At 37.8% G+C, this 488,737-nt stretch overlaps 14 protein-coding genes and 3 long non-coding RNA genes across 42 annotated transcripts; 9 read left to right on the forward strand and 8 right to left on the reverse strand.

Moving 5' to 3' along the window:
* Positions 1-9,042: 9,042 nt before the first annotated feature.
* Positions 9,043-13,912, reverse strand: LOC117162661 (glutamyl aminopeptidase). The gene is given in 15 exon segments (XM_076621149.1): positions 9,043-10,108; positions 10,110-10,331; positions 10,573-10,705; positions 10,839-11,005; positions 11,109-11,201; positions 11,336-11,541; positions 11,626-11,753; positions 11,845-11,930; positions 11,996-12,294; positions 12,369-12,506; positions 12,735-12,835; positions 12,912-12,994; positions 13,455-13,550; positions 13,680-13,759; positions 13,862-13,912. Coding segments are annotated over 15 exon segments (2,031 nt in total). The 3' UTR covers positions 9,043-9,960.
* Positions 13,913-14,968: 1,056 nt separating this feature from the next.
* On the forward strand, positions 14,969-17,675 carry LOC143303064 (uncharacterized). Its single transcript, XR_013059059.1, has 2 exons — positions 14,969-15,411; positions 15,484-17,675. It is a non-coding gene; the product is annotated as an uncharacterized LOC143303064 (long non-coding RNA).
* On the reverse strand, positions 16,582-43,382 carry LOC117162775 (acyl-CoA Delta-9 desaturase). Of its 4 annotated transcripts, none has more exons than XM_033344722.2 (7): positions 43,258-43,382; positions 24,246-24,511; positions 22,321-22,451; positions 21,675-21,880; positions 20,817-20,999; positions 20,151-20,387; positions 16,582-19,805 (listed from the first exon to the last, which is right to left on the reverse strand). In XM_033344722.2, exons 2-7 carry the CDS (start codon positions 24,499-24,501, stop codon positions 19,685-19,687), a joined length of 1,134 nt encoding a protein of 377 aa, XP_033200613.1. In that variant the 5' UTR covers positions 24,502-24,511; positions 43,258-43,382; the 3' UTR covers positions 16,582-19,684. The 4 variants fall into 4 exon arrangements, with proteins under 4 accessions (XP_033200613.1, XP_033200612.1, XP_033200611.1 ...); XM_033344721.2 differs by lacking the exon at positions 43,258-43,382 and adding an exon at positions 42,778-42,796; XM_033344720.2 differs by lacking the exon at positions 43,258-43,382 and adding an exon at positions 34,423-34,583.
* Positions 43,383-48,122: 4,740 nt separating this feature from the next.
* Positions 48,123-63,736, forward strand: LOC117162776 (acyl-CoA Delta-9 desaturase). 8 transcript variants are annotated; one of them, XM_033344727.2, is made up of 7 exons: positions 48,123-48,988; positions 49,115-49,336; positions 57,006-57,415; positions 60,279-60,409; positions 60,682-60,887; positions 60,979-61,164; positions 61,695-63,736. In XM_033344727.2, the coding sequence occupies exons 3-7, from the start codon at positions 57,148-57,150 to the stop codon at positions 62,008-62,010; spliced, it is 1,107 nt and encodes a 368-aa protein (XP_033200618.1). In that variant the 5' UTR covers positions 48,123-48,988; positions 49,115-49,336; positions 57,006-57,147; the 3' UTR covers positions 62,011-63,736. The 8 variants fall into 8 exon arrangements, with proteins under 8 accessions (XP_033200618.1, XP_076477028.1, XP_033200617.1 ...); XM_076620913.1 differs by having other exon boundaries at positions 49,115-49,171; XM_033344726.2 differs by lacking the exon at positions 49,115-49,336.
* A 651-nt stretch (positions 63,737-64,387) lies between these two features.
* LOC117162777 (acyl-CoA Delta-9 desaturase) lies at positions 64,388-67,318 on the forward strand. Of its 2 annotated transcripts, XM_076620916.1 has the most exons (7): positions 64,509-64,526; positions 64,597-64,795; positions 64,879-65,021; positions 65,253-65,383; positions 65,494-65,699; positions 66,027-66,209; positions 66,732-67,318. In XM_076620916.1, exons 3-7 carry the CDS (start codon positions 64,883-64,885, stop codon positions 67,039-67,041), a joined length of 969 nt encoding a protein of 322 aa, XP_076477031.1. In that variant the 5' UTR covers positions 64,509-64,526; positions 64,597-64,795; positions 64,879-64,882; the 3' UTR covers positions 67,042-67,318. The 2 variants fall into 2 exon arrangements, with proteins under 2 accessions (XP_033200621.2, XP_076477031.1); XM_033344730.2 differs by lacking the exon at positions 64,597-64,795 and having other exon boundaries at positions 64,388-64,526.
* A 3,250-nt stretch (positions 67,319-70,568) lies between these two features.
* Positions 70,569-91,457, reverse strand: LOC117162778 (acyl-CoA Delta-9 desaturase). 3 transcript variants are annotated; one of them, XM_033344732.2, is made up of 6 exons: positions 91,212-91,457; positions 73,419-73,642; positions 72,415-72,545; positions 71,773-71,978; positions 71,291-71,476; positions 70,569-71,116 (listed from the first exon to the last, which is right to left on the reverse strand). In XM_033344732.2, the coding sequence occupies exons 2-6, from the start codon at positions 73,627-73,629 to the stop codon at positions 70,795-70,797; spliced, it is 1,056 nt and encodes a 351-aa protein (XP_033200623.1). In that variant the 5' UTR covers positions 73,630-73,642; positions 91,212-91,457; the 3' UTR covers positions 70,569-70,794. The 3 variants fall into 3 exon arrangements, with proteins under 3 accessions (XP_033200623.1, XP_076477033.1, XP_033200622.1); XM_076620918.1 differs by lacking the exon at positions 91,212-91,457 and adding an exon at positions 75,562-75,834; XM_033344731.2 differs by lacking the exon at positions 91,212-91,457 and adding an exon at positions 75,203-75,225.
* Positions 91,458-96,703: 5,246 nt separating this feature from the next.
* Positions 96,704-109,024, forward strand: LOC117162721 (uncharacterized). Its single transcript, XM_033344631.2, has 9 exons — positions 96,704-97,157; positions 97,458-97,642; positions 99,023-99,207; positions 100,842-101,231; positions 104,876-105,043; positions 106,091-106,317; positions 106,910-107,112; positions 107,193-107,458; positions 107,910-109,024. Exons 1-9 carry the CDS (start codon positions 97,007-97,009, stop codon positions 108,556-108,558), a joined length of 2,424 nt encoding a protein of 807 aa, XP_033200522.2. The 5' UTR covers positions 96,704-97,006; the 3' UTR covers positions 108,559-109,024.
* Positions 109,025-109,344: 320 nt separating this feature from the next.
* On the reverse strand, positions 109,345-111,517 carry LOC117162723 (uncharacterized). The gene is made up of 5 exons (XM_033344633.2): positions 111,131-111,517; positions 110,053-110,159; positions 109,766-109,864; positions 109,565-109,681; positions 109,345-109,485 (listed from the first exon to the last, which is right to left on the reverse strand). The coding sequence occupies exons 1-5, from the start codon at positions 111,416-111,418 to the stop codon at positions 109,356-109,358; spliced, it is 741 nt and encodes a 246-aa protein (XP_033200524.1). The 5' UTR covers positions 111,419-111,517; the 3' UTR covers positions 109,345-109,355.
* Positions 111,518-111,667: 150 nt separating this feature from the next.
* On the forward strand, positions 111,668-119,717 carry LOC117162722 (translation machinery-associated protein 16 homolog). 2 transcript variants are annotated; one of them, XR_013058991.1, is made up of 7 exons: positions 111,668-111,783; positions 111,864-111,955; positions 112,073-112,213; positions 112,302-112,450; positions 116,027-116,159; positions 117,671-117,701; positions 119,589-119,717. XR_013058991.1 is itself a non-coding variant. In XM_033344632.2 (5 exons), the coding sequence occupies exons 1-5, from the start codon at positions 111,781-111,783 to the stop codon at positions 112,753-112,755; spliced, it is 624 nt and encodes a 207-aa protein (XP_033200523.2). In that variant the 5' UTR covers positions 111,668-111,780; the 3' UTR covers positions 112,756-112,769. The 2 variants fall into 2 exon arrangements, 1 of the variants encoding a protein (XP_033200523.2); XM_033344632.2 differs by lacking the exons at positions 116,027-116,159; positions 117,671-117,701; positions 119,589-119,717 and adding an exon at positions 112,517-112,769.
* Positions 119,718-123,576: 3,859 nt separating this feature from the next.
* Positions 123,577-215,632, forward strand: LOC117162662 (uncharacterized). The gene is made up of 23 exons (XM_076621138.1): positions 123,577-124,178; positions 185,913-185,966; positions 187,906-195,167; positions 195,989-198,620; positions 199,706-199,980; positions 200,614-200,961; positions 201,433-201,753; positions 202,134-202,481; positions 202,630-202,936; positions 203,345-203,985; positions 204,309-204,686; positions 204,834-205,670; positions 205,982-207,967; positions 208,219-208,505; positions 208,871-209,417; positions 209,933-210,217; positions 210,342-210,582; positions 210,769-211,112; positions 211,201-211,492; positions 211,860-212,174; positions 212,616-212,893; positions 213,442-213,840; positions 214,217-215,632. The coding sequence occupies exons 1-23, from the start codon at positions 124,085-124,087 to the stop codon at positions 214,250-214,252; spliced, it is 18,507 nt and encodes a 6,168-aa protein (XP_076477253.1). The 5' UTR covers positions 123,577-124,084; the 3' UTR covers positions 214,253-215,632.
* Positions 215,633-240,391: 24,759 nt separating this feature from the next.
* ci (transcriptional activator cubitus interruptus) lies at positions 240,392-386,225 on the forward strand. 2 transcript variants are annotated; one of them, XM_033344478.2, is made up of 12 exons: positions 240,392-241,728; positions 362,062-362,330; positions 363,233-363,322; positions 368,282-368,479; positions 376,341-376,609; positions 380,317-380,571; positions 380,890-381,054; positions 381,137-381,301; positions 381,553-381,975; positions 382,201-382,737; positions 382,837-383,094; positions 383,323-386,225. In XM_033344478.2, the coding sequence occupies exons 1-12, from the start codon at positions 241,472-241,474 to the stop codon at positions 384,787-384,789; spliced, it is 4,353 nt and encodes a 1,450-aa protein (XP_033200369.1). In that variant the 5' UTR covers positions 240,392-241,471; the 3' UTR covers positions 384,790-386,225. The 2 variants fall into 2 exon arrangements, with proteins under 2 accessions (XP_033200369.1, XP_076476567.1); XM_076620452.1 differs by lacking the exon at positions 240,392-241,728 and adding an exon at positions 308,962-309,039.
* Positions 343,190-345,141, reverse strand: LOC117162658 (uncharacterized). 2 transcript variants are annotated; one of them, XR_004465290.2, is made up of 3 exons: positions 344,600-345,141; positions 343,729-344,002; positions 343,190-343,597 (listed from the first exon to the last, which is right to left on the reverse strand). It is a non-coding gene; the product is annotated as an uncharacterized LOC117162658 (long non-coding RNA). The 2 variants fall into 2 exon arrangements; XR_013059032.1 differs by having other exon boundaries at positions 344,409-345,141.
* Positions 386,226-386,349: 124 nt separating the features above from the next.
* On the reverse strand, positions 386,350-400,751 carry LOC117162655 (uncharacterized). 4 transcript variants are annotated; one of them, XM_033344476.2, is made up of 16 exons: positions 399,480-399,682; positions 397,405-397,682; positions 397,177-397,278; positions 393,972-394,817; positions 393,365-393,758; positions 392,512-392,864; positions 391,228-391,659; positions 390,649-390,822; positions 390,352-390,558; positions 389,754-390,005; positions 389,384-389,670; positions 389,022-389,124; positions 388,686-388,874; positions 388,274-388,598; positions 387,555-388,078; positions 386,350-386,972 (listed from the first exon to the last, which is right to left on the reverse strand). In XM_033344476.2, exons 2-16 carry the CDS (start codon positions 397,582-397,584, stop codon positions 386,877-386,879), a joined length of 4,464 nt encoding a protein of 1,487 aa, XP_033200367.2. In that variant the 5' UTR covers positions 397,585-397,682; positions 399,480-399,682; the 3' UTR covers positions 386,350-386,876. The 4 variants fall into 4 exon arrangements, with proteins under 4 accessions (XP_033200367.2, XP_033200366.2, XP_033200365.2 ...); XM_033344475.2 differs by lacking the exon at positions 399,480-399,682 and adding an exon at positions 400,627-400,751 and having other exon boundaries at positions 387,555-388,598; XM_033344474.2 differs by having other exon boundaries at positions 387,555-388,598; positions 399,480-399,700.
* Positions 400,752-401,913: 1,162 nt separating this feature from the next.
* On the reverse strand, positions 401,914-405,303 carry LOC117162663 (uncharacterized). The gene is made up of 8 exons (XM_033344486.2): positions 405,181-405,303; positions 404,264-404,395; positions 403,968-404,174; positions 403,302-403,517; positions 402,802-402,975; positions 402,489-402,688; positions 402,163-402,428; positions 401,914-402,077 (listed from the first exon to the last, which is right to left on the reverse strand). The coding sequence occupies exons 1-8, from the start codon at positions 405,301-405,303 to the stop codon at positions 401,914-401,916; spliced, it is 1,482 nt and encodes a 493-aa protein (XP_033200377.2).
* A 1,715-nt stretch (positions 405,304-407,018) lies between these two features.
* On the forward strand, positions 407,019-476,914 carry Gdap2 (ganglioside induced differentiation associated protein 2). Of its 2 annotated transcripts, none has more exons than XM_033344556.2 (12): positions 407,019-407,291; positions 445,424-445,612; positions 445,685-445,827; positions 445,899-446,031; positions 446,138-446,247; positions 446,314-446,553; positions 446,627-446,795; positions 458,777-458,930; positions 470,141-470,280; positions 471,030-471,084; positions 471,709-471,852; positions 472,309-476,914. In XM_033344556.2, the coding sequence occupies exons 2-12, from the start codon at positions 445,428-445,430 to the stop codon at positions 472,369-472,371; spliced, it is 1,536 nt and encodes a 511-aa protein (XP_033200447.1). In that variant the 5' UTR covers positions 407,019-407,291; positions 445,424-445,427; the 3' UTR covers positions 472,372-476,914. The 2 variants fall into 2 exon arrangements, with proteins under 2 accessions (XP_033200447.1, XP_033200448.1); XM_033344557.2 differs by lacking the exon at positions 407,019-407,291 and adding an exon at positions 445,235-445,363.
* Positions 476,915-477,043: 129 nt separating this feature from the next.
* Positions 477,044-477,531, reverse strand: LOC117162709 (uncharacterized). Its single transcript, XR_004465295.2, has 2 exons — positions 477,396-477,531; positions 477,044-477,173 (listed from the first exon to the last, which is right to left on the reverse strand). It is a non-coding gene; the product is annotated as an uncharacterized LOC117162709 (long non-coding RNA).
* Positions 477,060-487,320, forward strand: LOC117162703 (diacylglycerol O-acyltransferase 2-like). Of its 6 annotated transcripts, none has more exons than XM_076620454.1 (6): positions 477,060-477,192; positions 483,090-483,381; positions 483,981-484,255; positions 484,648-484,834; positions 485,491-485,690; positions 485,856-487,320. In XM_076620454.1, the coding sequence occupies exons 2-6, from the start codon at positions 483,155-483,157 to the stop codon at positions 486,011-486,013; spliced, it is 1,047 nt and encodes a 348-aa protein (XP_076476569.1). In that variant the 5' UTR covers positions 477,060-477,192; positions 483,090-483,154; the 3' UTR covers positions 486,014-487,320. The 6 variants fall into 6 exon arrangements, with proteins under 6 accessions (XP_076476569.1, XP_076476570.1, XP_076476568.1 ...); XM_076620455.1 differs by having other exon boundaries at positions 477,094-477,192; positions 483,093-483,381; XM_076620453.1 differs by lacking the exon at positions 477,060-477,192 and adding an exon at positions 477,710-477,848 and having other exon boundaries at positions 483,093-483,381.
* The last annotated feature ends 1,417 nt before the right edge of the window (positions 487,321-488,737 follow it).

Consider the following 488,737-nt stretch of genomic DNA (forward strand, 5'->3'; position numbering starts at 1 on the left):
ATTTGCGTTAACCATTTTTTCGAGATTTTTCACGAAGCCACACTACGTTTTTTGGTATCTTCTATAACGGACAAATACGACAAAGCGAAAGTCGACTTTTAAAAGGTAAATCGAAAACACCAATGTAGCTCCTTTGTTGCCTCTCTTAGAAAATATAGATTGGAATAGTCGTGTAAAATGTGTATAATACGATGCCTTTTGTACACGTGGGTCGTTCAAAAAGATGATATGCTGAAAATGCTAAACTTTGATGTCGATGTCTCGAACGATATTTCATTCTATGAAACTCGCATACTACGGACGTTAAAACTTGAAGCGAAAGGAAGCTATAGAATACGGAATACATGAATTATTATTTGCACATGCAAATCGAACGTTAATGTTCTATGGGCCAATGTACAGTGTCAGAGTAAGAACGTCACCTGTTTTGGCCATAACAGAGATTTCTGCTATCTCTCGTTAAACGCGATTCGTTATAAATTCCTGAATACAAATTCCAGTTTTATCAGATACTTGGCGACACCTGCTAGGGAATATGACAAAATGAAACCACCTCGTTTGGTGCATCGATACCGATACGCGTACAAAACATACGACCTTGCGCCAAACTCGAAACGACTCGTGTGGATGCTGTTCTCTGATTAGTTCAACGCAGTACGAGGAACGTTGAAAATTATACAAATTTTTCATACAAAATATTATTCGCAGGTAATCGTAGATCACTTAAAAATCATCTGACGAACTTTCAGATTTTATTTCACCAAATCCATGTTTCAGATGAATTATGGAAGATCGTGAAACGAGAGTTTGAAACAGCTTTGCTCTATACTTAATATGCATAGCATAAATCACGACTACACGCGTCGCTGACCAGAACAGAGAGTAAAAATGGCGTGGAAACGAGAACGAATTTTAATTAACCGGTCACAACATAGCTTTCGGCGAAAACCAATTAACGGCGAACTGTATTTACGCCGTCAGCCAGAACAAACCATATGTTCCGATCACAAATCGTTGAATAATTAATTACGCGTGGAAAATATTGTGTTTCAATGAAAGTTGCGCCGAATATCGGATCGTTCTACTGAATGTTTAATAATCAGGGACTTTCAGTACGTGGGACGAGGCTGCTAATTGTTTTGTATCGTCTCGACAAATAGTAGCCTGTTCGATTGCATGATCCGGATAATATCGATGAATTTCCAACGATTCTATTCGCGTTTTGACGAGTGTTTGTTTAGTTCTCTTCTGCTTCGTATCGTTTATACAGGGTGGTTGGTAACTGGTGGTACAAGCGGAAAGGGGGTGATTCTAGGCGAAAAAAGAAGTCGAAAATATAGAATACAAATTTTTCGTTTGAGGCTTTGTTTTCGAGAAAATCGACTTTGAATTTTCGCTCGGTACGCGTGCACTTTAACACGTCTCGTTAGAACGGATTTCACTGTAGATCGTTGTCTGGATGGAAAAATTAAAAAAAAAATTTGTGTTCTATATTTTCGACTTCTTTTTTCGCGTAGAATCATCCCCTTTCTGCTTGTACCACCAGTTACCAACCACCCTCTATAATAATATCAAGATCTCCGATTCATTTCTTTTCTCTTTCCTTTTAGCGAATTACGAGCTTATTATTTTGTACCGCTTTTACATACATCGCTTTGATTATTATTTCCGACTTTTATTTTTGACTTTCATCAGACAGAAGTGTCGCTTTGAATCAACAGAATAAGTAAAAATGTCTTTTCCTTATTACTAATTAAGCTTTTTCTCTGTGCTCATAATTGGCGATAATTGAGCTTCAATATACTGCAGCTCCTTGCATAGCTGTTGTTGCTTGCTTGTTTGTTTGTTTGTTTGTTTCTATTGGAAACTAAGTTCTATTTTGCTTTGATCAATTCATGGAGAACATGTGCTATTGTGGTTTACTGATCTAGTTCTGTTGTTTGTGCAAACAGGTTTCTAGAAGATGTTTATCGTCATTTAAGAGGATTTTAAGCACTTGTGTTGCTTGCTGCGACTTCTTTCTTTCTTTTTCTTTTTTTCTTTTGATGCCTTTTCGGAGATGGAGGAATCAACGCGCGTTGATGGTTTTAAACGATAAGATATTACAATATGTAGATATGGGATTTATGGTGCTGAAAGCAGAATGGCGAAAGGTTCTATAGCTTCGTAGTGCCATTTAAATCGAATTTCTTAGGAGGTAGCAGTTATATTTCAATGTTAACGTAAATAATCGGGTAATTAATTATTCGTAGGAATAAATTTGAAATATTATTCGCGCGAAAGTTACTGAACTTATACCAAGTTATACAATTACTGTATAAAGCCTAAATATTTCTACCAAACAGAATTACAGGAATTACAAATAAAGCGGAATTTTCGCGAGCGAATCTTTGCTTGGTAGAAAAAAGCTTTCGTAAAATTACTTTCGATTTCGATCACAGAAAAATACCTTTAGCTTGGCAAATCTGGACAGATGTTTCTGCCGTTTTTCGTCCACGCGACGATAATTTACACGTCAATAGACGGTTGTTGCCGTAACAACAGGCGAACGTTCGAAAGGAGCTGCATTCTGATTTTAGACGCGGGCAGCTTGCCAATAATTATAATGCATCGAGCTTTTCAATCGGGCGGAAGCCCGCGGAACCGGTTGCGTCTCGCGATGGATAAATCTGTTCGTGATCGCCAGAAGCGCAATCAAACGTTCTTGGTATCACGCGCAATTAACACGAAATGTTTTAATTCGACTGAAATTTGTCGCTAGTTCGCCTTGAAAACGGTAGATTTACATATTCCGCGACGATTAACTGTGCAAAATTATTCGCACGGTGGGACATTTCTTCGCGACGCGATCATATCGTATTGTAAAAAGATAAATTTTTTGGAAAGAATTTTGTCGATGAAGATAATGCGAATAACACGATGGTCGGATGATCTGTCAGGAATTTTTGAATTTCAAGATTACTTGTATTTTAGAGTAATTCTCCTAAGTGATAAAATAAAAATATTGGAATACATAGAATAAATCTTGTAAGAGAAATTCAAAATATTTTTAACGAAATAGAAACTTTGCGAGTCAGTAAAAATTTCCAGGGAATGATTTATCAGGCAGAAATAAAAATGACGAAGCGTCAGAAACCACGGAGCGTATAACGAAGCAACAAGGAGTTGATAATTCGTTTTGAAATTTGAAAACAATTGCTTGTTTCCTATTCTGCTCGATAAAATTCTCCACGCGTGTGCTAAGGGGACGAGCCCCGATTGTTCCCACGAAACGATCTGTTATTAAATTACACGCGACGTAGTGGCAAAGGACAATGTATGAAATCAGAGAATCGAAATGCAGAATAACGTGATTCTCTCTCTCCCTTTCTTCCTTGCACTTTCCAATAAAACATTCAACGGAGCTTGAAATGCTCGAAAAGGAAAAAAAGTAAGAAGAAACATAAAAAAATACATTCGGCAAAACACGGAATGAATCAGAACTGTCGAGGAACGGTTAAAAAATTCCGATGCTAAGAAATAGGAAACTAGGGAAAGAGGAATGGATTCGTGAATTCTTTCGAAGAAAGTTGTTCATCTCAATTTTTTATTTATATTCGCTGTTTAAACTTAGTTTCGATGAAATGATCGAAGATAAGTGGAACTATATCTGAAGATAAGTAGTATGATTTCGTCGTATAACACCGTGTCAGGCTATCTCTTAACTATGATTCATTTATTACGAGCGAAAAATTATCGTTATTTCTTCGACGCCAGTTTTATTTTTCCAAACCGGACAAATTGAACGAAGATAAAAATTAATTCAAAACGTGTAACATAGCATTAGCAGGTAGAAATACGAAGAATAAGTATATGTTTCGGTGATTTGTCAAGACTGTGCTGTCTTCAATGATTTCTGACCAATTAATCTGTCACTATCTTTCGTACAGGACTTCAAGCAACAAAATTCTTTCGAAGATATCGAATACTTTCGATATTGAAATGATTATAATAATCTGAAATTTTATAGTTGCTGCAATAAAATAAATACATTAATTATCGTTGACCTTTTAAGAAGCTTAATTAAGAAATTAGAATAACGCAGGGGAATGCTAATATTACCGCGTAATTTCAGTATTACATGATAAATCTGAAATTTATTGGATGTTATTTTTTCAAAAGTCAATTTATAGTAAAATTGTGACTTTGATGCAACATCTTCTTACCAGCTTATACTTTCGTCTTACGTTCACGTTCAACCTATTTTTGTATTATGTTTTATGAATGATTAAGCTCGGTTTACCAGAAAACGAAGTATTGTGCGACAAAATTTTATTACTGATTTTATATTTATTCTTTTCACGTGAAATTAATTCTATCACGGATACTGGGATATTCCGAATGTGTTTTTTAGTGACGATCCCTCGAAGAAATCCTTCAATTCGAATCAAAAAGTTTGATAACCATAAGGGAAAAGCTGAAAAGCTTTTGCCATTTTATATCGGTTTCTTCGATCTTTTCGATTCGTAATGTTCTGGGTGGCGGAAAATCTCAGTGACAAGAAGAAGGTAGAAGAAACCCGATTGTGCGTGTAAATAGCTTGCGATTGAACTTTAAAAAGGTCGCCACGCGACGTGAAGAAAAGGTGAAAGTTACATGATGGAGATTCCGATTTTTCAAACTTCCGCTCAGCTTCCAAATGGAGCGGAAACAATTTCCAATCGGGTGAGTTCCATGCAAATTTCGAAATTCGTCGGAGGCGTTAATACGAGAGTTAGAAAGGAGAATTTTGACAAGAATGACTTTATATTTTGAAGCACGATCGAAAATTCGAGGGCTGAATGGAATTTTTAAAATGACGGCAATTGTTGGGAGCAATTTTTGGCCTATCGTGATCGAAGATTTGAATTTTTATGGATTTTTATTTTGGATTTGGATTTTTATTTTTATTTTATACAGAGATCATCATGCGGAAATTAAAAATTTGCATTTTGAATTCCAAAGAATTCCAGAGTTAAATTTTCCATAATTAATTGTAGATATAATACTTATCCAAAAGCTGTTAAATATAGGAATGAAATAGGAAATCAAAGAAGTAACGAGACAATTTTAAACGATAATAATAATATGCATATTAAATATAAATTTTAAGCGTAATCAAATTTAGTGGATTGTAAAATATTTATAGAATCTATGGAAAATTCACTATAGAGATATACTGAAAGAGTGTTACTATACGTAAAGGAAAAGTCGATAATGCTTGATCGTTCGGTAATAATCATTTACTCACATTTCGAAGAATAGGTTTTGTGTATTATACAAACACAGGTTGAAAAATTAAAAGCTCAAGAACGCCCAGCGCGTGTCGATAGAATACGAATGTACATAATCTTATCTATCGATAAGATCTGATAAACGAACAGAATTTCCATGCGAAGCTTCATGTGCGCTTTACTTGTCTCTCGAAGTGAAAAAAATCCACAAGAGAAATTCACGGCCACTTCGATACAAGGTAAAAAGAAGCGATAATCATTTGTGAAACATCTTTTCCACAGAAACTTCGTTAATTTTGTTCATCGAGTTTGATAACAGGGATATTTCGATAAATAGAAACTTCTGGAACTTATTCGATCGTTGTTGATAAATTAATTTTTCGAAGCCAGTCATATATCAAATTCACATATCCATAATACATTCTTGTATACATCAAATATTCCTGTATATATTCAAATAAAACCTGTATATATATGTCGGAGATGAAAGAACACCGGAGCCTTTGGAATTTTGGATAATCCCGCAACATTGTAACCTAGAGTCTACTATAGCTGTAATTGAACAATTGTAGTTATTCAACCCGATTGTAATTGTTCGAGAGTCGTGATAATGAGCTTGGGCTCGAGGCGACAGTCAGTCGCCGAACGTAGCCGCGGTCACGGGATGAACGTTTTGCCTAACAAGGTATGGAGTAATTCTATAGCTCTCCTTAAAAGAAATATTCGGGGCGACACGAGACAATAAACATTCCAACGGTTTCTGTCCCGTGGCTCGCCACGTGCAGACCCTATTCTTCGAGTAAGATGATTGCCAGATGTCGATGCGTCTCCGCAGGACATGTTCGGCTAGCCCGAGAGCCCGTTATAAATCTTAAGGTTTAGTTAACTAAAGTCCTTCAAACAGACAAACAGTCTTTGTCCCAACTACGGGACGATAGGGGAGACATATTTTTCAACGAGCGGCGTCTCCCACTAGCAACTTTCCCTCGAGGGCGGCTAGCATCTTTTTCTAACCACCGATATGGAGATTGACCAATTAGCAGCAACGTCAATTTCCCCTACTTTCTGAACGAAGGCTTTTCTCGACGAATCCGATGATCTCGTGTCCTTAGACACACCCCAATATAGTTTTCCTCTGTGGCATCATCGGGACGGGAAAGTCATTCTCGCTCGCGATCTCATCGATGAAAGGAGTAACCCTTTACGACCAGTGAATATTACGCGTCCGACTTAGATTTTGTGAGCACGTTCATCTATCATCCCGTCGACCGCGGATTCGTTGTTGAACCTAGGATCATTGTCATTAGTTTCTCGAGTACCTAACTACCACGGTTACTTGTCCGGTTCTATAATAATCGTATTTGCACTAGTCAATGTCTTCTCTATTGCATAACGACAACGTGTAACCCAAACGAAGATTCGTTTCACGCCCCTAACCCTAATTCTAATGTAAACCCGACATATATATTTTTTTAAAAAGCAATAAATAAATTTCTCGAATTCGATCGCTTATAAAGTTTGACCAAATGGAAAATACTACAACATCACTGACGAAAGACTACGATATTCTACAGAAGGCGATCAATCGATTATTTTTTTTTTTTATGTTTATTAAAATTTACAATCAATTCTCGCGTTGAGAATTTTCAGTAATTTTTCTGGCGTGGCGCAGTAACGTGGCTAATTATTTATAATAAGTTAATACTTATTGTAGATAAGTATAATTAATCGATTATTTGAAAGCGCTTGTTCATAAAAACATCACTTGGGAAGGCTAAGAACGATCGAAAATAATAATTAAAGACTGTTTTTCGAATCGAATAACGAGCGTCGACATTTCTCTAACATACATCCTAGATAAAAAAAAGTACGAAGAGGATAACGCAGGCTGAAGATAAGTGATAGGTAGGAAATGGTGTATAGTGATGCCACTGTTGCGAATACACTTTCACCGGACAGGAAATCGAAATACTGCCGTGTCACGCTTCCGCTGAATACCTATGATAATACAGGATAGAGGACAACAGATGAAAAAATTAGCTAGATTACGTGGAAACCGGACAAAATAGCCTATAAATTATTTTCTGATAAGGGAGCACCGCTTTCAGAGGGATGAGGATGTTACTATTATGCTTCTTTCCTAAAAAGGTAGAAATAATCTTGAACGATCATCTTTTTCTTTTTGATACCTAATGATTAAAATTTGGTAAATACACACAAAAACCTTCAGATCAAATTGAATATATCGAATATTCGATATATTTTTTTGGGTTTCTTTTTAGATAATTGAAAGATCGTTTAACAAAATTTATTACTCGATGTTACTTAGTCGTACTTAGTTCGTTGATCGATAGATATTGAAAAAAAAAAAGAAAACTATTCAAATTACACTACACCATCAGCATTTGGTTTCTTAAATCCACTGCAATGCAAGAAAATATCGGTTAGTTTCTTAGTCATTTTCTTTCTATATAATTACTAATGTTGGGAAATTGTTCATCGAAATTTATTGTTCGATGATTGGTTTGTTAAATTCACCGATTAAAAGACGTTGATGAAACGATGTTCAAGTAGATTCGTTGTCTCAGTTCTTGCTTTTTTAAATTTGACGCAATACAGGAAAAATGATATGCAAATTTGTTGCTTGTTTGACGAACGAAAATAATCGTGTGATCGAGTATGCGCAGCGTTATCAACGCCAAATCTTCCTCGATATTCGTGAACCAACCTTTGATAGTTGATTACGTAATGGATTATCATCGATCTCATTCGGATAACTAGATCTTGGATCGCGCGGCACAGCTACGAATTTTACCTGTTTCGTCTCACGAACATGTTTGAAGAAAACGAAAATATTTGTACCATACGGACAACTATATCAATGCAAACACTTATTAATTTCTAGACAATCTTTCCGCACTGTACAAATGTATGATTAAAATTCAGTGATGTTTATAGATTTATATGTTGGTTAAGATGTTCGTATCACCAATTTCTTAAAAAATACTCACAAATGAATGTTCTTCGACGGATTAGTAGTAACAGAATTTACTGTAAAAGAATTGTAATAGTATTCTCTACTATCAGAATTATTTTGATAAGAAAATTGCAAAGTTATTTTAATATTAAATTAAAATCCGATAATATCTAAAATTGTGAAAGTTTTGCGGTTTGTTAATTTACTGAAACATAAATTTAATTGTACGAGCAAGTGTTTACACGGTTTATTTTTTCGAAAAAAGATCTGTAAGTTTACTCTCATAATTGAGCTTCGATATTTGCGGAGACTTAATTTCGACCTCCATTTGTGCAATGAATCAATTTGTGCAGCTCGTTTTGTCAATGACGGATCAATTGACAGATTATGAGACCCCTGGGTTGTGCGGGAAATCGATGATAGCGGAAGAACAAATAGATAGTTGTGTACAATAACGATTGTAAGCATTTGAGAAATTCAAAGAGGTTTGAATTATGATCAATTTTCGTGGTATAATTGCTCCACCAAATTCTAATGATTGGTCAAATTACAATTGTGAAATTTTTCTGCGATTTACTATGCGACTTGTTGCCATTTATTTGAAGTTCTTCTTCAATTTTGTAAAAATATTCTACGAAAGTAGAACTTCGATTAAAAATTGCGTTCGAGCGTTATATGAAATAGAGTTTAGAGTTATAGATAAAATAGAAATATTGTTAATTAGTTTTGTATCTTTTCCATCTAGATATATGTATTTCTATATCTTCCAGGCGACGACAGAAAGATTTGAATAAGAAATATAAAAAGATATAATGAAATAAAAAATCATTGACAATATAATTTCTCGCTAATACAGTTATTCGTCTACAATATAATACAATAGAATTTTCAATTCTAGTAGAAACTTCCGCAGCTCGACAAAGCTAACATCTCATTCTATGCAGTGACTTTAATAGTTGCCCTTTTCAGTGTGGACTACTCTAAACTGACGATATTGACGGATATAGAACACGATTATATGTCAAGCCATTAACCGTGGAAAACAGGCGAAGGTAAAACACGTTCTATAAAGTCACGAAGACACGGAAACGCGACGGACAGGATGAATTAAAGTTCCGCATGTCTTTGTTGACAACGTTGATCATGATCGTTCAATAGAAGTGAATCCAATTGTACGATCCGGGAGGGAAGAACAATTATAATGGCTCGATTTATCCTGTTGATTACCCTTTGATCCGTGGAACAAAACATAGCATCGATTTCATTCGTCGAAACGACGAGCAACTTCGTTTGCTTCAGGATGTTTTCTTTATCAAAGAAACGACACGGATTGCTTACAATAAGTATAAATATTGTTGTATTATAATATACATGTAAAAGTATTTCTCCGATGTTCTTTTTTTCTTGAAACAATTATCTTCTAATGAAATTCTTGCACTTATTTCTCTTTCTTACACAATACTAACTCAACTAAACTAACTAAAAATAAATTTTCATATTGCAAGAAATTACACAACATATTTCTCCTTCTCTTTATTCTTTCTTAAATTAAATTAACAAAATAAAAACAGAAAACAAACGTAGATCTTATTCTTCTTCTCACTTTCATAACAGTACCTTCTTGCATGTAAAACTTCTTCTTTCCTTTGCAAATTCTGTCGATTAAGACAGAATTTTACATGCTTTTGATATGATTTGCCATAATAACAAGTGTCTTTATATCGACCTTCTTCACTTTTCTACTCTGTATCGAAGTAACCATGTTCCCAGCTTCATACGCGATCTGGCTCGCCATTTTATGTTATTGGATACTGTCTCTAATGCTTTGGCGCGATGCATGGCGCCAGCGCCAACATCGGGATACTTGGCGAAGAAGCATTTCGTCTAAACTTGTCTGTGTGGCGAACGTCTTCGTGATTGATGGGATCAACGAAGTGAGATGCCAGTCGTTCAGGGTATATCTGTCCACTAGGAACTCCCAATTGGAGCGCACCCATTCCCAGACTAATGGTGTTCCTACGGGATTTTCCGACATGGCGATTAAACAACCGAGGAAGTCTTGGACGGCGACGTATTTCTCGTCTGTGGCCGTTACAATGAATCTGCGAAGAAAATATAAAAAAAGATACAATGTAAAAGCCTATTACACTTCTATAAATTTATTCTCTTAGAGTACCGTAATTTGAAATTTATTTCCATATATCTTTGTAGTTTATTTAAATTTATTTTTTTATATTTCTTTAATTTCCAATTTTCGAATAAAAATAAAACATGTCGTGTGAAATTTGTAAAGGAATATTTTCATATCTTTAAAGCTATTTTTAAAAGAAGCAAGCGAGTTACTGTTAAAAAATCGAAGTGTCCTTGATCGCGGTGAGCATACGCATCAACATCAGTTTCTCTATCCTATTGTTCTCAGCTTTATATATTTTGAATATACTTTCCCATGCTGATATATCGCCAATGAAATGCATTCCTAGAAGAGTACAATATATGGTTAGTAAATTCAGTGTAAATATTACGTAAATGTAAAATTTCAATATCAATTGAATCTTTCTTGTGAAACGCAAATGTTGAATATTAAAATATAAACTAGTTAAGATGTTTACCATAATAACTGAAAAGATCACGGATATAAGGGTTTGCTGGAACGTGTTCTATTCGATCTTCATCATACGCAGGAAAGAAATATTTTATGAATATTCGTTTGACTGCGAGACTACAATCTTTGTGTTCCACAGCGAGGGCGAATTCCAAGATTGTCTTTTGAAGTCTTCTACGTGAACCAGAGTAAAATTCGAAAAAATGTGAAAATAATGATAAAAATAAAAATTAAAAAATAACGACTATTTGTTTCGGGACAAAGAATTTTTACCTACATATCTGTATAATCTTTGTTTTTAGCGTCTGTTACTTCCTTCAATCCCCATCCTATTTCATGGTATATGCCGTCTACCAAGTCTCCCGCATATCTCTACAAAACAATTTAGCGAAATGATAAAATCACTTCGTTTCACAATTCTAAGAAACAACGCGGCCTGGTTGGGCCTAGATAAAATCGTAAATACTTGAAAAAATGTAGAAATAAAATTAATTGTTCTTTTACCTTGAATGCCTTCGGGAAAACGCCCCCTCCCTCAAGAGAGAAAAGATGTACATTAACTTTGAGGAAGCCACACACCATGGAATAGGGTGTCTTTCTCGTTTCAGGTACTTCATCATATTCATAACCAGACCATAATCGAGTTGCCCAGCATAGGCTAAACTGAACACGTCTTCCAGAAGATGCGATCTATCAAGCGCCGACAATGTCTAAGAATACGATAAGAATTTAGTTAATTGATTATTTAATTAATTATAAAGAAATGAATGACGAGAACATATTACATGTTTTACCTCATGTTGGCATCGAAGAATATTGTAAAGGGGATTCCACTCATTTTGTTCATAGTTAACACGATAATATCCAACTTCATGTGCGTTGAACTTAATCCAGTCAACTGGGTCGTCCAATTCAATCACCACTGCAAAATTCATATAATTAGATGATACTTACATTGTTGAAAAATGCTACATGAAATTTCCAAATTGTGCTAGGTGTAAAATAATATTTACGATCTTTGGCATCTTTATCGAACCACACAAGAATAGGTGTGGATATCTTGTTGGTGATGTAAGTAATAGGAATAGTCCATTTGTACCTTAAACAAAGATAATCTTCCTTTATTTTTTTTTAAATGTGTTCTGACTGAATTTATTATATTACCCGTATTCGGATTCCGATGGATCAAAGTCAGCATTCGGATCGATCAAGAATCGTTTCTGCGTCAATATATATTTATTACCAGATTTCTTCACGTTCACCACTGGGAATCCTTTCTGTCTGGTCCACGTATCTGTTATAGCTGTCACGTTCAAGTTATCCAGAGAGCATTCTTGTAATATTTTGGAGAGGTAAGCGGCTTCCGAGTTTTGGTACGTAAGTTTCTTTAGATCTAAGTAATTTTCCTTTTCAAAAATTGTTGGTTTTATGGAATTCTCCATCATTCTAATTATCGAGGACATCTTGAAAATAAAGGAACGATATACATGTGAAACGTGGAGTATAAAAATCTAATATTTTTCTACGATAAAGTTACCTTTTTGTAAGATATTTCATCGAATATTGCAGTTACTTCGTCGGTATTGTTAACGGTTTGAACGATAGGGTGTGAGCTCAGTTCCGCGTCTTGCATTGCAAGAGCAGAATGCATTTGTTCGAGTAAGAACAGATCTGTCTGTAAATAAATTTATTCGATAATATTGTATTGATTGTAATGAAGTATTGATTCAATCGATATTCTATTAATATGTCGGTTCTTTTCAAGTAAAATAATTCCTTCTAAGTACATCTTTTAATTAAGAAGCAGAAATAACTTTGTAATGAAATTATCAATAAAAATAGTTAATTAACTAGATAATCTAAGAAAAAGTGTATCGAAATAGTTATAAAGTTAATAACTAACGACTTGCCAGCCAGGAAGAATTGCATCTTCTGTAACCTTATGCTTCAGAGAATAAGCAAAACCTTTGCTTAGCCATAACTCATCCCACCAGGACATAGTAACTGAATTAATAAGAGCGTTTTAATCCTTTTGAAAATAAATTTTTTTCTTATAAATGCAATAACTAACTGTATTTACCTAAATTTCCATACCACATGTGTGGAGGTTTATGACTGATTGTGGAATCATCTTTCATCTGTGTATTTAACCAATCCCCAAAATATCTAGAAAATTAAATTAAAACTCTAAATTTTAAAAATATTCAGCCAGTCGATCTCTGATTATTTTTAATGCGAAACATTTAATGTAAAATGTGAAATGTGTAAAAAAAAAGATAACGAAGAAATTGATATTCAGTTTCAAATTTTTCTTTCGACTATTTTGAATTATTTGAATTTTCGAAACTTTCTTTGCTCTAAAATCTAAAGAAAAAGAAAACGTCCGTTATGAAATTTGGACTATCTTGAAATCACTTTATTTCTCATTGATGATATCCCTGACACTTACCTAACTTTTGCATAGGATAATCAATGCGAAACAAATTAATATTGTACTTCATGGTTCTCGTGGCTGCACCAAAAGCAACTTTGGTCTTATTTCATTTAGCATACGTTGTGTATACGTTAATCGGGAATTAGCGATCATTCAGGCCCTTTACCTTTTTTGTGAAGAATACGAACTTATCGATTAAGAGGCAGATTAAGTAGATCGGATATCGGTACGTCTTGTTCAAAAGTCATCGATGTCATTTCTTGCGAATGGGGATACATTCGAATGCTAAAAAGTATAATAAATAATTAATATTTAGAATAAATATTTTGAATTATTTGTAACATAACAATGAAAATTATGCTGAAATAAGGTTATGCAATTCATTGATGATCAGGATCAATGTTGTTGGTGTACCATGTACGAGGAATCTGTTGTTGTTGGTAGCGGTTGTGGATGCGTACGTGATACTTCCCCGAAAATAAACTACATGTAGTCTACTGATTTAGTAATAACCAACAAAAGGGAAGAAAACTCATACGGGAGTAAATTCGTTGTTATTATAGTATAAGAAGAATTTTCATTGCTGAAAACGGTACAGTACAGTTTTCAGCGCCCCCAGAACTACATCTTGACACCTTTGTCGCCATTCGAGCGCATGCGTGGCCGAGGAGTGGATCTGAATAAATTTTTATTTCACCTGGAACATCACGTGTTCGTTGCAATTTCTCTTCTTGTAACATAGCAAGAAAGAATCGTGAAACAATTTTCTACGTATCAACTGATCATTGAAATTGCATTTTTCAGAGATGAATTGAAGAAATAAGTTTAGGCGGGAGATTTGAAATAAAATTCCAGATCGAGAAAATATGTGGTAGAAAAGAACGTTCTTGGTAGATTTCCAATAGTTAATATATTCTTATGAAACAGTCATTTATGTAAATTTAGATATCAACGTTGTTCACTATTTTTTATCGATAGTTTGAACCTGTGAGAAAAGTTATTTTTTATTATTTATTAAGAGTAAAACCACATTTTTGGAGTAGTTTTGTGAAACCAGATTCAGGACAAATACATTGTCGTTTACTTCATTAATAATTTATAAAAATCCAGTTCTGATATGTGACATTTAGTTCAATAGAAAGAATACATTGCAAACAGGTTCGTTTAATCATTTATCTATTCAACTTTAATTTCTTCGTTTCATTTAAATATGTAATTTTAATAAATTTAATTCAAATCAATCTCAGAATGTATTCCTCCATTTTTCACAAATAATTAACACTTTCCCTAAATTCCGAATCCGTTAAGTACTAACGTTTATTACATTATTATGACACGAGCGACAACGACCGGAACAAATATTCAAATAGATACGGAACGAACGTGAATGACCAGTAGATGCAGCGAAGCTGGGAAACTCGACCAGACTGGAATGAAATGAAATGAACGCACGGTTCCATATCTGTACAACACTGAAACGAGTAAACTGACAACACTGAATGAGTTCATAACAGTTATTGAATTAGTTTTCTCTGTCTGTGAAATTGAATAATGATCAATCAAAGCCGGTTAGGTTAAACGAACCGCAATAAATATTTGGTAATGAAAATTTTCCTCGAACCATCGATAACGATCGTCGAGATTAAACATTTCATTGACCATCAAGTAATTATTCTATCATTCTACTATTAAAAAGCAATCCAATTACCTTTGATTTCCGGCGAACGCTTTCTCTACGACTTTTGATGTGACTCTAAACGAAACTCGAAATTTTCATCAGTTTCACGTTCTTCTTAATTTGGGCTCCAAACGTGACTAGATCTCGCTCTTAATTAAAATCAACGCTGCTACCCGATTGAATTACGCATTACATTAGGTGAAGCAGCGACCTTGACCGCGTTATCGAAATTGTTCGCAGCTACTTGTCTTTCGCGGTGCAGTTGATCCTTGAACAAATTCAACAATAAACGTATTAGCAAATGTAATAAATTGGACAGAAGCATTTGAAAAGTTTCGTAATAGAGAAGTTTCTGCTGGAAATTGGAAAGATTTCGAATCGTGCGTTTTTCTTTGGTTTCCTTCTTTGGTTGCTGACATTCTATCGAATTAGTCGAACGTGGAATCTGTGAAGGAATGTAAACACAGAGTAAGTAGAGTAAAACGACACACGAAAGTATTTAGAAATTTATAAGCAAGCTTTCATGAATGATATTTGTAGAAAAAACATTTTGAAATTTTATAACGAGATACGACACGCTACAATACCAATACTAGTTGAGTGGGAATAAGTGAAACGAATATTAAGACGACGTGTTTCTAACACCGCTTCACGGACTAATTACCTTGTCTTCAGTCGCAGTTTCTCACTGTTCATCGAAGTAGGACAAAGGAATTCGTCAAGTGCAAATTCGGCACGCGTAAATTTCATGATGATCATCTTCAAGACAAATGCTATGACAAAACGTGTTTGCAAACTGGGAACACTGAGTACACGAGGAAAAAGTTTGCATAAGAAATCCGTGGAGCAAATAAACTAAGCATTGCGATAGTATTAGACCATCCCATGTGTATTTAAGCATGTGAAGAGGTTTCTGTGTAAACTAAATTCGAAACAATGTAATTCGTTACGGTAAGAGGTTTATGGAAAAAGAGTAAAAAACAGCACGTAAATTAACGTATGTTAGATCGATAGGTAGAAAAACGAGGACTTTCGTAATTCGGTATCCGATATTACACGTTGCACAGTGACAAAGAACACGCGTATTTCTACGGATAACAATAATTTATTTATAAATACACTGAAAATTGTCAATATTGTCCACAGTAAAGCTTACATACGCAACGGAAACAGTACTGTTTCCTTTTCGCTCGTAATTAACCTCGTGTTTATATCCCCTACATTCTATTCATATTTTTTAACATATCTTTTTTTTCGAGTTTCTTTTTTTCTTTTGCGTTGCTTCCATTAATATAGACTTTACGAGTCGGACAATGTTCGCCGCTCCGCGCCTTGGACCCGTAAGTATTCTTCTGTGAGATCTTCCAGTTCTTTTTCTTTAGTTAACTTGCAGCGTTTCCTTCCTTCTGACTATCTCTTGAAAACTGTCTGTCAAATGAATTATATGTAATTTAAGTACTACGATATCTGCTCTTTTCTCTACTCTAATCGCGACACATTTTTCTGTATATTATTATAAAGAAATTATTTAGAGTCTTATATGTTCATTCTGTTTTACTAAAAATATTATTGGCGAAAAAATGTCTAACCTAAACCTCTATGTACTACAATATACTAGGTATTAAAGAGAGAAACGAATACGATGCTTATTTTTTTTTTAATAATATTTAAATAATCGAGCATAAATAACACTCTGTATAACATAGCTATATATAAATATGTTTTATATGTTAAAAATAATTATCAATTTATTCACGTACACTGTCTTTGTCAGGACTTCGTAATATTTGCGAACTACGGCCAACCTATTTCCTTCTTTACGCGAATAAATATATACACCATTGTTTTTAGTCTTTTCACGCCTCTTTTGTCAGAAGGACGTTTACGAACGTCCAGGAACGCTTACGAAACTCACGATTAGATAATAAACGCGTTAGAGATGCCGACACTATTTCTGTGATTACTAGATAGATAAAGTCCTGTTGTCGTAGAAATCCATATTTACAAACAAACGCAATAAATTAAAAGAAGCTCAAAATCGTAATCGAGACAGGATTTGGAAGAAACAATTTACAGCCGCACCTGCTCGTCCCTTTCCCATATTTCTTTTATCACTATCAAACTGAACGGTATAAATTATATAACCAGCAACGGATTTTCGTATTCTCGACAATAAATATATAACAGGCGTTGAACAGAGAAGAAACCCACGACCGCGTTCGTTCTCCTTCGATTCAACTATCGAAGTTTTAGAATCGTATTTTGCGAAATCGAATCGACCATCTGAAACAAGCGCAAGGAGATCTAATCCTGATACGGTCCTGATTTCACGAATTTTTATGGCCCAATCTCACTTTCGTTCGAATAAAGGGATCTTTTCTTAAATTTTACTACGAGATGATCATTCGTATCGAAAACGATTCTTTCGCATTTTTCTTCCAGCTTAAAACATATTTTAACTATAGGAAAACACGATTGATAACAAGGTTGGCAAAAGAAATCGAAGAATTTAGAAACGCCTAGCAATCACGCAGAATGTATCCGTATCGTTGTATACAGGCCGATCTTCGAGTAACCTCGTGAATCAAATTTCAAAAATTCTTATTACTAAATTGCGAATTTAATTACATTTTATACTATCGATTTTACGTTTAACTACTGTTCAATTTTCTAAATAAAAAGGGTATCTGCATTTCCATCAAATAAAGCTTGGTTATATAAAAAAAAAAAAATCATGACGGATTAAGATTCTCTCAAAGAATCTCTGAAATCTTCGACTTCCTTTTCAGGCCACTCTACAAATAATTTTTAACAAATTATTCGCGCGTAATATATTTTTTAACAAATTCTACGGGATGGATTCGCGCGACAGGACAGTCTCTGACAAGACAGGATTCTTAAGACAAGTGGTCGATATTGGATTATCGCACTTGATCGCTGTCATCCGTCTGTCATTGAGGAACGATTGTCGAACTGTATGACACGTATTCGTGAATCGAACCGTTTCCACGACCGTCGATCGCCTCACGATCGAATTGTACATTTAATTGACGCTATGTCCTATGATGAAGTGATCGCGAGCAACTCGGGCCCGAATTCTTCAAGAAACATTTGACGGAAGACCAACGAACGAACATCGAGCCCGAGTCCTTCCATCCTGTCTACGATCGATCGTTCTCGTCGAATCGTCGCTCACGATGCCCGGGATCCTGCGATTATTACTCCCTTTCGCGTAATCTTCAAAATTCAAGGCATTACATTAATAGTATACAGTAAAATACTTGACGAGATTGGAAATTTCGAATGGAAGAATATTCCTGGTTGCTGAATTTCATAAATCGTCGATATCGTATAATATGTGCCAGGTGTGCGTAGATTGTGCGTGATTCTATTTTTGAAAATATTAGTGGAAGTGATCCTTATAGAATAATTAATCTTTCGTGTATTCGTAAGTTTGTATTTTTACAAAAAAGTATAGCTGGTCCTTTAGAAAATATCGTAGCTAAAAATGCTCGTATACAAGTGGACCCTATATACTGTATTTCCAAGTTTAGATATGTAAGCCTATTATAGTTTCTGTGATAAATATTCAACAAAATAAGTGTAGTAACATTTGATAGTTTCGTCTCGATTCGATAATAATCAGTGTATCAAAATTGAATCGATCGAGCAGCATTGCATGAAATTTTTACCGATCAACCGCGTTTCCCTATTACACGTATCGTTTACGCTATTCGTGGCAGGAAAGACTATGTATCGTTTGCAATAGTAACAATTTACAAGCGTAAAATTCGGAGAGGCGACTAAGAGTAACTGTCGTCTGTCTTCGACCGTTTCATTCTACTTGTTTGCGTTGACGGAACGAGAGAGGAAGTCTTACGTGATCCCAGGCGATTAACCATCGTCAAGATTCGATCTCCAACGCGTAAAGTGTCTTTTCCGTCTGTGGGTCCAAGAACTAGTCGATCAATCGATATACAGTTTACTTGGTTACTTTGGTTACGATAAATCTATGCGGCTTGAAAAACACCACGATCCACCGTGTTGTATAACAAACATTGTATAACATAGAATCGATGTGATCAACCGATCAATTGTTCAACTACCATACGCCCGATTCTCCGGATCGAAGTATCTAAGGAACGCTCGAAAGTACGAAAAATAAAAGGCTCGCGACGCTTCGGACTATCGCGACACAAAGGCCACGAATGTAGTCCGATTCCGTTGACTAACTAACAGTTGACTGCTGTCAAGAGATTCGTAAAATTTATTTTTTTATCCTTTTTCGTTTTCATTCCTTTCGTCTGTCTTTTTATTTGTATCATTTAAACAGCGGATTTTTATGCAAATTTATATCTTTTTATAAATAGATTTAAATAGAGATAGAACCGCAATACAGAATTGTTCTACCTGTTAGAATCAAGTTTTATATAAATGCATAAAAATCTACAGTTTAATTCCTTTCTTGTTAATTTATTTTTTTTCCTAATATGTTTCGCGCTAGCTAATTATGACGGAAATTATATTGCCGTGCGTCGTCTGTGTCGAATTGTTTGTTTGCCTACGTTTCAGTTTGCTGGATTTCTGGAGCTTATTTTAAATGAAACAATTTCGATTAAGCAGCCGATCTCTTCACAGAGGAACGATAACCATAGACCACTGATAACATATAACGAATATTAATTGACGTAGTGAACGGTTGATCGCGTGTTGATTAGCGATATCTAGCACAAATGATCATTTAGTTGCTCTTATTAATGATTTCGACCTCCTGGATTTCCTCCGGCTTCATATCCGCGTCACCCCAGCCCCATTTCATGTCCACATGCATATGATGATGAGAGTCGTCGTGTTCATTGTACCTGAAAATTGAAATTTCCGATTTCAAAATCCTATCAATATTATCTTTCAAACAGTAAGAAGCGAAACCTTGAATCGTGATATTTTTGGAGTATCAAAAATTACTATGCAAAAATGGGCGAGTTGTTTCCAATTTTTTGATTTTAAACTTTTTCGAAGTTCGCTCCTTTTTCTCCAAGATCAAAAGATCTTGGAGATTCTTGATCTTCTTGATCTATATTTGCCTCGATTTAATGAAAAATATTTAAAAATATAGAAAATTTGGAGAATTGTGATTGGAAAAATCGAAATTTTGCAGTTCGACGAGATTCTCTGTTTTAAGATATTAATAACGGTAATTTCGGTACTTAGTTCCATCGCCAGTTCTGATCGCTCGTCTTTTAATCGCCTCCACGGGGACAGTTTTCATGTCATACGCCAAACCCAACCGAGCACAGAAATCGATAAATGCGGTAGTGATGTTGACCTTATAGTCGCCGAGTTCGGCGGCTTTATAGTCCCACGGGAACACATGGTGGTAATTGTGCCACCCCTCACCGAATGCCACTATGGCTACGCTTTTATTTTCGGTCGGACCAATATTCCTGAAATTTATAAAGTAATGCTTTGAACAATTTATAAATCGTATTTCCTGTAATAACCCTGGAAATTTATACAACCCCGTTTAATTCGATTTAGAATTTCATAGAATCATATCTATTGCCTATAATGATTTTGAAAAGTTTTCAATGCAACGTTACAAAATTGTATAAACTGTGATAATTGTAATAAAATAATTAGAAATCAATTTAATGTACAACTGCAAATTTACAATATAATTTAATATACTTTAATTTAATATAATTAATATTTATATATATATATATAAATTAATATATTTATAATATAATTTAATATCAGTAAATCAAGTCCTTCTGATTTTTAATTTAATTAAGTATTATAATACAATTACTATTGATCGTTACCCAAAAAGATAAAAAATTGTTAGAAATACAAGTAAATTAATCGCTTACTTGTCATAAGGTTTAGCGCCCCAGATATGAGCCGCAGAGTTCACCAGCCATGTTCCGTTCAAGCTCAGTGTGTATCTAGTTAGAGTGCTGTACCAGGAATTAAATAACGTCTCTTTCCAGAGATAACAGGGCACCCACACGGGAAGCACGAAGCATAATGTTGGCACCAGTAAAAGATACAGCCTGTAAAACGTCAAAGAAAAAGGTTCAAGGCACATCCCGTGTCGTAAACAGTTTTCGTTTGTGTTTTTGACACGCATCAAGAGCTACTTTCATTAGAAACCAGTTGGCTTGTTACGCGATACTTAACACCACTAGGAGCAAGTCCTCCATTACGATTACTTTACAGATTTAACAAATATTTTCTACAATTTAATGGAATTTATTTTTATCCTCATAAAATCATCGCGATGAGTAATAGAATCCTGATTTTAAAGATCACTAAAAGTAAAAAAGTTTAACTTAGTTTTATTTCTTTGTGTGCTAGCAAATATTTCTCAAACACTAAATATGAAAATGTTTTAGTAAAGAAAATCAGCAAATAAACGACTCAAATTTTAACGTGTGCTTTTTTTCTTTTTTACTTTCTTTGAGTGGACACTGCACTTACCATTTTTAGTAACAACCATTCTAAATAAAAATTAGCTTTCCTTGTCGAGAATATTCCAGAAAATATAATTTTTCAAGGCTCAACCTCCCATTTTTAGTAACAACCATTCTAAATGAAAATTAGCTTTCCTTGTCGAGAATATTCCAGAAAATATAATTTTTCAAGGCTCAACTTTAAGATCTCTTTTCACTCCTTGCTGGATGATTGTTATTAGAAATGAAAAATTATAATTCGTAGTCATTCTTCACCTTCTTTGCCAAACGACGATGGGGTCGTTTTCGAGATCGCTCATGTCAACTGTGGCACCTTTCTTCAACACATCCGGGTGCTTTCGAACTAGAAGCCAGCCTACGTGCGAGAAGAAGAATCCTCGTTTTGCGTTATGCGGATCTGCGTTGGTGTCCGTGAATTTGTGATGAACTCTGTGATCTCTCACCCATTCGTAAATGTGATTCTACGAAGCAATGTTGAAGTTTTCAAACGTTCTGATTTCTAGTAATATTGTTGAGGGAATTATTGGAACATGTTGTAATGAAAACGCGATGTAAAATTATTCTCAGAGATACAAGAAGCCTGGTCATGATCTCGATACACAAAAGATATTTCGAATCTTAGAATTATTTTTCTACGAACGATATGACAGGATTTACGAAACATCAACCATCAAGGATGAAAAGAAATATAGAATCAATTCGTATACGAACGTGGTAATTAGAATGCGAATTTTTATGTAAATCCATGTTTTATGAACAGTATTAAAGAAGTAAATAATTTAAATATGAAGATTTTTTTCATTCTCTAAATATCATAACGATGCCTCGTACATTTTAAGTACTTACGTTTTAATTTTTTAATTTCTCATAAAGGAGAGAAAGCAGGGAAATAAAAACTCACTTGGAAGGCAATTGTCTGCAGGATCATCAATAGGAAACGCATGGGCCACTTCGCTTTGTACGTTCTGTGGGCCCAAAGTCTATGGGCACCAGCTGTGACACCCATCCCTCCAAGTGCTATCAGGCTCAAAACTGAAAGTATTACAGTTCATTTATTTCATTTTATTCCCCTACATTACATCTATATTATATTATATTTCATTAGAATTCAACTATGCATATTACTTTATATCATATATATTTTTGTATATTTTACATTGTTTAAACTTGACCTATTTTCGTCCCCATTATACTATATTTTGTTTCTCTATTTCGTTCTACTGCTTGAATTATACTTGATTACCTTCATTCTACTCTACTTTCTTTCTTATTAACCTTCGTTTTATGTTACATCATGATATCAACATTTCCTACCTTATTGTGTTTCATCTTGCTGTCCTCTACTTAACCTTATTAATGGGTATTTTATTTCATTCTACTCAACTTTATTTTTCCTCTATTTTACCTTATTATACTCTGTTGTTTATTGTCCTATTCGTTTAAATTATTCCACAGTAACTTACTCTATCTTGTTCCACTTAATTCTACTATAATCTATATACACCATCTGTCTGATTCTACTCTAACTCATTCTACTCTAACATAATATATCCTATTTACATTATTTGATTAGTCTATTTATGTGATTCTTTTCCTGTTTATTTCTGTTCTAGCCTCTTCTCCTTTAATTACACTTTGTTTCTCGTTAACATGTTGTATTTGATTTCACGAAAATCTTATTGTACTTGACTCTGCTCTATCCTATCCTACTTTAACTTTTGTCGTGTTCTACCTTCCCCTGTTCTACTTACTTTCGCTACGCTTTACTCTATTTACGCCAGTACATCTCATTTCATTCCGCTACTGTTCTGTCCCATTCTACATTAATTTCCCTCTACTTTCTTCCCCTTCTACTCTATGTAGAGACAAAATCTCTAACACGAAATTTCATTCAATTCAAATACATACAACTAAATACGAAAAATCATTTCCTAAGCTGCAAATAATTTTCAATCCGAAAATCACGCCAGACTAGATCAAATATTTTCTCATATCCAATACCCATCAAAATATTGATTGTATATTACTTTATTGCAATTTAAAAATCCCTGAACTTATAAAAAAGCTTAATAATAATACCAATAATAATAACAATTGTATAGACACGTGATTCCTTCGTTCACAATGAACTTCGTTCACAATAAAACAATCAGAACAGAATAGTTTAAAATGCAACCAGATGTACAGGACTCTAACGCAGTTCACGATCACGCTTTCATCCCATCGATTTCTACCAACAAGAAAGTGAAATGTTGCTGTCGAAGATCTTCATTGTAATAGGATCTTCTGTAAAATGTTGCGTAGCATTTACGTCTTTGGCGTTGGCGACTTAGACTTAGATAGCTTTTTCAAAGTTGCAACCACGGGTATTCGAGGTCATGCGTTCTTAAGATTTCTATCTTCAAAGTTTCTATATTCGACCCAGTTATGCGCGGCTGTTATTAATAACTGTAATCGCATCGTATAAACATGATAGCGGAGAGAAGAAGAAGAATATCGTCTAGTCAGGCAAGATGATCATTTTTGTAACCGATCGAATACGAAGCACGTGATGCGCAATACCAATTTCAGGATAGCGAAAGAATGACGTTTCTCGTGTTTCTTCTGTGTATTTGAGTTGAAATTGAAATTCTAGTTGTAAGAATTCCAGTCATTAACTTTCGATCTTTTTCTTTCTTTTCTTTTCCATTCGCCCAACGATTAACAATATCACCTATAAATAGATTGTATTTAAAAAAAAAAAAGTTAAATTTAGAAAGAGTCATCTTTTCTTCTCAATTTTCTTCCTAAACTACATGCACGTTTCATCGAACAATTTATACTTACGCCATATAGTCGTCTGGTATTTTGCTGAAGTAAAGGCAAGGTATAATCCATAGATAGCTCCAATGTGAAGATAGGTGAATGCAATCACGTTTCTCCAAACGATTTTCCATTCATAGCTCGACTCGGTATTCGATGACTTTTCGACCAGCAATTCCTGATTGTTCGTCTTCTCTGTCGTCGATTTCTCTTGATGAATATTTTGCTGAGATGCCTCCAAATACAACGTGGCCGATGTACCAAACAAGTTTGGTGCCATCTTGAACAATCTGAAACAGATATCGGTTTCTGTAACGTCTCGCGTATCATCGATAACATATACAGGTTCGTTCAAAACAAAAGAAATCTTTCATCGACGAACGATCAGAGTGTCCTGTATTACTGTATATATTTTACGTTATTATTTTACGATCTAGAAAACCCTTCGTAACAGCTAAATAATATTTTTATAGCTTCGGAAGACTGGAAATTCAGTTCGAGAATTTTCTTGAACTACGTTCAATCAAGATGTCTATTAAACCAAAAACCTCGCCGGTATACTGTAAACAACGGAAAGCAATTCAGAAATTCGATATTCTCCAGGATTCTGGTTAATGAAAATGTTCCAACGTTTCAATACTAAATACTCCAAATCTTCCAACTATCCAAATACATTCAAAGTTTTCTACAGCCTACTTTTTAGATTCGATATATTAATATTAATATACTAATATTTAGATTCGATAATATAATAATATTGTGTAATACTTTCCAGTTTTATTAAATCAATTTTTTAAACAAATATCTAAACGTGAACATCATTGATCATAGTAAGTGAGCGAATCCGGAGTTTCGAAAGACTGAAAATACTCTGCTAAATCGCTCTAATGACCAATAATTATAAGTACGATCGACTACTTATAAGGAAAAATAAGATGTTCTAACAGGTGGACTAGGTAGGTTTTACACGAGTCACTTAAGGCGATTTAACGAGAGGATGGTTTTCTTGGTTCAATTATCGATCAGGTATCGATCAAGGGCGAATCGTTTGGAAACGCGTGGTCTTTACTGGTTGCGACAAAACGTCTTCAGAATCGAGACCCAGTGACCTAGTAATAAACACTTTCAAAAAACGCAAAACCGCGAAGCGAGTCTCGTTCCACTTGCGACGCGTTTTTAGACGCGTGAAAGTTCGCACTTTATTGTGACTGCCAGATTAATTTCTAACGTGTGTCCAAAATTGTACTTTAGGTACATTCCACGTTTTTTTCAGTGTCTCTCGAACGATATACATGACCTTTTATTTTCGCTTCTTTCTTTTATCTGGAAGGAAAAAGAGGAGTAGTTTGTTCTTGAAATTGAACTTTCAGAATATTTTCAATTTTAGATGGCGCAATTTGAAGCATTTCGTCTTTTTTTTGGTTTAATTTTCAGTTGACATTAGATTATCCGATTAAAAGTGTTAACTTTCGGAAATATTTTCTCGAACTACAATTTTCTGGTTGACACGGGTGGATTATATTGTTGAAAACGTTATTGCACATCATTGAAATGAGATTAAACGATCTACCACTGGACTAGATCTTCGATCATTTGTAATTGGTCGATTATACATCTGAAAACTGAGACAAGTTTACCAGTCGCTCAATTTAGTAGCAGATCTCTCCTCGAATCGCGTTATTACATCTTCAATTAAGCAGTATCAAGTAGAAATAAGAATAAAATTCAAAAAAGATTTAAGTATTCGAATGAAATTTTTTTCTCATGAACTCTCGCCTCATCTTCTTACATTCTTCTTCCTTACATGGAATTCGATTCATAGAAAAATATCAAACAGGGAAGGTTTATCGATCATTATCATATGTCAAGTGTGAAGAAAATTTCCATTCAAGTTCCGTCGCTTCCGTGTAAAATATAAAATATACAAACGCATAAATTTTCGGGACTGTTATTCTTATACTGTAGATATTTGCGCATTCATAAAAGTTTGACGTATGCAAAAATGTTTAGAATACGTAAAGTACGTGAGAATATATGAAATATTCAAGTAAAGTGAGATACTATTCATAATAGTTTCTAGTCGTTATACGCCACAGAATATTTAAAACTTTAATCAGACTTTCCAATCATTCGTTTATAATATTTCAACATGCAAATCCTTCGCACCAGAAAAGACATAGGCTTAACAATCGCTCGTACGAAGACCTGAAAAACTGGGCAAGAAACGACTTACTAACTGATTCTAACAAAACAAGGGGGGGGGGGAAGAAAAAAAAGAAAGAACCAAAAAAGAAGTAGAAACTGAAAAAATCAATCTAAACGTATCGCTAATCTTTCATCGGATTTCCTTAACTATCCACCAATTACGTGAAAGTTAAAGACGTTGTTCAGGGTTTGGACCGTGTGTAACGAATGGTCGTCCTAGTAAAAGTGCTCGACGATAGAATTCGAAATGAACGGTACATGCTGCGTATCCGGAAGGGAGTATTCGCAGAGAAAGGGGCCGAGTGACGAGCAAAGATCAAGATTCGTAGAACGCAGGAGAGGGAAAAAGCAGGAAGAAAAGAAATGGAGTCTCGAGCTGAGAACAGGTTCTGCATAAAGGAGGTCAATGGCGCGTTTGAAGTCATTATCGATCCCCAGAAAGTATTCTACCCTGTCTCCTGTGTTTCACGCGACCTCGCCGACGCGAGGAAATCATTGTTTCGTTAGTGTGTTCGACGTATTATCGATGATAATGGGATAATAATTAGAATAACAACGGGGATGACAATTTGTCGCAAGAAAGCAAGCTTTCTTTCAAGGAACGCTAATGAGCGATATTGAAATCGCTGTTGATCACGTGCCAGTTGTGACTCGTTGCCTTTTTCAGATCCATCTTTGACATTGGTACGCGCGGTGCCGTTTGAAAAGGAGATGAATGGCGATTTCGAAATCGCCTGGTTAGCTCTCCGAGGGCTATTAATACGTTTGGAGAGATTACCGGAAACAGGAACGTCGCGAAGGCGAGCAGGTCGATGTTTGGAAAGAAAAGAAGATATTGGGCACGTGTCAATATCTTCTTGCCTGTTTCTGAGAATCAGTGCAAAGAAAATAATTTCAAAATATCTGTAATTTTGGGAAAATATGCTGCAATTGTTATTCACATTCCTGACTTCTTACTTCCATCCTATGCTAAACGTTAGAAATTCTCTTATTTGTCGGAACAAAAATACGTTAAATATACATTTGGAATCAAAAGGTGGATCAGTAGGAAAAACATAGCAAGTGTCCGATAAAAGATATATCGATAAATATTAACATCGTTGATTAATGTCGACGTATCGCGAATGATGTATTTTCGATTTGAGAATCATTTGGAAATTTGATAAATGCGATGTTGCTATCATAACTTTCAATGTGAAATCATATGCACATACAAGGATCAATCTCGAGCGAGTACAGTTTAATGGAAATATATTCAGGTCAACGGTTGAACGAAACCTGCTTGTAATCGTCGAAGAACCGATTGAGAAACCTGGGTCAATGCGCTCCGGTATCCTTCGATCCCATAAACTTCCGTTTCGACTAACTTTGATTTTATAAATTATCGATTCCCTTTTGTACCTTTTTAATTTCTTCGTATATTTATATATGTACACATACGTGCAAACAGATATAACAAATAGAACCATGCGACTTAAATTTCCAATTGAATTCAAAGTCCTATTAAATCTATTAGATCTGATTCATACTATGTTACTTACACGTCCAAGTGTCTGCACTTCCTCTTAAATTTATTTATGAATGTAATCATTGAAAATCCTGACTGTAGAGAATTCGAATTTTATTCGACGTATTGTCAAAGTGCGTTACGAATAACTCTCGCGATATAAATGTGGACTCGTGGCTTTAAGTTTCGAGATATTTGAATCGACCTTGAACAAATCGGCAGATCGATATCAAATGCTAGAATGCGAATTCCTCTAAAAAAAGAAAAAGAAATCACAGACTTCAGCGTATTTTCAAACCGAAAGCATTGTACGACTGCCCGATGTTGAAAGGTGAAACGACGAAGAAAAACTACGAAGTCGACGATAAACGTTTGATTCGCTATCATCTAGATCTAGATTCTAGCTCATTGTCGCCAAGAAATGAGAATCGAGATGGAAAGAAAATTCCACTTGCAATTTTCATTTCGGTATTCCTACACAAATTTGTAATATTGATTTTAAATCAGAATGAATTTGTTGGTATTATGAGTATTCCAGGAGAAATGTATCTGCATCGATTGCTATAATAACGTTAGAAAACAAATAACGTTGAATGTATGAATAATCTTTAAGTAATCAGCTCGTTTCTCATCTTACCAAGTATCGAAATAAAAGAAAAATGGTATTATCGTATCGTTGGTGTTTCACACTTTTTATCTTTTCTAATATATTACAGTTTAGCAATAATTATAGTAAAACAAATCAATAGTGATAGTATACGTAATTAGTAACTAGTTCTACGTAATATTATAGTATTACAATTTATACTTTAACCGCAGAACGCACTAATAAGTTTCGAAAGAAAACTCTTGGAACGATGCACTACACTGTACGCTACATAGAAATTGGCACCTCGTGGACGCTAGATCGAGCTCGGTAAACTCGTAAAATCTACGATACTTTCTTTAAAAAAATAAAGCCTCTCGTCGTTAGAATCTCGACCATTCAATTTGACCATAACCAATCACGCGCACAACATCACCATCGTTCATTCTCGCCTCCTTTCTCCACGTAAAAAGACATTCTTCGACACTTTCGAATATTGTCTGGGATTCCAAACTTGGACAACTTTGAAAACTTGCACAAGTTTGAGATGCTGGAAAATTTTGCAAGCTTTCGATATTCCAAAACTTTGTGGAATCCAAAGGCACGAATTCACTCGGAAACATCGTCGACAAAAGTTCGCGAATTTTTCGAACCGATTTCTATGAAAAGCAAAATGAAAAGATAGTGTAATCGGGGAATGAGCTCGTGGCCAAAGCTTTCACCAACGAGGTCGTAGACAATACAAACCGCGAAACGAGCGAGTATCTTCTCATTGCTCCACCGAATTCTCCTTTGTACTGTCTCGCAGTCATCCTGTCGCAATCGTCAGATGTTTAAATTACGTCAGATGGGAGGCGTAATTACGGCAATCCACGATGGTGCACCGAAGGAATCTGCAGGCGACCAAGTATTTGTTTCTGATTGGCGACAGACGATCTCGAAACGGAACAGAGACGGATAAGTTTCGAAAAGGATAAGAATGGAATAACTTTTTATAGAATGCTACAGAAACGTGGAGATGCTGAAAGTATTCGTTACGCGCGATTGTCTAGCAATAATTAACGCAACTTACCGTGAAAATAATAGATTTGATTTGTAAGCAGATTATCATGCGAAATGAACAAAAATAGCTTGAAATGGAAAAAAATTGTTGAAGAGTGATAGGGTCATTCTTCTAAATGATAACGAAGAGTATTCTATTGGATCTCCTTTTGGTAAAAGTAGTCGAATAATAATAGAAATTAAATTCCTAAAATGCATCATTTTTTCACTTGGCAGTATATCTCATATATCTATATATATCTGACATTTATTGTATTGTACATTCGATATTGTGTATTCGTACTACTTGCAATGTTATATTTGAAAATATGAAGCCCGTAACTTTCACGGGTTTGTGACGTTAAGAGTGACCACGCGCTGCCGACAATTCGCAAGAGACACGCGACACTTTTGTCGTTGTCGTTCGCATCAATCAAAAGTTCAGTTTCATCTTCTGCTAATAACGTTATACAGGGTGGTTGGTAACTGGTGGTACAAACGGAAAGGGGGTGATTCTACGCGAAAAAAGAAGTCGAAAATATAGAATAAAAATTTTTTTTAATTTTTCGCACGCGTACCGAGCGAAAATTCAAAGTCGATTTTCTCCAAAACAAAGCCTCAAACGAAAAATTTTTATTCCATATTTTCGATTTCTTTTTTCGCGTAGAATCACCCCCTTTCCGTTTGTACCACTAGTTACCAACCACTCTGTATAAAAATAACAGTTTCGTCGTTAATACTCGTATGGCCTAAAAAAATCAATTCTAGCATTAAACGACCAATTTTTCAACGTACCAAACAATTAATATATCACCAATCTTTTTGATAGAATATCATATTTCATCGCTGTTTTGCATTGAATCAAAGTGGAAAATATTAATTAATTAAATCGAGTTTTTCCTTTTAAATAACCATACAATACTTGCCCATAATATATTCCCATATTTACCTCAAAATCCATTATGGACTTGCACATTTTCTAATAATTATTCATAGCATCGTATTTCATTTGAATATATTTAATATATTTGCACACAATGTTGCACGGCTCTACGAATGTTATTGTTGTTAAAAATATTATACGGTTATCATTGAAATAATATAATTTATTTTTCATGAGTCGCTTATGAACATTTGCACGTTCTTTATACACCTAAGTTTTGTCCGCCAACTACTCATCTGCTATCGATATTTTGATCTTCGTTAGAATCTCATCAACCAACATTCCATATACTTGAACTAGTTTATTTTACTTAATTATTAATTATTATATTTAATTATTATATTTGTAAAGTTTATATCTGACATCGTTGTCTAAATTTGTTTCTAACTATTTTTCAAAAGGTCAAATAACAAACGTGTTTTATATAAAATTCCGTATGTGGTTCACAAACATCAAATCACAAATAAATCATGATTTTCAATATCTTCCTAAAGAAATATCAAAATGATCTTGCTGAAAGAAGAATATAAATTAATTTGTTAAAAATGTGATCCACGCTAATAATAAAACATAAAAAACGATTGAGCATCAGGCGTCCAGAGGTAAAATAGTGAAACGACGAGAAAGACAAACATGGAAATAGATGAAATGGTTACGTTCGGAGTTTTGATATTGATCAATTTGATTGGACAAACAACACCGAGGATATGAAACGAAAGTTGTTCGAATTAAAAACAGCGGATAAGGAAAATCGTGATACGATTCTGCGCGGCGAAGACTCGATATCAAAATTGCAAATGACCTCGCTTCTGTGTTGCGGATCTTCAACGACGATTCGATTCCAGTCTAGTAAGCAGACACTGAGAAAAGTATGCCGTAGTTATATATGCCCCGAAACGAAACGGATTCGTTCAGAAATCTGCAGGGAAAAGTCTCGATATTTTGAGTCTAAGAAGAGAAAAAAATAAGGAAGAATGTCTTTCTTCGAATTTAAATCAATTTCTTTGAAAATAGATGTCGAAGATATTACAATTAAAATTAATAAATTTTGCAGTAACATAGCGGAAAAAACGAATAGACGAAGTACCTAAGATTTGGATATAACTATAACAAAATAATATAGATATATTTTTTAATGTTAATTTCGTTCTAGTGTCAATTCGATTAATAAATAATTTTATCACGTGATAATAACGTGATAGTAACGTAATGATACGCATAACGCACAACAAATTTTGTTTACTGCTAAGAAGATGTTATAAAGATATCGTAGCATTGAAAACGAGTTTAGAACAAAATATTAATATGGATTTCATTTAGAAGAAAAGAAGTACAGTGACCAGAATCATATAATACACGTTTATAGAAACCTCAACCTGAATGAGAATGTGTTATGATTTGAATGGATGAGTTTTGAATTTTTACATTCGAGTATGCTTCTCTATACGATTCCATTCTCAAAAATCTTTTCAATTAATATGTATTAACAAACAAATCAAAATTCGAATAAATAAAACTGCAAAACGACATAATGCCATATTTTCGCTTCTCCTATGAAATTCCAATACGCGTTAATTACATAGACGCCAATTACAAAAACATAAATTCACTTCTCTAATATTATAAAACTTTGTCTGTTATAGTTCTGAAAATATTATTATACCAATACCTTTCTTACGAACCCTTCGAATATCATGTCACAAGCTATACAGACGCTAACTACGTTGTACATCGAATAAATTACGAAGCCAATGAAATCGAATTGAATTACGCTAAACGAAATTAACTAAGAAACATTCAATTTTCCAATTTCGAAGAAAATTCTCCTACAATGCAGATTCCTCTATCGCGGTTTTACTCGGTTTTTTCTAGATTCTGGATTTTCATATTTCTAGATTCATGTCACTAAACTCTACCGCTAGATCAGTGTGTAATCATTTCAAATGCAAACAGATGTGGACGGATAAGTGTAAAGAACTGTAAGACAAATCCATCCCTAGGGATTTAATTATTTACTGTCAATAAACCTCTCCTTAACATTTTTCTCTGTGGTGAGTCCTTTCTTGAAACGTTTCTGATGTTCCGATTTTCCCCTAGAAAGTTATACAATGATAAAGTGTCAGGAAGCTGTGTTACAGAGACCCGTTTTCCCAGTTTCTTATCAATTCCGACTGATGGACGTTGGCGAAACTCATCGAGACGATGACTGAACTGAACGTCCTGACACGTATGACAATACGAACGAACATTTCAAGAATATTTCTTCTGCGTTCACGTGCTCTATCTATTTGCATGCGTGTTAAAAACGTTGTCATAAAATCATTTAATCAAATGCACGTGACTCTTCCGACGAAACAAACAATATTCTTTCGTTTGATGTTATGTTGTTTCGTTTATGAATTTTAAAATTGATTATATTTGAAAATGTATGATTCAGCTGAGAAAATCGATGTAAATCGATTTCGAGAGAATCGTGGTTTCCTTCCAATAGGATAAATCCCGAACGTACATGTTACACAAATAAAGGAAATTTCGGGGAATTGAAAACGAGGATTTCATCTTTTGAATCTCACAATTCCTTATAAATAATTCATGTTATGGATTACTATTACGGTCCTGGAACTTGTAAATTTTTAGAACGGCACATGTTCTCGAGTTGAAAAAGAAAAAAAAAAGGAATCGAAAATCTTAAAGTTCATCGAACACTTAACATAGAGTTACGTACAACGAGGATATGCGAAATTTGAGAAATTTCAAAATGAATTTACTTTGATAGGAAAAGCGTATTTACTCTCAGTAATTAAAAATAGCCTGTTTTTTTTTTAGTAGAAATAGATTTTGCTTCCTAAAGTTAACTGCGATTGTTCGTTCTTCCTACCTTCCTTTTCCCATCGAGAAACGAGCACGTTAGAAGCCTGATTCGATGAAATTCGAAACCTGCTGGTTCGTGAAAATATAAACCGATCGCGAGGAAATACGAACTTTGTCGTTGTTGCAACTTTTATTAAAAAGACATCTTTGAACATTTATAAAAAAGGCATCTTTGATATTACGTGGCACGAAGATCAAGTTGTTTTTACACTTTGATAAATTTGCCGCCTCGGTTGAACGACAGCTTCGAAATAAAACGAATTTTATATTCGAATCAGTCGATTGTTATTTATATCACTTATATTTTATATTTATTTTTATTTATGTAAAGCGCAATTTTTATTCCACATAATCCTTGTATCTTAAAAAATTCATTTTTTCACGTTCACTCGAATAAAATTTGTGTCGTGCAATCGTCACTGTATAAGAATTTTACTCGAAATTCCATACTTCAATTCTGCATCGACATGCGAATTAGCAAGCTACGCTTGTTACACAGCAGATTCATAAAAATCGCGCAATTCTATCGTTAAATCATCTAACTTAAAATCACTGTTTCGTATCATCCGAATCTAAACCACAATAATACTCGACCCTCGTTTATAAAAGTTTCCGTTCTGTTCCTATCCTTTGGTAACCCAAAATTTAAAAACCCTATCATCGCAGTTCGTCAAAATTCTCCATTCTCGCCCTTCGATACCGTCAAACGTTTCTTCACACGAAACCCAAGCAGGCTGTATCGAATTCTTCGTGCACGAGGTAAGCTCGAAGGAGAAAGCTCGAAATTTGAGTAAAAATAAAAATACAAATCTATGCTCCTGTTTATCCAAACAGTCGATAAATTTGCCAACCAACCTGTTCAACTCTCTTTCCCACCAACGAATCAAACTTAGAACGTAAGTTAAAATAAAAATTTGCCGAAAAAGTTGACACCATTGAAATGCCAACTAAAAATCCTATATATATCCAGAATTCCGATATATATCGAACAATTTGCTAAACGTTGCTCGAACGAAATTCAAAGTCTCGAAGGATAACAACGACTTACTGTTGTCGCTCGTCGCTAGTTCCCCCGAATGATAGAATCCCTTTGGACACGATGTTGCTCTAAGGACCTGTTCCGAAGTAGTCACCTAGGCTGCTGATGATCCGACCTGATGGCGAGTTCACTACGAAATACGGAGATGCAAGAGCGTATGTCCCACTTATCAACTCCGCGACGACCCATAAAACCACGTCGACGAAATCCCCCACACGATCGGTATGTCGGTGCGATCTGGACATGGGAAAGAATGTTCCGATAGGAAACGGTGCCGTTTAATGAAGTATTAGTCGGTGTAGTGAAGTAGCGAAATATAGGAAATGATTTGAATGGTACGCGCAGACTCTTTGTTGCGAGAGATATCGATGGTCTTCAAAGTTGGAAAGAGATTCGACGAACGGCACTCGATGTACATCGAACTGTACTGTTTCGACAAGTGTAGAGCCAATGAAGCGATTCGCTTGGACTTGCAGTCTGCGAGTGAAGAAGAAAAATATTTTGGACTTATTATTATTATTTTTTTTTATTTATTTATTTAAGAATTTTTAGAATAGGTCCGATTTTATTTTGGTATTTTGTAGTTTAAAGGTAGTTTGTAATTTGGTATTTTGTAGTTTAGTAGTGCAGTGTAGTTTAAAAAGAAAGTTTCGAATAACTTCGACTACAGTGTTCGTTTCTGCGGTAGGTTCCAGTTGAATCGTGAATTACGTCGGATAATTCGTACTTCAGTTCCAGCGTAGTTTAGAAGATACTCTTTTTAGATAAACTGGAATTCCTTTTTCGGCTGAATTTGGATTACGATAAACGTAATTGGAAATCGTTCTTTGGCATAGCTTACGTGAAATCTCCATAAGAGATTCGAGAATAGTTTGAATCAAGTTTCATGTTACGTTGGAAGAACAGATTGTATTAAGGTAGCCTTTTTCGGTGGCTATTTCTAATTTCCTATTTTCGAAACGGCCGATTTGAACGTTGTTCTTGCCGTTGGATTGCGATTCTAAGTGCGTTATAAATATCTTCAAATTGTTTGAAAAATTCAATAAAATGTAGGTTGGACAGAAATCATTGGAAATCCTACAGTGTTTACTGGAGAGTTGGTCTCGCGCAAAACGACATATTTATAGCTTCATTTCGCTTTCATCTGCTCATCGACGTGGAAAATGTCAAAGAAGAAAGAACCGAATAAAAGGATGTAAAATCGGCATTTCTATCGTTTCGTTTGAACGTCGCTGTCTTTCAGTTTAAACGGTCAAACGCGAAATAGCAGACGAAAGAGGCTTAAAGGGACATTGAGTAATATTCGTCCGGTGTCGTGAACCGAATAAAGGAAATCCTCGGCTGACGTTCAAGGCGAAGCGTTCATACAAAAAAAAAATTTCGTCTCGTTACCGTGACAATTTGCATGTCTATTCGAGACACGTATGAGATGAATGTAACACTGTTCGACGGTATTAAATCAATTTGACCACGATAAATAAAGGGACCGTTCAAAGAGCTTTGACACTGTCGGCCGAGGTTTAAAATTAACACTTAAATTAGCTCCTTAAGGAAGACCAAGCATTATTTAGACGAGTATTTGAAAAATAAAGAAAAGATGTTTTCCACAAAACGAAAAATTTCCTTCCTTGTTCCGTGGCTACTAATAGTATTACTCCATGTAGAGAATCTAATGAAAACACGGTGAATATAATATATGATTTATGTTCTGCGGAAAGCCGCTCGACTGATTTAAAGATCAATTAACTTCCAATTAATCATTCGAACGATATCGTATAATACATATATTAGCATCGATTATTTTTTAGTCCGTATATTGTAAATATTGAAATAATAATAATATATATGTCATAGTATAATATAATTTTTATTGGAAATAAAAAAATTATATTCTATACGTTATGACGTATACGTTCTAAGGCATCGTATTAATTCATATTCATGTACCACAGAGAGGGAGGACTATGAAAGATAAATTTGAAAGAAATAACAAACATGTATGTACGCGTGTATTTATCTTGAGTTGACGAAAATTGATGGAATCTAGTTTCTGAGTGGGCCATACAGTACATAAAAATTATGCTAAATTATCCATTCCAAGTAAAGGAGTAAAAAATTCGAATCATTTGATTTACTGTTGCCACCTAACTGTAAATTCATAGAAACCCAGAAAAAAGCTTAGGTTATAAATGCATCTTTGTAATATAAGAACGGGAACGTAGTTCAATTCTCTGACATAAGTGCAGTAAGTGCACGAAGCTCGAGCAAACGTGTAATCAGTACGTCGTAAGTTTCTTAGCGACCTGTCCCACTGATTTTCGTTCGTTTCCTTGTTTTTTTTTTTCTCTCGTGTCCCAATTCCCTCTGTTCTTAGAAATTTAGAAGATGTAAATATCTACAGGCAAAACATGCTTGCCACGACGAAAGAAAGGAAGTATCGAGGACGAGAAGGAGACCGAAGAATATCGTGAATTATTTTTAGGTGGAATGTAAATCATGATCTACGTGTCAAAAATTAATGCACACTGTTATTTCTACTTGCTATCAGCAAAGTATGTTACAATATGCAAATAGCATACGAAAGTAATACAAATGTCAAATAAACAATTATATAGGAAATCGCTGATTTTTAAATAATAGTGTATTAAAATGATAATCTTTTCCGCGTGAATAGTTTCATATTTTTATTACAACAAGTAATAGGCTGTTTTTTCAAAGCCATTTAATTTTCTGCTTCATTAGCATTTCCTCCAATGTTAAAAAGTCGCTATTCTTATGCAATCTTCATTGTATACCAAATAGCTTGTTCTTCGTGTATTAGATTTAATAAAATCGAAAATATTTGTTTAACGCGCAAATACTTTAACACTTCGTTCAGAGGGAATTGAAAATTAAACTGATTGAAGTAGAATTAAACTTAGAATCTGGCAAATTCTGGAAGAAACGCACGTAATATTTTCTATTTCGCCGGTTTACTAAAAAAAACTGGCAGCGAATGACAGTGAGTGATAATGCGAAAGAAAAGATCAATTTTCCAGCAAATTAGTATTCAAATCATCGTCGAGATAATAGTCTGTAGATTTGAAATGTGCCTAGTAAAATATTGCTTTTCCTCAAATAGAAACGTCAATGTACCTCGAAGATCATTTTTGCAACAAACGACGTTTCTACATTCAATAACACAAAAAAGTAAACATTTTTATTCGACTCTCTTAAAATAAGTTGGATGATTCATTTATTTAGTAAATTTCAGAATCGAGCTTCAGCGCCTCGTGAATTACTTTCAGGACAGACGAAATTCGCAAAATCCAATTATTCCAGAAAGTAGAATATCCGACTCAATTTTCTCAAAAGGAGTTCGGATTGCTCGATCATTTGAAGGAGATTGTTTCGTAAATCAATGTCAAAATATTCCACTGGTGAAATTGCCATAGTAAACAGAATTAACATAGTAACACAGGTGCAAATGTGCATAATGTGCAATTGACACAATTGTCGTTATTGTCGATAGATATGAATATTTCTATATCCATCGTTGACACATGATCGATCGATTACGTAAAGCTGATATTCAATGATCATTGTTAAACGTTTCTCACATGCATTTGTTTCTTAATTACGATTATTGACTAAGTTTTGTGACATTTTCTAAGAATTTTCGCATCATACGAAAATATTCACTTACGAAATGTAAAATTCAAGTAGAAAAGTGAACTTGCGAAAGTATGACTAAACGTTTCAAGACTAAATTATTCGAGCCGTTGTAAAACTGCATGATTTATCTCCGATTATTTAACAAATTGATAAGAACAAAGAGAAATAGCATTATAAACTCTGAATATATTTCGACCGTAAATCAGTTTCGTTTAAGAAGAAGTCACAGTTCGTCTTCGTCGATACGAAGGCTGATGTATCGATTAACATTCTTCACTCTTATTCTTCTTCTTATTCTGAATATAATAAAGTTTAATCGATATTAATTAACATTTAAAAATGCAAATAGACAAATCGAGGATAAGAGTAAACACCAGTATGGATAGGAGATAAAATAAAAAATAAAATCATTGCAAGAAATAATCCAAAGTTCGCTATGCATGTCTCAACGGTTCCATCGCATTGATCGGGTAAACAGATATTTGTTTATTAACGTTGTTAAATATTATTCCATGAGAATGCAATCAAAATTGTCTTTCAACTGATTATTAATGGATAAAATAAAGTACAATAAATAAAGCATATAGTAATAATAAAAGGAAAGATAATAGCTCGGTCTCAACTAGCAAAACGCGTGAACATTAAAACAACAAATGGGACATAAGCGAAAAAGAGAAAGAGTACAGTTACAGAACGAATCGAAAGAGTCATTAAATCAAAATAAAGAAGGACGCTGACCGTACAGCCGCATTTCAAAATGGCATCAAGTCATTACCATCGAATATTTCTGATTTCTTCACGGTCGTTCTGCTCAACGGAAACAAATTGTTATCGATCTCATTGAAACTATTGGCGCGCGTTCCAAATAATGAAACACTATGAAAAGTTCGCCTGCAAACATTTGTCGGGCATAAACTTCCATTGCAATGGCTAACATTGAGTCATCGATCAGTCAATAGCGCGGTTTCCGGTTAAAATATCGCTCTGTGAAATGGTTGAGTATAGCTCATTCTTCGTTACTACATTTATGCAATTTCATTCTTGAATTATTAAAGAAAGAAACAGCTAGCTACCTTACGAATAAAGATATCTCTCTGAACGCCGGTAATTTGTAATTTATATAATTACTTAATTACTTTTCGTAATATCATTTATAAAATATAATACTTGCAAAATTGGATTTATCAAAATTCTTCCAATGGCAAACTGTTAGTCGCAGATCGAAAACTATCTCGAATAATAATCGTGTTGTTTCGCACGTATCGGCTCTTATCGATTTCGAGGTAACAGTCAATTTACATGATAGTTATCAATATCAGGCTCGAAAGAAAAATATTGATCCGTAAACGTACATACCCAAAAGATACACAAGTGAATTAGTTTAAGAGACAATATTAGGAACCAGAACAAGAGATGACTTCATCCTCGCACTTGATTTTTCGCCAACGAAAAGACAAATGTAAATCTCTGGCTGGAAATAGGAGGAAACTATTTGCAAACGTTTCTTGATAATAGTTCCAAAATTATAAGTATATAAAATAAAATAATTATCAGAATTATAAATACATAAATATAATTTTGGATTTGCTAATAGAATAATTATCAGGATTATAAATATATAAATGTAATTTTCGAATTACTGATAGAATAATTATTAGAATTATCATCCATATATGTACAACAAACTATCAATGTATCTTATCGTTAGTATTTTATCTTTCGTTCGTCTCTAATTAAAGTCAAATAATTATCATTATTTTCCTACAAACGCGACTTCTCGTCAACAAGTGATTATAAACGGGAATGAAGAGAATGTGATTTCGAGTCGAGAGGAAAAAATGTATCCTTGACCTAACATTAAAATGGCCTAGATACGCGAATGACAGAATATTCGGAAGCCAATGTATCAGAATCTAAATCTCGTTCGAATTTACACGAAAAATACATTAGAAATATTATTAAATATTAGGATATTAATCATACGAATTGTTATCGATAGATTAGAGATACGAATTTATATTTTTATGCCAGTTAATTGGAACTAAAAGCTGACAGTGTCTTCGATTGCAAGTATTACGAAGTACTCAGAGATACTATAATCACGAAGAGATACTAACGTACAGCTACATCTGACAATGAGAAACAGATGGCGAATAAGTGCGGCCACAAATTGCATAGAAATATCGATCTCTCTAAATACCTAACTTGGGATGAAAACTATCGGTCCGGTATACGTATAATATTCGAAACCAAACGCAATTAATAATACAAGTTAAAAGAACTATGAATAATCGATATGAGAAATCCGACTGTCGCCATAAATTCCGGATAATCCTAACTCTAATAATTATTTTTCCACAAATAAATCACGTTTAAAGGAGTAAATGCGATTAATTTTATTAATTAAATCACATTCGGTACCAAACCTAACTACTGTCCCAAGTTCCGAACAATGCTATCATCGATAATCATTATCACAAAGTTGTGTTAGTGTTGCAAGATTAAATTACTCTGCGAACCAAGACAAATTAACATCGCGTTGATCAAGATTAGAAGTCACTTAGCTTGTAGCACACGATTTCGCGTATCGCACTGTAAATCAACTTGACCTACAGCCAGAAAACGAGTTTCAGCAGTTCTTTTAATATCATCCGCGTCCATATCGAAACGCAACAAGTACCAAGAGGCTGGCGAACAAATTACAAGCATCGAGAACCACAACGAAACGTCCTCAACGGCTGCTCCAATTATCTTAGCAACGAAAAAAGAAAGATTAGTAATGAAACTTTCTCTGGCGATCGAATCTGATCGAACCTGTTCAATGATCCGGTGTAGTTCGTCGTCGACGAAGAAGCAGAACACAGAAAGGATGTCTGTGAGGATGTCTGTAGAAGAGCATGAAAAAGGGAACACGATGTTCAGAGATGAAGTTCCGTTTCGAACGAAACCAGCTGGACTTTCGAGTTGCCCTCGGGCAATTCATACGTGTTAAACGGTACTCAGCTCTCGTACACATCTGCTATTACGCGAGAGAAGGACACACGGCTGGTTTAGGTTGAAAATAAAATTGAGCGAGTCTCGTATAATGCTTTAGAAAGTGTACAGTTCCAGCAGACGCGATTCGCGTGTCAGAGATTCTGCTCCATTGACACATGACTGAGAACTTCGTGCCTCCGGTAAGCAGCTTTTTGCTGACAAAATGTCGTTGTAGCTAATCCAAGCTCTGCATTCGTTGTTTCGTTGTTTCGTTAAAAAGTTCGGAAAATATTTCTTCTTAGCGGTGAATAACGACAGTCTGACGCATGATTTGCGGATAGAAGAATTTTCCACGTTTGTGGTTTTGTCAATATCAGGCATGGTATTCAGTGCTTTTAATAATAATATTCTTGCTAGCAAAGATCACCGAAGCACAGGTTTTGTCTTTCAAGCTAAAGGCGGTAAATAATGGAAACAAGCAAATTTCTAAGATTGGAAGCAAGATGATATATTTTATGTTCGTGTTAAGTTTACGTGCAGCTATTAAAATGACGAAACCGATCAAAGTTTCTGCGAACTTCTTCGATTTAGCGTTTAGTTTCTATGATATTGTATTATTTCGCGATATACGCATTTAGCAATTTACTTTCGTAGAATGCGGGATTACAGGCTTTAGCTCGACCAATTAACAATTAATTACTTTAATTGTGACGAACGGTATGGCGGTATGGTTATTCGATTTACGGTTCTATAAGCGTTCCACGAGATGAATATGCATGGATATATTGTGTCGTGAGTGAACGTTTGGAAAGAATAAAACGTATGGGAACGTAGATCGATAAGCATAATTACAAGTTGAGATAAATATAAGTAAATTGGAAATTATAAATGTACGAATATCGTTACTATCTGCAGCTGTCTATAAGCGAATTCCTACATAAAAGTTGGCAAAAATATACAGTAAAATAACTAGTAGCTGGAAATAAAAATTTCAGAAGTTTGAAACATCGTATGGGCAAAATCGTGTCTCTGCCCGGTAATTAGTAATTAAGTCCACGTACACATGCATGGGACGTGAAACCAGATAAAAGCAAAATTTTCAAACTTTCTTTATAAGAAAGCAGACGAACATTGAAGCATCTTTATGTGGCAATAGCTTTCCCTCGTTTAAATAACTTTTCCTCGAAATAATAATAATATTGAACGTTACAATAGACGCAGCACCATCGGAGCATTGTGTGATTTCATTTCTTGGCTTATAACATTCGGTCACACTAGTGAATTATAAATTTAACGAAGATGATATAAAAGATTTTATAATTATAATAATATAATCGTAAACTGTAACGTAATATATATTATATATTATACTGTTGACTATTAAGTGAAAAATATTACAATGTATTATCGTGCAAAAATGTTGTACTGTACAAATATTAACAGTATATTATAAGTATATTATACGTTAAGTTATACGTCTGCGTAATTCCGATACAATATTATCAGTATTTGTATAGTGACAAATTTCAATATTTTACATCCCTCAAGATGTTACAGCAATCAACTGCTGGAAATGTGGAATAAGGCTAGGTGTTCAATTCTACTAATTCGACGAGATGAGATATTATATGAAAAACAAATTGAAATTAAAATAGAAGTTGCTCTTCATGAATACGTGCATTATTTTTCAGCGACTAAAGACACACTGTTAAAGATACTCATAAATAATGTTACCTGTCTCGCCTAGGAAATGAAAAAGATATTCCGCGATTCTTGAACAATGTGCTTCGAATAAAAATTGAACTCTTTAATTAACAAACTTCCCACATGAACTTTCACGAGACATTAACTTCAGTGCAACGCGAATAACGATGAAAATTATCCGAGTTAAATATCACGACCGATATTTAACAACTTACACAACACAAATTTCACCACCCGGTAGCTTGTTAATCCTTGAAATCGCGTGTACAATTCACTTCGGTACTATATCCTATTTATTTCTATGAATGTCTCCCATCATCGATCAAAACGAACCCAATATTATCCACTTAAAATTCAAACAGCAAACAGTCACGTCAATTATCACCTCGATACGATTTATCATAACCTAGCAACAACATTATCTATGAGCAATCCTTAACGTGCAATTATATACACTTCCTAATTCCAGAGTAAGTAAATCACCGATATTTGATCAGATAGAAAAACCACCTTCATGGATCACCCGGTGAAAAAATCAGTCAATAACTTCGAATCAGTATGGAAAACGAGCCTAACAACGCTGTGATAACTGGGGTTGCGACCATCGAACCACCCCCCCAGCTCGACTGCGGTTTTCTATCTCCCGATCCGCTCCTTTCTCTCCCTCTATCGTGTCGAAACCGTGTTGTCCGCGTGGGGGTAGCTACCCCTCGGTACATGCGCGTCACTGCCGTAAAAAAAGGTAAAGAATCGTAGTCTACGAGAAATATTTAATGGATTCGAAAAGCCCAGCGTATCCGGACCTCAGGAGCGCACGATTCAGCACAGCGCCACCGACGTCAATGACGGAGGCGTTGGGAACTATTTATTCGTTCGACTGCATCGATAACATTCACGGAGGGTAACGAAATTGATTTTCTTTGGGAGATTTGAAATGTTGTTGGAAGATTTTTTGAAAATTTGAAATTGTTGCTAGTTTAATATGGCGTTTAAAGTTTAAAATATAAAACGCAAATTAGTACATATTATGTGTTTGTAAAATATGTATCCTCCATACACACTGTTATATCTCGTTATTAATTATAATTTAATATCTAGTTTGTTAAAGGGAATAGGGTACAGTCTGCAGAAAATTGTTAGGGACAGATAACCGCGTTATATTTGACTCTCAGATAGCTTCATTAATTATGTCTACAAAGACGGAGAATATTATAAGTTATGACAATAAATCGTTAAAACAAAAATTCGTTAAGAAATTCATTAAAAATAAAATGGTTTTTACACGAGGGTACAGATGTCGTTCAAATATCTTTCAATAAAAATACGAATGTGGTAGAATTCGTGGCAATTATAATAATTATTATAGTTTGTATATTTTTTGCCAAGTAATTATTCGTTTAAACCTTCGCGGTATTAATCGTCGACTTATCACTGTGATAACATGTATCACATGATACAATGATTACCACAAGAATAATCGTGCATGATAGTTAAAAATTGAAGCGACCAGCGAGCATCGATATACATATACGGAAACTCTGATTTGTATAAAATTAAAATTCTAATAGTTTCTACCAAAGGAAAAAGCAATTTACATATCATTTCAATACGTAACAATTTATAGGTTTCTCATAATTTCTTATTAACCTTTGGTTCTCGTTATCTGTCGTAATTTCTTCTGATAAATATTCACTCTGTTGCGCTTAACGTTCGTACATTTAACGCTGCTTCGTCTAACACTGTCTGAGGCTTGCGGAAAAGTGCCGATATCAGAAGATAAAGAATTGCAAACTTTTGCCAGCATTGCGATTGGCTTCGTCAGGGTGTCGCACTGATACTGCTGTGATTCTGGAAAAACACTCTTTTAAGTAGGTCGTTCCGGAACGGTAATCAGGATGACGACGATTTCCGATTGGAACCTCTGAGCCGGTGATTAAGATGACGTGCATTTCCGGATTCGCTGATCAGTTAACGGAATTTTTAATTTGTCAGCTGATCGCTTAAAAAATAAAAATTGCCCCGTAATTAGTTGCTATTCTGCTATTGCTGTCGTATACACAGTCGTATGCTTCGGTCTCATGTAATTTTCGCGTTCTGTGACCAATGTACTCGCATTCCTCCAGTTTCACGAATATAGAACTTCCCACGTGTGCAGGATATTTTACAGAGACCTGGTGTCTCTAGTTATTGGAGTAGGCTCTTCAGCCCGAGCAGCTGATTATTCGTGATATCTTAATATGTATAAGGAAAACTGTTTTCATATCGTACTTGTGGGAGATTCTTTCGATGAGATCTGTCGCATCCTCGACAGAACAGTGTGGGAAGAAAACAGCGAGACAGGAAGGTTGAATAGCGTTTGAGTTGTCTTGCGAACTTGTATTCTCGGGAGATTTCTCTCCGATAAGTCTATCGATAATACGGTTGATTCCGTTAAGGTCGAAGTCATTTTCGATTAAATTTGTCTTGGGTCTTAATGTGAAGCAGATACTGCAGTTTATATGCAATTCTAACCGTGGAGGTTCATGGTGAAAACAGAGATAACAAAACGTCTATTATCTCATGAACGATTGTATCTCAGAGAATGCGATACGAAGTTGAACGAGGTGACCAGATCTGTCCTTTATCTGATCGATGATGAAAAGTTTCTCTCTTGCTATGGTCACATTTACATTCGAATTTCGAAATTCAGTTATTTTAGTTTATGTATCTTTACACATTTATGGACGTAATTAAGGAAATGAAACCTAGGTGAAGATTTCATGAATTCAATCGATATTATCGTAGTAAATTTTCGAGAATTTTTTATACCAATTCGTCCACGAATAAATTTTTTACGATTTTGTAATTTCTTAAGACTATGATTAAACGGTTGTAAAATAGAATGATATTGTACATTTAAAATAGGATGGTAATACATAACGATAAAACGACTATTGACATTTGTACTCTAGACGAAAACAATAAACAATCTTCTCATTCAATATTATATCCGTGATTCATTTTGTTGTGGGATTATTCGTACTTAATATCTTGATAACTCGTTACTTGATAAGAAATCAAAGAATCAGTTCCTTTAGTGGTTCTGTAATAATTTTACGTTACGATCGCACGCAACGTAACAATGATAACAGCCTTCGCCGTCTCTTTCTGTTAAATAACTATAATAACTTAATTCCGGATGTTTATGCATACATAGCGAACTGAATTACGCTAAAACGTACAAAATAGACATAATACTTAAAGATACGCAAAGTAGAGTAGCGGTCATAACATTTGAAGAATAAAACCAATTTCTAGTTACGTGTCATTTCTTTACTTACGTTCATTAAAATATGAAATTGCATAAACCGCAAAACATAAATTCTCGATGAGATTAACTGTCTAAAAATTATAATTTGCTTTCAACGCATTATATTTAGATTCTTGAAGCTGAGACAGATTCGAATCGAGATCGATACCGATCACGAACTAGCTACCTGTTATTAGAAACTTTAATCTCTTAATTATTTGACACGGCAGAAAAATGATGTATTCCCATTATCATCAGATGTTTTAAATCAATATTTAACGATATTCCGAGTAATCAGATTCAAGATATTATTAACGAAGATAATGAATTCGTCGAAATAATCTTTCAAATAAATAAAATAAAAATGAAATTGACAGGTTTGCTCAATGTTCTCAAAATTGTATAATATCGATGATCAGGCATAGGATTATTAACGAAGATACGAATTTGGAATAAGTTTCGAAATGTCTAGTAATAATAACGAAGAGTAAGATTGATATAAGATATTCAAAACATTTTTACGTTTGTTTGAACGCGTCCTTTGAATTCAAACTAGTATAATAGGCTTGCAAGGTTGATTCTTGTGTAACTGCTGCTACAGACTGACGTATAATCTTAAAAAATAAACATCTGACATCACGGAATTAAAAACGCTATTTTATACACGAATCAGACTTATACATCAGTTTCTGTGTAAACAAAGATTTTGTGCAAACAAGATATTTAAAAGTGATAAGAATCAAGTTATATTATTACAGTGATATAGAAATAAATATTTTGCAATATCTTTCTAATAAAATACAACGATATCTTTCTAATAAATCTTCCGCGAATAATAATAAAGATAAACGCTTGGTTTTTTTCGTTCTTGCACTAACAAAGAGGATGTTCACACGAAATGCATGAACAATTATGAAATCGACGTTACTTTTTGCTGCCTCGTTATATTGATAATCGTTGATGTTTTTCAACGCCGCTAGAATTTCGCATAACGCGTAGCGTGTGTGTCATCTATTCGAGTAACATATTCTTAGTGTATTTATAATAGTCAATTATCAAAGAACATACTGAGAAACGTTACTAGTCGCGTAGCATTGTAGCAAATTGTAGCATTTTACACGTCTCTATCTCTGATTATCTTTAAATTTTATCACATCACTGATCTCCAGATCTTCCTGAGATTTTTCGTTTTATGATGGCTCAGAGTATGATGAATTATATTGTTCAATGGAAAAGAAATTACCCGAGAACTTTGCTGCCAGAAGTACCACTAGTTGGTGATTTGAATTCGCAAAGAAATAAATAGAATTTTGTAAATTAAAATTAATTGGAACTTTCTGAAAGTTCCTTAATTTTAGGATCAGAACATACGATTAGTATTTCATTTTTCAGAAACGGTTAACGTCGATGAAATTGATCAATTCGTCTGCAGTATAAAATATTCTCTCGAGTCGCCGACCGATCGCATCACGCAAATTTTCACGCGAATGCAAAGGATTAATTTGCATCCTGTATTTAAGTTACGTTTTCGGACATATTGTGCAAATTCGTGGCAGAATCATACCTTCTCTCCCTACACAATATCGTGTGAAATTCAACGAAGAATTACGACGACCAGCGACCATTTCGTCGAGGAAAGAGATTTCAATTTCACCGAAGGACCCTACGTTACGTTGACCATGTTATATAAAAATAAAAACACATATGGAAACTCTTCATCGTGAAGCTCTATAATTATTTCTAAAGAGGTATTGCGTACATCTCTTACATCTGCCATCATCCGCGAAGGATTCAAGGAAATTTTTTATAAAATGACATTAGTACATTGAAAAATATACAGAATTTTCTATTCACAAAACCAGCATATGTATATTATACAAGAATTTAAATATCAATTTTCACTTATTCATTGAATTCTGAGACGTATTTATAAAGTTTTTACTAAAAGTCTTTCGCGTGATGCGTACCCATTTATAAAAACATAGCTAATTATTATTTATTAGCAAATAACGTATTGTGTAACACAAGGAACCAGATCTAACCAAAGATTGCCATGCTTCGTGCCGATCCGTGTCTAGTCGGCGTGTTTCGTGGCGGCGTGAGTACACGCGCACGGAACGAGCGAGTTTGTTACTCGAGGCGCGCGAGTTTGCCATCAGGACAGTGTTTATTCCACGCGGATCGCGGAACGAAGCATGGAACCGGCTAGAAATAACACGGAGGGACAGGTGTCACACTGTAATCCATTTCTACCACATATCTAAATACTTTCATCCAATCGACATCCGAAATTCTTCGAAAAAGTTCTCCTTATTTCGAAGAATCTTCGTCGCTATCAGATATCGCTGCAACTGATACGATGTCGCGATCGTAAGACCACAATTTCCAGAATTTCCAGTTGCGAGTTATCATGATCCAATTGATTGAGTTGAAAGAGCCGCGAAACACCTGAAGAGAACACCTGTGTTAAATTCTACGTATCCGTCGTGATAGTAGCCGCGTCATTGCAGGTGTTTCAATTCGGTTCTAATCAGATGCTTAGAGAAATCTGCTTTCCGAAAGTTTCTCGGAGTTTTCAAGGTGAAAAAGTACAAAATCGTATCGAAGAAGCGGATATTATGAATCATAAGCGATCAGATAATCTTATTAAATGGTGATTTAATGTGAACTGATAAATGCTATGAAATGCTTCTCTGGCGCGAAGCTCCTCCGAATTTCGAAATAACACGTGTTTAATGGAGATTTGGGAAAACCATGTTTAAGAGTCAAGCATGTTATAGTGAGTGATAGATCGGATAATCATTGAAATAGTGATACAACACGATATGATAAATATGACGATGAATCGTTTGATCTGAGAATCAATTAAATAACGAAGCCTGATACGGATATATAATGCGAATTTTGATGGATTTTGCATGTGGGTATTCGACAGAGAATTATATTGGAAAGGTAAGTGTACTGTAAAAGATGATCGATTGGATAATCATCATACCGGTGATAAAATACATATACCTGATAGCTGTCAACGATATGCACGTGTTAATTTATGACTGTTCGATCACTTTCAATAAACAGGATCGAATATTAGAGGAAAAAATGATTCATAAAGTGGTGTCGTCATACAAGTGAAAGGTAAACAGGTGCAACTCATAACCACTATGATAAGTTTCTACCTTTTTCTTCGTTAAATTGATAACGAATAAAGAAAGCGTATAGAAACATAGACGAGACAACGAACCAATATCTCTTATCGACTTCTACGTACTTCTTGAATATCTAGTTCTACCGTCAATTTACGTAAGTACGTGTACACACACGTCAGTTTAATTGATCCACGCCTTGTCTTGACAATTTGTAAGAGTCAAAGCGGAATCTTTTTCTTATCTGGCTTGAGTGACCTCGAAAGTTGTTGACAAGGATTGGCCTCTTCAGACTGGTTCAGTCACGGCAAGTAGTTCAAGTATATTTAAGTACACAGCAAATAAAGCTAAATTTACACTGTATCATTGCGGATGATCACTATGAACGATTCATAAAAAAACATCGTTTTCATTCTCGTCTCATCCGCAATGATCCTTCAAAACTAGCAATGTAAATTCAGCTTTACTTGCTACTTGGCTAAACTACTAACCGTGTTCCAATCAGCCTGCAATGTAGGATGCCCTAACTGCGTCCGACGCAATCTTATCGTAGAGGAGAATTAAAGACGATCAATATTATTGTCGATATTTATGGTTCTCAACATTATCCTACGTAAGAGTCTTTCTAGACCATCGATATATACATCTATTAATATATTGACGATACAATGTCGAAAACCTTAAATATTTTGGTAATAATATTAATCTAAACGCCCCTTTAGATCCTAATTACACGAACGATATCGCAACGCCCGTCTGCGCCAGTCGAATGACAATACCTCCGCGAGGTACGTATTCGATGCACGCTAATATGATAGACGACTATGCCGATACCATGGACAGCGATGTTTCTATTTTTCGAGTATATTTTTAGATCGACGTCTGGTTAGATTTGGCTTGAAGAGATACGTGAAAATATCGACGTGATCCGCTGGATCATCATCAGCTGCATAGTACGTGCACCTGTACCACGTATATATAATATGCTTGTACTCATACGTGGTTCATGTTAGATTCAGCCTTGGAGCGCGATGATGAGAATAATTATTTATAGGCGCTGGCTCCGTATGCGTTGTGGAATTCTTATTTAATCAAATAATTTTTTAGCTACGTACACTTCGCGGGAAATTGGTGTAATATGTTACTGTGCTATATAATACTACGTAGACGTCTGTTTAGAAGCATCGTGTGTTTCGTTTCATTTGATCAGCATTAGAACTACCAACGTTTAGTGTATTTTAAATAAACATGAACAAATATATAGAATATATCTTTTTATCTTAATAAAAATCAATAACAATTTTGCCAAAATTGCCAGTATCTATATATAGTAGATACTTTCATGGTTTCGATAATTGTAAGTTTCAAAGTTTCAAAATGTAACAAATTTTTCATATAACGATTACGTACATATGACAGAAAATTTTTAACAATTTTAAAGTGGAATATTCGTCTCGTGCTAATCTACCTTAATGGAAAATACGAGTTCTATGAACGGAAATAAATTTATTACAACTTCAATGATTTAAGATAATCAAGGTTAGAAGTTATGTGCTCCTTTAAGTCAGGCATTCCAATGGAAATTGCCATAAACAGGAAACATAAATCGGTAGTGATTGATGGTTAAACCGTTCCTCGATTATGAATGAAATTCTAGGATAATCGAGGTACGATTTCATAGTAACATAGAACACGTATTTCGATCGAGAATTACGCGATACTTATATTTAGTTCTAGTGACTAGTTTGATAAACATTCAATGGATCGCAATTACGAGATTTTTTATTGTAAATTTTATCTTATCCTATTTGAAGATTCGCAGAAACAGTATGCTCCTTTGGCTGAACTGAATTTGCTCACGTTCGATCACACGATTGAAAAATATTTTATTAAAGTACAAAGCTACCATTTTTTTCAATTATGTAATCGTAAATGCTAACGTACACGCAAGAAGCGAGACCGAAGGCAAAAAGACCAGCTCGCCATTCGTTTACAAAACGTTACATAGGAATTCAGATCGATGATTGGTTTTATGTGGTCGCGTCTTAAATACAGCGCGTGTATCCATCTTACGCTTGTATGTTCAAATGATTCATCACTATATCAGATAGCCTTAAGAGACTCGTAACAAGTCTTTATAGATACAAAGAGTATACGTTATTATTCGTAAGTGGCGTAATATCGGGCGCGAACACCTATTCATTTTCGATTACGAGACCTGCGACTAGTTAAAGATCACTGCAAACTTTGACCTCAATCGTTTTCTGTTTTTTCTGTGATAGAACGTAAATTTAAAAACAACGAAGATCAATGAAAAATAAAAAGTATTCAATGAAACTATTAAAGTTTACGAGCGATATTATTTCGATTGTCATCGGTTGATCGTTTCACATCAACTTCAATAGAGAATCACGACCTACCAAAGGCAAGAACGATTCGGCCGTGAACTATGAATTCTCAACAATAAATTCCGATTAAAGATTATATCGTCGTAAATGGAAGGCGAGCCACGACACAGAAATTGTGTCCCACATTTGTAAAAACACATAGTTATTAGTCTCGTGCGTCACTAATCGATCTTGATGTATTCATTCACGTACTGCCTTGTATAAACGTATCGTCGATAATCTATTTCGCTTCTTTATGCTTCTTATTTGTCCTTAAATGTCGTTTAAAATAGGCTTGTAAGCGGATAATGCGTTTGTAATATCGATAGCTGATCGATTGTTTTTCGATTCGTTACGATAAAAGGTAGAAGAATTGCAAAATGAAATTTTTTACATCGTTGCAAATTTATGAATCACAGACTGTTCTTTCTCATATACACGAGAGTATTTACTACTAACAACCATAAAACTATGTCCAGTATCGAAAATATGGAAAATTATTCGACAGAATATTAGAAATTAGAAGTTATTAGGCATTTCATGAGTGACAAGCGTTGCAAGTAAAATAACAAAAATTGTAAGGAAGATATCTACCACTTATTATGTGTAAGTTGTTGATTCCTTAATATCAGTGATATTAGTTGATAAATTATTGCGCAACAAGACTCTGAAAATAATCTTTTTGCAGTTTCGTGATGTCAAGTGCTTCACGCCTTTTTACGAGTTTCTAAATCGTCTCCTCTGAACGGTGTCTTTTTCCATTAAGACGTCCTCCCTCATTAAGACCCTCCCGCGACGACGAACAAGGAAAATCGTTCCTGTCGTCCGTATTCCGGTTGTTTCTCGATTAAATACGATCGCTATCGTGTTTATCCATCTACATCGATTGCAACATTTGCCTTAGATTCTTCTTTTTCCCCATTCGTTACATGCTGTGACTCTCTACATTAGCTAATTACCAACATTTGCCGTGTTGCGTTTTAATTAATCATCATTTAACAAAGGACGTGGCTATATCGAATGTTTAATAGAAGAAAAATAATGGACGGAGCTCCAACCGTGTACTCGACGTAATTATTCTTAATCAAGTTTCTTATTACGCGCACGATCGTTTTACGATGATTAAATTCAATTTTAGATTGTATTAGATCTTACTGGATATTTACTCGTGTCTCTTTGAGAGCTGATAAGTCCAAAATAAATCTAAAAAAAGAAATTAATCACGAAGTCAGGATGAAACGTTTGCAGAGAAGATTGACACTATGGTGAAAATCCTAAAACGCAATTGATATGTAAAACGTGTATATATTTGAACAGGAAATTAATGCACAGTTCTTTATGAAATGTTCTCGGAGTGCAAAATTTCGATGCTAGTTCTTGGAAAAAATAGCATTTGCACGTTAATAGTATATTATAGCTTGCTTGATAAATGTAAAAAGAAACGTTTATTACAAATTGATATAACATTGGCCGGAAATAACTCGGCGCTGAGTGTACACGTTAATTTCGAATATATTTTTTAACTAACTGAATGAGACAAATTTGTCGATAGAAAACTGAGATTCAATATTTCAATTCTATTACATGGTTCGATCAAATTCAACATCAAATTCTATAAGAAACACTAGATAAAGTTCGTCGCTTTGGCATGTTTATCACTCCGACAGACTTGGCTACAGTTAGAAGTCTGTACTTTTTTACGAGATCAACGTGCAAGACTTTATGAATTTTCTAAATACCACCATTTATCATCCATGATTCCTCAATACCATTATTATAACTATTTGCATCGTACCTGTGAAGAACGTCGACGTCGACGTATAAAATTTTCCAAGTCACGCGGTATAAACAGTCTATTACCGAAGCAAATTTCCGTCGTAACTTTCGCCCCAACTTTGTAAACCTCTGCCTGGTGTCTTTGAAGTAAACGATGCAGAGCTGTGTCAATCTTTGTTCGAAAATAGTTCCTGGAAGTATTCTGTTCTAAATAATTCATTCGTACGATTTTGTATAATTCATTGCATGAAATTCATATTGAGGCTTCTATAAGTTAAAGATAAATTTTACATGTCGCTCTTAATACTCTGAATGCCTGTTACACATTTCTCTGAATATCTTCGTTGAAATCGATATAATAATACGGATAATATTTAGATCGTTAAATACTACCATTGTATCATCACGTCACGTAAGAAAATATTTCTCAGAATCGACGACTGTATTTGTCCTAGTATTTATGCTCTTTTTATGCTTCTTTCAACATCTCACAGGTATACAATGCTATGTACAAAAAGGCGTAGAGCAATGGGCAGAGGGTGGCGAAAGGGTTTGCACCATCTACCAGTCGACGGGAGCTCTTGCATTTTGCAACAGGGTCGATCCTTTCCGAAACGGCAAACGTACCGTATCGATTTGCAGTCGGACATTAACCGAGCGTATTAGCGAAGCAAGTTTTGCATTTCCTATGTGCAAAAGCTCCAAGGAGTATCTTCTTCGTGATGGAAATGTGGCCAAACGTTTTTGGCCGAAGTCTGACACAGTAGTTTTACACTTATTTACGAGTCGTCTACATATAGGCGGCACGTATTGTCCAATCAAGGGGTCGTTAACGAGATTCGTAAATACCGTTTCGATTCGTAACGTAATTTTCCGTGAACATCTGATCGAGTTCCGAGAACGAACTGGACGCGCTGATTGAAAAATAACGAAGCATATACAAGGGGCTATAACTCATTTCGTAAGGACCGTGATAAAAATAACTATTTACCAGATTATATAACTATCTTGTATTAGGAGAGTGGAAAAGTCGAAAATTGTGAAAAAGAAAGTGTATTCATATTGTTGAACGTTATGCGAATAATATCCATGATCCACATAATCGAAAACCGAACAGAGAATAATATCTTCCCTGAATATCAATTCTGCTTTAGAAAATTTGACTATCTTCTTAATTAAAATATTCCTAATTAATTATTCCAACGGAATGCTTTCTCTTCGTTTTACCGTGCATCTTTTTCTAACGCATCAACATAAAAACGAGCAACATCACCTATGGCAAAGGAATATTACCTCCACCCCCTAGTGTTGAAGATACGTGGCGCCAGTCGTATCGTTCCTGTATCCGTTTCCTTTATTGAGTGTTCATCAACGTTCGTAACTACGTCAACTTTTACGTGAATCACGATACGTTTAAGTAAGAACACGAATATGAAATCCGTACACTCGGAAAGACTGGCGCCAGATACATTACCCTCCGCTATTTTTCGTCGTTCTAATAGCATTCCTTCTTTTCGTCCTTTTAATATTCTTCGTGGTACACAATATAAAAAAAAAGTTGAAGCAAAACTAGACCATTTGGTGAAAAATGTATGTTTTAGGCACGAACCAATCGTCTCCGAAATGACTTTGAGTTTTCAGTTTATTGGTATAATACAACACGGTGGAGAATTTTGGGATTTGTAGAAGAAACGATTACGCACGTATTAAGAAGAAAAATTATTTGCAACAATAGCAACAAAATTTCTATAGTCAAGACTTAAATATTTAGAAATGAAACAAATTAAATATTTTTCATAACTTTTCCTTTACGATATTTAATCGTTATTTGACGATTCGAACAAGAAGCATTTTATTTAATTTTATTTAAATTGATTTTCGGCATTATTATTTATGATTCTAAGTTATTTCCAGTTCGATGTGTCATTGTAGAATATTTCGTTTGCTCGTCCTTCATTTTCAACACTAATGTGTGACCCGATTATCCATCTATATTTTAGGGAGAATATTACCAATAACCTATCATAACATAGGGCAATTCTTCGAACCAGGTGTAGATATCATCGAAAGCATAAATTGCGATAAACGTACACCACTTAAAACATTGTCAGTATATACATAACATGTAACAGTGTTTCTATTGCGACAATTATTATCTATTAAAACGACAAATGACGATCTAATTCGAAGCAGGAACTTATTTGAAGATTCATCTTCTTGAATATCTAGAAACTTTAGTAATTTTACACATTGCAATAGAAAAGCTCAGTGTTGTAATTTTCCAACTTTACTTTTTTGTTCTTTTTCAATGTAATTTCTTGTTTCACAAAATACCTGCAGATCGTCGGACACGTAATTAAACTAAAAGAATACTCACGAAATACAAGGATACAATCACGTGCGATGGTAATGAGTATCTGAAAATAAATTATTTTATCAACGCATGTAGTGATACCACACATGGCAATATCTACGATCGATAGAGTTTATCGTTCAGCATTCAGTCGGGCTGTATCACTCAGTCTTTCTCAACCATTGGTTGCGTATAGTGATATCCTTCAGTGATTGAACGATTCATAGGTATTCACTTATTGTAGAACCGACCTACACAGATCGCATAGCCGGAAGAAACATTGTACGTTGTTTCATGTGTAACATTGTTTCTACAATTTATTAGATAAAAAAAGGGAAAAAATTTATTATCGATAAAATATCGCGGTTGTTTAACACGTTTCCTAAATAATACATAACTTATGGTAAAGGAAGTAACACAAATTGCGGAATTTTATTCAAAGACACGTGATTATAATTCGAATTAAGTTCCCAAAAGGAAAGTCTATCATTGGAAAATACACCTGTTTGGTTTAATAAACTTCCCAATAATCTAATACTGAACTGATATACAGGATGGTTGGTAGCTGGTGGTACAAGCGAAAAGGGGCTGATTCTACGCGAAAAAAGAAGTCGAAAATATAGAATAAACATTTTTCGTTTGTGGCTTTGTTTTCGAGAAAATCGACTTTGAATTTTCGCTCGGCACGCGTGCACTTTATCGCGTCCCGTTATAACGGATCTCACTGTAGATCGTTGTCTCAATTGACGTTATTTTAAAAATTTTTTAAATTTTTAAATTTTTAAATTTTTAAATTTTTAAATTTTTAAATTTTTAAATTTTTAAATTTTTAAATTTTTAAATTTTTAAATTTTTAAATTTTTAAATTTTTAAATTTTTAAATTTTTAAATTTTTAAATTTTTAAATTTTTATTCTATATTTTCCACTTCTTTTTTCGCGTAGTATCACCCCCTTTCTGCTAGTACCACCAGTTACCAACCACCCTGTATAATATATAAAAAGACGGAATGTAAATTATGAAATTTTCTTAAAAGACGTATGAAGTATATTTCAAAATCGAATTAAACTTCCAGAATGATGGTTGAAAGCCGAAGGAAGCCGATCGTTCATGACAGCTATCAATAACTTTTCAGTGTAACGCGACATTAATTCTTAACGAATGACTAAGCCAAATGAAACATCACGAGAGAATTGCTCTTCTTGAAGGACATATACTTTACATTCAAATTATATTTCCATTAAGCTTCGATTACATAAGAGCTATAGGATAAAGAGTTGAAAATAATCGTTTCACCTATTGTTGTTACAGGAAATATTTTTCGTCCACCCAACTGATATCACCACCTTCGAGAGAAGCTACGATGCAAGAAATAAATTTGAATCACATCTGAATATATTCCTCCTCCATTGAATTAGAATTTTCTGACGAATTCGTGAAAAGTGAAATAAAAATGTCTCCGAGCAAGGATCGAGTTCCAGCCACCGCGTGCGAAGTGTCGCAGTTGAAAGATGAATATAAGGAAAACGATTCGAAGAATCGTAAATTGGCTGAAACAGACGACTATTTGGCGGTTGACGAAACTTATCGTAGCAGTAAAGTGGAATATGTTCCTCGTATCACGTGGCCGGATTTCATCGCGTTAGTTTTCGTTCACGTAGGCTGCATTTACGGATTGTACCTTATCTTCACCGAAGCCAAGCTTCTTACCACGTTATGGGGTAAGTGTAATCGAAACTATGTTTGTTCGTGGTTATTATTATCGATGAGGGAATATTCCGTATCTTTCACACTGTCGTATTCAAAGATATACCGTGTGCGTACAATTACTCACGAACATCTTCGTTTACCATATGAGAAAATTCATTGCTGTTCAAATGACATGCTAGAAAATTTGACTGCCAAGTTATTGCACTCTGTATTAATTAATACGACTAAGAACCGTTATATCACTGCTTTAAAAAAAAATTAACGATGTATACATGTGGTCATTGTACGACGTTCTAATGTGCTTCGTTTAGATGAAATTGATTTTCGATGAAACCTTTTATAGAATGTACGAGGACTTTTGTGAGTGACTGCATATTGTATACGATCGATGACGCAGTGTATGAATCCAGGAAAGAAATTGATTTTTTTATAACCTAGAAAGCTGCTGGAAGGATAATACCCATTTTTCGTCAATCAAGGGTAAAAAATATATCCTTGAGCGTGAAATTGCTAGATCGCAGGACAGATTGTATAATAGCAAAAAATAAGTATATCGTATAAAGAATAGATAATAGAGATAAGTATATAGCGGAAAATACAAATTAAGTTTAATCGAACTGAAATTCAAATGCAAAAAGAGCGAGTAATCCACAATGTTAGAATCGTTTCACAATACTCTGCATTGAAGATGTATATCGTATCAGCACGGTAGATTGTATGACATAACAGAAGATTAAATTAAAGAATAAAACGTTAGTAGCGATATAATCACACCTACTCTTCTCAATACTTCAATATTACTTTTTCATGACTCTCATTCAAGATAGAAGACCATATTTCTTCAGATATTCAGATAATTCGTTTATCAAGTCGATAAAACATTGAAATTTTAATGTCAGTCTGATTCATCGGTTATTATTTATTATTATTCAGCGTTCTCAGTGATTAATATACATATGCATACGTATTGTGCTTATAGGTCAGAATCTGAAATCAATATTGTACTGTGCTATCATATGTTACGTATCATACTGAAAAATAGTTAACTGGGCTGCGAAAATTCTACGAAGTACTCAACAATCAGATTAAGCATCGATCGCTGAGGTTCACGGAAGGGGATATGTAAATATATATTGTTGGTCATCGATGATTCTAATTCCGTTTCTACAATATTCTTGTCAAAGTTGTATCAACGATTAATATAAAATCGAAAAATAAAAAATCGAAGGAATAAAAGGGGAAAATTCGACGTATAAGAAAAACTTCGATAAAACTGCTATTTAAAGAACTCTTCTCCAGTGACCTTGACCATCACATACGTTATCAGGATTACACTCTTGAGTAAGGGCGACAAAGATTAAACTGACCCAAATCTAATAGGAATCGAAACAAAACGATAAATGTGAGAACAATTGTATACAACACGTATGCACCACGTGCTGACTCCTTAAATGTGCACCTAGTGTCAAAAACGTACGTTCTACTTATAAAAGTTATTTTGTTAATAACTTTTTAAGTCGAAGTTAAGATCGATGGGTCTTCTAAACGACGGTTTTGTAAAAATTTCTCCGATATCTTGCTTCTAAATAATATCCTGGTTCTTTACTCACGCTTATAAATTCTACTAACATTTTAACGTACTTTCATTGCGATTAGGAACGATAGAAAGCGACATGTAATTCATTAGATGAAACTTTTGTGTCTCGATCATTACATAATGCATTTCAGAAACGAGAGCCACGACGGAAGTGCGTTGCGTGCTGACTTCGGAACGGTTCTGCTGCAAAAATTCGAACCGACGACAGAAATAAACCGAGGCCATTTTCTGATTATTATTAATCTATGACACTGTTCTTGGCCTCGCAAATTACGTCGACTTCGTCATCGATGCTCGACAAGCCGAACTAATTCTCGACCATAACGCGAATAACTCTAACGTACAGCGCAAAATACGATAAAATAAAGTGTTTATAGAAATTTTTGTTGAAATCCACCACGCAATCTTTAAATAATTATTTTCATTAAGAAACAGAAATTTATAAAATTTTCGTTTCGAGAAATAGAAATTAAAAAATTCCTCCGTCCATTTAAACTGTTATATCATTACAACGCTAGGATCTTGGATGTAGAGCGTAATATTTAAAAATGTGGAAAACCCGAAGAAAAAAGCACGAATGAGAGTACAGAAGCAAATCGTTCTCGAGTTTAATCACCTTCTAATATTAGAATCGGAACATTCCTCTTGATTTTGGTTAACCGCGCGTGTGGAACGCACAAATCCTCGAATATTTGGTGATGATTCACGCGATGATCAAAACAGGCAGGAAGATGAATGAAAGCGAGAATATGAACGAACTGGAAACAATCCGATTGCGTGGAGTTAGAAATACGCAAATTTAATCCGTTTCTCATGCTTCCGAAACATTATGTAAGGCTGTTGTAACGAACAACTGTTGATCATCGTGGAATATTTTCTCGAATTTGCAAAGTACATCGTAAATAAGTTTGATAGATCGAATGATCTATATGAACGAGAATTAGTCGACATTAAATTAAATTTTAGAATTTTTCTTAGAATTGGAGAGGATAAAGGAGATTGAGAAAACTAAAGGTGTAATTAATGGTATCAAATTTGATAATCGGTACGATAATACAAATTTCAAACATCGAGGACAGAGATAAATTTTTGTTTTATCATTCGGAGGATTAAATTAAATATATCGCATAATATAAATATGTCTGTACTGTGAATACATTGTATGTGATCAAGTTCAGATTATAAATATGTCTGATGCGAGAGTAGAACTAGAAATACACTTGTTACGTTGGACTCAAAAGCCAGAGCTATGAATATTATGATGCGTTTTGTTGCAGCGTTCGTGGTTATATACACTTCCGGATTCGGTATAACCGCGGGGGCGCACAGGTTGTGGTCCCACAGGGCGTATAAAGCGAAATGGCCTCTTCGATTCTTACTAATATTACTATTCACCATAACTGGACAAGTTCGTAATTTTCTCTTCATTCCAATTTTTATGAATTTTTATAAAATTATCTTCTGATAATTAACTGGTTCTTTAGAAACGAATTTTCAATAAGCAATCACTGAAAGATTAATTTTCTGCGACCAAAATATCTAAGAAATTAATTTCCGGTGGCTAAATTATTCTAACAAATTTCTAAAAAAAATTCGAACGTCGCAATATAATTATTCCTTTTTAATTTCCCTAAATGTTCAACAATTTCTCAACGATTTACAAACACTTTTCATCTACAGAAACACGTATACGCGTGGGCGTTGGACCACAGGGTACATCATAAGTACAGCGAAACCGATGCGGATCCCCACAACGCGAAAAGGGGTTTCTTCTTCGCCCACGTGGGCTGGCTTTTTACAACACCTCATCCTGATGTTGTGGCAAAAAGAAAAGCAGTGGACATGAGCGACTTGGAAGCTGATCCACTTGTCATGTGGCAAAAAAGGTAAATATTGTTCGAGAATTTATGATTCTGAATTCTAAGAATTAATTCCAATAATTTGATAAGTTTCGTTGAGTGATATATTCGTTTACAGATACTACATACCTCTGTTTGCCCTTCTAACCATTGGGTTTCCGGTCGGCGTGCCTTGCTACTTCTGGTCAGAATCTGTCTGGACATCTTTCTGGGTGAACTTCAACTTTCGTTTCTGCGTTACGCTCAACATAGCCTTCTTCGTGAATAGCGTGGCTCACATGTGGGGCCAGCGACCTTACGATAAGTAAGCAATCAATTTTCAATAAATTCCAGATCACAAATATCGAAATTACGACGTTTCGAGTTACTCGAACACGACACCACGCGCTTGCACGTGTGAAATTTCAGTTCTCCATTCATTTTAATCAGCGAGATAAATCTCTGATTAGAATCCATTTGTTTAAGCGTTCATCGGAATAGAAATTTGTACGAAGATCCAAGCTTCTCCATTATCGTAAAATCAATACTTTGCACAAAATTACCTCCATCGAAGAAACTTTCTCCCACGAGATCACAAAAATTCTCCGTACGTTTCAGAGGGGATTTATTAATTTAATTCTGCGTCATTGTTTTAAGTCTGAAAGTAGCATTATATATTCGTATGATTTTTAGTTTCCGAACTAAGTACCCACCCTTTTGCGATCAGATTTCTCGTTTGGTGAAACTTACATTCTATGTGTATTCTCCTTCGTCATAGAATACTTCAAATGATATTACTTCTACCGATAGAACTTTCTTCTTCGTGATCAAATAAAAATTTTGCAAATTTTTCAGATACATCTCTCCAGTGGAGAACGTGGTGGTTTCGATCGCGGCCCTAGGCGAAGGTTGGCACAACTTTCATCACGTATTTCCGTGGGATTACAAGACTGGAGAACTTGGAAACTACACGTTCAACTTGACCACGGGCTTCATCGACGCTTTTGCACACATCGGTTGGGCTTACAATCGCAAATACGTGTCACCAGCGATGGTTCGACGCAGAGCGATCAGATCTGGCGATGGCAGTCATGTTTGGGGCTACGGTGATGCCGACATTCCAATTGAGGATCTCCAGGAATTAAAACAGATGGACAGGAAGAAAGAGTGACAATGTATTTGCAGTGATTACACGTCGACGTTATGTTCCTTCTATTTCCGCGAGTGTTGTGATCAATTGAACGTACAGGAGTGTGTGACACGAATTATGAATCACCATGTTGTTATTTTTTCTTGTGTCGTTCGGTGAATTTTATATGTTATTGTTTTATATGTATATATATATATACATACATATATATGTGTATGTGTATGTGTATGTTATTGTTGTAAGTATTATATGTATCGAGCAGAAGCTGCTTCAGTGTGACGAAATCGATAAATGTATCAAGCGTATCAATGTATCAATGTTTCTACGGTGGTGATAGCCACTCTATGCCATTAGACGAACAATAATATTGTCGATATTTCAAGGTTCTTAACGAAAATGTGGTTTGTCAATAAATATTGACACTATATATTGATCCTTTTAGTTGAGAACCTTGAAGTATAATGTATATGGAAAGTCTGTAAAACCCCTTTAGATCTTCATACTCGATCATCTATCGCTCTAACCGTCTTCCAACGGTTCCTGCTTTGTTTCTACGATTCTTGATCGCGCATTACTCTTACGATATAGACGAATTTGTGTCTCCTTTTAATTTATTCTTTCCCAGTGACACGAGAAATTCGAAAATATCGGTATTTTTAAATATTTCTAACCAAATTAATAATTTCGATATTGAATAATACATTTCCAACTATATTCAAATACAATTAAGCGAAAAAAAGAAAACTGAGAAAATTTTCGTCATTGGGCTTGGGATTTTAAAAATCCTCTCGCATTGAACGTATTAAGAAACTTGCAAGATGTCAGGTGAATTTCGTCTCTTATGATAGTTTCTATTTGGATGTATAATCTTCACGAGACTGTTGATAGAAGAATTCACTATGTGTTCTTTGGAATAATTTGCAACTTTTCGTACTTGAAAAATTTGTAAGTCGGTCTCATAAGTTAATGAACCTATCGTTAATCGATTTTGAGTCGATTAAGACAAGCTGTCTTTCTGAGCATAATGTACAAAATAGTTTCTATTTTTAAATAAGAAATAAAATATATGTACGATGTGAATGAATGCACTTGGACTTCTTTACAGAACGTATATTTAATTTTGTTTATATTGCGATGCTTGTTACCAGAGTTCCAGTTACTATAATTAAAATAATCTAGAGATTAGTTAGAGCAAGTTTTAATACCTAAGCTTTCAACAACTATTTGTAAAAAAATTCTAACGAATCTAGGAAATAAATCTAGAAAATAAATATAGAAAATTGTAAAACACAGCTGTGCGACATTAAAAATAATTAGAAAAAAAATGCTAAATGACAGCAGCATGGGAATTTAAAAAAGAAATGTCCGCATATAATTGTAAACGGAACAATTACATGTATCTTTTTAATTATTGTATTAAAGAATCGATTGTGTGAAATTGAACAAAGGCCATATGCACATGAGGTATAAATATTCAATTTCTTTTTATTACCTTGAGAATTATTTTCTGTTCGTTTTTACATACTCTAAAGAATCCATGAATCGCGCAACAGGTCAGGATACGAATGCCCCACGATATTATGAGATTGAAATGTATTCCATGTTAATTTGAATGTAACAAAAATCTGTACTGTGTAAAATCTAACTAAACTACTGTTAGAATCGTATCAAGAGAAAAAAAGTAATGAAAATGGCAAAAATTATTATCGACCTGTAAGTAAAGGAATAAAATATTCATACCTATAAACGATTTTTACTGATTATAAATCGATAAGTTATGAAACTCTCTTCCTCGTTATATATTTCTTGCTAAATTTTCATTTTAATTTCGATCTGATTAATATTTTTCCCATGCGCTTATTTCTTTGATTACAAAGAAAATTTAAATAATTTATGATGCTTCGTGTATTATTTAGAAATTTTTCAAGAATTGTTCAAAAGTTACCCTTGCAGTTGTATTCTAAATTAATATTGATATTTTCACACGTTCTTAGATATTTCGATAAAGATATTTCGAATAATTAATGTAATCTGGTGATTCAGTTTATAAACAACACAGCGCAATAAGTGGCAGTAACGAAATTACGTGTTCTCAGATTTGCACATATCTTAAAAATTGTTTAATCTTCTAATTGAAAAGTTTCTTGATACAAAAACTTTGGACAACGCAATGCAGCCCTTTTAATTTCTATTTTCCTGTTTTTGAAATTACCGATTTGTCGTCTATTCGTTACGATGTTTCCCAATAATTCCATCTAATGGCAAAAATCTCAAAGGCAGTTTCAACTGTAACTAATGCTAAACATCGTATCAAGGGGGCGATGGTTATCGGCAATCGTGATCGAGTTGGAAACGATTCTTTAAACTCATTTTCAAATTAAAGAACGCTAAAACAAAGGAAATGACGAAGTGAAATCTTAGTCATTAATGAGATTCAAACAGAAGCCAAAAGGTCGGTCGACAAGGCTTATGGTTCGCATTCGTTTAAGTAGTTCTTTTCCGACTATTCAGAAGCGTGTCTCGTGCTACAGAAAAAGGTAAATTTCGATCCACAACTGCCTGAACACGTGAACTCACTTTTCAAATTGTATTGCCTCTCGTTTCCAGTGTGTTGTTCGATTTCGTGGCATTCTTAGCTAAGAGAATATATAAAGAGAATATCAATTTTTAAGCTGTAAACGTTCTTCGAAATCTTTTATGGATTCCTTCATGGAGACTTCAATTTGGTGTTGCTAAAATGTATTTTTCGTCTTTTCCTTTTCAACTTTATGTGACTTTTATCGAACTTTATTTTTTAATGATCTAAGTTAGTATCCTGAATAGATGAAAATGTGTGCCGATTGTGTTTCGTCGAGCGACATGCGTAATCTTCAATTTGTTTAAAAACAGCGCGATGTTGGACGAGAAACAACCAGCAAGGAAACAAGAAATGAAATGGGCGGCTATTTTATGGTACATTTATATACACGTCCTCGGAGTATACGCTATCTGGTTTTTGTTCACTTCCGCTAAATGGATGACTGTGATTTTTAGTAAGAAAACACCCACTTTATTATTCTTTTGTTTCACACGACGAATTTTGTAACTTGTGGTACATTTATCGCTTCAATCGTTCCGTGCCCCTCCACTAAGATATAGTCTTTTCAAGAGTTTCATTTATTATTCGTTCTAGGAACTGACATATTGCTTTATTCTTTCATTCTATTAAAACAATAATCAAATTCTAGCCTATACCTTTTGTGATCAGTCAATAAATTTTCCAGCGTTGTTTATAACGACCCTTGGTTGCCTTGGAGTGACAGCAGGTGCCCATAGACTATGGGCTCACGGTACGTACGAAGCCACGGGATCTCTTAGGCTTCTCCTCATGTTGTTTCACACCCTAGCAGGAGTGGTAGGTACCTGAAATTTCTGCTTAAGGGAAGAACCGGTTAATAAGTTAATTGTTATTCTTACAGCTTACCTGTCATGTTCTTATCCTAGTAAATTATATTTTGTTTACAGGGTTCGATACACGACTGGGTATTGTATCACAGGCTTCATCACAAGTATTATGGGACAGATAAAGACCCTTACAATCATAAGAAAGGATTTTTCTATAGTCACTATGTAGGTAATATATTGTCACCGAGTATGGACCTTGAAGAGATCAAACGTGAGATCGATATGCGTGATATCGAGCAAGATGGCTATGTTTGGTTTCAAAAGAAGTAAGATCTTCTTAACGAACGCTAAAACCGTCTAATTTCCTTACATTTCTTATTATTCTATCAAAAATTATTTTTGACTCGTTGCTTCCACTTGTTTAAATTTCATTTCTAATAACCTGCATTGCTCTTTCTACTCTTTCCAAACAAGAGACTCTCGTTCTTTGACAATATAACACTCGCCTAATAATTTCTGGCACTGACTCTTCTTCGCACAATTCCATTTCTTCGAACATAGATATTTTCTTTCGTTCAAGCGTTCAATATTTAACTTCTTGCCTAATTTTTCACGCATCTTCGTAACGCAATTTCTCTTCTTTATATTTACAGATTCTACTGGCCATTATTCATAATATTCGGACTAATATTGCCATTGAACGCGCCGCTGGAATACTGGGACGAATCGATGACTGAGACCATACTGATCACGGGAGTGCTGCGATTCGCCATTACGGTGAACGTATCTTGGCTGGTGAACAGCGCGCGCTTGATCTGGAGTATGGAAACGCAAAAGTTAATGCAAATTTCAGATACCTTTAGCATATTGTACAAACTGTTCTTTAAAATGCCTGGTAGCCACGGCACTGTCAGGATAGACAACGATGGAATCACCGTTCAATAAAATGTTAAATTCGTTGAAAATATAAGAAGCTTGATGAAACTAATACAAACGATCCTCTGATTAATCATTTCGCTGTAGTTGTTCGACGAGATTAACAAATTCCTTGAATTCGTAAAATACAACGTAATTTAATTAGAAAATTATTTCCTTTAGTTGTCAATATCGCTTCATATCCATCTTCGTTATTCGATAAAACATTGTTCATTAGTTAACGAGAAAGAAATTCTCTGCTTAATATTGAAGCAACGCGAAAGAATCACGAAATTTCATACAAAGAAATTTTTATAGGAGAAATTGGAAATTAGAGAAAAGATTTTACATCGATATCGCAACAAAAAATTAAAGAAATCTTTGTATCGAAAATTTTTGCATGATCAAGTACCGAATCCAAAGCAAACTACTCACGGTTCCAGATTGCCACAAGACAACATCAGTGTATTCTTCCTAACGAAGTCATTTTGGCCGATGTATCACTACATGGTACCATGGGACTGGAAGTGCGGTGAATTCGGCAGCTACGCGGACGGTTGCGCCACGTTTTTCATCAAAATATGGCACGAGCTCGGTTATGTTACTTTGTTACAAACAACTGATTCCGAGGATGTTAGAGAAATGCTTCACGAAGTGAGCAAGAAGAAAATGACGCTTGTGGAGGGCCTTGGAAGGCTGAAAGAAAAATCTATGTACAACGCAAAAAAACTGAAGCTGATGGTTAAGAACTGAGCTGAAATTAAAAGTGTACCGATTTGTCGCAGCTTAAAACGATAGATTTCATTGTTCTTTTATCGTCGCTTTTATCGTCTTCCTTTACCAACGTTATTTGATATGATTCTGAGCATCGACAAATCGTACAAGTTATTACTCACTGACGAATATAAACCTTTGTTATATTTTGATAATATATTAATTTTATAATAACAATGATATAATTTATGATGACAAAACCACACAAAAAAGAAAAGGTCATTAAACATCTATGATTAAAATTTCATGCAACTACCTTTAGTTTATTAATCATTTTGTGTAGAGAATAATATATTAGTTAATTAGAGCATTTCGTCTCAATTGAAAATTGCGAAACTGTCAATTGCTCTAGGTTGATCGGTATTAGAAGAATAATAAGGCAATGAAATATAGTGGAACAGATATCACCGTGTGAAACAAGCTTAAATTACTAAATCGCGATTCCATCAAATTATAGTTTAAACGAAATTACAATTAAATTCACACAACAAATTTAATTTTGAATTCAATAAAAACAAAACAAAAAAAAGAAAAACAAAACAAAAAGTACAGTAAGAAAGAGAATTAAGGAAAAAATGTGAAAGTATGTCCGCTCTAAATGAATCGTTCAGTAAATGCCCGGTTACGTTACTACTCATGCAACGAGAAAGAAATTAATCAGACGAAAGAAACGATTACCCTGAATGCTCTTATATAATTATCGGCATGCTACGAAATGGAATAAAATCAATCATTTCGTCCTGATCTGGTAACAAAACAACATATATATTTGTCTCTTAAAATCTGGTAACACATCACACTTTTATTTAAAGTTAAGATTAAATCTTAGAACTAATCTCCGATAGTTCCTTGCACAGTAAACGTCTGCGAACGGACATATTTGTACGTCTGCGAAAAGATCTTAGTATACTTGTATGCGAGTTATTTCTTTATACATATGGAAAAAAACACATAGAAAAAACGAGGGCGATCTCGTGAAAAATACCGTCATATATACTTTCTTCAAAATTTCGCACAACGTTAGCGAAATTTGCCCCCCTCGTCTTTTTTCACACTAATTGCTAATCTCTATGTAATCTTTGATATCAATCTTCTGTGTACACCGTCGTACCGCCATCGTAACGCGAATTCATACAATTATCACACTTCTTATACTCACAAGTGAACACCTGAAAAGCCAGTAGGGTGAAGGAAAATAAGTAGATGCTATATATGGAAACGAAGAATCGGTCAGAAACATGTAATCATAGCGACAACCAATTTTCAGAAAAACATATATGACGGATACGGCGAATGTTCTCTAAAAGTGTACAGATCGGTGAGAAACATGTTGAGCATCCTTTTTTTTTTTTTTTAACAAATCAACGAAGAGAAAGGATTTTGTTTCTTGTAGTGGTACTTCGAAATTAATGTTCTAAGACACTTTTAGCAAAGAGAGATTCACCATATGTTTGAACGTAGAAAGAATTTTGCTGCCTACTGTTCCTTTTTTTAATGAAGTTCTGAAGATAACGAAGGAGACCCTTGCCTGAGAATTTGTTTAGCTAATTTTTCAATTCTTTACACGGGGAAGGATATTTTCTCAAGGATGGAATGTCTCTTAGAAAAACAAATATTAAATATATCAACAAATTTCACAAGCGCCCGCACGATAACAAAAAATATTCGAAATAAGAGGTTCAAGTAGAAAACTGACAGTCGTTTACATTTACATTAAGCGTACAATGTTTTTTTCACTTTCTTTACAATCTTTCTTGCAATCGACTATGTCGACTATGCAAATAATTTTACAAATATACACATGCAAATCGTTGCAGAGCACGGCGTGCTTTTCTTAAAGGTACCAGAGGTCTTCGTATTGATCGACATCATCTAGTTTTTCTTCTTCTTTTTTACAATCACGCTTTCTAATGTGTTTTTTCAAATAGTGTCGTCGAGTACAAATATTATTGTGTTTTTTACGCGCTCACTTCTTATTAGGAAGAGAGAACAAATTAGGAAGATATCATATTCTGTTTCTTCTATCTTTCTTAGCCTTTAACCCGAGAAAGCGTGACGCTTCTTCTATTTTTTAAACATCTTTAATTGAAGAAATGTATTGTACTATCTTCTGCAATTCTACATATCACAAATTATAATGTCAATTTCCAAAAACGAAAAGAACATTGCTTCCTACCATACGCATAGAAAAATATTTAGGATCATATCAGTAATAATCGATGAAGATAATTAATGTTGTATTCAGTAATAAAAAAAGTAAATATAAAAGAAGAAAAAAGAAAATAATCGAAGAAAGATCAACTAAAGCTATATTTTTTTTACATTCTTCTTCTAGTTTCCGCTTTCTAAGGTTAAATTCGACCCAATAACGAGCCGAAAGAGAGGAAAAGTATATTAAACGCAGTATATTAAATTCCAGTGTTCCCATAATTGACTCAAACATCACTACTAAATAATTTAAGTTGTATTGTAATTAAATTTCCAAATAAAAATAAAGAGAAAGAGAGGAAAGAGAAAGTAGAAACGAAAGAATTTTTATTACAAAAATAGCATGCTATTATATAAGTAGGATGAGAGCAAGCATCTTGAAAGGATTAAGGAACGATCATAAAAGGGAAAACGGAAATGTGTAAGGCGAAAAACAATAGTGAAACCGTACGAATCAGAGTTACGAAAAATTTTCAATTTTTGAAAGAACGAATGATCTATAGCATTAAAACGGCTAAAGAGGCATATTATCATAAAGCATAAAATCCTCGACGAGTTTCTCTCGATTCACTTGGTTCTTTATGAGAATACGTTTAACGCGTCCTAATTATGTGGTCGCTATAATAATTCGCGTTAACATAACATTTTTTTCTCATTAAACATGCTAAAAACATTCATATTTATCTCCTTTTATCCTTCGCAGCTCTGATATCGACTATTAATATGAAATAAATAAAAGACAAAGACAGCAAAGAAGCCTCCTAAGAATAGAATCCACACTGCCATCGGATAGAGAGCTCAAGAACAGAAATTTAATTCAGTATCCATAAATCCTATGGAACAGTTTCTCCAGCTATTACAAGCATCAATGTTCTTCGAAGTTTGGTGTATATATATATATAGTTATATATATATAGTTATATATATATATTATATATATATATAGTTTTAAACTATCGTCGCCTGCGAGTCTATCGTTACGATCTAGGACGTCGTTAAAGTGTCTAACCGAAGTATCGATTTTCACCCATAATCACTGAGGACACTTAGAGTTCACGTAACCATAATATCGGCCGCGATCAGTAATCCGCAAGACAGCCTACGCCGTCAATCAAGATATAAATATTTTTTATTTTGTAGAAATTGATATTCAAAGTACGTTAACTATTATTTTAAGATTACATTACAATAACATAAGACTAATAAAATAGAATAAAGATCTTTGTTCGATAGTAACGCGTACTTTTGTACACTTGGGGCGAATATCAATCTTGGCGGAAACACGCAACGAAACAATATACAATATTTTATCCTTTATTGTAAACCAATATCGGAAAAATTGGATATAACTGATGCTAATATAACCGGATAACTAAGAATATTAAGAGCTATCCCAAAATATTTCAATTGATTACCGGATAACTTATATACCACCCCTTCCGTAAAGAACTGTACAAAGAAGTAGGCTGTCGTTTACTATTTTCTATTGAGAAAACGATCAGCCTAGCACAATATTTGTGTCCGTTAATGATCTTTCTTCAGATTCACCACCATTGTCACATCTCTATCTTGTTGCGTCTGATCTTTGTCACCCCAACCCCACACGTTATGGCTTCCGTCGCCGGTTCTCTCTACTCGTTTCCGCACCAGATCTTGAGGTACTATCTTCATATCGTACGCGAGGCCAAGTTTTGAGCAGGCGTCAATGAATAACGTTGTTACATTAACTTTGTAATTGCCCAACTCTGCCGTTTTGTAGTCCCATGGAAATACGTGATGATAGTTGTGCCAACCCTCACCTAACGCTGTTATGGCTACCATTTTATTTTCCACGGGGTTGATATACCTAAAAAATATCATTTAATTCCTCTTCCATTACATTTTTTTTAATACAGCTTATTAGAAAATTAGAGATTTTCGTCGATGGTTTTTTTTAACGCGAAATATACGACAAGTTCTGTTTCTTTCGAAACCGACTAACTCGATAAATAGAACCAAAACTATGACAAATAATACTAACTTGTCATATGGTTTGTTTCCAAACATATGGGCCGCAGAGTTGACCAACCAAGTCATATTCAGCGTATAGACGTAGCGCAAAACAGTAGGGACGAAGTAACCGTTTCCCCAAGTCTCGTTCCAGCAGTAGACAGGAATTATAGTCGGTACAATAAAACACAGTAGAGGCATCAGAATCACGTAATATCTGTAGACACATTGTACAACGCATTAGAAACCTTATCTTCCTTTATTTGTTTATTTTTATTTATATTTATTCCGTATATAAAATATATTTTAATAAAATTATCTAAAAAAAGAACTCAAGATCGCTTCATTCTAGTTAAAAATATTGTAACACTACAATCTTCTGCCATAGTGATCAACTTTCCTGAATGTTTCGAATCGATTCTTAAAAATCTTCTAATTTAATACTGAACATAGAAAGAAGATCAAATTTTCCATTTCAGTGGATCGCAAGGGGAATCGATAAAGGGCACTCACTTTTTCTGGAAACTCAGTATAGGATTGTTCTTCAGATCACTGAGATCAATTCCTTTGCCTTTCGCGCGGATGTCCGGATGTTTCCTACACAGCAACCAACCAACATGCGCGAAGAAGAATCCCCTCTTTGCGTTATGAGGGTCTGCGTTCGTCTCGCTGTATTTATGGTGAAGTCTGTGATCTCTGGCCCAATCGATTGCCGCATCCTATCGAGGATAAACGTATTAGAAAAAAAAAGAATAACTTAAAAACAAAAATCTATTTACTCTGAACCATTTCTAGTTGCACCAAGAGTCGGGCATTAGGGGAAGTATCGCTACTTGATCTTTGATACATTAAAGAATTAAAGATCTCGTTTACGTTTGATTTCAATTTAGAGAAATCGAATACTCTAAGAACCTGTACTTCTAGTAGAACTTTTCGAACAATCCAATAATTCAAATATCTTTTTATCTCTCAATGTTGTCATATCTACTTCCAGAGATTCCATAATTTCATCCACTGGATACAATACAGTTCGTATTAAAATGATTTAAAAGCCGTCTGGACAATAATTTGTTTTCTCTTTTCTTTCCCAGTCTTATCATGTAGCGAGGTCATCATACGGTTCATCGTTCAGTAATTACTCGATCGATTGCTTACTTGGAAGGCTATTGTGTTGGCAATCATCAGGAACAACTGCAAGGGCCATTTCGCTTTGTAAGATCTGTGTGCCCATAATCTGTGAGCGCCAGCTGTAATTCCCAAAGCACTGTATACATGCAAGATGATCGCTGCAAAACAAAAACGAACGTTAAGGATACTGATCTTGATCGTATCGATACATAGGAATCATTGAATCTTATGAAAGAATGTACTAGAATTGACCGTTTATAAACTGGGTTATGTAAGTTTCATTAAGTACGACAAAAATTTTTATCAACATGTTTACTACGTTGTATTTACGATTGTTCAATAATTAAAACTTTTTCAAAGCGAAGAAAAAATCTTGTTAAAGAAAATCAAGGATAAAAGAGAATGAAGTAAAAAATTAATTGTTATTTTACAATCTATTGATAATTACGTTTATAATATCAACTCTATCACGATAATAATAATTATTATCAGAGTGAACAACAATCCAGAGAGAATTTTTCTAGAACAAACAAGGAAATCTGAGTACGCCAACATGTCAACATGTGTGTGCAATGTAACGTCTCATTAACGCATATTATTACTTCCCACCTTCCTCTTTCGAATAATTAATTAACGCTGACTAACTTATTCGTACAAGCTTTGGTTTCGTTGGCATACAACCCATCGAACGTACGATTTCTGAACTCAAATTTGGTACGATGCCATTTTACGAGGTCATTTTATCGCATAGACAATATAACTGGGTCTAGACAATTCCACAGAAGTTGTCACGAATTTACAGGTAATTAAGAGAATTCTTTTTCAAAATATAGTTAAAAATAGTTGAGTTTAATAGAATGTTTCCGTAATGGTACAATAAGATGAAAGAGGGTGAAGAGATAAGCTGAACGGATCGGTTGTTGACTTATAACAGGTCAATCCGACAGTTACAAGATACAATTCTGGTTACAAGATATTATAAATATTAGTATTAGGTAATGGACAAAAAATATTTTCACACTTTCACTCACTGAATAATAGTGTCGCCCATTTTGCCGATGTAAGAGCGAGGTACAGTCCATAGACGGCGCTTATATGAAGATACGTGAAAATAATCACATTCCTCCAAACGATCTGTCTCTTGTATTTCGTTTTAGGCGCGTCGACCACCCTTGAGCTCTCCTCCAGAGTTTCACCCTCAAAGAGTACACCTGTCGGGCTACTCGTTATATTCGGCGCCATTCCTCCTTTCTTCCTAAAAAGGGAAAACAGTGTATTAGAATTACCGAAACGAAACAATTCGTACAAAGCTACAAGAAATTCACATGGATATTAATAAAGAGTGCAAATTTATCTACATAATTTAATATTTCAACTTCGTAATAGTATTACGTTATAATGAATGCATAAATACTAATCAAATCCTGTTATGTTTTTATACATTTTAATTCGGCGCAATCGAAAGAATTGACGTCAACGTAGGTATACACAAATATGTGACGCATGATATATGTATATGAGAAATGAATCATTGGAATTGGAATGAAAAAAGTGCAACATTAAGTATACATTTCTTGCGCAGAATGGAATTATTATTTACACGGGATTATTTACAATGGAGATTCTTTCCCTTTTGCAGCTTAATAATGCGACATAAAAAACACTGTTTGGAAAAACTTCCCTGACACATATTCAAATTCAACTACGTATGTATAAGCTATTACATAATATGTATAATGTTCTATTGCGATATTGTGCATATCATTGTATTTCATTCTAATTATGAGACAGTGAATAAAATATAAAAAGAATTGGTTGGTGAACATTGAACGTTAAAATGTTGAAACATCTTAAAAGATATGAATAACGCATGTTAAATTCTAAGGAAGGTTCAACTATAATGATTTTCTGTTTCCTTTTCTGCTATCTTACAACGATATATGTGTATCAATGTTACTCTCGGTTAATCAGAATTACCAAAAACTGAAAAATTCCGATACGATAGCGTGGAATATATATGGAAAGTTCACCAATAGTAATTAATGATGCGCGATAATAAAATGGTACTTTATTGAGAAACTCGAACATTAATCAGTTATTAATTCATCGGCACAGTTCTTTGAACGTGTTGGTAAAGCTGATGATCATCGTGCAAGCATTACACAACAGGGCAATCTTCGAATCAATTTATTAACATATGTGACCCCTTAGGTATTTCTTCGATATAAGGGTATCAATTAAATTACTCTGTAAATCTTTTTATTCCAGTAATTGAAACGATGATATAATGAAAAATTTTTATTCAACGATATTTATATCTTTTCGTAAAACAGAAAATTGTTCCATAAAACGATTATGAATCGAACTTTTTTCTAATAAACTGTCATACATTAACTTCAACTGTATTCAACTGAACATTAAAATATTTCATTCTTTATTCAAAATGGCAATTGAATGTTGTAATAGAAAGGTCACACTTCTACTTTTTTCGATAAACTAATATACATTTATTAAGAAGTCATAATACGAAATGACATGAAATACAACAAACTCATTACAATATGGTCGCTCAATTAACGACAAAATGACACGAACGAAAGAAATATCAAATAATAACTCTCCAGTCAGCTGAAAAATAAAATAACTAACTAAGAAATTTACTAGAATTCTTATCCTTGGAAACACAAAAGTGTGCCGCAGGAAACGCAGAGAACGTCGAAGAAAACACAAGAGAGCAAAGAATAAGAGAACCGAAGGAAAAAAAATTCTAACACTCACCAAACCTCCTTTCTCCGTAATAACAAAAAAACCATACCTGTTCATCGGTTCACAGATGTGTCGCCTAAGTACATTCTAGATCCTCATACATGGAATCTTGTGCAAACGTTGCGAAATATTTCCCGACATGAAACCGAACAACCATCCCTTCGTCCCGTCAAAACAGGACATCCCGACGAAATCGATAACACCAGCAGTGAAAACAGCTTCCCCGACCAACCTTACAAATTCAATCCATCACCTGCGACTCTATTCGTCCATGAATCAACGATTTAATCCTACGATTAACTAATTCTTTTACCATTTCCTTTTGCTAATAACGTCTCGCATTCAAAATTCAAACGAAAGCGTCCACCGTTAATATTTTACAGTTCGAAAATTCACTCTGTCTTTTACCTAGATATGTTTAATGAACCTTAGATCGTATTTAAATCGTCCTCAAGAATCGCCACTTTCACTGTTATCACGGGTTTATCACAGTCGTCGACCCGTAACGTCTATACATATATTCAGGGACAACAGCTGCCAGACGCCCGTTTGGCAACACCTGTAACCTCCACTACGGGTCCAGCGACAGCAAAGGGGTGGAAGAGGTGGTGGCAGTAGACCGAGTCAATGGAAAATATGCTACTGGGGTAGAAAAGGAGAATGAAATATTTCGTCGATGCCCGAGCGTGGTCGTCTATCGACTGAAGGCTAGATCGCGAGACGCGCGCCCTCCTTGGCACGCAGGCTCGTCCGTACTGCGTACCGACGCGACACCACCGAAATATGTATATCTTCCTCGCGACGGAGTTTCGTTGGTCGAAATTCTTTCCTAGGATCCGTTGATCCTTATCAAAGACCATAAAATCGACTAGAACGTACGTTGTCCAGAACCTTGACACAAGTTCAGTTGAACAAGTTGGGGTAGGAACGAAGGTTTCAGGGAGTTGAGAAAAAAAGTTCGGAGAGAGAAAGACAGAGAATGGAGGTTATGAAGGTACGAGAGAGTAAAAGTGTTGCTATAGAAGACAGAAAATGTTGAATGATAACGTTATGGGAGGGAGTATAAAGGAGAGCGAGTGTAAGGATAGGGTTAGCATCGGCAATGAAATGGCGGAGATGTGGCTGCAGGGTTTTTTAGAAAGTAAAGGAGTCTGTTTGCTTTGAAAAGAAATTGCTGAATAGGAGGCAGAAATATAGCGGAGAATGGGGTGCCATGAAATGGGGTTGAAAATGATAGAGATTACGCAATGAAATGTCGTTTCGTATCTTATGTATAGGAAAAGTCGAATCGCTAGGACGGAGAGCGAAGGACAATTCACTAGAGATTTTATAGCTGCAAACGCAAAATTTTGGGTATAAAATATAGTGAGATATGCTAGAACGGAAGATAAAGAATAGATGAATATTACAATTTTTATCAACAAAATCAAGATTTCAACATAATTACAGTTTTTTCCGGTTTTTTATAATTTTTATTAAGAGACGTTTGTTCATAATTTAACATGTTTAGTACATGAAAGTGAAATTAACTTCGTATTACTGTTATACTACGTGTACTGATAATTCCTAAATACGCATACATATACAATTGCTAAACGTCAAATGTATGATCCATACGAAACGAAGAATCTCCATATTCAGTAATCAAATTTCTTTATTCAATTTGATTCGCAGGTCACATCCGTAAGTCATAGGCAATTGTCAATCATTTACGTTACATTAACCAATTATCAATTATACATATTCTGTTCGTTATATTGGCTGAAATTAAAGGGTCGGAAAATGGCTGATTTGTCACTGTTAATAATCCCGTACATTCATCACAATGAATTTTTGAATGACCTCGTGTAAAATTACACAGTGGAAAATAAAAATATGTGTAAAATTGCAATTCACCCTTTCCGCAGATAAAAAATATCGCAACAATTTATATATTACGCAATGTGTGATATATAACTAGCGACGGAATCATAACATCATTATTTATATAAATTTATTTATAATGCACAATTTATGGAAGTATATTCCTCACAAGAAAAAGATTGATACATTCAGAATATAATGTTTTGTCCAAGCCATAAAAAACAGTATCATATCCATGTAACATAATTTACGTCTTACGATATTGTTTCTCTGATAATTACATAATTAACTGTTAACGTGTTTGCATTTATAGCGACAGCGTTATAACACAAATTATTTATCTATGTTCGTCAACAATTTGTTAATAAGGAATGATATATATGCCACAAATTAAAGGAATCATCAGTCGAAAGGCAATTAAATTGAAAATTGAATTCTTTGACTTCTTTAGAATCTAGCACTCTTCTCAGATAACGTACAATTTGCTATGGGCGCTATAACTACAATATTTTAGTTATTGTATCTTTTCACTTCTTGTTTAACTTTTTACTATATACAATCTACTATATAACAATTTACCATATAAAATAAATTAACTTTTTATTTCATTATTTATAAGCATTATTTTATTTAGAATAATAAAGTGACCGGAAGGAGGACAACGATACCGATCGATATTAGACTATTCGTGCGTTAATTCGATAGTGATCAAGGGTCATAGAGATTTTCTAATGGTATGAAGATAAGGAGAGATTACGTACCAAACAAACGTATCGCGTGATTACATAAAGCTAATAGCATTTACGTAATTCGTCTAATAAAATACTTTTCTATGCTTACATGCAACACACTTTGTCTATATCGAAATATACATAGTCATAGTTCTAAAATTTCAATCGATCACTTCGTCGAATGGATATAATTTATTCTCGACTTATTTACAAGTAGATACCGACTACTATATAAGACCTTGATGAAATAACCGAATGATGTTATATGATGATATGATAATTAAATGGACAACCAATTTAACGGTCAAAGAAGTTCGTACACAGGTGAATATACGAATTATGTAGAATTGAATAGAAACGTGAACGAATACATTTTTAGACTATTTATGAATGCACGAACACGCGCGGCTAAATATTTACAAATTCATATTCTATTCTAACCCACGTTTGATCAATACCATTTATCACAACAGTATTACATATTTATAATTTTTCAATATTTTATCACATATATCTTTCAGACATTATCATTCTAGTATCAGTGAAACAAATGATAGATACAACAACGTTATTGACTTTTTATCAATTTTCCATTGTACGTGATCGGTCAATGTTGATTCTTTATCTTTTATATTTATAGTGTCTATCCTCGACCTAGCAAGAAAAGGTTCTCGTGTGTAACTCTAATTATTCGATTAGCCACTGGTACCTGCTGCTCGAAAAGTTAAAGCTAATAATATCCAGCTTCATGAATTGATATTGGTTATAAATGAATAAAAGAAAAACGGAATAAGAATAAATGGAGATATGACAAGAATTCAATATACATGGTGGTTGGTAACTGGGGGTGCAAACGGAAAGGGGGTGATTCTACGCGAAAAAAGAAGTCGAAAATATAGAATAAAAATTTTTCGTTTGAGGCTTTGTTTTCGAGAAAATCGACTTTGAATTTTCGCTCGGTACGCCTGTGGTACGTTATAACGGATCTCACTGCAGATCGTTGTCTCGATGGAAAAATTAAAAAAAAAAGGAAAAAAATTAAAAAAAGAATTTTTGTCCTATATTTTCGACTTCTTTTTTCGCCCCACCAACCACCAACCACCAACCACCAACCACCCTGTATAATGCTATATATGAAAACATGTAAAAAATTAATAAAATGTATATTTACAACCATCTAAGTTTCGTTATATATTACTAAAGAAAATATTCGATACTAGGAGCAACCTACACACATGTAATGTACATACCTGTAAGTATATTATAACATCGCATAGATGATTGTAATTGAAGTGACATGTTAAACATACACAGACATGGTTTTATCTCGATAAAAATTAACATTAATTACCTTTTACAATGACAACAATAGTCTACGTGTATCGTAAAAATAACAAATCTGTCAAATATTCCACCAACTGGTTATTTTGGACAGTTCTCATATTAAAGATAATTTATAAATGGTAAATATATGAAAAAGGATATTGTCTTGAAAATAGGATTTGAATTTGCAATAGACTGCATACCAGTACGGCTGGCATCGTACAGATCACGCCACTGTCATTTCAGTCACAATCACAGTTTCACGTTAGAAAATAAAATTTTAATATTAACTCTTTCGTAACGTATAAAACTCTACGATATTTATGCATAAAGGTTGCATTAAATACCACCAATTACGTAACGTAGTTATTTATATACTAATATTTATCTCTTCACAAAATATTGTGTATCCAGAAATACGAAAGAAGGCTTTACTAAAATAAGATAGTTATTTTTTATATCACCTATCGTAAATCTTTCGTTATTTTATGACACTTATAACTGAGAGTCTTGAAAGTTTAGAAATCTTATGAATTATTGATTAATATCATTAATTTCAATTCGTTAGACTCTACGCTTGATTCATTCATGACCTATGTATTGTTATCATTTCAAACGTTACTATTGTGCAAAAACTCATTAAAAAGATTAAGATGTGTAAGAGCTGTGACCGCACTCCTTGTAACAGTATACACTGTCACATTTAATTAGCAAAAATACGAATTATAGAAATATTTGAATCAAACCACAAGCACGTGAACTGGTAATCTAATCTAAAGTGATTCTGAATATGTCTTAACACTAAGTGTGCAAAGTTAAAGCCTAGATATATTATGGAGTTATCGATGACTTTTGTGCCTTAGATTTGTTGCAAAATCTGACGCAAAACTGCTCCCTATTAATATTCGATGTCTGACAATGATAAAACTTCAGATAATATTTACTTGTATTAAATATAAATGATAAAAAGCTAGAATTAACTTCGTCTGATTTGAAGTTACAAATAAAAACCAGGAAAGGAAAAAACGGATTTACATGTAATTGTATTTCAATTATAAACTACGTAAATGCGCCAGCAATATTAGAAAAACATTTGTAGATATGTGTATATGCATAGTTCTTTTTGTTACAATTTTCTGTTGTCATTGAAAACATTATTACATTAGCTATTGCTACAAATGCAGTAGTACGATGTTAATCCTAAGAAAAATTGAATGAAATATAAATCGAGTCTATAGAAAGGATTAAATACCCTACATTTCATAATAACGTTTAATAGATACATAGTATAAAAAATACGCATTATACACACATAAGTGTTATGTTTCGTTCAATCATCCATGATATTTGTACCTGTTCTAGGAAACGAATTTCTGAATGAACGAATAACAATCGTAAATCGTTCGAATTGCAACGAGCAATAAGGATCATGAAAGGAGGTAAAAAAGGAATTAATGTTTACCAAGATTTTCTGAATTGCGCGGGAAATTCAAGTAGCATCAGCAGAGTATAAAGTAGTGTAGGCAGGGTAAACGCCAACAAGTGCAGAACCGCTTCGATAATAGTGAGTTTCTGCTTGATAGAGGGACACCTAAAATCAGACACGTTGCGACGCCCCTCGAACTACGGCTCAGCTGAGATGGTCTGAGCCAATCACGCTGCGCATTGCTGCTCTCGCCACTTCAAACCAGCGAATGGTGTTCGTTGAAATACGTGCGGCTGGTCGCGCACCACACTAGAATAGTATCGACGTGTTCCTGCACCGTATACTAGAATACATATACCTCGTGGAACTCGCAATCCGCAACGGCCACGTGTCTGTGTGGTTGGCAGAATACGTGTGAGGTGAGCGCCATACGCTTTGAGAACGGGGAAACGTGAATTTACCGGGCCGAACAATCGAGAAAAATGAATCGAGAGCCGGAGAAGGGAGAACAAACTGATTCTCCGTTCGTACCGAGTCGAATTATATCGGAAGACTGATTTTCGAACGGTGAATGCAAACGTAACACGCTCTGAATCGTACGGAAGACACGTTCAATCGATGAACCTACATAGAGCAACCTTGAACATGAAAATAAGAAGATTTAGGTTCAGACGAAGGATCTCTAGTATTTCGGGTATACACGAAAGAGTTCTAAGAAAATTATGGCTAAAAGAGTGGGAGATTGGAATAAATCAATTTCGTTACCGCATAAGATGATATAAATACACGCCGCACGTATAGTCGACAGAAACTGTAAGATGTTAAATCTTAGTAGAGTTATTTCGCAAATGGATGTTAATTCAAAAAATTGTTTTCTTTATATAATGAACCAGTTTTATCTACTAACACTTTAAAACCATGAATGATATGAAAATAAAATTCACGATGTTCATAAAAGATATCAGAGATATTAATCTCCAGAAAGATTAAAAAAAAATTAATGAAAAAGAATTATGATGTGGATTTAGTATTCGTATTCGACAATATTTCTCTAAGTGGAAGTAATTTAATCTACGATACCAGCGTGTGGCACTTGACAATTATATATATTACGTTTTGCGTTTGGGTTGGCAGGTGTAGAAATCGTTAACACGTAACCGTAGTTTTATTCGAGGTTCCCACAGATATTTGAGTTGATGCCTTTGACTCGGAGAATGATTTTGCTTCGACTATTGCTTTTTAGTTTATATATGAACAGGATAAAATATATTATTTGTTTCTTTATCTTTCTTTATACTTCCATTACCAAATATTACTTATATTTCTATAATTCTACATTACAAAAATAAAAAAGTCTGAAACTTTATGAAACATTACTTTGTAGACATATTTCTCTCAAACCTGTGCTTTTTTCACGAATATGTATTTCAATAGCAACAATTGGGAAACTTCGTTTATACGAAATATTTAAATAATCGATAAATAAATTTCTTTCGTATCGCGTGCAATTTGTCATAACAACTAGCGCAATTATAAAACGTAATTGGTGACGTTGATACAATTGTCGTAACTTCATATACAGTACAGGTTTCGTTATGTTCCTTAATTCACACTCTGGCGAAGATTCAACTCAATGATATCTGTATGAGGTCTTATAGCCGCGCTTATAAAGAATGTTGTGCCAATAGCGTGTGTTCTGTTATTCACTTATTGACTTAATACGTTCATTGGTGATTGAGTTTTCCCAGATCAATTTTATCCTACTGTATTTTCACTTCCATTATCAGACATATATTTTTTGAAAACAAAAATTAATGAAAGAGGATTTCAATATAAAATTTTTATAATACATACAAATGGATATAACAAAACCTATATCTATATCTATATATACACATCTTTGGTTTGATAGAAAAGTGACATAAATAAGAAAAATAAATTATTCTGCAAATCAATTCAAAATAAAAAAATTGAAATAAAAAATAATTAATTATTCGATTATTTACCGATATAATTTAGTTAACTTTAAAGTTTTAAGTCTTTAATAAAATATTATCCATGCATATAACTCACTATTAAGAAAAGAGCTACAGAATTAAAATAATTTTTGAACCTATGATATTTTTTAAATAATATAATTTCATTACATAAAATAATAAATTTTTGATTCTCGAAATTGTTCCTCTTGCAGCAAACTGACGATATACAGCAGGTGGTTTTGACCCGCTTTCACGTCGCTTCATCCGATGTCCGAGACTTAAAAGCAATAGCTAGCATTGTGTCTGCATATTTGCACTGGTATGCAATTTGCGCGGGCATAAGAATCAATGTATTTTACTTTTTGGATTTGCTTCAGATCTAACAAAAACACATATGGCAGAACTTCGTTACATCAGAAAGTGCTACTTTAGTGCAACTTGAAAAATAATCGATAATTAACTTGATTTAAACAATTTACGACAATCTGATTGCTCTTAACGAGATCGTCGAATAACGCAATTTTCTATAATTAAAAAATTGAGTCGATTTAGAGAAAAGGCAGATGCGAAATAAGTAAGGAGGAAACTTTCAGAAATGTTGAAATACGCATGACACGTAAGATTTACGCAGGTATATGGGTTACACTATACGACATAGAGGCATGCATAAAGATTAAAAAAACGTGGAAAACGTAACTATAAAATGCAAATAAAAGGAAAATCCTCAAGCGTGGTTAAGCACATTTATGAAATTTTTACACGATCTCTCTTTCTAATTAATTTCAAATGCTAATCAAACTATTATTATTACTATTACTATCACAACTATTATACATAATATTTAGATTAGAGTTATAACTATACATATATTAGCAAAACTTTTAATATTTCTACTTAAATTAAACTGTAGTCATTTATACATACATTACATATTTCACATTAGGAAGTATACGAAAAATATAGGAGTTCATCTTAAACTAAATTAGCCTATGCATACTTGATATTTTAAACGTTCGACAAATATGTATATTTACATGTCGCTTCAAATATTGAACGGATCTTATTGTATTAATAACTAAAATGACAAACTCTTACCGAATTCCTACGAATTAACAATATTGGTATTTGCACAATTACACATCAAGTAGGTATTCATATATTCACTATGTTTACTTGTTCGTGTATTTCATATTTTAAACTGTACCATAGTCTTTATCCAAATTCGTAAGATGTACGATTATTGTTAGAGTCACATATTTATATCGTTGATACAAAATAAATACACGTACCAAAACATTCTATCAATTTATTCTTTCCGCGTTTTTGAGAGCTTCGTTACACCGCGAGAAGCTTGTAAAAATGTTAACTCTTCTATATATATCGATTTTGTATCCTTTTGACAAAGAAATTCGCATATTCTAACGTTTTAAGTTCAAGAATTTAAAAAAGAAGAAAAATTCTCCTTTACAAAAATTTGTCTATACCCCACCAAAAAATAAACCGTTTAGTCGCTTTATTACGCGTCCAACATTGAGCGTATCGCAAATTTTTTTAGGAACATGACTGTTCATTTCATGTAAACTAACTTTCTGTATCATCGAACATTGATGACTGTCATAGCGGTCGACATGTTTGACCTTTGCGATGCATAATTAATTTCTCTAATCGCTCTTGAAAATCTTCAATTTCAAACGAAAATGTTATGTTAATAGATAACGCACGTAACATCAGTAGTCCTATAGAGAAGGGGAATGAATTTTAACGATACGTAAATTACATTGGAATTACAAGGGAAGAAGTGTGTAGCTAAACTAAACTCTGAACTTGGAGCTAAAGTCGTATGTCGAAAGGCAAAGGTTAATCTGGAGATACAAATGATTCGCATAAATCAGAAAATGGAAAAATTAAAGCAATGAAACTTCAATTAACGCTCAAAATATATATATGTACATGTACTAAATAAGTTTATCCCTCCATGTCCAGTAACAATGAACGTGCATGCGCGAACGTTGAACAAATGCACAACGGAGTACACACTATATGGTGTAATAAATGTGTAGGCAACGAACGTCACACACGAATGACGAGAAGCACGAGATGCTGCGTGCGAGAGAATCACGAGGCTTCGTTCGCTTCCTCGTCCGCGTATTACGTGACTCACTTGTTGACTAGACATTAATTTGAAAAGTGAAAAGTGTTATTACGTGGTCGATCTAATTACGCGTTCTTTAAAGAAAAATATTTTAACAGAAACGTTATATCAAATCTATTAGATAGTTCAACTATGCGTATAAATACTGCCCGCTTAAGTGACCCCGAGTTTTGATTAACGACGTCCCCACTACTTTTTAGAACTGCACGTTCCAAGCAAACTTGGAACTGTATAAGTACGTTGATGATGCAACCTTACAATTAAATTGTTGAGATGCGTACCATCGAAACAATACCAAAAGCAGCGATCAATGTTAATTGCGCGGTAATTAATTTCTAATTCTTAAACATTGTCGACTCTCTGAATATGGATTCCATAGGGCAGAACGTAAAGCTCGATGTTATGAAGGTAGGACGTTGTTATGTCTCATTCACGATCACGTATTCGCAGTAGAGTGAGCCAAAGTAAGATAACACCGGGGATTGTAAGCGAATAATGCTGTACACATAGCATGTAGTACATGCGTACGCATATAGCATATCGTACAAATCTCGTATTCAGACATAAAGTAATTAACTAAGATTTATTATAACTTTATGTAAAATATCGGATGTTTATAATTACAGTGGTACTCCATTTACATGAACGATATTGTAGATTTTAATTCACTATATTTTAGCTGATTTCATATTATCTAAATTATTGCCGAGAGTCAATCCTCTTATATGAGCGTCTAACATTGAAATGTAAACAGTAGGAACACGTGTTACGTGAAATACTCTCATGATTTACAATTAATACAATTTTGATTACAACATTGTTATGTATTTAAGAGCAAATGTTCGGTGGAATTCTCTTATACGAAGGCGAATTCCTATTAACAGAACGAAAAATCACAGATGGTAGGGAGAAATAGGTGGCACTCGTATCATATCAACGGCTTGGTTATATGAATCAACTTGTCCCCCGGCAAGTTCAAGTTTATATATCGTTATATGATTGACGCATAGTAGATCACGATTTAAATTACATACATGGCAAAAATAAATACTCATCGTTCCTGATATTTGAAGATTTTATGTATGTACAGATTCTCGTTTCGAACAATTTGCAGTTTCATCGAGAAATTGCAGAGAGTCCATTTAGAAAATGTTCGAAGTCCATTACGTCGATGTTCAAAGTTCTTCCTTCACAGAATTTCAGAGTTAAAGTCCACGTATGAGATTGTCAATCGTCATCGGTTGAAGCAAGGAAAGGCGCAAATGCAATAACACCGGTGATGATCTCACGTACTTAAGATCAAATTGTCTTATGTGGAATAGCTGCAAAATTTCACGCGTAATTTGCGCACTATATTTAAATTGTGCCTTAATGCGATGTAATAATGCGAATAACACGATGCAAACTATTATCATTTACAGGGTTATGAATATTGAGTCAATGAGTGTATGAAGCAAACATACATCCTTTATTATTCGCTACATCATTGCGATTTTGTCATTGAACTTCCGAGATCAAACCGAGGGCATAGTTGATTGAATCAACTTGAAATACGTTCGAGAGGAGTTTAAAGAGGCAGTCAAGTGAATAGAAGTTGTTCGAGCATTATGAGGTATTGTAGACTCGTACTTTCAACTGATTTCAGTTTCTTTGTGTCGTATAATGAGCCGTAATGGAAGAAAATACCGAGCTGTGATACTTCCGATGTAAAATAACAAGAGAAAGGTGTTGCGAGACGTGAGAATTCGCGCGAATACGTTTACCGAGCAAAGTATACGACGCACAATTATCGAATCTTCAAAAATTCGGCAACTTGGAAATTTAGGAATTTGATAATTTTGTAATTTTGAGATAATCTCTGTGAGATATGAATTTCTGACAATTTGAATTGCATTATTGGGACAAACAACTACATCCACGTAGTAATGGATCATTAAAAATAATTAGTCTAATAGGTGTTTAAAAACGACAGCTTCCAGTATTCCTATTATTTACTTCGACTTTATAAATAATTGAATAGCCTCAAGAAGCATAAAAAAAGACCTCCGCATGATATATAGCTGCATGCCATTTTATATATTTGTGTAATACTGTATCATGTATATGGTCAGTAAATTCAGCGTGCAGCTTTAACATTAGTCCATTGAAACAAGATAATGACAAATAAATGTCATAGGGTGCCGCTTTTTTATAGCAATGTTAAATAAAACGTAATGGGCAATTAACGTTCAAGGTTGGGGCACTCGCTCACATACATATTTGCATATTATCGCAACTATATTCAGGAAGTAATCGTTTACAATTTAGAACGACACACTTCTGATAACGTATAACCACGGTCTCATAATCTTTCCTGCGTACATCCGATAAAATCCAGCATAACAGTGGTATTGAAACCACGTAATACTAATATCGATCGTAATGACTATGATAAAAATGTTACAGATGTTCACGAAAATTACATGGAGAAAGTTGCCTAACTAAATACATTAATCGTAGGTGACATTGCACGAAATTCTAATTCGGAATTTCTATATTTTATGGAAATGCGTGTATTAAATTCTTAGGAAAAAGATTATCCCGTTTTTTCATATAATCTGAGAATCTGTAGGAATATTGTTTTAGTACATGTGTTGTAGATGTATTGTAGGTGCGAGTTGTACACGTTTTAACCGTACCGCGTGTAAATATATTTCTGTTTATCTTTGCGAAATATGCTGATAGCTGATGATGATAATTCTTTATTTGATGTATGCATGCATGATGGTACTACCTCACCATATTATAATTCAAAAATTAATTTTCTTTATTTGCGAAGTTACATAATGTACTGCTATACTATGGAAAAATTATTCTTCATTTTTATTTCTTCTTTTCCCGAACAATTGTCGCTATTTGAAGAATTCGTAAAATACTTAGGATAATATGGAGTAATTTGCAGATTTTATAGTAAGTAAATTGAGATTATTTTAAACTTAAAAGAGGGCTCAAAATGAACACGACTGAATGAATTATTGCGGTCGTTGAAGTTTACAAAGATATGTATATAGCCTTAACTAATTAACACCTATATATCGCAGAACACCTGAAAACTGAAACATTCTAGTTATAGAAATTCGAAGATAATAATTAAAATATTATTATCTAATATTATTTACATGTGTTTTATAATATGTATTATATATTATTATTAATTTTACACTTTTAGTCCAATACGGTGTGCAGATTTGTCAATACAGTACTAATTAAGAAATCTAAATAGAAGTTTTTGATACAATATTTAACAACATAAATGATGTATGTACTTTGAAATAATGCGTCAAATAATGCTAATATTTGTTATGTAACTAACCGAGGAAATAAACAACAATTATGAAATAGTGTGAGAATTTCAAACATGAAAATCTATTATTGATATAAGCTTTCTCGATTTTTGCACGATAGGACATGTAAAATAACTGACGCACAAAAATATTTTCTATCGTCGGAAGTGCAATATATAGGAGCTGGATCGAACCGCTGCTACTAATCGACTTTAATCGAATCGACGTTTCCGGTGGCCGATTACATCCTCGTATCTGATCAAGAATGAAATTGTAAACGACGCGCCGCGAATGTATCATTGGTCTTAAAAATTGCAACTACTTTCAACTAGATTATAAATTTAGCTTTCACTCTCAGAAAATGAGAAACTGTTGCACGCAGAAAAACAGGTTCAAAGCCGTGAGATAACTTGTAATAAAAATACCCGAGTTAAATTTTTCACGAGTAAATTTACCGAGAGCATAAAGTAATATTTGTTTCAGCCTCTTAAGATCCATCTTTGAATTTCATTAAATTGAAACGTTTTTTCTAAAAAAAAAAAAAAAAAAAAAAATAGGTTCTTATGTAATTTTGTAAGTATTAGTGTAATAAAGTTATGAAATAAAAAAGAGAGTGTTTTATTTCGTTAAAATTGAACGAATTTTTGAGAGATTAGATTATAATATGAATATTGTTGTACGCATCTCTCAACTTTCCTGAACTTGTAGGCCTAGTAACGGTATGCGTTGAGAGAAATACTTGGCTGCCCGAAGCAGAAGCGGAATAAACACATTAGATGTACTTATATCAACGGTCAACCTTTGCCAACAACAAGCGAATCTAAGAAATGTTTCCAAACAGCTCAACAGGTTTGACACCGCTGAGACGCTGGCCTGACAATTGGCACGTACTGTATTCTTCAACCTCGTTAAAGAATTGCTAATTCGTACTTCGAATTCAATGACCTTGAACATGTTTCGAATAAATCATAAGCCATTGGCATATCTCATACAAATAGAGCATGTTAAAATGATAAAAAAATATGTGTAGAATTATGGATATTGTGAGATCGATGAGAAAACCTTGGCATTGAGTGGTGAAATTATGGCGTGAATGTAGATATATTACATTAAATTTCGTCTACTATCTCATAATTCCTATACTGACTTAAAATATTTGAATTAATATTATATACGTTATTCTACCGAGATATACAATGAAGCTGAAATTTTTAAGAAATTACTATCACTATTACTAAGAGATTACTATCATTATTACTAAGAAATTACTATCACTATTTTCACAATATCTTACACTATCTTGCAACCACTATCTATACTATCTAAGCACTGTAAAAAGTGCATTATCTTCCCTTCGAAAATTTCCGACAAATCGATATTGCGAACGTAAAATAAAAGATCAAATATTATACCACGCTCAGAATTAAAAGTACTAGTTTATTTTGAATCGCTTAGGTTATGCGAAATCTCCGCGATCGCGAGAAATACAGATAAGAATAGATAAATATTTAGGTTTCAAATAGTAAGCAATGCCACAAAAAGACAGTAACAAAAAAAGGAAGAAGAAAGGCACGTAGCCAGGTTTACATCTAAATAAAAACATAAAATAGAACAAGGAAAGCGTAACTATTTTTACTACTTGTCGCGCGGTATCGTAAATTTTGTTATCGCTTCATAACTCTCAGGCGAACGTTCGTGCGACCGTAGTAGCCCGTTCCTAAAGTTACTAGGATCACATATATGTGCATATATTGCAACATACTAGAAACGTATACGAATTAGAAATTCAAGAAATGTCGCCTCATGTGCGTGTTCTCATACCGTATCGAAGGAAGGAAAAGTTAAAAATTTGTATTTTTGTCTGCGAAGTCTAAAACAGACTTATATTACTTACGGCAATATCAAGCGATAAAACATCTGGTAATTTCAATACTAAAGTCAACGTAACATTATAATATTTGACTCGTTATATATAAAAGAGAAATTACTTAAAAGATGTTTATAGTCGCAAAAGTATCAACAGAGGATAATATATATAATATAGAGAGGATAATATAGTTTACAACTAATTATACGAAAGATCTTATCACTCGCATGTACTCAAACAAAGTACTTAACGCTAGAAACAACGCGTGTGATTTATTTAGACGCCATAACGATTAAAGACTGCGACAAACGTGATATTGAGACTTTATATTGTAGACAAGATACACAGAAACGTAATTAAAGCTGTCGTATCTAACACGCGTCAATGAAATTTACCTTGGATGGATGACCTTACGTTACCTGCGGTCGTTTATTTTTTCAAGTTATATTATTTAAAAAAACACGTGATTTACTTGTCTCATCCGAATCAAGTAATCGCGAGTTTTCTTTTTCAATTTCGATTCGAACTTTCATGGGGGAAAAAAATTGAATGTTTGTCACTCAATGTTCGTCAATCTTTTAATGTTAAATTAAGGTTTTTTTATTGCTATTGCCATGGTACGATTCACACGAAAGGAGAAATTTCCTTATTATACGCCGTATACATGTATATACGTGAAATAGGCAATACGCAAATCTGGTATTATTGAGCCAGCAAAATTAAAATTAACGGTATATTATTTAACGCTATCCTAGTTCGTCCGTTAACACTAGAAATATCAGAATTGAAATGACTTATTTGTAATTTTGAACTTGAAACAAAATTTTCTTGGTTTACAATGGGGCATTTTTAAAACTGTGAATGATGTTTTGATGATTTTATACATACAAATACAAATTTTATATTTATATACACATGTATATATATCTATATACGTTTCTTCTATCTTGATTTATTTGCTAGAAATATCGTACTGTAGTCATAAATAGTTTTAAAATCGAATTTTGGATCAGCGAAACATATACAGTCGCACTATAACGCTATTACATCATCTAGAACACTGATAAATTCTCAAACGTACGAAAGATCTGATCACGCGATGATGTGATGACCGGCCGTCTGCCGAATTGAGAAACACAAACGGAATTATCCCAGTCTTTTATCAATTCGCAAACGAAGAACGTTGAATAAGAAATGACCGTGAAAGAAGGAGATTGTCCTATAAACTTGGTTTTACTATCTTCTCTCCCTCTTTTTTTTCTCTCGTCTTACAGAAAGATCGAAATTTTTAATTTTACTAAATGGAATAATTCGAAGATTCTTAACGACGAATATATACGATCGCGTGTAAGGGACAAACAATGGAAAAAGATAGAACAGTAAAGCAAACATACCTGTTAGCTCTATTACTACCCTTGTTGAATTATTCGCCGGTTAACCTTTCTCGTTCAATCAACTTGATGAATGTTGTCGCCTTACGTCGTCGATGTGACACGATTTTATAAATTAATTACTGCTACACAAAGCTCTTTCTCTTCTAATCGTTCAAATTGACTCTTTGAGATGCACTATTATCGCTCGCGAATGGATTCCCAGTCTCGAAATTGAACGATCTGACAGCAAAGCAAGACTGAAACGCCGGCAACACGAGGCAAGAGCTAAATAGCCGACAAACACAAGCACAAGCGCGCTCAACGTTAGACGAAAGAACTAGTGGCGCCTCCCCGCGTTTATCCTGTGATCTTACCGGCAAATGCGTAAGTATGCGTGATTCTATATATATATATTCTATATATATATATATATTCTATATATATATATATTATATATATATATATATTCTATATATATATATATATATATATGTACCTATATCAAAGAAAATACAAATGTACATAATTCTTTACGCAGTATTCAATATATGTACATATCCTTCTGTGTTAATGAAAATAAAACATATTTTTGTACGAACCTTTTTTGTCTTTTGGTTTCGGTTAAATTATGAGATTTAAAGGCTTTGTCCAAAACGTTCCATTTCTTTCTTTAGATTCTTTTATAGATTTTTTTATAGATACGCTGATGATCCTGAACACGTAAATAAAGAAAATTAAAATATACATAAGTCCTTTGTATTGTCTAGAAAAGATATCTTCTTATTTTGTACCATTGCTACTATTTCTCATTTAAAAATTTGGGAACAGATAAATGGAATAATATGTTAAATACATTTCGATAACATTAAGTACTCAATTATAGTAACCTTCTAGCTATTTTATTTCCTATATAATCTCCTTTATTAATTATATTGTAAGAAGTTAGAGTATAAAAATATTTCTTTAACACTATTATTAAGGTCATGTTACTCGCTGTAATAGTAAGCTTACTTAATAGCGATTATCATTGGCATTATGTAGTGGTAATTTATTTACGTTTTTAATATTAATCATCTTCGATATAGCTTTAATATTCATAATATTGATTTAAATATTTCGGTCTCTATTAGTTAGCACTCTGAATACTTACTCGTAAAAAGATGAATCTAGTATTTACAAACATTTGCATTAATTCATTTGTAAAGAATCGTTACCTTCAGTCGGTTAACTTGCCCTTTTTATGACGTATAACAGAATATATACTTATGAATTAACCGAATATGTTTTGTTTACCTGTAAATAAATATCTTGCGCATATTCTTCAAAAATACAAAATTATCGACAGTTTTTAAGAAATATACTTAATAATATGTAATAGTTTCAATTGTTTTATAATGATTCAGAATGAATTTAGGATGTAACTAAATGCAATTAGATTATAAATACACATATATATGTTCTTCCCTTATACAAACTATGAATAATTGCGATTGCATATGAACAGAGAAAAATATCTTAAAACATGTGACATTTATAATATTTTTATAAATTCATATGCTTATGCTTAAATCGGGAAATAAAATCACAGTAAACAGTTGCTTCTTACTTAATTTTTCTTAGATTTACATAGTGAATCTAATTTGAAATTCAAAGTTCAATGCATGATCACGCGAATCACATAACATTTCACGAAGCGGAGCCATAAATTCTTATTCAGATATCTTCGTGGAATTGTGCATGTCTTTAACGTAACACGAATGGAAATATGTTGAATCATTTTAAGCAAGTGATTGTAATAAGTTTTGTCACGTGTCGTCTTTTATGTCGAACTTGAATCATCGAAGGGTTGAATAGCTGGGACGGGGAAATATAGGAAGGGCTATTTGGAATAGTTTAGAAAAATTACATAATAACGATGGTGAATTTTATGTAATAGTATAATATGTTTGTACAACAACGAAAAAATAAATCTATCATTTTTGTAATTATTAAAAGCATGTAGATAAAGACGTATAGGTTTTGCAGTAATACTAAAAACATAGTCAATAACAAAATTAATAATAATTACATATTGACTCATTTCACCGCGGAATGAAATAAAAATTTTTTGTTGAAATAAAAACAGAATTTATAGTACAGCTATATATCTCATCTTTAATTCTAATCTTGTATACTATATGTAGTATCGGGGAGAAGGGCCTAAGAAACGTCGAGCCAACTATAATGTCGCGAGAGCCGAGGCGCTGTCTACTCCATCAATGCGTTATCGGGTCCTTCAAATAAATAGCTTTGCCGAAAAGGCCTACGTGATTCTGGCTACGAGCGTCCGCGGAACACGTGTGCGGTGGGCCTAGCAAAAGACAAAAGAATGCTACAACGGCCAGAGAGTCAGTTGAGAAGCAGAGTGTGAGTTGAGCGGACACAGAGTGTGAATCGACGTGCGACGATATTATAATCGGTCCTCTTGTTGTTGAATATCACTTATTAAAATACATTAAACTTTGAGCCTACCATCATTACTTGTCCTTACTCTAAGAATCCATCAGTTACTACATATATTTAGTTTCAGATATAGATATTTCAATTCGAATTAGTATTTTTTGTCATGTCCGTATTTCCCTGAAAAATGAAGCCTTACACGAAAGAATTTTATTGTACATTTTTCGCGTATTTTTTACATATTTCCATACGTAGAATAAACCTCCTTTCAATTGTCAACTTTTGCCTAGTCAGTAACTAAATAAATCACATATATCGAAAGAATTTCCAAAGTCAATTCTCTCGAGAATTAAGCTGCGAGCAACAAATTTTATTTTATATCTTTTCATTTTTTCGTGAGGAATCGTCTCATGCTTGCTTGTACATGTTATTGGGCCGCACTCTGTATCGCAATCTGTACAGTACAGTAGCAATGTGTAAGTGGTAGGAGATGTGTTGGAAAGACTTAATGGAATAAATATTATTAATGGAATTTGTCTTATTAATTATAAAGAGTTACAATGAAAGCAATATCTTGTTAGAGGGAAGTGTTTCTCATTTTTATTCAATTCATATTTAACCTTTAGTTGTTGACAATGTATCATTTGTTTATTATAATTACGATTTCCTTTTGTGTGTACAAGTTATTATGTTTACAATGCCATAGAAGCTTCAAATGTACAAAATTAAAAAATTTGCACATCATCAAACGGATATGATTTCATATCCATATATTTAAATCATATTCTTTACAAAAATGTAAAGAGGGAATCTTTAATTTTGAAAATAATTTCACGACATTAATGTAAAACACACTGCAACATAATATATTCGATTAATTTTTATGATTAACCTTTTAGTTAAAATATACAGGGTGGTTGGTAACTGGTGATTCTACGCGAACAAAGAAGTCGAAAATATAGAATCAAAATTTTTCGTTTGAGACTTTGTTTTCGAGAAAATCGACTTTGAATACCGGCTCGGTAGAACTCACTGTAGATCGTTGTCTGGATGGAAAAATTAAAAAAAAAAAAAAGAAAAAAATTAAGAAAAGGAATTTTTATTCTGTATTTTCGACTTCCTTTTTCGCGTAGAATCACCCCCTTTCCGCTTGTACCACCAGTTACCACCCTCTATATGAAGACTGAATGTTACTTATGAAATTTTTTCATAAAAGATTTTTATTCTTGTTTCATCAACAATTATAGTGCGTCACCTGGACGGTTGGTTCAGTAAATTTGCAATTCACGTAATCGTTATTGAAAACAATTTCGCATCACATTAAAGACGCATAAGTAATAAGATAGAGGAAATGCGAATTACCCTAATCGTAAAGCGTGATATATGCCTAACAGCTTCTAGTTTGAATAAATACGAGCATTATAAAAACGACCAATCATTAGCAATCTAGAATGAAGAGAAGTTAATTAAACGATAGAAAGTGAATATACTTGGAAAGATTTATAATATAAATTGTTGTCTCGTCAAATCGCAAACTGAAGCTAAAGTTTTCTGAAGATAAGGAAAATCATTCAGACTGATTATGAAATTGTGTAATATAATTTCATTGGAGATAATTACTACATATGTATGTCAACACGATGAAAAAGAAAGTGAAGTCTTAATATAAAAATTTGCTTCGCCCTTTAAATATAATAACAAATACTTTATTTTCAATATTTTTCTACATTTCCCCTTAAAGGTATAAATATCTGCGATTTAATAACTACGTTTAATAGAATATCGATCGTAGGAATATTATGAACTAGGAAAGTTTAGGAAAGTTTTTTAAAATTTCGCAAATGAACTTTCAATCTTTCTTATTGATGCAGTTCACGAACAAGCTTTATAAATAAACGTTTATGGGACGCACCGATTCTTTTCATCGGTCGAATCGATAGCATCAATTCTATCGATTTGCTGTCGTCGTGGGGTAAATACTATTATCGACGCATCATTGTCTTCGTTCACGGGTTTTCAGTACAAACGTCAATAATACACCTGCCGCGCTGATTTTTTCAAACACGGTAACCCGATTCCTTTATTACCATCTTCTTCCTCAGGAAATCATTTTGTAATCTTTATAAACAGCCACACATACTTTCGTTTTCAACAAACTTTGTTTAGAATCCGTCAAATTTAATCAGAAAACCTAACACAAACCTTATCGAATTGAACTTATATAACTCGACGAGATGGATAAAAATAATATTTTAACAGACTGTTTCCTTTTTAAAACAATACAAGGGAAAAAACGAAGATCTTTTCACAGCTCAAGGAAAATTCGATCCTGATACGGTTGAAGACGATTACAGAGGTGAAAATCGGAATGGAAGCCATTTACAACTTTATATTCGATGTGACTCTTAGAGAAAAGTGCATGGTTCGTTAAATTATGGGAAATTCTTACTTCAAACGTAGTGTCTCGTATTCAAAAGTGACTGTCTGAAGGTATCTTTTCCTCGAGCAAACTTCAAAATTGTCTGGAATTCTTTAAAATTCGTGTTATATCGAAGAAAGTGGAGCGTTACGTTTCCAACATAATTTTCACTTCGATTGTAATCTTCGACCGTCTTTCGTTTCCCCGGGGGGCGATGTCTAACAACGATACGGGACACCATCCATTTAATTAATACGCTCGAAATGATGTAAAAAACAGAACGTTTTCTCGATCTCTATATGGAAGGTAATTTTTACCGCATGCGTTGAAGGTAAGGACGAGAGGACTGCGTTGAGATGATTCTCAGTCTACATTCGATCGCTGTCTGGGGCGTTTCGTGTTTCGTACAGGTATCGATGGACTTAATGCAAGTAGCCGCTTTTTTATCTTACGTAACATCTTTCTAGAGCAAATTAATGCATCGAATGAAGTGAATAAACGAATGAAAATACTATTAGGATAGAAATTTATTTATCTATGATAATTCGAAGTCTCGTTTGACGTGTAAAAGTGTTACTTGCTGACGTTCGATTGCAACGACCGAGGTCGTTTCTAGTGATTTTAACTCTCCTGAAAGGTACCTTATGTGAAATGTTTTAAAGATTTTTCTATCAAACGAGTATACATCCCTAATAAAAAGATTCGTCCGTTAAATTGAATTTTCTTATTAGACGAATAGTTGTAATTACGTATCTCCATATTTCAAGAGGGAAATGTTGTTGGATTATTTCCACGAGTTTCTTCAGTAGATTAATCAACGTCAATGGAAACAGCACCGTCGATTCTTATAATTATTCACAATTAAAGAGTCTCGTACGAGATCCATAGCTCGATAGAAATAAAGAAGATTCTTCAAAACTTATCCATAGTTCCATTTCCCTTCGAAATTTATACAATAATGAAAGTAGAACTTTTCCTGGCGGCGACATTTTACATGGTCACGAGCACTTGCATCTTACCCTCGCCGTTGATATTGCAATTGATCTTGGAATTTGCTAAATGGAAAGATTGGGACCAAGTAGTACTATTCCAGGATTTAACTTCTTTTGGTGAGTACGATCAAATCTTTGTGTACTTTTCTCCGGCCTCAAATAAAAAGACACTTATCGTATGTTTCTCTCGCAATGTATTACTTAGATTAATTAGATCTTACAGATCTGTATTAGTCACGTATAGCGACTCTTCTCGTTTCCAAATGTTTTCAAGAATTTATAACATAACGTTCCTGACGATTAAACGGAGGTCGCAACAGCACGACCTTCGTAATATTGTTCAATTTCCCTATTTCCTCGCTTCGACGTAGTATTTCCTACTTTACGCGTTTTCTTTTCATTTTCCTTTTATTTTAGATTGCGTCTTTACTTACACAAGACCTTTGATCGCGTGTCTCTCCGACGAGGGAATCGCCGTGTCGATTCAATCGGCTGCCAACCCGAACATACCTGACGTCCTTGTGATCCAGAAGCATCGAATCGGATCGATCGTTCTACTGGATGGGCTTAATCTCACTTCCCCTGATAATATTCTTCATGTGGTGAGGAGAGGCTACGTCGTAACACGTTATATGAAATTTACTTTTTAACACATTCGCTACGGCACGTCACGTACTTTAAGAGCCAGCTTCATATTCCTGTGAAGGAAACTGTCTTTGAAGTTTCGTCAAGAAAAATAGATAAACTCTCATTTGCCTTTATCGGAGATGCCTCTGTACAGTATCTACACAGTGACAGACTTTTTGTTTGCAAGGGAGTTTATTGAGTCCAGAAAATACAGATTTTACGTACATTATTCGCAATAAACATGAATTTTTGTAATGGTATATTAGGCAAAGTACGACGTAGCCATGCTGTGTTATGTGTCGGCGCTTTACATTTTTTGTTGTATGATGCAGTTTTTGGGTTTAAGTCTCTGGGGAGCGGAGCTTTTTTTATGTATTTTTTTTTTTTATTTTTTTCTGTCCTGAAAAACTTGGTCGCAAAACAGGACGCTTCGGTCACACAGTGACAGACTGCATAGACTCGTACGATGATGTTGGAACACGTTTCTTTTCTTAAGTAACTTTTTAACTATTCAACATTCACCGAAATGCGATTAGTTCTCTGCTATAGCAGCGCATTTTTATTGCTAGAAATGTTTCGTATATCGAAAGGAGCACGTTTCACCGATTTCAATGATCTTCGAATAGGTCGTCAGGGTCAGAATTTCGATAAATTTCGTTTATGCATGTAATGGGCGCTCGACATCAGTTTCCGAGATATTCATGAAAATATTCTGCACGCATACGGTAATAAAGTGTTTAAACGACAAGAAATATTTATAGCAAAGACATAATACTTAATCTATTCTGCGGACGAATAGTGAATAATTCATTGTAGTGGTCCATACGGCTATAAACAATCAATTAGTTAAATAGATAAAGAAATGTATTTAGCTATTGGATAATTAAAAATTTATGAGCTGCACACAAGAAGCATTTGATAGGAAGGAAGACATATCAATAGCTTAGTAATATCTACTTGTCTTCGACTTTATTCATTCGTTTATTCGATACCACGATCTTTCCCTATTACTCACTCGACATACTACATGTTAGTTAATTAATCTACATATCTGACGCATAATACATCGGTTATGTTATGGTTTCTTGAATAACTAATTACCGTTTCGTGTAAAATTATCCTGTATCTTTCACAATAATTGCTACATTTATTATCAGACAAGAGATATGGTATCGCATGGCAATATCATTTGCAATTAGCTGCAGTTGGAGTAAAGTCACATGATAAAGTATAAAAAATATCATTGGTTTAATTTCGTAATTATTATTGCTCCAAGTTGTTGTTTCTCTCTCATAAGTCGCTCGTCTTGCTTCAAGCTCGGTAATTAACTATCCTTAATGAAAATTTCATTGCAGGCGTCGCAGAAATTTCAGTTTAATTATTACGTGTCTTGGCTGATGATAACCATGAGAAACACGGATGCGACGATCGATACCGTACTTCGACACTTGAATATCGGTATCGATAGTGACGTGATCGTTGCAACACCTTCGTCAACGTACGAAGTGATTCAGAAAATGTCTCGAACGTACTGGAACAGGTAGATTATATTCGTCGAACAATGCATCTAGCATGTTCATTGATTATCGATCGTCTGAATAAGGAACGTGGTAAATGTCACGTTCATGTCACGTTCTCATGGTTCCGAGATAATTTAAACGACGGAGAAAAAAATTCGGAAAAAAGTGGAGCAGACTTGTTAAGATAAATCTAAAAATATGAATAATCGAAAACAGCTAGTCCACCGTATAGATTATACCTATACATCGTTAAGTATTGAAAGATTTTCGAACATTGTGACGCTCTTATCGAGAATTTAACGCTCGAAACGAATCATTTAAGATTTATTGTGTCGTTTATGCAAAACTCAAAGTTCGCTGGTAAATTTCTCTTTATCGCTATCCTTAGCCTTGGATGGAATTCGAGAGAACACAAATGCGAAGATTATCGTGGATTGTTAAATTATGGTTACGCTAAATCGACGTGCGTTACGAAAAGTATTACGTCTTACTTGCCATACGAAGAGTAACGTAAGTCAATCTATCACGAGAAGAAACGCCGTTCAATGTTCCTGCCGATAATAAACACGTTTCGAGCATATGACGATAACAAACATGATTCGCGTTTCATCACGAGTAGTAGTTTGTCTCAAACGCTTCAGCGGAAAGTAACACATTTCATTTATTTCGTGAACAGTAGGATATTGCATTGTAGTTTCCAAACAACTCACGTTCATCTTCTGTGGCTACCAGTTGTCTTCATTATCGTTTATTACTGGTTTATTCAGTTTTGAAAATTTCGATGATCCCACGTATACTCGTATTAAACTACATTGTGAGAAGAAATTAAAATACACGGCAAAGTGGATGCGATACTAAAATTGAATTATCGTCTAATAAATTACTGATACACGTCTGATAAATTATCATAATTCAATTACCTAAAAGAAGATTTGTTGGCGATGGTGTCTAAATGGAAGATATATTCAACTTCATAATGATATTGTTAATTGAATAAATTAATTTATACCAATTTATGCTTTTTTACTCATGATGCACTTGTATCATTAGGCACATTTATTTGTATGATAAAATATATATAATATAAAAAATAAAGAAGCCTTTATACTTTCGTTTTTGCAGTAGAATCCTAGATAATCCATGTTTTTCGCGATTAAAGGCAAACCGTGCTATTTTTCGCAGAAAAGTTTCGAAATATGCTATATTTTATTGCAAGAAAGCATAACCGGAAAGTGCTACCGGAGCGCTAGTCCTCGCAAGATAGACGAAAGTACTATTTTTCGTAACGCACGTGGTAATTATGGTGTGACCCCTGATATTTCGCGAATATACCATAAATATGGACTTGTTACAATGCACATATCAACTCTCTTCATTCAGTTTTAATTCTAAACTGTCACATCATGCTTATCAAAATTTTAAAGTCCACGTTCATAATTCTATTTAATTTAAAACCTAATTTCTCCATTTTCAATGGTAATTTTATCGTTACCATTTATCAACGTAATGAATAATTAATTACCATCGAGAACGAGGATACAAACTTTTAGAATTCAAGTTGTATTCGTTTTCGTTGCTCGTCATTCATTCATATATAATTACAATTAACCGATCTTTGCTATTATCTTCTCCATGTTTCTATCGTGTCTTTTAGAACGTGCGTATCTCTGCAACACTACGGGACAAGCTTCAAGTTCGGGGAGCCACCGGTCAAACGGTTCGACGAGAACGCGTCCCTTAATTTAAATTACGCGGTACTCGAGAATAAAACAGTGCTCTACCACTTCGTCCACGTATATAAAATCCGATATTCGGACAATACCAGTCTAGTGACAAATTTCCTTGGATCTTGGTATTTGGACTCGTGGTCATTGAATAATCCAATTAGCGTGAAATTGAGAAACGAGTTCAAAGGGCAACCGATCATCTTTGGCGTTCTCAATGGAACCATTGATGGGCAAATGGATGTAAACGAGGAGGAGACGAACGACATCGCACCTTTTCTCGATTTCGCCAAATTCGTTGCTAGCAGCGTGAACGCCAGGTATTAGAATAAGATAATATATGAGTTGACGAAACGGTTCGCAATGGCTACAAGTATGCAAATTTTCTTTGGGTCGTTGAATTTGTATATGAATTGTAGGCGAGGGATAAGTTACAGAGTGGCAATGGATCTGATAAAGAACAATATTTGGGAATCCAATGGAAGATATGTATTCGTGGTTATACAATAGATAAATTTTGAATGTCAAGGGGATAGTTTAGAGTACTGTGGAAGCTATAGATTATGGATTTCCATTAAATATATGTACAGACTTTTTTGATAAAATTGATATTGACTTTTCTCGAGATAAAAATACTGTTATATTTGCCTAATTGTTTTTACCGTAATTAATCGGTCGAATTAATTGATCGAATATGATCATTTATATACAATATAATGTATTTAGGTGTATATAAAATTTGTTAGTATTAATCATGCAACATAGTACCGTACTTCAAATGTGGTAACGTACGATAGTTTAAAAGAGGTGGGAATCATTAAATCATAGAACTCAATTGATATCGATAAAATGACTTTTCGTTTAATTTGCGCAGTTTTGTGCGTTAACAGTGAATTATTTATGAGCCAGATAAATCGTTAATATTTTCCTCTGATGTATATTAAGTCGTATCTTGAATGACTAATTTTCTAAGTGAATCATGCACTTTGTTACTTTTGTATTTACTTACGTACTTCGCATTTCCTCTTTAATAGAGCTTTTCCTTTTGAATCTGTCTTACATATATTATATTATATTACAGTTTTATTTATATTTTTATATAATTGTAATTGAATTCTAATTTCTGCATTCGCATAAATCAACCTCTGGATCGATGTTAACTAAATATTTCTCCGTAATTAAACTTAATAATTTAGTAACTTAATATTTTTCCGTAATTAAACCTAACGAATAACATTCTTCGAATAGATCATGACTTTATCGAAATCTACTAATAGATTCATTGACCGCGGCACAAGGTCTTTTAAAATTTCTAACTGCGTGCTAAATAGTATCGTCCATAAATCTAACAAATTATGCCATTTTATGTATATATGTATATATCAAATATCTATCGGTTACATCATAACATGATACACTATACATCATAACACATGATACATTATAATATCAATTGAAAAGACAAATGCGAGTTAAACGTTCATAAATTTTCTCTGAAAATGATAATTAATTATGATTTAAATAATAAGTAATTTACCGGATTATTGAAATCATTTTTTACACACTTGGATCCGCAGAAATACATCAATACGTAAAGTGTAAAGACGTCTGCATTGAAAATAGTCATACGATGACGACGATAAAGTCGTATGTTACAGTGTACAAAATCCAACGTCCAGTTTCTCAACGTTCGTGTAACCGTTATCACGATATGACAGATGAAAATGGCAATGAAGTTTTGATATTGTTATTTTGTTAACGAGCATGCATGATTTCAGCCCTTTTTATTCCGTCCTGCTCTGGTTATCGATTTTCCCACTGATCATATGAAAATTATTATTCCGTTGTAATTTCGAATTTCTCGTTCATTTTTTTTTTTTTTTTTTTTTTTTTGGCAAATCTCGGTGTTCATATAAATTAATATAACGCTTTTTTAATATTGGTTTCTGCGAACATTTCCGATATTTCAACTTAGCGGAGTTTTGCGGTTTCTTTCTTTGCGAGATCAGCCACATTTCGAGTTAAGTGATTCATAATTTTAAAGCAGAGGTCTATAGCTTTTTATGTCTCTCCGAAAACAGCATGGTTTATATTTGACGAAAATAGTGACACGCGTCTTGATCGATCGTTTTTTGCTGTAATTTTCTATTTCAAGTTTTAGACAATTTTTAATTATTTTTAACGATCCATCAGTTATTCTCGTAATTTATCGTTACGTTCCCGCATATTCATATCGTTCTTCATATCGATTACTCTTCTTCTGCAAAGTGCAAAGCAGTTATTAATTGGACTATGAACAGCAATGTAATTTGTAAGTGTTGATAGAATTTATCGGATTTGTTCCTTAACATTAAATATTTTATATTTATATATGCAGGCTGAGTTGCAAATCACGGATATACAATGCAAGCAATCTTCATTCACCAGAAAATATTTCGATTAAAAATTAAATGGTTTCGAAAGTGATATAACTTGATGTTAATAGATTTCGCGTAGATAGAAACGTAGAGGATATATAAATATCGGTCTTAATTTTCTTAATATGTTTATATATTTTTTAATATGTTAATCGATCCGTCTTGCTATCTCCTGTAAAAAGTTATTAACCTACTTATGTCGAAGAACCATTAGTTTAGTAAATATTTGAACTTTTGTTTCGTAAAACCTGTCATATCAAAGACAAGGAAAAATGTATGTAAGACACTGCTCTTGTATTTGTTTTCTTTGTTTTTCATGCGAATAGGATACGGTAGGGCGAGATCATTGCTCACGATCAATGTGGACCACCCACGATATCATTCTCGTAACGAGCAAATGAGGAATTATATATTTCTTGTGTTATGTTCTAAGACGCGACTCGAAATTCTGGGAGAGCTTGTGGCGATTGTAGAAGGTAGAAACGAAGAAAGAAAGAGTCTAAGTTACCGGTAAAAACAAACCATATACGAAAAAAGAAGGCAAGACTAACAATATAGCAATCTATTTTACAGTAGACGCCTCATGGGTCTGTCAAGCATTGCCTGTATACAATCTTAGGACATAATACTTGTTTCAAATTCTATCACACGAAGAATACATAGATATACAGGGTGGTTGGTAACTGGTGGTACAAGCGGAAAGGGGGTGATTCTACGCGAAAAAAGAAGTCGAAAATATAGAATAAAGATTTTTCGTTTGTGGGTTTGTTTTGGAGAAAATCGACTTTGAATTTTTGCTCGATACGCGTGCACTTTATCGCGTCTCGTTATAACGGATCTCACTGTAGATCGTTGTCTCGATGGAAAAATAAAAAAAAAATTAAAAAAAATTTGTATTCTATATTTTCGACTTCTTTTTTCGCGTAGAATCACCCCCTTCCCGCTTGTACCACCAGTTACCAACCACCCTGTATATTAATCAACATGTAATGTGTACATATAATTGTATTGTACATATAAAAAAAGATTGAAATAATGTAGATAACATTTCTAGAATTTGCCCCTCTAATTTTATGCTACACGCACAATTTTTTAAATATACAGATAAATATTAAATATACGAAACATACTACGAAGTTATAGTTACCACTTGGATTGAGCCGGCGTTTGGCACAGCGAAAAGTTTGGGGTGAATGACTGGATTATAAAAGGTGGGGAAGGATAAGTCATTAATTTATGAAAGATACATAAACGTTCAACAATGTCTTTATTGTTCATTCAGTTCATATTCTAATGCCAAAATAAGTATAATTCTGACGCAGAAGCAAACACGTGGAATATTGACAAGTCGCTATATAAATATGTATGAAATCGTATCAGGAAAATAACTCTTTCGCAGTTTTTTTTGTTGTTTTTCGCAATCCGGGCAAAAAATTCAGATGAATAATTTTTTAACATAGCCTGCAATATTTTTATAGAGTTTATTTTTTATCATTTTGCGATTAAAATGAAATAGATATATAACTAATAAAATGTCATATTTTCAGCATAGAGCTGGTGCCACACGAGAAGTTGGGTACTTTGAATAATAAAGTGTGGAATAACCTCCTCGGAGATGTCGTCACTGGTGATGTGGACATTGGTTTAGGATATATTACCGTCAATAAAGAACGACAAGCTGAAATGTCGTTTAGTCATCCCCTAATTCGTTACATGTGAGAAAATACTTCATAATATCTAAATCATGCGATAACAGTGACTAACAGATTTTTCGAGAACGTACAGGGTGTCTCCTAGGTTTATAAATTTTGCTGTAGCCTTTTACTATTAAAAGTACGAAAGCCTGATATGGACGAAGGTTCTTGAAAGTTTTGTTATAAAGCAGCAACAAAAATATATAATTCGAGGGAAATGTTAAAAGGAAGGTTTTATTATAATGTAATTTATGTGTCAATATAAGTTAAGTCTGCTGAATTAATCTTTGATTTGTCGAATAAATTGATACTACGGTATATAGTATATCGATATTATACGAAGAAAGGTGGGATAACACTTCGAACGATAAGCAAATGTAACAATATATGCGAGCATCTACATAAATAACTTGGTGAATTCTGCTTGATAAATTTAAAGTTGCTTTAGTTGATGTATCAAGCGAAAAAATTTAAAGTCACTTCACCTTTGGTCGCCTATTATTAGATACCACGAATTTTAGTAAAAATGTAATTTATTCAATATATTTCTTCAAATGAAAAATAAACGAAACCGTACCATTCATTCATATTATGTACATAATTTCAAGAAAGATGAGAATGGATCGCGCGATTATATAATGCAAAAAACTAATGCACTGTGATTGGCTGATAAATTTATGTTTAGCAATGTATAACATCGCATGTAGTTTGATCTGTAACATTAGCTTGTTTCGTTTTCTTCAAGTTAAAAGTTATTATCTGTTTACCACTTTTATTTTGTCCATTATCTTATGATGAACTACCCGTTTAATTAATAAAAACGTTAGTTTCTTCGTCTCTTGCAAATATTCACAGAAACTAATTAATGTAAAGAAAATAGACCTCCGTTTATGCTTCATATTTTTCTAGTGAATTTTAAGTGAGATATTTATCAGTTTTATCTTGTTTTTGTCCATAGAACACGTAAACAAGATTTTATATGGAAACCTATGGGACAAGCTGTATAATGAAATATATTGTTGATCAGACGAATGACCTATGCTCTGTACGATGAATATTTTTACACAGGAGGAATGTTTACTATCATCCACTGGAAACTGGTACCATGAGGGACATATTTCGCCAACCGTTTAATAACTGTTTACTGAGTTGTGTCGCATCTACTTATTTCGCCATACTAGTAGCGATGGGGTTGATCATTTACGCAGCGAAAACTGTTTTACACAATGAAGAAGCTAAACGCGTTGGAATAGGGGAGGCTGCGCTTTGGTGCATCAGCATAATGTGCATGCAAGGTTATATCCCTTGAATTTCTTCAAAAGGGCAATCAGGAATTTCTTAAAAGAGTAATTTATCAATGTTTAGTTAACAATTTTTACTAACACGTTTACACGCATACATAGTGACGAGCGGTGATCCCACTAAATTTTCATATTTGTTAGTCGAGTATTCAAATTTCTTTTTGCGTATCTGTAAGTTATTGTATAATACATATATTATGGAGAATTTCGTTTGTTGTCCTACAAATTGTTTTGCATGGATGAATTCGCTGATAAGAATAAATAGAGAATTAATTATTAAAGGATATCTTAGAAGGTTATCAAAGAATAAAACGAAAAGAATAAAAACTGTTACAAATATTGTTATGCTCGCAAGTCATTTGACTCGGAACACACTAGTTGAAAGCTAATCCGTACAGATAGTTCTCTGACTTCTACAGTGACATGTTTTTGAATGTTCATATAATCATGTAAGCTACAAGTTTGTAGGAAGAAAGAAGGGATAAAGTAAGACGTCGTAACGTTTGTCTTCTCAATGATTGTTTCATTCTTAAGAATCGATTCATTTTCATTAATTTTTCGTGAATTTAACGAATTCCAATTGCAGGTACTCCATGGACACCACGAAATCTATCAGGAAAGACAATATTATTATTCAGTCTAATGTTCGCCTTAGTAACGTACAATGCTTATGCTGGTTTCATCACTTCGATCTTATCGGTGCAGGCTAGTGGTATCAAATCTATTACCGATATTTTGTCGCACAATTTCAAATTGGGATACAGCATCACCGATGATGAATACATTAGAGTAAGTTTATTAAAAAAACAAATAAAAATGTAACATATCAAATTTTTCACCATCGAGATATTCTCCTCTTTGTTTCACAGAACGTGAATGATAGTAATCTTCGACAGTTGTATATAAGAGCGTATAACAATCGGGAATCTAAATTGGACACTACTTCTGGTCTTACAAAGGCCGTGAAAGGCCATTATGGCTTCTTCGTAAGTGCAACTCTGGCACGACGCGCCCTCAGGTCCACACTGATTCAAGAACGATGTACTCTAAAAGAATTGCCTCTTCCACAAACATTCACAATGGTGGCTCTACCAATGGCTAATTCTTGTCCTTATAAAAAAATTATTAATTTAAAGTACGTGAAATATTAAAAGAATATCGTATTTGAATTTTAGAGGGAGAATGAGAATCGTATTCTATATAGTAATACGACCTTAGACTTATATTTTATTTATTTTCTATTCTTTCTTAAAATCGAGGGGCTCGGAGGAAAAGTGGTAGGAATAAGAAATATCTAAGTTGGATAAACCGTCGGTGAAGCTAGAAGAACCTAAATTGAGAAATCTCGTCTGCTTCGATGAAGAGCATGTCACGACCAAATAAATGGAAGTGGTGATTTTAAAATATCTTATACGCCACTCTTCCATCAAGCCCCATAATTGTATTTTACTTATCGTCAACATTCTCATGTCTCATGTTTCTCATGTTCAGAAAGAAGAAAGAAAAGAACGAAAGAATTGATAAATGAATTTCACATAAAGCTTCTCGGTCAATGGAAACATTAATCAATCAAATATGTTTTCCAGCATTTTGAAAATACGAGAACGAGGCGTTCTGAACAGGATAACAGAACGAATGCTGCCAGAGATGCCTCGATGCAAATCGCCGACCACATTTCACAGTGCCAGGCTGGCCGATGTTTATTCCGCTTTCTTCATCTTGATCGCTGGAGGCGTATCGGCCGTTTCTATCGGGATCGTCGAGAGACTTTGGCACAAGAGACGACAAATGAAGGAAACGATCGTTCGTGGAATGCGTCAACATCGCCTAATGCCCTCTCACTTGCCACATTTGCCACATTTACCTCGTTTCTCTCATTTCCCTCATTTATCGCATTTGCATTTCCGCGACGATCGTCGAAATGATTTTTCTCTCGATCGTGATTCGCGATCGAATTTAACGATAAACAACGAATGCGTAGCAGCGAATCCTTCCGATTCCACGCAAGAGTCGCGAGAACAAATTACACAAAGGAATTATAACCAGGAACGCTATGTGCGTTCGGATGAAGACATCAATCGACCTCGTTTCGAGCCGAAATTTTTCAACTGGAGGAGGCGTAGCAATTTCAAGCGTACGAATTGGAGCCCGTTTTCGGGATTGCCAAGAACGAGGCTTGATAGAAGTCAGAAGAGTAGATCTAAGGATAACGCGGTCTTTCCTTTTCATCAATGATAAGAAAGGATGTTATGTGTCAAGGAATTCACCAGAACTTAACCCCTTTCTTGAAAGTTTCATAATTTTAGTATCAATATATTAGGGCCTCGTTTCTGTTCGAAATCAACCGTGTAACTTTAATGCGCTTGATCAGTATTTAAATGGCTTCTGTGCGGCTGAAATTGTCGACGAAGAGGCGAGTTGTTTTGGCAAGAACGTAGAATTATCTGGATAGTCGATATACTATTGCTTCTTTGTAGACATTCTTAAGGTAGTATTTGTACAACGTTTCAAAATATAGGTTAATCTGGAAACTAAATATCTAATGTTGGTTTCGCATAAGTGTTTTTTCTGCTGTGTCCTTTAAGCTAGGTAAAAGAAATATTGATTATTCTGCATATTCTGTATGTGTGTGCAATATAATTTCTTATTGCAATCTAATTGAGTCATAAATTATCATTTACTTCTAATGTTAATAATTTGTTTGTTTGGTAAAAAACACTGAATGACGTTAGAAGAAAATGTTTATGTTATAATACGTTGGAATTTCCAGTTGAAGTATTTTATCATTTGCATCAATTTATAGAATGTATCTATGTTGTAACATATCGTACGTTTTTGAAGTTTATGTTTAAGATCAAAAAAATGAATTATGCATTGATTAAACTCATATTTAAAACTCATATTTATTTGAATAAATAAATATTACAAATATAGCTATGATGAGTTACGATGTAAAGATCTCTTAGTGGCATAATTATAAATATATTATATTTATTTGCAGTGCAGAATAAAAAGTTGTAGACATATTACTCTTAATCGCGTTTGCCGTATTTATCGTAAGTTGCGGTGATTTTTACTTTTGCGTAATAAGTCTTAAACGGGGATTCGTATTTCTCCGTATTCTGCATGCTCTTACAATCTCGTAATATACCGTGCACGTTTCTGAAATGACGTAAACAGGTGACAAAATTTTTCGATAATATTTTGTTAGTAAAGTCAGATATTTCATTTTTCTTATTACCGACACATAATGTTCGACAAGTCATGAAGTTTTCCATCGTTGTTACATCGCTGCCATTGTTCGTACAATGAGACTTCTCCGATTTCATCGAGATAATAATGGCAAAGATCTCTGAATCTAAATAAAATCCGTCGTAAGATAACAGAATACACGCACGACATGCATAATTGTGACATGAATGAAGTATCTTTGTATACAGACTTCTCTCTCCAAAGTCCATCGGCGGACGTAGATACCATGATAGAACCAGGTAATTTATCAGAAATGTATCTTTTTCCATCTAATTCGCGAAGGCCATAGCTGTCAAAAAATCATAAATATATGTTCCTTCCTTTTCTTATTTGTAGGTTATGGATATTTATAAAAAGTGGAAATTCATATATGGTTTAATATTAATGAGTACTTTAGCTTTGATATTTTGTACATTCTTATATATATATTTATTATATATATATACATAAAGATTACTTTACTCATCAAATATTTACAACTGAAAAGAATAATCACATATGGTCCTCAACAGAACTTCGATCTCAGTGTCATTTAAACACGCGTTAGGCAACGCTTCGTGAACGTCCAGCAATGTCTGATTTATCTAAAAGGTATAGATACGATATTTCAGGAGTTTTTTCCATCAATCTATTGCAAATATAATATAACTCATTATGCAATTGATACCCATTCATTTCAAGATTTTGTTATGTATTTCTGCTTTTATTCGCGAACGAGAGTTTCTAGTGTTTTTGATAATCAATATTAATTTCTACTGTGTATTTGACCGAATTGGAAAACAATTATTTATCGCGAATGTCTCTTAAATAATAAAACGCTGGGTTTGGACAAATATCGATTCTGTTTGAATTAAATTGATTAAATAACAAACTTACGGAAGGATGTTTGTGAAAATGTACTTTTGTATATGAAGCGAAAGTATATATGCAATTGAATAAAGTAATAAATAGCCTGCGAATGTTGACGTGTTTTTGAAAATATTAAGTAACAAAAAAGTAGAAAAATTTTAAAAAACCTACATATAACTTTGAACTTATGTAAACTAAAAAAAGAGTCGTAAAAGGCGATGTTGACTCTTGGAGTCAAAAGTTCATTTATGTCAATACTACTTTTAGAAATACACCAAGCAAGACAAATTATTGACGAGACACAGGACAGCCATTGCCGATTCAAAAGAAAATGCAACTAAAATAACATGTAGATAGCAATTAAGGCAACATGCAGATATGCAAAAAGAAAAATAAATGTAGAAAGATATATAAAATCAAAGAGATTTAAAAATTATAAAGTTCCCCTGTGTTATGTCTAAAATGGGAATAATAAAATCATTGATATGATTCGTCATTTCAAATTCATATCGCTGTTTTTTTACTTCAGAACTGCTATAAACATTTTAAATATTATTTATGTCTGGATTCCCTTGCGAAGTTCTCAAACAATTCGTTAAATGATGTTATCAATAAAATAAATAATTGTAAAAAATCTGTATTTGTATTTAAAAAATACGCGAATAGAGAGAACTAGGATAATCGAGACCGGTGAAAAAGGATCAACCTTTTCAGCAATGGCAAGGCACATCCCGCATCTGATACAAGCAGAAGAGAAATCGATTTCTATCATGTCGCATGGTGAACAAGAACGCAAATACGGAATCTTTTGTACTACTCCAAACTCTGTTGGGTCACAGTAATAATAATAATCGGATGTAGAATTCTGCTCGTTTCTACTTAAAGTCTGCTCGTTGCCTCTTTGACACTTGGCGGATCGTTTTCTGCCGAAACCCGTTCCATCTGAGGTTAAAATCAATAAAAGCAATATTACGATAGAAACTTTTATCTCCATTGTCGTCGACTTCCGTCAAGTCTTCGTTTTCTGCTCGCTGGATATGATACAGATTCCCAAAAAACTTTCTTCATATGAAATTTTACTAATATGCATTCATCAAAGATTACACATTTTAAAATAGGTTACCATTATAAGATTTAAAAAAAATAGCTAAGAATATCTTGAAACAGAAGAAACAAATTTTGAAGTTTGTTGGCCCGGAAATGTCATGGTAAGGTATACTTCGATATTATTTCTACTCTCGATAGGCGTCGCCGTAGTTGCTATTGACGATTCGCCTGCGCAAGATTATACATTGAGTAAACGCATAGCCTGAGTTGGAGTTTTGAAGGTTAGGATAATCGAAATAATTCACAGCCATGGTAATATTTTTACTAATTTATACGTATACAAAATAGATTATCATAGAAAGACTATTTGAGTGTGTTGTTATCTTTTATAGGCCACAGCAATGAGAAAAGACTTCCTGAAGTCAAAGAAAATGATACATCCAAATAGTAGAAAGTCTATCGCTATTGCGAAAAAAGCCAAGAAGTAAATAGAATTACTATTAAATTATATGATTTTATTATGTACATTTCATTTATTTTATATGATTATATAATACTTTTGTGTACTAGTGAAGGAAATGGTCAATGTGTTTCGTTTCAGAATATCAAATAGACAGAAAGGAAAAATGTCCCGCTTGATAAAACAGAATTTAATAGGAGAAAAAATGTTGTGGATCAGAAACAATATGATTCCAGGTGTGTGTCCCTATACTCCAGAGTTAACTGCAAGTTTGTTAGAAACGTAGGTAAAACAAAGATGTATGTACATGGTGATACATAGAATGAGCATTAAAGATTTGATTAGTTATAGTCCTATGTTTGATCCAAAGGTACATAGCAAGAAATGATAAAGAAATGGAACAAATTGCTATTAAAAGATCTATAGGTAGCAATAGGAGTAGACAGCATGCTAGCAGGGAGAATATAATTAGAATAACCAAGGAGAGAGAACAAGAAGAATATGATACATGTGGAATAGGTAAAGAATTACAGTCAAATTTATTTTTAATATATGTTGATATACAAACTCTCTTTTATTTTTCAGAAATTCCTGATATTTTAAATGCAACTCAGTGTAAAATGTTAATGAATTGGAATAATGAATTACAGTGTATGAATAATTTTAAATTTATAAGGTTTGGTAAGAATGATTTAAACAAAGCATTAGTGCTAAAAGAAAGAAAGCAAATAGCTATGCCTGTAAACAAGAAAAATTTATTAAGTAAGTCAGTTGATTCAAATGAAAATAATCAATCGACAGAATGTGTAATGGAAACAGAATAAATTCTGTAGATATACATCTTTTTTACCTTCATCTCTATTTAAAAAGAAAAGCGAACAGTTTTATCCTTTTTTGTTTGCAAAATGCTAGAGACTGCATTTTGTCTTGCTCTTGTCTCCCACAAGAAGCAGTCATGTCACAAGGTACAAGGGTACGGTAGAAGAAAAAAGAAAATGTTCGATTGTGAAATATTCAACAAAACTGAAACATGTAGATGAATCACGTGCACGTCATGAATATTTTGCATCGTTTTTTCGCTTTTTCTTCATTTTTTTCTCTAGTTGCTCATTTAACAACGAAGACATAGTAATTATTCTAAAAATTGTATATTTCAAAATGGTAAAAAAATCAATAGTAATAATGATAAATATACGATTTTAAAAGTTTTTTAAATTCTTTACATACTTAGAATTAATCAAATAGCTTAGTATATAAAAGAGTGAACTTATGTCGCATGTTATAAATGCAGCTGCGTTTGTTTGTTAAAGAAGAAGAATTTGTTTTGTTAAATTATTATTGGTATACTTCGTCAACTTGTGATATATCGATACAACTTGCCAACCATCACTTAATAGCTTCTCGTTAATAAAAATAATTCGTAACTATTTAATAAGAAGCAGTATATTCTTAGTTATTTAGAAATTTACTTAACGATGTTTAAAAATACGAATATGTTTAAAAATTATAACGTAAATATATATATGTCTCATTTCATGTTTCACTAATATATCTCTAATTTAGATTAAATATCTGAAGCCTGAAACTTAAAACTTTTAATACATCGCATACGTTTCAAATTTAGTAGTTTTTAGGTTAGATTACCTTCGCTTTCCAAAGATTAATCTTAGTATATGGATTTAATGTGTCATACAGTAACTTTTCTTTGTTAGAAAATTTTAGAAATTATCTATATGACCGTAATCTTATTTCATAGTGGATATATTAGATTTGATGGACTATATTTTAATTTTATTTTATATTACTATTAATAGAATAGTAAGTAGAAAGATTACGTATATGCACTGTGACATAGTACGAATAAGCTTACAATTTTTTATATTTCACCTGTAACAGCAATTTGTAATTCTGTAATTATCTGTCTTCACATAATACTTAAAATTCGTATTTTGAAATCATGGTTGTGATGTACGCATATATATGTGTTCACCTTAGTGTTCAAATTCTTATAGTTATGTGCTTTAAAAATGTCTAGTTCATCAGTTCGTAAAATGTAAGAGAATTTTTACGGTGTTTGGTATTTCAAATTTGTATTGTATAGAAACAAAGCCTCGCCGTCTCAGCCAATCCACAATCGGCTAGGCTCACTTTTGGCGGGATACCGCCATTCTACTGTCGAAGAGCGAGTCGTTAATATGTGTCACCGTTCGAAGCGTATAATCTGAATTTCTTAGTACTTCGATTGCTGTTATTACATTACATACATTATTATTAGGTTTGTTGAATTAATGTCTACCTATTTAGTTGTTTATTAGATATTATTAACAAAAATTTATAAAATCTTTCGAACTTTTTTCTGTTTTCCTCCATTGGTAGTCTATTTGATCGTTTTCATTACGTGTAGCATGTATCATAAACTTTTGAAACAGAATATAAGTCCGACTATTATTTCACTTTAATATAATTTGTTCCAATTTTATACGTTTATTTCAACGTTTTTCATACAGTAACGTTTAGTAACGTTGATTTATGATATACACATTTATGATATGACAATCATATATATATATCAATCGTATGAATATGCACATAGGCATGCCATATTTAACGTAATACGACTAAATTATACGTAATTCTATGATTTCTCTTAAGAATACTAAGGTGGAACTAGACGTGATTAAACAAAAAACATTACTTTTTAGAGAGAGTTCAAATATCTTCAACGTTTTTTTTATTTTGAATAATTGTTTTCCTCAATCTGTAGTGCAAAATAGAGTTTTGAACAATTCGATAAAATAACCAAGACATTCTCAATTGAAATTAAAATAAAAAATTAAAAAAATAGTTCATGTATTATATGAATTGTAAATGCATGACGAGAAGATTGCAGCGTCACTAAATCCTTGTCAACAATTTTTTGTTTTCACGAGAGCTCTACAGTACCAGACGCGTGCACACGAATTTTGGTCTGTCACAAGCATTTTCGAATAATTATAAAATGAATGTAGTTTATAAGTAAGAAACGAACATCCGCAGTATAATTCTTTCAGATAGATTGTATTACATTTAGAATCTTATAAATATTTGTCAATATCAGGAAATAAGTTACAAAGCACAAATAATATTTCAAATATATTCTATTTCGTAATATATTTTTTATTGATGAGTAAATTAATTAGAAACAGCAGTATTTTCCGAAAAAACGCTCACTTCCCCCATCCTTCTCTGTTAATGCAGTTTTACTTTCGGAAATTTTTTGTGACCGGATGCAATGCGGTCTTAGAGTCAGTATGCTATGTAACGTTTTTATAATTTAATATTTTAGAATTAGATTTACTTTTACGTTTTCAAAGGCGTGCTTTGATAATGGGATCGCCTAAGGACATTGCTATTAATATTTTATAATATTCTATTACATGTTATGTTTGAAAAAATTATATCTTTCCACCTTTTTATCTATTAATCAATTTTATTTAATCAAGTGACAACGTATAAGCGCAGATATCTTCGTTTCAGACTCACTTCTATTCGTCAAAATGATATTAAATCATTTGTGTTTACTCTCTGTACTTTTATTTTTCATCTCACTGTTCAGCCTAACGTATTGTTTTTTGTTTTGAAACGTAATATGTCTATTACTGAAAACATATCCTTTAGTGTAGGTGTTCCAGGAATTTGACGAGTCCTATTTGTGTATGTAGGAATAGCCGACAACTCTAGCCCCCTACTCCTCCACAACCCAAACTCGTTGGGTAAATCGCGGTGCGGGGTGTCAGTTTAGCGTGGACAATCAGAGGGATTAGACGTATATCCATCCATGTCATTTCGCGACAGGTGGCTTTGGCACTTTGGTAGACATTTTTCTACCGTTCAAACTCACACTATTGTTACTTTCTGTGCGTTTTTCTTCATTACTTCGTTGTAATCTATTATTTAATTACCTTTGTTTCTCCGACTGTCTTTTTGATTGCTCCATTTACCGGTAGCTCGTACAATGAGTTTTCGAAACACAATTTGACCATGATCTATGTTTTATTTTCAAATAATTTATTCCTTTTATACATTTGTTTTAATATTTCGCTTTTTTTTGTGCAGATTACTATTATTTGATTCCGAGAGAAGCTTTGATGTATTAGAGGGATGCTGCGAAATTCGAAAGGACGGGATGAAAGCCAAAAGGACGCCATGTTGATTAACGATAAATTTGATAACTTTTCGTCAAAATGTGGTAATATTTATTTATTATTAAATTAACTCCATTTCTTATAAATATTTCGTTATGTTAACGTAATTAATATCTAATATAATAAATTCTAAATTCGCGGTTTTTATTAAGAATACCAAGATGAAAAGTGCAAGATTAAAGAAATTACTTTTTTCTTTCGAATATATTAAATTATGTTTCCGAAGAATGTGAATAGACTGTTTAACGTAAATTTAACATAGATTCTCTCGATTCTATTTCATTTGAGTAACACATTCAAATAACTTTTTCATTTTAATACATAACATAATATTGACTATTAATTTCGTCTTTCTCAATAACTTGTATTACATTCGAGAAAGTACGTTATCACAGATAAGTTTGAACAGGTTCTGCGCGTCGCATTTTTTTCGTGTTGTGTAGTTTTGTTTAACGGTCAGAAAAAGTGCGCCATGTTGCATTAGAACGAAGTCACGTAATGCATAAAATATGTGAAGCTGTAATGGCGGACATTCAATTTGGCGGATAATTTTTACAAATCAATGGTATTATGAAATATTCATATATATGTATTTGACAATAATAAAAAATACTTTGAAAAATATTTAAAAAATTTTTAGATTTTTAGACAGGTAAGATCCATAAATAAATTTTTAGAGTTTTAGGTACGTAGGACCCACAAACAAAGTTTTAGATTGTTAGACAGGTAGGATCCATCAACAAACCTTTAGCTTGTGAGGCAGATAGAATCCATAAATAAATCTTCAAATTTCTATCTAGGTAGTATTCTATAAATAAACATTTAGATGTCTGATGCTCAGAGTTTACAAAGAAATTGTTCAAATTGGTTGCAGGTGAAAGTCTATGAAAGGAAATCTTTAGACTTCTAATAGGTAGAACTTGTACAGAAATCGTGTAATTTTTATGTAAGTAGAGACGACAAAAAATCTAAAGTTTTGATTTAAACTAATTTCAATTTAAGTTTATTTCTAAGAAAGAAGATACTCTCTCATAGTACAATCAACATATTCAACATATTCAAGATCAACGTATTTAGTTGTGAAAGATATATTCATTCTGTACTTAGACGCAATATTTCCACTCCAATTTTATTTATTATATTGAGATATTTATGCAGATAGGATTCATGAAAATCTTTGAATTTTTGAGAGACTGGTTAAGTTAGATTTGTAGTCAGATAGGAAGTTGAAACTTAATTTTTACTGTTAGGTAAGGCATTTGTGAATTAATTTTATGAATGAGATCCCTGGGTATGTTGATCATTCTCAAATTAAAGCCCCAACTCAGAATTAGGTAGGCACTTAATAGAAAACCTAGTAATGTTAGGAAGCACTGTATCCCCGTATGTGTGTGATAGATAGATCGTTTTGAAATTAAAAATGGCAATAGAAGTATAAAATTACTGATAAAAATAAGAAAAAGAGTCTCATATAGAATTATACGATTAGTTTATGATTTAATGTAATTTTTATTTTCATGATTATCTTAAGATCTAATACAATTTTTAATTTTAGGTGGGTCTCCATTCGCAGCAACCTCCACACGGTGAGATCCGCATAATCATATTAATATTTAATGTACAATTTCTAATTGCATCAATACGTAATTAGAATTATGAATTGTGTAGTAAATGATAATATGAGCTGATTGGCTGCGATCGCGATTAGTTTTACATAATTATATAGTCAAAATTTGTTTATTATTACCTTTTAAAGGATAGTTAGTAATTGCCACGATTTACATTCCAAATTCGTTCGTAAGTTAATTAACTTTCACTCTGCCCACTGTTCTTAATTACCACGCGTCTAACCAAATTCGTCTCACGAGTGCAGCGTCGAATCCATGGCTCGTTGCAAATTAAGCGAAAATACGACAAATCTAACGAGGTGTTTTAGCTAAATTAACATTAATTCGATCGACCGAACCGGTAGAACTATCAGGAAGAAATTAAGGCGATATAATAGATCATTGATTGCAAGAGTTGTGCGACGAGCTCTTAAATATTTCTGCAAATTGACGATATCCGGATAGTACAGTTCTTCAAATTCATAATTCTGAAAATATAGTATATAGGTCATGGAATGATTAGAATAAGGATACATATTATCATTTTCACGTATTTGGATATTCAATATTGATCAGTATATTAAAAAATGCCCAAAATATTCAAAGTGAAGTATTCGTTAAAAAATTGAGAGGGTGAAACAAATCTTTACTTAGATATTATTTCTTTAATTATATTCATAAAAATCTTCAATCTATCGATCGGAATTTCCAATTACCATCAACTTTCCAAACTTTCGTTCGGTTTGTTAACAGAAAGCTAAGAATGCGCGAGATGTTGGATAGAATCTTCAGTCTACCGATTACATGGACTCTTCTAGAAATTCATTTGCGTTGCCATTAGTTACAAATAGAACTATAGTACCTGAGGATGGTTGGCTTTTGGTATCGAAGTAAATGAGTGGAGTGCTTGTTAAATAACGTTTCACTGATGACCTATCGTAGCTAAAAATTCATAAATTATCCAGGTCTCCAAAGTTCTATACTGAATCTTGATCCTTTATTGAACTATATTCGAAGTGACTTGAATCTCTAAAGTATCGTTGATCTCTCAATTGTTTCGAAATTATCATTCAGATGTTTGTTACTATCTACGATTCCATCGTAATCGCGTTTCGATTCCTATTCGGCAAGTAGTACTCAGATAGCATCGAATTTACCACATCGGCCATTTTTACGCTCGCTTGAGCTTTACGATCTCCCGACGTCCTTGCATTCTCAATTATACTCGACGCTAATCCTCCCACTTGTTTGACGGACCGGTGCTGTCGAATTAGAAAGTTCGTTGTCTAGCTGTGACTTTTTGACTTTTGCCTTCCTTCGTCCATCTATGCGGAAAAATGACGAGGCGATGGAAAACGCGCACATAGGACGTGAAATTCAAACTGTTGATGAGAGAAAAGATGCGTTTGTTTATGCAGATGTTGATGCGCATGCGATTAAGATTTACTGAGAGTATTCGCGATCCAGTGGTTCGTTGATTGGGGTCAAATTGTGAACGAATGGCTTTATTGAATAGTAAAATTATGCCTCATAAATTTTGCAATTTGTTCGAAATAATAAAAATGAAATAGCTCTGATGAATTATGTATTGTTGGAAATTTAACATTGAAAATATTCAGTTATTAACATGTACACGTTCTTACTAACACATTGCTAATCTTGATTTATATGGTAATGTGTATTTTTGGTTGGGTTACAATCCACGTCTCCACAATCTATAGAATAAGACAAACATTTGAACCACGAATTAAGGAATTATTTAGTGAATCAATTAACGAATCATAAATTTCCTTCCTGACAACATGCTTTGACAATGAAGGTAATTCAATAAATACATCCTCTGCATCATTATGAACCTCTTTCTAGCCACCGCAAGTGTGAATACGTGACTAGGCTACGAATTTGATGGCTAGAATGCGGATGTTTATGGCAAATGCGAACACAACTGCAGGAAAAGAAAGAATGTTAAAAGTAAGTTATGTAACGTAAATAATAAATTATATAAGTAAATAATTAAGTAAAAAAAATTATATAAGTAAATAATAAAAGTTATAAAATTTAGAAGATACCACATATCCTGATTCAAGCTTTACTTCCACGTTATTCGTCGTTAAGGTGCTTATCAAAGATCCCACTTCATTTAGTCCAGTGTGATAAAACACTGACATCTAAATGTAGCTTAGAAAGTGAACGTGAAACGTCTGTTGTATATACGTAGCTATCACAATTGTCAGAACCTTCGTCGTCCGAGGATTAATCCTTTCACTGTGGATTAAGATGACTATGCGCTGCAATAACTGTGTTGTAGAACTTAAGAAAAATTATTTTATATGGATTTGATGTATACTCATTTCGCTATTGGTTAGAACAGGAAACACATAATCGCCCATGTGTCGCAACAATTCTAAGCCTTAACAGTTTATATGGTCGTTAAAAAAGTTTGAAATCAGTTTAAACATTAGAGTATAATGTACAAGTAGAACGATAATTCGAACAAAACCATCGTTCACGATAAAAGCGCCCCGTCGATAAGGCGTTAATCGACTCTTGTAGATCTCTCTCGGGGCTCATTTTCTCCGCCATCGTCGTTCAATTTCGCGGTCTGTAAGCGTGACCGGCGGCTCCTCCGCAAGATGCAAAGAAAGAAGCAAATGGGAAGAGAAGAGAAAAAAAAAGGAACGCGGAAAAGAGAAAGAGGCGAAGGAAGGGAGTAATTTCTCTAGTGGAATCTCGGCGACGGAATTCGAGAATCGGTCGGTAAGCGAGTCAACCGACATCGACACGAATATCTCGGCGGAGACGAGCCAGACAGCTGGAAGGAGAAGAAGACTTAGCTCGTGAATGTAGGTCCCCCGGGTCGCCACCTATAATACGAACCTCCCACCTCGAGGGAGTCGTGCCACTATCTTACAGCTTCCTTCAAGAAGCGTGCCCGTTTCACCGTCGAGTTCATTCAGTTCAGCCCGGTCAACAGGTGGACCACCTTATCGGGAGACTCGAAGCAAGGTTGACTTTAACAGGAGCGTTCCAAGAGATAGAATCTTGAACGCGTACAGGATGTTTCTAAAATCGCGTCGAGCGATTCGTAGGTGATGGGATATTTCTCTGCTTCGTGAGCGGCAAGGTCGTAGGAAGTAGGATGCATCGAAACTTAGGTTTTTTTTTATTGATTTCGACGTTTTTGTTCGGATTTTTACTAGCATTTCGTTGGTTCAGAAGGAAACTGAGGTTTTTAGTCGGTCGTGTATTGGGATTTTGGTGATTCAGAAGGATATTTTGACATTTAAGAAGCGCAGAAGGTAAATTGAATGATTCTGTTGAGGTGAAAAAGATGTTTCGATTTTCGGAAATCTAAACGCTTTAAATGAGCCACTTTTGAATTAGTAATTTGTATGATTGTAAAATGCTTAATTAAAATAGTTCTTGTAAATACGAATTTCTTTTTTAAATGGCACAACGTATTAGAAGATAGAAGATCTATGAATAAAGAAATTGTATTCAAAAGATTTGAACGATGAGTTAAATGGGATTCCTCGGTAAAATATAGCCTTTTATAATCTGGCTTTTATTGTGGTTTATTGGTATTATCGAATAATCTTTAGAAAGCGAAGTAATTATTAATCAATTAATATATCATCTACTTTAATGTCCAAGCCAATAGCATTCCTAAGGTGACAAAAATGTTGTTATACTTTCCTCGCTATCATTTCTTACTTCAAATTCAAATTCGCCTTTTCGATGAATCTTTATTCACTCGAACAGTTTATAGTGAAATCTTCGACCGAATATTTCACATGAAACTTCGACACTTGAAAGGGATACCTCACAGGTGGGTCTTCGTTTCTGCATAAATTACTTTTCTCTTTTAGAAAAAGTAAATCGAAGATCCGTTATTTTTGAAAGTAATTTTTGTCGAATCCTATATAGCTGTCTAAATAGTAAAGTATGTTAAGGACCATAATATTCTTTTATATCTATTTTGTAAAGAAATATCAAACATTCGTATTCTATAATTACCAGACTTACGAGTATATATACATTTGAAAATTAAAAGATCAATAAGTCAGATATTGTGTAAATCAAATAGATAAAATACTCAAACATAATCAACACATGGTTCAATCTTTAAATTGGATCTCTGAGAGTACTATTGTCGAAGGAACCAAAACGACTACCATTCATGCTCGTTGCCTATCATTTTCTTAACAATTCAGCAGCAGTAAATGGCGAGCTTGCGGTTTATCGTCATGGAAAATGATCAGGAATGGGTTTTTCAATTAGCAAAACAGAGGTTTGACAAGCAAATTAAAGCAAATGTAACAGCTGTGCCGACGTATTGAGTCACACTAGTGCACCGGCTTGAATTACCACATAACGGGTGGTCCTGTAATACAACTCGAAAGTGGCTGACTGGATGACGGAACGACTGACCGGAACGACGGGTGAGTCGCGAAAGAGACGAAAAAGAACGAATCTCGTTGCACGAATTAATCGAGCAACTTTCTTCCCGAATATTTTCTATAGTACTTAGCTACATGATGTTTTAGTCTTTAATCGTACACAGATCTTTTTTGGAATTCTTTTTGATTCTGGTCTTTCGTTAAGAAACTCGTAGCAAAATTTTGTACGAAATATCCCTGGTTTCTGTGTATTTCAAATTGTTCACTTTTCAACGTTATACCATTCCCACGTTTTTATAGTTTCCAATTCCACGGCTATTAAGTTTCGATTCCTATATTTGTATATCCTTTCAATTATGCTGTCTCTGCGTTTTCCCAGTTCCCAATTTTTCCACTGCCCTTATTCTTCTTATTATTTCTTCAATCCACGAAGGCATTAGATTGTAATATAAATTTGTCTCGCCTCCTTCGTTTATATGCTAAATATAAAAATAGGACGAATGTATGTTACAACCTAATAATTTCTACCATTTACACATTTTTCAACATTTCAATTTGTATACCAAATGCACATTTCTTTAATTATATATCTTCAATCCCATTATACGCATTTTCGTCGCCCAATAATTACACCCCCACACGATACAAATCCTCTTGATTCTCCCTCAAATCCCCATTCCCCCCACTCTTTCTCCGTCCCCAAACTCCTACCTACTTCTACTGTCATCCTTCCAAGACAAGGATACTTCAAAGAGATAGTATGCAAGGCCGCGTCGTAGTCGGCTGTAAGTTGGCGCAAATATACATGCGCACGCGCAATTACAATGACAATAACAATCTAGCAAAGAGGAAAGAATAATGCGACAAACGGTTCTTCTCGCCACGAAGAAGATGACGATAATGAGATTAAGAAAGAACTTGACCCACGGCACATCCGAGAGAATTTTAGTCTAAATAAAAGTAGCTAGGAAGTACTTTCGAAAAGTAATTTATTTTAGATGGACGAATTTCATTCCTGTAAACTGAATTCGAAGAAAAGCTAAATTACGCGCCAAGAGTAATATTATTCAAATAAAAATGCCTTCCCTATAAAATGCCTACGATTTTATTAGTGGAAGAAAGAAACATACATAATCGTGTGTATAATCTACCCTTCTTTCACAGAGCTCCTATAGCGACGAATTTTATTCATTCTTACTCAATTCTCACTTATTCAATTCATTCAGAAGTCATATTACCCAACAAAAGTTAATAACTTAGTAAGGTTTTTATTTAAATAGTATCCATATATATGTATAATCTTCACGATCCAGTGGTAGAAGAGAGAAACGTGTATAATCTGTGATTGAGAGGAGGGGAAGAGAAGCGATAGAAGAAGGGGCCTTACCGGCTCGCCTCTGGCCTCTCTCTCGATACACCTTTCTCCGGTTCCCAACAGCCGGCGGTGGGCCTTGCTTCCCCTTCAGTCCTCACCGGGACACAGACAAAGTTACGCACCCGGAGAAAGGTCAATCGGTCGGCTGCTCCGCTCGTCGAGTACCAGAGCTCTCGTTAACTGCTCTGTCTGGTGACCAGGTGGACAAATTTTTCCTCTTCGTATCTCCGTGGATAGACTGTGATTAAAGGAAAAAGAGACTCGTCGACGATTTTAAACAATATTTTTTCGTTGTTCAAATAACAGAAGAGAAATTTAGTTCATCGTCCGATCGGTTTGCCCTTCGTTTGTTTAACGTTTCGTCTTTCCGTCCATGTAGATTTTGGTTACGTTTTTCGAAAGATCTTTTTTATTCGGTCACGTCGAGGGTGAGAATAATTCGAAGTGTGTAAGATAAGAACGTCGACGATTTTGGTGCTGATGTAACGGGCTAACGTTGTTCGTTCGTATTGGACCGATTTACATGAGAGTGTACGTCTTCTGTTGGTAATTTCGTGCAGCGCAGCTCCCTGCCAGCGGGGAAACAGATGGGCAAAGACATGTGGAGGCTCTGGTTCACGAAACTGCTGCTGCTGCTGGCGGCTGTGTTACTCTTCGCCGCCGTGGAAACGCGATCTGAGGGTGAGTTTTCTTGTTTTGGTGTCGTATTCGCTGTTCTACACTTTGAGAATCTTCTATGCGTTGTAGTGTATCTTTGACAATGAGGGACTCAGACGATGAAGTGATACATTGTGGTACCAGTGACAGAATCTTCAATTTGAGGAAACTGTGGGTGGAGTCTTTGAATCTACGAATCTGTTTCTCCAAACATTAAAATATTTTAGTACGCGTAGCTACGAAGCCTTGGAAATTTACAATAGAATTCTTTCAAATTCATGAAACTTTTAATTTAAATTTCCATTTTTTATATTACTAATTTTAAATATCAATGTCGTACGTCGTTTTCAATTCAAGATTGCTATTCCATTTCAAGGACCAGTAAAGACATGTTCAGTATTTTACGAAATTTACCACTTCTGTAATATTTGAACAGTCATATTTAAATTATCTTACAAAATTTCCATACCACTGAAAACAGAGAGAATACACCAAGTTGCGTGACTATCGAATTGTCGAATCGAAGTTTCATGAAACGAAAAACGTGTGGTAGCGCAAGCTTGTTTGGCAGAGTTTTCCCGAGTCTCGTTGCGCTTGTGCAAACGACGACATTTGCATCGTGCAAGCCAGTCGTGGTTGGAAACGCGTTAAACACTTTCTAATTCGTCGCCTCGAGAAGGGAGAAAATACTTGTCGCGGAACGCGTTGTGCAATTCCGCGATGTAGGAAGAATTTCGTCGCACGGGTACCACGATTTTGGTCCTGTTCGACGTTGAAGAAACATGACGAATAGGAAGCTAGCTGGTCGAACAACAATTCCTTCGTTGTGACAGCTGTTCTTCCGCATGCAAGTCGATATAACGCGGTTGTCTTCCCATTAATAGGACATCCACTTTTACATTACTCTATCGTAGCTGTAGCTCTCACCAACGAGGAATTGTTCGCGTGCAACTGTTTTCCTATGTTTAAGACGAGGCCAAGAATTATCAGCCGCCTTGAGTGTTAAGATATTCGCTGTTAAGAAAAATAGAGGAAAAAGTAGAGGGAAATAATTTAACACGTTCCTTAGTATTGATCCATAAGTTGCATCGATTCAATTATTAGGTTGTCATATGACATATTCGCTAGAATACTACAGATTGTTTGTGTAGGTACTAGGAAGTGCGTGGTGTATTCACAGTGAGGTTTATGGAAAATTCGATGTCGATTTGTGCTTCTTTGGTTCCATATCTTCTCTGAGATATTCACATAGATATAATGAGATATAACGAATGTATACGAAATTCACATTGTTTTCCTTGACGAATTTACAGTTAGTGATTTTGCAATGAAAATGGTACTGTATTTGTTATCAGTGTTATATAATTGCGTTATATTTTATCCTATTATGTTTATTATGTTATGTTTACATTATGTTTATTACACTGTTAATCAACTGCTTATACGAACGAAGAAGCGAACAGAGTTAGAGCAAGAGCGTAGCGAGAAGATAGAATAAGATATTCAAAAATATTAAAAATTCTGTGCAAGAATCGAGGAATAATTGAATATATTCGTGGGAAAGAAGACAAGAACAAGTGTTAGATCGAGATTGATAAGGGGACAGCGGGCGGTCTCACCTGTAGGAATTAGTGAATGAAGGTAATTTTGAGGAACACATTGCATAAGTTCAATGGAATTAACGTTAAGAGCTAAGGAATACATTAAAGAGATAATACTGTGGTCGGAGGTGTTGCAAACCGCGTAACGGTGTGCGCGACGTAACAATACGTCCCGTAAATTCTTGTGACCCAAATGATCCAGAAAACAAGTAGAAAGACGATGAAGCAATACCTCGTCGAAAACGTTCCGTACAGACAAACGTTTCTTCGTTTCAACGCGAAATAAAACGTAAGAAACGCGCCAGAATAAGTCAAAAGATTACTTCAGCGATGAATTAAACGCGAATGAATAAAGTATTTTTTAAACGACCTAGAAATCCTCTCATTAAGTATCAAATTTATACTAGAATATTTTTAGACTACGGCGTGCAAGAATTTCTTAAAATATTCATTTCGAAGACTATAAATTGCTACCTGTAAAAGATCTTGTTACTTATCGTTACGTATAAAAAACGCTATATCAATTTCCCATGGCCGCCACACGCGCCAACAACAAAACAGTCTCAACACAAGAACCTTCCAAAATATTCCCACCTGATTAAAGACAGACAAGCGTCCCAGTTACATTAATTAACCCGTATCAAAGACGAACAGTCTCTATCGACGTAGCCGATGAATGATCGTTCCACATGAAAACAGAACGGAAACGGCGGCGAACGAAACCGATCTCCGCGAGGCCGATGCATTAAAACTCGAGAGAAATTAGGACCTGCGAACTACTACATTAGAAAATAATGCCGATACTTTGTGTGTTACGAACGGTATAACGGTTCAAGCGGCTTATGGCGCTCAGTCGCGCGCGCTCTACTCTGGTATCCGCTTGTTCGATTCCTCGATCGAATACAAGATCGACGATGCCATGCGCGCACGCTACCGTCCATCATCGATCACACGTCTAGAGCCGGTGTAGATCGTTCGATAACGTCTTTAAGATTCTTATCGTTAATCGAAACGAACCTGCAGAAATGCGCGGGATGTTTAATGTTATGACGCACTCTTCGTTTACGGTCGTGAGTTTAGTACGGAATATTCGCTCTAGAAGGAAGCTTTTTCGTTTCTTTGAAAGATAAACGAGGGTGTTACAGCTGGTTAGAATAGTGTTTTAGTTGAAGATTTTAACAGATTTTCCAAGAGAATGAGAATAAGAAGTGCTCGAATTCTATGGAATTTTCTTAATAGGGGAGCAATAGTGATCAGAGATTGTAAATTTATTATTTTATATTGTATTGTAGTATTGTTATCGATCGTATCTTCTGCTAAGTTATTAAACTGAGTCGAATTGTTACATAAATCGGTGACTAGAAATTTCAAATTCCTCACTTACCAGTCATATGTCCTTGACTTGTCAGAGGTCGCATTATTAACTACCTGTCTACCATATGTTACTGACACATTCTCTTACGAAAACTATCCACTATAGAAATACCAACAACTTAATGAAATGCCATAAACAGTTCCGGCGAAACAGGTTTCCAAAAATTTAACTGGTTTCCAAAAATTCAACTGGTTTCTTCACTTAACGGGACATTCACAAATTTTATGAACGTTGCTACAGCTTTAGTAAAAAAATTTCCTTTCTTGAAAATGCTTTCTTTGAAAGACTCGCGAGTGATTTCGCGGTTGGTGCTCACTGATGAGAACAGACTACTTTACTCGGATCTTTATTAAATATGCATGTAATCATTTGCCAGCACGAGTCAGCTCACGTAATTCCTCAATTAATTCAAGAACGGAATAACGAACGATGACTCGACGTTCACCGGTGAAACGAACTACCTGCAGAATCAGAAAAACAAACTACAAGATACGTTGCTCACCGCCATCTCTAATTGAACGTCTCGGAAGCGACGTGGTGCGAATTAGTCCTTCCGTCGTGGCTCTATCTTCCGTTGTATCTTGTTGGCGGTGAAACCGGGCAACTAAAGAATGAAACGATTCAGGAAATTCTGTGTTTGTGTGCAACGAGTTTCAATCGAGAGTAATGCTTTTTCCTTTCACGGATTTTACGTATATGATGATTTGAAGAGATGTTTGATAGGGTGGTCACAATTGGAAATTGCGGTTGGTTAATGGTTGATGTATGCTAATCGCCTTGAAAACTAGATATAATCGTATGATTAATATGAATATTGTTATTATTTGATCTTTTCGAAAGTAGGAATTTCGTGGTTTCCAGATCCGACTATGAAATTTACTTAAAAACTGTGAAAAATTCGCGTTACTCAGGTTTCAAACATCAAGATACATCGATTGCGAAGTCAGTACAAGTGCAAACTCAAACATTGCGAGATCGTTTACTCTCATCAGCGGAATGACTTAACTTCTTCGATTCTTCAATTAAAAATCTTTCGTTAGGTCAACGATTTCTAACACTTTAGCCATATTATTATCCATTAAGCGTCGTATTAAATTCAACTTTTCGTTTCTGTAATTGGAGAATTTTTCTCAACAACAGAAAGGGATATTAATAGCCAACTTGTTGCTTTACAATGATCAACCTACTTCAGTCTCCAAGTTCAAAGGTTTAACGCCATCCATAGGTTTCCCAGAATATAATCAACTGAGAAAGATCTAATGCGTGGTGGAAAACAAACTGTGTTGGCGATAAGATCGCCGTTAGCACGGGCTTTAGCAGGCTCGACGCGGAATCCTTTTACACACGCAAACCTAGACAGCAGGATCATCGTATATCAGAGAATCGCGAGCCGCGGACGACTCTTTCACCGCGAAGACGAACGAGCCAGCAGGAATCGTGGCTCGTTAGCAGAGATCTTCGACTCGAGCGACGATCTCTCCTGTTTTGCAGTAGTGAATGGAACACGGAGGTAATGTCCGCAAGGCCAACCGGCGTCGATAAAAATGCCACGAATAATGCAACCAGCCGCCTCTGTTCCGCGCGCGAACCTCGTTTTCCATCCTGATTTTGTTGCTTGTGGTGCAATCGTTCCTAAGAGTTGGATTTTATGAAGTAACTGACGACGGATTCTTGGATTTTGGTTCGCATCGGCAAGTCGAGGACATTTCCTGTTTCGCTTCTACTCTCTGTGATAACAGATGGAAAACGTAGTAAATGATGGTGAATGATAAGTTGCACACTTCTAATCGTCTGTAAGGGAATTAGCGTAATTTCACCTGTAAACTTCATCCCACATTTTTATTGAAGAAAAGTTAAAACATTTGACTTGACGGAGGGTTGTATGAGACAGATATTGTAGAACTTTCTCAGGTTTTGTGAAAACGTAGGGGAATAAAGAAATCAGGCTTGGGTATAAACGATCAAGTTTGCCCACGAAGAATTAAAAATTATTAAATTACTCTGGCGCGAAATTCAAATAGGGATTAGAATGTAAAATTTCTATAAAGAGTTTTAAAGAAATGTACAAATCTGCGAAGAATTTGATTTCTAGAACGCGAACGTTTTAGACGATACTTTTTGAGCGTCTACTTTTATGATAATTTCGTAATGATACAAATGATGAACAATCGAAAATGTTCCTAATAAAACCAATTTTTGTTGGAGGAGATCCATCATGATGTTGGTTATATACAAAATATCGTATTTATATCGTGAATACGATTTTTATTTTTAAAAAAATGATTGAAACGATATGAGAAATTGTAAGAAGCTCGATTCTCGTCGCAAACGAATATTATTCAGGGTTAATGAAAATCGCTGGGCGCCTCCTTTTTACCGATCATGGGAAAGCCTAGTGTTCCTCTATTGGAATAAACCACGGGGAAAGCTCCGATTGCATATTAATGTAAGTGGAAATCTCGGTCGCAGACTGCAAGAAAAGTGAGTTCAGTCTACCTTTCCTGATCGTTCGATCAGTTTCGATCATTGGGAAATTCTCTGGAAAGTAAACCAATTGAAGAATATTACATTGGTGATGGACACAGAAAATGATAAATATCCTTGTTTGAAAGTTACAATTAACTAGAAAATGTCTTAGATATCTCTTGGAGAGACCGAGAAAGCATATTTATTAATAAATTTATTCCGTTGATTGGTTTACGAATTCCGTTTATTGAAGCTAACTAAGGCAACGTGATATCAGAATTAACGCAGAGAATTACAATTTAAAACGTAATAAATACGATCTTTTTCAAAGTGTAGAGACATTAAGCTTCAACTGGTTTCAATTCTACGCAACACAGTTCTATCAGTAAGTTGAAGTAGTATACAAGAAAAGTTTGTATTTGAATTAGATCGACTATATATTTCCTTTAGAAGAAACTATTAAGTCAATCATATCTCGTCTAGATTACAAATTAAAGATTGGATTTCATTAAAAATTCATTTCGCAACTTGAGACATTATCAATTCCTTTCACCCCCATCCAGTGATATACATATATATTTTTTAAAACATTGAAAAACACGTAAAATCATCCAACAATCCACTTAAATCTTCTTCGATACTAAAGAAATAGAAAACGGATCTTCAAATACACAAAACGTGTCATTTTCACCGAATCGAGTCTTCTCTGGTAAAAAGAACGAGACGACGAAAAGAAAGACGAACAAATCCGAAAGAAAAGATTCTTTTGTTCCGAGAGAAGATTGGAAATGGTAAGCTCACCGTTGCAACAGTATTTAAAGGCTTTTCTCTCCCCTTTATATGCTCGGTTTGGCGCGAGAACTTTCTCCACCCGAAGGGGAAAAAACCGAACGATGGCTCGGTACTCGCGAGAAATGCCGCTTCTGTCCGTTTTGCGCAATTGTCCGGCCAGCCATCTACGGGAGACACTCCTTTTTTCAGTGCCGTTTAATTTGCCGAGCTGTCGTGCCGCGAAACGGAGCGGAGACGCTTTTAAGTCTCTGCAAGAATGCGCCGCTTACGCACACCGTCAGGAACTCGAACGTTACGCTACGACTAGATTTTTGTCCCTTTCAGTAATCCGGCAAACATGATCCTCTTTGGAAACTAGCTCGACTTTCTTTTTTCGGCAATGTAGAAAAATTCACCTTTAATATGATGGAAATTTGGTGCTGGAGCTTTCTTTAGAATATTCGTGGTAACCCTCGAAGCTTCTGGAAAATAGTTGTTTTAAAGCAATGTATAATTTTATAGACTTAGACATAGTCTTTTTTCAACTCCTTAAGCTTCTAGAAGATTTTGAATAGTAGGGTGCCTTTTTTCTTTAGACAATTCATAACATCTTTTTAGGTTTTTTTTTACAGTGGATGAATTCTCTTTCTTCAGAATATTCGTGATGTTTGTCGAGGTTGTTGAAAATTACTTGGATCTATTTCTTTAAAAAATTCTTCTATTTAGCTTTCTTCTTGCAGGAAACAGAACACGTTTATTCTAGAGGATGGCCAGTTTTAACCTGTAAACGTAAATTACTTCTAAAGTACGTGTCGCATAAGGAAATAGTTCAGATAAGGTGTGACGTAGCTTTTTTGTAGACAAACGCGTCTACAAAATGCGTCCACTTCTTACCTAACACTATTTTTTTAGACAACACATAATGTACGAGTGATTTGCATTTATAGATTAAAACCGGTCATCCTGTATAAATTTCAGAGAACTAGATGTAAATTTAGAGCAAAGAAAAATCATAAAATTGTAGGTTTTTTGACAAATTCGTAATTATTAGCACGCACGTTTTTCTTGCGTCTTACTATTCTTGCTTTACTTCGTGGGAATTAAATGTCAAATTCTTTGTCTTTCTAACTGTCTAAGTGTCACTCTGGTAACCCACCCAGCTCATTTAACAGTGTTGCACGCAAAGTTCGATTGGCCAAGAGACAGTGGAGCGACATTTTCGTGGCATTTGCGTTACAGCTTTGAATTGCCTATGTAAGAGGATACGATCTACAGAAATACACATATTATGAAGCAGCGAGGTGCAATTATGACAGTGCACAATAACAGTATATTACGGCAATGGTGATATAATTAAACGTTTGTTTTACTTAGCTCCTCAGTGTATTAACCAGTTCGTTATTCGATGTTATTCGATATAAAAATTGGATGTCTGGAAATGTTGACATGCAAAGGATGAGATATTTCGATTAATTGAAAGTTAAGAGCCACGTTGTAAATACTGCGGAACCGATCGAAGTGAAACCACGACGAAATATCACGTAGCCCCGTTTTCTCCAAAGGATCACGACGACGCGCTGCATGAGCTCTCGACACGAAGCCAATTAGAAGCGTTAAGGCAGTTTCTGCCATTTGTACCAATCGCATTCTTCTTGGCGAAATGTTGGCCATGAAAACGTCAGCTGTATTTCATCTTGTTGCATTGTCAATGTTACGAGAACACGTTACCTATAAGTCAGTAATCTCATACATCTCAGAGAAATTTTCGAAGAATGATTTGACGCTGATTTTCCAATTGTTCGGTGAGCGATAAGATTTTTGTTTAAATTAAAATTAAATTTTGTCAGTTTTCGTATAAAGATTTCGACATCTAGAATTCTACAAAATGTTCGGAATTAGTGAATATTCTCCTCCCGAAGAAATTGAATTTTCCTTAAAGAAGAATTCAAATACAGTTGATCTATGATTAAAAATGTCAAAAATTAACATTCTCCGGAAATTCCATTCTTTGTGAGCACTTTAATTTTAAAAGAGTTAAATATCTTAGCCATTAAAAAAAAAGAAAGATCAGGATCGGTTGGTTCGAGCAACAACCTCCTATTAGAAATGAGGAATGAAAGGACAGCGAGTGCATTGGAAGGCCATCGAACAGAACACGGCGAGAATTGTATTTAAAATGTGAGCAAGTTGAATATAACTAGTGGAGTAACAGTAAGACAGATTTCAGACTTGACCAAGGACGAGAATTCGAAAGGGACGCTTCATGTCACGGTCATCGTGAATCGGCGTCCTTACCTCGATGACGTTAATCGACATTTCCCGCTGGTTTCCCAGCCACGATAACCTCGATGATGCTTTTTGCTCTCGTTACGGGTCGATTACATTGAGAGTGTCGCAGGGAAAGTGGAAGTACATCCAAATTTCCTTTTTTTTTCTTTCGTTCTTTTTTTGTGGAATATTTTATGCCGATTTAGACACTGAGAAGTTCATCCATGTTGTAAGAAATTTAGATATATTTATTTATAATTTAACGATGTTCTTCTCCTTAAAATCGACACTTTCTCCTTTTTATCCTAAGATTGTTATAACGTATAATGTTATTTTATTAACGGAGAAAGAATACGCCTTTCCTAGAAATTATAATTATTAATTGCCATTATTATTTTTCTATTAAACTTTAAGTTCTTCATATTTAAACATCGTTTATATTTACACGGTTTTGTTAACTACGAGAATCTTAGATTTATCTCGTCGATTTAGAATAGACGAACTCGAAATATGTATTTATATCTTCAGCGAGGAGAAATTTGCAACACAGATGATTCTTGTGATAATCTTATTTTGTTGAATGTAGTTTTTACTACGTGCAGTGCAAATTAATATATCACGAAGTACGTTATGCTTCATAAAGATTCTCTTAGTCAAAGAACGTATTTTATTTGGAAGATAGGCAGTCTCACGTGCATGAAAAAATGTGCCACGCGAGGACTCGATTCATGAAAGTGGACACGTGAATATCACTCTCCCATCGTCCGAATGCTGCGGGCGATGAAAGTTTGCATTCCCTGGGTATCGAGTGCTCGGACCAGGTCCTAATTTCACGAACGTGAACTCATCCGTGGGCTCAGCCAAGAAAAACACGTTTCTGGGTGCTTCCTCTTTCTCCTTTTCTCTATTACTCGCCCCTGTATGATTCGGTTTGATGAGCTACAAACTTTCAAGAAACTGTTTTGCCAATTCAATCGAGATCTTACTTGTTTCTTGTGAATTTAAGAAGCTTTCTTTAGTTATAAAAGTAAGCTGCCGCTGCAGTGCTACCAACGATACGAGTGGGGGAAGCTAGGACACATAATTTTTGATTTCATAAAGTTTTATTGCAAAAAAATGCTAAAATTGTTATACGAATAAATTCTCAGTAAAAGAGTCGATATTTCAACGAAGAACTGCCAATCTTTGGAAATTTTTTAAAAAGTCTACAAAAATTATACAACATGTACCATTTTCTCCATTTAAATGCATTGCTTTCCTTCCAAAAAAATCACGAAAATTTCAATCAGCTCCTTACAATGTTACCAAATCCAAACGATCCAGATATCTTCGATCGAAGCTAATTTTCCACGCGGTCATTCGCATCGTTCCACTTCCGCGTTCACCGTTTCGCGTGCGAATTTTTCGTACTTTCATCGATCCATTGTTCTTTTTTCTATTAGCGATCAAAGCAGTAGTACGACAGGCGGAAACAAATTTACGATGAAATTTGCCGGAGAACGGAACGAGAGGCGATCGACGTTAACGGACTATCGATACGTGTCGTGCATATTTGCAGGCTAAACAAAGGCATCGCCACGATGACGGATGCGTCGTAATAACAGGGCTGCGAGCCGCATGCTCGATCCAGATTGGTTTCGCTCGATCAGTGACCTAGATTTTTGCATAATCTTATGCAACTGTGTTAAACAAAAGGTCCTCCTCCTAACGGGTCGTTACGTGACATCACTGGCAAAGCTGTGCTTCCTCGTCTTTGAATGGCGACACGAGAGTGGAACGCTTCTTGTCTGGGACAGGAATTCAAGTTCACGGTGTCCGATGGAAATTAAGGACAGGGGACTGGAAAAATGTATCTTTTTGCGATGATTAGATCCGTGTTCCTTTCTTTTTTTTACTTCCTTTATATGTGTATTTCATATTAGGCGTGTAAACGAAGTCGGTGTCCTTTTTAAGCAAAATTTCATTCTATTTCGTTTTTGTCCCCATTTGTTTATTGTGTTGTTATTTATCTGATTTCAATTGAATCTTATTTATGGCTAACGAATATAAACTGAATGATATTATTTTATTTGGACAGTTAGAACAATAAATTAGTGATTTTCTATTTCGGAAGCGAAGTGATTTTTTAAAAATATTCTTTTTGGTAGAAAAATTTTCTTCCGAGAATAATATTTCATATCTCGGTTCGATGAAAATTCATTGATACCATCTTTTTCTTCGCATTGCTATAAAGAGCTGTAAGAGTATTTGGTTTTTGACTGTAGTGCAAAAAACTTTGCTGTGATAAAATTCAATTGCTTTTTCTACAATTTAAATTTATATCCAATTTAAAGTATATTTGACTCGTTCGATAAACTTTCTTTTCGAATACTCATTCGAACAATCGAATTGCTATTTCCTCTCTACTTGACAAGAGATGTAGATCGATCTGTCGATCCTCGTCCAATCAGATAAAGGTTTCTGTTTAATGTTGAACGTCTGTTTGTTCTCAGACGATTAATTTACGACGACAGACAGTGTTATGACACAGAGCATGACTATCACAGTACGAATTTCGTAATTTACCTTAACAATGTGTCGCAACGTCAATGATCGATCTTATTCAGCCTTACGAACCCCTGTCACTAAACCAGTTTGCGTAAAAAATCCCCCGTAAGCTAGAAACCTATTTACGTGTTTCGCGTGTGCCGCACGGCCTCGAAGATCCACGACTCGAAGTGAATTTTGATTTTACAATAGCTCCTCAACGGCCACGACCTCGAAAAGCCTATTCTGTTTGCATAGAATTCGAAACTTAGGTATGTTACGTTGATTTTTAATGAGGATTTTCAGACTATTAGGTCATTTCAGAAATCTCAACCTATCTTTGGACAAACTTCACCAGTGGGAAGAAATATGTATTGTATTTCGCAATATTTTTATCGATCGGATCCATTAAAAAATTGGATAGATTTTTAAATTAAAAAAAATCGACGGACTGCAATTCTCATCGTCTGTATATTTTCGAATATTGTTCCACATAAAAAATTATTTAAATTTCTAACAATTGTGAATCAATCATGAACATGTTTAGTCAAGAACTTTGCTTGATTCCGATTTGCTGGAAATCGAAGCTTCAAAAATACCTGACTGCAAATTTTCGATGTATGTTTGTATCTAGAAAATTTCTTTTTCCATTGTACCATACTCTGTGTAATAATACCCATACGAAACACTGCAGAAGGTAACGAAACAACATCAGGTTTCGAGTCAGTCGAGTTCTTTCTTATACGGAAGCTGATCGAACAACGTTTAACAACCGAACGCGATACGTTTGCACAAGACGGTCGAAGAAAGTTACGAATGAAACAACGAACGAAGAAACAGGAAGCTAGTGGACACGAGCTCGATATTTCTCGAACGATGGCCCGATTGCTTCGAATCTTTTGCTGTTTGGCAAAAAACGATGGCCGATCGGTCGTTGAACACTCTCTCCTTTGAAGATGTCAGAATATTAACAAGCATTGAAATTGAGAGAGAGAGAGAGAGAGAGAGAGAGAGAGAGACGTGGACGGAGAGCGCAAGATTCTTTTCTCGTCGACGGAGAAAGTACGCGTAAGAAAAGAAATCCAAGCGGTTCGCAAGAATCTCGTGACGCAGGAATTCTCTATAATTCAATTTCACAACCATTGGTTAGATAATAGCGAACGAACTCGGATATAATCGTGCGTGAACGCAGAATCAGGAAAAATCCGGTCACAGTTGGCCAGTCTTATATTTCAGCTTCTCGGAAACCATATTGATCGACTTTCTATAAATTTCTCATTTCGTATTAGTGTTTTTATGTACAAAAATTTATTTCTAAACTTTTTATGAAAAGAAGTTTGACTGATAGTCAACGATGCATGTCGTCATTCGTCAGTGTTAGATAACGAAAAATCTACGTTCTATTTTCTATAAATTTTCTCATTATTATTGGAGTTGGAATGAAGAGAAAATTTTTAAATGTTGTTATTTTTTTATAGGATTACAATAAATATGGTAATTGGATACAACGGATCGCGCAGCCTTTCTGTGAGACTTGATATGGACGGTTAAAACTTCCCACGACGTCCACAAATCGCATTCGTCATTTGTTTCGTCGAATCTTTCCTGTCGTATATAACCCGAAAATAAAAAGTATTCGATGTCGCCACGATGTTCTAAATTTATCCGTGATCGAGTCGTGTTCTGCGTATGGCGATGAAGGAAAAGGAGCTCCATGCGAATGTAGCTTAATGGCCACGCGGAACCCGATAAAGAACTCTATTGCAAATAAATTCAAAAAAATGTTTATCTTAAAAGGAAAAGATAATCGACGATAACATATGATTTATCCCAATGCTTGAATCATATAAAATTCTAACAGCTATCGAAATTCTTCAAATTCTAAAAAAGGGTATAATGACACTTGGTCGTCTTGTTATTGGCGAATTCTTCCAAAAGTAGCCAGTAATTCGAAAACCAGCTTTTTGGAATTCTTGAGGTACTCCTTTATAATGTCTTGGCCGATTTCACTATACTTTTCCTGGACAATATCGTGTTGAATAGGAGAACTGAATGGGACAAAATCGTCGTAAAGTGGAGCCTGAACGAGACTGTGTCACGGATTTTTCGGGAATATCCGTTTCTTCTAACGTTACACGGTGAATCTTTAATACTACTCAGCTTACCATTCATTTCGAGTTAAATTTTTTACTGATATTTTTTGATCAGGTTATACGATATCTGATTATCCTTATTATATTAGTCATCTGAAATTATATTTCGAATGTCTTTTTTTATATTTTTGGAAATTTTTTATCTCTTAGAACCTTCTTTATATCTGTCAATTTTTTGGAGATTTCTTTCCCGAAGTTATTTATTCCTGCGTATAGCGTGCTGTATATCCTAATATAACGCTATTCTCGTTCTCATAACTTTGTAGCTAAAAACTGTTGTATCTAGCATAGACAAGATCCTGTGCATCAGGTTTCAGAATTCCATTTACTCCTGTACGATTACTGTCTCGAGTATGGACAGGCGCTGTCGATATAAATTTCATACCAGAATTCTAGAATTCCTCAAGTTTTCAAGATTCTGCAAACGATAAACGAGGAGATCGTATTGCGACCAATCGTAAAATTTATATTACCACGATTTCTCGAGATGCTACCTACATCTGACTCCAATCTTTACATTTTTCTCGTGTGCTTCGTAATTTGTCGATTATTTCTCTGTAGCGACCACTATCATCTCGAGATTCTGTAACACGAATTTCGCCACAATTTCTCGTGAAACCTAACATAAAATTAGCTCTAATTTATTTGACGATTTCAATATTCTTCTTAGAGTTTCATTACCCACAATTTCCCATGTTTTTTCTTTCCATATTCTTCTACGTTAATTATGACAAATCTTGTTGCAATTATCCAGAATCTATATCGCAATGTAGAGCTTCGGAAGCTATAAAATTTTGCTAGAATTTACGATACGTAGAATTTAATTTACGTTGTGTAGAAAGATCGTAGCGAAATACGTACGTTATACTTACATGTTCTGCATATACTTGCATCTTCAAACTTCCCAAGAAATCTCTATCAACGATTGAAGTTTCATTCAACGATTTAATGGGATTCTCTTCGTCGTGAATTTTATCAATCGGTTAAACCAATCGCGATTACTGTCGATTGATCTCTTCGAATCAATCAAACTAAATACTATAATCGATCGATGCTCAATTACGAATTTTCCAAAGAATACAATAACATTCTCGATGAAGGATATCCTCTAGTCTCGATATCCTCTAGTCTCGATATCCTCTAGTTTCGATATCCTCTAGTTTCGATATCCTCTTGGCGTACCTTGTAAGTTTAGAAATCCGCTTCCTGCGGCTATCGTTGAACTCAACCATCTGTCGATACCTGTCATCTTCCTGTTACTCTGGCTACGCAACAAATAATCGGCCATGACCCACGCATCGATAGTCGATCGACGACAAGGCTGTGGCCAAGAGGAAGAAGAGCGCGTCATCCTTGGATAGATTACTGTTTTTGAACCATCCTGACTGGGATGATCATCGGGATTTCGCATCCGCGTGTGCGTAATACCGTTGCTCGTAGTCTCTCGTTGTTTTAACGATCTATCGATGGACAATGGAATCAATAGGCCGACGTCCTTCGTTCTGGGACGTCGTCGACGTCGTTTACCGTTCTAACAAGGCCTTCGTCATCCTCTGTCATCTTTCTTCTTCCGCCTCCACCTTCCTGTTAAGTATCGAGACCTCTTCCAAGTGAGAATCTTTGGCATTGACGATGCAATTTTCTTTTCTCGTTTTATTTCGAGTTGCGTCAATGGATGGTAATAGTAAGTTCATTATTGTTGATGTTTAACAGTGACGTCAGTGGCGATTCAGACGAAAGGAATTTTATTGTACGCATATATTAATCGGACGACTGACAGCCTCTTCTTTTTTAACGCTTGACGTTGTGATTCTTTGGGATGAAGACAGAAAGGTACGAAAGTTGATTTAGTTTGAAGATTGTGAAGGGAAATGTGGTAAGCCAGGAATTTGTATATTCCAAAAATAGTTATTGACATAAGATTGGTTGTATCGTCGATTTTTTTACGGTACTTCGTAGATTTATTAGTTAGTTGTAAAAGAATAATAGTTTTTGTTTGATAGAACACGGACAGAAATGTACACACATTTTATCTGCATATGTTCTACATTTTGAGGCAAGGGCTGGTTCATTCTCTAAGTATTTTTATATTCATTTTCAAATTAATTAACTGAAACCTCTACATGCTTTTTCTACACGAAATATTGACATAACAGACTGTAAACCTTTTACCATTATCAACGTTCAAAGTATGAAGATTAGATTATATCAAAATACGCATCTTTTTTACTTACCTCTATCTACATATCCATTTTGAAGATTTATCTGAAACATTGCATCTTTATGGAAGCATTAAAGCACTCGTCGGAGAGATCGTAAGTTTTTGTCGCATCTTTTAAGAGTGGCTTAGCTCATCTCTAATTAAACTAACATATCTGCTGACGGTGTTCGAACACGGAAGACATTATCGATCCGCGGTATCGAACCGCTGCAAACGTCAACGATATTTTTACGTAAGAAGAAAGTAAGACAAACGATCGGTGCAGCAGCCGGCTCGTAAAGATCAGCCACTTTGTAATTATAATAGACGTCCTTCCATTCCTGCGATCATAGATTAGCAACTTGCGTTCGAGAATTTTCATATTTTCCCCACAGTTGTGATGCAACCCTGAAATTCCTATCCCCTCTCGAACTTTATTCTCATTCGATATGCTGTCTACCTTAAGAATTTGTTGTTACATATTTATCATTCAAGTTTCATTGTTAAACAACGTGTGCATTTATCATGAACTTTAACGAAGGTAACGATATCCAAGTTTTAATGTATCAATTTCTTAATTCTTGTAGAGATGGCAGTTAACTTACATCCAATATTCTAAAGTTGATTTTTGTTAATTAGTTAATTATTTGTTAATTGTGTTTGATTAGGAAGTGTCTTTTTATATGTATAATTAAAATTTTGTAAGAAAGGGCAAATTTTTATATCCACGATATTGATACAATAAAAATTAGAGGCTAAAGAATTACTGAGAATTACTGCATTAAAAGTTCTAATGCGAAAAGGTCGAAGGATCCTGAGAAAATAAATTATGAAGTGCAAAATGTCGATGCATTGAAACATCCGAGAAATAAATTATCCAAAGGAAGTAGATTATTATTCAAGTTATCGATGCGTTAAAAACCGAAGGATCCTCAAGCGAAATAGATTACCATTAAAAGACCCCGGAGAGAAAATAATTAAATTATTAAGTTGACTACTTCTTTCCAGTTAACAGATTGACGATTGTGATTAACGACGAACGAAATGAAGAAGACGATAAATGGCGTCACGCACGATCGTTGTCCACGGTGCAAAATGACGAAAGTATGCAATCCGTGTGGAATGCGGAATAGTATTTGAACTCTCCGTCAAGTGTATAGCGAACCTCGTGTCACGGATCAGTAACACGCGTGTACTTATATCCGGTTATCGATCATTTTTTAGAAATATTCTTTATTCTTGGATCTCGAAATCACGACAAGAAACACGATCCTTCTTTCCGATCCTTTCTGCCCATTAGAGTTGATTAATTGAAATTTTGCAATGGTGGTGAGATAAATAAGAGAGGACATCTAGAATATTTTTTTTAGAAATAATGTTCTCTTCTTTGAGCCCTTCTTTGAGCTCTCTTCTCGTTATAGTTGACGGATTGAGATTTTAAGACGAATGGGAGGAGATGCCTATAATATTTTTAGAAATATCCCCTCTTCTTCGAATCCTAGATCGTGAGAAATAGCACAATTCTTCTTTGTTTATGATCCTTCCTTTTCATTAGAGTTGGTGAATTGAAATTTCGAGATAAAAAGGAGGAGGTGATACAGTGTACATGCTACGTTACGCAAGAAACGTAGAAAGTTGTTTGTCATATGCGGGCAATGGTGCGATCAAACGGCGCAGCGAAGGAAATCTTGGGAACGCGAAAATTGTAGCGAACGAGATCGTTGAACTTTAATTCGTGAGGCTGAAGGATTCGCGAGCCTGTGGCCGCTTAGAGCGATCGTAGAAAGTTTGCAACTTGTGTTTTTCGCTTTATAATTAATATTAGATTCACTGATAATAATTGTATATTTATGTACGCGGTTTATTATTTGTTAATTATGTAGATTGATAACATTAAATTGTTTTGCGAAACCTTCAACTTTCCTCTGATCGTGAAACCTATAACTACGAATTCAGTTTCTATTATTATAATTACTGTCGTAAGTTCTGCTTAATATAAATTTTTATTTCTATAATATAAGACTTGTAGCAAAGAAATCAGAATGAATCGTACATGAAAAAGTAGGACAAACATAACCACAACATATTTTAGAAAAAATCAATCAAATCTTGAAAAATGTGTCGCTAAGAATTTTTAATTTTTATCAAAAATTATTATAACTATATCGTAGTTTCTTCATTTAATTACTTGTACACGTGTTGACATACTAACATTGGCCCCCGGATGATGTTCCAATTTGACTAACATGTAGGCGACTTGACAGTACGTCCTGGCACGTGCTTTAACGACCGACTAACTGTAATATTCGCGGGTGATCACGGAAGACGATTAATTAAACCGTATAAGAGACCGATCGTGTACACGACCGTGTAACGCGAAGGCAATTATTTCTTTTTCGACTCGCTCAATTTCCGCTGGATGACATAAGTGTCTGGTTTGCAACAAGCCGGTGGTTCGTGTTACTATGACATGCAACACGAGCATTTTGTAATCCTTCAAATAGTTCGTAAAAAGTGGTTGGCTTTTAGAAGTTGAATTTGATGACGGTGGAAAAATTGACGTTGACAAGTTGAATTACCCTGATCTAATTATTGATTCTAATGTACCTGCTATTATTTAATCATCTTGGTATAGCACGTCTGTGTATTGTTAGAAATACTTGTTAAAGAAATCGTGGTAATAGGTAGCTCATTAAATTAAACGTGTATTGCGGTTCAATTTAGAAATTAGAATCAAATGGATGGGCCTATGTCATTATCAGGATTAACGTTCAATTTTTCTTTTCTATTGGCGTCAATGTTATAGATTTTTACAGTATTATTTACCGATCGAGTTTCAGATTTCGATCGTTTCAACGATACGACTATATCGTAATTGTTCAGTCACAGAGCATGGATTTCTATTAGACTAGACTATCTGGGAATTAATATTTAACGATATTCAGAAATACTTATTTAACGATCTTAAGAAGAAACAAGCAATCATTAACGAATAGAGTAATAAATAAAACGCGAAAGAACTTTTTTTCTTGTAATTAAACTTAGACGCATATGTATAGTTTCCTCGAGAAACTTCCTAACGCCACGTTCTCCTTTTTTATTTACGATGGGCTGCAGATATGGAACGAACGGCGTTATTAGCTGTATATCAGCCATCACGAGACTTCTCTATCGCTCGAAAATTTCTAACGGTATGCTCGGAATTTTCACGGTACAGCGAAGAAACCCCTATTTGCCCGCATTCTCGTGCGCCACAGACAAGCCACTATTATCTCTTCTCCGATTTCATTTTATTTCCAACAATCGACTGTCCACCGTTGCTGCGAGTTAAAATGAACATTTGGTTCGTGAAACGATAAAGATTTTTACCCGTCCTATCTTGGATTCATCATGGCATGAAACTTTATGCTTAAGGAATTCTTATTTGCATGAAGCGTGATGGAACATATGCAAAGAGGAAGCATTATATCTACTTTATGTATTATGCTTTACTAACACTAGAAAGATCACCTGACTGTGAGTTATTTTGAACGAGCGGTAAAAGTTACTATCTTCACTAACAAATATGATTATTCACAAGTTTTTGATTCTGAGGCAAAACGAACGTTTCTTTCGTATTTCGTTTAAAATAATTGCAGATTGTCCCTTGAGAATTCTTTCCAGGTATAGGAAGAGAAGCAATACGTAGCAATTCAACAATTGACAGTGTTATATTTAGATAAAGTATGTACATTAATTATCTTTAAAAATCACATACTCAACGACTGATTGTTCGTTCTTTGAATTTTCATGATCTGTGCGGTTCTTCACTAAAAAAACAAACAGTTACGTGATCGTGAATCTGTTGAGAAAAATGCAACAAGAGGATATTTAACAGTAATGTTTGCTGAAAATGTATGTAGTTACACAAAATCAAGACAAATGAAATTCTTACGGTTGTCGTATTAATTTTATAAAATTCTCTGTCCTGCCGCTTTAGAATCGACTTACGATAAAATTATTAGTCGCCGATACTTTGAACAAACCTGTGCACGTTAGAACAAAACGCATAGAGAAAACCGTTTACTTACGCGTTCCTACGTGCAAATACCTAGCGTGACGTTCTACGTGGAAATTCGCGTGGGCGTACTTTGGCACGCCGGCATATTTGCCAACCCACGTGCTTTCGCGCCTTCAACATCAAACCCACCGTTTGTTTTTCTGGCGGCGCATCGTTGCCCCCGCCATGCAGTTGTTACCATTGTCCATTACACAGTAAGCGGTCATCTAAGCAAGGTGGGTGTTTCGAGCAACTCTGATCGTCGCTAGATAATCGTTATAGTACTTAGTTACGTCTCCACTTGTATTTGCGGTTTTGTTCTTTTAAATTTCGAACCCTTTTCGCTATCTACACATACCGTTTAGAAGAAATTCTTGTTCATATTTGAGAAAATTTTGTGGACAGAACGTTTAAAAATTCTGGATCGACGATTTATAATGTCTCGTTTATATTAGAAATTTAAAAAGTTAGGAGTTTAGACAAATGTAACAATAGCCTGTACCATCTGTAGGAATAAGAACAGAGTTATGTAATTGGACAGTTTCACCTGAAGAGCAACAGAATAATGAAAAAGAAATTGAATCTCTTAGTCGAATCGTCGTGGTGCATTTATCTCTATATTTTTGGGGAAGTAATAAAGGATAGAAAATTGCTAGACAAATGTAGTTTGTAAAAAGCGTTGTTTGTTTATCAAAAAACGTGGAAAACTAGGGAAAACGGGAGTTGGAACGGCTTCTGCCGAGCTAGTTCCCGGAACGTAGATTTCAATGCACGTTTTTACACTCGACCCATTGCGACCGCAATTAGAGCCACCGCATGGCTGCTTTTCTACGTTTTAAGTGTATTACGTAATCCTGTATGTTCACCGTTATTTTATGCCTTTTAAATTAATTGACGATTGTAGGTACAAAAAATGACCAGTTAAATTAGCTAGGTACGAGTTCGTGTTTAGAAAATTTTTAAATGTATATGAATGCAATGTATAAGATATTCATCGATATTAATTCCATGAAATACGTATCAATTTCTTGCGACTGTGCGTATCCTAATTTTTCATACTCCGTAGGATCATTTTGCTTAATTTTTTTAATGATCTATACAGTCTATAATTTTAATAACATCAAAACATTTCAAAGTATACACTTTAAGATAAAATCAGCTTCTAAACAGATTCTAACGGTCAACTGTATAATTAAATATTTTACCGGAACGGAAATTTTCAACATTATTCGTTTATAGACGATACCATTATGCACTACCTCAGCTGTATCGCAATTACGGTCCAGTTAATAATAAACCGAGATTCGGTTTGGGACCTTCAGAAACCGGAGAAGTATCGTAAATTTCAATGTTGCTGCCTTCGATTTGATGTGGTACTCTAAAGAATCGAATAACGAGATTGTCAGGTTCCTTTCCGTTTTCGGAACGTTGGAAGGCTTGGTAATGTCTTAGCAAGGTATTCTAGTAGAATTAGTACGATAGAAACTACAGACGCTTAGTACAATCAAAGGAATATTAATTTGTTCCATAATTGCATTAAAGTCAAAATACGTCAAATAATGCTTTGTTCTGAACATCAGCAAACGTTATTTTCATTAAAACTTACTTTCTCTTTTTACTTGTTGAAAAATCATTTGTTGCTATCAACAAGTTGTATCATTACTCTTTCGAAACAATGATAATACACTTGGCCTCAAAAATATTATTCATATCCAGTTTTCAAAATATAATCGTTCGCTGTAGATTCCATTTTAATCTCAAGCGATTAGGTGATTATAACAGTAACAAATAAGAAATATGAATTGAACAAAAATTTCGAGTCATTTTTTCTTCTTTACTCCTATGTGTATAATTTTATATCAAATATACCGAGTACTTAACGTGACAAACCGTATAATACTTTCAAGTGAATCATCACAGTGTCGGCATTTTGTTCTAAATTCTCGAATTCTACTGACCCAATCGCGATGCAAAAATCGTGCGTACGCTCATCGACTCACGAGGCACGCGCGTCAATCGGAATTCCGAACAATCGATTCCACACGCGCTGGCGAACGTCACAGTAACACAGTGAACCGATCCAGAATCCGTTTGGTGTACGCGTCCCGACGCGGTGACGCTGCTTTCGAAACGGAGTCAACGGGGAAACCGGTCCGCGTCGCGTTTCATTTATCACATCGAACCAGCTCGCAACATTTTTTTGGCAAACGGCGAGCAATTTCTACTGGTGAAAAATGTTCGACCTGCCTAGCCCGGCTCTGTTAGAAAGACACTTAAATCACGACGTATGCAAATAGCATGGATTTTATAACTACATTAACGTGAATTGATTTTTATGAGATAAATTTTTTAATTTTTGGAAGGAATCCTTAATCGACGATTGGCATTTTTAACCTTTAATTTGTTCCACCATGGTTTAGTTAATCCACATTATTGTGGATTATCCACAATGTAAACCATTTAAACTCGTCGACATTAGAATTGTGAAAGCGATCAAAATGATAAATTGATAATTTGTTACAAAAATGTTGTAAGTTAACAACGTCCAGCCTTTAAGAATGTGAATGATTTTTTGAAATAATTCATGTAGAAATCTTTTTTTAAGACGCGTGTAAAAACCGTGAAAATATTATACGTAACTATCTAGTAGAACCTCATTTACTGGAACGAAATTTTAATTAGTAGCCAATTAAATAAATTCCTGCCAATTGAATCCGAGTAATTGAATACGAATTTCTATCATTTGAATAAAAGCACGGAGAGAATCGGTGAGCTTCGATAATATGAACCGTTTGCGTCACAGTAGACACAGACAAGTAGAATTTTATAGTCAGACACAGACTAATCTTAACGAGAAGAACGGGATCGCCTCTTGAAAAATGAAATCAATTCTCGATATTCCCTCAACCACGCTTATTCCTATCTTTTGGAATTTTATTTTATCAGTCAATAAAACCATTTATTTATATCTTATATTGCAAATGAATTCCTATACAAAATGTTTATTCCATATCTGTAATTTACTTTCCTGAACTAGTCGCTTTTTGCTCAATTATTCCACTCGTAATATCGTGATTTGTATAATCCATCATTCGAACGAACGACACGTACATATTTTTGTAGAAAGACGAAAGTAGCTCGAGCTTATTCGGTTAATCACGTGGTGGGATATACCGATATTTAGCGAAGAATTTACCAACTGTGTAATTTTGTATCGATTGTACGGCAATTTGTTGTAACACATTGCTTAAAATTTCCTGTTGACCCAGTCTCGGAAACGGTGTCGGGCAAAGCAAGAGTTTCCACGCGCTCGTAGAATTCTCTTAGGTCGCGGATGCGGGTTTTATTATCGCGATAATTTCACCGCGGGCGTTACATCGTGCAACATGCTCGCGTTAGCTAAGTATTAGGCTAGTATCATTGCGTTCCCGCCGCTAATTATCATTAGGGGAAACGGGCTAGGATTTCTTGGATTTTATGTTCCGGTTTCCCTCGGTATACGAGAGCGTGCCGCTCGATAATTCCATACGTGCTACAACTGAAAGTCGGCTATCCGTTTCAACCAGTTATTGCTTTTTTCTGTAAATCATGCTTTTGACGTATGCAACACTCTTGAGTTAAGAATTTTTTCCATTTTAGAAATACCTTCATGTCTTTAGAGACAAATTTGTACAATAAAGAGTGCGATTTCACTCTTGGACTTGTTACCTCTGAATTTTTATTTTTATTGAGAAATGTCTCAAACGCACGATCTACCGAATGTACAATGACGATAGAAAAGTATTACAGAAACTTTTCTTTCACTTCCTTACGAAAGGGGAGACTTACAATTTGTAACTGATAGCAGTCTTTAATTTCATTGCATCGTCATACACAATTTCATACAAACGTAATTGGTTCACTTAGGTAATAGGATTTCGATTAAAGGTAGTCATAGAATTTACTTCGTTTATGACTATGAGATGCCATTGCGATTTTGTACTTGTTTACTATTAATTGTATAGTTGCTTTAGTTTTGATTTCAACCGTTATCAATTTAATTATCCTATGCTGAATCCTTAAAATTGCAAGCGACACTAGGATAGTAAAAGGTAGGAAGGTAAAAGGAAGGTTAAAGCTGCGGACAAAAATTATGCTAGTAGTGTGTTCAGTCGTGCTCAGCCAGACAGTATAACGGGGGACAACTTTTATCGCCTAGAACCTATTGGTAGCCGTCTGTCAGCGCTTTTTTTCACACATCCCTCGAGTGTATCGTATCGCGTGTGTACGCAGAAGTGCCTACTTCTTTTATCTACGATCGCGTGTGATCCAGTTTCCCACATCGTACTACACTGATCCATTCATTATCCCTCGGGAACCATGAACAACTTCAGAGTCTCCCATATTTGTAATAGGTGGTTTTATCGAGATGAAATAAAAACCATTTTTTTTTTAGTGTCAACATAAATTCATGAAGTATTAGTTAGTACTTATTGTTAGTAAACTTAGGAAATATACAAGTAAATTTTACTTAAATATTGTTTTTAGTTGAGGATGCGTTCCATAGTATAGTTTCGAAGACTAGGTTCTTTTTTCTGTCATTGTCTTGAAAAAAAAAAAGAAGAAAAAATAGAATCAAGAAAGATTGGAGCCGTATCAACGATGAAAATTCATTTTATACTTCATAATCTCTGATTATAAAATGAAAAATGTAAAAATACTCTTCTTCCGCTATAATATTAAATCATAGTCTCTTCCACGTCAATTTTTGCAATTCAATCGGTATTAATATCGTCTCTTAAAATGTGATACCCTGTCACAGCAAACAAGTATTACAAATCGGTGAAAGTTTAAACCATCGAAATGTAATGACTGCTCATATACTTTTTTCATTGGTCGTTCGCACAGTTTATGTTCACAGTTTATGTTCCAGAAACGAATTAAAAAAATGCTATAGTCGTAAGGAATAGTTTCACTGAATCGAACGCGCGTCTGCGTGGAGAGATTTCCATTATCGCGCTTTTATATAACGGCACGAGGCGGAATGTCAACCTGTACCGTGGCAATCGTCACGTTTATAACGGTAATGCTTACGCGGAACCATGGAACCTGTCGTTAGCTCGCGAAGCCGTGGAAAACAATCGAAGGCGAGGAAGAGAAAGAAAAACGAGAGTTTTCAACGCGGAACAACGCTGCTGCCCGTGACGATTCGATAATCCCTTCGGAGACTTTCATTCGATGGTGAATCAATTCCTGTAACCTTGTCGCTAATTGGCCATGAAGAACGAAGAACTTGACGGAGAATGCAGTGATTTCTCTCATAAATTTATGGATTACGTGTCTAACTTGTTGGCTGAAAACTAGATTTGGATAGCGGATAGAATTGATGAGAAATATTACTTTCTAATTTAACTTGTGACATCAGTCTCGAGAGTAAAAATATTCATAACTTGATATAAGAATATTATAAAGAAGGAAATGATTCGGTTGATCCTGCTGCGGTTTGCCAATGTTTATATTCTAATTTAGTTTTATTTTTGACAAACAAAAATACTTAATATTCTAAAGAAAATTGTAGAATAACAACTTCGAAATTTTGGCAAGTTATGAATATTAATGCACGTTTCGTAGTACTTTGAAATGACCTAAGATCCTCCTTTGAGAAGATGGTAAACATATGAGTTTCAGTCTTTTTTCTTCTTCTTCTTGCTTCTTCTTTAAATTTTTTACTAATTCTTCAGTATTTCTTATGTTTTCTACAAATTGTCTTTCTGTTGCTTATAAAACAATATTCTCAACAATATTGTGCATCCAATTAAGGTTAAAACTTCCATCGCAGTTGGATAATCAGTGATTCTTTCAATTCAGTGTTCTTTTTTTTCAAAATCATCCTGTTTTACTTCCTATCTCAATCTTTTTAACAATGATGAGCTCCAAGATTGTTATCAATAAGTCACTTCAGCTACTATTATGTAATCAACTTGTTCTAGCAGCGTCGTATGCACGAAGTATGAATCGGGGGAGACAAGCGTCGAAACTAGGCGATGTTATTGTTGCAACTCGTGTGAATCGTCGCTCATCCTCAGTGTTCAGACGAACCAATTGTAAATATGAAATTAACGCATCAACGTGTATAATTATGTGCTCTTGCCGTTGTGTGGGAAAGGAATATAATGTGGTTGAACGCATTTTGATTAACCAATTTGTCGTATAACATGTGCCTCGTTTCTGCTCTAGAAAGTGGTTAACATTTTGGCGCCTTTTTTATTGTCGTCACTACTGCTAATGGAACTGGAAACCTGTTGTCGATTTAATAAAACCAAAAGCCGCTTAACTCATTAAATATGCTGGTTTTTTAACGAAACAAACCTGGTCGATACGGAATTGAAAATATTAATTTATATCGATATTAAATATTAAAAATCTTGTAATTTAAGCGAAAAAGAGATAATTCACTATCTATTTAAGTTCGATGATTGAACAGGGGAGAGTTTCTATTCCTAAAGAGGGAAGAAATAATTCGCTCCCTTTCTATAATTTATAAAATTAGTAGATTAAATAAGGAAGCGCACAGTCAACATTTTTCAGTTATTAAAAAGGAGAAAATTTAAAACAGAAGATTTGATAGAACGTGATATTTATATTATATCGTGATGTTATAATCGTTTGAGATCGGTCACCGTCGTATTTGAGTGTGATGATGGAGACAGCAGTGACGATGAACATCTACTTCGCGTATCCCAGATTCAGCTAACAGTACATACGCTCGTCTGCGATAGGACGTCTACGAGTCGCCGTGTTCTCGTAAAAAATATCTAAACTCGGCCACCTAGCCACCTCTGCAACATGGTTCGACGAGAAAACTAGGAACGACGTTGAAGAAAAAGACAGACTATCGTGATGGAGCGATTGCAATGCTACTATACAATCGTCAAATGGAGAATCTTGATCATTCGCATTTGTGCAATCTACATGTTTTGCGTTGGAATTGTGATTAGATGAAAAATATTTTACTCAAACTTATGTGATGTAAATCTTACTGAGTATGATATAATCGTTTCTTTTCTTTTTCATTTTTCATATCTTACATTCTCCACTTTTGTAAGGGAGGAAATTTTATAAAATACGTCCAATTCATGTAAAAGCTTATTGAACTTGGATATTTATCTATTTGGTTCTATGATTTTTTATATATATAGCATCAATAAATAGCTATTATGTGACTAAATTTTTTTATTATCGGATTATTTCAATAAAAAGAAATACTAGTTATTTAATAAATCTTCATATTTTTGTATTTATATTTTTACCACTTATACGACGCTTCTTACGCAAAATGGAGAATATACTAAAATAGTCTACTGAAAGAAAGTCAAAGTGATTACAAGAATGATAAAAAAGAAAAAACAACTGTGAAATAAAAACCATATATCCAATTATTATCTCAGAAATTGTTTCAATGAGTTGAAAGGTAGATTGACTTAAGCGTCAGTGAAAGCATCGCAAAAGTGCGTCGCCCTTCTCACGGCTATCGGAAAGTGAGTAACAGCCGCGTAGGCGTTCACATTACTGGCATAAACGCATGTCAAGGAACTAGAACTTGCCCAGAATAGACCGGATAAGAAACAGGAAAGGCGATCGGCAACCACCGAATCCTAACGCTGCAGATCGTGTGGCACTTAACGTGACCATAGAATAGAAAAAAAATCGCGTTACGTCAAAGTCGGTCGGTCGAATCGTTTAATTACTATCGTGAAACAGATCGATGTAAAGTGGTTTTTGATATATATTTATGTTGTTAATTAAGATTAATTTTTATGAACCATCCGACTCATCTATATCAATGGATAAAAGTGTCAGACTACGATAGCTTTTAAGAGTAAAGTATCAAAGATAGAGTTTCCTATATTTATCCAGTCCTCTAGAAAAAAGTATGTAGTTATACTGCTTTTCTATTAATCGCTTCAATTATTTCGAATCTTATCCGTCAACTTTGGAGCAGTTATTAACGTTCAGTTTACTTCTACAAGATTTTTCAACGATAGAGTGATGACTATTTCTCCTTTGATTATACTCCACACGATGGTCGCGTCATTTATCTTGATACTGCTGCAGGGAAAAAAGAAACATTGCGAGATGTTTAACGTTGCGCTAAGTTGTGTAATCCTCTCGTGGCGTGTTCGCTCAGACGCTTTGACTAACGAAGTGAAGAATAATTAAATAGAAAACAGAGATGTTTAACTCGTAGATTGTTACACGTGTCCCCTCTTTATTTTTAGCGACGATAAAATTGTATAAATATTCGTGATTTGAAGCTTAAAATTGAAATGAAAAATGTCCAAACCAGACGATATCGCCCGAGAATCAAGCGACAGAAAAAACTGAAAAAATTGGAAATATAATTTGTCGTATATATAGCATTTACGTTATACGAGCAAAGGCTTATAAGTTTCGATCGTTCGATCTTCGATCGAGAATCGGATCGTACGAAACTCCGCGTGTTCTCAGCCGAGTGTCGATTTCGCAATGCTTGCTGGAGGAGGCGTAGAAGAGAGACGAAGAGGTTGAAGAGGAAGGCAGATAGGATCTAGGCTGGTTGCATAAGGATGAAAGTAGCGAGCGACTGAGTAAATAATAACGGTTACGTAGCGAAGACGGGCTCCTCTTCGCTGAAAAACACCGTAATGAGTGGTCGTAGCATGGTGTCCCGGCGCGGCGTGCACCGTGGGATCCTTCACGAAACCGGGCCCATTGATCGTCACGGACTACGCGGAGGGCAATTATCGTTGCCACTGTGCAATGACCATCCCGCGCGTCGGCCGTGAATCGACCACGCGCTCGAAATCGCCAGTTACTCTGGTTTCTTTGATTTTCTTTCGTTGTACCGACTTCACGTGGATCGAAGTGTATACGAAGTTGCTTGAATCGTTATGGATTCCATAGAACTTACAATTCTATGGGGACGTGATCGAGAAGAAATTCTTTCATCGCATGAACTTTACACGAATTGGCGTACGTTTGAAGATGTTTGAAGATGTTTGAAGATGCTTGAATTCTTCAAGATTTGGTGGGTTTTGGTCGAACTTCTTGCGAAATGGTGTCTGATCTGGGAGAAATTCTTTCCAAATATGTATTTCGTGTGAATCGAAGCTGTTTAAATCCTAGAATATTTCATATATCATTTGGTTGGATTCTTTTTGAGATATGTAATTTGAAAGAATCATTCCTATTGTAAAAGTTTCACGTGTCTTGAAGTGACTATGAAGTTGTTTGAATCAGTAGACGAGTCGCAGAGAGTTTGAAGAAAGTTTCTCATAGTGCACTTTGATAGAAATATTATTTCCCTTTTTGACGAACTTTTGGTGATGAGAGTGTGTTATCCGTACAAAATGACGCGTATTGTTCTCTTGAGAAATCGCGTGAATAATAGTATTTTCCTTTATTGTTTTGGAACTCACTTACATAAGGAGCGATGTGATCTTTCCCCATTTTCCTTGCTACAGTTAAGTATACTTCCTTAAAAAACAAGATGTTCAAGCAAGATAATTGTTCAATTTGCCTATACAAACGATAGTGATTAAATTAATGAAAATGTTACAAAGCAATCCACTTTAACAGATAATAATCAACCAGTGATCGTCTAGTGATCGTTTGATTCACATTTCTAGTTTCATGGTAATACTCGTAATTAAAAATTCCAACGAAGCTTGCTTAATACTAAACTGACAAGAGAGGAAGGAAAAGTAAAAAAGATGTCGCGCATGTGGCATCAGGTTCAAGGATCAAGAGCAAAGAGCGGTCGGTTATTAAGTACAATTTGTTTGCGTTCATCGTAGCGCTGCTACTTCCGCAAAGTAGTTGTTTTACAGCGACGTGTAATCATCGTTCCCAGTCGCGTGAAGAGTTTCCGGAAAGGCTGCCGCGTTGCGTTCCCTCCTGCAAACGAGGTTCTACATCCTTCCACGCGGAAGGTGAATTACACGCGTGATGCTTAGATTTGTTCTACCATATAGATCACAGAGAGCGATTCGTAATGATCTGCTTTGAAGCTGAAATTCAAATATGTTCATCCCTGACTGCAAATTAACGAATGTGTTAATTTCAGGTATTTCAATCATCACTGGTCTTTCACTCGCTACCAGCTAAATCCTAATTTTCTAGTAGACGATTTGTTCTTGTTGGAAATTATAAATTTCAATATAAATTATAAATGAAATCTAGTAGTAGAATCGTTCTTGTGGAAATGATAGTTGATAGTAATTACAAATTACGAAAGGAATTGGACTTTCTATCGAGTTGAAAAATTACTTAATCGAGAATTCTATCGAAACGAAAAGTCGATAATGGACTTTCCCTTGGGGAGCATGGACATTGATAGAAACGATCGCGTTGCACGAAACACGGTGGATTCGATAAGATCTGCGAGATGCTGCCGCAAGTGTGCTCCTCGAACCGTGTAAACACGGCTTTACACGCGAACGAAATTGCACGCATAGCGTGTACTCGACGCATCGTGTCTCGATGCAACCTCCTGTTTTAGTTTCACTGCCGCTTCCTTTTGTTTTCCTCCCGAGTCTTCCGAAACATTCTACTTAGCTTGTTGCATAATAAATGTCGTTTCAATCTCGTTCGAATTAGACAAGTTTTGTGTTCGTAAAAGTTCAATAAAAATTGAATTGAAGTAAGCTAACATCAAGTGAATATCTAAATTATGTGCATAGTTATAGTAGACTCGATTAAGATGGTTCTTATTTTGATTAAAAAATCATTTAATTTGTAAATTAATAATAATTTTAATTCAATAAATTAATAATAATATAATAAATTAGATTGCCATTTTGAAGTATCTTTAGTTATTAAAATTACATGGAATACTTATTGAAATAATCGTTTATTGCCCTTGAAAACACTTTACTTAGGAAACAATTTTGTGTGGAACATTTGACAGACTTTCATAGCTTAACTTTATATATTGAAGTAATATGTGTGATAATCAAAAATGGTGAACTTAAAGTCACATTCTAAGTGAAAGAATCATGAGCTGCTTCACGAGTGGTCGATAAATCGTAATCGATAATAATTAGTCTGGAACGTTATTTAAAGCCTTATATAGAAGGATTAACGAACGACTTAGAATCCTATGAAACTCGGCTGTTCATTTCTCCATTCAGTGAGCAGCGCGTTCTACTTTATTAATGAAAATTTGCATCGTTCTAATCGCCTGTAATAATTTCATACATCCTTTAATATCTATGAATTTCTATAATTTAAACTCGATCTAAACTTATCTTAATTTTCACTATGACCAAACATCGTCGTTTCGCTATATACATACACAAGTATTATCGCTAAATGCATCCGCAGCTACGTAATGTCAGTTATCTGAAGTTTAGAATCGCTACTGTGCATTTCTACGATTACAACTTTACCAGAAACACACATCACACGTAGATACGAAACAGCAATCGTAGAACGAACTGCATGTTAGCAAATAATTACAGTATTTTCGTTTTTCTCTTGTTTCAGGTGAGTACCGTTTTATTTCATTGTCGATGATTCGAGTTCAATAGGTGAGTAGCAAAGCAACGATAATGCTCACTGTTCAACCATCGACTCTCTGTTATTACGACCGCATGTTTATCCAATTTTCATCAATTTTCTATTTAACGTACTACTTGAAAGTCCAGGCACGTTTTACGCGACCATTTTATGCGCGACCGTGAAAAATTCGATAGTCGTTTCGTGAAAATATTCTTGTTTCCAACTCCGCGGTATTTATCATTCAGGAAAATGTAAAATTAGATGGACAGGTACGAGAGATTGCTATATGTGTTTTCAGAATGTTAAGTAATGTTTACCAATGCAGATTGAAGTCAGTGGTCTCAGTGTGTTTCGAATAGATTCTGAGTATGTTCCGCATTATATTAAACTGTTAAAGTTTTATTTTATTTAAACAGCTATCAGTCGATTAAATAAGATTAAGCAGGTTTGTCAGTAGAAACAGCGAGATGAAAAAGCTGCATAATTTCTACACATTCCAACCGTATCCCTCGGCCGGAGGCAAGTTTTTGAATCGAAAGTGTTTTATATCTCTTGTATCCGATATGACAAATCTCATCGATTCGAGGTAATTCAATTCGTGATAATTCCATTCGTGGAACGAACGGCATTCTGATCGTGATCGTACATTTAGCGACGTTCCTGCTTAGCAAACAGCTGCAATGAATCGAATCGAAAAGCAACGACGTTAGAAATGCAGAATTGTGAAACATGGAATTTCTATAGAAGTCGCGTTGGATTTTGCACGATTTACGCTTCTTTCGATTAGAACTCAAGCGATACAAAGTTAGGTTGCTTGAATTCTGATCTATAGTCGTAAGAGTGATTTAGTTGGTTTGGCGAAGCTACGTGGCTTGAAATCGTTCGAATTCAAGAAACTTAGAACTATTCCATCAATAGGGAATATGCAAATAGTATTAATTTCCTGATTTGATATCTTTGATATTTTTATTTTTTTTATTATTCCAGCTACTTGACTTCTGATCGCTCATTTATATTCAAGTAGTATGAAACCATTATACATATTAATACAAAGTGGATAATCTAAAGTCGACTCGATTTTAGTATCTGACATCAAGAAACACGAAAGTAAACGCACATTATATCGTTTAGCAACTATCGTTCCTTTCAAGTTAAGTTGTAGTTAAAGGATCTTGAACCTCGCTTGACATTTAAAGGAGCATTCCAAGTTAAGTGAGACAATGGGATAACATCGATAAAGTCACTCGATATAGACAACTCGATCAATTTAAACGAAACTTTAGCTTACAACTATTTTGTCCGCGAATAGTTAAACAAATAAAAAGAGAATTTCGAGGACATGCAAGAATTCCCATGGTTCCACGTAATTCATGCGTATGCAAACTCCGATGCACATGAGTCAGAGTCTGTTGCGTTGGTGTTTCGCGTGTCCGCGGCGAAAATGTCAGTGGCAGGGACGTAACAACGTGAGGCGCATCCTCAGGCACGTGCACTTGCACTTTCGAAACGCATGCCAGCGGCAACACGTAAATCCGCGAACGTAGAATCCGACTGGTTGGAATAATTTACCGTAATCGTCTTCGTGGATCGCATTCGCAGCTGACGCGATTATTTTTAGCTATTTACAGAACCAAGGAATTCTTGATCTCTCTGTACGATTCTCTCTATTTAATCTCAGATCTTTGATGGTATTTAATCGAGAATCTCAACGAAAAAGTAGTGCGAGTGGCAAAATTTTTAGTTGAAGAAAGTTGAATTTTAATAGAACTCTGTATACCTGCGGACATTTAAATGTTTTATTATATAATATCATTTGGTCATTGTGGTCATAAAAGTTTAAAGATCCGAAGGTAACAAAATTTTCCAGGTGATATTGCGTATTTTTTTCTCATTTGTCTCGTGAATAACTCGAACTATGGTGTCGAATGAGCTGACTCTATGGAAGGTCTAGATGATACATGTAAACATTTAAATTCTTGGATAGGAGATCGTAAACGCTAGAGATTTAGATAATTAAGTATATCGTTAATGGAACCCAAATTTGGATACCGAATTTCGAAATCAACGATAATTGGCTTCATCTTCCTCGTTTAAGAAACCTACATACCAAATTCTATGAACAAAGAAGTGGATAACTTTAATTTAGTTTAAAAAATACTAAATGTTAAATACAAATTCAATCCATCAAAATTCATAGATTTATAAGAACTTCCACCTGGACAAATCCTCGAAGATTTTATCCATCAGATCCTGAGTTATTCGAATAGATCTGAATCAATTAAACATCGTACAGTCCCCTTAATTAACTACAGGAGGAATAGACAGGCACCTCCGCGCAATTAGCCTGGAAGGTAAAGTTGCGTTTCAGAATAGCAAAGAACCACCGCTGGTATAATTGCGCAGTTGGCATAAAAAGCTAGATTGTGATTAGCTACGAAAGTCATTAATTAAAGTTGTCGTAGAATTACTTCAGATGACGCTCGGTATACTCTAGATATCCATTCTTATTCGTATTCTCGCGCTTCGTCGTTGAATTTCGTAAAGCACGGTTCGCAGGGACAACGTGACAAATTTCTTGTTTCGTCACTTGAGAATCTCTCGCGACAGGGCCTCGCAATACACAAATCGTTAATCAAAATTCTATGAAGACGAACGTCGCACCCTGTGTACGCATATTGTAAATTAAATTGAGTTTCGATAGTTTCTAACGAAAGTTTATTCATATTTCTAAACGATTTTCTGGTGTAATTTCTCTTATGGTTCTTCTTCAAATAATAAGAACGATTACGAAATTAGAAAAGTACTTGTGCTTAATATTAAAGTTACTATAATAGGTAAGGATTGTTAAATATTCCGCATAACAATATGTCTGGACTAATGTGCGATTAGCAACGCTATTGTACGCAATTATCATAATTCGTTACTCCTTAAGCCACGGACGATCTCGTAAATGGAATATCAAACATTCGCATCAGAGACGATTATTTCGCTCGTATTTAATTTCTCGTTGCTTCACTTGTCTCTTACACAGCCTCTTAATGATGCGAAACCACCAGGTTCGGGGCGAAAGATTGCGTAGAAAGTGTCTGGGAAACTGCGTGGATGCACGTCCACGTTGTGACGTAACTCTGGTGCTTTCCCTCGGTTCATCATCATCGTCGCTAGCAAATTAAAATTCGCTGAAGGAAAGACGCCTAACGATTCATCCAGCCTTGTTCTTTCGTCTGATGCATTGAATCTCTTTATTGCAAAATTGCACAGGAAATATCTGATATTTTAGCTGGTTTTTAATGGTCCGGAGTCTTGCGTATATCATACAGAAATTCATAGAAGAATTTATACCTTTCTCAAGTTTAAATTTCTCTTTCGAAAACGCACGCGACAGCCATTATCGTCGAGGCGATTGTCTCTCTTTGCGCGTCGCATTTGCCATTAAGAAACTCGTAGTGTCAACTCGCGAAAGACGAGGGAGCGTCGTCTGTTGCGCTACAATTTTCTTCACCCCGCCATCATCGAGTATTCCGAATTCAACGTTTGACAAGCATTGATATTTCCCTGGCATCCAGCCGATCTCCCCTGCATCGGTAAACGGTGAATTCTCGCTTAAGCATTCGTCACGAATGCCAACTCGCGTTGTTGCGAACTCGATTTCGTGGGCGAGGCAGTCGCGAGAGCTCGAGATTCCTCTATCTGTATATTCGGATTCGTACAGCTGGAATGCTCTAAATACCAAAGAAAGCAAAAGATCTTTTTCGAATTGTTTTATGTACTTGTACAATATACATATATTATCATGGCATAAGATATAGAATGCTAATTACCATTGAATAGCCGAATAAACTATAGCTGATATAGCTGAACGATTCTTCTACTTCGAAATCTTAGTTATGTACATGAATTGAATTATGAAATGTGTACGTTGTGTGCAAACAAAATTATAAACTGGAAAATTTTGCTTTCGAGTTTCGTCATAAATTCTAGAGTCTGTGCTACATTCAGAGTTTCTAAGATTCTCACGTTAAAGTTCGTTTGTTTCCCTTCACACAGAGCACGAACGAGGCGAAGGAAATGATCGGAGAATCATGCCCCGACCTCACCCACTCCATTGACTCTGTGCAACGATTGTATAACCGAGATTCCGAATCTTTATTTACCTTTAGCTTCCATAGCATCGATGCAATAATAGAGAATGTTGATTTTCCTGGAAAAAAATACTATGCATCTAATTATTTTATATTTGAAGCGCAGCTACTAGTAGCGTCTGACTATGATTGGTCGAATTCATCTGTCTCTTAATTGCAAGATAGTCTTCGAATAAATCATTTTCTTATGTTTTATTTTTAACCAAAACAAACTAATGTCCAATATTGCAGCATGAATTGTATATTTCAGTCAATTTACATCACAATTTACCAGCATACCAAAATTACCAAAATTTCACGATTCTTAGTCATTCGAACGCTGATTTCTTAACGATCTGACTGGCTTTCATCTCTTATGTTCTGCGTAAAGGAAGAGACATTGCCCTCGACAAATTATCGTGCACTTGCGTACACGATAAATTGCATGGCAAGTGAAACCGATAGCCGCTTACGCAACGAGACTCGCTTCGACCGCGTGTCCTTTTCTCCGAGGATTCAGCACGGAGATCTTCGCTTCCTAGAGAACGGACCGTGTACAGATTCGAAGCCGAGAAAGCGTCTCGTGAAAGCAACCGTATTTTGACTTACATCGAGAAGATGAGAAGTTGTCCTCCTCCTCGTGACAGTGATTCTTTTATGAGCAGAATTTGACGGTTGGAAAATCAGAAAGTGTGGAGAGTGACGAGAAATATCTGAAAGAAATACGATTCTTTTTTAATGAGATGCTGGTCGACTTGGAGGCCTTGATTACATCTTGGGTATTCGAAATATAAAAGGTTGCTACTGCATTATTGGATTCTGTGATAGTTTTCACGCTTGAAATATTGTTTGCGATGAAAATGTATTTGAAAGTGTAGTTTCAGTTCTAATTTTGGTTTCTGCTTTAATCGGTAAAATTTGGAAAATCGCTGAAGCCAAACTTTGTACAATATTTTGATATGGAGTCTTCAGATTTTAATTTTGGAATATAAACGTATTTAATACGTCTGTTACACAAATCTTTGTCCAATTTACAACTACTGTGAAATTTCACCAACAGTGACGAATGAACGCAATTTCCTTCGATGATAGCTTCTAAGGACGAAAAAGAAATGATAAATCACGAGATTAGATTCGATAATTTCTTCAAAGACCTTCGTGCTTTGCATGGAACCATAAGTGTCAGTGATTTACCGTAGAAACTGAGCTTCGTGAATCTATGCATACACGTATGCATATAGTGGCATGAATCTTTCAATTTCATCGACTAACGAAGCTAAAAAGAGGGTACACGAGTGGTTTTGCACCCACAGTGGGTCACATCGAGATTCCGTGCCGAGGAATCGAGGTCTGATCAGTCGGCACGATCTCGAACAAGGCATCCGCTCACCTATTTCCAAGTTAACGTGTACACTAGATTACATGCGCGCAAGGATTAAATTCATCCCGATGAGAAAGTAGCCACAACCTTTGACACGTTTATGGTAAGAGAAACTATCGTGCGCATCCTTCGCTCTCTATGTTTTAGTGATCGATTGTCAACGTACTCTTAACAAGGAACGTTGCCCATATGTGTACATTGTCAGAGGATTTAAGAGACGTTTAATTTAAGAGACTTCGTGTCTTACGAGTAGGTGAAGTCCCGTTAGACCTGAATTTTACGAGGTTCGAAGTAATTCAATTTCTAGTTTTACGTTTCATCCACGTTTTAACCAGTTAGTTTTTAACTGTCGTTTTAAAGTAGCTTCGCGTTAATGTAATATAAATTGATGTAATGTAAAATGATTGATCGCTATTTTGTTTGATACCAAAAGACTGACAAAAGAGGCAATCTTTGCGATGATCGAAATCTAAGCATTTGAGAAACCTCAGTATTCTATCAATTAAAAAGTCTTTTCCAATCTTGCATTAGAATCTCAAAGAAATGGAGATTTCTATGCTCGAACGTTCTATTAATAAAGAAACAAAAGAAGATGTAACTCTTCTAACGAGCCAATAAAAAGAGAAACAGAGATCATAAATAGCTCAATATTGTCAATCGACAAAGAGGACCCAATTTGATTTTCCACTTTACTTTCAAAATACTCAGAAAGAAAGGAATCCTAATATTGATTTAAAAAATATCTAAAGAAATTCTATTTTCTTTCACTCAACACATAAGAATCTTCACCAATCTCCCTCTTTATCAACATCTCCCAAAGAAATGGAAATTTCGTGCTACATATGAAAAATACATGTCTTCCTTTGGTTCTTTATAAAGAGACGACGATACATATAGCTTCTAACGAGAAAATAAAGAGAGACTAAAGAGAGAAGTAGGAACGATAAATAGTTAGACATGGTCGGCCGACGAAGACTCCTTTCGATCCGGTGGAATTTGATTGGTTCGATCGGTAGAAAGCGTTTTCACTTGGAGATGCCAGGTCGCGTGTGCGCGATCGGTATGAACGACCGCGGGATGTTATGATAATGAAATCGAGTGCCGGCGAGGCCGACGACCGTGTCGATTTCTAATTAAAGCGAGTTCACTCCGCTAAATTGATGCGCGTTACGCGAATTCGCGTGGATCCACCGCTCTTTATGCTCGCTGCGTTTCCCGTACACGCGAATACCAGCACAAGGAAAATAAAAAGACGATAGTATATTAACCTAAGATGGTAAAAATCTTTGGCGTGAATATTGTAATTTACTTTCCGGCGAAACATTGTTATATACGTGTATAATTTGATAGATTAGAGACGCGGATCAGATAGGTGAAAAATTAATGTTAACAAGAATGGAAAGCAAGTGATTATTGTTATTTTGTGGATAGTGGAGTTTTGTAAAGCTAAAGTTGATAATCATCTATGGATTAGACGTTTATGAAGAGGTATACATTAAAATTTACTTTCAGTGGATGAGGTTGAGTACAGACGTGTTGAAGAGTGAGAGTAAGCTAAAGGTCTAACATCGCAAGAGAGTGGATAGATAGCAGATAGCGTACGTCGATGGGATTTTCAAAGATCAACTAGTTCATTGATAACTGTTGTTCAATTTTACTTCATAGAAAAATAATTCTGTAACATGACCATTCTTCATGCACGAATGATCGAACTAATCTTATTAGCGAGGTTTTACAAGCTACAATTTTCAAGTTACAAATTATCAGTATTAATATAAGTTCTTTTATATAACAGAAAGGAAGTATACAAGCATAGTTAAGAAATTATAAGGTCTTATTCGATATGTAATTGTAGAATTCTAAAAGCTGTTTCTGAAGCAGACATCTACAACTTGTCATTCGCAGATTGATAAATTGCGCAAGAAGACGTTTACATTATACGTGTCTATCCAACATGTTATATTTTCTATATTATAGTCAATAATTTCCAAAGAAGAAACGAGATACCATCGCATAAATTAAACCGAACAATTATCGATTATACGGTATCTACGACTCTCACTTCCATCACAATAAAAAATTCCGTTCAATAACCATTAAAATCACTGGACGCTACAAAACATCTTGATAAACCAAATCAACCGATTCCTCTCCATCATTGGCAAAACTATGCCAATTTCTACCTCACGCATCTAGTCACACAGCAAAGAAACGTGAAAGTATAAACACCACATCATCGAGACAAAGGAACGTGACCCAAAATCTCGTTGATCGCGTATTAAAAGGATACACAGAACCATAGAAGCGAGGAGGAAGCACACGTGGATCATCAAGATGAAATCTATTATGGGGGAAGGTCGAAGCTAGATCGTACGTAAATCGAAGACTTTCGGTTCCTTCGGCCTCGGCAACATGATCGGTGCTACGTCATTACGAGATCCCGCTGAAGCGAAGGAACTTCTATGGGCTTGGTCCATAAACGACCTACTAGCACAAATACCGCGCCTTTCTACGTTCATACCCTCGAACACACCGGGACGTGCAAACTCGTGGTGCCGTTTCAATGGCATCGCATTCCTAGAGATCACGAAACGTTATCATTCCCCATTTTCGATGTTTTGGAATTAGTTATATGTAACATCATAATCGTTGGAATTTATTTCAGTTCTTCGCGTGGTGATTTCAATGATGATTTTGTGAAATATTTGAAGCGATATGGATGTGATTGTTTCGAAAGAAAAAATTTTTAGTTAGCTTCTTTGTATATTTTTTTATTTGTGATATTACTTGTGTGTTTATATAAGGAAGCATGAATAACATATAGAGTAGATCGGTGAAAATTGTTATTTTAAATATTTGTTACATAGTCATAGGAATAGGAGAAATATTTTTTGACAAAGAGTTGTTTGGTATGCAAAGAACCATCGTATGGTTACAGTCATCCTTTCCTTTTTATCTAGCCTGAGGTTATTTTGGTGCTTATTCTGCGACATCCGATATTTTTATCTTTATTACAAGAAAATTTTGTAAAATAGTTATAGAATTGGAATAGTAATTTTGATCATATTTGAATGTAGAATATTTTGCTATTTAATGGTGTATAATAATATGATTTGTCGCAAATGGTCTATGAGAATCATAAATGTCTACAATCAGTGACTCATAGTGAGTCATATCTAGTTCTGAGAGTTTTCGCGTGGAAAATATCTTGGTATCGGTCACTAAAGAGAAGGCAAGTGTTTCTTCTTGGGAACGAAAGCTACAGACGCCTGTTCCTTTCCCATACTCCGCGTTAAGATCGTGGAAAAGTCCGGTTACCTACGGAAAAGAGTGTACCCGTGGCGATTTGATATCTCTTCCACTTGAATTATCGATTATATTTCTCTCAAGAATAAGCATAATTGTTTCAAGGAGAAACAAAATGCCTTTCTCCACAATTTAGTTTTCTATTAACCTAGATATGTCTATTATTCTCCCTTCGTTATTTAGAAAAATTTCTTAAACAAAATTCAGGTATGCCTGAGTTAATATACTATAACTAAAAACCTCGTAGACGTATTCTGTCTAATTATACGTGTAATTATATATGTACGTATAGCAGAAATATGTGTATTGTAGATATCGACTAATTAATGAAAAATTCTTCGCAACTTTTCTATACGACCAAACAACTATTATGATGTCTTCGTGTTATACACGTGCCATCATTGCTCTTTCGATATGAATTACCTTTCTCCATTCCTTTACCACCGTCGCATAACGCATAGAGTCTTCTCTTCAGGGACACCTACGTACTTGGGCGATTCTCGCGAGCCGTGAACGTCACCGCGATAAATCTTTCCCTGGCTAGCGTGCAAACGACTTATCCACTGGTTTTTGTTACGCATTGAAATACCATGCCACATTCCAGCACCGTTCTGCATACTAGTGTGATTCTATCCTTTTTACATTCTCGGTCGTTTTTCTATTTTTCCATGCGTGACGACGTACTTGAATATTCGATTGCTGTTAAGAAATCTCTAGCTCGAATGCCAAGTTTTAGATTTTTGACAATTTCCGAATTCTTCTCCATAAAGTCTGCTTTTGCTATATGTATAGAATCTTTGAAATCTCCGTGTAAAATACGTATAATTTTTCAATTAATACGATAATACGATACCTTTTATACGAGGTCTTTAAATTTCATTTAAAGTTTTTGATTTGTCTGTATAAAACATCGTACTTTACATTGTGTAGAAAAATTTAACAACGTTATTACAAGGATTTTGAAATGCCAATCTCATCACCATTTAAATTTTATGATTTTTCTAATGATGAAGTATCTCATTGTCAGATTTATTATCTTTCGCGTCGTAAAGAAAAATTTCAATGAAGGATCGTTAACACGAAACATAGAACAATTTAGTCGTGCATGAATACTATTATCGTAGTTCTCTCTGGCGAAATTAGTCACGTTTCAGGCATCGTCACTCGCAAGTGTCGAATGCCAGTCTCTTCAATTTCGAGACGGTAATTTTGCTTTCGATTCTACGATGAGCATTGCGCTTCAAGGAGAAAGCTGTCGCGAAAATCAGATCACGATCCTTATACCGGGATTCATGGTCTATAAAAAATATTCCGATTCATCGACCTTGTTGAAGCCTATTTTAATCGATAAATAATTACTTTGGAATGTTTTCCACTGAGTATGTTCATTTACAAACTTAGTTATCCTTATCTGACTTATCTAAGCCGTGAAATATCAAACATTGATTTCTTAAATGTTTTGTTACTTTTTAGAATCTTCCATAAAACAAACTAAAAGGAAGTAACTTTTAATATTTTATCAATTATATCTCAAGAATGTAATTATATAAAAAACAAGAAACCTACGTCTTAATATTCGATTTATTTTTTAAAAGTATAATTAGTAAAAACTGACATAGCATTTTGTGTTTTTTTGTAACTCCTTATTAAAAGATTTAGCAAATCTAGATCGAGATTTAGCGAGTCACTGTTTACGCTCTCTGAATACAATTAATACGAAAAGAGTCACTGCATTTACTGTTTCCCTTCTAATATTTTTAACTTACAAGATATACCTATTTATATAGATTTTTGTGTCTTGAATTTCCTAAAAATCGCTCACAAACATTCGTAAAACTTTGAATACGGTACGATACGTTACGATAATATAACTAAAAATCATAATTAACCGTTCTCATCTTCTTCCGCTTAAAAATTGTCAATTTTCATTGCTTGCAACACAAGTTGCATTTCTTCATGGTGGTCAAATCCCAGCAAGCTGCGCTTTCTAACATTCTCCCCATAGAAACGTCGCGGATACTAGTCACCATAAATCAGAGTAAATACAAATCCTCGAAAGGAAACAGCGGCTGATAGATAACCCGATAGATCTAAAGAGATCTGTGCCACTGGAAGACCGTGGGGAATGCGAGATAGCCAGACGAGGAGGAGGTAGTCGGCGTTCGAAAGTAAGACCGAACGAAAGAGAACACGCACCGGGGACACATAATAAATTCGATGCAAATTGCAGCTTGTGACTGTAGCAGCAACGAACAGGCACAAAGGGGTCGATTAAGTGTACGAGTGGGTAGTCGGTATGGTGATTTGCATTGGCCAATTACGAAAAAGCGTGGTCGTTGGAGAAGGAGTCAGTGTGCCGGCCCGTTATGGGCCCGAGGCGATCTGAGAATTTCGGTGGAACACACGGCCCACATAGGACCCCGTAGGACCACGTGGCCCTGCTCATCCGAATCGCAAAGTTGGTCACGCTTGGAGTATCTGTAACGCGTGTACTGTGTTTCCTATTCATCGAGTCGTCGTTCGATGGAATTCAAAATTACGTTGAGAAAATACGATAACTCCATTTTTGGTTATTTTCTAATTTTTGTGCTGTTCGACGATCAAGGTGAAATAGTTTAATATTATATAATTGGAAATGGGAACGATTTGTTAGGGCCAAGGGTACAAGCCTTGTAGAAATGGATCGGCAATGCAAGAATTATTATACAAAACTATAGTTACGCAGCTTATATTTTCCTCCTGCGCTCTTCAATTAATAAGAGAATATACTAATTATATTGCGAACTCGGTTGTTCGTTACGATCAGTAAATAATCGAATAATAGGATACGTCAATTAGATTAAATGGTACTAAGAAATGGATGAAAAAGTGGATAAGGAAAGTTGTAGATAGATAGAAAAGGTGTGTTCAAGAATTTTATGAGTCGCTTTAACCAAGTTCTTTTACATAAGCTTATCTCGTTCGTTAATTACAGAGAATCATCGTGGTTGTAGTTTATAGGCTAGTATATAATCATTCCTTTGATGTTCATTCTAAATTGTATAATACATATATAGATTATTGTTTGTTAGGGAAATTCAATGAAACTTTTCTTTGGGAATGGATCTGATATTTAAAACAAATTTTATCGCCGCTTAGAAAATGTTTCACGTATGTTATGGAATACTAATTACGTTTTAACTTCTGCAATGGAAATTTTTTTAAGTATAAATATACGTAGTATAGATAGATGACAAGGCTGTAAAAAAACACAGATATGATTGATGTGTGTCATTCGTGATATTGACAGTTTTTGATTTGACAGTCGAAGAATTTCATTAATAAGTTGTTAAAATTACAGATTCGCATAACTAACATCGTAATAGAATATTTTGCGGACGCTATATGAAGGGAATATTAATGACTTGACAGACTATGGTCATGTAGTCATATCTTTGCATAACCACTTTTTCTACCTTATTTACTTGTGAAATTACTAAAATAATATTTATCGACAAACAATTTCTACTCAACGAAGAAATTTAATTAATTCTCGGATTAGGAGAAATCGTTATTCAATTTTGGTGAATAAATGAAATTGTAATCTATTCAAATGAAAAGCGACAAAATACTTTCTACCTGGCAATGCAGCACCTATCCCTTCTATTAACAAAGACAACCAGGTGCATAAATATTCACGGCCTATATTACACCTTGCAGACACGAAAACTTTCCCCAGGAGTACGTCCGCGTTACAAGCACCTGCGAAAGAAGTCCTCGTGTAACAGTACATCAAGAAACATCCATGCAACACTATTGAAAACAAGAATTTTTAAGCAATTTGCATAGCCTCGTCGGCGATGTTATTCCTGTACTTATATAAGGAATCACAAATATTCTATTATCTGGTTTCCTATTAACGTGTTAATAAGCCTTGAAACCTAATCAATTCTATGTTTTAAAAATTCAACGAATCGAGAAATAGATTCATTATATAGTTTGGAATTACTATTGTTAGAAGTTGTAACAGAAATGAAATGGATTTTATTGGAAGTAACAGGTCGCCCGAATAAATGGTTTGTATTGTCGAACGACACAAATGTGAAAGTGTTTTCCTCTCTCTGCGCCAAGTGAGATCCGTATACTTTCATCGAACGTGCAATAAGCACCTATATGCATATACTTTTATATCCGTATCGGTAATGATAGCCTCCGTAGCCTACTTCGAATGCCGAGAAATTAATGGAGAATTAACAGGGTGAAAATTAATTGCCTTGGCAATGGAATTTCCTGAAACAATGGAATTTCGCAGAATATTTAGACGTATCGAATTGTTTTAAAATATAGCTAATGAAACAGAGAAATTTATTCAAAGAAAGATGAGAAAAGATAGAAGATAAGTTAACTGTTACGTGTACACTATACTAGTCAATATAAAATCTAACATCAGAACAGCCATAACGATATATTATTCGAAAGTAAAGGGAACGAACAAAAGGTAAAACACTTCTTCACCAGTTCAAGCATGGAAACATCCTCTTCAATACAAGTCTGTCAAATTCCTTGACAAAGTTGCGAAGTCACTTTTCCATCGTTGCTTCATTTGCAAAATTAATAACAGCCTCGACAACTAATAGCCATCCGTAGTACAGAAGCTTATGTCAATTATTCGAGACGGTTGAACGCGTTGCAGGATATACTTACAAAACGTGCAATTAATAATTAGAGGCATCGGTTCGTAAACCGAACCGAGGTTACTCATCCGAACTGTGGCAACAATTAATGGCCCCGTATGACCCAAATATCGGCTACTCACTTTCTAATTCCCTGTGAGGATGCTGAAAAACGAGGATGAATGGCCAACGATTATTAACGCCTCGTCCGGCATCTTTCGACGAAGATCAAATCGAACGTCGGCTATTGTTTCGAGAGTATCGAGCCGCTGAAAATCACAGGGACCGTAGAAATCACGATGGACCGGCCAAGGACATGTCAAATCGTTCCTTCTAACTAAATCTCGAACATGATGTAGGACAAAGAGAATGACATCGTTTGGAACAATGCACGGTTAAATGGTCGTACAGTATTGAACGACATGCTAGAATTCGTTTGTGTGTTTCGTATATTTTAAGGAAGAAAGTGTAGTTTTTAAGTATCTTATAGGATTTAAAAATTGATTATCCTACGTAGGACGTAGACGAATATGTAAATCATTTAGCAGATTATTTTATACGTAAAAGTATGTCGTACAGTTTTGGACAAGGTAGAGGGTGTATATGAAATTTTCCTATCAAAGAAATCGAAATTCAAGATATACGATGTAATGCATAATGTAAAAGAAGAAAAGCAAGGTTTATTATCGTTATGAACATATATTTTACAAGAAATACATTTTTGTATATTACATGACTTATGACTTTCGCGCTTTAAAAGTTCCCACAAATGCTTAAAATTCGCAGTCTAGTGAGAAGTTTCACCGATGTACTCGCGAATGAACGAAAGGGGATCTTTCGAGGGCACGGGGCTCCTCGTCTTTCCTTCCTCGCACGTAACAGTTTCATTGTTTCATTGTGCGTCCTACGAGGCTTCCTATTTCGAGGCGGATGCGCGCTCGCCGCCCCGTAACAGTCATTTCTCAGCTGGGGTCTCTCTGAGCCGAATGCGTAACGGTCCGTGAATCGATTTTTCATGTGGCGATCAGTGACGAAGAAAAAAAGAGCGGGTAAGAAGAAGAACAGGAAAATGGGAAAGAGGAAAAAGAATGAGAAAGAACTGGACACGATGCAACGGGTGCATGAATCGAATATAGCGAGTCGAAAGAAAAGAAGAAAGAAATGTGGCTAGGAGATTCAGCGAGAGATGTTCACGGTCTGTTACTTTGTCAGACCAGTTTGTAATGGTTTGCGAGATAGTCCACGGAAACGTTGGATCTTGTGATGTCATAGACGACGCGTTGTATTTTTGATGCTTGCGATGAAATACCGCGAAACCTTCATTTTGTACCAAATACCAATTATCGCAGAGTTTCTTTAATTATCGCTTGTTTCGCTGTTTTGGTCTTGTATTGAAAGTATTTGATACTTGATAGAATAGATCGACAGATGAAGCAGATTCTGCGTTTCAGTTCTTCGTGATTTATTACTTCAATTATGATTCCATTGTTCTTAGCTTTCAAGAACACAATTTTCAAAAAATGTAAAGCAATTTCGTTTTACGAGGAATCGCAGTGTTTTAAATCTCTGTTGCCATGTTCTTTTTTTAAATATTACATCTGAATTCTTTAGAATGTCTTAATCTATTAAGTGAAACAGACAAATTAACTTATCTGAATGTGAATTATCAGTCGAACCTAAATCTATGCAAAATCGACAACTATTATATGCTATGAACATAGTATGGCGCAGGAGAAAACAGAAAAGTTCGGTATCGTATAATAATTAAGTAGTCCAAAAGATTTCACCAGAATCCGGAACTTCGATCGGAATCGTCGCACCCACGATCCTACTTTCTTCCCTATCTTTTAAACGAATCGTTTTCTTCATAATTTATCCCAAGATAGCGGAATTATCGCGTGCACGTCGTCGCGCTATCTGCACCTCCTTCCGTCGTGGCTAATGACACGTGAAAAATTTTACGCCGATCACGTCGTCTTTAAGCATCTAATAAATTGTATGGTCTGCCTGCTGGACATCTTCCCTCCAACGGCCAAGATTTCACGTTTAATCGCAATAAAATTGCTGCTATAAACAGTGAAACAGGGCAAACAAGATATACGACATACCGCGCTAAAGAGGAGCTGATTTATTTATTGAAGTGGTATTTGCTTTTTATGATCAGACCATAATAAGTGAAGAGAAGAGTTATGCCTTTGTATTGTTTTAAATATATCGTTTTATTTTTCATAGCCAAACATCATTATCATTCCGATTATCATTCTGATCGTCTATGTATGTGCAATATTAAATATTAATTAATAATACATAAAATTGCAGAAATTAATAAAATTTCGAAGTAAAAGTTCGTTATGAATGATTCATGATTCGTTCAATACTTTCTTTTGGATGCTGCATTAGATCTCTGCTGCTTTCGTGAATTCGTTGTGGATGCTTCGTGAACTTTCTTTGTTGATAGAGTAATTAACAGACTCGGCCTAAGTGACTAGTCGAACAGTGCATAAGGAATGCGTGTACATTCCGTTTCTTGATTTCTTTTGCCTGCTGTTATTTAAACAATCGGTTACTTAGAGAGTATCTTAACTGAGAGGATTTCTTAATAACGTATAAAAGTTCTTTAGCTCGATCTTACTACGATTCGTGTTTTTCTTTTCTATTGTTTGCTTTTTAACTTATTTTTTAAGATTTTCGAAAGTGTGATAATTGTTACGCGACTATTGTCGCGTTTCATTGTTCTATATCCGACAGGTTTATAAGAAATCTAAAAGTGGTTCCCTTGTTCAGGATTAGTATGTTGAAAGATAGAAAGGCTTCTTAACTTTCACTGATTTTCTCCAATGCTCGCAATTAAAGCATGATCGGTAGCCTATCGAATTAAATCTATTGGTCGATATAATATTGCACGGAATACCATGAAATCACTAAATTCACAAAAATTCTGCACAATTCTATTACCCAGTTTTTGCGACATAATTAATCTCAGTATAATAAGTACAGTACAGTAATATACACATACAGGTCAGAGGATCTAGTAAAATAAAAAAAAAAAAACAAATTTAGAAAACCAGAAAATTGCAGATAACTGTAATTCGCATAAAAGCTTACAGCATACATATTTCTACATTTTCTTCTATCGAACTGTTACGGTTCTTTGTCTCCTGGATTCTATATTTAAAAAACTAGTTTGCCTCGGAATAATAGATCCGTAGAATAGCGTTAAACGCCAAGCCAGGTTAGAATAGTTTACTCTACTGTTAATACTTCTTTTTCTATGTTCTACAAATCAAAAGTAACCTCCGTAACAATGGTTCAGTCTAACACTCGTAACCGTTGGATCAAGATTTTCAAGATTTTGTAGAATTATCCTCATATAGTAAATCGAATTACCTTGATATACTAAATCGCATTACTCGTCTAGCGAAATGGTATGCGAAATTGCACGAGAAACGGCGTGTTTCGTTTAAACGGCGGAATGCAAAACTGTTCGTTATCGATATCTCAGGATAGGATGCACGGAGCTAATGAGATGTATCGAGGACAAATTCCGAACTGCGTACGGGGAACCAGTTTATCTCGAAAGTTTCGCGTATCGAGATCAAGCTGTGCGACCGATCTATGCCGGACCTCTCGTGATCGCCATCCAATTATTTCGATCAACCGGATTATACATAGCAGCTACACACGAGAATCGGCCGATAATTGCCCGACATCCTAACTACGAGACTATGAATCGATGTTCCCGATCTCCGCTTCGAAGAGAATAACGATTTATCCTTAGGGGATCGTTGGTGATCGTCTCTAACGATCGTATAACAAGCATGGCGCTCCGGATGGTGAAAAGAATAACAGAATCTTGTTGATACTAGTATCTTGTCTTGTTTTAAATTCATGGATGTTAACAAGATATTGCTAATTGGATACACGTGTGATAATTTGGGAAAATTGATCGTCAATTGTCGCGGAAATTAATTGCCATTTGTTCTAGAAATTTTGTTTTGAATTCTTGGTCGCTTGTTTTTTGATTCACATACTCTAATTTCTAATGATACTGAACGTTTTTTTCCCATGAAATTTGATACAGAAAAGCTTATAAAATTCTGTATACGACTCGTGAATTGAAAACATATAAAATGCATGCAGTGATATTAATAAAAAAACCATTTTTTGAATCTTTAATGGAAAGAGCTGAATCGACTTACGAGGACAATTACTTTATGAATCAAGCTTAAATTTCTGGAGGACAAATTAAAATATCTTTACGTTTCATGTAACATTCAATTAAACATTGAAATTACCTTTAGCACGATATATTTATCAATACATTAAATTAAAATACGTCACGACGTTTGTTCTATTATTGTGATATTTATATGTTACAGTTATTAATTACTATAATTTATTACTAGGTTCGAAGACGAATTTTTAATAAGAATAATCCACAATTCTCTGTGGTAATTTTCTTTCTTCGTATTTTACAAAAATTACATTGCGTGAAATGGTAACAAACGAAAATGAAAACGACGGTGTTCGCAGCGGAAATTGTATGAAACAGATCGCAGGTGGTCCGAGAAGGATTGCGGAATCGGGAGAGCGGATGCTCGCGAAACGATTCAAACGAGATCGCTGTCCGAGGAATTCGAATGGAGAACGGAAGCGGCGAACACGCGGTCGCGTGTTTGGCGTGACACGGCTACCGCGTCGATTGACAGTTCTTACCGATGTTTGAGAATGAAATTATTTGCTGAGAGATAGTGGTAATTGCAGCAAGGTGGCTCGTTAGCACGGTCTACGGTTAGTATAAATCATACGGAAAATAGAATGACTCAGAAGTAACGGGTAATGCGTTGCAAGAGTAGTTTGATCTTGAGTTAAGTAGCTTTTTTCGTTAGAATCTCATTTCATCGGGACAGATGGAAATAGATTGAAAATGTTCTGTTTCGATTGCTTCTGCTCAGAAGTTGTCATATAGATGAGGAAATTTGAAGAAGGATACGTAATGGCATGTTTATAGGATGCTTTTCATTTTTCTGGACAAATTGCAAAAGCATAATATACGAACGAAATTGAGGAATAGATTTTTTATAAATGCTTTGTTATCAACGTAATATTAAATCTACCTGTAGCGATGGATTCTGGATTACTGTAAAAAATTGTCAAAGATATTTGTAAATCCAATATCAACAATGCTGCTTACAATTTTGTGATAATGATTTTGCAATCAAATTTCGTTTGATATTTCATCCTCTATTGCCTTTTTTCCTCTTTTCGTTTGAACCTTATGCTTCTTCAAATCTATGAAGGAAATACGTCGCATAAAAAAAAAGTAGCGAGTACGGAAATGCTTCGACTTTTACAACATGATTCAGTGTCAGATTTCGACAATTAAGCCTGAAAATATGAAAGCATTTGTCACTCCAGATCGTCTTTGGATGATTATCAAAGGTGATATCAGAACTTTCCATCGCTGGATGATCTGCTTGTTATCGCGGATTTCCACGCAAAACGATTCACTCTTGCAGAACGATCTTTTCACACCGGTTTTCCACTTAGCCGCAGGAGGATCGCGATAGAGACTCGTTGAAAACCGCGTGCCGCCTGGGTGACTCGCGGCGCTTTTTCAAAACAGTCAAGGCCGAGTCGCCTTTCGCCGCGAAAACTCGAAGGAGGAGCGTATCCTCCGCCGATCGACTCGAACCTGATGCAGGTGGATCGATGATACGACCGATGGATCTATGAAGCGGGACAGCGATTTGCGTGATTTTCAATGAACGTTTCAGTGATCTCGTATCCAAACGTGAATACTATTTGGAGCATTCTAAATATTCAAATATCACTTCCTTGTCATTGCGACACCTTGTGGAATTCGAAGTTGAAATCTTCAACTTCTATCTGTATCCCATACTTTTCTGTGACGCATTTATCTACTAGCTGCAAACTACAACGTGTTCTGTTTCGCTCCAATAACGTCACATCGGGTCCTCTGGTATCGCGATCGATCGAAACCAAGACGAACGTAGAAATTCATTAAATATATTGTGAGCGGTTCTGTCTATCGCTGACCTAATAACGAGTAAGACTGTATTTAGGTTGTCTCCATCTGCGGCACGTTGTGACGCAAATCGTTGGTCAGTCGAAAGATGCAAGAAGCGGTGGTTGCGTGGTCGAGTATACCGCGTGTATCTGTCTGTCTATCCGTTTGCTTGACTCTCTGACACGCTGTCGGTCACGTGCGTCCGACAGGTCACGTGGCGGTGGTCATGCTTCGTGCACAGCTCCTTGCCGTGGTTCTCAGGTATTGCTACCTTCGCGTGGTTACCGTATGACTTTTCAACGTTGAAGAAAATACAGATGTTGTCTTGATTTTTGTTCAATACGATATGAATTTTTCGATTTGAAATTTGTCGATTTCTTTTGATAGATTCTTGATCTAGAGTACTAAGGTTTTGTCTATTCTGATGCTTTGTATCGCCAAAGTTCTGGCAGAGAATTGGGATAAAAATATAAATGGTTAAAATATTATACTCAATGGTTGGTACAGTATCATATACTGTGTTCAAATATTTTGCATCGCAAAATTTTTAAAACACTAGTAAGATTATTTCGTACTCAAATACGTGCTTCATCGAGTTTCAATACGGTACTGAATCCCGTACTGAAATATCAAATATCTTACAGCGTTAAATTTGTGCCAGGAACCTAAAGTAATTGCATGAAAATATTTTACGTAGGCCGGTTTTTGTTGGAATACTACAATGATTCCGTATTGAAACCCAAACTAGACTAAAGAAAAATATATTTGTTACATAAATCACGCAAATGTTACTAAATGGAAAGTGAAAGCGCATACGGTACTTGCACAATTATACGTGGGAAAAATTGTATCATCGTAGAAGCATAATTCTTATTAAGTTATTTGCGGTTCGTCGCGAATTTTTCCTATTTCATCTCAAGAGGGAACACACGTTCCAATCAAATCGCCCAGTATCCTGCAGTTTCCCGACGCGTGTGTGTGCTTTCTCTAATTTGCAACAACATCAGGAAGACACTGTACGTTTTCCACGGAAGAGATGCGAGCACTGTCTTTACCGCGGCTATGTGAATCACGGAACGCATAACCGAGGAAACGTTCGTTTCCACTGGCGATTACTCGAGTCTCGTGTATGCAATTGGCGCGCAACCAGGTCCGTGAACCTCGGCTTTCGTTGTTGGCTTCATTTTAGTAATAAAATATAGCGTTTGAACCGAGAGACACTGTCGTTGGTTTCTTAAGGTCGAAACGTGACAGCGAGCAGCGCCAGGGTCGTTCTCCCCTCTAATCTCGTATCCGTTTCCAATCGGTTCCAGCGACTTTCAGAATTACCATACGGACTAGGTGTTATTTCATTTCTCCTGTAGTCGGAAATGTCACTTGATAAACGAGAAACCCGCATTTTTAATCATACGACGAGTACACGTGTTTTTACTCGATATTTTTCCTTATTTTTGGAAGGGGGCGGAGCAGGAAAGAATTTGAAAATCATTAGAGAACATTAATCTTCTATTGAAAACATTTCCTTACAGGTAACTATAAAAAGGCTTAGGTTACGTCAAGTTAGGTTATATAATTTTCGAAATGCATATAATTTCACTAACGATATTTTAACCAAGAGAAAATATTCCAACTTCTAATCCTAGAAATATGTGTGATATTGATAAGAATTTTTTAGATTTCCTCTATGATTCTAATTTAGTTTTTTACGAAGATTTTTATTGGCGGTGAACTCGTCGATTTTTTATCAGCGTGTAATAGCAGCCTGCGAATAATATGAAGGAAATCTGTAGAAATAATTTTATCATGCCAATGTCAAACTTCTTCAATATGTCCGACAAAATTCTACCAAAATTTTTAACTTCCTCGCGACAATGCCAACTTCTCTACGTACCAAGCAGTCTCGAATATAATCCAGTGCCCTGAATGAGGTCCAGGTCTGGCGATAATTGCTGCAGTCGTGGTCGGCGTCCCTGACCAGAAAAAGGAAGTCAGAAAGAGGAGTAAAAGGTAATCGCAGACACGAGGACTGCTTTTAACGGTATTGCTCGCTACTCCAGTTCGCGTGTGGCTCGAGCCAATCCAGCGGATCCTTGTTCCGACTCGGGAGCCTGATAATGTATCGTTTTGATCTCCGTTCCTCCTGGTTGAACGGCTGTGAAAGCCACCGATCGAGATATCGTAAGCGGCGATTGAATCGCGTCGCGCGTTCGTAAGACCGATATATTGAGGTAGGTTTCCGCGACGTACACGTGCTTATCTCGTAAAACCAACGAGATTAATAATCCTCGATAAAGCGTGAATCACAGATACAATTAACCACTTGGAAGGTTTTTTTGGCAGTTCATGGAATTTACCAAGCAGTTTGATGTATTACGAGCTTGTTGAACTGTGTAAGTGTGGATTACAAGTTCACGATAAGAACTGTCGACTGTTGGTTGACGCAGAGAAAGAGGAAGATTGTAGTAAATAAGAGTTTTTTAATCCTTTCAAGGCGAATTTTTCTTTTAACTCTTAATGTATGGATTATAATACGGAATATAAGGAAGTAAACGAATAAAATTATAGCACACTAGATGTTTCTTTGCAGTTATCAAAGAACGCTGGATTTTCGCAGTTAATTAGGAGGAAATCTAGACATAATAAATGGCAGTTAATCTCAGTTTATTCCAAATTGAGCTATGTGTTTGCATTCCTAATTAATTGCATTAATTAATTAACTTTTAAATCGATGTTTAGTGGAAGAAGCGAATGATAACTGTGCGTTATGAGCGTTTGAAATTTATTTTGTACTTTCTTAAATCTAATTTATATAGCGGTATGGTTAATGAAAATTGTGAATTAGAAGAGTTGGAAATTTGGTTTCTTTCCTTAAACTTAATTTATATGACACAGAATTAATGAAGATGGCGAAGAAAGAAAACGGTTTCAGCGTACAAAGTTTCAGCGAAAAAATGTTCAGAGACAATTCTGGAAGAAATTAATCTGCCGCGTTGATAGCGCTGTTACCGGTTCCCACGATCGAACACTTTCTCCGTCGAACCAGCTCCGTACGTTGGATGCACAGGATTTCACGTTCTTTGGCGGTTAAGCATGCAAAACAAATGTATTCCTCGTTCGACGATCCTCTTCCGTCCCGCGACATGGTTCTCCATTTCCGTGAACATGAGAAATTCTTGTTGTAAGTCGAAAACAATCCTGTTTGTTAACTCGTGAGGAAGATAAAAGAAATTTTTTAATATCGAATTATTGTTCGATTTAGTCGATTTAAGTGGTAGTAAAATATTCTTAAACATATTTAAACATTTAGGTACAATAATAAGGTCAGTCAATTCTTTCTATTCTTTCCATAGTATCAAGTTAGTAAATGGAAATTGATAGTAAACTGTTCTTAAGCAGATATGTACTAACACGACTCGGTTAGTGGTAAATTGTTTTTAAATAAATGAAGACAATTTTCCTACAGTAGTAAGCTATTGCTAAAGAGTTTTAGATGAATTGGTTTCGGCACCAAGCTGCTTTTATAAATGGATTTACTCAAATTGGAGAATGGAGTTGGAGAATTAAATTGTTATTAAACTGTCATAAATGATCATTGCTTGATAGAAATAAATGGCAGTCTTGTTCCTTGTCTTTGTTTCCATTAGTATTCAAGAATATTGATGGCAGTGGTTAACAAAACGTGTAAAACTATTTAGTAATCTGCTTAATAAATCGTAAATTAATGATACGTTGATAAATGCTACGTCGGTGTACAAGGTGATCAATTGTCAATGATGAGTATTGCATTTGTATATCGATATTCGAGAGAATCGTTTATATTTATTGAGGATAGAGAAGAATGGGAAAAAGCTTAAAAAAGGTTTCTACCAAAGAAAACTGATGCAAGAAGAGAAACTTATAATTCATTAATAATTCCTATAATACTTGTAATTTGTTAATATTTCCTCTAACACATGGTATAAAATTGTCATTCTATCAACATCCTAAAGGAGTTGTAGAAAATCACGTTTCAAACCGTCCAAGTGGCCATTATATAAGAAAACCGGACTGACCTTTTCCACGTCAGTCGCTAAAAACTCGAAGCTTAACGCTTGAATTATCTCTACTGCTCACGTCATGATTATGTCACGCGACGAACAAGGTATTTTATCACGAAAGAAAAGGAGAAAAAGCGTGAAAACGTATCCTTTCGCGTCAAAACCACCCTTACCATCGCTAAACATGGTGACGAACGAATGTACATGATGTTTCGATTGCGAAAACTTATTGAGCAAGTGAGAGCGATCATCATCCTGGCATGATTAAACGCACACGCGTGGACAAGTCTTCAAAGATGGCTTTACGCTCGCAAAGAACTATCCGGAGTTAGTTAACTAACATATTATACATACGTATGTGCGAGTGCAAGTAGTTAAGTCGATGCTGTGTCAGTATTTAATTCGTGCATTCAACTATAGCGTTCAGTTTCGAAAGAGTAAATCGAATCCTGTTAGGTTGCCCTTTTCCTGGTTGGCTGTTTGATGCGTGTTTAATCAACTTTCGCAACGAAGCATCATCCTAAATCCTAACAATCTATTTACAAGATTCTTATAATCGAACTCATTAAGGCCAATGTTGAGTTACAGCTACATTTCATTTGCAATTTTTTCTTTTTCGATCAATTTATATCATTGTATTTTTGATGTTCATATAATGAACGAATTTTTGGAAATACTATATCTTTGTTCACTTGAATTTTATAGTTTTGTATTCGTATAAATAATAAACTAGAAATGTTTTACAGTTTGTAGTGATTGAAATATTTGTATTATATACTGCGATATACTTAGTTTCTTTCATTTAAATTATGCAAATTATCTTTGCGATTCCTAACGAGCAAGCATGAATAATAAAATTTTTAATGTTGCAAATTTTTCTTCTACAGCCATTATTCATTATATCCTTAGATTTGGTAATTATAACACTAAAAACTGCTATATACAGATGTAATCATCGCCAAACATTATGCAGCAATAACAACGTAAGAACAGCAGAGAAATCAATAACTCGATAATAATTTATAGATATTAAAACATCAAAAATAAAGAACATTTAATAATCCAATAGCAGCCACCATGCCACAAGCTTTAACCACAAAGCCTCCGTAACTTTTGTAAACTTCAAAGTATATATATAAACGCTTCACTCCTCAGTTTCTCTCAAAATAGATTTTATATTCCATTGCCTGTCCCAACGTTAATCACGTTGCTTCGTCATTAGAAGCTAATAGAAACGAAATATGAAATTAATGGAAATTAAAAGCAATAGACAATCCATCGAAATACACAGCTATTAAAACGATGGATAGGTGTTTTACGGGAATAGTGGGTAAGCAGTTTCGCCCACGGCGGAAAGTGAGATCTCGCGTTTTCGATCGCCAAGTGGGTTACGTCGTCGGTGAGATTGTTGAAACTTGCGACACGTTTTCCTCAGGGTCAGCGTGTCGGCGACTTCGCACTCGAAACGGACGTGCACAGCGTATGCGCGGTCACGTCCGATGCTACCTATGCTCACGATCAACTCGCGTTCCTGTCCAGAAAATTCATTCGAGACGTACAACAGAGTACGACACTTGTTAGATCGTGACATGAAGCTGGATTAATATAAAACAGAAATAAAAAGGAACACGCTTCCATGAAGTATTTCTAGACGCTGTCTGCAACAAATTTAAGTAGTCCGTTTCCGTGTTTTAAATTTAATTCCGAGATTCTAATCTGTTTCTACTTTCGTGAAATATCTACCCGTTCTCTTTTTGTCACTTTAATTCTTTGGCTTGTGTTCTATGTTCTATGCTCGTGTTTGCCAACATCCATTCTTTTGGTATAAGTGGTAAAATGCGTTCAACGAGGTCTGTGATAACTGGTCTCTGAGAAAAAACGAACCCGAGTCTCCTTTGAAATTGGAAAATTGTACGTTCCTTCGCAATTTGATGGATTTATGTCGTAATTAATGGCCGCATCGTTCGTGATACACTTTTCTGCGCGATCCTTATAAAGAGATCAGAAACGTATTCGGGTCACGAACATGGATTAATACTCCAAGTACTCTATAATGTAATATACTTTGTAAATGTCAATGTGTAGTGTGAGAATTAATCCGTATTGAGAAGATAATATATCGATGTATACGTAACGTATACGTATCGTAGTTTTAGTAGATCAATGACATAAGTGAAAAATTGGAAGGTGTTAGATAACATGCGTCACTGGCCACAGAAATGACTAATTCTCTTAATAAGACAAGCTAACTCAAATATATTACGTATATTGTCTAGTTTTTAACGTTATCAAAAATTTACCTCGTTACTTAATTATCGTACAAATACAGCATCTATAAAATTATTTTCTAGCAACTGTTATTTATCGTTGCTCCGGAACAGAGATATGCCACTTTTTCGCCAGTTCAATATTTTTCTCCAGAAGATTTATTTCTTAGAATTGAACTTTGCTGTTCAATCTCCGCTTTCCTGCGCGTAATTACTTTTTTTCTGAAATCTACTCTCTGAACATCTTTTCCATTAACGTTTGCTAATTGACTCCTACAGTCCTATTGCTTAAATACCTTTTCACCTACCATGTAATTTTCCCACTGAGACAAATGATGATAAATTTGAAAAATTCGCGATCTCTCTTTCGATTTGCACGCTCCAATTTTATCTCGTCTTTGTGAATCTCCGCGATGCGGAAGAAACGTGGTGAAGCGTTCACGCGTTCACCTGGAACATTGGATTCCTAGGAGGATCCATTATAACGTCCCCAAGCCGTTACGTTTTCGTCGTTTATTATCCGTGTCGTGTATCGGAAGAATCTAGCGCGAATAAATCTAAAAACGATCGCAAGTACGATTCAGAAATGGAAGAAAAAGAGATCCGCGTCTCTCTTCGACACATAGGATATCAATGGACGAATTGCTTATTGCGAAAGTCGTGGAATACCAGAGGGATTTCTCTTCTCTTGCTTGGGTGAAAAAGCAGCTCAAGGCGACGCCCGCGTATGCAACTGCAATCGCGTAATCGGGAACGTGCTTGTATATAGCAGATGTGGTTCTTTCGATTTTGATCTCTCTATTTCGTCGGTTTCAATAGTGTTCAGTCCCTTGAAGGATATAGAAATGATTCATTGAACCATACCTTCAGAAAGGTATAACGAACATTATTGCGGACGAATGTTATCCTTTGGTTATGACATTTCACTTGTTTCTTAACCTACATCGTATTTCATATATCTTGGAGCCTAAAGTTCTTTTTATTGCGAATCATTACGGGAATTGTAATTAGATGGCTCGTGTCATGTTCTCAGACGAAGATTGTTAACGTTGTAGATACTGGCTCGTAATATACCACACGTGGATGATTACAGTTAAAGCAGCGCGATGAAAATAAGTGTTTCTATCTTCACAAAAATCAACATCAATCTGGAAGTAGCTCCATGTTTTTAGTAACTGCGAAATCAAAAGAGGTGGAATTTGTCGTTTGATTAGCGTTGAATTCAGCAGCGAAATTCGCTCGTAAAGGCAAGACGATAAATACGCTCTTCTTTTTACATTAAGTTTCTTAATTCTTAGGTTCCGTTTCTTAATTCTTAGGTTCCGTTTCTTAATTCTTAGGTTCCGTTTCTTAATTCTCTGAATTCTATAGAACTCTGTCAAAAGAAAGAAACCTTATTCATCCGTTCGTTCTTCATTAATTTATTCTTTATTTAACTGTTCATTGCGCCAAATTGATGATAAGCCAACGGTCAAAAATTGACGATGACCGAACGAGATGACATCCGGTTATCCAACCGGTGGCCACTTCTCGGTAGTCCATCTATCGAGATCGACGTACTCTCATGGTTCGAGGTCATCCTCGTCCAGGTGCATTGGGTCAGCTGGTCGACTTCGTGTCGCCCTTCTTTCTCCGACTATCTGGCCTCAGGCCAACTGGGGCCGTTTCGCAGTCGCTGCCAAGGGGGCAATGCTGTTGCTCAATGATCGACAACGATCATGCTCATCGATCCTTCATGAAGGAAATTCGCGTCTCATGAACAAAACGAAGAAAGTTTGTTACCTGTGTCGAAACCATAACAGTTTCCTTTAGAACGATCTCAGCATGAAATTGGAAGTATTCTCTCCAGTATCGCGGAGTTACATACTTTTTTACTTCGAAAGATAAAAAGTTCTCTGGATTTTCGGAGAAATTAATACTTTCATAAGATTAGTCGTATCGTTAAAACTATAAATAAAGGAAATGTAGGCAATATTCGACACAATCGAAACAAACAATTTATTTATGAATATTCATATAGAGAATGCTTTAGTGGGTTAGTATATAAAAAAGTATAATGCGGCAAGTGATAGAAGTATTCAAATCGCATGAAAAGTAATATTGGAACGTGGTCTTCTCATTAACGATGTAAGGAAGCAACCAGGCGAATTAATGTGGTAATCTAGAGTAATTATCCTTTGTAATTACATAAGCGTACATAAATGGGCAATTATAATAGATCGCAGCAGAATGTATTATCATTTTTCGTATAAATACAATCTCTTTATTATTTTATTTCCATAGAATTCATTCTTATGCAGTTTTCTAGAGAGCTAACTAACTATGAAATCGTTTTCATCGTTATACCAATGGTTTCGTGAAGTATCGGCCGAATGAATTCGCGGAGATCGTTAAGAACCGAGTAGTTGGCAATTAAAGAAATCACTGATCGATCTCGTTCGACAAATACGTATCGTCAGTAGCCAGGGTTTCGTAATCATGTGCCGTAATACCGAAGGATAGCTTACACGCTCTGTTTACCGTAATATTGTGGACATTGTAACGTTGTAATAAAGGAGCTCGAGTATAAATGCAAACCGCTCAAAGCGCTTGTAGAAAAAGTTTCAGTGAAACAATTGTTATCGTCGATCAGAAAGAATCGGCTAGCCATATTGCTTGCTCGAACGATATCAACATATGTAGAATCGAGTTTTATTCATTTTTAATATTATTTAATCTTACAACATGTACGTAGGTAACATGATATTTAAATCTTTGTCTTTGTTTATTTGTAAAAGATGCAATGTTTATATATCAAGTTTTCACGTGCGTCGATAATTAAATTAAATTAAAATAATTAAGATTATTAATTAGATAACAATTTAATCCGCATTACAACGAACAACGAGAAATTTTTCGAGCCGATTGCAGTAGAGTTTTCAAGAAACCACTAGAACATTTCATAATATATATCCAGGATCTTTGGAAATCAATAATTAATCGATTATCTCTCCAATAAGAGAATTCATTTCGTTTCAAACGAAGCTGAACATTCAATAATTCTTCGAAAATTGTCAAGTTTCGTTTCTACATCCGTTACAAGAATCCGGAAAGTTTTAGAAACTCGATAATCCAAGAAATTATTTCTGCATGAAATTGCCAGCCATAAATCCTGCCTCGACGAACAAATTCCCCGACTGATCCTACTTAACAGTGACGTAATAGCGATTCAAATAGCGCTAAAAGTTAACGGCGATCCAATGGAACAGGTGAGAGAGGTAGTAGAACAGGCTGGGTCGCGACTATAGCCATTCAAGACCAACGAAATTCTGCGAAATCGGTGAACTCGGCAAATCGAGTATATCGAATGAATGAAACACCAGCGTGGAAAAGAATCCGCTTGATCTCAGATGACGCTGGATCCTGCAGGTGTACCACGACACGACGATGAAAAACAAGCCGACTGTCTGGATTTTTCCTCGACTCGTTTGGTCCAAGAATGTTCGAAACAATGGCGGTGAAATCGCTTTCGATCGAATTTTCGGTGAATATTAAGATTTCGAATCATTTCCTGGTGGAAAATTTTTGTAATGGCGATTTAGGATTTCGAATTTAAGATATTAGAATTTGGAATCGTCAGGTTGCAAGATTTTTTAATAGGTATCTCGATTAATTTCGATTTCATATTTTTGAGACTTTGATTCAACAAAGGGTTTGACAATCAGCCAATGTGAGTGGTAGAGTAAAGTAGATTATCTATTATTTTATGATCTTTTTGTTTAAAAATTCTGAATTCACAAAATTTTGCGTCCATGCTTAAATCCTACAAAAGTCGTAAACGATTTTTACGTATATCGTTATACCAAACACTATACTTTACTTTCATCGACACAGTCAGGAAGAAGAAGAGAAGAAATGGATTAAAAGAATTTACTTTCAGTTTCGTAATGAACATCTATACTGGCCTATTTTCCTCGACAGTATATCGATGCGTTTATGTAAAACAAAACGACCAAGTGGAAAAGCCTCGTGCGGTACGTCGCGCGTGCGAAGGTTTCCAGTAGATTTAGCCGGTGTGCACGTGGCACGAGCCGAGACGGAAGGGGAAATATTCTCGCGAGAAGAAGAAAGGAGTCGGTCAGATAACTGTACGTCGCGGCCTCTGGACGACATCTTCAGCATCGTCGAAGCCTGGGACCTCTTCTCCTCTCATTCCCATACGGATACAGTATATGCCTTATACAACGATTCCCGATTTGATCTTTGGTCTTCGTTCAACACACGCTTGGACGTCGTCTAGTCTTTGTCTGTTGGCTGGTTTACTTACTTACCGGCATCGTGCAATTCGAGGTCTTAGTCTAAAACAACCGGTACACTTTGCCGTCGGTTGTTTTCCAAGAATGACACCTCAATGGCATTAAGTCGACACCGTACGACCATTGTCTTCCGTTTACGAGATTATTAGTTTTTCTTGCGTTTTTTTACAATTACGTAAATGGAATAGAGCGAGAAATGAATGGAAGATAATATTAAAGTACGATATTTCTTTGATTTTAATATACCAATTTTGCGTATTCATGTTTTATTTACCGATTGTTCTGCATTTACGTATATGTATTTTTTGTTACGACATATTTGTGACGCGTAGTTGCTCGTTTGTGCGCGTTTAACAACGTGACATCGATTGAACGTTAGGTTGATCAAACATAATTTCTCGAGCAAACATCATCGTTCACCACCCACCGCATCTTCTCCTACGGGTGCTATTAAGTGTCCTTGATGAATATATCGAACGCGTAAACTTTTCAGAATCGGGTAATCTGTTACAGAAAACAAGATTGACATGTTCTGATCGTAATAATAAATATAATATACCAAAAATCTCTGTAATACTGGCAAAATAAGTATAGCATTACTAAAATTTGTACGAATTTACACGAAGGCTCGAATCTCTTTAAAGGCAATCAACATAATACGTATGATACGATATAATAAAGATAAATTCTAATATTATGTATAAAAACTTATTTCTCATGAAAATAATCAAGAAATTGTTTATTTACAGATGTAGGATCGCTATCAGAAGTGAGAGCATCTAGGATAGAAAGGGATCTGCAAGGTGAGCGTTTCACCCTCTCAGCGTGCCTGTCTTGCATCCAACTCATGTCTGTTTTCTCCAATAGAATTTCGCTCGAACACAGACTTCGTAGCCTGAAATTAATACATTTCATCAACCTTATTATTCGATAGTTACATTATTCGCGACGAGTACCACGTTCGAGCGTAATTCTATCGGCAACAACGATTCTCTCTTTCGCTTTCCTCTCTCGTCTCCGCTGTCTGGCCTTTCTCTTCTCACAGTTAAAACCGATCGTTCTGTCTCTAAAAACTTGCATTGTGCGTGTCGACGCGAGGTGCGGCCGTGTACATAATCAAAAGTTATACTTATTTCGAAATACATACATGTTTCTATCTGTCTATGTGTCTTTTCTTTATTTTTCTTTTTTTTCTCTTTTTTTTGTAATACTTTGTCTTTAATTCTACTTTATTCCCTTCTCTCACGTACATGCCACCTTGCGTTACGTTTCCGTGGGTAAATGGGCTCAAAATCGCTGACCAACGACTCACAGAAAATACAGTTTGTTACACAAGATCGAAGATGCAATATCTCTTTGTGCAAACTAAGTGCTTTCGTAAAAAGCTTTAGACAGATTAAAAGTAATTTAACAAAATGAATAGCCTGTTGCTCAGTTTCTATCGAACCAGGTAAAATTATTTCTCGAGTTATCGTTATTACAGTACGGGTCGCGTAAAGTTGTCTTTCTCGAATACGAAAAGTAGAGTGAGTGTAATATGAAACTACCTTCAGCAATTTATCACTGTCTAATCATGGCGAATCGTCGAACGCTAGAATTGCAATAATTTATAATTTTCCACAGAAAATTTGAGGTAATCGAACCACTATTGAAAACATATCTTAAATTTATTTAGAGCTTCTTACAAACAGAATTATTTTCCACAAAGGAGTATCGCGTCCAGGATCTCGTATTACAGACTGTATATAGCCTCGAGGGATTTGACAATCAATCTAACAAAACGATTCGAAAGAAGAAAGAATAAAACCAAACAGTAAACAAAAATGAGACAAGTATATCAACAATGAACACGATTATAGATACATAGAAGAAACTTTCACTATTCGAAACGTGAAATTCGTTTCACGGTTCGCACGGACCCATAAATCGAGCACGAATTAGACACGGCTTCATTGTGACCGAGCAAAACACAGATTCTCTGTAACTCCCTTTCAAGTCCCTCGAGCTGTACATATTATATTATATATACATAATACCGATACTGGACAACTTTTGAACGTCTGGCGCGCCTCTTATCGTCGTTTCCCTGCGCGCATTGATTCACGGAGTCCCGTTTCCGGTAGCACGAAACGGAACGAAACGAAACGGTATGATTCGGGCCCGTGAACAGTGCGACGATCGGAAATCGATACTCGTGGACAGAGGGTAGAGAAACGGGGACGTAGCAGGTTGCTCTCTATAGTCTATATACCAACAGGATGACTCGTCCACTAAGATCGTCTGTCTCTTTTTTTTCTGTTTCTGTTACTGCTCCCGCCTGCTCCTCGCCTCTTCAACTCTTCTCAACAACTGGATGCCGTCTGCCTCCAACGTCCGCCCGCCACTCCGTCTCTCCGACGACCTACATTATCTAAAACTAAAAATACAAATAATCAAACCAAACAAACCAACAAATATATCTATATAACTATATATATGTACACATATGAACGAATGAAAAACCGATTGGCCGAACTGAAACCAATTAATACTGACGATAATTGCGACTGTTGAATGACTCAAACGAATTTACCACATGACTTGGACGATTCTCTTGTTCTCTATTAATACAATTATACATGGATAATCGATCAATTATAACGGTCACTGAAACACGTGCTCCTCGTGCGGCGATTGTCCCCGGTGTTTCTGAATGATCCTAAAATCCTCCTGACTCGTTCCATACTCGATGATCGTCCTCAGGTGTTACCACGGTCCTCCTAGTCTCGGCTCGACCCGGTAAATCCATTCCTCCGGTCGGTCTATTAACGAAAACCGCCCGAACCTTCGTCCAAGATGGAGCCAGCACGGAGTTCGCTACTCAGGTACTCGGTACCACGTTGGACAACGGTCGTCTGTACGCTAGAATATTATCTACGTCTAGCAGAGTATTCTACGATAAGGAACCAGCACCAGATTCACCTACACCTTATGTGGTTTATCCCTCGAGAACCTCTGACGACGATTGGCAGCTGAAAGTAGCTCTCGACAACGCACCCATCAAAGCATTAAGGGATATCGAAGAATCTAAATTGGAGGAAAATCAGGAGAGAGATTCTGGGAATCAAAGTAGCGAAGGAAAATCGTCAACGAAATTGGACGAGTTATCCAGGGAGAATGATATATTTAGCAGAAGAGAATTAGGGTCAGATTCGCAGAGATTCAAACCTGCTAAGGTCAGGCCAGCGGATAATCTTCCTACGTACACTGTTACTCATGAATATGTCGCGAACAATTTTGAAGACGATCAACCTAAGAGTTTCAGACCTCGAGCGCCTAAAATCTTTAAACCTCAGCCAAAAGCTCCTTCTACACTCAAGAAATTAGACATAAAGCCTCTGGCTACTGTAACGTACCATGGTTTCGCTGAATTCACTACGACTGTAGGCGAAACTGTCATAGTTTTCTCTCCAAGTACGTCACCAGCTCCAGTCGGTCGCCCGGCTACTACGATCAAAGGAGATGCGACCTTGAGACCTGACGACGGAATCGCAGTAGTAAAGATCAGGCCAACCAGCGTGGTCACTGGTCAAGAGAAGACCAAGCAACATCCTGGACGTAAATCTGATCCAAAAAGCGAAACAGGCGATCCTTTGTTAGACGCCATTAACAGAGCTAATATTCAGCCAAGTGTCACCGAAGATTTCGAAGTAGAATCTTCAACAACATCTACGGAGCCTCTTCTTTTAATACCAGATGTCGAAACTGGCTCGTTAAAACCTACAGGACTTCTAAAAGTTGTAGACTCTACTACTTCCCTTGATGGCACTACCACTCACTATAAGAGTTTAATTTATGGAACATACATTGGTACAAATTACGCTCAGATTATACATACGTCGTCGAACGTGTACTTTTTCCCTGACGAAGCCACTGCGACTTACGATGCCGAAGATACTACCGTAGATTATGGAACGACTGCTACTGAAGAGCCTGAACATGAACAGGACACTACATTTGAAATAACGACTGGTACTACACCAAGGGTAATTGCTACGAGCGAGGAATCTCTTCCAGAAATGAACGAACTGACCACTCCTATTAAAGACACCACTGATAGCGTATTAACGACCTTGAAAGATATTTTGGAGAGTGCTAGAAGAGTTCTTGGTACCACGGAATCGGCTGCTCCAACGTTAGATGATGAAATTCCTAATGATATTGTTCCTGGGGACCCTCAAGGTCGTAGTATCAAGGGTGGCAGCTCGAAGAACGATCTTGGTCATCAGAATCACAAGGAGCACGAATTTGAGCAGGAAGGTAAGATTACTTTGGCTACCAGGCTACTTCCTTCCACAGTGTATAAGACGTTCACTTACTTCACTACTTTCTTCGTACCGAAAGGCGATGAAACTACAACTTCCGTTATTTCTAATGAAGTAGTGTCTTCTGACGTTACCTATCTGACAGAGTTGATTCTGCCTAGCGAAACTGCGTCTCCGATTCTTCAAACGACGTTGCCTGAACCTGTGACGACAAGGACAGCTCCTGTTTCGATCACTGCATTGGAAGAAGAGCAAACAACGAAGCAGGATGAAGAGATAGAGCTGATATTCAAGACCCTGTACACTACGTATACTTATCTGACGACGTACTTCCAGGAAAGCACTTCGAGTATTTCTAGTAGAGAAGTCGTTGAAACAAATGTGATTACTCAGACTGTTGGACCTAATGGAGTGTCTGCAGTGGTTGCTGGATTGTTTGAGAAGGATGAGTCCAGTTTGATATCACCAACCAAAATTTCGGATAAAATTTTGCCTTCGACTACTCCTGAACATGAAGAAGGGACTGAAAAGTATCCAACGACTATGGAACAAACGACGGAAGACATTCTTACCACGTTGCAAGAACAAGATACTACTACTGATCAGAATATTCCAACAGAACCGGGAACAACTGTTAAGGAATTTGAAGACACCAAACACATGATACCTGACATTGAACCAAGTCCAACTCCAGCCGTACCCACTCAAGAAGTAAAGGAACAGATCAAAACTTATTATACAACTTACACTTACTTCACCACAATCTTTGTTGATGATGAAACAGAGATTGAAACAAGGACAGAGGTGTTCACCAATGTAGTCACTGAGACCATTCAACCAACAGCTGTGGTGCCTGTTATTCAAGAAACAGAGCGACCAACTACACCCAGAGAGGAACCAGCCAATAAACCAGCCGTTCCACCGGAGATCTTGGCCTATTTGGAAGCTATTCAGAGACAGAAGTCTCAAGAAGAAGCGCTCCTTCTTGCCAAAAGGGTACAACAACAAGGAAACAGTAAAACTGAGGAAACCACGAATGCGCCTGAAACTAAAGAAACTACGACAGAGGATTCAGACACTTTGGAAGAACAATCGACTACAGAAAATTTGTTTCGCGGTTTCGAAGTGAACGCGCAAGTGACGCCAAATCCACCAATGGAAGGCGAAATCTTGGGCTCTATGATCACTGATGTCGTATCTTCTTCCAGTGCTGGAAGTGGTACCGTTCTAGACGTGATGGATAAAAGAAACGCAGTTCCTGAAGACCAGGAGCTTTCAGAATCTAATCATCACGACGTAGAGCCAGCACCAACTCTTCTACTTCAAACAAGTTATACTACCTTTACTTATTTTACAACGATGTACAAAGGTGACGAATCTAACATAGTTAGCCGTCTAGAAACAGTTACAAATGTAGTCACAGAGACAATTAGGCCAACAGCTGTGATCCCTGAAGAAACGAGCACACTGCCAGTTACGTATTTCACGACGTTCACTTATTGGACTACATTCTACAGAGGAGGCGACACTGTCACTACCAGTCGAGAAGAGACTGTCAGCAATGTTATGACACCGGGTGTAGCACCTACGCCTACCGTAGAGTTAGGCGTGATCATGACTTACAGACCAACGACGACAAACATAGAAGACAGCCAATCTAGCGAAAAAGAATCCAAAATCACTGCCGACAATGAAGTGACGCCCTCAGTCGTCGTTCCTATTGAAAATTCGAAAGCTGAGGAATCAGAAACTACAAGTTCCAAAGATATTACTACTCCATCTTCTGAGAATGTTCTACAATCAACTACAATTTCACCTGAACCTACCACTTATTATACTACTTACACATATTTCACGACTTCTTACATTGGTAATGAGACTATTTTGAATAGCAGATTGGAGACTGTCACTAGTGTCTCTGTTCCTGATGTCCTTGCAACTTCACAAGTGGCAACAGGAAGAGCAATTGATGGATCAGTGTTTAAACAAACTTTAGCCACCGAAGAGAAACCAGTCATTCCCGCAAAACCTACTGAACTTCCAAAAATTGGTTTAATCTCGACGATCAGGTCAAGTCAAGTAAATGATGGAATCACTACTCATTTTATGACTGATGTTCATGGTACATATATCAATGGATTGTACGCTCAGGTTGTAGAAAGCTCGACAAGAGTAGAGACACCGCCTCTGCCTTCGTCCGTAGTTACTCCAATCCTACCAACAGGAATTTTATCGATGAACAAGGGTATCGTGGTAGACGCCGATGAGATTACTACTATTTATTTTACGACAAAGCAGATTGGAACTTTGTTTGATGGTCTTTATGCGAAGGTTATCGAAAGTACTTCGAGTACGAAGATTAACGAAGAGAGGAAAGCGACTATTTTACCTACTCAAGGTCACAGAACTGGTTTGGTTAGATTAATTCAAGGTCAAATTGCGAATAATGGAACTACGACATTCTATCAATCTAAGGTGATTGGAACCAGTATCGAAGGTAGATACGCTCAGATCATAGAAAGCACATCCAGTTTTCTATCTTCGACTCCAACGGCAAACATCGCGCCTACTTCCACTCTGCCACCTGGCAAACCAACTCAAATCGCAGAAATCTCACCTTCGCCTGCTGTCATTCAATCTTCCTTATCGGAAGACCCAACGACGGAATCCCCGGAACAAGACGAAGACTCAGAACAGAATGAGGAAAGTGAAGAAGAGGATGAAGAAGGGGAAGATGGACAAAGTTCCAAGAAGAAATCTAGACTGACCTTTTCTACTAGAAAAAGAACTTTCACTCCAGTGATCAGACCATTCGCTTCTAGAAACAGACCCACGTTTAATCCCAAAAGAAAGGGTGCTCAGGGTGCAACGACGATTACCAGGACAGACATAACACCCACAATAACTGCGACCTTGGCTGGAAAAGGAAATAGATTCGCATCTTCTAGAGGTCGAGTCAGTTCACCAATAGGTCCATACTCTTCTACGTTGTCTCAGTCAGGTTCTAGGAGGTTCTCAGGAAGAAGAGGTTCACCAAATACAGCTAGTAGTTATGCATCAACTATAACTGGAAGTACCAGAGGCAGAGCTCAATCTAGAATATCTCCATCCTCTGTTTTCCAAGGAAACAGAAGAGGACCTACGTCGATTAGAGGATCTTCAGCCAGAGTTGCATCTCGTGCCTCAAGCTCAGTTTATCCTGGAGTCTCTACTAGATATAGATCACCAATCAGACCTTCGTCTACCTTGTCAAGAGGTCAGGCTACGGTTAAACACGACGACCAAGAGAACGATGCTAATGAATTCACTACGACTACGTTGGTGACCGAGGAGACGCCTTATACAGAGGATATAGAAGATGGGGAGACCGTGACGACACCTTTGCAGACGACCACAGAATCTTCGAGAAGATCCACGAATCCCTTACTCAGATTCCGTAGACCTATTAACTTGAATAATTCCGGCAGAACTGGTACTACGCCGAGACCGCCAACGACTACACGGAGAAATGGAAATTTAAATAGAGCCACTTCGCCAACTGTTCCTAAAGTGACTAATACGAGAACCAATGGAAGGGTAAATGCTCCAATTTCAACTAGACCAAGACAAGGTGGCACGGGGTTATTTCCGCCTCGAGGTCTACTTGGGAGAAAGCCGGAATTACCCATCGAGGAACAGATAGAACCAAACGAAGATCTAGAAGAAGAAGGAGAAGAGAATTTGGAGGACGAGCCTGTGGAAGAAATAGCTGACAATGATTACGAAGGATCTGAGCATGAAGATAGAATCAATCGTCGGTCTGGAAAATCTGTCAGACCCACTGTACAGATCAGGCCGTTTAACAGAGCACGAAGAATACGTCGACAGGCGAGTCAGTTGAGATCTTTGACCAGTCGATTCAGAAGACCTAGTCAGAGCTCGTCGAAGTCCGAAGAAAAATCTGACGCTAGCGAAAACGTGTCTAGCAAAGAGGAGACTTCCAAGTCTAGTTCCAAACCTATTGCTCGGTACAACAACCGTGCAAGGTCTCTTACAGCGACTAGACCAACGTCCAAGTCTAATAATCCTGAGAAAACATCTGCAGAGTCTACAGAGTCGAGTCAAAATAAAAATAGGAATAGGTCTAAACAATCTAATAATGGAGACAGAAACGTTGCCTCCAGAATAAAACCTTCTTCAACTTCAAATAATGGTAGACAGTTTACTTTAAGAGAAAAAGATGGATCTTCTTCTACCAGGACGAATTACAAAAGACCTAGTTCTTCAAATTCCAGGACAAATGGAAGATCGACTACTACTACTAATTCAGATCGAGTAAGGCCTCCGCGATTACGAAACGGTTCCAATAAATCGTCAGAGAATACCAGTACAAGACGAACACCTCCTTCTAGTCGCACTTCCTCTAATAGATCCTCTAATAGAAATAGCAGCAGAAGAGGTTCTTCTAGTAGATCAAGAGGATCTCTAGAAGATATCCGAGAAGCACCTACCGTGTATCCTGACTTCGATGGAACGATCACAGTGACTCATTACGTGCCCACGGAAGTTACTATTCCCGTAGTGAACAATGGTATCACAGAGCACAGGAACATAATAACGGCACAACCCAGTACAGAGATTTTAAGTCCATCTCAGTATAGTACAGTGACAGGTGGAGACGGCAAGCCGTTAGTGGTGATTGTTAGCGAGGTAACCGGTACCAATCCTCAAGGTCAGACCGAAGTAACCCGATTCCTGCTCCACGAGACGCCCACCACTCGTGTCTCCCACACATTAACCACACTAGGTGGTCGTAGAGCCTCTCAATCCGTAATTGTACCCACCACAGTCTATTCTGTAGAGAACGTGGTCTCCACGGTGCAACCTTCTCTCCCTGGAAATGCGCCTCTCGCGAACATCCTTCTATCGCAGTTGCTCCTCGGTCAATTAGGTCAGGCAAACCCTCTGCTGCAGTCTCAAGGTACACCGTCTACTCAGTATAATACGCGTACGACTTCGTACGTTACTACGATCACTAAGCAACAGAGTACCGTGATCCCACTCACTTTCCGGGGCAAGGAGATTCTAACAACCTTGGTGGATACTTCGACAGATGTGGTGACTGCTACAGAGTTCATCACGGATACAGTGGTGGTTACACCTACTGCAGCGTTGCCAGCGGCGAATTTGAACTCATTGTTACTGTTACTTCAGCAGCCTCAACCACAAAAGAACGCTAATCCTTTGCTGGATCCTTTGTTCGCTGCTCCTCCATTCACTCAGAGCAATACTTTGCCTGGAGAGGTGGAGAGAAGGCATCAGCCAGCTGACTTGGATTATAAACACGATAATTATGAGTATTCCGACGAAGAAGATGACGTTCAGGAGTATCAGAAGCCTTCCAGGTCTAGAAATGGTCGCGGTAAAGCGAACGATAGGAAAGAGGATCATTCTAGTGCGGCTAGAGAGGAATCTAGCGTAGTGACGTTATACGTTTCTGGGAGACGGCCAGGAGAGTTCAGTACTGTTCTGAGCACCGTGAAAGTAAGCGATACGTCTCGAAGACGACGAGACACCGGGGAGGATTTAGTCGTTGAGGTTCGACCCTCGATCCCACCGTCGTTGCACGAGGGATCGGAAGACATCACGGTTCTGGCGGGAAGTGTGGACTCGCTAGAAGCGCATGCGCCGACACAAAGTCTCGAGAGCGTAGTGGGTGACGTAGGACGGCACATTTCCACGTCCATCCACACCTAACCCTCAAATACACACACTTTAGATAATCCTTCCCCTCTTCTACTCTTAACTGTTGTCATTCGATTAATTAATATGTAAGCCCATCTACGAGATCCATTATGAGAAGCCCACCTAGACCGAAGCTGATGACCTTTGATGAACCTTTCGCGGGTTCGTATTTTGTCTGCATTTTCGTGCAGGAATTCCACAACAATCACGATATACATATGATGTACCATAGATCGAATTCTTCCGGAGGATTGTTCACGGAAGAAAGGAAGTCCTTCGTGAAAGAAGAAAAATAAAGCTCGCAGCTTCGGTTGATCGACAATGATCCATCATTCTATCATGCCCATCTCACGCCCTGTTCGCTCTTCCCCAATCTTTCTTCTTTTTATCTTCCCTCCGATTCTATCCTTTGATATGGTCCTCCACTGGTCCAGTCTACTAATACAGCCTCGAATCCGCCGCCGCACGCGCGCCCACACGCGATAAAGTCTACACGCGACGCATGGTACTCTCTTTGTCTCTGGTATTTGTCGGATCGACGCGATTTTGCCCATGGATCGCGTGATAGATCGATAACACCCGGCTCTACTAAGTGCACGAAAACGAACAAGGGTGGGATGTGTCTGATACACGATGATCTGTCTTGTTGTTTAACCCCACCTCGGATGACTCGCCTAACACTCGAGACGAAACCCCCGCCTGTTGCTCACGGCTGCCCTACATTTGCTGTAACTCACACACACATGCCCTGAATGTACTCCATGGCGAAGGATCACAAGTGCGTGCACGCAAGCGAGAGACACGTCGCCTTTTCAGATGACTACTACCACGACGACTTCTACCGACTAACCAGCGACTTCGCTAGCAAATCGCCCCGAGAGAACGCTAGGAATCTCGCTCCAGAGATTAACGACGATTACCTCGAAGAAACGCCCAGAAAACGCGTCAGAATTCGCGTCCCTGTGGTCAGAAAGAGTGGAAGGCAGCATAAGCTAACGGTAGTCAGAAGATTGCGTCCTATTTTGTCCAAGATTGAGAATCCTGCTCAGAATCAATTGACTGTGGCGAGTCATACGCCGCGGAGGATCGTGGTGACTAGAGTGAGGTCATTGGGATTAGCTAACACCATTCACAATGATTTGGAATCTGATAGTTTCAAACCAGAGATTGGAAGACATAAAGTGACTATTACTAGACGTAGAAAGATTGCGTCGACTACCGTTTCGCCTGCGAGCAGCGAAAGAAGAGTAAGAATCACTAGAAAAAAATTGGTCGCTGTTAGACCGCTGCAACCTACGCCTAGTTTCGCTATTATCACGACTGGATTCTTCACTGCCCCATCTTCTGAATACGATGAAGAGTTCTCCGAGGAGGATGAAGGTGAAGAAGAGGTGAACGAAGAAAGTGTTAGTTCGACTGCCACACCTGAGTTAAAGGAACCGCCCGATGTTATCGATAGCAAACCGGATGAGGTTGAGATTGAAAGTAAGGAGGATGTTAGTTCGACAGATATCCCTGAATTGAAGGAACCTCCTAATATAATCGATAAGAAACCAGATGAGGTTGAGATCGAAAGTAAGGAGGATGTTAGTTCGACAGACACGCCTGAGCTAAAGGAATCTCCTAATATAATTGATAAGAAGCCAGATGAGATTGGAACTATGACCGAGGAAACTGAACCGAAAGTTATAGAAGAGAGTAGTGTGAGTTCACCTGTCATTATCACTGATAATTTCTTCCTCCCTGCGTCTGACGATGAGTATGAAGAATACGAAGATGAATATACTGATACCACGACTGAAAGTGAGAAGAATGATTCTGAGAATGAAGATATTCTAACGACGACTAAATCTACGAAAATTGAGGATGGTTTGAATAAAGAGGACACTTCAAGCATGTCTGCAGCTCCTGATTTGTCAGAGAAAGAGGAACCAACGCTGGAAAAGCCCGAAGAAGTTTCACATAGTGTCGCTGATCATGAAAGTACAGAGTCAACTAATTTGAAAGAAGAAGAGAAATCTGAGTCTTTGACAACTGAAAAGTCAGTACAAGAGGGAGAAGAAATTACTACGACGCAGATGAGTTTGGAAGAGAAATCAGAAGAAGTTGGAACGACTGTTTATCCTGAGATTAATGAAGATGAGAAAGAGGATGGGGAAGAAGACCGTACAACGACAGAAATGGTAGAGACTACGACATTTATGGAAGAAACGACAGTGATTAGTGTTCCTGAAGAAGTACAGACAACTACAGTTTCTGATAAAGAGATTACAATAATCAATAAGGAAGAAGAACATAGTACTGAACACCCTTCGCTGCCTAGTGAATTTAAATCGGAATCTGAAAATTCTTCAAACGAAGAATCACTCGAAAAAGATATTGAAGCTCACGTTGCAACTATTTCACCTGAACCTGAAGACATTTCACTGAAAGACAGTGAAGATTCCCTCAAGAAAGACACAAAATCAAATACCACCATAATCGAAATTGATCCCAAGGAATCTGTGTCAAAAGACTCTGAAGATCCTGTCAAAAAAGAGATCGAACCCCAAGTCACGGTGATTCAAACCAAATACGAAGACTCTCCCAAAGTCGAAGACGTTCCCAAAATTGAAGACGTTCCCAAGAAAGACACACAAATTCCCGATAGCCACCCCAGTATCACACTCGAACCAAGTTCAAGGCCAGAAACTGAAAGATCCTTCCCAGACATAATAGATATCACTACCCTAAAACAGGTTCCAGAAACCACACCAAAACTCGAGGAAAATGAAGAGAACCTGACAGTGCAGCCCATACCATCGATTACCGAAATCATCTCGTCTGCTACGACAATTTTCTTCGACGAGTACCCCGATTTCACCAGCGTCCTGCCTTTAGAAACGTCCCAATCGACGTCGTACGACTCCAGTACCCTTAGCTACTTGGATAACTCCGAGATCCCAAGCGTGATTCCCCTAGGAGTCGAATATACGTCGTTGTCAGACTCGAAGAGGACCTCGATGGTTCTCGAGACGACGTCCAGCATTGACTCGGTAACGACGTCGATCTCGTCACCGACCCCCGAGGAAATCGAGGCAGGATTAGCCGACGATCTTTATTTGTCCCTGTCGAGGCCAGATTTCCCTGAGATACTGCCATCGAAACCGGTTCACGTGGAGCACGAGACCAGGTCCGAAACACCAGATTTAGAACCGAGCACGAGCATTTATTATACAGAGACAGTGGTGACATCGACGAGACTTAGGACGTATACGTACGTAGTGACGCAACTGAATGGACTGGAGACGAAAGTAACGTCCTCGACGACGGTCCGACCGAGAGTGACGACGCTTACATTGACGGTGCCCGTCACGGTGACTGTCACTCCTACCGTGGAGTCGTCAGCGCACGCCGTTTCGTCTGTGTATAGCCCGGTGCCCGCTGCTGGTGAGTAGCTACAACTAGCTCTGCGATAAGCCTTCTCTATCCACGATCTTCCAGTGTCCTGAACTGATTCGTAGTACTTTTAGAACTTTTTTTGCGATCTTTCAAAGATTTCTTTACTATTTTTTCCTATTTTCTCTTCCCACTTTTTTTTGGAATTGTTGATGCATTACCAATGTAATGAAGAATAGTGGTGCGTAGAAATAAAAAATGAAGATCATGAATATGATTTTTCTAAAATCTGTATTTAACGCCTTGCCAATTAAAGAGAATTGGAAGATTTTTGAATGTATGTAAAAATTTGAAGTGAAAATCGTGACTGTAATTTTTCGAGTCACTATAAAAAATTGATTTTTGAAATTATATAGAAGTAGAAAAAGTTACTTTATAATATAATGTAAATGAAAGGTATTTTGTAAAATATTGACAATGTGTTAATTACAAAAAATGTACATGTACAGAAATAACAAAGGTATACGATGTAACAACGAGATAATCGAGTTGAGTAAATTCTGAAATCATAGAACTGATAATATTTGAAGAACAATTTGTTCAGGACACTAGCCGATCGATGTAAAAAGTAATATTCTTCTTTAGACTAATATGATATCTTTTCTCGCGCGCCTAGCACGTTCGAGACTGTACAGACGCTCTTCCGAGTCTCACTTGGATTGGCTTATGGCAATCTAAATTGTTTTCTGTACAATAGAACTCTTGAGTGAACTGTACATACTTGTAAATGAAGTCTGATCTTGTACATACTACAATTCCTTATCGTTTGTTTTATTCCTGTAGTCTATTCTGTATATTTTTTGTTTCTTCTAAAACACGTTTTAATCGTGTACAGTGACCGTTTATGTTCTAACGCCTGAATAACCGTTGCCAGCCAACAGATCCGCCGTGAAGAGCATAATTATTCAGGCGTACATATACTCTCTTGTAAATCTTCTAAGTTATTTCACGTTTATTTCAGATGTATTTATTTCTATTGTATAAGTAGCTAAATAATAATTTTACATTGTCGAAGTGGAAGTTTTAATATTCATTTATCACATCGTAATCTTTTGATCGTGGAATTGTAACGACAGGAGAGCACGAAGGGAAAGATGAAGAAGGTCGAAGGTTAAACCTAGCCACGCGTGTCATGTCAAACGGAGTCGAAGTGATCGTTGCTGGACCAACGCCAGCATTACGATGGGAGAACTCGGTGCCACAGCCTACGCTGACATTGTCCGATGCTGTCGTCATGATGCTTCCACAAGATAAACCGAATGAATTTGTCACTAAGACATGTACCACCACCTTCACGTACCTTACTACCATTACGAAAGACGGGACAACTATCGTTTCAACGGAGCAGCAGGTAGAAATACAATATTGTTGGACGTTCTTCACTTTTTTATTTCATTACATTCCCGCGCCTTTTTTCGCTTTGAATCCTGGTTACTTATTCTTCGAATATGAAACGTTTTTTAATTTTAATTCTTTTTATCTGTGTATTTTTCTTGTCCTCAGACGTTGATCTTCCTTAAATGAATGAATTTTTTCAGTTTCTTTTTAATTCTATTCGTCTTTTTTATTCTTCTCTAGCGCACAGTTTACAGCGAACCTTCCTGGATTCTTTTCAATGTCAGGAGTAACTTTACCACTGTTACAAAAAATATTCCAGTCGTCAAATACTCTGATTATATACGAATCAAAGAATACCATACTTGACATCATATATTAATATTTTAACTAACGTTTGGAAATGACAGGAAAATTTCTAAAACATCTAATAAATTTCATGTAACTTCGATATTTTTTTAAAAACTTCAATAACGTAATATTATGTTAATACAAATCTATCCTTTACGCCATTGACACTATACGACTCCAATACCAAAACCAGCTACAAATTCTTCTACATTTACGTTTCATTTCCATGCCAGCTTATACACATTGAAACAATCGATAAAACAGAATAATCACTCGTATCACTAATAAATTCCTGCAGGTGATAGCGAACACAGCGACCGAAGAACGTCACAGGAAGCCGGGATCTGAAACTGCCGCGGTAACATTAGAAGCATCCCCAACATTACGCACAGAAGTCTTCAAAACCACTTATACCTACTTAACATTAAACACCGATCATTCTAATATAAATGACGCGTTGGAAAGCAGCACGAAAGTAATCACGAACACGGTCACTGCGCCGCAACATTATTTAGACATGATCCTTGAACCATCAGAAGCGCCTCGACCGGAAACGAACACGTATCTCAGCACCAGGATGCTGGAAAAGACTTTCATGGAGGATGGACGTACCAGAATAGAAACCACCAGCGATACAATTACTCAGGTTCGTAGAAAATGATAGACGGCTTTACAAAGATTTTACAAAGAACTCATTCGACGAGTACGTAGGATTTTTAATATATTTAATACTACTGACACATGTAGCTCGTCCATTTAACGATCTACTTGTAATTGCCACGTTTTAATTTTTGTGTATTTCAATAAGTATGCTTTGAAATGCGAATGAAATATCGAGCAATTAGAGCAGATGCAAATATAATTTATTTAACAGATTAGTGAACACTGTAGCATTAGGTTCTTTTGACGAGTAAGATATTCTTACCTAGGTATTATTAATGATTGTAGGGAAAGGGGAAATTTTTGTATTCATTTGAATTAATAATAAATAATATGACATTTTGTCTTTCCCTTAATAAAAATCCTTATGACGTTTCGTTTTATGATTTTCGTAAAGTAATTGCGGAATAACTGTATTTTAGCAACTGTGAATAATGAATGTTAATATTCCTTTCAGCTCATAGTAACAGAGTCTGCACCGCCTCCTCGTCCAACCAGCGTCACGACCACGTTAACGGCGCTAGACAGTACAGAGGAAAGCATGACAGACCTCATGAAAACATACTACATTACCTACACTTATTATAATACCTTCCTGGAGAAAGGTAGCACCGTGGTGCGTACGAACGTAGCGACATCAACTGACGTTGTGTTGGAGAAAGCACCTGCCAAGAAGACCACGAAGACAGCCACGGTGAATCCTACTCCAGAACCTATTCAAATTTTTGCGACAAAGACGTATCTGACCACGTTTACATACTTCACAACCTTGCTTCAGGTAAATTCATTAGTGAATCTATTAGGAAAAATCGTAAATTCCTGATAGAATTAATTCAATTATAGAAGATAATAATTTTTGTTTCAACGACTGAAATATAATTTATGAATTTTTATATCTATATAGAATACACATACGGTATGCTTGATATTCGGTTTTCAATCTTTAAAATCTACTTATTTATGGATCAGATGAAATGATAGAAAATATTAGAAATATAAATATAGAAAATTATCGAGTTAAAGGATTTTTAATTCGCCATCGTATTGGTAATGTTAATAAACGTTGATTGATGTTTAGATGCGAAACGATTTATGCAAATAGTCATATGTACTATTGTGGTCTAGGAATTGACTTTGAAAATCTTTGTTCAATTTCAGGCTGGACCAGATGGAGAAACTTCAACAACAGTCTCTTCGAGGTCGCACATCGTGGAGAACGTAGTGACAGAATCGATAGCACCAAGTTTGCTAGACGCTGGCTATATGAACGCTTTGTTAACAACTGCCCATCATTCAGATCCGGTGAAGAACGTGGTCACTGGATCAACGATCATATTCTTCGACGAGGAGGACCAGATCGATCCTACTTCGAGCACTGGTTTCCAGGAAGCGACCTCCTCGGTGGAGATCCAGAACAATGAATCGATTTCCGCCAGCTTTGTATCTACTGAATCTTCTCCAGCTGCTAATGAGCCAAGTTTGAAGCCAGTTGAACAGATTAATCAAGTAATTAATAGATGAATAATTTGTGATGAATATTTGAAATACGAATTTTCGAAATTAAAAAAGTTTTTTAAATTTTATATTATTTTTAAATTATTAAATTTATTATGTTATCAGAGATAATAAAATAACTCTATTGATCTATTTGTAGGAGAACAACGTAACAGTTTCTGCAGAGTCTGGACAGAACAAAAAGCCTGCGAGTCAGAACACGAGCGATCTTCAAGTGAGCAATCTTCTAAGCCTAGGGTCTTTGGGAATCAATAGTTTGTCGGCTCTAGGGCCAGTGATTACGGCCATGGCTGGTTTACTACAAGGAAAGACGACAGCTACGCGAAGAAATGATTCGATGCCACAGGCGGAAACGCAGGAAGTGACCACGCAAAGATCGCCCATTTATATACCAGTCGCTGAGTTCGCTGATGGAGACATCGAAGCAGCTGAGAGTCAAAATATAGGTAATTACTTTTGTAAAAATGTTTACTATGGTTAGACTTTGTTAATAACGTGAAATTTGCAAACAAGTGTGAGTCTATTAAAATGCTTACAATTTTTATACCACAAAACTTCTGCTTTCATAACAGTTCAGATTATTCAAAGAAAACGCGTATGGTAATATTTCTAAGGATAGATATTAAATAGAGCATGCGGTAAAATGGTAGTAGTTCAATAAAAATGATGTTAGTTTTCACAAAAAAATATTTTCCGATTGTTTAATAATATAAAAATGTTTAGTAATAAAAAGAATGAATTAACAACTTTCTTATCTAATTTTTAAAAAAGTATCAACCACTTGATTATACAGTTATCAGATAATGGGCTAATAAGCTAATAAATACATTAATGATCACAACATCCTCTTCAAGGTACACATCTAGCGAACCTTAACCACAATTATATCGCTGAAATCCGTCACAAAGTTGCATCCAGCCTGGCAGATGGAATTCCAATTTCCCCGGGCGAAGTAATCACTGCGAACAGCGACGTAATCATAGGAAAACCAGGGAAAATGGCACCCAGACCACCTCAAACGTTCTTAGAGGACGAAGAACACATTGGAATGAAACCGCCGCCGCTACCAGTCCCTAACATTCCAGTTCATCCTGTTCTCGAAGTCGTGGAGAACGATCGAGACGATGCTCAGTCTCAGCAGATTCTTCAAGCCCACAAAGGTCCACAAATACAGATATATCCTGCGCATCAGATTTACGAAGAACATTTGAAAATTCCGGTTTCCATGCCTGTCGATGCGAATCCTACATTGATATCGAAACAACCTCAGAAGCTACTTCCAGTTCAGGCGTCTCCGCCAAAGAGAATAGTTTCGAAGCAAGATATACTGGAGAATGATCCTTTGTTAAAGCCACCTAATAGACCTAACGTGGAACAGTATGCAAATCCAAATTCAAATCCTAAGGAGCCGGAATGGAGTCCTGAGAAATCTAGGCGACCGTGGAGTGCTAAGGATCCTTTAAAGCTCCCTCCACTACATCCACAATTTGATCAGGTACATATGAATCTCTCAGTTCCTCGATTTTGGAATTTTTAGTGTGATACGTGAGCCATTTTATAAGGTTTCTCTTTTCGGGATAATAAAAGAATTATTTTAGATCAAATATGGTTTTGATAATATAAAATGTTAGAGAAGTTCGAAGTTTCAGGTAAATAAATATTGGAGCTTTGTGAATATTGATATAAAGGAAGTTTAAAAAATATTCTTCGATACTTAACTTTTCAGTTAACTTCCATGATATAATTATAAATTGTGGTTTAATATAGCTATGAACGATATCAGTGCTTTAAAATTTTGCATTATTACAAACATTCCAGAAAATCGACTCAGGAATATCTCCAATAGAGAAACCTTGGCCCGCCGTTCCATCTGAAGATCAGAAACGATTACCGTGGGCTCAGAAAGATCCTTTGCTCCCTGATGCTCCTGTTGTCATTCAATCTTCGGAATCCAAACCGACACCGGCGGAACCTATAGTTCATCAAGTACCACACGTCATCGACAGATCAACAGGACAACCTTTATTAGTAAATATTCAACCTAGTCAGGTGGCTAACGTGGTGATTCCTCAAGGTGGTACTCAAGCACTGATATTCGGTGACACCAGCGAGCCACACATCAGTGGACAATACTTCGACGATCCATCACCATATCCTGAATCAGAAGTTGGTTTGGGATTTGTTGGAATCCAAAGAGTAAGCCACTTACAACATAGTGTTTACTTTTTCTACTCCTCCGCTTTAAATTTCATATTGAAGTGCTTAATTGAATAATTCTTTAACAAAATACAAATTTTATTCAACTAGTTCGAAATTTAATTCAGAAGCATTAATTGTATTCAGGTGGAGGACCTGCCTCAATATTCCAACGGAAAGGACCCAGCAGATTATATGGTTCCACCATCGCCACCTCACAGTTTCAAGGGGTTACCAGAAAAACACCCTTCTAATCGTCCAGCAACCATCCCCTTATCGCCAGGTCGTTTCGATTATGAAAGACCGCAAGACAAACTAGAAGCTCCTTTAAACAGACCAGAAAAGATGCCATCAGACGTACATTTGATTAAACACCCTGACCATTCTGGTGTCCTCGGCGGCCAAGGTCACGTACACACTGAGATCCTGGTCCATCACAGACCAGAAACTATAAACGTTCGTCCACAAAGCGTTCCTTATCCTCCTATTCATCCTCACGTGCATTCCAACAATCATATACCGTCACGCGGACAATTTCCAAAAATTCCAAAACCTGTAGAATCCGGAACTCCACCTAGAAGAACAGAAATGTCGAGTTCATCGGACAATTCCCATCGATATATCTTATTGCCTAAGCCAGACTCGGGGAACGAGATCGTCTTGAATTCCAATTGGAAGGCGGACAAGAAACCACCGCGAATTCTGATGAATAACAGGTTGAGACCACGTCCACCGTTGAGATCGACGACTAGTCGTCCTTTGGATAGGCCGATTTACCCGGAAAGGCCGGGTATTAGGAAACCAGTTTACAGCGGACCTCAGAGGCCTCCGACAAAGACACAGAATACATTTGTGCTTCCTCATCGGCCAGTCAGTAATCCTCAAATTCACCATGAACCACCGAGGATGACCACTCCGACGCCTGGAGATACGATGAAGGACGTGGCAACTGAGAGACAGCCTTCGTTCGGATCTCGTCCTCACGTAAATGAATTTTATGTGATTTTTACTTAGATACTTAGACATTTGGGTATTTAGATATTAGAATATTTGGATATCTAATATTTGGATATTGAGATATTGAAGAACAATATTTCAATATTTCGAAATTTCAGTGTCTTGATCATTTCAATATTTTGATACTTCCATACATAGCTATTTCGATATTTTGGTATTTTTTAGTTTTATTTCTCCTATTTTTAAATATGTTATTTGTATTAACATCGATCTTGAGTAAACATTAAATAGGTTGTACAGAGGCACTCAATTTTACAATTCTTCCATTCTTCCAACAGATTGATCTTCAAGACAGACCGCCTCACTTCTACCCTGAGAAGAGACCAAACATAGAACAACTGAGACCTCAAACTGAAAGGACAGAAGAACACGTGCCCACGGGAGCAGTAGAATATCACAATCCTTCGAATCCTAAAATAAAGCAAGATAACAGACCAGTTACAACAAATACGCAAGTTCAAAACTTCGATCAGGTTCCACCTAATAAAGATAATAAAGTAGCAGAAATCTGGCATGGCGGTACGCAAACAGAGAAAACGTTAGATTCAGAAGTTGGTGCCTCAGAACCCATAAACTATCACAATCGAGTCAAGGAGGTGCAAAAATACAATGAAACCGAAAAAGGCACGTCTTTCGTTAATCAAAATAACAATGTAACATCCAATATAAAAAATCCCTACGGAAATGTAGCCTCTGGTAATACAGTGATTGGAAAACCAACTGGAGAAATTGATTCCCAACAAGATCAGAAAGAAAAACCATTTTGGATAAGTCCAGGCTCTCCATTTTCTCATAAAAATGAAATGAATACACAATCTCAAGTACCATACGGCCCTAATTATTACAATACTAAGCTTCATGAAACACCAGTAGTTCAAGGAAAACCGTTTGGCGTGTACACTGGCCACGAAGAATCGAATTATGGTTACAAATGGAAAGAGAACAAGCCTGAATACGACATAGTACAAGGTGTACCATCGACATATTATGGAAGCAAAATATCTCCAATTAGTCACAAGAATCAAAATCAAAACGAACAGACATCGACTCTACCAAGTCGTGAACACGACGATACCATAGATTTAAAACCACCAGCGATCATTCCTCAATTTGTCCCTGAATCAAATAAACCTAAGAGACCATATCCTCGACCATCTATAATGAACAAAGTGGAAACTAGGCCTGTACTATATCCTGGACCAGAAATTGTAAGTCAAACTTCAGAAGCCAGACCGGATCAAGTGAAACAGTCCAACGAAGGCAAACCAGGAAGCCTGGAACCATTTGTAAATAACAGTTTGAGTCATGCAGGTAAATTGAATCAGAGTCACTTCCAGTTAGGAGGTTTCATGGATCTTAATTGGGATGGGGGAATGAAGATTAGAGACCAAAGACCTGATAGACAAGAGATTCTAATTAACAAGGGTGAAATTATGAAGAATCATTTTAGAAACAGTTCTATTTCTCAGAAAATGGAAGATCAATATCCTCAGACGAGCACTGAGAGCGTTAAAGTAAGTTTGGAGAAGAATCGTCCTGTGGTGAATCAACAGGAGTATTCAGGAACCAGAATTCATCCAGAGTATCCTCATATTATCACCAAGCCTAAGCCTCAAGTACCTGGACCAATTACTATCTCAACAGCTAACAAAGGTGAAACTAGGCCCAATATTAGGTTCTCCATGCCTGTAGAGGCTATAGGCGAAGAAGTTGATAGCAAGACGCAAACTGAGCGACCACCAAGTATGTTAATCACGAGCAGTTCTAACGATAAGAAGAAGAACGTGGAAAAGGTAGATGATTCTTATCAGACGAATTTCGCGGCTTCAGACGCGAATAAGGATGATTCTATGAATCACGAGAGCAAAATTAGAGTTAGACCTATTGAGACGTCTACTGGCGATATGTTGAGTAGTATGGAAGGAATGAGCGTGCCTTCTAGGGACATGATGCCTCCTCCATTGAGACCTGTTATTGGGTTGAATCAATCGAATAAGAATGAAGAAGAGGATTTGAAACCACCACCTATAACTTCGAGGGATGTAGTTGGATTATCACCTCCACCAGTTGATATTACGACGACCAGTGGTCCCACGGAAGATAGATTCCCGTTTGCAAATGTCAACGAATCTGGGTTGAAACCTCCGCCTAAATATATTCCACTGAAGGAGTCTTCTGTTGCACCTTTACCTAGCGTTAGCATGGTGCCTCCCAGTCCAAGACCTTCTCTTGCTAGGCCTTTCATAGTGGAATTGCTGTCTCAGGTAAAGTTTAAACAGTTCATTATTGGGTTTTTGAAACTTTTGAGTCTTACTAACTCGGTTCTTTTCGACTAGGAATTGCAGATCAAAAATCGTCCAAATCTCAAGGCTATGATCACGATTAGAGTTATAAATAAATGATCTGAAAAACAATATTCTGAATTTAATAGCTTTTTCTCTTCTTATTTGTCTTTTTTCTTTTTTTTTCTTTTTTGTTATTTCTGAGGATTTGTTGTAAATTTTATACTTTGTAGGATATGGTACCTCCACCACCAGTAACTCAAACTACCAAACCACTTGAAATTGCCACGGTGAGGCCAGCGGTCGCGGTGTCTGGGTCGATTCAAATCGCGACAGCCGTCGCAACATCCCACATACCAGTGGTTCAGGATATCGAATCAAAGATACCGATCATACACGGCACTGTCGATCTTCCAGTGGTGGTAGACGTGCCTGAGATTCTTAGGCCAGTGGAAACCAGGATGACGGAGCACGTTAGCATTTATACCGTGCGACCATTTGACACGAGACCTGTATCTAGGTATTTTTGTATTTTATTGTTAATTTCCATTGAAAATTTATATGTGTACATTTTCAAATCTAATTATTGATCAAATTTAACATTGTTAAGTTTTCAACGTGTTTTCGGCTCAAATATCGCCACATTATTCAAAATCGGATTTATTATTCTAAATTCCTTTGTAAACATTTTCATTTTCTTTGTTTCAATAAGTTTTCTACGATGGCAAAATTTTAAGACAACCTTCTTTCAAACTTTTGGGTCCCATGAGGTTTTGGATAGTCGATATTGAGTTCTGTTAAGTTCTATAGGATACTTGCTAGTTCTAAGCTTTTGAACGTTTGTGCATCCTTCAATTTACCACTGATTGCGATGAAATCTCGTAGAATATCGGTACAACCAACACCAATGCTAACGACGAACCTGGTAATCCCAACGAAGCTAAGACCATTGCAAGTAGATCATATTCAACCAAGCAGATCCTCGACAACCAGAGATGTGGAACCAACTCGATCTCATAACTTCGATATTCCTCGAAACCCTGTAAAACGTCCGGAGCATCCAGTATTTTTGGAATCCAGTCACGATAACGTTCTACCATCGACAAAGGTGGAAGCTACGGAAAGTTTGACTCACCACGTGGTCAGCACGAGTCAGAAGAAAGAGTCACGACCTACAATGACGAAAAACGAAGCTTCAAAGGTGGTCGTTTCGTCGGCGACAGAACGCAAACGAAAGAACGAAACCACATCGAAGGAATTGCCTAGCGTGGTGACCAGGGTCGACAGTTCGATAACGAAGGTAACGAGTACGTTGTCCGGAAATATTGACAGGAGAAACGAGTCGGTGATCAAGATGACGAAGGATGTTAGCAACGTGACACGCGAGGCTGCTAATAGGACAACGACGACCACGCGTATGAAGCCTAAAGAGGTGAGTTGGATCAAATTTTGATACTTTGAACTGTGATAGAGGGTAATTTACATTTATTTTGTATGTTTGTTAAAGAACACGAGTCGTTATAGATACACAGGGAAAATGATCGTTCATAGTTGTTTTCAGTTTACTGTTTAATTTATTTGTTATATCTATATAGCGTACTTGATACTATAGTAATTTAATTTTGGAGATACGTGTCGTGTCTGTGTTGAAATATTAGAAACAGGAAAAGAGGTAGAAAGCTTTAGAGAAAGACAAACGTTATACTACAAATTTGTTCTCGATTTACAAATATATGAATTTCTGGAAAAAGTTATAAAAGGTAGATAGACAGCTATTAATAGCTACAGTATCAATTTTGAATTAATAAAAATCAATATTACACGAGAGATCAGTGGATTTCTCGAAAATTAGTCTTGTCTATTTCATCTGTCTACAATAAAAAGAGAAGAAAAATTATAAGAGAAGTTACTGTGCTTCAGTTAGCGTTACAATCGTTTATCACACAGGTGACACGATTCCAGACGTCAACAGTAACGAGAACGGAAACATCTGTATTGGGTTCACCACCTACAACTCGAACATTACTGCTCACCCACACATTGACATCGACCACTGTGGAAACAGTAACGGAAACATTATTGCGTCCAACCAGTGTAATATCCACGGTCACATCAACGATCTTGCAATCGGTGGTGACTAGAATACCATCATCCTACGAAAACGTGGTCGACAATGATTCCATCTTTGTGGTGATGAGCGATCAGAAGCCACCGGCACCTGGTGCTGAAGAGGTAAATGTAAGAAATACATTTTAATTATTTCGCAATGTATTATATAATCCATTTAATTTGTATTTAATGATTACATTAGAAAAATTATATAAAGTCATATTACAAAAGTATTAATTTTTCTCAGGTTGAGGCTGAATACGGTGATATTTCGAGAGACGAACAAGATCCAACTGGAAACGAAGTTCATAGAGTACTGGCTGGTGGAGTTCTTGGAGCACCCGTGGTATCGCTTCAACCTATTGTCAATCAGTGTACACCAGAATGTAGAGCGTCTAGGTCTGAAATATGCGCGGAAGTTGGAGGTGAAATGCGATGCGTTTGCCGTCCGGGCTTCGCTAGAATGTTCCCTGATCGACCTTGCAAGCGTAAGTTATTACATTTGAATTTATTAAGTTAAATTAATTAAATTAAGTCGTATAGCTGATATTGGAGAATTTGAAAAATGTATTGATAAAATCACTGGTAAAAGATTTGAAAATATTACTAACATTTCTAGAAAATATTTGGCAATTGTTTCTTTATTTTTATGCTCTTTTAATATGTAATTATAGCCACTTACACTTACACGTTACGAGTTGGCTTGGACCGTATTGGACACGAACCAGTAATATACGAAGCCAGCATGAACGATTCGACGTCGACAGCTTTCAGAAAACTGTTAGGTCCTACTAAAGACGCCCTAGATAGAACTCTTATGCAGAGTGATCTCAGAGATGTCTACAGAGGATTGAAGATAGCTGGTTTCTCGCCTGACCCAACGAAAGTGGAGTTCCACGTTCAGCTCAGCGACAACGCTAATGAAACCAGACTAAAAGAAGTTCTTCGAAAGTATCTTATTGGAAGCAATTATAGCTTAGGAGGCACTGAGGTTTATGCCTTGAAAAATCTTGACGTCGTAAGTTCCGTTTTTCTAAGCAAAAAAATTATCAATCGAGGAGGAGACCTGAAATTTTCGTAAATAAAGAAAGCACATTTTATTTCAGATTGAGGCCATTGATTTCGACGAATGCGCGACAGAAGAAGGAGGACCACATCACGATTGCTCGCCAAACGCAGCCTGTTTCAATCTGCGAGGCTCTTATCAGTGTTCTTGTAAAGAGGGTTGGGCAGATTTGTCTGAAAACCCCGCGTATCCTGGAAGGTTCTGCTCTCAAGCGCCCTTAGGTTGCCCTAGTTGTAACAACAAAGGACACTGCGTTACGAACACCAATGGTCAAGAGGTTTGCGAGTGCTTCCCCTGGCACAGTGGTCAGCGGTGTCAAGTTAATCTGAAAGGTAAATTTGCTTACTCGAATCTAAAATATAGGAAAACTAGAAAAAGTGTCCATATATTAAACCATAAGATTTTTCGTAACACAATTAATCATAAAATCATGCAGATTAAAAACGATCTCCACAAATAAAAATTATTTTAAAGAAATAATAAAACAGTTAACATCGATAGTAAGGTATCGAATTGACATAAGGAAGAGATGAACGTTAATATGATAATGAAATAGTAATCTATATCTTATCTTTACATTATGAAATTATACATTATCTAATTGCAATTATTTCTCGACTTAAAAAGTAGCGTGGAAATCATTTGTATATATTTCACGAAGTTTTCCGATGCAACACTTAATCGTAAATCTGGTTGCAGTGCTCCTGATAGCTCTTGTTACAACGGGTGCAATATTACTGGGCCTTCTGGCGGTTTGTGTCGGTATGGCATGTTTCCGTCAGCCGAGTCGGAAACGAAGAACTGGCGACAGGAGGGCTATGATTCCTGGAACGGGCGGGGACACCAGTAGCGAGGGTAGTGTGACAGACTTGGCTATTCCACACCACGTGCCGCACGTTCTCCCACCACCCCCACAGATGATCGCACCCTTGCCACCGACAAAGAGGCCGGCTCGAAAGATCAGTGCCAAACCCAGACATCCACCAAGAAAAGCTACCATGGTACCTGCATCAGGTAGGCTTTTTGTTTTAAAGATTATGTTGAGTTCATGAAAATTTGATTGCCAATTGATCGAAGATTCGGAATATTCTTTTTCGCAATATTATATTCGGAATTTATTTATTCCAAGGAACACAAGAATTTTTAACGGAGAGGAAATTTAGAGTTGTCGGAGAACTTATTTAGAAATTATTTAAGACGTTTCAAGAAAAAAGAAATTGTGAGTTATGATATCTAAGAATTAGAGAAGGAGAAAAAATGTTTAATTATTTAAGAATATTTAAAGAGAAAGAAGTTAGAGTATTATGTTAAAAAATCGTTGGGTAAAGACACATTAAAACAGTGGAAACTTTTGTTGTTATATTACAGTACATTTTGTCAATGATAATAAATGAACAAAAACCATCTTTATATAATATTAAGACATTTTAATTTTGTATTATCGAATTGCTACAGTGGCAATGAACGACGAACAACGAGATCGTTCGTTGACAGTGATGATCCCGCGCGCCAAATATCGATCCGCACCCCAGTCTCCGCAGAATTACAAATCCGGTATGAGCACGTTCTCGACAGAAGAGCACAAGCTGCTCAATTACCTCGAAAACGGCACGCATAACACCGGAAACAGGAAGCAGAGCGTATCCAGCGTAAAAGATTGCAAGGATTCTGATGTGCAGATCGTCAGAACGCCGGCTGCACCGAGTGGCGCCCTTGTTAGCGCTGGTTTTCAGGTGTGTTCTGTTATTAATTATTATTTAACTGTGAATCTTCCTTCAGGAAGTTAACATCAATTAATGTCTGAAAAAATGATTCATCTCTTCCTTCAACAAATGCTTTTTATTTTATATGTTACATATTTCATTTTATATATGGCTTTGTAATGAATAATTTTCTTTTTCATATATAATTTTCATTCTTTAACGTATATAAACGTATCTTTCTCGGAATGCAATGACTCGTTGAAAATTTCATACTTTACAACTTACGATCTTGAAGTTGATATTGAGAAATAAAAAACAGTACAATATAATGCGGGGAGGGGGGCGCTACAAATATAAAGTAGCTGTAATTTAGAAAGTGTGAAAGCTTACTTACGATATAATCAATTCCGAAACTACTTATAAAATTATCAATCGAACAAAGTTTCAAAATCTACTAGTTACAAAATGTTCTACTGGTACAAAATGTATCTACTAGTTACAAAATAGTTCATAGCTATTTATGAAATGTATATATTCGTATAATTCTTAAATAAAAATCTGATTATTTTATACGTTAGGTGTCCGCAACGGTAACTCGACAAATGGACGCCGACTCGACGTTAGCTCGCTCCTGTGGCGAGACCACGGTTGAAACAGCGACGAAAGTGCTGCGAACCGGGGATCTCCAGGGCGATCTGTGCTCGACGTTGGCGCGTTCCTGTGGCGAGACGACCATCCAAGCACCGACGAAGCTGTTGAGGCTTGATTTAGGCGAGGCTGGCTCGACTCTCGCCAGATCTTGCGGTGAAACGACGATCCAGCCGCCTACGAAAGTCGCCGATGCCAGAAGAAACAGCGTTAAGGATGCCAGAGACACTAGAGACAGTGCCAGCGAGGGGCACACAATGGCCGAGAGGGATCTGGGAAGCACGCTGAGACTTCCGGCGCAGCATCCGCCTCTTTATAGCCCGGACAAGGTGAGTTACGAGTGAAATTCGAGCTACACTTAGAATTTCTACGTTGCCTTTGTTAACAGTTCAGTGTTTGTGTAGTTATCATATCTACCAGCATAAAAAAAATATCTGCCAAATATTAATTAATTTGCGGTCAATTGATATAGATTTTTACAGATAAGTTTTGTTCAGGGGCAACAATTTTATTTTGATTAGAAATGTTTTATTTCATTTTTGTATTGATTGAAAGACGTAAAGATATTCATTTTAAACTTTCCGCAGTTTCTGCTATAGTTGCTGCAGTATAATGCAATTAGTCAAAAAGTAATCGTATAAACGTACCATCTTTGCTATATTTAATTTAGGAAATGGTCCTAATCATAAAGAACGATTCTTGCAGACCAGCGATCGAGAGTCGAACTTCGACTCCCTCTAGACACCGAAGATCGTACAAGTAATAAAGGAAATCCGGTCGACGGGAGGTTGTGGATGTGACCGCTGGACGGTAGCCTCCACAAGTTCGCGAATCGAACAGATAAAACGTGAAACAAATTTCTTCAACGACGCAACTATGTCGAAAAACGTCGAAGCTTAAGTACGTTAAAACAAAGGTCAAAATCGAACAAGTTGTTTTAGTTTAATCGATGCAAACAAATTAGGAACATATCCTTAATCGTTTCGTTCGGAAGCTTTAATCGTCTATTTTATTAAATTAATACGATATTTATTGAAGGGGAAGCGTCTCAAAAAAGCACACATAAATATATTTATATTGTTAACAATAAAATAACGATCTTGGTGATAAACCAAAGTGATTAAAAAGAAACTTGACCAAGAAGAAGGTAAATTTATAAGCAACGCTTTCCTCTATTTATTTATGTATTCGTTCAAAGATTTTAGATACGTAGAAACGTTTCAGAAGGCGCTCTCTTTGCCGTCGGCGGGATTTGAGAAAAAGATATCAAGTTCGATCAAACGCGAATGTCAGATTCAAAGAGACGCGCTGGTTACTCATTCCCGTGCCAAAATACAACCAATGATTGGGAAGGGTAGCGAGGGAAATTGTCCCTCGCCTTTCCCACTGCCGTTTTCATTTTTTTTATCCTCGTTTCTTATACTTTTTCTTTTTTTAACTGGTCGCCGAGTACTCGATCATGTCGTTTCGGAAATTTGATTATCTTCGAGAGATATCTTCGATAATGCTATTTATTTACTATCGGTAGTTTGCTGATCTTTATACAATTTATTGTTATTTTACCTTGGATATTTTAAATTTCCCATAACTGCATGAACATCTGCAGTCTAATTGGCGATATATTTATATATATTTTTCTACATGTACTTATTTGTATGAATAATATATGTAATCTCGTTCATAAGTCACTGAACATTTGCAAACTTTTGAATATGATGCTCTTTAAAATAGATTTATAGCAAGATTTTTAAAGATATAATATAATTTTATTTTTCCTTACGACGAATAACGAGATTATTTGAATTGTGAATACGAATAAAAACGATACTTCTCGATGTCATAATCGAATTTTCCATAAGCGTTTTACGGTCCTCGGTAAACGCTGCACGCGAATCGACGCGTGACTCAATACAGTGTCATAAGTCGTGCGAACGGCGCCGATCGCCGCGGAGGCGGACATTATTATTAATTGTTGTTATTGTTTGTTTGTTTAGTCTATTTTCTGGCGGGTCCTGTCATGTTGCCCGGCTTCGTCAGTTTACAAATTCGTACGTCGGGGCGTAGCAAATTCATTGCGATTCATACTTTTCCAACATCTGACTATGAGTACAAACTGTATTTTTTTAAAAAAATTCTATAGAACGTAGCTTGTACGCAGGAACTTGTGACGATAACAATCGCAATTTTACCAATGAACATTTCAACAATTTGATTAATCCTTTAAATGAAGAAGGAAAATTTTAATTGTAAATTCAGCCAATCTGCAATCTCCTTGATTGTACTACCTGTTAATGTCAATCATTCCTTACCAAATGTGCTCGAGATGTATCGGACGAATCAAAATGGGATAAAAAAGAATCAATGGAATTTTGAACGCGTGAAATGCGAATGAAATGTTCGTTAATTATGTGTTGATTGTGACGAAGCCGCGGCAACGTCGCTAAACCAGACTCGAGGAAGAGCGAGCAGAACGTGTTGCATAACGCAGCCGCACGTGCATTTAACTTGATTTTTACTTTCTTTAGCTCAATAGATAGCGTAAGCGGATGTATTAAGCGGAGGACAGGTGTATCATTAACGATAATACTTTCTATGTGTCTGACTTCTTCTTTCTTTTTTATTTCCTTTCAGTGTCGTAAAACTGCGCGTGTTAACCAAATGAAATAAAATATACATACGTCGGTGATCGTTTCGTAAACGAAGACGAACGAACGAAGCTCGTACCTTGTATTATCGCACGAAACTAACTAACTCGTCCTTTTTCTACGTCCAAAATGAAACTACTCTTTTATACATACCACATGTGTACGCATAGATATTTGATCTATATATATATATAATATACATAATATAATATAATATAATAATGCATATAAATATATTCTGTTGTACATACCGTCTCAAGAAGAACCTCTTCTACTTAATGTTATTGTAATTTTTGTATACTTAGAATCTGTATACTTCTTTGTAATTTTAATAAAAGTGAATAATACAAATTATCCATTGAAAGCGTAGAAACAAACAATGAATTATTAATTAGGAGCAGCACTCGGTACGATGGAATCGAGAGGAATCAGCAGACTTATCACTGTTTCGTACTAACGTCAAAGGTCTCCCCATCAATTCAGAAGAATCTTACCAATTAACAGCTTATCAAGTAACAAAATGCTACTACAAGGTTTGACAAACGATCAAAAATTCATAACATCTCTGACACATCATCTTGACCTATACACGCGTCACATAAGATTCCCTAAATCCGTTTGTTCCTCGTTTCTAACTGTGCACGAACTTTGTAGATAAAATTACGACCAGCTCCTCAACCTTCACCACAGTATCAAACCTCCGCACTCTGCGACATCCTTAGAATCCACCGAACGTCCATCCAGCTGCAACCCCATAGGAACGTGCAGAAGAACCGATCTCCATTACGAGGTACTTTTCCAACGAAACGCAACCAGCCAAGTAACACAACAAGCAACAACGACACATGCCGAGTGTTGCACAGGGCGCGGCGTGTTCACGTAACGCTCGCTCTCGAAAAACTTGCACGCCTCTGGTCGGTAGTAATTTCAGACCGGTGGACGTGGGGGCCGGTGCAAAAAGCCGAGTCCGACAAAAGAAGCCCCCGATACCGGCGAAATTACCTTCCGACAACCTTACACGGCCACGGCTCAAGGGAGTGCCTAATAAGGGGCGACGGTATAAATAAAGTCATTTGCGGTAGTCGCCGCTCGTCGTCCGGAGCGGGCCCCTTCGACGAATCGGCCCTTTCGTCGCGTACGGTTGTTCGCGGGCCCGTGGAACAGGGGCCCCGAACTGCCCGTCGCGGACCACGATCGGTTTGTTTTGCGGATTAGGCTCGTTTTAGCTTGCAGGCCACGGCTCGCGCCGCGACGAATCGAGAAACGCGGACCGCCGCACGTCCCCGCTTTTTGTCCGCGCGAGAATCAAGTTGTCCTCGTTTCAGTGGCGTAGCCTGATGCCTTCCCGCGCTATCTTGAGAGGATTTCTGGTGGTTTTAGAGGTAGATAGGGTTAGGAGTAAGTAGATTTTGGTGTGTTGGTTGATGAGGTTGCTCATTGGATAGGATTTGAAGCTAGAGGTGCCGATGATGAAGGTATGAAGCTTGTAGCGAAGAAATTAAAAATGGTAGATGTATAAAAATGCATATAATGGAAGAAGAATATGCCCGTGAAGAATCGTGGTTGTAAATCTAGACAATTTCTGAAGGATTACTGATGATTGGCTATTTTGACCTTTTAGTGGCTGTAGTGTTAATCGAGATGATCTGTAGATAGCGCGCAAAAGATTTATTTCTAAGGCTGTTGTAATATCTGTAGCGAGGCGAATATGGTAAAATGTAAAGGAGAATGATCAGTTGTTTGAGATGGAAATTTTATTGTCAATAATTAAAAGTGTTTACACAAGAACGAATTAGAGTTATTTTAAGCGCCGTTTTATTATCCGTGATAAGATACATGGTGACATGTGAAGGAATGTGATGAGTGGTTCGAGATACTTTTAGATAGGATCTTTTGTATATGGTGACGATGACGATGACGATGATGAATGAAATACATTTTAGAGAGGTAGATCAATAAAATGTTCGTTCCGCTATGTTTAATTCGACGCCGAAATCCAAATTAATTGCACTTTATCACGGAACGATTCAAATCCAATTAAAACTTCTCAAGTTCTCGTTGAATCTTCTTTGTGACAAATTTTATAGCAAAGGCGAAACGGAAACAGCCGTGGATACTGATCCGACGCGAGAGAGAGAAGACACAGTGGCCTTTTTTCCCGGAATAGTCGGCTTCGACGCGTTTTTGCGACGCGTTGCGCGCGCCCGGAGAAATTGGAACCCTCGAGTCCTCGTGTTTCTGACCATGGACCCCCGCCGATTTCTCGGTGCCACGTTTCCCTTCCTCTCTCGCTCTCTCGACGGTCCACTCCTCTCCGATCTTTCAGATAAGATTTCATCGAAGGAAAATACGAGTAGTCCCTCGAGAGATCAGTCGAGAGTAGTTCTCGTGCGCCATACTCCCCTGGGAACCGTGAAAGAAATTTGTAACCGAGTTTTTGAGAATTCCAATTTGTGGATCCAGAAACAGGTTTGATCTATAGAGGGTCTGGTTTAACTTATCATTACAAGTGCATGGCTTTTCTCCGATTTAGTTGGATTCACATATATTTTTGTAACTCGTTTTCTAACACATTCATTTTTCTCCGGTTTATCGGTAGATAATGATTACGTAATCCCTGCAAAGCGTGTGTGCCCGCTTAGAACTCTTAGGTAGTTGTTATATTTGATTAAATGGTGAGAAATGCCAAGAGCACACTCAGAAGCGAGCAAAGCAAGAAAGAATGGGGAAATGTGAGGAATGAAGAGTGGTAAGGCGAAAAAAAGGGTAGGAATGAAAGAGAAGGAGAGAATTAAAAATGAGAGAAGAAAAGGAAAACAAGAGGAGTCATCGTTTAGTAAAACATCTTCCATATTCTTTGTCATTACTGAAAAAAGGCAAGAATTCTATTGAAATTTACAGAAAAGATTTAAACAAAACTCATAGGACAATTTGAAATACCCAGCCTGGGCAAGAACTAAATAACAATTATAAAATTTCTTCTATTTGTCGTTAAAAAGCGATCCATACGCACCATCAATATTTGTAACAAGAAGAAAAGAAAAACCGATTCTCAAATAGCGGGTTCGTTTCCGACTGCCTGTCACAATGGCAGCAGAGGGAAGGCGCTCGCGCGTACGCTGCATGCCACGAGATAAATTGTCCAGAAATTTCAAAGGTCGGCACTCTTTGTGGGATTAGCCGGGCACCGCTGGCTACCAGTTACAAATCACCAGGTACCAGTTACCAGTTACCACCTATCACGTGGCCTGGCTACACGCTGGAATTATTGCGATCCACGCGTGAATCCTCGTCGCCATTGTGGACCAAGCTGCGTGCTTGCTGTATTGTTTGTAAACCAGCCACGATCACAGCCTCCAACCAACGATTTATTCACGATCGTTCAGGCCTCTGCCTCTTTCTCTATCCTCGCGTTGAATCGATTGCCATCATAAAAGCGTTCCACCGCGATCGAACCGCTCAACCGGCGTGGAAATTCCTCTTGGCTACCTGTGTCGAGGGAGCCACGTTGCTTTGAAAGATCGTTGAGATCTCGATGTGGACGCGTGAACGGGTTTCTCATGGGACTCTGGACTCTGGGGACTTTTGATGGAACGATGATCGTTGAGGGTTGGAAGAAACGTATAGGACAAAGTTTGCAGATAGGGGAAAAGTTGTTAATTTTAGAGCAAAGTTAGCGTGGAAAAGTGAGAAGTTAAGGGAAACTTATGGGAGTAATACGATCGGTATCAAGCTCAAAGGAAAATGATGTAGGCTGAGTCTTCACCAACTGACACGTTATTTATAGAATATTAAAACTAATTATGCTACAGTTTCTAACTTCGTGTCATATCTACATAGGAGGTAACTCACGAATCTAACAGTTAGGTACGCTAAGATGCAAAACGCTACGATGTTAAATTCAGTACTGTGAAAAAAGACAAGGTGAAAGTAGAAAGAAGAAAATATTTCGTAGTACAGTGTACGAATTGTAGAAGTACTCGTTCTTTTAATCGAATCGAAGAAAACCTCTAACCATCCCCTAATTCAATCTGCACAAAAATCACGCCAAAAACGTACCGATAATACATTCTCTCGGAATCTTTATTTTACAAAACCTTTTTCCCTATAACATTGAAACTGAACATACCACATGCCCACGCTATGAACTTCGCAGAAGTTAACTCACTTTCTCCAAGAAGCCTTTAACATCTCTCCTAAATCGCACGGCGTTTACGTAACCGTGCAGAACGACACGTAGGTCGCGCTAATGAAGACATCTCGTCGGTAACACGACCGAGGAAAAGGGAAGGCCGCTTTGGCCTGGCTCCAGGTTCGGAATCGACCGGTACAATGGGCAAGTTCGCGTCCATTGTCGGCTACGACCTCGTATAATACCGGCGAAGCTAGCATTGTGCCGCTTCCTGAAAGGGGAACGAAAAAGAAAGCTGGCCGTGATCTATGGAGCAGAACACAGTGCCATCCGACGATAGTCCACGGCTCTCTTCACCCCCGCAAAATTGCCAGCCCCTCGTGCAGCTCGCGCGGAACAGAGACGCGTGAAAAGGATTTCACAGAATATTCGAACGTGAAGAATATCGTCATTTTTGGCTCGTTCTGCTCGTGTGTGTTGTCTGGTGTTTGCTGAGTAAGGCGCTCATCGACGTTGGGTGAACCCTCTGTGACACGATTTGCTCTTTGTATGGAATTTTTCCTTTTTGATCTTTTTTTATGGTTTTGGTGGATCTTTTCTTTTTTAGAAGAGCTAGTTTAGCTAGGAGCTTTTCGTGGTTACGGTGTTTGAACGAGATTTCTGATGTTTTTGGGGGTTTAGCGATAGATCGATGAAGTTATATGGTCATTTTGGGGAGTTTATAGATCATAGTTAGGATCATTGTTTGATCAATTCTGAAGCGTTGATAAAGTTGCCTTCTTGTGTTACATTTACGATTTTGCTATATTGTGACAAACTGATAGGGTTATTTAATTTTTTTTCTTTGGAATGATTATTATTTAATTATTTTTAAAACATTATAAAATAGAATTTCGAAATGAGGTTCGTTTGAGCTCCTCGATAGAATTTTTCTATGATTTTACAAGAGTTAAAATTTGAAATTGCTTTGAAAGAATTAATTCGTATTCTACGAAATTCTCTCTTCTTGCACATTGCTATTATACAGGGTGGTTGGTAAGTGGTGGTACAAGCGGAAAGGGGGTGAAAAAAAATTAAAAAAAAAATTTTTATTCTATATTTTCGACTTCTTTTTTCGCATAGAATCACCTCCTTTCCTCTTGTATCACCAGTTACCAGCCACCCTGTATACATTACAATAATCAATTTCATAGTTTAAATTCCTCGTCGTTAAACGAACATTTAATATGTTTTTGTCCAGACATTTATTCCGAAAGAATAAAAAAGGCTTGACAAGTTAATCGAAACGCTACCTACATGCATGTTATCCAATCAGACTTGTCTAATAAGACGTTACATTAAAACCGACTTACGGTCATTTTTCTCTAACAAAACGAAACAAAAATATTGCAAGAATACCGTGCAAAAGGGTAAGAAACGAGTAAGAAACAATGTAACCAATGTTCCCACTTGCGAGGCAATTGCAGCTCATTACAAAACTGTGAAGTCACCGTGCTGTTAAGAGGGGAATGCCGATAGAGGGGAGCAATTTCATCCGGAGATCGAGCGAACAACTTTTTGATACCTTTTTCCCTGGCCCTGGAAAGAATTGATGAGCTGTTGGCGATGAAATCTCTGACGATCGACCGACGGCGCGGGCCACGGTTCCAAGGAAATTGTTTCTCGCTCTTTGTTCGGAAAATCTTAGAAAATTCCCGGGCAGTGGCATTGTTGAAAGGCTTTGACTGCCGGAAATCGTTAACGATAATGAGGGATCCGGGAAGTTCTTTGAAGACGAAGAGATGACGCGGTACTTTCCAGCTAATAGACTCGTCTCGATTTTGAGCAGCCAGCTTCTTTCAGGTTTTATTTCGCGGCACTCTATAATATTCGACAACGTCTCCTCCGTCCTTTATGCATCCTATATATATATGTATATTGGTCTCGTTACTGTAAATTGCGGGTAATGCCATATTGCAAAATTCAAATCGATCGTGCACGGTTCGCTAATGAATTTCTTTTCTACATCATAACATAATATCCCTCGTTTTCTGTGTTATTTTTTATCTTTTGGGACGCGCATGAAGTATTAAGGAGGACTGTGTTTATATCTGAAGGATTACTTTATTAAAAAGAAAGAAACAAGTTCCGAGCAGTAATTTGTCATTTATATGTGCGTTCTTGTTTCACAATCCTCAGCGAGGCTTAAAAACCCTTGTAACCTGGCAGTCACGTACCCCGTGTCTACATTTTCAACTTTCTTTATTATTCGTATTTCACTATCGTATTTTTACTAATTGGATTATTTGGATTTATTATTATTGGATTTATCATTGTATCGAACTTTTTTTTTCGTTGAATTGTATTAAAGCATCGTGATCTAATAGTAAAGGAATTCTAACTACAAAGGGTCAATTTATATCAGAAGTATTTTAGTAAAAGGAACGACAAATCACCTGCTACATTCACGTTTCTATTCTAAATACGTGACATTCAGTCGTTCTTTATTATAATACATTTTATGTATTTCCATGTTTATGAAACGAGGACATAAATACAAATAAATGGAAGAACATACGTTAACCTTAATACTGCTCTGTAATATCCACAGCATTGTTCCACTTATTTATGATTACTTCCTTACCTGAATCGAAAGGAATTTAGAAAATTTCAAATTTATCTGCATCTTTCAACGAACGCTCTTTTATCCTCGAATCCCTCACCTCCATTCCAAACATCGAGTCTCTATCCCTTCCCCTTTTCATCGAATTCTTCCCATTTACACTTAAACGCACATATACCCAACACCTGTCGACTTTCCCCGATTTCCCAGTTTGCTAACAAGCGTGACGCTTGTCAGGGCGCTTGCGATTTGCAAGTCGTCACCGTGAACAGGCACCGAACGTCAAGGTGATGAGTGACACAATGACGGAACATTAGCCGGACGGATCCTGTCATTTGCCACGGGGGTTTACCTGGCTTTCATCGTCGCGAACTGAACACGCCGCGAGACTACTCCGGCGCTCCGGCGAGTTCGTTGGAGCGATTCATCATTTTTGCAAGGGAAATTACGTGTAACGGGTGTCACGGTCCGATGCACGGTATTCGGCGTTTCATGGACAGGATTCAGCGTTTCATGGACAGGATTCAGCGTGAACGACGAGCGCGACAATCGCGGCTGTCGTCTCACGGTTCGTTCGCGACACGCCATTCGAATTCGACGCTGAAATTACACGGCCTCTCAAAAAAGGGATATTAGAGAGCTGGAGGAATTCGGAATGGCTATTGGAGCGGTTTGTCTCGTTCGTCGCCTTTCAATTGGAATGCCTGTCACCTTGTAACGTTGCTAATGGCCGCTTGTGTGCCGGGAACGAAGTAACAACCGTGAACGATGCCTATGAGTGGTGAGATTTTCGAATAATCGAGGATTGTTTGAGAAAAAATTCCAATTTTATTTATGTACGTTGTTAGATCAATTTTGTTAATAAGTTTGCTCGTCTAATTGGGAGAAGGAATGTTTTATTTCGAGAAAATTTTAGTTTCGAGTATTCTAATCTTTGTACTTGACATCTGAATCCTCCTGCACGATTAAAAACTAATTGTTGCGTTTAGATTCTTTTCACATCCTTTTTCTCGAATCGATCCACAGCGCGACATTTGAGCGAGGATTCGGGAAGAAATTAAAAATAAAGATAAAAAAATACATACAATCTGCGTGTAATCGTTTGTTTAACAAATCTTTGTTAGGATTTTCTCTACTGCTTGTCTTTTAAGTTTAAATATCTTGAATATTGATTTATTTATTTTTAACGATGTTTAAGTTTGAAAATGATGTTTTAGTGGATGTTTCAGTAAATAGCGCCGATGCCGTGTAAAGTAAATGATCAGAAATCCACTCTTCAACCAAATGGCAATTACAGATGGATTTTACCAAAAAAATAAAAGGCACCCAGTATAACAGTTTGCAGCAGAAAAAAATTATGGTGCAATGTAATACCTTTTTAACACAGAGGAATCGAAAGTGCAAGATGGTTTGAGCCGTCTTCTTAAATCGCTTCTTAAAGAAAGAAATTTTTTAATTGGGAATCGAAATTATACATGTCTGTGCTAAAATTCTTCATAATTAAAGTGTAACAAACACTCTTTATCAAATATTAATAAACAAGAGTGTACAATGAATGCGTGTGTCAATTTTCAAGCTCAAGCAAGTCATTTTTCAATTTTAGAGTTTGATGTACGAACGATTTTTGCTAATCCACTATCGATTTTTGGGGAAATTATTTCATTTATATTATTTAGAGATTGATGATGTCGTCGAACAATAAGATCAAAATCGAGCAACGATTATTTCGATTTTGGTCCACTGAATATCGCGACGGTGAGACATTTTAGGGTTTTACGAGTTTAGAATTGTTGGAATTTCAAGACTCTCGCATTTACAGTTCGTTACGGCCACACTTTATCCTTTGATACAACGACTTCATTATCGACGTGTTGACTGGTTGTGCAACCCTGGAAAGAGCACGTTGTGCAACCATACTGACAACGAGAAAACGACGTGAGATATGGATATGGACGAGACAAAAATACGATTGGATATTTCGAAACGGAGTAAGATCGAATTTAATAAGTAACGGAAACTGTCGAACGATTAATCATCCCTATAGAACGCGAAGAAGGTTTATTTAAAACGCTCGTTGCATATGTCTCAAGTTAAATACGTTTGCAGGGTACAAATTAAAGATTATGAAAGTTTGAGAGAAACTTGTACGATAATTCTTGAATAATTATATGAAACGTATACGAGCCACGTAAATTCAGGTCAGACGGATCAACGACCGTTGAATGAAATTGCAAAATTTCACTAATAAAATTATATAACACAGATTCCATTGATCCACGGAGAGATATCAAATTAAAAAAAAAAAACTTCATCGACCATCGCAAATGACATAGAACTAATTCGTTTCCTTGAACGTGAACATTTTGTAAATTCCATCAATATAAAGAAATATAAAATGTGTAACTGGCCTCATCGATCATCGTGAATAACACTAAATGGCCGATTCATTCATCTGGGACACTCGCGGATGTTCGAAACGATCGGAAACAACAACGAAACCGATACGAACTGGTCAATAGCAGATCATCAAACGGCAACAAAAGTTGCTTTCGAGGCGTCAGTTTATGAGTTTGAGGCGGCGTGCATCGATTCGCCACAGAGTCGGCGCTTTTCGGACGATGGTACATCGACACGTCTTCGCCTCGACGGTCATTAACGTTTCAGTCTGCAGCGAAAATAACAAACAGACGATGAAATTCGATTTTCTACGGTGGCCTGCTATTCGAGAAACACGTTTCCCGGCGCATCAACCCGGCATCTATTTTCCACGCGGCATTCCTAAATCCCCGGAACGTGTCGCAATAAAGGGAGCCGGTGTATCGAACGTAGCTGGGAAATCGAGGAATTTTCAGCCGTGACACGCTTCGCAGGGAAACATCCTCTTTCACGATTTGTACGCCATCATTGCATGTCTAACTCTCCTACAATGGTATACGATCGTTTTCAAGCTGTGGGTTTCAAATTCCTTTTAGGTTTCTGGTAATTGAACGCTGTTTGAGGATGATTAAAGAAGTGTCAAACTGTTATTTGTATCTTGGGCTAGTCTTTTATTATTTGGATCTAGAAGAGGGGCGTGACGTAGGAAATGATTTCTGGTGATTTCTAGGATGAAATAAATGCGCAGTTTAAAATATCGAATCGTTTGTTAATCATTCTGTACGTTGGAATTTTAATGTGCAACATCGTTAGCCGTTTCTATTTAACACGTATTAACACTCTGCATGTGCAGGTAAATTTCCTCGACTTAACTTACCGTTTGATATTGGTATTTATTGATTATTTATAGTAATCCTTAAACAATTCCAATATCTCTTCCTACCACTTTTATACTTTACGACAACCACTATCTCAAAATCCCAATAAAGGACCACCAATCCCTTATCAAAAAGGCAATAAAACTTCCCCATAAACAATCTCAAATATACACACGATATCATCTTTTAAAGAAAGCCTTGAAATTTCTCACCCCTTAGCTAACATCCACCATCTCACCCTCATCTACACCTCAATTACGGTCCACGATTACTTTTGTTCCTCCAAGATTTCCCTTTGTTTCCTGATGGTTCCGTGGATTTTTCTCTCATCGATTGTTGAAGGTGCCCAGAAATATCTAAAACGAGCGAATTCGTAGGTGGTTGGGGCGGGACAGCGTACAAAAGAAGCGGTCAGCAGCGTGACGAAGACAGGGTAGAAGGAAGAAGGAGAGCACGGACGCGATTTTTCATTTTCGAAGAGGCAGGCAACGCCTGGCAGGGACCTGTGGAGAGCCAGTAATCATCTTGTTCTCGACGCCCGGTGAATAACACAAAGGATCGAACTGGCGCTAATTACGTTCCCTTCTGCAGGACAGGGCGCGCAGGGGTTGCTGTCCCAGAAAGAGGAGCAAGCTGCTGGAACGAATGCGCTCCAAGTAAAATACCAGCATTCTGGGAAGAATTCTGCTTACGAGTTCCTGAAGATCGTTGGTGGAAGGGGAAGTTTCAGGTGCAAAATAACTATGGGAGATTCGATGCTCTGTTCTTGGGTTTGCGGTTAATCGTGACGTTGAAGCGAGAATCGTAATGCTATCTCGCAATTCTGTTGCAATTTTGGAAGAATTTTTCAAGCGGTCGATTTTATCTATCGATAAACAAGTATGCAAATAATCGAGACGTTACGGACTCTGAAACAAGTACATGATACTTTTATTCGTGCGTGTGGTATTAGTATAAATTCAACGTTTATAACGTTCAGCATTTTCGAAGCTACGATTTAACTATGATGGTACCCCATTGGGGGTAGCCACCCACATGATAATCAAACAGATAAAAAATTCTACCAAATATCCAAATTGGACAAATTGTGAATGTGAAATTTAAATAAAAAAAAAAGAAGGAAAAACGATTTAACTACTTCTAGGGTTGAAATTTTTCTCCCTTTCTTGTAGAATTGAAAATCTCCACCTTGAATCTTCTCATTACGGAATCATTCACTCTTAAAGAGGGTGGTGGAACACAATTTACGTGAAATAATCAGAGGAATCTGTGATTAACACATTCCCGCAAGAATGATCGCTTGGCGTTTCGAATTAGATGGTTCCAGGCAGAACGAACGACGAGAGAGCCTCGGAAGAATCAATTTTGCTTTTTCCCGTGATGTGACCGGCGCGAACGAACGGCAAACAGAGCAAACGCGAAGACAAAGAGGCTACCAACTACCAACGGGTGACTTGCGAAACTCGGCATCGCCCCTGAGGCTTCTTACGCTCCTGGGAGTCGTGGGGCCCTTCGACGTTCATAAAGGCCGCGAGAGGGGCCTCAGCCGTGGAAAAACAATGAGGCGGCCCCGATCGGACTTGGACTCGCTGCGCGGCCCTTCTGATTCGCCATGAAGCAAACAAGAAATCGAGAACGATGGCTGCTTCACCGGCCGCGCATCTGCCGTCGTTCGTCCTTCCTCCCTCTGCTCCTCTCTCACAGCTAAAGGAAACCACTGACGACGTTTACGCGGAACATGGAGGAAAGCAGGACTCTTTCGAGGCAAGAAACATTGCATTTCGAGGAAACGATGGTGGATTTCGATTGGTATCGATGGTTTCACCGATGGTTGCGAAGGATCGAAATTATGAGAATTTTTGAGAAGGGTAGTTGAGAGATGGCAGGTTTCCAAAGATTTCTAGATCGAATATTGGGTTCCTGAGATATTTAGTAAGTAAGCACGTTTCTGAGTTTCCGAGAATTCGCACACAGTCGAGCACTCATTAGGTTTCTGAGAATTCGTAATTAATATTTCTGGATTTTTCAGGGTTCGTAGTTACACGTTCTTGAATGTATGAGAATTTCTAATCAGGTACAGATGTCAATCTTTAGAAGTCTTCAATTTAAATATGCGTGAAAATTTGTAGGTTTCTAATCAGCCCTTGCAATATTACATTTTAACATTGACAAGATCAAGCTAGCTCTTGTAGCTTGTTGAACCTTGCTATACCTAAAGTTATTCTGATACTCATATCCGCACATTTAAAGTACGATAGAAAGATGAAACTTTCGCATCTTTAAAGACGGAACCTTGAAGATTCTTTGTAAAAAAGAGGCTCCTCGTCCGAGTTGATGAAAAATCAAAGTGGATCAACCATATCACAGTACCGAGAACATTCCTCCTGAAAGATATCGACATCAACCTGCCCCGATATAAAACTCGAAACATCCCAAGCACATCACGCGCGTTAAACCTCCCATAAACCTGAACAAAGTGTACAACTGAAAGAAGAACCAGCTACGATCCACGCCAATAAAAATGTCGATCGACGAGCGCTTAAAGGCGTCCTCGGATTCCACTCCGGAGGCGAGCTTTCCGTGTCTGGAAGTCCGTCGTCCAGCCAGCGGGTCCCTCTGAAAGTGTGACTTTCTTGAGACTTGAAACGTCTCTCTCGTTCTGCTAGTAGCCTCCTCCTCCGATTCTCGCTAATTCGTGGACGAGCTTATCTCGAGATCTCGTTTGGGAGCAAGCTACTAACTCTCGACACCTCGGTGGTAAATTCTCCCTTACCAGCTCCCCGGTTACCCCGTGTCCAGGCGACCTCGTGCCAGCCATTCGAGCGTAAGCGGGACAGAGGCAGAGATCGGTCGCATTGGACGTATCTCAGCTCGCAGCGTGCAGATCGGTCGGTCAGATAGCTCGTAGCTGGCGAAGACACCCAGCATCCTCTTCAGGGAATCGCACGTCGTGAGAAGATTCGTCTTGAAAAGCGGCAAGTACCGTCACAAATTGCGATTCGACGACTTTCGTCGCGTGGAAATGAAATCTCATGGATGTCGAACGAAGGACGCCCCCTGCAGACTTTTCACTGCGACGTTCTTCTGTACTTCGATTTTTTTCCTCTTCACGGTTTATGCGATCAGCGTTCAGTGTCCTTTTCTTACGGTGCGAATAGTTTCGTTTTGTAACGCGGGGAGAAAAGAAGAAACTGGAGGAGGTCGTGGCTGCACGGTAAGAAAGGGAGACAATGGCAAATAGAAGAAGAAGGACAAAAGACAGAGGATTGAGGAACTTGGTAAATGGGGCTGTAAATCTGGCGGGCAGACCCATTATAAGTTTATTACCGGCTTTCCTCCACGCGCGACACTTCTTCGGAGCTACGAGTCGGATTCGAAACCTGTTACACGTCGAACAGCGTGCCCCGAGTTGTAACCGCGGGCCGTACCCCGGGACCCTGTTCGTATCGAATATTAGTCATGTTCGTTTGTTCCGTCGGAAATACTTAGGATAGTTTGTGTGGTTATGCAAATGCCGTTGTTTCTATGTTTCGTTCGTTTCCTTCCTTTTTTCATAAAGTATAGGTACTGGGTGGGGAAATTTGGGTACATGATTGATGGGTGTTATATGAATCGTGGGGACAATATGATCGAGCGCTCCTGTTACTAGCTTAAACCTCTTAGGGAATTAATGAGAAAATGTGTAGTCAATTATAATTCTTTCGAAAAGTTAAAAATATAACTTTCTATAAAGTCGTAACATGTTACAAATTGAGCCAAAAATTAATGAACTAAACCGTTCAATTGGTTATGGTCGAATAAATCGGTACTCTTGTGTTATTGCACCTTATACATATGCAAATTCTGGATAAATTTCGTAACCGTAAAAACAATATATTAAACAGCATACTATATACACTTTAATCGTACATTTTTAATCCTACGACATTTTGATTTCTGTTGGCTCGTATCGCTCGCGCGCTACGAATTTTCACTAGCCTCTAACAGGTTTCTTTCATCTTCGTATATTAATATTACATTATGTTCGTCATGCGATGCAGGTATACAAAATGCTGGCGAAAACTTAATTGCATCGACTCTAAATAATAATATCGTCTCTAAATCTTTTCACTAATTTTTCATCTATATGCGATCACCACTGTCGGTTGAAAAGTTCTTCAAGAAAAACCTTTGGCTTGGAAACAATCAGAGAAACAGAAACTTCCTTCACGCTCGTTTGTGGTCGACGCACGAATCTCTAATTTCGACGCGGTTTTTCGTCCGTGTCGGATATTCGGCGGAGGCGCAGCATGCGTTTCCACGTGGAGGAAGGTGGGGCCAGGGCCCCGAGGGTTTAATAACACCGTGGGCCCGAGAATAACTGAGCGAGACCGAGTCGGGAGGCCCCCTCTTGGCATATATATAGCAATTAGGCCGTGGAACGTCTCTATCCTGGACCGCGGCGGCCTTTCCAGCCATGATTAGAGGACATACGCGCGCGGTGGGGGCCCGCGCCACGTCCATCGCAAGATTAAGGCCTACTCCACACTGTTCACCCCCCTCGAACCTCTTTGGACCCGACTTCTACCGAGTTTTACGCGACTTTCGCATAATAATGACACGTCTCTTAATTTGGCTATGACTTAGTGCTAGAATTATTGACCATTAAAATGGATGAAAAGTATACTCGGTAATGCAAGTATACAAAGTGAATATTTATTTCTGTTATTCTAGGCCTAAGTTATAGTAGTATTACAACTTCATTAATTTATTAATCGTTTGGTAACAAAATATTCATTACTTTGCTCTCAATGAATAAAATAGATCGAATTAAGGCATTGCAATCTCTTAATCGGTAATTCTGTGGTGACGAGTGATATTCATTTCTAGCACGAGAATGATGTTGAATCGTATTATGTCTAAGTAGAAGTATAAAAAGATTAAAGTTTGACTAAAATATGAAAGTATAAGGTTTAGCTTTGACTCCATAGATCAGCAATTGTTTGACATCCTGTCGGTAAAGACCTAAGGAAAACGAGCGGTGTGAATAGAGTTTTAGGATTCTAGGCCAAAACGAGCGAGAAAAAGATGCTCGTGGACGGTCGTGGGCGAAATAAGGACGAGATTAGCGTTGCGGTCGGATTGCCGAGGATAGGACGTAAATAGGACCACGGTAATATCTTGGGACGGCCGACAAAGATGTTTGCGTCAGCCAGGAGAAGAAGGATACATAAATAAAAGACAGGTGGATTTTTCTGTCCACGGCCGAGATAATCCGTATCGACTAGAACGAATCCACCGATTTCTCGTGTTTCCACTTGACGCGTTGCCTTTTTAACCCGAACAGGAATTCCTCCGATCAAGATGGACGCTCTCCTTCGAACTTGTCCAACCTTATCCACCCAACGTTTCTCTCGTCTTCATCTTTACATTCTCAATACACGCCCATAATTCAACAGATCAACTTGACTTAACCTACTTCATTCTATTTCACTATTTTTTAATTAACGTAGCTTTATAGCGAAAACTTGACTAGTTCTTTAATCCAATAGGGATCAAGGAGGATCAAATGCATAAGGATTGCGAAGATGCGATGTTATTGATAGACATAAATGCAATAACTGAAGCGTATTGAAAATAACAGATATTTCGTAAAAATTCATTTCACAAATGAAGAATTCACACATATTTATCACAGAACTATAAATGTCTTTATTTCATCGATCCTCATAAAATTCCGGATTTAAAATAGAAGAAGCAATACTGACTAAAAGGTACCTATCAAGTTCTTTTTCTGAATCTTCTTTTACAACCATAATCAAATACAAAATAAAGACCAAATAAATATGAAAATTTCGTGATATAAATATACCGAAGAAAAATTGTAAATGAAACACGACGTTGGTCCTTAACGTGTCGACGAAGCTCGTAATAAATAATATGATATTCCCTTCATTAGGCGATGCAGTAATTCATGCAAGAATCAGTCACAAAAAGATGAGATTTTCGACAACGGAAGTTACACCGAACTTGCGAGGCAGAATTTCGTCAGGCATCATCGATAAACTTGTCGAACGGAGGAGCCAAAGTCTCTCGGGCCCTTGTGTTCGGGAGGTCTTCGCGTGGGGCGAGGCCACCATGTTTCTTCGGGTCTTTTCGAATCTCTTGTTTTCCTTGTCGCGCTCTTGACACCCTATTCGCTCCATCTTCATCTGCACCACGGCGTGCGAGCACCGGCCACCTTGGGGCGCCCCCGGGTGGCGAACGGACCAACCTGTCTGCCTCGCGCCACCTCTGGTCCAATCCTCTTGCCGTGCTTCCTCTCCCTTTCTGCCTTTTCTTCTTCTTCTTTTCTGCGAGGCACCTGACTTCGTCTTTCGCCATGGAAGACGAAGACTCGCATTCTCAGACGCAAAAATCGTTGGAAATTTTAGGAATTTTAACGAATCGGTTAGACTTCCTGAATTCTACTTTCATCTTCCGAAGTTTTACAAAAGTCAATTTTCATAAATAGCTCAATGGTCGAAGAGTCAAACTATCAAAGGGTGATTCATCATTATTGATTTTTGTTGTAAGAACATGTCAAGAAGGCAAACTTGTCCCCTTTGATGGATTTTAGATTATTTTTCAGGATTTTCTCGAATACTGAAAGTTTCAGATTGACAATGAGGTATTGATGTATTTTCTGGGAGGAGTCTTTGTACACTGCACCAAGAAATTTTTATGCTGAAGATATAGTACAGCATTCTAGAGGAGTAGAATTTAGAATTTTTCGGATATACTTGAAACTTGGTTAATTCGTACCTAACAGAGCCATAAGTTTGTCTTAATCCGTCCCGGATCAGAGGATCCGAATCAGATTTACAACGCGTGCAGGAACGTTGTACACAAATGCCGCACTCCAATTCCTCAGGTCGTATATTTTCCTTAGAAAATCGAGGCAGGTTGCCAGATAACGTATTCTTTAACGACGCTGAGTTATCGTAACGACCGTAAAAAGGAGAAACCCGAAAGTCACCGAGTTCTCGTTTTCCCACGGCTGAACGTGTCCAGGGGCTCGTAACGATCGAAAGAGGATCGTCGTTGCACCCTGTGTCTTGACTTCTCTTTAACAGCCTTCGTCGGATACCACGGAATGAAGTTAAACCGTAATTCGAGTCGGTTAGCCGTACAATTAGCCGAAAACCGAAGATTTCCATGTATCAAAGTATAATCATCGTATCGAGAAAGGAAATTTCGGCGCATCGATGAAAGTCCAGTCGAATGGCCAACCGCAGGTTGACCAGGCTCGTTTCGCAGGCCTCTGGACACAGTCGTTGCCGTCTACCGCTCACGAAATCCCAGGAAACGAGGAACAAATTATCTCGTCAGACGGACGCACACCGGTTTAAAGCGACGAGATCGTTCGTTGCGGCCAACTTTCCTGAGTGGAGGGGGTAACGGGGCCCGTTTCCCCTACCACGCGCCCGTCTCCAGTGGCATTAGTCCCATCACGTGACTACGCGCCCCACCATGCGTACCGACTCCCCACTACGACTCGCGTAAGGCCCCTTTCGATCCCCTCTTCCCTCGCTAACTAACTGACCCAGCGCCTAGCGCCCCGCGTGTCGGCACAGGCGGCTTCTTTCTTACCTGATGAGCGCGTACAGACGCACACGCACGTCTTCGAGAGGCCCGCCGTCACGCCAACGACGTGCAGAAGAGGATGATGAGGGCAGGGTAGAGGGAAGGATGACGGTTAATGAGCTAGAACCACGGGGGAGCTGCTCCAGGGCCCGGAGGCTCTCCTCCACCTTTCTGGGAAGTCACGAATTGCGGCCTGCTGCTCTCCTTCGCTCGCTCCTTCTCGCTGTTTCTCTTTTTACAAGCTTCATCCTCTTCTTTTCTTTCTTCTTCTCTATCACTCGCGAAGAGATCCTCGGGTTCCGTTTCTCGCGTGAAACCTTTGGCCGCTTTTATGAGCGTTCTGGACTACCGAGACCGAGACAACCACGGCTTTCCGGAGATGTACGAGCTGATGACGATGGCTCGTTGAGGGGGTCGAGGATCGAAGTGATTAACGATAATGAATTCCAGCCCAGCTCGTTTGTACTCGCGGGAACCCGAGTTGCACCGTGGCCAGAAGTTACGAAACGGTCTCTTCTATTTTTGCAATCACCCGGATGAAACGCAACCAGCCAACACAGCAGGAAGATTACGGTTTAGATGTTGATGTTACACGTTCATTTGAGCCAGACGATTTGAGTTTACGAGGAACGAGAATGTTTCTTTTAAGGGAGAAAAACTGTTCGATCTTCGCATGTACTTTTACACCAAGTATTTTGTTCAGTAATAAAGGAGGTAATTTATGATATCTCAAGTTCAGGAGAACAAACGTTCTGCGTAAAGAGTGTAGTCGCTCTGACGTGTCGTTTAGCGCCCAGAGTACTCGTAAATTTCTTCGCAGCGAATTTTTATGTTTCCTGCAGAACTTTTCTCCAGTGACAGACATAAAGGTCAATTACCTAACGTAGTGGAGACTTCGATAAGTATCCCAAAATTTTGTCCGATTTTGCAAATGTCTAGAACAGTAATAGAATTAAGCGTAGACATAAGCTACTCAGCTTGCCCACAGGGGGTTAAAACTGTTCTTTTTTTATAAAAGATGGAAGATAAAACACATCAAAGTTTTTCTTGTGTTCTCATCACACGCGACAGTGTTTTGAAAATATAGAATGAAATTTTCCAACATTCTGCAAATTTCCTGATACTTATGAACGGGGATGTACGATAAAACAGAACCCAAATGCCTGATGATTACCAAACCGATCATCCTGTTAAGAGCAACAACTTCATTTCCTCTCATTAGACATTCGTCATTATTATTCAGAGCCATAAAGCGGCCATACGAGTCGTGTTACTTCAAAGGGAACACCGGTAGAGGAATCAACGCATTGAGAAATCACTGTTCGCGCGACTCCAGGAACTTCCATCGGGGGCCCCTTCTTGGATGAGAAGCAACAGTGCCGAAAGATCAAAGCGGATCCGAAGAATAATCCTCGCGATGGTCCAGTGCCTGGATCGGAACAAAAGGAGATGGTGTACCAAGGGATTGACGAGGAGAAGAAGAGAGAAAAGGATGAAACGTAGGTTTGTTTGGTAGATGGAAAGAGATGAGAAAGCTATGGGGCAATAGTGGGGCCCACCTGACCAACAGGTACCTGGTAAGGCCCCCCATAAGGAGTCTCATCATTGACCCGGCCCACTCTCCCACCACCGAACAGTCAGGCTAAAGGGTTCCAGTCCTCCCTTTCTGCAGTCAGCACCCTAGCTAGGATGGCTCTCTGATCACCCGAGATCGTGGATAATGAGAATCTTTTTTTTTAACGTAATTTCGTCGTCTAATTAAGTCACTCTTGTCGAAGAGTTTATCGACGTGTATTTAATGGGGATCGTGTTTTGTAGCGACTGATTCTCAGAATCAATCATGCATTTACTCTATTTTTATCTTAGAAGTATTCAAAGATATAGCGTGTCCAGTTTGCCAGACGAATGGCATAATGACCAAAGAAAGTAAACTTTTTTGGGGAAATTGGTTTGAGATGGAAGGTTAAAAAAATTAAATTATTAATTGTTTATACTCAACTGTTTGGATATAGAAAATTGTTTTCCTTTACAATTTACCTAATATTTTTGAGATTTCGTGGGTCTTTAAATTTTTAACCAGTCAAGCAGATATCTTGAGATTTTTTTCTACGAAGCAACATTTTATTTCCTTCTTTCAATTCTAATCAATCTTTTGACAGTAGTATTACAGAGAATTGAAGAATTAAAAAAGAAAGAGTTATCTTAAAATTTTGGTGGTTCAGAAAACTTTTTAAAATACTGTACAAAGCTTCATCGAAGTGAAAGTTCTTTTTACAAACCTTTTACGTATCCATGGCATTAGCTTCAAATTAATACAGAAATTAGCATCGATTCAAAATTCTCTACCGATAGCGTATCCCATCGGGAATCAAAGAAACCCGAAAAAAGATAAAACCAAAATTCAACGCCACACTGGCGCCAAGTTCTCTCAATAACACACCCTTGAAATTATTCAGATTTCTGGTCACGCTCGAGTCTTCCTGTTACGTGACATCAGATCGATATTAGAATCCAGTTAAACGAAACATTTCCTAGATAGGCTGACTGTCGAGCGATCCGGCAAGAAGGCAGCGATTAGTCAAGCGAGGGATCGCTTGCTTATCCCTGTCCCGCGGTAAGAAAGATATCAATCAGAAGCTTTCACCGTCCTCGTCGATGTACCATGTTCTATCAATGACTCGACGATCGATGCCAACACCAAGGGATATCCTCTCGCCTGGTAAAAGCGTGTCTCGAGCTGGATAGCCGCTGACGTGGAATACTGGAAGCTCGCGCAAAAGGAGATCCAAGGATGAAAACGGAAGGAGGATGGCTGTTGGCGTCCGACGTAACGAGCGGCGTTGTTGCCAACTCACTCGTACACTTGGATAGAACATGTAACACGCGTTCTTTTTTGTTTACACTGCGTTACACGGCTACCGCATGAAGCGAGGCAACCGCTTTTTGCCATAGCTGCAACAGCGATTCACTCAAGGGGGATCGATTCGATCTGCTGGACAACCGCGACTCTACCATCCGCAGGGTTGTTCCAGCTATCGATGAGGATACGTGTTCTGGCGCGATCTACCGATTTGTACGAGTTCTAGTCGACTGTAGACGAGTTAACGTACCAGGAAATCGGAGGAATATGTCGGAGCATGTTGTTGGATAGGTTTCTTTGTGTGTTCTTTATCGGAGGATTGTAGACGCGTATGGAAAGGTTTGAGTCGATTGTGTAGTGTCTGTAGAATTGGTAGCCTTTCTGGAAATGATATACACATGTGTATATTTTTATACCTGGTGAAGTTGGTATAATATGAAAATGAAACGCAAAGAAATGGTTTACTGATTTCGTGAGAGTTACAGTTGTTATAAATGCGGTGATCAAACTGCGGATGTTTATGCAAATTTATATTTCTATCGACGTAACCGGTAAATGTACAAAAGCTTCTCAAGATGCTAAATCGTCTCAATATTTATCTCCGACTAAATCCAAATTTTGAACAATTTATTCCTCGAAAATTATCGATACACATGTGGATTAGTCTGTTTCTGGTGGAGCGAAATAACGAAAGCGAATTCTTGCAATCCGTTAAATATATTTTCGAATAAATAAATTAATTACAGACGAATTGTAAGTCAGCTGGTACAAATTTATGTCACGGAATAAATACCCGGTAAATACTTGGAGAAACTTTGTAGATCACTGCGATGTTTGTTTATACGTTAATACTCTTCGACTCTGTTCGATGAACTCTGAATGTGATTGCGTCTGTTTATTTATACTGGTCAGGGGACAACCGGAAAATTTGAACTCGACTTTCTGACGGTTGTATGTAGCGACGACATTGTTTTGCTCGGAGTTCATTACTCCTTACAATACTTGTGACCTAACAGTCTTGATACTCCGAAGCAAAACAAGAATAGGATTTGAATTGTCCTGCTCGCGTGCCGCTACACACATCAATTTCTATCAAAATTATCAATTATGAATTCGTCCCTGATATACCAAAATTCTACGAAAATTGCTGTTAATATTTGCTCCGAACATCACCTCAAACTCACGATTACCCAAAATTAACAACTTTAATCAACCTAACCATCTACCTTCGACAGAAGTCCGACAATCAACGAAACGGTTGAACCCTGTATAGAGTCATCAGAGAGAAGAGTTGCGAAGAACCTCATCCCCTTGACCAGTCGTCGCGTCGTAATTCTCTCGTTCAGATACATCTCTTCATCAGCGAGGACGCGTCACGTTCGCGTCTCCGGCAAACACCCGTGGTCTCTTATTATTTTGTTGATTTTGCCAGGACCTCACCCACCCAGAGCTGATCCCGTTCCAGGGACCTAATTATCCTGAAACGACCGGCCAATCAACGCACGAAAACGACAGCTCTTGCGCTCTCTTGCCACCGTGTCTCGTGTTCCTTCAACCGGGTGGATCGTTGGAAGACGAGCAACGCGTTTAGAGCGGCTCGTTTCGCTAAAATCCTCGCCGCCCTAATTGCGCCGCTCTCCCTGATGATGATACTGCTCGACGATGATGGCTTCCTCCGGGGGCTGCGTCACCGTCCAATGAAACGAAACAACCTGGTTCTACTCTAATGGCCGATTATAATGGAAACGGTTAATTTGAATGTCAAGGGATTGCGATCAAGCGTTTTTCTGCTCCTTGAAATTTACGATGGAAGGGATGGGTGTGACCTAGGAAAGAGGAACTCAAGTGGTACTGTGGGCCCTTGAGGTAGTTAGTCGAATAAAATTATGTTTGAGTATTTTGGTGTTGGTACGATGCATCGGGGGCGGTTTGAATGATTCAGCTTTCAGATCACTGAATGCTATTTACTTGGGTTTGTAGTTACTTTGAGAATATATCAAGGCAGTGGTGCTAAATTGTTATTCGCAATTGTTGTACAAGTATAACGTTGGAGTAGATTTGAATTATGTTACTATTAAAATAAATGAAACTAAAAACATGTGCGAAAATGTTGAACTTTCTCTAGGATAACAAACACAAATGGTCATCGAGTGTTTAGCTTCCGGTAGGTAAGAAGTTTCACAGGAACAGCCGGCTAAATATTTTTTCCTACCCTGGAAACGATCTTTTCCAGCGCGTGAATCCGAAAAGCGTGGAGAAATGAGACTAGCCGACGACACGAATTCTTTGGAACATAAACTGCCTACTGTCAACAGTGTGTGTCCTGTCTTTTCTCGCATTTTCGGCTGCGCCGGTTTCGTGTTTCCTCGAACTCGTTGCAAAGCACATGTGTAACAACCGGGTATCTTACGCATGGAAACTTCGTTTCTACGGCAAACGTCAATTTATGTTGCGTTAAATTGTGAGAAAGTGTATTATGAAGCAATCGAATGTTTAATTGCTCTCGTGAAGATACGTGTGCAATTTAATTAATTACATAGCAAATTGTAAATTGAATTTTGTTGACACATTAATGAGTAATAAAAGTAGCTCTCGATCGTGTGACTGTAGCTTGAAGTGGAGGCCGTAAAAGTGGATAAGACATGTGTAGTTCTTCGATATTAGTACTGTCTAGTAGCTAGATCATTGCATTGATAGAACACCTTTGGATTCTACAATAATCAATATTAAAAGATAGTGTATAATAGTGTATACTATATAGTGTATGTTCATATCTCTATTCGAAGCTTCTTGAACAATCTCTACCCCAAAATTTATCCAGCACTTCTTCTCATCCCGTTAATCAATCCTCAGGAACCAATCGCTTCATCTTCAATTAACCTCATCTATTTCTCTGTTCTTCTCGTACCATCTTTTTGTTATTCTCGTACCATCTTCTTGTTCTTCTCGTTCCAAATTTCGTTCAGCAACCCCTTTTCATTGCTTCTAATCAACCCTTGGAAGCCAACCGCTTTTACCACAATTAATCCTCCTTGTAACCCAAATTAACCCCACGCCACTTCTAAATCCACCCAGGGGACATGTCTTTATCCGCTAAAAAAGAAAAAAGGACTCATCCTTCGAAAACCCTTTCCGTCACTGAACGCAGAGGACACGGACCCCGCTAATCGTAGCCATCACCGTGGGCACGGGCCCTTCTATCCGTGCTCTGATGGATAGTCTCTCCCTCTGGAATAGTTTCGTGTTCCCCCGCGTGTCACCCACGCACTCTCTCCCTTCCCCTTGGATCTCCGCCTCGTACGCCTTCGCGGTCGAAGGGTACGGGAGGCTGGAGCGGAGAAAGAGCCCCGAGGTGGGAGTCAGGGACGGCTGGTGCTAGTTGAGTTGTCGAGCTGACACGCGTTCTCCGTCCTCCTCTGTCCGTCGACATCGCGGGCCTTCTTCCTTCGACCTTCGTCCCCACTAACTCCTTCCCCCGTTTCTCTTTCTCCACGAGATTCTTCCCACCATTCTCGTTCCGTGGATCTACTCGACCCCTTCGTCTCCCTCCCCCGTATTCGTGGACTCCGCCGTCTCGTTCCATCTTGCTCGTATCGCTCGTCCAACGCGGCCAGGGGCGTACGTCCTATCCTCTTTCTCGTTCTAACTTTGAATTTTCCCTCGTAGAACGTCTTCGTTCCGCTAAGAGTCCACCACCGTTCGTCCGTCGCTGCTCGTGCTGCCGCTGCTGTTGGTGGTGGTGGCGAAGCGTGATGGTGGTGGTAACGGTGGTGGTGGTGGTGGTGGAGCCTCAGTACCGCCATACCCGCCAAAGCACGAGCACCGTGACAGCCCGCACACACGCCTCGGCCCGCGGATTTTTGGGACTCTCGTCTAATCCCCGGGACTTGCCACTGGCTTTTCCGCGAACCTTCGGATTCGTGTACCGCGTGATCATCTCTCTTGCGCGTCTCGCAAAGAAACTTGGATTCCTTCTACTTACAAGGAAATTTTTTCCTATAGGTAGAAGAATCGTTTGGTAGTGGTTGTTGTTATTGTTGTCTCCATGTTTCGGGGTGAAAGACCGTGTGACGATTAGTGGAACAATCTGTACAGCGTGGTGTTGTTCGTCATGGTGTGACGCGAACGGACTGTTCCACGGTGACCGTGATTTTGGCACAGACGTTGGATAATCCGGTGATGGAGTTTCAGAGCTTCCTCCGCGCTTTCGGTTATTATTGACTCTTGGCAACTGATTAATCACACTGTTGGATCTTTCGAGTATAATAGTCTGCCGGATGATAACCGTGACGGATAGAATCTTCCTAGAGATAATAAGCGTCCTGTTACCTCGAACAAACTGGAAAAGACTCTTCTTGATCCTGACGATTCTGGGAACCCCATAGATCGCCTTGATTTGAAAATTCGCAATCATCCACTGATTCGTCGCTTAAGGAACAGCTCTGTATGAAACAAATACAAAAGCAATAATTTTCAAGGATTAATAAAACCATTTCCCACGAAGACGTCAGTCGACAGCCGACGGAAGGCTCTGTGCCACCTAACTCACCTCATTCTCATCGAACGACATGAAATAACATGAAATGCAATCCGTTTACTATCAGAAACCATTTGAATCTTTTTAAAATCAAATAATCAATTTGTTAATCGGAAAGACAGGTAAAGGAAGAGAGTCATTATCGAGATCGAAGAGCGAAAAAGTCTGTTGAGGATTGACGGACTATGCAATCGTGGATCGAGGGTGGTTCGCATCGTCGGGCACGGGGTGTCAGACAGGACGATCTTCCCTGATCCTGGACGAGCAGGCAGCGAAGACACCCTCTGTGGCGCGGCACTCGAGCCTCGAGAGCAGCGAGAACAAAATGCCGGAAAAGGAGGTCGCCTATCATCAGGAGGCGTTCTCCCTGTTACCGCCACCGCCGCCCCCGCATCACCCTCATTCAGCGTTCCATGCGGCGTTCCATCCGCATCCGCATCCGCCGCCGCCACCGTTTCATCCGCACCATGGACCGCCGCCTCCGCCTCATCCGGCCGCGGCGGCTGCCGCCGCATGGGAACATCACGCGGCTGCCGCCGCCGCTGCCGCCGCCGCAGCTTTCCATGCTCCACCGCCCCATCCGTAAGTTTCCATATTATCGTTAATACTGATGTCGCTTTTTACGGGGCAGTGAATAAGCCATAGATGTAAGACTCAAGGTCCTCATATTGAACTTAACACTTTTACGGCGAGTGTTCCACGTACACGACAGTTCAACGTATGCATGACGTTGGCTGTCATCGATCGTATTAGCGTACAAGACGCAAAATATGAAATTTACTGCAAAGCAAAACAGGTGTTTGCGGGAGATCGGAGAAGGATAGAGGTGTGCGGAAATGTTTGAAAAATATAAATTAAAACTTTTGTATAAAATATCGCGAGCTCGTCAATAACGAAATATATAGTTCAAAAGGGCCGACTGTAAGCGTGTTATGTTGTTACTGTACACAGTAGGGACGCACAATAACGCTGGAAATATCGTGTCATTAAAACGTGGCTGTGAATTTCGAGTTTATTAGGAAACATATATATATATATATATTTGTTGGTTATAAAAAAGTTATGAACTCTTACGTTTCTTAAAATCAAGAATTGAAAATAGGCTCTAAATGTAACAGGTTCTTTCAGAGCTTTTTTGTGAAATAAAGATGTATATTTACGGGAAGAAGAAAGTCAAAGAAGGAAAATTGATAGGATTGATTTTTGGGGGTAAATTGAAGTGAAGATAGGTCTCCTTTGAATTTGTGGTTCAATAGGGAAGGAAGTTGAAAGATGATCGATTTTCAGGAAGCAAGATACACGTTAGGGTAGTGTGAATGAGTAGGACGATAGCGAGAAAGAAAACTTTGGGGATGATTGATGGTCGAGGAATTGAATGATAAGTAACGAGGGTAACTAGAAATAGCTAAGTTTCAATTGTATGATGATGTCGAAAGAATTATAAAGATGGTTTTGTACCTCTTCTGTATGCATGTATAAATTTCAATGCTGCATTATAATTAATTTTCGTTCAATGAATACGTCTTTAGATGCCAAAAGCAAGAATGTCGCAGAAGTTGATTGGGAGCGAAGTTTAATGAGAGAAAGCAATTGTTAATGATGAGTATTTACTCAGGAGTAATATACCGATTGTTGACGCGTAAACTAATTGAGACATCAATCACTCTGCATTGTGTAAACGTACGTCCATAAAACTTCAATTATTCACTCATATCTTTGTGTCATGGAATGTCAATTATCGAAGTTATAGCTATGTGAATGATAATTTCGAAGTTCCATTGTATCAGCAAAGCGTCTCTATATAATATACTTAGTTTACAGATTTCCAATTGATACCAAATGTTTCGAATCATTCTCCTCCTGTCTTTTTGACAGAAACTTGATCAAACGAAAACACAATAACATTATACGAGTCAGTGTACTCTCTATACCGCAAACTAGAAAAATATTCCATCATCACCGCTAGTTCCATATAAAAGCATTATTTCAACCCCTAATTTGAAAATGCCATTTCGCCTAGGCACATCACGCTGTAAGTATAATCTCATAAAAAATATTGCGAAGATGGACGTGAAAATTGGAAAGATTTAAGCGCAAACTATACGTCGCACCTCAAATTTTTCGAATTGACACATTCGAGCAATCGAGTTTCCTCGTTCGAAAGGCAAGTGAGTTTCTCCACTGAAAAATTCGTAATTATCGCGTCGATGATAATTAAGAATTTCTCGTTAAACAAGGCATTATATGTCTCCCTGACCGAACGCAGCTATTGGTGCAATCAGACAGATAATTCTTAAACAGCGTAGCGTCTCGATCATCCTGGAAGAATAAACGATCACGTTTGCACGTCGAATGACTCATCCAGACCGACTCGACGCGATATTTAATTCAATTAGATTACATACGCGGCTACTTAGAATCCCGCGAAACGGCGCAAAACTCTGACGACGGAGATCCCGACGATTCGTCGGCGGAGAACGATCGTTGAATGAGAATCAACGAGCCGCGTGGTAATCCTCGCGTGTATCACCCTCAATCACGCTTATCTATCAACGCATCGCCTCCATTCACGGCTCTTAATTACCCCTAATGATTTCTGGCGAACGCGAGGTCATCCCTTAGCTTCTTTTCTACACGTTTCTTCTAAATCGCGATAACAGCTCATTTTTATATGGAGAAGAAAGATAAAAATAATTTGCAAAGATCACGACGAGATCCATTATGAAATTGCTACTTAACTTTAAGTCAGGGTATTTCACTATTACAGGCTTTTATGAAACTTTTATAACTTCTATTTTCACTTTTACGACGTAACAATTACACGTTTTATTTATAGGTAATAATTTGGTACGTTAGTTGGTTAATACTAGGTAATGAAATGTATCTGTTATTCGCGATAAATGAAACGGTTTTGTAAACCGTAAAAATCACGAATGCTTGCGTTGTAGGGTTAAAGTATAATGGTCGCCTATACAATGCAGGGATCACGTGCTACATTTTTAAGTACGGAGGCTGAGAAATTTTTGTCCTATTTTTCATGGAGATTCATATTTCGCTAAATCCTAGACAAAATGCATTTCTAAATAGAAATAGTCGTATGCGAACAAGAAAATTCCAATTCTTAAAATGATATCCCAGTCATATATATATCTACAATAATAAAAATATTCATAAAAACAAAAAAGGAAGATTTAGTAAATTGATACGTCTGACAATAGTTTGCAATTAGTTTAATATTCATAACTGTTATATGGGAGGGTTTATCGCGTTCTCTGAATATTTTTGCGGATTGTATAAATTCGCCGTTATAACGCATGATGTATTTAACGCGCGAGAAAGAGAGATACGAAGGGAAGGGATGAAACGGTGAACGGTTTGGCGTTGGTGAATCAGACGGGGAAAAGAGGGGGAGCTCCTTAACGTCTTAATCGAGTTAATTAAGGCGGTTTCGCACGTTTTCACGTTCCGCAAACACGACACGCTATTGCACGCAACGAGATTACCTCGGCGACTTGTTAAGGCTAGGCTAACGGGCTCGTGGAAACGCTCAGCCGACGAACCACGCCAGGGGATAATTGGACGTTTCTAAACGGCCTGCTTAACCCTTTTCACGGACGATACTCGAACGGAAGCGACAATCGTCATCGCCTCAACGGCACTTCCACGACTTTTCATTTAAATTCTTCGTCGATTTTGGAGAAATTGTTCAATTAATATCACTGATTTACTATATGGTTTGGGAAAGGGATACAATCCGGAAAAGTAGAACTGTTTAAAAGGATGGTTTGAAATAGAAATTGTTCAATCACTTAACGATGCGACAAATTGTTCTCTTGTCATCCAGATATTAGACTGGAATTTGGGACATCTTTGATGAAATATTGTATATGTGTATTGCTTGTTACAAAGAATGGGTTAAAATAGTTGTGTGAATCGTGACATTACTATCGTTAAGTAATATGATTTTATCCAGTAAAATAACGACACTTCTATCATGGCAGCTAGACCATGTCGGATTAAATACTTCCATAATAAAAAAATAGTTCATTTTTGAAGACAAGCGGTAGAATCTTTTAAGAAAAGTCGTAGCATAAATTGAAACGATGTATCGTGTATATCAACAATAGAAGCTTTCGTATAAAATAGGCTACAAGGGTAAGAAATTTCTTTAAAGCAAAGAGACATAGTTGATCCAAAAATTAATTCAAAGAATGTGGCAGAGTGAAAATTTTACATACGTAATTGTTGAAAAGAAGAATTTCGAATTCTGCTACTTTTATGCATAATTTGGACATTAGTGTATGAGCATCGTTTGTCCATCCAAAAATTTTATAGCACGAGTCTCACGTGCCAATTATCTTGGCAGGGCAAATATAGGCAGGACATATAGGGAAAAAGGTACAAGCAGAAAAGGAAAAACAACTTCCCTCTCCCGTTTGTAATTACTTTCGATCGTAAGATCGAGCGAGCAAGTAGCAGGTGTTTGATATTAGCCAATTGGCCAGCCAGCGTCAGTTCAATTAAGCGTTTAATTACACCAGCCAGTCAGATCGTTACCACCCCTTCGATCATCCGTGAAATTCTTCCTGTTCGATGTATCCGACGATCCTTAACGACGTCCTCCCTTCTCGATCATTTCATCATCGTGATACCTAGTCCAGTATTATTCCTGACGATTTTTATTTCCCCCTTGGGTATATTCCTCTTTCTTTTTCGTCTTGAAACGTTATTTTCCAGCATGCACTTTATCATTCCATAGATTTTTATTGTTTGAGGATAGAGGCGGATATTTGGAACTTAATTATTTCAAAATACATTCGAAGAACATAATTCATTTCACAGTTAATTTTCAATTATTACGAACATCAACACAATTGCTAATTTTACAAATCTCGTATAAAATGTCAAGCATTCGCGCTTGGTCGACAAAAAGCGGCAAAAGATTCACAATTCATCCTTTAAATCCCATTTTATTTCTCCTCCAACGCGTTTCCATTTCGTCTCACAGTCGTAAATAGTGTTGCTCCATTCTTGTTCCGCTATAAATTCATCGATCGGACGCGCGAGGTTCGAAAGATGCGTCGCCGCTAGGCGGTGATTTTGAATCGTGGGGAGAAACGTGTCGGAAACGAATGCATCCGCTGGACATTTAGGACGCTGCTTCGTCACGGGAAGTGAAATGGACGATATCGTGGATGGTGGCAGGGGGTAAAACACACGCCGATGGCAAAAATACATCCGCGTCTCGCGTATCCTCGTAAAGAGACAAAAATATCCGACGAACAGGCCGAAGGGAGCACGCCTGAACGACGCGCGCTGTGAATTTCACGCTGGCCGTCGCTGCTCGATCCTTTCGATCGCGTTTCCAGTCGCCTCTCACGCGATCTTCTTCATCTTGTGTCGTGTTATAAGACGTTTCTTTTCCACGATAAGATTTGGCGAGATTAAATGTACTGACGTGTAATTATGACATTGGAAACTCATCCTCCAAATAAACATTAAGAACGTACACTAGCCGGAATCGTCCAAAGTTTAGAGATCTTTTCATATGTAATTGCAAAGTGAACAGTTCGGATCAGCAGCTGTAATTACAATTTTCTTGCAGCGGAAGTGTTAGAAAGTGACGAAGTTATTCATTATATTTGGAACGTTTGAAGTAGGAAATACTCTTTGATCCATAAACTAGTATCTGTTATCTAAAATGTCGTCCTGGGATTTACCAAACATTTGAATAATTCCATAAATGATGGCAGTATGAAGAAAAAATGTTTTTACTGACAAAGCAAATAAATTGTAACTGTCCAAAGTCCTGCGCCGTATGGCAAAATACGTATTACATGAAATATTTTTTCAAACTGCGAAGAAATCGATATGACTGTATATTCATCCCTGTATCCTGTCAGGAGTTTGAATTTTGACAGATCGTTTTAGACGTGAACTCAATTCTGTAAGACAATCAGTGCAGCGTACTTCTCTTAGTACGCACAACAATTTTTGTACGTACGTTTCTCTAAATAAAAAGATCCAATATGAATTCCTCCTGCGGATAGGAACTCCTCTACTTAAACAGGAAGTCGTACGTGGCTCTTGAAGCAAGAAACAATCCGTACTTTGCTCAGTTTCCCTTTAATTTAACGAAGATTCATCTTGGAACACGACAGGCCAATGATATTTGCATTTTCCGGCACAATCACGCCGTTACTCATTACCCACGGCTCGTTGCTCGTTGACAGCGTTCGAGGATCGGCCAGACACTTCCTGGCCAGCGGTGAATGCGATCCAAGTGCACTTGCCGATTGCAAATGCAAACGGTTGTCGTTTTCTCTGGCGAACGCGTCCCGCGTGTAACACTCGTCTAGGCTGTCCGCGAATACATTACGCCGTTTGTACGCGCTGTAATCTCTATGATTCAAGACCTTTCGTCGCGAGAAAAATAGAAGAGCGTTCGGTGCTAGTCGGGATAATTCGTTGTTGGTTAAAAAGAATCCACTCGAGGCGAGGTTTCAATCTTTGTAAACTATGTTGAAGATGTTCGGTGATTTCCTATGCTTCTTATATTTTGTCTCTGAACACTCTCTGGTGATTTAGAACGGTAAAGAAATTACATATTAACATAAACGATTCAGTTGGTCTATGAATAAACATATTTAGCTAGGGTGTGTTAAAATTGCTCGCTATGAAAAACTCCTCTGACAGGATACTTGAAGTTTTTCTCGAACGAAGTACAGAAATAAGTTATCTCGCTAAGATATCGAATTTAATTTTTCTGCCAAGCACCTGTACAGTTTCAATAGCCGCAAAAAGAAAGAAACATTTAAAACTCGTTATACTAATAAATTTTCAAGTTCCACTCACAAATTCGCAACAGGAAAATGTACCTGCAGCTATTACTGAAAAAACGAAACAGCCTCCAAAAGCCATAAACACCGCGAAACTCCATTCCGCGTACCATCTTATATCTATGCTGTCCAAGCAGGCTTCTTAAAGCGTCAGAATACATAACGTTTGTATTTTTGTATCCGCAAGCAAAGAGACTGCGACAATAATTCGAGCATCGACACCGGGGTCCCTTGTTCCCTCGTTCGTCGCAATTTCTTCGTCCAGCTACGTTTCCAGCTTTCGTCCGACGAAATAAAACAGAAAGAAGGAACACGAAGAGGAGGCAGAAGAAACGGAGAGGATCCCGAATCGATTGCCTTATCTGCGCGAGCATGGAAGCTCCAGATTCCCCGAGGAAGTCGAGCAGCGAGCGGCCGTAACGTCAGGTAAATCGAGGTACCTGGTCGTCCTTAGGCGTATTTTTTATCGCGATCGGGGTCCGGGCCCCACGCACAGCTCGTGGGAGGAAAATCTGGTCCCCGGAGCGAACAATGAACGCTCGCGTCCCGTTTATGAATCTGTCGGTCGCGTGGGCACGCGGCATATCCCATTGACAGGGTATACGGGGAAAGCAAATCCGTGGAACGCGCGAAACATGCGGGCTGTCGCGTGAACCAGAGTCGAGACTAGCTACCAATTGAGCGGCTCTTGAGAGAAGGATCTTCCAGAGGGAAGAATCTCAACTGTTATAATAATTTGCCAATTATGTCCTCGGACAAATTGCAGAGAAGTACATATGTAGAAAAGAAGAAAGGGGGAAGTTTATTGGTTAGAAGGTTCCTTTTTTAGGGGTGGTTTTAGAAACAGATAATATTATTATATACACTTTTGAGAATTGATCTTATTCCGCGTTTTATTTTCGTAAGATCGTATTATTGCAATGATATTTGAAACATATCTTTGAATGCTGAAACACAATCAGTCACTTGTTTGACTGATCGTTCCCTAGTTTTTGTACCGGTGGAAAAATTGCTGTGCAATTTTATTAAAATGTAAAATTCTTCGATAATCCTAGCAAGCAAAAAGAAACAACTTCCTAGGAGTTACGCTCTCTGATAGAAGTAAAATCATATTTCGACGCTCCTTAAAAGTAGATCGAGTTAGGCTTACGTATCATTAATAACGTGTATTGCCACTTGCTCTAAACGAACTGCAAGCCGAATAGAAAGCTCAACGTAGATCGTATAAAATCCATGCAACGCTAAATTAACGATGGACGTATATATTAATGGCGGACATTAAATAAGTTGGGTGTTCTAAACAGCTACCTAGCTCCTCCAAATTAAGAACTCGAGTTCGTCGTGCTAAATCTTTCTTCATCTCTTCGCTTAGTCTAGCGTATCGAAGAGACCGTTGCATCGAATCCATTTCTCAAATATCTTAACAGCAATCCTTGAAGCGTGCATTCTTCAAATGTGCAAGCGGAGATAAAACGTATCGTGCACACAGTTTATAAACATAAACGATGTCATGAAACAATTATGAAATCACGAGACGATTTAATTTATCGTATATATTGTATACATTTGTGGTTTCGTCTGCCGGCCGTTCCATCCACGTTGTCATCGAGATCGTTCTGGAACTCGATTGTTTCGATCAAGCGACCGTCTTCCAAGAAGCGAGAGATACGATTATGTCGTTTGCCGAGTTCGATCCGTTCGCGGCCACAGATAGCGATTCCCGGACGCTGCAAGTGATGTCATCCTCTTTGGGTTCGATTCTACACGCCCCTGATTGAAGTAGCTCGAGAGTTGGTGTGTTGAGACTGGAGGAATCGAAGTATAGTGGAACCATCTCGAAGATAGAAAGTTCAGTTCCATATTCGTTCAACTCGTTTGCAATATCTCCAACAATCGTTAAAATATTCCTCATTTCTTTACCACTAAATTACCAAATTGGATTGGACATTCTACTTCATTCGACTCTTGTCAATTATATGTTTTAGATTATAGCTTAACTTTCAGTTTGTGTCGTAACGTCATTGCTCGCCACGCCAGATTAGATTAGGATATTTAATTTAATTTATGTTGTACACTTATACATCGGCGACAAAATCCATTAATGGTCGATGTTACGTAAGACATAAAATATTAATCTCTCGTCTTACGATGTTTTGCGTTAGCTCCGTAAATGAAAGTTAACTGTAGTGACCTACCTGCAATGTTACGTCTGAAGCGGAACGATCCGATATTACACTTATGTAATCTGTATTTGTCAAACTACAACCTGATAGAGTTCAAAGGAAGCCTTATTACCGAAGCGATCTACTTTTCGTTCCACGAAAATGATACATTATTCTCAAGGGGCAAGGGGTTGAATATCGTATAAACACCTTAAAACGTCCAATGATACTAATCGAAGGCCAACATTGTTGCCATCTGAAGGCTTCGACGTATTATCTCATTCGAAGCTATCGAGCTTTCGAAGATATCAGATACAAACCACCTAAACCAGCATTAGGTAATGCTTCTCTAAGCCGAGAAGGGTTGGACTGTACCACGAACCTTCTCAATTATCCGCCACGCCACCCCGTGGCCTCGAAGGGGCCCGAGAATTCGCCACGAAACAAACAAAACCAAAAAGCAACCAAGCGTACAGAGTAAAGGACGAAACTGAGGAGAAAAAGGAAAGGGGAAGAAAGACGGCAGACGATTTTCAAGAAGGCCCTATCTCGTATTCCCGGGCCGTCTCGAGCTGGAGGCGCGTTGCGCGTGTAAAAACGGGAGCCGATTTGTCAGCGAGGCGGGATCGCGATGTACACGGTAGGAGCTCGTCGAAGGAAGACGTTCCCTTGTGGCTGAGCACTAACCGCTCTCTTTCTTCCCCTTTCTCGCGCGGATAGAAAGGGCCGCGGGACGATACGAAGCGCACGTGCGATTTATCATTGGCGCGGCGTCCATTGATAAATTCCAGGCATTCATAACGCCACGGTGCCGCGTCGTACACGGCCGTGCCGCGCGATGCACATCCAAGGGACACACGATACCCGAGCACGATACGATACGATACCGTGGACGATACCGGGCACCATCGCGTATACACGAGTCTGTTACGTTGCTTGCTCGCGGGATAAGGCCGCGCATCGGTATGAGCTCATGGCGAGACGTGTAACGCGAGAACGAAGAAATACGTCGAGGGGGGTGAATTGCTCGTTTGATGCCTCTTTTCATGCTTTTTCATGGTTTGGTTGTGTACAGAGTTTAGGAAGGATGATTTTAGGTGGGAGATTTTCTTAGTAACGATAAGGGTAGTTTTCCTGTTACATGGCAGGATAGAATGTTCGTTAGGTTTAATTCTTGGAAATGGTTTATACTGTTATACCGGTCTTGAGAACTTTGCTGTTGTTTGCCGTTGTTGCTCTAAGGAGAACCGGAGCAGCGTATGTTTCATTGGGTTTGATAATATTAATTTTCTATTCTGGAGCAGATAAGTTGGCATCTGGTTCTGAGGCAAGGTACAAACGCTACGTTTAAGTGGAGAACCTTGTTACGATCAATAAAGGTGGTTTTTATCTTCTGTCAAGTTTGATAATGTTATTTCTCTAATGGGAAGTAAACTGACGTCTGGGTATTGGAAAAATGAGTGCAAGAGAGACGTTTAGGCGGAAGATTTTGTTGAGATAGGCAAAGGTCCAATAATGAATTATCTGTTAATCGAACTCGGTTGAAAAATATTCGCCATTCCTGGATCGAACGTTTCAACTACTACAGACCTCTCGCTCACCAGCTTCTCCCTGGAGAATGGGAGTCGAATTCTTCCCACAGTTAAGAGTATACTCCCGTCGTGTCCGAAGTTTATCCCTTGTCATAAAGCAGGAGCGTGCTCGTCAAACCAATAAGATTCATCGCGTTTTAGTAGGGGGGAGGCGCGACTTTCACGCCAGTCGACAGCGACAAGTCGGCCTCGTCCGGCTCGAAAAGGCCTAATCGCCTTAACGAGACAATTAACCGATGATAGCCGCCGATAAATCCCGGTGTGTTTTGTCTGCTTTGCCGGACGTTGTATCTCAGGCCAGATTACCGCGTCCAAATATTTCCCGCGGTTTCCTTTTTATAAATACTCGCTATCAAGTTGATCGATAAATAAATTCACAGCTGCTTCGCACGACGATCGATGACGGTTCGTGGAAATCGAAAGATAACGTCGAAAGAGTGTTCGCGTCAGCTAAATTGTACGTAAATAGCTGCATTCAATAACGATTTGACGATTATTTGCGAAACAATTCATTTATGTACATTAAGATACGAGCGACGCTTGGCTATCTACGTCAAGGTTTATTAAATGTCTTCGTTAGTTTCTTTCAGTTAGCGGATGCCGACACTTATTCCATGTCGGAGAGATTATTTAATATATTTACTAATAATAGAAAGTGTAGACACTTATATTTTTAGAACAATAATAAAATCTAATAGTACATAGTAGAAACTATACTTGGTACTGAAGAAAATCTTATTCAGTTTTTTCGAATATTTCTTTATTCCAACTTAAATGCGTTTATTCATATTGAATTCTTAATGGTGTTACTGAACAAACACACAATCCACTCTCTACACACATGCAAACAATTTTTATTTTATTTATCCTTAAAATAATTGTACACAATGTTAGCTGAAAAACTCGATGATGGAGTTACGAGAGTTTCGGTTCTGAATGAGAGTTAATTGGCGAACGCATGGCGTAATCCAGTGTTTTCTAGAGAAATATTAGACGAAGCAGTTAGACCCGAGGTTGGAACAGGCTGCAAACGTGCACGCCACGTGGCCAGGCTTTCCTTGGCCAAACAGATTTACACCGGTGTTGTCTTTAGTCCGCAAACACACGAATACCGTGCTGCAACCACTTCCGCCGCCTTAAATCTCTGCGTCAACGCGTGTCGTCGTCTCAAACCGCGGCGTTTCACACGCTGGGCAAATATTTCGAGAGGAAGAACGTTTCACATGGTTTGTTTAAGCGACTCGATGGACAAAGAAACCAGCTTGTGATATAGTCCGAGGTTCTTGACTTATTGTCGGACATTGAAACTAAGGGACCTATGGATAAACTCTTCGAGATACGAAAGTTAGGTTAAATAGAAACAAATTGTAAATTTGTATTTACCTACATATTGCCTATTGGAACGAAATATCAGTTTTCAAGCTTTAAACATAGCAGCAGAACTTGATTTATTGCAACCAAATTTTAGTTTGTGCCTGATTGAGTACGTTTATTTGTTCGATCTGAAAAATGATAAGAAGCATGGAAAATCTTAGTTTGTTCTGTAATTAGTTCGGACGAACTATGTTCTAAACGATATGCTGCGCACAAACAAGAATACCCGTCTTATTCGCGAAACAATGTTACCATTACAGACATCTTTCGATTCAAAAAGCCAGCTCATATTTCTTCTGCTACAGCCTCTATATTGAATCATCCGTACAGCACAAATCAGAGGAAGAATATTTATAGTTTTATAAATATAAACGATTGGTTAATTTACGTACTTAGTCTAACTGTGAATTTATATCTACGAATGCTTTCGGTGGTCCACGCTTGAAACTTTCCAAAATACGACTACAGATTTCCACTTTGTCTCAAAAGTAAAACTATAATCGCAGCTAACTTTTGCTGCGAACCCGTCCCTTAACTCTCTTCCCAACAAACACTTAATCTCGTCAAATCCTTAATCGTCGCCTAGAAAAACAAGCCAGATAACGACGAGTGGAGAACAAAGATACGCCGATAGCTTCTTAATGCCGCGTCCGGGTGATTCCTTGTTCACAAGGGATGCGCGGCAAACAGGCAACAATCGGATTAGCGGTTGTATAGTCTCGATACACGAGATATCTGATGGAAGAGGAGGAGGGGATCGAAGAGGAACTGACGGAGGGACAGAAAGGAAGAAGGGAACAAGGAAGAAGAAGGAGAAGATGGAAAAAGAGAGAAGGGATCAGAGGGGGTTCTGAAGAGAAGCGAGGTTTACCTTGTAGTTGGATTTAAACGAGCGGACTCTCGAGTGGCGGCTCCTACGCGCGAAGATCTCTTCTGGGGCCACTCCTATCTCTCTCTCTCTCTTTCTCTCTCTCCCACTCGCGTGTCTCTGCACCGCCTCCGTTCTCATCGTTCCTCATCGTCCGTGGCTCTGTTCGCCGCTTTTCAGAGTGGTAAATTCTCCAACGCCATAACACTGCCACCGTGCGTTTGTTTGGACAAGGGCATTATGAGATTTTATGCGCGCTGCGCGTGCTTCCACGGGATCGCGGTTGTTTATGCACCCGCGTTTTGGATCCTGCTGAAGACGTCGCGAGCTTCTCGAGGAAGCTCCATTTCTATTCACCTCTCGCTTCCAGCCCTGTTCAATGCAACTTCCATTTCACGTTTATTCCTTCCCTTTTGTGTATCGTCGATGTGTTTCGATCGGTTAGTAGTCGATCTTCTTCGGGATGGCGAGGATGTGACGCGTTGTTGTCTGAGAAAACGACACGTTGCGTGGCTTTCGTGTTTTCTCTGGGGGCGGATCGTGGGTACGAGATCGATTCGTTTCGGGGATCTGTCAGGTTGTTTTCTTTGCTTCCTCGGCGGTACCATGCCGCTTCCGGATCACTTTGAGGGGGGGGGCTGAACGTTTGCGGAGGTGGGAGAGTCTTGGAAGCTTTTTTAGAAGACTTTTTTTATGGATATCGTGGTAGAGAGTTGAGAAACGTTCTTGTTATTTGGGTATTTGAGGGTGTTGTAGAAAATTTGTAAAATTTATGTGTCGTTCTATTTTCTCCATTATATTTTGCTATCATGCTACTAGAAGTTGATGCTCTTAGGAGACGTACAATCTATTTATTAGAAATATCTTCGCACTCAGCTTCATCGTCGATCGTTATACTTGAAACAATTGTCAAAACACCATATAGCTATCACTGCGACTCGATATTGTCAATTCTGGTATAAAAATGTGACACCAGCAAACCGTAGAAGTTGCAGCATCAGTAACGAGAATGTTAAACAATACCCCATCTTCAATCTGCACTTGTCACATCAATAATCTTCTTAAACGATAAATTACGCAATAAATTCTCTTTCACACCCTACGTTATCTTCAGCTGCGAACTTCTCTATGCATCATCTTCTACTTCATCATCTTCTAATCAATCATCCTTTAATCTTCTCGATTTCTAACACAATTTATCCTAAAAATAAAATCGCGGAAACCATAAACTACTCGAACTTCTCACTCGCGTTCCACGCTGACTTCCACTTCAAACCTCTCCAGAAACGTCATCGTACTATCGATCTACCGAAACAGAAGGTTACGAAAGCGAATCACAAAATCGTAGAGATGCCTGAAATGCGGAGAAAGTGGAAGGTTTTAAAGAGGACGACCACGATGGGAGTAGCGGGATAGGAGGAGGAAGGACGTGAATCTTCTTAGAAACGACATAAAGATAACAGCTCTATTCGAGGAGCTGTAGAGCAACTGGTAATCCTGGTGTGCCCGGGATCCAGCGCCATTGACTTCTGTCCACTGTCAAGTTAACGACGCTTAATGACAGCTGACAGAGGCGGCGGCCCGAGTCGAGTGTTCCTCGCGGTTTCTTTTCACCCGCGTTCAATCACGGCCCCTTGGAAATCGTTCGTATACCGCGGAAACCATAAAATCGCCCCACTCACGAAGGCTTTAATACCTCGGTCCGATCGTCCCGTGTTCTCGATCCTTTCGATTTTATCATTGATTCCAGCCGCCGTTAGCCTCTTCAGAGCGTGTGGTAATCGTCAAACCGCGTTCATCGTACGCTCGACAGTCGTTCTTTGTGTACCTGAATCGCGCGAAACTGTAGGTCGTTGATGCTTGTCTGTGAATGGGCAAGAATGAATTCAGCTTTGAGTAAACTTCTACCTTTCCGATACCCAGCTTTGAATTAATTATTCTCTATTACTCTATTCAAACTCTATTTAAACAGAGAGTACACGTAACAATTAAATAGGGAAAAACAAGGATTCTCAACTTTTTTTTTCCATTAAAACAAAGCGATCTATGTTCCCATTAGTATTGCCAATGCTATTAAGAATATCTGATCTCTCGAGATGGCAGAAGGTCTGAAATTCTACGTAATCTTTTGAAAACTAATGAAAGATCTAACTTAAAGGTCTAAGGAAAATCGAAGTATGGATTATTTGTCGTTTAATAATATTCTACACTTCAGTTGGAAAATAAAGAAAAGAGAAGGCAATTGAAAAGATAAAATTCAGAGCTCTTAATCTCGATGTTAACACGGAGAAATTTAAAAACCAGAAACTGCACCTACAAATCGAGCGAACTGCGTTAGAAAACCAAGAATCCCGAATCACTTAAACACACCTTATCGGCCGAGATAATTCAGCTGATTTTACTTTTAAATTTCTCGGGGCATTTTTCCTAAACAAAAGAATTCGCGGCGGAAAGATACACTTTCCCCTAAGTTGTGTGCCGGTTTCAATAAAACCGGACGCAAAAAATCGGCTCACCGCTCCGAGCTGCATTCCGCGTGCGCGCTTGTCAGCCAAGCGAGCGTGTGTGATAAGGGAAACGTATAATAAGACGTGATAATGGGGTTGCAATAAAGATACGAAATGCACGAGGCTGGAATGGAATGTGTCTCGATCGTGTTACAATGCATAAAACCCAGCAAAGATTTCCATAAACTTATACACGGCTCTGTCTTGCGTTGGTCGGTGCAAATAAAAATATTCGAATTATTTCAAGGACTCGAAAATTTCATATCTGCGCTATGAATAAGATTTACAGCCTTTTGGATATTCTTGTACTTGTTCGCTTTTAGGTTAGATCCCTGGTAGAATGTAAATTTAACAAGGTAATCTTTATCCCTGTCGTTCTCCATATGAATTTTTCATTTTTAGAGACATACGAATATTGTGTACTGTCCGTATAGATTTTAGCTTGAGATTTGCGAATTTTCTTCGATTTGTTCCGCGTTGTTGCTGAGGTAATGGAATTTTAAATGGAAGTCTATAAAAACGAACTTGTAAATTTAGTAGTCTTATTCTTAAATGCGTTTTCATTATTAAACGTGTTTTAAAATTATTATATCTATGAGAGTTTTGTCAATTTAAGATTAATCCGAATTGTGAAAGATTTTTTCAAAATTTCGTAATTTTCAATTTACGTCTCGCACGAATGCCTTCAAATTAGTTCTGTACTTACGTTCCAAGAAATTCGAGTATTTTATTATTCTCAAACTTATTATCGCGCTTCTTCGATTCTCTTAATTTTTCCATTTCTCCTAAAACGCCATCGCAATGTTCTCCAAGAACCGATCGTCGATCCGATGGATAAATGAAAGTTCTGACAAAAAGACCGCGGTTGCCTTTTTGCAAAGTCAAAGAAACCGGAAACGTGTTTTTCCTATGGGGTTTCCTGTCGACGTTTGGGTGACCGCCGCTGCGCTAATTGAGTCATTAACTCCGCCCTTTAATCTTACGCTTCTACCCTCGCTGCGGTTCGATTTCCTTCGTTCTGAGAACAGAATGAAAGGTTCCAGGCAGCCGAATCGAATCCCTTGTTCGACAGTGAATCGAACCTGCTAGAAACATTCCTCACGCACTTTATTAGAATAAACATTTCATTTTAGGAATACAGGAATTTAATTAATTAATACAGTTATTCCATTGAAATATCAAATATGCATCCTGATACTGGTATAGCTGTTATGCAATAAAATAACAATAACGTAACGTTGGCGTTTAAGCGAATACGTTTGTAACACAAGTATCGTATTTGTGGCCGATTTGAATAAATGAATTGTATTTTAGAAATTAGAGTGTAGATCTAGCGTCGTGTTGAGTTCATTCGATATCGAGCTATTTAATATATCGTTGACTTGTATCGCTTATTGTATTGTAAAGTGTAACGACATGCAGAACTTGTACTGCAAGTTACGTGTAATCTAATAGCACGCTATAGTTTGTAATATCTTTGGTGTGTTTTATTTGGTAATACCGTATATTACATCGAGTCGGCTTATCGTTCACAATAGAATGTTTAATAGGACTTTAAATCGAGTCATTATCGAGAGGACTACTATATTATAGATATATGGTGATTTAAGAACTAATTAGGCAAGGAATATCTCTATATCGAACGGTGTTAGTTTGATCCAACTTCAAAACTTCAAAATAGAGACTTAACGAGAAACACAGGGAAGGGTTTTAAACGCCGATTTCTTCGGAAATCGTAACGAAAAGTACGGAGCTTCGTATTAAAAATATAATAAAGCACAATGCTTTACAGTAAAGATGCAACAAAGCGTAGTACTCTGTAGCGAAAATGTTGCGATTCGCAGAACCGTATAAGAAATGTGTAACAGAACGTAGAAGAAACAAGGAATCGGTCGATTGACTGGTGATTCCACGAAAGCCGCGCCCCCGGGTCGTGAAGCAGAGGCGATCGGTGATTTTCTATGGGGAGTGAGAGATTCAATGCCGCGGGGGAACGCCTCGAAAATCCGCGTCCTAAACCAACATCTTTATGGACTCGGTGTTTCTCCCAGGGGCCGCCTTATTACGTTGATTTATCGCTTTGTGTTGGTTGCTCCATCTGCCTCTGTGGCCCGCTCAGATCTATAGATCCTCGGTTCCGCCAGGGGCCGAGGTCTCTTTTCACGGGCACTTGTTGCGCGAACGCTCGCTTTCGCTCTGGAAAAAAATGTATTTGTACGGGAGAAACCTTGACCAACCGCCATTGTGCTTCTCTTTCTTCGTCTCTTTGCGTTACCTTTCGTCGTCTGACAAAAAAAAAAAAAAAAAAAAAACAAAATTTCACTTGCTGCTACTTTACGATACATCTTAATTTGTTAGGTCACGAGGTTGATCATTTTATCTCTTCCATAAGTTGATCCGATGGTTTTGAGCATTTCCCGATTTGGAAGGTTGTAGTTAATTCTAGAATTAACGAAAATTTATAGGTTAGAATCAATATGTCGGCCAGTTTCTAAGGTGAATATAGAATTTGGTAGTAGTATCTTAAAGATTACATTTTATTGTCTCTTTAATACTATTCGAAAGATAGCAAATCTTCATTATCAAATTGTAACTTGTTAGGATTGCTTTAACCTCCAATTCCTCCAATTTCTTCCGCGTTAAAAAATTAAAGTTTCGTACATTGTACGGTGTACATAAAAGATATATATATCACCACTATCGTAGATACATTCTACGCATCTGGTTTGGTCGATAAATTTAATGCTTCGTGCTAGGATTTCAAGGTCTTTCTTCTTCCTAAAATAAGCGTTAAAGACGTCAGATCAAAACTGCTTTTAACTCAAACTGCATTCTTAACTTTTATGATAAAACAACTCGAAACAAAGTACCTACCAAAATTCCAAGCGACCGCTCAAAATATCATTACGACCATAATTTACCTTTAATCAGATCAGCTGACAATGGTTGATCGATATGCACGTTGGAAAGGTAGCGGAATGAAACTCGTAGTCTGGTAACTTCCTCGAGCGCGGTTGGAATCTCGGGTCATCGAGGAAGGGTATCTTAGGAGGAGCAAGAAGTCGAGAGCCTGCGTTGTGAACTGGGCCTAACAGATATCGAGATGCGTGGCCGCGTGCGGATGGGCGTGCATCCGATTATCTTGGTAACTCAATCTCTGCTCTCGAGTGGGCTCTAGTCGCTTCTAGGCTCGGCTTCGGAATCTATGCGATCTGCATCGAGGGAAATCGTGATCTGAGAACGGTAGCGTCGTGTCGCTCTTATTTCCTGGAACCATGTTCGCCGCTCGAAATTCTTCTCGAACCGTGAAAGGGTTTCGAGCGTGGATTAGCTTCGGTTCACTCGAAATAATGTCCGAGTCATCGGAAAATAATTTTTGATTGGACGTGGATTGTTTTTTTCTGGAAGCAGCAGTGTGTGATTTTTTCAAGATATTTTAAATTTATCTACCTATATCGAGTAGCATAAAAAGATATGTATCTATATTTAGGAAAAGGGAAAATACTCGCTAGATTTTATATAAAACGGTATTTGGCTATATGTGCAATTCTTATTTTATTTAAAAATTTTGACTTTTGCCAACAATTCAGTAGAAAAAACAAGCTTAGGTGTAAAACAAGGTGAAAAATTAGGTGTAAAACCTGCACAAAATTTCTACACTAAAAGGTACTACTTTATACTATACACAACTGGAGAGAAACCTAGAACTTTGCTATCGTTTCTACGCTCGACTGTTGGATTATGAAAATCTTCTTTTACTGTAATATGTTTCTTTCGGGTGCTTTGATACATTGCAAAAGACACAGTGTCAAAACCTTTGACTTCTCATTTAAAGACTGTCGATGATCTTTTAATCGAAATATTCACAGTGACGTAGCCGGCATGTCGATGGCCCGTGGCGTGTCGAAAACAGAGACGTCATGGTGAATCACGCGAGCACGTGCACTGTAGAATTATTGCGTACCTGCTTGCACGCGTTCATCTTGCACCGTGCACCCACATTAACTGGCATATACGAATATCTCTAGTATATGGTGTGCGTGTAGGTGTGGGTGCGGACGATCACTTTGTTATCTCGGCCCACGCACTCTGTCCATCTCAAGAGAATTACACCGATCGGAATCGTCCGAATTTCCATTTACCTATCCAATACCCTCGAGTTGGACCTCTGGCTATAATTTTAAAAATATAAAGGAGAGTGAAGTTTCCCCAAGTTAAAATGCATTGCAAAATACTCGAACTTTTAAGATATCTTATGGAGAACTCGTGAACATATCGCCCTTAGGTGAGATAAAATTTAATCATTAGATTGGTGCATATGAAATATCGTTTCTCCAAAGTAGGAGATTGACTGGCCAAATTTTGTTCTCTAAGTAACTATCAGCTGCGTTCAAGAAGACAGAATTTTATATAAATTTCGTACATCCAATATTAACAAACTGTATAAAGATATCAAAATTTCATTATCGTCGTCGTGAACAATCAGAATATTCGTGCGATCTGTAAATCTGTAAAAACGCAACGAGAATTACCGAGAACGTAGATTTACCTCATTGGAATTCTTTAAAATCTATAAATTATTTGAAAGAAGCAATAATAACTTCATTCCAACAATTCTTTTCGACTTCGACAATTCTTACAAACTTCGAATCCAGTTCATCTTTGAAAAAGTGTATGCAGAAATTGCCTATTTTGATTGAATATTTAGTGTTTTGAAAAAATTACCTGTAATTAGAATTTTACTGAAAAATATTCATCCGAAAAATTAATCTAACAAAAACTCAAACGAATACACGATACAGTATATGTACGCTAATATCGTACAATGATCTTGATTTACGAGTCTGTCGCGTAATTCGCATTTTTCATCGGAACGATACAAATTGGCCGGTCGATATCGCGCCAATGATGATAGAATTCCTTGGACTGGTGTCGGGACGTTCGGTGGACGGGACGTTCTGATAATTAGCGGGCCGAACTGGAATATTTCCGAGTGAATCCCGGTTAATTTCGGCTCTTCGAAGCGCCCGGTCTGATGAGAAACAGAGCGAGTCTCTGAAACCTCCGATCTGCTTATCGGTATTCTCGTATTCCGGTATAAGCCGGGAGAATTACAGTGTTCGCGGAAAGAAGAATAATTTCAAGTATCAAGATTCAGACTTCTTAATGCGATCGCCCATTAATTGGTGATAAATTAACGTGATCGTTTCTTTGAAGCGGGTCAACCATGCGAGGTACGAGAGAAAAAAAAATGGTCTTAGTCGATATTTAAGTTGCTAATGAAGGCTGATTTTGTCTTCAGCCGCGTCTTCTCGCATTGACAAAGAACTATGGGATCAGTTCTTCGTTTGGAAGATATTACTTTCTTATAAAATTCCTTTTTTCTTTCGTTTTTCGAAAATAAATTACTAATTTGACGTCTAATAATTCGTAAGAAATATGGTGTCGTGTGCGCATATCCTTTGTTATTTCTATAAATTTTCTTACGAATTTCAACAATTACGAGGACTTAACGTTTGAAAATTTTGGAATTGGTTTATAAATTTATTGCTAAGAGCAATAGCTAGAAAGGTAGCTATAAAAATCATTTCTCTAAAAATACTATCGCATTCCTTTACGGATCTAATACTTCTACCTAATGATTCAAAATTACATTTCCCCGATAAATCTCCGCATTCAATTCTCCATGAATAAATTGTCTGACTCAACCGGTAGCGAGGCAATCAAGATACCACAATCAAATCCCTCGAAAACGTTCCGCCGATTGCAACTACATTACAACATTCGGGGCGGCATCCATTTTCGATTCAAAGGCAATATTTATCGCCGACGCGGCGTGTCGAGGCTCCTCGCGAGGGAACCGCGGCCGGATTGGTCGATAATTCGATCACGTTTCGTGGATTGGTAATACGGTTGGAACGATTCCCGAATCGAATCGATGGGGCAACGATTACATAAGAAAATCGTGGCTTCCGATAGTCGTTGAATGTTATGGAGCAACCGGATGATCGGCTGCTCGATGATCGTAAATTTTGTATCGACGACGCGCCGTGATGTTGAACGCGTCGACGTCGCCCGCTTCCTTGTTGTAAATTAACGAACGACGCCGCTGGTACCGAAAGCGTTTATGGATCGTAAAAGTGGCGAGATGTAAACTTTCTTGCGAAAAAATCCCGTCCCGTACGGCGCGCTGGTAATTTCCGCGCGATCGTAAACGTTCCACGAAAAGACCGGTCTATCCGAACTCGGGGTTCCTCTTCTTTCGCGTGCGATCCCGTAACAGCTCGTGGACATCTTGTTCCGAGATTTGACTGCTTCCTGAAGATCGTGGAATGGAAGATGTATGGAAATTGTCGTGCATTGGGATAGGAATATTTTAATACTAAGCGGAGACAATGAGAAATTTTTGGGCTTTGTTCCATTTTATTCTCTCTTTCTTTTTTTTTTTTTTTTTTTTTTTTTTGAATATTCGAGGTTTCATTGGAATTTGTTACGTTTCTAAAGGTATTCTATGTCGGAGGCGTTTAAATTTTAGAAACAGTGATTATTCGAACATATTGGCTGAGCGATGGGTTAGAGATTTCTTCGTTTCAAAGTTTGGAAGTTCCTTTAGTACTTATTAAATTTAAATGTAAGAGATATTCTGTATCGAAAATATTTCGAAATGGTAATTATTTGAACACCATGTTAGATTGGAACAGATGCTTTTTACTTCTCTAGAAAATTTTTAGATTTAGAAATATTCGTTTTAAAGACACTCGAGTTTCAAAGTTCCCATATTAGTTGAATAACGTGTCACTGGATTTTTCTCTGTTTCATTTACCGATTGTTAAGCCTCAAAAGATTTCAAGAAACTCGATTTGCAGGAACGATAATTACTTGAACAATACGTAAACGATGCATTGTGTCCTGTATTTTTTGAAGATTGAACGTTTCATTGGAATTCGTTAAATTTAAAAGTATTCCTCTTTTTGCTGAAAACAATGAAATTTCAGAGAAAGTAGCCAATTATTTCAACGTTATATAAAATTTCCTGATATATCGAGGCAAGGAATACAAAAAGTACAAGCATTAGTAAGTAAAAAGCCGTTTATATCCGAGCCTCAGGACATCGTTTCTTCCACAACATGAGACGCACAGCGGCTATAATCTTCGAATGTTTATCCCAGTTGGTAATTAGTATCTCTGTTAAAAGAAAATCGAGATCGTAAGAAACACCTATCTACTCGCGACGATCCTTCATTTTCATCGTTCATCCGCCGAGGTCCGCGAAACCAATACGACTATCAAGATTACATAGAAATTAGACCCGACTTCTACGTTCTCCTTTTTCCAAGTTGTTCGTTCGCTGATGAGCGCCGAGATGTTCGTGGAGAGCAAGTGTAGCATCTTCCATCGCGATTCAGCGTCGTTTCCACGCGATAACGACGGTAATCGCGCAACATCGCTCCAGGACGCAAGCGCATTTACATACATTTTGTCGGGAGAACGCTATCTATGAGAAGGCTGCGCGACGAGGATGCATCCTGGCACCTAATGCGTGCTCTCAGCGGGCAGCTGTGATCGGTATGTCTTCATCGTTCGCCAAGATGGATGCCACACTCGTGGTAAAGTAAAAAGAACGAGCAAATCGAGAATTAAAGAAGTGGCGATAAAAGAATAGGATGGGGAAGGATAATTAATGGCTGAATGTAGGGAGGTTCAACTTCTTTGATTCGGCTTAGAAGAAAATATTTATACAGCGGAATCGATAGAGAGAAATCAAAGATTATGTCGCCCAGATTATTTGTAATATAAGGCGAACGAAAACCAGTGGTATCAGCAAATACTTCAATCTGCATTTCAATTATTAATTTCGACCGGAATTGAATGCTTCGTTATTCGGGTTGTCTGCAGCATGGAGAATGAAGTCTAAGCATTTAAATATTGAGTCATTAAATCTAACCGATCGTTACCGTTCTTCCTATTGTTTGTAAAAACATCAATCAAAATAGGATCAAGAGCTATGTTTATCGAGCCGGGATCATTTTCGTGTTTTAATCAAAAACATGATTGTAACGAAAGTAAAAATGCAAAAATTCACCATTCTATGAACTTAAAAAAGAAAAAAGAGGAACATAATCACGCGTCCAAGTGATAAAATAAAGCGAAGGATCATTGGCACAGAAGTCAATGCAACAGAAATTTATTCTACACAAAGATTGTCTGACCATGTGCGATGAATCCACTTATTCACTGCAATTTATATAAATTCTAAAAATGATACAATTTTGCCGATGGAGAAATTAATTCGAGTGAGATTTCCCGAAAGATGTGCAGAAGCTAGCGCGAGCCAACCAGAGAACGCTATCCGGGATCGTGGCTGGATCGCCACCAACCATCTCCCGGGTTAGCTTGCAATCGATCGATCGATCTCGACCCCTCGCAGGGCCAAGCATCCAGGGCTTTTTTTGCCAGACTCGCGAGGAGGTGGTTGGAAGGTGGTTAGAGCGAGAGTCGGTAGGTAGGTAGGTAGGTAGGCAGGCAGGCAGGCAGGACGATCTCCGGTGGAGGCAAGAGGCCAACCGGAGGAGTCTCGAGGAAGAACGAAACGGAGCGGAACACGGCGGCGAAGAGGTCCGAGGAGAGGGCAGCGAAGCTGTCCGGATCGATGATGCATGGTACCAGCGACTCGGTCGTGCTACTCCCTTGCAAACTTCATCTTCGTAGCTCCTCCAACCTCCTCCACCTCCTTTCTCGTCCTCATCTGCCGCGGAGTCTCTTTATTCTGGCGCCGATCCGCTCTGGCCCGCGAACTCTGCAACCGGATCGAACAAAGATTTCAACTGCGCTCTTTCTGTTTCCACCGTGTTCTTCTTGGTTTGACCAAAGGCTTTTCAAAGTTATCGCTCCGAGTCTCGTGGTTCGCATTGTTCGCGCGGTTTAGGGGTATGTTGAAGTTGTCTGGTGATCTTTCTTGTTGATTTTGCCAATTTTTAAGGTTTATAGGCTTCATAGATCGATTTGGGTCTATTAGATTGGTGCGAGGAATTTTCTCGGTTACTATCGAACGATTATCCCCGAAGAGTTTATAAACCGGCGGTATTTCGAAATCGCCAAGCGATCACTTTTAAGGCAAGAAGGTAGTGGCGAGAATTTCATCCACGCGTCTCAAGAAATATAGAGGCTTTTAAATAGAGTTTTATATCTGCTTGTATTTCCTGCAATCTACTCGTATAATTTCTCTCTTCGTTTAGTTTGCTTTTCTCGTAACCAGCGCTACCTGATTTGCCTCTTATCCTATTTATTAACAGTACATTTTCTGTCAGCTGACACATGAATTAGAAGCGTTACCCTATGAATCTTATCTATCTCGGATAACACGACCAATTTAACGAAGATTTTTACGAAATTTAAAAGCGAACAGCAATTTCACACCGCAACAACTGTCGGGATTCTGCTAAAATTTATGTACACGGTCCGAGAACTATGAAACGTTTCTATTTTCACTGTAAAATATCGAACCAGCCATATACATGCAATATCACTCTTATTTACGTACCAGCCTGCGAGATTCGGAGTAACGTGTGTAACAAATGCCATAAGATCTGGATCCTGTTGGATTACGCTGTCGTGAAGTTCGCGCTTGTACATCGAGCGAGTAGACGCTGAGGGCGCGCGATTACGTTCGTGGGAGTGGTGGAGGTTAGCCGCGGGCCAAGCATCTGGCCGTAATTACTAAATTATCCTTTAACTCCGCCGTCCACTCGAGGCCGCGCCGCGATCTTATCCGACCCGGAGGGTTGTGCCTAGGTTTACTCAGCCAGCCCTGAACGCTGAAACGATCGTCGTTTATCCTCGGTTATATTCCCCTCCTGGTGGAAAGGAACACCTAGAAAGTGCACGAGAGAAGATAGACTGACCAGAACTGTTTCGTGCGATCTTGGAACGCGAAGTCCTCGGAAAAACCGGTACGACCAACAACAACGTCATCGTCGAGAGCAGAGCGCCTCTAACTATTCGTCGATCTTTCCTAGGGAGACTTGACGATTCCCTCGCGATTACACGCTTATGTATACGCTCGTTTGAAATCTCTTCGAGATGTTTTGTCGGTAGTAAGTAGCTGTTGACGAAGAATCGACGAGATGGAAGATTTTGCTGAAATTTAGAGATTTTTGGAGCGAAGGATATTTCAGTGGATAGTTCACGATCAACGATTCCTCTGCAAAAGTAATTTTGATTGTCTATTTGGATATACGTGTACGTGTAACGTTATGTAAATAATACGTGATAGATATTATACGATGAAAGAAGTCAGGGTCGATTCGTGCTATTAATAATCAGTCTACAATGTGTTTCCACGGTAGAAGTAGTTCGAGTCTGAAAAGGTTAAAGTATATATTCTTGTGAAATAAAGATCTTGAAAAATCTTGGAACAAAAAAGGTCAAAGTGTTACTCTTATGGAAGAAAAATCTTGAATGGATGTGAGATATTCTAATAGCGGAGAACTCTTGATATGTTAAAGAGTCTTCTAAAGTCTTTGCGTCTTTCATGAAAGACATCGTCGACACTTTTGTCTGAAATCAACGTTGCAGAGAAAACGTATTTTTTGTCGCCTCCTCGAGAAGGAAATCGAGAAAGTTCGCGAATGTCCTTAATCGTCTGTCGTAATCTTTACTCACGCGTTCACCCACGTACATAGAGAACACATAGAGTTACGCGTATGTTAGTAGAGAGTGAGTAGCCCTCAGCATGAACATACGCGCAGGTAAAGGCAATCTGGTTCACGAGGAATATGACTGTAATCATTGGAAACAGGAAATCACCTGAATTTAAATACTTTCGATTCTCATCTTCTACGGTAGGACTTTTATGGCTGCGATCGTTAAACCCCTGTTTTATGGGAAAACTCTTCTATCGTCCTATAAAGTAACTTTATCAATGTTCGAGATCGAGGTAATATTCTTGAAAATGCTTTAATTACCGTGTGAGAAAATCGCTAAATTCGATCCATTATGCGATCACTGTGTAATCGAAATAATTGGGATTGAATTATTAATCGTAAATGAACTAATGGATAATGAAATACTTACAAATAATTTAATTTTTCCCCATCTATCGTCAACCTTTTTACTAATAAATCATAGAAACATGCTCAAAATAATTGCTGAAGAGATGCCACGACTTTAAAAATTCCCAATAATGTTCTCTTCAATACCAATTTTTATCCGTCTCTTCCTCAAACTCCTACTGCGAAATCTTGCAGCTTTCGTCATCTAGCGAAACTTTCTGCAATATCTGCCCATCTCTCGCCAAACAGATTCTGCAGAAATTTAATTTTGACAAAGACGACGTACCCCATTCATCTTTACAAACCACGTAACCACGCCATTTTCGCACGCACGTGCACTCGTACAAGTGGATTGTTTCGGTGTGGGTGCGAGCCGCACGAAACACGAGAGAGCGCGCACAGCCAAAGGCGGATTGCGCCACGAAGATCGTGCGAGTTTACTGCACGAGCGCTTCTTTGTCTCGCATGTTCGCACACGTGAGGCCCCGATGCCCTCTCGCTCGTTCCTATCCGCCCGTATCTCTCTCTCGAACGTGTTGGGGACGTGCACGTGAATTTATGCGTCGGTTCTCGTTCAACGAAGGGCCCGCACGCTCGTCCTCGTCCGATTCATCGCGGACCGGAGATGATGCATCGTCTCGTGTGTCTCGATCGTGTTTCTCGCTCTCTCTTCTTCTTAGCCATTCTGTTCCCTCATCCTCCTCTATCTTCTTCTCTCTAGCAGTCTTAACAAACGTTGGATACAACTCAATCGCCGGTCACGATCCTTAAGCGGCTCTCACATTGGCCAACGTTATAGAAATCGACTCATTTGGTTACCTTAGTTTCGTTGTTTAGCCGTCGTAGTTTAATTCTTGTTAATCGCGGAGTTTAATGTCGTGGTTATGACCGGACTGTTGCAATTTCGGAGCGGTAATGCCATTTCATTTGACGACTTTGACTTTCTAATGACTAGACTACGGATTATACGTAATTTAGAAACGCACAGATGCGCGGATAGCAATTACGTTTGTAAAGAATTAAGTTTCCATCAAATTTCCCAGTTTGCTAAGGATTATACTGAAAGGTACAAGTACAGGGTGGCAAGTAATTCGCAATGCAAACAAGGAGCAAGCTCCGAGACAAATCGAGAGAGTAGAAGAAATTCTTGTCGTACGAATTTTCGTCTTTTCGAAACGTAATTTTCAAATACAAAACGTATAGCGCACTATGGTATACAGATACAGAGACGGAGATACACGCGTGTTCGATGGAATTTAAACGAAAGTTAAGAAAGAAAGTTTTCATGCTAGAGTTATTCATACTCGAGAAGAAAGTTTTATACGACACGACGATTGCTGTGATCTTCCTTTATTTTTCTCGCCCCATTTTCGCCACGAATAACCAGCCATTCTGTACAAATACGGAAGCATGGAAAAGAGTTGGTCGACGAACCCTTCGATAAAATATTATATTGCAAATCGTTCCATCGTGAGAAATGCTCGAAGAGACGAGAAGAAGAAGAAAAAAAGGAAGAAGAGGAAGAAAGGTTGAAGGGATGAAGAAAGGGGAACGCGGACACACGGGCCGGTTGGCATTAGCATTAGCGCGAGTTTCCAAGGGCATTAATCAGGATTAAGCGGGCACGCTCGTCGGCGTTTCACGGGCCGAAAACACTCTGATATTTTTTCACTGTGCGCCCCCTGATTTATTTTTCTACGCGTTGCTTCTTCGCGCTACCGACTGTCCATTTGTCAAAAGCTCTCGCGGCCTCCGGACCTCTTTTACGATCTTTTGTCGCGAACACGTCCGACCGAAGAAAGGGTTAAAGCCTCTTCTTGTCTTCGATTTCAATAAGAAACCGGCCACGGGTAAAACGTCCAAGCTTTCGTCGCGTCTTCTTCCCTTTGGTTATCGTTCGAACTCGTTTCATATTTGTTTGACTCAATTTGCCACCTCTTTTCTTCCCGTATTTGTAACGTTTCCACGATCCCTTTTTTCACGTCTTTTGTCTGTTATACGTATTTGAGAAACTCTCGATGTCAAACTACTCGTGATTTATAGTTCAGGGAGTAATTAGCGTGGTACTTGGTAATCGATTTATCGTTTTTCTGTTCTAACTTCTAACTTGTCTTGCGCACGTGGAAAGTTCGGTGCATTTGTCTTCCATCGAAGGTTTGGAACTTTTAACGTTAGATTTCCTTCCACTCTTATCACGTTTGTACAAGTTTATCTATTTCTTTGACAAATGTAGCAGAAAATTCATTCACGTGATCCCAAGTATGTATAAAAATAAGGTCTAATCCTATTAAAATTCGATACAAAATATACATTTATATACATCTTTTTCTTAAAATTCTTTAATTTCTCTTTCTTTTCCATCCTTCTTATGAAAGATTCAAAAGACTAAAATTCTTTGCACCTAAAAATTCATGCAGAATTTTTGTATTTCTATTCCTCTTACGAGTATACAAATTGCACTTGGTATCAATGGTTACGTGAGTTTCTTCGAGCAAGTTCCAGATGACGAATTTCAGTGGAACCAAAAAAGTGACGGGTGGAGCGTGTCGATCGCGGCAAAAGTCGATATTGTGCCGCGACAATGGTGCTGTCATCGCGTTGCGTTCAACCGATCGACGGAGAGGAAGAAACGGTCCTTTTATCGTGCGGGGTTATCGGTCGCCCTCGACATTAGCCATTAAAATGATTGGTCCAGCAATAATCAAGTCGCCTCGACAACTGGTACCCGTGCACGACGCATTCCGCCCCATGAATCAAAGCGAAAGCCGTTTCGACCGGACTGGAACGTTCTCATACGCTCGCCAATCCTATTTGTGCTCTCATATAAAAAAAATATTTCATAAATATTTAAAGACGTGGAAAACTTAATAGTGTTGTTGCTATTACCAGTTACGAGAAGTGGCATAGTAACATTTCATTTTACTTGAATTTTTTTACTCGTAGAAAATATCGCGAAGTATCTGTAGAAATTGGAGAATATCGCAATGTACAGGAGAAACTTCACGACGGCTATTGAAAGTTCAATAATTAGCAAAGGATCGTTATAGATCGCAAATAAATGGCACAATATGCCATGGTAAATAGTAGAATAAATCAATGGCAAATAGTAGAAGACTTTACTGCAAAGATGTTATTGCCAGAGACAAGCAGAATCGATTCTTATCTACTAATTTTGCAAAAACAGGTATAAGAAACATTAGAAGCCTGAACGACAAATGTGTAAAGAATCGTGTCTTGAAAAATCGAATGTGGATCTTTTATGAATTCGCAAAAACCTAGGTGCTATTGTTACATATAAATGTTATTATATATTTATCGCGAAAGCGTTTGAAGAGATTGATTATCCGTTTCGCACTTTATCACTTTTACACATAGATTGTATAATAGAAAATTCAAGACACACGCAATGATGTTTGGACATACATCTACGTAATAATCGCTTGATATTTCATCCAGCGTACAATACAAAAATGCCTCTCACGGATATCTGGATGATAGTTACGGCAACTTGACATCATGTGCACGAAGTAATTAAGTCGAAAGCATTTTTAATTCCCGGGCATTCAACTATCAATTTGTCAAAGTGCAAAATATAAAATACCAGTGCCAGCCAATAACTCGAGCAATCTGCAAAACGAAGAAGAAACGGGAAAACGAAGGCAAACGCGAGAAGAAGCGTGTCGCGAAAAATGGTTGCCGCAAGAAACGCGGAGAAGGCGGCTGGAGTTACCACGAAGGCGGCTTAGCCGGGGCGAATTCAATGAGGGCACTGTTAGCGCACGAGTTCATTGATATCGCTCAATTAATAAATTTAAATAGCCCGACGTAATTCCGCGGCGTCTCGTCGCCGAGCAGAGAGCGACCAAGAGAGAGAAACACGCGTCGTCCCGCTTCCCCTAATCCTCCATTATTCTAATTGGAAGCCAGCGTGGAGCTGAGCCTGATATTTTCGCGCTCGATATCCTGGCGAGCTCGATCGGCTCTCTGTGGAGAGATGTGTTTCCGCGATTAGCGAAACGCGCCGAGCGGTTTGACACTGACAGAACGATCCCTTTCTCCCGGTTGCCTGTGCCTCGTTCGTTTGGTTATTATAGGAGAATTAATGGGAGAAAACGGTGTAGGATGAAATAGACGCGGGTAAATGATGGCGTGGCTTGAACGCCGCATAGAAGGCGTCTTTCACTCCCCTTTGAAATGGCCAATGGAGATGATTTAATTAGTATTTCGTTTTGTTTATTAATAGAAATGTCGGGGTTGGTGAAATTGAAAACGAACGTATTGGTATTCAGAAATTTGATAAATATATTATTATTATCGAACCTCGTATTATGATATTACTGTGGGAGAAAATGTTACAAGACGAATGATGACGTGTTTAGGAATCGAAAAAAAGCATCTTTGATTAATACGAAATGACGACGATCGATCGAGATGATTCAATTTGTATTCGATTTTGTTCATCAGTAGCAAAGTTCGTATTTGCTATTGAATTTAATCAAAGATAATTGCTGAACTTAAGAATAGGAATATGTAGATAAGTAACAACGAGATAGAAAATTGAACAGATATCTTTGATTGTCTTAATTAATACGTATTTGTTTATTTCGTATTACGATTTGATTCAATAAATTCAGTAATAACTAATAACGTGAATATTTCTAAATTTTACATAACGTGGGTATATGAAGATTAGGTCGAACGCTAGTAAAAGTAAAATTAGAAGAAAAATATCCGAAATTTTTCACCGACATTTTACGTATTTGCCAGTTTAACCAATTCGCAATTAGAAAAGCAAGCAACGTGTGGTTGAACGAGACTTGTTGGTAGTTGAAACAACCCGCGCACGTCGAATCGATAAATCTTGGACGACGCGACTATCGAGATCAACTTAATAGAAATAATTTCGTTCGCAACGTGATACATTACGCTTGTTCATCATTGTACGAGGAAATGAATACGATTAAGGCGTCTAATTTACAATAGCCGGGACGAGTATAGCTACCGTAATCAACGCCTTGTTGTTCCCTTTTACGAGTACTTATTGTATTAACTTCATCATCTGGCAGTTTCCACATCACCTACTCTCTTGTATATTGTGTGACGTTCAACTTCCGAGGAAATTTCTTCTGTGATACGTAATACCCTAATCTAGCTTTCGTAATGATCGATCCGCTCTTTACGTCGTTGTCTCTTCGTCGCCTCGTTTTTGAAAAGCGATCGATATTAATTTTACTTTTATCGGAACCTTTCCCAAGTTGGTCTGACCTATGCCTTTTTATGTTTTCCACCGAATTTGAGTTCTCGTGGAAGAGGAACTTTGATATGCTAATGCGTTGATTCTATTGCTCATATCAGTATACAATTTGTTATATCTCGAAAAATATAATATTAGGGCTGATCGATACTTTACGACTCTTGTCGAACAGAAAGAATCTTGCTCTTTTAACTTTACATTTCTTTTACTAAGATATTCTTCCTAAAATTGTTCAATGGCAAACAAATTACCTGTCAGTAGCTTGGAAACGTCTCCTTAACATTGTATATCTTCGTAAAAACCTTCTACTAATGAACAATTACCGGCCACTACGATTCCCACGCCCAATCTCATTAATCCAATGTGATAATGAATATATACGTGGCTCGTATCATCTCATACGCCAGCAATAAGAAACATCTAGCAAGAAAAGCATCCGCTTCGCTAGTTGCTCGTGATCTCTAAGCTACATATAAAACGAAATCGATGATGTTTCACGGTTAATTAAACGATCCATAAGGTGCGCTGCGTGGCAAGTAGGGAAAGAAAAAAAGTTACGTAATCCAGTTGATAATCGATACAATGCGGATATAGGCGCGACGTTAGCAGAACGCAACTTGGTGGCTCGTTAGCGTGGCAGGGCCGTACGAAGGGGTAGGTGCAAACAGGTCCATTAAACTGAATGGCGAGACATTCTTTTCGCGCGGCCGCCGCTGATGTAAATCGACCTTAATGGGCCGCGTTAATTGAAGCCGCATCCGTCCATGGGGGCTGGTTGACTTATCGCGGCAGAGAATTCCGTGCAGCAGGTTGTTCCAGGAAAAGAAACGCAACGGAGAAGACGTAGCTTCGCGTGGGACCGTGTGTGCGTGCCATTTGCATGCGACCGATGTCCCTCTATCTGCATCTTCGAGTTCGAATAAAGCCGCTCGATTAGCTTTGGCAAGTGGGTCCTACCTTGTGCACCCTTTGCTGGGAATTAGAATGGCGGGGGATGTTGAGAGCAAGCGCTAGAAAATTCGTCTTTGGGAGAGGTTTAGTGGGAGATTTGTGGGAAATAGGATTTGCGAAGGTTTGACGAGGGGTAAAGTGGTTAAGGATGGTGCGTCGAATGTTTGGAAGGTTTCATTTTCCTATACTCAGTAGGTGGAATTCGAAATGTTAAAGTTTCGAAGGTTCAATTCGTCGAAATTACAAACTTTTGATGGTTGCGAATGTTTCGAAAGCTGGGACCTTCGACATCTTAAACTTTCGAAGGTTCAAATCTCGCAAATGGCAAAATTTCGGACGCTCCGATATTCGAAGAGTTAAATTTGCCTAATGGTAAAATTTCGAAAGCTCAAATCCTCCAAATCTCTAGACTCGGAAAGTTCGAATCTCGTAAATCTAAAACTGTCGAAGATCAACATTTTTCTATCGACGCAGCGAACCATTTAAATTTCCATCTGGCCGCTAACAAACCCGGCTGCGCCGCGCCGCGCCCTCCGCAATCGCCAGCGAAGCGAAACCAGAAGATCGATATCTTCATCTATCATTATCAGTTGCCGCAAAAACCACGTGCGTCGCTTCGCAGCCTACAGCCTCATCCTCGTCCAATCTCCGCTATATACATATACACGCTCTTCCACACATGGTTGTATCGGAGGGAATCCACGTCGAACGGACCGCCAAATAATTATGATCGCGCGTTGACAGGCCGCGGTGGGTTCGAGTTCCCATCCGCCTACTCCGTTGCATAAAACATTATGGCCGCCATCACTTAAGGCAGAGAGGACCCGATGAGCGTGCACCGACCGAGAGCTCTCTACGGGGTGTCCCGAAAACTCGCGTCCATCATCTTTTCGTGGCCTGGACACCCGTCATTTGCTTCTTACGCGCACGGCGGAGATTAATGAGAAGCGACTGGCCCTTTAATTTTGCTTTCATTAATTCGGTAGGCTGGCGATTATATCGAGGTTTCGTTAGGCCAGGTTGCACGAGCGAGCGAGACAGCTGGTAATGAAATGTCCGTGGATAGGAGGCATCTTCTTGCCCCCCTGTTGCTTCTCTCTCTCTCTCTCTCTTTTCTTTTTCTTCTTCCATTTCTCCTTTTTGTTTCTTTCTTATATTTTGTTCTTCGCTTTTTTCTTATTATTCTCCTCTTTTATTATTATCTCTCGTGTAGAACGACGAGAGTCTCCTCGCACCGCTCGCGATTATCATTCATTTGTATTCCGGGAATTGAGCGCGCGCGCAATAAATGCTTAATTTATTGTTTATGGAACGTCGTGGCTCCGGCTTCCCCACCAGTGATCGTTCTTTACGGAGAGTGGAAAAAATTCATTGGCGTATGCAAAACAGAGGAATTCCAAGCCGGATCGTACGTTTAATAGAGACATAGTGCCTTGCCCGTGATGGGGACCGGCCAATTCATATACAAGGTGGTTGATTCATTTACTGGCGCGTTCCGATCTGAAAGTTTAAGCGACCGCTTCCTGCTAAACGATTAATTTTAGATGATGTTTTAGATGAATTTCGCCAGACTATGAATATTTAAGATCGGATAGCGTATTTCTTGCAATTACAGTTTTCTACGCGAAGTAATCTAAATTTAAATGAATCATTACGTGGATAGATAAAATATTTGACAGTCGATCTTGAATATTAATAGTCTTGAAATAAAGTTTGACATTGGATATTATATTCTTTGAGTTACATGTTTAAATAAAGAAATTGGGGTATAAATAATTAGCGTTAATTATTGCGCTGTTAGATAAAATATTTCGCCAAATAAATTAAAAATCATGTTCTAAAAATTCAGCAAACAGGATTAATTATTGGACAATTACGTGATAAGGTTTCGCAAATGTATTTCACCACCAGCGTCCTGCAGAATGTGGAATTTTACTCGTTGATCTAACATACGATTAGCATTTAGATAGACCGTTCTTTCTAATCTAATCTATTTACCTAACAGAGTGAAAATTAAGTTTTTCTAAGATAAGGTTCGTGATACGGAGTCAGAGCGCGGTTCGTCAAGGACACGAATGGGTTCACGGGTTCATGGCACTCGGATAACCCTGTGTGACGGTGTCGTGAAAGAGCGGCAAAAAGTGACGGGCAGATGCGAGGCAGAACGCCGCGCGGATATAGTCGTGGACGAGATTTAAATCGCGCGAGCGAGCCTGCGGAGATCATTAATCGTTGTCACCGGGCTAATTTTCGGCGGGTCTTCGCTACCACGTCGGCACATTTTTCCCCTCGTAAATATCTGGCCCTAGTCGTACATCGTTTCGTCCCAAACTCGCTCGCACTCGCCTGACATTAGCCTTGGTACCCCGATGCATCGACACTTTCAAAAATTGTAGAGCTATGGATTCTTTCGAAATTCTTCTATCGAAAAGTCTGCTTAGTATGCATCCTTTTGTCACATAACCAGAACTAGCTTTTAATCTACCAAATGACAATGAGAAAGATGCGTTAAACAATCACTGATCCTTTGCTCCGAGATAAATCATTATTTGCGGTAATTAACTACCTTCCGCATCTTCGTATTAACATATAAATAACGAAACTAACGAACGAAAAATGCAACGTGTAAGCCCAAGATATGAACCAAAATTAAGGATCGCTTGAAATTACAGTGCCGAGCCTCGAGGTACTTGGGTGTCGCGCGAAATCTTCGAGTACGGCACCACCGTCTCTTCTTCCGGAGGATATAAATCGCCAGCGATATTTCTGCGTCGAAAAGCACGCTCCGGGTCCCGTTCTCCGGTTACGTTCGCGGTTTCGGGACGAGAGAAGATCGCTATGGAAAACGGCCCGGCAAAGACGAGAGCTTTTTGCTCTGCGACTTTGCTGGAGAGAGGAAGGCGAGGTGAAAGAGAGTAGGAGGAAAGGTCGAGAGCACGAGCATTCAGCTGAGGAAACGAACGATTTGCGGCAAACGAATGCAACGTTGTGGTGTCCTGAAGCTGGGCCGAACGTTCCAATTATACGCGAGAAACGGGCCGAAACAGGTTCCACGGCGGAACGTACACATAATTTCCCGCCCCGATGCCAATAAAGGAGCTGGCCACGATTTTATAAGAGCCGCGCCTTCTTAGCGCCTTTTTCTCCCTTTTTGCCACGGCCAACAGACCCGCGAAGATTTCTCTTACCCCTGTCTCTCTCTCTTTATCAGTATATAAAATCTTTTTCTTTTTTTCTTTCCCTCGTGGTAAACCTGGAAGCTACTTGGCGCTCTATCTTCCATGTTTTCTTCCTCTCTCGTCGCTCTTCTATCTTTATTCGCCTGACGCTCTACCCTTTTCTCCCTGTGCCATACCTACGCCTTTCCTCAGAGGCTCCTATACACCTATACTCCCCCCTCCCTGTCTCCTCCTATTTCCACAACTTTCTCTCTTTTTCTTTTTTGGTCGTCCTTTTTCACCGTCCTTTTTCATACGTGGCTTGCTCACACGGCCGCATAACAAGGAATCCTACGACTTTATGGTCGGTGGACGGCAGCAGCGAGCTTTTATTGGTCCGACCATCGGCCGACTAATGGCTCGCTGGATCCAGATCCGGCGAGTTCGCGCCGGCCACCACACAACTTCTTCATTTTACCACGTCGTACCTTCTTTGACTCGAGCTGCCGTGGTCACCTACCGCCGCTGTCACGGGCTTCCACGCGATTTCGATGCTAAGAGCGGAGTTCGAATGGGTGTACCGCTGGAAAAATGGGAGACCGTGTGGCGGACGAAAGTGGATGCGGAGGTGGATCGGTTATTGGGTGTCCTCTGCTCGAGATACGGGACAAGTTGGGTTCTTGTTTGGCTTGTTAATGCGCTGCTGCTCGATAATGGCGGGATTCTTCGTGCCTCCAGAGTTTTTTTTAGTTTTTGGTAGATACGTGGAAATACTTGTTTGACGTTTCGATAGTGGAAGATTGTGAAAGTGAAAATTAGGTTGAGGTTTTTGATTATCTTTACATTTGTAAGGACTAGGAACGGTGTAACCTATATAGCTTCGCTTTCGTTAACTTTAACTGATTATAGAAATGTTTAATTGGTACGCGATTTGCTTAAGATTTGGTTACGGACAAACTGGAGAATTCGATTACCTAAAGAACAAAATTTAACAGGTCGTTACATGGGAACATGTTGTTTAATGCTCGACGATGTTGAAATATCGCATCGTCGTAAAAATGAGCATCGATCGAACCTTGCAAACGAGCCGTCACAAATCGGTTCGAGTCTTCGTTAAAGGCTCCACGCTACGTTCGACAAAGGCAAAGCCCGGATCTGTCAGGAACATTTCGATACATAACCCCAACCATCGTCGATATCTTCCAAGGCAACGAATCAAGTACAGAAACGTAATGACAAACGAAAGTAGCCTAAAAAACGAGAGCGTTCTGAACACCGCCGATACACAGACACAAAGCGAAAGAAAATCATAAAGAGCGTAATAAAGGGTCGAGCACAGGAGCAAAAGGAAAGGATGAAGGAACGAGGGGAGAGTTTCAAAGGCAAGGAACATTGAACGACCCCGTGGTCGAGCGAAAAAGAGAGAAGGAACGTGGTCGAGGAAGGATAAAGGAGGAATAGAAGAGAGGGAAGAAGGGGCCAGTGATAATTGACCGTTTAACGATCGCGCCGATTTCCTCCCCCTTAAGGCTGCGGAGGTCCTTCAGCGTGGACGAGGCACGCTCGTATATACGCGAGAAAGCTAAACGAGTACGAGTAGGTACGAGAGAACGTGCGAGTCGTGAGTACAACATCATCAGAGGCAGGCCTGGTCGCTGGGTTCCTTGGTCCGTTCGTATAATAAAGACGCGTTCTGCCGCTACCTCCGGATTCACCCTCTCCCCCCTTCAGCCTTTAACCCTGTCCCTCTTCCTCTTACAAACCATCCAACCTCTTCTTCTCTGTCTCTTCTTCCACCTATCTTGTACCATTCTCCTGACGCTGCTGATGTTTCGTCTCTCTCGTTTAAAGTTTCGTTCCTGTCCTCCCTTCTATGTCTTTTTCGCTCTTTCTATTGGAATCTTTTTATTTTCCCTTTTATTTGCCCCCACCCTCTGTCTGGCCGTACATTTCGCTTCGAAGATTCGCCGTTCGAACGGTCCTCGCGTGTTCGTCCTTCTCCCTCGTGCCTCGCATCCCCAAACTCTGCTTGTCCTTTTTCACTGGCTACCTCCCCCCTTCCCTGACCCCTTACCCCCCTCCTTATACCCCCTTGTGCCACCCCGACCCCTTTCTATGTCTCACTCTTGGTCCTCCATCGTCGTCACACGCTTCTCGCCAAGGCGATGCTGTCTCCGTTCGCTGTTCCGTCTTGCTCGCACCGTCTGTCGGGTTCGTGGAGAGCCAACCCGCCCCCGTCGCCCGCAGCGCGGGCATCCGTGGTATTTTTGAACCGGTCCACGACGGGAGGCTGCGCCAGGGCCGCACTTTTCTGCCGGACGCATCGAAAATTCTCTGGAAGATAGTCGGCCGGAAATGTTTTAGGTTCGATTGGAAATTGGCCGATTGGATTGGGAAGGTTCAGGGGTTGTTTTCGGACGGAGGTAATCAATTAAGGGAAGCAAGTGCAGGAGTTGTACGTTGTTGTGCTGTTACATTGAGTTGCGCTACGAATACGACTCGATATCAATCGACCTTATATCAGACTAGACTCGACCTTTCACTTCGATCGTTTTCAGTTTCCACACGCGAAACATATCGTTTCGCGTTATGAATGAATCCACTGAAGATTTTCCAACGAAAAGTGTACAGAATTCGTGCAAATTTTTGAACTTGGAAGCAGCTCAGTGAATATGAACTACTTGGGATGAAATGTTAAACGTGACCCGTGTCAAATGTGCCGCGAAGGATTATCTATTATCCAAAATTAAATCGCGTTCCAAAGTTGAAGTCCACTTATCCAAAGATCAAGCTATGTTTACAATTTCCTCTAATAGCTGTAGTATTTTCGTTCCGAATGATGTATCTCGTACATAACAACATTCCTTATATCCAATAGCAACCGGTCGAAAAGCAAACGAGATAGGTTGGAGCGACTGGCTAAAGATCGCGCGAAGATCGAAGTCAGTGGAGCGAAGCGATCGTTGCAGTTACACGTTCGACTCGCGGATGAATTATTGAAGGCGGTCGTTGATCAAAAGCGGCCGCCGACCGGGCGACACGCCGCGCCGCCTAAAGGCGCTCGCACACGGCCCCGCGTATTCCGCTCGACGACGAGCTGTGTATACGTTCGCCTCGATTTGTCCGCGCGGGAGTCGCGCAACGAGGCGCCGGGCAAAAACACTGGTCACGTAATTTGCGATTCTCGCGGCGATAATTAATTCGTCGAGGGATTCGCGCTAGCTCGTTCGAAATTCCTCGGGGACGATGGAAGAATGCCGTGAGAATGCGACCGAAATGGGAATCGTGGCCGTCCGATTAAGCAATTTCCGCTTAAGGCTTTCGGACATGTAATTTGTGTACTATAATTGCTACAGAATTTACTGATTTCGTTATTAATAAATTTTAATGATTTACGTGCGACCGAGTAATCTAGAAATAGTCGAAGATGGGACGGAAAAAGGCGAGTGGCAAGTTCACGAGACGTGGAACGTAGTTTAATTAATTCGATCCAAATGTTAGAACGATCAAACCTTTTAAATTACGCGTGGTTCGTGGACTATAATTATTGCGGAATTTGTTTCTCGTATTGCCGGAATAATTTAGAAATAATCGAAGTTAAGAAGGAAAGAATTGAAGAAGTTTTTCAGAGCTTTTCAAAGAGGCTGGTCTTTAACGCTGGAACAATAAAACCTGACGAGACAAATTGATGATGTTTTGCTTTTACAGTTGCTAAAAATATGTTGAAACTTTCTGATTAAGAAAGGACAAAATCAGTCAGGATGAAATTACGGACTGGACATAACTCGAGTTTAAATAAATTGCACGTGAATTACACAAATCTAATTATAGGTATACAAAGTAAACTATATACACAAATCATGCGAGGGGAAGAGGTATGATAGTTACACTTTAGAGAAACCGTATCAAAAGACGCTATAAAACTCGATCCAAATGTAGGAAATTAATCACCCTCTGCTGACTGATCTTATGAAAAAGGGAGCAAAAAAGTATAAAACGAAGTGGTTGAGTTTCTCAGTCACCTAAATACCAACACAAAGATCAACATCTAGAATTCCAGAGCAAATCGGAGAAACGAAAGGGAAAAGGATAAAAGATTGGAAATAGAGAGGGTTTCCTTAGATTACAATCCGATACACCTTCGTTTCCTCATCCACGCGATAGGCAAAACAGAGAGGTAACTTCGTCATAACTCGCCGATCTCCTCTCTCGACCAATTACAAGCAGAACCATGACGGATGATTAATTCGATCCGTTTTAGGAAGCTCGTTAACTTTTCATCGCGCGATCTCCTTGGTGAATTTCTCAAACCCTTCTCGCTCCTCACGAATCTCTTCAGTTCGATCCATTAATTTTCCAATTTCCGCTTGGGTAATCCGCGTGCCCGATAGTTTGTGTAATAAATCCAGCAATCCGTGTGTAATTGTATTGCGTAATCTCGTTTACCAACTTACATACAACTGGTTAACTTCTACAGGTAAGACACAAGGAAAAATTATTTTCACATTCGATTCCTGCGCTAACAGCGAGGGTAATTCGTTCTTCGGATCCTTGGATTGTCCCTTCCAGCGGTTAGAATTATAACAGAATCTGAAACGAACTATAGTTGGTTGCAATGAGTTGCAGATATGTGAATTTATCACATCTTTATATGGCGATGTCTAGCGGTGGAAATTGGTTCACGTTTTTTCTTAGACAGAAATACATTGCTAGAATTTTCAAATGTTCGATAAATATTAACTGTTTATGTTTTATGTAAAAAATATATTTAACACGTACAAAAATGTATAAAATATCCGAAATTTTAAATATAAAATATCAAGTATTTAGTTTAATAAATGACATAGATCTATTATTTATGTTCGTAAAGGTACAGATTTATTAAAATGTTCTTAGCTTCAACAAAAACACCCAGTTCTGGTTGAATGAAAGAATTAATAAAGGGACCAGTCGCACGCGATTGTCCTGTAGAAGTAACAGGTGGTTGCGTTTACGATTCGCCTCGAGGGATTCCCTGAGCAGCCCTCGTATCCAAACACGGCTTCCTTCCAATTTCACCCTCGACCGTATCAGAACAGGTGTAGTTTTCGGTTTTCACCTTGCGTTCTCGGTATAATTTGTCTCTGTTTTCCACGTGGTTTCCTTAAATGAAACATCTGATGCGCCTGACCGTAACGAAAAATTCGTCTTCGTCCATTTTATAAAATATTCTCAACATTATCTCTCTTCTTTATTTTCAATTTGATGGACGCAGCTTCTGTTTTAATTTTTTTCTCATCCATCCAAAAAAACAATCACGTACAAAGTACATTTTTACAAGAAACTCCACACCTGTAGAAAATCTTAACGTCCTCGAGTGTCCACCTGAAGAAAATTCGCATTCGTCTACCATTGGCCGGTCGTCACCGCGTGAACCAACGTTCCTCCTTGTCAAGTTGGCTCGCGATTTGAAATACTTCGACGTTAAGGCACAACAGGTGGTATCATCGTGTCCGAGGTGCGGAGTATCTCGTTTCAAGCCGCACACTGTTACTCAAGCTGGTGCTCGGCGACCGCGTGCCGTATAATAGTAATTAACGCCGCGAGACTGTTAAAATATCCCCGGCATTCCGCTGGCTCACGGTCGTTGACACGGACGATAAACGGGGAATACGACCGTGAAAAGACAGCAGCCGGTGTGGATCCGTGGACAATCTTCGAAACGAGCCCGGACTCCGGTCCCTTCATAGCGGAATACCATTCTTTCGGTGAACGTGCGTCGAAAGACGATGCTACAGTGTCCGATTAAAACGGTCACCACACGCTCCTTCTATGTGAGTCAGCTTAACTCCAATGTGTTCGTTTCAATTCAGTCGCTGGTATGGGTGTTTAGTGGAAGGTTTTGAAGGCTGGACGATGTTTGGTGAAGTTTTTGGTAGTATTAAATTTATTGGGTGGTAGTAGCACGCTATGGTTTTTCTGGGAATCGTCTGCAAGTTAAGCAGAATTGAATTAATAAGTTTATCGCGTACGTGGCTTTGCATCGACACGTATTTTTAGATTGGGGTTAGGTGACATCGATTTGGATGCGAAACTTGAACTAAGAACGTGAAATTGTAAAAAAGATTCATAATAATTCGTATGAAACATTTGTTCGAAGTATGACAGAAAGATTGACAGTGGAACATGTTAATGGAGATTATAGCGATTAGATAATTTTTTAAAAATCTTTTAGGATTGCATAATATGGGAGAATTCGTTTATTTATAGTAGTCGTAGAATAATATATGTATGTAATATTACCCACGTTTGAACAAAGTTGCTTAATACGTTAAACGCCCTCCGTAAGAAGAGACTCGAAAAAGAAAAAAAAAAAGAACGATCCATCTGATTTGTTACCCGCATAACTAGCACCGAGAATCTCTCGAAAGATTCCACGAAGCCTAATTCTAACAGGGCAATTTACAATCAACAGCACGGATTCATAAACCAAACCTTAATATTTAAGCACCCCCATAAATTCATTACTTTTATAAACTTTGTCATTCCAACACAAATAATTAACCTCGTTATTCTCCTTGGCTTTCTATCACCCGAAGTGGATGTTACATTTCATTAAATATAATTAAAATATAGTAGTTTGTTAGATTCTCCAAATAAAGTATTCCAAAGAAAGATACTCGAAGAAGGATAACTAATAAAATAGAACACCGAAAGATTAACTAATTCTTAGACAAAGCACAAATTGCTGTATATCAGTCGTGCCTCGTAATATCAATTGAAGATTAAAATCCTCGGTAGAAAGAAGAAAAGAACTCGAGCATTTTGTACGCCCCCGTTTCAACTTTGACAATATAAATACTTTTATCGAATAGAGTAATGAACTTGTTGGCGGAGTTAATGGAATTTCTGCCCGCCTCTGGTGCAATTAACCTACCGGTCGGGCAACAGAGCGCAATTTGAAACAGGATACTCTCCTCTGTTGGGGCCCCGATCATACCACCTGTTAAGTTTCGAGCGCGTCCGTTCGCGCGACCGTGTGATTTCATATCGCAAGGCGTGACGGGGTTATCGCGATCGAATCGATCAGCGACGATACACGATGCCGACCGGAGGTCAACCAATGACGAGGATACGAACGAAGGGGAATGGGTGGATAATCGATTCGCGGCAGCGCGAAACTTATCGTGAACCGGACACTACGCCGATCAACGCCGAGCATCAATCGGAGGCGTATCGTTCCGCGCAAGAATGTTGCTGGGTAATTGTTTGTTCGAGTTGTTTGTTGCTGGTTATTGGATCGATTCAGGTGAATTAAAAGGCTCTTGACACAGCTGGAGCGATGAGATTCTGCAGATTCTGTTCCTAAACAAGAGGTGAAGGGGCAGGGGGTGGAGTGAAGTCGACGATGAGATTGATTAAAGAAGATCAGTGTTTCTTTAGGATGAGATACTGTTAGTGTTTAGAATTTAGTCGTAGAACGTATCATTGTAGTAATACGAAGTAGTACACGTAGGTACTCTACAGACCAGGATGTGAATTTGACGGCAGAATCTGTTTGGTGAAACAGAGCATTTTCTGTGATGAGATTGTTAAAGGTTAGAATTCGATGATAGAATATATTATTGTATAATGTCAGGCACACCGTTATGTTATACATTTTGATTTCCCAATTCTTCTCGCACGTCGAATACGACACATAGACTGATATTGATCAAAATGACTGATATCCATAGAATTCCTCAACACTTACAAATTTACCAGAAGTAACACAATTTATTATCGTTTAATTGTTTACTATGGTAGTAGGGAATACCAAGCATCGCTAAGAATGCATGAAATTTTCCGAAACGAGGAGCTTAGATCCATATTAGGCGGCGACATACGTCCCGAATTCCGTAGAACCTTCGAATACTCGGATCTCGTCTTCCTTCTGTCTACAAAACCGAGCAGAACTCACATCTCCGAAGAATCTCACGTCGAGGTTTAAAAAGTGGCGAGCAAATCTTCTTCACCTGCCCAATCAACATTCGTTAACATAAATCCCATCAACAAGAACAACGGTGTCTGCAAAACCGATGCCCTCCTCCGGGGATCGAAGGTCGGTCTCTCGATGCTGGTTGAGCGCCACTGGGTATAATTATGACATCTAATTAGGTTTTTAGCGGTTGGCGGTTGGTTCGGCCCGCAGCAGCCATCCAGGACTCGAACAGCCGCCAAGTCAAGGTCTTTTTTCCACGAGCCTCGACTCTGGTTCTGGACTCTCCTGCCTCTGTCGAGTATTCCCCTGATCCCTCTGCTTGGACCCACTGCCCCGACCCTCTCGCCGATAGAGATTCCAAGCGAGTCCCTTTGTTTTGTCCCGGTCGCCCTTTTTGCGCTCCGACCGATTCAATCGACTCCCGTATACAGTCGAATGTCTCGTGTTCTTTCCATCTTTCTCGCTCCTCCGTGCGTGTTTCACTCCGCGAAGAAGAACGAGGAGGGGACGTTGTCGCGATGAGTCCCCGCGAGAAGTCGACCTTGGAGGGCCAGCTTTGACCCCGACAGAGAGGAGAGGAAAGAACATCTCTCCGGCCCGGGAACGTGCAATCTCGGCACAAATGAAGAGCCTGGGAATAATTAGGAGCGAACGAGTCAGGCAAGAAGCAATTAAGACGAATCGATCGACCAAGGAGTGCTTCCACTTGGTACTCGAGCGTGTTAAGGGTGGTTTGTTGGAGGGTTGGAATCGTCAGTTTGGATATTTGGTTTGAACACTTCTGTGAAAAGCGCAAAAAAATGGAAATCGTATTAAATATTGTTAACAGATGCGCTGCTGAAGGATATGGCTACTTCGTATCTGAGATTAGACATTTCTTTTTGCAAAAGGTATCATTATTTTAAATGTACCGTTTATTGCCTTTGTTTGGCTTTTTAAGTCTTTTGACGAAACGTACAAAAGCGATAGTCTCATCAATAGCGTAAATTATTAGATAATCGGGGCAACTCATGCGGCAGTAGCAACGACAGTGTTAACCATGGTGAGGCAACTGGTCGCTCGAATTGTCAATTTCTCGGATCTATATTCGAAATCCTACAAATAGATATTCAAACAAATGTTCTCTCCGAAACTCCGTCATATAATTATCCAGGCCATTCGCATACTCCACACGTAACAGCCATCTCGCCAAAACCGAAACCCCCAAAGGTAAACCTGAAGTAACCAGAGTCGGTAAAACGATCGAGCACGTCTCAGCGGCAACAAATCACGGACACAGTCGATAAGGATCGTGATCGAACTTCACCAATAATCTGCAGGACCTCTCTTAGTTCTACTACTTTCGCGCGAACCCTCGAAGAACGAAGAAACACGGCGAGATACATAGGGAGGACGAAACAAAATCCGTTTCGTGTTGCGTTAGTCCGTGTACCGGACAGAGAAGAACGAACGCGAACGAAAGAAAGAAAGAAAGGAGGGAAGAAAGGAGCAGAAGGGAACGACTCCCGGGGGATTAGCATTGGAACGTGAAAAAGTCTCTTGTTAGATGGCGGTGGTACCCGTTCGTTCCAAGACGTCATTAGGGCACGCCACGTGAAGCCGAGAGGCCCGGAGATCGGGCCGCGATAAGCCTCGAGTGGAGCAACGAAGATGGGAGAAGGGGTTGCGAAGAGAGAGAGGGGCTGTGGGCCTAGTTGGATGGGCCAGGTGAATAGTGGGGGAAGAGAGGATGGTGGGACTGAGAACGGAGGAGAGTGGGGTGACAAGGGAACGAAGAAAGAGAGAGAGGAAGAAAGTCAACGAGGCGGGAGGAAGAAGGAGAAGGAATGGAAGAGGATACGAGACGAAGAGTGATTGAGCTGTAGTCGATCTTGCTGCCCTGTCGAAGTCTCGAATGTCTTGATGCCGGCCAGTCGAAGATCGAGTTCGCTCTCAATACGGGAAGGGCCTGTTTGCTCGCTTGCTCCCTCTTCTCTTCTTCCTTCTTGTTCTTCTTCTTCTGCTTCTTATTCTTCTTCTAGCCGCTTTCTCGCTCCTTTCTTCTTTTCGTTTACTCGTTCTTTATGTTGGTCTCTTCCAAGCGGCTACCTCTATCGTCTTCGTTGCCCCGCGGCTCTCGATGTTCCACTCGATGTTCCACGATGCCTCTAGCTCGCGCTGTACGCGCGCGTTTAGACCTCCGCTCGCGTCCGCTACTACAAAGTAGCGACACATCCGTACGCGGCCACCGCTTCTCTCAGCGTGCCTCTAACTTGTATACGATTTCAGGAAATTCGAGACACGCGGACGGGATTTACGGTTTGGCTGCCGCTGTACGGTGGCTCGGTCGATTTGTCAGGGTGATTGGATTTTGGGACTTTCGGCGGATATCGAGGATCGTGTGCTGGATCAAGGTTTCTGTCTTTCGACATGACGATGTTTGGACAATTTTGTTTCCTACCGGAAAAGAGAATAGAATTTTATGAAATCCTATATTTACTATAAAGTTGGTAAGTTTATGGATCGATATTGTTAGTAATTATGGAGAAAGGCTGTATCTGTTAAGTGATCAATTTTTAGTAAATTGACATAAATTTTCACAGCTTTCTGCATTTACTATGTTTTATGTGAAGTCAGTTGTGATGTTATAGTGGAATTCCATGTACTTGAACCCATCAAGGCACAAACAATTCATATAATACAACTCATTGCATCCACCAGCTATGATTTTTCATTCATATACGTAATACATCGGAATTCACGTTCATACAAATGGGCTTACACGAATTCATTTAATTGTCCACTAATTAACGTTTCAATAAATAGAGCTCTACTTCGCTATCGTTCCTGCATTAAATTAGAATACAAAATGTTCACATCTACATAAAGACATAAAGAAACTCGTTTGACATTTTCCGCAGTTGCTATCCCCTCCCACGGTTAAGCGTACCAGTGTCAAATTGAGGTTCAAAAATTTTTGTTCGATCAAATCAGTGATGATCGATACTTTCGTCCAGCTTCTAGAACTTTTCTCCTACTTAAACAACGTGCCAACCATTTTACAAACACCACACTTCAGCAACATATCATTCAACATCCGCCATTAATCGCTCTTCTAAAGCTTTGCCCTGCGTTGAACGCTAGATATCCGCTCCAAATTAATACAGATTGTTCGACATGAATCACCGAAGAAAAATCTAAATAGAATTATGGCCATTCGATAGACCGACAGTTTCCTACGTGTTATTTTCACCGTGATACGTTGAGATCGAGATCGAAGTCTGATAGATACAAATACTTACTCGCGTGGGTATTTGCATACAACCGATAACCGAGGCAAAAACCGTGCGCTTTACCGACGCCGCCGAGTCCGGCATTTAGCAGCTACTAACAAGATTACCGGTGCGCCGAGGAGCAATTGATCTCACTTAATTACAAGCCTTGCAGTCGCGACAAACGCTCGAGATTACGCCGAGTCCCGGTATGTCCTTCTTGAAACGGGGCTCTTTATTCTTTCCTTTTTTTTCTTCCATTTTCTTTCTTCGTACACGCTGTTCAATTTTTTATACGAATTATATTGAATTAATTTGTACGACTCTGCCACGTCGAAACACTTTGCAGAAATCTGGTGGTTTTTGCGAGAGAAACAACTAGGGGATGAATTTGGAAAATGAGAATTTCGTTTTGCTAGATTTGAAATAATTATCATTTACGTAATAGAAATATCTATAGTATCTGTTTTTATTGTTTTCTCACAAATTGTTAGCATCTTGAAATATTTAGAGGGAATTTTAGTGGTTTTGTAGGCAAGTAGGGGGTGAATTTGAGAATCTTGATGCCTCCCCTTTTACACGCTTATATAAACAGTACTTGACGATCTAATACCTACGATTTCGTGAGTACGAAAATTTCCAGACAATTTCACACCAAGAACAACGGTACCACCGAATCATTGGGTATTTCCCAATTCCAAACAAGTCCGTAATAACGTAAAAAAGCGACGATAGAAACACTACGAAACGCCCCTGGTATCTCGCCTAATTACAGGCTGGTGGATTCAAATTTATATTGTCTTTGCTAACTATCGGCCACTCCTTCGCGAAGTTTGACCAGAAAGAAAGAGGAAAAGAAAAAAAAAATACGTCAAAAAATACGGTGGACCCTCCTGAACGACCATCGTCGAATTTCGCTTCTCGCGGGCAGTTCTCCCTTTTATAAATCGTCGACTCGTTTCGGTGAAAGGTCAGCGACTACCGTTTCCGCTGCTCTGGACGAACGATTCGCTCGATGAGATATTAACTGGTTCGCTGCTTTGAGACTCGCTCCATTGAGACGTCCTGGCTTTAATAGGGTCCAGATAATCCTTGCTCCACGAAAGACTTCAGAATTCGACTTTCTTTCGAGCAGGAGAATCTGAGGAGATTCTTCTTGCTGATTGGGGTAATTTCATTGGTGTAATCTGCGGGCAGGATGCGGTAGCAAAAAAATCGCGAAGAAAGTTCCTTTGTCGCTAAGAGTGATTTATGATGTTCAAATCTAAGTATATATTGTGAGAGCATTTTCAGTTTGAATCGGTTCGTTACGGGTAGATTAGAACGCTGCAGATGAACAGTAAGCTCGCCTGATTGTTTTGTGAAATCCGTGAGAAATGGCTCGCGAAGGTTCTTCGTTAAGAAAAAATTTAAAAGTTGCCAGCGTTAATTAATATTACAAAATGAGAAGACAAATTCACGTAGCTGGCGCTATTAATAAGTGGCTTATTTTTTTATTGAAAAAAACTATTCACACGAACAATATCGTAAAATTCCCAATGAAAAAAGATCATCCTTTCTGTACTCCGATCGCTATAACAAAATAAAAGATCCATTTAACTAGTGATATTCAAGCTGGAACGATAGCAAGCTGATCGCGGTACACGTAGAATTAACATAAACGATTTTTAAAGCTCGATCGGTGGTAGGATGTTGAACAGCCAGTGAGAGAAACGCAAACCGGACACCCGGTACGTAATATATCGGCGCGCGGTGGGCACCTGCTAAGAAAGAAGAAAACTCGCGGAGGGGAATACGATAAAGGGGGATGATTGTGATCTGAGAGTCCGAACGCGATAGAGCCATAGATCATCGCGGGACTGAGGCGGGCCCCGGCTTTTGCTCCATCCACTTCTCCGTCCCCCCTTAGGGCCTTTTCTCGTTCGAGGATGCATCACGATGCACGCGCAGGGCCGCATCTAACCGTGCATAACTTCTCTTCTCCGTGGCAGCTCCTTTAATTGGTAATCTCCCGGCCGGCGGAATCCCTCCGAGCGGAATAACGCACCGAACCGGCTGCATAAAAAAGAAAGCGGGGCCTGTATTAGCGGCCACGACGCCCGTGTCTTGCCAAGCTGATAATTTAACCCGTTTTGATATACGAAGCACGTGCTCTAGTTTCTTCTCCTTTCATCTTCGTTTTGGACGTTTTTCTTGTTTCCCTCTTTCTCTCTCTCTCTCTCGAACCAAGTTCCCCTACACCGGGGCCTATTAAGCAATCAGCGGTATGAGAGGAACGATGATCTAACTGGCTTCTGCCTTGGATAGACGCCTCATGGAAAATCGGATTTTAATCGCTCCTAATGACTCGTCTATGAGGGAACACGTATTCGGATATCTCCTTCTTTTTGTTCGAAGTAGCGAACGGAGATAGTGAGGTTAGGTCTGAGGAGGGTACTTTACAAGGTATAGGTCGGTACTCTGACTGCTTCATAGGGGGATGCTTTTAAGGGATGCTTCCAGATTACCGATTATCGAGGATATCTGAAGACAATTTAGAAACTGTAAATGCGTAAAACGCAATTTTTAATTTAATTCATAAAAATATTCGAAGTATAGTTCTGTATGGTAAATTTTAAACTAAGAATTTCATCTAACTTTACCGATTTCACAATAATATTCTGTTTCTCTATACTTGCATCTTATGCTGGTCATTCAAGTGGAACTCAGCAATGTCGGGAAACTTTGAAATTTTCATTAAGTGGTTGATTTTTTGAATTCTCTCTTTCTTTGAAACACAATTCTATTTTGTAATATTATGTTGATATACGTCTTACCTGTTAGACTTTTACTTTACTTTTTTACATAGTGGAAAGTGCGTGGATTCTAATGCATAGATTTACACCATTTCATTGAATCTTGTGAATATAAAATTTCAACTTTGTAACTTCTGTAGATATTCGTGATTTGGTGACAAGAAAGAAAGTCATGTACTGAAATTACAATTGCAATGGCAATTACTGTGAGACATACACTTGAACGTTAAATGATCGAAATAAAAGAAGAAAAAGGATGTGGTAGTGTCCATCTAAACTCGCGATAAAGGCGAACCGATCCTTTGGACAAAGGTGGCCGATCTTCTCCTTACGAGGTTCGTGCGATTGCCTCGACCCGGGCCCGTTTCCCTCGCTCTGGTTCGGGCCCACGCGACGTTGCCAAGTCTCCCGCGGGGCTTTACGAACGTCGATGGAAGGGCAGTGAGGGAAAGAAGGTCGAAGGAAGCGGATCGAAGGTAAGAGCCGTTAAGCCGGTAGCATCCGAGACGATTGGCGCCTGATTGGTCGTCGTTTCGCCGCGACGGCGATCCCTACCGGAAGCCGCGGACGTAAACCGCAAATAACCGCGCGCGAAAATCATCTCGATCGATTAAGCATCCACGAGATGAATCTATATTTGGTAAATTGACATTTTGAAATAGTGATAAGAGAATTTTCTTCTCCGTTTCTTTTTGGAGAGAGAAGGAATTTGTGCAAATGGTCATGAATTTTGCAGCACAGATTATGGAAATATCGAAGCCGCTCAAAAGTTAGACCGACCAGTTCCATTTTTTAAAAACTTATTCATTTCAATACCAGATTCAATTGATCGATTTTGTGCGGTTCTACGGAGCTCGCTTAATCCTAAAAATATCGAAAGGTTCAGGTGTGGGAATATTATATCTAAATCGCAGAAAGGATTTATTCAATAATCACGTAAAAAATCTCGTATAAATTACGATATACTTATCGTGGTTATCATGTTTGGAATAATGTTCTGCATCATACAGAAGACACATCGTTCTAACAACATCCGCTGATAAGAAATATCAATCTATTCACGGAAATTCTGTGTTCATTTATGTATATACTAATCAGTATACATTTACAATTCAGCGATTGTCAGTAGTTAAGAGTAAATTAATTCGAGTCTTATCTGACAGTTCCCCCAATCTTAAAAAATTCATGTGCGCAAATGTTAATACGTGTGTCGTTAAATAATCCTGTAGCTGTTGATAAGATATCGAAAATAAATAATTTCATCTTGGCACATGACGTGGTATATGAAGTACAGTTTATTCTCTTCGTACACGATGCGGTATATCGAGTACAGTTTGTTCGCTTTGTACATAGCCGCGTTTCATATCGTTATCAGTTCCCAAGATCGGTCGTGTGCGCAATTTTCCCCGAGTCTGTACGTTCTTTGCCAAATTGGAATAATTACGGTTGCAGTAGAAGAGAGTTCTGGCTACCTTGATGATTTTAATCAGAATTTAACGAACGATTTTATACGCGACACGACGAAGTTTCATAATTGTCGGAGCGCAGAATCTGCGCGCGCGCGCGTAATCTCGTGAGCGCGGCTTTTAAATAATCGGGCCTCGAAGTCGGCCGACTGTTTTACGAGCAAAAAGCGGCGTCGAGATCGATTGATAAGAAAAAATTAATTCGAACTTAAGTACCGTTGCCTTTCGTGTTACTTAATTGCCTCATTATATACGGTGTAACGACTACCGGATGAAGTACGAGCACGGCTTACCGTGGAAAAAAGCCACCACGTACATTTTATTCCTGTTCGCCTTTCATAAATTAAATTGTCCGGTTGTTAAAGCTTTCTAGTCGCTTCGCCTCTCGGATTTATCGACCTGCATCGGTGCTGTGCGCGCAACTGCGGAAATTTACGATCGTCAGAGGTATTCCACGTTTCTCCTGTATCCGATGTTCCACCGAAATTCCAGCGGAAACCATTGAAAACTCTATGTCCGATACATTCGGATTCATTCCAGAAGTAGTTTGTATACGCGTGAATCTTACGCTTATTTATCATTCGAATGATACAAACTATTTTATTAATTTCGTTTGCACGATTTTTTCATAGAGGATATGAAGATAAACCATCTCAAAATTTAAGATTCCTATTCCGTTTCCAATCGCATATTCATCTTTCCAATTTATTCAAACTGCTATCAACTATCTATTCGCAAAATTTCACACGATCTTGTCATGCGGTATATTACGATAAATTATCTCAAACTTTGACATGCCCGTGTCGTACGATATCAGGTCTCCATCTACTCGCTCAATTTCTTCAAATAATTACCACCTCAACCCACAAATTTGCACGCGATTCTGTCATATAACGTGTGATACAAACCATTGCAAACTTTGGCATCTTCATCCTACCTCGAACGTTACGTTTATCCCCTATGTTTTACGCAAACCACTGTCAACTCAATTTTACGAAATTCCATTTGCGATGCTATCATAGAACAACGATCAAAAAATATCTCCAACTTCGACGTGTCTCTATCTCACCTCGGATCATACGTGACATCTATCTCTTCAATTTTCTTAAACGATTAGCATCTCAACCCACAAATTCTCAGACAATCCTGTCATAGAGAGACCATCGAGTAACACAGTTATCGCACGGCGAGACGGTCTTTGTCCCCCGAGAAAGTGAAAAGGTTCGGGCCGTCGGACGTGTTCCACGCAACTTGTTCGCCGAGCCCTTTCGTCCCTCTGATCTTATTGGCTTGTAGCGGCGCGCGGACCGATGGGTGGGGCACAGAGGGGGCCATGTCCAGGCCACTAAATCTCAGGAGAGGCTTCGACGTTGAAATAATAAACATGTCCACCGGGACTGTCTCTCCTTGGCGTGGTTCCGTTCCCCAGGACGAGCCGTAGGACGTAAAAGGGCGCGCATACAAGGTCCTCAGGGGGGGCCACGACCACGCCATGGGCGAGTGGGGCGAAGGAGGGCCCACGCCGTACATGGAGCGCAACGGTCCGCCAAATAGAGCGGTTCCCCTCGAGCTTCTAATACGGACATATTTTTCGCCCTTTTTCTCTTCCCCCGGATCCGTCGATCTGAGTGGCCATCTTTTGATGAGCTGTCTCAATTAATGCTTCTAGACATGGGTAACTCTCTTACACGCCCCTCGATCCTTGATCGAAGTTTACCTGGGCGAAGATTTGAAGTTGCGATTCTGGGGATAGTTTTACGATTGCTTTACATTTGTTTCGGGAGGATAAGGATTTTTGTATATTTTTAGGCCGAGGTGGATTTTAATAAGTAGATTGTGCGGTGGGTTATTTAATTTCTGTGAGTTAAGTGGACGAATTGCTGGAATTCTTCTGATGAAATGCTTTGTCCAATCGTAATTCAATTTTCTAGACAGGAATGTATCTTAGAGCTCAGGTTTGAAATGTATATCAATGAAGCACTTTTTAAAATTCATTTAAAGGACACGACTGAGGATTCTATTAAATGATCATCATATCGTATCATAATATTAGATCCTCCAATTATCTTCAATAGTTCAAACCTATGAAAAGATCGTGTAAGAAGAATGTCTCCTTGAACATTTTATTTTTTAATTCTTTTAGTAAAAAACGAAACTTCGTTTCAAAATAAAATAACACGAAACCTATAAAAATAAAGGTAAGAAGCGGGTAACCTCTGTCGGATCGTCGTTGATTGACTTTTCCCAGTGTCGAGTCGCTCGAATCTCTGGAATCTACTTCGAAGCAGCGTCGTTTTCTTTTCGTGATTAAGAAACCGTCGGCTTACACCGGCTATACGAGCGTACAGTCCTCGTAAAGGAGCACGGGGAGGCACCAGACCCCAAAGACTTTGGCCTGGTGCAAAAACAGGCCCCGCGAACCGCTGTAAAGTCGTCTCGGATGCAGGGATGCATCTACTGGATCCCACTCGACCCGTTCTCTCGCAGCTTAGATGGCTGGATCTCTGTTAGAGCCAGCGAACTCGCGCTACTTCTCAATTATCCTTGTCACTCACTCTCTCTCTCTCTCTCTCTCTCTCTTGTTCCTCTCGGGGAAGCTATTACGACGAATTGACCGCGATTAAACGACTCAATTTTCAGGATCGATCGTGGATTTAGAATCATGAGTGTTCGATAATAGGTTCCCAAATATTTGGAAAAATTGTTAAGAAATGGGGAATGGACAGACATGAAATTGATCTGTGAAAAATGTACAAGCATCTATCATTGTTTACTGTGAAGCTTGTGCATCGTGAGGATACATCGAAAATAATAAATTGTTATAATTTATTGTTACGACGGTATATGAATTCCAGATGAAACAACCTTCTTATGAATTTTGCAACATTGTTATTGCGGCTCAGCACCGCTTTAATCCACATTGAAAGGGTTAATAAACCTGCTATACCACTTCATTCTCGTCAATTACGATCATCGTCCTCCAAAAACCGACACTCCTAAAAACGCTAGCGTTACAGGCGAACCCAAAGCGGATGGCAGCTTCCACTGTATAAGAGACACAGGGAGAGGAAGGAACAAGTCAGCGAACCGACTCTGGTCACGCGCGGCAGCTGTAATCACGTCAGCGCGGTACCCAGACTCCCTTGATTGGACCGTCCATCGGTCCACCGTGTTTCTTCCTCTGTCTTCCAGATCCGTTCCCCTCTGTTCCTCCGTTCAAAGACACGGGAGGCCTCTCCTCCGTCTCTGTCCTCTAGGAACAGACACTCACCCCATTTCTCCAAGACTTGCCCTTTCTTCGATTCCTTTTCTCCGTCTAGTCTAGTCGTCAGCGACTCGTCTCGTTTCATCTTCGTTGCATGTTCGTCGTTGTGTATCTTTTCCTCGGTGCTGTTCCCGGGTTTCGTGGAGCTTTGTGTGGTGGTGGAAGCCGTCGTGCACAAATGAGGTTGTCGCGTCAGCGCGTGCGTCCACGCTGCTGCGGGCCCAGCAGACGAGTGCCCCCACGATGTCGTGAGGGGACCGGGACGAGTTTTTTCGCCCGAGAATCGCTCTTCGTTTTGTCATTTCGCTCTGGCTTCCACCCCGCCTTCGCTCGATCATTGTTCTCGGAAGCAGCGCTGGACAAGGATGAGCTCGCCAGGGAACACTGCCAGGATGTAGGATGTTGCCACGATGGTTCACTTGATTCTTCTACATTTTTTTTCTTTTTTTCAGTGGTTTAGGGGAGCTTCGAGGGTGATGACCTGGGGGTTCGTCGGACAGTTGCTCCGGGTTTTGTCCTTTGGAAGCTGGATTGTTGTTTGGATTTTGTGGCTTTGGTACTGAGTGCAACAATACCAAATAGAACAGAAGAACAGTAGAACCATCGATCTCTCATTTGTACTTGAATATATTATATGTAGATTACGCGTGGAGCAAATACAAACATGTTTCTAGCTTAATAAAATTCAATAACGATTTTGTCGAAAATTTCTATGTGGTTCTAGTAAATGCGAAGGCAAAAAAGTTTCTACGATGAGACCAGTCAGTTTGACCGGTGTGGTAGCTCTAGCATTAAAATGATTCTCCGAGTTTGGTTAATAGAAATCGCGGAAGCTTATACTTGAGAGGAAAGTTTCCGATAGAATATTTATTACGTTTTACGAAAAGGGCAATCGGACAAGTGAAAATTGTATTTTCTAAAATTCTGCTAGAAACGCATCGAACCTTCTTCGAAAGACAATCGCGTTATCCGATCGAAATTGGTGTCGGTAGGAGCACGTAACACGCTGATATAATCAGTCAGCCGATTTCATGGTTACAGCTGTAGAGTGGGGAACGTCGAAAAGTCGTAAATAGTTGGTAAAAAATGACCTGAAACGCGCGATATTCACGCATACCGTGGATACCGAATACGGTGGTGCGCTACGACTTTATGACGGTCCACCATAAAACGTGAATACAAACGCTTCGAGGTTATTCGCTTGTATAAGTGTGTTAACATTTACACGACCGGTGGAGAAAACGTGAAAACGTACGGGACCGCCGCGCCGGACCACGAACAACTTTATTATTTTCGGGATGGTTACAACATCGACGACGTTCCTGGTTCTTCCTCGATACTCGTGTGGACAAAAGGTTCGAGATAATGCGACGCTGTTGTGCAACGGAATCATTGTTATCCGTTTTACGCCGGTGTAGAGATTGTGTTTCGACCTGCTGGTTATTCCACTCGTTGGGTAATCCCGATGTTCGACAGAATCGCTTAACGAAGCGTTGTATCTGTATACAGGGTTATTGGCGTGTTTTAGATTGTCGAGTGATTTGGTATTTATGATGTTGGAATTTAGAAGAAACTTTTAGATCTGTCAGATCCAAATCTACGACATTTCATCGAGTTTGTTAGATTTACATTCAATGGTTTGTTAATAATTCGTTTGCCGTTAACCGCTTGACGCGTACACCTGTAGCTTTTACAATGAGCGTGGCCAATTTCATCGTTGATTAATAGATTGCTTGTTATAGCGATTGATCGAAGATAGATCCGATAATAAATTTACGAAAGATATATTTCATAAAAATCACATTTTTGTGATTGGTTCTTGTTACGAAAGGTCAGCAGTATATATATTTCATCGACTTTATTTTATTTACAGTACGTAATACAATATCGTAATTAATTTTATTACGTCATATTAGTTAATTCCATCAAGATAAATCATTTGCTCTCTGACAAGTTAAGTACTACTTGTATAATTGAGAAATTTGTAAGAAGCGAAACTGGCTAGTTCCATTTACGAGTGGCTTGACTACTTTTATCTTAACAACAGATTGTGTTGCACGATCTTGCTCATGTAAACCAGACAATGGCCCACATGACATGCCTATCTCATAGTCATCTTTGAATTTAGAAACTACACTACTGCGACATTCTCCGCACAAACATTTCATACAAGACACAACTCAGTATGTTTAATTGACGTTAAACTCGACACACGTAGAAATTTAGAGCTTGCCATGGCAATCATCCGACGACAGGTAGATAAAACGGAGGAACGGGTGGTCGCTCCCATTCCCTGCAAATTGGTTAAATTGCCACGTTACATTCCGCAAGCCGATTCCCTGTAACCGATCGACTTTTTACCGAACCGAACCCAGCCCGTCATAAGAAAGACATTGTACGCCTCTTCTCCTTTCTATTCCCTGCCATCTTCAACGGACAAAGAGAACCGCGTTTTCGTATGTTTCATCCGCGTTCACCAGCGTTTCCACATTCCTCGTCGCATAAACAACGCGAATAAATGCAGCTACCTACAATTTACAAAAAATACAGAAAAAAAATTGTTCTTCTAATTTCTCTACGTTGAAACTCATTTTTCGCTGTTCGCGCGCGCCGAGCCTATATCAAAGAATTAGAATAAATTAGAATCGTCGTCATCCATGCGAACGCGCCTACTTGTTTCAACAGATGCACTTCATTCGTCGTAGCGACCAGCTTACGCAGGAATTCATGTGTTTTTTGTATTGTATCGTCGTCGACCTGTTGTCTAATAGCACTAACTATCCACTACAATGTTATTAAAAACTTTTTTTCTATTACTAAATTTCTTTTTCTATTTGTAACCATCTCTGAGTTTGCTTTTAAGGGATCGAATTTCGGAGGGTGATTTTACCCCTTAAACTCGTGTTATCGTAGCTACCAAAAAATACGTATCTGATATTTTTGGCTGTTCTTCAAGCCTATAACGTTTCACCCAAATCGACGCCGGTCCATTCGAGTTCTGTCCTTGTAAGTGTATACCACCGCTTTCATCTTGTCTTGTTTCGACGTTTGTCTCCTTCCAAACGTTGGCAATTATTAAATTCCCGCGTAAACGCGGCTTGTTTTCGACGTGGAGGTTAACAGGATGAAGCAGTTACATTTGCGTGCTACGATGGCGGAGTGGATTCGAAAATTGCGCACGAACCGCTCCCGTCTTGGAATTCGAGACGTTTGTCGAAGGAGGATGCCTGCCAGCGGGGAGCTTCTGACGAGTGAAAACGTGCCTTGGGATGTTGAGAAAGGGGGTAGGGTAACGAAGGGACGGGAGAGGAAAATGGCGTGGTTGGAATGGAAAGAGGTGAAAGGTTAAAGGTTGAATGGTAGCGTCGAGTATAAAGGGTGGGGGCTGGTTTTTGTTATCGGTTTCTTCTGTGAGATTTCTGTGTAGCATCATTCATTGGGATTATAATTCATATTAGGAAGAGAAGGAAATTTCTCTTTATACGTCCATACATATATCGTTAATTGGAAGAGAAAGCTTGAGGAAAAAATTATGACACGTTTATCCTAACGAATAATCGACTTTTACGGTTAATTTTTGCAGATATCTCAAAACCGACGAGTTCCACACGAGCTAGACACGTCACTCTGTTAACAAATCAACTATATACTTCTTTTGGGGATAAAGAGTTTAATTGCTTAAAAGATCGCTAAATTGTAACAGAGTGTGCGGAAATCTGTTCGAGTATCAAAATTTTGATCCCCTAAGCGCCATTCATCTTTGCCTCTGGCCTCCAAATATCTCCATCATTCAATTCGCAAGTATTAAACCTCCGCGAGTAACCACAAAGAAACTACCAGTGAAGGGAAGGAAAACAGTAATTATCTTAGAAAAAAGTATCAAAAACGAGCGAGGGAGGCACTGGAAAGGCCGAGAGACTTAGTAAGACGAGTATGTATTATGCTTAAACGCGAGATTGTGCCTCATTACCGGCACGCAGCTGCTTACAGGCTAATAAGCCGTCACAGCTTCTGTGCAAACGCGTCCCGATGCAAATGTTACCTCTTCGAGGACGCACACAGCGGCCAGGTTCGATGAAAGAGGGAAGAATAGGAGAATGGGTTGCGAAAGAGAAGGAAGAAAGAGGCAAAGGGAATGCACAGACGGCAGCTTCCCAGCGAAAAGGTTCAGGTAACGCGGTAGATCCACGCTGAGGAGGTAACTTTTACGATAGGAAGAGTCGGTCTCTCGGGGATCGACGAGATCTCGCTGGTCGATCGAGCGACCGTATCTTCGATCGATGTCCCTATGCCGACGTCGCGGGACACTCGATCTCCTCTCGCGGTATTGTTTCGTGACTGTTGAGGTAAATTGGGATAAACGTCCGGGTGAAAGTATCGGAGCCGATCGAGTTCGTTGAGATTCGATTCGAGATCTCTATACGATGCTTCACATGCTGGATGTAGCTGTTAATGAGTGAAATTGCGTGTTAGCAAATGGTTTCCAGCTTTTTTCTTCGTCTTTCCGTGTATTTGGAAATTTTGTTTGATTTTTATTAGAAAAGCTGTATCTTTGTGAAAAGTCACATTTCAGACACTACGTCGTTATTGTGATAGTTAATACGTAGATGATTGGTCAAGGTATGAAATCTCAGACTTGTTGTTCTTACAATTGTGGAACATGTGCACGTTGCTTTCAATTAGTAAGATGGAATCATTGTTGATTCATTTTGTTTGTATTACATCGTTGTCTGTGGGTAATTTATGGCATAGAGTATATCACACGTTGGAAGCTCTAATATTAGAAAGATATTATATCTGATAATTTATACTTTTGTAATATACATAGAACTGCGGACGTCTCATGCTTCAAACAGCATACATTAAGCAACAATATCGCACAGATCAGCCTACATAAAACTATTAAAGAAAAGCATTAATAAAAATTGTTGAGTCTTTGGATCTTAAGTTTCAATTGAGGTACTTTAAGGAAATTTAAACTATTAACAATCATATGTTCCACGTAGAAGACATTAAAAGTTCAACACCAAACTCAATGGTAAACACTAGTACTCACGCTTCGATAAATTCAACTCCTTAACTCAAACCAACAACTTCGCTTCCAACACTCTCCACACCCAGTCCACTGAAATCACCCTTTTACAAACCACACCGTACACTCATCCCAAAATTCACCTCGACAGACGCTTCAATACCGATGCCTCAATACCGATGATCTACTTTCTCGTAACACTCGTTCCAACGCCCACGCGATCTTCAGGGTCGTAGATCGCTTAGAAAGGGGGCAGGGGGAGCGGCGAGGGCGTAGGAGGTGCGCGTTATCCCGAAAGTTTAGTGGCTGGCACGAGGCAGAGCACTGGAAACCGGTAGTAAAGTTATTCAGAGGGCAGCCAGCAGGAAGATAAGCGGGCAAAGGAAGAAGAAAGGAGGAAGATGGAGGCAGAAGGCGGCCGGGTATCCGAGTACCCGAACAGATCTTCACAGATAAGGGCGGAAGGTGTAACTTACTAGGCCCGTTGTATACCTCGATACATCGTGCCTTTATATATCCCCGCGTCCTCCCGTTACATGCCCTTCTCTGTATTCTTCCTTTCTGCTCTCCCTTTCGCCCGACCCTTTTCTCTCGCGCCAACCCTCTTCCTTCTTTCTTAGCTGTTTTGCTTCGCGAACCTCCATGCTTCGTGAGCATCACGTACTTCGTAAACTTCACGAATGTGTACATTATCTGTTGTTGTTATTATTTATGGAAAATAAGTGGAAGAATCGATATGTAGAATTTGTGTTTATTTGGTGTGAAGAAATTTGGTGTGAATTTTTAGGTATTTACAAGTAGATATGGTAATCTTTTAATTACCCTGTTTGGAGATATATACACTCTTGCGTTAATGTTTCATTTTATTCAAAATTTCCTATAACGATAATTTTCTTCCTTGTATCATTTTCCCCCTTGAGCCTTTTAATGACACACGGAGCTAGGATTATCTTCTTAATTCTACCTTTGTTGATTCTTCGATTATTACCTGATATTAATTTGACGTTAATGATACAGACGATGATAAACATTTCTTATACTTCCATAGATCTTCGTGTAAAAGCTTTTCTAAGGTAGTAGAATTGTAAATTACTTATTAGAGAAAGATTTCAAGTGATTGTACTTAATACATTAATCGTTGGATTTTATGGAACACGTAGGGATTTTCGACAAGTTTCTGTATAAAATATGTCTAAATGTATGGTATATCGAATGTGGATATAGGTGTGTACGTGACGTGGAAACGCAGAGAAGCGAGAGGAGGCTGGTCGCCGATCGTGGAACGTATAAGAAGCTCCGAAATATGCTGCCGCATGCCGGCCGGTTCCACGAACACAAAATAAAGACAATGGACAAGTCTTTAGCCCGCTCTTGCCGCTTAGGTCGCGGTTCGAACGTTCGTCCTCGATAGCCGCCTCGCTTTCTTATGTGGACGGAGAATCAAGTCCACGTTCGATTCTCCATCCATCGTGTTGGCATCGTGTCTTCCTCCAAGAAGTCGGTTTGAAATAGCTTGTTCCTCTGGAGAATTCAATTTTCGAAAGAGTTGAAACTGGTTTGTGAATCAGAAACCAATAGGACTGTTTTTGTTCAGAAATGTCGGGAAATTATAGTTAATTATGGAAATAATTAACTTTTTAGTTTAGCATCCATTTTTTAATGATACAAGATGGCTGTGGTATTTAATTTCTTAAAAAAGCAATTAAATAAACAATACCATTTTATTATACTTACAATAGATTGACGTCTTTCCTTTTGAAAGAATAGTTTCATTGTCATATTTTATCTTTTTACTAATCGATTATTATCGAAACAATTTTTGTTTATTTTTATCTACTTACACATAAACTCCAACTCTTAAACTTTTATAAAAAGATCCCAATAAAATTGAGAAATTGTCTCAAAACTCCTTAATTTCCCTAGAGGTGGGACGTAGAAGTCTATGAAAAAGGTGGTTGAACCATGTAAAATGGAAATTCTCCTGAACGAATATATTGAAACCTAGGATTATCAACATGGCAAATGGGACGGAAGAAATATTGGAAAGTCGATGGAAGATGTGGACTGCGTTGTGTCTGCGGTTCTCCCCTGGCCGGATAGATCTTCACGAAGGAGCCAAAACGGCTCGTTCGAGATTTAACGCCTCAATTACGAATTCATCGCCGGAGGCAGTTCGGCCAGTGATGGGATGAAGACGATTTCAACCGCCTCGGAACACGAACGCTGCCGAATATATTGAACACCTTGCAACATTTTAAAGGGCTCTGGCTGCGTGTATCTCGTACGCCGTAAGTTCCTCCTGACAGCCGGACCGCCGTAAAACATTCGAACGAAACAATAATAAACGGGTCTGGTATTTCGTTCGCGTCAAGAGCCTCGCTTTCTTGCTGTCTTCGGGGGAAGAAGAATTGCGAGAGGGAGTTTCATGGCAAATCGAGGATACACTCTGGTTCCTATACCCCGCCCTCTATCTTCATCTTTCTCTTAACATTCTCTTAAAACCTTGTATAAATCCCTTTAATTTATATAACATTTTCTCAATTAAATGAGAGTTTCCTTCGAGTCTCATATTATACAGAAAATTTTGCCGAGAAAGATGGAAACTTCAGACACGATTGAAGACCAGTTGCCACGAATCCGAAAAGAATGGAACACGCGAGAAAATTATAATTTTCTCCGATAATCGATATTTTAATTTTCCAAGCTCTAAGATCTTCCCGGAAGTTCGAAATTTTTTGTCAATCAATTGTTAATTTTCCGAACTCTGAAATATTCACAGAATTGCATCGAACAGAATTGTAAATTTTCGCAAAATTCTGCCATTTGTTCCATCTGAAACAGGAAAGAGGAATTTTAGTTTTCAATGATCTACCTAGCGCGAAACTAAACAGTTACGATTACGATATTCTGTTCGATTAATAATCTGTCGATTAAAAATTAATAGAGCGGGGGGAAGAAACCAGATCGAGTCGTGAGCCCGGCTTTACTTTGACAAGGGAGAGCCACCCTTTTTCCTAGAGCTTCGACTAGATTACGATCTCGAAACGTTCCCGCAATTTGCATGGGGTGTAGGTTTTCGGGATTAGAAACGCACACAGAACCGTGAACGAGCGTTTTTCGTGGCCGAAACCGGCCGATGCTCTCACAGCTCAGAAACGTATGCGTGCGGTGTATGGGAACGAATTCACGGCTCTCTTAATACTCTTGCTAAGACGATTTATCCTCGACGCCTCGATCGGCGCGAGCAAGAAAACAAGAGGACGAACACGGCCATTCCGGCTGGCTACGACGTTGCAAGAGAGGAACGCGTTTCTGAGGTATCGTTTGCTTTCTCTGGTACTTAGGTGTGGTTTCTTCGAATCAATAAGTTAGATTGACTATCTAGATATTTGTTTAGAGGGATTTTAGTGTTAAAAGGGGTTGAGAGTATGGTTGGATTTATTCTATAAATAAAATAACATATTATTTTATCAACTTTAAAGTACCGAAGTTCCCCGTAATTGGAGGCTCGATTTTAAAAATTAATTTCTAAAAAATCAGTTGAACCTGCTTTGAGATTATCATTTTTCTATATCCACCGAATTCCACCAAGTTCCGTAAATTCTGCCTAAATTCAAATGGAAATGGAATTCTCACTACATGGAAGGAGTTTATCATTGTATCACTTTGCACGACACGTTACACGTTAAATTTAGGGAGACATTCCCATTGAAAAGACTCACCTGCGTTGTATGCGCAACCACCGTGACACGAACGTTTCTCAATAAAAGAGGAAACGCAGAGTGCAAATTAAATGAAAAAATTAAAAGAATTAAAAAGAATTCTTTCCTCCGCGTCTGTCCAACTTCCACATCGAATCCCAGAAGGTACTCTCGTCGAAAAAAGTCAGCCGCTCCGCGCGTGCAGTCGCCACGACGTACAAATTTTTTAATAGAAAGACTAGTGCGAAGGTGTCTTACAAAATTCTTTTAAAGCTCGACCCCTGAATCGGGTACCAGAAGACCCTCTCGCCTAAAAAAAACACCTGCGCTGCTTGTGCGAACACCGCGACTCCGATTCGACCTTGGTCATCCCCGACAATTAAGCAGAGAGACAGATGGCCGAGAGGTTGACGCTCGTTACACGCGTGTTCCTCTCTCGCGGAGAGGAGGATCACGTGCTCGATCTCCGCGAACCGAGCATCTGCCGAAATAACGACTTAATTTGCCGGGGACTCGGTTAGCCCGCAGCCAAGGTGGCGGATTGGCTTGGCCTGGGTCCTCTGATGCGTTTCTTAGAAATACGCCGTTCTCCAAAAGGCGTTCCTGAGTCACCGCCATGCTACCGTGCATGTGTGGATGTGGTAGAGACTGGCTTCTTTCGGTAGAAATTCGAGATTAAAATCTCCCGCGAGGCCATGTTCTGACGTGCCTCGATGCCAAGGACATCGAGGAGGCGCTCGTGAACTATCATCCGCAGCCGCCCATTAATTTCTATGCCCGCTTTCGTTACACGCTACCGGGACGTGTCTCGTTACACTGGCTATTTCCACCGGCTGGCATCTCCTCGCGAGGATTATTATGTTGTTCCTATCAAACTGTGTGCTGGCGGTATCTCGAGACCGCGGGCAGTTTGATAACGGAACGGGTTAACGCGTTGTACAGTTCCAGAAGGGAAACGAGAAAATCGTGTTGGCGATCACGTGGCTGTAGGTAGGAATGGTGTGTAACGTTTCACTGTGGCAGAAGTGTGCAGTGGTATTTGATAGCATTAGATAATATTTGAACAGTTTCGTAATTGACGAATTTGCCGGGTTTCGTCTTGGAGGATTTTTTTGGGAAGTTTTGTAACGGAGAGATGGAGACTTACTGGAAGTTTCATTAGGTAGCACGGTCGAAAAGATGCGAGGAATTTTGCTTTGGGCAAATTGCGTAGTGGTAGAATTTAGGAAGTTTTGTAATTAATGAGCTACACAGTGTAGAAATCTGGGACGTTTTATAGCGTGGTAGATGCTGAAGAGGTTTTTTGAAAGTTGTTAAAACCGCAAGAGGTTGCGTGGGACTTTACCGCCAGGGAAGCTGAGTAGTGCAGAAATTTGAGAGATTCTGGAAAGTTTTATAGCAGATGAATTTGGAAGATCGTATCCACATACAGGTGTTATGCTACATATTTTATTATTAAAATAAATGTTGATTTTAATGTTTTAAAATTCCTCGACGAAAGGACTATCAGTGTAACGAAATTATCCGTCGGCTGGTAAAAATATTTTTAAAAGGCATCGGCCATATGATACGTGGCGTCAGGTGTTCTCCGTAAAAAAGTCCAAGTCTCGAGACGATAAGCGTAGGGACGTAGCTGTCTACGGAAGAAGCCAATTTTAGGAGATCTTCCGTTCGAAAATTCGACGATCGTCAAAATCCAATAAATACTTTTGGCCTATAATTTAGCTTGCGCGTTCTAATGTCGAGAAACAATATTATTTTGCGCTTTTTCATCTTTCCATCGTATATTTTCGGTCGGATTAGCTAATAATAATTGACCTTGCTCCTTTTTCTGTTTTAGGTGAGTATCCTGTGTTTCTAGTGGTTCAGTAGGTTACGGTGTTTCGAAGTAGCTGTGGTGAGTACCCCGAAGCTAAATAGCTCTATAATCGACGACTTTAAACGTCACAACGAACGAAGACAAACACGTCAGAAACGAATGATAAAACATTTCGAATTCCATGACTAATCTATTACAACTAATTACAAATCATAACTCAGTACCAAGTATCTGAAATCACAAGTAACTTAAAAATATTTAATACGAACTAATAACTGACTTTTAGGCATGTTGTTCAATCCACAGGAAGTTTATTTGGACTTAACTATCTCTTGGAGACATTAAATGACTCCCCTCCTCCGCCCTCCCCAAAAAACCCTAATACAATAATCATCCGCGAAATTCCTATGGAAGATTCGCGATCAGTTTATACGGTGGCCATTCTCCTTCCGTTCGCCGGTGGTTTCCGGTTGTAATCCTGGTCGCGTACGCTCGCATCCCTCGGCGTGCACGCGCACGATAATCCTTTATCGCTAAAGAGCCGGAGAATCGTAGGCAGATACGAATGCGATTTTCAGAACCTGTTATGGTCGTTCCGGGGCCCTCCAAGGTGGTCTACAATTGCAGTAATAACTCAATTATCCTCTCTGGGGTCCCGGTATACCCGCCTATCTGCCTCTTTTACTCTCAAATCTCTCACTCGGCCTCCTCCCCACAACCCTCTATCCTCTTTGCTCGAGCGAAACCGCTGTTTAACCCTCTCGTTCCCCTCGTGGTCGCGGTTTCTTCCTGCTTTTATCTCGATCCCTCGACCTACCCCCTTTCTCTCCACTTCCCCCATTCCGAACGTTGCTGCGCGATGGCCACCTCCCTGTGCAGCGTAATAATCCCTTCGATCCCATCACGATCTCTCCGTCCACATATTATTAGGAGCTGCGAGGGTATAGCCGCGCGCAGCAGAAATCGACCAACCGCCCCGCAAGAAATCGTAACGAAATCGTACAATTAGTTCGAACGATTGCCCCGCCAGTGATGACTTCTTTCGTTGCTCGCGGCTTCCACCACCAATGGCGATGCGTTCGTTGTGTTCCTTTCAGGCAAACGCGTTTCGTGGTTCCACGGCACGAGTGGATCGATTTACGTACAGTGACTACGAAGCATATCGGTGCATACTCTTGTTTTCCAACGAAGAGTTTTTTCTTTTATCGCGAGTGAAGAGGGAAGTTTTAGAATTATCCTGCGAGTAGAAAATATGTCACTACTCTTTTATTTGAACGACTCGATTGTATGAGAAGGATGCAACGAAAAGTGAACTTTACAATTATCTCAGGCACTTTTTTTTATCAGTCCTTTATACGAATAACGCGGGGTATTGTTAAGATTTTTAAACGATGCAACGAAAGCTGCAGACCAACGCCGATTGTGGCGAAATCGCATACTACAAGATCCATCGTAAAAAGCGACACATACAAAGTATCTACGAAAAGCATCAGGCGATACTCGAGAGCGTCGTCATCCTCGACAGCTTCACTGCCAACATTTCAACGATCCTGCTCTTAAGTAGCCATCAACCCTCGGCTGGCGTTCTCTACAGGCACCTCGCGTTAATCGCGAATATCTCAAGCTCAGCGGGTTCCAACATGGCCGCATGAATCACCGGAATCCCCATCAACCCTGCCCGGCGGATGTCGTTGAATACTCGCGGCTCGCAAGCGTCGCATACGAACGTAATAAAGCGCGTTTCGAGAGAGGACATACCGAAAGGGATCGAGAATACGAAGGAAAATATCGAGAAAAAGAGACGAGAAGAAACGCGTGTATGTATGTATGACCGCGTGCCAGAGGCAACAACGTGGTCCAGTCCGAGGGGGTTAAGCCAAAGCCCCATCGATCATGGGATCCAGCAAGTCCACGATCCCATGACTCTGGACCGTAAAGCCCCGTAAGACCCGCGACGCGAGTCGAACGAGACGAAAAAGGGACGGAAACCGGGTAAGGTGGAAAAGAGACGACTTTTGTACATTACCGATCAAAAGTTTGGAATTATTTTTTCAATTGCAGACGACTGCGAAAATCACCCCTCAGCGTGTTATGTGTTTAATTTAATTTCAATTTCTATTCAATATATGTTTCATGTTTTTTAAGACAAGGTATTCGTTATATTTCGTTCATCTTATTGTGTGATTATATCGCAGGGTAGCTACGTATATTGAATTAAATTATAAAGCGAATTTTATTATTGAGCTGAAACTTTATATCCTTATGTTCTATACGCTATATGGAGATAGAACCGACTAATTTTCATTCAACAATACGTCGAGAGACGTCACATTTTTATAATACTCTAACCTGAGTTTTTCTACTAAATTTCGCAGTGCAGTGTAATTGTTGAAATTTCTAAATAACGGAGATACTTGAATCAACCCTTCTAATCAACAAAAATTCCAATCTAATTTTTTCCAGAAGATTCGTCGATCGTTGAACGCAGATAGTGAAAATTTTCCAAGAAATTTCGCAATTCAACGTAATTCTTGCAATTCTCAGTAACAGAGATACCTAATCTTTATCTACGATGTTTCAGAATTCAGCATGATTCTAGCCAACAGGAATTCCAGTTTAACTTTGTCTATAAAACTTTTGAATTTTTATAAAACACGTAGTAAAATTCGAAACTTTTGGCTGGTAGTGTAGGTGAAAAGAAGACACGCGCGTTGCGTCGTGAAGCGGGTAGTGGCCGAGCGAGAGGATAGAGAGGAGAAGAGCGAGTTTCAGACCCCATAACCGTGAACTCTGCACGCCGTGGCTTTATGGCGGTACGACGACGTGGAATTACCCCCGTCGTAAGCAGGTATATACTTAAATCTCACGCTCATGCACGTAAGTCGCGCACGAAATTGCACACGGCCGATCGAGATTGTGGAAAAGCCTGAAACTCCTCGATGAGCGCGACTAACGGCGCGGTCGCGCGCGCCACGCCACGCCGCGCCGCGCCGCCTCCATAGAAGACCCCACGGGGGTGTGCCGTGATTTACCATTGGGAACGGTGCCTGGGGCCATGGCTTTTATGCGCGCCGCTGTTTTTGATGGGTTCGCGTGCACTCCGCGGAACCTATGCGACAGATACTTGACTCGGAGAAATATCGAGTTGCCCGACTCTGGGCAATTTGCTGTTTATGGGAGACGCGAGATGGAGATTGTTTGCTTGTCATGGATGGGAAAATGAACGTCTCAGATCGAAGAGAAAATTGGTTGGGTATTTTGGGCACGAGATTTTTGAAATTTTACACGAAGGAATAAGAATGGATGATAGAAATAATAAGAATAGGAGTAAGGAATGGAAGTGAAGATTAAATAGTTCTTATGTTTCATTAATTTATAAGTAATTTGAGATTAAGAATTTGAAATATATACACGAAGATTACAAAGAAGAAACGTGCTTTCTTTTACAGAAAGTTGTTCGTATTACAGTATGTTCGGTCGGACTTTTTTCGTGATTTTACATATTCATCTAATTAATAACTTGGGTGGTAATAACACTAGAACCGCAACTTTGTGTAATTAATAGAGAGATAGAATTTTTCTCACAATATGTGTAAAAGAAGCAAGCTAGGAAGAACGAAGTCTTAATAATTCCATTCTTCTAACTTTATTAAAAGCAGAAATAATTTACATAGACGTTACATTAACAACTGATTAAGATGCATTCAATTATAACCGTCACTCACTGCTGCGAAGACAACGTAGTCAGCGCGACGGAACGAATAGAAGTGCCTTGGTGAATAAACGTGTTGCGGTAACAACGTAATTCGTTGAATTTGCGTCTCTCGCTGAACTCGTGTCGAGATAAATAATTCAATTAAGGACTTCTTTCTGGAAAGAACTGCAATTATCCAAAGAAATATTCATCGCAACATTTGATGGGAATAACCACGTTCGTAATCCTTAATTGAAATTCACCGAACGACGGTCGATACATAGTTAATGAATTACCTGTCGTTAGCAACGTGGTAGCGCAATGTTCAGTGAGAGTTCGTGTTCCTTCCTGTGAATTTGACGTTGTATTTCCTGCGATCACTTTTCGATCATTTACGCAAAGATAACTTTTATTTTTTTACATATTTATCTGTGTATTTACTTAGCAGGATCTTTTTAATATTTAAATGCGTTGCGAATAAAAGAAGGAAAACATTTAATCGCAAGAAATTAGCAGTAAATTTACAAATTTGCGTAAAATTAAGGCCAGGAGAATGTTATTACTAAATATTTTGCAAGGTTTAACTCATTAATATACTGCAGATTTTTATGCACTTATAAGACATCAAAGAATCCAGGAAAGTATAAAATATACATGATATATAAAAATAAAATAAATACATCCACGGTCCAATCATTGACCAATAACTCGGAAAAAGAAAACCTCGGAAGCTGAAACTTAAAATTGCCTAAAAAGCTCTATCTTAAATTCTCCGCTGTATCATGAAAGACATTACAAAAAAAGAAAAAAAAAGAAAACATTTATCGTCCGTTTTATCAAACGAAATATGATCACAAGCACCACCGGCGAAGGCTACAAGGCGTCTCGTGAAAATGCAATTAAACGCAATCGGAAATCGATTACTCACTGAGGAGCGATGGGCAACAGACTTGCAAATTATCGCCAAACATTTTATCTCCCCCTATCGTTACTCTCGAACGAGAGTCGAAGGGCACCCTCGCGATATTTAGAGCGCGACCGTGTAATCGAATTAACTCGAACACGAGCAGCCCGAAGGTCGGAGGCGAGAAACGCGGTTTTTCCTTGGAGTTTGGCTTTAATCTCGACGTACGATAAGCCCCATGCAAATTTAACGACGCCCATTAAGGGAGACATCACCGTGAGGCGCCTTAATGACAGTCCTTAAATCCTCAAGATCCGTTCTGCGTTATCTTCACGTTGGTAGAGGGGACAAGATCGTTTAAAACGATCGTCCCTGCCGCCGATAAGATCGGATTGTGATTCGTTGCGTTAATTGCTTACCATTTTTTCCTTATTTTTTCTCCTCTTTTCTCCAATGGTGTGTCTCTTCTGCTTTTTTCGCCGTGGCAAAGTTGCACGTTGGATGTGTCACGTTCTACAAGAGAAGATCCAAGATTGGAAGAATCGATAGGAAACTATAGAGCGAAACAGGATGTTTTTTAGGCTCGTAAATTCGCGAGCGGTGTTTTAATTGAGCGAAGTTTGAGGTTTACGAGTTTCGACGTCAGTATCTTCTTGTGAATGGTTTATGCGAATAGTTTGATGTCGTGTGGTTGCTAAGGAATGAACGTGGAATTTTTGTCATTTAGATTGGAGTAGATTTTATGAGTTATTGCATACAGGTCTAGTGTATACGTAGCTTCTATAGAAGATAAGAAATGCGCAGATATATCCAAGCAGAAATTTTAATTAGTTTGTTGCAAATTAAAACCCGAGATAAGATTCTCGTAAAATATACAAACGTCAATCGAAGAGCAGAGTATCCTCAAGAATGTAGAGTGCATACGTGTTTGCGTATAATTAAAGAGCGTATTCATTTCTGCCAAAGCAACAAATCCTAGTTTTACTTTTATACATTTCTTTTGTATAATTTTGTTGTATTTTACCTGTATTAATTTCCTAACCAGTAGACTTTGAAAATCAGTTATTCTTTTATCCTACATGACGTTTCATATGGGTACGTGGAATAGATAGAAGCAGTTTTCGTGTCGAACCTGGCTATACATATATTTTTAATATTTGAAGAACTAAAGATCAAATTGCTGGGATCACGAAACGGAACACGGTATATCATGGAATTACGACGTCAAGGAAATAGGGTTATAGGGGAGAAAGTTGTTGCACTTGTTTTACGAATTGCACGTAACAAAATATGCTATGGCACTTGTTAAACTTTTGGCCACTTAAAAAACAAAGCAATAGATTTGAAAGAATAGATTGAAAAAAATATTTTTCCATAAATCAGTAAGGAAAATGAATACATAAAACCACGAAACAATAGAATCATAACAAAGGTAAAGTTAGAAAGCTAAATTCTTTACAAAATATTCTTTTTTTCTTACGAAGATCACTAAAGATGAAATTAAATGCGTATAAATTCGAAGATGAATCGGGCAAATTCCTAACAGAAATAGTATTATTATTAATTATTGTTTTATTATTATATTATATCTCACGATCACAACTAATTTCCATCATATAAATCCTCAATTTAAAAACCTGGTATCGTCGAACACAACATTCCAATTTATCAGCAGAAGAGTCAAAATAACCTCCAAATCTGAAAATCACCCACGATCACATAATCTCCAAATTCTCCACTGAAGGATCGGCAATCCGACTTTCATCAAGTTCGAGAACGAGCCACGCTCCTCTTGGTTCATCTCCGTATGCACGGGATAAATGAGGACGCAGGCAGGAACCCTCTAATAAATACCGAGTTTCTCCATCACTGGCGTCTACCTTGCCTGCCACCCTCTCCAATCAGGCATCAGACACGATCCTTGGAGGTAGTCTACCAACCTTCCTTCCTTCCTTCCTTCCTTCCTTCCTTCCTTCCTTTCTTTCTTCCTTCCTTCTTTCCTTCCTTTCTTTCTTTCTTGCTTCCTTCCTATCCTCTCGATTCCTTTCCCTTTCTTCTTTTCTTTCTCCCTTGCCAAAGCAATCTTCCATCCCCGGAGTAAGACATTGAGGCACCTGCTAGAGTCCAGCTCAATCAGGGAGTATAGCGTGGCGGAGAGGAGGCAGAAGGCGGTAGTGGGAGAGCTTGCACGGTATACTGAGGGAACTGTATCCGGACGGGGCAGGGGCCCTCGACCGACTGGGTGGTCCTACCGCTTCAGTTGTGTTCCGACGCGCTTCAAGCCAACACTACGAACACTATTTCGATCCAAGCGTCGTGTCGTGTGCTCCTCTCGTCCAACGGCACCGCCAGAGCCAGACGACCGCCAAGGAATAAGCAGAGTCCTACCGGTTCCACGCAACCATTCGATCGTCGACGAGACACTGGATCGCCAGGTTTTGCTCCTGCTCCATCTAATCGATCCTCTAGGCGTCGAAAAAGTACGAGGAAAATAGGAGCTTCTATGGGAAATGTAACGTGTGCCGCGAGTTTAATCACGTCCGATACAGTTTGACGTTGTTTGATCATATTTGATGTCGTTTGACGTAGTTTGACGTAGTTTGACATTGACGTCAAGCGTGTACGAAGATTACATGGAGGTTGTGCGAGGAAGATTTACGATAGGAAGGATAGTTCGAGGATAAGTGCGGTTAAGAAGATATATATATATAATAATATATAAGTAATAGAAGAAGAGAGATTCGGAGGGATCGATTTCTAAGGAGCTGATTGGTGAAGTTGGAAAGTGTCGGAGGTAGAAAGCTCGTTCCGTGGGAGGAATCGTGTGGTGCAGGGGAACCGAGGGCGTCTGTCAGACTCGCGGACCTGTCAAGTCGAGGATTGGCTGACGTGATCGTTCAGATTGTTAATAGTCGGTGACGGCTCGTGGAACGTAGGAACTCCTCGTCGTTCCTCCAAGTTTCTCGTGTAAACCTACGGTTCAAACGATCCATTTAAATTCCATTTACAGATTCTTTGGATTACTCGAATTATACTCGTGTATATTCACTTTGGATTATCATTTGAACTGGGTTGTTCCCGTGAAAATGGTTTCACGAGGTAATTCGTAATTGGCGATTCGGTAAATCACAGGATCCAAAGAAATTGTTGTGGTGTGGGGCGACCGGTTTGTTTCTCCGTGAGACGATCGGCCGATGATCGGTTGCAGCTGGATAAACGACGAGATAATTCTTCGGCGGTGAAGTGAAACGATTCGATCGGAAGGTGCGAAGGAAGGAGATGGTATAAGGGACGATAACGACAAGGTGGCACGGGCTGTAATCAAATGCAGGTTTATTTAGAACGGACGCTTTGATAAAGTGGTTAGTGCGAAAGCGTGGATCGAGCCAATCATACCTGATTGCCCGGACGTGAGTTGTGCGAACAGAAAGAGAAAGAGGAGAAGAGACGTAGAAAAGGCGAGGATATAAGACGTGAGTGGAGTCGAGGGAGGAGGGACGCGATCTCCAGAGGAGAGTCTCGGAGAATTGCACACGGACACGTTCCAGATGAAGATGTCCGATGCTGCGCCACGTGATTCGTAGATCGACCCTCGATTTCTCGATTCGATAGACTTCCCTGATTGGGACCGATTATCGAGAGTGAAGGAAAACAGCTTCTGGTTCTTTAACGTTCGTTTTCGTTCCTATACCATTGATGGAGTTGAAGATGTGAAGATCGCCCATTGGGGGAAACAGGGTGAGTTATCATCCTCTCTTCTTGGAATTGCTAGATTCGTTATCGTAGGTTACGTGATACAGATGTCAAAAAGAGCGATGTGATTTCCTACTACGTTAGATGCTGATTTTGAAGGAGGCTGAAATTGATGGAAGCGTCCGATGTAGCTTTTACCTATGAAAGTTATATATATTTCGAATCGTTATTTGCAGTGTCACAAACTTCTACAACTCTGTTTTATTATCGTGAAATCTCCAAACGATACTGTCCAAACTTTTTCTGGTAATATAAATCTTAAAAGATGAAGATCGACTCTAACGACACGCTTGGTATTCATAAATTTACTCCGAAGTTAATACGCGTGTGTAACAGAATAGGCTATGGTATGACTTCACATCTATACACGTAAACGAACGCTTATTGCTTGTGGTTCGAAGAATCGTTCCTCTTATTGTACACATTTCCTTAACTCGAACTAAAAGTTGCGCCTGAGAATTTCTAAATTTAAAACACCAGAGACTGTCAACAACAAACAAAAAACATCATTTTTCTTCACCATCGAGATCAAACGATCTTCAAGCGTAATTCAATCGACAAAAGTCTAGCCAATCCTCAAATTTACTAAATCCACACGAGACGCGCTTGGAAGGAAAACCGAATCATACATCCTAACCATTCTCTGACGTAAGGTTGCAGGACAAAGCTCATCCTGCTCGTGTTTTCTCGCCGGAATTTCCCGGATATTCGTGTTGTTGGATGCACGAGGAAGAGCATTTCGTTCGTGGTCGTCGAGGGTCCAGGTATGCGCACCGACCACAGAGCCCTATTCAACGTTTTTTCTTATTCTTTCCACCGGCGGAGTTTCACCAGAAGAGGGACCGGGTCCGTTTCGACAGCCACGAGACGCCTAATTCCTAATTCCTATTCTCGCCGTTGCTCTCTCGCCATTCGGGCCCAGAGTTTCGTTCCGAAAAGGGACACAACGCGTTGCTTTCTCGAATTCGAAGCCGACCAGCGCCACAGAGAGAGAGAAATATCTCTATTATTGTCATGGAGATGACCGGCTGCAGGAAGAATGGACGACGAGGGCGAGAGACGTTCACGAAGGGAAAAACGATGTACATAGTCGTTTACAGCTTTTCAAAACCGACGAGAGAACGCGTAACGTGACATGGAGGAAATTATTCCGAGTGATCTGCATTTCCATAAAAGGCAATAACGAAGGAGAATGAACAGCGTCGTCGGTTTTCCTTTCCAAGTACTAATAAGACGACGCCGTGACGGATGCTTCGGAGGATTCGTGGAATCTTGGAAAGAGTCATATGGGTTTTGAAAGATGCGAGTTAGGCAGTTGTCTTGGTTTTCTGCTGGAACAGGATGTTTAGAGTCGGGAGTCGAGGCAATGGGGATTATTGAACGAAGAGGAAATTAATTATGGCGATTTGCATTTCTCTTGTTGGCTTTTTTCAAAAGATATAATATTAGAATGTTTGGACGTTAGATTAGGTTAGGTTAAATGTTAGGTTACGTTCTCTGGGAGAATAGAAGGTGTATATTTGGAATCGAGAGTTGGGAAAATGGAGACTTTTAAACGAAGAAGAAATTAACCAAATCAAAGTATAACATTACGACGTTTAGGTAACAATTCTTACCTTTTAACGTAGATGGATGACATTCGAAATCGAGAATTAGGATAGTAGGAATTTTTTAACTAGGAAGAAATTAATTGTCTGAGATACGTTTGGTACTTTGTTTTAACAATGGACATATAATTTTCTTTCTTACTGATAAAAAGAAAAGTAATAGGAATTCCGAAAGCTGAACCATAGAATTTTTGAACTCCAATCTCCGTATTTGGAATTAAAATAACTTCTAAGCAATCTAAGAATATCATCCATAAGGCATAATGCGATAATTGCGGTGGTACTGTGTTCGAGGAACGCAATTTCGAATTAAAAAGAGGCGCTCGTCGAAAGAGTTTTGTTCGATACACCACTCGAATATTGCGATCGAACCAGTTATCTCGTTGATAAGACCATTTAAGGAGGAGGAAATTACTCGCGTCGACTTTCACAACGTTCTACGATCGTTATAATTGATAACGTACGCCAGTGTTATTCGTTACAATTATAATCTCGTTCGATAAAGCTTGCCTCATTTCTTAATTGCACGTGTTGACTTTGTTCACATTGTTTTCACGGTAGAAACTCGGGGGAATAAGGATTTATCCAAGCAACGTCATAAACATTTGCCGCAATTATCGGACAAGATAACAGGTTCTGAACGCATCCTACGAGATATAATGTAATATTTGAGAAATTCAGTGTGCCGACCTCGCTGGCAATAAACCGCAAGCAAAAATTCCTCTACGTGTACGCTGGTCACTGGATCTTTGTTTTATCGAAAGACACGCTTCCTGCATTATCGAATTTAAACTTTCTTATCTCTTTATTAAATTATCCCTTTAGTCGTTGCTCGATGAAGATGTTTTTCGTGGTGAGGATAATCGTGGAAATTTCAAGCCAAAATTCTCCTCTTCCTCTCGATTAGATCTTCTTCGAGTCAGCTTATATCATGTGGATATATAAAACGTAATTTAAGCGTAGTTCTTCTTTCAATTTCCAGAAAGAATTATTAATAGAAGTTATCGGTGAACAACCATAAGTTTACCATCACCGATCACCAAGATTTCCAGCACAGTGTTACATCAATATTCATTTCCATTTACATTCATTTCCATCAGTAACATTACGTAGCTATATATTCTATAAGTCGAACTTAAACCTTTTCTATTCAATTGATATCTTGTTACTATTTATATTCAAAATATTTGTTAAATACTTCTCTAATAAGCATTGCAAGTCAAAGATTAATTGCCAAAAAGTAAATCAACAATTACATAGCGCTTCCGTCGCAAAGAAATGTCAAAGAATTATTAACAAATAAATGTCCAATATAAATCATCAATGATACGTAGAAATTTGTTTTAAAGCAGATATTCTTTGTTTGACGTTGAAATTAATTATTTGGGGAAGGTAGTTGAAAGGTAAAAATATTGAATCCGTGACAAAAGGATTAAAGCAACGCGTGAAGGTGACAAAAGACGAGTGAGCAGGGAAGAAAATGGCGCGGTTCCGCAACGAATAGGAACCGCCGCGCCGGTGCCGGCGGGCAATCGTACAGACGGATGGACATAACACGGGAGAACCAGTTCTCTCATTTCATTGCGTTCGTTGTCCGATAATGACGCATAGCGCGGCACGCACGTTGTAGCGCCCGAGCAAACATCGCGAGGAGCTTTCCTCCCACGTTTCATTCTCCACTGAAACTTTCCCTAGATCTCCGCATATGCTTACGATAAAAATAGAAAGAGTAGAGTAGAGTAGAGCCGTGTAAATTATGATGATTGCAATTGTCAGACTGTTTGAGTTTCACCACGCTTTGATGATATTGAATTTTGCACGTTGAATCCAGCAGTTCGTTGATTTTCACACTTCCCAACCTAAATTCTGTCTTTTTAGCGAAAGAAATGTTCTTTCGCGTATAGTTTGTTTCTTAGATGTGGAATCTGGAGAAAATTAAAAAATTCTTGAAAAAAAAGGAAAGTGTCAAATTGAATAAATTTGAAATTTCAATTGATTTAAATCAATTTTAATTGACATTATTGGGAATCTGATAGAAGTGAAAATTCGACGGTCGGAAAGGGTTAATATCGTCGATAATCAGCGAGTTAAAATAGAGGATCCCATTTTATCCAGGATAAAATATATTCCATTTTTCCATCGACGAAGAAACAGGCTTCTTCAAAAAATAATAAAATCGATCGACTAATGTTCATAGAAACAACAATCTCGTTAACGTCCAAAAAAAAGACGATCACTCCACTACAAAGTGCTAGATCACCGGATCGATTAAAATCATTCTTACAAAATGCAAAGCTTATATACTCGCACAGATTGATAAAAAAAAAAAAAAAAAAACACCAGGCGAGATCTTTCATCGTGATATACATATAAAAATCGATGATTCAACGATCCTGTCAAGAGCACGCTACCAGCATAACCAGAAGCCGGGAGTAGACCGTATCAATCTTTCGGGGACATTATAATTCTCATCGTGGTGGCCGCTAAAATCGCAAATAACTGTATTACGAGCGGTGCAATGCCGCGGCGGGCATAACAAGAAAGGGGTAGGATGAAGAGAGGGGAGGAGGGAGAGGGCGATCGACGCGCGGTCGTAAGTAATTCGAAGTAACGTCCCTTTAATGAAATTACATCCTATTTGCATCCATAATACGGTGCATGACGAAGAATGGTCGGGCTCCCAATAAAAACTCATTAATTTCCCCGTCCCTCGATATCATTCCGGTTTGTAGCCTCGCCACGTTTGCTGTTCGCCACCAACGACAAGGGAGAACAAGATGAAAAAGTAACGCAAAACCAAATATAAAACACACGATGAAAAAAAAAAGAAATTTAAAAGAGAGAGAGAGAAAAAAAAGAGGGGGAAGAAACTGGGCGAGAAAAGAAACGAGTTGGCGAGACGTGATCGATCTTTCGAGCGTATCCGAGCGCATGTACGAACGAGTTTACCTGTTACCACATGTTAATCGCCGCGTCGCGGACTTTCCTCGCCCCCTTTTGCACGCCACGCGAATACACGCGAGCGTGCGACTCGGGCAGAAGCTCGCACTTGCTCGAATACGGACGCTCCGGTAATTAGCGGACTGCTCGTACGGACGTTAATAGACGTGTCTAAGGATTATGTTAAACGGCGACGATTATCTGCCCTGCGGGCCACTTTGCGCGCTTACGAAGACGCGTGTGAATGGAAAGCGCGTACACGAGTTGGATTAGGTTTCGGTTGAGAGTGCTTTCGTAGTACATATTGCGCGTGCATTCCAGAGCAACAGCGTGCTTGTTCTGTCAAATTATATGATAGACGAGCGACATCGACGATGCGCTTTTTGACATTGTTCGTTGTTGGAGATGATAATCTTGTATCTTGTGCAGCTTTTACGAAGTTAAATTGGATGGACTATCGACGTTTGAGGAGACGACTTTTCGCGCAGGTGTTAGGAAAATGCGAGATAAACAGGCAAGAAAGTAAAGCGAATTTCTAAATAGACGGAAATACAGGAGTATATAAAAATGACGCTATCGAGCGTTTTGTGAGTAAATTTCTTCGGAAGCAAATCGAAATAGGAACTCGAACGAAGTTAACGTCTCTATGATTACCTTTCGCCCCCTTCCTGTTACGATTCTCGCCTGAAAAAGCAACACTTTCGGCATTCGTTTGCTTTCGAAATCTACAAAATTACCAGAGAAGTGATATTCCGGCGTAAAATTCTAAAATAAGCCGCGCAAAGCCTTCCAGACTTGGTTCCAAGAGCTTTCAACGCCGAGCAACAGTTCATAAACTACGCGCCGTCGACGCGATGACTTCATCTACGCGCCCCTGTGCATTCCTTCGTTGGTATAACGAGAACGAAGAAACGAACATGCGTTCGGACATGCTCTCGCGAATATGAGACACGATCGTGTCTAAACTTTTGCCACGATCAAACCATCGAAAAAGAGATAATCGAAGGATGAAGGGATAAGGATAACGCGACAGAAACGATTCGTTTGGGAACCGACGAACAATCGAACAACGAATCTATGTATTTCTTTCGACTTGTACGAGCTTCTTCCAGCGTTCGACGATCGAAATCACGAAACCCATCGTTTGACGATGAACAATTAAAAATTCGGTGGACAGTAATTAATGAATCGGCCGGGTTGTCTTCGATGAAATTACGAGACGAGGATGATCAGAAATGAGTAATTGATCGTGGAAAGCGGTAAATATCGAGGCGAGCTGTGGCGTAATTAAGCAATGTTTGATGGAAGATTTATGATCGGCTACGAGCTGCACGTTTTTGTATTTACGAAGTGTTCATTAGGTATGCAGCCTAGAGTGTTCTAATGAGAACGTCCTATAAGAAATATCAAGTTAGAAATGATTGCTTTATCCGTTACTATCTCTCATTTATTAGTCTCTTAACGCTTTGTGATTAGAGAGGAAGAAATTAATAATTCCTTAATGGAGCCAATAAACGATTCCACTCACAAAAACCAACCATCTCTTACACTTGAATACACGAAGAATATAATGAGGGATTCAGGCTAATTAAACCAAAAACCTATTCCATATCTATGAAACAAAAGTCACTTTAAAAAATATACGCTTCCTCCTAACTATTATCCCCAAACAAAAACCATCGTCTGTATCGTCTCTCTATGTTCTTTCCCCATTTCGAAGAAACCTTCGAACATGGCAATGCAAAACGCGAGCCGCATTCCACGATACGAAGAATACTTTAACCCAGATCCCTTTTTTCTTGCACCCTCGGTTACTCGGTGAACGCGTAACGATCGCAAGGAAGAAGAGAAGGGAGAACGCCACACGAATGCGACGAGGATGGCGATCACTGGCAAAAGTTAATCCGCCGGGCGTCAAAGCGCCGCGAGCCGTCCCTGGAAGAGATCGCGAGACGACGGGTTGTTTGCTCTCGCTCGGATTTTACGGCTCCGACAGGCCAGGCCGGACAATTACTGGTTGTTAAACTCTCCGACTGCATGGGCAAAAGCGATCGCAAAAGTCTCTCCGCGGCATCGCATCCCGCGACCATCGGCAGCTGCAACTGCGCACTTTAAGAATCACCATCCACGCACACCGGTTTCTGTATTTATTTTTGCGCGCTCCATCCTACTCGCTCTTACCACTGCCCTCGAGTTTCTCTCTTTGTCCTATCGTGTCTCTTTTTCCCTCCCTCGTTTTGCCTTTCTCTGTCGCCCTTGTGTGTTGGCCGCATCATCGTTCCGATTTATGAACGACGATTATTCCCGGAGCGAAGGAACGCGAGTGAAAGAGAGAAAGGAGAAAGGAAAATGAGAAGGACGAGGGAAAGGGATCACGCTAAATTACTCATTAATTCGACGTTAATGCAGCGAAAGGGTAATTTGCGCTTTTATGCCGCTCGATGTCCCAGCCCGTTTTTGTCCTATACTTCTTTTAATAGAGGTAATTACGCCAAGACTGACAAGCCCCCCACCTCAACCATCTTTCCTACCGAAAACATATAAATTTACATGAAGAGCTGGTTCTTCATTTTTTAATGGCCGTTCTGCCAATTCTTTCTTTTTGCTTTACCTTGTTGTCTTTACGTAGGGTGGTTGTCATTTTTCGTTATTGCTCCGTCGTCGTTTGATTGTCGTTCTTGTTTAGGGTTGCTTGTCGGTTATCTTGCAGATAATTCTCTGCACAGCTCAATTTCTCAGGCAGCGAAATATATTAAACATTTTAATGTCCGAACTTTCCATAATAAAAACATTATTTCTTCATCGAACATATTCGCTCGTAAATAAAGAGTAAAACCATCATGGACTTCAATCTGATACTTGAAATTTTTAATTCATTCGTAAACTGTTCAGCGACACTTGAATTGGTTAAACTTAACGTTCCAAAAGAAACGCTTAAAAGAAAATAGTTTTCCCAAATTTCTCCATTCTGGATGGTTATAAAGACTATGAGTCAACTGTATAAATAGACCGTATTCAACGACCAAAAACGCTAGCACAAACGTAGATATTTTCACGGATCTACAACGCCTTAACTTGATTCAACTAATTTGTAACTTGTAACTTGTCAATTGACCGATATCTATTATTAATCGGTAGATTATTGTATAAAAACGCTTCCTTACAAGATTTATTCTTCTTTCAATGAACGAATAAATAGATCACTGTCGCAATATTTCGAACAATCGACGATCACAAAATCCATAAAATATCACGGTGAATTTTGCAACATGACAAAATCACTCTCGATGTAAAGTCAAATTATTCCTTTAAAGAGAAGAAAACCATTTAATCGGTATTTATAGTCTTAAATCACTATGTTAAACAAAACAATGCATTCTCCTGCTGAAGCCGGATCTCCCTTCAACAAACCCCATCCAGCGAAAGATCAAACCAATTAAGTTATCCGGGTCGCCGACGTCTTCTCGCCATCCAGTGCTCGAAACGAATTGCAACATGCCCTCCGTTATACCAGAAAACCTTCGACCTTCCATAATCAAGATGCTCAAGAATCAAGATATACTTTTCAGAATTTGTGTATCACGCACACACACACACTTACATAAAAGAAGAGAAACGAAGAGGGTGGAAATAAAGAAAGAAGACACAGAGCCCTGTAGGTCGTGGAAGCTGAACAGGATGAAGAAATTACGCGATGAACGCGGATCTCTTAATTCTGACGGGACAAGTTTGCGAGGCTGACCTCCGCTCGGTTTCGAATCATGCTCGCGGCCGATGGACAACCTGCAATTATCTTTGGCAAACTAGAGATCATCGTGATTGCTCGCGCTTCGCCCTCCTCGTGTATTTTCCCAGACACGTCCACGGGATTCGCTTTGATCCCGTCCCGTGCTTTTCCTCCGCGCACGGATTATTAACGAGATGTGCTCGTGTCGCATCAAAAGATCCCGTTTAATTGGGGAAACCTTGGTATTTGGTTCTCGGTGTCGCGCCTTTTTGGCGACGAGCGTGAGAGATGCGACATATGAAAAAATTGAAAGTGATTTATCGGTCAATCGAGTGTCGGGAAATTTTGGATCGAAGCGACGCTAGGAGAATGCAAGCGACGTAAGTTGAAGCTCCCCGCCGTTCAATGACAGGATTTCTCCTATTGTTTTGCACGCCAGATTTTTCATATTCTCGTCATTCATTGGCGGAATTTGTCTAGAATATTTGCCAAATATTCTAGATATATCTATTTCTGTTTCTATTTTACCAATTTTTGTTTTTCTAATAAAAATCTAGTAGGAATATTTCTAGTTTGAGGTTTCAAACTTATTTTCAGACTGGTACAGCCGTAAAATGTTGGTTGCCTGCGTAAGGGTTAGATATTAGATATTATATTAATCGAATGTTTTATCGTGTTTATTTATTACGCTTGCTGTGCATAAACATCTTATTTCCAAACACTTAAAACCTCATTTATCTTAAAGAAAAAATGGATCAAGCGCGGAAAGCGATAAAAATTCGTGTTAACGAGCGAACAGTTGCAAAATCAACTTGTGAACGTAGTCGTAGTTTCGCGTTTCACATACGATAGTCATAATCGCGTCATCGATCGCGTTTTCGACCAGGGCGTGCCATTGGTTTTCGTACCATTACTTTTAAATATGGTTTCGAATCGAAATGATGTGTGACTGCTAGAGTTGTTCATGTATATACAGGAGAAAGCGAGCCGTGCATAGCTCGAATATTCGGGCTGCGTCGAGATCTCGAATATCTCGTGTGGCTTAATTATTCGAGCAGCGCGGGCAATTGCGAGCACGTCGTACGATTCAAGACATTTCGACATTTCGTTCGAACGACGTTAGTCCGATTATGTGAATGACGATTTTCCCCGAAATGCAAAATATTTATTTATCAATTCACTTGGCCATCCATTTATTTATTTGTCTATTTTATTATTTACATAGTTATTCTTTTACGAGCTGAAAATCTTTGATATTTAATATGCGAGCTTAAAAAATTCTTTTTCTATGTGCTAATTATCTTTAAATATGTAATCGAATATATAATAACGTATATAATATAGCGATTATTTAGGATGAATTAAAACATCTTTCGGTAAATGTAGGTTTTTTTGAGTTTCGTAACTCGATATTGGCCGTCGTATTAAGATCTCGATGGCTGAATTTCGGTGATACGAACAACAGTAGCATATACTTCGAATTTATAATGAGTCTCTAGAAACAGGTATTTAAGAACTACTTCTTCTCTATTAGCATAAAGGAGTATTTTAATGGACATCTTATTCTCCGTATTCGCTATGCAAACAAACGTTCGTTGATTTCTTTATAGATCCGTTTTTTCCTTACTTACTATATTAACAAATTCGATTCTTATTTCTCATCATCAGAAAAAGAAAAGAAGAAGAAGAAGGAAGGAACTAAAAGGATTCTTCCCAAACGCTGTCTTTAACATTTCAATACAACAAATTACAACATCGCCGAGCTGAAACCAACCCTTCACGAAATTTACCCCTTTACCTGTCCACAAACCAAAATAGAAACCGCTGTCACTAAAACCGTCAGTTCAACGGATTATTTAGACTTCTTCGCCTCCTGATCACAAAAAGTACCAACTCGAGCGTAAACATCATCCACGAGCCGCTTTTCAACCCCTGGATTTTCCCGACCATCGCTTCGATTATTCCCAACCAATGCAAACAATTAATCCCGGCGTGTGCCATTCTCGCGAACGAAGGTGGTCCTCCTCGAGGAGCGATCCAACTCGACAAACTTCAACCCCTTGAATACCAGAAAAACTGGTCAACGAACGAATCAAGGAAACGCTATAAGATCATCAAACACCGCTTCTGTTGTTCCAATTGAAAAGATCGAATTGCTCGTCTCAGCAGGGAACAATTAACACCACACGCCACCAATGGCGACTTTTTTTTATTAGAAATATCGAGCAGAAAACGCGAATCCAAGCGGAAGATTATCGAACGAAAATTCCAACAGCTTCACGTTTTGCTTATGATCGTTTGTTTATTGTTTCGCCCCATTAAAGCGAGTAGTCTCCTGCGTCTTGGCTCGAATGGACTTCGTGAAAGAGGCAAATCATGCGGAAAGTCAGCGCCTGGTATAAAGACATTTCGCGTGCGCCGTTCGTTTCGACGGTTCCGCGAGAGTTGTATGCAAATCGGCCGCCTCGCAGCGCCGCGCCACCGCAGATCGTCTTTGTTCCCCGTTCGGTTTCTGCGGTCGCGAGGGATACGAGAAAGAAAGCAATTGGCGCTTAGAACAACCAGTTTGGGGCCGTTAACGCGGCTTTCGTTGGAAGAGGAGGACGAAGGAGAGAAGAATACACCGCGGTCTCTTTTTCGAGGATTCGAGGCAAGCGAAGCGGAAACGCACGCGATTCGATCATTGTCCGCTCATTGACATCCCGCTGAAAGACTTTTTAAGGTGAAGCTCTCTATGTTCTCTGATGAAACGGTGTGTGATAGGGTTTCGTCGAGGGTAAGTTAAGACGATTAACCATCAAGGACCAAACAAAGGTCTATCGTAATCGATTTCTTCAGATTTCGCAAAATTGTCGAATCAAAAAAGAAAAAAAAAAAGGAAAATGTTAAAAAGCTCGAATTATAGAATCCGACGATGTAAATTGATTGCGAAGGATCGCAAATTTTAGCATTTAAATGGCGAATTTAAAATAGAAACACGCTAAAGATTAAGATTATTAAGAAGAGAAAAGTTACGAAACGATGAGAATCTTAAACGTAACAGTAGAAACCATCTCGTGAAATTCAACGCGGGATCTTTCGTACTTCTGCAACTGCAAGCCAGGCTAAAGTCAAGCACACCAGGTCCATTGACTTTGCAGAGCTACCCCTTGGGAGAAAGGGTTCACCGACGCGTGTAAACGTCAGATCTAATCTCAGTATCGCCATTGTTTCACTCTTCAATGCGGTTCCATCGACAGCGTAAAGCTCGAAACCGGGCGTGTGCCAACTGCAACGTTGCTTCCACCTTGCGAAACAAAGCCATCGTTAATCAGTGCTCGTAAGGGGTTAACGATCATCGTCAATACGTCGACAGAACCGCGATACCCTATAGGTCTCGATCGACTTCTCGCGTTCAATTGCCAGTCGGTCATACCCTTTCTTTCATCGCCCTTCGTCAACCCTCTAACCTTTTAACCTATCCGCGGCTTCTTGTCCAAAAAAGAGGCGTTGTCACCGCGTTGCTAACCACAATGAAATTCACCGAACCATAAGTAAATCGACTCGACGTACCCCGTGGACTTTATTGCGCGACAATATAATTATTTTGCGTGCTACTGGTGGCCAATGTTCGACGGGGGATGAAATGGAAGAGGGAAGAGGTTAAACGAGAAGGGGTAGTTGGCAGAAAAGCAGGCGTGTGCCACGGTCGATGGGCAACAATGAGCCGCGAACTCGGCCCGTTTGTTTGCCAAACAATCGGCGCCGCGGCGAAAACAAGGCGAAACAATCGGCTATTGTTTCGAGCCGGGAGAGGCTATCGCGAAGAAAAGAGGGAGGAAAGTCGGCGCCGACGGGAGACGTGAGTATTTCGGGGGTGGCGGAGAGTCTCGAAGAGTGGGAGAGGCTTGTTTATGGTCGCTCGATATATCGTTAATTGACTGACCCCGGGGCGAGACGACGAAACGCGTCACGATCTCGGTCGTGCTTAAAATGGGATCCGCATGGAGAACGATCGGACGATAAAACCTGGTGACTGGCGGAGATACGCGGAGGCGATTGGACTTGCTACTTGTTCGTTACGAAACGATTGTCAAACCGAGAGAATTATTGGGGGAATTACTCGAGCTGGTTGGGCAACTCGGTTCCCCGACTTTGATGTCTCATTTTGAGTACACTGTTGCGAAGTGTTGCGTCTGAAGCGTTTAGAAAATGAATCTGCTTTTAAAATGTTTCTCGGTTTCAGTGACACTAAACTTTCCAGAAGGATAGATCATTAACTTCTATAACATCTTCATCGTAGAAAGGTGAGATAGGTAATTGCATATTTTGAGGACATTTTTGATAATTGTAACTGATTGGGCAACTCGGCTTCCTCTACTTTGACGTTTCATTCTGGATTGGGGCTTACGATGTGTCGCTGACGAGGCGCTTAGAAGATAAATCAGTAAACTCCGTTTTTTTCCTTTTTTTTTTTTTGGAAATTTGTGGACTTGAATAAATATTGAAGTGCTTCGAAGAACAAATTATTTGTTCTTATTGTTTCGTTGTTTGTAGTCAGAAGATGGGAGAGATAATTGTACATTTTATGGAGTTTCTTAAAAAGTTGTGACATGCTACGTGTTACTTCTCAATTTATGAAGATGATCAATTTTGGATAAGTTTGGTTAGATATAGTAGAACTACGTACGCTGAAGTTTTCAAAATAAAACACACGATTCCTATATTCGTCCAATACTTCGTGGTATTGTAATCTAGAGAGGTTAATTACTTCCTGTCTCCGTCCCTACAACTGGAGGCTCTTATCCCCGGACAATCAGCTCCAAACACCCAATCAAAGCCCACATTGCATCACATTGGCCCGCAGTCGCACCGCAAAAGACAATAAACGACTCTGGCGAACCGCAAGAGTCTATAAACATCCGACATTCAAACCTGTATACACGCACAACACAGTTCGAGTTTCTTAAATTTGCATACTTCAAACTTCCGCAAATTCTCTTTAGGGACTTCATTCTCTCCTATATTCTGCTTTTTCCAAGAGAAAGAGATCTTCAATGTATACACACACACAGCTTGCTTTATACGGTATTTTACATTATAAGACACGTGCTGTAAGATCACAGATATACAATAAGATAACGAGAAGATAAACGCAGTCGGGGGAGAACAAATGAAATTTCACAACTCACAAGTCATTATCCTGTATAATGTAAGATTGTAAAATTATGAAGAAAGATTCCATAACCTACAGTTCGCAGCTAATCAATACGCTAACGTTATTACTTGCTAAATTACTGTATAAGAGCAATGTAGATTACGAAATTGTAAAATTGTGAAAGAGGAATCTATGACCTACTAATTACAGTTACAGGAGAGTCCATATATTCTAACACTTGTGCCGGACAACGCATAATAACGTAATATGCACAGAAAAGGGAAACGTCACATTTAGAGGCATAGCTGGCGGATCGTCAAGCTCGAGCGAGATCCGCCGCCGGTTTCCTCCTCCCAGGTCCGCTGTCAAGCCCGGTGTTCTTTTTTTAAAGGCCGCCGACAATGTACCAGCCGCTATAAATACGTACGCACGCGTGAATACGTCGCGACTGTCGCCACGTGTGAAGCAGCTTGAGGGTCTTCCCGTCCCTCTGTTCTTCGCGTTTCTTCGCGCTCACGCGTCGCTTCCTCCTCTTTTAACCCTCTACACTTTACACTTCTTATTTCTCTTCTTTCCTTTGGCCGCTTCTTGTTCTTCTTTCTTCCCTTGTTGCGTGTTCCTTTCGCGAACGACGGAGACGATGGCGTCGGAGGAGGAGGCGGAGAACCAACGGGGGGAAAAGAGAGAAAGAGCAGCAGGAATATTCCCGGTCGACATTTTTCTTGTCGGAATGCGGAGTCGTTACGTTCGCGAGGCGTTACGATCGAAACGCCCGAGATGTTCTTACCGGTTCCACGGACTCTCGACGAGCGTCTCGCGTTCCCTGTCCCCTCGAGAGACGGGATTCGAGATCGAGCACCGTGAACAACGTGAACTTTCCAGAGCTAACTCGTGGCTCCAGCCGATGAGATAAGATTCGAACCGGCAGCCCGTAGAATCGGCGCGTGTGCCTTTCCATGGATCTCGTTTGATGAGAGTAACCTGATTCTTCTTCTCGTACATTTCGATACGACGCTCGATTCTCGTGGGAATTCGATGGAAATTGTACAAAATGGCCCGCAAAATACACAGCCGCGCGATATGTGTGGGTATATAAAATTAATAACCAAGAAACAAAAAGAAATAGCTTTGGTGTTTGTGCAAAGACTACGTAATGTGCTCAAATTAAAAGTGTGTATACGCAACGTGAAACGTGGGACAATACCTTCTATACAGTGGCTACAAGGGATATTTGCACGCTACTGCATTTATCGTTGCATTTATGTACTAACTAATCAGGTCTGGCTATAACAAATTTCGTAGCATTTAGTACGTACCTTCATATGATTACAATAATTTGATACTATGAAATGAAGTGTAGAACCAGATAAAACAATGTTTTATTGAAGAATAATATGTGTAAATATGATTTTTCTAGCCATTGTAGGTTCAATCTTCCAGTACGAGCAATTCTTTGCGATATTCTTGTCTAAACTAGTATTGTTCATTTTCTTCGAAACGCTGAAAGGCTAACAAATTCCACTTTATTTAGTATTCTACGATGAGACGCGTACGATGCAAATGAAATAACAGAAAAGTATTTGATCTATAGTAGATATCAATGGACGTTCTAAATGTACGTATTAAAGCCTGACAAAGCGTTCTGAGTTCTATGTCATGGAAGATTCTGACAAATTATCGAAAAGCAATTCAGTTATCGCAATTACGCTCAACGTATTTAATTCGGACACAATCGACAAAGAATGGACAAGATTCTTTGCCATGGGACGAAATAGGCAAGGTTTTAGGTTTTTGTCGTTGGTCCCGCTGGCATAATAGAGATGACGCGGTAGCTCTAGTCAGACGAACCTAACCGAATCGACGAGCCTTCCGCGAACGGCTTCGGCCAGAAAAAGGCATCGTGGCATGAATTAAGGACGACTTCCGAGTAAGTAGGATCCCCGGTACTTCGTAGACCCCTGCCACGCCTCGTAACAGCCGAAAATTTTCTCTTTCTCTCACCTCGTCACGACGACGTCTCTTTATCTCGCTCCACCTTTTACCTGAAGCTGGTTCCTCAACCTGGAAAAGAAAAAGCTTACGTCTAACTAAGAGATAAGACGCCGCCTCGCTCGAGATGCGTTTTCCCTAATAACGATTTATTTAACTCGAGAATCGCCTCCGTATCGGCTCTTGCCTTCGTATTTTTAGTCTCGCCACGAGGTCTTTCGGCTCGTTTCCTCCAGTGAATTTACTGTTATTGATGCTTTATGAGATACCTTTGGAATTTTAGAAATTTCGTGAATATATTCTGATACGTATTTTTAGGATAGAATGAAATGGATATGAAGATGGTGAAGATAATCGAAGATGGTACACGAACACGAAAATCACACTCAACGCTTGTATTTTCTACAAATTTTCTAATACTAAAATACGTAATTGGTATACAGTTTTTCGGGAATCAAATATAATCGTGGTTCGTATGTGAAAACAGCCCTGCACGATACGTCTATTACATCAAACACGTAGCGTTTTCCACCATTAAACAAATTTTCAAAAGACCCATCGTATCTCCATACAATTTATACAACAGCATTCCATCCAAATACAAGCGTAACGACATTAAACGCCTGTTACATAAAAAAGGCAAAACCCGGAGCGAATTAAAAAAGGGCCCCAAAACTTCGTAATCGAAGTAAAATAGCAAGAAGCGTGGATTCTCGAAGCGGCGTTACAAACGGGTGGCAAAGTGAAGGTGCCTATGGTTCAGCGATTCGGCGGAACCGTTTAGCCCGGTCGATGAATCGATTGAGGCAAAAAGAGGAAGAGACGAGAGGATGGTTATCGGTTGTTGGCGGCTAATCGCAGTCAGGTTCGTTTCGTGTGTTTAAAAACGTTTGTCGCCTTGATCGTTTTCCTCGGGATAATTAGCGAGAGCCCGCCAGGAGGATAATCATCGATAGTTGTCTTTTTTACCGTGTCTATAAACCCATCGGACCGCGCTCGTCTTCGGTCCCCGTGAACGTCACGTGTGCGTCCCCTTAATCCCTCTTAAAGGCCCCTCGGGACGAATACTCGGACACGAGAATGCCCGAAGTAACACGAACGTAATCACGAGGACGAACGCACACACCCGCGCTCGAGGACTCCGACGGGGCAGACATCTCTTTGTTAGAGGGTCCAGTTCTTTCCACGTTCGTAGGAAAGGCTTCGAACCGACTTGGTTACTTTGGATTAGGGGGCCATGCCGCGTGAATCGATGGTTCGAGAAGGTTTTAGGTATGATTAGAGGGTTGGTCTATTAAAACGTTTTAAAGACCTGGACAAATTATCAGAGATATTACTAGAAATTTTGTATTCCAAATTTCGTGGTTGGTCGATTACTTTGGACTAGGGACGATCTTGTGCGAATCGATAGTATGAGAACGTCTGGAGTACGTCGATTTATTAAGACATTTTAAGTCTTGAACAATCTATCAATTATCATTAAAAAGATTCTAAATCAATTATTTGGTATTTCAAACATTTCTAAAAGAACATCAATCATAAACGGTAGATTATGACAAATCGCATTTCCAATTTCAAACGCCAGAGTCTCGATCATTTTCGATCATAAAATATCAAAGATACATATCGAGCCTAGCTTGTCAATTTTTGTAAGAGAAATATGAAACAATCGATGGTAACTCGTGCATGTCGCTAGAAGCACATACGCATAAGCGACGTGTAGGTCGGGGCCCGAGAAGAACGTGTACGCTGGTTAGTTAGACCCACTGACGGACTCCGTGGGCCCCGAGAAAACGATGCACGAGCTCTCTCTCTCTCTGGATGGCATTGGTAGCCGTAGGTAGGACCCGGTGCGTGTGCCTCGCCGTATATTTCAACCGTGCAGCCTGTCGTTGTGTGCATTGTCGCATACACCGGGTATGAGGTCCGCGGGAGATACATATTTGTTACGGGGATGTCCCTTCTCGGCGCGGACGTGATTCGCCTCCGCGATTTCAATGAAGATCTCCTCACTGATTGACTCTGTTTCCAACCTCGATCCGTTCGTCCTCGCTTTTCCCCGGAATACATCGATATCCACAAACCGATACTCGATTGTTTTTCGATATTTCCGCCTAATGCTTTCTGCTTTGTCGAATATTTTCACGGTAGCAACAGCATCGCGTGTTTGGTAGGATCAGTTGTTTTACATATTTCGTGTTACGAATATAAATATTAACCATTAATCCTTTTGGTACAGTAGAAGTTTATTTGTTTCTTATAATTTTAGTTATGATCAAATTATGCGTTTGTAAGATGCTTACTACCTATACGTAATTAAAAACGTAGCAGTATAGTTTACAACGAAAATGGTTTCGTGTTGAGTGTATTTTCGATTCGATCTTAATTAACTTAATTTACTTGTCAATTCTCTTGCTTCTGCCGACGATACAAGAGTACGTTGAAAACTCTATTTCCATTGAAACAATGAAGCAAAAAATGAGAAGTACGCTCTTAATTAGCGGAGTTCTCCAATTCCAAGCAGCGAAGAGTCGCGTTTCGCACGCGACGCACAACTGGTTCGAACCCCGCAGCCCGATTCATCATGTTTCGAGGGAGATGCATATTTGTTACGAGACAGTGTCCCTCCCCGGCTTGAACGTGATTCGCGTTCCTGATTCGAATAAAGACCTCCGACTTGTTGACTTGGTTTCCAGAGCGAGGAGCTCGTCTGGAATCGTGAACACGCTTTACTCGCGCGAGGGAGAAAGGACGACGATTGGCAGGCCGCCTCTATCGGCCCACCAGACTCTCCTTCTTCGTTTTCCCCTCTTCTTTTTTTCTGTCTTTCTAATGGTGTACCCGTCGTAATCGACACGCACCGCGATCCCGATGAGGCAGAACAAGTCGTCTGCCAAGTACCGTGAAATCGTTCTTTCCCACTGTTACCACAGTTTCTTCACGACTTTCGTTGGCCAATTACGTAGACACCTAGAAGGCAAGGCGCCCAATTGAATCCGTTGTCTATCGTTGTTGTGGAATACGGGGAATCGCCGAGGGTGAGGCTGCGTGCGGTTGGAATCGATATTGCTTGTTACTTCGAATCTTGCTTTTGTTCCAAGTGAAACGTGTTTCGTTTTCCTTTGACGCTCGCTCAGGTGATGAACTGCGATTGTGAGAAATTAGAAGTACACATAGTTATGAGTTTACTTAATAGACACGTTAAAAATAGCCTTTCTTTAAATTTACTTTAGAATTTATTATAATTTGTATCATATCCTCGTGGAAGTACGGATAATTTCTTTCTTCAGAATGTTGAGTATTAATCGTGTATTTGTGTAGTGAAATTGAGAAATTAATGAAAAACGGAGGATCATATATCACTAGCTGTACCAATTTTTAAGTAAAAGTCCACAAAGAGTTTGTACATTTTCAACTCTTCTCTCTATATCTTCAAACATAGATAAGGACAATCTTAACCTTCGAAATAACTCACCTGGCGTAATTACCCGAGTCGCTCAGATCCAAGCGATTCTATCAGTCGAACCATGTACCTAATCTCTTCTGTGTGCCTGACTGGGAAAACCAGTCACCGTTACTCGCCTTGGAAAACGTCGATCTAACCAGAAGACCGAGAAAGAAAAAATACACGATATCGTTAGATCTGTTATCCTCAGGGATGTCTACGGTCACTGGAGATGGCATCTTCGAGTCGTAAGTTTCCGGATTTCAGACGACGCTTGAAATTTACGTCGATAGTTACCCAAACAGAAGATTATCTTTTCGTGCCGAAGTATTTCGTAATCTCTGTCACGTGTTCGATCGGCAATTATGGCTCAGAGGCTTTTCTTACTTCATTAAGCTTGTCACGGTAACAGATTTTATTAGCATTTGTAATACGTGCTTCGTGACAAGTAAAATTTCACTGATAATTGAATTGTGGATTTCGACGTATTTGTAGGAAATTTGAGGATGCAAAGATACATATAATACACATTTTATGCAAAAATATATAAAACATTCAAATTATAGGACTTGTTATAGTAGTTAACGAGAAGAGCAAATTTCCGCCTAAGTTCTATTCCTTCAATTATATTTATAAAAATGTGAATTTGCATAAATATCCGCAGTCTTCTAATAATATGAGTTCAGTCATTAATAATATTAGTACAAAAGGGCCAAGGTCCTTGATACTTGTGAACAGAAGTATATGTATATTACTGTACATACTTAGCTAGATCTCGTCGGAATTAGTTACAAGTTCGACGCGAACCACAAGGTATCCCAACGACATTACAATTTTTTTCTCGCGTACCATCGCTAGAGTGCTCAGTGCTCATTAAGGAGAAGTTGGCGAGGGGAGAGGGCTGCTCGTAATTAGTGGCACTAACGAGGGACGCGCTTCTTGCGGTGCGTGTACGTGCGTAACACCGGTGTATGCGTCAACGATCCCCGATTTTTCTACTTTTTCTCCGCTTCCCTTTCTTTTTCGATCATCTTTTTGGACCGTTGCTTGTGACTGATGATGATGTTGTAAGGATTCTGCGAGTGTAATGGGAGTTTGGATACAAGGGTGTGAGTTAGTTTACCCGTAGAGTATTTTCTCTTTAGATACTAAAACATGATATTAGAATTTTCTTCCAGAAAATATTTTAATATATCTGTACTGTATGTATTTCCCGTAGATACGAAAATGTAACGTTCTAATGTTCAAGCTATCGTAATTCATGGGAGAAAATAATTTACAATACCGTAATGTACGTTCGAAAATAGTAAATCGTCGAAGATTATTATTGGTACTCAATATACACGCGAGACGCATTCGAACTTTCATATTGTAATCCCAAAAATTTCGTTCGAGCCAAAGGATTCTCAAAATTCGGCAACGGTTGGCAAAAAGAGATCTTGACGCAACCACGGCTTTCAGAAAACGGTTTGCTTATGCAATAACCTCCTGCCTTCGATGTTGGACGCGAGAGAAAATAGCGGAGGCGCGGGTCCCGTGAAGAATTAAGACCCGAAGCCAAATTCGATGCAGCTTCGATCAGGCTACGTCGCTTCGAGAAGAGGGTCCCCGGCTCCTCGTCCACCTGTTCCTTTTTTCCCCCCATCTCTCGAGTGCTATCTCTTTTAAAGGGCCCAGCTTATACGAACGCTTCTAGTCCAACCGGTCCACGGACACACAGCGATGCCACCGTGTTCACAGCGTGGCCGAAAAACACCGTGTGTAAGCACGACGAAGATACCATTCGCTAGTGGAAGGAAGAAAAGACGAGCCTGGAGAATTATTTATGGTGGCTGATAGAGACGCGGCTTCGAGGCAACGTTGTCTAAGAGGCAACAGACCCACGCACTGGCATTCCTGCCTCCATCCAACCTGGCTGTCCTTCTTCCTCACCTTCCCTTGTTCTGCTTTCTTTCTCTTTCTTCTACCCGTCTTCGTTGTCTTCTTCTTCGTCTTCGTCTTCTTCTTTTCTTGCCAGCCGACTTTATCCTGCTCGACTCGCTGCTCGTCATTCTCCACCTTCTTGGACACGTTCGTCCGACATGGTCCTTCCATGGTGATGGGTAACGAGCCGATGGGGAGAGCTGCAGAAGATTTTCTGAAATCGATGGAACCCGGATAAAACGCGGTTGACAACATTTCCGACAACGTGCCTCCTGGTTGTAGCGTGTGTTCTTTATAGGCTGAGAATGGCTAAATTGAGTCAGGTGTTGCCTGTTTTATGACGTGCCTGATCGATAGTCGATCGAATTTTCATTTCGAAGTGTATCGACGTTTTTAAAACAGTATAGTTTGTTTCCATTGATTCCACTTCTTCGGAGTTTAACATTTCTAAAGTTTCCGTTTCGTGGGAGCGAATATACCATGAACTTGTACTTAGTTTATCATAAGATAAAATATGGTTACAGATGGTCGTTATAAGACGTAGTATGGTTGCACTAAATGTAATAACTGATTGCGATGGATTTTGAGTCACGTTGGTATTCGACGACTCCTACAAGTTTTATACGCAGTAAAGAGATTGACGATATAATAAAATGCAAAAGAATGTGGTTAGTCTCTATGGAAATAAAATGTATTTTTACCGAGTAACCAATAGAAGTCATTAATTTACAATGTGTTATCGGTGACCTGCATTTCGATCGATTTAGCAAAGGGTCCCCAGACCGAAACTTGGTTTAGTTTTTGTCCGCGTTAATTGCCAGACACCTCTCGTGTTTTCCCGGGCTTAATGACCAGCTGAACACCTTCCACGTTCGTTGCTTTCCGTATGGGTACTCACATACGAATACTTCACGACCAAGCTGTAAAACCAGCGAGGGTTGCTCCCCGAGTCCTCTCACCTGCTCCCGAAAATGCGAACGCGAAAAAAGTTTGGAACTTGGTTAATTGTCGAAGGAACATTAGTCCAGGCTGAGGGTAGACTTTTATGGTCCGAGGACACCGTTGGTGGTTTCTTCCATGGATTATTCTTGTATGTATTGGTCAACCCTTTGAATTCGACTTTCTACGGTACTCTCTTTCTTTTTTTATGTTATCCTCGCACGGTGCAGTGCGAAACACCTGCTGCAGTAGGTTTTATATATGAAGACTATACGAGCAAAACGTGATGACAAGTCACACTTTTCGGTTTTACAATTCAATTCTACGTGATTAAAAATTGTTCGGATTAAATATGTAATTTCGTTGACATCCTGAATACTTGGAGAATTATTATTTTTTATTATTTTTATCATTATGATTCTTAGAAAATTCCATGGATTTATATAACAGGTCGTCCCTGTTGTATCTTTGTGCTAAAGTATTTATTTTCTAGCAATTAACATAAAAATCAGGAAATCATAATTATCATTCTTATACCGTATTCACCGACTCAATCTATGATTTAGACAAAAAAAACTCATATTTATGATTAAGACACAAGGAAAAGACATTCAGACCACTTTTTTTTCTCAGAACAGAATTTGAATTATGTATGAATGACTTTCGATTATACCTAGAACCATCTTGAAATATGTCTTTAATCTATCTTGGAATGACTTTCGAATCTCCTTTGATCGTCCTTGAAGTCACCTTTTGTTCGCCTGCATTTAACCTTCGACCAACCTCGCATTGACCTTGAAACGAGCTTCGCTTAACCTTGAAAATTACCTTGCATTTACCTCCAATTGACCTTCGATCAACTTCCAAACTACCTTCGAAATGATCCTGGAATTACCTTCGATTAACTCCCAAATGACTTTCATCTACCTTCATCTTTATATTCTATGTCTTCACCCTCCACGGTACTATTTCGCTTCTAATTGCTATCATTACCGTACGACGATTCGTTATTCGATTTTTATGCATCCTTATGCATAACGTTCCTCTATAATCGAAGGAAAGAATGAAATACGATTATTAGCAGACGTAATCGTCGCAGAATCATCGACATAAATCTCAGCTTCTGCCATTCTAATGACGAAACAAAAGCAACGATCGAGCGTCGTGTCCCATGTCGCGTCGCGGTTTTTGCGCGAGCGCGCGAGCGCGATGAGGTGATAATCTTCTTCGCGTGGAAGAAGAGGCCGGAACGCGCGCGAGATTCGATGGCGTTTTTGCGTGCGACTTAGTTGGACGGGAACATCTGCCGGTTCGTATCATAAAGCGACCGGGATTGCCGGGCGTTTCGTAATTACAGAGGAAATGGAAGGGTCTAAATTGTAAATTACGAGTGTACTCTAAAGGGAGGAGGGTTTTAGACGCGTGAAAAAGGAACGGCTTGATCTTAGACGCGGGAACACATATTTTATCCCCGTAATAACACACCAACGGCAAAGTTGACGAACGGAAATTGCGATCGGCCGCGATGAATAATGCGGCACCGTTCCATCGTTTTCGAGGCCAGGCCAAGGGATTTTAAATGTCTTTATTTTTCAAGAACGAGCTCTCCGTGTCCCAGGGAAATGTATAACATAAGTAATGTTCTCGTTCTGTGTATTCTCTAACATAATTCGTCGTCATTCCGTCTTTACGATGTTTTTCCCTTTTAGGTTGGAAATTCTTCTCTTTTTTCAAGTAGGATTTATTTAGCTTAATTTCTTCGGTTTAATTTCTGGAAGCATTCGTGTGTGGCCCAAGTCACATTCGATATTTTATTTAAACTAGTTTATATTTTCGCATTCAACGAAATTCCTTTATGCTAATACGTTTTGACTAACATTTGAATGACCGAATATTTTGTGGAATCATTTTTTGAGAAGACGCAAAGATATTTCTTCTCGTGTTTTTGTAGAGAAGATATCATATACTAAAACTTAAGATGAATCTTAATGGATAGAAATATATTTATCGTTTAGCCGAATAATGTATCTGTGGCTAATACGAGAATCTGAATGATAATGGTCTTCAAAAATAAAAATTTAAACGACATTTGTGATTGTAGTTGAAGATTCATCTCGAATGTAATTCTTCTTTGCAAATAAATTCAGCCATGAAGTATCAAGAGTATGACCCGATATCACAAAACAATGAGTCAATTATTAAAAGACCGCGAAAGTTTGAATACAAAAGAAACGAGAATGGCTATGTCAATTTGAATCACTTGACATTTGAAGGTTGATACTTGAAGAGTTCATAATTTACGTCGAGTTTTATCTCGTCCGAATGACGTTTCATGTAAATGAGCCGTGTTTGACAAAACTGTTCAGCGGTGAAACTTGAAGCAGCATGTTAATAAACTTATCGTAAGATTCATTGTATCGATCTTGCCCTAACCTTATTTCCCAAAATTTTCCTAATTACACATGCTTAACTAAAACGTACAACAACCCATTCAACATCCAGCACAATGCTCGTCAAACGAGCACCACGATCATCTACCCTTTCAGCATCTTCGCTAACCATCCATTACCCAAACGAGATGGACAATTTTCACGCGTCAATCACCCAGCCACCAATACCATAATTCAAGCTAATTCGTCAATTAACCTCTTGCATGCTCGCTTAACGAACGTACTTCATCCGGCTAATGAACGATTAAATTCCACTAGCTCACCAAAGCGATCGGTAGAAGGTTGGGCGCGATTAAATCACCGGAGAAACCTCGACAGAAAGAAAGAAAGAAAGAAAGAAAGAAAGAAAGAGAGAGAGAGAGAGAGGATCGTGTGCCCATCACTGGCGGTGGTGCTGGTGGTTAGAATCCATGGGGGCCTCGCGGTGCCCCGTGGTAACGTGGGTAACTTAATATTCCGGGTAATAAATAAGAGAATGCGGCTCTGTCCGCCCCACAAAAAACCCCCCGCGGGCCAAAGAGCAAGACGCCTACGCTTCTCGTAGTACCCACAATCCGGTCCGCGGCCCTTCTACCTCACCTCGTCGTTTCTGGGTCCACAAGCACACGGGTCCTCCCCACTCTGAACCCTTCAGTCGCGCGGTACGAAAAGTTTGTGGGCCTGTCTTAACCTCCCGTGGCCCTCACGCTCAACACCCGAACGTTATCCGGCCAAGCCATCGCGTAATTAAGTTATTACGCTCGCGGGGAACTCGTCCTACTGCTCGTGTGTTCAACTCTCTCCCCTTGAAGAGGAGAGGGGGGGGGGGGGGGTAGCGACTCTTTGACGTATGAATTTTGAGATATCGGCTCATGGACGCATGTGGACGGTGTGGAGCAAGCGATGTTTGCAGAAGGCAAGTTGGCACTTTGTGGCGGAGGTTCGTTTGATGGAGATAATTGGATGAAGAGATTGGAGTAGAGACGAAGGTAATGGTTGGTTATAGTAAAAGGATGGTTAATCAGAGGAAGAGCGTTTCTATATATCGTATCGTCGTTTCAACGATGTTCCTACGGTAAATCATTTGCGAATCGCCCTTTTTACTTGCAATCTTCGACTTTGTCTAACAAAGCGGATTGGGTGGAAAAATTAAAGATTCGGGGTTGGAATGGGGTTAGAGAGAGAGAGAGAGAGAGAGATTTGGTGAGAATGGAAGATGGTAGTAAATTCTTGGTGAAGCTATTAGATTCGCGTTTGGCACCGTTTTGAAGTGAATATATCTATCAGTGTTTGCCAAGAGCATCGAGCTCTTGGTGATAGAGTCAGATTGATGATACTTGTCAATTTTTTGAACGTGTAACGGATTCTCCAAACTGTGTAAATGAACTTTATAAAGGAAAGAAAGGTAAGATTGATGGTAAAGAAATCACTTGATTCTCCTTCGATTACCAAAAAGTGAAATTGAAATAAATCGCTTAAGAGTCGTGCATCGAACATAGATCGTAAACGTTCCTAACGTCATAAACAACGTCGGGGAAGATTCTGTGAACGAGTATACACCGGCTTCAGAATGTTGTACTCTTCCTTGGGTTCTACAGTCGATCTTCGTCCCTTGCTTCGTAGATTGCGGCCCGTAGGCCACGGCGTGTGTGCCCCTTGCTGATCTTGCTCTCTCTCTTTGCGTTTCTTCTTCGCTTCTCTCGATGCTACCCGGACAATCAGCACGGCGGAGACTAAAGGGGGAAGCTGTATCGTGCAGCAAGGATCTAAATTGATTTTAGATCCCGAGGACCGATTGGGCCGCGGCGAGAGTAGCCCCGCGTTAATTAAGAGTGTCCGTGCTGCCGTCTCAATAAACCTACGGATCCTTGAATTACGGAATTATGACGGGAGCCGATGATGGTAGCCCCTATCGCGGATCTTTGCTCGCGGTGCTTCCGTATTACGGAACGGCCCTGGCCGCCAGGCTTATTACCGGTTTCCCAAACACCAGCCTCGACATCGAACGATCTTTTTTCAAGTCATTACATCAACCTGATCGAGATCGATAAATCTACTCCGTGATAACAATTTTTACACTTAAGGGATTGGAGATCGGGGAAAAAGCTCGTAAATTTTATATATACATTTTATCCTCGAAAGACACGAAGCCGAAGAAAATACTTACAAAGATTCTGATTCGCGAAAATATTTGCCAAGAATTCTTACTCTCCCAGAGATGAACGATCAGGGAGAAAATTCGCAAGAATTGTTAGTATCCGAAATACGAAGAGTCAAGGGAAGGACTTTTATTTCAAGAAACTAGCGCGTTGAAGGAGGAATTCTTCAAAGATCTTACTCCAGAAAACTTCGCTACTCAGTCGTACGTCGCGCGATACACTTCGCTATACTGCTCTCCGAAAGTCCAAACGTAGAAAAGGAAAGTTGTATTTTTTGCAGTGTTCCAGAGAAACGGGGGAGTATAGAACCAGGTGTATATATATATATACACTCTACTCGCGCTAAGGTCGAAATACAAAGCAAAAAGAGGCGGAGGCTGGCACAGCGAGGGGACCAGGGTTCGCAGCCTGTTTCGGTCGTTCATAAATCCTCCACCTTGGATCCAACCTGCCTCCATCCCCCTTCCCACCCTCCCCCCTCCCTTTGGCCGGGTCCCCCTTGGCCCTGTTGCACGCACACGCGCACGCAGACAGGCAGAAATTTAGTCGCGCGCGCACACCGATCTCTCCTCCTTACGTTCTTATCCAATTTCTTATCCCTCTCCTGGCTCCTCCACCCACCCTTCCCCGTTTCACGACCGCACCATTATGCTTCTCGTCCCTTCATTTGTTTCCCGCTTTCTCCCTGTCGGAGCACCCTTTTTCTCCGAGCCACACAGAAGAAGAGGGAAGGGGGGAGACACAAGGGGGAAGCAGGTCACCCACGCAGATTTAATATGGAATCGCGTAAACACGCGGTTTCCCGCAAACGAATGGCTGGGAACAAAGACTGGGATTGGTCGTTTGTGGGCTGGATGAAAGGGGAATTGTATATGGTGTAACGTTTTGCTGGCTGGCTGTTTTCAATGGTGTCATCGCTCAGTGACGAGTTAATTCTATATTGGATTATACAGTTTTTGGGTGTATCGAGATGTTAGAAGAGCATGAGAGATTAGCGTGTATAGTTCTTCTTGTAACTATTAAGGCACCTATCGAGACTGTTGAAGTTTCAAAGATTTTTATCGTTGTTTCTATAATGACAAAACAATCGTGTATTAGGTTATTTCATTTTTTGATTGGAACGATTTAATACTTACTTGTTTGTTGTATTTTTGATACCAGTCGTGACGTACATATTTATACGCCTTAAAAAATTATTTCGCTAAAAACTCAATTGACTTCGTTGTTCGAATCTCTTCGTCAACTCACACCCCCAAAATTCAACAAATCCGCAGAAGAAATCTTCTCTCTAATTATTCCCTAACTTGCGAATATTGTACTTTCCTAATCTCACATTCCCTTCACCAGAATGCACGTACAGTTCTGCGCATTCCGCTTTGCGAGGAGAACGAGGAAGCACGGCGTCAGCACGGATCCTGTGCGTCAGGATGCGAGTTAATCGGAGAAGTGGTCGAGAGGGAGAGTGATCTAGAGTGGCCCTAAAGCGTGCGACTGATGCGCGCACTTGCATGGCACGCCGCGGGAATTGTAAATAGTGTAGGCATCGGACGACCGTGCAGAACATGGAACGAACCACAGTGAAACGAAACAAACCTATGGAGGCGAAGGAGGAACGATATAGGAGACCAAAAGACGAAGGCGAAAGAAAAGATGAAGAAAGAGATGGACGACAAAGAAGAAGAAGAAGAAGCGGGACAGGACAGAGTCAGGCCGGCGGCGCTGGGCTGCGCGTGTATCCGCCCACGTAATCTTGATTGTCGACACACCTCCACCTCCACCACCTTCTACCACGAAATGCACCCACACACGTGTACACATTCCCTGCGTGTATGATATCCTCTCTTTACACAAACGAACGAGCCTGTGGGCACCTATGCGCTGTCCGGATGCAACCTGTGCGCGATCGTACACACCAGGGGCGGATCAACCCTGGACGCGCGCGTTTTGCCTCGCTTGCTCGCTGTAAAGTATCCTCTCTAATTGAATGCGCTCGATGGCGCGTCGTGTAATTTAGTCGGGTCTTTATGATGCCCCTTTCCGCAGCGCGTACGGGGGTGGAGCCCCCAAGGGGTCGAGCTTGAGACGTTTGGGAAACGAGCCAGCTCCGAGACCGTCTCTTTGGTTCCTTAACCGTACTATTGGCGATTCTGATGGGAAACGAGCGGGGTCGAGGCACTCGGTTTTTAGGAATTCCAATTTTTGCAGGGTAGGAAATTTTAGGTTGATGCGCGATTTGAAGGGATTAGGAGTTTGAGGTGTTTTATGATACGTGTGAATTATGTATTATCTTTGGACGTAGGGGTCATTGTTCCTTTTTTTCTTTTAGGTCCTTGTGACGTTAGATGAAACTGGTTCGATATCCTCTTTAATTTTATTGTACCTACATCGTGCGTATTCTTCTACGCTATAACTTATAATATCAGAGAACTGCTTACGTCAATGGTTGAAGAAGAAGATTAAAAGAAATATAATGGTAATTGCATGTGTTACGATATGTCAATACAGAAATATCACAATCGTTATTGGTTGTGAAAAACAGTCCTACACAACATCCTCCTATCTTTCATAGTCACCTCTGCTCGTTCTCCTTCGTTAATTAGTCCCCTTATTCATCTTCAAGCTGCAGAACGTCGTCCACCAACCTTCGAATCCTTCAACCACCTTCCTCGATCTCTGTTAAAAAACCGTTCGCTCCCATACTTTGCTCTCCTCATTCTTCCATCGTTAATTGGTCTCATCGTTAATTCGCCGTCAGGTTCGCTGAAAGGCAACGACGCGTCAACTTCGATATAATGATCGGTCGTGTGTTACTATCGAGTCCCTCTGCTGTGCTCGTTCGTAAAATACGACGAAGCGTGTGGAACGGCTCGTGGTAACTAGATATTACTCACCTTTCAACGTGATCGCTCGTTACTTGCTCGATCGGCCAGGTTTCAGGTATTAGTCTGACTATTCGAAGGCGTCCATTCATGCACCGCGAAACGATCAACCGCGTACGAATACGAAGATCGTGTGGCGCAAGCTAATCGCGCTAATTAGTCGCTGTTCCACGCTGATCCGTTGAATAAATCAACCGGCTTTACGAGCGGCCAGACGGTTCGGTTGACCGTTCAACGAGGGGAAAATGGCCGATCACGATGCAGGAGCGTTCGATTCGCTTGCTTTCTGGAATTTAAACGATCCAAAAGGACTCTGTATTGGATTCGATACTGCTGCCTTTAAAAAATGTTACGAAACATATTACATTTATTTGTGACTTGTACACATGGTTTCTCGAGAATTGCTGGAATTTCTTGACAGCTATATTATAAGTTACTGGTAGAGGAAAGAGGTTGACAACATTTATAAGAACATGGTAAATTGAATTACATTACAGACATTTACTTTACGCACTATCCAGTTCGATACGAGCGGCTGTTAGTAGGAAGTTGAAGTCGTTCTTTTGTAATTCGATTTACGGCAGCTGCACCTTTTGATTGGTATCACTTAAATTGCTTTAATTACCATTAATATATTGTAATCTGTTCTGCATATACAATTTTCTCAGGCAAATAAAAAAATAATTACTTACATCTGACGTTAATAAATTTGTTTCTGAAAACGTTACTGTTATTCCACGTTCTAATACTACCAACCTAATCTTCTTCACAATCTATTCAACTTATTCTTCAACCAATTCTAGTACCACTTAAAAAAATATTTGAACGCTTCCTTATTTTCGACAAAATAAAATTTCTTGAAACACCTAACGATATCACTTACATCCTTCCACCTACTCTGTGCGGCACATCATAAACTCGTTCCACGAAACGATCCCTCCTTCGATCATCCATCAGCACTACAAAACCACCAATTCAGCTCAACTCGGAAGCAACAAAAGATACACGCCGATGCTTTCAGTCGTTTCACTCTCAAATATCTCTTGCTTATTTTCAGCAAAACAGAGTTTCTGACAATGTATAAGAATATATCACTTGCACCCACTTAACGAAGTACTTCAACGAGTCAACTCGCCAAAACAATTAACCTTCTCGAACCACCCACCTCCGTTGTACAAACTAAGCAACAACCATCAGTCCAACCCAAAAGAAGCAGCGCAAACACACCGACAATTCCTGCCATTTCGATTCACCGTGCGGGTCGCGTTTCGCGTCTCCAAGAACTGGTCCAATGATACGCCAACGTTATCCGGCTATCATCTCGTGCCTCCTCCCTCTCCGTACGACTCACGGGATAAATTCATGAGCGCGATGTCCTCGCGAGCGGCCTCGAGGAGCCGGCCATGTAAATGTAAAGAGGGGCTTCTCGCGAGAGGAGCGAGCGCGAAGCGAACGAGCCAAGCGCAGCATTTTATTAGCGCGACCACGACGGGGGTAGGTGGATCGAGAGGAGGCGAGGGAGGAAGAAGAGGAAGAAGGAGGACGATGGCGAAGAGACGAAGGAAGAGATCGAATGAGTTGGAGGCGGAGGAGAACGGGGGAATGTTGTAAGCTCGCACTCGCGTCGACCTTGCTTCGCGCGAGCACACGCCGCGCTATTACGACGCTGTTCGCGCTCGCGACGCCTGGCCACGCTGCTTCGTGGGATCCTCGAGGAAATTAACGACGACGCGTCGATCCCCCACCCCCGTAGCCCTGGTCGCTCCTCGCTGTTCCGTTCCTCCAGCACACGCGATCCTCATGCCTTCGAACTCGTTTCGAGAGATCCTTCTTCCAGTCGGTTCTTCGCTAGTGTATGTTCTGCTGTACTCATGTATCGGTGAGAGTGTGTCCCGAGGTGCTTCTGATTGATTTCGCGGTGTTATGTTAGTGAAACGTTGGTTTCGGAGGGCGGTGGGGTGGTTGAAATAGGACGAGTTGCGGGGACGAGGGGCAGGAATTGTTTAACTCTCGGACGGCGGAACTTGAAGTATTCTGACTTATGTAGATATCCGTTATACTGGAAGTTACATTTTTCTGTCATTATTTATCAAATTTACGAAGAACGTTATTTGTTACATAAATTTAGTCATCGCTACAGCTTGGATCTTTACGCGTTTATGGGAAATGCGCAGGATATATGTAATACAGAAAAATGTATAAAATATCCAAGGTACTAAAGAGTGAAACGAATCTCTGCCTAAGTTGCGTTTCTTTAGTCGCACTAGCGAAAATATAAATCGAAATATGAAAGCTTTCCTCGACAAGCGTTCTATATATGTTTTAGCAATGGTTGTTTAAAAGCACAGATAGGCTACGTTTGATACGTTTTCGTAGACACTAGATGTGTCTCCGAGGAGAAAGTTGAGTTATACTGCTGAGACGTCTACACCAAATGTGTATGACATTGTGCAACGCACAATGGCTGCATTTTATTCGCGATATTGCCAGTGACCCGAGAGGTTAGGCAACTCCGTGTACGTATAAACACGGAGCGATCACGAATTCACAACGAATTCACATCGATGAATTCACGTCGACGAAAAATTGACGATACTTGTCTGGGAATAAGAAATTCGTGAGGCTCTCAGAAGAACTTAATCCGACGTTGGCGGGTATATAGAGTGCGATGGGAGTCGGGATCGAGGGCAGGGTGACGGGTTTGCCCGGGGTCTCTCTCTCGGTCTGCCAAAAGGAAGAGACGACCGGTAATTTCGCCCGGTCGGAATGAAGCGTGGCGTCCGGGCAAAAAGAGGGCCTGGTCGTTTTATGCCTTGCTCGCACCGTGTTGTACATTAGGCTGTAGGTGTGCGTACACACCGGTGGGGATAGAAAAACGAGCGGGTCCGATGGGGCCCGCGGAGGTGACGCGGAGAAAGAGAACCCAGCGAGAACCAGCCGAGAAGGTAATTGTACGAGGCAATCACGGCCACGTTACAGCGTTCTGCCTAAAAAGCGTGACAAAACGTAGCGGCTTCTTCAATTTGGAGAGAAATAGCAGAGCGAGGGGAGGAAGGGCATAACTAAAATCTTCATCGTTTCCGACCACGAGGGCGAAACTTTCGACGAGGCGAAACGTCTCGGGCAAAAAGCGATTCGATTCGAACGATCGCGTATCGAGCAACGGGGTGAATGGGATTAATGAAACGAGTGTTTTTCTCCTGGATCGCTATTTTTTTTCTTTCTGCTTCTTCGAGACGTTGTATCATCTTTTGTTGCGTTCGTTGAAGGGGAATTACGTGAGCGATTTGGAAATCGATTTCTTGTATGCACAGGGGTGATTGAAAGGGTTTTTTGTTTTTGGAATTCGACATGGTTTCTGCTTCAGTGGACATTCGGCTTTTGTTTGGACGTGGGTGAAAGTCTCGTGGTAGGATGAGTTTAGTGGAAGTCCGTTTATTTGGACTTATTGAGCAAATGGTTTGTTCGCTATGAGTTTATTGATTGTTCTTACTACTCTGTAATTTCGCAGGATTTTTCTAGTAGTTTTGCTTGAACATTACGAAATAATTCGTCCAATAGCATATGCGGTATACATGATCATTGCAAATTCATACAATCTCATTTTTTCAAACTAGGTATGGATTATATTAATATTTCATGTACAACTTTTATCTTGCCTTTAAAATGCTCTTAATTGGTCCTTTTCTCATACAACACCTTACACCTTAAACAAATACTTTCGCGACTGACAGTAACATACCAAATTACCAAACGCACATGTCTGATTACTATCAAAAATCTCGCCCAGCACTTATATCACTTACTACGTCGCTTCCTCAGTTCCCTCGCTACAAAGCGATCTCGATATCTAATAACCATCGATGCAACTCTGTCCAGCTGAAAAAGAAAAAGGAAGATGAAAAAGCCAGCCACGAGAAGCGTGACCATGGTGAGAAACGTTGGTCCACAGCCACCCGTCGAGTTCGGCATTAGCTTCATTACCGAAAGGTCAGCCGCGACACTTTCTGACCTTCCTTTTCGAAGCTCCTCCGGAGATAACGAGCGACTCGGCAAGAGGAGGCCATCGAGAGTCATCGATGGCCCCGAGAAACTCAAGCAAGAGCGAGAAAGTTAGAGCGAAGCGGAGAGAAGCGGAGAGTCGGTTCCTCTGTGCCGGTAAACGACCTTCGGTTCTCCTCTGGTTCCAACTTCTCTGTCCGAGCGTCAATAGAGTCATTAGTCACGGCCCTCGGTGTACCCACGATATTCGTTCCTCCTCTACCTGGGGCCTGTCCCTCCTTCGACCCCTCTTTTCCTCTCCATCTTCTTTCGCCGCTGCCACGAAGAGAGAACTTGCACGCCGCGCCGCTCTGCCTCGTCCCTTTTTCATCTCCACGGATCGTTACTTCCCACACGGCACGGAATGTCTCTCGACGATGTGTCCTGGCTATTCTTCGGCAACGTCTTAACGCGTTGCGCAAATATTGAGTCAATTCCGGAGATCGGATAGGGTGTGATTGTTGCCGATGAGAGGCGAGAGAAGGTGGAGAGTTTGTGATTTATCGTGGGATCACGAAATGGGATTGTGTGATCTAACGGCTAGGCTTTTTGTGTATTTGCTTGGGCCTGGAGAGTGGCAGTCGTGATTCCACGATCGAATGTTTAGGTTCTTTAAGAAGGTAAGGTCGTTCGATCGACTAGCGATGTTAGACCTTAACAATTTTTTACATTTTCGAAAGTTTTTATCATTTTTATGATGTTGAAGTCTATTGACGCGATTAAAGGATACAGCAGCAACTCTAATCCTAATGTTGTATCATTTCGTGTGTTAGATCTTCTACTTTTGTGTTTATCGGAAACATATTAAGCTGAATTATAATTATAATACAGCGTATAGTGAAAGTATAAGGACTTAGTTTTAGTAGTTCTAATAGTAAGAACAATTCGGTATTATTTTAAACAAATAAGATAAAAATCCTGCGAATAATAATCCTCGCTAGCGAAAGTAATAATTGGTTGACGGATTGAAATGAATGAACCCGTGTTACAAATAATAAAGTATGGTCCAAAGGACAAAGTACTTAATCTCGGGATAGAAAGTAAGCGGAGGCTATTAGACATGAAGGATTTTCGTCATAGTTAGTTGCACAGTGTTCCAAGCAGCGTATAATATTGAATCGCGATAAAAGTATTACCACATAAACTATGTGAATCCCAATTGTTTTGCCGCGCAAGATTTATTGTGTTGATATGCATAGCTGGTACGAGATATCAATCATCGAGCACAGTAAACAAGCGTTATTATATGGCAGCTGCTGACAATAACCGACAGCCCAAGGGTCTGACGTAGCTTCATAAATTCCATATCGAATCCTTTTCTGACACGTGTTGAACTTCTTATAAAGGACATATTCTCTTCCACTTTATATAATGCTACAAAAGAACGAAAATATAAAATCTTCAGCCCCTCTTAAGTAATTCTCCATTATATACATACATGTAATTATACATCTTAGTTTGATACAAACTATATTAATTTAGAGATAGGAAATATAATTAATTCCTATCGGCTAACATGATCGATATAGCATGATCGTAGAACATGCTCGATTAATACGTTCATCTAATATGAAAAAGCAACAACGTTAAATACGACGTTACCTTGCAATTATCCTTTTAAAGAAATTAATACACATTTAAATTCTAAACGTTAATAACCACTCTTCCTCGTCGCCCTAATCACCACTACAACAAAACACTCTTAATTGACGGGCACAAACAACCAATTTAAAATCAATCCCCGCATGCGCAAGAAGAAAACGATAACACGACGCCACGTAGAAGGAAAAGCCACGTCCTCGAGTCGCAGTCGAATCCTCGCCTATAGGGCGGAACGTTTTCCAGCGCGATCCCGCGGCCGATGAATAATTCACCGTGTACCGCGCGACGTTTTTGCGCACGAATTACTTCATTAGAGACGAGCAGTCGCATCCTGTCGTGGCGACAGAAGCGTACGGTTGCCTGTCCTGCATGTCGATTTTAACCGAAACCTGAAAAGGAATAAGGCGACAAAGAGCCGGTAAGGTTTTCTATGCCGTGAAACCGAGCCGGGGGTGTATACCGTACACCCGTCACGTATCCATCCAGCGTAGGATCCCTGAAAAACCACCGAACGGTAGTCGAATCTCGCGTGTAAATCGGCCGCGAGGAACGCGCCACCCTCTTCCCCACGTCACGTCTCTGACGAGCGGATCATCGTTAATTAGGGGAAAAGCGTGGCCGGTGATTTAAGGGGCCGTTTGATCAGCACGCGAGAGGAAAGCCTTGGGGCGCCATGGACATAAGCCAGAAGGGACCAACGGTTGCCTCCGTTCCATTGGTAATTGAGAAAGATTAGTTTTCCGACGCTTTTCGCGCCGTGATCGCGCGAAGTTTAATTAACCACGCGCGATACGCTCTTGAGAATGTTAATTAATCACGCGGGACGTGCCGCTTTCGGAAATTTGCTTGCGGATTTGTGGACGTATTGGAATTTTAATTCTTTTTTTTGTGTTAAAGTGATTTACGATATAGGAGGTTGCTGTTTCTTGGTGTATGGAAGAAAATTTTCTGATTTGCAGCGGTAGGAAGTGGAATTTTTTGATTTACGCTAAGGACAATTGGAGTTTCTTGGTTAGCGGTGCAAGGAGTTGGAATTTTTGTGTTTTTCGATGTAGGAATTGATACTCGTTGGTCTGCGACCTAAGGAATTGGAATCTTTCGATTTGCGAAGGTAGAATTTAAAAAGGAGGAATCCTTTTTGTTTTCGGTTTAGGATGGAAAGAATTGAGATTTTTTAGCTTGCGATAAGAGAAATTGAAATTTTTTAGGTTACTGAATTTGTTTGATTGAATTATTTTATTTTCACCCTTTTTTTATCTGTATGAAATATCGCGTAGTTTCGGATCGATTGTTATATTCGCAAAAATAACAGAAGAAAGGAAAAGCAGAAAGTTTCCAACGAAGATCTTCGAGTGCGCTCGTCGTTCGTAACTGCAAGGGTTAGAAGAAACGATGGCAGGGAGAGGCGCGATAAATCCAGCGGGTGGCGCGATAAATTTCTTTCGCGAAAACACAAAAAGCGCATTAACGTCGCATCTCCGCGACAAGACAGGTAAGCTGCGTCATTCGTAGAGGAACTGCTAATGGCCACAATGAAAAAGAAAAAAGGAGCCTTCGCTGATCGCTCATTTAATCCCAAAAAAGTTCTCTGAAAGTGGAATCATTGGGAGCAAGTTACTCCTCTTTTTCCTTAATCGATCGTGTTACTCGTTTATGTTCGTTATAATTTCTTTATATACCGATCGTTCCTTAAATTGGACAAGATTCGTTTAAGAGTCAGTAAAATGAAATTTCAACTTTATATCGTAATCGTTATAGGCTAAATATGCAAAGTCAAGTTATAATTTTACGTCGTATCGAGTAAGCAATACGTCTGAAACGTAATCTACAGAATAATCGGTAATCGGAAATGATTATTAGCCACGAACAAGTGCCACACAAATCCGCAACTATTGAAAACGACTGCCTGATGCCAGTACGAATGTGTGCGAATAATTTTATCGAGACGAGAAAACAGAACATCGCCAATTACTCGCCGACGACTTCATCTTCCATATGCCGTACAATCGCCGTTTAAACTCGCTAAAAACAAATTTCTCTGGCCAATTAAAACTGACGTATTCCCTTCGTTCCACTCACGATCTCTATCAACTGTACGAAATCTTCCAAATCGTATCTATCGACCGATTTAAACCACATAAAACCCTTTGTCCACATTCTGTTTCACTCAAAGCAATTTCGTGCGTTAAAGGACGCAACAGGTTCTCCTTTCTGGTGATTCGTCGCGTTTTAACACGGACCACGCAGCGGACCTGTGTAATATTAATTCGATATGCTAATCGAAGAAACATTCCAGCGTAACGAGCTCTCGAAACGCGCCATCTCCCCGTGTCTCCCCCTATGGACGAATTCTCCCCCGTGACTGCGTGTATCCGCTTTAAATGAATTAGACTCACGTACTCGCGAGGCGCTACGGAGCGTTCGAATAGCCTATAAATAACGCGCTAGCGCAGAGCGGCGTTAGGCCGGATTTTCAACGAAGGAGCGGCTTCGATCGAGCCGCGGCCACGGCTTGCATATCGATGCCACAGCGACCGTGCACGCGTGTAAATATCTTGATTAACGAGGCCCTCATTTAGCCCTGTCCATGGTGTTCCACGAGGAGAGGGAGGAAAGGGGAGGCCGTTCAGCCGGCCACGAAAACATTGTGGCCAGTTCTCACGAGACGGTCGGGTCGATTAAGGGAATACTTATGGGCCGAGCTGTCGCTCGATGAGTCGTTTACCGAGAGTTGTTGACGAAGAACACGTTTCCTTCGTGCGATTCATCGTACGGCGTGAACGACTTTTTCAGATCAATGTAGCTTTCACGCGGGTTTTGCTTTCTTACGTGTAATCCGCGGAGGTTGAAGATTTGGCGGGTTATAAGGAGGATGATCAGCATAGTGTTCGGTTCTTTTTAGATTTATTTGCATTTTACATAGGTTTTGCCTTTTCCGGTGCAGTTTGGGGGGGGGGGGTGGGATTGAAGATTTTATTGATTACGAGTGGAATTTGGAAACGTGGTTGAGCTTTATCAGGGTATATTTTTTGTAAGCAACTTGGTCTTTGCATAGATGTCTTTTTTAGTCGTTATGAGCAGGTTTGAGACTTATTTATTCAGTGTAGTATTAACTATTTGCTAATTTATTATAGGTGAGTCGAAGATTTTCTAGATCATAAGTAGAATTTGGAAGCGAGAATAAGGATTAGACGTTTGGAAATGAATTTGGTTCCAACGTGGATTTTGTTATTCGGTTGCTATAATTTGGAGTAGTTGAAGATTTTGTAAGATAGAATTCGGGGATGGACATAAGGATTAAGTTTTAGATATAGGTCATTAGAAGCTATACGAATGAAATAAGCAATTTATTTTAATCGACTTCAAATTTAATAGGACATTAAATCGAATACAATTAGTGTATTTACTATTATTATTATCAACTCTTAATTCGATATTACGTATATATTATAAGTGTAATATTCTCAAAAGTGTAACATCACAGATTACTTCATAATTTGTCTGTAACTAAATAAGAAAGCTTTTGTCAGGAAGCTCGAAAAGAAGATGAACTCGAGCAGTCGTGAGGAACGCTAAATATAAAGCCTCGCGAATGAACTACGACCCCGTGAAAACGTCGTTTAAAAGACTATATCCGTATGAACGAGGAGAATAACCCCGTGCCACGATGTTTCACGACTTTTCGCGGTAAGAAATTCTCGTGGCGCTTTTCGACGCTCGTTGCGCGAGGCGTCCATGGCATCGTGCCAACCTTGGTGAGATGAATTGCGGACAGCGTCCACGAAATTACCAGAAAATCGCTGAAATTGACGGTGTGCGTTTCCATTAGCGCCACGATCCTAATATCTCCGATATCAACATTCGTATTTCACTAATTATAGAAAAAAAAAGATATTAATCTTAACAATCTAATGAGAAAGAAACATTTCTTCATAAAAATTTGTCGAATAAGTCGAATTAATCGACTTTATTGTTTTGTTTCAATTTTGTAATACAAACACGTGATTTATACTCCATTTGCGAAAAAGGAAATGATTTATTTGCAGAAATTTCAATACGAATATAAGAAAATACCGCTTTTGGAATCTACTCGCTTTTCTCTGCTTTTCAATTTATGGAATTAATTAGAATTACTTATACAATGAAAATGGAAAGGGAGAACATATGTATGCATATCGTACTCCTTCCTTCTTTGACAAAAGCCAACATTAATATTGCCAAAAAAACCTGCACATTTCTAGCAGTTGTAAAACCAAAAAAACCGAAAACTAAACCAAAGAACCTAGTAGTTCGAATGTTAAAACTAACAAAGTTAAATATTCTCTTCAACCTGTGAACTGTTTTAAACATTGTCTGATCATATCAAGCCGATACTACTAACCATCCACTAAACTGCCTAATAACTCAAATTACTATGTGCAATAGACACTCTGTATGCAGGAAAGCTAATTACAATCAATTATATGACGAGAAAGAACGTTTTACCAATGTAATCATTCTCTCACGAATTAATAACATCGCGGATGAACTCCAACACATTTCACCCACGCACGACACCTGTCGACTCTCATTATAGTCAACTGTTTAGAGCGTATACCGCCTCTTCGATCGCTACCAACGTTAGTCGATCTATTTCCTCCTTTCTCGACCAGCTTAAATCAAGAATAGATCTCAGTAGCGCGGGTCGAAAAAAAATTTCCTCGCCATTTTCCCCGTCGGATAGTTGGCTCGTTTTCTTTTCGTAGCCGCGTTTGAAGCGCGTGCCGCGTCGTCCATATGGTTTCCTTTGCCTCTCGATCATCCCGTGGCTCACCGAGCCGAGGGAATAAATATCATAACCTGAAACCCCGTGGAAGCGTTAGGCTCCCAACTTAATCCGAGGCAAAGCCGCGAAACTCGTCCCTCGCCGGTGTTGGTGTTTAGTCGTCTCGAGACGGCCGACACTTTGTCAACGTGGGATTTCGCGTCGTTCCAGTGATTAGCGAAGCTTCGTCGTATCTTCGTGGAAACTTCTTGTCTACTTGTCTGCTTCGCGACAGAGCGGTAGGTACGTGAGAAGTTCGTTTAGTCTTGGTGTTGTTGATCGTGGAGGATTTAGAGAAGACTGATTCCGAAAAGGGAGACGAAAGAGATATTTTGGGAGTTTAATTTTAATTGAGAAATTAGCTTTGGATGTTAGAAGAATTTTAGAATTACTGGATCGTATATCTGTTCAGAGATATTTTATTATTCGTTCGCATTTAACGTTGCTTACTTACTACCTTAACGAAGAGTGCTCTATATTGAAAATAGTAGTGTTTTTAAACTTGATAGCTTCGTGATTAATTTGTGAATGATTACGTACTCCCTTAGGAGTTAAAATTGACGTAATAAAATCGTTTTGTATTCGACTTCCAAATTATTTTGAACGATGTTCTGCAGTTTGAGGAATCTGATATTTTTATGGAAGTCTTGAGAACTTGAAACTCTGCTAAGAGTTTTGCAAGTATAGGAACTGTGCAGATTTTCAAACCATATAATTGAAGGTTGCAATATTAAATATTTCGAATTATTTGAAAATTTTATGCTTTGGAGATAAATGGTATTGACCATTTCTAAATCCGAGGTCTTTTTTCTAGCGAATATTCAGATTTCTTCGAAATAAATAATAATTTCCCAAGACATACAAAGCGCTCTTTAAAGTATTAAAGGACTATTGAAACGCTGGAACTGATGAATCAGCAGAAGAGAGCGGGAAACCAAAAAATTCCAAGAACTTTCATCCGAATCCTGTTTCCTTTTCGACCAGCTCTCCGTTTTACGAAACGGCAGGGAAACCCGGCAGATGTTCCTGAACAGCGCCTCGCTCGCCTCATTACCACGAGTCGCGTTAATGAGCTTGTGACCCTTAATACTTCACCCGGCTTCCCTTCTTTTTCTGCTGGTCGAACATAAACCGACTAAGACGTAACGAAGGTCGCGATAAATACCAGATTATCTGCAAAAATAAGTCAGAACGTGCGTTGAACTCGCTAATATTTCCTTTTTCATCAATTAAAATCAATAATAATATACTGCTTTTTATTCTGCCTCCGTCATGTAAAGACGCGAAGATTGCGAACTTTAAATATGTAATTGGACAAAATTATTGTAATTACGATTTAAGTGGAGGAGAAATTGGCTAAAAAAATATATTCTATTTACATTTCGTGCAGCACTTTTTGTACATACGATAAATCATTAAATAACTTGGGTTATTCGATTGGAACTATTCTTGGAACTTGCTGTAAACCACAATTGAAAAAACACTTCCATTTAATTTTTCATTTCTCTTTTATCTTCCATCCTTTGTTCTCCATTACATTTGGAGAAAGTTGAAATATTGTTTTAAATACCATAAATTTCAGTATTCCTAAATATAAATATTTTCTAAAAAGTAGCAAATTCGTCTTTCTATTTTTAATTGTAAAGTACAACATTGAAATTGAATTAAAGTACGAATTTGAAAAGCAAAATTTGTTGTACTTTTGCTAGTAACGTCGAAACATTACTTGTTACACGTTTCAAAGAGTTAATATAATTTCCATGTCGATATCCTCGATAAAATTAGTATCAGCGAATTAGTTTTAGCGGAAAATTTCTCATAGCAATGGAGAAGAAAGAACCAGGGAAAGGAATCGCCGAAGGAATTTCAAGAAGAAGCCAGCCTTGCTGGCAGACGGGCCGTAGATAAAGATAGATGCGTCGGTTTCCGGCGTGACGAGTTAACGACTCGAGTTTTATCTGTCGGTCCTCCCTCCGTGTCCCTTGTTCCTCGCCGACTTTCAGGCCTGGAAAGCGTGGAAAGGGAGAGGAACAGCGAGAAGAACTCCGAAAGAGAAATTAATAATAGCTTAATTGGAGAACGGAGCGGTATAACGGAAGGGATAAATGGTGAACACGACGTAAAAATTTTACCCCCTCGTACCGAGTCAAAATGGAACCCAGAATCCATAAACACGAATTTCACAAATACTCTAATATCAACGTTTAATCCTTCGAGTGGTAAATAGCCTCTACGTGAACTTTTTTTAAAACTGACGTGGTATTTGTTATGTAAATGAAGAAGATGAATTTGTTATGAACACCAATGAAGGGTTAAAAGATTAAATCCTCGCGTGGGAAACATATTTTCTTCTGTTTCGTTTCTGTTAAGAATGCGAAATGGAGATATATACTTCACTTATACGTAAGTGTCTGTGTATACGCACATGAAGGTAAATGAAAAGGTATATTTGTTAACACTTACTTAAAGAATTTCTCCGATTGTAATAAAAAGACATAAAAACACACGTAAATATATTTTTTAATTTCTTAAATTTTACGAAAGTTTATACCTTGCAATTTCTTGATCAATTCTAAAGTCGAATAGCAACTTCTGAGACTAGTTTCCATTAATATCCGAGGGAACTTCCATTGGCAAACTACGTGATTTATATTTTCATTTGCAAAATCGTATTTTGAATTATTTATAGCAGCTTTGGCTAATTTATCGTGACAATAAATTACCGGACCTCTTTTAATCTCTCAGAACAAACAAAAGAATCTCCGACCAACCGCTACAAAAAAAAAAGATCATTGCCAAATAAAAGTGTGGAAAATGGAAATAAAAAAGGCGAATCTCTAAGAAAGAAACGACACGTGAAAGAGGTTAGAAGGGAGAAGTTAGAACGAAAGTGAACAATGCAAAGATTCGATGGTGAAAAGAGAAGAGGAAGAGGCAGAAAAGGAAGAGGAAGGAAGAGAAAAGGAAGAGAACTGGAAGGCAAAAGCGTATGTACCACGAGTCATCTGGCACTCAGCAGGATTCGAAATAGAATCGGTCTCGTTCCCTCCTCTCTCAGCCTGTTATTCTCCTTCTCTGTTGACGAGGGAACCAGCGACTAGAAAGCTACGGGCAAAAAGACGTCGAGCCGACGGGGTCGACGATGTTTTCATTGTAATTATGTCCCCTGTTCCTCTGGCCGTTCTCGTGGCCAAGCTTTTTACAGCCACGCTACTAAGCAGCCTGTCAAAGCGTCCTAATTTTTGTCCCTGATTCCGTCATCTCTACGACCCCGTTCTAATTCATCGTCCAGATCTTCACTGAATCTGCTCCGTTTCCTGGGACGATGAAAGCATCTTGTTGTTTTAGGCCGTTCATTCATACTCCTAAGAAAATTTATGAAACGTTTCTCTGAGCCGTTATTTTAGATTTCTATGGATCTGTGGCAGTCCGTTGCGCTTTAATTTAACGAATAGGGCAGATACGTTAATGTATCCTATTCTTTATCAGTGTTTGAAGGAGACATCAGAGGTTTGTAGGAATCTTGTTAATCTTTTCAATGAATTTAGAATTTCTGTCGTGAACTGTGTTGTAAAGGACATCTGTGCTACATGTAGGTATTAGGTCGTCTAAAAAGTTTCTTTCGTTTTATAAGGAAACAATAGATGCACAACAACAGGAATTACGTATGATCCATTTCGTTCTATCAAAATAAACATCACAACGTTGGAGAGATTAGGTTTCATGTTTGTATAAAAATGGGTTGTTGTAAAAGACGTGTCTGTAAAAGAAAGACACTTTTCAGACAACCTAATATTTACGATTAGTTTTTATCTTATACAATAGAATTTCGAGAAATAAGTGGAAAATTATCGGCAGTTTCTCGAACGAAGCTGTCACCAAATTTATTACGCCCTCGTTCCCAGTTTTGGGGAGAAAATAATTACATAAATGCAACTCTGAAGTATAGAAGAAAACATATCTTTTCGCTGTTGCAGGGATTGAGGTTTTAAAATTCAAACGTTGTGAATGTTAATAGCTGGAATAATTGTTAAATAAGTCCATAAAATAGATCGGAAAATAGTCAGACACGTTTATAAAAATATATCATATAGATTAAAACGTATCGAAATCCTGAGGGCACCGATCTTGAGATTGGGACACCGTTAGCGCAGAAACGAGATGGCGGAGCGGCGGTTTTCTTCATTTTTTGGAAACGATATGTTGCTTATTGTGTGACAAACTTGTTAACACGGGGCGGCCGCGTAAAGCAGGTAACGAGTAGGCAGTAATCGGGATCCGTGGACTTTAAGTAAAGTCAAACAGTCGAGCCGGTTGTCTTTGCTCAGCAAACTCGCGCCAGTGCGGAGCCAATATTTAGACAGGGACCGGCTCAAACATCGTAATACGCGTTAAAACGTTATGACACGCGCCAATTGCTGTCTCTATTTCCCGTGGTTCCATCTTCGCGCCTGCTGCTTTTCACGCGACGCCATTTTCTCATTCCTCGGAACGGAACACAGCGGAGAATGAAAATCCAATTAACGAGAGGTAAAACAATTTTGGCATAGAAATCCACTTTAGTTTTGATTAATTTAATTCATAGAATAGGCATTGAATTAATGAATCATCGAGAAGATTTTTTTTTTTTTTTGGCAAGGAAACATAGATCTGTGGTGTATTTTTCAGTAAAATAGTCGAATTATGAAATTTTTCGTTATTTTGTAAATATAAAGAGAAGGTTCTTTAAGAACCAGTATAATTTTCAATTTCAACGCAATTACTATTAAAAGGTAGGATTGAAATTTCCAACATTATACATGTTCAGTTTATCATTTTGTCACGAGTCCTTTTTCCAGAAATCTCCTCGATTTTCGCGTAAAGATCTATTTTAATTTTGATTAATTTAATTCGTAGAATAGTTTTGAAATGAATAGGTGACGATTTTAATATAAACGTGGTACTATAGAGAGACGTTTTAAAAAATACCTAAGACGAAGTTTGTAACGAATGGAAACAAAAAACTAGCTGAACTATAGAATTCGTTCCCTAATTTTCTCTCATGATATAATGAACACTCCATAAAGTTGTTCCTGTTGACACGGGCAGTAGGAACGCGTCTAGTTTCCGAAGCATACGTTGCCGGGATAAAAATTTATGGCCGAAAGAAGGGTGAACGTAAATATCAAGAATTTTTACGGTGGAACACGTACCGGAATGCAGGAAACAGCCAAACAAACTAATTTAAAAGCAGATGGTGAAATACCAATCTGTGATTTTAACGAACTACTCTGACTTCTACGATCCTTTAAATGTCTTCACTTCTGTCTCCACGATGGCTGCCTTTACCATATGGAAATAAATGTAGTCATTTCTGTCAGCTGTTGGCCGAGTATTTGTTAGAAAGTCCGCAGACAAAATAAATCTGAAATTTGTAGAGTTTTCGCTACCGCAAAGTTTCTTTTATGGGAAGTTCAATGATATTTTCGTCAATACTTTGATGTCAATTTTGTATAATATTTAAATTTCTTTCATATTTTTATATCGGAATCTAACGTTAAGAACACAAGTAAAATATTATGCACAAAACTATCCGAAACACACAACAGATTCCAAGAACTAAAGAAAGTATTCGATTCGGAACAGAGCAGAGAAAACCTCGTGAAATTTATCAACTCGACGGACACATGGAACGAGGTTTAGACGCAAGCAAAACCGTCGCTAATGGCCGTGTTGTCAATGCGACGAATAAAAAATGGAAAAAGAAAGAAAGAATAATAAAATATTAGCCTCCCGGATGCTACGGGTTATAATTTGTTTAATAATTTAGCAGAACAATTTTAATAACTTACAAATGACTTTCCTCGTCCGATCGAAAATTCTCTATGGAATTCCAAGGAAATTCCTCGGGTGCACGACCTTGGCAGTAAGTTACACGAAGGCTCTCGCCTCGATGGACGCGCGAGGTCCTCTCGCTGCGTTTCCAATAAAGATCTCAGGCCACCTGACGTTCTTTGCGATTCCACGAAGAATTCTCGGATCCTCGAGAGGAGAGAGGTGCTCGTAAAGAGGCACTAACGACTAAACGGCTGAGAGAACATCTTTGAAGGTACGAGACACGCGCCATTTCCTGATGATTCGAGCGTGGCGAATGGCCGTCAGTCAAAACGCGAGCCGCTCTATTCCGCGAGGATCAGACGATTCTCTGCACCCTTTGTTGTCTTTCGTATCTCGACTAGAATAAGTAACATAAAGGGGCGTTTTCGTTTTTGGATCACAGTGTAAAGCCATCCGACGTGTTCTTGCTCCTTTTGCGAACGAATATTATTCGACGCGTCACATTTCCTTGGAAATGGTCGTCTTGAGAAGTTTTGGGGGATGAAGAATTATTTAGGTTCAGTTGTAAATGGAGAATTGCTTTGCACGATTCTTCTTTTGATGAATGAGTTTTAAACGTCGTTTGGCTTCTCATTCGAGACGAAGATTGAAGATTCCAGTTGCCTTCTATAATATCTTTTACAAGGCAAGCATACGACTTTTCTGTTAGAATTTTGTGAATATATTTGTCAATGCTTCGGAAACATTTACAAATCTTTTTCGTAAATACAAAAAAGAACAAATTGATTTTCTCGAGAACTTATAATAGAAGAAGTCCTTTAAGATAATCAAATTTAACGACATTGCTAAGTAATTAGATAAACTGTTAAGTAAACAAATTAGTCACTAACAATCATGGATACATTGTAATCGTCAATTCATCAACGGAAAATAGATGAAAATAAAATGTTGAAAAATCGCAAACAGACCGGCGAGACCGACGACAATTTTCAAAGACAAACAGCACCGATGACACGAGACACGCGTCATTTCCCGATATTCCGTGCGTGACGAACGGTCCATAGTTCAGGGTCGAAAGCAGAGCGCGTGGCACAGCGTGCTCGCGATTCTTGGATGGCTTTTTCTTGTTGCCGGGTACCTCGAGACACACCTTTGTCTTCTGGTAAGGCACCGAGCAAAAAGGAAAAATCGTCGAATCGCTTTCGGGAACACGACGAGAAACAAGCTCGACCTTGCTAGAAGACACCTGTTCTCTTCAGCGTCGACGTCGGCAAAAATAGAATGTTTGACGAAGAGACACGCGCCATTTGTGGCGGCTTCGAGCGTGGCGTAATTTCATTCGTTAAACGACCGTTTCCTCTCTTTGCATTGTCCTTTCGGGATGATTAATCTGCTAGCTGAATTACATCTCTGTTTCGAGAAGGCTTCTTTGTTTCTTTAAGCGAGGACCTCTCCGAGGTTTGACAGACGTCGCGCTGATTTCGTAGATTTAAGAGCGTTTCCGAGAAAGTTTATAGCTGTTCTCTGGGAGGATTAGAATTTGCGATGCCCTCTTTTTCACTTTTGAAGCTTTAGACTTTAGTTTCCGTGGAAGAATTAAAGTTTTGGAATATCTAACGAGTCACTGAACAAAATAAATTGATAATTCCATTTCTTAACTATCTTCTTATTTTGTTCAAGCGTTTGGTTAATATTTCATCGTTTGGAGATCAAATGTTAATTAGTCTCGATGATGTTGGTCAGTTTGATTCCGCCGTGGGTCAAACCTCTCTAACGTTATTTCTACCGATTATGTGATTATGCTACTTAAACACATTGCAAGATTCCATTCGTTTTATTGCTAAACTCGTTGCTCGTACGTATAGGCATTTATAAATACTGGCAGCTCGTAATTCATACTAAAATTTCATACTAATATCTTATCAGTTCGATCATGCAGAAAGGTCCTAAAGGTAAATATTTGACAAACCATTGAACCACACAGTTTCGATTATATCGACAATCTGCATTTTATAATCTGCAGGACAGTATAAACCTTGTAAGGTTGAAACACAAATTGACAGAAGGATTAATTGTTTCAGATTGTCCAGCAGCACGACGGCGATCGGTAGTGCAGCCACCGGTGGCGGTGGCGGAGCAAGCAGCGGTGCTAGTGGCGGCGGTGGCGGTGGCAGTGGGGGCGGAGGTGGCGGGGCAGCCGGCAACGGGACTTCCGGCGGTGATTTCCTCCGCAGAAGTCACCCCCTCTCGGAGCATACGGCCCTGCATCCCGCCTACCGGCTCAACTACATGGACCACCTTTACCACCAGCTCCAGGCCTCCACGCACAGTCCCAACGCCTCGTTACACGGTAATTACCTTGGCTTGTACTTGTTCCGAGATAATTAGAACGATAGCGACCGGGGACGTCGCCTAATTTCGATCACGTCCCCATCCAGTGCTTGAAACTTATTCGCCATCGAACATCCTACCTACAGACAATGAACGTTATTCCTATTGTTAAGATAATAGATGGGACATTTTTTAAGTTTCTAGAGAAATTGGAGGTTGAATGATTAAGATAAATACGGTAGGATAACGCATACTGATGAAGAGAATTATCAGATAGATATTGCGAAGAGCTTTCTCGGAAAACTCAAACGAATGAAAAGGGCGATGAAGATTAATTTTAAAAACAGTCATATAGAAAAGTTCGTAGATGCAGCGAGTGGGTATAAATTAATTTTTTAACCAGTGTATACAATAAAATGAATGTATGCTTGTAGAATATAAAAATAACTAAAATAGAATAGAAGAGAGATGTAAATTAGAACAAAGGTTTGTTTAAAATCGCTATGAAAATTGTATTTATTTTTATTGAGTTTAACAGATATCAGAAACCAACAACTCGAGTCTGTATTTTTATCCTGAACCACAGGCGACGTTCATTTTGGTAAATCCTTCAAGTTAACGTTCGGATATCCTATCGATCTTATTTCAATCTCCCCCTTTCTCTGTTGCTTCTTTTTTCTCGATAAAGGTAATTAAGGAAGTAGAGTACGCCATCTCTGGTATTAAACGCAGGGAAGTTGTAAAGAGCCCGCATTTCCGCCGGAAGAATGTCTTTGAGGATCGAGGCTTTTGATTTCGTTAGACGTGCCATACGATACGGGATAGTATTATTTCCTATTTAAAAATAGTCGAATAAAATCTTGTTTTTTTTTTCTACTGTCTAATCGCCTTTTTTTCTTTTCTTCTTTATAATTTTTCAAGGACTGGGTGGTTTGGGGCCCGAGTACCTTCTGCACGCCGCAGGACCAGCGAGCACCCTCGCTTCTTCAGAATTCCCTTTCTCCATCGACGGTAAGTTGTGAATCTTATGTTAATAAAACATCGCGAATATAGTAGTAGGGCAAAGCTGCCTTTAAAATTTATTAAAAGTCGGAACACGGTATCTGATTAGCGAGATTAATCCAACGCGACAAAATCGGTAAGGTCATTGACACTCGACACCGTTTCTTAGTCTCCGAGGATCGAAAATTTCTCTCGACATGTCAAGCTTAAATGTTTGATCGCTTCTGTATAAGATTTTGTAAATTTATTATACAACCTAAACCCAATCTGGCATAATTTGGTTTCAAAATGATTCTTTACCGTCGATGCTACCAGATGTTAGTGACAATCGCTAGAAAAGAAGATACCGCAATAGAATTCCTAATATCTAAGAAATTCTAAGTTCTAATAATTCTAAAAAGGAACCAACAATGATATGGGTTGGCTTTGAACCAGTGACAGAATAAAAAGATGCTATAATTAAGAAGCACATAATAGTTAAATGAAATTCGGAATTAGTTGTGGAACTAACGATAATTACCAAGAATAAGAAATCGTGGAAGAATTCGTAATGTAGCACAAATGCGAGATAGTTGAAAGAGTGAAGAACCAAGGCTGATTTGAACGGGTTAAAAATCTCGAAGCATGTCGATTCGACGAACGAAACGAGAAACTTTTTCGTCGACTGGTTCGAGGACGACAAGTGAATCTAATGAAAGATCCTGATGCACGGTACGCGGCGGCTAGCCGTAGGTGTAGCAGCACTAGCAGCAGGTAGGAGATCGACCGGTTAAGAGGCCGAGAGGCTAAAAGACGACTGAAAGGGTAAACGGGGCCTCGTTAGTCGCCACCGCCGCATAATTGAATCGACTCGGAGCGACACGACCTCATTAACACCTTAGCGCCTACCCTACAGGTTGTCTCACGTTTCTTCTTCCTCTGCTTCGTTCTTCCCCTGTTTCTCTTCTCCCTTTTCGTCCTCTGCCGAATTCTTCTTTTACCGAATTCGCCACGCCGTTACGTTCGTGACGAAATTCTTAATTCGATTTATTTGAATATCGAGAAACCGGGACACGAAGCGTAAAGATGTTTATGGAATTCTTCTCGCGTTATGTTGCTTGGTATTTTAGTTCAATTTAAACCTAGGAAATATTGATAAACACATAGATATTATACCGTCAAATAGCGAAAAGAAACGACGAAAGTTTAAAATTAGAAGTAGTGAACCTTTCAAAATGAGAGATTACAGAGTTCGAACTTTTGGGATTACCGAGACCATGCTGGTGCTTTTTCACAAAATTAATATGAATTATCATTGGAATAGAAATATATTTATTTCTTGTTACTAAGTTTCGTCACAGTATGTCACGATTAAAACCATTTGCATCGAAGCGCAGATTAAAAAGTACCAGTTCTAACATTAATCGAGTGCCATCAAACTAGACTTAAATTATTCATTAAAAACCATCTCTTCTTTTTTTACAGATCCACTATAACGATTTCTATCGCGCAAGAGTTACTAATTCATTCTACGACATATTGTACATCCACGATATGTTTTCAATTTACTAAAATCTTTTGCAATTCCTTCGAAAATTTCAATAAAAATCAATGTAAACCTACGTCAAATCGAATATGTACCATATCATTTTCATCCCACCAAATTCTTCTCTCTGATGGTAAAAGTCACTATGATTTGGTGATTTGAAGCGACCTGTAGCGTTGTAGCGTGCGCCGAGGCAGCGTCGGACGAGCCGCGTCGATCGGAGTGGCCGATTGCACCAATTTACATGTCTCAATCCCATGTTAGCCTCGCGAGGGGTGAAGAGGGGCCAGGGGATGGAACGTACGGAACGTGTAGAGTCCAGAGGGTCGTGGGTCACGAGGACGTTCGTCTCGGGACGAGGGGGATCGGCGAGAATCGTTCGCATATTCATTAAAGAGCTCGAAGCTTCTCCAACCCCCTTTTGAGACAGATAAGGCGATCGGTTCGTCCTCTGTCTCTGTGGAAAAAGTGCATCGAAAAATCACGTCGGTGTTAAGGGGATATTCTTGCGTGGGCTTTCGGCCGATTGGCTTATCTTCAATAACGTTACGTGACTTGTAAATTGTAAATGAATATAAAAATACTTTGTAACGGTTGAATTACGAAGCGAATATTTATGAGTCGTATCTTTCTCCTGATGAACAGAAATGCATAGAAGTTGTCAATGAAATTAGAGACAACCATCTAATAAAAAGTACTCGCTTCTTAGATGTTAAAATCGTAGAAATTTAGACACTTGAAGCGATAATGATAGGAAGGAATCAGTCTTCGTTTCTTCTTCTTTCTTTTGCGTTCATTTGCCAGAAAAAATATATTTCAAAATCTTTGTTCATTGTAAAAATCTTTATTATTTGTAAACGCGGCAACTGAAATTGGCGTCAATAATCTATGAAACTAATTGCTCTCATAGGAACTTCTAAACAGTTCGTAGCTCCCAAAAGAACTATTTTAATTGTTCTTAAATTAATTGAACCTTAACCGCTATTCGATATACGCGCGAGTCTGGTGCAAGAAATCAACCTATGCGTTAGAAGAACTCAATTACGAATGAATAGTGAAAAACGTATAACAAAATTTGATAGATCAGATGCTACACTGAGTCTTATAGAGAGCAATCGCAGTTGACATCGCCTTAGGCACAAATTATAAAAACTGCACAAGTGGCCAGTAGCTAAATCGTGCAAAAACGAAATTCACCGTCGTGGTGGACTGAGAACAAGTTGAAAAGAAGGACAAGGCACAGGTAACCGAGGAAAGGAGGCCGAACGACCTCGATAAAGCCACGAGACCATCGAGGAACCTTAAACGTTTCAGCTCATGCGGAAAAACCGCACGACATTCCATCTTCTTCTCTTCCATTTTCCCTCTTTCTTCCTCACCCTTTTCATTCGTTCGGTTCGCTCGTTGACCATCGTAAATTTGATCAGTGCTCGAATTAATAATCGGGCAAGGGGATAAAGGAGCGCGTTCGCGAGAGGCGAGGAGCTCCAACCGCGAGTAATTCTATACCCGTTGTGCGCGAACGAGCGATCAACCGAGTGGAAACCGAGGAGAAAGAGCTGCTTCGAGCCTCCTCGTGGTCGGTCCTGTGTATCGCGTTGCTCGTGCGACACGAGGAGATAGAGAGAAGCTCGAGGAACCGGCGGAGGCAGTCGGAACGGAGGAGAGTAGAAGCAAAGAGAAATCGACGAGGGAAACAGAATGCTGCGATTTGGAGAAAAAATTTGGTAAATGAAGAAGCTGCGGGTGAAGGGATATATAACGATGGATGAAGAAGAAGGATAAAAATTGGAGAAATTGTTGGAATTAATCTCGAAGAATCAGAAAAGATGTTGCAGCGATATAAATTTGCCAAGCCTCGAGTCAAAGAAAAAATGTGCGAATCAAAGAAAAAAATGTGAATAAAGAGGAAATTAATAGAGCATAGAAAGAACGAAAGAGAAGAGTTCATCGAAAGAGTGCAAAGTCGGGAAGTTTAAACAAGTTTTCGAAAAGTCTATGATACACGATTCAGTAAGGACCATGAAAGAAGAACATAATATGTAAAATAAAAGGAACGCCAGGCTACAAAAATTAAAAGAAATTTGTGGACAAGAATAAAAATCGAGGTTAGGAAGATGTAGAAAAAATTCGGAAGAGTGAAAGCGAAGAAAGTCTCGGATTGTAAAAGAGGACAAGGATACAAAAAAAAAAAAAAAAAAGAAAAAAAGAAAACTGGACCTCGAATAAAAATGATAAGATGCGGAATTAGCGATTGAAGAAGAGTGGCGGCGCGGCGTATTGAAAAGAGAAGAAGAAGAAGCAGAGAAGAAGCCAGGCGAGGAAGCGAAGAACCGCCACCATATAACCAACGATGCTCCATACAAGCGAGCCGCCACCACGAGCTTAAGAAAGTGGTTTGTATATTACGTCGTTGGCCTGCGGTCGCAGGCAAATCGCCGCTAAAACGTTCTGGCCGCAGAATCCGCCTTCCTGCTCGCTCTTCTCGTTCTCCTTTTCCATCGTTCCTCGACTTCTCCTTCACCTTCTCTGGCCAGTTGTGGATATCTACCTGGTTACGAGCGCGCGCACCGAAAGGCAAGACTTTTAAAATCCACGCCACGGAATATTCCTCCGGTAGTACGAGCCGCAAGAATTCGTAGCGCTTAATTGAACTGGTTCTGTGGCAACGTCTCGCTGAGTTTGCATGGAAATTCGCGCAGCCTTCTCCTTGAATCCGCGTTACAAATCGATTCCACGATACCTTCCCGCGTCGATATTTCAATATCGCATTTTTACTCGAGATATTTACGTTGTCAGAAAAGCGAGACGTTCTAGAGAACAACGTCGAGACTCGGAGACTTTAATGCTCGGTCAGGCGACGAACGTTGATATCTTGCCACGATTTTCGCGTGGAATATCGCTGGCTTTGGCGTTGGCCATAGGTGTCCCATAAAATAAAGAATTTCTCGTATTAACTTGCACGTTGCACTTCGTGCCGTTTAATCGCATTTGTCGTCAGATTTGAATCGACTTTCTATAGACAAATGTATTGTTTCATACTACGTAAGCAGATATATGTTACTCTTTTGGAATATCTGTAGAAATTGTTTTATCTGACCATTCCTGCAGTCGAATGTATGAAATCTCTTCCTCTAAATGTAAAGATTCTTTTCGGAGTAATTCGAAGCTGAAACTTCGCTTGGACCGTCAACGCGTGACTTACATATTTTTGGGAGAAAGCGCAGTTGATCAACTTCGATCATAATGTATATCCTTTACAGAATGATCACGATACTAAAATGTAATCCAAACTATTTTAAATCATCTATACTAAAAAATGCTGGTTAAAGATTAAATGTAAGTCTCGGTATAAAAGACACACAGTCCAGATCAGTTAAAGATTACGCTTAATTCTCGACCTGAAAAGCAGACAACCAACATGAAAAACATGGCATTTTCAGTGTCAGCTTCGTCGAGGTTAGGAAGTCCAAGGGCGTCCGCGATCAGAGCGAGCCGGAAGCGGGCGTTGAGCAGTTCCCCGTACTCGGATCGTTTCGACATCGACAGCATGATCCGATTCAGTCCGAACAGCTTGGCCTCCATCGTGAACGGATCTCGGAGCAGCAGCGCGAGCGGCAGCTACGGTCATCTTTCCGCTGGTAAGCGATCATTTATCTAGTATCATTATTACCATACATGTCAAACTTATTGAATTATTCCCCAAGCAAGATTTACCGCGTAATTAATTACACGTTGTCTTCGCTCCAGTAAGAGAATCGCTCCCCTTTCAAACACTCTTACAAGTATTCGCTATACAGGGTGTCCCTCGGCATCGGGCAACTATATCGGCACGTGGAAACAATATCAAATAGCTGGTATAAACATACGCTTATCTTCGAGTTGTAGCGAATTTCTTCTTTAACAAATTCAATCTGCATACTTTTACGAGATCTATTCAAAATGTCCTGCGTGTATACGACCACAATACCGAAGTCGTTTTATCATTGACTGGGTGTGTGGATTAGACAGAATTTGGCAGGATTAGAATACGAGGTTCAACGTCGAATATCGAGGTCTATTTGGCTCAATTAGTTTAATTTCTTCTATCTTTCGATAGAAATGTTCCGACGTAAAATTCGTTATAACTCGAAAACAAGGTCTAACAGGGCACGCTAATCTTTTAGCGCGAATTTTTTTTATTGTTACCATGCGCAGAATCCATCGCCGAAGCGGTTGCCCGATGCTGCGGGGACACCCTGTATGCATATTTATACATATACAAACTCTAAAGACGTTCGATATGAGCGACTCAAATTGCGCGGCAATTTTTGAATAATTTTTGAATAATTGGCCGGGCAGGTACAGGCCGATTATTCATCTCTCGGTTGTAAATTTTGGCGCGTCGTGGACTCGCGTGAAACACCTGTGCCTAATTATTCTCTTCTCCTGGATGGATGTTGCGAAAGAGGAGGGGATAACTGTTACGACCGATTTACATGGCGGGATAAATAAGCGGCTGATTCGCGAGAGGCGGGGAAAGTCGCAATTAAGAGATCACCCGCGCCGGACACGAACCCGAAAACGTAAGTCACCGAGTGTTTATCCGATGTATTTCCACTGTTGGTCCACGTTGATTGATCGCTCGTAATTGCCGACGCGCTCGCGCCGCTTCATCGTCCACCGATCGGGCCTCGACGCGGCCATAAACGTTTTCGCGAGGCTATACACGACACGTGAATTATACGCATGTAATTACACGTGTAGCCGGGCAGCGCGGTCGTTAATGCGCGACTACCGCGTGACAGCCGTATTTTCCGAGTTATTGCCCACGCCACGGGACGGAACCAAGCAATCGACCGTCGTAAACGAGTCACACTTTTACACACGCTCCACTTGGTTCCTTTATTTGAGTATTTGCCGATTTTAAACCGCTTGACCGGTGATCAAGGGTGTTTAATTTACGTCAGAGTAAAAGACTTTTCGGTGAGAAATGCTCTTTCGAGATAATTACAGAAAGATTTAGATGATTTATCGCGCGATCGTTGTGATGGAGTCATATCGCAGAATTTGGCTATTTTTCACCGCGATCGGCGATTATGCCTGTTTAAAGTAACGTCAGAGTAAAATATTTCGGTGAACAAGTTTTTCTGGCGATCGTATAAACGTTGGTTTGTAATTATTCCTTCGGACAAATATCGCATTCGTACAGGGCGAAAAGAAAGTTTTCTTTGGAAATGATTCATATATCGATTTATTTTTGATTGATTTAATTGAATAAAACGGTAGACTAATCGTTCAAATCCTAGAGACGAAAGCCTATTTCTAAATCAAATCGTCGAGATGGTTGCACGGCATCTAACAACGTTTGCTTGAAATATCTTTTAACGACATATACTTTCTTCGGCAAAAGATAAATGCGTTGGGCAATATAAATTAATCTGAATTTATCCATCGATTGAATCTGAGATTATTTACTTTTCTCGAAACGTTTCGAAATTACACCTTATTAATAAACCACGAAAAAGCCTGCAAAGAACATTTCTCAAGATTCAATTTCAGAATTCCCAACAGTTGATCCAATCTCGAAACAGATCATGAATCTAACTCCAATCTATACCCTTACTTTAATCGAGTAACGATTCTCACGGAATCGGCTGAATATTACAGAGGCAGCATAATACGGGCGTATATCATTTGCTGATCGCGTGGAAGCGATTCAGCATTCGTCGTAAAACATTGGATCGTCGGTTTCTCAGGAAAACCGGGTCTCTGGCCGTCCCGAATTACCATAATTACCGGACCTATACGAAACGAATAAAGTCATTGGTGGTAGCGTTAACGTGGAAGGCCTCGTCCTCGTAAGGATCAGGTCCTGACGTTTAAGGGCGTGCGGAAGGGAGGCGGCAAGGGGGATAAAGGGGCATCGAATTAAAGTGGCGGTGCGCATGAAGCCATTATAAGGCCGGTTGCAACCGCGGCGCGTCCCACAAATCGGACCCCGGACCTCCTTGCTCGCGAGTTAAGAGCAGCCGGTAATTTGCGATTAAATGAAGTAATTAACGGATTAAAATTCAAGTGACGCGCGATCGCTGGTCGTTTGTCAGCCTGGCGTTGTACGATGCTCCGCGGGATGCTGCCCGCTCGTTAATGTCGCCATCGTACGCTACCGATCAGAGATTCTTCCCTTTTTCCTTAGGGACGTTCTTTTGTAAACGTATATTTCTGCGGGCAGAAATAACGCGCGTATATATATATGTGTGTGTAGAATAGTCGACGAGTAGAAGGAATAAAACAGGGAATTCGAAGCATTATCGTTTACTCGGAATTTTTTCGCGGTCTCGATGAGTCGGGAGAGCCGTGTTTAAGTCATTATAGGTCTCGCGGTGTCCATTTGGGAATTGTAAAAGGGAGTTCGTAATATGTTTCGTGATACTGATTACGATGTCCAAAAGGTGGCGGCTTTTTTTAGATAAAAATATGTGTATTGTATTTGGTATTTTAAAGTGTATGTATTTTTTGGACTGAATTTACGAAGAACTAATTGCCATTCATAGAATTGTACGTGTAATGATTCTAGGCTGCCAGTAGTTCTTTCTTTTATAGTATAATATATACAGAGTGGTTGGTAAGTGGTGGTACAAGCGAAAAGGGGGTGATTCTACGCGAAAAAAGAAGTCGAAAATATAGAATAAAAATTTTTCGTTTGAGGCTTTGTTTTCGAGAAAATCGACTTTGAATTTTCGCTCGTTATAACGGATCTCACTGTAGATAGTTGTCTCGATGGAAAAATTAAAAAGAAAATTTTTATTCTGTATTTTCGACTTCTTTTTTCGCGTAGAATCACCCCCTTTCCGCTTGTACCACCAGTTACCAACCACCCTGTATATGTAATATTGTGACACGAGAGCTTACGAAATTTGTTTAATACTTTTTTATTTTACCAAGTTTGAAAAGAATCAGTAGAATGAGAAGATAAATACAATCATAGATTCTTGGAATAATATGTCGAATAACAATTCTTCAATCGTAAAAAGTACAGCGTATGGTTTCATATCAACGTTCACCAAAAAACATTAAATTTCTTTCATTTGAACATCAGGTTCTGAGATGCTGGTCTAAAATGAGAATCGGATTCCGATAAAAAGACGAAAAAGCTATAACAAAAATTAAAAGATTGGAATAAAAGTGTAAACGATTAATAAATCGCTACCTGCTTGTGTCTAAAGTAGCAATACCTGAATCACAATGCAACCGACCGTAAATTCGAGATTTTCCAGCGCTAGTTTTCATCTAAGAGACAGAGTGTTTTATGAAATTTTTCATAGGTGATGGTCGGCGTCGCGCACAGAGGATATCGCCGGTGATTAAGCGATTATCGTTCGGTATACGACTAGACAACCGGTTACCACGACGATGTACAGTCGATTCCACGAAATTATAGTGTTCTTAAATAAAGCATCGTAGGCGTGCGCCTCGTGCGTCCCTTCGGTTTTATGTTCATTGGAATCACGACGAACGATCAATGCACCGAGAGAAATACAACCCGACAAACATTTTACAGTCTCACGCGTAAAACGTAACTATTCTTACGTGCTTCTTCGCCCTAAGAATGAGACATAAACTCTGCTTGCAATATGGCAAGTGATTTTCCTCTTGTCTTTTGCAATCTTGCAATTTTGCTTATTGATTGAAACATAGAAAAAATCTACAGTCATTACTCGTTTATATTTTCTGCAGATTGGTATTAAAAATTCCTGGAAACATAATAAATGTATCTCTTCCTACGGATCACCTAATCCTCATCTATCTTATAATTAACTTTCTCACGCTTGATGTTGCGTGTATATAACATTATATTTCAATAAGTTGGTAATTAACTAAATGATAAATGTATCTGTTTCCAGCAAGCCGATCTTGAATTTCATATCATTGTGCTAGTCATCGATATGAATAATTCACAAGGGAGAATTTTTTCACAATTGAAAAAACTGATATTAATTACTCGTAGAACATTGAGAATAAGATAGGGCGAAGAAGAGAACTTGGGAATAAAGAAACAATTATTCCATGAATCTCTATAACCTACATAGGTTAAAGATCACATGGAAAGCGATCAAATTCGTGAGTTATTGGAATTGATTAAAAGATTAAATATAATCAATGACGTAGGTAACGTAATAACAACCCCTTCCGTTCTCCTTTTTGTTTCTTTTCTTCCGTTCTGATAATCATGTTGTTAACGTAATGTTAATCTTCCGATAAAAAAAAGTCAGAAAGATGAGAAGAAATTCTTGGAAAGATAATAATCAATTGACGCAGCTGTTTGCGTTACCAACTCCACGTACTTTATGGCAGGAACCAGTGATTAATTTAGGATGCAGAGAAATATTTTAAATCCCGTTTCTGCCCGTCTTCGCCGGTCATTACAAGCTTCGGAAACGTCGCGTAATTACTAAATGATACACCAAACTCGAGTTTTGTCGGTAAACTGCTTCGTTTCACGAGAAATGGCCACCGATCAGCGTTTCTGGAAACTATCTCGAAAAATCTTATTCGATTAACGTCGTCGATTAAAAAACATGGCGAATATTCGTCGTTATTTTAAAACGAGTCATCGTAAAATCGTTAGGCGTCCGTGTTAAGGCAACGTGCTCGCTTTTATGAAGCACACCGCCTAGAATCGTAGACACGCATGGGCGTGACCGGTCGCCTAAGCGCTTTGGCGCGCGTCCGCGATGGCACCGTCGATGGTGCTCCGTGACATCGACGATTGACTGCTAATCGGTGACGTGATTCTGTGCAGAAAGACTTAAAAGGTGATTCTAACCGTGTTGCAATAGATTCGAGACAATTTCAAGCGGTTTCTGTACGCTTACATAAGCTTGCTAGCCTGATATTGTAACAAAATCGGTGAGTAACGTCCTAATAAACGAGATTATTCACGCGAATAGCATGAAGACGTGACAATCATTGATCAAATATTTACGAATTTACTAATTCTAATTATTCATAATTAAAAAACCACGCAGGATCATCTGTGAAAAAAACGTCACGATTCGTTATTGAAAAATCAAGTGGAATTAACTGTTGTAATAAATCGAGATGAATATCGCGGAATTATACGATTAATTAACCAAGTATTCAGAAATTTGCTAGTAAAAAGCATTTTTATCAACGTTAGATTATATCTACGTGGAATCGAAGGAACAGATTCATTTCTCAGAAAACGATTACGATTCGCTGCTCAAACACCGAGTTGAAAAGACTATCGTAGTAAATAAGACTATTCGTACGTAAGTGATGTACGTAATAAAGTATAAAGATTATTAGCAACTATTTACAAGCGGAAGATATTTTTAGCCGCAGCTACATTGCATCTAATGTAGGTTCGAAAGAGCGAATTTGTTTTGTGAAAATTGGTCACGATCCATCGTTCAAACATCGAAAGTAGCTCCTGTTTGGTATACGTCGATCATACATAAATGATCGTGAGGTTTAATTTATAGAGCAGCGACAGGGAGCCTGTCAATCGTGACTTCGATTAGGAGGAAGCGTGATCTTGTAAGGCTCGTCACGTAACGCACCGACATCGCCATATCGAACGTTGGTTAATTTAGCCGTGGCAATTTATTGAGCGAACTCGCTGCCAACCGTGCGTATCGCTAATATTTCATCGTGCAACCAGCTACCGATTAAATCGTGTCTCAACCCAATTATGCTATATAAGCAAGCTTAAAATTTGACAATATCGGTATCGCTGATCGAAAGACATTTCGGTCGTACCATGTACGTATCGGCAAACCAGATGACAACTAAGATTGTAGTATGACGGACGTTTGAATCTCTGCGCGGATGAACAACGTAACGTCGTTGTTTGACTGATTTTGCAATGATGTAGCTTTGCAATAATGTGGTTTACCGCAGTGAAAATTTATTTATTCGATATAGACATATGGGAGTAATTAAAAATCGATACGTATTTCATAGAATTCAAGAATTTCAAAGAGAGTAGAGTTTTTTAACAAGCAACAGCCGATAAATACCTCCGTAGCGTTAGTTTATAATAATCTCGAAACAAAATTCGAACAATAAAATCTAGCCAATTGAATCTAACTAACCAGCTGATATTTTAATCGAATCTTCTAGAGACCGATTTTCAATTAACCCAATTTTATTTACTTCAATCGACAAAGATTCTCGTGCGGTTGATAAAGCATCCTCAATTAAATAAATTACACAACACGAAAACCATCGATAATCCAAATGATTTAACTCGTTACTCCCAATTAACGAGTGGAATATAATCGGAACTCTGCAACGTACATCTACAATGTATTTCCGTATCAAACTTACACATCCTGGCAGCATGCCCGATCCAACGAGCGCGCTTTCTCGATAATTAATTGCGAGGAAATCCAGTTGGCGGTTGTAGAAAGCCGAAAGCCGATACCGTTACAAACGAAACAGGAAAAAAGTGTCGGTGTAACAGCGAATTATTCGTACGATTGGTCGCTGATTTCATCAGGCGATAACGAGCAGCGTCGCTGTCACTACGTTGGTTAAATAGTTAACGCGAATTCAGTGGACGAGGGTGGCGATACACCGGGGATAATCGATAGAGATCGAAATCGGACCGCGTCCATTCTCTTGACAGTCGGGGCACGCCACGCCGGACTTCCGGCACGTAGGCCAAGCTTGCATTTCAATGCTACGAGCCTCTCTTACGAGACCATAAGATTGTGTGTACCGGTGATCGTGTAGGCTGCGTTATTTCTCGTTCTTTCTCTTCTACACGAGGAAAAAGGAACGACACGATACACGTCTCGATAAACGCGTACTTAGGAAAGACATTTATAAAATACCGGATAGATGGTGGGTTGCACCAATCGACTATCGGCGTTCGTTAACCGCGTTTTTGCTTTAGAATGAAGTTTGCAGATTGTGCCTGAAGTAATTACGATTAGATGAGCGATAACACGTTGCTGCATTCTTCCAGTATCATTTGGCAATTGCAAGTTTAGAACAGATATGTTTATGCATTTGTAGGAAATTCAACTGTCATGTAAGGCGTTATACTGGAATAATTTTCTAGTAAAATTCCGAGATACAGAGAAAGCTTTGGATGACAAATTTTAATTTGTATTTATAAGATACGGTTACGAGACTCAATTCGATCGAAAATTACTCAGACAGTAGCTACGTTACACGAGAACGAAGTATGTGTATTTGATGTACTTTACAACCCCATAATGGTGGTTAAGGGATAAGCGTGTAAGAATATGCAAAAATATATAAAATTTCTAAAGCGAAGTGTTCGTTAAAATATTTCAAGGGTGAAACTAATTTATACTTAGATTTCGTTCATTTAGTCGTATTCTGCTAGTGATGCATTGCACATGGTCGTGCCATCTTTCTATTAGACACTTGTTTTTAAACGTCACTCTGCTATCTTTCAACGATTTTTTTCGATAAAATTGTTCACTGTTATTTATTAATTTTTCTTATCGTTTTCTGTTACAGCAATGAGCCCAGCTTTGGGAATGCACCCAGGTATGGCGCCACACCTGCAGCAACTTCAGGCGCATCTCTTAAGGAGCGCAGCTGCCGCAGCTCTTCTACCCCATGCTCACCCCCTACAACCCCCTGCACCACCTCCACCACCACCTCATCCACACCCCCATGCCCACGGATTATCGCCGCATTCGCAATTATACCCCGGTGTACCACCTCATTCCACGGCCTCAGCAACCCTCGGACCTCATGGAGGAGGATTGCCGCCAAAAACTGAGGTAAGCGTGGACACTTTTCATAATTTCCATTATTAACCAGTTCTTGACTCTTAGCCAATGACATTGATTTTAATCTATGTTAATATCATTTTGCATTTTAAAATAAAACCCGACGTTAAACCACGCAATTGGTCCATGAAAGGTACATATACATAGATATTTCGTCCAAGCTTAAAAATTGTATTATTTACACAAACTGTTGGTATTAAATATCCAATAAAACAAATATTTCTGATAATGTAAAATAGTATTCCTGAAGAGAAATTTCAAGCAAGCGAATACACTTGATTCTCGAATAAAATATAACCTTTCAATCGCTCGAATACCTTGAAAGAAATATCGAGCTGGAAATAACGAAGTACCTACCTATACTTGTACCGGTCTATGCCTTATACATGAAACATCGATTCAATGAATATGTAAAAACAATATCTGGTGGATCTTTCGTCATGCTCTCGTCTCACGCAATACACAATTCTAGCAAACATATCACTTAGTACAGCGCTGCATATCGCAGAATTACAGATGCCTGTTCGATTGTTAGTGGCAGTCAGGCATGGACGTATGCTCGATAGCTCGTCATCGATTCATCTGGAATAAGCAATAAGTAATCGTTCCCTCAGCCTTCCATGTTTTTCCTCCTACTAACCAAGTACCGTGCACGCCGTTCACAGTCTCTGCAAGGTTTTCAGAAGACTTCTCAGCTTCATCCTCGTGGCACGCAAGGAGCAAAGGGGGAGAAAGAGAAAAAGATTGGGTTACCCTCGCATGGTCCTCGGGTTACAAGCAATCTCGCGCACATTATTTCGCCAGATTCCACCCCCGTCCACCTGACCATCGTCTTTTATCTTCTTCCTTCTCCTCTTTAGCTTCTTCTCCACTCCTACGTTCTACGTTTGCGTCGTTGTTAAACGCGCTCTCCGTATACCCTAGCCCTTACTCTCTTTGTTAAACCTCTCGTTTCTATTCACCAGCGGTTTCTTTAAAGCTCTTCGTTTCTATGTTTCTAGCCGGCTTTCTGTTTCTCCTGTTTGCTCTGATTTATTTACATCCGCGGCGGCGTTTTCATTTTCTCCGCCAGCGACACGACTCGCCGCGTGTCCGCACGCTGTAAAGTTCCCGTGCCTGATTGCATCGACTCGCGTTTCTCGCATCGTTCCATAGTACGCTGTGCTCGTGCACGATCTTTCCCACAGGGAAGTGATCGATGGATTTATAGGCACGTCGTAATCGAGAGGTTACTTACTTGTACGGGGATCTCGGTAGATCGATTCCTCGATTCCTGCAACGTTAATTCCGGTCGTCGTAACGTCTCTATGCTAATATCAGTTGATACATAGACGGCGGATTTTTCTGCATTTTTGTATTTACATAACTAAAGAAATGAATTTTAAAGAAAAATTTGTTTTATCTATCAAGTATAGTAACAAATACTCTAATTTTGGACATTTTGTGTATTTTTGCATATTGCAGGCACTGTGAACATTTTTCTGAACTTCAAATTTTACATTCTATAGTTTGTAAATTCTATATAGCACGTAAAAACTGAGAATTTTCTATTTTCTATTTTATGTTAGTGTTGCTTTTTATCTTTGTAGATATATATAGCATTCTAGAACTGAAAATTTTCTTCCTACTTTCTAATTTCTTCTGCAATTTTCTTGTCTAACTTTTTTCCTTTTTATAGTAGCTTTATAGATTCAGGATTATTAGTTTAATACTCGCTACCACTGCTACTGTTTAACGAGTATTATAAATACGTACGGTTTATGGTATTCGACGATGTTGTAGTGTACGATAAATTTCACGATCAGACAACTTAATTGAAGGAAGTTCCAGTAAACCATTCACGCGTTTCTCGACGCACGATCAAGCAATATGGCGCTACACCGTCGTAAGCGCCTTGAAAGTGTTAATAATCTTTATCTACCTTTTGTATCTTTCTCGGCAACCAGAAGTGCTAAAAGTTTCTTCTTGGGGAACGTTTGCCTAATATCTTCCCAGGCCTTGAAACTACTCTCATCTATTCGTTACTCTTCCATTAACCTAAGCCGTGAAAGCTTCCAGAATTTGATAACCGTTACTAGAATCGAATAAAAAATAAAGATCTTCTGCCTCTCAGCTTTATATTTTATCAGAGATGGAAATGTTAAACTAACGTTTCCGTTATTTGCAAAATTACGAAATATTGTCAAACATTCGTTTAATTTTTTCCAGCATTTACAAATTCGTATTCGATTACAAAAACTATTTTGCTTCCTATAATTGTTGGAAACTCCATTTATAGGTAAAATTTTCATAGAATTTTATAAATGAAACTCTCATAATTCAGAATTCCTTTATTTATATCTTATAGTTGTAAAATATTTATTTATTAATTTGATTATAGTATATTTTTGTTTCTGAATACCGAGAAGATTGAAACCAACAATTAACCAAAATTAAATTCTAATCGCCAGCAGTTATACTCAAAACATAATCGCACTGCGATATCGTTAAAAATTACCTTACCATCTTTCTCCAACGTTCCGAGTTAGCTATCATCGAACGTCTAAAAAATTTTCAAAATTCCTCCATAGCGGATCAAACTGCTCAAACAACTGTATTCAATCGTTGTTCAATCCTCAAACCCTTGGAACTAGCATCTCCATTTCAGTTGCAATTTATCGCAAGGTAGAAACGAGAATGTGGGCGGAGTTATGTCGAACTACGTCTGTATCATAACACAGAAGCAGGCAACCATCGGTTTACGAGGGCAAGGAACGATCGATCGGCTGAGCGCAGGGCTATACGGTACGCGATAATTGCGAGATCGCGTGCAGATCGTGTGTCACGAGGCGAGCTTCCTTCTGTGGTACCCTGAACGCCGCTGTTTGTTTCAGAAAATCGCTGGCCTAGTGTCAAAGATCGCCGATCGAACCTTCTGAATTCCTGCGGCGATCGAATTAGCAACTATCCGTTCTCCAATATTCTCCGTACTTGCTGCCAACTTTAAATCACCTGGAATGATAATCGCTTCACACTCGATGTAAATTGGAGTTCGATACGCGGCGCGTTATTAATCTTTTTTTAGCTGCGTGACGTAAGAAATTACGGTGAACGTTTCGTGCGATCTGTTATTTCCATTAACGTCGATGTGACGTCCAGTTGAAGTCCGGGAACGTGTATTTAACGTCGGATAAAATCGAGGGAAATTTAATTAGTCTGGGTTAACAAGGAATTGTAGCAATTCTTTAAAACGTATATGAGGTGGTATCAAACGTGTTGGTTCGGTTAATGAAGAAACGCGTGATATAATTGTGATAGTCAGTTATATTAAAATCACTCTAGGTACAAGTACAGAGTTAGTATATTACGTCGTAATCGTCATTCGCTCAATGCTATTCGCTTGCTAAACTTGCTAGACTCACTACAATGATTGTGCTAGAGAGAACATGTTCGTCTATTTATATTGGTAGGGGAGTACCGGAAAATGTGAATACGATTCCGATTGACCATCGTCAATGTGTAATCACACATAACAGAGATATTGTTTTGTCCGGAGTTCGTTTACCTTTAAATCTCGTACATCAAAACGGTGTTGATACTCCGAGGCAAAACAACAACATGAGTCACTCTCCATTCGAATCGTCCTATGACCCATGTGCCGCTACAGATACGTAATTCAGAGGGATTGGTAATCGGAGAGATTGACGATCGGTTTGCAGAGCACGGAGTCCTGCAGAAAAGCGTCAGAATCGTCGACCAGGTCGGTGACGGCCGAGGCGGACACGTCTTCGAGGAGAGCTTCTACGAAGGTAAAAAGGGAGCCTGCGACGACGACGACGAACGCTGCCACGACCACAGCACCACCTACTCATCCTCAAGGACTTAGCCCTAGCGAAGATCTTCGAGATGAACCTGGAGATTTTATCGAAACGAACTGTCACTGGAGGGACTGTGGTCTTGAGTTTCCTACTCAGGTGAGAATTTTAATAACGCTTTTTGAATTGTAAAATTTAATTAGCTTCTTAATATATACAAGTTTCTAAATTGTCACGTAATTTTGCTTTTATTCCTATCGTTATTTTAATCCAATGTGATTGTAAGCTTGTAGCATAAATTCGTCTTGTTTTTATATTTATTACATAAACGAAAAGAGGAGACGCAATATATATAGGTACAACTTAATGTTATATAATAGTGTGTTAGTGTGTCCTAGTGCGTTAATATAAAAGTTAATTTAATAGTTCTATATTTTGGTTCTTAAAATTAATACTTTACATTTTTATCACTTACAGGATGATCTTGTGAAGCACATCAACAATGACCATATACATGCGAACAAGAAGAGCTTCGTTTGTGGTTGGGAGGAGTGCTCGAGGGAGGAAAAGCCATTTAAGGCTCAATACATGTTGGTGGTGCATATGAGAAGGCACACCGGTGAAAAACCTCATAAGTGTACTGTGAGTACATGGAACTTCGAACGAAGATTCGCAACGTGCTAGTTAAATATTTATATTTATGCTATAATTTGTGTTATTACAGTTCGAGGGATGTTTCAAAGCATATTCGCGTCTGGAGAACTTAAAGACGCATCTGAGGTCCCATACCGGAGAAAAACCATATACTTGTGAATATCCTGGTTGCAGCAAGGCATTTAGTAATGCCAGCGATCGTGCGAAACACCAAAACAGGACTCATTCCAACGAGGTAATTATTAAATATAAAATCAACCCCCTCTTAATTGGCGGGATACTTAATTATAGAAGTTAAGATTAAGTACTCCAAAATTAAGCAATCTCTAATTTAAACTATTTTAACTAACTATACCAATTAAGACGTAAGTTCAAAATTTCTAAAATTAAATGTACACCAAAATCAAATTTCCTAAATTGTATTTCCAAAATTTAAAAGCATGATCTTTGTACTCATGCTATAATCTTTAACACCGTGATTTCCAGAAACCATACGTTTGCAAGGCGCCAGGTTGCACGAAAAGGTACACCGATCCATCATCTCTGAGAAAACACGTGAAAACTGTGCACGGTGCAGAATTCTACGCCAATAAGAAGCACAAAGGAGGCGGTGGAGATGGCGGAGGCAGTGACGAGGCTGGTGCAGGTGGTCATAGCCCTAGCAGAAGTGAAGATCTGCATCCGAAGACACCTAGTTTGTCAAGTCCGAGTGTGAAATCTGAAAGTGAAGCGAATAGTCCACCTAGTATGATGCAGCAACAAGGTAGCCCATTAGTTGGTGGTTGCAATGACGAAGTTGCTGGTGTCAGTGCATTGACTGGTGATGGCGTTACCTTGGCTGAGGAACCTTGGAACGAGGAACCCGATGACTTGGATATCGCTGATCTGCCAGTTGCACTACGTGCCATGGTAAGTTGTATACTTCCTTGAGATTAGCAATATTCCTGACGATATAAGACGGTCGTATAATTGTAAATCATAAATGGGAAATATTTGATTATCATAATAGACAGAGATACGAAATATGTAGAAGACGATTTCAGTAACAACGATAACTACATTTTCATTCTACGTTTGCAATAACAAATCTAAATTACTCAATCCAAAATGATCAATTTCTGATTAATCCAACAGGTTGGCGGAATGGAATCGCAGCAGCAACAACAACCTCCTCCTCCTGCTTCGAGGAATCGTCTGAAAGGCAGACTGAACGCAAAGGGCATGCCGAGCTTGCCAGTAAGCGTGTCCGGTATGAGGGGAACACGTGGTATGGGTCCTCAGGGTAACATCGGGGACCTGAACAGGAGGATCACTGACCTGAAGATGGAGGGTGGCGGTCCCGCCCGCCAAACGAGTCTTTCTGACCTGCAACTCAGGCTGCAACCTCTCAACGAGCCACGAAGGGACAGCAACAGTACTGTGAGCACCTATTACGGTAGCATGAAGTCCACGGACTTTGGTAGTAGAAGAAGCAGCCAGGCTAGCGGGGTCAGCGCTGTCAGAATGGGTCAAACTGGACCTGGAAGCTTCTACGATCCCATCAGTCCAGGAACATCACGAAGAAGCAGTCAAATGAGTACCACTTCCGGTAGAATGAACCCACCGAGTCATCTTCAAGGACCTTACTCGACGAGCAATCTTGTCGTTCAGACGCAAAATATGTCTCTTCAGGTTGGTAGATGAATATTTTATCTCTTTTCTTATTACGTTTATTTTGGTTGGACTAATAATGTGCGTGGAATATTTAATGTAATGTAACGATAAACTTAGGGTATCCAGGGTATGCCAGGAGATTGGAACGGTCCAAGCGGCCATTGTACGCAACCATCCGGTGATCGTCGCATGTCCGAACCCACCAGGGGTCACCAGACCCAAAGAAATTCACCGCCTGTACCACCCAGACCAAGATCTGCTCAACTTCCAGAACATCATCCTAATCAGGAAGTCATTCTGGATGAGGTTGGAGAAGGTGAAATGGTGGAGAATAAGCTGGTCATTCCTGATGAGATGATGCAGTACTTGAATCAAGTAAGTGTTTTCTTAAAGCATCTTATACGTAGTTCTATAAAGCAGCGTTCGCTTAAGCTTCAATGAATCGGAAGATCGTGTTGTAACAAATGTATCGTGAAACAAGTAGCGATTTTATTCCAGAAATACTTTCCAATTGAATTTTAGGGGAAACAACTTATAACGATAAACAATTTGTTATAGACTAATGAATCAATGTATTTACTAATCTATTTTTTCTTTCTGCAGGTTCAAGCAGGAGGAACTCAGGTGAATTGCCGTAGCAGTCCCTTACCAATTTGCCAGTCCCCAATTTGCACAAATCCCTTGCATTACCAACGTCAAATACAGCCTACTTGCAACTACAACCAGTCTCACCAACAAACCTGCTACCCGCCACCACAACCAGCTCAACCAACGTGCACGAATTATCAGAATACCTCTCCATCTCCTTACAACCAATGTCCTAGCTCTAGACCTCCTCAGTCTAATTCACAATACTGTCCTCCACCCTCTTATCCATCTCAACCGAACGGCGGGCAAGTGCTCAGTCCAGCAGCGGGTCAAGTCATGTCACCAGGATCTCACTACGCTCCCAGTCACATCAGCGATCAGCCTCTAACTTCACCAGCAGCTGGTGCCCTAGCGCCTCAGCATCCTCCACAAAATCTTCCTCAAAACTCTGCTCAGTTAACTAGGAACTGTCCCCAAAACCACATGCACCATGGCTACTACCCTAGTTACAATTGTCAGGCACAAATGAACGCGAATTGTACCGGAAATCCAACCAGCCAAGTGAACCACCACACAAACCCCGTTTGTGCTCCACCGAATCACAGCTCTATGAACCAACAACAGTGCGTGCAGATGCGATCAACTGGCAATTGTCCACAATTGTCTCCTCACTGCACTCAACAGCCAGCTATATCTAATCAGACAACTATGAGCCATGCTAATCCACAGTGTGGTCAAGTAGCCAATCAATGTACCAGGCCAATGGTGACACCTAATGGCCAGGTGTCAAATATTCACCCTGTTCAGCAGAGCACAGTGCCCAACCAATGTGCTCAGATGTCGCCACACTGTTCTCAACTGAACATCAACAACCAGGCTAAACCAATCACCAACATAACCAGTCTCCAAGGCTGTCAACAGCAAACACCACAGCAAAATACACCTTGCCTGCAAATGGCCAATTGCGCTCATCCCAATGGTGGCCATAGATCAGTGAACGATTCTGCTTTACCGAAGAGGACGTCTCCACAGCTGTGCACTGCTCAGCAGACCAATTGCAGGATACAACAGCAGCAACATACTTGTACACACAATTGTGCTCGAACCAATCCTCCAAATCATCAACAGTACAATTGTAACTGCCAATGGGGTTACGGCGGAGATCAATGTTACCACGAGCAAACCGGTGCTGCTATGCCAGAGATTCAATGCAGAGACATCAGTCAGTCTCAACAAGGATCTCCTATGAAGCCTCCTCAAGGAATGAGACAAGATTCGTACAGAAGGACACTGGAGTATGTGCAACAGTGCAGAAACTGGTCTGGAAACGCACAGACCCACGAAACAAATGTCTCTAGTTCTACTCACCCCATGTCGCTGCCACAGCCATTGCCATCAAGTGCCAATATGGTGGTCAACGACATGACTTCGTCTCTGAGTTCGTTGCTCGAGGAGAACAGATACTTACAGATGATCCAGTGAATATCGTAATCGCGATATGAATATATAAATATAGATATATATTTTCTATCGTAACCTTTTTTGATACTATCGTTTAATAAGAATGTTGGAACGAAGAAATAAATAATCCATCTCAACTTTTGGAGATGGAACCTTTGTATTTTTGATAAAGACCGATTTTTCTTATTCTTTGTGTAGAAACGTGCGCATTTCGTAATTGTTAAGCGCCCAGTCGACGATCGCTTAAATTAATTGTTAATTAGAATTGTGGATCGCGTCCTCGAAAGATGGATGACGTTCTCGGTGATTGAGAAACGATCGCACTCGAAGTGATACGTATTACGAGAGAGTTCAAATGTGTTTTCTACTACGCTGCGTTGTTTATAGGATATAGTATGTATTTTGTACAAAAATTGACGGAACCTCGGGGTGCCTTACAGAGCTAAGCTAAATGGAATAACGGAGTAATTTATTATTTTTGGAGGATTGTATTTAAGACGTTTAACGTCTAAAATTCTGTCAAGCGAAATTTATAGGATTATCAAAGCACTACGCTTACGGGCGAGATCTCCGTTGGATCAAGCTTCTGTTTGTCGCACAAAATTTTACGCGTGTGAATATCGACACCGCGTCAGAGATTGTGAGATACTTTTCGAGAACATCCTTGTAACCGTATTTTTGTACGACCAGTCTTTTCAAAGCGTGCCAACATACCGTTCTTATCGTGTCATCGTAATTTTATCTTCTTAACGTTAACAGCGAATGATAAACGACGTACATGGTGACTTTATAAAGATACATTTTCTATGCGATGGTGCGACCTGCTAATGAGATTAATCGATCGAAATGAAAAAATAGACAGCCAATACTAGGATATAACGATGTGTAGATAAATCGTACTAATGTAAGAGATTATTAATCAACGCTCATGTACCACGTGCATGATACAATTAGACAATCATTTCGTAAAAATGTGTTGAATGTGTGTACTGATGGACGAACGAGTGGCTCTATGCGTGTGTCTTTCATAAGAATCATTGTAAAAAAAAGAAGCGCAAGGCAACTAAAGAAACATTTCTAGATTATATATATTTGGTCTTTTGATCAACCTAAACGATCATAATAGAATCCCTCTAATTTTATAAGATGTATCATCGTCCAGTGCCTTTCATCGTCGTGTCGGTCGATGAGAAATTAAAGAGTACGTTGAACAGTTGAAAACTTAGCGTACCTAGAGCTGTTTTCTTTTTCTTCTTTCCTTTTGTTATGCAAACGATTTTGTACGAATTTTATTATATCTACGAAAGGCGAGGAGTCTTGTGAATATTATACATATCTTATCGTATACATATAGCGTAGTGATCCAAGTATGTGAATGGAAGGAGCATGACAAAAGTTTTACATCTTGAGAATTGTTAATTATTTTAAAATAAATCATATCGATCCCATCAACGAAATATTCTCGTTAGAAGTGCTTCTAATAATCTTACCTGTCTCGTTTAATATTGCGTTTAATATGCGTTTAATATTTAGAAAACAATACTTACAGAAGACATACGAAATAGATGAATAACAGATATCTGGCTTTTTCAAGGAATCTTTATTTATACAGTGAAATTAGTAGGTACAATTTGTAGAAGGTACAAAACAGGAACGGATTCCAGAATGATCACATACAGAATCTCGGTTAGGAACAACGAGACGTTATTTACATCGATAAATTCATGGTACATTGATAATAAAAATATTGGAGCATGAAAAAAGAGAAAAAGGAAGTTTAGTAGAAATATTCGTATCGATAGCTTTGAATCACAATGATATGTTTCAAAGTCTTTTCTTAAATTACGAAGACAAGTTACATTTCGTACGTAGATTTAATCATTAGACGAGACGACACGTTTTGTTCGTGAAAAATACGAATCTTTTTTTTTTTTTAATATATAGGATGAGCCCAAAAAGATAAAATCATCCTAAAATTATATAATTCCTCTTGGAAACGAGAGCCGACACGTTTTTCGAGACGAGACTCAAACAAGCGTGTTCTTCACGTTTCTGTGCACGACGGAAATAAACGCGACGTAAACGAACGATTAAAAATTGTAGGCGTCTCAAGACGTGTTATCGGGTGGTGGTTCGTTAGGAACGCCACTCGAGTCGAGCTTCTCGGTATTTTTGGCGTCCTCGGTGGTCGATGATTCAGGTACCTGAACAATAACACAGTCATGAAATACGTCGTTCTGTAACTTATTATTAAATATATCATACCAGTAAGCATACTATTATCAAGTATGTAGTATGTGAATGGTAAAAATAGAATAGCAGACGTAAAAGGCAGTAGAATATTTCAATTTGCTAAATTATTAGTTAATATACCGATATGTATTTTTGAAATTATTAAGATACACTAAGACGAAGAAGTAACGACAGTAAAAAGTTTAAAAAATGGATTATATAAACGAAATATTTAGTATTCCGCGAATAAAATTCAAAACAACGGACAAAAAAATAAGGATAAGGAAAAATTGTTCTTAAAAGAAAACAATAAATTTGAAGTAAAGAACCTGCTACTGTCAGACTGCGATGACATCGCACGTAAATATCAAACCCACGACCACAGTCACTTTTAATAGAACGTTACGCGCGAAACCCACCAATGAATTATCGTCTCGTGAACTCAAAGACTACACGACACGTGCCAAAAACTTGGAACCACGTATTCCATTCACCAGCAAACACAGGAAGCTCACAGGCTAAAATATCTTCTACAATATATGAAACATCCATACCTGACGAGGTAGATCCGACAAAGTAGTCCCTAACCTTCGACTAGGTAGGACATCAGGCATGGGAGGAGGAACAGGCGGTTCCCCATAGACTTCATGAAGTTCCTCTAACCTAGTACTCAACGCAGAACCTCTTCTATTGGTCGCACTCATCTTATTCATCAACCATTTCGCCTGCTCTTCCAACCTTTTCAACCTATCTTCCCTGGCAGCTAAAGCTTCTTCCGGTGTCCTACTCTTTGCACCAGGAACCTTCTTGTCTTCCTGTTTCCCAGATCCACCAGCTTCTGCCGAACTCGCGTCTCGTTTTCCAATTTCACCTGGTGAACTCGACGAAGCAGATTCTGTCGTGGCAAACTCTTTGACAGTTTCTATGCTCGACGAAGAGCCCACAGAAACGTTATCCGAATCGACAACGCTTTCCATTGGTTTGGTGGGTCGCTTTTCCTTAGAGCCCACCATGTCCTCGCTTGTCGGCGTGTCGAAAGACGAGGAAACTTGTCCGTTTGACAACGACGCGCCGAAAACTGGAGCAAAAAATCGATTAGATGGACCGACGATCAAGGGATCGCTGAATTGGACGTTTTTCACGGTCGAAGGTGCCACGCTGGACGGAGGAAAGGGCCCGATAGAGAACACAGGCTGTGTGTTGGCTACACTGGTTGCACTAGGTACATAGGATGTGGACAATTTTGAGGAGTCTTCGTTCTTTTCTTTCTCACCGTCCGTATTCGTCGTGCTTCGAGCATCTTCCATTGCGATTGACGACGATCCACTGTGAGTTTGTACTGGAGCATTGAGACTGAAAGCTTTGTTGACGTCTTTCACGATGACTCCTTCAGGCTCTGGAAGACTTGTAGACCAAGATTCGATGGTTGGTACCATATGATCACCCTTGATGTCTTCTATAACATTTTCATCGTTTGCAGCTTCGAAGGTTGCTGACGTCACGTTTATACTGCTCTCGATTCCTATGAGATTCTGGATGACGTTTGTCAGAGCCTGGTCCAGGGGATTTAGCGATTCTTGTGGACTTCCTGGGATCAACTATCGAAGAAGAGAAGTCTTGAGTACTTTGCGATTGTTAGTGAGTTTGGATTTAACAGAAAATGTATTGAATGTTTGTTAACTTACTGGTGACTCGTTTGTAGATTCAGCATTTAGAGTTGCCTCCGCGACTTCGGTCTCGTCTAGCTCCGCTTCTGTTTCTGGAGTAGGCGTTCGTTGCTCCAGTGTCGCTGAGGAACCTGTCTTTGGCTCGGATAGCTCGGTGTCAGTCGGTTGCTCTGATTCTGTGTCTGGTGTTGGTGCTCGAGGACTCTCCTAAAGATGCATTTTTCGTTATGTGTATATCGTACATTTTTGTTACATGTAAAATTTCAGTATTTGAACGAATATCTAATATATTTGTATGATATAAAAAATTGCAAGATTCTAGTAGGCGTTAAAGATAATCGAATTATTAGTAACCTTTCGCGGTCTTCTGCGTGGACCTAATCTAATCCTTCCTTCCACGGCATTGTCTTCTTCGTCGGTATCATCCCCTCGTTCGTCGCTGAACCCACTTTCCGCACTGTATCGAAGAATTGATAAGAGTTGATTAATTAATATTTAATTTAATTAATAAGAGTTCACCGATATGAAGATTATAATTGGAAACTTATATTCTTATTCTATATTAGACGTGTAAATTAGTTGGAGGCATTCGTAGACTGAAATATTTTGCTATCTTACAACAATTCCAAAGAAACCACATCTATAACTTCGCTTAACGTCGTCGAACGATAGAAATTACTTTAATGAATTACATTCATATTGTTTCTGTAAATTACCTATTGTTGAAAGAATCGTGAGAAGCCAGAGCTTTTCTGGCTGCAAACTCTCTTCTCAAACTTCTCCACTCTAATTCCGTGTTCGTGTTCTTCTGTCTAGCGGATTCCCATTTTTCGCGGCAGTATTCCAATTCCTGCTTCAATTCTTGTAACATTTTTCGCTTCTGCTGCAACTCGTATCGAAGAATCTTCTCGTGCGTGTGCAACTGATGATGTTGTGCTTGCATTCGATCGACTATCGTCCAGGTTTTGCTTAATTCCGCCGACACCGTCGATAATCGCTTTTCCTAGAGACGTATGCGAGAATTAATTAAAAAAACTGTTTTGTAAGACGATAGAGAGAAGGAAAGGTGAGATTCTTATTTGTTACCTGTTCACCGAGTTTGCATTCTAAATGAACGTTCAACTGTTTCATTCGATTCATCTCCTTCTCCAAGTGTTTCTTTTCCAATATTAATTCTTTCAGGCGAATATACGTTTTGCTGACTGAAATCACCAATCTGGGACCAGCTGGAGTGTCGACTGATTTGTAACAGATATTGGGGTCAGAAGAGGATGCCGCTGAAGCGGACGGAGCACATTCTGCGTGACAGCTCAGCAACTCCAATAAGACACGCCAAACCTGAGACAGACAATATCTCATCATTAGATTGCGAATCTTTATGCGAGTTTATATTTTTATGAATATATCTACTCTGAATATCTTACGTATTTTCTATTTTTTCTATTTTTAAATCATAATCACATTTAATCCTTTCGAAACAGATTTTTCTTCGAAAAATACGATAATATAATGATATGAATCATAATATATTCAAATTTGAAAAAAATGGATCAAATATAATTTACCAAACGAGATGTACAGTTAGGTCACGTCTCAGTGATACGAGGAGGATTCTAACGATCCTGCGAAAGGATTAAATTGCTCGTAAATATTTGAAAGAGGAAATGAAATTTGTAATTCTTACTTTAGGTAGATTGTGAGCTATGTCTTCTTGTTGTAAGTCATCTTCCTTTTTCTCTGCTTCGACCTCGGTTCCGTTCTCTCCGTCAGCGCGTTTCTGGGACGGTTTGCTGCCCTCGACTTGCTCGATTAAATCGAGAAGAAGCTTGGGAAGCGCGGCGGCCTCGGTGCCTTCCTCTCTCGCCATGTTGCAGATCAGGTCGTGATTCTCCTGTTAAAATTTCAAAATAACCAAAATCCACAACAGGTATGGGCAAAAGCGTGGTCAGTTTTAGGAAAACATATCATAATTCTCCAATACCTGAAGTAACTGAGTCAATCGATCGAGATCCATGTCGGCAGAGGTAGCACCCAACAGCATCTGCGTAAACAGGCTATTAATCAGAGACATCTGATTTTGAAGATCTCTGCAGTCCGCTTTGGTGAGTCCCAATTGCGACTCCAAATTTGATATTTCCGTATCCTGCGTGTCGATCTGTCCCAAACACATAGAGAAAACTACATCTGAAACGTGCGTTCTATCACAAGAAAAGACATATTTCGAATATTATTCTAGAATATCACATTTTCCATTCAATTATTCGAATAACAGAAAGTTAACGATGACTGTCCTATAAAAAAAAATAAAAAAGAAAATTGGGGTGACTTTCTACCACATGGAAACTCACTGCCCAAGTATTTTTTACCTTAAAAATTCCTGTATCACTAAATTTAGTTTCATTCGACTTTAAGAAAATTCAAGTCGATATTTTTAGTGCTTTCTGCAAAAGATGTTCCTAATACTTAACGTAGCGGACTCTGCATCATGCTATTGCATGAGTATCGATTTATAAACTTAAATGATTTTATAAATAAATTAGATAACTTATAGACTTAATACCTTCTCGTCAGCCTTCTTTAGATCCTCCTCCAAGCACTCGCACTTTTTCAACGAGTGATCCAATCTGACCCTGGTTTCAGCTAACTCTCTCACTGCCGTCTCCTTCAGTTCGTTCAGCACTTTCAGCCTCTCGTTGTAGAGGCTCTTCAAGCTATTGATATTCTCCAGCTGACGTTCGCACTCCAGGCCAACGTCGTCCTTCTGTTCTAAGAAGCTTCTGTCCCCAAGTTGCAGCAGAATCTCTGCTAGATGGTCCTTCAGATCGTTGGCAGCACGTTCCCTGAAGTAAACGGCCTCTCGTGACCGGTTGGTTATATCCGACAAGCAACGGATGCGGTACCGATGCTGATCCGGTTCAGTCTCCAAATGGTATCGCAGATCGTCCACCTTGTCCATTTGAATGCGAATGTCGTTCCTCAGCTCGTCGGATATCTGATGCGAGAAAGCGAAATTTTACAATTTAGATCATTTGATATTTGTAGAGGTAAGTTTGCAACTTTTCGATAATTAGGAAAGCCAAGTTTGTATTATTAATTGCGAAAGTTCATTAACAAGGGAAGTTTCAGAAATGATTTTGAAAATACCTACTTTGTTAATAATTATAGGAATGAAATTCGATTTATAAGTTTCTGGAGGTTTGAGGAAGGTAAAAGTTTCGAAAGTAATTTGGCGAATAATATTTCGATATTTATGAGACCGCAAATTTTGGCGTTCGATGTTGAGATAAGTTGCAGAAATAATTTCGGAGATATTTTGCCAATATTTATGAGGGTAAAATGTGGGTCATAAACTTGAGCGTTACATAAACTCGACGTTAACGGAAAATTTCGGAAGCAGTTTTGGAGGTAAGTTTTCGATGTTTCTAATGAAGTTTGGTTCGTGGAACAAACTTTTTATTTTCTTTAAAACGCTACAGATAACGCTAGAGGACAAAACTATAGAAATTTCAAAACCTCCAATTAATAGAAATCTTCGACTGACCATTTTTATCAACAAAGGTCGTTTTAAAATTAGTTGATCGTGGGAATCTAAGCGTTTAGCTACTCTGTAGGTTAAACTGTCTCTTTGTTCCATTCTGTTTCGTTCTGTTTGCTTGCCTCCACGAGAAGTTTGTTTTTAAAGCGAAAGGTGTAAACTTGCCGGCACGTGCTTTCTGTCTTAACTAGATTTGAAAACAACTTACAAAGGACCGATTTCAAGCGACCGACTTTGTTCCAATTTTAATCAGCATAGAACCCTTCATTTTCTACTCTATTATAAATAGAATACGAAAGAAAAGTTTACTTTTAAAATGCTCGTTAGTCGTTGAGCTTCTAGACGTTGCGCGGCCAATTCGTGTTCGCTTGCTCTCTGATCTTTCTCTCTAGACTTCTTCAATCTGTCATTTGCCGCGATTGTTTGAGCTTGTTCGTCTTTCTGCGCGGACCTTAAAAGATCCAACATCCTCGAAGTTTCCGAATGAGCTTCCTTCTCCGCGTCTAATTCTCGTCTAAGCCGCTCCATTTCCGACGAAACTGCTGCTATTGCTCTTTGCCTTGCCTCCCTCTTCATGATTAATTCCTTTTTGAAATCTTCGATGTTCGTCGTGCGATCGACAGGCGGACTTTCTTGCGGATCGTCTATCGATTCGATTGGACCTGTTTGAAGTAAAGTGATCGTATGATAGTTTAAACAATCGCAACACATTCAGTTTTCCTTCGCCTCTTTATTAAGAGAATTTTTATGTCTTAAGAGCAATCGGGGCAAAGTTTATCAATCTATTATTATTTTGAATACAAAAGCACACGAATTTCTCTTTAAAATTAAATACATATATTATGCGTATTAACGAAGATAATAACTTCTCTATTGTGTATTTATTTCTGAAAAAATTATTGTTGGAACCTAGAGTATCATATGTCTTTTTGTAAAAATATAAAAAGTATGTATTACCAATAATTGGCGAAAATGATGTTTCCATACGATCTAAACAAAATTGTATCCTTTGGAAGGGTTAGTTACGAAGATATAATGATTCCTCTTACATCTATTTTACCATATTCCTAAGTCATATTTACTTCGTACAAAAAAAAGCTTTATTCCTGCCAACATCGTAGTTGATATTAATTATAGTTTTAATCTCACTAGCTGAACGTACCAACGTCTTCCTTCAGATCGTCATCATCCTCGCCCTTTCTCTCAGTCTTGATAGTCTCCTTCAGTCTTTGAATCTCGTCCAAAGCGTCCTCGAGAGCCTTTATCTGCTTCTTCTTATCGGATATCTCTTCCGACAGCTGTGCTTTTAATTCCGAAGACCTCTGGCTCTCGATATTTATGATTTCCTCCTTTTCCAGCAACGACTTCTGCAGATCTTGCTCGAGACTGGAGATCTTCGCTTCGGCAGTGCCCTTTAACACGTTAAAGTTATCGATTTCCTTCAACAATCTCTCCGTTTCCTTTGTAGCGACGTCGAACTTTGTCATTAAATTTTCGTACTCTTGTCCGCGCTCTTCCAACCTCGATTCTACTTCCTCGTGTTGCGTTTTTGCTTCCTATAAAATAATCATCGCTCTTATTTTCGATAAATTCGATGAATAAATACTCGTTGCATTTCTGCATGATTACAGTTTCTAGAAATATATTGCAACACACTATCTACATAAACTACAAAAATGAGATCAAATATTTTGACAAGTATTTTAAACAAATTAAATTAAAAAAATTCGGTCAAGTCTCCAAAAATGAAGAAACACGAGCAAACTCACCTTGTAAGCCTTCGTCAGCTTCCTCACTATCGCCTTCTCCTCTGTCAGCTCTTTCACCAGCCTCTCGTTCTCACATTGATACTCTGATCGCTCAGCCATCAGTCTTTCGACTTCCTTCAACAACCTCGTCACTTCTTTCTTATCTACACTCTGTTCCACTTCATCCTCTAATCTACCTTCTCTCGCTTCAACCTTCGATTTCTTTAAATGCAAATTCGAACGATCACCATCGTTCCACTTGGAGCTTCTAACATCTTCCTCAACGTACGCGACGCTTACTCTAGAAACAGTCTTTGCTCGAGCCTCGTCCACTTGCGTTTTAAATTCGTGTTCAGGTACTTCAATGCTATTTGGAAGCCTATCACACAGATCATCGATTGTCTGTCGACAATTCGAGTCTTGAATCTCCTTTGAATCACAGATACTCGTAGAACTTTGTCTTTCGTCTTCTCTATCGAATCCTCGAGTCTTCACCACCGTCTCCAGCCTTTCTATCCTCGAACGAATCTTCCTTAAGAGGCTTTCCAATCTCTCGATCCTAATCTCCATCCTACGCCTTTCATCTTCATCTTCGTCATCTCTTTCATCGTCCATCGTCAGTCTCTTCCTCAAAGCTTCGTCCAGCGCTTCCGAAGAAACCACTCGTCTTCTCAGTTCCCTTTCTCTCGATAACTCCATGTACAGTGCCTCCAAATTGGCCAAAGTCGCCGTGTTCGCGGAAGCCAGCTGCTGATTGGCCATAGCAAGCTGCGAGATCACCTCCATAGCCTTTTGATTCTGCTGAGAGAACGAAGGGCTATGTTCCTCGGCCGTCTGCCAACCTGTCATCTGCGCCGCGTACGTCAACTGCAATATAAATAAGTGGACTAATTTCAGAGACGTTAATTGAACCGAGCCGATCGACGATCGGAATTCTGGTTCAAGGAATGGTTACGCGGACCAGCCTGTTGCTTTCTTTGCATTGCGTTCTACAGACTTGCGTCACGATATTACGTCCGTTTCGATAGTAAACGAAGGGAAAGATAGGAACGACAGAAACTAGGAATTAGGTAAATTTTGAAAAAATAAATTAAACAAATCTTGAACGCGTGAACAGTTGTCTTAAAGATATGATAAATGTTAAAGATTATTCCACTGAATATCCAAGCTTATTAATACGACGTATAATTGATTGCTAAAGCATCCTTGTGATTGTTGCGAAATATGTACATACTCGCGTTAAAAGTCTCATAACTTCTACGTACATTCTCAAATCTGTTTCAAACTTTTCCAGCGCAATGATGATAATCAATGTGCCTGGTTACAATACCATTGACATTTCTTAAATATCAAAATGCCCGACAGCCACTGTAACCCTAGTTCAAACGCTATTAATCATTTCCTTTAAATCCTCTGCAAAACGAATACTCGATACCAATAAATCTTGGCGATCAAGAGGAGCAACAGATTCTACGCTGTGGAAGAACTTACGCGTAAACAGTAGCAGCGGATGCCAAGAGAATTCGACTATATATTCTTAGCCTTTCTTGAGTCTGATTAAAATTCTGCAGCTCCTTGAGGACCGCGTATCCATGCAATCGTTACAAAAAAGACTGTTCTTACGACGGATCGTCGACGAGCTTCTGCAAGCTCGATCCACGTCGAACGATCTACGAGAATGTACTGGCACGAGGCTTAGGACGTTCGCCGAAGAAGCTCGAGACACGAGGGGCACGTGATCGCGATCGATGCCTGCGAACCCGACGCGCCACGGTGGCCGTGACTCAGCGTGTTCTCCCGAAATCATGAGGAGCCACGAGCTTTTTGGAGACCCGCCAGATTTCCCACGAAACAAAAGAGCGCGTCTGGGAAAATCTCTTGTCGACATCTACGTCGCCGATGACCTCTGAACAAAAGCTTTCGCGTTTTTCTATTGCGTTTTCCGATTATTCGGAACGTGTACGCTATTGGCGAATGTTCGAATTGGCTGTGTGTTTTAGAATTTCGCTAATTTCGAGAAGACTTTGAACGTTATAGAACTGTATAGTTTAGAAGGAGAATTTCAAAGGAGATTTCGAAAATTTCGGAGAATTTCAGGCAGAAAGTTAACTTTGGATTTTGCTACCGTGAAGATGATTTTAAACATTGATCATCGAAAGCAAAGTAATTTGACGAAGTCAGAATGAAAGTACACTACTGATCGGATGTTTGAAATTATTACGTGATTCGTAGAATTTACAGTTTAAAAGAGGAAGTTGATTTAGAACGTTGTTAGTTTAGAGAAGTCTTTAAACGTTAGATTTATTATCTCGAAGTGACGGCAGATCTGCCAAAGCAATGAAAATGATCAATTCGTAATTTTTCATAGGTTTATGTGTATTTTTTCATGTATCTTTCATTTCAATTTCTTTGGTACAAGCTTTACATTTCATTCGTCGGTAGTTCCAATGTCAATAAGAAAATTGGCCGACGAATCAGCAAAGATACTTTTGAAACGCTTCGGCATTAATTCTCGAGATGCGACCAAGATCGGGGAATTTTGTTTCTAGGAATATTTGCAAAATGGTCTGAGTGGGCCTATAGCCCGGTTTTATTGGTGTTTTTAATAGGAAGTGATGTAAGAAGTATTACTGTATCTGAAAGATCTTCTTTCACGTCGAGACAATCGGAACCTGTGAATCATGCTGCCGAAGATGAAAGTTGAGTCATAAAGAGAAGATAAGTACTGGAAATAAAAGAAATACGAGACGTGAAGGTGGTGTGCACATTTCTCCATTGAACTGCCCTTTCGAATTCACAAATGGAAAATCACAAGTTCGTTCGATCAAGTATCTGCCTTAATATTACATTTGCAACCAAGAATATCCATATACGTACGTGTATATCGATCATACAGTCTTCCAAAGAATGAATTAGGTGATTTATTAGAAAATTAGTCAACTGAAAATGCACGAACAACCATTGCCTCCACCCTGGACAAATTCCAAACTTCTTTTGTACTTCTCTTTTAATTCTACTCCGACGCAAATGGGATTCTCCTAAGTATCTTATTTATGAACTTGTTTACGTTCTACTTTCTACTTACGATATCTATCTTCCGTTGGGTCCTGGAATTTCCGGTGCACCGAATCCACAAAGATTCATCACGGACGACGATATATTTTCGCGAGCCAACTGTCTACAGCTATTCTGTTTAACTGCAGCCTAAGATAAAAACTTCGCTTACCAAAGTTTCTCGTCGTGGGGATCGCAAGTTCGACAAACTCGGTGCTGATGGTCTTTGACTGGAACGTTCTTCGCCTCTGAAGGTCGCGTAAGGACTTGGACCCTGCAAAATTCCACGGAATTAAAATAAAATCCGATATATAGCAGTGTTTAAAGTATTTTCTCGTGGCTTGTCTCGTCTCGACGTTCCTCGGAAGCTAACACGATAAATATTCGTTTTATATTTAACCTGCGATCGAGGTTCTTCACCCACGTCGAACGCGCTGGTCCTCGTCCTTTGTCGTATATTTTCGTTCGCGTATTCCGGACAGCAGGATTCCTCCGTCCCGTAGACAAACGTCTCCTCGCTTTGTCTCCTCAAATCTGCCGACGAGAACGGTGCGCTGCTACTACTGCCAGCCGCACCCATACTGTACTTATTCTACTAGCAAACGCTAATCTCTTCGTTGACGTCGTGATTTACAAGAGCTTCGTTTGATCTGTTTCGAAATAGAAGCTGCGAGGTGTCTGGAAGCATATTTCAAATCATACAAATCAAAGGTTTGTACATTTTATTAATTGCAGTCTTATCTTCGTTTATTAATTCCATTGGAGTTTATCAAACGATTCTATGATTTTTCAGTCTTTATTATTCTAGGATCTTCGAATGACAGCATGCAGTTTATAGAGTTTTAAGTCGATAGAATCCTAAATATTATTTCTCGTAGAATTATTTTCTCGATGTCTGTCGGTGCTTCTAATTGTTGAGAATTCTGGATTTTCGCGAACGAGGGATTCTACTTGTTCACTCCACGATTCTGTAATTTGTCAAATGAGAATTTTTTAATGCTTCTCTTTACTAAATTTTAACATTCTGTTTCTGTGAAAGCTGTTTCCAATAAAAATTTCTAAACTTTCACAAAATCGAGGTATTGATATCACCTGAACACACGCGAGACCTCATTATTATCATTTACTATAAATGACGCTAATTTTCCGATAACGTTATCAGTTTTACTCCCCGTGGAGTTACGAAACACGAGGACTATATGAAGATAAACGAATCTATTCTTTTAGTTGCCGCTAATATACCAACTCTCGATTAGCTCCGTAGAGTGAGCGAGTTGGCACAGAAGAAAAAAGTCAGACCGGGTCAGCTCGTATTTTTAGAAGACATATCTGTCTAGATCTTTTATTTTAAAATCTACCGTTAGTCTTCCTTAACAAAACGAGCAACAACGAACCACGAAAAGAAGGAAATTTGTAAAAATGTAGTTGTTTCGAATAAAAACAAATGAATCAGAGAACGGAATTTCTCTCCTGTTTCTTTCGATGCTTGAGACTCCATTTTTTCCTTCCTACTGGAGATCAAAGCTACTTCTTTTACGGCAGCGAATCCTCGAACAAGCTTTATGACTCGCGTGCCGCCGAGTCTTCCCTCGCGATACGAGGCGCGATGTAAATATGACTTAAATATAACTCGATCTACGATCGAAAAGCGCCGCGCATTTTCCAACGGAACTAACGAAAACAAAGAGGCAACCAATCTAATTTTTTCAACTTTCCACCATTACACAGCTATTAGCTTGCAATGTACTACAATAAATATGTTACACGTAGATTATTGTAATTAAAGGGATGCGCAATGAAAACTTATACGAATATACAAATAGATACGAACATAACAAACGAAGAACAGAAACTGCGCCAATCCAATTCTTCAAACCTTCCAATACTAACGCTTCAGCTAATAAAACAACTCAATAGTACTATTATTAAACAAATTTACTCTGGCCACATCAAATATCTAACTCATCGGAAAATTTGCTTTTAAAACCAGAAGGAAGCCAAGCAATGTCCACTTTGTTCAAAATGTTATCATATTTCTCAAATTATTCGATTCTGCCAAGAAATTAGTAGGAAAAAGAGAACAAATCACAGACAATCCGGTGCAATTGCCGCAGAAACGATCAACAGAGACAGAACACGGGTCGAAACAAACGTGAACACGAGTCGCAAGTCCGATGCCATAAATACATCATAAATAGATGTACGGAGCGGTTCGGCACGCGATCCAAATTTAGATCCATAAGAACGGTCCGACGTGCCTCATCCAATCTATCGAGTATAATTTAAAAACGTCCACGCGTTTACATGGTACAATCACGAGGGAGTGTTGCGTGAAAGTCGAAGGAAATTGCGAAACGTGAAATAGTATCGAGAGGAAATTCAAATGGCGGACGCGAGACGAACATGTCACTCGGTTGTAGTTTCCGGAGATCGGACGATTTTTAGGATGATTTAGGTTGTCACGAGTGGACTCACCGGTGGTCATCCGAATCGTGGATGGTTCACAGGGTTCGATTTCCTTAGGGTCAACGGCGACACTTGACTACCGTCGCCGCTTGCGGCCAGCGACTCACTTCTCTAAAAATACTGTTTCGAAAGACCGCGTGCGCGAGAACGTCCAAGCGTTCGCTTCGGTTGTCGCGCACGCGCGATTGCCACTTCCGTGTGACGCTAGTCTTCTGATCTAGAAAGCTTTAGCTTCAGTAAACTTCCTGGATCTCTGCGGTGATCGGTTTTTTGGCCCGTGGAACGCCATTAAATTCGCTTAGATGACCCATCTGGTCTCGAAGAACGGTGTTTCGTAGAAATGAGGTATTTGTTAGCATAGGTTTTTGTATTCTCTCTTTTTTTTTCTTTTTCAGTGAGACGGAAATGTGGGTTTCGGAAGTGGCTGTTGCTTTCTTGTTGATATATTTAATTGGTTGTTCGAACTTTTACCAGTTTGGTAGCTGCTAATGTATCGTTTACGATGAGCGGAAAAATCGATACATAGTTGCTTTTTAGTAGAGATTCGTTCTTCGTGAGTATATGCTTTGATAAGAAACCGATAAGAATTTTCTGTTGCTTTCTTATTGATATATTAACGTTTCCAACATTGTTATATATATATTGATATATTAATAGCGACGATTCGTCGTTGAGAGTATACTTTGATATTTATGTGAAGTTTCAATTATGTACCGGAATATATCAAATATTAATATAAGTATCAAGTTTTTATCGTTCAGTGTTGAAACCGGCGAAAAAAAATTGTCTATAAGACTAGAAATATCTACTAGAAATTATGTCGTTCTGTCTACGTCAAAATTATTTGTAGTCGCTTATTAATATATTGTTAACAAATATCTATATTTATGTAAAAATTTCTGTAATTTAATGTTCGAACCAGTGAACAAAAATGATCGATATTATATTATAAATTACATCATCCTAACCATCCAGAAAACCACATAAACAATTATTATTCAATATTTTGCTCACTTCAATTCCTGTGTGACGTCGATAATCGTTTATGTAAACAGCTGTCAAAGAAATAAACAAAATAATGAATGCCAAACAAAATTATTTCTAATTTTACTGAAAATACGGAAATGCGTATTACAATAAGCTTGGTGGTACTTACGTTCGGTGAATTTCCTGGCGTCGTAAATCCACTGAAAGTCCCATGACGACCGTACGAGAGCGGAGTCGAAGGAGAAACTCGAAGATACGAAAACGTGTTGAACCTAACAATAGCGCCGCTCCTATTCTATATTTAGTCAGTTTTTCAAACGTTTCGACGTAGAGGTACACGTGCTCGCGGACAGAAGCGCCTCAACTTCCTGCACATTTTCCTGTCACATTAGCGTTGAGATACTATAAAAAAAGTCAAGCTGCAAATAATCCTGAAATATATTAAACTCGCTTCATTGGCAATTGCAACGAAAACAATAGCGTTGGAAGATTACGAAATAGAGTACTAGCTTGGAATTGTTATCTTGTCTAACTCTACGCATGTTTATCGTTTTTCTTTCTTTCTAATAAGCGTTTTATCTAGAGATAGTTTGAAGTACGATGCATTGAAAAGTAATGCGAATACATAAGAACTTTTTCAAGGTGAATTATAAAGATTTGTGTTTAAGTAATACGGTTTCGTTAAAACAGATTTATTATATAGAGTATAATACAAAACATTACAAAAAGTAGATGTAGTCTTTTACTTAATTTGATATGAACGTAACAATTAATGACGATCATCCTCGGGATTAAACGTTTTATTATTTACATCGATAGCGCCAGCTAAATCATTGCTTGAAGCAAGACAAATTAAGATGACAACGATGATAGATATCGCAAGAGTGATCTCGCTGTTGAGAATCCATTCGATTTTGTACGTTAATACCTGCAACATGTATTTACGGCTGTGATTCATGCTATGATGCGTTTGTTTTCTTATAATATAAGGGCTTTTCTTTCGTGTGTTGTTGTAAATCCACTGAAAAATATTTTGGGAATTCGGTATAATATATATATATATAAAATTTGAAATTCATTGAAAAATAATTTTAAGAATTCTTCTACTTAACTTACAATATGATACGTGAAATTTTTAATTTCGTATTTAAAAACCAGTGACAAATAATTCGTAAGAATTCGTTTATACATGATAGCCCACCTACTCTTATCATCTAGAATATCTCGTTTGTTTTTGACAATATTAATTTTTTGAACCATTTTTGAACCTTTAAATCATTCGACTTATACCTCAAACACCTTTTAATATTATCAAGAACAAGCGAGATATTGCAGGTAGTAAAGTTAGATGGACCACTTTGTGAAAATTTGAGACTAAGAAATTTTAAACTTGAAGCTTGACACTTGAAATTCAGCAATTGAAAGATTCGCATGTTAATTAATATAGAAACAGTCATTACTTGATAACAGCAAATTTCGTATTTCTACCCTTAATCAGAATCGCGGACAAACCACTCTTCATCGCTTCCCTCGTAGTGCACTGGTTCTCCGCGTAATTATCAATCATCTGATACATACCATCCGACACTTTCAAGTCACATTCACATTGAAGCGCCCATTCTTTAAAAAGACAAATCAATAAAATGAAAATTCATACAATATCATTGTCAATATACGTATAATAAACATTACTCATATACCATACCATTTACATTACCCTTATCAAACCTCTTGTTCGAGCTACACGTTTTTGACATGTTCAAATGACAGTCACAACAGCATTTTGAAGAATCTCCGGTTATCAAGGAATCGAGCTCTTTCACGATTTTCTTATCGTCATAGACAATATTTTGTCCGTCTTCCGATTTGTCCTCGACACCGTTAGGCTGTTCGATCTTACAGTTGACTGTGCATATTTCATCTCCTCGTTGGTTTGTTGTGCCCGTGGCCTCTTTCGTTACGTAAGAACCGCTGGAATTATTAAATAACACGCTGCTGGATTTGCAATCTGCGGTTCATCCCTTTCCTTACCATTGTTCCTCACGATCCTTGTTAATCGGTGCCTCCGATATCAAGATTTCCTTATCGAACTGAGGCTGTCCCTCTTCCACGGATAAAGTAATTTCAAAATTTTTCTCGTTTTCATTCAGTTCTTTTTTCACAGAGAATCCATCGTCTTTGAAATATTTGGGAGTTACGCGTTCTTCGTTCTCCCCTGTTTCGCATAAATTCTACGAAAATTATTATTTTATATGTATAATTATTTTCTGATTCTATCGTTAAGAATTTTTCATATTAATTTCTCGTAATTTTGTAACAATATTTTGTGTGAAATAAATCTTACCGATACTCGAGGAACTCTCTCCATCTCATTTATGTTCGTCGTTGAACCATCGTTGCACTCTTTAAGTTCAGAAGATTGATTCAACATTGAGACTTCCAGAATAGGGACAGGTTTGTCACCTGTCTCGTCGCGCATCGGTGGTGAGTTCTTTGGTTTTACTTTTTGTACGATGATCTGAATCGATAATAACCATTATTTGTTCACTTTAATAAGAAGATGAATGAAAGTGTTGCTCGCAAATGATTTAGTTGTATTAACTGCACCAATAATTTAACATTCTCCACTTGATAGAACTCTACACGGTTTATCACTTAATCTGTTTTACATTCTAATGAAGAAGAAATGAGATTAATGGCGCCAGTCACCGTCGCGTTATTCGATATTATATTATACTTGTGTGTTCAATTGCTTTAACATATCATTTTCGATTAATTGAATCGAAATAGAAGCAACGAAAAAATGAATATAAAGTGAAAAAGGATTAAGTATTAGATTAACACCTCTTGACCCGTTTTATCTAGGATCCTCACGGTTCCTCTCAGATTTAAGCACTTGAACATATCCGCGACGAACGTCTCGTAAGCCTGCAACCTCCTTGTCAACACTGCCTGTGCCATTTTTTCACTTTTTACAGCCGCTTCCGTTAACTCCAAATCGCGTGTCAGACGGCCCATCCTTGCTACTAGCTGCTCATTATGCAACATCAGAAACTGAACCTGGTAATGTCGAAACATTGTTCTGACGATTACGATTCCATTAACTCAGCTTCGAGAACCGAAACCTTGTCAAAGTTTCAATTTCCTATATCGAATTGTTTCAATACTTCTAGCTGTATAATTCTCAGTGTATATTTGTTCAATTTCCAACGAAGCTAAACCTCGAGATGCATTATATTTTGATGCAATTACGTACCAAATATAGGTAATAAAATAAAAATGAGAATTTAAAAAAAGAGAATTTAAGAAATGAACGTTCAAAATACGATCATTGTTAATGATACGAATTTAACAGAATAAAAATACCAAATAAAAGAATTTGAGAAACGAAGGTTTAAAGTGTGATCAATGTCTTGTCCTATTTCTCTTGAATAACGGGATTTAACGAAATGATAATACTAAATGAAACGACGTCAGAAACAAAGGTATAAACAATGACCATTGTCTCACCCTGTTTGTTGTAAATGACACCGATTTCGAACAGTATCGACACGTTCTCTGGCTGTGTTCGGCAAACGACCGACACGTTCGATGAGATTCGAGAAAGTTGTCGATCGATTTGCTAGATCTAAGTATTTTCCCCACGTTGCTTGTTGTCGGTGACACGATCAATGGCGGATGACCATCATGCGCGTCATGAACGTTGTCGACGCCACGCTGAAAATTCCGTTCGATTCTTAGCAATGGGATGCGTCTCCACCAACCGAGCGGAAATTGCAAATTTGTCATTACAGCATGCGACTTACATCCGACGTATTTGAGTTTCGATCGATGGCACGAAGATTCGGGATGACGATGAAACGGAAATATGAGCTGGTGCCCAGGATTTCTATTTCTTTGCTCACGTAAACGAACTGGTAATCGACGTTTGGCAATGCCTGCGTAGAATTTTAAATAAAATTAGCAAAGATGGAGAACTGATAAGATTATTAATTGTTAGGGTGGTATTAATAACATGCAAATTACAAGGATTTAATTAATTTAAAGGTTTAGTAAATTAACGATTATCAAGATAACAATGTTTATTAAATCAAAAGTAAATAAGGATAAGTCGAAAGTTTATTTGTTACTAAAATTATTTTTATCAAAATATGGATATTAATGATAATTTGGAATAACTTCTTAAGATTTCTAGCGAGTTACCATACCTTTGCATTTTCCAATTAGTAGACTATGGATATTTACATATTTATAGGAAATTTAAATGTACAAAAATGTACAGTTGCATATTACAATGTGCATAAATATTGAAGAAGAAGCATTTATTATAAAATTTAGAAGTCGAAACAAAAATTTGAATTTGCATAGATATCCGCGTAACCTACTAATTAATATAGATGTAAATAAATCCTTATTTTTTAAATTATGTTGAAATAATGAGAATTATTGAATTTCTACCAGTATTCTTATTTGCAATATTTAATAACCTCTCGATGAAAAGTATGTAAAAACATGATACTGCGATTGGTCAAGGTCGCCGTCTTAGGTGATAGAATAATGTATTCGAAGGTAAGGTATTGTTGTAGATTGCTCCATCCTCTTGGAAAAATTCCAATCCAATCACGTGTTGACGTATGAATCTTAAAAATTTGATTACCGTAATAATGTACTATGCAGCGAGAAATTAATTGCCCGTGCAAACGATCGATAAACCTTCACTCACTCTATCTTGTATCGTGTAATGTACGACTATATCCTCGTCAGTTCTATATTTCGTTTTTAATTTATTAAACTGAACTCCATTGATATACTGACAGTGAAACGTGCCACGTACACAGCAATACATTTTCATGAATATTTACGACAGAAAGACAGGTCCAAAGGAGAGATTAACAGATCGCTTTGGAAACAGTTGAATTGAAAATGTACTCATTACTTCGTAAGAGATGATCAAACCATCATTGAGGTGGGAAAATAACAAACAAAAGAATTGCGGTCCAGTTAATTGACGTTGTAATTTAAATTAATAATAAATATAAATCCAATTCAGTGAATAGATATTTAGAAATAGGTTTTATATTCTGTATCTTGTTAAAATAGATACAATGTAAAAAATTTTTTATACATATCGCACAATCGTAATTCATATCATGGTCAATTAGAAAGAATAAGACAGACAGCAACTGCCATCTGGCTGCGAAGTACGAGTAATCGTCAAAATTTACGTCATAAACGAGATAAAGCGTATCTGATATATCATTTTTCATTACGTGAAATTTAAAATAAGCTTGGAAAGGTCATCAAATTTGTTATGTTCCCTATAATTTGTAATTATAAATTTATAGATTATATTTAACGTGACTGCCGCAGATGATAAATTTAATAAACGTAGAAGAATCTGTTGCTAGATTTATGAAATAAGGGATGTTGCGTTGCGGGTAGTATATTTTGATGCACAAGTAGCTTTTCTATGTTTGATTTCAGTTCTAACCATTGGTAGCGTTGGCATCTCTTTCTATGCTGAATTGATAACGTTGGAAATGATAGGAGAGTGGTAATATGGTTCTCAAGTTCTGAGATCATGCAGCAAAAATACATTGGGTTTTAGATCTATGATATATTTTATCTGTGCTCATGAGGGAGGGATTAATAAACTTATTACATGCAAATTATTCTCTAAATGCAATCTGCTGCGTTATTAATTATAAATAAGTAGCATATATATATATTGGTATTAAAACACATTTATTCTTGAAATTCATTCCTTTATTCAAATAATTTGCATTGCTATGCAATATACCAATTAAACATATATACAGAATACGTCATTAAAAACAAATGTTACAAATTTAAATACGTACATTTATAATAACCTTTATACGAAGAGAGTTTATTTACAGAGATACGCACATATTATAATTAAATTAAACGCAAAAAACGAGGATTATCGATAAACTGTCGAAAATTGTTATTGCACAAATTAATGCTTGAAGGTTATCATGGATGAAATTTCATCCCAAGCCAATTTTTAATAATGATTAAATGTTAATGAAACGCGTAATTTCATTTGTTTAATTTTATCAATATTTCAATTTAAAAAAGATATATTGCGGTAAATTTCCACTCATGACATCCTTTAAATATTAAATAGTCAATTTCCATGAAAGAGAAACACGAAAACCTACTAACTAATCTACTAGAGCTATATCTCATTATCCTTATCAATGATTATCAACATCTTCCAAAGTAACACTACATACCATCCTGTTATTGAACTAAACAATTTTCATCTAACAATAAAAATAGTAATACAGAATTTAAGTAGCAAGCATTTATGCAACTTCCATCCATGATAATATTGATTAATTTCTTTTTGCAATAAGTTCGAATGGTTAAACACGAACGTTCAATAAACGAGAAGTTCGAAAGCTGCCGCCATTCTGTGAATATCGCGCACATGCGCGGCATTCTTCACATCGCGCTCTCATTGGTCAACGCGCGAGTCGGCTCGCTGGAGCGTACGCGCGCTCAGGTGCCGTACTGATCGCCTCGATGACAAGGCCGTCAGTTACTGTTCGTGCACGAATGCGACGAAATACCCGAACCTCTTGGCGGGTTTTCGCTCGGAGCTGCGCTCACGAGACCAGCTCGACAAGGAAACGGAGGTGACGTTTCTACGAAGAGAAGACAGTGAACGTTAACTCGAGACGATCGGCAAGCATCGACGGACTTAAGTACGAGAGACACTAATCAAGAGGCACGGAGAACCTATCGAGCACCTGAAGCTGCATTTTAGTCCAACTTTGGCCGCGCTGATAGGCGGACGATTCGTAGGTGAGTGAGCTGTAAACGATGCGTCGGCGCGACTAAGCACGCGGTTCCTCCATCTCGCTTTCTCCCGTGTTCTCATCACGTTCACGGAATTCCATGAAAAATTCCCCGTCACACATTCACAAATCTTATGTTCTACGTGTCGATTGAGCATGAACTCCTTACTCTTTACAAATGACCCTTGATTCCTTCGTTCCTTATTTTAGGTTAACTAGCACCTTACGCTATATATGTCGTATAAACTTACCCGAAAATCCACGTTTAGGATATTGCGTGACATTTGCTACTCCAACTGACCAACGAATATTTGACAGCGGACTGACAGAAACTCGATTATCAGAGGCGCGCTGCTCGAGACGCGGATCGTTATCGATGCTGCCCTTTCCTGACAGACTTTCCAAATACGCGTGTCCCTTCCGTCACTATTCTTTAATACTAGAGTATCAAACCTATCAATGTTACAAGTATCAGACTTCTTTAGTGTATATTTAGTAAAAACAGATATTTTTAACCAAATTAATTTTGTCTCTTGTTCATATAACTATTTATTTCTAATTATAATTCTAATTCTAATAATTTCTAATTATAGTTCTAATTATAATTATCTGTATAGAATATGTAAGTATACATAACAAATTCTATAGTTTGAGTGTTAAAAAATGATTGTATAAGAGGTGATCAAAATGTAGATAAGAGCAACGTCGATGCTTTCGAGTGTTCAATGAATTTGAGTGTCTTTTTCTCGCTGGAGCCTGTTGTAAGCTATTCTTTTATTGATTAGATAGAAGAGTGATTTTCGACATTAATGTGGAATAACGGTATCTTTAAGCATTTCCATCGACTGCCTAAATGTACACAGCGGAAGACCCTCGCTCGCGACCTTGATCGTACAGTTGGTATAGCGGTATACTCGAGCCGCGCGCGTCGATAATTCCTGTCGTGCATTCTCCGTCTCGTATTCGTCGTCTTCGCGCCAATCCGCTCGTTCCCCTCTCAGCTGTGCACCGATCCCTGTTTACAACGTGCTTCTTCACCATCAACTGTCGAATGTGAAAAGAGTTTTACCGATAGGCGTCAGCTGATGCAGTCAGAAGAAACTAGGTTAAGATAGGTCGAACGAGAGAATTTCGAGAAACGTCGTTTGAAAGATCATTCTGAAGAATTCTTCGATTTTTGGCTGATGGTTATAGGTTATATTTTTACGTTTGTTACGTAATAAATAGAATTACATTATAAATAGTAGAACACTAGTGCATATTTCGTATAAATTAAATGCTTTTTACTGCTTTTATTTTCTAGTTATTTTATTATAAATCCGTTGGTTCATTGGGACCATATGTGTCTTATAAAATAAAGTTTGTTAGAAAAATTTGTTAGAAAACGTAAAAAGAACGGAGTGATAAATATGTTTTAAATAAATGCTTTTGAAATTAAAGTTTCGAATAATTTAATGTAACTTAAAAGTAAATCTGTTTCTGATCGAATAAAAGATCGAAATTTTCACTATTTAATAATTAAGATTTTGATATTATGTCCTACAATTGTATCGGATATATTTTTGATCAGGTTATGTTAAATATGATTATGTAATATATGGAATAATGAATGTGGTTCAAGCTTGAAATGAAAAGTCGTATTTTCGCGTTTAGTAATTAGAGGTTTGTTGAGGCTTAAAAGATTAGATTGCATTGAGAATGTATAAGAAAGTTATGTTAAGTCATTTAACTCAAATATATTATTTTAAAATAGATGGAAATACGCATATGGCTCAAATGGATGGTTTTACGATTGAAATTATGAATAATTTAATGTGATTTCTTTTTTGTTAAATAGAAAAGCCCTATTTACGAATTGTACTATAATTTAGGAAATTAAATCGTGCGGAGAATATTTGGTAAGTTCAGGTTGAAACATTCGTTTCGTTAAAAACACGTCGAAATACCTTCAAATTTAAGTTTTTTGTTATAACTAATTAACTTTAAAGTTATATGAATAATTCACGTGAAAGACAAAATTCTTTCAACTACTGCACGTGGGACGTGTTATGTTCAGAATTAAGACGTGGTATTTCCATTAGCAGTTTTCAAAACTTATTCAATACACATGCATATGTATGTGTATGTCGCATTAATTAACGGCGAAAAAATGATATTACCTTCTGTTGATACCAATCAGATATCTGATCGAATACTTCGAATATTTCATAAATTTTCAAGTCTTATATTTCGATATATCGTAACCTGGAAGTAATTTTAAAAGAATCAGATACCAGATCATCCCACGAGATACCAATGAATGAATAGAACGTAGGAATAACGCTAATCGGGTCAATTAGTTGCACATTTACCTAGGTAAACTTCGAGGTCTCCCTCTTGTTCCATTTCAAAAGTTCGATGGACTACATTCATGTATTAAGGTTTTCAGAAAGTCTTACAATGCAGCCTGGCAAAGAGTATTAACCATTGTACGCTGCATGAATCGAACAAAAGCGACGTTGCTGTTGTAATAGCCTGTAATACACCTAAAGCTTGTGGAAACACAATGATTGATACAAACTAGATGTACCAGTCGATCGACGAATTCAAAAAAATTCTACTGATAATTAGCTTTGGTCGTGAAATTTTTAGAATCAAATCAACAGAATCAAAAATGAAGAAATATTTCGTTCCACTCATCGAAGAAAACATTTTGTAACATTTATTTTCTTCTTTAAGAAGAATTAAATATATATAAGAAATATTCCTAGAAAGTCTTTTGGAAATTGATATTTTAGAGAGACAACTATTGTACCGTGAAATTTATATTCTATAAAATATTCGAAAGGTTCATAATTCTTTCTTCCTTTTTATTAAAGAATTCTATAATAGTGCAATAATATTCTGTGACTTTTTTTTCGAATCGCGTATAAATCTTTTCCATTCTATCTCTAATCACAGCAGTTATCTGAAAAGACTATTGCTCTGATAAAGCAATAATCTAGCAGCTTTTTCGTTGAACATTTTCACGTCACGCGACTCAAAGACCTTTTATTATCAACTAAATTAAAATCTTTCTTTCGAAAAGTATCTATCAAACGACGTTACGAGCTCCATTTTTCTTTCTCATTTTTTTTTCTTCTTTCTTTTTATAGCCTTTTCACGTTTCAAAGTGATAACCGACGTCATGTCGCCTGTTTGATAATCCGATCGCTAAAACACCTCTGTCACATATCGGCTGATAATGGAATCGAGCGCGAAGGAGTTAAAAAGCGTGGACGTGTATCGCGAGGCTCGATATCCCAGAGTCAATCGGGACACAATGAACGATAATCGGAGCATGACAGGGCGCAGATCGAACCATTCAATTACACGGTTCCACGAGGCCGGATCCAGATTTAGGAAGTTAACGTAAATTATTCCGACGTCGTTTCAGACCTTGGGCTTTTAGCCGCGAAACCAAGATAAAAAGTCGTAAAACCGGATCCTGACGAGCTATTTCCAGTTATTTCTGTCGTTGAAGCCATTCAATACCGAAGCGTTACGTTTTGTAAGTCACATGAAAGAACTCGAGTAATCCAATCAACGGAAATTCATTTTTTCTTTTCTTTTTTGTCGTAAGTCGTTGAAAATTTCATGATTTTCTTCATAATTTAGAACGAAGTGGTTATTTCTTGGTACGGTACATGCTGTAATTTCAAAATACTGTACATAAAAAAGACCAGAGGAAAAATGATTCAAATAACGAAAACGTTCAGTAGAGAAAATCGTGAATGAAGTTAATGTTTTAACGCTTGAATTACGAAAACACAAGAATTTGGCGCGACATTAAGTACACAGAAATAAAGAGAATTTAAGAAAATTCTACGTAATATGATGCAATAGGCATTTGCATAATGACTTGAAGATGATATACAGATGAATGTAATACAATAATCAATGACAAAGCAGAATTACAAATCTCTTTAGCACAAACTAGATGTACGTAATATACAACCGGTTATAAAAGTATCTAGTAGTAGCAAGCAATTTGTATCCAGCTCTTGAAGTATAATTTTTAATAGAATCTACTTTATTTTCAAATTATTGGATCATCATTGCGGAATAGAATAATAAATAGTCTGTAGAAGAATACTCTCCTTTCGAACTTTCTCTTTCACTGCCTAAATGCTTTAGATTGAATGTTCTACATACGTATCTTGGTCAAGTATGTACTTTCCTGAGAAATTATGTACGTTATGCGAGGCGTTATGAGGCGATACTTTAATAAAAAAGTTTGTATATTTTCAAAATGTCAATTATATCATCTACAAGTTTGGAAATTCATAACAAGATATTTTACAAGATAAATACGTATTTATTTCGCTTTTGCAAAAGCATATATACTCGAATCATGTTACTACTGAGTCCCTCGTATATTTTAGTAAAAGGTTTTATTAGTGAAATTTATTGGAAGTTTCAGAATTTCATTGTAGTCGAGTATAAAGGCGAGTCATAAGTTTCCTATAGTATTTATGGTAATGGAGTAACATTGTGAAGAGTCAGTTTAATAAGTATACAAAGTACGTGCCAGTGAAACTTGCTTTTGGTTCTATATCGGAAGTCTCGACGAGTTCGCGGTAATTCGAAGTGAACGAAGCTTCTTTCTGTACGTCGCGTAAGATTATATTCAACTGCGTCACAGAGAACTCTAATTTCGCGACGGTTCCCGAATAAATTAAATCCTGTGTCTCGTGAGCTGTCTGTCTAAACGGAAGTTACGAAATTCTTTATTAAAGAATCCTAAACAAATGAACTGTCCTATCCTTCATTGCGTAGCCTTGCTCCAGAATTTCTGATTAGAAACTACTTTCTTTGCGAACTCGTGAATTTCCTGATAAACCTGCTGAAACGTCAATTTGGCAAATATTTCATTGAATTTTCTAAACCTTACATTTTTAATCTACGAATTGAACCCTAAAGCAATTGCAAAATGTTTTTTCTAAAGGCGGCGCAGTTCATTTAATTGTAATTATTTCTGTGGAATATTTTGTTATAGGTGTAAATACGTTTTATCAGTCATTTTGAGCATAACGATAACATTTGAGATAGTATTTAAAAAGATTACTAAATTCATCTAATATGTTCGATCTCATTCAGATACAGATTTATTCTACAAAGTTAAACATTCACTAAATTTATTATTACACGTTACTTCTTGTAGATCAATTTATCACATCATTAGATTCTACTATACTATATAAGATAGCATTGGAATAACAATGGAATGAAACCACGGCAATCAGGAATAAAGAATACAATCATAATAATGGATTCTCTTATATGAAACTTTGAAAATAAGTTAATGGATGGAGTTAATTGAATATCATATATATATATCAAAATTGTATTCTGAGAAAAATATTGGTGAAATATTAGCTTCGAGTTATATTTTAAAAAATATACTTTTAATGTGTGTTCTTTACCATATTAAAGACATTTTTTAAAATAAAAATGAAAGGAAGAACTACGAGTTATTTAACTATTACAAAAGGGAATTGCAATTCGAAAAGAATTATGAACACTATCTAAATATCTAGTATCTGCAAACTCTTCTGCATTCTAACCTCGGCTTTCATCATTCTCTCGTGTCCTTCGTTTATCTCATTAATTAACGATACTTTCAGTTGTACGCTACACAACTTCTCATGAAAGAAGGTGTCCTTCGTTATCAAAGGAAGTTCGCTCGTTTGCCAAAGGGTCGACCCGATCGGCCGTGTAGATAGACGTGTTTCCACGCTGTGATAATTAAGGGTTCGCGTTAAACGAGCCAACCGGCAGAAACTAAATGTCCGCGGTTCATTCTCAAGATGCTGCGGGTTAACCATCTGCTCCAGCCGATCCGACGCGATATAGGGGTCGCGCGTTGATAATTTGGGTCATGCATTTTCGGCCAAGCACGCTTTACATCGCCTTTACATCGACCCTCTTTATCAGTCGCTCCACTCGTGTCGTACCAATATACATCGTAGTTTGACGTGGCATTAATTAACGAATTTCATCGTTCCACCATGTTGCATCTTCAATAGCGTATCACTACACGTGTATATGATATGCGTATAACTGTATCAACGAAATATCCAAAATTATTCGACTGTTTGTAATTAAAATAGAGATTCTACAGCTCCGATAGCAACTCGTAACATTATCCGTAATTTGGTGTAATCTGGCTGTTGGAAATGTCGATGTTGGTTCTGATGGAACTTTGATCTCGTGAAACGCGCTACAGAAAATCACGTGTCATTTGTTTCAACTTTTGTCCGATTTTCCTGAAATTATTTTATACAAACGGAGCATAGTTTGGTTGAAGTTAGCTTTATTCTGTTGGAGGGTCAACTTACATTTACCAGAACTCTAAAGCAAACCTAACTCGCAACCTTACCTTCAGTTATATTATTATAGAAACTCGTCGTTAGACGACGAACCAGTTAACAAATTAATTCTCTTAATATCGTTTATCGGCTCAGAAAAATTCAACAGACACCCGATACACCGATACGACGTAATATTTCAAATCTAACTAGCTGTCAAGCTTTAAAAAATTTAATCCTACCCGAACACTTACGATATATTCAATTCTCTTCTAGCTTTACATTCTTTAAGGCTATCAAATGCCCCGTTAAACGATTCAGCCATTGGAGTACATCCAATCTTGCATCCACTTCGATCCAAGCTGCGCTATGGGACGTCTTTGTTCGCGAATTAGCATGTCGCAGTGGCGTTTCGATTCTTTCGATCACGTTTCCATATCGAACGCGGTTCGCGTGTCGTTCTCGGATATCCGCTGTGTCGGATTCTACGACGGAAGCGTGCACCGGTTTCCACCCTTCTCCAGCCATTAGTTATTTAAGCGGACCCGCGTGTATCGAATGCAACGAACGCACGGAAGCTCTGTTGAAGGCGAGCTCGATTCCCCGTTGCTCGGCCACGATTTCGTAATTCAGGTCATGCGTATCTCTTTCTTCCTCTCTTCGTTCACTTCGAGTCCGTTATTATACGCAACTATCGAGCATTGTTCGAAGCATAGTATTATTGTGCCCTCTTTTTGATTAAAATCGCTAGAATCTAGCTAAAAATATCGTCATTTCTTCGAGGTACGTATGTTGAAATATTTCGAGGACCCGTGTTTTTAATTTGTCTGGTTTAATTACTTTTCGTGTAATTTTACTGGAAATGTCGTTTCTTTAAAACGTCGTGTATTTCTTCAAAGTAGGTTTCTCAGAACTCGATATACGTTTCAAATTACTCTCGTTATTCGAAATGTATAATAAATACGTCTGACTGTATGCGTATGTATAGTATCTTGTTACAAAATGATAACCAGATGTTCTAAATTGAAGAAAAACAAAAATGGGAGAAAAAATTACGAAACTCCATATTTTCACGGATGTTTTGAAATGGCAGATAGGGCTTCCCGTTGGTTATTCTGGCTATGGCGAATCGACATTGTCACTGACAGTGGATCGATATCTCTTGATACCAGGTTCACCAGGCAGCGGGATTTTCGAGAGAATTCGAGAAATTTTCCGCCAAATGGGGTAATTCGGTTCGTTACAATGCGACGATGGGATAATAGGTTCTGTTAAGCTTTTGTGCTACAGCAGTGTTGATATTGTGACAATTGATATTTCACGTTATTTTTGATAATAAGAAACGAAGAAGAGAGGTCAAATATTTTTACACATATTTATCTATAATCTTTTTCAATTGGAATCGAAGTTGGAAGGTTTGCAATAATAAGGAGACACAGCTACAATATTTAAATCGTGTTTATAATTTGTTGTTTAATGTTTAAAGAGAGGTATAAGTTTCATATCCAAAAATGCAGAAATTTATAACTACGAATATTGATTGACTATAAATATGTAATACAATTAATTTTGAGAAAATTAATTTCACTGATTTTGTATTGCTTTAGATCAGGTTTACTCAGATTACTAGAATACGGAGCTGTGTCTTTATCGCAGCAGCTCCTTCAATACTTAAAAGATTAAAAAAATTCCACTGTAGAAATATGTTAAAGTCACTGTGGTTAATATCGTAAGAAATTTTGGAGTGGAAAGGATTATGATTAGATTACTACGCTCTCGATGACGGAGGCTTTATTGCGTGGGTGTGGTGTATAAACGAATGTCACGGCAAATTGCGTAGTAACGTGGTGGAGACCATTTCTGTCACGTGATGTAGATGATGTTTAAAAAAAAAAGGAGAAAAAGAAATAACTAAATACGTACTTTACGTACATATATACTATACGTATATGTATTATATTATTGATTAGATGTATTTGGGCGTTATCTCTGACGGTATATGTCATTTGATTACAAAAACTCGGATAAAACAGTGTAGTATGACTTTGTACATTATATTAGCTATCAAAGTATATTACACAGTTATCAGAGTTGGCGTGTTGAATACAACTTAATAACTGTGCTCCACGATAACAGCTCCTTCATTTCGACTGCAATTGTGCACCAAAATGATAAATCTTGGGTTCGCATTGTTGGTTTGTTGATAACCACAATATTCGAATAGATTTGATGTTATTTTAGGTTATTTAGAATATTCTATTGATGATCTGGATGTATATAAAATAAGTTAAAATGAAATATTCTAAATTTAATTAATTTAACCCAAATTAGATTATTCCATCAAGCCTCTAAAAATCTATCACATTCTGCTCAAACAAGAAATTCACGTAAAGTATAAATGCTCGACCCCAAGTATTAATCATTAACAAATCAAGTTCCTTTGATAAAACTTTATAAATATTAAATTCAATTAAAATATAAAATATAAAATACTTAGCTCCCAAGAAAATTAGCGTTGTTTCACCAAACTCCCAGAAAAGTCTATTATACAAAAATCAAAACTTTGAGATCGCTGCGCGTTTCACTGAGTCTAAAAACATGAAAAAAAAGGGTCACTCTAAAATTCTATTAGCACACTAGAAAATTTGTTTCCTAAAACAAATTTTATTTAATACATTAATTTCGAGTTAATAACAAAATCAACAAGATATACAATATAAATACACCTGAAAAAGTGATTGCAAACTTTTAACCGTTACTGTACATACATACCTCGCTCAGACAACAAATGTAGAGCCTCTAACCTCTAACCTATAGAAAGAAAAGCGCTGCACCTGTAAAACCATCGTTCCGTTAACACGCGAGACAACCGGACGATCTAAGGAGCTTTCGAAGCCGTGGAATGACCGCGAGTCGAGCCGAGCCGAGTATATTGAAGGGTTTTCCCGCACGTAATCGATACCGGTTTGATAACATTCCTCGGGAAATGTCGGGTCAACGTTCTGACGTTACGCTTCCATGCGGTCTGCCGCTCGACCTTTCTATGCCAACTCGCGCCTCATTCGCGCGATCATTTGGCATGGCGCGTTGGATCGCGTCGAATCCTTAAAACCGTCTTCGGGACCAGGACATCTTTCACGTACGATTTAGGTCGCGCATTATTTCTTGTATTAACTGATGGCCTCGCAACGCAACGAGTATCCTCTCGAGTCCATTAAGAATCCTTAAATCGACGAGGAACTGCGACGGGAAAAAAGCTCGACAAAGTCGAGACTCCGGGGGGTTGTGAACGTGGCTAATTGAAATTTGAATGGATGAGAGTTGATACTGCAACGAATATTGCCGATTATCTGTGGTACAATTACAGTCACGATAGAGTCAGGTTATAACATTGATAGTCAGACAAATCATGATTTACGCGCAGAGAAAGAAATTAGGAGAAATATGGGGACGGAAGGGATTGAAATTTTGAGTGGGAAGGTTTGAAGAAATTTTTGATACGAAGTCAATGTGCTTTACGTTATACAGGGTAGTTGGTAACTGGTGGTACAAGCGGAAAGGGGGTGATTCTACGCGAAAAAAGAAGTCGAAAATATAGAATAGAAAATTTTTTTTTTATTTTTTTTTTAAATCTACAGTGAGATCCGTTATAACGAGACATGATAAAGTGCACGCGTACCGAGCGAAAATTCAAAGTGGATTTTCTCGAAAACAAAGCCTCAAACGAAAAATTTGTATTCTATATTTTTGACTTCTTTTTTCGCGTAGAATCAACCCCTTTCCGCTTGTACCACCAGTTACCAACCACCCTGTATATTGAAAAATACATATTTCTATAGATGTTATATATGATTTGTAAACACTTTTAATATGTTAGTGTATTTTATATTGAGAGATACGTATTTTTATAGTTATATACACATATATTAGATACTTTTTCTTCCTGGTTTTCTAATTCTTAATATAGTTATTAATATTTGCAGTTCTCTTCCGTATGAATGAAATACTGTTAATCAGAAATCATTCTTCTTATTGTGCTCAACACTTACGCGCATGATTTTTCAGTTATAATAAAACATTTCATGTGCTTTGAAAAAGTTTTGTTACTTGTGTGATAATAATTATCGCGGGAATACAATAACCTGTTAATGTAACTGTTAACCTTGTTGGTTGTATCAAATGATTCGTAGCAGCATTCTAAATATAAAGGAAGGGAAGAACTGCGGTTAACATTGACAATGCGACGTTCAAGCTATAGCACGCGATTATAATAAAACAGGAAGTAATTTATTTGTGAATAGACGCTTTATTTATTCGCTTACACCGATATTTTGCACTTTGATGTATGGGTATATTCAACATAACATAACGGTTTATATGTTACGTGTCTATTGCATTAGCAAAATACAGATGTATATAGACAAATGACAACATTATACATGCAAAGATTATAATACTGGTACTACCAGAATGATCGATATGATCAATTCGTAATTTTTCATAGAAATTTCATAGATTCATAATGGTGCATCTTCGAGAATTTGAGTAATTTTTATTCTTCATTTTATGTATTTTTTCATAAATTTTTCATCGTGACCTCTTTAATACGAGTTTCATGTTTTGATGAGTAAATTTAGTGTCAAAACAGAATATGATATTTGATCTTGAGAGAATTGGAATTTGTTGTTTGAATAAAGAATTGGTATATATTTTGTAGGTTTAGAAAAGTCACTTAATTTGATATCAACAGAGCGTAGTTGATACTTTAGAAATGCTAGCTCAATTAACACATTATAGAATTTTTATCAATAATTTTCTTAATCGAAAAATTATCGAATTATGTATCATATATATATATCGTATTCTATACTACATACATTACTATTTGATAGTTTAGTTTATGACCTCGTTATATCATGCTTTACCAATGACATAGACGTCTCGTCACATCAGGGACATTTAAATGGCGATCTGATACTGTTCTGATTATCCTTGTGACTGTAACCGAGTTACATGATTTGTAATTGATTTGCTGGTAAACGCTGCAGGAGTTTCCAAGTTCGCGAGATTACGATCGATGTAATAGATGATTTTGATAGAGTTTGCAGTAACTTGATTTCACCAGAGGATGTGACGCGTGTCAAATTGGGATTCGATCGAGTTGTTGAAATTTGCATGACTTTAATAGATAAAAAAAACGTATGTTCGCATCTGTGGGGATAGTGAAGCATTATTTATGGGGTAAGCATTTCACGACTCTCAGAATAGTTTAGTTTTACGAGCAACACCTTGAAATACGATTTTCCTTACGAGCGTACCTTATGCGAACGCGAAACAGAAAGTGTCACGTATCTTAAAAAAAAAAAAGAAAAACAGAAAATATTCTTTTCTAATTCGTGATATTCCCTTTTTTTTTTTTGCTATATTTCGATGAAAACAGTAAAACTACAGAGAAAGAAAAATATCGGTTTTCATTGAATCCTTCGTAACACGCAGTGGTTTAAAAAGATATTTGAACGTATAGTATAGAAGACATTCATGTAAATATTGTACGTGTTAAGTAAAGCGTTTTGAAATTTCATTAGCATTATCATGAGACACGTCTGCTATTAGGTATATCGCTAAAATTTGAAACTAGTCTGAAAATATCTATAGAAGTTACAGCATATTTACTGCGAACGTACGTACATATATGTATTTAGTAAAAGATTAGTATACAGCATGGAACGATCTGAAACATATAATCATTTTCAAGCTTGTTTCAACCTTTACCAATATAATTATGACAATTGTGCCCCGTTACAATGCTAATTAAGTTTCAAAATGTTTCATAAAAAATTACTACAGGTGTTCTAATACCTTCGCCAGCCACTGTATTTTCTCCTTTTCGATTTTCGTTCAGAAATCATTGCGCAGCATTCGTTATTAATGATATTTACTTTTCAACCGTTTCATTCTCGTTTCGAAAGGTCACAGTTAAAAACAGTTGCAGCATCACGAAGCCATAAAATGACCGCTGTTGTCCGACTATTTTTTTGTTCCTCATTCTTTTTCTTTTTTCTTCTTTTTCGTTAAATACGTATCTTGTGGATACGTGTTCTTTCGAAAGGCAGCCGTAGATTGTGCTTGTTTTACGTTTTTTGATAGACGCGAGTTACCATGTACTCGTTAAATATTGAACGCATAGAGAACGTTCGCGTGCGACGACTATCTGAAGCGAGATTTTTCTAAAGAAAAGAAAGGAATATCAAACTACGCGGAAATTCTAATATTTTGCTATGTCGAGGGTGTTTCTGGATTTACCGATGGAAGTTCAGGAAGATCTTCAAAATAGAGAATTATCAAATAGTTTTTATCTTTGCGGTCTCTTGTGAAACTCATTACGGGTTCTAAGGGTGCTTCTCTGAAAGAGTAAATAGACAAAAACTGAGGATTTGTACGGGGAAGAGGATTTCTTGAAATTGTTTTATTTCATCTTTGCAAAACTCATTAGTGACCCGGAACACATTTTCTTGTTAACCTCAAAGAAAAACTTGGGAAATATCGTCTTTGAATTTTACGTGTTTTTTAGCGCCATCAAATTTACCGGTGCTAAAGAAATACTCAAAAGTAAAAAAATACTTACATTCTTCATAATAATTAACTTCGTTAACTTTATTCTAACATCTTTGCAAAATACGTTATGAATTTTGGCGGAAAAATTCAAAGAATAGTAATACAACGCGCTTTCGTAACATACATATATAATTTGGTAATGTATAAAAAACAGAGCTATTCTCAGTTTCTCTTTCTCTCTCTCTCTCTCTCTCTCTGTCAGTTTCGAAGGACTTCATAACATTTTACATAACTCACGTCGCGTAATTCGTTAAAAAATAATTGCTCTTTTTACCATCCTCTCTTATTTTAGCACTTTAGAAAGAATTTCAAAAACTACTCTACTCCAGATCCGCAAACAACAAAAAGATAAAAATCTTCTTACAGGAGAAAAGTTCTATAAAATCGCCTTAGCGTAATCCCTGATTTCACGGCTGTTCATAAATCTTCTAAGGGTTCGAAAATTTAGCAAACACGAGGGCATTCCAGGCGAGGGCATCTCGCGGATTGTTCTCCAATTAGCGGACCTCCCGTTTTTGACGACGTTTTTCGTCGCTGCTCGAGAGGATTCTCGAAAGCGGTGCTCGAGCTCTCTCGAGCACCTGCCACTGAACGGGGACGAGCACACAGAAAAAATCGTCCATCCCTTTTTCCTCGTTCCCCTTCGTTTCTTGCTCGTGGAATTTCAGGATGCGCGGCGTTAGCACGGAAAATTGAATATTTTAATTATCGTCGAGTTTCGTCCCTGTGGATAGGCAAAAATATGCCTCCGTTTGCACGAGTTGGAAATATTTTCAAGATGTGGGTGGATACGAATGGAGCGTATTTATCGAACACGGTTTATCAATGATTTACTTGCGGTTCATTTGAATTTTGGGTTAATTTAACGCTCGAAATGACTGTAGCTCTTTTGTACGATTGAATCACTGTCCTAGATTTCAAACTTTCACGACCGTGAGAGGTCATGATATTGGTTTTTCGGGAACAATCGTGTAGCTGTTGCACTTGCACTTTGCACTTGTATTTTGGGCCATCTTCATTTCGTAGACGTTGCAGTCTATTTGGTGAGAATACACCTGAAACAAATTGCAAGCGCAAAGTGCAGAGGCAACAGCTACACGATTGTCCTCGAAAAACAATATCAATTATTAATCAGAGTTAAATCGTCGATGAAATTTTGCATATCCCCTTCAATTTGATTTCTTTGAAACCAAAGTTTTATGCTCTGGTCGTCGATAGTTATGTCGTGGGGTGTTAAACGACAAGAATGTCGAATGGAAGGAGAGAAAGTCTCGAAGCGGAGGTTTTAATTGACTTGTTTACTTATTTGTTCGTCGATTTACGACTTCTCGAGTTCGCCAAAGAGGTTCGTGAAGACGATAGTCTTTTTTTCTGTTTCAGTTGATCTTCGATTTTACTTACATTTTATCGGTGATACTAATTCGAGAGCGAAGTGCACTTTCACAATACTTGTAGTCGTTCTGGATTTTTATTACGATATTGCAGAACATTCACTCTTCATTTGTATTCAACAGTAAGCTTTTATAATTTATATGTTTAATAAGATTTACATCCAACCACGACCATTTGTTTTACATCTAAAAATTTTACACCCCGAAGTTTATTATATACTTAAATTGATATCTCTGTGTACGTACATGCGTTATTTCTAAACAAGTTTAGTGACATATACATGAAAGAATTATATGGAAACTCTACATGTAAAAATTATACAAACTAAGCTCTGTTACAATTGGTATTTCTATTCATATACGACATCTACATTATTCCATTCCAAGAATGTTCTTCATTCTAACCTCGATTTCCCAAATACCCTTCGCCAAACACTAAGACACTATCTTGTCTGCTATTTCTCATCTTAATCGAACCATTAAATTCAATCGGTGCTACAATGACTGAAAAGAAAATTCCGTCTCCGGTGAGGATCTCATAATTTCTATTCGATTCTCTTGGCGTCACTTTCGACTTGAACGCGTCGTGGGCGTTAGCTTTCTGCCTACGTTTCAACGTAAAATATTCAGTGTTTTTCACGGACGCTCTCGTATCGATCAGAATGAATTCGTCTCAGCCGGTGATCCTCGTTGCGCGACATTCGGGACACGCGTCGCCTCCGGAATAAAAGGTGAAACGAGCGGAATTTGCACGAGTAAAGAGTAACAAGGAGACGATAGTGGAACGGGCCAGGACGAAATAGAGTACAAGTATCAGGAAAATCAGCGACGTCACGTGCCACGTGCCTTCTTCAAATTTTATTCTATTCAAACGCTCCAGCTTCGATCATATCTCGTTTCCCCTGTTCGATCGTACTTTCTTCGTGATCGTGATCGCCATTGCCTCGGTTCAAGTCGAGAATGTGTAGGATTTACGATAACCTTATTGGGAAGTGCAAAGGAGAAATTGTAGTTTAAACATGGATGTTTAAATTTATAAGAAAAATTTGTTTATCAATAAAGGTTTCATATACATTGGTTCACGAAAGTATCTGAGTGTTTATCATAGAAAACTCGTACGTCTATGTTGTATGTTGTACGTGTCGTATAAAACACTTCGGAATTTCATTGGCACTGTAATGAGATACGAGGGTCATGATTGTAGTGGTTAAATTTGAGATACAACATATCACAAAAATAGAAAAGTGGCTTCAAGTTAAACAAATTAAAGCAAACTCCGTCAAGTTAAACAAATTGAATGCAACCACATTACATTCACACTGCGAAAACAGATACCACCAAACATTATACTGAACGGCACGCACATAATACAAACAAGGCAAGTCAAATACCTAGGACTCCACTTAGATACACGATTCACATGGAAACAGCGTATTAAATCAATAATAGACAAAATACAGACAGCAAGGAGACAAATGTATTGGTTAACAAGTCGAAAATCCAAACTAAGCATAGAAAACAAATTAAAAATATAGAAAACGATCATAAAACCAATCTGGACGTACGGAATACCGCTATGGGGAACAGCAGCAATGAGCCATATAAGCAAAATAGAGACAATCCAAGCTAAAATTCTTAGAACAATAGTAAACGCCCCATGGTACGTTAGAAACGAGGACTTACGGAAAGACCTTGGAATACCAACAGTCAAGGAGGAGATTAGCAGATGCGCAAGAAGGTACAGAGAAAGAATAGCAACGCACCCGAACCGGCTGGCAGCGGAAACGGTCAACACATCAAGCATAGAAATAAGACTAAAAAGGAAACACCCAGCAGATCTCATAAAAGATATAACCTAACAAACACGAAGATGGTACCCCACTGGGGGTAGCCACCCACATGATAATCAAACACCAAATGTCCAAATTGGACAAATTGTGAATGTGAAATATTAAATAAAAAAAAAAATTTAACATACATCTGGTTTTATATGTATATATATAAACTATATATATATTATATATATGTAAAAAATTACAAACATTGCAAATATTTGATAAATGAAAAATATTTATGCAAATATACCAACAATGTTTTAGTAAATTCATATTTTTATAAACGTAACCAATTAACCACAAAAATGGACCCGAAATAGAGATCTGTCTCATGTACTTAATATTAGTAAGTTGTAGCGTATGGAATATCTGATCATGATCAGCCATATCTACTTACAAAAACTTAATTGGATTCTAGAAACATAATACACGTGGAGCTGATTAATTAAAGAGATGGAACCGAAGTGAAGATTTATCTCATGTACTAAATATTAATAGACTGTAACCTGTAACGTATGAATTGTTTGATAATGATCGGATTTATCTACTTATACTTCACTGCATTCTACATAAATGATGCAATGTGTTTCACACCGTATCTATGTAGGAAGCCGAGAACACTTTCTACAATCTCTTGAAACTTAGGCTTGCATCTATTTATTACCGCTATTATATTTCTAAATCTACTTTTAATTTACAAGGACTTTCCATTTAAACACAGAGTAAAATTAATGGAAAAGTTAACGCGGAGTTAGATGAATACCAGGTACGTTCCAAAATCGATTTTTGTCAGAAATTCTCCGCTTTATAAAAGTTTCTTTCTCCCAGTTTACGCTGATATGCATATGCTTCCAAACTTTCTGCAGTAATTTATTCAAATTTTTCGATTTTCTCAAAACGCCGATCCTTTTTATTGGAATTTCGTTGTTACCTCTGGGAGAAATTTAAATTTAGAATTCCGGAAATCGACTCGAGCGAACGACAATAAAGATAATATAGATAAGACAATGTGATTGTGGTTTATAAAATTCATCGTCGGTTATTGTTCTACTAAGATATGATTAGAATTATATGTTATATATTAGAATTATCGCAATGATTTTATTCTACATTTTCGACATATTTGCACGCGTATAGCTCTCTTATCGATTATTTATTCCTGTTCAATCTGGAATCAGCCATGTTCAAGTATACTTGATAAACATTTAAATTGGATTATTTCGAAAACTAAGCCGAAAATGAAAAAATGTCATTCTATATTTTTTTCGTATTTTTTCACGAGGAATCACGTGCCCACTTTTACATGTTATTCGGCCCAACTCTACATATCTCGTTTTACTTTCTTTGATACAAATTTTACACCGCAGCCGTTCCCATGTTGCAACTATCTTATTAGCAAGTAAATCGAATTTCGTAGATCTTTCTTCAGATATTTTCGTTTGGCGTCACGATGCCACTTTCTGTGCATTACTCCCGCGTTTTTCATACGGATTCGCACACGATACATAGGGGAAGCTCGACGCCTGAATTTTTCAGGTGACCGGTGCCGCGCAACCCGTTCGTTCTCAGAATGGAAAATTGTTCAAAACTCGAGCGACTCTACGTGTGAATTTTTCACGCCAACTGGTCCATGTAACTTGCCTCATGCCCGAGATAATATTTTTCGCTGAAACCTTGCTAGTTGTGAACCTCAGCTTTTGAAGTTTTATACTAAGAAGATACTGCAGACAAAAGAAGTATTTAAGTATAATAGGATGTTAAGAATTTAAATTCGTAAGAATCCAATGACGATGACTTCCTCTTTTGAAATTTCTTATGGCGAAATAGATTGTAGTTGGACAATATACGTACCATTACGTTAATCATCCATTTAACAACTAAAAGCGATAGTGCTGACGTTTGTTTCTCATGATTACATTAAACTGCAGCAATTATATCAATTATTCTTCTGCGTTCCAGAAAAAAATGTCTAGTATCGTTAATTTTCTAACAAATGTTTGCACGTATCATCTTTTAATGCGGGATTTTTTAATACATTTCTTATTTCATTTTCATAGCGTCGAATTTTTACAGGCGTATAAAAATTTACAAAATTTAATATACTTGCATCTAAGTAATTAGTATGTAAGTAAATACAATATATTTCTATTTAAAAAAAGAAGAATGTTATGTAATTCAGATAGTGAGGTATCAAAATTGGATAAATAACTTATAAAACGTGAGCCTTTGCGTTAAGATCTGAAGCTCAATATGCTTACATTCCTCTAAAATACTTTAAATTACCCGCGTATTATTGAAATACAGAAACTTGCGCCAAAAGTTTGGTATCGTTAAACACGTGTTCTGTGGAAAGGAACAGTGTTTCATTGTGTTACTGCGACGCAGTTCACTGTACCGCTAATCTAATAAAACAAAACGATTCCTACATTTCCTCTGGCTGATTCATGTCGTACACGCGTTGAATAGTTCACAGGTTTCGTGGCGAGATAAACACAGTTCTGCACGTCTACCTTCTCACGATTGCAATACGTTTTTCTACAGTTTCTCGAGCAATGCTGCGTAGCAACATGTAAAGAGCAAAGAGCAGAAAAATTATCATTTCAAAACCAGACACAGATGTTTATAAATATTTAAAAGTAATAAAATAAGTTTTAAGAAAGATATACGTGATGATATCAAAGATACAGGTGTCATGTATTATCCTTTTTTAAGAAATTTGTTATACAGTTTCTTAGAAATATGTTCGAATCATTTAATCGATGAAACTTTAACAACGGACGAAATTTTATGGAATTTTTGTTGAAATAATCATTGAATGAAAGACCATAGAGAAATGTATAAGTCGATTTTTGTGAATTTTCTATTTTTGCTACAATCTTGCGAAAGGAAATATGTAAATTAACGTGACCTAATTACGAAGCTATTAAAATTGTATTGAAGTATTGAAATGTAAATAATTGAGATTCCATTAGATTTCAAAATAAGCGATAAGTAGACGGCAGATGTTTGTGCATTTATGGAAAATTTAAAGCTGCAAAAATATATGATACATTGAAACTTTAATACTCGCTATAATATTTAGTGGAGGAAACAAATCTCTAATTAAATTATATTTTCTCAATTCTATTCGTATAAAATATAAATTTACGTAACCGTCCATACTTTGATCGTGAATCATTGACAATAATCCAAGTTGCAAAGAACGCGTCAACGATGTTCAGAACAAATAAACTCAAGAAACGCGAAGTATAATATTGACGCACATATATGTCTCAATTATATTGTTTTCTCTTGACTGTCGCGCAATCAGGAATGAATCATTTGTTAATTAGCTCGTTGGATGTCGTTCACGACTAAGATTCACGAGAACGCGTCTTGCTTTTTTTATTTTTTTTTTTTGCTCCTTTCCTTATTATGACCAACGTATTCTAAATTCGAAACAATAAATCTTATTCAGTCGTTCGTGTAGCTGGTTGTTTGCACGGGAATCAGAAGTTGTTATTGGCAAGAAATACCAGACGGTAATTCCTGAATCTTTTCCCAAGGAGAGTCGCGCGAATTAACGAGAAGAACGCGTCGTTACGCGGTTCTTTCCGCTCGATTTTGCGTTCCAAACGTACGCTAACTCGCGAAAGTATTTCAACATTTGTACAAACTTTTTACGAATATACATTACATGTGTTACACGAGACGTTTTGAAATATAATTAACACTGTAATGAGACTAGACTATCATGGTTACGTTGATAAAGTATGAAAGAAATCTGAAAATGTACGTAGTAATTACAAGATATTTAATGCAAGCATATAATTCGCAGAGATCATTAAAGTGTTTAGACAGTAGATTATGTATTGTATTAATAAGCATCAATATTCAGTAAGATCATCTGTAACATGTATTGTACGTCCAAAATTGTTATTCATGCTCTATACTAATTTTTTAATAAATACATTTTTACAATAAATATCTTACATTTTTAGTATAGAGTTTTAGTTTCGTTTCAAATTTAACCAATTATGGTAATCGTGCCTTGTTGCAATACTAATGAAATTTCAAAATGTTCTACGTAACACATACAATAAAGGCTATATGTACATGTACAAAAATTTTTTGTGGTGAGTGTCGAAATATTTTCATGAGCCATTGAATGTACTAGAAATCTGTACAACTGGGAGTTCCAGCAGTGACGTAACGTCGCGGTAACGGCATTTTCAATGACCCGTGTGCACGGATATCGAATACTTACGTCACGTGTAGTCATTGTCGTTGCACGCTCGTTTCGATCGCCAATCTTAAGAAGATGTGTACATCTTACGTACAGCGCAAGAAATGAGATAAAACTTTGGCTTTGTTTAGATACAGAGATAAATGAATGTTTATGTAAATTAATTATTTTACGAAGACAACTGAAGGAATGGAGGCAGAAATTTGTTTTATCCATTAAATGTTATAACGATTATAGCACGATGTTTTGTCACTTAATTCTGGAAATGAATAACGTAAATGAATGCGTGTAATATGCAAAAATATAAAATATACGCAAAGTAAAATATTCTCTAGTTGCGGTAATAAAAATATGTATGTGCATAATTATTCGCAGTCCAGTGATAAAGTGATGTTAGCTTAGTGCACATATATTATAAAATGTGATTATTTTGAGATCTGAACTTGACAAGCTAATACTACACATTAAAATTGCAAGTTTTATGCAACAACTATATTTTCAAGAAATTTGAATACGGAAAGATAACATTCAAGGAAAAGAATTTCAACATATTCGATATTCGATGGCGACTGGAATATTTTTGAGAAGGCGATGTGTCTAAACATTGCATTTTATACGTAACACACACGTGCAGATATATCGGTTCGAAAGGCGATACTCCACGAAGACGCTTCATCGTCGCCTCGTTTCTCCTCGCGATTAAAAACTGTCCTCGAAACATTCTAGTACGTTTTATATATATGTATATGGTTATTCCGAGTGGAAACATCGACACAACGTTGTTTCTGTCTATCCTATTTGCACATGAATAAAATTCTTTTAGAAATTTTCCAATTTGAACTGGTGCGAAATTTCAATGCTCCAAACTGCTGTGAGTAATTTTGACACAGATAGCGAAGATTTTGTGAGATATTCGTGCTATGTGTATAATAGTATTCGACGTACTATACCATTCATTCCCTTGGTATTGATAGAACCGATATAGTGAGTTCGTAAACTGAAACATTGTGTGGCAACATCTATCGATGTATCTGTACGTATCTAGGCTCATACACGTCATACACAAGGCTCTTTGAATATTACATTGCACAAATCCTTCGTTACCACAAATCTTCCACGAACAAATTTCAGTAAATTTTGGCAATTGACGTTCTCGCTGCTACTGACATTTCATTGTTTCCACCCACAGACAATATACCTTTCTATTAGAAATTTTATTACGTCTGACTTCGTTATCGATTATTATTGGGATTATTCACATTCATTCCCGATAAAAAGTTAAAAATACATGTTTTTTTCGATTGATGCCAGAAACGAAAGAAATCTTAAATACAGAAATAGTTATTCCCCAAATTTGAATTCTTCATTCTTTGTTTCGTCGCTGTCAAGGGAGTTAAATTACTTATTTCAACCCTTCAAGCGTATCAGCTTCAACTACTAATCGATTTTACGACATCATTGAATCTCTTTCATCAATTGTACTCGTTTCGTCGCTTGCTACGAATGGATAGTAAAAAGTAGCGAGTTCTGGGAATTTTTAGCATAGCACTTTGCTGGCTCCTTTACGAGGGAAGGAGACCATGCAAATTGGACCGTCTGGCTGCATTAAAGGACATAATCGAGAATATTCAAACGATTGCGTCACGCGCGAGAACCATTATTCTTATATAGCATCTCGACGATTGGTACGTCCCAACGAAAGGTCGAAAATAATTTACGACGACGTTAAATAGCTTCGAGTCGCAGTTTCTGCGGTGGATCGCGAAGGAACTGAATCGAACACGATGGCTCGTTTCGCGTTCCTCGACAATATTCGTTCGTTCGAGCTGTAAGCTCTATCGACACTTAATTATCAATGTTACCGAATATTCCGCAATTGTGTCGCGATCGGTTTTCGTTTCGGAAAATTTGTACCTTTCTCAGGCGTTACAGCATCGAATCGTAAAATATAAATGACGAAGTGAGAAGACAATGATGAATGGGAAATAATTGTAATCCTTTTGTGCGATTGGAATCGCAAAAGGATAAATTATGAGTTGGAATTGTAATTTTTCGTAGCAACGAGTCGTAAAGCGTGAGTTATGAACTGGAAGATAAATCTGTCCGAAGAAAACTATATTTTTTTTGTGATTTTAGATCGCAAGGTATAAATTATCAAAATGGGACAGTTGCGAGTGGATAGCAGCGATTGTTTTAGGTTGCTTCAAAGATTAAGGGAACACGAAAACAGAACATTCATGAGTGAAAAATGGTACGATGATTTTTATAATGCTACTAATCATTGATAATAACTTCAGACCTTTTATGATACTGCATACCGAGAGCTGTATAGATTTTATATAAAATTAGGGCGTGATAGTTAATAAGAATATCATGATATTTTTACAATAACTGTAAACATTTCTTGCAATAACTATTTTACAATAACTTCAAGACTTTGTATTAAAATAATTAAAAGAAAATAAATAAATGTACAAATCGTGAATGAAAAAAATTGCAATTTTCTTAATTCCAAGATTAACAAAAATACACAAGTGACTCGTGGTCAGTTCGCGATAATTCTAATTTATTTTAATTGTATTCTTATCAGTTCAAAGTAGCACTCTGTCGTAAGAAAATATTTTAAAAAGATTAGTAAATAACTGTGTCGCGACAAAACGAGTTCGAAAATGTGCACCGTGCAAAGTATCGTTCGATGGTATAATCTTATCAAAAGTTTTATCTGAATCCCGCGTGTAATCCTATTATATTCCCTACACTTCGCGCGATACGGCTCCACTTTGAAAATCCCAGTTGCTCACAAGACGAGGAGAAACCAATACATTCCTAAGTATTATACGCATTTATTCCACGGATTCGTTTACCTGGCTCGAAATTGTTGTCCGACCGATTTCCAACGAGATTATTTATCAGAATTAAACGATGCAAATATTTTTACCGCTTTTCCCACGTATTTTGAGCATCGAAATGTTTTAGATGTATTTATAACATTTGAAAATAATAGATAGATAATATTTCATATATACGAAAGGATATAAAAAATAGAAAAGTAAATTATCTATGCTGTTGAAAATAATTATAAAATTGTTCTCCGCACCACTTTGATTTTTACATCCATTCTCTGCGTGTGTACGTTTTTTGAATTATTATATTAAAGTCAATCTTTATCGCTAGATCGCGTTTTCTTGTATTTTTGAAAATATAAATTTGTATTTTTTAATGCAACTGAAAGAAGGAATTATTAAAAATTACAAGAGGTATTCTACCTTGAATATTTCATATAGTTTTGCATATTATATGCGCTCTGTGCATTTCTACATCTTCAAATTTCCAATGAATGTATAAATACCAGCAGTCTGTTTGCCACAGTGTCATATGAATAGCGAATCAATAAATTCTAGCCAATCTGTGGATCCTAGAGAATTCCTATTTGCCCTATTGCTGTAATAGAATTCTTCGTGGTAGCGGTCCTTTAATTATTTTGAGTGTAGTTCGATTTAAAAAGAGAGGGGCGACTTTCAGATATTCGAAACGTCTCCACTTTGAAAACAAACGCACGAATCACAGGTGGTACGCTATTCGTTGCCGTCTTACAACATGAAACTTTTCTTTTTTATCTTGTATTATTTTGAAGCTTTGGTCTGGCCTACTTGTATGAAACACTGTATATTATTATATATTGTCATCCGTAAGTGATGGTCAAGCAAATTAATGCAAAAAGAAGGATATTTGCTGCTACATTTATCGTTCGAATATAATTTGTAATATTTATATTGAAATATTCATATTCCTTTCATCTTTCGCTCGACTATTTTACTAATAAAAATTTGTTTGCGTTCGTTAGCGCTCGGTCCTATTACGAGAAGATAATCGCTTCAAAAGATCGTGTTATACAATATTCTAACACGTGATAGAATTGATCGTACTGGGAAATCGACGCTATGTGTTCATTGTGTGCCAGTTTTAGACTTCTCGAAATTACTCTTCTATATGAACAATCTTAATCTTCTATCAAATTAATTGCAAGTGTGACTTCAAGCACAAATTATGAGAGTCGTTTGATGATTCGATCTTTTACTCGATCGTAATGTCAATTTATTACAAAGATAAAAAGTCTGATATTAGTCGGTTTAACTGGTTAAATAATTCTCGTGTTACTTATACCTTTCACCAAAATCAAGAAATTTGTCACTAATCCAGTTTACCTAATTGATTTCTGATAGACTCATCATCGCATGATATTCATTCTCGAATCATTTGCAGTTGAAACAGCATTTCGATTGCGTGTCAAACGAAAGTTTACACAAGAAATAATCTAAGAAAAATTAGCAGGATCCTTCATATCTTCGCGTGACTCTGTCGAACAACCAACAAACAGGGCTGGGGAAATCATCGAGATGTTGGATGATGGCTTAGAAAGAATGTTATCGATGCTAGAAACCATTCGTCGACACATCGTTTGCACACTGATAACGCCATGGAATTAGCTAATATTTGATCAATAATCGATCTGGCAACTGCTAGCGCAATCTCGAGACCAGATCCTCGTTCTGTGTTGCTCACTGACTCACCAGCGATTTGTCGCAGCATGATCGTTGCTCGAATTGCTCCGGGCGAATTTTCTGATCGATTGTACCATTATTCGAGACGACACGATTATTTTAGAATCGTTGGAAACATGGTTATTTTACAGAAGATATCGTAATTTTGTTACAAAAGCGACACAATTTGAAGAACTTTTTTTTTTCTTTGAAGTATCATGTGTCAGCAAGATCTTCACGATCATAAGGCCTTTTTAAGTTTATACACTAAAAATGATCGAACTAATGCTAATTACGTGGAATAAAGTTCACTTTCATCGATTTTAAAGCAAATTATAATCATTTTATATTATCAATGGAAAACCTTGTAGATAAAACAATTGATTTGTTGTAGATACAAAAATCGTGGAATAGCATCCACTCCATCGATTTTAAACCTGTATGACCATTGAAAACTATGACATTCGATAAAGAAGTGTAACATCTGGATCTTTTCCACCAATGAGATATCATTGTATATTATTATTATAAGAGATATTATTAAAATATTAAAAACCGGGAAACTCTTTGATACTTGCAGCGTTAGTGTAATTTTCCAAAAATGTGTACACCATCGAATGTCCGCAGGTCTTCTCGATTTCACGAATTACGTGAAACGAAACGTAGTAGATCCCACGCGCTTACCCACGCGAACGTAACCGTGATAATTCGTTTACAATCGTCGACCTTTTCGCGCAAGCGCGTTAATTACCATCGAAAAAAGAACAAGAAGAAAGAAAGGGAAAAAATTGGAGGGATATTTTTATCTGCGACGATTCGTTTCCCCGCAATTTCTCTTTCGATCGACGTATCTTAGCCAGAGGATCAATTAAAAACGGTGTTTTCTCTCGCCCTCGGTTTCTCTCGTAACTGTTAATTTCACCGACGATTAATGCCACTGCTGGATGAAGCTGTCCCACGGGATTTTTCCTCTATGCAAATTCCACGACTGCTTATTCCACGGCATGGAAAACGGTGACCTGGAAAGCGGGGCTCCATTCGTCGAGAACAATTTCCCCGTTGGGGCCAATAAAACCACGCGTACTACACCTTCTTTCCCTCGTCCACGTATCGGTGAAACGTGACAAAGAAAACGGTGATCTCTCCTTTTATCGCGGTGCAAACGACATGGAATCAAGCGATCAACGATCGTTAACCGTCGCGTACCGTCGCTCCTCTCGTCAGATAAGCCGACGTCGATATCGCCGCTTGTCACCTTTTGACTAGTTTTGGGAAATTTCCATCGTCCGTAAAGGTGAAATCGAACGGCGCAAGTATTTCTTAAAGAGAAGGTGAACTTGTTTTCTTTCCAAATTCAGTCAATCTTATTTTATGAAATTAGTCGAACAGTGAGATTAAAGTTAAAGGAGCTTTCAAAATCTACGAGACTTGTAAGGCGCAAACAAGTTGTGTTGTGAAAAGTGTTTTAGGAGAAGTTTCAAATAAAAGTTACTATGAAATGTTTCATTAGAGGAAAATGGTGCGTGGATTGAATTTCTGATATTTCAGTCTGTCGTTGAATTTGTCTTGTTCAAATTCGAACTGCAGAATTTCTGTTTTGCTTGTACCGACTTTGGCGAGCTGCTGGTAGCTCGTGAAACGTGTTAGCACGAACTAGAACGTCGTTTCGATAATTAATTGGGTCAACATGTTCATAGTGCAACGTGTTCATAGATTGCTACGTTCCAGAGATAGATTCTGTTGACTTTGATGTCTGAGTGATTTATCATTCATCATGATTCATTTGTTAGTTTATTAATTATTTCGTTAATATTAGAAACACGGGATATTACATCAGTTACACTAGACTAGTGCATATTGCATACACAGAGTCTAGTACTTACAGCTAACAAGAACTTTCCTGTTGAATGTACTTATTTTATTAAAGAATAGTCGACTCGAACACTAAAATAAGAAATACCAACAATGAGAAAAATAAGTCAATGAGACCAAACAAAGATGGGTTCGGGCAATAAGAAAAACTGAAGCGAAAACGCCAAGATAAAATTCCAACTACAGAAAGAAAACAACGCAATGCGAAATATAATTAAAAATGACAAACATAAATACATAAGAAAGAATGTCCATAGAAAGAAACACAATAAGAAAACTGCGAGATTCCCTGAAATAAAAACGACCTATCTAAATAGAAATCTAAAGATTCCTGGAATATTCTAAAAATTTCTAGTATTCCCTTAAGGGTATATATCAAAAATGAGAGAGCAGCAGCAGCTTCAAGTATGCCGCGATATTGAACTAGAAAGTTACCGATGTGAAAATACAACACGATATACGTGAACTATACACATTCGATAGTATATACCGTATTTCCTGTAGTCTTTTTCACGCTGTAACTTGGAATCTCCATCTTCTCAGCTATCTGCCTATTCACCCTTTCATATGTTCCCAGAATGTACGTGTGAGTATCGTACAAACTTCGCTCGACTTTTTCACCGATCTTTAGCTTTATATATCGTGGAAGCTATAATATCCTCGTTTCTGTGTTATATCAAATTATCAATCGCAAATTCATTGGAATCGCGTCTAACAATCTAAGACGCTGAACAGATAAGGCGTTCCACTGTCGACAAAAGACGCGCGAGAGGACTGTGTCAAGAGCTTCTTGCTTTGGTTCGCGAAAGAACACGCCAACACGTCTCGATTTTCGTTCAAGATGTACGTAATACTGGATATATATGCCACGACAAAAGAACGACAATGTAGGCTCGCTTTTGGTATCTTGCAATTCAGAGAAAAACAATCTAAATACGAAATTTGATACTTCTGTCAAGAGAGAAACTAAAATGGACGCATCACTGGTGTTACGTCGCGTGAGATGGCCCGTGCGACGTCCTTCGTTGTCTGACGTAAGGTCCCACCATAAACTGAATCTTATTAACTTCCAGGAACCTTTAATCCTGCAAGTATTTTCGGTTTATGGCTGGTTTATGGCTTTAGAACAGTCCTTAGATTTGTGGCACGTTCTTACAAATTACGGAGATTGTCTAACGGAAAAACAGGTGTTTCCCATAAACAATGTCACCCATGAGCCACGTTGGTAGGAGGCTTCTTCCTCCTATCTTCATTCCTAACGTTGGCCATAACCAATGGGCGTCGCAGATCGTTACCCTCACTTTCCTAACGAAAAGTATAAGCAACGAATCCGCTTTCTTCATACAACAAAGACAGCCACTCCGAGCTTTCCTCCGTAATCACACAAAAACGAACTTCATTTGTTCTCACAACTACAGAGCAGTCACTTGTGCTCTAGACTTCATCTCTATACTTGATCTCTAGACTTGTCACAAACAGTAACATTTGAATAACAGTCAAAGCTCATCAGTAACAGTTAAAACACAGTTCGTGGAACAGAAGGAGTTAGAAGTCAAGTCAGCAGAATCGCCAAGTCGAAGACAGTCAATCGACAGAAGATACATCATCACAGTCGCCAACACGAAACGAGTCTCAGGCCGCATTCATTCGTAGTTTAGCATTCCATATACGCACCAATGTATCACATCTTGAAGTTGTTGGATTGTTGAAAATATATATTAACCTGTTAATATCAGCGTTATATTCAGTCAACCACCCCTATTATCTTAATCGAAATAAGGGATCGATCGATTCGTGGCGTCGATTATTCGAATCGTAACGGGAATTTACGATTCCCGTTGGCGCGCTTCTTCAAGATCGCTTCTCCCCGCGAACGGTCGAAAGTTCAATTGGATTAAAAAGAATATAAAGGTGTTAACAGATCTAGGTACATTGGGAAAAGATTAATATTCATTAGCACGCGAATGTTGATTCATTAGAAATGAAAAGCAAGATTAAAATATGTCAGCATTAAAATTCGTATCGATTTGAAATTAGAGCAAACAACTAGAGATACTAAGATCTTATAATCTTTTTGTTAATCAAGGATTGTCTAGTAACGGGATTCTGACTTCCAATATAGCGGAAAATTTCTTTAAAATTATGATTTTTATATGTGAAACTCTTTCGAAGTAACTTTAGACTGAAATTAATAATTATATTTATGGCTAGCCTCTTCCACCTGTTTAACGTACACGTATACGCTTTTTAATACATATATTTCTATCTTGTTTATTAAATATTCGCTATACAACGGCTGCAAAAAGTACCTGTACACCATTTTATTCGTTACAGTATTTATATATTAATTAATTAATTGAGAACTTGGAGAGCTTGTGGAAGATTAATTAGGTCAAGAAACGTAGAACCGGACGAAAAGACGGTTCACTGAAAAATAAGAGTATGTTCAAATATTTTTCGTAATCATTGTATTTTAGATTCACTTGATTACTTAACTTCTCAAGGAACAAATTAATGAAGATCAAAAAAGAATAATTATTTCTCACTTCTCTGAGAAGAATAATATATGCAACCGTTGAGCCTTAAGTTTTATTATTCATGAGAGAATTTCATACATTCACGAATACTTATCGACAATGTATATCTCAAGGGGTTAATTACCTTATGTAATTACGATCTGCATTATAAATTTCACAGTCCACAACAACCATCTCAGTAAATTAATTCTGATAATATAACTATTCATGCCAATACAACAATACACTATACAACGATACTTGGAAAAATCCATTGTTTCTTTCAAAGACACAACAAACTTCATACTTTATGTAGAAACTTTCAACAGGCCTGTTAAATTTCATATTTCGATATACACTTTCCTCGATCCATTGGATCAACTAGAGAACTTGGCGATATTACTTCAGCCAATTCTCCATAACGCAATTAATGGGTCGAGTGGAGCGGAATCTGGAGATCCTCTTTTCCCTTGATATTTTTTTTCCGAGCCAGCTGTTTTCAGCTTCATCGGCGGGAACAGGCGGTCATAAAGGATTTGTTTGGAAGCCCCGCGTTACAGAACGGCGTAATATCGAAAAGGCTTCTTCGGTGCATTCGTCTGCCACGGTTAACACATTCCATCACCCCCTTCGCGAGTAACCAATGGGTCACCGTGCTGTCACGTTTAATCGTAGCCTGTTACGACTACGCATTCGATCGTGCTATTCTTTCTTCGTTTTGTTAAGTCGTTAACACGTCGAATGCTACGGTAGTCATCGGTGACCCATGTTTTATTAAATTAATAAATTTGTTTTAATAAATTTTTCAGCATGAATTTGAAATAAAATAGATTTTATGCACTAACAAATAAATAACAGCGTTATTGGCGTTGATAACATCGTCAGAGGAAAAGTGGGCAAACATAGTATAATATTGCAAGGATTAAATGTTATGGTGATATATATTTCGATGCATCGCGGCTCCCAGGGCAAAATATCGAAAATATGTGAATCTATAAAATTGTGAAAATATGTAGAAAAAATATTCCTTATACGTAATTCATTGTACTCTAATTGTGGAAATTACCCATGAGTCTATTATTCTTTTTTTTTATCTAACGTTTATCGAGCTCGTGGGTATTTTTATACCTCGTCATAATGAATTACCTCGAACGACTTCAATGACTCGCCACAGTGATGGTAAATTGTTTCGTGATTATAAGTAACAGGAATTTTTAATCTATCTGTCTGTGTTATTTGAAATTCTTTGTGTTAGTATTGTAGTTAAATTGGATTAATTGTAAAGGAGATACACACGGTTTAATAGGGAACATCAATGTTTTCGTTATCTACGTATTTCATTATGGGTTATTAATGATACATTCGTTATTCTTTGGATTCTTCGTACTATCGTTAGTCGACGTGGTTTATTAATAGTTGACGACATCTCCAATGATATTCAGCAGCATAAATTATTTAGTCAAGGCATTCTTTGTAATTCCTTTTATCGACTCTCCAATCAGTTGATTTAGCAAATTACCTTTCAAACGCCGCTTTTTTGGGCTATTTCTAGTCAAATGGTATCTTTCAAAATATTAAATAGTTCTCTTTTTTTAATTTGAGGAAAATATAAAACGTGAGATATATAAATTCGAAAAATCAGAGTTAAAAAATATTTGTCTTATAATTTTTCCAACGATTCGCAATTTTGATGTCTAACGTGTATTACCCCGAATAAAATATTTGAATAAAAATTCTCTTTAGCATCATGAATAAATGATTTCATCTACACCTTCATGCACAATCATAGTCATGCAGTGAGAAAGCAAATAGCGTAAAACCAAAGAATAATAAAAAATCAAAGGATTATGATTCTTCGTAGGAATAAAACATTTACGTGCTCAGGCATATAGCCAGGAGCAATTATGTTATTCAAGGAATTTGTTTCGACGATGAAAACCGCGTGTTTACGTATGTAAATCTGTACATGTGGAGGCACGGGCAGATTTGTTGAGCGCGCGTTCATCGGGGAATATTAATGGGAACGAGTATGCATATCGTGCCGGATGGAATTGGGATAAACATGCATTCGCGATTTCTCGTTATCCCGGCGTTTCGATGCTCATGTTTATTCGCTTGCTGATTTAGAGGTGCGATTAAATTTTGGCGCACGATACCACAATTAATAAATTCTTTAAGCAGAGAAAATATGACACTTCACGTTTCTAGCATATAAAATTATATCGTAGAACACTTTTTACAAAGTCAAAGAATCTTTCATGTTTTACAATTTATTTAATAGTCTCTAGGTTCCGAGGTTAAACACTTTCTGGCAAAATTGCTATTGGAGGCCTACTTTTAAAGCCTTATTTTACTAAAAGTAATTTTATTTAAGTGACTATGACTAACGCCAGCGTTGATAAATAGCTGAATTACAACGTAGCGTTCGATTTTGATCAGTATAATTCTCGTATCAAGCTTAACCTTTTAATCTAAACTTCACCGTACTCTACATACCTTGAATGCTCGAATTAACATCGAACTTCAATCATTATTTCAATAGATACAGTTTTATTTATTCAACTTAAGGCAAACTTAAACATCACCATTTCTTACCTTAGACATTTAAGTTACCATTGAACCTTATTATCACCGCCATTCAAACTTTTACCATCTCAATAATTTCGAAAAATTCTTTCTATTTCGGCACTAACTACCAAAATTCCTTTGCAAGAATGGCATCGATATATTCTGACGCAGAATGATCAGTCTGTTTGGCCTGGGGCTGCTGGAGGGATGCATTCGGTTTCCTCTCTGGTTGGCGAGGCATTTTGAACGAGAAGCCCCGCGGGGTGAGAAGCGAGACACGAAGTAGCTCGCAAATGTTCACCTTGCTTCGAATGTGGAACATCGATTGACCGGTGAGCCGTGTGTGTTAGGTCGTTTGTTGTTTAATAGAAAGGCGGCTGTGGGTCTCCGGGTGGGCGACGGCGGATGGGAAACAAAGCTCGTCTGAAAGCACGGCCCTGGCGACACGCGGCGAATGAAAGTCGTACACTCTCTCGTTCGAGCCTTGGGGTGGCTTTCGTGGTTGGTTTCCCTTTTGACTCGCTGGGAAACAGGGCCAGTTACGACCCAGCGTAATCGTGATAGCCCAGCGGCACGGGAACAGTCAGCACAACTTCGAACGTTAATTCGTCCGGTTGAATTTATTTTTCCATATTTTCGATCGAAGAAAACCACGTTTTAGCAAAGTAGAGCGAGGGATTGATACAACGCAGAGTTCGTTCGAGGCAGACGTACCTAATCGAGAAATAGATAAAAGCCACGGTATTAATGGTATCAGTTCGTTAAATTTAATTAAATTCGATCGCGCTCGTATTTGGATTTTGAAGAAATGAAAACTTGCTTTCAATGAGTTGGATAGCGTTAATCCGATGAATTTAATCAGGCCGATCCTTGCATAGTCGAGATTCTTTGATGCAAGTATTTTTATCAGAAAGGAACGTTTGTTTATAATATTTTCTACCGGATTTTACAGTTTCAAATTACATTTCTCAGTATTCCTAGGAACTTTTAATGAGATTACTGTCTTATTCGTGTATTTGTTTAAAGATTAATTTCTTCGTTTACTTTTATATAATATTGTAATGAAATTTAAACAAACTTCTCCGGAATATACTGTATATTTAGTAAAGTATCTAACAATATTTGCCTGCACGATAGACGCGTCCTGTACCGATGATTAAAGTATAAAACTTGCATCAAAGAGATGAAAACGAAGAAAAAGTGTCTCATACATTTTACAAAAAAAAAAAAAAGGGATAAAATTTCTATGAGAAATTGTGATTTAGTTATTCTAATAAATTTAATATGAAAAGACCCATGTTTTTGAAAAAATGAATTGCATCGCAGTTCGCGCGATGATTTAATTCATTAATTAGGCAAATTATTCGATCGATACTTGAAAAACTAAATCAAACCGTGCTTCAGAAGAGAATTTTTTTAATAGATTCTGTAGAGTAGTTCGCTTAAAATGAACACAATTATAGAATGGAGAAAATCGAGAGTATTTGAGGTGGAAAGTATGGTTTGAGTGTTCTTCGAACTCAATTTGCGTTTATTGTTTCCGATCGATTCTTCGACAGGTATACTGTCCTGGGTGCCTCGTTGAGTAGTGGCAATTTCCAGTAACTCGTTTGAGCTGATGCAGTTAAGACCGAGAGGAAAATCTAGCTTCGAGGTTAATTAATTTTTCCGGAATTATTCGAAACAGTGGATTCGTTTTACCCCGTTTCATGTGAAATGGAAACTCACCCCGGGAGAATAAAATTATTAAATCGAAGAACAACTTGTTCAGTGCTTGTCTTGCGTGGACGCAGGAAATCTATGTTATTTCCAATCTGACACGATATCTTACTCTAATTGAACACACGACTAACCGTAACATATTTCCAACAAATGTTCATAGATTAGATTTGTCGCGATTGAGTGAAATGTATATTAAACTCAGTGATTTATAAGATGATCGTTAATAAAATAGAAAGATTATTATAGATATACAGATTAACCTTTATGTGGAGACCCATTGCCACACATGTTAATAAATCTCAGATTAGTTGGCGGTTTTATTTCTAGATCACTACGTTATAAAGGTTAATCCAATATAATTATCTTATCTGAAGATGCGTACTTGTTTGCCAAGATTTTTAACAATTGAAAATCTTGGAACACAAAATTTTTGTTTCTTAAAGTTTCTTACAATTAAAAATATACTACAAACGCTGAATATTTATTTCTGAAGATTTTTTACCAGACAGCATAGGTTATAATAATGAAATAAAAATTAGATCTTCTTTAACGACGATTAATCTCCAATTAAATATCGATAAGAAGACAATTAACGAGATACACAGATTATCGTAATCACGAAGATTAAGGAAGAAACGTGACAAGATCTCGACTTAAGCCAAATATCACAGAATCGAGATTTCCGGCGGCGTTAAGCAGCAGCAAACGTATCGAGCTTAACCGTAAAAAGCACAGTCACGCAAGCTACTAACAACCACTTGCATCGTGAAATTGCAATTATAAGGGGGCAATAAAGATCATACGAAACGTCATAGGTGAGCTTTTGAAAGGTAGAAAAGGAAAAAGGCCTTTATTGGTAATCGTTTAATCTAGGTCATAGCAGAAGATATCTTTATCTTCTCTCCAGGATAGTCGAAACCGTAGAACTAGTGGTCCCCGAGGGGAAAGAAGGGACAAAAGGAAGTTTTCCCTCGGAGAAACGGGAACTCTTCTAGACAGCCGAGCACACGACACATTTCAAAGTTCGATCGCTCGATATCGAGCTGGAAATTGTGGAAAAAAGAAATTGAAGCATACGAAAACTTCGCGACAGTTGCATGTAGTATATACGAGTGGAAAGCAAATGAAATCTCGAGCTGTCTCTTCCTTTCTCTTCACTTATCTTGGAAGTTTCCTTTGAATGATTGATGGGCTGGAAGTTTGTTGGGAATAAGGACGGGAGATAAGGTGGAAAGAGTTCTTTGGAGGTGGAGTATGAGGCTCGATTTCGAATGCATGTTCAAGGATGATGGTGGTAAAAGTGGAGGGCCCTTTACGGCCGATTAGCTCGTCGGCGTTTGCCTTTGTGCTTGGAATAGATTGAAACATTAACCCTTTCGTGGTAAGTCGAGGTTGAAGTGATCTTTCAAAAGCGTCACTACCGCACCTCTGCGTTTCTATCATTCTGAAAATTGTTTCCAACTATTTTCGAATTGCAATAGAATTTCTTGTATCTGCGAACCGACTTAGGTTTTGAGATCCAATGTATGTACGATACGTGCACAGCATGTTTGATAGTTTGATTTAATTAAAGATGCTGCACGTTGACGTGATTAACCTTTCGCTCGCCCCAGCGAGATTAAATTTAATTAAAAACTTTAGACAAAATAGAACGTCACAACACTCGTCTATTATACAGGTGCTATTTCGGGGCCGTATGCGTTTCAAAGTTCTCGCTCTTGGTAAGTGCAACCGACGATCGTGAAATAATAATGGGAGTAATAAAGTAACGAAACTACTGGGATAAACGTCGGTATTTATTAAAAAGAAGATTTTTTTTATCAGCACAATTTCTTATGTTTCTTGTGATTGTTCTCAACTGGTACGTGTTCAACGCTATAGTCGTAGAAACTTTATAATTTGGATTTATTTTCATATCTTCTAGGCGATTAAAAAGTTTTAATTTTATGCTAGAGCTTTTCTTCACATATTATTAGCTCTTATTGTTAATCGAAACAAGAACAATATTAGAAATCAAAAATTCAATGATCGTATCAACATTGATGAAAAAGAATATTCAATGAAGTTCAACGTAGAGTTACATAGGTTAATTTTCTTATGAGAAGAAATATTGAAATTGCACGTTATCGCCGACGAATATCTAGAATACGTGGCCATGACCCCCCACGTAGCTTTAGTTCGATCTTGGCAGACAATGTTTCCCTTTAAAATCGATTATACCGGATGTGTTCTTAACGCGCGCACTCGTACCAAGAACTTTGCAGGGTAAACATCAGAATTCATTTATACGATCGATGAAGCATCTTGCTCTACATTCGTCAAGGTTTTAACTGTTCGTACACGGCGCTGCCATAAAAATGCTAATTTATTCCATTGTGCAATGTTACTTCAGCTACACTCGAATGTTCCACTGATAAGAATTTTCTACCGGCGAACGATTTGCGGTTTCTCGCGTCTCTGTTGACACGAACTAGCAAAAATTATGGATGGAATGTCACGTTTTCATAGTTCCATTTTCCTCTTCCTACACCGTCTCCATTTTCATCGATAGTTTCTCTAAAACAAATTGACAAATGGTTTTATGCAAATAATATCTAGAGTTTCTTACGCGATAGAGAGGAGTTTTCAGGAATTTGATGGAAGAAGAGTAGGGTCCGATCGATGGGAAATGGATCTTCGCGAATGACGCATTCTGAATACGCATTTCAGATCCTCCCTGTTTCCAACATTTAGCAATATGTTATACCTAGAAAACGAACTACATTGATGTACGCTAGAAACTGTTTGTCTCTTATAAAAAGTTACTTTCTCTTTCCCTCTGTGCTTTCTTCAAAAATATTAGAATTCAAAGGTTCTGTTCTAATTGTACAGTAAATATTTTATTGACTAACTTTTGCTCTAAAGCAAGAATTGAAATTTTTGAGAATATAATAGATTAGGTTAATCAACGTAATTCTCACTTTTGCTCATCTCTAGCGTTTGGAGCCATCTGAGGTGGTTGAATAAATTAGTCGTTAAATGATAAAATAAATGGAATAAGTTTTTGCTTGCTATTAGAAATATTCGTTTCTGACATCTACAATGGGTGGAGAGATAGTTGATTTATAAAATAAGAAAAAGGCACTATAATTTTACAAAATACAATTATATTTGTCAAGGGCTATGATTAAGATCTAGTATATAACCCAGACTAGATCACTGATACTAATGTGATAAAAATGTTTCGAATGAAAGTAAATAATTGTCACAGTTTAATAGTTTTAAACTCTTTCCAATCTAATTACACGTATATCATCTTCTTCTGTTTTAGTCTGAAATAGTACCTTTGTAATTTTTCTATTTAATTATCTTAAAAGCAAACAGGAATTCCACTATAAATTAATAACTAAAAGGTACATATATGTAATTACACGACGTTGTAATTGAAATTTTTAGGATTATTGTTCTTGTATTGTATTGTATTGTTAGTGTTTATCTCTGATGTATCGACATTTATTGTAAAATCTTGTTTGGTATGTTCTGTTTTGTTCTGTTTAGTAGAGGTTTAGTAACTTCTACTATGTCGTCCGTGGTATCGTACAAACAATATTGTGTCGTGAGATATCTCGTCCATGGTTGTGAAACGGTTAAAAAGGATAGCAGGGACCTAGTAACGCAAAGAGGTCGATGATCCTGTTCTTTATGGGGTTGTCGGGATATAAGTTCCGCAGCAGGACAGACGGCGCCAGCCTCTGTCTCCTTGCCATTAGGGAAGCCTACATTCTGTGTCCAACACGGACGCACGTTTCATCGTTTCCGTGGAGGGAGATCTCACACAGACGGACTTTAACGCGCAGCACGTGATTGCATGCGCACAGGACGACACGGGTCCTCCACGAATTAAGTTGTTTTTCGAAACTCCCGATCGGGGTTACGTCCTTGGACGCCCGCTGCTCCCGTTAGCCCGGGGTGTGCCCCAGATTTTCATCGATAGCACTGTTTATTTTTAGGTTTCCACGATATCGGAGATGGTCCGCGCGTCAGCAACTATTTCATCTTCGGCTTGGGGTAACTTTCCCGACCTTGCTTCTCTATAGCGTTTTATGACCCTATTAAATTCGATAAAGTCTTCTCTTATATTGTATTCCTGCGTATATATCTATACAATTTCCCCGTGTGATCTAATTTTGTTATTTCCCCCGATGTGTGTCGGTATCTTATTTTGTGTCTTATTTCATTGAACGATAGAACACGTGGCGTTCGATGCGATTTGAATTTCGCGTCAACTCGAGCGCCATACTGCGCATGCTCTTTAGTCGTCAGCGTGACATTTTGCTGAAAAGTATAACAAAGAGAATTCGATATTCGTGAATGAATGATGTGGAAGAATGGTAGAATAGGAGATGGAGGGATTTGTAAATGTCTTGGACAACACATGAGGAATTTACATCGGATTATTTTTAGCTTTAGTTGACAGAAGAATGAGGTTAGACTAAGATCAATGGAGGCGATTCGTTGATTTTAATGATAAATTTGTTTGTTTCAGCTGAATGAGGCTCATGGAACCCTTGGGTCTTGCCCCGGATATGGTGGAAACGGGCGCATTGAAAAAATGGTCCGACTTCCCTGTCCAGCACCGGTTTACTGATTATTCCAGTTCCATTGGAGAACCTACGCATCATACTATCAGTCCTTTTCCTTGTCAACCAGCACTTAACAACAAACTTGCACTATGGTAAAGTTGTAATCAGTATGAAGAATAAATTTAATTTGTCTATGAAAGATTATAAACAATATTGCATTTCAGGGCTGGAGATATTTCTGTTTTACAAGTAGATGCAGTGGTGAATTCTACCAATGAAACAATGGATGATAACAGCCCTATGTGCCAAAGAATATTTGCTCGGGCTGGTTCGGCGCTTAAGATGGAAATATTTAATGAAATCAAAGGTACATAGTTTGTAAGGTGAAAAATAATTAGATTGCTTGTAAGCATACAATATGAATGACTATGTTTACAGAATGCAAAACAGGTGAGGTAAGAGTAACACAAGCCCATGGGTTACCTGCACGTTTTATTATTCATACTGTAGGACCAGTATACAACGTGAAGTACCAAACAGCAGCTCAAAATACGTTGCACTGCTGCTATAGGTATATTTTATCCATCTAAAGCAAATGTATTTATGATATATAGATAAATAGCATAAAATAGTTATTAGTTAATAGCATAAAATAAAATAATTAACTTTTCTTGTAGAAATGTTTTACAAAAGGCACGAGAGCTTGGTTTACGCACGATTGCGCTACCGGTAATTAATACTGTACGAAGAAATTATCCTCCTGATGCGGGAGCACATATTGCACTTAGTAAGTATGAATTATGTAAATTAATATAAATTTCTAAGTTTAATGAATATAAATCCATTATAATAGGAACAATAAGGAGATTTCTGGAGCAATATGGTGATTCTGTAACATGTATTATATTTGTGTTGGAACCGTGTGATCTTGGAATATACGAAGTTCTTCTTCCTCTTTATTTCCCAAGAAATTTAGCAGAGCAAGATAATGCGTGTTGGCAGTTACCAAACGATATAGGTGGGATGGATGGTGAACCTTTACTTCCTGATCGACAAATTAGAATCATCGACAATCCTCAACATGCTTTACACGGTAATAATATAAATCGATATTAAAAATGTGTATATTAGTGCAGTTATTTATTGAAATCTTCTGTTCATTATAGGCGATGAAAGTATAGAACTATCTGCGCAATTAGAAACATCCGTTAACATCGGTGAACACGCGTTTGCACAAATGCAGGGTGATTTAGATAGACAAAGACTCCTCGGGGAAAGGCCACCAGCTGATCCACTTGCGGATATCATGCTGAAGCAAATGCAACAAAAAGAAAGGTATGATTGTTTGAAAAATATCTTTAGATCAATGTTTCTCGTTTTGTTTACTCTATCACTTTAATATGGTAAATTTGACGAAATTTTGTATCAGTGCATTTGGTATTGTAAAATGTTTAAGTATAGAATATCAAAGTATTGCGAAATAGTCAACTTTAATAGTGCACTGTTGCAATATTGCAATATGTTGTTTGTTCATTTAGAGAAGTGTTTTCCACTTATTTTTGCCAGGATGCTAATAAACATAGTATTCTATTCATGCAATGTTACGAATGTAATTCTATACAAAATCAACATCGGTTTTGCGTGTCATAATGCTATTTTAACTATTTAGTAACAAGCTATCTTGCATGCCAATACGTATGTGATCCATGCATCATCTCAGTGAAAAAGTCCTTACTTATCAATATTTCATAATTTGTATATGCATCGTGAGTCGATAAGGAAGGAAATGGAATTGCACAGTTTCTGTTTCTACATTTTACTTACGATTAAATTTTTTATCTACTGATATATTGATAAGATACTTCAAAAAACATACTTTCTCACTTACTAAATGCAGGTTTCTTCAATACCAATCTTTGTTACACGAATGTTTCATTCAATGAATAAATGCGTATTTGTTAAAAGAAAATCAATATTTTAATACCGGTACTATTTACGTAGTAACACGTACTACGTTTGTATATTCATATTTGATATTTTCTCCGGGTTTTTTAACTTCACATGATTATATAATTCCACTAAAATATTCCTACAATTTGAACAATTTGTTATTCGTTCAATTAATTATTCTATTCATTACATAATATTGTTTTATTACAATATAATATTTACAATTATATTCGTAATTCTATAGATTGATATTTCTGTCTTCTCTTAAGCGATCTCACACCGTATTATTTATTATATGGTATTTAATATCCATATTGATCGAAATGTAAATATCGATTTCCTGTCGGTCAATGGAATTCTTCTCTACTCATTACGAAGGAAAAATTGTCTATCTTTATATAGGCAGCTGCTATCAATAATATCATCGATGGAAACGGCCTCGTAACCTTTCCATGTCTACAAACTCGTTTACTAGAAATAGCAAAGTCAGGTATAAGAATATTCGATAACTAAACCATTTGAAAAATACAGTTCATCCCATTTTCCACGAAAGTTCATTGCCCATAGTCGCCACTTTATTACACGATTATAATGTCTTTGTATTCACGCCATCAAGATAAATCATGTGTCCAATCATGATGATTCATCAAACGGGATAAGTTTGAGATTCACTGAAGAATCCTGACGCTGTTTTATCGTGTCTTGCACTAACGATAGAACCAGGTTGTCAATCTGCAATTTTGCACCTTGACAAAAATATATTTCGATAATTTAACTCCAATTTTCTGCAATTTTCCTTAATAATGGAAGATTACATCATTGGTATAGAATGTGTTGTCCTTTTGCTATTACTCTTGTAGGATCGATGACTTGAGCAATCATTCAAATATGTATACACAGTCTTCTTAAGTAATTTCAGATATACAGTTTCCTAAAATCTGCTATATTGCTACAAAGATTTTGTAGTAGTCTTCGTAATAGTAGTCAAAGACATCGCGTCCTCTCTTGAGTTGGTGTTATTCTTAATAACATGACCTTCCAGGTGTAAAATCAAAATGTTAAACTTCAGTTTGTAGAAAAAAAATATTTTTAGACATAATAATGTTAGACATAATTCAATAATTTCAAAATTCTAAAAATACCCTGAGTTAGAAGTGTCTTTAAATAACATGGAAAAATTACAAGCGTGAAGATTTAAGTATGTCAATCATAGTATAGTGCACATAAAGGGAAAGAGATATGAGTCTACGTTATAAAAAATGAATACACGTGCTGTATGTGTGTTAGGAAATTATTATTCGATACTTGCAGGTATATATGACTCTTGTAGTGAAAGGGTTAAGGGTACTTCACTACAATAACACAGTTTCACTAGCGCGCATTATTAAAATCGCTCTATGAAAATCAATTAAAAATTTCAAATTTTCCATTTAATTTAATACCTTGCAATATTGATGAAAATGAATTAATCGCTGCAAGCATGATCTTTATTTAGGCAACTTTAGAAGATATACAAGTAGAAGATGTGAACCTTGCAGATCCTGCACCATTGTTGTTCATCTTTCGATGTTGAAAATTTAATTTTTCATTTTAATAAAAGAAGATAAAAATTTATAACAACGTTACAAACTTTCGTATAAAATAAACCTTGCTATAATAAATCTTGTATTAATTCTTTGTAAGATCGACAATGTTAATTTTTTGTATAAATTTCTTACAAGATCGGTAGCATCGGTTTCTTTGTCAACTTCTTGCAAGATGAACAAATGCTAAATAATAGTATAAATTATCTTCATGTCCTTGGTCACTCAGAAGTATCTCATGTTTTTCAAAATGTTCACACGCCTCTCATGCCGGATGTACGTATTTTATTTTGCGTGATTTCAACGACGCCGTAAACATTGAAACATCTGGCTCCATTAACGACGATCTTTCGTGTATGTATTTTGCGATTGAAAATTGCCCCACTTACAGCAACATTACCACACCATTAACAATTCAAGCGTTCCTTTATTACCGTGTATATCGAATAGACAGAAACGTTCAGTACTTTCTACGTTCCACCACGTGAACATCCAATTTCTTGGTTTTCAGATTAAGTAAATGTAAATTCCGGGAAACGTCGATTTTTTATTACCTTCTGTGCTAATTCAAGGTGTGTCTTAAAAGCACGTTCTCGACGAGGGAGTGTCTCGAATCGGTCATTTCGTTGATGGAGCACCTTGGATCCATTTTAATCGAGGCCACGGTCGCGAAATCGTGAACACAATCGATTGAGAAATCGTCCCGAGTCGTTGTGATCATTATCTTTTCTATGAAGCTACAAACTCATTTGTTCCAACCTAAATGAGAAATCTATCGTAAAAAGTAGTTGTTTCTTTCCGATATTTATTTTTTTCTACGGTTTCGCTATGTTCAATAAAATTCGTAGATAATTGTACATTTTTTAAATGTATAACTATAGTTATTCTATATCTTATAATAGATCACGAATTGTGAAAATTATCTCTTTTATGAATTGCGATCATTGGACATAAATCGTACCTGATTTTTTTATATATTCTCATTATGTTCACTGAAACTCGTAATCAATTTTTATGTGACAGCAGGAATTTGTAAAACAAAATTAATAATAGCACAGACATGGATAACGAAGTATTTCAGGAACACTATCAATGTTTGTTATAATCCAAGATAATGGCGAGATATTGGCAAAATTATGTTTCCGACTTCCGCAGGAACCTCGAAAATCGTTTGCTTTCTGTTTTCCAGTTCGAGGAAAGGCTCGATTTATCGCGTAGCGTGTATATCTACGATGAATCTTCCTGTAGCCTTCAGAGAGCTTTAAAGCAACGACGCATACCGGAAAATCGAACGACGTTCTATTTTCATTTCGTTAAAAGCATGGTGTTGAAATAATTACAATGAGAATGAATGGAGGACGAATCGTATATACAAGGTGTGCAATCATTATAAAAATGAATGTCGAAAGAGGATGATCCTACAAGAAAAGATAAGTAAAGAAAAAAAGAAGATTCTGAATATTTTCCTTTGGCAATTGATAGTGAAGATTATTTTGATGTTAGAAAAATTGAAGATAAATAATACGTAAAACATAAACAATGTGAAACAATTGAGAACCGTGTATAATGATTTAATTCAAGGAGAGTCGTCGTATGCAACATCATGTATTTTGAACAATTTCTGCATTAGTAAAATGAATCTTAGAAATTATATCTTATTTTCATTTGCAAACTCATTGTGAGTATACAGAGATAGATAGTACCATACAAAGACTGATAAATAAGATATCAACGTTATTTGTAAACGACATATCATTCCCTTGTGACAAAACCATGAATGTGCAAATATTCGTTTTTCTTAGTAAGGAAAAGGACACGATATCTTTTCCTTTTGCGTTTTACTACATAGATTAAAGCAATGTATTTAACAAACATAGTATAACAGTGATGATTGTACTCTAAGCTTGATTTATCGCCTTATCTGATTAAGAGAATTATCCGATTTAATTTTCCAATTATGTGTTTTACCTTCAAGTATGAGTTTTTATAATCTATCGACGATTCGTTCGACCATGACACAGGATCAGATTTAAAACAATTCTTTTTTTCTATCGACAAAAAAATTTTTAATTTTAAGAAAAATATAAGAGAATTGTTATTCCAATGCTACTATGATTTTTCTTAAAACGTTAAAAATTTCTTTGTTTGTTTAAACCAGGATAAGATTCGGACATACAATGTATATATAAATACGGGAACTTTAATGAGATTAAGTGCTCGCATAGACAAAATATATTCAAAACCTCATATCATAATATTGTATTTTATTTTCTTCACTTATTTCTTCACACAGAATCGCTCTCTTTTCGATTGTACCATAATTGTTGGAATACTCGGTATTTCTCGTCGGTTCGTTGAGAAACCCCTAACCCAACCTAACCCACAATACTTTTAATCGAAAATCACGTGGAAGAAATCGGCTATTAGGAATCGTTGGGACGTATACTCATGGCAAAGGGGTTTAGAATAACGTGGAATAACGGAACGTTAAGGAGACATTGATTTTAATCTTTCGCTTTGTATCTTGACAGTTTCAATCGCACTGTCTGAGACGATAATCGAGGGTAACGATCGAACAGTAGCAGCAGCAGCAGCAGCTGGTTTCCACCAAACGAACACCGCGTTTTATTCGATTAAAACCAATCGACCCAGAAATGTGAAAGCGTAACGCAATTTCGCGTCGAACCATCAATACAACAATACCCGCCATAGAATTAACCAATTGCGAAAGAAAATAGTCAATTCGAATCCCAAACTTCTGACAATTGCACGAATTTACAGGGGGGAAGCAGAATGTATCATCGTAATTCTGTCAAATGGTTCAAGTAACATCTCTAAATGACTTGATATTAACGCTTATAATAGTAATTTTTCTACGTTTAATTTGTGCTGTATCATTATCAGAATTAATATTATCACAGTTGTATTTCGAATTAGAATGTTCTTTACAAGTAGCATTTGTATGTGTATTATGCAAACCAAACATTTGCCGGAGACCTTCGCTGCTAATATTTCGACAAGGACAGTGATGATAAAATAAGTAAAATCCTGTGTGTCTATCTTACAAATTACAAGCTATTTTATTTTGGATAAGTATATTTATCTCACTTGATGTTAAAAAGTGAAATTATAAAAATTGTTTCTGCAATAGAATTTGTCAATTTATCGATATTAGTAGTTAACGAAGTCACGCAAGATAATCCTAGAATTTCGAAACATACTGAAACAATTTCCAAACAATTTATTGCAATTAAAAACCGTATTAGATCTGTACTTTTATGGTCATTGGCTGACATAGTCGGAATTAGTCAACGCGCAAGAATCAGACATAAGAATCGGATTGGAAAATAGAAGCAGCTATAAATACTCTTGTACAAAACGCGTGCATTACGCATTCCTACGTGAACCCACGTCTAAAAATTCCCGTTAGGTAATGGAAAATATAACGCATCGATCCTGCTACGTTAGCCAAACGTTATTCGCGTAATCAGTCAATAGGGCTAGATGAAAAGCGACAGCTTTCTGTTTGGGAACGCTCCCAATTTCGCATATTCCAGTGACACGTGCGTGTCATGCATTACAGTGTCATTGATTCAGGGAATTCTGCACTTAGAATTAACGTATGTGCTGTCTGTATAATTAATAGTATCTGTAATGTTAAATGCAGGTGTTTTCAATTGATCCGCAGTAACGGAAAAATCGTTCTCCAAGTGGAAAATCGTATGAAATTTATTTATCGAGAATTTGGCTGAATTTCTGAGAAACGAAGTTAAAATTACAGCATAAAATATTATTTATAGAAGTTCGACTCATATTCGTAGAAAACTTTGTTTTTAAATGTCGTAATTATTTTTCACCTTGTTACTCAGAGCAAATAATTCTTTACTCTAAATCATGTTATTCCACTATATTATTAGACAGATACCTTCAACTTTATCATTAAATTTCGAATCAGAATTTTGTAGAGAAAGATTTCGATAAACGTAGAATCTTTACAAACATCCTTAAAAATATCATTTTTGTCGTAAAATGAAAATTGCTTAAGGGTATAATATAATTAATTAAGTTATCACGAACGTATGCCACTAACGGAAGAACATGAATTCTGAAATTTGTTTAAAAATTGTCTACTTATCTTTATTACATTTTATTTGAAGTTGACCCTCGTCATTCTTAACCCTTGTCAATGTTAGTTCAAGTAGAACGCTTGCGTTTGTCAACATCGTTGACGATCGAAGCGATAAAGGTTGAAAAGAAATTAATAGTTATAATAATAACATCCGAGTAATTAGTCAACGCCTCGCGAATCGAGCGTAATAACAGAGCCGTGAATCGCGCCCCTATTCTGCCGGCTTTTTACTCATCGAACACGCAATAGTCTAAGCTGGGCAGGCGCCGTGACGCAGCCAGCGAAGGCGCGCGCTCACAAAGCCAACGAAGACGCGGCGTCCCGACGTCGTTTCTCGCCTCATAGTCCCGTCTTCCTCGTTCAGGCAGCTCAGTGCGTTGCGACTCGTCGCGGAGGCTTGTCGTGTTCATCGACAAATTCAGACGTGCGTTCGTATCAACCTTGTCCACACATCCGCGAATTCTACCAACTTTCGTCCTCGTGAAAAACAAAACTTTCTTTCGTCGATTCAACTCTCGAGACTTCGTATCGGCAATCAAGTATAAATTTACGAGTCGGGAGTAGGTTAAAGTCGGGACAAAATAGAGTAAAAATCGTCTGCAAGTTAGCATCTGGACCGATGACACTATCAAGACTCTCTCTTTTAATGACATATAGAGCGAAGTAGAAATATAAACTTTCATCAGTGGCGAAGAGAATTATAGTTTTACTGGTAGAACTTGTGAAGATTTCATTTTGCAGTTGGAGGAAGAGTGTCTGCTCGAGATACACGAGGCAGATACATTTTCGATAACGGAGTGTGCACATTGTCAGAATGGTCATGATTGACATGGTGGACGTGATCGAAGACGAGGACCGGTGCGTATTGGAAGATTGCCTTTTTCGTTATATACCGATTTTCATTGGTAATTCGTCGTAACCCGCCCTCCCCGTCGAGTCCTGTGTTTCCGTGTTACGTAAATGTACCGCATCTGACGCGTTGATCTTTGACGTCGCGAGAGACGTTCGTGCGCTCAGCTTCGTTTAATTTGGAGAATTTCGCTGTTGGACATTTGCCGATGTTGCGACTGGTTGCGAAAAGGGTGACAGAGGGGGTGGAAAACGCTGGAGCTTTCACGTATATAACGAGGATTTCCGAGCCGAGCTTTAATCGTTTTCCAATACGCGGGAACATTATTTTTGGTCCAACGCCCAGTTTTGTTTTGCGCCCTTCGTTGCTTTTGGTAATGCTCCAACAAACTGATTTCTCCATAAGTAGCGTAGCTTTTACAGGTTTTGCTACTCGAAGAAAAATATTATACTTCAACTATTTAATAATGATACTAGTACTATACTTTGATTTGGTTTTATTTTATTGTATTTTTTGTGTACGCATGGGTTTCTTCGACGGTTTCAACTTGGAGACGGGGAGCTTAGGATGACGCGAGCTTATTGTTAGTATATTTACGCATCGTAAGCCTTTCATGGACGTAATCCACGATCATGGGAGGAAAATCGTATCGACCGTTGAGAGAATAACAATAGAGCCGGAATCTTGAATGATCAACGTACAATCATGATCGCCCACGATGACCCAATAACCGTGAAAAATGTTTAATTGGAACGTGAACCATTTCGTAATTCGATTCTTTCAATGAGACGTTCTCTTATCGAATCGTAACTTGTTTCCCTTTATTTATTTATGAATCTATAATTTTTATAATGAATGATTGATAGATAGATTATAAATGTTCATGCATTTATGGAACATTTGTTGTAACATTTAAAAAAACAAATTTCTATTTGCGTTGTATTTCTTTAATTATATTCATGAAAATATGAATTTGCATAAATCTAGAGTATATTGAGATTAACCAATCAAACTCGTTTTGTATCCGGTAGGCAAAATTTAATAAAACACATTAAAAACGTCGCGAGCGTCTGACAGCCACAATTTTTTATATAAATTTGCATAAATACGTGCAATCTTCCATGATAAATTAAAATACACCGAGTAGATAGGTTTATCTAATCGAATTCTGCAAAAATCTATCTTTAATCTCTTATCAAAATTTTTCTAATTAAATCTTATACAACATTGATCGCGCCAACGATGCTAACTCAAGAAAGCATACGAACATGATCACACGTTAAACTCGCGAAAACGCTCACCTCACTCTCTGCTTTTCTCGGGGAACAAGGGGAACAATAGTTGAGCGCGTTGTGTGAGCAGACATCATTGGAAGGACAATGGGAGACGTAACAATTAAAGAAACAGTCGCACTCCGCCAGTAGTATACGACAGTCCATTGTCAGACACGAATTGTCATTGTGAAAATCAGCTGGTGCGGAATGCTTTGTGTTCCATCGGAAAATACAGTTGCTCGCGCAAATATTCGAACACTTCTAAGAGCCTGTATCGAATATATCTAAATTTTATCATGTAATGAGACTCGAATGACATAAATATATTACAAATCTGAACATATACGTAGTATATAGAAGTTACAAAATATGTAGTACAACTGTACATTTTGCACTTAAACATATAATAAGAGTTAAAGATACAAACTCTTTAAGAATCGAGGACTCATTAAGTATTGAAGATTATTAAGAACATAATGGATAAGTGCAAAATGTACAGTTGTACTACATATTTTGTAAGATGACTAATCATGTTGTATACTAATTCTTTACATATGTTTTCCATAAATATTTTGTAACTATTACGTACACTTTCAACTTGGCCTCAAATTTGACCAATATAATCATGGCAGTCGTCATCTCCATACAAGTTAACGAAATTTCAAAATATTTTCTCTAACACGCAACATACATACGTATAGGTACATAAAAGTTTCCTATGAGGTGTTCGCATAGTTTCGCGAATCACTGTAAATAAGGTTCTGCTCGCGGTTTCATCGAATTCGTATCAATCGTACATATGTGTGTGTGTGTGTGTGTGTGGTCTGTGTTGCGGCCTTGAAACTAGCTTTGTAGGGAGAGAGAAAAAAAAGTTAAAAATTGCGACGAGAAAAGTCGATAGCGACGCGGTGTAACTTAGTGTCAGCGAGAGGGGAAATTCTGCTTCTTTGGATGAACCCCGTTTAACAGTAGTTTGACTCGATTAACGACGTTAGGTGAAACGATTCACGGAGCGCACGTGAAACGTGCTCATTGATTTTAGTCGAATGGAATATTCATGGACGCGTCCACGCGCGACGCTACGCGACAAAACGGCACTGTCGCGTGTCGGCGAAATGGCGCTGCTCGATTCAAGGGGTCGATTAACACATTGACTACCGCGTTAGTCGTCGCTGACGCACGTTACTACATTTCTTAGAGTCATTAAAATAAGATAAATTCTATAGACTAGTAATTTGTCGTCAACAATATGAATCACTTAGATAATATTGTCGGAGTGAGCAAGTATAATACAATGTTTCACAAAAATGAAATTCGTCGTGAATTTTCTGGACGCATTAGGGCTACTGCCCTGATACCTGTAACACAAAATGTGCAATTGATTATTGGATACGTTTGAGGTAATCGGAGGATTATAACCGGAAGACCATGTCGTTTCGTTTTGTGTAGTTATACACATATCGTGACGTTTGTATTGATAAAATTGTACGCTGTGTTTCGTAGTTACAAAATTACTCCAAATATTCCAATTTCGATATATCGATATGGCAAGCAGAAGAGGTGCTTGATATATTTTGAAATCGTATTGCAAACAATCTATCTTGTTGCTTCTCAGAAAGGACATATTATACTGGCAAAATGGAAAACTATCTGATTCTTGTTTGATATTTCTAAAACGGGCGTGACAAAATATTTTATTATATGAACTCAAGATATGGTAAAATAAAATTGTAACATCTTTCATAAATTTAACTCTCCTATTTTGTATATTTTTAATCTTTTACCTCGTATCTGATATGAATATCGAACATTTTATAGGATAGTTTTATGAGGCACGATGTATAGCGAACTTCTCATGCAACGAGTTTCTGTAAGACGAATTTTATAATTTTATATAATAAGATTCGTGTAATTAGACTTGCATCGCAATATTCTTGCTCTAATCTTTGTATCACAAATTATACGTCCATCCGTGTCACGATCTTTATTTAGAAAAATTTATGTTAAGAGCCTCGTATTGCGAGCTTCATATTATGAGCCACATATTCTGAACTTCGTCGCTACGAGTATCGTATTACGAAATTCACATTTTATGTTCTCTATTATGGACGATTTCACGTGGTAAACATCGAATTACGACATCGGTACAATAAAATTTCCATCATAAACATAGGCATAGTTCATATTCTCAGGGTCAGTATTATAACATTTTAATTATGAGATACATATTTAGAGGATTATACGAGTTCGTGCTGCGAGATTGCTATCCAGTGGGTCGCATGTTTTCGCAAAACCGCACGCTCTCCTCGTCATCGCGATTAACGCTACGTGATACGGCGTCGATATTCCAGACACGAGTCGACCAGTTTTATGTTTCTTGTTCACGAACAATCCGTAACGAATGAAATTAGCGATGAAGTTACGCCACCGGCTAGAATTTTCAGCGCGATTCCGCACCGTTGAGATTCTGACCGGCGATTGCAGGGTGAAACTTACATCGCTTGCAACATGAATATTCGATTCTTATCGTGAATATTCGATTCTCGAAGAGAAATGGAAATTTCAAGATTCCAACCTTCGAATTCAAACGAGCTACTTCGCGTATCGTCACTTGCTAAATTACGTTCAATTGGATCCTTTGTTTGAAACTCATTGCTGACAGTAAGATTATTGCCTCTGGAGACAGACTAGACGAACAAACGTTACCTGCCTCGATGTTGTAGTCGTAATTGTTTGCAATATAATTATAACGTATGATGCATCGAATAAACATCGGATGTCGGGCTTGTTAGAAAATGTCAGACGATTTATTGATTCACTCGGTTACGAGAGTGACGTGGTCCATATAGTTACATTATACGCGATTTGTAAACAAGACTTCTTTGCTCAAATATCAATCGTTCCGACTGTTCTCTGTGCAAATGGGATCAGGCGATCTCCATCTCATTTAAAATACAATTGAAAACCCCATTTATAACGTATGCACAAATATACGAGAAGGTCTTATTAATCGTAGAAAAGAAGAGAAACGTAAGTCATAATTGATACAATGAATGAAAATTCATTCGAGGGAAATTTTAATTGAAGATTATATTTCCGAATGTAGTTCTATTGCTGTAATATGCTGTTTAGTTATACTTTTCAGTGTCTGACATTCTTCCATCGATAAATCGGTGCTTTTATAGAAAATATCATTTTTATTTTCAATCCCATAGTCTGGCTATATACTATGTATAAAAAGTAATTATAATTATGGTGTCATATATATATATGAGTAACATTGATTAAAGGTTCAAAAATCTAAAAATTTCCTAAAATATTAAAAAGGCCGAAAATGTGAAAACAATCAACTCTGATACGTGATTAATGCCAGACTCGTTGAATAACAAATTAGTTTCCTGAATTGGCTTCTGCCAATATTTTAAATAATACTTTATCAACTGCCAGTCTATAGCCGATGAGACTAGTAAATGTAGTGACTAAATATTCTGAGAACAATGATCAAAGTGGCTCTTGTTCCATTCTTTCAGATACGAGAGGCTCCTCAGGAGAGCGAAAACGGAGGATCTGTCGGAAGTTTCAGGAATTGGCTGCCTCTATCAAAGTGGTGTCGATCGTCAGGGTCGACCGGTCGTCGTGTTCGTCGGCAAATGGTTCCCCGCCACTAAAGTCAACCTAGACAAGGTAAGATCGAAAACGAAATTCGACCGCTAGGTCTAATCCATAGTGACACGCGAAAATATTCGAACTTAGCATAGAAAATTTTTATCAAAATACCACATGCGTTATACGAGACTTTTTGAAATTTCGTTCCAACTATGACGAAATATCACTATCATAAATATATTACTGAACTTTGGAATCAATCTGGAAATCTGTAAATGTAGGTTATGAGTTGTTTATCGCAGTCATGTCTTTAGCAAAAAATTAGTATAGAGTATAGTTAGTACGAATGCGTATAATTATTGAATGAATAATGGATACTCTGTTCGAGAGAACGTGTAATTAAAGCATTGAGGACAAAGGAGAACAAGTCATATCTTTTTTTTTAACATAGATGTATATCATTTAATTTATTCTAATAACATTAATTTATCCTATATTTACCATACAAAAGTAGATGAATTCATTCTATCTAATTCTAAATCAAACTTAGATAACGTAAGAGGATCATACTCATAAAATTTCTCTATAAGTGTTGAAATACTTTCACGAGTCACTTTAGGTCGTATAACAATAATTTTCGATGCTATGTGTTCGAAAAGTTATCCGACTACTTTTTTCTTTATTCTCTTGCGACTCTGTTATTTTTCAGTGCTTACCGAATACGCAATGTAAAGCACTTACTCGAGAGATAACGAATTCTAGCTTTACCGTGCATATAATTGTATGATATTTTGAATTAGCATGTCTGCTCGTGAGATTAGCACCATTCCGTCGTAAAGATACAAAATGCAGGAAATCGCAGATAGTGTTTACTCGCAAACACCCTAAAAGATTACGTTCATGCTCCAAACATACTCGTGCGAATGTTGCAGCATTCTACTCGTACGAGACAATGTGTTTTTCGTTGCAGTACGTCGATATAGTACAAACACTCTGCAGTGTCTTATATCGAACTTGTTATTTTATTTTTTTCAGTACGAACAATGAATATTGTTCGAACCTTAGGAGGTTGCTAATTTATTATCATATTTCTACAATCAAACACTCCAAAAATATATTTTTTATCCTTTGGTGAACTGAAAAAACGTAGTTTCTCCGAAATTTCACAAATTACGACCATCTCTGTATAAAAATACACTTTGTGTATTTTCCAACGCATTAAATCTCTCAAGGAATCGTAAACAAAGGTATGCCATAGTTATTAAAAGCACTACAATCGTTGATCGTAACGCGTAAACACTGCTGAATAAATCGAGTAGATTTCTCCGAAGAACAATCAACCCTAGTTTACGTGCAATCGACGTTTAAAATTTTCACCTTTGATCCGGCTCTATTCTTAACCATTCACGAACGTACCGTGAACACGTGAACAGGCAGTGATCGTCTCGTGATTCAAAAACGTAGAAAAGAACGCATAATGAAACATAGTCGCGAGAGGAAAGCTTGGTGAGAGCTTGAAATCAATACACTGCGCTGTAGGGGGCTAACCTCGCCTCTTTTATTATGGGCCTAGCGTGTTTTGCGGTTCTTTACAAGCAGATCGATTCGTTTAACATATCTCGACGTTAAAAGAAAATTGAGGGGCATTCGTAATAAAAACCACTACCGACAGAATCTTTTCGATTTTGTAGATTATTATACTTTCTAGTAGTGGGACGTAGGATCCACAATATGCTAGAATGGAATATCATTAATGGATTTGCGATGTTTATGTACTTATAGGACGCTTAAAATTTCACATTATACAAATATACGTAACACAAATATATTACAGAGATACTATACAAATATACCTAAAGTATAACATTTAGTAGGTGAAATAGAAGTCTGGTTATATTTTCCTAATTAGGTTTGTAGAAACTTTTTTTTTCACTTTTTTCAGATTATACACAGACAGATTTTTCAATTTTTTGGATTCTAACGTACATATATATATATACAGTAATCAAAAGGAGATTCACACAGACAATGTGATGACAATGATAACACGGCGATTTATGTATTTACGCGAAGCGTAACATTCGTAATCTTTTATAAGAATCTTCTTTTCTAGGGATTTAAATGATTTCTTCTACCACAAATTAGACCTACCAATGAATATATGTTGAAATTCACAATAAATGAAAGTGTCGGCGTATACGAGATACGCTGACGGTGTTTCATCGAATATCGGCATCGAGAATTAACGAGAGGACGTTTATAAATATTCAAACGGAGTTGGAAATCGTTCGAAAAGGACGTTCGATTCTTTGAATTTAGTTTTAAAAGGCTCTCTTCGAAAAGTAGTGAACAATATATGATAAAACGTAAAGCGAACGGTGGTAGAAGGAATTAGCAAATTGTTTATTCAGCAGAGAGACGCGACAATAGCAAGGACCGGAAACGATTTAGAATTATTCATTGGCCAGATCGAATGTTTATTCAGAACGACGCTTATTCGATGATTCTACCAAATCCTTCGCGACGCAACGTGTCACTGATACGATCGTCGTTTGATAGCTTTGACCATAGGTTAGCATGTTGAACGGACAGCCCTTTAAGTGAATCATCTTGCATCACTGACGCTGCCTCTCAATAGCCAGACTGGCGAGATTCAAAGTTGAACGTGATATGCGAAAGTTCAGCTTCCGTTCGTGAAATCTTCCAATACGTGCATAGATGTTTCGTGGTAGAAATGGTGTCCATGCATTGTCGCATAAATTATTCACGAACGTTACATTCAATTGTTGTATAATTAATTATATGAATTATATGAAATTACAGATTTTTTCGATATACATATGAGCCTTTTAAAAGTCAAACTGATTAATTCCGCTATGTACAAAAATATCGATTTTACCTCGTCAAGGTACATAATTAATACGTCTCAGGAGACGAATCCGCGTTTTCATAAATTTATTTATCATAAGAAGATGGTATAAAGAATTGTAAATTTGAAAGGGAATTAACAAAAATAATTAGTTTTTAAATCAATAGTTTTTAATAGCTCTGTGCATTTTAATTTGTGGAATGAATCTAAGCGATTCATACCTATACTTTTCGTGAAATTTAAAAGCCTATTCTAATTCAGCTCAAGAAAAAAAGCTTTATGTCTTTCATATAAAACGATCTAAACAAATCTTTTCCGCATTTCTCTTACCATTATTCCACGCAACTGTTTCCGCATACTTAGAAAAATTTTCTATAATATCAAATCTAGAGAAAAACAAAGTTTTTATCGACAGAGAAACTTCCAAGAAAAACACGACAGTCAATCTCGACATTAGTCTACTCTTCCAGATTACCTTAAACTACCATAATTTGCTATCATTTTCGCATTTCACCTCGCTATCTCTTCCAAGCTGTCCCAACCAAGGAAATACGAAAGACGCGTTCTGCCTCTGTCGAGTACAACTTTCCATTGATTCGACACACAATACGTCCTCGGAGCATCACGTCAGTCGCACTCGCGAGGATCTCATTACTCCTGCGTGTATCAATATCATCTTTGCTCGTTGCTCTCGTCCTCTCGGCTCTGTCCTCATCCCAGTGGAGTGGCGACGAGCGCAGTACCGCCAGGCGAATCGATATTTACACGTCCAGAAATAGACCGACCACGGAACAACTCCCAAGCCGAGGGCGCACCAGCTCCTCTGCAACGTCGGGCCGGCGGATCCGCCCTGGGAAAAACTTTGTTCTGGTCCCTACACGTGACCCTCTTCTACGTGGTGCGTAGCGTTATTTCCTTTGAGGAAAAGTCGACAACGCCGGAAATAACCGGCGGCCGATCGAAACGGAAACATCTGCACGACCTCGCCCCGATCACGCGCCGATCAACCCATTTTTCCCATGGCTCACGACTGACGTCGATCGTAATCGATGGACCGAACGAATTGACATGCTAACGAGCCCCTGCCCACCTTTTTTTTTGCGTTAACAAAAATCTCTGTTTTCTTGTAATGTCGTTTCTTTTCTCTGTTCCTTTATTCCTTTCTATTCGTAATATATCGAGGTAATCGAAATTAGAGATGGTTTTAGTGAACTGAAATGGTAAGAAGAGGTTTGCAGTTGTGTTTCTAGTGGATTTTGCCGAGTGTACTAGGAATCAGGTATTTGTTGTTAGGTGGCAACGGTCGATCAAGTAATCTGCTTGCAGTTGTAGCTTAATGTCAAATTCATTTACACTTGAATTATATCGATCGATATACGGGTGAATAACTATGATCGTACAATTGAGAGGATTGAATAGGCGATAGAAGTTTGTCCTGTTTCAGGGCTCAGTGTTCGATATTGCTCGTCTAACGTTCCTTCAATTCACCCCGTCTTTCTTTTTCTCGTTGTATTCCTTCATTCTTTTCTTCCCTGTCCGTCTACTTTTCGTTCCTTTTCTTATCCTTCTTTTCATTAATTTTTTTTCCACCTCTCTCTCTGACTCATCCATTAATATAAAAATCGTATCAACGATAATTCATTCTTCCCGATTTTCCAAGATTCATGAAACTCTGTAAGCGACGGTGAATCGTCGAAATTATACGCAATGGAACGCCAACTGACATGGAATGAACGTACGTGGTCGTGAAGGAAATTGCGCGAGGATTGAGAACGCAGTAACGTTCCATCTCCAGGGTGACAGACCAGGCAATAAAAAAAAAAAATATATATAGAATGCTGTCGAAAGGACAAGGCAAAAGAAGTCGCGGCTCCGGTTCCTCCTGCTTCGATGTAGGTCGCTGTCCGAGATTCAAGGACGCACTCGATCATTCTCCCCCTGACCTCGCGGGAGCAATTTCAGGTCACACATTTATCGGCTCGTGAAAAACTACGACGAAAGGATATGCCCTCGCCTGGCTTCCACGTCGTTACGATCACCCGGTCTATTCAATATCCTTACGGTCCTGACGTTTAAGGTATCGACAACCTATCCACGATATTTTCTGCGGAAAATTTGATTTCCCAGCCAGTCGTTCGCCTTCTTTTTCTAGAACTGATCTGTTTCTTTACTTTCTTTCAAAACACGTTAAGAGAAGAATATATTGCTTGATCTTGTCACTTTGGAAATTGAAATAGCTGAGTTTCAGTGGGTTTTAGATATAACGGAAAGCATACGGATAGAATTTATATCAAATTTCATTTAATTTGCTTTGTGATGATTACTCAAATTTAGAATTTGAAAGCTGCTCTATATTTATATATTAGATCTATATTATACTGCTTGGAAATAGAATTTTACATTATGGAAAAAGAGCAGGAATGAAATATTTTATAATATAATTAGTTGAATTTACGAGAAACCATTATATATAGAAGGGGTTGAGAAGGATGAGTAAAAAATTACATCATTAATAAGCAATTAAATTTTCATCAAATAAAATTACGTTAGAGATCAGGTTAGATGTTTCAACGTTTTTAATAAATTTATTTAAAAATTGTCTATTAGTGTTAGATATATTTATTGAGCATAATTTTATTCAAATTATAGTAATAGAAATGTTAATCGTATATTGCTATTCTTCTGAGCATTTTCACGTTTGTCTTAGAAATCGTTAAGAGGAAAATTCACAAAGAATTATGTAGGTATTTATATGAGACATACTGTATCAACAATTTTCGCAAAAATCAGTCGCTAAATTTAAATCGTACTCATCATCATCTGACCATTATACATGGTATAATCAAACATTATTGGTGCATGAATATTGTTATTATTAACGAAGTGAATAATTTACAATTGTGCCGTTTCTAATTCATCCTTTGATACAATCACAGCTGCAATTTGAATACGTAGTTTACTAAATTATATTAACCCACTATGCTGCGAAGAGACCATTGTGTTCAGTCTTAACATATGTATGTATGTTTGTTTATGCCTCTGCAAACCTAAAAACGTTGTTATGTTTAGAAGACCCGATCGATTCGTGCCCGTCAAGTTGTAGGCTATGTAGCATATAAGAAAACAGTGTTTTCAATAAAAAATCAAGATCACCTTCAGTTTTTTTAAAGTACATTATACGTCTCAGACATCATAGAATTGTAGCTGACGTCAACAATCGACCTTCATTGTTTATTGTAGTTGGTACATTGAAATTCGAGTACAACGATCGTTCTTACAGAAATTTATTAATCTATTCAATTTCATCTATCTTAAACAAAAATCTTAGTTAATCTGATTACATCTGAGATTAAACTGTCAAACAAACGTTGAAAATCTAAGGAAAATTTCCACTAATCAAATAACACAATTTCAAGCACGATCGTATTAATTTTATTGGAACGCTAAGCGATACCCAGAATTATATGCAAATTTTCAATTTCCACGATACACGCTTCCGTGTAGACAAAGGACTCTTTGGGGATGCGAAACACAAGGAATACTAAACGGCTTGATACTTATTATTTATTTCCTCGACGTGCGACTAATTTTACTTTCGGCCGCCTTGAAACGAAACAGGATAAAAATTACGACAGCGTCGTAGAAGGCTGCTGCCAAAAATAATCTTAGTCTATGGTTATATATACACACACGCTGTGTATGATAAATACGTCGAAAAAGAGGTTCTCCAAAAATTGTTTCCCGTTCTACTTAGACTTTTTCGGACGTTGTCATAGTCGAGAAGCACAGAGAAGGAGAGAGTCAAAACGTTCAACCGTTGTACGCTAATTAAACGTGTTGTCGAGATAATAAGATTTCAGGGTCGTGATACAGATAGCTCTTTTAAAGCTCGTCGCAGGGCTTAATTTTATGCCATCGTTAAATCATCGATATTTCAGAGTACCTTCTTCTTTCATTCCATAGAATATCGTAGCCTATATTTATTAATATTCCATCTTTGATACAGGAGTTATTGAACCTTTCGTAGTTGAGTAGGTGTTGGATATTTCATTTTGTTTTGTTCTTTTATTGGCGTTATCGAAGATTCATGTTGAGGGAATTTTTGAGTACTTTCGTTTTATTCACCTTATATCTTAGAAAGGATCTTACTTTAGTTATCCTTCGATATAAAAAGGAAACTGACTTTAAAATGGAATGTTCCTGAATTTTTTAAATTTCAGATTTGAACTTTCCAGTTTTTGAATTTTCAAATTTTCAAATTTTCGAACTTTGAATCCTCGAATTTATTTGAATTTTTGCATATTCCGATTCGTGGATCTCCAAATTTTTGAATCTCCGAATTTCAGGCTCATCGTGTTTTTTTCAAATTTCCCTGTCAAATATTCCAATTTTTCAATTATCGAATTTTCCACAAATTTCAAATTTTCCAACTTCTCTATCCAAGTTTTCTAACTTTTACACCTCCAAACTTTCGTACACCTTTGGTCGATGAAATAAGCAATTTGATACTAAAGCCGGATGATTCAATGATTTCTCGATTTTCCAATTCGACGCGACAGGCGCAGGTACACTTCCGAGACCGAACACGGTCATTACGTCATAATACGTGATATGTCGAATCACGAGGTTGGCGATATTCGCATTTTTTCAAAGCAAAATCACGATGAGTCATCGTGCAAGAGCACTTCGAATATTCCAAGAATATACAAAGGCCACGCTTTACTCTTTCCGCCTGTACCTTCAATTTCGATTAACGAACGTCCATTCTTCCAACGATACCAGCCTCGTCCACAAACATACGCGCAATTCCCACATATTTGGCAGAGAATTCGAGTTAAATATTGGGTTGTGTGATTGCGGATTTTATCATTAGGTGGTATTGACAAAATCCGCAATCATTTAATTGCCAACTCAATAGATCTCATACTGACAATGCAGTGCAAGTAAACTCGACCTCGATCGAATACATTTATATCGTTCAAAACTCCTTGCGAACTTCTACGTTCGATTATCTAGAACAAAATTTCCTACCTTCTTTTATTCTAACATATTTTTTCTCTAGTGACAAACTATTACACTCCTCGCACATTGTAACGTAAATTATAAATCATGTTATTACACATAAAGTCAAATATAATACGACGCTTTAATCTTAACTGGAGTCGATGGTTCGCGATTATTCAACTATTTAATTATATCAAGCTCGGTATTTACAAAGATGATTGAACCAAACTCCAAGAATATCGATCGAGCCTCAACTCGTTAATATCTCGTTTCCGATTTCCTTGTTTAGCTCGTAATCTCTCGTGCACGTATAAAAAGCGATGAAGATGAATTTAAACGTTGAATAGATTAATTTTGGTTAAAATTTAGAATCCACGAAGCGCAATAATTTCTTTCATCCGTGAAATTCTGTTTCTCATACGTGATACTTGAGAAGATTCTTTCGTTACGAACTTTTCGTCTCTTAACGGATGTTTCTGCGGAGCGGAAGGGGCAGGGAAAATATTTATGGAAATCAACAAAAATTGTTTAATCAAAGCGAATCTACAAATCCATTCTGACGAACGTAAAAAGATATACAATTTACCTTTTTTTTATTTGTGAAAAGATTGCGTATAAAATACGACGCCTCGTGACGTTTCAATTTGCTTAGGATCAAACTCTTGACGCAAATTGAGTCTTAAGAAATATCTGCGATATGAATCACTGATGTTTTCAATTTATATTTCAACAGCAGGTAAATAGATATTAAAACACCGATACCGATGATCATGTATGTACCTTCCTTACCGAACATCGAATCGTTGCTTCATTTCGCATTTTAAACCTATCTTCCATCCCTTTCTCGAATCTCATCGATTGAGAAAAAAGAGTACAAAATATATCGTGAAACGAAGAATATGAATGACCTTAAAAATACATACAGTCATCACACCTTCGACCAATCAAAATAAAAGTCAATCTTTGAAACAACCTATCTACAAAAGGAATCTACATTACATTCTCTATCTCTTCCTTAAACCGCCCCAATTTACCAGAACGCAGAATTTAATATTACAATATCGCTCGACCCACATGTGTACGACGTCGGCCGTGATATCGGATTAAAATACACGTTTGACCCGTGCAGACCTTTTGACGTCACCGACGACGACGTCGAGGAACGAAAGGGAAGAAACATATCAGAGGGTTGGCGAATCTTCGAAACCGACGCTACCACGCATTCCAGTTGGAACGATATCTGACGGGAGGAAACGACCGACTTTCTCTTCCTCCCTTTCTCAGCCGTAAACTTTTCGTATATGTGTGTAATACTTGGTGGAAACGATATGAATGACGTCATAGAGTAAAGCGTTAAGTAGGGTCATAAATTGATCTAACTGCAGCTAGAACCTACGCACGTAGATATCTGTGCTAGTTTTGTGAAATAAATTTACAATTTAGATAACGTCTATTAAAATAATCATTTTTGCAAAAACACAAAAATGTAATTAAGTGTGTTTAATGCGGTTTTGCATTTCTGTGCGTTGCATAGAATTTATACGTACATGTAGAAGTTTCTGCTTAGGTAAGCCTAACTTTCAATTATGCTTCATAACATAATTACTTTATTGATCTATTGTGGGACATTCATAGCAAGATAATTTAGTGTCTTTTTTTTTTTAATCAACGTCTATAATCTTTAGTAGTTGCTCCGATGTGTCATAAAATTGAAGCTGTCAGAGTATATTGGTAAGACTTGAAAGCAATCCGATAATGTATAATAAAAGTTATAAGACATTTATTGCAAATATATACTTCATAAAAGATTGGTATACAACGTGAATAGCGATTTAACAGAAATTAATGATAAGGATGATCTCACTAAATATCGTAGATTACTGATACAATCGATAATTGATTTTTGCGAAACCTACACTTGCTATAAATATCTTATGCTGTAATTTGTACGTACATTCTCGGATTCGTTTTAAATGTTACTAATATTAATCACGCACATTGTCATTTGACTTTCCAAAAGTTCTGTAAATAAGATCAGAATTACCTCCATTTCATCGTTCCTCATCGATATTTATTCTCCAAAAATTCTCTGACATCAAAGACATCTCCGTTTTATCATTTCGCCAGACGAACACCATCTGATCTATTTACAATAGCAACCCGATTCGTCGAAGCAGCAGCCCTCGGTAAATTTATTCGCCTTTCCACTAATGGAACACACGTCCTTCCGTCTGGTTCGGAAAATCGAAATTACTCTCGTTGAACTGCGCCATGAAATCGGTCAAACGTCACGAGGTACACAAGATGCTCGCAAACGGGAGTCTTTGATCCCGGCGAGGCGCACTCGTTATCACGTTTTAATCGATCGCATCGCCACGGGGGTCCTCGCCCCAGTCACGGGGGTCGTGGAAATCAGGTCAGAGGCCTTGCCACCGAAAAGAGCAAAGCACTGGTCGAACTTTCGCACAGAACTCTATACAGTGGCTGATTTGGACATTTATAAAGATTTTCTGCGAAAAAGAATATATTAGGTTGTCGCAAAAGTTTCTTTCGTTTTATAAGGAAACAATAGATGCGCGACATTTGTTCTTAATAAAACAAAATGGATCATATATAATTTAATAAAATAATATAAAACGAAACGATGTTGTGCAATATACAAACTAACATCTTTTGGGAATATTTCTTCAGGAACAGATTGTGGATTAAACGATGAAATGTAGCTTATGTGTTATCATCGAATGTAACTTATGTCTTGATCTTGAAGAATTTTTTATGAACTAGATGATTTATATCGTTAGATGATGTATATCATTTTGGAGAATTGTAACATACGCATAGGAGTGTTTAAGTTTATTAAATTAAAGTCGAGGATTGAAAATTAATGAGAATTTTAGGGAACAGATAACGTGAATTAATTATTTCTTTCGAGGGGTAGTTTTATTTAAAAATTTGTTAAAAATATAGAGGCGTAAAAAGATGTGAGGAAAAAACAAGTAATTTTTATTGTATTATTATTTTTTTGGGACCTGAATTTAGAATCTTTTTCAAGCAGAGAATTATGAATAAGGGTAATCAACTGTTTCTGTTGCAAAAATTATAATGCCTTGTATTACCATAATACGGGTTTACACTACCACATTTGTCACTTGTATTCTTAAGTTACAATTTTTCTATATACATACGAGAAAGAGATATGACTGGTTCCAATTGCGCAACTCGCTTTACTTAAGCTACATTGTGTCATAAATTTCATTAAGCTTTTGCTAGTGTGTAATACACATGATTCTGTTCAGAGAAAAGTTCGTGGAAATTAAAAGATAATTTATATGGTTAATCTAACGTGTAAATAATTCGGCAGTTCAACATTTTGTTAAAAATTTACTAACGAAGAGTTTCTTCAATTTTGTTTCAGGCACTTCTATACCTGATACAATTGTTGGATCCAATTGTTAAAGGCGACTATGTTATCGCTTATTTCCACACGTTAACAACTAGCAACAACTATCCCAGTCTACATTGGTTGCGCGAAGTGTACAACGTGCTTCCTTACAAGTGAGTCTGTTTTCTTGTAACTCTATCCTTTTCATAATTATATTTTCGTTGCAAATGAGCTTGCTTCTTCTCAAATCAGTATTAAATGATCGTCATTTTTAGAGAATAAATATCGTGGCTTTCGATGAACTAAGCTAAGATCAAAGCTTTAAAATCAAATTTAAGAAGACGTGGATTAATTAACGTTTATTTCTAAAGATAATCTTAATTTGATATATTGTATATTTAAAACCATTAAATATATAATACTAAAGTTATTTTATCAAGATTAATCCATGCAATCAATTTTTACAAAACCTTTGAATACGTAAATATGTATAATCTAATACTAGTACCTATAGAATACAACAGCCCATTCAATTTTCTGAATTAAAATTTTACTTTAGAAATTAAATTTTAAAATGTATCTACTCTAGGGACACTTATTTATCATTTCATCGTATTATATACTGTTCGTAGCAATTAGTCATATATAGCACTAATTTAAGTGATACGTAATTTTATGCATAATTCAACGTTATGATCATGAAAAGTAAATTGACGTATTAGATAAACAGAAGTGATGCAATGTTGACAAGGATTTCTATCGGCAAAGCTAGTTCTTATAAAAGAAAATTTTCTATTCCAAATGAAAAATTCATTAAACGTGTTATATATCTGTCAACATTTTTAATCAAATGCATACAAATGAATTATACACGTTAAATATATATCAATATACATTAAATATTAAAATGTTTCTATTGCAGGTATAAGAAGAACCTGAAACACTTCTACATTATCCACCCGACTTTCTGGACTAAGGTAAACACGAAACCAATGAACTACTCAAAAATGTATCAATTTTTTCTACTGATAAGTATCGATATATCCAATTTTAGTGGAAAATTTTTACACATTCAGAAACACTATCATAATTCAGCACAATAAATTTGAATAAGAATCGATAAGGAGTGTCGATAAAGTCTAAGTTTTAAGGCGTAATAACGTCTTCTGTTATTGTATTTCCCACATTTGTGTTCCATGTTAATCACACGATCGTATCGAACTTCCTGCTTTTCCGGTAGCCATTTACCAAACGCGTTTTCGCGCTTGCGATTTGCAAATTCATGCAAACACATCCTTGACCCTCCGCGAGACCAGTCAGTATCTTGTGAACTGGATCTTGCGTTGTTAGCGAGACAAAATGTTCTCAAAGGAACCGCCAAATAAGGCAAACAACGATGTCGATGAAGCGGAGAAAAATAATTGGGCCTCTCCGCTTTTCTTTCTCCTTGTCAATTTAAGAATAATGATAGTGTATACGGATCGTTCTAATACGGTTTAATTGTTGAACTGAAATATCTCGTCGATTTAAACAAGTGTGAAAATGTGATAATATCGAACTTGCGAATGGAAATGCAGTAATTCCATTGTTATCTATTGCAGATGGTGACGTGGTGGTTCACGACGTTCATGGCTCCAGCCATCAAACAGAAGGTTCACAATTTACCTGGAGTAGAGTATCTTTATGACGTGATGTCTCCCGAGCAATTGGAGATTCCTGCATATATCACGGAATACGACATGACGGTACGGTCTCTTTACAGTTCCTTTTATGGTATTAACAAGGAGATACGCAAAGTTCTAAAAACTAGATTCTGAATAAAGTAAAAATAACTGGCGTATTGTATAAAGTAGTAAAATAATAGAAAAATGTATTAAAATAGCAGATATTTCTAGAAGTTCAGTACATATATCACATATATAAAAAAATGTCATAATGAAGAAAAAAAAATAGTTTATCATAGTGCTAAAAATGTATCAATTTCTTCAAACTTTACAAGATTGAAAGATATAGATGTGAAAGAAGATGTGTTAGAATAACAAAAATATTAACAAAATTCTTTGAATTATTTTTGATACTCACAATGTTAAAAGAAGAGACGTTACAGTTAAAGATCACCATGGACCGCAATTTTTTTCTATGAAAAAATACATATTAAGAAGATAATTCCCAATTACACTAAGAATTATGAAATATTGCAGATAAACGGCATGAGGTACTACCAGCCGGATCCAATCTCGTCGTCACCTTCGACGTCCACGTAACTCTCCGACCCGGCCTCCCAGCCAGCGAAGCACTGGACAGAACGAAGCTGTCGGATCGACCGTTCCGCTCGATAGTATGGTGTCCGTAATGACACACGCGTGTTCCCTCGTGTACCGACCACCGTATATCGCTTCCACCAGTTCGGCACGATCACGTTCTAAGGAAATCTGCCAAAGGAGGCGAGTTGCTGATCGATCAGAGACAGTCGGTTCCTCAAAAGCGGCAAAAGTGCCTGGCGATGGACGGGAAACGTCGAAGACTTTGGAAGATGAAGAATGGTCGGTGCTTCGCACGACAGTTATTTCCCGATTGATCGCTGAAGAATCAAGAAACCACTGCCCATCTGTCTGTTTCTCGCTACGAGTCGCATGCTCTTTGCTGGAGGAAAAGAGATTTCTTCCAGCTCTTTAGGTTTCCTATGAAGAACGTTTGGCCGTACATTGACCGATGCTGGACTATATCGAAAAAATTAACACTCGAGAATTACCATGAAATCAATGAAATCGAAGATCGAGGGAGAATCAGGAAATTGCTATTCGCGTGCTGCGCGGATATCGGCTGCCAAAACACCAATAATCAGTATTCTCGTCGTCGTTGTTACGATGGAACGTGGGATCTTGTTGTTCTTATAAATAGGTAGCTATTGTACGGTTTTAGAATCAGAAAAGGAGCATTGTTGGTGGATATATGAGGAAAAGGGCGTCGACGACGAACCATAGAGTTAAATGACGGCTTAATATGAAAACTGTCGATCGCTTTTTTGTTATTTTCTTATCCGTCGTTGTACAGCAAAAAGTGTCTATTCGATTATTGTACATCGTATTTTATTATGTCACGTCGTTGGTGAATGAGTCGCGGGTCGCTGGCACGCGGTATTTTCGATATATGTAGAAAAAGAAAATCATGAAGAGAATGGTATATAACATTGCAACTTCTCGGCTGACAGGATGTAAAGAACGGCAGGTTCTTCCCGTGGCGCTACGGCTTCGGTTCTTTAGCGTGGATCGTTTAATCCAACGTGTAGGACTGATTAACGTTAAGTGCTCGTTCAGTACGTACTTCGGGTTTGTCCACGATGGGTCAATTTAGTGTCGTCTTAAGATCGTTCATTTCCATATTGTAATCTTCTAATGAAATGAAACGAACCCCAATGACGCCTAGTCGATTCATATTCGACGTGAATGAGAATGCCAGAAAAATTCAATGGCTGAGCGCCGAGGTCGTACTCGCGGTTCAATTCTAGATTAGATGAAGCAATAAACTCTAAAAGCTTTCTCGCGATCTATATACATATGTATAGCGTGTTCAGTTCAAATATAAACACACTATTTTACATCTAATTATTAAAATCTATAAACAAATTTTTCATATGAAAGTTGATTTGATGGGAGAAATTTAATTTGAAACTTGAATCATCTTCTGAATGTTTCAAATATTATTCAGTGTTCTACGTTAAATCGAATAACTTTCATCTAAAAAATTTGTTCACATTTTTTAACAGTTATAAAATTAATAGCATGTATATATATATATAAATCGGATGTACTTCATACACATATGTATATATTTCGTGAAACCGGATCGTTATACTCGTTGTTAAGCATTTTTAGGAGCTCGAAGTGGCGAAACAAAATGTTGACGATATCGCGTTCGTAGACCACGTCGATTAGCCCATTTTTCTCGCGCCGTTTCACTCTCCTAAGGGTTTACTCGAATCAGAATCATTCAGCAACCCCCTCAAAAAAAGAACAAGAATTATTGGCTCGTAGTGAATGAACGAACTAAGAATAATGGGTTATAATTGACCGTACCTCCGAGTCAGAGATGTGTGTATACGTTATAATTTTATTATTATTAACTCCAAATATAGTTCAAGGATGCTTGATCGTTGAGATGTCTTTTTATTACTTTTTATTGTGTTGATGATGTTCATTGACGTTAGAATAGCGTTAGAATAGAGTTTCATTGAAACAAACGTGAAATGAGAGTATCCTTTCATCCCAATAAAAGATCAGTTTACTTGCTCGTTATTCTGCGACGAAAATGGTGTTTTCAAAAACTCATTTCACATTATCCAAGCTTTTCATTTCGATGTTATTGAATAAGAGACACGTACTTGAATTTTTTTCTATTTCTTATATCATTAAGTATTATATTACAAGCATATCACGATTCATTTGCGTTGGTAAAACCATTTTGATAGGTCTGCGTATATGAATTTCCTGCACAGCATGCACAACATGCTACTGACGTAACTTCTCTGAACGTCTTGATACTCTTCTATAAATAATTTCGCTTCAAGGAACCGTATCATGTAATCAGCTCTTTCTAAAATCTTCCACGAACATTCTGCAAGGATTTGACTGCTTTGTAGACCACTTTTATGATTGATTTAAATACTTCATAAGCCTTCACCCACCTCGTTTTTTTTTTATCTATAAAACATGAGATACTCGTTACGGTCATTAAAGAGTCCATATCTTATCTTCTCGAAAAATAATTCCTGAAGTTTCCACAATAATTTCTACGATACACGTACATTTCCATGATATTCGGTCCGTGTCTCTGTTCCAAGCTTTTTCGATTTAAAAATTGCGTACACGGGACACGAGTGGACCTGAGCGTGACATGAAATCTTAAGTCAATCGTTTGGTCTATCGACCGTGTCACGTGACGATTCTTTTCGACGATTTGCGTTGAACGACCTCACTGTCCGTCCCTGACAATCGTTTATAGTAAGTAGCCAAGCGTCGCGCAACGTGTCGTCCAAACATCCTCGTTGCCATTTGTTGTTTTTGAAAAAGAGAGATACTTATCGATTGTTGAGTACGGTTTGGACGATCAGACGTTGCTCTTGTTACGGCCATGTGAACATGTTGAAGCAGAGAGTTGATTCGTACGTTGATGTCGTAGATAAGGCGAAGATTCGTGACAATATGCAATTACTGCGTGCTTAGCGGAGGCTGAGATTCTATCCGAAGCTCTTTAAAGTCCTAATCTAGTCAAATATCGAGGTCAAGTACGATTAGAAACTAAACCCAATTAAAAAAATGGATTTTAATACCAAAGATAATTTGCAAACGATGTGCGTAAACTACTATAGTGAACATTTAAATTTTCTACCTAAGATGGGTGCTAAAAGAACGATAATCGGAAATGAGCTTGAAATCTCGATCACGATCTTCAAGAATTTCTTTTAAAAAAATTTCTTGAAAAGAAAAGACGAGAATACAAATGAACATTGAATTATAGATTTTTGCTTCTTTGATCGACTGTAATAGGACTTTAAAAGAGACATTCGAGCATTAGGCTTTACGCTTAGAAGATAATCTACGGCTTGGAAAAAAGAAAAAAAGAAAAAAATAAAGAAACTAAATCGAAGCCGCCCGCTGTTCCCTCGCTTTTAGGGGCTGCGAAATGGAAACGGCCAGACCGAACGAGAAGAGCTTGTAAAACTATGTGCGGCGATAGGCGTTTTCGATCGGTGCTGCTGTACACCTTAGAATCCCGAGATTCACGTTTACTTTCCGAACTTTTCTGGTTATGCACAACCATAAAGCATTGTGATCGATGCCTCGTTTCGCGATCGAACGCACTCGATTGTGAGTCATTAACCAAATGAAGCTCAGAGTAAATTAAAAAGATAGTAACTGATTGAATCCTGTCTAAAAATACACGTTGAAAGTGTGAAATGGAGAATTTTTTTTATATATGTATAGGAACCTCCGTTAAAAAGGAAACTAGGTTTCTTGGTTAAAAATCTGTTATAAAATTGTTAAAAAATGGAAATGGATTCAAAATGATATTTTCCTGAAAGAGTTACGCGAATAATAAAAAGAAATAATTTTCATGTTTTCGATCTGGTTTTTTCACAGAATCAAAGTCTACGATAAGATCGCCACGTGGATCATCGAGATAACTTAGAAGAGATATTGTTCTATCAATTGTGCTGAAATTTATTGTTAACTGCGTTTCACTAATCGCAAATTTAACTAATTAAACCGTAATTATAAAATTAATCGTTGAACGCAGTCAGCGTTATTAAAGGTGAATTTTATATGAGGGAAAATATATATTAAGATTGTCAATCGTTTAACCGATGTATTCTTTCCTGAAAAAAAAACAAAGAAGAAAAGAAGGTAAATTATAATGTCAATCGATTTACACGCAATTTCGTGCGAATTTCTACTTGGCTGTTGTTCTTCCTTTCGCAGAATGAAATATCGTCGACGAAGGAGAATGAAAACACAAACTTTATGTTTTTTAGGTGAAAGTTTTTTACAAGAAACGAAGATCAACCCGGTAAGAAACAAGATCGGAAGCTTCGGAAACTACACGTGCATTATTGTGTGTATACGTCGTACGCATTACGATATACCGGTTAAACTAATTGTAATTGTTGTCGCGATGGTAATAGATTCTAATTAATCGAGGTATATTTTTCTCTCGGTGCCGATGCACGGCCTGTAACAGGTGCACACCTTGCCCTTTCGTCTCTTTTTTTATAGATCGAGCAATAAACGTCTTGTTTCAACAGAAGAACTGTTTTATTTACTTCCGGACCACGTGACGAGGAGTTTATCTTTTTCAGTGGAGGTGCAAAAGGAGAAAAAGAAGGGGAAGATATGGAGTACGATTATCTTATCGCTGAAGATATTTATGCCGCACAAGTAGGAAATTAGTGCTTTAATTTAAAATAATTTGAAACATTGGAGTATAACATTGAACGACAGCTTTGTATTTCTTCTTCGAAAAATTCACCCACGCATAGATGTCCACATCTTGCAGGAAATTGCTTCACCTACGAATTATCATCATAAGTATTACACTTTTAATACTTCTTACATTTTTATCTATCATGTATATAAACATTATGTGCACTCTCCCATTCAAAATTTCTCACAAATGCATGAACATCCTTGGCCCACATATCATAAATATGAAAGCTAAATCTAATTCTTCTCCTAACACGTTGAAATCCATAGTTTGTTGTAGACGCCCATTATTCACCTTTCCTACCTACCTGCACCGTCCAGTCGTCCCTTCAGCTAGATCCACGGATTATCGATCCAGAGAAGGTCAGTACCAAACCGCATCAGACGAGACAGCATCAACTCTCAATAGCGCGTTCCTAGAGAGAAAGAACGACAGACCCTTCTCCTTTCTCGTCATTGATTCCACTGCTAGGATGCCTGCGTGGCTACCGAGGGGCGTGCGTTTACACTCGCGGCGCTCAGCCAGTGAACAACGTGACGCCGAGCCGAGCATTTCGTCGCGTGCATTCACCTTCTTACATTCGTCCTGCTCAGCTCATCTTAACTGTGCTCCCGTTGTGAAAGTTTCGACACAAAACGAACACTGTCAAACGAAATCAGAGTGCGACAAGACTGTGCCAATACAGGAAATCACCGGCTCCGCAAATAGAAAGAGGCTATTTGGCGGTCACTGCTAGATCTTAGTAGGAAACGACACTCACGTACGTCTTTTGGCTGTCTATTTTTGTGATTCAGTGAGACGGAGGATTTTACGTCTTCTTTCAGATTTATTGATTTTTTTCTGTTTCAATAGCGAAAAGCTTCAGAAAAGATACGATTGACACAGAGCGAGAGTGATCGATACAGAGGTTTTTATTTAAAAAAAAAACTGCGAGTGATTTTGAAGTTTAATAGAGTAGAATCAGGATGCTTCTAAATATCCAAATACATCGGTGTATGTTGTCATAAGAGTCTGGAAATTTATGATAGAATCCTTTGAGTAACACGGTGTCATTCACAGTTTCCTATTGTCGTGTGGATCTTGGAAGAATGATTGATGAATTTTCTACATTTCCAATGAGCGTGTCATATACGAGATGTTTAATTTATGAGTAATACAAAATTCCATGGCGAGTTTTGTATTTGACGAATGTATATTACCTTTATTTTAATGAATGGCGATGGTGTTGAAAAATTAGTTATTGGAGAAAAGTTAGAATCTGAAGTTGATACTTTTCAGTATCAATGTATCAATGATTAATTAGGTCTGTTGAGAGTCTTCTTTCAACTCCGTTAATTTTTTGAATTGTATGTGAAGTATATAAGTGGGCATGAATGATGAGCTACGAGACTTTTGTAATGTAATACATTCTGATTGTATCAGAGAATGGTGATAATGTTCTGAAGTTGATTAGTGGAGGAAAATTTAAAATGGACAGTGGATGCTTTTGATTAATTTTAACGTCGACAGAAGTGCTTTTGATGAGTGCAGCAACTTTTCAAGCGAACTAGCATGAGACTAGGTCGAGTCATTTGTTGGAGATTTCACGTCGTCGTTTGTTAATGATTCTGATTACTTCCTCATTGCCGTGTGGATAGGTATAAAGGATAGTTGAGCATCAAGAAAATTACTGCACGAGAATTCTATAAAATTCTTTGCACCCACTTGTCAAAACAAAGAATATCTGTAAACAAAATTCCTCTCTCTTAAAGTTGTTCTTTCCGGAAAATTTAATTCACCATCTTATACAATATTCATATCGTTGATGCAAATTTATGTCATTTAAGTATGATTTCTAATGTACTTTCTTCGTGTAATTATACATTTTGTCAAATTATTTTAATTGCTTTGCTTTCTGTATGTCTCTTAATCTACACATAGACAAATACTTGACAATTTCTTCGAATTTAACAATTTAGGAACTATCTACTGTTGTGAAATATCTAATATATGTCTAACAATTATCTAACAATCATCCAGCGATGCCAATACACCTCATTAAAAATTAGTTGTTTCTCCCCGCATTTATATGCATTTTAAAATTCAGGAAACTTTTGAGACAAAATACCTGAGGAAATCTTGTTAATTTCTTAGATACACGACCCAGTGATTATACTGGTAAATACCTCCACTTCTTTTTGTACAATTCCATTCTCTATTCGATATGTTCTTCATTATCTCAGCTCTATTCTTTGTTCGATAAATCGTACAGTCAATCAACTGGACTCTAGACAAGTTGTGAACGTGTTGATCGTTCTTTAAGAAGTAGGAAACGAGTCTGAGTAATGAGTTCTTCCAATTTCTCTTCGAACAAATAAATATCGCTTGACCAACAATCCTTGAAAGTTAAGCTCTATTTGAATTTCAGACGAGTAACGATTGCACGAGCGAATGTTGACGTTTGATCGAATATACGAGTGGCATGAAAATATTTGGAAGACCATTGCCCTCGTTTCATTTAATTCCTGACAAGATACCTGAGCGCGTAAACAAAAGTATTGGAGTTTTAAGTAGAAACTTTTATCTCTTGAATTGATGATCTGAAAATTATTATAATAGCACCGATCTAAAGATATAGAAACTCTAAGATGAGACGGATATTTATAAAAAAATATGACGAAATGGTCTAAGAAAATTAGTTCGCGATGGCTATAAATTACATATTTGTCACAACATCACGACAGTAAAAAAAGAAACCTCATCGAATCATTTTCAATGATCATCGTTCTATAATCTAATCGTATGTGAGAAAGAAATAAACAAAGGTCTATAACAATGTATTCTTATATAATTCTTGATATTCTGTAATTCAGTGATTCTCAATTCCACGAAATCCTTAGACACGCAACGTTTTATATTATCCGAATAAATAATATTTGGTATTTGTATTTACTTATGTAAGAAATGTAAGAAATGCACAGAGAAGATTTGAAAATAATATAACAAAATAGAAAGGGATAGTTCAACACGTATGTTCTTCTCACACGCCAATCGAAGATATCTTCCGTTTTTTCGTTGACCTCACGATCCACTCACACGTACACATAGAGTCGTCCTTGCTAGGAACTAAAGCGTCGCGTCGCAGCTTCGATATCGGTATCGACATCGGCATCGGCAATTCCAAGACTCTTTGCACTTTTGACGTGGTTATATTCCATTCCTGCATTTATTTATAATGGGCTTCTCACCTCCAAATTTGAGAATTGTTAATGGACAGTCGATGAGCGTCTTAAATATAGCTACATACCTTGGCACATTAAGGATTTCAATTTTGAGTTAAGTGCTGGGATTATTTAAGGAGGATCCGTGACAAAGAAAAGGTTACGAATCGCTGCTCTAAATCATTCATCTTACCAACAGGTCACGCATTTTGCTCTCAACACAACGGAGTTAGACACCGGTTCAATTTGTTCAATGCTGGTTATTACTATACTACTATTCACGGTATTGAGAAAACTAATTCAGCTATATCATCATCAGTGATGAATCGTCAGGTGATCATAATTGGATTAAATATAATTTTTAAGCGACGCCAATTGCCATTAACATTAAAGCGAAAATCGATAATTAACGACCCTTAGTCGGTGAACATTAATATGTTAAGATCGATCAAAGATTGAACGTAATCTGATCGTGGTAATTCCATGCGCTCCAAAAGAAAGAGTTTTCATATATTATGTAGATTCTTTCGTATCGGTATAATGATTTCCGGAAGAAAACACGTATGAGTCTCTGAGAAGTCACGAAACCAAACTGATTGATTCTATTTTTGTCTATTTTCCAATTCCATTGCCCAGAAACGTAGTTACTAACCAGAACTTGTTAGAAAATGTATAAACCACGGAAGCTGAGTAGCGCACCGAAACTCCAACGTGAATTTTAAAGACTAACATTTATAACATCGTCATTTTTCTGACTTTGTAAGTTATGAAATTGAAATGTGTGTCTCCTGACTAGTTCATATATCACTTTTTTGTATAGAGAAGCAAAATTATTTGTCGATTAGCATTATTAGACTGCACGTGACATATCTATCATATATCCTTGAAGTTTAATTAATTCTGACGAACTTCGTTCTTTAGGTGCTTGCATCGTCTGTTCTGCGTGATGAAGACCAAACTAAAAATTTCATATTATAATGTTATTTGTATTATAGAAAACTTTAAATATTAGATTCCTTCAAGGAAAGCAAGATACTTGTAGAAATCTGGGACAATGTTTAACTTTTCAGTTACCTATTTATATTCGTCTGTATATTGCGTTCGCTATTAAAGAAAAATCTATCGTGAAAGAACACATTAGGAGCACGATAATATTTATATATATTTATTCGTAATATTTATATTCCAATAAAACTACTTAACTGCCTTCGTCAAAGAAAATATGAGTAATTCTAATCGATGAAAAACGAGAATATTGAAAGTATGATAATGGCTACATTATAACATATGCCATTACATAATAATAAATGTATAATTTAATACGAATTACATAATGGCAGTGCTATAAATGAATAATACGTCGATTTTGTAATGGTATGGAGAAACAAGTTATGAGAACAGATTTAATTAGCTGTGTTTTAATACGGTGCTTCGAGATAGAATAAGATATTCTTACTTCTGAGTGTGTTTAGTTAGTTAAAATTATGCGAAGGCTATCCTATCATTTATATTTGCCATTGAAAATTAACCAGAAGCTATCTCACATTTTGTAATCGGTATTATTATGATTGATCTTATGCTCGATTCCTTACAATCCAAACTTTAAATGAACTTCAATTGCTTTCACGTTCTATAAAGTAATCAGAACATTTAGAAAGTAAAAAAGGATGCTCTAACTATAGCGAACGATTCGTGCAACCGCAGGAAGTCTCTTTTGTTTCCATGCTCCTTAACTTTCATAAGCTAACATTAATAAGACTAAAGTCGAAATATTTTTTAAACTAATCGGCTTTAGACAATCAATAGCTTCTATTTCCCATATTTTTGTTTTTGCAGAATATTCCAAATAACTTGATAATTCATTTTACATTTACGAAAAAATTGAAATTATAAACAAGAAATAGGTTCCCTATATCATTTATCTCCACCCTCCCGAACATTCTTATTTAACTTCAGTGAAACTAAAGATACGATTTGTTTGAGTTGTATAAATCACACTATAGAATCGACCTACTTCGAAACAATGGAAGGAGACATACTTACTCCACTCCAATGAGTCGATTCTATTTCTTTTCTCGTGCATAGCTTTTATAAATAATCCAATTGCATTGCTCGAAGGGCACGCGAGTGATGTGCGGTTATCTCGACCAGGGCACGTATCCCCGTAATTTTTCTCGTGTCTAGCGTGAAGTTTACTCGTTTGAGTACCGTTAGAACCCACATCGGCTACGGCACAGCCGGAGGAGAATGGTTTCGGGCGTAAAATTTGATGATGATGCTGGCTTGCCACAGGAACTCGAGGTCAATGACTTTCTAAATGTGACTCTATGCAGGACAAATACGTTAATATTACTTATGTCCATCGTGTACTGAATTTCTATTTTTAGAGTATTGTGACAACCACCTGACACATTAAATTTCATTAAGTGTTTCAAAACAAACAGGTTTTTTGGTTCACTTCGATGTCTAGAGAACAGCTTATCCGAATTAAAGATTTTGTTATTAATGATATCAATGATGAAATGTAGAGCTTGATGTCTTTGTCCCGCTTATTTTAGACTTTTGATCATTCGTTGGCGATAATGATGGTTATCTTAACATTTGGATATACATACGTGTAATCCAATGTTCCAATTAATTTTACGAATACGATTCTCCTTCAAATTTTTAATCATCGTTCGTTTTTACTTGTTATCACTCCAATTCTTTCGTTTCCACTTAGCTCGTATTTGTTGTACAATTTGATAATAACTTGATATGACGATTTATAATAACAATATTACGAATTGGTTTATTATTAGCAGGCCCAAAGGAGAATCGCTGAATTGATGCTACTGTAATAAGAGGAGGAACTGAGAGAAAAACGATGGAGATTCTGGGAGTGAAATTCGCTCCGTTAAACGTTCCATTAAATCGAAGATTAGAAACGCTCTCAGCCGCGCTTTGGATCCTAATTTTCGCATTTGGAAATTTCGCGGGATATATTCTCACCGCCTATTTTCTTTTCTTCACCCAAACCATGCGCTACTTCATATTGCTTTACTTCGTCTGGATGTATTACGATTGGAACAAGTTCGATGTAGGCAAAATACGGTAAGTTCGAAACATTTATTTATTTATTTTATTTGCAAGCTTCAGCCCTATGTTACAAAATGAACAAAAGGAACTACATTTTTAAATGTAGAAGTAAAGGAATAAATACGGAAACTAACGTAATATAATAACTTGTTAAGAGTTACATTACTGCAAAGCTTGCCGATGAACATGTAGAAAGAACCAAAGAAGAATTTAAGTTGGTTAGAAATACCATTACATATCTGCGACATCTTTTAAAAAAATTTATATTAAAATCTTATCATTTGATAAATTTGATTTAGATTACTAATCGATAATATAGCTTCGCCTTATATAAACGAATAAATAAGGAGTGAAACGCGATTTGATACGCACGTTGAATAAGAATCATACAAGAAATTGATTCGATTCAGTTACATGGAATGATTAGCGTTTTACTTCTTCAATTAGATAAAACGTCATTTACATTGGAGATACATGTTAATAAGTTTTATCCATAATATATGCTGTTCCGAGCGAACTATATGCGGCGAAAATTTCATTTGAATATTGAACCCGTTTATTTATATAATCATCGACGGAGATGGGACTTAACGAGTTGGATTTCTGTACTACAGGCGAAAAGTCCTGCAGTGGATGAGAAGCTGCGCGTGGAGCCGACACTTCTGTAACTACTTTCCTATAAAATTAGTGAAAACCACTGACTTGGATCCGAACAAGTTGTATTTATTCTGTAGTTTTCCGCATGGGGTCCTATCGTCAGGAGTTTATGGCGCATTCGGAACAGATATCATCGGCTGTAGAGAACTTTTCCCGGGTGTCGAATTTAGAGTCGTCGTACTGAACCAACACTTTAAAGCGCCGCTTTTCCGCGAGTATTGTCGCGTCAACTGTACGTATCATTTATTACTTTTTATTTGACCATCATATATAAATAGCTGTTGCAGTTACATATCTCATGTAACAAAAAGACGTAAGATGAACGACACTTCATAATTGAAATGTTTTAGACTGTTTTTATGATGTACCTAGTATACAAATATTAATATACGCATATGCCGGATAATTTCTGTTATTTGTTAAATAACAAAGTATTAAATCACTGTAGCAAGCAATAATATGTAACACCGATATTCTTTCTTTATCTCCAGAAACATTTCTTAAATCGTCATTCCACGAAATGTAGTAGATTTCTTTTTGAATTTATCCGGCTTCTGCAATTTTATATTTTTATAATTTTATACTTCGCCACCAATGATTTACTATGGTTTAATTAAAATGTAGGCGCTCTTGGAAGCAGTTCAGAAATCTTGACACAGCAACTATCAACGAGACCTCCGCCACCATACACCGGAAAGGCGACAGTTCTGATCGTCGGTGGAGCGGCAGAAGCATTCGAATGTAAGCCGGGCACTTATCGCATCCTAATAAAAAGGAGGAAAGGCTTCGTAAAGCTCGCGCTGAAAAATGGGTTAGAATTATCATTGTTTTCGTTGATTCGAATCATAAGCTCATGAGAAAATGAAACAATAGAAACCTTGTTTGTCTGAATGTTGAAACCCTACGCAAATGTAATTCCCCCCGCATAAAGTATACTCGCCTTTAACCTTTAACTTATTAAAATTTTTATCAGTATGCATAAATTAATTGAGTCTCGACGAAACGAATCGCTAATTCACAATGAAATTAACCCTCAGCTGACATCTGTGGATTAAAATAGATAATTTTACTTTATATTCTATGGTTCGCGTGATAACTGTCATTAACGAACTTAATCGCATAAAGTAGAAGACTACGATAAAGACTCAATAAAATCCACTGTACAATTGTGTATCACGAATCCAATTTTTTGATCGTTAAACTGCCGATTTTTATGCAAATTCCTATTTTTATAAATCTAATCAAACAACTATATAGAGATTTATTTCATCCACCGTATGTTATATTCTTGGTATTTTGTATATTTTTGTATATTGTGTGACGCTGCACATTTTTGCAACTTTAAATTCTCTCTAAACGCATAGAATACCGCGGTACAACGATAAGCACTATGACTGAGCGTTTGAGGGTTAACCACGGTATGACAATTAAAATATCGTTGAAACTCATGGAATTCGTATATTTCAGAAACCCTCTGGTTCCTGTCTGTTCATTCGGAGAAACGGACGTATACGATCAATTGACCTGGCCAAATGGCTCATACATGAAGAGACTACAGGAGTACATTCGTAAGAAAATCGGTATAGCGCCGATTCTACTGGTTGGTCGAGGATTCTTCCAGTACACTTTCGGTCTTATCCCTCGACGGAAGCCAATTACTGTCGTTGGCAAGTATTCAAAGCTGAGAAATATCTTGCTCTATAATACTATAACCTTTCAAGTAATATAATTTTACGGAGGAGACGTTGGTGTTTGGAATACGTTTGAAAATTTTTATTTTCTCATTGAGGAAATTCCAAGCTTCTTTAATGCTAATTAATTTTTTTTCTCAGTCGGCAGTCCGATGGAGTTACCAAAGATAGAAGAACCAACGAGAGAACAAGTCGAGGAATATCACGAGAAATTCGTCAAGCACCTGGTGAACTTTTTCGAGAACGAGAAACACAAGTACATCGAAAACGCGGATTCGGTGCATCTTGAGTTCGTATAATCATATCACGAAATAATCATCATTTACAACGGACCCGCGCAGTGAAGGACCAAGAAATTGCTCAATTATAAACGTACAACGTGTATTTATGTATTAAATAAGTTTTAAGATGTGAAATAGTTGAGCAGAAAATGGACAATTGTTAGGCGATGTAGTCAATTCGATAATTACGTGTCTTAAGAACTCTGCATAGAAAAGAACCAATAGAATTATGGTATTATGAATAAGGACCGAAGAGCTATACAATATGTCCAGTTTAAATGTACGCACGTTACCATACCTTCAGTTGTTAGAAATACGAATAAACTTTTGTATGAAGGTTTTATTGTCGAAGAAAACTGTCCAAATTTTGTTTAATCTATTTCTTTGAATCCATCGTTTAATTCATCATCGAATGAAATAACTTTTATACGAAGAGTACGTTTGCATTTTTAATAGTTGAAGAAACAATAGTATTCAGATGTATGTATTTAAACTGAACATATTCCATAAACAATTATACTTTTTCCATATGTAATTATACTTTTACATGGGAAGATATATATTTCGTGAGATGCTGTTGTTAAGAATTTTTAGGATCTCGCAATGCCGAAGCAGAATATTGTAGATATTACATTTGTAAGCAACATAAATTGATCTACTTGTCACGCATTGTTCCACCCTGTTAAGGTTTTAAGTTCGAATCAGAAGATATTAAATACGTTCTTAGCGAGCACTTCTCTTCGATGATTGCTTGTACGAAGGCAGGGATTTTAAGAATCATTGATATTACAATAATTGTACATATGCATAAAGCAGATAACAGAGAATGTAAATTAGAATAGTTGCTATCTACTCTGTGCATGTGATTCGGTGACAAACCTGTAGTGTCTACTTTTTTGTAATATTCATAGAATCTTACGTGACTTCTAAAACGCCCTATTTCTTTGGGCTTCTAGGAAGATATACATAAATGCAATAGAAAAATGCGTTTGCACGAGGTGACAAATAATCACACACGTAGCATGTAAGCCTCGTAATTGTCAGTAAGCAAAAAATGACTGCGATCTTTCGCAGTATGGTTGATAAACATATGTACAAACATATTTGTTGATAAAATGAAATGGACCATTTCTTGTATATATAGCAACCTTTGTTACAAACAAAACTGAGTCTTTTATACAAAACATTTATTGTTAGAAATTGTTAAAAAGATTCATACAAATTGTTATGCACTACAATGCGATATAGTATGTGCACGTCCTTGATTCAGTGGTTAAATTAATTGAAGTTGTCGCGATGATAATACAGTAAATACGAATAATTAATCGAGGTATATTTTTCTTTCGGTATCGGTGCACTCTATTAGATGCACACCTGTCCCTTTCGTCCGTTTCCCTTTATTTTTATATGTATATACATATATCGTGCTATAAACATATTGCCTGAACAGAAGAATTGTCTGATACGCTTCTAGTACACGCGACGAGCAGTTTGACCATTTTACTGGTGATATGAAAGGAAAAAAGGGAAAGATATGGAGTACGATTATCTTATTGATAAAGATACTTCTATTCTACTGACGCATAAAACTTGTGATTTACTTCTGAACAATTATTTTTGTTTAATTAGTGTCTTTGAATAATTATGCCGATAGAATGTGACGTTGCAAGACACTCTTATGAGGCAATTACTAATGGAAAATATTTCCTATTAAATACTGTGCAGAAGTTTCAATGGAGAATTTTATGGAATTTTTTGATTACAAGACATTCGGGAGATTTTACTAGATTGCTACAATAACAAATATGAGTAACAACAGTACAGTACAGATGAAGCACGGAAGCTTCTATTCGTCAGAAAGTGGAATATCAAAAGATCGTAATCCTTATACGTATTCCTTCTTAAATCCACATGTTTTACTTTCCCTATTTTGTTTCTTCTCCTTAATTTAACTAAAAAAATTCATAATATCGGCAATGGAACAATTGATACCGCTGTTATTAGCTTAAGAGATCCATGTCTTTCTTTTCGCATTTCTTTCATGAAAAATTGAACCACACATAAATGTTCATATTTTGCAGAAAATTGCTCTGCCTATTAATTATCATAATAAGTATTACACTTTTAATACTTCCTACATTTTTATCTATCACGTAGATAAACATTGCGTGCACTCTCCCATCCACACATTCCAATAAACGCATACACATTTTCAGTCCACTTATCATAAATATGAAAACTAAATCTAGTAATCCTTAAAATCATTTTCCCAACTCTTCCGTCCATAGTGTGTTACAGGCGCCCATTACTCACCCTTTGCAACTACCACCGCCCAGTCGTTCGATCAGTTGGATCAACGGATTATCGATCGATCGGATCGATCGGGACTAAACTGCATCAGACTAGCTGGCATCACTTTTCAACATCTCATTCCTACAGAGGAAGAAAGACGGAGCCTTCTCCTTTCACGTCATTAATTCACCCCTTTTCAAGAAATGCTGCTTAGCTACCGAGAAACACGTGATTGCGTTCGTGAACTCTTGCAAACGCCGCTCAGAGTACACAGCGTTACGCCGAGCCACGAATTTCGTCGCGAGCATTTATCTTCTTTCCGTCCTGCCCTGTGTTCGCTATTTCAACAGTGTTCTCGCGGTGGAAGTCTGTCTCTAGTATCACAACGCACCATTACTGTGTCGTGAACGAGAATCGCCGAATTCGCAAATAGACAGAGGCTATAGACTG

The sequence above is a fragment of the Bombus vancouverensis genome, chromosome 8 (genome assembly GCF_051014615.1).
Source record: "Bombus vancouverensis nearcticus chromosome 8, iyBomVanc1_principal, whole genome shotgun sequence".
NCBI lineage: Eukaryota > Metazoa > Arthropoda > Insecta > Hymenoptera > Apidae > Bombus > Bombus vancouverensis.

Coding starts and splice junctions, on each gene's coding strand:
- LOC117162778 (XM_033344731.2), bottom strand. Junction 72,546..73,418: donor ATGGGCGACACTATTATTCA/GTGAGTGAAAGT, acceptor TTTGTTTTGCAG/CGATCATCTTGCATGTATAC. Junction 71,979..72,414: donor CCAACACAATAGCCTTCCAA/GTAAGCAATCGA, acceptor TATCCTCGATAG/GATGCGGCAATCGATTGGGC.
- LOC117162775 (XM_076620912.1), bottom strand. CDS start 29,331: ATGACTGCGAGACAGTACAAAGGAGAATTCGGTGGAGCAATGAGAAGA. Junction 20,388..20,816: donor GGCGCTAAACCTTATGACAA/GTAAGCGATTAA, acceptor TATAAATTTCAG/GAATATTGGTCCGACCGAAA. Junction 19,806..20,150: donor AGAACTGGCGATGGAACTAA/GTACCGAAATTA, acceptor TTCAATTTTCAG/GTACAATGAACACGACGACT.
- LOC117162655 (XM_033344475.2), bottom strand. CDS start 397,584: ATGGGTGCGGCTGGCAGTAGTAGCAGCGCACCGTTCTCGTCGGCAGAT. Junction 394,818..397,176: donor CCCCACGACGAGAAACTTTG/GTAAGCGAAGTT, acceptor TTTATATTGCAG/TTGACGTACGCGGCGCAGAT. Junction 390,559..390,648: donor GATTGACTCAGTTACTTCAG/GTATTGGAGAAT, acceptor AAATTTTAACAG/GAGAATCACGACCTGATCTG.
- LOC117162722 (XM_033344632.2), top strand. Junction 112,214..112,301: donor ACTGCAAGTTTGTTAGAAAC/GTAGGTAAAACA, acceptor TTTGATCCAAAG/GTACATAGCAAGAAATGATA. Junction 112,451..112,516: donor ATATGATACATGTGGAATAG/GTAAAGAATTAC, acceptor TTTATTTTTCAG/AAATTCCTGATATTTTAAAT.
- LOC117162662 (XM_076621138.1), top strand. CDS start 124,085: ATGGGCAAAGACATGTGGAGGCTCTGGTTCACGAAACTGCTGCTGCTG. Junction 205,671..205,981: donor CGTTCGGATCTCGTCCTCAC/GTAAATGAATTT, acceptor TTCTTCCAACAG/ATTGATCTTCAAGACAGACC. Junction 207,968..208,218: donor TAGTGGAATTGCTGTCTCAG/GTAAAGTTTAAA, acceptor TATACTTTGTAG/GATATGGTACCTCCACCACC.
- LOC117162721 (XM_033344631.2), top strand. CDS start 97,007: ATGAAAGTAGAACTTTTCCTGGCGGCGACATTTTACATGGTCACGAGC. Junction 105,044..106,090: donor CATCCCCTAATTCGTTACAT/GTGAGAAAATAC, acceptor ATTTTTACACAG/GAGGAATGTTTACTATCATC. Junction 107,113..107,192: donor CCGATGATGAATACATTAGA/GTAAGTTTATTA, acceptor TTTGTTTCACAG/AACGTGAATGATAGTAATCT.
- LOC117162776 (XM_033344727.2), top strand. CDS start 57,148: ATGTCTCCGAGCAAGGATCGAGTTCCAGCCACCGCGTGCGAAGTGTCG. Junction 57,416..60,278: donor GCTTCTTACCACGTTATGGG/GTAAGTGTAATC, acceptor GTTTTGTTGCAG/CGTTCGTGGTTATATACACT. Junction 60,888..60,978: donor CTTGTCATGTGGCAAAAAAG/GTAAATATTGTT, acceptor ATTCGTTTACAG/ATACTACATACCTCTGTTTG.
- LOC117162663 (XM_033344486.2), bottom strand. CDS start 405,303: ATGTATTGCTGTGTACGTGGCACGTTTCACTGTCAGTATATCAATGGA. Junction 403,518..403,967: donor TGTCATTTACAACAAACAGG/GTGAGACAATGG, acceptor CGACATTACCAG/GTTCAGTTTCTGATGTTGCA. Junction 402,078..402,162: donor TGATAAGGGTAATGTAAATG/GTATGGTATATG, acceptor GTCTTTTTAAAG/AATGGGCGCTTCAATGTGAA.
- LOC117162723 (XM_033344633.2), bottom strand. CDS start 111,418: ATGGAGATAAAAGTTTCTATCGTAATATTGCTTTTATTGATTTTAACC. Junction 109,682..109,765: donor GATGGACTTTGGAGAGAGAA/GTCTGTATACAA, acceptor GATTTTATTTAG/ATTCAGAGATCTTTGCCATT. Junction 109,486..109,564: donor TTGTCGAACATTATGTGTCG/GTAATAAGAAAA, acceptor ACGTCATTTCAG/AAACGTGCACGGTATATTAC.
- LOC117162777 (XM_033344730.2), top strand. CDS start 64,417: ATGAGATTCAAACAGAAGCCAAAAGGTCGGTCGACAAGGCTTATGGTT. Junction 65,384..65,493: donor TTCACACCCTAGCAGGAGTG/GTAGGTACCTGA, acceptor TTTTGTTTACAG/GGTTCGATACACGACTGGGT. Junction 66,210..66,731: donor TGGAGTATGGAAACGCAAAA/GTTAATGCAAAT, acceptor TCACGGTTCCAG/ATTGCCACAAGACAACATCA.
- LOC117162703 (XM_076620454.1), top strand. CDS start 483,155: ATGGAGATTCTGGGAGTGAAATTCGCTCCGTTAAACGTTCCATTAAAT. Junction 483,382..483,980: donor TTCGATGTAGGCAAAATACG/GTAAGTTCGAAA, acceptor TCTGTACTACAG/GCGAAAAGTCCTGCAGTGGA. Junction 485,691..485,855: donor GAAGCCAATTACTGTCGTTG/GCAAGTATTCAA, acceptor TTTTTTTCTCAG/TCGGCAGTCCGATGGAGTTA.
- Gdap2 (XM_033344556.2), top strand. CDS start 445,428: ATGAGGCTCATGGAACCCTTGGGTCTTGCCCCGGATATGGTGGAAACG. Junction 445,613..445,684: donor AACAACAAACTTGCACTATG/GTAAAGTTGTAA, acceptor ATTGCATTTCAG/GGCTGGAGATATTTCTGTTT. Junction 458,931..470,140: donor CTAAAGTCAACCTAGACAAG/GTAAGATCGAAA, acceptor ATTTTGTTTCAG/GCACTTCTATACCTGATACA.
- ci (XM_033344478.2), top strand. CDS start 241,472: ATGCCGGAAAAGGAGGTCGCCTATCATCAGGAGGCGTTCTCCCTGTTA. Junction 380,572..380,889: donor GTCTTGAGTTTCCTACTCAG/GTGAGAATTTTA, acceptor TATCACTTACAG/GATGATCTTGTGAAGCACAT. Junction 381,055..381,136: donor AAAAACCTCATAAGTGTACT/GTGAGTACATGG, acceptor GTGTTATTACAG/TTCGAGGGATGTTTCAAAGC.